This window comes from Tiliqua scincoides, chromosome 3, assembly GCF_035046505.1.
Source record: "Tiliqua scincoides isolate rTilSci1 chromosome 3, rTilSci1.hap2, whole genome shotgun sequence".
In the NCBI taxonomy this organism is placed as follows: domain Eukaryota; kingdom Metazoa; phylum Chordata; class Lepidosauria; order Squamata; family Scincidae; genus Tiliqua; species Tiliqua scincoides.
Genome location: NC_089823.1, coordinates 138,325,195 through 138,841,699, shown reverse-complemented (window position 1 = coordinate 138,841,699; position 516,505 = coordinate 138,325,195). Strand labels below are relative to the sequence as shown.

At 42.8% G+C, this 516,505-nt stretch overlaps 2 protein-coding genes and 2 pseudogenes across 7 annotated transcripts; all 4 read right to left on the bottom strand.

Annotated features, from left to right (window-relative positions):
- Positions 1–41,067: 41,067 nt before the first annotated feature.
- Positions 41,068–63,122, bottom strand: PPIF (peptidylprolyl isomerase F). The gene is made up of 6 exons (XM_066620664.1): positions 62,768–63,122; positions 55,725–55,755; positions 51,980–52,068; positions 48,049–48,145; positions 46,852–46,927; positions 41,068–44,060 (listed from the first exon to the last, which is right to left on the bottom strand). Exons 1-6 carry the CDS (start codon positions 63,005–63,007, stop codon positions 43,925–43,927), a joined length of 669 nt encoding a protein of 222 aa, XP_066476761.1. The 5' UTR covers positions 63,008–63,122; the 3' UTR covers positions 41,068–43,924.
- Positions 63,123–80,265: 17,143 nt separating this feature from the next.
- ZMIZ1 (zinc finger MIZ-type containing 1) lies at positions 80,266–507,529 on the bottom strand. 6 transcript variants are annotated; one of them, XM_066619836.1, is made up of 25 exons: positions 507,452–507,529; positions 424,083–424,191; positions 372,263–372,386; positions 328,123–328,204; positions 259,632–259,742; positions 245,276–245,389; positions 234,470–234,575; positions 156,252–156,396; positions 138,902–138,970; positions 133,798–133,912; positions 130,999–131,216; positions 128,539–128,737; positions 121,050–121,337; positions 119,794–119,976; positions 117,210–117,384; positions 113,463–113,604; positions 107,279–107,489; positions 104,851–104,956; positions 104,514–104,674; positions 102,879–102,946; positions 100,803–100,871; positions 99,776–100,023; positions 94,886–95,049; positions 89,369–89,617; positions 80,266–84,999 (listed from the first exon to the last, which is right to left on the bottom strand). In XM_066619836.1, the coding sequence occupies exons 5-25, from the start codon at positions 259,689–259,691 to the stop codon at positions 84,892–84,894; spliced, it is 3,198 nt and encodes a 1,065-aa protein (XP_066475933.1). In that variant the 5' UTR covers positions 259,692–259,742; positions 328,123–328,204; positions 372,263–372,386; positions 424,083–424,191; positions 507,452–507,529; the 3' UTR covers positions 80,266–84,891. The 6 variants fall into 6 exon arrangements, with proteins under 6 accessions (XP_066475933.1, XP_066475932.1, XP_066475934.1 ...); XM_066619835.1 differs by lacking the exon at positions 507,452–507,529 and adding an exon at positions 506,754–506,969; XM_066619837.1 differs by lacking the exon at positions 507,452–507,529 and adding an exon at positions 506,754–506,969 and having other exon boundaries at positions 121,050–121,319.
- LOC136647140 (5S ribosomal RNA) lies at positions 101,819–101,937 on the bottom strand (annotated as a pseudogene).
- On the bottom strand, positions 376,895–377,011 carry LOC136647204 (5S ribosomal RNA; annotated as a pseudogene).
- Positions 507,530–516,505: the final 8,976 nt, after the last annotated feature.

Below are 516,505 nucleotides of genomic sequence, written 5' to 3'. Positions count from 1 at the left end.
ACTGCCTGTTACCTAGAATTTAAAAAACAATGAAAAGCCAACCTTAGGCCTCTGGTTCCAATTTCATGATCTCAGATCTTCATGATCTGTTCTGGCAACATGTGTGGCTAGGCCACATGGAGAACGACTGTACATTTAATCTCCTCACATGCAAACCCGAAACTTTGTACAATGGCAGGCACTGAAACAACCAGAAAGCAAAAGGAGTTAAAGCTGTGATTTCAAATATCTGGCCAGCCTCAACGTAATATGACAAATTTACGCAATAGATAGGTTGGCCCTGGTACTAAAGGTTCATCAAAAATAAAATGTTTATAAACAGTACACGTGAACTTTTAATTACAAAATTCTTGGAAGTTAGGTTTGTAAACAAATCAGACAATAATTCCATAGACCAGTTTCTGGGTCAGTCAAATGTAAGCCTAAGGATAAGAATCCAGCTCTCACTAATTTGAATGGAAAGCCTCTCCTTCAGTTTAATGGACCTGGATGACCGCTTACATGTGATTTTCCTGAGATGTTTATTCCAACACAAACATCTGTGGATTCTTTTTGAAGGTTTCTAGAAGCACGAGTTCACATTAGACAATCATTTCACTTAAGATTTAATTGGCACACAACTCAGCACACATATTTCATTTGAAGTGGCTTGTTTTGATTTAGCTTGCTTTCGTTTCTCTTGATATACGAGTTTTCAGACAGCTTTTTCAATGTGGACTAACTTTAAAATACCCTATTAGGGCTTATATTCTTATAAGAGAAATTAAGAACATTCATATTTACTACATGAAATAAATTTTGTTTAAATAGGAATCTATCCCCCTTCCCAGCCTTGATATACCTTCCTGGATCCACTCAGACTTGCGCCAGCTAAATTGCTGGTACAAGTCCAAGTAGACCCATTTGGAAGGTGGAGGCTTACCCCCAAGCAAGAGAACAAATGTTTCCTTAACCAGAGAGCTCCGTGACTGCTCCCCCCCCCCCCACAGGATGCAGAATGCACTCAAGTGGCCCGGGTTCATGGGGGGGGGAGTTGATAGGATTGGGCTGGCACCATCAATATGTGTTTTCTCACTTTTGTGGAAAGCTAGGCACTTGGAGAGTGACTGAAGTAGTTAAATGTGGCCTCCTCCATGTCCAGATGCTTAGCAATCCTTTACTCCAAGACTCAAACCCCCTCTTGGAGAGACAGGGTGACAAGATACAATTGAAGACAGAGTGCCTATAGCTTTAAGCCATTTATGCCCAACACAGGGACCAAATGTGTACAACTGTGGGCCAGGAACATAGGTTAACCATTGTATAGAAGAGGCAAGATGACATTTTGTCAGGTGCAGCTCAATGTGGAAGGGTTTAAAAAGCTGCACCTGCCCAAATGTCTTCTATACCAGGGGTGTCCAAACATTTTGGCAGGAGGGCCACATCATCTCTCTGACAATGTGTCAGGGGCCGAGAAAAAAGGGATTAACTTACATTTAAAAATTGAATAAATTTACATAAATGAATTTATTAGAGATGGAACTTATATGAATGAGTGAGGGTCTTGCAGTAGCTCAAGGCCTATAAAAGGCCTTGCACAAAGTAAGGCCAGCCTTTCCTACGCTGCCACTGCTGCATCACAGAGGTGAAACAGCAAGTAGTGGAAGGAGCCCTTGTCCCACAGCTCAGGTAAGAGGTCAAACAGTCATCCTCATGCTGAGAGCAATTGCATCAGGCTAGCATGGGCTCCAGCAAGTTTGGAGGGCCAGAGGCTCACTGGAGATTGGGGGCTCCCGAAGGGCCGCATTGGGAGCCCCTGAGGACCGCACGTGGCCCCTGGGCCAAGGTTTGGGCACCCCTGTTCTATACAATGGTTAGAGCTGTAGGCACTTAGTTCTCCATTGTATCTGGTTCCCGTGGGGAGAAGGCAGGGCTCACATCCATGGTACTAAGGTTGAGAGTCCAATCTGATAAGCCTGTCAAGTGCACACTAGGGTGCCAGTAAATCTTTAATTAGTGCTTGGGAAAGATCTCTGCTTTCTGACTTGTCCTGGAGCCATCTGCAAGACCTCCCACAGTTGGAACACTTATGGGATTTTCACTTCTGTTTTCCCTTCTATTTTGGGGGGTCTCTCAGTTTTAGCACTGCTAGAACAGTGTTCTTCAACTTGTGGGTCCTGACCCCAATGGGGTTGTGAAGAAGGAATTAAGTCAGATAGAGGTTAAAAGAGATGTTTCAGACCTCATTGATAAATTAAAGATCAATAAGTCACTGGGCCCTGATGGCATCCACCCAAGAGTTATTAAGGAATTGAAGAATGAAGTTGCAGATCTCTTGACTAAAATATGCAACTTGTCCCTCAAAACGGCCACGGTGCCAGAGGATTGGAGGATTGTAAATGTCACGCCGATCTTTAAAAAGGGAAAGAGGGGGGACCCGGGAAACTATAGGCCGGTTAGCCTAACATCTATACCAGGTAAGATGGTGGAATGCCTCATCAAAGATAGAATCTCAAAACACATAGACAAACAAGCCTTGCTGAGGGAGAATCAGCATGACTTCTGTAAGGGTAAGTCTTGCCTCACAAACCTTTTAGAATTCTTTGAAAAGGTCAACAGGCATGTGGATGTGGGAGAACCAGTGGACATTATATATCTGGACTTTCAGAAGGCGTTCGACACTGTCCCTCACCAAAGGCTACTGAAAAAACTCCAGTCAGGGAATTAGAGGGCAGGTCTTCTCCTGGACTGAGACCTGGTTGAAGACCAGGAAACAGAGAGTGGGTGTCAATGGGCAATTTTCACAATAGAGAGAGGTGAAATGCAGTGTACCCCAAGGATCTGTCCTGGGACCGGTGCCTTTCAACCTCTTCATAAATGACCTGGAGACAGGGGTGAGCAGTGAGGTGGCTAAGTTTGCAGACGACACCAAACTTTTCCGAGTGGTGAAGACCAGACGTGATTGTGAGGAGCTCCAGAAGGATCTCTCCAAACTGGCAGAATGAGCAGCAAAATGGCAGATGCATTTCATGTAAGTAAGTGTAAAGTCATGCACACTGGGGCAAAAAATCAAAACTTCACATATAGGCTAATGGGTTCTGAGCTGTCTGTGACAGATCAGGAGAGAGATCTTGGGGTTGTGGTGGACAAGTCGAAAGTGTCCACCTAATGTGCGGTGGCAGTGAAGAAGGCCAATTCTATGCTTGGGATCATTAGAAAAGGTATTGAGAACAAAACAGCTAATATTATAATGCTGTTGTACAAATCGATGGTAAGGCCACACCTGGAGTATTGTGTCCAGTTCTGGTCACCACATCTCAAAAAGGATATAGTGGAAATGGAAAAGGTGCAAAAGAGAGCGACTAAGATGATTACGGGGCTGGGGCAACTTCCTTATGAGGAAAGGCTATGGCATTTGGGCCTCTTCAGCCTAGAAAAGAGATGCCTGAGGGGGGACATGATTGAGACATACAAAATTATGCAGGGGATGGACAGAGTGGATAGAGAGATGCTCTTTACACTCTCACGTAACACCAGAACCAGGGGACATCCACTAAAATTGAGTGTTGGGAGAGTTAGGACAGACAAAAGAAAATATTTCTTTACTCAGCGTGTGGTTGGTCTGTGGAACTCCTTGCCGTAGGATGTGGTGACGGCATCTGGCCTGGATGACGGCATCTTTAAAAGGGGATTGGACAAGTTTCTGGAAGAAAAATTCATTACGGATTACAAGCCATGATGGGTATGTGCAACCTCCTGATTTTAGAAATGGGCTATGTTAGATGCAAGGGAGGCACCAGGATGCAGGTCTCTTGTTATCTGGTGTGCTCGCTGGGGCATTTGGTGGGCTGCTGTGAGATACAGGAAGCTGGACTAGATGGGCCTATGGCCTGATCCAGTGGGGTTGTTCTTATGTTCTTAAGCTTCATTGGGGGGGGGGGTGTCACCGCAACTTTTCAAAGCCTGTGCAAGAGAAGGCTTGGACCCAATCCAATAATTGTACTGCCTTATCAAAACTGAGTTCTTGATATAATCCTGCACACTCCTTGCTGCCTTGCCCTGCATCTCTTAAGGATGGTCCTGCTCAGAATGTTACCTCACAGGGTTGTTGTGAAGACATAAGAGGTAGGGGAAAAGAGCAACGGGGGTGGGGAGGTGGGTAGATCTGGTCCTGGGAGGGGAGCAGCACCAGCAGTGTATCTCCAATCTCATGCTTTATTTATTTACTGGAGTTAAGGCACAAAAAAGGTTGAAGCCAACTGTGCTAGAGAAGATCATGGGCTCTGGACCTGCTCCTGCTCTGCTGGTAGTGGATATCATGCTGTCAGGCATGAGGTTCTCTGTGGCCAGTTGGTTATCTAGGGTTGGGTGGCTACCAGAAGCCACTTGTGGTCTATCCTAGATGCATATCATGCTTCTAAAGGGCTTCTACTGTCTCTGCATTTATTGAAAACAAAGTAAGCGAGCAGGTAAGCAATTTGTTGGCCTAATAAACTGTTACGTTTATGCTGCATCTGTCTCTATGGAATTTATTTGTAGCACCCACTGTTGAATGAGCTTGGGAATTGAAAAGAAGGGGTGATTGATTGCTAAGGGGCAGTTGCCTTCTACAAAGGATCAAAATTTAATTCGAAGGGCCTGAGTTCTAGTATGTCTCTCTTTTTATTCCCCTTCCTCCACACACATGATATGAATCTTCAAACAAAGCAGTATGTCTGTGAAAAAGGGAGACAGACATGAATCAGACATGAGTGAAATTTTGATCTACTGCAGTGGTTCTCAAACTTTTTACACCAGGACCCTCTTTTTTAGAATGACAATCTGTTGGGACCCACTGGAAGTGATGGCATAGCTGGAAGTGACATCATCAAGCAGGGAAATTTTTAGCAGCCCCATATGACAAAACCAATGAATTAAGTAAGTAAATTAAATGTTTACAATAAGTTTAAACATTTATTTAAAATAAAGAACCACCCTCCTAAACCCTCCCAAGCAGTTGCTGACCCAACTGACCCAATAAAAAAAAATTCCCAAACTTCCCAAAGACTGAAAGTCTATCTATATTTAACTGGGAGTAAGTCCCATTGACTATCATATTAAAAACACATACACTGTAGCCTGTTAAAAGTACTATCAGTAACATCCCCGCCCCCAAAACAGTCACACATCATGGTAGCATCAAGTCTAATATATTAAAAATAAAATACACATTGAAATGAATGGGGACCCACCTGAAATTGGCTTGCAACCCACCTAGTGGGTCTCAACGCACAGTTTGAAAAACACCAATCTACTGTATTGTGTAACACTCGTACCCATTAAATTTCTGATAAAACATGAGCTATAAAGTTAAATAATTAAGGGCGCAATCCTAACCCATTTTCCAGCACTGACATAAGTGTAATGCAACTTCGAGGTAAGGGAACAAACATTGCCATACCTTGAGGAGGCCTCCATGACTGCCCCCCAACTGCAGGATGTAGCACATGCCCCACTAGCACAGCTATGCCAGTGCTGGAAAGTGGGTTAGGATTGCACCCGAAATGCATCAGTTTAATACCACCTCAGTGTTAATGATGTTTTCGCTTTATAAATATAAAACTACATTTCAAGTTTTGCAACATTGTTATGTGGGCCAAAATATACTGGAAAAATATGTGCCTGAAGCCAATTATGCAGGTAAAATAAGGGCTTGAAATTAAATTAAGAACCTGTTGAATCTGAATTTGCTACCTCTTATCTTTGCCCATTACAGGAAAGTAAAATACCAGCCAGGATCAGATAATATTTAGCTGTCAGTAGGTACATGTGGAGATATTTATACAGTGAATTTAGCAAAATAAAAACAAAACAGAGCATACTAATCACTTTCCTCCTGTTTTTTACTCGGTACACTTTCATAGCAAAATGCAGCCCAGAATCCCAGAGAGCAGAGTGAAATTTAACATCTCTGCCTTGACATTACCTTACTCCAGTTCTTAATGTTTCAATTATTATGTATTCTTGTTGTAATGCTATTCTGAATGGTTCCTGTGCATAAGTGTGGCTGACTCAAGGGTCTGCGGTCTGCCCTTTTGGCCTGGCTCATGTTTTCTTTTGTAAAACCTAGCACTGAGTATGTGAACAGATATTTGTGCATCCAACCATGTCTAAACTTTAAAACAAAACAAACAAGCAAACAAAAAACCTCAGAGCAGAGGCCACTAGCTAGAGAGAGGCTAAGAAGAGGGACTCTGGAGGATTTTTATACAGAACATATGAGAAATAGCACAGAAAGTGTTGGGGAGAGGCTGGCAGCCCTAATCCCGCTCCCTGATTCCCACAATGGCTCCCATGGTGTCAGACGGAGTGAAGGAGGTCAGTAAGACACCTTTGGTTTTGTTTCTGTCTCTGGTGCTGATGTGGCAAACCTGGGAGGCATTCCTTCTCAGCCTTCCCCACCATCTGCCTTTTATCAGCAGCTCCCAATCCCCACTCACTTCCTGTTTCCCTTCTCTTACTTTCTCAATCATTTTGAGTCGTTCCCCCCCCCCCAATTCTTCTCACTCACAAATAGGTATAGTTATGAAAGGTGTCTACAAGGTAAACTACGATCATCCATTTACGCTTATACCCTAGTGGTGCCACCACCACCGCTGTCTCTCTCATGGGCCTGTGGGCTCCAGATTTTCTGTCAAAGATCAGTATTTATGCAAAGAGCAACTTCACAGGAAGGAACTGATCAGTGATAGGATGCAAGGTGAGATAACAGGCCATACTAACTATTTGAGAGCTAGTCGTGAGACAATGAGCTGCTGCAGACACACGCTTGCTTCAAGGAGGGGTGTGAATGAGAACTAAGCAGAAGCTGAAATATGTAGTAAAGCCCAGACAGAGGATTGCAGGCAACAGCTCACATGTGTTACGCAGGACCAAAGAGACTACTGACACCAGTGAAAGGTTTAAGGCCTTTATTGTTTGGAATGGAACCTTAACCAAATAAAAACACAGCCTAGTTCCAAATTCCCTGAGGACCTGAGGCAGGCAGGCACTATGCAGGCAGGAGGCAGCAGGACTTGAGGCAAAGGGGCTGGGTGATTGCTCCCTGGTTCTCTGTGTGGCTCTTCCAGGGGCTCCTTGCTGCAACTCTCTCCACAGCTCAGGTTTCAGCTCTCAGCAGCATGATCTCTCCCAGCTCGGTCTTGAAGCTCCTCTCAGCAAGGCTTCCCTGGTGGTCTAATCCAAGCCCAGTCTTGTGCAGCCCCTTTTATAGGCCTCTGCACGCAGCAGCCTCTATCTTCCCTCCACGGGTACTGCAGCCTCCTCTCTTGCAGCAGTTTTCCCTCAGGTCCTCCTCAGTCAACTTTTTTACACATAACACATGGCTGAGTGTTCCATCAAGCAAGCAAACAAAATACAGGTGGAGCCTGTTTATCCATGGATTTTATATCTGCAGATCTGGCTCAGTGCTGATCCCCCACACACTGCTAATCTAACGAGCCGTCACCTACATTCAAAAAATGGTACAACGTAGTCAGAGGACCCTACTTTAGTGAAAACTATACGGATGTTTCATAGCGGCTTTCAAATTTTCCAGACTTTTAACTAGCATCAAAGCTTTATGTACCTTATGTATGATTTCTTGCCTTCATTCTTCTTTGTCTCCTGTTTTGTTTTAGCACTATTCTGTTTCATCTATCTCTTTGCATCTAGGACAGGATGTATTGATGAGACCACTGGCACCCCAGTAACCTCTACTAATGTGTTGAGTCCCTATGGCAGCGGTTCCCAGTCTTTAGAATACAACCTCCCTGTGCTTCAGAAGGCCTGCTGGAGCCTTCTCAAAGGTCTTTGCAGTGTCCTGCATGGTCTCACAGCTGACTGGCAGCCCATGGCTCCCCAGGAAATGCTTTGTGACACCCCAGGGTATTGCAAAACACAATTTGGAAACCACAGCCCTAAAGGGAAAGGCAGGATTTTTTTTTACATTTTTAAGCAGCCCTTCCTTCAAGGAGCTCAGGGTGGTGTATATGGTTCCTTCCCTCCCTTTTGTCTTCGCAAAAACTGTATGAGGTAGGCTAGGCTGAGAGATTGTGATTGACCCAAGGTCACCTGGGAAGCTTCATGGTTGAGTGGGGATTTGAATTTGGATTTTCCAGGTCTGGGTGTAATACCAGAATCATTACAGTGTAATAAAATAAAATAGCCACCACCACAGAGAATACTGGGCCACATCTCAGTGACTCTATACTGCAGTAGTTACGTACATTAAAAAAATTTGTCTTGCTGCTGGTCCAATCTAGGTTAGATGAAGTTACCATCCACCAGTGGTAGGCCATGGGCCCAGCAGCTGAAGGCCAATTAATTAGAAAAGCCTTTAAAAGATGCTAAATACCCCCTTCATTTCTCTTAAGAACTATAATTGCATGAGAAGTAGGGCTGTCAACTCTGAAAGATTTGGAGAAAAAAATCTGCAGATTTTTGTCCAACCTGATGTAATGCTGGAAATTGCTGGAGATCTTGTTAAAATCTCCAGGATTGCTTTCAGTAGTCAGTTGGAGATTAGTACTGACTCCTGGAGACTCCAGGCCTGTCCTGGAAAGTTTGCAATCTTAATTAGAAGCTTTCTAAGTACAGGTTGAGCCTTCTTATCCACGGATTTTGGATCTACGGATTTGGCTCAATGTGGGTCTCCCGACCCCTGTAAACTGGAAGTGCCCTTCTAGGACCTCCAGAGGCCATGCTGAGGCCCATAAAGGCTGTACATGACCTCCACGGGCCTCGGAACAGCTCCACACACAACTGGAGCAAGGTTCTGGTTGCATTCGGAGCTCAGTGGTGCCCAAAGTCCATGTGATTTGATTTCACTTGGAATTTGGTATCCGCAAGGGGTCTGGGAATTGGACCCTTGTGGATTACAAAGTACCACCTGTATTAGACAGCTGTTAAGCCTAAAAGTTCTTTTATGCATGTATGCTGATCTAAAGTAGAAGGGAGAAGCTTTTCAGTGTTGAAAACTACATTGGAATTTGTTGTCATGTATTCAAGATTCTTTCTGCAACCATGAGGGCTATAAAGTTACTTTTCCTTTATAATTAAAATGGTCTCCTATTCTTAGAACCCTATTAAGAGTTCACAGACTTCGGGGGGGGGGGGGGAGCTGTGAAATTATGGGGAATCATGTATAGCCTATGCATAACAAACAACCCACATGTGATCTGGATGGTCTTTACAAGGCTACCAGAACTACAGTTCTAAAAGTGGCTTTCTGTTTTACTTAATGTGTATACGTTTATATTCCAGTGACTAAAGATCTGCAGTGCAATTTGAGTACAAGATGCACATTCATTTCCTGACTTACTGGTGCGTTGTGGAATTGAAACAAGAATGTTCACCTGCTTAGGCAGTGGGTAGCCCAATCCTATTGCAGATCGGGCTGTCACAAAGAGGCATTTACGACACCGGAACAGAGTACAGTTCCCCTCCAATATCCATAGGGGTTCTGCTATGGAACCTCCTGCAGCTGAGAAACCACAGAAACCAAGGAGCGCCCCCCACCCTCTGGAGGCGAGGGAAGGGTCTTCTGAACCCAGCAGAAAGCTGCACACGTCTGCCCTCTGCGCACGTCTGAGCCTCTTCCAGGCTCAAAATGACTGCTAGAGGCTGAAAAATGCTACTTCCCAGTTTTCAGTCGAAAATCGAAGTTACGTTTTTATGCCTTTCCCCGGCCCTCCTAATACCTTTTAAAGCCGAAAACCAAAGTAGCGTTAGTCATTCTGAGCCTGACTGTTCTGAGAACGACTGTCATTCTGAGCCTGGCAGAGGCCATGGGTGGATATGTGCGGCCTCTGCTAGGCTTAGAAGACCCTCTGGAGGCAAAGGGAGCAAAGCTCCCACGGACCCAATCTGCAATTAACTGAAACCACCAACACAGGATCCACGTCCCCCCTGTACTGCTGTCATAAATTGGTCACGAATCAAGCGCACAGCGCTCTGTTGGCAGCTACAGAGCTTACACAGGTCCAAGGAGAGACCACTGCAAAGTGGGTGACTTACAGAGAAGTAAGGAAATATGCTTCCCCTTTCCCCTCCAAAACCTCCTGATCCACTCCCCTGCTGGATACAGCATGCCTATTTGCAGCGTGGCTGCACCAGTGGGGTGGGGGTGCAGAATAGGATTGGCCTCTCAAAGCCCAATCCTATCCACTTTTCCAGTGTCAGTGCAACTGTGCCCATGGGGCATGCACTACATCCAGTGGTGGGGAAGGTACACAGAGGCCTCCTCAAGATATGTGAACATTTGTTCCCTTGCCTTGGGGCTGCATTGAGGTTGCACCAGTGCTGGAAAGTTGGATAGGATTGGGTCCTCAGTCCACAATCCTAACTAACTTTCCAGCACTGACATAAGGACAATGCGACTCCGAGGTAAGGGAACAAACATTGCCTTACCTTGAGGGGGCCTCCATGATTGCCCCCCAACTGCAGGATGCAGCACATGCCCCACTGGCACAGCTATGCCAGTGCTGAAAAGTGGGTTAGGATTCCACCCTCAGTTACTGAACATCCATTTATATGTGCAGGATAGCTTTAATAACATCTTTATTGCCTAATACTTTTTAAACAGGATACTAGTCCAATAATCTATTTCCATACAACATCCATGGCTGAGCTGTCACCAGACCTTAATGTGCATCAGAAATGTGCTCCTGTGCCTCAGAAAGTTCATAGGGCATTCTGCAAGAAGTTCTGAGCAAGAAGGTTAGCTCTGAATTCTGGTCCTAGTTAGCAGCAGCATAGTTTCTGTTGGTTTTTTATTTATCAGCTGCCACAGGATCTGTTTTCAAGTCATGATGGGTATGTGCAATCGCCTGGTTTTAGAAATAGGCTACCTCAGAATGCCAGGTGCAAGGAAGTGGCTATAGGATTCAGGTCTCTTGTATGCTCTCTGAGGTATCAGGTGGGCCATTGTGAGATACAGGAAACTGGACTAGATGGGCCTTTGGCCTGATCCAGTGAGGCTCTTCTTATGTTCTTATTCATCAAATTGTGTACCCGACTGTGGTGGGACCCAAGATACAATCAGTGGGAAAACTGTACAAAATCATTACATGTGATCCTCAAAACTGAGGTTGAATAACCTCATCAAAAGTCCTCAGATGAAGAGGACACAGAAATTATGAGAACTTCAAAACAATACATTTTATATGCTTAATATTTCCATATTTGCAATCTTTTAATAGTTTGTGCAGCATATTTTCAATTCTGTTTCTGTAATAACAATGGTAACACATATGCATTACATACATTTAGATTCTAATAATACATTCTAATCTAATGTACATTTAGATTTTAGATTGCACTGCAATGGCCTGAGAGCTTATGTTCTGCACCATTATTGCACAGTGATCAAAAGCAGGCATATATAGTGATCACACATGGCTTGGAGCATCTCTCACACCAGCCACAAAGAGTTACTGTCCTTCATTTGCTCACTCTTATTGCATCTCATATAATAGAAGCTTTGTGCGGAACGTCTCTACTCATTTGTATATGAGCACTGCATGTAACAGGCAAGAATTAAGTGCCTGGTATTCAAGTGGTTCTAAAATTACTCAGCTGACTTCCTGCTCCCTGTTAACTGCCAATGGCTTATTCCTTCATCAGCTACAAAATGGCCTACTTTTGTGGCTTTGGTAAAGCTACATTGACAGAATAAACCAATGTTTGACAACATTTACTGTGCTGTTACCACAACTATTTCCTATATTGCCGGATAAAGGAAAGCAGTGGTCTCTTTCACTCACCACTTAGAAGAAAGAGCTGACAAATGTCAACTGTTCAATAGTGGGAATACATGCTGAGCATCCCTGGTTTGGTTTCTATTTCTGACCATTAAACTACTAAATAAGTAATAAGAGTGTTTGCTTCCTAGATAAAATCTACTTTACTCCGTACGGGAATCAATTTATGTTGGATTCAGCATAAAACTCAAGAACTAAGGCCTGGGATGAATGATGGAAGTAGGTGCAGGTACCTAGATAGGTGCAGGTCATGGTTTTCTGCTTCCAGACTTGCTTCTTCTGCCGCATTCAATTAGAGTGGCCTTCCAACCTTCTTAGATATTACAATGTTGTGTGCATGTGTTTATGTGTATTTTTCTGGGGAGGGAGTCCATATCATTCATCAGATTCTCCAAGGGGTTCATGACCCCCCCCCCAAAAGGTTAAGAAACACTTACTTAAGCAATAATAAAAGTGATAATGTAGCTCCCAAACTAAACTAACCTCGCTTCCTTTATAATTCTAATCATTTCATATGACTTACAAATAAAAGGATAGGATATATTTAACAAAAAAGAGGAGGGTAGGATCAAGATGAATGTTTGTTGTTTTAGAATTCACAGGGCCATCAAAGGAACTTACAAAGATAAAATCACATCCTAAAAACAGGTCTTAAAACAAGGGTTAAGCCAGAACGCGGATAGGTGTTTTAAATCATTGTCTAAAAGTAGCCCCCTTTAAACCATTCTCGCTCAACGAGGTGTTCACCACTTCTGACACCCATACGGCCAGACCTCCCTTTGCAAGACAAGATGGCAAGAGTCCAAAGGCAATGTGTTCAGATTCACACTTCCAAGCAACTTATCCACATCCTGAGGTTGAATAAACTGAAACAAATCCCTGAAAACAAAGCAAGCAGGGACCTCAGGAATATCAACAATCACACTCAACATGGAGTCCAAGCTGAGCCACTCACTGTTTGCAGTGGTAACCAGGTTGTGTGCTCTGGCACATTGCCTTTTGCGACAGCCAGAAAGCACCATATGTCACCAAACTGCTCATTGAGCCATGAGTCCCATGTCTCCTGTAGATTCAGACTTATAGACTGCCAAGATCAAAGTAGTCATGGCAGAGAAAGAGTTGGATCTACCAATGAATCCCTATAATGTTGTGAAAGAAGGGGGGTTTAAAGTATACCACTAGTTGTAACTTCCCCAGTCTACTTTCCTCCCTAAAACCAATTTTTAAGAGCCTTCCAGCAAGGCTGTTAAAGACCAGGAGTAATCCTTGCCAAGAGAGAAATAGCTTGTTCAGGTAGAAGAAGCACAAAGTGAGGAGGATTCACCAACTCTCATACATGCTGCGCTTTAACTGCCCCCCCTTCCATTGTATAGGGCAGTCATTGTCAACCACTGTGCCATGGCACATTGGCGTGCTGTGAATGGTCCCCAGGTGTGCCATGGAAATTTAAAAGAGGGTCATTTATTAGTAGGGCCGTTGGGGATGTGAGCCCCCCACTGGCAGCACAGTGTGCCTTGTCAATTGTCAAAGAACTGATGATGTGCCTTGAACATTTTAGTGCCTTGCCTGTGTGCCGTGACTTGAAAAGGGTTGAAACTCAGGTGGACCTCAGTTGGGCTGAATGTAAATAACCTGCTGTTGTTACTGTCCTTTCTCACAACTCCACTCTGAATGTCCAGAGAGGTGGCCGGGTCAGTATGTTGCACCACCATCAACAAATAATCTTGTAGCACCAAAAATAATCTTGTAGCATCTGTTTTGGGAAAAACTTTCTAGACTGGAATAGAGCACAGTTCAAGGTACCTGTCTCTGGAAAGGTCCTTCGTATGCCCTATTCCAGTGGTTCTCGAACTTTTCCAGCTCATGCCTCCCCTGATCCTTGTAGCCATTGGCCACAGCTTCCCCCTTACAACACCTCACCTCAGTTACCCCCAAAATGGGGATGAAGGTGTTATAATTATACACTAGAAACAAGGCTGCCAGCACTCTGAGACTGCAGTCCTAACCATGCTTACCTGAGAGTAAGCACCATTGAACAAAATAGGATTTACTTCTGAGTAGACCTGGTTAGGATTGTGCCTTTTGTCTCACAATAGCAGCCAACAGAGTACCCCCCCTCCCCAAAGGAGGCAGGAGGAAAAAGGGGAATGGCTAAAAAGGAATGGGGTTTTTAATTTTTAATCAATTTTTGGAGACAAAGCCATCAAGAGTGGCTTTTTTCTCTTTTTTGGAGAGGGAGGAAAAAGAGAAAGGTGAAGATCCTGGGTTAAACTGACACAGATCCCACACCTATGTAGGTCTACTCAGAATTAAACCCCATTTGAGTCAATGGGGCTAACTCCCAGGAATGTGTGGAAAGGATTGCAGCCACACCCAGCAAGATGACAACTCACCCCAAAGTAGATGGGGCTGCTCACACACACACACACCATAGAGATGCCACCCCTGTTCCCCCAGGCAAGATGGAGGGATGCAGGCTGGGGCATTTGGACACTAAGAGCAGGCTGGGCTCCCCAAGTGGAGGACTTACTCTTCCCTCCTACTTTGAAGCCTGCCAGGAGTGCCCCTGTGCTGATGAGATGCAGCACCTCTGAACTCTTCTCTCCTCCAGCCTTGACCAATCCCAGGATGCCCAGGGCGAGGGGCACACTGGGAAATGTAGTCCTTGGGGCAAGGTTGCACATGGAGATTGCGCCATGCTGAAATGCAGCACCTCTGCCTGCCCAGCCAGCCTACTCTCCCCCCACCCCCACCATGTTTCACACTGCCCCACCCACCTCATTCACAGCTGCAGAAGTCAGCAGGCTGCACATGCAGCAGAGCAGCCCAGCCCAGGCTCCCCCCCATGCCTGGTGACATCCCTGGAGGCTAGCCACGCCTCCCTAAGGAGGCGGGACACACAGATTGAATACCTAAGCCCTATTCCAATCTCTCCTTCTCCCTGAATAGCCCCAAAGGGTTAAGTCTATGGCAGGGGTGTCAAAAGTTTTTGGCAGAAGGGCCACACTGTCTGACACTGGGGGGGGGGAGAATTAATTTACATTTAAAATTTGAATAAATTTACATAAGTTTACATAAATCAATATATTAAAGATGAACTTATATGAATGAACTTAGACAACTGCAGGAGAAATGCAGGGAACAACGACAGCCACTCTTTATAGCCTTCATAGATCTCACAAAGGCTTTCGACCTGGTCAGCAGAGACGGCCTCTTCAAGATTCTCCCCAAGATTGGATGTCCACCCAGGCTCCTCAGCATCATCAGATCTTTCCACAAGGACATGAAGGGCACTGTTGTCTTCGATGGCTCCACATCAGACCCTTTTGACATCCGAAGCGGAGTGAAGCAGGGCTGTGTTCTTGCACCAACCTTGTTTGGGATTTTCTTCGCTGTCCTGCTGAAGCAGGCCTTTGGAACTGCAACAGAAGGCATCTATCTCCGGACCAGATCAGACGGAAAGCTCTTCAACCTCTCCAGACTGAGAGCAAAATCCAAAGTCCAGCTGAAATGTCTGTGTGACTTCCTCTTTGCCGACGATGCAGCTGTCACTACCCACTCTGCCAAAGATCTCCAGCAGCTCATGGATCGTTTTAGCAAGGCCTGCCAAGATTTTGGACTGACAATCAGCCTGAAGAAAACACAGGTCATGGTTCAGGATGTGGACTCACCTCCCTGCATTACAATCTCTGAGCATGAACTGGAGGTTGTCCATGACTTTGTGTACCTTGGCTCAACAATCTCCGACACTCATTCTCTCGATACCGAGCTAAACAAGCGCATCGGTAAAGCAGCTACCACGTTTTCCAGACTCACAAAGAGAGTCTGGTCCAACAAGAAGCTGACGGAACATACCAAGATCCAGGTCTACAGAGCTTGCGTCCTGAGTACACTTCTGTACTGCAGCGAGTCATGGACTCTTCGCTCACAACAGGAGAGGAAACTGAGCGCTTTCCACATGCGCTGCCTCCGACGCATCCTTGGCATCACCTGGCAGGACAAAGTTCCAAACAACACAGTCCTGGAACGTGCTGAAATCCCTAGCATGTATTCACTGCTGAAACAGAGACGCCTGCGTTGGCTTGGTCATGTCGTGAGAATGGATGATGGCCGGATCCCAAAGGATCTCCTCTATGGAGAACTCGTGCAAGGAAAGCGCCCTACAGGTAGACCACAGCTGCGATACAAGGACATCTGCAAGAGGGATCTGAAGGCCTTAGGGATGGACCTCAACAAGTGGGAAACCCTGGCCTCTGAGCGGCCCACTTGGAGGCAGGCTGTGCAGCATGGCCTTTCCCAGTTTGAAGAGACACTTTGCCAACAGTCTGAGGCTAAGAGGCAAAGAAGGAAGGCCCATAGCCAGGGAGACAGACCAGGGGCAGACTGCACTTGCTCCCGGTGTGGAAGGGATTGTCACTCCCGGATTGGCCTTTTCAGCCACACTAGACGCTGTGCCAGAACCACCTTTCAGAGCGCGATACCATAGTCTTTCGAGACTGAAGGTTGCCAATATATATATATGAATGAATGAAGGTCTTGCAATAGCTCATGGCCTATAAAAGGCCTTACACAAAGCAAGGCTGGCCTTTCCTTTGTTGCCACTACTGCATCACAGACATGAAACAGCAAGCACAGCAAGCAGTGGAGGGAGCTCTCATCCCACAGCTAACACGAGAGGTCAAACAGTCACCCTCAAGCTGAGAGCAGTCGGGCCAGTGTGGGCTCTAACAAATCTGCAGAGGTCCAGAGGCTCATTGGAGACTGAGGGCTCCCTGACAGCTGCATTGAGAGGCCTTGAGGGCTGCAAGTGGCCCCACGGCTGGGGTTTGGAGACCCCTGGTCTATGGTGTTGCTCAGAGTATGGGAGCTACAGTCCACATACTCTGAGTTGTACCCCAGGCTGCACTAAACCTGTGCTGGATACAGCACAGGCCAGTTGGCCTGTCTGTTCCAGCGCAGGTTAGGACTGCACACAAAGTGCATAATTAATCAATAAATGATTCCCTGTCCCCAAAGGGCTCACAATATAATGTTTTGTACTTCTATTCCACCTCTAAATCTTATCCTAGTTTGCCACACTTAACCCTACCTGCTCACTTTCAACATTTCCTGGAATGGGGAAGGTTTTATCAACTAATTGTGCCATGACAGAAAAGTTGCTTAATATCTGTAGACCTGTCCAAGTGGGATGGAAATAATAATTCTTCCAGGACAGGACAGATTTCCTGTTGACCTTAACAATATTTGGAGACAAGCAGTCTGGACAGTTGGTGACAGGAGATAACCAACAGAGACAACAAAAGCCTGGAGCCTTCTCATTGTTAAAAACTCTCACTTGACAAGAACATGTTTCACATTCCATGCGCTTGTGTTTTATTTCTCTGGATCACAAGAAACTAATCACTGTGTAGCTCTGTTGGGGCAGGACTCACTAAGCTTCAAGTGCAGAGGCATACTACTACAAACATGTTCACCTGCACACATTTATATCCCTTCCAAGGAATTAATGTTGCCACACTTGGAGTTATCGAATTTTGATCGCTTATCCAATTTTGCAAAAACCTGTAAAACAGGGTAGGCTGACAGATTTTGGCTGTTCTATTTTACTGTAATGCCTCCCCTAAAGAACTTTTGGAATGGTATGTTGGTGGGAGGTTGTGTTAGCAATCCCTAGTTCATCCCCCACAAAAGTACCTCTTCCCAGGTACCTGTATTTTCCCCCTGGGGGTTATCAGTAGTAGCAGGGAGAGGAATTTAGATGGGAAAATGGCTAGGGACAAGGATTAAACACCCCCCTCCCCTAGTACTACTGCACTGATTAAATAAAATTTGATCCCATTCCAGCTGCATTAAAATGACAACAAAAACTTCAGAAGATCCAGCAATGTGGCTTAGCCTTGAATGCAGTAATGGCTAACTTCTGTATTCCTAGGAACCAGATAAAGTCGCTTTAGAGGCTGGATCTACAGATCATTGTGTGACCATCCCTAATTTTAATACATTCAGATTTAGGTAATTCTGAAGACCTGACATAAGGTGAGATAAGGGCTACAAGGCTGCAACCCTATACATGCTTACCTGAGAGTAAGTTTCACTGAACACAATGGGGCTCACTTTTGAGTAGACATGTACAAGATTTACTCAGTAACCCTGTGGGCTGCTGCTTGGGAGTAAATCCCACTGAACTCAGTGGAAGTTCCACATTATACTCCTCTTCCAAGCACACCACTTCTGCAAGGATTTTTTTTTTTTAAAGACATATCTACCACCAACATATTGCTTAACCCAACTCAGAATCAGCTGCTTGCAAGCCCAGACCATTCCTTCTTTTTCCCAGGAACTGGAACACCAGTCTGTAGCTGGCTTACTAAAACTCTAAAATCTCATCTTTGTTCCCACAGTTTGAAGCACAGCTTCTTCTCTTTTTTCCCCCCTCCATTCACTGGCTGCTAATAACCTGCAGTTAACGTAAACTTGGTTCATGTTATTCTTTAGAACACAGGCCCCTAAAAAAGTAGCCTTAGTTTCATATCAGGGAGTCAACTGGGTTAGAATAATATTGCCACAGCATGCCACTGCTGACTCCATCTCTTAGAAGGGCCCCAAATTGTTCCTTTCATAGTGATGTCATTTGTTATCCTGATAAGTGTGTGTTTTTGTCTTGTTTAATTGTTTGATTTTTCTTTTCTCCAACTCCACCACTTCTGTGTGTACCCTCCTGTCACTCATCCCCTCCAAAGTCTGGCAGACAAGTGTGCCTGGATAAGGAATCAATATCTTCTTAATGATATTAACTGGAAATGAGATAATTAAGCCACAGACCCAGCTCACCCTTTGCTCAGTCTAACCTTGATTACATTAAGCAAGAAAGCTATCTTGCCTCCAGCTTGGGCTGCAGTTATAAATGTATATACTTAGAAGGAAGGGGCTGGGGGCAGCTGTGCCAAGATGTATAATTTTGTAAACTTTTGTTTAAATTAGAAGAAATTCTATGGAAGTTGTGCACTACTGCTCTTTTGTGGTGAAATATACATGAACTTTCCACGCACAACCCTTACCTTTGGAGGAAGTGTTGCCAATATCATATTAATAATGGCTGCTGGCAACTTTATAACATTGATGTACTTTTTCTACCATTTATAGTCTGCTTTTCTGGCACAGAGATTTCCAAAGTGGCTTATTAAACATTTAAAAAAACCAATATAAAAAATGCAAAATAATGTGACAAGATGCTGAAATGTGGAACAAACACTGTGTGCGATGCTTTCAACAATCTGTTTCTTATTTTCTCGTGTTTTTTTCTTCTGTCCATGATTACAACTAAACATGCCAGCTCTCCTAGGTTCTTTGCTAGTGTTCCTAAGAATTCTTTTCCTCCATGAATCCACTCAGCCAGAACACTTTGGTTCCTAGTGCCATTTTATTGGTGGCCACAAGTAAAACTCCCATCCTGAAGATGCAGATGGCTTCCTTCTTGCCAGGTTTTGGAAACTGTCAAAGAACTCAGTGCAAATTAAAGACATTTTTAGTTAACTGGTTTTAGGAAAGCTGATGGTGTTCTGAATTTGTTGTAATCTCCCTTGAGTCAGGCAATGATAGAGAAAGACAGGTTAGAAATGCAAGTCTCTCTCCCATTTTCCTCATCCCACAAATAACAGCAGGCAATCCCTCCCACCCCTTACTAAATTAATGTAGATTATGTATCTTGGTGGTCTATCTTGAAAAGGATGCCTGATCATCACTCTAAGGCAGAGGTACCCAAAGCCCAGCCCAGGGGCCACTTGTGACCCTTGGGGACTCCCAAGCCAGTCTGCAGAGAGCCCCCAATGAGCCTCTGGTCCTCCAAAGACTTGCTGAAGCCCACACTGGCCCACAACTGCTCTCACTGTGAGGCAACTGTTCGACCTCTCCTGTGAGCTGTGGGATGAGGGCTCCCTGCACTGCTTGCTGTTTCATGTCTGCGATGCAGCAGCAGCAGCAAAGGAAAGGCTGGCCTTGCTTTGTGCAAGGCCTTTAGCTATTGCAAGACTCTTATTCATTCATATAAGTTCCATCACATTCGTTTATGTACATTTATTTGAATTTGAAATGTAAATTAATTCTTTTTTTTCCTGGTCTCCAACAGAGTGTCAGAGATATGTGGCCCTCCTGCCAAAAAGTTTGGACACCCCTGCTCTAAGGCTAGGGACACACTTGCACTGCTCAGTCAGAAATGTTCTAATCATTGCTGCTAATAGGCTTGTGAGAGAAAAGTGTACATGAGTAATCCAATAGTTCTAACGGTGTTCACACATACAATGCAAAACACTTGCCCCTAATGTCTGGTTCCTCTCCTAATATTTTCCTGCCTCAAAATCTCTGCCTCATTTTTCTCCCTAACCCCTTTGTTATATCCACTATATTGTATCTCATTACTGGCTCCCACTACTCTGAAAATGTACCATCCCAATACAGTAGAACCTCCAAAGTTGACCACCTCTCTATAATGACCACCTCCTTAAGTTGACCTAATTTTCACAGTATGGACAAACACTGCATATACACTATGGGAGACCAACCTCTCTATATTGACCACCTCCATAAGTTGTATCTTGACCACTTCGACCATTGCACAGAGTATTAATTTACCCTCTGTAAGTTGCCCACTGAACGTGACACTGTGGGCCTGTTTTTTCTGGTTTGTCCCATCTTGGAAAAGTAACAAGCCACACAACAATCCCTCCCCTACACCTGCTAGTGCACGTGTGAAAGGGTTTTTATAGGTGGGTACACTGCACATAGCTGACAGACCTGCGCCGGCTGCCAATTGTACCTGGACATGTACCAAGTTGTGAGGGACATGAGGTTGCTTGTGCATAGACAAGCCATAGTCCTTTCACTTTGGTTCCCATCACCAGTGCATTACTTTACACTTATATTGAAACACAACTGCTATTTTGTTGTCTATTCTCCCGATTTGGAGAGATCCTTCTGGAGCACTTCATAATCCCTTCCAGTCTTCACCACTCAGAAAAGTTTAGTGTCATCCACAAACTTGTCCATCTCCCTGCTTATCCAGGTCATTTATGAAGATGTTGAAAAGCACCAGTCCCAGGACAGATCCTTGAGGCACTCCACTTTCCACCTCTCTCCACTTTTTTGGTCAATTGCCCATTGACACCCACTCTCTGTTTCCTGGTCCTCAACCAGTTCCCAATCCATGAGAGGACCTGTCCTCTTATTCCCTGACTGTGGAGTTTTCTCAACAGCTTTTAGTGAGGGACCGTATCAAATACCTTCTGGCATTTAGTGAACCAGTGGAGGCCAGGCAGCCTAAGTAAAAAAGTGTTTTGTTTTGTTTTTTTAGCTGTTGGGGCTATGTAACATGCTACATGCTATGGGCTGGCAAGGGATAGCACTGGTCTGCCTGTCTGCTATGAAACCAAGTATTTTTTTTTAACTTACAATTTTTTTTAAGCTTATGAATTTTCAGGGCTTTTTGAAACACAGATTGTCAGCTGTTTATTCTCTGTCTCTTGATATCGATATAGATGATATAAATAGTAAGCATCCCAAGAGGATCAATTCTCATTGATATTTGCAATAAAACTTTTAAAAAATCCAATCTAAATAATAATTTGGCCTTGCATTTGTTGTCCTGGGAGCTAAACATGATAATATTTAAATGCCTTTTTTTTTCCAGATGTTGACCACCTTCCTATGTTGACCAATTCCTCCAGTCCCTTGGGTGGTCAACTTAAAGAGGTTCTACTGTACTTCTACCACCATCCCCTAGCTTTACACCAGCAAGCAAAGCTGCTTATTTCCAGATCCAACGAAGATTCAGGACTACCCATGCAAACACATCAGCATATATGTGCATTTTACATTCAATCGTACATTATTTTTCTATTTAACAAATTCCTATCATGCCTTTCCTGCAAACAACCTTCATTTTTACTCTTACACATTTGTATCATTATCACTATTCTTGGAAACTTCTTGTTGCATATTTTTAAAAAAGATATTTCAGACTGTACAGTATACACAACCAAAATAGACTTCATATCATATGAAATCAGTGTTCTAATCAGACACAGAGAATTCAAAAAGAAAAACATCTTCTGAACAAGACCAAATCAATGTCCATGAATTTTTGCACTCGAAAAAGAAAAAGTTATACAATCCCCCTGTTTGTCACCAGGAATGAGGTAATCATTCCAATTAAAGGAAACATCTTGTTTTGTTCTGCAGTGTCCTGTTACGACTGTGTTTGCATGCATGAACACTATTTTCCACTGCTCAGAAGCATCACAATTTCAAAATGCTTGGAGAAGGAACAATAATATGATATGAACCAGGTCTTGACCTACGGAAACACTTCACTCTGGTGCTCAAATGCGCATAGTCTCAGAAGGTATTATTTGCTTGAAGAAAGGTAGTTTGCACCTCTTCAGAGACACTCCCAATGTTATTTCTATGTTCCAAGGAGTTAGTGGTCCCAAAAACAGCTTCTGCAGCTGCGGCTTCAAGAAAACGAATAGCACAGTGCAGCATTTGTGAGAGGTTATCTTTAAAATAATGATGGGAAAGAGGGCTGATTTTGGAGAGTGACAGACAAAGAGTTCCCAATTAGGCTTCCAAAAAGCAGATCTCAAGTTACTCCAACAGAGCCAAACTTGGAACATATAACCATGTGAATTCAGGAAAAAGAAAACATGTTTTAGATAGGAGCAGGAGACAGGAGCAGGAGACAGGAAAGAGGTGGCATGACCAGCAAAAGACAGCTGCAGGCAGAGGGCCAAACTAGATACTGCAACAAGGGAAACATGGAGTTTCCTCTCCATATTCGCTTATAATCCTAGTGAAGAAGCTGGGAGAGAATTGGTGGGCAGGGTGGGAATACTTAACCCTTCCCCTGCCTAACGCTTCTTCCTTATTCTTCCTTGCTAATGCCTCCTCTCCCCAATATCAGCAATTTTAATTCCGCTGTCCTCCCAGCCAGGTTCTGGGACTGAAAGTGAGCCAGACATGGGTGAAACAAACTTTGGGCAGAAGCATGTGGAGGAGGGGATCTGCAGGCATGGACAGGGTTATGCACTATCTTTATGCACAGGGGTTATGCACAATCTATCTTCCCTTCACCAACTGGTCCTCCCCTGTAATTGTCCCCCCATCCACATTCCCATTATCTTGGCAAATGCTGGGTTTGGACCACACATTCTCCAACACAACAGCTGCACTGAGACTGGAAAAGAACCTTGGGTTTGCAGGCTCCCTCCTCACTCTACAATATAGCTTAATGGGTCATATTTTGGTTTAATCAAATCATAGTTTGTTGCTGCATCCATAGCTAGCAACTATGTTTTAATCAAACCATGGATTGCCTAAAAAGCCAGGATTGCAAACCTGCTCATGAATACAGGTGGAGCCTCTTTATTCGCGAACAGTTGTGTTCAGAGCTTGGTGGAGAGTGAGTTTTGTGTGACTTAGTTTTACACAAAATTTGGTATTTGCCTGGATTCTAGGAACAGAACCCTCGTGAATAACATCAGATATCTGATGTGGCCCTCTGACCTAAAAGTTTGGAGACCCCTGGTTTAACCCATAGCTGCATATATATGTGGCAATAGGAAAAGGGTTGGTCCAGCTTGGGGGGGGGGGCCTTAGGGAATTTGACCTAGCATGGCTCCAAAGGCACAGCTGGTAAGATGTGAAGAATAGTAGGGTGCAAGAGCTGAGAAATTCCTTAGAATCTTTTGTGTGATCACAGTGACTGTGGAACTTGCAGTTGGTTGGTACAGAGCTTAAACAAGTAAACGTTGGTGCACAATGCCAAGCGGTGTAGTAATGCCCCTGGAAACCTGGGGCAGAGTTACCAGGTAAAACCCAGAAGCAACATCATGTGCTAGCATGACTTCATTATGTCACTTCTGGCTCTCCCTGGAAGAGAAGGCAGCAGTGGCTGTGAGCCTTCAGAGAAGGAGAAAGAGGGTGGCAGGCACATTGTTCAGAAGAATGCAGGGTCAGCTTTGCAGTGTCCCCACTATACTACTACATACTGGTCCTGACATGGTTGTGCCCGGTAAAAGCCAAGGTTTAGATACTGGCTCTCAAATACTGGATCCTTTGCAAGTGTCCAAATTTGCCAAACTTTGGCACCAGTCATGGCTACCTGCACACCAGGAGATTAGTAGCGCCCACCCCCTCCCCACAGTCTCTGCTGAGACACAGACATTGGCAGAAAACCTTAATGATGCTCTTCTTCTTTCTCAATGCTGATCAAAATTCGTTGCCCCTAAAATGCAGTTTAATTCTTCAGTCACCACTCCATACACCAGACAGCTCTATGAATGCAAGCCAACAATCAAGGAATAAATTATTATGTCACAGGGCAACAAGGAATTCTTTACTGCTCTCTGCTGGCAAATAGAGATAATTTTGTTCATCCTGAGATTTTGAATGAGGGCTTTTTCCCTATATGATCTAGTTTTTTGCATAATAAATGCACTGTTCAGGAACTGTCATCAGGGTGCATTGAGGCCTAGAGCAGGGCCTGGTTCATGGCAATGGCACATGCATTCACCACTCTAGAGGGCTCCTGGGAGAATTCTGTTGGCTGATGCATGACTTACAGCAGCTGAGCAGTTGAGTGCCTGCCAGCCACTGATGGGGCAGAACGTAGTTGGTTGGGTCCTGGGAGGTCATAACACCTGGCACTTTCTCAGATAGGTCCACCTTCCAGTACCACCCAAGCACTGCTGGTCATTTTTTGTGTGCAGTCTAGATGTCTTCTCTGAAATTGGCAGTACTGAAGTGAGGAATCTGTGCTTTCTGGCCCAGCATGCATCTTTTTTATTGACCTGGAAAATGTTGCTTCTTCCACTTCCAGGATTACTGTTACTACTGTGGTGAAACCCCTGCCTCCTTCAATGGACAATCACAAGACTCTTCCTTTCCTACTACAGCTATGCACTGTCATTTCCAGCATATAGGGATCCCTTCTTCCCACTCTTAACTGTTTCTTACCTCAGCTGGCCTCGGAGTGGGAATCTGAAAGGGGTAGGGTCTTCCTGCTCCCAGGATCAGCAACATCCTGTGACTTCTTGGGATCTGAGGTTGGCACACTCCTCAGTGATCATGAGACTGATATTCTCTGCTGCCATGGTATATGGAATTATACCAACAGATGTCACTGGTGCACTGATGTCACAATGAGATGTGTTGATGATGCACTGACATCACACTGATGATACACTGACACTATGTTGATGTTTCCATGGATACCAAGAATGTTATTAGAAAGGCCTGCACCAGTGCTGCTTTATCAGGACTGGCTTGGCATATGATCCTCGTTGCACAGCATGGCATTGCCAGGATAAGCATATAAGAACACAAGAAAAGGCCTGCTGGATCAGGCCAAAGGCCCATCTAGTCCAGCTTCCTGTATCTCACAGTGGCCCACCAGAAGCCTCAAGAAGCACACAAGAGACCTCCATCCTGGTGCACCCCCCTTGTATCTGGTATTCCAAAATAGCCTCCTTCTAAAACCACGTTCCCTAAAAGCGGGCGCAAAGTACCTCCTGCAAAATGGAACTGCTTTGCACCCACTTTAAGTGAAAGTTCCAAGCCCCGGGGAGCACTGTGCAGGGCTGCGCAGGGCTCCTCGTACCTCCCTTTTGTAGCCTGCTGCAGCCCTGCCTTCTGAAAGTAAGTGCAAAGCACCCCCCCCCCTTAGCAATGCGATCCTGGGGATTGCTTCACTGCCTCCCTTCCCCCACCCCTTAATGGGACAGGGGAAGCGTTACATGAAGTGGTGGGTCATGACCCATCAGTTTGAGAATCACTGGTTTAGGGTTACTAAAAAAAATCTGAGAATACTGCAATCTCCCTCAAAACCAATTATAGCTTGCACCTCAAAGATATTATTCATAACATTTTTTTTCTAAAATGTGCTGTTTTACTAAAAAAAACACCCAAAGGAATTGTTATAAATGGTATTAATAAAAATAAGGTTTTTAAAGAAATGGGTTCTGCAATATTTAGCAATAGCAGCAGTGGCGTGGATCCACATCTTCAGGGTCACAACTGACTGAGATGTTGCATCTGCTCTCTGAACACAAAGCTGAAATGTGGACATTCTGTACTCTAGTGCCGGAGGAGGGAAATTGGTGCCAAACAGGTGCATGTCTTCTCCCAGCTTGATATGCTATCTTGCACACTGAACTGTTTGTAAAGGGAGACAGGCCATTCTAGGCAAACACGACTGCATCTTCCACTGGGAGAGGACAACGTGTGAAGTATTTGTTACAAAAGCCTTTAGGGGAATTGTCAGGCCTGCATTTAACATCTCATCATGGTGCACGGTTCTGTACCCTTTTCACTAGCCATGCACTCCAGTAAAAAGATGTCTGAACAGCTAATATGCCAGAACTGCAGAGAGTTCTGATGTGGGGGAAAAAGAACTACGAGGAAAGTTGATCCTTGTTTAGGAACAGTGTGCTGAAGTGCCTTATCTACGGTTCCTCAAAGAAAAGATAAATGAAGTAATGCAGTGGTTCTCACACTTATTGAAGCCATGACCCACCTTGGCCTCTAGCACTGTGTGTCACAAACACAGGACACAGAGCTCAGTGGTGGTGAATGCATCCGCTCTCTAGGGCAGTTGAAACTTCATTACTGAGAATGAGATGACAGCAACAAAGAGGGAAATGCCCTGTCACTTGAACTTTTAGAAAAGATACCAGTGATACAAGCCACTCAAGTCTTGTCTTTGAAATTGCCACTCTCATTCACAGCACAATCCTCTGTTCATCTTCTCAGAAGCTGGCCCCATTGGGTTAAATGAAACATACAGCCCAATCCTACCCAACTCCCTGTCTGGCGATGCTGCAGCAGCGCAGCCTCCACTGTATCCTGTGGGGAACTTCTGTCCGCTGGAGGTCTTCTTGGGTAAGGGAACATTTGTCCACTTGCACTGGGGTAAGCCCCAGCATCTGCTATGGGTCAGATCAGACCTGTGACGGCTCTATAGCTGGGGCAAATCCAAGCTGATGTGTGCAGATGGCTCCCGACTGGAAAAGGGGTTTGGATTTGGCATACACTGCCACTGCTGAACCCGCCCCATTCCACCCTGCCCCCCCCTTCTGTGCTGGACTTACATTTTCCTGTGGGCCTTGTGAGGTCCACCAGTACACAAGGGAAAGCTCCTGTGCTGGCACCCAGCACCTTATGGTTGCGTTTCAGCAGCTGGCACCGGTTCCAGCAGTGTGGCAGCCTGATAGGATCAGACTGTTATTTCCGAGTAAGCTATAAATGACTTCAACCTCACAGCCCAAGCCTGAGCTGCCCGTTGCACCAGGACTGCCACTGCGCCAAAACGGCTTCTGCAGCATCCTGTGTGCGACAGGGCAGCTGCCGGCGACTCCTTGGGAGAAGAGGACTTCCGTCCCCTTTTCCTGGGTAAGGCAAGCAGCCCCGCCATAGAGCTACTCAATTCTGCGACAGTTCTTGGGCTGGCACAAAATCAAGAGCGTTCATGTCAGGCCACTGGCCTGACAGAGGCTCTGGATGTGGAGGAGCAGAGCTCCTCCAGTCCTGCCTGCACCCCCTCCTCCCAGCCCACCCCAGAATGTCTCCCCCATGCCCCCACCTACCTCTCCACTGCCTTGAGCACTGGAGCACCACTGATCCACTGGCACTGAGGGTCACGAACATGCTTTACAACATGTTTGCGAACTCACCGCTGGCAGAACACCGCTGGCAGCGGCGTGAGCTCAGGATTGGGCTCTCACTCACCTCATTCAGGGATACATCTGGGTGATCTGTGCTGCACTTCTAAAGTTGGCTATACTGTAGATTATAGGAGCAATCCTAGTAGCAAAATGAATTGTATTACAGTTTTGAAAGTCACAATCCTCACCTATAACTAAAAACTGGATTGTAAACCTTCTAGGTTTGTCTGTTAAAGAACTAATGTACAATAGGAAAAAATAATTCAGACAACTTTTTTAATTATTTTTTTTAATTTTTCCAAAAACAAAAACACACATAACACATAATACAATACATACAATACATAAACACAGTACTTGAGGGTGCAAGATGTCATACATCACTATAACTAATAAATCATTACATATTTCCTAATCTAGTTCCTCTTCTACGTTAGCCTCTTAATATCATATATTTATCATATCATATATACAATACATTCATCTAAATACCCTATCTTGTACTTCTACAACTTTATTTTCAGCCAAGCATAAAATCATTTTCATTACTCAATCTATACTGGTTTCACTATTGCTCCAAGCTCTCTAAAAATCTGTCCATTTCCACCACATTCATTATTTTCTCTATTACGTAATTCATCTTTCATTGGGATCTTCGTGTCTTTCCAATATCTAGCATATAAAATCCTCACAAGAATTAATATCATAATCCAATATCTAACATATTAAATTCTAACTTTTAATATCCGAATTACATCTCATTTTTCTATAACATCCAAAAATATATCATCATGACTAAATACATAAACATATATGTAAACATCCAAAACAATATCACCTAAAATTATCCTCTAAAATTCTAACATCTATCAATATCAAGTTAACTAAAATTTTTATACATATTACATATCACCTATAAAGCCTATATAAATTCTCATTGACATCTAATAAACTTTAATTTCTAACATACAAAATTCACACATTACTGTCTTCCTTTTTATCTATTCCCTTGTCTCCAACCTAAATATCCACAGGTCTGCCAAATCTCTTCTCTTCTCTAGACTTTAACTTTCCATCTTTTTTTTCTAATAAATTTCACATGAATTCCTCTTAACAGATCAGTTTAATGTACTCGCCCTTCTTGCTAAATCAACATCTTGATGAGTCATCTCCTTCACTTGATCATTCCGATCTATGTCAGTTGGCTGAAGTATTTCTTCTTCCTTCACTTGATCAATCCAATCTGCAACAATTAGTCAAAGCTTTTCTTCTCCTTTCTGGTCTGGTGACTTTTGAGTCTTTATCTCCCAAGCTATCTCCGTTGAAACTGCCTCTTCCAATTGTTTGTTTTGCCCTGTCTCCAGTGTTTTGGATTATCTTCCATTTCTTTGCTCTTTTGTTGATCCTCTCCTGTTTGTTGCGTATTAGACTCATTTGTCTGTTGAATTAAGATTTCCAGGCTAATTTGGATTTGTAAATATCGATTTGCTTGTTGCTTTCCCATTTCCAATACTTTTTTCATAATCCTTTGTTTTTTCTCATGTGATTCAGATATAACATCTTTGAGTTGCATACTAAGATCATTTAGTTGCGTAGTTAACGCATCCAAACTAGCTTGAACCCGCAGATATTGATTTGTTTGTTGCTGTCCCACCACAACTAATTTCTCTATATTGTCTTGTATTGTCTGCTTCCATTCTTTCTCTTTCGGTTCCTCTTGTGTTAGTTTTCCCAAGCTGGACTCCGGGCCAGAAGAGCTCCAAACTTTCGCTCCTTTTCCTGTCATCCTTTTTCTTCCTTCTTATATCTTCTTACTTCACTTGTCGTTCCATTCTTGTCCTTGTAGTATCTTTTTTCGTCCACTAGATGTCCCTGATGTTCTTATTTCTGTTTATATCTTATTTCTGTTATTTATATTTGTTTCTATGTCAACTGCACTCCTTTCCAGGAGATAATCAAAGCAATGTAAATCAACCACTTTTGTAAAACAAAAAAAATGCAGGTCTCCAGCCGCTCTCCACAGGCCCTCCACAAGCTCTCCACAGGAAAATGAAACTGAACACTTCACAACAATAATGGTATTCCAAGATGGTTAATTTGTAATCCAACAAATTTTAGATTTATTAAGCTAGAGTTATGCACTCATATTTCCATAACAAGTTTGGCAGATCTCCTCCAAAGCTTCTTCTCACATCAACAAACAAATACGCAGAGAAAGCCTCCCCTTCCTTCCTCTCCTCCCAGGAGGGGGAAAGCGTGCCCCTCCTTCTCTTGGGCAAAAGCTTAATCAGGCAGTCAATTAATGCCAGATACACTGAACGGAACAACACTCACTTGCTTCTTTCAGCTTCCTTCCCTGCTTGGAGCCTTCGGCTTAATTTCAACATTGAATCCTCACCATCACCGACATCGATGGCTGGGTTCCCTTGGAAAAAAAGAAAAACAGTCCCTGGCTGGACCCTTCTTCTCCAAAACCGTACACCATCTGTAGGATCAAGGCCTTTCCTGGCCACTGATCCTCGGATCTCATCAGACCCACGATTCTGGGAAGAAATAGCGTGTTTTCCAAGAGCTTTCCAGAAGCTCAGAAAAACACAGCCACCTCAGGCCCCGCCCCCTCCTGCCAGACAACTTCAATGTAATTTGGCAATCATTCTTACAATGTTCACCAATTAAGCGTTATTCCTTTGACTGATTCTTGTTCCTGCACATAAAGACATTGCTAATTTTGTCATTTTCCCACTGGGTTTTTAAGCCAACAAACTTTTAAACCAAATGTATTTGATTTGGGGTTGCCGCTTGGCAGAGGAGGTCTGGAAAGGTTCTACTTTGGGATATATCAAAACTGCTTTTTTTGTCAGGCCACCTGTCAAAATGGAATAAAATGTTCATAGAAAAGTTACTAAGTAGGGGATCCACTGAGCCTTTTCAGCAGCTGTTGCATCTCCTTGCACACTTTTCCCTATTGGGAGCATTTCATGAAGGAAAGAAGTGAAAATAAAAATTGTGACAGCGTTCTGTCTCCCCACTATCTATTTCTGTTCATCCCAACTTCATTCAGTGACATATCTTTAAGGCGTATTGAGTGTTCATTTTATTGGACATGCATATTTTAGTTTTAACAGTCAAAAATAGCAGTATCTCTTTTTCCACCAAGGCATTTTCATTTTTAAATAGCACTACAGAGGCATTAAGTAACTGGATAACTTGCTCTTGCCTTATTTCGGTTCCTCCCCACCTCCCGTCAGTCACTCTCCTTACAGGAAATTTCACATTTTGGTGCAGAGACCAGTGTGGTGGAAATGGGCTTTTTGATATGATAATTTTTTTTAAATCTGCAGACCAAACATATCGCATCTTATCCTTGCTGTCATACTTCAGAAAGAACTATGATCTTATAAACAGAGAACGAAGAGGGTGACTGCTATTGTTTTTCTTCACTGCGAATTCATGTCAGGCTTAATAACAGTGCTCAAGCTTTGCATGCACATTTGAAAGTATGCGTGGGTTGTTCAATACCTGCTACTTGAGCATTATAGCCTCTAAATCTTAATGTTTTAAAATTATTTGTTAAATATTGAAACTGAACTAAACAGATTACCACACAGCAACTATTTCAGGGCTTGGACTGCACCCTTACTTACCCATTCTAATGTCCTCTTATGTTATTTTCCCCCCTTACTTTTTCTGTTGTGATCCCTTCCCTTCAGCAACTCTCTAAGTGCAGGAGGGACGTTTTCAACAGCTTCCTTATCCAGAACTGATTTTAGAAGGCTATAGGGAGGGGCATGATTTGCCTAATACTAGAGGGAGCCAGCAGGAGGAGCCTGTGGATCTTATTAAGACCCCCTAACTTTGTCCCATCATTTGAGCATCTCTCTTCCTACTCCCTACCTCTCGTTTCAAATTTGTACAGTACTGTTCTACATTAACTAAGCTGGAAGAAACCCTTTCCTTTGGTTCTGTAATTGAAAAATAAGATACAGGTAGTTCATTTAAAAATTAAATCTACGAAGAATTCGTGTATCATCGGCATGTCTCTTCACCATCACTCATGGCAAGACAAATTCCACCATTCTTCTTCATGAAAACTTCAAGTGTCTCCATGAGGAAAACGAGGGCCTTTATAATTTACATGTTTCCATCTTAGAATTCTGCAGGCCCAGTAGAACAAGTGCAAAATCCATTTTCTGTAGTTACTAACATGTTCCTATCAACTTTTACCTCCTGATGTTAACAGAGTAGCTCCTGACTAAAAAAATTGGTCATTGGTTCTGTTCCACAGAAGCTCAGATAAGGTTTCAAATGTTTAATTAAAAAACACTCAACAGGTATAGCTCAACAGATTCCAAACACTGAGCTGGACTCTTCACTGCTGTATATTGCTGAAGGTTCTTTTAGACTTGCATATTATGTTACTACAAAACAGCCCACCCTGAACTGACCTTAGAAGCAGAGTGTGGTAGTAAAACCAATGAAACTGTTTACTTGCAGAAACTTAAGAACATTTAATAGAAAAGTTGTGCAATACTTAGAATAGCAACAACTCAGAACAATCAATAACATTTACTATGTGGGTAGCTAGTTATTGGGGGAAAGGAATGGAAGGGAAGCAATGTACTCACACTGGGTATATGTTTACATGCTTGTGCACTAATTGAGAGGCGCCCAGCCCCATGAAGTGTTTTAACATCTAGAGCAGCCATTTTCAACCACTGTGCCATGGCACACTGGTGTGCCACGAATGGTCTGCAGGTGTGCTGCAGGAGTTTGTGGGAGGGACGGTCATTTATTAGTAGCGCCATTGGGGATGTGAGCCCTCCACCAACAGCATGGTGTGCCTTGTCAATTGTCAAAAGACTGATGAAATGCCTTGACCATTTTAATACCTTGTCAGTGTGCGCGAGACAAAGTCTGAAAATCACTGCTCTCAGCAAAAACCTAAAGAATGGAAGCTCGTAGCAATTCCCAATAATATTTTTAAAGGGCATCCACACATCTATAGACAAAATAGGGGCAATGCACCAGAAATACCAGGCCCAGAAATAGGGACTGGGCCTAACAAGTAATGGCTGAGCACACGTTTGCACATATATGAAGGATCAGGAGACAAAAATCTATCCCCAAATGAGCTACTCTTTTTAAGACTCCCACCACTTCACTGGCCCTGCTTTGGTGCATTTACCAGTTCTGGATCTCATTACACAGAAAATGAGCAGGTTAATTTTTCCCCAAGGCAGTCTTAAGCATGCTTATCCGGGACTCAGCCAGTAAACCCACTGATTTCAGTAGGGGCAGTAGGCACATGTAGGCTGCGTGATGAAACCAAAACATTTGAGAGGCATGTAAAATAGGGTTAGAATGAGTTTGACTTGGAGGGAACGCTTGGTTTAAAACTTTGTAACTGGATCTTGAGATTCCGTGTCTGCATGTATTACTACATCCAGGTCAACCCACAAGCAAGCAATTCATGACTGGACTTCTTGCAGTGCCCCATGTCAAGTATTCAAGTCTGGTTAATGAATGGTTGATCTTTCTTTTCCTAAAGTGCAGTTCTTTAACTCAATATTCAGGGTGAACACATCACAAGGACAGGATGGAAGGAATCCTTCCCACCCCACAAATAAAAACCACTTCCTTTGCTTGCAGACACCGAGCAGGTGAAACTCTCCAGGGCATGGAGATGGGCAGTAGTGTCCCCTCCCCTGATGAAGTGCAAGTGCTGGTAAAAGCATCACAACCAGAAGAATGACTGCCTCTCATGTGCATACTCACGCTCCCCCTACATTTAGAGTGATTATGACATCAGATTCCAAACATCTATCACTTGACTAGCCACAAGCCTTCCTGTAGAACCACTTAAAATTCTAATCCAAATTAAATTAAATCCTTCCCATCCCAGCATCCTCAACAACAGATTCCTAAACAGCAATAAACTCGTTAAAAACCTGTAGTGTAGATATACCTTGGGGCACAATCCTGGGCAGGTCTACTCAGAAGTAAGTCCTACTGTGTCCAATGAGACTTACCCCCAGGAAAGTGTGGATAGGATTGCAGCCTTAGAGCTAGGCTCCTTCCCCTGGCATTACAGTGAGCAATTTTATGCCAATAAAGGTCTTACTGAACTGAATTGTGAGCAAAGACCCCAATCCTATGCATGTCTACTCAGTAGTAAGTCCTGCTGTATCCAATAGGACTTACTCCCAAAAAAGTGTGGATAGGATTGCAGCTTTAGAGCAGGGGTCCCTAAACCCCACCCCGGGGGCCAGATGCAGCCCACAGCGAGCCTCTATCCAGCCTTCGGCCAGCCTCTTGTCCCCTGAAAGCCTCTGGCCCACTCAACTGACCAGAGCTGACCAGAGCTGTGCTCTGATTGCATCTGGAGGGTGTTCTGAGAGCCGGAGAGGCTGAGTGAATGAGCCCACTCATTCATTCATTCATCCAAGTTCCATCTCTAATATATTTATTTAAATTTTATATTTAAATTTTTTTCCAGCCTTCAGCACTGTGCCAGATAAGTTTGGAGAACCCTAGCATTACAGTGAGCAAAGTAAGAACCCAAACCTATGCATGTCTACTCAGAAGTACATCCTGCTGTAGCAAATGGAACTTACTCCCAGGAGAGTGTGGATAGGATTGCAGCCTAGGATTGTTAAAAATGTTCCTGCTTGATGATGTAACTTCTAGTCATGGCATCACTTCCAGTGGGAATGACAGATTCTCATTCTAAGAAGTGGATTCTGTTGCTAAACATGTGAGAACCACTGCCATATAGAAAGGGCACACATACTCAGCAGGAGCACACTGGAGAGGAAGCTACCAAGTAAGTCTGGAAATGTATCAGACATTTGCCTTCCATTCAAACAGCAGCTGATCCTCTGGTGCCACCTACTGGTGAAACACACCTCAAAGACGGTAGGATCCTTGGCAGCCCAGATCCTGAAGTGGCAAACACTACCTGAACATGAATTCATTTAAGCCAGTGGTTCCCAAACTTTGTTGCACCAGGACCCACTTTTTTAAATGACACTATCGGGACCCACCTAGGTATATCAGACTTGTATGTACGGAACCTTTATTGGCATGAAACACTGGCAAACCCTAACCAAGAATACACATTGAAACAAAAACATACTAGTATATCTAACAATTGTACAATAACAATTTATACAGAAATACAAGTGTTCCCAGGCTACTCATCTGCAGCACACTCAGCATAATTATATTTTGAAAGCCATGTCTGTAAAGGTCAGCACTGTTAAGAATAAACAAGGCTACATCCTCAAGTTTCTTGCCCTCCTTTAATGATAGGAGAGCATGGAGAGTGGCCACATCAGCCCATCCCCTGAAGTTTGTAAGCATGGAATCCAGATGCTTCTGACAAGGGGCTGGATATAGAAGGCAAGACAGAACCACTTGTTCAAGCTTGTCCACATTTTTCATTCTACAGGGACAGAGTATATTGAAATATACCACTTGGCCTATCAGCAGGGCTGAAGGGATGGTATTGCACCTTGCTAACATAAAGGCTTTCCTTGTCTGTGGTTTATATAATTGGTGTAAATAAGGTACCATCTCTGGATAGCTAATAGGTAAATGAAAAAACAGGAGGAAACATGTGTTGGTCATGCTAAACAATTCCTGACACTTGATATTGTCTTGCCAAGTTCCTGCTATAAACTTGGCCTAGAGAACCTATACCCACTTTGGCCAATTAATTCCCCCAATTTAACTATAGCCAGCTCTAGCAAACACTACCACTGTATCCCAGCACTGGTAAAAAAGGTAGCTTGCCTGTGGGTGTGCAGGGTCCTTCCTCCTAGTTCCTGAGGCTGCAGTCCTTCAGGTGCAATAGCACTCCACCGCCTAGTAATCTCAGTTCAGGCAGTTGGGTAGTCCATTAGTTAATCCATGTCAGTCCACCAGTTCATCATACATCCACCAGTCCATTGGTTAAGTTGCCAGTTAATCAGTCCAAAAGTCCAGTAAATCATTAGCCAGAGAATCAATCCAACAAGCTGACCTATGAGTCAGTCCATTAGTTAACAGGTCAGTTATCCAAGAAATCAGTCCATTTTAGCCAGCCAGTCTTTCTCCAACTACAACCCACAAAATCTTTTTGCCCCCAAGCGCTCCTTATATCCTGCAATAGCCTGAATGCCTCTAGTGCCTGCAGCTGTGCAGCACACCCTCTGCTGAAAGCCCAGGTCTTAACCCCTTGTTTCCCAGATTCACCACTGCAAAGGACCACTGCAGACACCACATCCTATCTCCTCACCATATCTTCCACAATTCCAATACAGATATCTAAGGTTCTGTCTCCAATGACCCTGAGTGCAGTGGCATATCCTAGTATGCCTGTTTACCAGACTTTAAAAAGGATATTTAGAAAGACATGTTTGTTTGTTTATTTACAAGTAATAATAACCAGGAAAAGACTCTAAAAAATTTATCTCCCTATATTTACACATGCTTGCAAACTGCAGGGCAGTTAGCAACTATCTTGTAAACTGCAGGAGCTGAGCTCTTTGCAGGGTAATTAGCAGCAGCAGTATTTGATTTTTGAATAGCCTCAGTGCTTGAGGCAATTAGTCATCTAATCTTTCCATTGCCCTTCGGCAACGCACCAGTGGTTCCCAACCCACAGTTTGGGAACCACTGATTTAAGCTATTTTAAATTATCAAGCTCTAACCTGGTAACAAACTGCGAGTGCAATTCTGCTTAAGCCAGTCTATTAATTATAAACAGCCAGGACTCGTGAGAGGGAGCTAAAGGGGTTATTTGTACTGGGCCCAGGATAAGAGGGAGGCCCAAGAGCCAAAGAAGGGGCCCCAGAAATTTCTTGGCTGGGATCTTATATTTTCCTATTTCACGTGGACTTGCTGCCCACATGGGATGCTAGGTGCACGGCAGCTACCGCTACCAAAAGCCATATGTGTTGGGCTGAGGAATGCATACATGACACACAGCATCAACTCTGGGAGGGAACTGGCCTGCTACAGTAGCTCTTTGGTGTCTAAATCCGCTTGCCATGAAGGAGTTTATAGGAGCTGTGGGGCTACAGCTGCTGCAGAAGAACATTTTGGTGCAAACAGGGCACTTTCGATTCTAGTGTGAACCTAAATACAATGATGCTCATTTTCTGCAATGATTCTATATATTTAAAAGATTTTGGAGAGACTTAGAAGTACATTTGTCTTTCCATATTACTGTATCTAGCTGCCAACACCGTATGGGCAGGTAGACTTGGGCTCTGCATTGGGAAGCCCAGTAGACCAGGGTTCCAAATACTCCAAATTCTTTTGTGGCTGTTATCATTTCCCCCATACCCTATTTTGTCCCCATTCCACCCCTGATCTGTCCACCCTTGTCACCACCCCTTTGGGAAGGGGCCCAAAAGAAACTTTGTACACCCTGATAAAATTCTTCTCAGAGGTCCTGCAGACAGTTCACCCACAACTTTCACTCCTTTGGCCATTGTTAACCTTGCAAGAAAACAGCCTTTAAAATGAAAACAAACACAGAGTACGTAGTTTGTCCAGAAGTTGGACTTAACATTGTCAGAACAGCACCATCTTGTAGACATGAGAGCACAAGACTAGATAGTCCACGCCTGTGCATTAGTGTCTGTAAACTGGGGTATCTGACATCCTTAAGTCAGGGACTGCCGGCACAATCTGTTGGGATACTTATGGGCAAATATGCAAATAGTAAACAAAACAGAGATGCCTACAAATCTTAGCATTTAAAAAAATATCAGCCCACAGAATGTTCACTTTTACGGTAGCTAGTTACTTTTCTAGTTCTACACTGAAAACGAAGGCAAGATTAAAAAAAAAAAGTTACCATTATCCAAGTACTATAATAAACCATCTTCAAGAATTTAAAGCTAGAATCAGTCACATGGTCTGTAACCATGCTTTAACATAACAGAGGCTTGATGTTAACCCATTTCTGCCCAGCCCATTTTTGATCCCTGTTGCATATAGGTAATGTTGGGCAGAAATGACTTAAGCCCCAAGCTTTGGGGCCCAAGGGGATCACAGCAGCTTGTAAGGGGGTCCCAAAGTTCTGAAGAACTAGGTTTGATCTCTGGAATCCCCAGGTAAAGCTGGGAAAAACCCCTGACTGAAACCCCAGAAAGCCAAAGCAAGTAACTGTTAGTGATACTGATATTGTCTTATTCCGCGGGGGGGGGGGGGGTGTTTCCAGGTGTGTGCCATGGCTAGCTGTAATAGGGTAAAGGGGGCTGTGCAAATTTATATATATTATTTTTCAGGAGTTCCAGTAACATCAAGCTTGAGAAACTTTGCCCGAGGCCATTCAAAAATTAATACACACCCAAATTCACAGGAACATTTCTGGATAGCACCAGCCTTATCTCATATGAATAATACCTGCCTAAGGAAGCGGGCAGGAAGGAAAGGCACAATGTTTAAAGCCCTATTAGAGCACTGTATTAGTTTTGTGGGTACAAAAAAACCAGTCTAGGCATTTCCTCTCAAGGCTATTGCCCAGATAAAAATGCAAATTTGGGCTAGGCAGGAAGCAGAATAAAAGTTATGAAACAATTATCTCACTGGGGATCTGAAAGAGACAAAAAATGAATGAGTGATGAAGACTGCAATCCTATGAACACATCTCTGGGAGTAAGCCCAATTGCGTATAATGGTACTTACTCCTAAGTAAACAGGCATTTTAGGTTTCATCAGATGAAGTCATTTCTGCCCAACATTGCATATACACAACAGGGACCAAGTGTGTACACCTGTGGGCTGGGCAAAAATGGGTTAAAGATATCCACATTCCAAAATGGATTATCTACATTTTTAACACTGTCTAAAATAAATGCTTCTAGCATTTCTGGCTAGAGATTAAGTGTCTGAAGGGTTTCTAACTGGCCAAATCATTAGCGAAAACCTCTTTCCTGCACAGTGCAAAACTACCATCCAATAAAACATGCTGGTGCTATAACACCTCATTTTTTAATAGAATACTTGGGTGTTCCACCAAGTCAGCTCTGGTGTCATTCTGAATGGCTATTAAGGTGCTATGCTGTGGGATCCAGTATTGTAGCCCACCTGCACCAGTGATGGAGCTTCGGCTGATTCCTAATATGTAGTACTAGGTCAGTTGTATGTTCTCACATTGGAATTATAATGCTGAAGCTGCAGTACACAAGTCATCCTTCCAATGTGGCTCACAAGATGAGGCTGTTCATATTCTTATGGGCATGGTTGATCTTCAAATGCCTAGGGCTCTTGACTGGAAAGTCCACTATGGGCTTTCAGGAGGCTGTCCTGTAGAGAATCCACTTCAGGAGCCAATTCCCTGTAAGAGACCAACAGGCCTGTTGAGGAAGCATTTAAACTTCACTAAGCAACAATGGTCTCACTTTCTTTCCGTTTTAGAGTTCTGTCCACGATATCTATTGGTGCAGAGAATTAAAAACACATCCATTGTTTGGGCCTAGTTCTGTCAGAATGCATGCATACCCCCCAACACTTATTGGCAGATCATTGGGTAAACACCACCTTTGAAAGATGGCACCTATGACCTTCACAAACAGCCTAACTCTAGGATCACAACCCAAAAATTGTATTAGGGAGTCTATTAGACTGTACAAGCAGTTGCAGGATTAGGACCATTACAGTACAGAAGATCTAGGGAATGATTAAGGAGACTCTGAAAACATACCTGGTACTTTGTGATGACACAGCATCCTATTCTCTAAATCAGCCATTTTCAACCACTGTGCCGTGGAACACTGGTGTGCCACAGGAATTTGGGGGGGAGGTCATTTATTAATAGGGCCAATGGGAGATGTGAGCCCCCACTGCCAGCATGGTGTGCCATTTCAATTTTCAAAAACCTGGTGGTGCGCCTTGACTATTTTAGTGCCTTGTCAGTGTAAGATGGAAGAGGTTGAAAATCACAGCTCTAAATGGCAAAAATGAAAGAAGAGAATCAGCAATGCTTTCCTTGTAATTAATCAAAGAACTGTATTCCTAATGCTAAAGGGCCTGCAGCCAAGGTTTTGGCAGGTTGTTTCAATTCTGCATGTCAGAACAGAACCAGCTGTTTTCTGCAATTCAGTCTCTCCCCATCATCTCTATGATCCAGCTTCCATTTCCCTCTAAAAGTCCTTCATGTGGTCTTCATTTCCTCCCTCCTAGGCCACTCAAAATTCCATGGGGCTGTGCTTGCTCATTAGCATGCTCAGAATGACTGACTGGAGCTTTTGTAACATCATGTAGACTGAAAATGGTTCAGCTGTCACAGCCATTTGCTAGAGAATCAGAAAATATATCCTACATGTAGTGCCAAGGGGTATGGTGTCTGTGAGTTCAAATATAGGTGTAACTAAAAAAAACTATATACCTTGTCTTAAACCAGAAACACATGAATGCAAAAATGTGAGCTTATCTGGACTCTTAAAGGGGTAGGAAGCAGAGTGGTTTATGTTGGACAACAAAAACATACTAATACCACCTGTGGCTGCTATTACATTCTTACCTTGTATTATTCCTAGAAAAACCAAAATGCTACCCTTTGCATTTTACAGTTTTTCTTCATTAAAAAGAATGCTCTAATCTGCAAAAGTTTGTGCCACAGTGAAATTGCTAGTCCTTAAACTATCATGGGACTCCCTGTTTTTGTATTTAATATGTAACATTTAACGTGCTACAGCCTGAATGCTGATTTTTCTTTCATGTGTGCTTTATAGTGCCTATCAGCTCAGGCTGCATTGCAATTTGTATGAATTTCCATACTTCCTGAATGCACATGAACTAAACTGGTTGTGGGGGTATGCTGAACTAATTACTGAACCTTTATTGGTCTGAAGTGGAACTAAACTAGAATTTCAGTCATAGCTACTGGTAAATCCAAGCCAGACAGGAATATTTTAGCCTGAGATTCCAAGTCCCAAGTCAAAGGCCTATTTTTGAAGCCGATATAAATCTATGGTGTGCAAGTGGATGCATACTTTCCTTGCTTTTTCTTCATTTCCATTTTGTGAAGCTTTAAATCATCTTTTAAAATGTCAGTTCTGAAACCAAAGACTGTTTGGACTTCATATTACTTTAGACCAGGGGTGCCCAAGCCCTGGGCCAAGGCGCCTTGTAGCCCTTGGGGACCCCCAATCTGGCCCGCAGGGAGCCCCCAGTCTCCAATGAGCCTCTGGCCCTCCAGAGACTTACTGGAGTCCACACTGGCCCAAAGTGACTACTCTCAGCACAAGGGCCAACTGTTTGACCTCACACGAGCTGCAGGCCGAGGACTCCCTCCATTGCTTGCTGTTTCACATATGTAAAGTTCCATCTAATATATTTATGTAAATTTATTCAAATTTTAAATGTAAATTAATTCTTTTTTCCCTGAGCCCCTTACACAGAGAGATGTGGCTCTCCTGCCAAATAATTTGGACACCCCCTGCTCTAGACCTCCATGCAAAAGATGCCATTTTCATTGACAAAAATACAGCCATAATAAATCTTACAGAGGAACTTCTATTCTACACAAGGCTTTAAACCAGGAAAGAAACAGACTGCCAATTCTTACAAAAGGTAATTTAATCATTTTACATTATCAAAGAACATGTAACAAAAATACCATTTATTATTGATTCCAAACATAAGCCAAACAAGTTATACTGAATTATTTCAAACCCTTCAAAAGAACACAAGAACAATTGACTACAGAGATACAATTCTTTTGTAAGTTGTGTTTAACCTTTTATGTGCATGGATCTAGTGCAAAATACATTTGAAAACTACAGTGATGTTACATGGTACAGAAATAAACTCTCATGTCAAAGGCCCTTGATATTTTAAATCCATAGTCACTAAGGTATATCTCCTAGTACAGTGGTTTTTAAACTTCTTGACAGTTTTACTCCCAGAGTAAGTCTTTGCAGGGAAGGAAGTGAGGGCAGTGATGTGATCCTCAGGATTGTGTCACTAACAGGAGTGGAAGTGGGATGCTTTTACTTACAGATGGCTACAGGACATTGCAGTAGGTGTGGGAAGCCCCGGGGAGGCCTCTGCAGGGCTCCCCAATGTTTAGAATGTTGATAAAAGCAGGTGCAAAGCACTTCCTCTGTGTTTGCAACAAGGAAGTGCTTTGCACCTCTAAACAGGGATTCCTGTGGAGAGCTGCACAGGGCTCCCCGCAGTCCCTGCAACATCATGCTGTCACCTGTAAGTAAAAGCAACCCCTTCCACCCATTAGTGAATAGGCTGGGATAGCATCACAGCCCTTGCCTCCTCCCCTGCCCCTTAAAGGGACAGGGGACCCTTTACACAAAGTGGTGGGTCATGACCCACCAGTTTGAGAACCACTGTCCTAGTAGATCCCTTGGTATTTAAAAGATAGTTCTGTTGTGACCAAGATAAAGGTACTCAAGTTTCCAGGTTAATTTTTTCTTTTACAGAAAAATGCACAATTCACAACTGCAAGCTTTACAGCCTAATCTGACTTTATCCTTTTAGCTTGTTTCAACAAGATTCAAGGCTATTTCAGGCATTAACAATTTAGATTGTCATCCCCAACCCTCCTTTGCAAGCACAAAGAATCTGAAGTTGTTGTTTTGACTGTACCTCCTTGCAGTACTTCTGATTGCTGCGGACGTGCAGCATATCCTGAACATATTGCTACATTTCTGAGGTAGTGACACAGCTATCAATTATGTGGGTCACTTATCTTGAAACCAGAAGATACTACATCACAAACTGCTTTAACAGTCACTCCCTCTTACCACAGAGAACTATAATTAACTATCCTCACAGAACTAATTATCTCCAATTTCCAACACCCTACAATTCCGAGATTTACTGGGGCAGGGAAAAGAAGGGGCCATGAGAGTTAAGCTGCTATTAAATACATATGTGCAACATAGACATACCCACATGAACTGGGGATCTCAATTGTTCAACATTTCTTTTTGATTTTAGCTTTAGATTTTCAGCTTTAAAATTTGCATAAGACAGCCAAGAGTGAGGCAAGTTCAGGGGTTGGGAACTGTCCAAACTTCATCTTTTCCTTACAGAATTTCTATGCCTAATAGCCTCACCACTTACTGGTTATAACATGATTGATGGCAATACATGCAATGCACCTGGGGCCCAATCCTATGCAACTTTCCAGCCCAGATACAGCTGTGCCAACAGGCCATGTACTGCATCCTGTGGTGAGATGGCAGTCACAGAGACCTCCTCAAGGTAACGGAATGTTTGTTCTCTTACCTGGGGACTGCATCATGACTGCATCAGCACTGGAAAGTTGCATAGGATTTGGTCCCCAAGGAAATACAACCTAGTTTCAGCCCTAAGATAAGCCACAATTGTATTAAAAGCAAAAGCCAATGCAAGTAGGTCATTCAGCTTAATTGTCTTCACAGTGGATCCACATAGGGAGGGGCTAAACAGAAACATACCATGTAATGAGAGCCCTTTTCCATGTTGGATTCAACAATTCACAGTTGAGTAGACTTGGCTCATTTCTACTTTTTTCACAAAAAATAGAGGTTCCTACAAGTCTGGTAGCATGTTCCCAGGTTAAGTCCTAATACAACATACATTTTAAGCAACCGAATCATTTTATTGAATCAATTCAATATAAAAATTCAATTTTATTATTGAAAACTTGATTCAATTTTTATTGAATCAACTGGATCATCAAACCTTTTGTCCTTTTAATAAGGACAGAAAGATATCAAAAGTTGTAGGAAATTCATAATCCTATACAGGTTTACTCAGAAGTATGTCCCAGTGTGTTCAATAGGGATTACTCCCTAGTAAGCATACAGTATTTAGGATTGCAGCCCAAGTCCATGTATGTAGCTTGAACCGATATATTCTTGCAGAATGAAAATCCTTAGCTCTGATGGTTGTAAAGATATTAGACAGCACAACTAAGATGATTTGTCAATTGGTAGCAGGCTTGAAACCCAAACAGAATGCACCAAAAAGAGACAACTGTTATCCATTCTCTTGACTGCTCATCTGAACAGAATCTCAGAATTTAATCAATAAGCTACTTATGTTTGACATATCCATCCACAGGGGTAGATTTGTCAAATACTAAACAGCAGTTAATACATTCACTTGAAATGGGAAAATTCAAGTACAGCCAGGCGACAAGATTATATTAAATAACTGAAAGGTTAACACAAAAGAATAAGTTCACTAGCAGCCTTTGTTCTTGGATTTTCTCGAACCTTCAGTTTTCAAAAAACAGACAAAAAGTAGTACAGCTAAGTTCACATACTTTCAGTTTATCAAACAAATATTTGAAATTGGAAATCTTCACACAGTTCATTGTTTCTGAACATGGCTCAGCAAAGTTGGGTTCTCTTGAAGTTCAAATCCAGATGAGAAATGAACAAGTAATTATTTCCACAGATTTCCTTCTGCATCATACATTCTCTAGGGAGGTGGGTGCATCTTCAATTATGACAATTGGCCACAATCAGTAATGATTATCTTCTTTGAAGGTTTTCCGCTCTTGGAGCCAAAGCTCTCAATTTTTTTCACAACATCCATTCCTTCCTTCACATGGCCAAACACAACATGCTTTCCATCCAGCCTGCAATACAAACAAAACATGTATGAAGTAGCATTATAGAAAATTGAAAATCTAGTTTTGCACTTGCAGTAGGAAGTGAAGGATATAGGAAAATGATTCACCTTGAAGACAGGACAGTTTCCTCCTTATTGGGACAAAAAAAGCTGTTCTACAATTGTACGATTGTACGATTGGTTCCATAAGAGAACAGCTCAATTCAGACTTCACACTAAAACCATGGTTATAGAAATTTAACTATGTCATTTCAGACAGCATGTCTATACAACCAGCAAGCCAGAATCAGAAACCAGAATTTAAGATAGGCTTGCACAATGGGTCAGAATGATATCTGAATTGATAAAATATAGCTACAGCCATTATGCCTCTGGGGGCCCCTGTACTTACATATTGGAGTACTGAGCAGAGAAATTATTCTAAGCATGACCTGCCTTTAAAGTTCAAAATATGGTTTGTACAATATCTGAAGTGAGTCAGTATATAAGATTTTGTCGATCAAGATTTTGGCATGAAGATACTATAGGTTTTAAACTTGTCAAGAACTGGAACCCGTAACACGGGTTCAAAAGCCCATGCTCCTATTAACAAAATCCAGCAAAAGACTATTTCTCTTCCACCTTTACTTGTCCTGCCAGGTGACTGACAAACATGCGCTGCTACTGCGTCATTTTTCCCCTTCTTTCCTTTCAGGCCATTGGGAAGGACAGGCAGAATGATATGGACAAACTTTCAACCTACCAAACCTTATTTCACTCCTTGGAAAATTTTATACAAGCCCTACCACTCCATAAGAACAACCAGGCTAGATCACACCAATTCTAATCCAGCATTCCATTTCCAGAACTTGTCGATACCTAGAAAGCTCACAAGCAGCAGGGAAAAATGGCAGAGTACCCAATATTGAGGAACACTGCTCCTGAACAGGCTGGTTCATTTAGCCATCATGGTTAAAATGTCATTGACAGATCTATCCTCCATGTTCGCTTTTGGGTACAGTACTATAAGAGTTGCTTTCATTCCAATAATGGATTCCCACCTCCCTAACACACTGTAGGAGGTGATTCATATCATTTGCCTATTGAACCCAATGTTAACAAAGCTTTTTAGAACTACCTGATGTAACCTTAACTTTCAGGAGGGTACAGAGAAAATTTTTTTCCTGAAAATACTGCTCTAGGCAGAGGTAACACAATGCTTTCCTAAAGTTTAAATCTGAAAACAGTAGCTGAGACAGCACAGACTTTTTAACAAGACAGATGAACCCTAGAAAGTGAGTTAAGGAAGTTGACTGTAAGGGGAAGATGGATAAAAAGACGCTCCACCTCAGCAGAATATTCATATGTTAAGACGTTAAAGACTAGCTGCAGGCAAAGATCTGATCTAAAGTTCCTAAGTATTTGACTAAGCCCTTAAATGAGCAGACCAAATACAAGACCCATCATGTGCTGGAAGACATTTGGTCTCAACATTAAACAGTCAAGTGTCAAAATGAGACATGTGCCAAGCATCAGTATGCAATTCTTTTCCTAGTTATGGGATGGGTTTGTCCACATCATGCTAGCCCTCCAGCAGTCTGCTGATTGCACAACGTGTTGATTCACCAGACAGAGCTCTCAAGATGCAGGTTTTGAACACTTAAACATAGTGCATGTCATACAAATGCAGCCAATTTTTCTCCTTTTATGTGGAGAGAACAGCATCTTATCCTTGTCTGAGTAAGATTAAGCAACAATATTGAGGCTTGTGAATAGTGTAGCCTTGCTTGCCTTTCCTGCCCACTAAGGTATTGTTCTATAATATACTGGCTTCCCCTCAGTATTGGGTCTTGTTATAATCCCCCCCCCCGCCCCAAAGCCTCCTTATGCCTGCAGAGGGAAAACCAAGAACAAAATGTTATCTGAAATGCTCCCATTCTATCCTTCTCTCACTGTTTATAGCCTTCTAGCATTTGCTTTTTTCCCCAGAACTGCAGCTTCTATACCTCTCCCTTCCTGACAAGATGATCCTAGCCAAATAAGGATCATGTTGATGTCCTACAGGCAAGTCTCACTGGCTGCATGGTAAGCATCACAAGGCAAATTGAAAGTGAAGACTTCAATTTGCCTTCATTCTAACTGGGTAACCATGTGAAACTACCACCCAAAAAACCCATAGCTGAAACAGGAGTGCTTTTCACCAAGGGTATAAGGGTTCAGAAATTCTATGTCAAAGAGATCTTAATCCTGTTTTATTCAATGTACTATGAGAGCTGGAACCAACAGGATGCATTCTAGAGGAAGAGCACTGCTACCTTCTAGAACAGAGGTGTCAAACTTAAGACCTGCAGGCTGAATTCGGCTCCCCGGAAGCAATTTATCCAGCTCCCATTATAACTGGGCTCTCTCATACCTTGAAAATATGAACAAGATTTGCACATTTTCTCTTCTTGTCAATTGCAGCTAATGACTTTTTATGTGAGAACTGCTTATTTCTGACCATTATCTGCTTAACGATGTCACTTTCTGCTTAATGATGTCACTTCTGGCCCTCAGCAGGTACCATGAAAGCTAGCTTCAGTTCTCTGTATGAAAGGAGTTTGACATTCCTCTTCTAGAAGAAACAGAAGAGCCAGAGCTAGCGCAATAGCTCAAGTTACAAAACGTGTATGGAATACATTGAGGTCATTTTTGCGACCTGCATAGTTTTATTTCCTTCTCCTTTGCTCCCAACAAGGAACACAACCTGGACAATTTATCATGTGTTAAGAAAGCCTCATTACAAAGAACCTTATGTATGTTGGTCCCAGAATGCTTACCAATCAGTTTTGGCTGTGCAGATGAAAAACTGAGATCCGTTGGTATTAGATCCAGCATTGGCCATTGAGAGAACACCTGCAACAGTAAGAAGACAGCAATTTATCTCTACCATACAAAAGCAAGCACTAATTCAAGAAGTTTTGGATGGCGCAAACTTTCTGCTTTTTAATCTCTATTTAGAATGGGGGAAGTAGCAATCATTAAGATATCCTATTCCACACAAGTGCTAAATGTTCTAATACTGCAGCTGGAACAATTTTGCATTAGCTCATATCTATTAGAAACTTCTACAGGAAAGACCAATTTGTTCTATCCCCCAAGTTCTACTTGGCAAGAGACACCATCACCACCCTACATACCCTGGAAAAAATTTAGAGGGCCATGTTGAATTGCATAAAAAAAACAAAGTTACGCAACTTAAACCCAATTTAACCTCAAAAACGTTTGGAGAGGATAAATCCAAAGACAAAAGGAGTACAGTATATTGTTCTGGACAGTTTTTCCACATGTCACCTTTCCCCTTCATTAATGCGTAAGGGGAGACTCAGAGTTTTTGTTTCCATGAGACGAGTACAGTTATTCCACCCAACTAATACAAAACTGTTTCAAAATGACCAGATTTCAAATCTTTTAAATTATACTTATTTAATGCTCAGATCAGAAGTCTGTCATGGAATACATGAAATACCAATGCAAACACATGCTATTTCTGAATAATCTTCTAGAACCTTTTCTAAGCAATTTCACTCAGTTCAATAGAGATATATTGAAGTTGGCTCAAAATTTAATGCAAACAGCCATTTGCTTGGTTTCTAGCAACAGGAAGCAATCTCTCTCACTCCTGAGAACCAGCCGTTTTAAGAATTAGTAGATTATGCACCATACTGAAAAAGAATGCAGTATGATCTTCCTAACCTAAAGAGCAGCAGTCTTTTTAAACACTAGCCTATTCCCATGTGTCAGACTGCTGTTCAAGACATGGGAGCAAGACTAGGAAAATAAGTAGACATCAGTGCCAGCCTCCGAATCAGCAATATGTTCATTCTCAGGAATTGGCCTTCTAATCTGTAAATTTATGTATGCTCAATACCAGTTGATTTTCAAACTTATTCAAAATGAGACCTTCCCTACCTCTGATGTTTTAATAAATGCCATATGGTCAAAAACAAGAGCAGCAGAAAGAGATATGTGCCTACCTGGTCCAACATGTTTAAGGATGAAATTTTCATCAGGAAATCGACTGCCATATATAGATTTGCCTCCTGTGCCATTGTGATTAGTAAAGTCTCCACCCTAGAAGAAATACAATGAGCCATCAGGTAACAAACGTTTTTGTTTAAAACCCTTATTTTTCACACAAACTAAGTGCAAGAATTTACTAGTAAGGAGGATGAGTGATGGACCAATGGTTTCAAACTCAGCTAAATCATAAACTTGCTAGATAGTCTTAAACAAGTCACTATTCTGTCTCTCATTTGGAATATGAGGAAAAAATAATAGTTCCCTACATCGCAGGACTCCTGCAAGGCTACTAAGATAATGTCTGTGAAGCACTGAGTAGTTTGGGAAAGTACAAAAAAAAACCAAACTACCAGTGTGGCATAGCAAATATAGTCTTGACTTAGACAGGATATAAACCCCCAATCAGGCATGACATTTGTGTGGACTTGGACACCACGATTAAACGGCAAAAATGTGCATGTGACACTATCAACTATGAAAAGCATACGGGTGCTGAAATGGTTGGTCTTTCCTGCAATTAGTTCAGAAGCAGGAATCCTTCCCCTATTGCTGCTGTGTTTTACTGCAAGGAAACTCAGACATTTGCTTTTCAATGGTAACTACCCTGACACAAAAAACCATATGACTCCAATGTCCCTCAGAACTTTCTAGCAAAAATCCTGGACAGATGAGGAATTCCAAAAATATACATGGCTAATAAATATGTTTTTATTTCTGCTATTAAAGTGTGGTCAATATTTATCACACAATTAACATTTTGTCTACCTCACTGGCAATTATTTAAAAATGCCTAAAACTGATGGTAATTTCTTTGTGTAGTCTGCCAGACTCTCCAGTGAGTTACAGTCTTACTAATCATCTTAGGAAAAGAAAACAGACAGGAAACCTGTTATGCAAGTATTACTCTGCTCTTATTTCAAATTTGAATATTCACTTGGGGTTTAACTAAAAAGCTGCATCATCTATGTGACATGTCAACATTCTTTGTTTACTTCTCTGTAATGCTTAGTTAACTATAGCATGTGACATGTCATCATAACATGCGTTTCTTCTGCCCCACAATACTGGCTGCTGGTGGGGGTGAGATCACTTACAGCATGATATCACACAAGGAGTTTCATTACACAAGACAAGGAGGAGAACTAGATGTGAGAAGGCTAAGTTTTGTTAGTAGCCCCAGGTTCTTTGTAATATTTAAGAAGAATCTGGTATCACTAGTGTTATCATTGGTGGTTTTATTCAGATTACAGACAATTTGAAAACTACCCCAGTCTGAAAAACCTTCATGGGAAAGAGTACAGGTCGGCCTGCATTAAGTGCAAATTCGGAACCCACAGATTCCTTTATTCGCAGGTCCCTCTAAACCCACGGGTGGGCAGACCTGAACCCTCTAGAGTTGAGGGGAGCTGAGCTCCAGTTGGGTCCAAAGGGTCTTCTGAGGCCAGCAGGGGCAGCACATGACTACCTGCTGCCTCTGCGGACCTCAGAATAACTGTTTTGGCCAAACAAATTCTACTTCCAGTTTCCCTCGGGAAACAGGAAGTGACATTTTTATGCCTTATAAGGCATAAACCCCACGGACTGCCTCTGCAAGCCTCAGAAGACCCTCCAGACCCAACAGGAGGACGGGGGCCCTGAAAACAGTGAATGTGAATACCTGCGGTTTTCCTTATCCGTGGGAGTTTCAAGAATGAATACAGATCCACTGTATATCAAAAGTAGTCTGTTACAAGAGAGCAGGTAAGTCTAGGTGGTTGTTTTAATGATCATTTTACAATATTATACAGTAAAATGTTTACAAGATCTTTCAAGCGTCACATGACAATAAAAACTCTTGGCAAATCTGAAATTCTACACTGAAAAAATCATTCCTCCCCCATAGCAGATAGAAGAAGCATTATTTAGGGTACATTTTTACAGCCAATGCTTTTGGGTGCACTGCATCTCATTTCTTTAAACTGAGCTCTATTCAAATTTAGGTGGAAGTCAGTCCCACTGACTCCAATCAGTCTGATGCAACTTATCTAGCAGCCATTATGCAACAGTAAGGTGATCTGAAATTGCCATCATGTGTTGGTTGCTCGAGATTGCCCTTTATGGAAAAAGAGGACACTTTCATATGGTAAAAACATGCTAAGCAGAGGATGTGGGTTATGCCTGAGGGGACTGGAGAGTAGTAAGTTACATAATACCTTTGTTATACCTGAGCAAGCCAGGAAGCATGATCAGCCTTGGTTAAAAATCATTGAAGGGTGGTACTTCTAATTATACTAATTAGCCACATCATGTTGACCTCATGCCTTAGCTGTGGCATGACAGGTATTTTCCTACAGTTTTAGAAGATGAACATGACAGTACTCAGACAGACTTAAACAGCGCTTACTCCAAAGTCAGGGTGTAAGTTTAGAGAGCCTAACAATCACAAATATAAGAGCCACAGGGCTCTTCTGTCACAAAGTATGAATATACCGCCTTCCAACAGAGGAGAAGTGAGGCATGAGTGAACAATTATGCTGAAATTATCACTGATGTGTAGAATGGAAGTCTTTAATGGAGCATCTAATACAAAGCCTTCTGTCTCACTTCAACACGATAAATAGGAATGCAATTGTATGCCAGATCTACTCCTTCCTTTTCCCATCAACACTCATTAGTTACCAATTTTTGTGAACCTGAAATGTTGTTCTCTGCATGCATCTCTTGACCTTTATAATTTTAACAGGGTCTTTCCTCTCATATACATTTAAAGCCATTTAATTCCATGCACTGTTGAAATGCAGCTTCCATAAGAAGGCAGCCCACAGTCACCCAGTCCACAGCAAAGCAGCTGTGCAGATTAAACTGATTTAGGGCCCAATCCTATCCAATTTTGTAACTCTGGTGTGGCCATGGTGCAGTCCAGTCGTAAGGGAACACATTCCCATACCTTAAGAGGGCACCTGTGACTGCCTCTCCACCACAGGATGCAGTGCAAATCCAACTGGCACAAGTGCACCAGCACTGGAAAATTGAATAGGATTGGACCCTTATTTATTTACTAAATTTCTAGCCTGCATTATCTCCCCAAAGGACAACCAAAACGGCTCCCTCTGTAATCTTTCCTAAGATTTCCTCACTTTTGAAAATAAAATCCCACATATCTTACCAACAACAATTTGGAACGAGTCAGAATCCATATTAGAAGGAACTGTAACTCACACACACTTCAAGTCCAGCATTTCAGTGACTTGGCCGGTTTTAACAGCAAAAACTATTTGGGGGGATGGGCTTAGGTGTTTTGTAGTCAGGCTTGCAACGTTTTTCTTTGAAATAGATATCTATTCTTATCAATAGGATACATCTTAACAAGGATTACACTAAAAGAGCAAGAAAGAAAAGATACCATTGACTGCCTCCTATTAGTCAAAGCTAATTAAAATTCCACACAAACACTCAAAATCCTTCTTCCTGACTGAAGCCCATTCAGAGAGATGTACATGTTTCAACAGGGCTTTAAAAACTTCAACTTCACAAGAGCTCAGATGGTTTTATACAAAGTTTCTCAAAGCAAGCTAGGCAGCTTTAGGTATTTATTCATACTACACAGTCAACTATTTACTTGCTAAACAACGTTCAAAGAAACAACTTTATCAATATTTTTGTAGCAGCAAACTTCAAGTTTCGGGGGTGATGTGGTAAATATATAAAAATGATTTTAATTTCTATGTTTGACAGTTCACAGATTTGCCAAAAACATTAGACCAAAAAGAACTTTCATTCTCCAACTCCAGTCACACAAGCATTCACTAATGGAAGTGTTTTTCAGATGCCCCATTCATCTAATTACAAAGCAGTTATTCTAGCTACTTCTCAAGAAACTGAGTAGAAACATTTGGTTTTTATTACCTGGCACATGAAAGAAGGAATCACTCTATGGAAGGTGGATCCTTTGTATCCAAATCCCTTTTCTCCAGTGCAGAGAGCTCTAAAATTTTCTGGGTTAATTGAAAAAGAAAGGTGACTTTGTTATACACTAACAGAAAAACCACACAAAGCATTTAACATTCCAAATAGTATATAAGCAATTTTTTTAATGCATGCAACAGTGCATGTTTCAAGGCATTACCCAAAATAAGTTTCTTTCTCCTTAAATCTAAAAGAGTTATACCTAGAATAGGTATATTTGTGCATTTATCTACCAATACTTTGTGTATACACAACATAAAGCATCTGTGATCACCTCTGTGAACACCCTTTTCACTAACTTAAAAGAAAACTTTGATCTCATTCTTACTGATGACAGTACAGCCCAAGCACATGTTTATTTCATATTGCATGTGAGAGCTCACATGACTGAATGCCCATAACAGGCTGGCCTGTACAGATGGGTTGTAGCCTAATCTTCTCCCCAACAAGCTACCTTTCCATTGTCATTCAGTTTGTGCAGTAATCTATACAACTGTAGCACCTTTTCTCCCCTGAGAAGCTATTCTGTGTCAGCTGTCTCTACTCAGGAGTTGCATCCCATGCAGCATGAAGGGCTACAATCAGCAGTAAAACATGAGCACAATTCCAATGCACTTATAAAAACAACTGAGGTTCTCTGAATCCTGGAGTATACATTTTCACAATTTGTCCTGGTGTAACTTTGCCAAATGGTGCCTACATAACTCTATAGAGCACTGGTTCTTGAACTTTTCTGGCTCGCACCTGCCCTGATCCTTGTGGCCATTGGCCACGGCTCCCCATTACAACACCTCACCTCAGTTACCCCAAAATGGGGATGAAAGTGTTATAATTATACACTAGAAACAAGGCTGCCAGCACTCTGAGGCTGCAATCCTAACCACACTTACCTGAGAGTAAGCCCCATTGAACAAAATAGGACTTACTTCTGAGTAGACCTGGTTAGGATTGTGCCTTTTGTTTTACAATAGCAACCAACAGAATACCCCCTCCCAAAAGGAGGCAGGGGGAAAAAGGGGAATGGCTAAAAAGGAATGGGGATTTTTATTTTTAATTAATTTTTGGAGACAAAGCCATCAAGAGTGGCTTTTTTCTCTTTTTTGGAGGGGGAGGAAAAAGAAAGGTGAGGATCCTGGGTTAAGCTGACACAGATCCCATGCCTATGTAGGTCTACTCAGAAGTAAGCCCCATTTGAGTCAATGGGGCTTACTCCCAGGAAAGTGTGGAAAGGACTGCAGCCACACCCAGCAAGATTACAACTCACCCCAAAGTAGATGGGAGCTGTTCACACACACACACACACAGCATGCAGATGCCACCCCTGTTCCCCCAGGCAAGACTGAGGGATGCAGGCTGGGGCATTTGGACACCCCCCACTAAGAGCAGGCTGGCTCCCTCCTTTGCTGAGCTTGCTCTTCCCTCCCAGTTTGAAGCCTGTCAGGAGCATACCCTGTGCTGATGAGATGCAGCACCTCTGCACTCTTCTCCTCTCCTCCAGCCTTGACTAATCCCAGGATGCCCAGGGCAAGGGGCACACTGGGAAATGTAGTCCCTGGGACAAGGTTGCACATGGAGAGAGCTCCATGATGAGATCCACCTCTGCCGATGCCCAGCCAGCCACTTCCAACCAGCATGTTTCACAGCCCCACACTGCCCCACCCACCTCTTTCACAGCTGAAGAAAAGCAGCAAGTCAGCAGGCAGCAGGTGCAGCTGAGCAGAGCAGAGCTCTGCAGAATCAGCTGCAGCCACTTCTCTCCCCAGATGCCTCAGGACAACCCTATTGGCTAGCCACGCCTCCCTAGGGAGGCAGGACGAACAGATTGAATACTTCAGCTCTAGAGGTAATCTGTGATTACCCTTTGGCAAGTTTTCACTTGCTTCTAAACAATTTCTTGTAATCAATACTTGCTACATGGTGTAAACAACAACAGATAACAGCCACCGCTTTGGGGAGATAAAACAGGGTAGTAATTTAGTAAATAGTATAAAAAATAAATCTGGCAGTCATGACTTAGAGTTTATGTTTTTCCTTCTCCAAAAAGGAAAATTCTGCATGCATACAGGCATGTCCACTGTACATGTAGAAAACTTCTCACAGAATAATAAAATCTCATATAAATTGGGTTTCAAGTATACAACTTAAGATGCTGGACTTCAGCCAATGTGTACATAAGTATTTTCTCTTAAGGTATTTTTCTACAGACGCAAATCAGCAATAGTTAAGTGGCTGACACAGACATAATGCAGAAGAGTCCAGATTCATATGGCTGCTCTTGTCTCACCCATGCAAGATGACTTGAAACGGATTTCAAATCTAGTTTGGTCCTGAGCACAAATGCTTGAGCAAACAAGAAGTGCCTCTTTTCTGACCAATATGTGCCAGGCAGGGGGAGGGGAAATGTCCATTCTTTCCCTACATGCCATTTTAATCAGAAAGTCACCCCTCTGAAGCAGCAGTTTCCTCACATCACCACTCTGGAAATAAATGGCAGCTTTAGGGGTAATTTTCCAAATGAAGACAGTATGCAGGTAAGATGAACTTTCCCCTGCCATGTGGCCTACTTCCAACCAGGATTCCTCCCAACTTTACCATCCAACAGTTATTTTTGAGAGAAAGTAATGGTTCTAGTTGGGCACACACATATCTAGATTATCCCTTAATCTCATCATGAGTTTCTACAAAATGAGGTTTCCAAATCAATAAGAAGTATATGCTCTCCAACTAGTGTGCAGAACCTGGAAAACTGAAAGATGGCAACAACTTGCGATTCATACAAACACATCAGCAGCATTACTGACGTGAAAAGATCAAGTCTACAAAGAAATTATTTTCATTTGCTTGACATGATATTCATTGCTTGGAAAATTAACTTATGAACATAAGAACAGCCCCGCTGGATCAGGCCAAAGGCCCATTTAGTCCAGTTTCCTGTATCTCACAGTGGCCCACCAAATGCCCCAGGGAGCACACCAGATAACAAGAGACCTGCATCCTGGTGCCCTGCCTTGCATCTGGTTTTCTGACATAGCCCATTTCTAAAATCAGGAGGTTGCACATACATATCATGGCTTGTAACCCATAATGGCTTTTTCCTCCAGAAATTTGTCCAATCCCCTTTTAAAGGCATCCAGGCCAGATGCCAGCACCACATCCTGCGGCAAGGAGTTCCACAGACCAACCACACGCTGAGTAAAGAAATATTTTCCTTTGTCTGTCCTAACTCTCCCAACACTCAATTTTAGTGGATGTCTCCTGGTTCTGGTGTTATGCGAGAGTGTAAAGAGTGTCTCTCTATCCACTCTATCCTTCCTGTGCAGAACTTTGTATGTCTCAATCATGTCTCCCCTCAGGCGCCTTTTTTCTAGGCTGAAGAGGCCCAAACGCCGTAGCCTTTCCTCATAAGGAAGGTACCCCAGCCCAGTAATCATCTTTAGTTGTAACATAGTTTACCCATATTGTAACATAAAAACCTGAACAAGGACTGTGCTACAAATGAAAGATAAACAGAAGGAAGTTGTTCTCCCCTATACCATTATCTTACAACACAAGAGCCAACTGTAACCGAAGACATTTGTTTTTGCTTTTTTGAAATATTTCAATTTTGCTTCATTTTCTTGCCAAGGCCACTGAAGCAAACTTTTAAAAATCCAATTAAGTACTGGCAAAAACATCATTGTCTTACCTGCAGTCTTTGGCACAACATCAGCTTTCAGCTATTAGAAGAAAAAACAAAAGAGAGAGGACACATTATAAGTTAACATTAAATATGAGGTCACTCATCTTCATAAAAAAACACAGTGCAAAGAGGCATAAAAATTTCAAGGGAGATCTGCATAATAAAACTTGTACAAAGGTTACTGTCAAATCATAATAGGTCAGACCAGTGTTCAAACTGAGGCACGGCTCTTTAGGGAGGCACCAGGAACTCAAAGGGGAGGCGCAGGATGTCCTCTGGCAGCAATACAGTCACACCCCTGGGCAGAATACAAGCCCATCTTCTGCACTTTTTTTTTTAAAGCAGAAGAAATGGGATTTGCTCAGCTGTGAGAGTGGCTGCTGCCGCCCCACCCTCTTCTTCCTCCACTCTGAGGCTGCTGCCTTCTGTGTTCGCTGCATGTTGTTTGCAAAGCTCTCCTTGATCCTTGTCTGGTTGGTTCCCAGTTCCCAGCCTGGGATCACTTCTCATCAAAGTGAAATCTCTCTTTTCAACCCCCTCCCTCTTCCACTCCCCCCTTTCAATCTCAAAACCTTCCTGCTTTCCTCCCCCTCCATGCAGTTGCTTCCATGCAGTTGGCAAAGGGGGAGGGGAGAGACAAGCACAGACTTTACTTGGCCAGGAGCAGAAAAAGGGGACTGTTTTGAAAGTGATTCATTAATCTTGTTGTTTGAAGAGGAAAGGCTGTATTTTTAAAGTGATAAATCTTTCTATTTGAAGGGAATACTTATCAGCCATTGATGAAGTGATTGCCAGCCCAATCCTATCCACACTTTCCTGGGAGGAAGCCCCATTGACTCTAAAGGGACTTACTTCTGAGTAGGCATGTGTAGGATTGGGCTGTGCATCTCCTAGTATAGGAGACAAATCAGCTTCCTAACCAAACCCTTATCAGCTCTGATATATTTTCATGGTCTATTTTTGTTTTCCCCACCAGCTGTTGGAAAAATTAAATTAAGTTAACAAAGGGTTCAATCCTATCCAAGGAGAATGGGAGAAATGACTAGTTAGATTAGGGTCCACAGGGGTGTGTGTGTGTGTGTGTGTGTGTGTGTGTGTAATGTTGGTCAGACTGGTTGTTCACAAAGTTCATTTGATGAAATAATTCTATTGGTATGCTTACAAAATTAAAAAATTAGCCTTCCTGGACCAGACAAAAATCTACCTACTCCAGCATCCTGTCTCCAACAGTAATCATTTATAAAGCATGTATATTGCTTTGTATTAATATATTTTTAAGATCTGCATTTAATTAATGATATGATTAATATAATTAATATTAATATAGTTAATATTTCTGGCCACTTCCTGTTTATTGATGTCACTTCCAGCCCTCAGGAACATGATGGGGAGTCATGGCCAACAGCCACGGGGGGGGGGGGTCAAGGGAGCCACTGGCCAGAAAAATTTCAGTACCACTTGGTCAGCCTGTAAACTCTTAGACCCCCGCTCAGCCTTTCAGTGAGAATACTTTGGTCTAATTGAGACTACCTCTTATAAAGTAAACTATGAGGTTTCTTGTATATTTAAAAATATGAATCCTGAAATACAAAATGGACTTTAAACACAGTTTTATATCTTGCTAATTTCCCCAGGTATGACTGAAGTACTTCAGAAGTACCTATCATTAGGTGTACTGAATTCCTACACAGGTCTGAACTATCTCTCCCAATTGTACTGACTTGGCAGGTAAGATAGACCCAAGTGTCTAAGATAAAGAGTTATAAGAATCAAGGGCCATTTTTCACAGTGGGATTACTTACACTTACAGGGAACAGCAAGCCATCTTAGCTCACTAACCTGTGTACATGTATAACACTCATGCACCCCAACAGCTGTTCATCACATTCTTTTTTATTTGAGCAAGCCATAAAGATGTAGAGTATGAATATGTCCTTCTAAGTTTTAGAAGTTACGCAAGTTCAGAACATTAACCAAAAACTTTCCAAGTCCAATTCTATAGCTTATAAAAGTTTCATTTAAACTACAGCGTGTACAGAAACACCCTTTTACAAAATGAAACTGCTTACACTCCCACGATTAGCTTGTGTGCATTTAACTGCAAACATTCTTTCCTCAGTGAGGAGTGGGGATGAAATGCAGAGTCTGCTCCCAAACCAGAACCTCAAGAGAAAAGAGGGGTATGTTCTTCTTGAGGAGATCACTGACAGTGAAGCCCATCCAAAATTTCCAGAGGCTGTGGCTTCCCATTATTGACTGAAAACCTACTCAGCATCCATGCTCTTTGTGCACTGACCACATCTTCCGTAAAAAATTATTTCTGGATATTAAGACTCAAGCACTATGAGAAAGGAAGGAAGGTTAGTTCACAACAATGTCACTATTCAGAATTAGAACATGCCTTTAATTCTCCTCAAACCCCAATTCTTGCACTGAAGGGGGGAAAAGCCATTTTGTGTTTATCCATGAAACTGCCAAGCTGAACACTGCCTGAATGTGCTCTTATCCATCCCAGTTTGTTTTTCCCCCTCTCTGTCTTCTCATTACCCACTTTTTAGAATGAGAATCTCTCAGGACCCACCAGAAGTGATGTCATGACCAGAAGTTACATCATCAAGCAGGAAAATTTTTAACAATCCTAGGCTGCAATCCTAACCACACTTACCCAGGAGTAAGTTTCATTGACTATCATTGTTCAGAGAATGTACATAGTAGCCTGTTAGAAGTACAGCTCTGTAACATTTCTCCAAATGCAGTCACATACCATGGTAGCATCAAGTATAATATATTAAAAATAAAATATTGAAATGAATGGGGACCCGCATGAAATTGGCTTGTGACCTACCTAGTGGGTCCCGACCCACAGTTTGAGAAGCACTGCTTTATATAATCTCCAGCTTATCCACAGAAATTTCAGGGTGTAATATGAGCAGCCCACAGGAACACCTGGTATTTCTGTACAGAAACTAACCAAGAAGGGGAGGAACTAAGAGAAAAAGGGGTTTTGTTCGTAACACATCTACATACACAGCAGTTAGTAAATCCTCAGTTGCCTCCCAAAAGGCAGAGAAGTGTTACAAAGTGGAATTGCAGTACTTTAACCTTCACTGTAAATGGACAGTTCTCTTTGAAGAAGCTATGGCAGGAAAAGGTTATGAGCTAGCTATGCGTGTTATGAAAAGGTTAAGTTTAATCTTCTGGGCAGAGAACCAAAGTGCAGTTGTTAGAACTGTCAGGTCCAACTGTCTGTTCCTGGACAGCCTTAAGGTTCAGAAGAGAGATAGAGCAGCTGAAACTGAGGGGTTGGGCTGAGGGTTTTGTTCCAGCTGCAAAACTTTATACAGTGGTTCTCAAACTTTTTAGCACTGGGACCCAGTTTTTAGAACAGTGATTTTCAACCCTTTTCATCTAGCGGCACACTGGCAGGGCACTAAAATGGTCAAGGCACACCATTAGCTTTTTGACAACTGACAAGGCACACTATGCTATCAATGGGGGATCACATCCCCCAATGGTCCTATTGATAAATGACCCTCTCCCAAATTCCTGTGGCACACCTGGGTACCATTCACGGCACACTAGTATGCCACGGCACAGTGGTTGAAAATGGCTGTTTTAGAATGACAATCTGTTGGGACCCACCAGAAGCGATGTCATCAAGCAGAACTTTTTTTGACAATCAAAGGCTGCAATCCTATCCAGTGTTGCCCCACTGACTATCATTGTTAAAAGCATATACACACTAGCCTGTTAAAAGTACAGATCAGTAACATTTCCTCAAATGCAGTCATATTCCATAATAGCATCAAGTTTAATATATTTAAAAACATTGAAATGAATGGGGACCCATGTGAAATGGGCTTGCGACCCACCTAGTGGGTCCCAACCCACAGTTTGAGAAACACTGCTCTATGAGATTATGTTGCTCAATCAATGTTCAATATTGCTATTTCAAGGTATGTTTAGGGTTTCCACACTATAACTATTGTTTCATGAGACTTATTTTAACTCTCAGTAAATTTTTTTACTGTTCAGCTTGTGTCTTGTCAGTTCCAGTGGGTTAACCCTCAGGGATCTCAACCTTTGTGACAGAGTACTAGGGGCAAGGACTCTGCCAACAAATCCATTGAATCAATTAAGAATAAACTTAACCCTCATTGCTTTCTGACCTTATCCTTCAAGTACCTTCATTTGCAGAGACTATATAAGAATGTAACTTTCCCCAAAGACAATGCTATATGAATGATTTGGCTAGTGTTTAGGATAATCTCCCAAGACAACACATGGAAATTGAAAGGATAACTAATTCTGATACCATACAACTAGAGACTTATGAGACTACTAGAGTTATTCCACAAGTGTGAGCTTTTCAGACATGCAACTGGGTTACACATGCCCACTTTTGCCTACACCTATTAGGCAAGTACATTTAGGGGCAGAAACATCCTGAAAAACAGATACCAGCTCCTAAAAGCTCCCCTTCCTAACTAATCAACTTACTTGAAAACAGCCCTTACTTCCTAGAGTATATTTCAAGGGCATCTTCCACAACCATTTTATCCAACATAGCATCCTATACAAAACTGGACCTTAGAACTAGATACAAGTCAATCTATCATGTTATTTTCCTATTTTTTTCTTCTCCCTTTCACAGTGGTATCACAGAGTTTTCCACACACTCTTACTCAGTTTCTTTCACTTGCATCGGTCAATCTGCATAGTTAAGACTATCAGGACATTTTCCAAATTCTGCACTCAGAGATGCTCCACACAAGACAAGAGAGGCATTCATAGATGCCTATTTTGCATTCCCATGGCAAAGAGTATGAAGAAGAGACTGACATCTGCTGACCTGCTGTAAAAACAACAATTCTCACCCAACTGCATCCACTGAGTACACTAAGCTCATGCCCACAGATATGCATTTCCCCTAGAAACATTATGATGTTCACTCTAGAAATATACAGCTGCAGGTACACAAACCATTACGGTGTAGTAAACACAGCACTGGACTCAGACCCAGGAGACTAGTGTTCAAATCCCTACTCAGCCACAATATTCACCGATAGTGGACCAGTTGCTATCTCTCAGTCTTATCTAACTTATTTGTGAGGATAAAGCAGAAAGGATCCATGTTACATCAAAAAAACTTGATAAAGATCCATTTGAGCAAAAAAAAAATCAACATTAAGGAACTGTAGCGATGACACAGGTATTTAAAGAAGAAGTCACATCAGGACAACTCCAAGAAATGCACAAGAGAGCCAAGCAACACTCAAGAAATTTCATCTAGTCTGTCAATGAATAAACTTCTTTAACTGTCACACTCTCTAAATTATTTCAAATTACGGTTATTTAACAAAGAACACCAATTATTTTCAGAAAATCAAGACAAGCTTTCCAGGAAATTAACCTAATTCTAAATAAAAGTTATAATTTTCATTATGAAAAGGAACATGTAGAAGGTTTTCTGTAGCTGCCCAATATTATGCAGTTTCCTCCCTTCCTCTCCCTAGGGAAGTTCCCTGTTTCTGCCACCATGAAACAGTGTCAAACTTTCTTGATTGTGAAAGTTTTGCTGAGCCAGCACTAGAGCATTTAGCCTTTATCTTGGAATGTGGCAACCTATTTTAGTTTCTCAATTTGCAGCAGGCATACTGAATTGAATGGGATAAAATCCAAATATGAGTGGAACTGCTATATTGATTAGCTAAGTGGGGGAGGGTGACATAATCCAGCTCTTGTTACTCAATATCTCTTAAAAGTTACAAAGCAGTGGCAAACATTCTTTTACTTTGATGTTAACAGAAAGCTACTGAACTTACCCCAAGTAAGCTTGCTGAGGGCAATAACCCAAGCACTCACAAGTGCCACTACAAAGCTCCTTTGTTGCAGGGATACAAATTCAAGGTCATGTCCTTTGATTCCAACAAGTTACTAGTCTAATTCAACCACTAACAAGGATCGAGACTACTTCTCACCTAAACAGCCATTGGAAAAGGGGATAAATGTCACTTGTCACTTTTTAAACCACCTTCCTCATGTATAAGAGTAGACCAGTGTTCAACCTTGGGGTCAGAACACAATGGGGTCACAAAGCCTTAGTTGTGGGGTCATGGCAACTTACAGGAATGAAAAAGGTTGGGGACCACTGGACTATAGCACCACTAGGTAAAGGGGGATACATCTCATGTACCACAATAGATAACAGGAGATATCTGGTATCTGAGGACACCTTGCATCCCAGTACTGCTCAGGTTCTTAGCAATCGTGCTAAAGCAGCTTCCATTAGTTCCAAGCTCTACAGTAACTTTTCCTGCTCTCTCCAATAAGAATATCTGTTTACAGTGAACAGTGCTGGGAGGGCATAAAGGGGGAGGGGAGTGGGCAGACAGAGTACTAGGAGGGGAGGCAGGGATCAATGGTGGTTGCATACTTGGTGACATGGCACAAAAAAGATTGAAGACCACTGCAGTAGACCAGATGTTCCTGGGGTTGTTGAGTTACTTTCCCACTCCCTCCCACCACCATACCTGGCAGGATGTCCTGTGCTTGTAACCTGTTGCTGTTACATGGAGGGGGGAGGGGAAAGAAGAGAAGGATGCAACACAAGCCAACCTTGCCCAGGCACTTAGCCAGCGTTTCTCAGTGTTTGCTGTACCACTTGACATGGTCCACCTCTTCAACGTACCACCGGAAGTAACTGGCCAGGATATCATCACCAGTTCCTTCGGTTGGGAGACCAGATGTGATGCAAAAAACACCAGTAAGAGGCTGGAGGGTTTTTTCAAGCACGCTTTGGAGTTCTGCCTGCTGAATGGAGCCTCCAACCGCTTCTTGTTCCGGGTCTCACTGCCAGGCGGCAGGAGTCCCACGAGGACCACCAGGCACCACCTCAAGCAGCACAGCAGTCCACACAGCCGGACCAGCTCCCAAGCTCCGGGACGCCCAAGCCAGGCAGGCGCCCGCGTGGCGAGAGGCCCCGTCGCAAGGGCACCTCGGGCACTGGGGAGGGACGCCCCCTCTGCCCGGGGGGAAGCAAGGCGTACCTCCAGCACGACCCGGCCCAGGGGCTGATTGTCCGCGCCCACGTCCAGGTACACCACGGGGTTGTCCTCCTCGTCGTCCCGCCTCTGGCCGCTCTGGCTGCTGCAGGCTCGGCGCTCCCAGGAGAGCGGCGGCGGCAGCACCAGCTCCCCCGCGCAGGCGGCGGCGGCGGGCCGGCACTGCTGGGGCTGCGAGAGGAGCAGCAGCAGCGAGCGGCGCGCCGAGGAGGTCAGCGCCAACATTCCGGGCGGCGAGCAGAGCAGAGCAGAGCCGCGTTCCAAGGTTCGGAGGGAGAACTCCAGTGGGCTCCGCTGGGACACACACACGCGCCGGCCTCCAACTGCACAGCCGCCTCCGAGCTCCCCTTTTAAGAGCTCCCTGCTTGCAATGCCCCTGCAGGCGGCAGAGGGCAGCAGGCCGCGTGCGGGTGACGTCAGGGCGGCAGCGAGTCCTCTGTGCCTCCAGCTACGCAGCCAGCCCAGCCTAGGCATGTCTAGTCACTCTTCAGCAGGGACGGGTGGGGGGGCAGGTGATCAGGTGAGGCAGAGCCTCCCCACTGGAGTCACTCTTCAGCAGGGACGTGTGGTGGGTGGGGGGGCAGGTGATCAGGTGAGGCAGAGCCTCCCCACTGGAGTCCCTCTTCAGCAGGACGTGTGGTGGGTGGGGGGGGGCAGGTGATCAGGTGAGGCAGAGCCTCCCCACTGGAGTCACTCTTCAGCAAGATGTGTGGTGGGTGGGGGGGGGCAGGTGATCAGGTGAGGCAGAGCCTCCCCACTGGAGTCACTCTTCAGTAGAGATGTGTGGTGGGGAGGGCAGGTGATCAGGTGAAGCAGAGCCTCCCCACTGGAGTCACTCTTCAGTAGGGATGTGGGGGGGGCAGTTGATCAGGTGAAGCGGAGCCTCCCCACTGGAGTCACTCTTCAGTAGGGATGTGTGTGGGGGGGTGAGGCCCCCGAAGTCACTCTTTAGCAGGGACGTGTGGTGGGGGAAGCAGGTAAGGCAGTGCCCCCCCACAGGAGTTCTTTAAAAAGTGCTGCTGCTATGTGAGGCGCCCAAAGCACATGGGTTGTAGGTGCTTAGGTGCCTCACACAGCAGCGGAGCTTTTTGAAGTACTGCAGTGGGGAGGCTCTGCCTCACCTACCCCCCTCCCACTCATCCCTACTCTTCAGAAGTCAGGCCCACAGGGGTTACTCCCAGGAATGTGTCTGTAGAACTGCAACCCAAATGTTGCCCCTTTGCTTCTTTAGTGTGGGACAGAATGCTGGACTGTGTGGCAGTGTCTGCATCAAACACTGTATGGGCTTAGGCTGAGGGGGATTGACTCTGTTCCTAATAATGTCCCTAACTGGCCTCAATCATCCTTCTCCAGTCTCAGAGTTGGGCCCAGAACTGACAGAACGTGATAGACACACCTCAAGCCAAACTAAACATGACATTAAACACATACATTTTTTGTTTTTAATAGAAGATATGAGAGGAGGGAGGCATGGTCGATTTGGTGTGGGACCTCAGAACATGAGAAAGGGGTTTTAAATCTTTAATTTTCTGTCATTTTGCTGTCAAAAGTTCCCTCTGAAGTAGCTATATGCCCCCCATCCCATTTTGTTGCAGTGGCACTTTTTGGGGCAGGTAGCTGCTTTGATGAGAAAATGTTGCAGAATTAAAGGCTCAGAGCCCGATCCTGAAGGGCTCACATCAGCCCACCGCACTTCTGTAAGGCACTAGGACTGCGACAATCAGCACCGGCCTAGTGCCGGAGCTGGCTCAGCACAAGCCTGCACTGGGCCGGCGGAACAGTAAGTTGGGCCGGAAGGGAGGTGTTCTAGGGTGGGAGGCGGGGGAAAGGCATGGTGGGGGGAGGGAGTGGGGCAGAAGGGGCAGAGATGGCAGCAGGCCCTGCAGCCATATCCTATCCCCCCTCCCAGCCCAGGAGACCCAACACGGGTTTCCTCAAATCCGTGCCCGCTCAAAGCCTCCCAGCCCCATGGGATACAGCAGTAGCCATTTCGGTGCCACTGCAGCCCTGGATGCTGGGAAGCTCAGAACTGGGTTGCCCAATGCCCTCTACTCTTGTACTGTGGTCCCAATCCAGATTTGCTGCTTGGTGGATGCAATTTTAAAAGAAAAAAAACTCTCTGAACAAGATTATGATGTTTAATGTCATGTCTTATTTAGCTCTTTACTCCAGTCATTTGACCTTTATGTTTTGGGTAGTAACATACATTAACTTTTTTTAAAATGCCACAGACAAAGGTTTTGTGAAATATGAAACATTTTTCCACAATAATTTTCAGAAAATACATAGCCTGACAGCACAATCCTATGAATGTTTACACCTTGCAAAGCGCCTGGCTTTGGAGAGAAAAGTCAGGGTGTTCACTGTGTTCAATAGGACTTGCTCCCAAAAAAGTATGCATAGGATTGTGGCCTGAGAGACATCCATGCTTCTGTGTTTAACTTTTGAAAAGACACTACTTTACCCATAGGTCCTGTTGCCTGCAGAGATTTCTAGAGCAGGGTTTGGACAGATTTATATATTGCTTTTCAGAAAAAAAGTTCACAAAGCAGTTGACAAAGGGCACAATCCCGACCCAGGAATGGGCCGGCGCAAGTCCCTTGTGCCGGCCCAGGAAGCCTCCTCAAGAGGAAGCGGGGCCGGCGCTCCAAGAAGCACCGACCTGCCGAGGCTAACATAAGCCTCCGTGCCAGCTTCCTCTTGGATGCTTGCCTGGGCCGACGCAAGCAGAAAAGGTAGGCAGGGAGGAGGCGGGGGGAGGTGTTCCTTTGCAGGGGGAAGGTGGAAGGTGGGCAGCGCCAGGGGTGGGCAGGGAGTGGGAGGTGGGGCTGAGATCCAGCAGTTATGCTGGATCCCAACCCCCGTTCCTAGGGAGAATGGAGTGGCTTCAAGCCACTCAGCTCTCCTTGGACTTGTGCCACCTCAAGAGGTGATGCAAGTCCAAGGAGACACATAGGGGCCAGTAGCCCTTACTCAGAGGTAAGTGGAAATGTTTCCTCTTACCTCTGCCTGAGCTGCTTATGGCCACTATCCTGCGCTGGATACAGCACAAACCTCCTGGCTTGCCTGCTCCAGTGCAGGATAGGATTGCGCCCAAAATCAAATAATTAAATGACTTTTTGTCCTAAAAGGGATCACAATCTGAAAAGAGCCAGAAGAACTCCAGCAACAGCCACTAGAAGACACATTGTCCTGTGATGAAGTGGGACAGTTTTATCCTCTCCCCCCTAAGTATAAGAGGACCACAATTTGAAAGTGTGTCTCCACCTAGTTAGCAGTGTAAGGACCAAATCCTATCCAACTTTCCAGCCCTGGTGTAGCCCTGCCAATGGGGTGTGCGCTGCATCCTGGGGTGGGAGGATAGTTATGGAAACCTCCACAAATTAAGGGAACGTTTGTTCCTTTGCCTAGGGGTTGCACTGCAGCTGCACTGGTGCAGGAAAGTTGGATAGGATTGGGTCCTAATGTATTTTGTTAAAGCCATATCTGCCTAATGTTGCATATATGCAACAGGGATCAAATGTGTACACCTATGGGGTGGGCAGAAATGGGAGGACAGCCCAATCGTGAGCTGCCTGGCATGTGGGGCTGCCCTGGTGCCAAAATGGCTACCACAGCATCCTGAGCGTGCCAGGCAGCTGCTAGCAGCTCCCGATGCCTCCTCGGGAAAAGGAACATTCGTCCTCTTCCTCCAGGTAAGGGAAGCAGCCCCGCAATGGGGCTACTCGACTTTGCGGCAGCTATTTAGACGGTGCAGGGTAGGGTGCCTTGTGCTGGGCTGCAAGGCCCAACACAGAGCTCTGGATTTGGTGAAGCTGAGCTCTTCCGGTCCCGCCCCCCTCCTGCCCTGCTCCCTTCCCCTCCACACCTTCTCCCCACCCTCAGTGCACCCCGGAACACCTCCTCCCTGATTCCCTGCCTCCCCCCCCCCGACTTCCCTCTCTGCTGCCCAGCACTCCAAGCAGTGGACTGCCAGCCTCCAACTGATGGCTGTCCAGTGTGGGCTCATGCTGGGCCAGCTCTGGTGCTGGGCTGGCAAAAGTGCCCTCAAACATGCCTTAAGGCACCTTTGCGACAGTGCGCGCTGCCATTGAACCAGCATGCACTGCTATGGATTGGGCCCTTAAATCTTTACAATGTTTATTGTTAATGTTAAGTATGTTCTAGGGAAATGGGACAAACAACCTTTAATTATCATATGTGTTATATTAGCGTAAAGAAGCACAAAAAAGGCAAAGAGTTTCTAATCATTGCGTGGTGGGTGGTTGTAGCCTTCAACATATCTAAGAACTGAAACAGGTAATTATTTACTGTGAATCATTGTTTATAAATAGAAAGCAGTGAAACAGTCAGACCTGTCTGCTTGTGACAGAACTGGTTGTGACGTCATACATTTCCAGGGCACTTCACAAGGTGTGAAATTCTTTCATGATCCTTCTTACCCAAGTAATGATTTATAAATGGGCTATTTAGCAATGCCGTATTACATTCTATCTTTGTGAACAATGTTATAGTAATATGTAATTGAAAGTTTGTTTCTGGTTAGTAAAAATCTTTTTTTAAAAACCTTAGGTTCCAGTATGATGCTTGAGATTTAGGGCCACTTCTGATATCAACTTAGGGCACAATCCTAACCCTTTATGTCAGGGCTTTCCAGCACTGGCATAGTGGTGCCAATGAGACGTGTGTTGCATCCTGCAGTTGGGTGTCACTCACAGAGGCCTCCTCAAAGTAAGGGAATGTTTGTTCCCTTACCTCAGAGCTGCACTGCCCTTATGTCAGTGCTGGAAAGCACTGACATAAAGGGTTAGGATTGCGCCCTTATGTACAGTATTTGTATGTTAAGTACATATTTAAGGGATCAGCCCAAAAATAAGTGAAGAGATGTGTTTTCCCTTTGTTGGAAAAGTTGGGTGGTAAAGTTTAGGGACTGGCATTCCAGAAACTCAGTAGCACAAGGGTTTAGCATCTTTCTAAGAATGTATTTTTGTCAACTGTCAGCCAATGGACATAAACCTCTGCCTGCAAATTTTAAACACAAACATGTGCAACAAGGATTCATTTGTAAACAGAGTGGTAAGGCCTGCCAGCCAGTCTCTGTTGAAATGTGGCAATGCGGCTCCACCTCGAAGGAGCCAGATAGATTGTCTTTCCCAGTTATGGAGCTGTTGCAGCCTGTCTGCTCACTCTCCACATCTGCCATGTTGTCTAATCAACTGATTGATGTCACTCAAGATGACAGGAGAATGTGCATGGTGAGCAAGGACTTCACAACCACAGTAGAACTTCTAAGTTGACCACCCAAGGGACTGGAGGAATTGGTCAACATAGGGAGGTGGTCAACATACAGGAAAAAGGCATTTAAATATTATCATGTTTAGCTCCCAGGACAACAAATGCAAGGCCAAGTTATTATTTAGATTGTATTTTTAAAAAGTTTTATTGCAAATAACAATGAGAATTGATCCCCTTGTGATGCTTACTATTTATATCATCTATGTCTATATCAAGAGACAGAGAATAAACAGCCCACAATCTGTGTTTTAAAAAACCCCTGAAAATTCATTAGCTTAAAAAAAATTGTAAGTTAAAAAAAATACTTGGTTTCATAGCAGACAGGCAGACCAATGCTATCCCTTGCCAGCCCATAGCATGTAGCATGTTACATAGCCCCAACAGCTAAAAAAACCAACACTTTTTTACTTAGGCTGCCTGGCCTCCATTGGGTCTCCTCAGATTCACTAAATGCCAGAAGGTATTTGATATAGTCCCTCACTAAAAGCTGTTGAGAAAACTCCACAGTCAGGGAATAAGAGGATAGGTCCTCTCATGGATTGGGAACTGGTTGAGGACCAGGAAAAAGTGGGTGTCAATGGGCAATTGACCAAAAAAGTGGAGAGAGGTGGAAAGTGGAGTGCCTCAAGGATCTGTCCTGGGACTGGCGCTTTTCAACATCTTCATAAATGACCTGGAAACAGGGATAAGCAGGGAGGTGGACAAATTTGTGGATGACACTAAACTTTTCTGAGTGGTGAAGACCAGAAGGTATTGTGAAATGCTCCAGAAGAATCTCTCCAAACTGGGAGAAAAGGCAGCAAAATAGAAGTTGTGTTTCAATATAAGTGTAAAGTAATGCACTGGTGATAGGAACCAAAGTGAAAGGACAGTGGCTTCACTATGCACAAGCAACCTCATGTCCCTCACAACTTGGTATATGTCCAGGTACAATTATCAGCAGGCGCAGGTCTGTCGGCTATGTGCAGTGTGCCCACCTATAAAAACCCTTTCGCACACGCGATAGCAGGCATAGGGGAGGGATTGTTGCGTGGCTTGTTGCTTTTCCAAGATGGGACAAACCAGACAAAACACAGGCCCACAGTATCACGTTCAGTGGGCAACTTACGGAGGGTAAATTAATACTTTGTGCAATGTTCTAAGTCGGGGGTGCCCAAACCCCGGCCCTGGGGCCACATGCGGCTCTCGAGGCCTCTCAATGCGGCCCTCAGGGAGCCCCCAGTCTCCAATGAGCCTCTGGCCCTCCAGAGACTTGTTGGTGCCCACACTGGCCCGACGCAACTGCTCTCAGCATGAGGGCGACTGTTTGACCTCTTGTGTGAGCTGTGGAATGAGGGCTTCCTCCACTGCTTGCTATTTCACATCAGTGATGCAGCAGCAAGGAAAGGCCAACCTTGCTTTGTGCAAGGCCTTTTATAGGTCTTGAGTTATTGCAAGATCTTCATTCATTCATTCATATAAGTTCATCTTTAATATATTCATTTATGTAAACTTATGTAAATTTATTCAAATTTTAAATGTAAAATTTTTCCCCGGCCCCCGACACAGTGTCAGACAGATGATGTGGCCTTCCTGCCAAAAACTTTGGACACCCCTGGTCTAAGTGGTCAATATAGAGAGGTTGATATCCCATAGTGTATATGCGGTTTTTGTCCATACTGTGAAAATTAGGTCAATTTAAGGAGGTGGTCAATATAGAGAGGTGGTCAACTTTGGAGGTTCTACTGTACTGTTTTTAAGCTTGAAGTAGCAAAATGTGAGACAAACTAACCCTATTGACAAAGGTGTGGAAACATTTATTGATTCAGAGCCCAATTCTGAGCTCTTACCACTAGGCTTCTGCTGGCACTGAGTGCCGCAAACGTGCATAAAGCACGTTTGCAGCCCTCAGCACTGGCCCAGTGCCAGAGCTAGCCCAGCACCAGCAGAAAACTGGTGCTCCGATGCTCAGTGGTCATGTAGACCACTGGGCAGTGGAGAGGTAAATGGAGGTGTGTGGGGAGGAGGTGTTTCAGAGTGGGGAGAGGTGGGGAGAGGGCAAGGAGAACATGTGCTGGGGGAGGGAGCAGGGCGGGAGGGTGGCAGGACCAGTGGAGCTCTGCTGCACTGTATCCAGAGCCTCCATGTTGGGCTGCGGGCCTGACACAGAGGCCTGACACAGAGGAAGCCCAAGGGCTTCATTGCAGAGCTACTTGCCTTACCCGGGGACGGGGACAAAAGTTTCCTTTCCCCGAGGAGCTGCTGGCAGCTGCCCTGTTGCGCATAAAATGCCGCAGCAGCCGTTTTGGCGCTGTGGCAGTCCCAGCGCAATGGGCAGCTCAGGACTAAGTTGTTAGTTTGCTAAGTTAACACCTTTGTGAACTGCTTTTTCTTGAAAAGTGGTCTATAAATATTATTAATGAATAAATAACAAACAGCTGGTCTCAAGATACAATTACGGACTCTCCATTTCCCCAAGTAATAAGAAGATTTAGAGCAAGGGTGTCAAACTCATTTCATATCAAGGGCTGAACAGCATTCATGGTGCGTGCTGAGGGCCAGAAGTGATGTCATTAGGCAGGAAATGATGTCATTAAACAAGTCGTAACCAAAAATAAATATTTTTTTCTCACTTAGGAACTCATTAGCTGCAAATGACAGAAGAGAAAATACACAGATCTTTATCATATTTCAAGATATGGAAGACCCAATTTTCATGTGGGCCACCCTTTCAGCAGTAACGCCTCAGCACTGCTCAGCAGCTGAGAGCCGGAGGGCCGGATAAAAAGCTTCCACAGGCTGCATCCAGCCCCTGGGCCTTACTTTTGACACCCCTGATTTAAAGGCCACACTACAAGGTTTAATTATTTTTTGGATGAGGAAGAAGTGGAGATCTGTGGTGCTATTGTGCCATGAAGTCAGCTAGGGGAGCCAAACAATGAGACAACCTGATGTGAGTCCCATCAGTGGCAGACTGCAGGTGGAATGGTAGTGGCAGAATTGGGCGTTGCTGCCTTCCTCCCACCTACTGCAGACACAAGCCACATGGGTTTCTTGCTTACTTGAGCAAGAACTGGATTATCAACCTCCTTACCATGCTCTCACAATTTCCTCAAACCTGTTTTTATGGGGCTTCTGGTTTCATTTACAGGGACCATGTGAAACCGTGTTTCCCAACCTTTAGGAACCCATGGACCACTGAGGTAAAAATTGGAATAGTCATGTGCCACATGCAACCACCACCACCTGACAAAAAAAATATATAATTTAATAAATCTTCTCCATTACAAATTTGAGATTTATTGGATGTATTATTTATAAAGAAGATTTGCAGGTTGCTGTTTTTGTTGCCAGCTCTGGCTGTGGGTGGTTCATTCTCTGCCCTCTCTGGTGTTCTGTGGGAAAGTGTCTTCTAAGTGAGCACTCCCCCATGGACTACCAGATTGGACCACCCACAGCCAAAGCTGACACTTCAGTACTGGCTGTGACTGTGGGCTGTCTGTTTTCTGCCCTCTCCGATGGGTAGTACTCAGCCAAATGGTGGAAGTGATGAATAGTGGGTGTTTTTTTTTTTTGAGACCCCCATGGACCATCTCTCAGAGTCTTGTGCACCTCCACGGACCCCATGTTGGAGACCAGAGATGTCAATGAATTAGTTCCTTTGTTTACATGGTTCCTTTAAATAAAAGCAAAAATCCCCCCACATCTGAATCTGAGGAAACTGCAGAGGGGGCAAGGGGCCTTTTTTCCCTTAGAATGTCAGTGTCATCTACTTCAGGTGGTGCCTAAGGTTGCACTGCCCCTGAAGTTAGCAATGCTGCTAGCATTGAGCAGTGGGTTGTAGGGAATGGCAAAAAGGCTCAAGGTGTCTTTCACCCTGAATCTGCTGCCACTTCTTGTCTCTTTCTCAATTCAAAACTGACTCCAAATCGTTTCTCCATCATCCTTCTACTAGTTGGAGGGAGTGACATTTGGGGATATTACATTCCAAAGAGAGATTACCATCAAAGAACAAGACTATTCATTTGTTAAAGCTCCTGTCCACTCGTTGGTTGTGCATTTACAGGAATCAAGACAACCCAAACTCATATCTGTACAGTCCCAGTGCTCTCCAGCACTGGTTTCAAATGTCTTATGTAAAGAACTCTGTTCATTCCCTCTATTGACTTCACACACAAAAGTCCCCAAGAGGTCATTGTATACAGTTTCATCCACAGCCATTTAGCCAATCAAATTACTTATCCAATTTGCATTCTCATCCCCAGCTGTTGTTCACAAGGTCCCTGGAGTACCATCAACATGCCCAAATACCTTGTACATAATTTATGTTTGAATAAAGCCTATGTAAGTGAATATTTGAGAGGCAAACTGCATCATCTAATTATTTTTCAATGCAAAGCCCAGGCCAAGGTTTTGTCACAAGTGACTGGATTATCTCGGTTAGGGATCAGGCCTCTCCAAGGTCAATCCTGATGAGTTAGCAGCCCTGCACATGGAATTATTTTCTTGCAGCCACATAGAATCCTGGCTTATGTGACAAACCAAAAGGAACCTTATTTTAGCTTTAGATTTGCAAAGCTGCATTCAAGGAAATTCAGTCTACAAATAATACATATGACTATAATATTATGTATTTATATTCCTAATCCACAATGTTGACAATATGTGATGCTTTATAGCTGATGAAACAGACACACTGCAGGGAAAAATATTTTGAGCTCATTTCTTAATCAGTTTTTTTCAAGATAAAACATGTTTCATCTGCTTAACACCACAAACAAACAAATGCTGCTATGGTGAGAAATTTAGCTGTTTTAAATAATGAAGAACTTCAGTGACTAACTTCCAAACGTATAATATGGTTTACATAGTCTATAGTTCCCCCTTAAAAAAAATTTAAAAGCTGCTTCCATTTCTGACTGTCTGATTTGTATTCCTAGCCAGACATCGCTGTACAGTATAGTGTGTAGGTATATTCACTACCCATGAATGACTCAGGTTCTTCACACACTGTTCTTGCCCCTGGCACCTGCTGTCCTTTCTTAAGGCATCCTGGAATCCAGAGGCCTGACTCATTCACATTCTGGTGCCTGTAAATTTTTATCAGCAGCATTGTCCCTGCTGGATTGCAAAATCCTTGATTATTTGTGGTTCTTCGCCCTCCCTCCTGCTGCCAGTTATTTGCCACACTTTGCTTGCTCCCTCTTCCTTGGTTAAAGGAAATGCCAGCAGGAACTCTGGGATGTGAGGTTCCTGAGAGAACACACGTTTCCTGGTTCTTGAACTCCAGTTTCCTGGACAATTCATACACTCTCTGTGTTCTAGATATTATCTGCTGCCCAATAATCCCATGAGCAGTGCATTAGTTACAATTCCACACTGCAACCACCTTTTTTTCTCCCAATATTTGCAGTGAGTAGCACCCAGTAGCCACTTCCTCCTGGAAATCAGGGTGCAGAGCCTTCTGGGGTGATGTGCAGCAGTAGCAGTTACCTGGCACGACTCACTACAAAGATTGGGCAAATGAAAGCGGAGCATGTGGTGTGGAATGCTAAGGCTTCACCACTGCCTACACCACGCCTGGGATTATTATACTATGACACTGGTGCAGAAGAGAGTGGCCAAAATGATTACTGCTCTGGGGCACCTCCCTTATGAGGAAAGGCTGCAGCGTTTGAGGCTCTTCAGTCTAGAAAAGAGGTGCCTGAGGGGGGCATGATTGAGACTTAGAAAATTATGCAGGGGATGGATAGAGGGATGCTCTTTTCTCTCTCATACAACACCAGGACTAGGAGACTAAAATTGAGTGTCAAGAGAGTTAGAACAAACAAAAGAAAATATTTCTGTACCCAGCATGTAATTAGTCTGTGGAACCCCTTGCCGCAGGATGTAGTGATGACATTTGGCCTAGATGCCTTTCAAAGGGGATTGGACAGATTGCTGGAGGAAAACTCCATCACAGGTTACCAGCCATAATGGGTATGTACAGTCTGAGATTAGCTGGTTGCTCATCATGAGGACCAAGTAGGAATTTTTTCTGTTGTCCGAATTGGCCATGAATGGCAGTTTTTTCACCTACCCCAGACTGGCAAGGGAGGGAAGGTGTGTTCAGTAGGTTTCATGCATTAAAAATTGTCTCTGTGTTTAATAAAGTGGCACAAGTTAAACCCAACTGTAGCCCGGTGTCTTCATTGGGGGGTGTAAAGGTAAATAGAATGCCAGATGCAGGGGAGTGGCAGTGAGATGCAGATATCTTGTGGGCTCCCTGAGGCATCTGCTTGGCCACTGTGAGATACAGGAAGCTGGTCCCTGGGCTTGATCCAGCAGAGCTCTTCTTGTGTCTTTATGGTCCTTAGTCTCTCTTGTAAAAACAAAAACAAAACTCACACCTTTATCTGAGCACAAGACCTCCCAATTCACAAGTTACCTATGACCCGTGGTGAGGGAGGGGATGTGCCGATGTCAGACCCACTATCCATCTTGCTTGCAGGGCAAAGCACCAACTGAATAGGGTCATAGTCCTAAAATCAGGTTTTAGGTTGTTGTGTGAAGCCAAAGTGAATTGGTTGTCTGGCTGTACTCTCAAAAAGATCAGGTGGCAATTGTAGAACACGGCTTTTTCAATAGTGGTCCTTCAGACTGTAGGAGGTGCAGTCATGCGCCTCTCTTCTTACCTTTAAATAGTTAGAATGTGCCAGGTTTATTCAGAAAGACTTGGAGGCATTCAAAGAATACAGGGTTCTTTGACTCCGCATGCAAAACCCTGCCCACGTGCACGCCTGGCCTCTTATCACACAGTTGCAAATCAAAATGTGAAAGATGGTTTAAAAACACACAACTGCAAAATAAGGAAATACAATTTGCAGTTGACTGCTTCAAATATTCTTTCACGTTTTGCCATCTTAACACACCAGCACAACAGCAGATTAAACAGATAATTGACACTGTGATGGGCTAATAGACTGAAGTGGAAAAGATTTTTCTGCCTTGTGGGTAGAGAGGTAGGGATGAATTTACCTCTTAATACTGGAATTTCTGGGGTGGCGCTTCTGAAAAGAAGTATTGGAGCTGCTTATGTAATTGTTTCCCATTCATTGGTGACTGTGAACCTGTCAGCTATGTTACTGGAAAGTCTAGTACTGGGCTGTTCCCAATACACCGCATATGAAAGAACAAGAACGTCCCAGCTATTGGCTGAGGTAAATCAAGTGGACACCTGTGACTCCTCAGAAAGATATTGCCTCATAACTTACTTTTGAGACACAAGGCTAATTAGCCATTCTTTACCATAACTATGACTATGGAGAAAAAAAACAAAACTTCTGAAATTTTGTCCTAACTGTACCAAGTTTTTCCTCTTATATTCCAAATTATCAATATATGAACAATTTTCTTCCATAATAAGTGTAAGAAAGTTTTCAGAAGAGCCTTTATCACCATAGAACAGAATGTTCAGGGTAACCAATTTTCATACCAATCCCACAGTTTCCTGGGAAAACCCCTCACCTCCCATGTGATTGCTACACATCTATGATTTGCATTGTGATTTTCTTTGGATGTTGTCATTCTTTCAGCATCCACAATGCAACCAGCATCATAACTTATGAAATTTTAGGACTGACTTTTGTGAGTACCACAAGGTATTTCCATTGTGATTCCCAGCCAACCATGGTCTCTGAAGTATGCAGGGCCAGCCCTACTGTGAAGCCATTTACTTCAGACAACAGCTTGTGAGCAAGTTCTCAGGGTAGCATCAAACTCGACTTTCCTCATGGATGGCCTGCAAAGAAAGAAAGGCAAAATGGCAGTTTGCTGCTTTCCATTCTTCCTTTCTTGTTCAAAAGAGAGATCTGAAAAGAAAGGATGGACATTGGGGCATATGTATTGTTAATAAAATAAAAAAGAAGAGGGGAAGGGTTGCTTTTTATTTATTCAAATTTATGCCCCACTTTTCTCCCAAATGGGCACCCGAAGCACCTCCACTTTCAGTCAGCAAAATGCCTTAGGCTGGCACTAGAAGAGTTGTTCAGAGATTGTTGGATGTAGAGGTCTTTATTCAGCAAGAGAGCGAGAGAGAGAGAGAGAGAAGAAAAAAAACTCAAACCCACCATGTTACATGCAAGTTCATAGCTATGTAAAGAAGCCGGGTTGCTACGTTTTTCCTAGCAAGGCCTGTGACACAAATGCTATGTGACACTTACGTAACAGGCAGAATTTCAGCAGACATGTCCCCTGACACAAAAGTTGTAATGCTGAATGGTTCACTTTTTGAATTTCTGGGCAAAGGCACAAGGGCGCCTGACTAATTGAAATGAGTGAGGCTAACAAGCGAATACCTATAACTGGTTTGGAACTTCACCAAACTCAAGTAGGGCTCAAGTTATGTGTTACTGAGCCTCTATGCCAGGGGCGCTCACACTTTTTTGGCTCGAGAGCTACTTTGAAACCCAGCAAGGCCCGGAGATCAACCAGAGTTTTTTTTACAATGTTCGCGCCATCATAACATATAACATTTATGTGTACAATGTATGTTGGTGTACCTTGAGCCCCACTGAGTATAACAGGACTTACTCCTGACTAGACATGCCTAGGATTAGGCTGTGAGGCTGCAATCCTAGCCCCACTTACCTGGGAGTAAGCCCCATTGAGTACAATGGGCCTTACTCCTGGCGTTTCCTCCCAGAGGCACCTGAAGGAGGGGGGGTCGGCACTCCACGATCTACTCATTTTGCCTCGCGATCTACCGGTAGATCGCGATCCACCTATTGAGCACCCCTGCTCTATGCCATCCATTTTCTTCGAGATAGACCTACTTGCACCAATCTTTAACCTTTTAACCAACCTTTCACAGAAATGGTGGTAACAAGACACTGATGGACTGTATCATGTCATTTCTGCTGGTTTAATATTACCTGTCACCCCCCCCCCCAACACTCATGATTTGACTCTATAGTACTAGCACAGTAGTGAGCAATTTGTATGTCAGACATATTAACAACATTGCACGTGCTGATTACCTGGATACACAATGTCTTAACCAGTTCTTCTGGTATTCATTACAGGTCGATTAATCCTTGATGTTCTGGAACAACTGATGAGCAAGATGTTATATTCTGAGCCTCAAGCATTCACATGTCATGAATCATTCCTCTATCATAGTCACTCCACACACCTGATGAGGTTGTACAAAAGTAACTATATTCTAATAAATGCAAAATAGAAATACGTTTTGGGTCTTCTTTGGTTCCTTAAAATTGTTGGATCCACAGAGTTCAGGAACTGCAGCTGTAAGAATAAACCAAACTGAAAACTAAAAATGCAGCAACAAAAAACCAATGAAATGCCTAGGATATCTTCTTTTGAACATATGCTGAATGATTCTCCTAAGCATATTTATTCTGATGTCAGTCCAATGAGTTAAATGGATTTAGTTTCTTAATAGCCCAAAAAGAGACAGAGTAAGACTAAGCCTACTGAAATTAGCTAAGGGCTAAAATAGATGCAAATGAAAATTTGAAATATAAATATTGCGGAAATTAAGTGGTATTAAGATAAATATTTTATTAATTAGATTAAACTAAAGTAGATGAAAAGGGAATTTGGAATATAAGTATCGTGAAAATTAAAGTGGTAAATATATGAAACAAATTAGATGGAATTGCAATTTTGGAATATAAGTATTGTGTAAAATATAGTGGTATTAAGACAAATAAAAGGGTTATTTTATAAAAAAGAAGGTAAATAAAAAATTATAGATGTCAATTTATTTTGGAGAAAATATTAAATCTGTATTTTGGGTTAATAAATATGTGGTGGATAAGCGAAGTATAATATTATTATAATTGGAGATATTTGTTTTTAGATGTGATATTAGAAATTAAGAATCAGATAAGAGATTGCATTTTAGAGGTTAGTTTAGTGGTAAGAAGAGTCTATAAGTAAAAATTTGAAGCCTTTTTTGATTGTATAGTTATGGAAAATGATGTATAACATGTTATAAGAGATATTGAAGGAGGTAATACCATGGTAATCGGAGACTTCTTTTTTAGATGTCATATTAGAAATTAAGAATCAGATAAGAAAGATTTTATTTTAGAGACTAGTTTAGTGGTAAGAAGAGTGTATAAGTAAAAGTTTGAAGTTTTTTTATGATGGGATAGATAAAGTTAGAGGAAAAATATGGAATGTTAAAGTATTAACCAGTTGGGTTAAAGAATATGATAATTTTTGTATTGATTATTAATTTTGTTTGGATTAATGTTTGTTGTAATCGATGGCCACCACCCTCGTGTGTAACCTATGTAGTCCTAGCCCTAATTCTATCCAATTTTCCTTACCTGTATCTGTAATAAATAAATAAAGCATTTAAAAAAAAAAAAAGAGAGAGAGAAGGAATGTGCTGATCCCTGGATCACAGTTTTTTAAAAAAGCTGTTTTTCTTACTGTTGAGGAGAGACAGTCATGTAAGTGATCATTCCATTCTTCAGTTGAGCCAGCAAAGGCAAGTGGTCCTTTGCATTTCTAATTGCTGACTGCCTCTCTACAACAGTAAGAAAAGTTGTTTTTAAACCACAATTTTAAAGGGTTTTTTAGTTTTTTAAATATTGCTTTTATGTAACACATTTTATGGTATCAGCAGGGAGTTCCAGAATCAAACCCCTGTGAATGTCGAGACATGACCTTATTAGGACCATGGGGGGCAAGAAACCTGGATGTGGGTCTTTAAATCTATTTTTCCACTGTTTTTTTATCCACAGATTTTTTTTATCCACTAGGGCTTCTGGAACAGAAATCTAGCGGATAACGAGACACAACCTGTATGTGAAAATGACAGGTGAGAAAGAGAGCTTGTGTACCATCATGTCTATTTTCTTGTTGACATGCACATTCAGCTGATCACACTGCCCATGCCCTAACATAGAAGAAAGCATACACAGCTCTGCGTTGGATTGTGGCTTCTCTGTTTTTTTTGTTTTGTTTTTGCCTTAAATACTGGTATGTGAAATACATGCCATTGCAACTATTCTTCTGCAGCATTTGCAGGTAGCTTGAAAGACAAACCTATAGAACGTGTTTCCCGCCATGTTGAATGTAGCCCAGACTTGAATGGTAGAGTGGAAGAAGTCTAACAAAACAAAACACACACATACTACAAAACATTTTTGCTGTCCCAAGCAGGCAGCCAAAACAGATTATCAAGCCCCTGATGCACTAGCATACATGCCTGTACAGGTTTCATCACAAAAACTGGAACTGCCCCTTTCATCTTTTGTACACAATTTTGTAGGCACAGGATTGCCTGTGGGATTGCCAGTTTGCCCCCAGGATTGAAGTACTGGCTGCAAGTAAGTAGAAAACCCCCTTCCTATCCCCAGAAGCAGTGCCCAGTGATCCTGGGGATCACGTTGCTGCCTTCCCCTCGCCCTGCAACAACTTACAGTACTCCCCTGTAGGAGTAAGGGAAAACTGGGATATTAATACGAATTCATATACGGAGATTTAGCACCCAGCACTGGGTGTCACAAACGTGCCATAAGGCACATCTGCAGCATGTGGGGAAGAGGGGCTGCTGGCGCTGGGCTTCAGTGTCAAGTGGGCATACTGTGGAAGCACCCAGGGGCAAGTTGCACCACTAATGGTGGTGTAGGTCTTCGGAGCAGGTGGAAACATTCCAAGGTCAGGGGTGGATGGGGCGGGAGAATGACTAACCCAAGAGCCCTGCTGTGCCAGATTGTAACCTCCATGTCAGGCTGTGAAGCCTGACACTGTGGTTCTCCAGTCTGCGCCAGTAAAACAGCTGGCGCAGACTCAAGTAGCCCCATTGTGGGGCTTGTGCCCTTACTTGGGGGAGGGACAAATGTTCCCTTTCCCCAAGGAGACCTCTGGTGTCTTCTGCAGGGTTGCAGTATTCAGAGGTCGCTGGGGATAAGATTGGGTTGTTGGTACATAATAATCAGATATTGTCCATATTAGGCATTTCCCTGATTGAATGTGATTTTCTTCAGGTTCCAAGATGTACTATAAATTCCAGATAGTGTACTAATTCCCGGACCTTTCAACACTTCTTTACAATAAGTAGAAACTTCAGAGTTACAAACAGCTGCCCATTAGTCCATCTGTAATTTTCCAAATTTATTTAGGAAAAAAAATAACATGAGCAAAAATGAGAATACTTTCAGTGTTACAAGAAAGTATATAAATGTCTAGTAATAGTCAATCTGACTTTTTAAATACAAAATAACCACATGAACACCTAATATACAGGTTTCATTTGAATACATATTTATTAGATAAATATTAGGTTGTCACATCATCTAACTACATACAGTTTTGCAAGACTAAAAATCACAATTATTTTTTCTGACCAGTTTTAAAATATGAAATGATTGCATTGTACTGTACATACAATGTACAAACAAAGACAATGGCCATTTTTGCATGTTACTTCAGATTGTACTTTTTAAATTCTCCTCTGATCACAATATCAAAAAATTGTACAAAGTATGAATTTGGTTACAATCCTTTTTATTTTATTTAATCCCCTTTATTTTCTTCATTATTTTTGTAGCACCCTAAAAATACACAGGTGATAAGACTAGTACACATAAGCTAATTATTACATGAAGGTAAAACAAAAAAATGCAACAAAAGTTCTTTCACAAAGGATCCAGAGTATATTACAAGAAGTGAAACAAATGTGGAGACTTCACAAACGCTAACAGACAGGATTCATTTTCCACATAAGATGGATTTTCAAGCTTTATTTTTTTTTCCTGCAAAATAAAAACAATGCACATTCCAAGGAAAATGAATGCATTTCTCTTAACATGTCTCTATTTGCCATTTACATATGTACAGATGTCCCTGGAGTCTCCACTGCAGGCATTAGTGTGTTTTCATCGCCCTATAATAATAATAATCCTAATTATAATAATAGTATGTCTTGGCAGTAGAACTATAAATCTCTCTGGGTTCTTTTCCAGGGGGGGATGTCTGGAGGGAACAATTTAAAAAAACCTTAAATCAAATGCCCCTGAAATAAGGAATAAAAAATACTTTGGGGATATCATTTTGCCTTCCAACACAAAATAACTCATTAAATTATTTGGTAGATTTTCATCAGATTCCAACATGATGGCAGTGAGCAGATTAAAAATAATCTCTTTCATTTTTTCTACTCTATCCTGAAAAGTTCTGGTAATTTAAGTATGCTGATAAGTAATTGCTTATGTGTGGCTGGGGAAGGGGCATTCTAGACCGATTCATAGAGATGCCCCTTTGATAAAACATAGAGCAAGTTGCATGGCTGGGTAACAGCAGTTGCTATCACCTGTCACAAACCCAGCTCAGATAGCCCTTGTGTTCGGTCATATTGCGTCCCCTTTCCATAGATCTTGTCAGTATACATAAAAACTACAGTTGTCAAAAATGCACATTTAATTCTGAAATTAGAGAAAAGATATCTTCAAATGATGGAAAGGATATTAAACATAGTTAATTAGTCCCAAGGATGACCTCCATTGATGTCTCTTCAAAAGGGTTTTTTTGTTTTGTTTTGAATAGGATGCATTTAGATTGCCATCAGCAAAGCACGAGTCCTCAACACATCTGGCTTTAAATGGTTCGGTTCCAGTTAAACAGAAACAAATATTACAAGTAACTGGTTTAGATAAAAGAGGAACAATTTTATAAAATCAATGATAGAATATGGACAGACAAGATACAGTATATAGCTTAAAACAGGCATACACAACTGAACATAAGAACAGCCCCACTGGATCAGGCCATAGGCCCGTCTAGTCCAGCTTCCTGTATCTCATAGCAGCCCACCAAATGCCCCAGGGAGCACACCAGATAACAAGAGACCTGCATTCTGGTGCCCTCCCTTGCACTGGCATTCTAACATAGCCCATTTCTAAAATCAGGAGGTTGCACATACACATCATGACTTGTAACCCATAATGGATTTTTCCTCCAGAAACCTGTCCAATCCCCTGAATGTTACCCCCCCCCCCCCAGTCATGTATTTGGGATCTGCCAGGTGCTCAACACTCTATTTGTAGTGTAAAGCAGGCAGCAAATACAGGTTTACCAGGCTCTGACATACATGGCTATAACTGATGGGCCATGTTCAATTTTGGGGCCACAAGTTGTGCAAGTCTGACTTAAAACAAATAGGAATAATGGGCCAACATAAAGTCAGCTTACCCTTAGTTGCTCATACAGTGACTTCAATGTTTATGTAAATGGATGAAGCAAATGCAGAGGGAAGCTACTACAGTAAAAAAAAAAATGCATTTTGAACGCAACAAAGCTCTAGACTTCAGTATCAGTGGTATCCCACCACAGTTGTCTTACAATATTAAAACCCAGTGTCCAATATAAGATATTCTTTGCAGTGCATATAAGATAAGTATATTCTATATTGCTTTCCCCTCTCCTATCTGTAAAACAGCATCATTTTAGAAGGTTATAAATGAGAGCATTAGAAATAACTTCTTTGTCAGTCTACAGAACAGAATCCCAGGATGGTTTTCATACCATAGTCACCCTTCCTAGCTCAATTTCATTGCAGGGAAGTTCAGGACACTGGACATTTGCTTGAGAAATGGACAGGGGCTAATTTATCAAAAGGAAAAAAAAAAATCCCTTAGTCTAAGAACCCTTTTAAAAAAAAATTTTAAGACCCCCCACTTTTCCCCACCTGGACTATGCATTTTAAAACACGTGTATAACCAGATCATGAAATGTTGAATATTATAATCAAAGACAATACTAAAATATTCACAAAAACTATTTACAATAGAAATTCTTAAAATAACTGATATTGCATAATGAACAGCACTTCTTTTGGAAATTTAAAAAAAACTCAGTAAAGGCATGGGTGGGGAGAAAGTAAATGTAGGAAGATCTCTACATAAAATGTTTTACAAAGTCAATACTCCTACTGAAAAAGAAGAACTAAAACTGCCATTTCCTGTAATATCTACAGCAAGGTGCTGTGGACTAGCGCACGAATATACACATGCACACGTATGCATGTATGTATATATAAACAATAAAAAAACACAAGATGCATATACAGCAGTGGTGGTAGATGCTAAAAAACAAATGCGCAAAGAATTTACAAGCATGACTTTGGTGAAGAGAGCAGATTCAGAATGGAATGCACATGTCATGCCATTCACAGAGGCAAGGCAGGTGAAGGGTACACATTGAAACCAACAAGCAAGAGTTCCATTGGGCATGAAGTTAAAAGCCTACCACTGAAATCAAATATGGGGTATTTGATTCTGGAGGGGGGAAGGAAGGAAGCAATCTTTATTCACAAAATAATGCAGTAGCTGTACACTGTGGGCAGAAGATGAAATGTTGGCCCACGAGGGCAGAGTTGGCACACATGCACGTCAAACACAGATATAAAATACATAATTTAGAAAGAGAGAACGACAAACAGCACAGAAATGGGCCCAGAAGCAACTGGAAGCTCATGCAGGAAGGAGGCAACCACATGAGAAGCACAAACACTACGGAAGCATTGTGGCACGAGAGTCTGCAGTACAGTTGTACCAAAGTGACTTTTTTAAAAAAAATCTCATGCCTATTTGTCCTTGGAAAATATTTTTTCTCAAAAGGTCCTGGCAGCTAAAGAATCCAACAAAGTAGAAAAAGAACATGAAAAGGCTGAATCACATATCACAATCTGGAAAATATAAACTATGAGGAGGCGAACAAGGTGTTTCTCCTACTGCAAATACCAATTTCAAGCCAATTATTTAAAACAATACGGAGAGGGATTGTTCCTCATTTTAAAGTGAGCTTCTTTTTTTTGCACCTTTACCTATTAGGAACTGAGCAATGGTTTAAGAAACTGGTTAAGAAAATGCAACGCTCATGATGACATCAGCATTTTATCTTTATCTTTTTCCACTTCATATGAGAATATGGTTCTCTCCCCCTGAAACCACGTTCTGTTTAGCAGGAAAGGTGATAATTCACAACCAAATCCCATAAAAAAGAAAAAAGGGGGGGGAGGAGAAGGACTGAAGAAAACAAGGTGCCTATGTGTGAGAGCAGAGGAACTACCTTGCTCATGGTATTTTTTTAAAATTGCTACAATGAGAAAAACACTCTTGCTACAGCATGGAGATTCACAGGACTCTTCCACCATGGAGAAACCACTGTCTAAACAACAAATGCCTCCCCTTTGATGCATTTTGTATTTTTATCCTACTTTGTGACATCTTTATTGAATTTTTTGTGCTTTTTGGTGTGTTTTATGGTTCGAGCTTGTTTGGCTAGTCTGAATGCATTGCCAAATAAACGTGGATCTTATTCCATCTGACACGAACGTACAGACTAGGGAAAGGAAAGGGACACAGTGGAACAGACACTACAGTATAAGGTAAAAAAACAAAACCCACGGAAGAACATGAGTTGGAAAGACATTCTGAAACTAGTCATTTAGAAAAGTTCCTTTGCCTTTTCTTCCCTTGCCAAGACTGGTTTCTACCGGGATACTTCTCAATATGCATATCCCAAAACTCATTCTCTATCTCTCTGCAGAAAAAATGAGTGAGGTTTTCCATAGCTGCACAAATGGTCTGTGATGCAGAGGGGCAGTCTATGAGGTCACCATCTTAGCCTCTTGCTTGTCCCCACTACAATTATCAAAGCTTGACTCAAGCAGTTCTGAGATGAAGAAAGTAGGGAGTGTGCACCATTTGCTCAAGTTGTGAATTTGTCATGGAAAAGGATGGTCTGGGATTTCTCACTGTGAAGCTACAGATGTGTCAAACAAGTGGGAGGTGTTGGGGAACAAAACACAGAAGGCTTCAGTTGTTCTCAAAGAGTGAGAGAAGGTCATCATTGCTATTGCTTGGTAAGTCAGGAGGATCCAGGTACGAAAGTAGGTCATCTGGGTTTGTGAGTTCTGGAAGCAGCTGTAACATAAAGAAAGGAGATTTGAAGATAGTAAAATAATTGTGGTGAAGCAGCTGGCAGTTGGCAGGCTTAAGGCCCCCCCACCCCCATGTGTGAGAAAATACAACTCCAAAAATGCTCCTACCTGAAACTCCAACCTGAAAATTCTCTTGATGAGTAGAGAAAGGGCTGCCTAATAGTTACAGCCAATCTGATTATATATGGAGATTCTCCACCCTGGTTATTATGTTTTTGCTCCTACACTGAGATCTGCCACATGGAAATATTTAGCTTCATGCTAAAGCAGGAATCCTTATAAAGCAGGAAGGATAAGGAACTAACACAGATGAGTAGCCTTGGGCCCTAAAAAAAAAAACTCCCTATTTTATACAAAAGTAGAACATCAAGGAAAAGGCTAGCCTAGACCTTTCTCCCTGAACATGTTAGCTTTGTATGCAGAAGCAACTTTTTCTGTAGAGCAGCTTTCAAGCATTCAGTTCCACATCCCCAGTCTGAAATGGTACTGCTTAGTAACAGATTCACCATGCATGGCTTCTGCACATCCATTTTCAGCTCTACGGATATTCTGGCTTTGAGGCTATGTCATGCCAAAATGGTTGGCAACCTTCAGTCTCGAAAGACTATGGTATAAGCCTACAGCACCCAGTATTCCCAAGCGGTCTCCCATCCAAGTACTAACCCGGCCTGACCCTGCTTAGCTTCCAAGATCAGACAAGATCAGAGATGTGCAGGGTAACAAAATATCGTCAACTATATGTTATAAAGTCAAAATAGTATGGTACAGCAGTATCAAAATATTGTGCACACTTTCCTATTGCACATGTCATATCACAGCAAACACAATTACACAAGCAGACAGCACGTAGAATATTCTCTAAATGCTGTTCTAGAGGCAGAAATTTATTTCCTGGCTGATGAACCATCATCATTTATTGTCAACCATGCTGTGGACTGTCTTGGATAGTTGGGATTTCCTAGGACAAAGTGCGAAAACTACATACAGATTGCCATACGTGAACAATCACACATTTTGCTACAAAGGTGTATAGTCTCCTTATGATGAGAAGCTGTAGCCAACTGAACAAAGAATTAATGCCTCAGTTTTGCCTGAAATGTTATTTATTTAAATTTATGTGGGAATTTTATCCCACCTTTCCATCCCTGAAAGAACCTCAAGGCAGCTCATATAATGTTAAATACAATAAATCAATAAAATTATCAAAAAAATACTAAGTCTAAATACATACTAAAAATAAAATCAATCTAAACAGCAGCAATCAGAAACTGAAAGCATGAGAGAAAAATCAATTTTGGATGCTTACTTAACTGAAATGTCTGTTTGAACAAAAAATCCTTAACCAGACACTGGAAGACTAACAATGAGGGGGCCAAATCAGTCTCAAAGGGGTAGAAGCTTCATAATCGGGGTGCTGCACCTGAGAAGACCCTGTTGCATGTCTCTTCCAAAAGCCTTCAGAAGGAGAGAAGCAAAAGCCCCAGAAGAAGCAGGGCCTTGGATGCTGAGCAGAGTGGGTGGGCAAATACATGTGGGGAGAGATGGGCCTTGAAATATTCTGGTTCCAAGTCATTAAAGTTTTCAAAGATCAGAATTAACACCTCAAAATGAGCCTGGCATCAATTTTAAATAGATATAGATGACAAAAATGGGAATTACATGCTCTCTAGCACAGACCCTAGTCAGGATCCATACTGAAATTTCCAAATGCTCTTCAAGGGTAGTCATATGCAAGGGGTGTCCAAACCCCGGCCTGGGGGCCACTTGCAGCCCTTGAGGTCTCCCAACCCGGCCCACAGGAAGCCCTCAGTCTCCAATGAGCCTCTGGCCCTCCAGAGACTTGCTGGAGCCCACAGTGGCCTGACACAACTGCTCTCAGGCTGTTCGACCACTCGCATGAGCTGTGGGATGAGAGCTCCCTCCACTGCTTGCTGTTTCATGTCTGTGATGCAGCAGCAGCAAAGGAAAGGCCGGTCTTGCTTTGTGCAAGGCCTTTTATAGGTCTCGTGCAAGACCTTCATTTATTCATATAAGTTCCACCTCCAATATATTCATTTATGTAAATTTATGCAAATTTGATGTAAATTAATTCTTTTTTCCCCCGGCCCCTGACACAGTGTCAGAGAGATGATGTGGCCCTCCTGCCAAAAAGTTTGTGCACCCCTGGTCTAATCCACAGACCAATCCAAAAAAGAGGCACAGCAGAGGTTCCACTGCTGCCGTGGGGGATTAGTGGTGGAAGGGGGGCTGGGCAGGTAGGGGGTATGGGTAGGAGCAGAAGAGGGGAGGGAAGGGGTGGATCCCAGCTGCACCAGTGTGTGCCAAGATTGTATCCCTGTTCCCTCTCCCCTTCTCTCCCTTCTCCCCTTCTCTCTGGCACAGATCCATGGCTGGCACAGATCCAAGGAAACACATTTGGGCAGTGGAGGCTTACTATGAGGATCCCTCTGCGACTGCCTCCTTAGATATGACTAAGGCATGTGTAACACTGACTTGATCTGTCTTCTCCGGGTCATGGTCAACACCTGGACATTCAGAAGTAAGACCAGATCCAGGAACACTTCCAAACTTGAGGATTTTTCTGTTCACATTTTACAGCACCTTTCCTGCAAAATTCCTCATCTCTTTTTGGTCACCCCCACCCTGGTTGTTTATTGCTTTCTACATTATCTGTGGAAGAATAAAACAGTTTCCTTGTTTGCTAACTGGCATAACTTCCTTCAAGAAGAACAGGTATTTATATTCAGTTTCATGTTCTCATTCTGAAAGGAAGCCCATTTAAAATGAAATCCACAAATGTCTGCTTCCACTCAGTTACACGACGACAAAAGAAATAACCAAACATTTCAACTGTGCACATATCTTATTCAAAATGCATACGTGTTTGGAAGAAGGGTCTCAGCATTCAGATGCTCTACCTTTCAAAAAAAAAAAATAGTTGTCCCAGGAAAAACAAGTACAGGCATGCCCCCGTATCTGTGGGGGTTCTGTTCTGGAATCTGTGGACATGAAGGAATGCCTACCCCCACTCTCTGGGGGCAAGGGGAGCTCTGCACACCTCACTTCTGAAGGGGGTACACATTGGGGACGCGCAGGTGGGGGGGGCCTGTGGACCCAATCCATGGATAAGTGAATCTGCAGATATGGAATTCGCGGATATGACCTCCTTGTATTTCATGACTTTAACTGAATAGCAAAACAGGTGACATATATTAGCTACTTTACAGCACAATCCTAACTGCACATTAGGCTGGCACAAGTCCCTTGCGCCATCCTCGGAGGGTCGCAAACATGCCGTAAAGCACATTTGCGCCTCCTTACAAGCAAGCCGCACTGGCGCATGGATGTGTGCTCGCACATGGAGGCTGAATCCAGCCTGAATCCAAGCTTCCTGGGGAGCTCAGAGCAGCTTCAAGCTGCTCCGCTCTCCTTGGACTTGTGCCAACTCAGGAGGCGGCGCAACTCAGGAGACCTATAGGGGCCAGGGTGGCTTACCCAGAGGTAAGGGGAAACGTTTCCCCTTACTTCTGGCTGAGCCACTTTGGGCACCTATCCTGCACTGGATACAGCACAAGCCTCCTGGCTTGTCTGTTCCAGCACAAGATAGGATTGCCCCTTAGTCTGCCTGCAGAAGGAGCTTCTCACATAGAAGTTACATTTGTCTGGCATGCAGACATTAAGAGGTCAAAACTGCTGTCCCTTTGTGTTCTGTCCCTGGACTTTACTGAAAGAGAGAGAATGAGGAGGAAGCAGAGAATGGACATGCATTTTCATATATGTCAAACCTCTGCCCCAGTGTCTCTCCATGACTTGAGGACCTATAAAATTCTTCAGAAGTAGGTTAGTGTTTTTTTTGCCTTTTAAAAAAAGGATCTTAAAAGCCCCCTCAACTTCCTTTTCTTCCTCTATTCAAGCACTGCTTCTCCATTTCTTGTCACTTCCCCCTCTTCAAAATTTAGACTGCATGCTTTCTATTTTTGTGCACATTACTTTGTGAAGTGTCGGAAACAATGATGGTGTGGTATCCATATCCACTAATGGTACACGGATCAAAACACTTAAGCAGCCCATGTCTCATGAGAACGGCTTGTCTTCTAGATTCTCCTCCACGTTGCCCACCATGACAGGAACGTGATATCACTTGTGCAAGATGGAACTGTTTAAAACAGAAAAGCTTTTTCAGCAAGGCCAGCATCTGCCTTGTCAGTTTCAATGACTGAATGCAAGTAAGGATGCAAAAAAATGAGAGCATATGTATGGAAGCCTTTTTACTGTTCCCCTCTTTTTTCCATCCCTTCAGAAACTCAAAGCACAGTCTAAAGCAAGCAGATGAGAGAATGAGACAAACTTACATCCAGCGATGGCTCCGGCATGTCAGATGCTCCCTGCCCACCAGCCTGACCTTCTAAGGCTGAGGAAGGGTTAAAGGCCAGGTCATTGTGTGGATGGTTGCTAGAAGCTGCCTGTGGTGGCTGCCGGGACTGCTGGGTAGGAGGACTGCTGTGATGTAATGGCTGCCCTGACTGGCTGCTGGGATGAGGTACGTGCAAACCTTGCTGCATGGAACTATGGGACTGATCAGTGCTGCCAGGATGAGGGATCTGCGGAGGAGGAAAGAAGCAGGAAAGGAAAAGTGAGGCTACAAGGTACAGAGTTCAGAGATGGGAGGGGGGAAAAATTAAGCCGCACCGTAAATTATTTCAAAAGCCATCATAAATGTGAAACCCGTATTGCAAAATTGGTCATCTCCCATCAGGGAAAAATCACACACAGAATTCAACCAACTGGATTTTTGAGTCCCCAGAATGTACAAAAGAGACAATAATAATTTTTGAAAATGCATATGATAAAGGGCAGAGGTTCAGTTTAATGGAGAGGTCAAGATTCCGCTTACCAGGCCCCCTGCTCTGAAACTGCCATGTGTGCTGAAAAGATGGCAATACTTGGTAGCTTCACTACACAAATCTCAATTATCTGAGAAGAGAACTGCTTCTTGCACTTGTTTTGGGTGGACAAAAAATTCAGGTCTCTTGCAGTTCTGGTTTAATAACATCCCTTGGACAAAAAAGGGCACTTTTTCAGAACAGCAGCTCTTGGTTAATTGCAGAGAAGTTCCCATACCACATTCAGGGTAAACCAATAAAAAACCTAAGAGCTGACAATTGGCATTTCTTATATTTCTCAAAAAAACAAAAGTCACTCCAAATATCTCCACAGGAACAAGAGCACGCCCACACGCACACACAAGCATGCATGTATAAAATACAAATAAATGTTGTGCTGTTCTCTCCACATCTTAGCAAAGCAGACACATTTGTTTCCTCCTCTTGTACGGGCAGTTCTTTTGTGCCAGAGAAAGTCTTGCATAGGGACGTCAACACCATGAGAAAAATTAAACGCATGACTATTTTAAATATAAAATGTCTCCAACATTCACAACCCAGTCCTATTCAGGCCTTGCACTGCTGGAACTTATGTTCAGGCAGCACAAGACCCCTTGCAGTAGCGTGACAGCTGAGCCGCCGTCACTTATTTCCAGGCCACTGCTGCAAATGGGCAGAGGTGTGGCTCATGCAGCAATGGCTCCCAGAGGTTCTGCTGCTATCAGTCATTTGGCAGTAGGGATGGGAAGGGGGAGGATTGGGGGAATTTCACTGTAGGCAGGACAGGGGCTGCCCTGGGGGAGAGGGGGTGGATCCTGATAGTACCAGCATGGACCAGGATCCTATCCCCTCTTTTTGAACCTGTCCCTCTCCCTTTCACTCCTCAAACTTATGCCAGCAATATAGATGATGCAATATAGCCAAGGAGACCCACAGGTCACCAGGAGGCCTATGGAGAGGTAAGGGGAATATTGATTTTTCTCTGTAAACCGCTTTGTGAACTTTTTGTTGAAAAGCAGTATGTAAATAATAATAATAATAATAATAATAATAATAATAATAATAATAATAATAATAATAATAATAATAATAATTTTTCTTTACTTTTCCCAGGCCTCCTGATCTGCCCCCCCAGCTGAATGCTGTCCATGCCCCATTGGTGTGGCTACATAGTAGCCAATGGTGGTGACAGGATTGGGCTGTTAGCTGACATACAGAAACAAAATCCATATCATAAGCAGAACAATGCAAAGCAACAGAAAACATACACATGTCTTATGGAACAGTAGACTTATTCACTTACAAATATATGTGTTAGAATTATTTTAATTTGCTTATAAGTGACAGTAGTTTATATAGTCACATAACCTTTTTTATATTCCCAGGTCACCCCCCGTCTGGATATCTATTTTATTTCCTTGGGCGGAGTTCATTCTTCCCACTCTCTTCTTTCTCTAAGAGCTGCTTGATCAGTTATTGCCTTTCAAAATGAGTGCACTCAGCTACTGAAGCCCAAATTGAAAAGTCCAGAGACTGGACCTTGGACTCTTCTTCCAGCAAGTGAGAAAGGTGGCAAAAAGACCACTTTCAATGGCAGGCTGAAACTGGTTTATTGAGCAGCACACAAGTGTATACACCAATGTACCTCCCTGCTCTTGACATTCCATGCATGGTAACAAACAGTTCACCACTGATGGGAAACACCCAAGCAGTGGTTTTTGTGAATCAACTGTTTGGACTCTAACCAACAGGTAACAATCTCTCCAACAAAAAGGTGGCTTGTGACTCAGATCCAATCTGGTCATTTTCTGGGGTGATTTAGATCATATGGGATCTAAATCCCATATGGAAGTCCAATGCTGCATCATATTTGAGAGACCCATAGACCTCTGAAACATATTTAATCCCTCCGTTTTGCTTTCAAAGGAGCATAAAGGTTGCCCAAACCCCCACACCCAGGTCTAAGGCTAAACACTGTATAATAGTTGCCAATTTTGGGGGGGCTGTAACATGTAGAATCTGGACTGACAACTAATCCTACTGTATGGCTACTGCTGAGTTGAAGGAAGATGCATGGGGTCAAGCCCTCTTATCAAGCAGCATGATAAGTACCCTGTTCCCCCTTCGTATGTGTACCAGTGAATGGGGCAACAATGAGATGAGAGAGAAGGAAATGTAAGCAAGGGGTAGGGCTCATGAGGAAAGACCTCTTTTCAGAGGTAAATAGATCTTCTTGAGACAGGTATGTGTTATCTTGAACCACAGACAGCACCCAATCACTTAACATTACTAACTTTCCGCCTTGGGTCCCTCCAGGTAAAAATAAAGTTGTTGTTAATAATAATAATAATAACTTTCTTCATCAGAGTTGCTACCAGCTCCTTCAAGACCCACTGGGTTGCCTTTTGTGTGCTTCTCTGAGGCAGACACCTCCTCAGATAATGGAAAACCTCCACCTCCCTATGTCCTGGAAGGTTATCTTAAAGCCTAAAGATAATATAGACAATCTGTCCTGCCCTCTCCTGGCACAACCCCCAGGTTCTGTCAACATGCATAGCAGGAACACTGGGGCATCTGCTATAGCATTTATTTAGGTCCACCTAGACAAAGGACTCTGGTTTCAGAAATGTCTCCATTCAGTCTGAAACCCAGTATTGCCACATATTTGTTCAAGTCATGTCTGCAGGGATGATTATGAACTCTCTAGTCATGTGTGGGTTCCTTCAATCTACATCTCTTGTTCTCTTTCTCTTTCAAGAGCTGGTAAACAAGTTCATCCAATGAGGAGCTCAAAATGTTCTCAAAAACAGGTTCTCAAAACAAAATTGTGAGCCTAAAATTCTATATTTTGAAGGGGTGGGCAAGATCCCCTGAGCCAATCAGGAGTCCTCTCACTTCTAAAGAAACCATAATTACCTTGATTTGAGAGCCCCACTGTGAATTCTTGCTTGACTCTGAACTAGAGTTGTTTCCCCAGTGCTTGTGTAAGTCTGTGCTGCATAAGGTACCTCCAGCAAACCTCCACAACCTAGCCAATTGTCTTGAGTTTAAACCATGCCACTGCCCTTCCAGGGAAGCAGAAATATTTGGTGCCCTTGCACACTCCTAGCCTACCCATTAACAGTATTTGGCTTGATCCCACAGGGCCAAACTTCTTAATGATCTCAACCCTTAAAGCGTCGACTCTCCTGGCTTCTGCTTGCTCAGCACCTCTGGTGACATTACACAGTAACATTACCCCTCCCTGTGAACTGCTTCTTCCCCTTTGGCTTTATGAAAGGGACACCCCATCTACCTTGCTTGCCTTCCCCCTCCCTCTCTAGCAACAGCATGGTCAATTGAAGAACACAGGCAGTTTGATTGCTTGGTTAATTGCAAGACATAGCAATTTCTGTTGGCTATCAAGTGGCAAGAACCACTTGATTCTATTGCTTTTCCCTTCTCCCCAATATTGAAAATACAGGCCTATTAAAAAACAAAAAAACACCTTTTTCAGTTGCCAAGGATGTTTGAACGAATTTAAGATATTTTTGGGGTGCATAGCCACCTTATATGCCAATTCAAATAGCTTCCTTGTGAGGAAGGTCACTTTTGAATTCATCACCCCCAATATACCCAAGAATAGATCTAACTTTTAAGACAACAAAATGTGGGTAGGCCTGAGCAATCAAAATATATCACAGTGAGATGCCACCAGCAGGACTTGAACCCAGAGTGTGAGGTACACCATGGGGAGATTCAGCTGTAGCAACAGAAAACTCTGATCAAAGGTGAGAACAACAACAATAACCACTGAAGGAATAAGGAAGCCTCTTGTGTAGAAATGGCCAGACTAGTCATGTGATAAAGTTCAACTTCTATAAAAGCATCCCTAACAGATGTGGTCTGTGATGTGAACAACAAACTGACTCAGCTGCTTCTGCTTACTTCTAAATCCCTTCCTTAGGCTTGGCTTACCCCTCATGTCTACCTTACCTTGTCTTTGCCCTCACTTTGCCCCTGACTTGACAGAAGGTGGATCTAACAGCCACATTCAAAGGCTTGTGTGTAATATTCAGGGATGCCCCCATATATGTGGGGGATCCGTTCCAGACTCTCTGCGGATACAGAAACTATGGATATGGGGGACAAATGTTTAAATGGTGTTCCCCCCCCCCACGCACAGTAACATTGTTTAAAAACTTATTGGGGATAACGTGTATCTTGCTTAAATCACTGAAAGTACTTAAGTCTACAGCGCAATGAAATCAGGCTGCTGGCAGCCTGAATACTTCATTAAACTAACTCTAACTCTAAACAGGAAGCAGAAGTTAACTGCGGATAACTGAAACTGTGGATACAGAGTCTATGGATATGGAGGCCCACCTGTATATATTACATATTAGAACAGGGATGTCCAAACATTTTGGCAGGAGGGCCACATTATCTCTCTGACACTATGTCGGGGGCCGGGGAAAAAAGAATTAATTTACATTTAAAATTTGAATAAATTTACATAAATGAATTTATTAGAGATGGAACTGATATGAATGAATGAAGGTCTTGCAGTAGTTCAAGGCCTATAAAAGGCCTTGCACATAGCAAGGCCAGCCTTTCCTTCACTGCTGCATCACAGATGTGAAACAGAAAGTAGTGGAGGAAGCCCTCGTCCCACAGCTCAGGTGAGAGGTTGAACAGTCGTCCTCATGCTGATAACAGTTGCATTGGACCAGTATGGGCTCCAGCAAGTCTCTGGAGGGCCAGAGGTTCATTGGAGACTGGGGGCTTCCTGAGGGCCTGACTGGGAGTCCCTGAGGACCGCAAGGGGTTTGGGCACCCCTGTATTAGAATATATCCCTCCTTGCGAAATCAGCAAGGTCATTGTGGTAAAGACAAAGTACAAATCATTGTTAGCTAATCTGAAGATTGTCAACATACACATATATGCGTAAACACACATGCATGTGCGTGTTTATAAGGAAGAAACGGAGACATGTTGTTACTTACAGAATCCTGCATGGGGTGACTGAGGGGTTTGTCAAGAGCGGCAATGCTACTGGGCATGTCTGGAGGGTGCGACAGCTGGGGCGCATGCATGAAGTCATTCATAGAAGTTCCACCAGGATTTCCGTGAGGGAAATCAAAATTGCTGTGACCTTGGTAACTGTTACCTAGACAGCAAAGAAAAGAGAAAGGAAAAGTTATTTTAAAAGGGTGCTTGGTGCTTCACCCTTACAAAAACAAAAATCTCCACTGCTTGAAAATTGCAATAATGGGAGCTCTTATTATGAGCCACCTGCTCATAGCACAAAATTTATTCTGACATCCGTTTTTGGGTATGAATGCAAAGTGCCTGTTAAGATGAATGGGGAAGCTGCAGCAACGCTTGGCTCAAGCCTGGCCACTGTGTTCCTAATTTCTAGAAAAACTGAACAACATTCATGCAACTATTTGGAAAACTGAACATTAATGACTATTTACTGCATCCCATTAACAGGTCTAGACTCCAATAGCAGTCTTCCTTTCTAAAATGCATTTTAACTAATTACACTGCTCATTTTTTGGAGTTTTGGCCAAAGAATTCAACACAGTGAGGCAACACAGTTTGCTCAGCCCTCACTACTATTTGTTTTGGTTTTCGTTCAAGTGAGGATCCTTCATATTTTGGGAACTTCTTTACTAAAGGAAGGTGGTGTCTCTCTTTCATTTGCTGGTTTCTCTCTCCTTCAGATGAGCAGTGTTAGATTGAGAGCACATGGGTCAGTCAGTCATCTGGCAAGCAGTATGAGGTCACAATGGCCAGTCTCTCTTCTTAAGGCATGCAGCATAAGCATGACGTCACAATAGTCAGTCTCTTATACTGATGCAGGGAGTGGCAGGAGTGTGAGAGTTGTGACTCTGTCGCTGAGGGAAACAGTAGCCATATGCAAGTGCAATGGCCATCAGGGTCTCAATGAAATGGGAAAGATTCACATGGGCAGAAAAGCAGCAGGCAAGAAGAAAAGGAGAAGGCAAGAAGAAGAGCACGCACCCAAGATATTAAAGGCTTCTACTTGGATATCCAGGTGGGACGTTAGTCCAGCGCTGATGAGATATGCTAGGTTCTTCCACTTCACACAGACTTCCCCCCCCCCAATAAGGAGGCCATCTGCCTCCTGCATACTCAAGCTGGTGAAAATGGTTCCACAGTCCAGAATCCTGAAGTACTCCCATCTACCTGAGAGGTACTGCTGTTACTCTTACTCCTGAAGGGTGCTGAATGGGGAGTAAGTGGGGAGGGAGAACCCATCAAATTCTCCTCACTCCCAAAACTATTTTTTGAAGGGAAGCCCATGCTGCTGCTTCCCCCGCAGAGGGACGTGTGCTCTGCTTCCTAAAGGAGATGAAGGGGTAATGATGAGATTGAGATGGTTGCTGAGGACAAGGGAGATATACCCAAATTCCCATTTAAGCCTGTTCAGCAGAAGCTTGTCCAATAGAAGGGGTGAAAGACCAGCACCACCGCCACCGCTGGTATAAATGATTCCATTAGCAAGATCAAGAAACATCTGCTACATTTTTTCTCCCTTTCCCTCCCCTCCTTGTGCCATCACTAGAAAAGAGTAGTGCTCCCCAAAACCTAGAATTACAGCAAAAGCAAAAACAAAAAAACCTCCCCTGCACGCTCTACTTGAAGAAAGCTCTCTTAACTAGTGGTGGCGGCAGTGGGGAGCATTTTCCAAATCATCCAGACCATTCAACCACATCCCCAAGCCCTGTCTGAGGATGATCTTCCCACCCTATCTTGATTGTCTTAGAGGCAGTGGTGCTTCATGCACATTTCCTCATTAAGCCAGTGACACAGTGTGTGACATAATTCTACATAAAAATCACATGTAGCACAAATCAACAAATCCAGTTTCCTAATCTATCCATATAATCCCACTGAATCTCAACAAATCTATTTAAATATACTTAACCATAAAATCTATAAATCTATACAAAGCTATCAATGCAATATTCTTATACACATGATAGTCTATATTTATCCAGTTCCTCTATAAACCCTACATTATTTACCAAACGCTAATAAACACCCTCTGGTATAACTTTAATACTAGGGAAGGGAAAGCACTAGAAAAGAGTGAACTCGCACAAATGGAGAGCGGCAGAGACCAGATGAAAATGAAAAACTGAAGTCAAAACACCAACTGAGAAAACTAAGGATGAAAACATGCAACAGAAAATGTAGAAATGAGTGTTTGAATGGTGGCATGATTTTCCTCTGGAGGGAAAAATTTGCTAGGACTTAGTCTGCCCACAGAATGAACAGAAGGCAAAACTTGCCAGCAACACAGCCTTCACATTGTGCTCCCCCTAGTGCCCCTGATTGGGTACTGCTGTTGCCTCATCAAACAAAAGGGAAGGTGTTGTTTCTATGCAACTTTCCTGAATATACGTCTGCATAAATTTGCTGTTTTATGTCTTATTATACAATCCTGCATTTGTAATATTAAAACGACTATATGGCAGTCATTTTGTTTTAACAGATATGCTTAAAACTTCAAGACCTATGTGATAGCTTTGAATTTGTGATATGTTCTAAATGATTCTTAGATTTGCACTTGATCCTAGAATCGCAGGAAGCTGGCATTTGCTAAATCATACCAATGGCCTATCTAGGTTAGTATTAGCAACACAGCCTGGCAGCAGCTAGGCTCTACTTGTACAGTCTAATTTTCTAGCTTCCTGCCATATTCACTTTTAGGAAAGAGAGTTTTGGCAGAGCAAAAAAACCTGCATTTCCATCCAGCCATCTGTGCTGTTTTGTGCTCCACCCCTTTACTTCTCAATAGTACAGATGGGAGACAACAGTAGGAAATTCTCTGACTTTTGAGTGTTTATATTTAAAATAAAAGCAATTTGAAAGTCTCCACTTCACCTCCATCTGTTTTCAGGCAAGTCCTCTAAGGCTGCAATCCTAACCACACTTTCCTGAGAGTAAGCCCCATTGAACAAAATAGGACTTACTTCTGAGTAGACCTGGTTAGGATTGTGCCCTAAGTGTATTAGGGTATATTCAGCAATTGCAAATTTCCTCTATTACCACTTCTGCCCTGGTCAATAGGCCCTAATCCTGTTGTGAAGGCTGGTATTCTTGACTTTTTTTCATTTCCATCACTTCCTGAACATCTCCGATAAGTCCCTAACTGCAATGTGCCAGCCTTTGCAGTTTAAATGATGTGAACTAGGAAGAGAACTAAAACTGCTATTTCACATAAACCACTGAACGGGATCATGCTGAGCTTTAAAATAATAGAGTGGCTTTGGAGCTTGCCCAGAGGGGATACAGTTTTGTCAACTGAAGAGCGGCAGCTTTACAACATTCGAGCCAAGCTGAGAGTTTGATGGGTCTTGAAGCATTTGCTTTCCGGCACAAGCTCCTTTTGAGGAGAAGTTTAATCTCAGGGGAACAGAAGTCATTAGCTGTGTAAGACTATTTCTCAGGGAAGCTGAGACTTTGATCTGCCATGTAAATACAGCAGAGCTATGCTAATTCTCACTTTGCTAATCTGCAAACCGACTAAGGTTACAATCCTCAGCATGCTTGTTGAACTCAGAGGAACTGACTTCCAAGTAAATGTGCACAAAATGAGGCTGCATGTCTCACAGAGCTTTGCAGGCCTTATTCTCCTCTCCTCAACAATTTAAGATTGGGGAGCTCTGGGCAGGTCTTGTGCTTCCAAAAATAACACCATTGTTGACAAGTTCCATTGCAGAAGGCTGAAATGTCAATGTTAACAGTTCGGTTTAAACCACTGATGTAAAACTTGTTGATTTATACATTACTCTAGGATGCCTTTCCTTGGGGGCACAAGTAATAATAAAAAAGAAATGAAGTCTCCTTCCCTTGAGGAGACCACTGGTGGCTGCTGCAGGATACAGTGGTAGCCACTTTGGCACCGCTGCACCCAGCGGCGACATCGCCTTTAGGATTGGCGCCACCACCTGTAAATCCACTGCTAGCTGGATAAAAAGGCACCTTTCAAAGTGGTGTGTCTCTCATATTTAGCAGGAGAAGAGCAACTACCCCTATTCATCACAGCACACCATCTTTTCCAATGGCGATTACTGGTGTGTGTCTTGTGCATTTTTTTAGAGTGTGACCCCAGAAGGTGAAATGGCATCCATAATTTCTGTCCCCCTTTTTTGTTTGTGCATATCAGCACACACATGCCCTTAGCTTGCCTCCACAGCCTTGTCCGCCCAGCCTGTTTTGAAGAAGAACAGGGGAGAAAATGGCAGCAGCAGAGACATGAGCGCTTCTAGAGCACTTAGATCAGGATCACTGCAGCCTCTTGCTCTTTCCTCTAGCCCTGCTGCTGTGACTTCATGCTTGTGGCAGCAGTGCTGGAAGAAGAGATGAGTTGCTGCTGCTGTTCCCATCCTCAGTCCTCTCACTCCACTGTGAAACAGCTGGCTGGATAGTGGGTTGGGGGAAGTGGTGGACAGGCATAGGGTATAGGGGACCCCTACCAATCTGCCACCTTCTCCAGCCCACCGCTCAAAACAGCTGGTTTACCTGGCCTAATGGGTGGGCAAGCTCTGGTGAGCCATTTTGGGAGAGGGAACCATTTTTGTTCTTTTGCTTGGTGAGTTGAAAGACAGTATATAACTATTCTGAATAATAATACTGATCCTGAATCTCCCTGATAAGGCAGACCCAGAGAGTCTACCAGCTCTGCCTATCTGTCCTCAGGCAGGACATTTAATGGGGAAGAACAGAAGCACTGTAAATAAACTTAAGTCCTGCCACTATTCCACTGGTGAAAGCTCTACCAGCCTGGGAGAGCAAAAGACACCTGTTATCTGTTCAAAGAGGAAGAGTGCCCACACATACACATCATTTAAATTCACCTTGGTTACTGTATTCATTGGAATTGGTGCCCCCAGGTGGGGGAGGGATTGACGGATAAGGTGACGGGCCTGGACCCAAGGCAGCAATCATTTCCATCACATTGGGCATAATCATCTGGCTGGGACTCATGGTTTTAAACCTTTTGGAAGGAATGCCATCTGGATCATCTTTGATGTGAATGTCTGATTTGATTGGGACAGGCCTCCAGCTGCACGTTGGGTCGATTGTGACTTCCTCAAACTCAGAGCTGTAAAACACAAGTTGTTCCACAATGTAACTTGCCCCAATACAACATGCTGTCATCAGAAACTACCATTATTAAGCCACCCCCCACCCACCAACATATTTGCTTTAAAGCTTTACTTAAAGGGTTTACATTATGAAACACGGACATGTCCTAGAGGCTCAGCCTTCTTTACAGACCCTTTTCAGAACAGATACTTTAATCTGCTCATCTGCTTGCTCCTTGGCCCTTTGACAGGACTGTCATCAAGAGTTCGTGTTGGATTATGCTTCTAAGGGCTAAGACTCACTTTACTACCACCACAAAATAGCCATCAAAGTGCTACAAGTATAATTTAAAAAGAGCTCTGCTGGATCAGGCCAAAGGCCCATGTTGTCCAACATCCTGTTTCCCATAACGGCCACTGATAGATCTGTTCTCCACAGATTTGTCCAATTTCCTTTTAAAGCTACCCAAAACTAGTGGTCATCGCCACATCCTGTGGCAATGATTTCCATGGATTAATTATAAGCTGTATGAAGTAGTACTTCCTTTTGTCTGTTCTAAAACTCCTGCTAACCAGTTTCACTATATAACTCATGAATTTGGATTAGAAGTGGCCACTAACCCTATAATATTTCTTTGAACCACTTTATGTGTCTCCCTAAATGCTAGTAATCGACAGCTTAACCACCTAAAACTAAAAGAACACCCATACAACCAATGCCCACAGACTACTTCACATGTAGAAGATTAGATCACCAATAAATAGCAAAGAGATTGCACTTATAAACTGCACTTACTTTTGTATAGCATTCAGAATGCCCCACATATACTGGTCAACCTCCAGGCCCTCTAGCAGAGCTGTTTTACTAGAAGAGAAGAGGGCACATGCATTTAGTTACTTAAATAGTGCAAGACATGAGGATGAATTTTTGCAGAGTAGCTAGGTGAAGCCATGTCTCTGCCCCAACTTACTTACAATGTGAATTTAGACTGGGGGTGGGGGGGATGTGAACAAATGCAGGCAGAATGTACTAATGTTTCCTTTCATCTGCTGACAGCGTTCACACATAGGCTGCCATAACTGAGCACCGGGCTAGTGCATGGCCTCCTTGCTATGTAGATATAGCACCTGGATGATACTTGCTTAAAATGTTGCTCTTGGACAAACAGGGACCCCTAGCTTCTATAAGGTAGTTTCCAGCAGTTTTTGTCAAAAATGTGAGTGGCCGGCTTCGTGCACCAGTGGCTACAGGATGCCCATTAGTACCAGTAAGTTAGCAGTTCAGGGGGTGGAAGGGAGGCAGAGGTGAGTGGAACAGGGTGGGGGAGGAATGGGGTGGTGATGGGGGCAGGGAGAAGGGTAGATAGAGACCGGGAAGGGGTGATATCGGTGGCAGCACTGCACACCAAAATCCTAACCTCCTTCCCAGCCTTGATAACCTGACCCAGGTCTATGAGGCACTAACAATATAGCTGGTGCAGGTCCAAGTAGACCCTGTGGGCTGGCAAGGACTTATGCTGGGGCAAGGGAACAACCTCTTCCCTTACCCTGAAGAGGTCTCTATGGGGATGGGCGCCATATTGGCATTGCCATTGCCACATGGGGAGTTGCGTTGGATCAGACTGTGAGTTTTAACTTGCATCCTGATTTTAAGGACACAGATATGATGTTCCTCCCTTCACAAAGCTCTCAGGCACTGTCTTGCATAACCTTCTTACTGCGTTCCACCTTTCAGAATGCTTTCAAGCAACCAAAGCGGCTGCGTTAAGGGACTCTGGTTGGCAAACTTCAGTCTCGAAAGACTATGGTATAAGCCTACAGCACCCGGTATTCCCAGGCGGTCTCCCATCCAAGTACTAACCAGGCCTGACCCTGCTTAGCTTCTGAGATCAGACAAGATCAGGCATGTGCAGGGTAACACTGACATTAAGACATTATGGTGTCCAGACACCCATTTCTATATGGTAGCTATTGCAATGTATGTGCATTTTCATGTGCTGCATTTGAAGAATACAGCAGAAGGAAAGAGCTGAAAGTCTGAGGAACGGGATTCTACTGTTGTACAGTACTTTATACTTAGGGTTCGAAAACCATCTAGACAGGGTTTGAGTGTTTAGGCTTTGTCTGTGGCTGTCAAATTTTTCTGTCTTGAGATAATCTTTCCATTTCAACATAGCTGCCTGAGGAATATTCAGTGGGGAACATGAAACTCCTGAGGAATATTCAGTGGGGCACAGTTTACATAGGGAACTGGCCAGGGCTGTTGGGTCTCACTGTCAATCAGTGTGAACTGCGAGTGTGCTGTTGAACCCAACCCAATGCTACCTGGCAGCTATGTATGCAGGGAATGATAATTGCAATGGGCAGACACCCATTAATGAAATCTCCCTAATAAGTTTCTAAGAACTTGCAGTTGGGTTCTACTCCTGGAACCCAACTGCAATACAAGTACTACTCAGTTGGTGATAATTTTATATCTCACTATGCCATCCTTCATACATTTCCTATTGCAGGTAGAGCAATGAGAGGTGGAATTTGTACACAGGTCTGATTTCTCTTGGATCTTCTTACACTTTTGCATTATCAATATTTTACAGCCATTCCTTACTGATTAGGACTTGCTAAGAAAAGCCTCTTTCACATTATCAGCCTTTTGCTCTTTAAATGTTTAGGTAATCTCCTTCTACTACACATTAGAAACGTACATCGTGAACACTCTCATACTGTTTGTGACATCTCCCTGAATCTTATCTGGTAATCACTTACTCCTTCCTAAAGCAAATAATTGCAGTTTTGGTTTATTGTTTATTAAAAAATCAAGCTCTACTGGTTCTGTTTAAAACTGTTTTAAAATATCTCATAGTGCACTCACTTGCATACAGGACACCTCCATGTCCCTCGTTCACAGTTCAGCTGCAAGTAGGATTCCAGATCAAAGCACTACAGAACAGGGAAAAAACACACACAACAATAATGGTATTAACTAAAACAGATAAACAATTCTATAGCCAAACTACAGGGAAAAATAAACGGAAAATATCTTTCCCTTGCTATGGATTTTTTTTTTTAAAGAGGAATGTTTCAACTGAATGTATTAAAGGAAGGAAAGTGGTTTGTGGTTAATTCTGTAAAGAACAAAAATAATAGTTTAATACAGTGTTCCCCAAACTGTGTGCTGGGACTCACCAGCGGGTTGTGAGCCAATTTCTGGTGGGTCTTAAACATTTTTTGAAAAATTATAATTAAAAAACCCTTCACAAGCACTCTTGCCCAATTTACAGAAGAAAATCATTAGCTAGAATGCTAATCTATGGTAAACTTCATACCCCCAAATAAACATGACACATTTTCTAATTTTCTATAGTAATTGGCATGCAGTAGATCATGTGTGAACTCAGTTTCAGCCTTTTCTCTGGCCTGGTAGTCCCTACCTCAACATCTTGCCTTTTGTGTACCCTGGAATGACTGTAAAGGTTTGGGGAAACTGTCCTTGAATGCCATTTCTAGGGAGAACCTAGCAAATATCTACACACACATACTATATGTAAGGTTTCTAGCAGCTTCAGTAGCATAAGACCCCAATTATTATTAACTAATAATAAGTAATTTTATTAAAATTATTAACAATTCATAATGTATTATTAATAAGAATATTTTTCTAGTGGGTCACGATAGATAGCCATTTTAAAAAGCAGGTCCCAGTGCTAAAAAGTTTGGGAAGCACTGGAACACATAGAAAACATTTGTTCAAATATATTTTCACCCTATGTTCAAAACAAGCACAGTTTTACATATCAAGTTATAAATTTTTTGTTTTTAAAGTAGTAAAGTAAGTTCAGATGGACAAGAAAACAAATACTGTAGTACATATATTTCAATTTTCCACACAATTTCTGTTTTTATTTTCCTGAAAAAAGGAAAAAAAGTTTTTCCCACAACTTCAAAATTTCCAGAAATTTTGTCTCTCTGCATGCATGAGCTGTTGCACAAAGGGATGCAGAGAGGTGAAGTAAAGAAATTTAGAATAAAGCAACTGGGATACAATTTCCTACAAATGTTCAAATTTTTTCACTTTTTTAATTTGTGGTAGAAAGTGTATATAACACAAAATAATTAATTGGGCTCTAAAGCAAGAGACTAGAAAAAAGTCACAGCAGGAGAACAAATGGTTTGCCATTATGAGCACAAGTAGGTGTGTTCCTCCCTCCCCCTTCCCCCAAATGCAAGGGGAAGAGATTAAAAATTTTCACTTCTGGTGAGTGGCAAACCATAGTTTGTCCAAAGTTATGATTTGCACACACCATACTTTGTCTGCAAAACCTGAATCCCAAATTACATTTTGATCCTGATGTGTGGCAATCTGTTCTTCATTGCCTGCTTGTGACTGCCAAACAGGGATTGTTATCAAGAACCTGGCAGACCACAACGCAGAGCTGTGGACTGTCTTTAGCATGGTACTTCACAAAGTATGCAAGTCTGCATTCCTGAGACACAAGATCGTACTCACCTGTACATGTTTGCAATCATGGCCTCTTGCTGGAAGCTGGATCCGCCGGAATGTGATTGGACACTTCAGAGATACTTTAATAGCTGTCTGCTCCACTCCATCCTCACCATTGAGAGTTGCATTGCCAGAGGAGGCTGCCACACTGCTAAAATTCCTCTTGACTGCAAGAAACAATAGCACAGATGTCTGAGAATGAAATAAATACCAGGTATCATCTCAATGTTGCTTAATATACTGCTGTGTTCAATAACTGCCAGGACACCACTGGGTTTATGCCCTGCATTTAGCTCATTATATGCGCATTCCCACAAAAAGTTGCTCATATTACTCTACTTACTTTTAGTGATACAGTGTTCAGCTGGAAGGAGTCGTTTCTTTAGTAAGCCCTGAAGTACAGAACGCACTGATGGCCGGTGTACTAATTGTAGTACGAACAAGTGTGACTGGGGGGGGGGAGGAAAAAAAAGAATGTTCACTCATTTACGCAGGATACATCTGCACTGATCAAAGAAATACTCATCAAAAGAAAATGAGAAATTAGACAGTTTCTCATAACTAGATTTTCAACTAGTTAACTCACTGAAGACTTTTTCATTCCATTCTTGAGTTAGTATGCAAAGGTACTGATCTTTAGGCAGCATTGTTCAGGTTTCTTGCTCAATAACTTTTGCGAGTGATTGTTCTTTGATTATTTACTATAAGCTCATACATATAGTTTTAATATGTAATCCAAAAGATGATTCACATACATATTCATCCCACCTATCCACGAATTTGGTACCCACAGATATAACACACCATGGATTCCAAACGCGCAGTGGAAGAGCAGGACCTGAGCTTCCGGACATGACCGGAGGTGTTCTCCAGTTGTGTCCAGGAGGCTTTCTAAGGCACACAGAGGTCATGAGCAGCCTCTGTGGGCCTCAGAAAGCCTCCAGAGGTGCCGAAAAGGCACATCCAGTTTTTACGAAAACCAGAAGTGCCTTTCTGGCACCAACAGAGGCCTTTCAGAGGCCCGCTAAGGCTATGTGCGGCCTCTGCGGGCCTCAGAACACCTCCAGATGTGACCAGAGAACATCTCCAGTTGTGTCTGGAGGTAATATTGGACCAACCTGCAGATGTGTTTATCCACAGGTTTCTGTATCCATAGGGGATGGATACTGAGGTCCACCTGTATCCTAAACCAGGATGTAAATGGATGCCAGAAACATGGGCAACTGTTTCCTCTGCAACATAATGCTTTGAATAAAGTTGACCAAGTTTACTGGAACCATCATGAGTCTCTGACAATACTTTTCTGCTTTCACTAGGAGAGAACTTCGTAGTTGTGAACTGGGCAGCCTGAAGAACCCTAGACTGAAAATATGTCTTCTTTTTCAACAGATTTTGTTGCACTGAAGTTGTACAGTTTCTTAGAGATATACACAGAAATGCCACAATCATTTGTTATCAATTTGTGATTATTCAAAATATTTGGAAGTTTGCCCATTCACCTATATCACAGTAGTACATGTTTCTTGGGAATTGCATGGGCAATCCACAATATTTGGAAGTTGTTTGGCTGGATTACTTCTATTTTCCAAATTCAGACTAAATACAGCTGCTGTCAAAACAGCTGTTTCTAGATCTAGCCTATAGTTTGTCTCTGCCTTGCTCTTAAAAGCAGACAAGCTGGGAGAACAGCAGGGCAAGATCCTAATCATATAACACACTCTAGTTGAGTGTACACCTTAAAATGAAATGAAATGGGTGAAAGCAACATCAAAACAGGAGTTTGAAAACATATTGTCATTCAAGTACACTTATCAGAGAACCTGAACTGAATGCAGCTTCCTGAAGTAAGGGCACAGTGGCAAATCCAAACTTGTTGCTATGTAAGATGTACAATTGCCCAAACAGCCAATTAATTTAGCTAATGCTCAAAACTTCAGTTTGAATATTCTCACTAGTGAAAAAGAGCTAAATATTTTGTATCCAATTTGACTGGGGTGGACTGACAACTAGACAAACTGGCAGTCTACATCAAGTCATGTAAAATCATTAATTATATAATTAATTCATGATTTCCAGTTGAATTTGGTTAGCTGACAGGGTAATTCAACTCTTTGTACAGCATAAATAACTCAGAAGTAGATATTCATGATGGATAAAAAATATTGATTCGCATCTTTCCAAACTTCTCTGTACATACACAGGAAAACCATGTGGATGTGGCAATGGACTGACAGCAGGTTGGGAAGGACGAGCACCTTAGAATCACAGACACTGAGATCCTAGGAACAGTGGGAGTCAGTACTGTTATGATTTACAGATTCCAGAACATACAAAATAAATTAGTGAAGACTTTTGGTCTTCAGAAGCCACAAAAGAACAGCCAATAGAGCGTAGGAACAGGGAACAGTGTCTAAAGGACACATGTTATTCGTGAATAGTGAATATATACTGCTATGCATGGCTAAAAATACAAATTATGCAGCCAGAAACATACGAAGATTAAACAAAAGGAACTAAAAGAAGATAATCAAATCCCTATTTATTTATTTTTATGCCACAGAGTAGGGAATATGTTACATGTCGAAGCTCAAAAGTTACAACAGGGCATTGAGTGTGGGCATTGCCTACAATATGTCAGAAAGGTTATAGTCCAATAAAATGGAGACCGGGAGTTCCAGTCTGGTGGAACACTCTGTCAGATTAAGATACTTCTTTCTTTTTACTGAGTGAACCCACAGAGTCAGCAGCCACAGCAGGTGCAATGTACTTACACAACAGCATGCTGTGACGGTAATTTGAATTGTATTTCTTCCTGGCTGGCAGACATGTTTTAGGTGCAGGGGTTTATGTGACGTCTTGTTGTCACCACGTTCAATGGTAAGCGGAGTTGCATTGACGCTGACTTGGACTGACGCAGGCCAGTTGGTGTTCATCTGTCTGTCTTCATGGTGGTAACACTTGAACTGTAGCTCCAAGTCTGACCTGTCATACAAGGCACAGATTTGATTGGCAGAAGCAACAACTAGGGTAAACATCTTTGTTTTGATAATTGCAAAGACATTTTTCCCATGCCTTAACTTCACTTTGTGCAACATACAGTAATTCAGTTCTAAATTGTACCACAAACAAATACATGATACAAAGCTGGTTTTTGAAGGCCATTTACAACAACAAGAATGGGAGGCAATAAAAGTTCTCAGATAGCTGGAAAGTTGCGAAGGTAGTAATAATATCAGTCTGCTACAGGCTTCCGAGGTGTTGTTATGACTTAGAAGAGATAGGGAAAGATGAAGTAAGGAAGGTTTTAGAAACTGGAAAGTTTGGGTTTGCAGTGCAATGTTTGCGATGCCATTACAAATATATTAGAGGTTCCTATGAACTCACAATGCCATGAACAATTTCTTTATTTTTTTGCATTTTACTACATTTTTATGCCACATGGCTTCCATCACAGGGTTGGGTACTTGGGGTTCCCAGGCAGTCACCTGTCCAGTCACTGACCCGAAATAGATCTGCTCAACCTTAGCAAAGTGGCTGACACTTAATGTATCTTCAAACTGTGTCCTGAGACCATCTGTGCATGAAACAGCTCCTTCCACAGGAAGAAGCAAATATGGATTTACCGCGGACACTCGCCTGCAAGTCAACCCCGCAAATAAGTCAAGGGCAGGTTTTGAGTCAACATTCATGGAATTTTCTATGACCCTTGGATAAGTCGGGGGTTAAACTTAGGGGGTGTCTGACTATAGTTTTGTCTTATTTTACCCCAGGCCAGATTCTGAAAAATAACCTACTACTAATTGTTACCTAAGAACTGTAGTCTCTAATTTATTGAAAACATAGTAAAAGATCATAAGATACATTTTTATTCTTTTTAAATTCTGGTCTTCACCACCTTTTTGTAAACACTATCAGAGTAAGTGCACTGTAAACTACAAACCAGTAAAACAGTGGTTCCCAACCTGGTATTCACGTACTCCCAAGGACACTCAACAGGACCTTTAGGGGTACTTGAAAAAGAATGGCAGAAAAAGGCAGGCCGTGTTCCAGAATGCCTTGCAAGGACCAGCAAGACAGGAAGGGAGGTAGCTAGTTGGCTGTGAAAGCCCCACCAATAGCTAGTTTTTGGTCATCAATTCATCTATGAACCAGTGATTGAAAACCAGCACAGTCAAAAAGCTGAAACATAATATGGAAAGTGATCAATCACCCAGAATTTCTCAGCACACTTCTGGTGCAAAGGCAGAGTCTTCTGTTCCTCAAACAGATAAAAAGAGAAAGTATATGATGAATACATGAAGTCTGAGAGGAGATGAGGGCTTATATTATTACAAACATTTTGCTAATATGAAGGGTACAATTTATGGAAATGGGCTGCCAAGGGATATGCAAGTAAAAAAGGTTGGGAACCACTGCAGGAGAATCGTGAATCAAATCCCCCTTTAAGGTGGACATGAGGAGAACCATGAATCAAATTCACCTTTAGGGTGTCTAGTCTGTTAAGCCAGAAGCCTACATGCAACATACAACCCATAACACATAACTGAGAGTGTGCAATTCAATTCACAGCAGAGAGATGAGATATTTGCAACTCTTTTTACTCAGAAGTAGACCCACTGCTTTCCATGGGTGTTATTAATGGTGCACTGAATTGTAGCCAGGGAAGGAGGGTCCCATCCTGGTGTTTCAAAAAACAGACCTGCTTTGCAAGCATTTGCAAAGCAGAACCAGGCTGCAGCAGAAGGAAGGAGAATAAAAGGTTAACTTTGGCTGGAATGTCCCAGGAAAATTATTATAGCAACTAAGGAGGTGCCTGCCTGAGCTGAGTGGAGAAACCAAACTGTTCAGAGTTGAAAGGCTCTGTCCTCTGATTGACCTGAAGATAAGGCAAAGTGATATTTGGAGCTTGATTACCTGGCAAAAATTTCAGGTACTATAGGCGAGTATCTACGGTATATATTTAAAAATATGTCTTTGTTACCTGGAAGGCTTTACAAACAAATCCCAAAAGTAGAGACCTCTTGAAGAAGCATCCCTGCCTGATTTTTTGCTAGATACCTGATTGTGTGCGTTCATTAGTTCCCAGACTGCAAGCTGATTCTGTGAAACCTTTTCTTTCCCAAAAGTGACTGATTCTTTTTCTTGTCAACACAGCTGGAGCCACACTGCCTGTCAACCAGATGCGTGCACATGTTCACTATGTGCTTAGACGTCAGAATGACTGTAAGTGGCTGTGTATGAAGATGGGCTTTTACAGACACTGTAATTCAAGATAGGTTGACAGGAAAAAATGATTTCATGTCATTTGGCTCTATCAGCTCTACACTGAGCAGATGCTGAGTAAAGTTCTTCTCACTACTTGGCAAGACAGCACAAACTGACACTTACCAAGCAGTTACTTAGCAAATGATTATTGGTACAGACAAAAGGACTAACAACCGCACTTACCATGGTTTTGGTGCCAACTTAGGTAAGATAATTAGAGCATAGTTTAGCTTAGGGATGACCAGAAGGTAGGTCACAGTCCACTGACTAATTTCAGGTGGATCACTTATTGCCTGATAGTTACTGGAACTGTTGCAAAAAATGATCAAGTAGGTACACCATAATCCAAAAAGGCACTTCTTGTCTTCTTAAGCAAGCGGCTATGTTCAGGATCACTTAACACAGATTAGTTACGTCTTACCTGTTAAAAGCTTCTGAGTATGTATTCCTGTTTATTAATTTAACACACAGCAGTGGACTACTGGAATTCTAATTTTAATAAAGTAGACCATGCAAGACTGAAGTCAGCCTGCCCCTGATTTAACTGTTGAGCCCCTGATTTAACTGCAAAAGCCCTCCTCCAGAGGGATTTTGAGGGAGACTCCAGCAAGACCAGCTTGTAAACTTGCAACTAGAGAGGCTAGACAGGGGAGGAAACTGCCTCATGATGCTGCAATCCTATGGGACTTCCTTCTAAGTAATGCATAGAATTGCACTGTTAATCATGGTTGTTAAATGCTCATGTAATTCTTAATGGGAAACATAAACCACTGTTCACAAATCCTCTTCAAACATGGATTCATATCCTTGTTTGCAGGCAACCATGGTTTACATATTCCAATATAATGCTTAATCATAATTAAGGAAAATAAACTATGATTAAAACATTATGTCTGAATAGGGTCTCTGTTTTCTACTTCTACTAAATCTTAGATCTACTAAATTTTACTTCTGAACAGCAAAATACATTTAAAAGGGAAGAAATAATGCTGTTTTCATAGTATAAACACTGCACCTATAAATACATTTGAAGGAAAATTCTTGAGTGTACATTATGTTAAGGTATTTAAAATAATTTTAAATATAAGTCCATAGCTTTAGTGTTCTAAGCTGTTTTGCTTTAAGCTGCAAGCATTAAGAAACAGCCCCACACCTCAGTGCAGCTCTATAAATCTACAGAACAAGCCTGCACAATCCCAGTGGTGATTACTTATTAATAAGAGTCAGCAAATAACTACACAAACTCCCTCTTCTGTGGTTACTCCAAGATAATGAAAGGCAAGTCAGCTCTAAGGACCTCAAATTTAGGGCATTAACTCTTGGACATGACCCACTGAAAACAGTCATTCATTTCAAGTTAAAGGAGACAAAGGGTTCACAATGAACCCACTGAGGCTTCAAATCAGATGCCACAATATTTCAGGCTAATTCACATAATTATATTCTCCTATCACCAATTTGGCACACACAAAATGATGAGGCATGCTTTTTAACTGTGTCTAAGGGAATAGGTATAGGGCATGGGATCATACAATAACATTAACCATGGTTAAGGTCATCAATGACACAACTTTTTACAATGATTAAGAAGTCAGTGGAGGTTAGAAGGGAGGGGAAAATCTGCACCAGGGTGAGTAGGGGAAGGATGCACTGTCTGTTCCTTAATAATGAGCAATGGATGGGCCACATTATGTCTGCACTGTTGGGATCCACACCAAATAGCCCACAACTAACACAGATCAGCTTCTTCACCTCATATACATGAAAAGGACTATAGGAGGACCACGGACTAATTACACAAGCCTACAAAATTGAGGGTCAAAAATGTTTTTCCCAAACTTTATGGTGGTTTGATATGAATTTGGGGTGCCGATTCAAAAAATGGCATCCGTTTTGCCCTATCACGTCTAGTTTTGGAGATCTAGTATAGCCTCATTAGTGAACAGTTCAAGCAGCTTCCTCATGAAAAAGCCTTGGTGTAGGCTTCCTCACGAGGAAGCTGCTGGAACCATTCACTAAAGAGGCTATGCCGTGTCTCCAAAACTAGACGTGATAGGGCAAAACGGATGCCATCTTTTGAATCGGCACCCCAAATATACCCAGGAATTGGTGTAATATTTAAGGAAGCAAAATGTGTGTTGGCCTGTGCTATTTAATTGGTTCATGCTAGGTGCTGCTAGCTCCAATGGAATCTGATTCCACTCCTGTATCCATCAACGGATGCCCCCACTCCTGTAAGGAAAAGGGCAATTCTTTCCCTCTTGGTTGCCACACAGTGATGGTTGTGCATTCAAACCCTCCTTCTCACTCTGCCATTAGGCCCTACCATGCGATTGGTTCTCCAGGTGAGACGTTTAAGCAGGCATAATAAAAGCCACAGTTCCAAGGTGTGCGGCCAGGAGAACCAAAAGTATTCTGGAAACTTCACAACAGCAAATTCCAAATGGATACCAGCCATGCAGTGATTGTATATATGTAGAAACTGTCAGCATCTATCACTCAGTGGCATCCTCAATGGCTCAACTATTCCACAAACGTCGCAGAAAGGTATACGTAAAATAAGGAAAGTTTGCCTGTGGCCCCCAGAAATGTAACAGATCATGACTGTGTTGGACTATAATTTCATTTCATTGTATCCCTTGCCCCATGACAGCTGGTGTGTTATTACAGAACAGTCTTAGGATGGTTCACAAGGAGACAACATCTATGCTCACAGTTTCTGTCCCCAGACTCATCTTATTTTCCCCATTTCATTGGGATCTTCCTATTTTCTCAGGTGTTTGGTTTTTTAGTTTTGTTTTTTTATTTTCCCCCTCTTTTTTATTTAACTATAATAAACATAAAATACATAAACAATACTCTAATGGTGTAGCAAGAGCGAAGCCAAAAAATTCCTACTACTTATATTTTAGATACATAAAGTCTAAACATTGAGACTGCAAGAAGCTGGCACCCTTCTCAATCATGTACATACATCTGTGAGCCCTGCCTGGGCTTCTTAATGTGTGCAAGCAGGTGTTTAAGGAACTCCTCCTGTATTGTACATGTTTGCTGTGGGAAATGCCAATGTATAAAATGCAGACATGCTTTCAAGATGCCCTCTACAATGGCATTTGGACTCCTGGGTCGCACATTTGAATAACTGTGCCGCCGATATGGTTTTAGTGATTGTTGATAATATTTTTAATCATTTATTAATGTTATGGTCTTTATCTTAATACTGTACAAATTGTTTTTATTGTGTTTTGCTCTACTTTGATGGCCTGCATAGGCCAAGGAGATGGTTTCTCTCTGTAAGTACAGCCAAAGGGGATATAACCAAAATCAACATCAAGTCTTAATTTTTATGCCTCTCACAAGAGAAGACCCATTCGTAGGAACAACTGCCAAGAGGTGGATTACAAGGTGAAACTAATACTAACACTAATGCAACTGTAACAGTAAGTCTTCTGTTTAAGAAATATATTTTGCTCTATTGTTTCTCTTATTGTTACTAATGGATGGAAGTATTTTGAAGGACATGATTGTTACAATTGGGAAGGGCTCATACACATACTTCTGAACAACTGAATCAATTATAGCATGGGTTTCTAAACGTGACCATCCTTGCAAAGGCTAAATATGTTCCTCCATCTTGCTTGCCACACTTTCAACATCAGAAGGTTTCCCCATTATGCTTCATAAACCTACCTCCACATTAGCGTCTGATGGACAGTGGGCCGTAAGTGAAAGACGTGGTTGCTGACTGCTAAGTTGTGCTCCAGCCGAAAGGGCTCTAATACAACTCCATCTCTCACAGGGAACGTCAGGCGCAGTTCATCATTATGGTTGGCTGAGATTGAAGAGGGAGAGAAAGTGTGAACTTTCCCTTTAGCATCTGCAGTGTGATAACAATGCATACATTATACTGGACAACAATACATGGTTCAATTTTGCTGGGTTGATCTGACCAAAAATGTGGCCTGGTCTGACATTACTCTTTCCTACCCTCACATGCAGAGAGATCAGGAGTAGGTCTTGGGCTCAGATCCATTCTCCCTGCCTCTTTTCCACTCCTCTCACAGTGCCTATACCATAACAGCTAAAGGGAATGTAATTTATAACATAAAATATCCTGAATTTATTTGAAAATTTATGTATTATATTTTTTTTCTCACCCTTCATCCAAAAAGTTCAGGATGCTGCTTATGATTCCCTTTCCCTGTCCAATTTTATCCTCAAAACAACCCTGTGAGGTAGGTTCAGCATCTGAGAAATTGTGATGAGCCCAAGGTCATTCTATGATGGTCTTGATGGAAGTTTGTGTGATTATGCAGTAATAAATATTTCTGATGTTATCAGTGCTTAACATATTGCCCACTGATGGGTTCTGAGCTGTCTGTGACAGATCAGGAGAGAGATCTTGGGGTGGTGGTGGACAGGTCGATGAAAGTGTCGACCCAATGTGCGGCGGCAGTGAAGAAGGCCAATTCTATGCTTGGGATCATTAGGAAGGGTATTGAGAACAAAACAGCTAATATTATAATGCTGTTGTACAAATCGATGGTAAGGCCACACCTGGAGTATTGTGTCCAGTTCTGGTCGCCACATCTCAAAAAAGACATAGTGGAAATGGAAAAGGTGCAAAAGAGAGCGACTAAGATGATTACGGGGCTGGGGCACCTTCCTTATGAGGAAAGGCTAAGGCGTTTGGGCCTCTTCAGCCTAGAAAAGAGACGCCTGAGGGGGGACATGATTGAGACATACAAAATTATGCAGGGGATGGACAGAGTGGATAGGGAGATGCTCTTTACACTCTCACATAATACCAGAACCAGGGGACATCCACTAAAATTGAGTGTTGGGCGGGTTAGGACAGACAAAAGAAAATATTTCTTTACTCAGCGTGTGGTCGGTCTGTGGAACTCCTTGCCACAGGATGTGGTGCTGGCGTCTAGCCTAGATGCCTTTAAAAGGGGATTGGACAAGTTTCTGGAGGAAAAATTCATTATGGGGTACAAGCCATGATGTGTATGCGCAACCTCCTGATTTTAGAAATGGGTTATGTCAGAATGCCAGATGCAAGGGAGGGCACCAGGATGAGATCTCTTGTTATCTGGGGTGCTCCCTGGGGCATTTGGTGGGCCGCTGTGAGATACAGGAAGCTGGACTAGATGGGCCTGTGGCCTGATCCAGTGGGGATGTTCTTATGTTCACTCCTGTTTGTAGTTCAACTACAGCTTGATTGATACATGAAAGCCACAATGCGATTGCCACTTTTTTGCTGCTGTTTACACAGAGTGGTTTGCCATACCGATCTAGCAACTTTCTCCAGGTGCTTCTGGTATGGCTTGTGGGTATTGATGGCAAGCTGCTGGCCACTAAGGGAGCCCAACCTCCATGTGGTTAGAAAAACATGGAATTTTAGTGGTTGGTCTGCCAGGAAGTGAAATCAGAATTACTTTTGCATGTGTAAGCAACAGAAAGAAAGCAACGATTCTTGTGTTCAGTGAATGACCAAGAATGACACTTTTTTGGCCTGATCTACTCTTCAAAACCTCCAACATTCTGTTATGATCAGTTTTATGGTGCGCCATCTCTAACAACAAATATTTTTGTCTACATCCTTTTTCATATTCCTGGTATTAATAGAGCCCCCCTTATCCAATCAATCTTATAATTTAAGTTTGTTGAGTGGGATTTCTGTTGTTCAACAAGAAATGTGCTTCCCTTTCATAAAACATACATATCTCACAGGATAATTACACATCACAGAAGGCAAATCTGGATTTGAACACTCAACAGGTCTCTGCCACCATTTATAATTCCCAATTGACCATATTTATTTGATACAAGTGTTTGCACATTCATACATTACTTTTAGACCTAAATGTAAACTATCTTAGGGCCCAATCCTATACAACTTTCCTGCACTGATGCACCTGTGCCAATAGGGCATGTGCTCCATCCTGTGGTGGTACGGGCAGTCATGGAAGGCCTTCTCAAGGTAAAGGAACATTTATTCCCTTACCTCAGGGTTGCATTATGGCTGCATTGGCTCGGCAAAGTTGGATAGGAGTGGGCCCTTAAGTATACACCTAGGAATGTAATGTGCAAAGAAAACACAGAAGATACTGGAGGCATAAAAGAGTATCAATAAGCTTCAGCTTTCAGCTTTCTAGATGCATATTGCTTATGGCTTTCAAGAGCTTATACAAACAAAAGCTAAGCTGCAGAAAGTATTCTCTATTATTTTGTAAATTGTATAGTTTATTGTTCATTGCCTACTTTATAGATCATAAACATTACAACAAGTAATGAACTCAGGCTATGAGTTCATTACTCAACACTATGAACTCAGGCTCCCTCTTAAAATGGTATAGGCAAATAGATCTGTGAGGAGGACTGACACTAAAAGGAATAGACATCAACTTGTGGAGCACTTCTGAATAACATTTAGAAAACGTCTGCATAGAACTCAGTAGAGAAGCCATTGTAAATTTTATTACCTTTTAAACTCTCTTGCTATAGCAATCAATAGCTTTGGCCTTGACTAGAACATATAACATTGTTATAAGTCAAAATCCCAAGTAGAAAATGCCTCAAGCACACAAATTACAATTATATATGAGTGTTAATATTTGTATGTTACATTCCCTGCAGGGTTTTCCCAGGAACGGGCTTTAGGCTTGCACACACCCATATCCTCTCCTGAGCTGCAGAAGTGAACAATCAAGATTTCACAGTGATTTGGTGTGCTCCATTACCAAAGGTCAAGGGAGATCCTGCCTTCAATGGAATCTTCCAAAGGGGGCCCTAAGTTTATTGGGGGCCCACTGTATGGGGGAAAGGTAGGGTATAAATTTATTAAATATTTCTTCTTGTGATAAGGGAAGTGGGGAAAGGGTATGGAGGAGCAGGAAAGAGTGCTTATGAGCCTGACCCATTCCTGATGACTCCCTGGAAGCACAAATTTTGTCTGAAGAGGTCCTCGTGTTCCAGTTAAAGAAAGCAAATGAATATATTTAGAAGAATCTTCCTTTCTTAACACCATATATTGTGGGTATCTTTTCCCTCTTATAATACACAGTTTCAGCTTGATCCTAACTACTTTTTACCCAGAAATAAGTTTCATGGATTTCAATGAGACTTGCTTCCAGATAAGTACATCTAGGATTGCAGCATTTCTCAATTTACCCAATTTGTATACTTTTTGAAAAGATGACGGTCACATCAAGTGTCAATTCACAATCAACGTTTCTGTCTAGAAATCACCAGTCAGGCTGGTATTTATGAACCCATTTTTGCCTGGTCCACATGTGTACACATTTGGTCCCTGTTGCACATACGCAATGTTGGGCAGAAATGGCTTAAGCACAATTTCTGTGATGTGCAATTTGCAAAGAGCAGAAAGCAGGATCAGAAAAGGACTTCAAGGTTGCTTCACTTGCTACTCACTTGGAGGTGGTGGTAAAGTATTGATATTTGGCTTAATGTCAGGTGGGAATGGTGGTTTGACGTCCTGATTAGGGGACAAGTATGGAGGAATATTGCTCCCCGGAGTCATAGGTGGCGTGGGGTTTCCTGGAACAGGTGAGTGAGGGTAATTTGCCACAGGAACAGGCCTTGATGGCTGTAAAATGGTAATTGCAATGCAAAAGAAAAAAAAAGAAAAGAAAAAACAAATTATTGCAATGCCCTGCCACTGCAGAATGTGTGCTAAAACTCCAGATGATGTGAATAGTGCTGAGAAGCATTAACAGACTAACAGAAATGATGTAGGGTAGGTCTGCACAGCTTGTGATATACCAAGCCAAACACAAACAATTATGGCAGCCCACTTGGGACTTCATAAACTTTGCACCTGAAAGGCCATAATATATTGTTAATGGGTTCCGCTTAGCTTGGCGGGTCACAAGGTGTTCCAGTTTAATGTAGGGAGATCTATTTGAGAAAATGAGGACTTCCTCACAACTCTTTTCAAGTTGAGAAAGCCATAGCTCAGATTATCTTTGTAAATACACAAACCATGTAAATCAAACAGCTAAGAAATGAAAGAGAAAGAACCGAGGGCCGCTGCCCAAAACTGTAGCTATGTGTCATGCGCTCTCCCTCTGACTCTGTAACATGTAGCAAGTGTTTTGACATCACTGAACTGAGTTTTCCCCAACCGCACCAATCCAGTGATGGGGAGCAATGGTAGAGAAGCATAGTGTACTGGGGTCAAGGTATATATTATATACTACAGAACAGAGGGGGAGAACTTGATAGCGGTCTGCCATTTTTTGTGATTGGCTCCTGCTCCCTACAGCATCTAGTTCTGATGTGAATAGTCTCTCAGTGAAATTCTTGTTCAGTGATTGTTTAAAACTAAATAATCTCCCATTAGTTTGGATAAAAGCTGCTGTAGCTAAAACTAGGCAAGTGGCCTCCCTTCTTAACCATTCCCAGAGGGGGATGACAGCAGAGCCTCGTATAGCCTTCTCAAGAGCAATTCTGCCATGACAATTCTGTGCAGAGCAAACTGGGCACAGGCCTTTTATCTGTCCTTGCAAGCTGTGCATTAGACAAGGCTACCGAGGGGGGCACTATAGGTAATGTGCACATGCCTAGAGGGGGCTCTGTTTCTCGGTCACTCTAGAATAGGGGTGTCCAACTCATTTCATACAGCGGGTCAAATATCATTCATGATGTCTGCTGAGGGCAGGAAGTGATGATGTCATTTGTCAGGGAGTGATGTCATTAAACAGGTCAAAAGCAGTCATAAGCACTCTGTTCTTGTATAGGAATTCATTAGCTGCAAATAACAGAAGAGAAGATGCACGAATCTTGATCATATTTCAAGATATGGGGGAGCCCAATTATCATGCAGGCCACCTTTCAGCAGTGAGACCTCAGCATTGCCTAGCAGCTGAAAGCCCGAGGGCCAGATAAAAAGCTTATCCGGGCCACATCCGGCCCCCGGGCCTTATGTTTGACACCCCTGCTCTAGAACATGACCGAGAGGCAGAAACAACACACTAGTCTTTTTATAATAGCGGATGGGAAGACAAAAACAGAGGAGAGACCTATATGTGATAACCTATCTACGTATTTACGATAACTGTAGCAGCACCAGAGCTGGAGGATTTGGAGGTACAGTACTACTTTACACAGAAATGTAAGTGGGGAACTTGCTTTCATCCACATATGACTCAACATCATTGGATTGGTGGATTTTTGAATCATGACTATCATACATTCCCCTGGGTAGACATCTTACTATTTTTATCATCATTATAAACACATTAAAAAAATTAGATAGCTATAGTTTTACAGCTTATCACTACATTTTTCATGCCCCAATGATTTCTGGACAATATACAGTTAGTGTTTCACAATAAATTATCATGCAAATTGCAAGGGAGCTTCAACAGCCCAGTCCTATGCATCCATAGCACCAGCAGAGCATGTATTCCACTGGTGTGTGCTATTGCAAAAGCACTTTCCAACAGCTTTACTAGCTGGTGCACTGGTGGAGAAAAGAATGCCTGCCAGAACCAGGTAAGTCCAGCACAGGGGAAGGGGTGAAATGGGGTGCGGAAAGGCAGCAATGGGAGAAATGGGTGGGAGGATTGGACCCGATGGGTGCAGGATTGACAGTGCGGTGCATGTCATATCCTATCACCCTTCCCTGGCCCAATCCATCTGCATGGATCAGCTCAGAATTGCACCAGTGCTGAAGCTTGTGCAAGTTCGTGTTGACCCATTGTAACTGCTGGGGCTTACCATGCGGCAAGGAGACAAATGTCCCCAAACCCCAAGTAGACCTTCAGCTGCTGAAATTCCTCCATGGGATGCAGATCCTGCATCAGCACCACTGCATCACTGCATGGGAATTTAGTTAGGATTGGGTTGCTAGTGGGGTTTACTATATGTTAGAGTTTTAGTTCAATTTTTAATAGATAGCTTGTACATGTTTAAAATCTTCAGACAGGGCGATACAAATTTTGATTAGTTAACCTGGCTTAAGGAATGGAAATCGATAAAGGACGGTTCTCACCTTGTAATACTGTCCCATGTTGACTGCCGGAGGAGGATATTGCCCTGTGTTTTGCTGGTTTGGCATCCTTTGTCCAGGATAGGTGGGAGATGTAAGGGGTCTTGGAGGGTTGGGAGCTGGATATTGACCAGGCTGGGATGGAAACTGACTATTTGGTCCATACTGCTGGTTTCCATAATTAGGCTATTTTGCAAAGGAGGCAAAAAAAGATTAGTAATTTTATGTGTCTTCACATGTACTCTGCACCAGTGGTTCTCAAACTGGTGGGTTGCGACCCACCAGTGCTTCCCCCGTCCCTTTAAGGGACGTTTTGCAGGAGGTGCTTTGCGCCCACTTTTAGCGAATGTTCCAAGCCTCAGGGAGCACTGTGCAGGGCTCCCCGCACCTCCTGTAGCCTGCTGCAGCCCTGCCTTCCAAAAGTAAGTGCAAAGCACCCCCCCTTGCTCTGTTAAGAACTCACTGCCCTAGCCCCTCCCTCGCAAGAACTTACTGAGGGAGTAAAGCTCCCTCAAAGTTTGAGAACCTCTGCTCTACACATTTCACATTAGCTTCAAATAAAAACAGTCACAAAAAATTGTATTATTTCAGCTGATGCTTTCAAACATTAGCATGACAATTTAAAATTTAAACCAGTGTTTCTCAAACTGTGGGTCAGAACCCACTAGGTGGATCATCAGCCAATTTCAGGTGGATCCCCATTCATTTCAATATTTTATTTTTAATATATTAGATTTGATGTTACCATGGTATGTGACTGCATTTGGGGAAATGTTACACTTGTTACACATCTGTACTTTTAACAGGCTACTATGTATATGCTTTTAATAATAATAGTAAATGGGACTTACTCCTGGGTAAGTGTGAGTAGGGCCCTGACAGATTCTTATTCTAAAAAGTGGGTCCTGGTGCTAAAAGGTTGAGAACCACTGGCTCATAGGATAGGATCCAGTTGTTCAAGCTTCTTGTTCTCGTCTTAAAGGACTACTAAGCAGAGTTGCATGCAAAATAGAACAAAGCCAGCTTCCTTTCTACGTATTGTATTTGAGAAGTAGAATGGCGGCATAAACCATGCATTGGCTCTCTCCAGATTGGCAATCATTCACATTACAAAATACATAGTCTACATAGTAATTTGCAATAGTATACTGCTTTACGTTTTGTAAGCTGCTTTGGGTGCCCACTAGGGAGAAATGTGGGGCATTAATTGAATAGATACATAAGTAGTTTGCAAAAAAACAGACTCAGCAGTCACTCACCTCTCCTGGATATGGTCTCTTCATGCCCTGCATAGGCAAAGACTGAGGACGTGGGCCAGGGTAGGCTTGCTGTGGCATCCTTTGCCCATGGTTGAAGGGATTCATTCCAGGCGGCCTGGGTTGGTTCATGCCCATAGGTGGCCCACTCATATTGGAAGGTGTCATGCCTGCTCCCATGGTTGCAGGGTTCATGCTGCCTGGCATAGAAGCGGGGCCACGAGGGCCAGGTTGGTTCATGAACTGGCTGTTGTAAGCCTGAGTTGGACCCATCTGGAAAGAGGAACAAACCTTCAACAGAAGAAAAAAAAGAATAAAATGCGACATGCATTTAAAATGGGAGGGGGAGCCAAGTTGATCGGATCAGAGATATGTCGCATTTTCAAATGTCTGAACTCACTCGTCTGTGAGAGTCCCCCCTCTCATTTTTGAACATTTTGATGTTTATTAATTTTGATGTGAGGATTTCAAAAATGCCACTATTTCACATAGAACCAAAAGTTTTGCTACAATTTATGTTATAAAGTTTATGATACGATGCATATCACAATGCATTAGGCAATAAGATAGTCATGAACACAAAATTTAAGATTACCAAAAATGTTTTAATGATATAATTAAAAAAAACACACCTAAGATTCCTATTGGAATCTGCGCCTTGGAATTGTATAAGAAACATTAAAAATTCAACATAAACAATTTTGAGATACACTGCGTAATTTATAACCCTTCTCCAAGGTAGCTTTGCTCTAGTTCTGCTTTCTCCTCTCTCCCTCCCTCCGGAATATTCAGCACACCTAACCTTAAACAATTGTGATCGTCTTCCCCCAACACTTCCTCTCTGATTAGTCCTTCCCTCAATTCTGCATTTCTTTTGCTCCTTTTTGGAGGTTTTTTTTCCAAGCTGGCCTCCTTTCATGGTATCAACACAGAATAATGGAAACAGTGTGGAGCAAGGAAATAAACAGCAGATGGGATCCCCCTAAAAGTTGTAGATAGTCTTCTTCACCAGGAGTCCGGGTGTTGAGTTTATGGCGTACTGACATAAAAATGTATCTCCTGAATTAGCACAGACTCTCTTTGCCCAAGGCAGTTATTCACATTGAAAGTACTCTTTTTAAAGTCATTACTAGGACTATTGCTAAAAGCAAGGCCAGGTGAACATGAGCACTAAATTGATATACAAAATTTGTAAGAGGTTCTGGCCAGCTTGCTCTAGGATGGAAAGAAGCATGACAAACTGAACATCACACATAAAGAAGATACAGTATGACTGCTACAGTATGAGTATACAGCGTACATACGCTACAGTGTGATTGCTTTGAACCACAAATTTGCCTGCAGAGTATAGGCAGCAGGATATTTTAAAGAGAGTGTTAGCAACTAACTAGTGTGATCCATACAGGTGCATGCACAAACACAGAGTCAGCAGTAGATCTCATTGCATAACCAGCAGTAGATCTCGAATGCATAACCAGAAAAACTGGTGTCTAATGCAGAATGCCTTGTACAATAATAGCGCTAATAAGAAGTATTGCTAGGATTGAGCTTTGGCTCAAAAACAATGACTTCACAGGTTGAAAGAGGCTCAGAAGTTTTACTTTATCAGCTTTAAATTAATCAAGGTAAGGAGAAGGTTGGGTGGAAAATAATTAAGGCCCAGACCAAACATGCAGCTATACTGTTGGAAATGATGTATTTCCACTCATGTGGGATTTGCGTTCATCGGAATCTGGGGTTCATTCACCGGAAAAGCCATGCTCAGCCCTCCTCTGGCCCCACCAATCATCCTTCAGCAGACTTCCTGCTTTGCAGGAATTCCAGCAGCACTTGCCCACTGAAAGGGATAGAAGTTTCCCCCAAGGGTTTGCTCTTCTGAGAGAAAAGAACTTCCTGGTTCTGGCATATCATGCAATTCCCCACTCCAGCTTTCACAGGAGAGCTCCCCCCCCCCCCGTGTTATACAGTTCCTCTGCAAGAAAATCCCTTTTGAAAACACAGGCTGCCCACTTATTCTGAGAAGGAAGATTCCCCCCAGAATTAAGACTGAGTATCCACGCAAGACAAATCAGTCACTGTGCACAATTCATCTGAAATCAATGGAGGTTGGTTAAGCCTTCACTTCCCACCCCGCACATTAAGTTTGGGGGACTGCAACCAGTGTGAGGCAGGGAGCTTCTCAATGAGGGACATGGCCAAAGGCAGTGTGGCAAAAAAAACCCCACACATTCCACATGTACCAACTTTACTTGAATATGTTCTGAGCATGAGAAAAACAAGCTGCACCCCCCCCCCAGGGCACATGCCTCCTTGTTCAGCCCCTTCTAAGGTATTCTCCTGCTCTCCCCTTTCCTCTCCTCTTTCTAAAAGTTTCCCTCCGGAAGCTAGATCAGCCATTTTCAACTTTTTTCAGCTCACAGCACACTGTCAAGGAACTAAAATTGTCAAGGCACACGCTCAGTTTTTTACTTACATTAAATTATTACATTACAATTAATTTTTAATTAATATAAGTAATACAATTAAATCATTACATGACAAAGGGCACAATCCTAACCAGGTCTACTCAGAAGTAAGTTCTATTTTGTTCAATGGGGCTTACTCTCAGGAAAGTGTGGTTAGGATTACAGCCAAAGACTAGGGGGGGACATTGGGGGTAGACATGCCTAGGATTGGGTTTTTGGTTGCACTCTTTTTTCTCAAATACAGGAGCAGGCAATTGGCACTTCTCTCTCCTCCACTCCCCCACCCCACCCCCTCCCACAGGCACATTCCCCCCTCATCTCATAACTGCAGTTAGCACCTCTCCTACTGTTCCTCCCCTCACTCCTTTGCACCTTCCAAAGGTCCAGAATCACTTACCTCACATTCTCTCTCTCTCTCCCCCCCCCCCCCCCCGCCAATTGCCTGCTCCTGTATTTCAGGAAAAAGTGTTACCAAAAGCCCAATCCTAGGCACGTCTACTCAGAAGTCCCATTATAGACAATGGGGCTTACTCCCAGGAAAGTGGGGCTAGGAGAGGAACTTGAGAGCCCAGCCCAGCCCAGCCCAGGCATGTCTACTCAGAATTCCCATTATAGTCAATGGGGCTTACTCCCAGGAAAGTGTGGCTAGGATTGTGGCCCAACACCCCTCCTCTGAAAGGCAAAGGAAAGGCAGGGAGGATCCCTTTGGGGAGCTGCAGGCAACTGTGGCAAGGAAAAGAGAAGGACCCTCAGCCAGCCCATTCTTGGGCTGGTGGCCTCAGCAGACTTGATTGCTTCCTACATGCTTCCCTGTCCCTGGCTCCCTCATTCTCACTCCGCCCAGACCTCCTCCAGGTTTTTCTGGTTGCTCATTCAGCACCTAGGGCGGACAAGAGACTTGATACCCAATCCTAGGTGTCTCTACTCGGAAGTAAGACCCACGATCGGGACTTATTTCCAGGTAAATGATGATAGGGTTGCAGCCTTCCTCTTGCTTAGCAGCAGGAGATGCAAAGCAGCCTCACCTGCTCCTTTTTTGCTGCTGCCACGTGAGGGTCAAAGCAGTTGCTTTTCCCAGGCGGGACTGCTACCTGCTGCCTATGTCCTCTGGCCCCACGGATAGCAGTTGAAAACCGCTGAGCTAGATCCACATGCTATCTGTTGATTCTGTAATGGAATGCCTGGGGATGTTCTTGCACTGGATCATCCTGTCTAATCACACAGTGCTTTGCACATTCCTGGATCAACTTGGAACAATTCTTAAAGCTACAATTATTGTGGTGGAGGATGATGGCACAGAACATAAGGCTGCATCAGTCACACTATTCCACCTTCAGGCATACAATCTCTCCACTTTCTATGGCTACTTCAGAAGTCAGGAGCTGGAGTAACTGGTAGTTCAAACAGAGATAATTTTTTTTTAAACATAAAGAAGGATTTTATTTCTGAAACAGTTGTGCCATGTTACCTGTCAAATATTCCAAAAACAGTTTTAAATGATGCAGTTGCTACATTCAAATACAGAAGCAGTTAATTACATAAACACATGAAATAAATGGGTTCTCAGAAGGGGGGGTCATGCAGCCCTTCAGTGATGCGACCTCCTTGTACTTCTCCCCCACCCCCCTGTCTTGCAGAGGAGCAAGCCTGGATAGGAAAGCCTCCATCAGAGTGGCCTGCCTTTCTGTGAAGGTACTCTTTAAGTGCTGAGCATCTTCAACAGCCCCAACCAGCATCCTTATGTCCTGGGATCTTGGCTTCATCAAGGGCTCAAGCTTAGTGGTCTTATTATCCAGGGCTCACTCCTGGCTGGCTGCTGCCCTCTCCAAACTTATATTCCACTCTTGGAAATCTCTGTCTTAGAGGTAGTTTAGGGTTTCCATGATGCTATTCGCTCATTTCCCAGTTCATCTGCAAGAGCTCCTGGGAGAACTTTAGATGCTGCTGCTTCTGTCTGTTCCTTGGATACCCCATCCTTGCCCCCACAATCATCTGACTTTTCCATTGCTTGACTTCTGCAAAAGAGAACACCATTTTGAATAGTGCAGTGTGCCATGCCTGCCTGATCCTTACCGCAATCACAGCGCTAAGGGTGGGAAAGGCCCTCATGCGCTTCCTGCTCTTGACAGCTTCCCTCCCCACTTTCCAAAGCATTGGATTTTAATGGTCTGATGGCTAAAAGACACCCCCCCTCCACCACCACCAACTGGCTGTCCTCCCCACTTCCCAAAGCATTTTCCACAGGGGTTAGGGTGTAATTACCTGTATGTTCGGAGCCTGTTGCAAAGGATTGTCAAAAAGCAGCAGGATGCCTGCATCATCCAAGGCTTGGGAGGACTCATCTGATGCTGAAGGTTCTGGCTGTAGGGAGGAAGACTCCTCTGGGTCGACGGGAACCAGGTTGAGGAGGACCACTTCTTCCTTGGCACCCACTTCTTCCCCTGCATCCCTTAGTGTGGCACTGCACCTCCCCTGCTGGATCACCCCTGAGCCACTCATGTGGGATATGACCACCCCACAGCACACACAGAGAAACACGGATGTCAAGGAAGGGCATGGTTGTCCTGGAGCACCCAAAGCAACTATTGCCCTCCCTGACAAGTTTGTACTTCCTCAGTTCCTTGACTTTGCTTCTGTATGCGTCAAGGTCCTTCTAGTAGCCCATGTTGAGCTTCTCTGAAATGTAGAGAAACTGCTCCAGATTTCTGTAGTTTTTGGTGAGAGCTCCCTGGACCACCTCTTCCCACCAAATATCTATGAAGGTTCTTAATTCCTTCTGACTCCATGAAGGATTTCCTCAGAAGATGAGGAAGCCCTGCCCCCCATGGCTGAGAGGAATAGCGTGAGTAGCAGGAATATCTTTTCTGTCATGGGTCAATGCAATGTTATTCTCAGAGAAATAGTTCAAACTATCTCCAATTTTGTGCTTTCTCTCCTCAACACAAGCAAGGGGAAGGAGACTGTTGCCCTTAAAAAACAAGGAGAGGAGGAGCTGTGGCAAAGAAGGGCTCCCCTGGGGGATAATCTAGAGCAGGGGTCTCCAAATTTTTTGGCCAGAGGGCCGCATCAAATATCTGGTGTGGTGTGGAGGGCCAGAAAAAAAATTTAAATAGAGATGGAACTTAGATGAGTGAATAAATGAATGAATGGGCTCATTCATTCAACCTCTCTGGCCCTCAGAACATCCTCCAGACACAATCAGAGCACAGTTCTGTTCGCATTCCTTTGAGTGGGCCAGAGGCTTTCAGGGACAAGAGGTTGGCCGTGGGCCAGAAAGAGGCTTGCTGTGGGCCGCATCTGGCCCCTGGCCCGGGGTTTGGAGACCCCTGATCTAGAGCACCATATCACTTCTCAAACTCACAGAAATCAAAACTCACATGGATTTTGCAACCATATTTTCAAAAATCTGCACTGAAGACTCCGAACTCAGGGATTAAGAAATGAAAAAGTGGGAAAGAGGTACCTGGATATTCTGTGGTAAAAATGTTTCATAGAAAAGGACATGCACTTTTTATTTCAACATAAATATTTAAACATGCACTTATTCCGTGAGAAATGTCCATTTTCATGTGGGTTTTTGCATGTTTGATATGGGCCTTCATCAAGTAAAACTAGTGTGTCACTATGGCTAAGAGTGTGAGCTGGAATGTCTTTGATTTTATGAGATGGTATTTGGCAATTCTGCCATTTGCAATATGGGGATAATAGTTCTGGCCTACCTTACTGGACAGTTCAAAACAGATAATGAATGCCTTTGAACAACTGAAAATGTTTACTGTAAAACTAAATACAGGTCCAGCCTTGTTATATATGGATTTTTTATACACGGATTTGACTCAACTCGAATGGCCACTGCAAATGAGAAGGAATGTGCTGATCCCTGGAGAAGGGGAAAAATGCACCCCTTTAAAATCACAATTTAAAAAACTGGAATGTCTTTAACAATAGCCTCAATAGTTAATGAGAGAGAGGGGGCAGCTAGCTCACAATCCATCAGTCCTTCTCTCTCCAGGCGACCGCTCCCTTCCCCCCAGCATGTGAAAGGAGGGTGATCACTTTGCATTGGTGAAGGGAAGTAGCCCTGCACTGGGGCTGCTCGATTCTGCAACAACTCTTGAGCTGGTGCAGAATCAAGAAGTCCCGTGTCAGGCCATGAGGCACGACACAGGGCTTAGGATGTGGTGGAGCTCAGCTCCACCAGTCCTGCACCCCTCCCACTCCACTCCCTCCTCCACCATGCTTCATCCCTGTCCTCCGCCCACACTCCCTGCACCTCCCCACACCCTGGAAGACTCCCCCCATACCTCCACTCACCTCTCCACTGCCTGGCACTTCGGGTGAGCTGCTGGGCGGTGGAACGTCGGCCCAGCGCCAGAGCTAGCCCAGCACGGACTTGTGCTGGGCTAGCTCTGGTGCTGGACCCATGGTAGAGTTTGCTGACCTGCCTTATGGTACGCTTGTGACAGTGTGCGCCAGCGGTAAGCTGGCACACAGGGCTCTGGATCGGGCCCTTAATCTTTTACCGTGTTTTTTAATTTCTTATTTGTCTTTTGGTTGTCACTGACTTTACATGACCATGAGCACCTACTGGCAGAGATATGATTACAATATTTCAGAAAGAAAGAACCTTGTCTAGCAATATGCATATTAGTGCACCAACCTATGCCCTCATATGCCCAGTCCCCAAACATAATACCAACTCTACAAAATGCACCAAAGGTTGTCTGTCTTCCTATTCTAAACGGTTTTAAACAGTCCCAATAAACAGACCCTCAAAGTCCAGCTTTCCAAAGAAAGAACCTGACCTAAAATTCCCCCAGACAGCAGCAGCACCATCATTAAATAGATATATACTCAGAAGAGAATTTAACCACAATTTTCTGGCCTGTTTACCTGTTACCTGCTTCTTCATTATGCAGTGCCTTCCAAAAATGAGGTTGACTTTGTTATTACAGCCACTATTTATACAAAGCATACCATAAATAGAGAAAAGTAGACAAGTAATGGGACTAGACTGGCTGACTTACCGGTCCATACTGGTTCATTTCCTTGTTCTGTGTTTCCTGAAGGGCTGCAACTGTTGCTGTGGCTGTAGCTGTGGCTGTAGCTGCTGCTGCCGCAACTGCAGCTGCTGCCGCTGCAGCAGCTGGTTGAGTGAAATCGGCAGGTGGCCTGGTGTGGGGCGGCATTCCCATTCCTGCAGGATTATTGGGGCCTCCAGGATAGCTAGGATGCAAGGAAGGGACATGAAATTTAAAAAAAAAATTAGAGAATAAAAATGTCAAAATAAAAGTGAGAATTGAGACATGAATTGAAAAATAAATAAATATATCAATAAATTCACAAGTTGAATTTGCACATCAAAATACAGGTCTGCCCCCCAAATATTTTGCACATCAAAATACAGGTCTGCAAGGGTTCAAATAAATTTATAAAAAAAATTTATCAATTATAATAAAAAAAGAAATCATATATGCGTTGAGTCATTATTTGCAAGGGCTCCGTTCCCAGAACTTAGGTGGATGGCAAAAACTGCATTAAAGCAAATCCATTTAAAAAACAATGTCCCTTTGCTAGGTGATTTAAAAGCAGCCTTGCTGACCTTTGAGATGTAAGACAGAGTCATCAGACAGACAATTCATCAATCAGTCTCTCTCCAGGTCCTTAGAAAGGCTGCACTCTGAGCCAGCGACCCTTTTCTTCACCCAGAGCGCAGCGCTGGGAAAAATGCAAAGTCATTATCTTTCTTTCATGTGCTCAGGGGGAAGGAAGGGGTTGCTTGCCTTGGAATGAAGCTGTTCTAAGTGCCTGGAGAGAAAATGATTGATGGATTGTCAGCTGACTGCCCTCTCTCACATTAATGAGCTACTGTTAAACAACTTTTTTCCTTTAATTGAAAGGGCCCTTCTCATCACATTGAGATAAATCCGTGGGTGAAAAATCCGTAGATAATAAGGCTACACCTGTATAATAAAAAGGCACACTATATCAACAACAGAGGAAGAGTTGTTCAACCAACTGCTTGTGTAAACAAAAAAGCTTTCACAAAGTTGTGGCAAGATTGCACAGAGGGGGACCAACCAGTGCATTCTTGGGTGAACCTGGGAGAAGAAAGGAACCTCCGTGTGATCCAGAAATCAGTCGTTCAGTGCTAAAAATAGCTTTATAGGCTGGGAAATAGTGTGGTTTGGCCTTGAAAAGGCAGAAATCTCAATATTTGTGCACTTTTTTGTTTTTAAAGGCATCTGAATTTGGATTCCAGTAACCACAGAATGGAACCCTTGCAGATACTGGGGGGTAGGCCTGTATTCTGATGTGCAAATTCAACTTGTGAAATTATTTAAATTTTCTGTGATGGCACAACCCACTCTACAGCAAGCACAATGTTGGTCAGACTAAGTCAGGCCTTGAATTCAGTAGTAACATTAAAGGTTCATTTTCCCACGCAAAGCGTTAACACTTTGATCTATCAATTTCCTTTGCGTACTAGCTTAGCAAAATGTTAATCATTACTAAGCCTTCGGTTTGTGTCACAATTTCAGTGTTAATTAAAACTTTATTTTAGGTGTTTATTAGACCTAATTGATTGACCTAAGTCATTTGCAAATCATTTCCTGCTACTGTGATTAATTTCCCTTTAAATCTAGGCTTCTTTTTTTTTAAAAGCAATTACGTAATTTTACTAGGCATGGTTAATCTCCTGGGCTTTGTACAATGTTATCCATTATGCCATCCTGTAAGGCCCAGTCAAATTATAACCTCTGTTCCGGTATTAAAAAGAACCCAGAACACTCCATTGCACATCTACCCACCTTCTTTAACTGCCTCTACATGTATTAGCATGTACATGGAATTCACTACACAAGATATTGTGAAGGACATTAGCTTAGTTGACTTTAAGGAGGGATCAGACAAATTCACGGAAAATAATTCTGTCAATGGTTATTAGCGGGGACAACTAAATGGAACCTCCATAAGGCAGTATATCATGACATCTGGAATGCTAGAAAGAGGCAACAAGAGAATGCCATTACCATCATGCCCAAGTGCACTGGACTGGCCACAGGTTAGAAAGATAATACCAGACTAGACGGTCTGGATTCAGCAGGGCAGTTCTTATGTGCATGTCTGTCATAAGTTTCAGAAATGTGCAAGCCAAAAATCCATTACGGGGTACAAGCCATGATGTGTATGCGCAACCTCCTGATTTTAGAAATGGGCTATGTCAGAAGGCCAGATGCAAGGGAGGGCACCAGGATGAGGTCTCTTGTTATCTGGTGTGCTCCCTGGGGCATTTGGTAGGCCGCTATGAGATACAGGAAGCTGGACTAGATGGGCCTATGGCCTGATCCAATGGGGCTGTTATTATGTTCTTATGTTATGTTCTTGTCCTTTCAGCCTGTGTTCCCAAAAACACATCTATTTGCTGCTTAGGAGGCTCAACTGGACAACATGCCATTTTTATACCACAAACCAACCAGACTTACCTTCCTCCAAAGCCTCCACTCCCTGGGTAGTTGGGCCTTCCATACATGCCCTGCTGTATGTATGGCTGATTTGAGCCAGCCTTAGAGGAGAACTGCTGCTGCTGCCCAGCAAACTGAGGTGAATTCATGCCGGGATTGCTGGTAGTCATCCCAGAAGCCATGGGATTTCCTGCTGGGTTCATAGGGTTGTTAGCATTTGCCATGGGATTTCCCAGTACCTGATTGAGAGAGAGGAGGAAAAGACTTTCAGATACATTACTTTACATGGGAACGGATGTGGCTTTAAGAAGCTGCTCCACTTTGCTGTAGGCAGAAAAACTGCACCAGAGAATACCACAGTGGAAAGCACCCCATCTTCTTACAAATCACAATAAGGCATTGCACACACATCCCAGTTGAGTTTCAAAAACAAAAAAAAGAACCAATTTGGTGTTTGGATTACAGGTCTGGAGACTGTGGGCCCAATCCTATCCAACTTTTCAACACCGGTGCAGCCGCAATGTGGTCCCAAGGTTAGGGAACAAACATTCCCATACCTTGAGGAGGCCTCCCCAACATAGGATGCAGTGCATACCCCATTGGCACAGCAGCACTGGAAAACTGGATAGGATTGGGGCCTGAGTTCAGAGACAGAGGGCATTCATGACATTACATAAAGTTATGATATTCTGGACCAGGAAAATAACCTTTTCTATAAGAATTCACGTTTTTCAACAAATAAGGTTATAAGCATGGTTGAATTTGAGCTAGGGGTTATCAGAGTAGAGTTAAGGAAGTGCAGCTAAATAAAAAGAATGCCTGAGCATATGTAAAATGCAGTATTCTTCATTTCACAAATTCACAGGCCAGGATATACACCTGATTTCAAGATACAAGGTTTCAGGTAGAAGGATGCAGATTTCACATAGGCAGGAGCCTCAATGCCTCTCTCTGGAGAAAATGACTCACTGACTATTTGGCAGCTCTAATATCCCCAATTCATCACTTTCAATCAAATTTGGCCTCCAGAAATGTGAACAATTACTACTGAAAAAATCCTGCCTGCAGGCAACAAGCCCTGTTAACTAGTACACAATGATCTTACTCTCACAAACAGGAGATAAAGTGGTACACCTTTGTCTGGAACGTATTTGTATTGGTAAGGTATTGGCAGTTATGTTAAAATGGAAGCAATTGAACTATGAGGCTTGGAAGAAGAGGTCTGACAAGTTTTAGGCTGCTGGCAACCCTGGTAGGTGTACCCATTCCATTACAGAGGGCAAAGCTTCTTTGTATTCAGAAAGCTATAAGTTCAATCCCTGGCAAGTCCAGTTAAAGGATCTTAGGTAGCAGGCAGGAAAGTTTGAAGTCTTGGGAAAGGTGCTGTTGGACAGAGTGGACAATACCAGGCTACAGAAACCAATGTTTGACTCTGTATAACCGAGCTTCATATACTCATATTCCTGACCCAAAGCCTTCTTATCCCAAGCACCCACTTAGCCAATGTTTTTAAACTATGATTCACATTGTTTTAATGTTGGAAGCCATTGCAGAAGCCCTTGGGGTTTGTGGAGGCAGACATTGTAGAAGAGAAGTCAAAAATGAATAATTGTACACAATGAATAATTGTACACAATCAGTTTTAACATCTGCTGCCCCCCATAGTGGCTGCGGTAAGTGTGGTAAGGGGTCTCTTATAATATGACAGAAGGTGCTGGGGTTAAACTCTTGGCTCATGCACAGTTGACCCCAAAGAAGCTGCATCTGATTTGACACTTGTGCCCAGTGTCCTCTGAAATGCCACAGGGAGCAGTGTGATGCATCTTTCAACTCTGGGCTGGGATCACTTTAGCCAGCCATCTTGTGCTGACAAGTATACTGCTTTAAAATGCTGGTATTCATAGCAGACTGGCCTGTACTACTGTTACCAATGCTGGGGGAAAAATAACTGGGCTACATACTTAGCAAAGACTGTCTGAATATATATGAATGGGTATGAGTGAAACTGATGCTCATTCCTCAGTCTCTTTAAAACTATAAAGGCAAAAGATGGATGTCAATTCCAAAGTAACAGGAAAGCGATTTAGGGAAACTTACTGAATCCCAGTCTATTTTTTCTATATTTCTGACAGATGATCACAATCCAACAGGACTTCCTCCACATAAATCTCATTTAAACAATTGCTCTTGTGCACTTCTGCTTCATTTCAATGGAAAATGCACAAAAGTCCTAGCAGGTTGTATCAAAGGCTCACATGAAATTACTTGTCTCATCTCAAGTTTGCGAAAAATGAAACAGGTCAATTTTGGGCACTTGTAAACTTATTCACGATGATCTCATACTGATCATCTTGGCAATCTTCTTCTCTCCTTTGCTCTTGCTATCCTTTGCTTCATTTGCCCACACTCCCATTTCATGTGATTTGCTACACTGAGACACAATTTTGGGTAACGATGTCTTGTTAAAAATTATGTGGATAATCAGAGACTAGCAAATGCAATGCAATGTGGACAAATAAGGTTGAGAACTGAGAGCAAAGAGGATGGTGCTGGAAAGCAATAGCAACAGCCAGGGAGACATATGCATCTAAACAATACAAATATTCATTGAGATGAATGTTTGGGAAGGCGAAATTCATGTGAATATTGAGACAAGTATCAACATGAAAGAACATTTGAAGCAACCTTATTTGTTTCTTGTTTCTCTTCTGTTTTTCACACCTTGTCCTGTCTCGCTTTGGAAAAGCGCTCTGTTACACTTACCAAGTCTGTCATGAAAAAGGTCTATCAAGTAGACAGAGCCACAAAATTTATACTTACCTGGCTCTGGGAGGTATTGGTCACACCCCATACTGTAGTGACCACCGATAGAGAGCCTGGTGGTTGGTTGGTGTTTTGCTGCCAAGGAACAGAATCATAAGGAAAAGACCCATCACTGTAGAAAGGAAAAAAACAAAACAAAAACACACACATATAGGAAATAAAAGTCAAACTTTGTATCATTTAAATGAGTGCTCAAGCTGGATGGGAACAGCAATCTTTTAATTTTTGAGTGGATTCAGCACCCCCTCCCCCCAACACTGTGGCTTGGTAAACTGCCTGATAGTGATAACATTTACAAAGTTAATAGTTTCTGTTTAGTTGTAAGGAGAGCAATTGCCTTTGCATCAGCGAAAAAAAGAAATACATTTGTCAGTGAAGCACAAATGCATATGGCAATGATTATGGAGGTGAATGGCAATGAAATTAGCTGAAGCATGAAGAGTTTCACTTTTGAAACTATACTACCTGCAGAAGTTGCAAATGGCAATGAATTCTTGGAAGTGGATTTTTAACAAAGTGGATTACTGGATAGAGGTATTTTGCCAATGTCATCTGTTTTTAAACTCTTGGGTATTCATGGCTCTAGCTTTCTTGACCCAGGTCTAGACTCCAGCCCTGAATGCTTGCTCTGGCTCACAACAGTGCCGGTAGAGCCTTTAAGGCAACAGCAATTACCAAGTGGTTTAACATGGGGAAAAGGGGAGATAAGGATCAGGACCAGTGCACAGGAGAAGAGAGAATTTCACCCTGTGACTCAGCCTCAATCCAGACCATGACTACTACTTGCCCTGGAAGTAAAACTGCCACTGCCTGATATTTAAGAGACAAAATAAAGCATACAAGGGCCAATGATGTGCTTAGTGCAACATACGGTTTAGCTCTCACACACTGCATAAGCAGTACAACCAAAATATTATTAGCAAAGGGGTGTTCTATATGACGGCTAGTGTAGTAACTAAGATTTAACCATAAACCAGGATGTCCTGAAGCAAAACCTGCCTCTACAAATTATTTAGGAGGTGCCCCTCTCTCTCAGCCTCAGGTGCCCCCCTTCCATCTGCAGTCTGGAGATAACACCACTGTCCTGGCTTACAGGGCTGTAGAAAGTACTGGATACTGAGATGGTGCATGTAAAGCGCTCTGATACTCAAAAAGCGCCATATAAATGCTGACATGAATGTTAGAAATAAAAATCCGGATGTAATAAAATCCTAAATCATCTGAAACATACAAACTAGGATTGTTTTCCCCTGTAAATTATGTTCCTGCATATAAATACATGCAACCTGGTCTGTCTTTTTGCTTTATAACTCACTTCAATAAGAGGCTAAAACACACACATATATATATCCAAAATACATATATGACCTTCAATTATAATGGCCACACTTGGTAGAAAAATCTACAAATAAGATGCATGATCCACTCATACCACAAGAAAAGCCTCCATGTGCAGAGGATTCCTATAGAACACAACCAAGTTGTTCTGTCCACAAACAGCCCTGCCAAGATGGGCATGTGCAATGTCAGTATGATGGTATCTCAGGGTCAAATGAGAAACATGTGTATCCTTCCCATATCTTCCTTCCATATTGGATACTGAAGAGGGCTGGATGGGTGATATGGGAGGCACACTCAGACTTCTCATTTCTCCTAATGTCCCACCATACTCTCTTGTGTGCATATCGGAAGGGAGGGGGAAACAGGGTTTATTAAGCCTATTGGAATCCTCTGTGTGGCTGCTGCACCTGAAATGCAAGTGGATCATGCCCATAATCACTCTGTTTCAATTCATTTGTAAACATATTATTTGTTTTCAAAACTAGATTGTTCTTTTTGTCTTGTGTGCCTGTATTAACTGACAACATACATATCACCTTTCTTTTCGAAGAACAGGTGCAAGTCACCAATATAGGCATGCAAAGGTAAAATGTTGAACATGCCAACGCTCTTCCATCAAACAATATTTTACAAAGGACAAATACAAATGTAATAAATAAATAAAAATATGGACATTTGGTGCTGGAGCAAAGTCAATATATTTTTGTTGCAATAACTGACTTGACTTAAGATGCAATTCTGTATATACTTTCCTGGGAGTAAGCTCCACTGAATGTAGTGGAGTGGACATGCATAGAATTGCACTGTAAGTTTTGGTACTATGCTTTTTAAGTGCTTGAGCATTTGAGGGATGCTCAATTCATTAGAGACAAAGGTAGGGCACACATATAATGGAAATGACCCTATGCTAGAAAAGAATTGCATATTCTGAAGTTCAGAAATGGGGGGCTGACAATTAAAAACTTGCAGTGGTGTTTTCATTATCCAAACATGGGGGCCCAGAGACAACAATTCACAATCAAAACAGACCCAATAGGTCTCACCTGTTGAAAGTGATTGATGTACAAAATCATAATAAGTAGCAATACAAATGGCAAAAATAAACTGAATTTGAAACATTTGTGCTTGTAGCTATGAGACATAAATAAACTAGAATGTTTTGACTTTGAGAGCATCTCTTTAAAACAGATGCTGAAAATGACTAGAGTGCTGCTCACTGGGATGCAACGGTAACCAAAATTCAAAGGGTGCTTTGGGGGCTTCCTCCCAAATGATTTGTCTTAAAATAGGTTGACTAGATATTTATGAACAAGAATGGGGGAGGTTCTAGGTTTCCTTAGGAAGGCAATGTCTTACAATGTCTGTGGATATTTCAGTCTACATAAATATTTACCTTCAATCAGTTGGTTGATACTGGGTGCCCTAATTTAAATGAGTTGCACTAGTGGTACTATTTGTCAGGGGATTCTTGCTGATGCTGTTGGGGAATATTTAAAAAAAAAGAAAGACAGGAAAACTAGCGAGAGAGATGGACATATACGGTTAAAAATTAGAAGTGGGTCCCATGTAACACTGTGGGGCTAAAGGATGAAGACAATTGCATCCAGGGACACACAACTAAGCCTAGTTATAATGCATCTGTCATGTGTAACAAAATCTAGAAATGCTACATGATCTGTCTATCTTAACTAACATCCTCTTTTTCTCTGACTAAGCTACATTTAGGAAAAACTATGTTCTTGACGCGATTGTCAGCACACAATGTGGAAACAGGTTCCACTGTGAACACAGAGACTTATTCCCTAGTAAATGTGCTGAGAATCAGGATGCCAACTTCATAGCACAATGTGATGTTATGAAACATAAAAAGCAAATCCCTCTATCAACAGTGGAGTAAAACATGGGGAAAAAATCAAACAGGGAAAGGAAGTGTAAGATTAAAAAAAAATGAAGCTTGGGTCCACTGGGTCATTACTTTCCCTCTTTGGTCAGAATCACATATTATACAGTCAACTCCCATTTTCCCAACTCCAGTTCCCACTTCTCTCCTGCGAAGTGGTGTCTGAAGGGAATGATTTGCAGGGGAAAAGTGCCAAGCAGATGAGGTGCTTACCCCTTCCCCTGCCTGCTACTTTCCCCTGCAACTTCCCCCAACTGTTCTATCGAGCCCTCTAGATTCTTGGCTGGGGAACTAACCATCAAAAACTTGCACGAGGAAAGGAGAAGCACTTCTTCTCCCACCCATTGTTTCTTCCCTGAAAATCGTCCCCTCCCAACACTACTTCATAGCAAAGTGGCAGCCACGGGTTTGGAAATGCAATTTAACAGAGCATATAGGTCTGACCCAAGTCTCTTAGTGGTTCCGTAACCTGGATTTCCCAATCCATTTATAGCACATACCAACATCTACAAGCTTAAAGACAGTGTTGCCTTCCCAGACTCCGTCTACAGCTCCTCCTCACAATGCTCACATTTGCTGTGGCTTTGTTCCTCAAACCATTAGTTAATAGCACACCTAAAAACTGTTTGCTGGGCTTATACTAATAAGGTACATTGCAGGCAGGCAGCACACCTCCTGACACTTTCAAAAATGCACTAAGAAAACTCCAGTGGCCGAGGAAGAGGAACCCAGTGGATGGGTTCAGAGCCTTGGGCTCACTGGGTAGTTCTAGAAGACATCTTCCTCTCTTAAGGTCAGCAAATCTGCAAATAACAGATTGTCCTCTCTATCGTGCAAGGATGAATGAGGCAAAAAAAAAAAGTTTCTTCCCACCCTGAGGCTTAGTGATTGGGCACTAAGAACAGTCTAAAACAGGAGTGTCCAAACTTTTTGGCAGGAAGGCCACATCATCTCTCTGACAACGTGTTGGGGGCCGGGGGAAAAAAGAATTAATTTACATTTAAAATTTGAATAAATTTACATAAATGAGTATATTAGACATGGAACTTATATGAATGAAAGAAGGTCTTGCAATAGCACCAAGGACTATAAAAGGCCTTGCACAAAGCAAGGTCGGCCTTTCCTTTGCTGCTGCTGCTGCTGCATCACAGATGTGAAACAGCAAGCAGTAGAGGGAGCCCTCGTCCCACAGCTCATGCGAGAGGTCAAACAGTTGTCCTCATGCTGAGAGCAGTTCTGTCGGGCCAGCGCGGGCTCCAGCAAGACTCCGGAGGGCCAAAGTCTCATTGGAGACTGGGGGCTCCCCGTGGGCTGGACTGAAAGTCTCTGAGGGCCGCAAGTGGCCCCTGGGCCAGGGTTTGGGCACCCCTGGTCTAAACTATTAACTACCTCACCCCACCTAAAATGTCCCTATACCATTTTTGCCCAGCTTGAAATATAACGCAATTGCTCCCTATTATTAACCTTGGAATATCTCCCCTTTGCCATTTCCCTTAACTCAAGTTGCAGATTTGTGCTGTGGCACTGTCCACTCTTTTGCCCCAACTCTCTTTTCACTGTCTCTTGAAGAATACAAGTGAAGGAGTGAAGGCAACTTTCTGCAAGTTTCCCCAGCACTGAAACATGGGGCAGGGATTTGTTGTCAGGAATAGGCCTCAAGTGGATGAAAGCACGGACCACTACAGAGATTATTCCTGATATGCTAAAGGCAGGGAATGAACCTGGAGGCTTCTGGTTAAAGGTGAATTTATTGCTACAGACTGTCTATCTCTCTCTCTATGGTTGATCCACAGAGGACAAGGGAGTCTTTTACAGCCTATTTCAGAGCCTGGCTCTTTAGCGCAAGCTGTAGAGACTCACGCTTTCAGCTCTGGAGGTCCCCGTTTCAATCTCTGGGGTCTGTCAAGATGGCAGCCGTCACATATGCACCTATGAATTAGAAGGGAAAGTGTAGGTCCAGAATAAAAATTGAAAGCCCTAACAATGCACATTGATTACCCTACTTTGCATTTGGTTTCTGGTCCTCACAATTCTGCTGTCTACTTCTCAGGCTAAGTAACACTTATAGCTCCCTCAAGACAACAGACAGATACGTACAAACCCCAGCTGTCCTCAAACACATGCAAACTCAGACTTTCCTCTCTTCAAACCCACTTTATATGACTCATGCTACAATGTGCTCTTATATTTAAATGGAAAAAATGGCAGTATTTAATGAAAAGCTGTTGTCATAAACCACCAAAGGTAAATGTAAACACACCATCAAATATTAAAAGTATGAAAATTGCTAATACTTTTTTACATAGTAATTGTTGCATGAAAATAGGGTAAAATCCTGAGATGGCTGAATGAGGAACCTACACAATACATGGGACACAGGGATGCTGTTGAAAACATTAATCTCATGTGGAGTTCTCCCCGAAACATAATGGGTCACTTACCCCATACCTCTACATCTCTTTGTTCTTACTAATAACACCCAATGATAAGAACATAAGTAAAGCCCCTGCTGGATCAAGTCAAAGGCCCATCCAGCATTCTGTTTCCAAAGATGGCTAACCAGATACCACTGGATGAGGTGAGTGCAGAAACACAATAACACAGGTGGTGTTTCCTACTTGTTCTGGGGCTAAACAGGGAAAATATGATGCAGAGATTCTGATTTTTGGTGGCATACCAGTGTTGCCCATAACCTGGACTTCTGCTCTCACTAAAAGCTTTAAAATAATATTGGATTTGTTGCAAACTGCAAACTATGGATGTGAATTCATGCATAACAAACCTGAAATTGTGAAAGAACTCTGTGCCTCTATTAAAAACACAATTCATCTCTCAGTTTAGATCACAATGCTGGACATTAACCAAGTATCAGCTGTGACACAGAAACCAGTAATACAGATAGTAAAATTATTGATGAGTACAGGATAACATGAACTCATAACTCTGAAGGTGCAACTCATAGCTGGTGCTAGACATTGACTTAATTAGGCAAATGATGAAGTGCGCAATAGCGTAATGGGCCTTTTATGCCAACATGCTCAACCTGCATGGGGTGTCCAGAAAGACTGGAGGCAATGCAAGTCTCTCTCATGAGTAAAGAAAGAAACTGTGTATGTCACAGAGGAGTTGGAGTGCTTGTAGGAGATTAGTTGATAGGAAACTGCCTTAGGTTGAGTCAGACCATTAGTCCATACAGCTCAACACTGTTCACTCTGGTAGTCATTTTCCAAGGTCTCAAGTGGAGATGTTCCCAGTCAGACTACTTGACATCCTGGAGCTGGAGAACCCAGGGATTGGATCTGGGACTTTCTGCATGCAAGACTTTCTGCTCTACCCCCAGGATGAGCACTGGCTCAGAGAAGAACAAGGTGAGTAGTAAGGGCTGAGGTATTCAATCTGGGCTCCCTAGGGAGGCGTGGCTAGCCCCTAGGGTCTTCGTGAGGCATCTTGGGGAGAGAGGTGGCCACAGCTGCTCAGCTGCACGTGCTGCCTCCCTACTTGCTGCTTTTCTGCGGCTGTGAACGAGGTGGGTGGGGCAGTGTGAGGTGGGGAGGGAGTGCGAAACATGGTGGGGGAAGGTGGGAGAGAAGGCTGGCTGGGCAGCTGCAGAGGTGCTGCATCTCATCAGCACAGGGCCCGCTCCTGGCAGGCTTCAAACTGGGAGAGAAGCCTGACCTAGAGAGAACAGCTCAGCGCTTTCCTCTGCTTAGGAAGGAGGGAGCCCAGCCTGCTCTTAGTGAGGGGGTGGGTGTCCAAATGCCACAGCCTGCATGCCTCCATTTTGCTTGGGGGGAATAGGGGTGGCATCTGCATGTTGGGGTGTATGTGTGTGAGCATGCCCCCATCTGTTCTGGGGGTGAGTTGTAATCTTGTCCTGTGTGGCTGCAATCCTATCCACACTTTCCTGGGAGTAAACCCCATTGACTCAAATGGGACTTACTTCTGAGTAGAACTACATAGGCTTGGGGTCTGTGACAGCTTAACCAAGGATCTTCACCTTTCTCCTTTTCCTCCCCCTTCAAAAAAGAAAAAAAGCCGCTCTTGATCAGTCAAGCTTTGTCTCCACAAATTGATTAAAAAATAAAAATCCCCATTCCTTTTCAGCCATCCCCCTTTTTCCTCCTGTGCCTCCTTTGGGGGGGGGGTACTTCCCACATTGGCTGCTATTCAGACAAAAGGCACAATCCTAGCTAGATCTACTCAGAAGTAAATCCTATTGTGTTCAATGGGACTTACTCCCAGGAAAGTGGGGTTAGGATTCCAGACAAACAGTCTCTAGGTCTCAGTTTGCATCAGTTTGCAATTAGCAGATACACACAAAACAAAGTCTTCCCCTCCCCCAGCAAATTCATCACTTCTCTCCTTCCCTCCCTTTCCAAAACCCTCCAGGTGTGCTGCTAACAAACTCAGGGCACAATCCTAACCAGGTCTACTCAGAAGTAAGTCCTATTTTGTTCAATGGGGCTTACTCTCAGGTAAGCGTGGTTAGGATTGCAGCCTCAGAGTGCTGGCAGCTGTTCTTTTGTTTCTAGTGTATAATTATAACACCTTCACCCCCATTTTGGGGGTAACTGAGGCGAGGTGATGTAATGGGGAGCTGTGGCCAATGGCCACGAGGATCGGGGAGCCGTGTGCCGGAAAAGTTCGAGAACCATTGAGTTAGGGGAAGGAGACAAAACCAGGAAAGGAGGTCAGAGGCAGGTGGGAAAACGAAGGGAGCATTAGGGTGGAGTTGTACATGAACAAAGATGCATGATAATATGAGATATGGCCAAAGAGGGTGTACCATAAAAATCCAAAACTGGTGTGAATGTGAATGCACCAACTCAAACAGTCTGAACTGCTTGGTATAGCCTTTAACCATTCTTTAAAATGCTGTTCCTAAAAAAAAATCTCTATCCAAAACTCATTTTCTGTCAGGAAAAGCTAAAACTAATTGTCAATCAGTTAACACTGAGGAAAGCTGGTGTGGTGCATTGGTGAGCATCAGACTATGATCCGAGAGTCATGGGTTCAAATCCATGCTAAACCATGACACTCAATGGGTGGCTTTGGACCAGTCATAGTTTCTTAGCCTCGTTTCTCACAGAGTTGTTCTGTAGGGTGGGGGAGGAAGGAAACATGCTTCCTGTCCTGAGTTCTTTAGTGGAAGGGTAAGATAAACATATTAACAATGTGATTTACCCCGTGGTCTCTCCTTCATTCTCAAGCAACCATACACGAAGCTGTCAAGCCTGAATTTTTAAGTTTTGTTTCAAATATCTACGTGCAGCAAAGGATCTGGTGAACCTGAAACTCGCAGAACATTTATTATCAAAACGTCATCTTCACATCCTCAGTATAATTTACTGAGTTCAGCTGAGGGGTATTTTAGCATACTACTCAGCATGAAACTCAGAATTGCCTCCACATGTATGCGGCCAGGAAGTCACAGGGAATCCTTGCTCTCTGATGAGTGAATCTACATAATGCAACATTTTCAAATATACACCTAAAATTGCTTGGATGTGTATGAAAAGCATTGGATGAAGCAGCCTTGACAATAAAACTTACTGTTAACTCTTTGGTAAGCATTATTTCCATGGTATTCAGTTTAGAAAGCACATCTACAGTTAGAATTATGAGAAGTTCTAGAACACCCAGTAGAGCATCCTATTGCAAAGGAATACATTTAGAACTCCTTAGCAGTACGGGAGCTGCTGTAGAGTGTCTCCACCTTGAACCACTGCAGTACATAGGGTGCCTTGCTCATGTGAAAGTAAGGGCGCAATCCTAACTTGCGCTGGAACAGGCAAGCCAGGAGGATTGCGCTGTATCTAGCGCAGAATTGTGGCCAGCAGCGGCTTAGCCAGCAGCAAGGGGAAACTTTTCCCCTTACCCCAGGTAAGGGCTGCTGACCACAATGGGTCTCCTTGGACTTGCGCCACCTCCTGACTGCCAGATCCCAGCCCCGCCTCCCTCTTCTTGCCCGCCCGCCCCTGGGGCCGCCCATCGCCCTCCCTCCCCCCACCCAGGAACACCTCCCTCCGTCCTCCTCCCCGCCCCCCCATGCCTACCTTTTCCCCTTGTGTTGGCGCAGGCAGGCCGACACAAGCAGCTGAGGGGAAGCCAGCGCAGAGGCCGGCTTCTCAGAACGCCGGCCTGGCTTCCCCTCGAGGAGGCACAAATGTGTGCAAACGCTGGTAGGCAAACTACTGCAGAGGGAGCAATGCAAGTCTTGATAAAATAAAAATCAATTTAAGGTGTTGAAAACTATGAAGAAAAATTGATGAACCTTTTAGTTCAGCCTGAAAAAATGGCTGGCTGACAGAATGAATATGCAGCCTCTCCAAATTGAATAGGAATGCTGCCCACAATATTGTTCCTGTTGAACAATATCGAAAGGTTAGGATTGTGCCCTAAGTCAACCAAAGCTGAATTAGTACCTGAAGTGGGAATATGAAGTCCAGATTCTGCCACATTTTGTATTTTCATCCCGTCTCCCACCCAGGCTTCTTCAAAACTGCTTGGAAGAGGAGGATCTTGAATGGAAGAGGTTCCTCTTCTGCTGCTGTGATTTTCCACACCCAGCCTGTTCTGAAGAAGCATCAGGTGATGGAGGAGACAAGGAGGCGGTGATCCTTTTTCTGATGGGAACAGGATCATAGCAACCGTTATCAACTCCTCTAGTGCCACTACTTTGATTTTTGGCAGTGGTGCTTGAGGAGGAGATAAGCTGCCCCATTGAATCCTCTAGAATATGCGTTCTAGAATATGCCCCCCAATCTTCTGTGACATACAGGGCTCCTACCACAAATGCAAGAGGTTCCTCAGGAGACAGGTTAACAGGGAAACTGTTCTCTGAATGAGAATGCTTGAAAAGCACTGTTCCATTGCATTTGGCCACCCAGAATGGAACTAGATGCTTCTAATAATTCCCATTTCCTGGGAACTTTCTTTAAAGGTCTTGGATATTGTCTCCCAAAGTATTTATGAGGTATGTTTGGCTACTAAAGGTAGCTTTCCTGCAAGATCTGTGTTTGATTCAAAGCCCTGGTTCAGCATCTCACTTTGAGGCAACATTCCTGGAATTAATCAAAGCAGTCTGGGGAAAACCAGCCTTTAACTTATTTTCCCAGACTGTCCACAGGAACGTTGCATTCCAGGCAAACTACTGCAGAGGGAGCAATGCAAGTCTTGCTTGCCCCTAGACAAAATTAAAAACCAATTTAAGGTGTTGAAAACTATGAAGAAAAATTTATGAACCTGTTAGTTCAGCCTGAAAAAATGGCTGGCTGACAGAATGAATATGTAGCCTCTCCAAATTGAATAGGAATGCTGCCCACAATATTGTTCCTGTTGAACAATATGATGGTAATTAAGACTCTTCATAATACCCTGGAGGGCAAGCAAGCCTGTTTGGACTCAGTTGGAGGCAGAGTAAGAGAGTTCTGATGCAATATGTAATAGCACTAATGAATGGACACATGCAAGTGGTCAGCACCAGACCAAACAATGCAACAGAATGGAAGTACTATTCCGGTTATGACCAAGATACTTTATAATTATTTTATACCATCTCTCAGTGGATAGGTGATACTGCTGTCAACTCTTAACATGCTATGTTAGTGGACAGTCAGTGTGGCAGAATTGGAACAGTGTCAGATATGGAAAAATCTGTGTTCAAATTCCAGGTCATCCATACAGTTCATTGGGTGATCATAGACCAATCTTTCTCTGCCTGCACAACTTGCCAGCACTCCTAGGAGAACAAACGACCATATATACCACCTTGAGTTTCTTAGAGGAAGGGCAAAATAAAAATAATACATCAAGATTGAGTAAGGATTTGATTCTTGGTTTGAGAGAGGCCATAGCTCGATGATGGATGACGAAGAAGATCCCAAGTTCAATCCCTGATATTATTCAGGTAGGGCTGAGAAAGACCCCTGCTTGATGCTCTGAAGAACTCTTGTAAGTCAACAGTGACAAGCTAGATGGATCAATGGTCTCAGTAGTGGATTTTTTGTTCATAGGGTTCCTATCACTTGGCCCCACTGTTTATATTTTCCTCTCTCTACACTCATGTTCATGGGTACTGTCAACTGGGGAACAAGCCTACTATAGCCGATGAAGTGGACTCTAGTTCACAAAAACTTATGTGACAAGTTTGCTAGTTTTTAAGATACTTAAAGGCGCTTTCTTGTTTTTCCTGCAACAGCTAAACACATTCAATACTTTATCCATTGTACAAAGCTATGTTCAAAATTTTACATTCGTGGCATTTAAATTTGGTGAATTCAGGTAAGGCCTATGAAGCCCAACCATAGCATTTGGTGAACCACAGTATTTGGTTTGATTTATTGGCCTGACATGCTTGCAAACTCCTCCATCGAACTTAAATCGTGTTTGTTTCAATGATGCTACTCATGGAATAAGATCCTCTCTATCCTGCATCTTGATATCAGAATCTGACCCTCTTTAGGTTACCAGTCAGATCAAGGTTTTATTTATAAATTCAATTCAGATGGTTCTGAATTTACAAACAAAGCAGTTGAGATCCAAAGAATTTAAAAAATTAATTCTGGGCACTGAAGGGCTTGAGTTTCATAAATAGCAACAATTCATACCACCATTTTTGAAAAAAGAGGAGATTTTTAAAAGCAGTTTGTGACATGGCACAGGTATCTATTCTTTCAAGAAGAGGGAAGTCATATTTTCATTGGATATGCGCAAATCCTAAAGTGGCTCTTTGGGTCCTAGTGAGAACACACAGTTGAGACTAATCTTATGCCCCATGTGCCCATGAGAACTATGCATGCACATCCATACACAGTGTGCTAGGACAACAAAACTATGTAGGAATGGAGGGGAGCTGTTACTGAAAATACACTCCAGCCCCTTAAGATGAGGCTATTTATTATTAGCATCTCAAATTATGGGATGGATACATCCATCCCATTAACAACCCTCTTCCCACAAGAGATTCCAATATCGCTCTCAATTCTGACTAATACATAAGCAAACTACGCAAAAAAATATACAGTTACAGCCTTATAGTCATATATAGTCACAAAATTCACCTGCTTATTAATTCCACCTGTTACCTGTGTTTCAAAGATGCTGAAAATGCCTTGCATTCATTTGCATCTTGACACAAGTAATTTCATCTTTTTTGCGTTTCACAGCATCAGCCAGACCTGTTTCATCCATGATTTATTTAAACCATTTGAAACATTTTTTCCCCAGTTTACCCCCAGTTAAGTAACAAGGCATTAATTTTATCTGCGCTTACCAATATACCTAAGACTCCACATCCTACTGATCCTTCAATAATAATAATGATAATGATAATAATCATTACAAAAAAACCCACCCAGTATTCTACCATTGCCTGTTGCCTTGGTAATCCAAACGCCCAGGAACTCGCTGATTATCGGTGAATTGGAATTGCATTGTTCACACCGCAGTGCCTCTCTATGTTAATGTGAGATAATGGCAGCCAGAAGAATCCTTTTGTTCCCAGCTTTGCTGTTTATTCATAGTGCCTGGAGGTCAGCAATTGCTACAACAATCAGGGAAGGAGCTACTGAAACAGATTCCACTTCTGGCTTTTTTTTTTTAAACCTCAATGACACACACACACAGAGAGAGAGAGAGAGAGAGAAAGAGAGAGAGAGCGCGCTGAAGGAATAGTAAATCAGAGGAGGTATAGCAGAGAGCCTGAATGAAGGACTTGATGGACTTGTATTTCGTAAGACAACAAATCAAGCTAAAGTACATGCCCAAAGGTGGCAGAAACAGCTTCCTTTAAAATACACGATTTATCATGTTTGTCTTTATAAGTATACACACATATACATCCTGGGGGTGGCCTAGTGGTCTCTATGCAAGTGGGAGAGCAGAATATGAAATCTTTTAAATTAATAAAGCACCCACATAGCACCCACACTTGCTAGGCCATGCTGATGAATTTACTTTCAATGAATTATGACAGCTTACTAATGTGCAGCTATATAAATGTATATATGGGTAATACAGGTTTACTGAATGGCAATTTATTGGAACCAGTGCTTTCCCAGTGTTTATTCATTAGCCCATATCTACTTCTATTTATTTACATATTCATCAATGCATATTCTACCTACCTTCTAGGATGGTGTATGTGGGGACAATCTCATTTTACACTCACAACAATCCTGCAAGATAAGCTGCATTTGGAGAGTGTCTTTGGTGCCCCCTCCCCTCAAAAAAGTTATGCAGCTTGTGCAAAACTGCAAAACCTAGCAGCAGGGCTTTTTAAGACTTTGAAAAGCTTGGTGGATGTAGAATATTAATTTTACCCTCCTCCTTCCAATACCTGGTATCTTTTCAATACATCCTGTTTCAATGTAAGGTTTTTCTCCAGTGAAGATAAAAAAAGTTAGACATTCATATAGTATGCTGAGCTGATCATTTCAAACACTACTGGGCTACTTTCTATGTCTGAATATTGCAGGTAAGGCTATGCTGGGCCTCACAATGGACACTGTAACTGTTATCTCCCTCATGAAGAGAGGCACTCTGTAAAGTTCATCACAGGGGTGTCAAACTCCTTTCATACAGAGGGCCACAGTTATTCATGGCACCTGCTGAGGGTCAGAAGTGACCTCATTAAGCAGAAAGTGACAACATTAAGCAGATGATGGTCAGAAATAAGCACTTTATTCTCACTTAAAAACTCATTAGCTGCAAATGACAGAAGAGAAAATGTGCAAATTTTGTTCAGATTTTCAAGATAAGAAAGAGCCCAATTAACATGCTGGGAGAGCCCAATTATAAGGGGGGTCGGATAAATTGTTTCTGGGGCCGAATCCAGCCCATGGGTCTTATGTTTGACACACCTGGTTTATCACATCACACAGGGAAAATGCTTGCGAAAGCCCTTGATACTTGTGCCACTTTTAAGAAGCACCCACATAAACACCATAAAACGAGACAGTTTAACTATGAGAGTCACCCTCATGCTGAGGGGTGCAATAGTTCCAGAGAAATCTCCAAACACGAGAGCTGCACTTTTACAGCCTCCATTTCTTTTAGAATTGAAGGTGATTAAAGCAGCTTTGTGTTACAGGAAAATACAGGCATTCTTGTACAACCTTGAAAAGCTACCACATGAGCTGCTTTCCACACACTGTATGGATCTATGCAGAGCCCTCACTGATGGTGACCACTGCAATGCTTACAATACAGATTTCTTTGTAAAGCTGGGCCATGTTATCCTATCACCTGGAAAAGGCTCACCATGAGACACTGTGCTGAACATGTATGATACCAAAATGAGTGACATCTTTCCAAATGTTTAGGTAGCACTACAAATTCTCCTTATGCTTCCAGTTACAGTGATGAGGAAAACTTCTCAAAGCAGAGGCTCATTAGAACTACTTATGATCTACTACAGCAGTTTAGAGGCTCACATTATTTGCTATCCTTTCAATTGAGAATGACATTGTTCAAAAAGTTGATCTCCCAGCCTTGACAAAGCCAACACTTTAAAAGCCACATTCTGAGCAACAGCTAGACAATATAGAGGAACTATCACATATTGTAATTTACTTAAATTTATATCTATATTGTGCTCTTTAACAGAAAGTTTCAAAGTGGTTTACATAGAATAAACATGGTTAATGCACGGGGGGAACCTTACTCAGCCACCCTGGGTCCCTTTAGGGAGAAGGGCGGGATATAAATAAAGATTATTATTATTATTACTCAGCAGCATGGCTCACTGCTGTGTGTGCTATAAGCTAGGACAAAAAACAAGCAAAAAGCATTGCAAACTTTTTTTTTTGCAAGGAAACAAAGTAACCTTGTTTAGAGTACTTAGAAGAGCTATGAATTTCTTCCAATTAACTTTAAAATGTGTTTTTCCATTTCTACTTTGATGTCATGTGCTTTTGGTAAACATCAGCAGGGCATATGTTTGGTTCTGTTTAAGGCATCACTTCAGTTTGTCTGAACATAAACTTTAATTACAAGAGCATGCATATCCAGCAGCCACTTCACAAGGATTCCCCCTTGTTTTCCTGTTTCATTACCACTTTCTTCTGTTTCATCCCCTCTCAAGTGATCCTAGGCAACCAAGAATCATTATGACACCATAACGCTATGTAGCCAATCAGATTTAGGGTGCAATCCTAATCCCTTATGTTAGTGCTTTCCAGCGTTGGCAAAGCAGTGCCAATGAGACGTGCTGCAGGTAAGGCTATGCTGGGCCTTACAAGGGACATTGTAACTGTTATCTCCCTCATGAAGAGCTGCATTGCCCTTATGTCAGTGCTTTCCAGCCTTGGCTATGTGTTGATGTCACAAACCTGAGAGAAAGAGGACAATGCTTCCTGTACTGGACACAAGGGTGATACCATCCAAGGAGGCTGCCCATCACACTCATCGTAAGTAAAAGGAAGAGAGTATGGCCGTTCATTTGACTGCCCACCCTCCCCCTCATTCATGGGGGATGCATGCATGTACACACATGTGGAGGCAACATTCAGAGAGGAATTCTGGAAGTATAGGAGCACATGTAGTGTCTGCCAGGAATCTCTCTCTCTCTCATTCAAAAGTACAAAATGGTTCTAGATTTTCAAAACAGAAGGGAAAATTTTGTTCTTCTCCTATGAATGAAATTTTGCCAAAATATTTTAAACCCCACTATGATTAAAATTTTGCAGGGCTTCTAAGGTCCATATAAAACTATGTTGCAGGCTAAATTTAGCTCAGAAGTCACCAGTTGGCCACCTATGGGCTCCCAGAGCTGATGAAACTTGTTTACTTAACAAATGATGGCCCAGTAGATGTGTTGTGTTGCAGGGCACTGCTAATTTCCTTTTGTCAGTTGTAGAAAAGTATGGAAAGAGATGAGTGTAAAGTTTATTTTAACGTTAAAATTTGTGTGACTTTTATTTTATTTTTATTTCTTTTTATTTTACATCTTGTTTTACTTCGATGACTCATAAGCTGGAACATGAATTAATGCCAATAAAGCTCTCTCTCTCTCTCGCTCTCTCTCTCTCTCCAGGGTGAACAAAAAGTAGGTGGACAGTAGGTGGAATAGGGTTTGTGTTAGGGTTATACTATAATGATGGTGTTCATTATAACTATGTGTTATATTATATTGTATTTATTTACTGTCCACCTACTTTTGGTTCACCCTGTGTATATATGTATCTCTCTCTCTCTCTCTCTCTCTCTCTCTCTCTCTCTCTCTCTCTCTCACACACACACACACACACACACACACACACACACACACACACACACACACACAAATAAACATTTTTTAAAAGACTTGTTGAAGTTAGTCGGGACATAGTAGTCTTGTCACTTCAGATACACATAAGCAGGTCCAGAACTGAAAAGCAGCAACTCATTAAACCTAGTAAAATAGAAATGAAGACTCCACTCTATTGTGACATGTTGAATATTGCAAACTTTAGTAATTCCTTCTACTTCGGAATAGTTAAAAAAAATTGAATATTGCTAGAGAACCCAGCTGAAATTATATGAAAAGGAAGCATAGGATATGGATCTTTAGGGCTTTATGGATAGGGAGGGGTACTTAAAAATTGTTTTATTTTGTCACATATTTCATGATGAAAAAGGCAGAAACCCGTGATGTGTTTTTATTCCAAATTATCATTCTTATTAATTTTAAATGCTTCAAAAGTGTTCTAAATAGGTGATATAATGTTAGCAGATATAGCCACTATATTATTCCTAACTGGAAAAGTAATCTATTTTAATTTCTGGAAAATACCATAAACACCAAAATGAGGTGTTTTGTGTTATTAACAAAAAAGAACCTCTACTTATGGGCAAGTGGTATCATTTTATTAATGACGTAAATCATGACTGTAAAGAAATACCAATGGAAACCCATACAGTATTTTTGTTTTCCATTAATTATACTTTATGGTGAAATCTTTTAAATTGAAAATGAAAATAAATACAGCAAGAGGCCTGTGAACAAACCACAAATATAAACAGGATCTTTGGTAAGATTTTACATATTGTGGTCATATATGTCAGGTGAATTGAGCTTATAAATTGCGAAATTGTCTGATGACTGTGGTCACAACTGTTTTTTATGTTATGATTCTTCCTAGAATCATTAATGCAGATTACATTCTGGCTGTGAACCAACTGAATTCATGATGTTTAGGGTTCTTTGGTGCAAAAAAGGGGGGGCGGAGAGCAAAATTCCCTTGCTACTCTCAAACCTTGTAAAGGACACCCAAGTGTGATTTCAGAACAACTGCTTAGGTGTCAAATAAAGCTAATGAATAATAAAGTGCCATCTACCTAATTAAATTACTAGTTAATTTGATCTTCTGTTTAATTTTATCAAACCTCTGGAATCAAATCACTTGTATCTTTATTTTAAGCTTCATCTCTTTATTTTAATCAGTTTTGATTGTTCTAAGAAAACATTCTTCTATAGTCACAGCCTGTAAAGAAACTGCCATTTAATTAATACTGAGGGTGAAACTGGGATGATAGAAGATAAAAAAGAGCAAAAAACCCCAACTTGTGATAACATAAAATGCTGCAAAGAGCAGCCTTGTGTTTGCAGACATTGTTATTGACACTGCAAAGCATTACCATGTGCTATACAAGCTGCAACAAGCACCTTAATAAGTGTACAGAGCATGAAAGAGAAAAGAACCACTCCAAATGACTACAGAAGCTTTTAAACTGTTCCTCTTTCAATTAGGACTTAGTTTCTCATGAAAGTACCATCTACCTTGTTCAACTGACAATTATGAAAACCTGAACTTCATCAAAACAATACATTGTAACCATTTGCTACCAATTCATTCCACATTATTTCTCAAATATTATAAAACAAGACCATCCTTTCTTCAAATGCATTTTTTCAGAATCTCTTCTTTCATCACGACCCCCCTACTCCCCACAGAAACATGGAAAGCTGGTGAATGTAGGGCAGGGGTGCTCAATAGGTGGATCGCGATCTACCGGTAGATCGCGAGGCAAAATGAGTAGATCGCGGAGTGCCGACCCCCCCTTCAGGTGCCTCTGGGAGGAAACGCCGGGAGTAAGGCCCATTGTACTCAATGGGGCTTACTCCCAGGTAAGTGTGGCTAGGATTGCAGCCTCACAGCCTAATCCTAGGCATGTCTACGCAGTCCTGTTATACTCAGTGGGGCTCAAGGTACACCAACATACATTGAACACATAAATGTTATATGTTATGATGGCGCGAACATTGTAAAAAAAACTCTGGTAGATCTCCGGGCCTTGCTGGGTTTCAAAGTAGCTCTCGAGCCAAAAAAGTGTGAGCACCCCTGATGTAGGGGCTAAGAGCATGAACCTAAGAGCTGGGACCTCACTGCCTTAGCCACACATTTTCCAGAAGGTTTTAGTCTAGCTACCACACCTTAAGAATTAGATCTTCAGTCTGTCTGGCATACCTTTAAGGTTGCTGTTTGGACTACTTAGTTACATGTGAAGTTAAGTATGCTATACAGGTTGTGTCTCGTTAGCCACTGGAGTTCCATTCTGGAACCCCTAGTGGATTAAAAAACAAAAAAAAACAGTGGATACCAAATCAGTATAAAAATAGCTTTAATAGGTTTCTTGCTCCTCCATTTATTGCCCCAGAATGCATTGGTATAGATGCTATACCGCATTCAACCACTTGATATGGTGAATAATGAAATCTAGTGGAATGAAATTATAATTATTTAGCAGCACAAAGGTAGGAAATTGGATTTTGGTGCTTTTTTCCTTGCTACAAAGCATTTAAAGGTGGACTTTTAAATGCTATCATTTCACAACTAACACCACATAACACCATATATCACTACGATTGGTATCAGTGGTGAGTCAAAACAGTGGATACCAAGGTTCCACCTGTATATTTGAACCAAATGTAGTTCAAATGTGCTAAATAGAAGCGAAGTATAAACTCAGAAGCTTTCTTTCTCAACCTCTGGAATAATTTCACTTTGTCAAACAAATACGGAAACATACATGTCACAATTCAGTACACTTAATACGTCTGTGGGGGCTACAGCACATGCATCTCTATGTTTTCAGATCTGTTACCCCTTGTTCAACTTTCCTCACCAGCCACTGTTTATTCAGTTTAAACAGTGATTTGAGGGTTCTACCTATCTATAATCCCAAGGACTTAATAAGACTTCTTTGTAAATTCAATAATGAACTCCAAGGCTAGTAAAATTTTTGTCTTCTAAGCAGTTGTCTCCAATACTTAAAACTGTGACAAACAGAACTATCAAACACTTCAGGGGTAGTTTTCAGAATATTATGCATTTGTTTCTTTTGACAATTAGAGTAATGATAACTGATCTGCAACATATAATTTGAACCTTAACGAAGGGTATGCTGTTATAATACATCTTAGAAACCACATGTTCACTGTACTGTTTTTATCTGAAATTTTACTGTACTACTATTTCTGAACTTTACTATTTATAGTTAAACGTTGATCAAGGACCTAAGAATGCAATCTTACTGGCTGCATACACAGAGAAGAATATGCAAGGTTACCCCACGGAAACTAGAATATCTCATCTTCTCCCCTGTTGGATCACTGCTGCACCAGGCTAGCACTATGTGGCCAGGAGTATGGTGTTGTGCACTGTTTGTGCATATTCCACAGTGAGAGTTTCCACATCTAGTCCCTGGGAGCATCCAACAGCCTGAATCTTGCCAATATGCAGGCTCTTCCTGGACATCTAGTTCATCCCGAATTTCCATAATTTTCTGAATGTTGACAATGCCCAATCAATTTTGTGAATATCCAGAAATACAGATCTATTTCCCCACAGTTCAGACACACACCAGTGAATGCTGTCAGGACAACTGTGAAACTGTCAGCATGTGCTGATGTATCTCTGAGTTTTCAGACATTCATAGAACTTGCCTAAAATCTTCAACATTCACATGTGAATGTCGCCATGCACCAAATTTCAGAAAACATATTGATGTTTTCAGAGTACTAAATAGTATATAATTTTTAGAATTGAAGGATCTGTTTATTTAAAAGTCCTTTAGGAAAAGGTAATACTGGTGAGTTATTTAACACAATCATTGCTTACATTGACAGAATATAAGAGTCTCATTTCCCCTTGATTTAGTTCACATCCCAGTGTTCTTCTGCCATATATGCAGCCTCTTCAATATCTGTGGCATATTTATCATCATTTATGCTCATGTAACACCCTGCTCTATCCCTGTTTTCCTCCTCTGGCTATTTCTCCATGTCTTATTTGTCTTGGGACTGTATCACAAATTATAACAAAAAAGGGTTCCATGTCCCCACTCTGGTCACCCATGTCTTTCTTGAAACATCTTTTGGATGCGTGAAATCATGCAGTAGTTCAAGTTTAAAAAAACTTTATTGGCATATTTAAAATACAAACAGTGTAAAACAAAAGACTGGATGGAGGGATGCACGAATCAGACAGTTCACCTCCAGCCGGAACCAACCAGATCTAACTACATTGGCTCAACCATTTGTGACCATCATACAGATACGTCTCTTGTTTATCATATTTATATATTTAGCTACCCCCCAGAAAGCTCTTCATTTGCCCCACTGAGTATGCAGGCAATTTTATTCTGGTCACTCTGACCCAAGAAAGCGGCCAAGATTGGTGATAAGTAACTTATGTGAAGATCCTGATATATCGGACAGTGTAATAATATGTGAGGGAGTGTTTCAATATTTCTCTGCCTGAATGGACAAACCCTATCTGCAACTGGGATACCTCTATATCTGCGAAATAACTGCTCAGATGGAATGACGTTACATCTCGCAAGGGTAAACACCCTTCATGATGAAATCATGCAGTAAAGATGCCCCTTGAACTCTGCTATGTCATTGTTTATTTAGAAATTAAACCAGATAGGAAAGGGAATAAAAGAGGGGGGAAAATCCAGATATTGTTTGACTAGACAGCAGAAAAAGGTCACAACACTGATTTTTCGCTTACAACTGTTACAAAGGTAGATTACAGACAGTAACAAACTTCCACAGTGGGAGAAAAATGTTATCGTTCTGGTTAAGTGCCTTTTCTGACAATGTGCATTATATTATGGTGTTGCCAAGAGGATCCCTTCCTGCTTTAAGATGTGGCCACACTGCTTTATGCAAAGTATAGGATTAGGTACAGAGAGGGATTGTGGATGAATGGGGGAAACAGGTGGGTGCAAGGACCCTGAAAATACATTCTGGAAATGGAGATGTGGCGGGAGCCCTGCTGGAGAGAACGAGAACAAGCGATGTAAGAGAAAGGGAGACAGAGGTGTTAGTGGGTATAGTGATCAAACGACCAGCTGTTTTGCATAATGGATGCCAAGTGGGAGCCTACAATGCTATATAACAGGGGTGCTCAAACTTTCAACTTTAGGGATGCTGGACCTTTAACAAGTGTATAGAAGAGAGAATTTCAGCAGGTGCAACTTGCCATCCTACAGATGACAAGCTGCACCTGCTGAAATTCTCTCTCCTACACAATTTTAAAGGTCCAGGATCCCTAAAGTTGAAAGTTTGAGCACCCCTGCTATATAACTATTACCCTAATTCTGAATCTACCTCTGCTTCTGCTCCCATCCTGAGGGGCATTTCTTGCTTTTTGGTGGTGCTTGCCCTTCAGCAGCCAACAGCATAGGTTGTGTGAGGCCTTCTGGTACATCAAACTGCCCAGTCTCCAAACTGCCTGGGGCCCTCCTAGGGTCATTACCCCCTTTTTCCACACCACAAGTAGTCTGGTCTCTGCTCTCTCCCATAGCCAAAAGTGTGACTGGTGGGAAACGGAAAGAGCATGAAAAATGCAGGCCTGAACCCACTTTCTGAACCCCTTTCTATTACCATGCATGTCTGGCTAAATCTTAATACATCAATAAATGTCATACAGATAGGAATTATAGGAAGTAATTTATCTTGTAAGAGGAAGTCAGAATTGCTGAATTCACAGAGAGTGATTTAGATTTACATTTTTACACAACACCTGTCTCTGGTGCAAACACAACAGAATTATCGTCAAGTTACCAAAGACACCTGAATGTCTACAGATTTCTTCAATGGAGGAAATGCATTTATCCATCCTACTATCTCAGTAGCAAGCATTTCAACTACACCATCTTTCATGGAAATAAATGTTGTATGTTTTCTTGCAGGAGAAAATGTTTGCACATGACTCACCTATGTGAAAGGGAGGGTTTCATGGAGCTCATGGAGTTCATGGGTGGCTGCATGGGTAGTTTCCCAGGGGGGTCGTTTTGCCGGCTTTTCTGGTGGCGCAGCAGCAAGAGCCGTCCCAGCTCTTCACACCAGGATGAGAGCAGTGCTGGAAACAAAACAGAATAAAACATCATTGGAGGAGGAAACAAAATATAGCTACATAAAAACAGGAAAAACAAAAGGACGAAAGTTGCAAAGTTAAAAGCGGAGCAAATGCCCAAGAAACTGAATTAACTACACTGTGTAGCTTTGCTTAAAAATACAAATTAAGAGTCTAATAACATTATGTTCAGGCACATAGACCACCACTGCACATTCAGATTAGCACATGGAGGCCAGATGGCCAAAACCATCCACCTGTGAATTACTAGCTAGTCTCCCCTTATTATCAATTCAGAGCTAAAAGGTATGTGAAGCAAGTGATGGCTGTGACAACAGGACTTGCTGGGTTTCCACATGATGGGGGCGGGAGAATAGGAAAGGGCCATCTTTAAGGGTGTTCCTCCTGTGAAACTCTGTGAGCCACTTTGAATGCCCACTTGGAGATAAAGCAGGATATAAATCTGTAAACAAACTAGTTACTGACTACTCATTATACATACAGTGACTGTGTTTTAAGTCATTTCTGCTCAATGTTGCACACACGCAACAGGGACCAAATGTGTAAACCTGTGGGTCAGGCAAAAATGGGTTAAAATATGCAGTTTTTCAAAAATTTTGGATTGTTATAGCACTTGCGGAAGGAAACAAGAAAAAGTCACTGAAACTGTTATAAGGTTGTCACCTTTAAAGTAACCATAGAACAGGGCTATCCCGTACATGAGGTGGTCACCTCAGGTGTTGGATTAATGAGGGGGAAGGGTACTGCCATCACCCACCACCCATCTCTACTATCTGTTTATCCTCTTCCTTTCCCCATGCCCTCTGGATATGAAAAGGAAGAAAGGAGTGAAGCAGAAAAGAAAGTGAGGACTTCTGAGCTTTTGTCCAGTATTAAGAGACTGAGAAATGTCTTGTACATGAAAAGCTATCATACTTTGTGCTTTCACAGAGAAATATAGAGTGCACAGGCTTGTTTAATGTATCTTAGAGGTCAATCTTATTGAAACCCCCTGCCAATGCAGCTGCGCCAATGGAGCACACGCTGCATCTTATGGTGAGGGGGTAGTCATGGAGGTCTCCTCAAGATAAAGGAACTTTCATACTCTTATCCTGGGGAAAGCCTCTGCTTCTCCAATGGGTCTCCTAGTGCGTCAGCCATTTCGCTGGCACAAAACTGAGGTGAGCAACAGAGAGAGGAGGACCATAGGATGCACGCAAGCGCTGCTGGTGACTGCCCTCTTTTGCCTCTCACTCCCCCTGCCCCCACCAGCACAGGTAGAGGCCTCTTCTTTGGCCATTATGCTGGTGGCCTCATTGAGCTTGCTGACAGAATGTGTGACTCACATTGGGCTGTAAGTCATTTCAGGCTGAAGGCAAGAAGTTTTTTCTCATTGGGCCTGTTCAGACAATACTGTTTGAGCTGGGCCCCGTACACACAACTAGGGATGTTCACAAGCTCACCCCAGTCCTTCTCCTAGTCTGCCTTTCAAGTACTTCTGATGGCATGAATGTTTTTTTTTTTTTTTGCATCTGTCATACCAGAAAGACATGCCTGAACATGCTTATACAGGTCTCTAACTGCACGTGAGGCACTGGCATGCACTATATTGTCTGAACTGAACTGGCCCACTGTAAATGAGTGCCTGGAGAGTGGAGGAGCATGTCAGCACTGCTGCCTCCATTTGCAGCCCTCCTCACCTGGAAAAATTGCCCAAAGGGGTGCATTTTTTTTAAAGCAGCAAAAACACTCCCTTTCAGCTCAACCAATAGATTTCCTGATGGGTAAGGTTGAGAAAGGAGTCAGACTGAAAAGACTTAAACTTCCCAAAGTCATTTGCAAGCAGTCCCTTTTGCCTCAGATTCCACCCCTCCAGAGCTCTCTTTTGCCCCTAGCTGGAAGTTCAGGGGCCAGGCAGTATCATTCAGAGGGGCAGGTTTTGCCCAAACGACTATCGTTAAGACAGCAATTTTCAGCCAGTGTGCTCTGGCACACTGGTGCGCCACGAATGGTTTGCAGGTGTGCCACAGGAGTTTGGGACAGGGTTATTTATTAGCAGGGCCATTGAGAAATATGAGCCCCCCACAGCAGCACAGTGTGCCTTTTCAATTGTCAAAAAACTGATGTTGTGCCTTGACAATTTTAGCACCTTATCAGTGTGCCATGAGATGAAAAATGTTGAAAATTGCTGCGTTAAGATATAATACTTATATTTCTGAATGGCACTGTCAGGGAAGAGGTTCACTTTAGAACATGGCATTTTAAGTATTTCTGTAGTAAGGGAAGTGAATACTCCTAATATAAGGGAACTGATATAGTCATTCTAGATTTGCTAGCAATCTGCCTTAAAGACAATATTCCTGTTATGCTCTGGGCTAAGATGCTCTAAGCACAGAGTACTACCGTGAGCTGCTTTCTCTATTAGCCAAGAAATCTGTCAACAAGCATTTGATCAAATTGTGCTCACCTTTTATCCCTGGCATATCATTACGAATCTGCCAGCAACAAAGGGTAGTCACCCTCCCTCCCTCTCCTCTCTTTTATGTTGCCTGGAGATAAAAATCACTGCCTAACATTACACTGTGGCCACTTGAGTTCTGAGGAAAAAAGGGAGGGGTGAACAAAGTGTTCCGGCAAACTGTAAATGCAGCCGGTGTTGAAATAATAGTGGATGCAGAGCACCTCCACACAAACTGAATGCAATTACAATGGTGCTGGTGTCGAATAGAAACCATCCATCTTAAGTGCAGCTTTGATGCAAGGATTGAGCAGCTCCCCTCCTTCGAGAGCATATGATGCTCTTGACAAATAGATAAAAAGAGGAAGCAGTCTAATGAGTCTAGGACACAGATCTGCCAGTGAATGCTGGCAAGTTGCTCAGTGGGCGGGGGGGGGGGGAGAGAGGCGCAGGAAGGCAGGGAATGGCAAAAGCTGAACAATGTCTGTTGGGGAGTGTTTCAGTTTTTTTGGAGGGAAAATAAGGTAAGGGCCACTTTTACTGGTGGGATTGCAAAACATCCATGGAAGCAACTATCTTAATCTGTACATTTTCTAAATATGAAATGTGACACAGCATAGCATGGTCAACATTGATCAAGGTGAGAAAAAAAAAACCCTGCAAAGGTAGCCCTCCACACACTAGTCAATATAGAGTACAATCAATAGGACTGCACAAGCCTGTGAAAGAAATGGGAGTTGTGCCCACTGTTCAAGACCTGCCTGCTTCCAACTTGCTGCCCTTAATGGTGTCCATCATCTGTCACCTGCAGCAACCACCACTTATCTTACTCATGGTACTGTTTTTGTTTTTTCTGAAGTCATAAATTACTCTTTCATTTTCCTTGAGCATCCAGTGCAATGTACAAAGCATTAAATACACACAAAAAGATAATGTCAAAAATTTTAAAAACCCCAAATTTAATATCAGCAGCAGAAGCAGCTCTTCCAAATTCTGACTGAACAGGTTTCACCATTTTTCTGATACTCATTAAAGATGAGACAAGGTACACCTCTCTAGGGATGGCATACCAGAGTTAGGGTGTCATAATCACGGTGACACTATCTGAGTCTTTGTTGACTGGTCTATCTCAAACAGAGACAGACCAGCCAACAAAGACTTGGGTAGTGCACCGTGATTATGACAACCCACAACAGGAGCTAGATTTGATCACCAAGCCACAATTGTGGTTGCCTCCACAAAGCAGTCTCCTCACCCCATGCTTCCCTCTGCTCTGTTCTAGAGCAGGAAAGGAAGTGTGAGGTGTGGCTGCTGGGTCCCACTTGGCCATGCCATCCCCTCCTACGGTACCCCCCTCTCCTGCTCTGGCACAAAAAAGAAAAGCACAAGGTCCAGCTGCCTGGCCATCCTCAGCCAGGGCACCTGCACCAAGTGCAACTGGGACAACCCCATTTTGTAGTACGAGAGGAAAGTACTGGGCTTGGCTGCGTTTAGCAGAGATGTTCATGGTGCTTCCACTGAATGTGACCAAAGCTTGCTTACTAAACCTGCCGGAGGGCACCAACTCACTTGTCATGGCAATGGTGGCAATCACCACTGTGAAAGCCTCTACATGCAGGTATACCAGTTATAGAGAGTCAAGGAGGCATCTCACCACCACCTATATTTCAGAACACATGTGAGTATTTCATAGGAGCACTCGTATTTCTCACCTACTAACTGATTCTGCCGTCTACTTTTATTTGTACTTGTAAAAGCAAGTCCTATTGTCTTCCATTGCCACCAAAGAATGGCAGGGACAAAACTTTAGTGTTTCCAGGCCATTAGCTGGCTGAAGTACTGCAAAGCTTGCCTTAACTGTACCAGTTTGCACATGTCACAAGAAAACTGAATATAGGGCATGGATAGACTCATCTGGTACAGCTGGATTTCTAGAAATATGACCATTCCATGCCCATTCAAGTAAGACACAACAAACTGAACATTAATTTACAGATTATGCTATTCATCATCAGCATGCTTAGCTGCCGTTTTTTAGGCCTCGGCTGTATTTAGGCACATCTCAACTCATTGAAACTCAAAGCACGAGAAACTCAGAATCACACTATAATGAACAGATAAAGCAGCAAGCACAAAGGACAGCCACAGATGGTGCCAACAGTCAGTCTCTCCTTCTTACACAGAGCAGCCAAGCAGCTGCGCTTTTTTCCCCTCCCTCCCCCAACAATCCTTGTAAAACAGGAGCACAGACTTTACAGATGGACCCTTTCAGCACCACTATCTGCTGCAGTTTAATGAATGGATTTCAGCCATATTTCTACGCTGCACTGCTTTTGCCATCTGAGAATGAAACGTTAAGAACATAACCATTTCCATAACCCAAATGAAGGAAGTTGCATTTTAAACTGAAGCAGTAAAAGACGCTTTCTCTCCTCCATGTTTCAGTCAAAGGCTTCCCTGTACATCACAACATCTAAGTTGAAGGGTTGACAGCTTTAAAGTATTCACATGAAGAATAACTTACAAGGTTGGCTGACCAATAACTTATAAGATATGACCAATTTTTCTTCACTTGACAAAACTCATGATGTGCTGAAACTTGGAACGCTAACTGGTTCTGGACATATGTTCAAGTTTCATGAAAGGCCACCATTTTAAATTTTGCTTCAGGAAGAAGTGAAAGGTTTGTGAACGAATCACAATACAACCAACCATATTGTAGCCTGAGGTCTGTTTGTTAAAAGGATGAAAACCTCAGTTAAGAGGGGAGAGATTTCATTTCCTAATTTGTTTTGTGCCTAAACAGATATAATCCTCAAATCACATGGGAAGGAACCCAGCATTTCGTCTAGACTAGATACACAGACAGGAGAATCAGATGGCACAGATTTTACTGGACTATTCAACTTCTGTGCCATTCAGAATGAAAAGGTATGGAAGATAAATTGCATTTAAATAAATTCCCTGCAAGTAGAAAACTAGCAATTCAGAGAGAAGGCTAGGCTATGACCCTTCTCACTTATGGATTAGTTTACTACATGCAAACACTTTTTAATATAAGGGGAAACATTTCAACTTGTAATTCCCCTGGCTTAAAGACCATACCATAATTAGTAAAAGCTGCTCACCAAATTGCTTTGGATAAGCATTCTTCCAGCTTCACCCTCTCTCCCATATACTAGATATAATACTGGCCTATCTTGTAAGGATTCCTGAGGTAATGCATACAGGATGTTTTCAGTGCTTAGTGTTTATAATTTGCTATATAAACACAAATTGATATAACTGTATAAAAGACATCAAGCTAATAAAAGCCCCACAGTACCAGCTTTTATAAGGAACAGCCAATAAAGATTCCAAACTAACATGGGAACCTTGATAGGTCAGCAGACACAAATCTGGTGAGAGGTTTTGCATCCTCTTGTCCTTGGGAACACTCCCACTTGTGTCTAAGAAGAGATGATGTCTGAATTATAATACTTGCATCTATTTTTCACAGAGGGGAAAAAAGACAAGCGTAAGGCAAATTTCCAGCAAATGCTTCACAGCTTGTATGCCTCCTCTGTGAGACAGGTGTTTGTATTATACTTCCAATACACTAAGTTTTTTTTTTTTTAGTGTTATACTTACTGAAGAATTTAGTTGCTGAAATTCTTTTTTAAAAAGAATTTTACATGTTAATATTCAAAATAAACACATTTACATAATCACCAAGCACCTCAGCAGAGGTGTCTTTTTGAGATATTCAAGGGAACATATGTTAACCTACAATTTAACTTATACAATACTTTGCCATTTTAAATTTCCAATCACAGTAACCCACCTGAACCAGAACAGTGTGAAGAAGAAAAAAATCATGCCTTTAAATCACAGTCCCACAAATGAAAATTTGCCCTCACCGATTAAAATTCACCCCTATTAACCAACTAAATTACCAATTACCAATTAACCAACTAAAGATGGACTTGATTAATCTACTGACTCAGGTTGGCAAGTCTTATTTTTACAGATGTTTGCAACAACAGGGTGGCTCCCCCAGAAAGTATGCTTAGCTTTGAAAATACTAGGTATTTGCAACTGTTTTCATGCTAGTTTAGGTTTTTAAAAGAAAGCAATGGGCATTTCACAGAATCTAATTGGGAGAATCCATAATGAACTGAGACCACAATACCTCTTTGCAGGTGGGGGCACGACCTCAGATGAAAGGCAAAGGGGTTCGGTGATCAATGCTAACCATTAGGTTTGCTAATGCACACCTAGGCAATGCAACACATGCCACTGTCGATTCTGCAACCATCAGACACAGCCCGCCGAGTTGCAAAATGCTGTGGGTAAGCAGCTACAAGAGACTAAATGAAGAAACGGACTCCCCGGAAAGCGAAATACAGAGGCTCATGGTGCTAATCTATTTAACCATTATGATACCCTTGTATTAGTTACAGTTTATCACCTCAGTAAATCACCTCCTCTTGTTAAGAAACGTGCTTCAAGGTGTAGGAAACTGTTATTTATACGCAGACACTATATTTACAGTTACAAAGGCAGGTGAGGAAGGGGCAGGACAACAGCTCAGTCATTTCAATGCTGTCTGATTCCCAGGAGACAGCAGGAAAAGCACAATAGGATTACGACTTCTTGCTGCAGTTAAGCTGCAGCAAGAGTTCAACAGGCAACACAGCACTATAGTATTTGCTTCTTGACTGCTTCAGGAAATCTTTTTTAAAAAGATACAAGGGTTTGGTTGTGATAAATGCACCTCCCATGGAACCCCAAGTCACTGTAAGATTTTCATTCACAACAAGAAATGTCATCCAGTGCTAATTCTTGCAGGGCTATACGCAAAATAAACTAATAAATTATTTTTAAGTATTAAAACTGACACACATCACAGATATGCACGGTGTAGTTTATTAAGGGAAAGATGTTGTCAAAACTGTTCAGTGTGGCTTGTTGCAACCCTGTGGAAGCTCAAATCTTGTTTATAAAAAAATTCCAAGAGAAAACAGTGTGGTTTGGTAAAAAGGGCACTGCCTCGGACATGGAATAATCTTAACATTTTAAATGTAATAATAGAAACCAAATCAAGGGAGAGCACGTATAACTGCATGTCTACTCAGGAGGAAGTCCTATGGAGTTTAATGGGACTTATAGGTTAAGTATGCACATGATTGCAGCTGCAATCAGACACATATATTTCAAACTACACAATCATACCCTTTCAAACAGACTGACTGCTTTGTGTCAATTCACATACAGCACTGCTTTTATGTATTTTTCCACCATACAGTGCTATCTGAAACAATCCCACAAAAAGATCAACGTGAAGAATTGCATTGTGGAAAGACACAAGAAATGGATTCCTGGGCTAAGACACAAATGGTAGGCTATTCAATAGCCCATCCTGCCATTCTGTAATGTCCTGAAACCTAGTGCGTGTCAGACCCTTTCACAAAACAAATGTTCTCTTCACATTGACAGTATGTTGTACTAAAAAAAAATAGCATAAGGGACACAAATAAGTGTTTTCAAAGATCTGTACACTGATGCAAAGGATGTGTACACATGTCAGGATGCTGCAATTCTTGCCATGCAAACAGCCCTGACTTCTATATCTCATGATAAGATGATCACCTTTCACATTACTACAAGAGAAGGCTATTTTGCACAACACTGCAGTACAATCCTCCCAAAGCTGTAGTGGTCTGAGGAAATTTATTTCAACCAAGTATATTAGTCTTTGCGCTTATTTCTCTTCCTAGTCTCCTTGTGTTTGACAAAGCTGTCAATTTGTCATACAAAAATGAGTTAAGAAAGAAGATCCAATCATGGCTCTCCAATGACCCATCTAGGTGGACCTTTAGGTTGTGGAATGTTTGGCTGGCCTTCTTCCTCTTTAGTCCCTCACCCAAGAGGTCAGAAGTAGAATAGCTTCCTTTGGATCCTAGTTCCCTCCCCTACTACCACTACTATTGCTGAATTTGCCTCTCAGCCTGTTAGCTACTTAATGGCTATTTTCAGACAGAATTTGAAGTCCAAAATTAGATTGTAAAACATATATTTAGCCCCATAAATAAAGCACTGTTAGATTTATTTTCAAGAGATACCAAACAGCCAGAACCCCTGCCGTGCTTGAAGAAAGTGAACGACAGGTGCTCAGAACCTTTAAACCTCAGACCAATTTTCCTTAAGTGTCAATATGGATTTAAGAGCTCAACAGCAGACACTCGGATTTGGAAATTTGCTCTCTGTCTTCAGTGGATTACTCATATTTATTGTAGCCATAAAAACAGACTGGGTGACATAAGGGAGAAGGAGGAAAAAACCATGGCTTTTATATGCATAGTCTGGGAAGTAGTCAATAAACACACTGTATATTTCAATCATTTTAAAAACATCCTTTGGTTTTCGATTATGGAAGTACAGCAGGGCCAAAATAACATCTTTAATTCAGGGGCAAAACAGCCCAAGATGGGGGAGGTAATATCATTGACAGTCTTATTTTCTGAGAAAGTCAAGCCTCCAACTTCTGACATCAGCAAACCTCTCTTCAGGCTTGGCAAACAAAACTAAAAATAGTAATCTTTCCTTTTATTTGATTTGATAAATCTTTCCAATTTATTTGATTGTTTTTGTTTGAAAAAATTATATCCTGCCTTTCCCATGCTGAAGTAAATGCCCAGGGCGGCTTACAGAGTTTCATAATAAATGTATAATGTATCACAACAATAAGGGAGGAAAAGAAAGGAAAACACACACACACACACTCACCATAACAAACCATTAAAACATTAGTTTTAACAGTTAAACACTAAAACATAACATTAAAAAAAAAAGAAAAAAACCCAACACACATCATCAACCCACTGCGGAGAAACAAATTAGTTCAGTGAAGCAGTCAAGGCACAGCACTATTCCGGAGGCACAGATAGCAAACAGCCACCTATCACCCAAACGTCAGACGAAACAGGTATGTTTTGATCCCTCACCCAAAAGCCATGAGGGAAGGAGTAGTTCCCAATTTCCCTGGAAGGGAATTCCAAAGTTGTGGCACCACTACAGAGAAGGCTTGTCCCCAAGCCACCCCCCCCTCTAACTTGGGATAGAGGAGGCACTTCCTTTTCCACTCGTGTCCTGTACCACCAAGCCTTCTCTAAGTCCAGGATCAGACAATTCACTCATTATATCTAGTTTTTAAAAAGAGGGAAGTAGTATTAGCCTCAGATTTCTCATTCAGTTCAGAGATGCCATTCTATGCCACACTGGTGATGGTCTCATTGATCAGGATCCTCAGCTGGCCTCTCTCTTTCAGATGTGGGAGATGCCAGAGCTGGAAAGGAAGGTTCTTCTCCACCTCAGTGTTTACAGTAATATGTGTTCCTCCTTTTCATCTATCTACAGCTGTAGGTTGCCAGTTCAAACACTGGTACACAGAGGAATAAATCTGATTAAACCACCTGAGTTTCAAAATAACTGTATGCAGCAACACCACCACCACTGAATAAGATGATCATATTAATGCTAAAAGGTAAAACTACAAGTTTCTATTTTAAACAGCTTGAAGGATCTTGATGCTGGTAAAAGCAATGTTTGAGCAGTCATTCAGAAACCCAAATAAATGTTACAATCTTGGCTGCGGAAGTATTGCAGGTTAAGCTGGAGACCGCTGATACTGCATACGTTGCAGAGAAGCATATTTATCCCTGACGTCTTCTCTTAGAAGCTGCTGACTAGAGCATTAACTGGGTATCGTGTAAAATCTCATCATGCACTGCTTCACACACAGCCAGTACAGAAAGGAAGATAAGAATCGATTCCTTGGGTAGCTCTGTTAACCCTCTCTCCCCTCTAATTGACATGGCATCTCAATCATTGGAAATAAGAAATATACAAATGTAGAGAGAGGAAGGATAGTGAATCTAGTGAAGAGAGGAAAAAAAAATGCACAAATGAAGCCACATTGGTAGTTTGGCTATCTTGTATTTAACTGAAAGATTCCCTCTCTCTGTCCCCCTCTGTTCTGAAGCAAGAATCAGCAAAACATGGACATTATTACAAGCTCGAAGAGCTAAGGAACAACATGGACATTATTACAAGCTCGAAGAGCTAAGGAACAATGAACTAAGACCAAACTGTCTAAGGAAGGTGCCTTTCAACCCAATAATGCACGAATACAGATTCATAATCTGTCATGCTCCATTATTAGGAAAAAATGTATGAAGGAAAAACAAAGGCTTTGTACCCTCGTTACTGCCATAATAATAATAATAATAATAATAATAATAATAATAATAATAATAATAATAATAATAATACATTCCCCTGGGGGCTGGGGATAAGAATAGGCCCTCAGTTTGGCTGTACTTGTCGTAAGAGGCGACTAAACAGCCACCGGGTAGATGGGACTCGTCAGCCTGGGAAGGCAGCTCATCTGAGAGAAGGAAAACTCTGATCCCAAACCTCCACTGCCTTGTGACTACATCCAGTTATGGAAAAGGCTTCAGGAGTCCACCTCAAGGCAAAATCCGGAGCCGGAGTCCCTGAGGCAGTTCATGGCTGAACACAGTCACGTTCTGGTAACTCCTGCGACGCCGCTGGAACCAACCATATTGGCTTCTGCCTTTCCATTGGACCATTTCAGCGACGTGGAGAGGGGGGATTTGCTGCATGGGTAACAGCCTATCCTCCATACCTATTTTACCCAGGCTTTGCGCACTGGAGAGGACACTCTGTTCCAGATCCACCATTCAGAGCGTGACACCATAGTCTTCCGAGACTGAAGGATGCCAACAAGAATAATAATACAGGTATTTCTATACCGCCTTTCTTGGTCGTCAGATTTCTCCTCGGACTTTATTCAAGGTGGTTTACATAGGCAGGCTAATTAAATCCCCGTAGGAATTTTTACAATTAGAAAGAAGGTTCTATCTTTCAAGAAACCACAACATTCAGATGTTTCTTTCTGATCTGGTCGCAACATTCTGGCCTCCATCCTCCCACGCTCAGAGCAGATGGAATAACTAGGCTCAGCTTGTCAGCTGCTTCAAGGTCGCACGGTGCCGGTGGCCTCGAACTGGTGACCTTCAGATGTTATCTTCAGGCAAACAGAGGCTCTACCCTCCAGTCCAGACCTCCTGCCCATAGCACACCTCATCTATTTTGACACCTTTGGTCAAACTGTTGGTCACTGTCCCTTCCCCAGGGCTGAGCAGAGGTACTTGGCTCACTTAAAACCTACAACACAGTTCAAATATGGGGGAGTCTTGTCACCAGGGGTCCACAAATGTTGGCTAGGCTTACTAGTGAGCCTTCAGCTCTGTGCGTTTCTTACTTATGACCTGCCTGGGCTCTGTCCACTAGAAACTGGGTTGCCCAGTAGATTGGTAGAAATCTGGTAGAAATCCCTAAATTTTGCTACTGTCTGGTTTCAAGGGTGACCCATTCAATTCTAGGGCATTTCCAAAATGTCATCCTTGTGACTGGGTTTCCTAGCAGCAGAATAGCACCTATTCCCTATTAACCCCAGTAGGACCATTAAAGGAAGAAGAGGGCTAGGGAGACAGGACCATTGTCAACAGCTATGTGCTGTGCCCCCACCTTGTCTCGCCAAACTACCTTTCTTCCATCACAGCTTCCTATATGGCTTCTTATCCAAATAGTGCCTGAATATGACATAAGTATTTGTACTGCTGAATTACTGCTTTCACTGACTAATTACATTTAATTAATTGTTTATTTTGTTTTAAACTGCTGTAAAAGTTTTTGCACAGCTGGAGTGCCAACTGGGCAGAAAGGCAAGATACAAAGTGAATAAATAAATCATGAACAAATATTTGAAGCTGTCACATCATTAGTCCATCTAGTCCTATATTATCTATTCTGTTACGAAGCATCGCTCCAAGATCCAAGGTCAAGGTCTTTCCTGTTTTCACTACACAAAATCCCCTCTAAACTGGAGATGCCAAAGACTGAAACCAGGATCTTATGCATACAGCCGTCAATATGCTCTACAAGCCATCAATAGTTGTCCCCAAAACATCAACATACCCCAAATGATAAAAGCCAAGCAACAGAGATGCACATTACTCATTTTAAGAAAGAAAAGATGGTAATTGGTGCCATACTTGTAGGCAGCGTTGTGTGGTAGCTGGTACTAGTAATTTGGAACTCAGCAACAGTTAATGTGGTACACACAGTGCCCAAATTAGCCGGGCTGAATATTTAAAAACAGACAGGCTGTTGGCAGCAAGCACTGCATGCATGCCAAAGTTTCGGAGCACACCTAATTGGGAGGCAGAGCAGATGCAACTAAGCCAAGTACTGTACAAGATCTTAGATAATTATTATACCTAAGAGTCAACAAATGTAAGAAGGAGGATGGGTGTGTGTGTGCATGCGAGAAAGAATAGTACGGTAGACAAAAATCTGCAAAAGATGACTAGCAAGAACAGCGAGTGCAAGCCTGCTTTGTGTTTTGTCACAATGCAAGAAATATAGTGCTTCTTGGGTTCCACTTGAAGGGCTATTCCCATACCAATCAGACATGATGAAAAATAGAGGACGAAGGTGGGGCACAGGCAAAACACATCATTACTTCAACAGATTAAGGATTTCATCAACGGATTCTAAATCCAGAGTTGTTTGGAAACCAAAAGTGCCCTGTAAGCATTCCAAACTAGGAGTAACTGCTGGTACACCTTGCTGACAGATTCCCTTCAAAGAAAACAAGTAAAATAAAGAGATTCTAGGTTCAAATAAATGTAAGCTCTCCCAGTACACGCTTTACCTTCTCAAGGCTGGTTTGCACTCAATCTTCCACTGGGTAGAATCCCAGGGATGAAGTAATCAAGCAGGCGCAAAAAGAGAATACTAAGAGTGGAACTACTATATGTTTGGAAGAAAAGCCGGATTCCTAGCTCCCCATTTGCTGTTAAATATATGGTTCCTAGGAGGCAAGAGGTGGCACGTTTGCTCTGCAACCCTCTCCAGCCATTTTTTCCCACTTGCCCATGTTCCCAGATGTGCTTTACCCAGCAATTAGGAAACACAGCCAGGGGAGGGGGGACAGAAGAAAAAGCAGTGGGCGGGGGAAGGAAATCCAAATTAGCTACCAAACACCTAATTCTGCCCTTTACATGTACCTTGATCTCCTTGGTTGCTCCAACACATAAACAGGGTCTGTGTAAAGGCTTCAACATATGCAATTCTCCTAACAATGTACACACAGCATATCACACAAATGACCCTGGCTTTCTAGCTTGTAACCAATCAACATCAGACCAACCACAAGGAAAGCATGTCTATCAGAATGTGTTCACACAGGGGGTCATGGGGAGAAACAAGATGCTTGGTGGTAAACATGTCATTTCCTTGTCTTCCTTGCCACTTTTCATCTCCAACCTCTTCCCGCTGCTTCTTTTTGAAGATGAAAAAAATTTCAAGCATAATTTGTGGAACAACAAATTTGGTTCTCTCTGGAATAAGAATTTTAATTTGAGAATATGGCCTAGGAGAGTGCAATGGCTTAAGGCGCTCGCTGTGGAATGATTCTTATTTGTTAGCATTTAAGAAGGCTTATCTGAGCATTGTAGGAGGAGCTCATTACAAGATTTGCTTCAACATTCAATTTGACAGGATGCTATTGATTAGCATATGTAAGACACATTAAAGTAATAACACAATTAGGAAAACAGCTCCAATATCTTAGATGAGTAGAAATGCTGCAGCACTCAGGGATTTGTTTGTCAAGGCCAGAAGAGGAGACTGATGATTCCAATGACTGTGCTTTCTGTTACTGAAGATCATTAATTTGATCCAGGCTAACATTTAACACTACAGAAGTCTCTTTTCAAACAAAATGGAAGGCTTCTTTTTAAAGTTAGCAGTATGAGACAATAAAACACCTGCTGTTACTCTTAAAAAATAGTGAAATGCAAGCGATGGAGGGCGGATGGGATTTCCTGTGGCAATTTCTCATCCCTAGTTTACATATCCAGAAAATGAGGACTTGGCCACAAGCCAAATATACAGAAAATGGAAGTTCAGCAGATAAACCTGCTCCGGGGGTATTCCTGCAAGAAAGTATCTGAAAAGCCAGACCTGGTACTCTTACCTCTGACCCTGTTTACTAGGTTCTTCCCAGAGAGAAGTTGCCTTCTCTCTGAAAAGTAACCAACGACCTGGGCTATACTGTATTTAATTTAAAGTGGCATCACCTCGCCTGTAACAAACTGAGATTTCATTCCAGAAACCAACAGGCAGACCTCTGCTAGGTCTGCACAGAATGGAAGGGGCAACTTGGATTTGACATAGCACTGACAGCAACTGGTCAACGTACACTGCTGTTCAATATCTTCCAAGACCAAAACAGCAATCAAAACAAAAGATACAGACAATAAATTGGCATTCTGTGCAGTGATGTCACCCGATACAGGACAGTGTGCAGTGACGTCACCCAATACAGCCAGCGTGTCACCCCCCATGCAGTGAGTGGGGCAACACCCCAGGTGGTTGGCGTGGTGATGTACTATCACTCCACCCCCATTGGTTTTTGGTGGGGCGGGGGAGGCTGCCTTCTGGAGCATTTGTTGAGCTCCAGTTTCATCAGATCAGGACCTTTCTGGTGGCTTCACATTCCCCATTGCCTGGCCTCACCACCAGCCAAGGCACGTTTGCTTACAGCACAGAATTCAGACGAGCAGGTTCAAATCCTGTGTTTTCATCTTATTTCCCTGCATAGCCATCTGCAAATGAAAGCCCTTTTCTGACAGATTACTAAACTCCCACAACCCCATACAACAATTTGCCTTCGTCAGCCATTTTTTGCGCACAGAAAGTTCACCTGTTTCTTCACTGACTGTCACTTTGCCCCTCTCTGCCACTTAAATTTTTTACCTGGTAACTTCCTCCATCTCCTTCATAGCCTGCCTATTCGCCTGACTTGATCCCTCTGTAAACTTAGCTACAGGGATCTATATCCTGCTGGTGAGATTTCCATCCACCAGGTGTACTGTAAAGCGTGCATCACTGCACGAGCCAGACCACTTGACAAATTGCTTCCCTTTTAACGACTACCACCAACACAGATCAGGTTCTGGTTCATAACAGAGTTGGGGAGATGGAGGGGGAAGAGACTCATCACAGGGGTGTAGATCTCTGTGGTCGAAGCAACATCTAGGCTAGCTTTGCTTCCTTATAATAATGTTGCACTATGCTTTATCATTTTGGATTTGATACAAGGTTCCAAACCTGGATTTTATTTTTGGATTAATGTGACCAGTTTAACTAGAGCTCAACACTACACTTTAATGCTTAAATGGATGGGCAAATGAACACAGAAAAGAAATATTCCAGATAGTATAAAGGATAAACTGAATGGTGTACATATATTATTTTAGATCCAGATAATCTGCAACAGTAAATGCCACCAAGGATTGCCAAATGAAAAAATACATGACCAGCATTCAAGAGAATGAAAATAATGGCATGTAGCATGTGCATCTTATTTTGAATATCAAGTTCACTTTAGGTGATCTGTTCCTAAACCAAAAGAAAGATATTTAAAATAATTTTGGCAGAGGAAAAAAATCATTAGAGGCTTTCAAAGAGGACAGAACAAAAAGAATGGGGCTATTTAATTCAGAGACTGGAAGAATGAGGCTATAATGAGGCATAAAATCATTTTATAAAAAGGTAAATTGGCCTTTCATGTTCATGCAGTCACATTATAGAAGAATGAACCAGCCAAACCTATGCTGTTCAAAGTTAAAGAACTTAGCAGAACTAAAAAGAGAAATGTCATATTTTAGTGAGCAAAATGCCAATAGTGCAGGAATAAAAAAAATCACTAACTTTTGTGGGACCTTCATACTTGTGCAAGAGTCTACAGAGTCCCAAAACTCTCCATTCTATTGGTCTGTTATTCATTCTTTGAATTATTCATTCTTCTTAATTCACTTTGGGGGAACAAAGGTGTTGAATGATATGCATTTGATGATGCATCAAATCATTTTGCCTATGTAAGTTTATGACAATAACTGTCTGCCTTCAGGTGCATTCAGGTCTCTCAAATTTCAGCAGACTGAAGATGGTTAATTTTTGGAATAGAATATTCTGACCTTCCAAACACATAAGTATTGAATGCTTAATTAATCTGTGGAACTCCTTGCCACATGATGAGATGGCAACAGGCCTGGATGACTCTGAAAGGGGATTGAAAGGATTTATAGTGGAAAAGTCCATCACAGGTTATGATGACTGTATGCAAGCTCTGCTTCTTAGAGGTAACCTATGACTGAATACCAGATGAAAGGGAGTGGCAACACGGTTGTCTTGTGTGTTCCTATGAGATATAGAAAGCTGAACTAGATGGGCTCTTGGTTTGATCCAACAGGGCAATTCTTATGGTCTTAATGCTTAGGTGCCATCCTGTTTTGTTTTAGTTCTTCCAAAATGCAACCAGCTTGGGAGAAAAGTGCCCAGCTAACAGGAAGCCATAGTTGTGGCAATATCACACAACCGAATGCTCCATATAAAAAAGTCTACCTCTACAGAGTGAAGGATTCTAGCCTAACCTTCTCCCTGACATACTAATTTTCTACATGCAAGGTTTTTAAAAAAGTAATTATGAATTAATTCAACATGATGCTCTGTTGGTAGATTCTTTAAAATTTTGTTTTTGGGCCATTCAGGTAAAAAATTTAGAGAAACTGGTAAAAAAAAAAAAAAGGCAGGTTTCACTACTGCAAAGCCCAAACGGCCATTGTAAATGGTCTGCCAACAGGACACGAGACTGTGTACTTCTGGCTGTCGATGGAAAGACTGTGGAGACCCAGCAGGTGACAGCAGTGCCCGTCAACTCAGGAGTGTCCACTGACTGATGGGGGGGGAAGAGTGGGGGGGAAGAGTGGAGGATGGAATTAGGTGGAATGGAGAGGGCTGGCAGCATGACAGAAACAGGAGGGGGTAGCACTCAGTGCAGGTGACTTTGTCTACTTGTACTTGAGTCAGCCAAAGTTCAAGGAAACCCATAGGAGACCATGGCATGACAGAATACAGTAAGTAGAACTTTGCCTTACTTCCCTCTCCTGTCGCATCATGGCACACACACACCCTTTGCAGGATACAGCACAAGCTTCCTTGTGGCTGCAATGGTGGGGGGGGGAGGACAGGACTGTGGACCCTTTGACACTGTTGTGAGCTAACAAGAATTTAGATAGATAATGCAAAAAACAACATTTGGATCCACACTTGCAGTGCTAACTGGCTAGTTCAAGTGTAGAACCCCGTGATGGCTTCACAAATGCAAGTCACTACACACCATGCACGTATAGTGTATGCACCTGTTTCTTAGACTTCTGAATTTCCAAGTGTTGGCAAGGGTGTTGCTCCTGAAAGCACAACCATTACTGAATACTAGCATGAGAAGCAGCCCTCAGGGTGATAATCATAGTCTCTGTACAGAAGAGAGATATTGAATAATTTCCTTCCAAAGAACAGAGCGGAAAATAACCAATTACATTAGGATTTTACATACATTTGCACAGTCTTTACATAGTTACTCTAGTAAGTCCGTCATTCTAAAATAAATAAATGGCAGATTTATTAAGTATTCCCTTACAGTGATGATACTCATGTCAAAGACAGCCCATTTAGAAATGTGATTACTCTTGTGCTGAGATAGAAAACTTTCCCTGAAAAAAACTCGATGTTCTCTCAGTCATTTCCTTTGTCATAATGCAAATAAGAAAATAAAGTTTAGTCTGCAGTTGCTAGAATGAGTTCTTCCTAGATCACAAGGTAGCACAATTTGTGTTTAAGATAGAATAAAGCATGGCAGTCACAAGATCGAACAGCTCCATATCCAAGAACCACGTAATCGGTCAAAATAATATAGATTAGCTGTCTTTGGCAAGCAATTCCAAGAAAATCATTTCTGACACTTAAAAAAAACACGACAGTACTTCCCTAACTGGGGGGAAAGAGGAAAACACCTTCTTAAGTGCAGGTTTTGAAGTCACCTGCCCTACCTCTTCTAACGTTTTGACACATCTTGGATGAATTTGGTATGTAATTCCACAGTAAATTGTAACAATTGTTCTGAGATTTATTGCTGTATTTTTCTTGTCTACATGATTATATCTTTGGCTGATGCTTCCAGGCTGTAATTGTACAGCAATGCTGTGTGTTTATGATTGGTGCTTATCAGTGGCGTCGCTAGGGGAGTGTGGGGGGTGCGGGCCGCACTGAGTGACGCACACGGGGGTGACATGCTAAAATCACGGTGGTTAGGAGTAACCCCATCATGTTATATTCCGCTGGATGTGGAATTTCGAGCTGAACACAATGCAAAAAACCAGAGTGAAATAGCTCCTTTCCTTCAAAAGTTATGGCCAAAAAATTGGAGAACAAAAAATGCATGGATCCCTATGAAAAGTGAAAGTGAGCCGTATCACGCGTTTACTCGCAAGTAGGTGAATAGGTGAACCTGCCTTAGTCTGTCAGAAAGGGCAGGCTGGTAGGAATCCAATGACACCAGAATGGCCCTGATCCAAAGAATGTAGCTCCCAAAAACACCTGAGAAGGAAGTCCCTCCCTCCAAGCAGATAAATGTATTGAGCCCTATGGAAAGAGAAACGAAGCCTCTAGGTCACGTTTACTTGCAAGTAAGCAAACGTGCCTTGGCTGGTGTGAAAGATCAGGTGAAGGAGAGTGCAAGGCTACCAGAATGGCCCTGATCCTATGCACCTGGAACTAAACAAGTGCTCCAGAAGGCAGCCTCCCCCCCCCCCCACTAAAAAGGATCAAAACAGAGGCTTCAGCTGATATGGTGAACCTTTTTGAGACTTGCAAAGCCAAATGGATCCTGACAGTGATCTGGTTTAAACAGAAGTTCTTAAATTGAACTGGGCACTGGATAGGGCTGAAAACCTTGCTGGTTTTGGAGGAGGGGGTGTTATTGCAGGCAGGCTACAGAGGAAATTCACTTGGTGGAACAGGGCTGGGTTCAGATTATTTAATTATTTGTTTTACTTTAATTATTTATACTTATTTTAATTTGCCTGATGATGTCACTTCCACCATGACATCACTTCTGGTGGGTCTTGGATTTATTGTCATTCTAAAAAGTGGGTTCCCAGTGCTAAAAGTTTGAGAACTGCTGCAATAAGGTGTTAGTAAGTTGACACCCTGGGAGGGGATGTGTGACACCACTGGTGACCAAAATCACTAAAATCACAGTTTGGAGGAATAATACCAGCATGTTATATATCAATCAGTGCGTAATTTCATGCAGAATGTGTTCTATCTTTGTTCTATCAAAAGGTACAGCCAAAAAACCAGTGGGGGCAGAGTGATGGTACATCACCACGCCCACCACCCAGGGTGTTGCCCCACCCATTGCATGGGGGGGTGACGCGCTGGCATCCTGCACTGGGTGACGTGAACCCTAGTGACGCCTCTGGTGCTTATAATACCTTTGTTTTCTAAGTCATTTTTATTTTTTTTTAAAAACAAGAATAGCAGTCACTGGTAACAAACAAAATTATTCTTAAACCACCACTGGGTGCAACATTGAGGTATAACATTGGGAAAAATTAAATTTTCAAACAGTAAGAAAATGGAAAACTTGGCACCTCAGTTTTATCCTGTGTGCAGCATGACATGTCTTAACACGCCACTGTAAACTGAGGTAACAAAAAGTAAAAGTCGACACATTTTACCAATTATTACAAAAATCATAGTTTTAAAAGGATACTTTTTTTTACTATTGTGCCTGCAAAATGTTCACTGCATGAATTTTCAGCCAAATATATCAACCAACTTCATTTTCATATTTCACATGCTTGGAAGGAAATGAAGGAAAGTGTCCTGTCTCATAATCACATGACATTATAAAAATAAGGTAATTTACATAAACTTGAATTAGTATTCAGGCAATTGATACTCAAGAACAGCTGATGAGTCTTGATCTATAATTTGGCTCCTGCCTCCATGCATTACTTTTTTTCCTGTTTCCCTTTTCCTTTTTCCCCTCTAAGAATATTTAAGGGCAGGCTCAAGAGAGGGAGAGAAGAGAGGGGGGGAAAAAAAACCATGAACAGTAAAGAGAGAGAGAGAGAGAGAGAGAGAGAGAGAGAGAGCGCGCGCTCCCTGTTGCAGGAGGTTGGGGTGGAAAAGCAAGATCCAGCTATGAAATGTTGACTATTGTCATGACGAGCTAACCTGCGGCAATTATTATTATTATTATTAACAGTATTTATATATGGCTTTTCAGTGGAAAGTTCACAAAGCAGTTTACAGACAAATCAAACAAACAACTAATGGCTCCCTGTCCCCAAAGGGCTCACAATCTAAAAAGATGCAAAAGAATAGGAATTGTCCACAGCAAGTCTTATGACATATTGACAGATTTAATCAGACTGCAGCCAGAAGAGATAGCAATTATGATTGTTATCAAAGATTGTGATCTGAACACCTGCCCATAATGAAGACTGTTGTCCAGAAGTCAGTGAAATTCACAGTTTCAGGTTGTTCCCAGACCCACTGTGGCAAATGGATAATAAGGCTGCAGTGGAGCTAGAGGCATTTTTCACAAACTCCATCATGCAAGAAATTACTACATTTTCACTTGGCTTCAGACTATACAACTTACAGACATGTCCTTGTATTCTTAGGACTTGACTACTGTAATTCTTTGTGAGTAGGGCTGCCTTTGAAGATCATGTGGCTGCTACACTTACGTATAGGAGATTGTTTATTTCCTAATGAGAGTATATTTGAAAGCACAGCATATACACATGCAATTCAAAGTCAGAACCGACTTCCTACTACCTTTCATGTACAAACCTTGCGGGCAGTTTGTGTCTTATCAAGCCCTAAATGGTTTTATAGGAGACTACATAATTTACAGCCTGTCCTTTCCCATCCCCCCAGCCTGAGTGCAATTGCAGACAACTGAAACCTGATTCAAGAAAAAGCCTAAGGTACAATATTCTTGGGATTGTACTAGTTCCAAATTCAGGCAATCACATGTCTGAATACTGTCAGGAAATCCCATGGCCTGGGGCTGGAATCTAGCCAAAGAAGTTTCCTTGTGACTGAGAGCTCTCAAGCTTCAAAGCCTACTTCAGGAGTAGAATGGGACAGGGATGTACACTATCGGTACCTGAAGTTGACAGCCAGTACAAAGCCTCTACGCTGGCCTGACCTGGTATCTGTGCCAGAAACCTGGTTTTTTGCACTTGCGAAGACATGAAAGTAGCACCTTCTGCCTGTGGCATTTCATGTTTCAGCTGAAGCTCTGGGTCAAACCCCCACCTCCTGGACCCTACTCAGATCAGGTGTCATGCACATTCATCCATGGCTCTGATACTCCAATACCAATAAATACACCTGTTTGTGAAGAGCCTATCACAAGAAAAATCTGAATGGTAATCCCCATGCAGTTCTTATTCTATAGCTAGTGGTGATCTTAAATGTTTTTATTTTTTCACAGAATTGTTTTTCTCCAAGTAAAAAAGTGCAGAAAGAGGTATTTTGATTTCAAGGGCACATTTTTTATAAATTATACTAGCTCTAAAACTGTACTAGGTAAGTAATATAGGCAGTATAGCATCAGCATATGCAGCCATAGTCATTACACAGTAAATTAGGTATTAGAAAATGGCTTTATTTTTTGCAGATTTTTTAAAACAAAAATGAAAAGTGCAGAAAACAGTTTTATGTGTTTTTGTTTTGTTATCACTGCAAAATCACATGTCTATTCATCACCTTTTGGGTGCTTTGTACACACAGTGTTATGTCACTGATTCTGAAAAGAAGTGTGGCTCAAAAAGAACTTCACTTGTTAGAGGAGGCCTTCCTCCAGATAAAGTCATCTACTCTTAAAGACAGAGACCATGTCAGAATATCTAATGACTACCTTTTTTCAGCAGGGCTAGTCAATCACTAAATCAGCATTTTATAGCTTGGATTTACTTAAATAAATTGTCAATAGGAAACTGTGGCTGGGATTAACGAGGTATTAAAAACAGGCTAAACATGAAATGCTGGGAAGAGATGAAAAAGCTCTAGAAGCAGTGAGTGATCAAGCTTAATTGGACCTCCAAAAAAGAGAAAAAGAGTTCTACTTCATGTATTTTCCATTAGATTAAAATCTGATATTTACTCACCATTAGAAGATAGAGAAGCAAAAGGGGGGGGGAACCTTCTCTAAATTATTACACAAGCCAAACAGAGGAACAAAGAGGCAAACAGACTTGTTTGTCTCTAAAGAGATATTCCAAATGTTTTAGAAAATGCAATTAAACAACCAGCTGGAGTAAAAGACCAAATTAATATTGACTTTATTAACTGATGGCAGACGCATAATGAGTCAGGTTGACACTTTTAAAGAACACGGTCCCCTTTCACGCCTGTTAGTTTTTGCACAACTTCGTTTCTCTGCATCCACCGCAGGCCTAGACAACTTGTGGCCTTGCCAAATGCAGTCCAGCCACAGCAATTTGTGGTCTGCCAGGTGCTTGACCACACTCTTCTTTTGTAGTCACAGTTGGATTATCCAGCCTTTGACAGGCCATTGTGCATGGTTTGTGGGCTGTGCCTGTCTTGGTGAGTTAAAAATTGTGCAGGCCTACTCTAAATGATGTTTATGTGTTGTCAAAGTGAACCTTTCCCAATGACTCCTTCAATACCTTTTAAAAGACCTCTTCAATGGAGACTGAGAAACACCTTTACACTTCAGCCTTGACTATTGACAATTTCATGGTCTCCTAAACACACGATGCAACAGAATTGAAAGAAGAAAGGAGATTAAAGGAAAGTAAGAAATGCACTGTAAATCAGGCTGAAGTTATGTGAACTTCTTACGTGATTCTAAGGCTGCAATCCTAACCACACTTTCCTGAGAGTAAGCCCCATCGAACAAAATAGGACTTAGTTCTGAGTAGGATTGTCCCCTAAGTTGCTAAGTACAGCAGAATTGGAGCAAAAACACTGTCAAGAAACTATGGGTGGTTCCAGCAGCAAAATGAGATACAGTATGATACTCAAAACTGTCTCCAACTTAATCTATCACTCCTGTGCACCTCCTGATTCCCAGGTCCTGGCAACTTCCTGAGCAACAAGAACTCACCCATTCCCAAGATACCTGAAATGACCTAGCTAAAAAGAAATTTTAATATACAGTACTCTCTTTACTTCAGAGTCTAATCCAGTACATTAGAGCCTTTCTAAGTTTATGTGAAATGAGATGGGAGAATCCTGGATTGTTTCACTTCAGATTAGAGGTTGGTGGTCATAGTTTTCTGAATGCTCTCTCATGTGAAAACAATACTTCCCTCAGACTCCCCTACCTGTAGTATACTAATATCAGGCAGAAGGCTGTACCAGATACTCTTTCTTGCTACTGGTCCTGAGAATCAGATGCTATCTATTTAAAAATTTTCTACTCTGCCTTTCCCTTGCCAAGGCCACTCACAAAATGCTCATAAAAACATAAACTGGGCTAACGCACCCCTGGCCACAGTCTCCACCTGACCCTCCAGGTGGAGCTCTGAATCCAGAAGCACATCTAGGCTGCACAATCGTCCCTACAGAGGGAGTGTTACCCCATTTAGAACAGGTTTACGATTCAGTACTTGCACTGAGGAGTTCCTGACCAATAGGAACCCCGTCTTGTCCAGATTTAATTTCAATTTATTGGTCCTCTGCCAGACCTTGACTGATTCCAGATAACACTCCAAGACTTCAACAGCTTTCCTGGAATTAGTTAGCAGAGATAGAGCATGGTGACCCTCAATTCCAAATTCCTGGATGATGTCCCCTAGTGGTTTCATATAGTTATTGAAAAGCACGGTTGCTATATGAATATAACATTTAATATTCATGAATATAATAAATCCCAACAAAGGGAATGGAGCTATAGTTCAGTGGCAGGGCAAATACATTGAACTAGTCAGCAGGTAGGGCTGGGAAAAAAACTTGTCCGAATACTGAGCTAGATGAACCAATGGTCTGACTTGGTGTATAAGACAGCTTCATGATGTGCTAGCTTACCCTGGGCAGGGAGAGGGTTTGTTCCTGTTTACATGATGAAGTGTTCAACAAATAAACAGTCTGAAGTGATACAGTCCAGAATCCAAATTCTTCCCAAGTGGCTGGCCAGATAACATGGTGGGGCACAAAAAAAGTGTACCTTGGGCAATAGCAGCATGGCAACATTGTCTCAAAAAGTCATTGTCTGAACATGGTTTCAGCTTCCACTGTAATATGCAAAACAACAACAACAAAAATACTGCAGATAATTACCACAGATGCTTTAGGGCTACATACAAAATATACTTGGAAGAACATTTTGCTGAAATACAAATGATACTTTTACACTTTACAGGTTGAGTTCCGTTCCCAGAACTCAAGTGGATGGCAAAAATCACATTAAAGCAAATCCACTTAAAAAACAATGTCCCTTTGTGAGGCAATTTAAAAACAGCCTTGCTGACCTTTGTGATGCAAGACAGAGTCATTAGACAGACAATACATCAATCAGTCTTTCTCCAGGTGCTTAGAAAGGCATCACTCAGAGCCAGTGACAGATCCCTTCACCCAGAGCTCAGAGCTGGGAAAGAATGCAAAGTGATTATTGTATCTTTCTTTCATATGCTCAGGGAGAAGGGAGGAATCACTTGCCTTGGAGTGAAGCTGTTCTAAGTGTCTGGCGAGAGAATGACTGAGGGATTGTCAGCCGGCCGCCCTCTCTCAAATTAATGAGATTATTGTTAAACAACTTCTTTCCTTTAATTTAAAGGGTCCTTCTCATTGCATTGAGATAAAACCCTGGGTGAAAAATCTGTGGATAACTGGGTTATACCTGTAGTTCTAAATGCCATCTTAACAGAACACCTTTAACCATTAGAACTCCCAGACCCCCCAATGGAAAAGATGCTTACGTATAAGCAACCACATTTACTCCTGCCACCCAAGACGCTGCATACAAACAACAGAAAAGGCCACCATCACCTACATGCTGTGCTTGTGAGTTTCCCAGGGCATCTGGTTGGCCACTAGTGGAAACAGACTGGGCTAACATGGACTTATGGTCCAATCCAACAGAGCTCTTCTAATGTTCTCCTCTGTGCTAATTTTGACCCCCCCCCCCCCATGAGATTATAAATTGCTCAGAGCAGGCTTCTGTCTTCAGCTTATGAGACACCGTGAAGTGTCACATACACTGAAGGAGCTCTATGAATGAATATCATCACAGACAGTATTGCACAGGGCTCATCTAACTAGCTGCCAAAGGAACACTTTTTGCTCTTCTTGCAATGTCTCAATAAGTCATCTGTAGTCACCAGCAAAATATTCTTACACCAGGACATGTTCTGAGGCATTTTGGTGGATTTTTCAATCCTATTCTATACAGTCTCTCTCTCTCCTGTGTGTGTGGGGGGCTCTGCTTGGGAGGCATCTTAGAGATAAGCTGCAAAGAGCAAGGAGTGTGATGCCCTCTAATGTTTTCAAAAGGTCAGGAAACTCCACTGTCATGAAATGATTACATAAAGAGGATCTGTAGATGTTTATCTCCTTGCAATATTTCAGACTATTCAAAGCTTAGCCGTGAACTAACATGGCTTATGATATAACTAAAGAGAGATTCCCAGATAATGGCAAAAATAATGCCATAAGGCAGGTAGCTATACACAGCAAGACACTAAAAGGAACCATTAACAACAGCTTGTGGGGATAAGCTGTATTTGTCCTGTTGTGGAAAGTGGCAGCACAAATGAAGCTTGTAAATATGGACAGGGCAGCCACCCTATATACAGGATTGCTACCTTTAGAATACAAAAATTCTGGCATCTCAGGCGGAGTATGCCTGCATATGTACCAAGTCTCTTTTCTGGTGATGGTGACCGTTCCTGAGTTGTCCAGAGATCACCAGAGTGTGCTTTGGGAGCTGCTGCCTAAATGGTGGCCTGGAATGTGAGAGCATAAAGTTCCACAAATGGAGTGGGAGAGGGTCTTGCTCTGCTCTGGACTGGCTGGTTGGGTCTCCTAGATTGTGCTTAGGGGACTCACACATGCACATGAAATTCTTCTTGCTGAACTCATGTTATAAAATGGTACTTTTATGTACTACTGTACATAAATTGTACTAAAATGGTACCACCATAATCCACTTTATTAATAGGATACACTCCAATGAATAACACAGGGTGCACTGGTTTGCATTCACAGAAGAACTATAAGCACTACACTACAAAATACAGCTGTTGCTCCACATGAAGGTTTAGAATGCATGCATACTCGGAGTAGGAGCAGCTTAGCTGGTATGGTTTTCAGGTTTTCAGCCACTTGTGGTTTGGTCTTGTGAGCAAAATTCTAGCTGCGTGGCAACATTGCATGAAGGGGTGACATCTGGTAAACAGCATATCTGATCCTAAAATGATCATAGCTGTTCACTGAGAGCAGCTCTGGACATTACAGTCATGCAACCAGAACAGGAAACAAAAGTGATTTGTGCTTCCGACTCTGCTACATCATGCAAAATGTATAGGTTCCTGATGTAAGGGAGATGCAAAATATCAATTCCACACAATTGGAGATGCAGAAGAAGATGAAATGTGAGGCATAAACACCTCCTGGACCCATTACATCACTATAATATTCAAAGCCTCTCTAAGACTCATAATTACTGCTTCTCAGTGACAATTTAACTGCCCCACATCCTATGGGATCTTGGGTACTAGCAGGAAGAAGAGGGGATGATCAGAGAAAGTTAACAGGGAGCAGGAGCTTCCTGCTTGCTTGTCTGACTGTAAGCTTCATGTTTACAGTGACTAGTAATAATAATAATAAACAGGTATTTATATACCGCCTTTCTTGGTCTTTATTCAAGGCGGTTTACATAGGCAGGCTTTATTAAATCCCTTATTAAATAGGGATTTTTACATTTTCAAAGAAGGTTCTTTCTTTCAAGAACGACTACATTCAAGGTGTTTCATTCCGATCTGGCTTCACATTCTGGCCTCCATCCTCCCACACTCAGAGCAGACGGAATTGCTCGGCTTCAGCTTGTCAGCTGCTCCAAGGTTGCACGGTGCCGGTGGCCTCGAACCGGCGACCTTGTGGATGTTATCTTCAGGCAGACGGAGGCTCTACCCTCTAGACCAGACCTCCTGCCTTTTACTTTTACTGACTTTTACTTAGTAAAAGTAAGGCACAATCAACCTTGGCACTAGCAGTAAGACTCAAAACAAATGGGTGTAGGGATAGGGTTCCCCATATCTGTGGTTTCTGTATCTGTGGGAAATGCATCCCCATGAATGCATCCCTCCAGATACAACGGTACATCTGTATATATTTGCCTGCACAAATGTACTTGAGCAAGATGCATAAAATGTCTTCTTATAAAATATTTCATCATGTATACTGTGGGTCTGCAAAAAGTAAAGGAGAGGAATAAGCAAATGTCTCTCTCCCATCTGCTCCACAGACAGTCTGGGAAAATTTTAGCAAGAGGTACAGAAAAGCTATAACTAGGTAAGAATCACATAAAGGTATGAAACCGCTTAATGATCTTACACAGGCATTATAAGTCCCTTTGACAGGTCTGATTATTTTAAACCCTAATTTGATTACTGTATCTGGCAGCCCGCAAGGGCATGTTTTACTAACTGCAGGTCGGGAGGACATGATAAATGTTGACAAAAAACATTAAAGGTTAAATAGATGCAAGCCTGTAAAACATTTCAAGCTGTGCAATGCCAAGAGCAAGCATTAAGGCCTTTTTATCCTCCTGTGCATTTTGTTTCACTGGCATCTAAAACTGGCATTTCCACAAGGATTTGAAGCATGCCTTGGTGCTTTCCTAGAACACCTTTTGCATCTACAAGATACAAGAACTTCCATCTGTAATGCACACATTTATGCGGGGGAGGGAGGAATCAAAGGGTTTGAATAACAAAAAACTCCAACAAAGCCTGATCAAAAAACTCCAACAAAGAGTCCAACAAAGGTGGCTTTGGCACAACCATAAACTTAATTGGTGAATGTTCCCAGTCGAATACAAATGAAACAAGTCAACAAATTATTTAGTAAATCCCAGCATATTAAAGCAGACAGAGATTCCATGGCAATTAAAGAATGACTAATCTGTGTTGTGGGTATTCCAGATATATTTTGTAAAATCCATAGTTTAGATTCAGAGAACCACAGGTGGAACTCTGCTTGTACAGTGGGTATTTCTTACATTCTCCAGTTTCATCACCATATGTTTGCCCAAAAGCTATACTTCTGCAGAACTCTGTTCCTGAAGATCAGGATCCCTGATCCTGTAAAATGCTGTATGGGAAGCTGTGGGGAGGAGGAGGGATATGGAGGAAATTCTGCACAATTCTGCATATACATTTACAAAATATATCTACACTTCCTCAACTCATTTACTTAATAATCTCATATGTTCAAAGAAGAATAAATCCGGGGGGGGGGGGTACAGAAATGAGCTCAAGGGCAAGCCTGTACAGTAGATAACTAGATTTCCAACTTCTTTAGTAGAGGTCCCAGACAGGCATGATTTCCCTTTTATCTGTATGCTACCTATTCTTTAGTGACCAGGTCCTGGAGACCTTTTTGAGTTGTTTTTCCACTGACAGAATATTTTGACAGTTCAGACCATGGGAATGTTGACAATTTGAGGGTTGATAGGAATGACAGGGCAAGGTAGGACAGGAAGCACATAGCTTGTTACTGCATGCCAAATTTGCCTTTGGTAATCAAAAGGTGGCAAGCAGGAAGAAAGAAGGGGAAGAGGAGGAGGATTACAGCTGACTAGGAAGGGCTATAGCATTTCTGTAGAATGGAAGGAACTGGAAGGGTTCTTTTCTGGAGCGCAAAATGTCTCTCAAAGGGCTTCCCTACTAAGCTGTCTCCTTTCCCGTAATCTCTCCTCCCTTCAGCTCTACAAATACATGCAGTCTCCTTCCCCCTGCTGGACCTGATGTGCAGTATGCAACTTTGCACCGCCCATAATAGACCCCTTCTGTCAGAGGTTGAAAGTGGCTATTAGTATCTATAGGAGGCCTGTGCAAAGGAGTAATTGAAGAATGAGTTGCCCAAGAGGCATTTCAGGAAGTTCTTAAAATACCACTCTTGGATGAACATCCAACCCCGCTGAGCCTCTGCACTTGGAACTGACTGGCGCAAGGACAGACAAAGCTGAAAGTATCCTTGTTTGGTGTCAGACCATGGTCCTGAAATTGGTCTCTCTAAGACAGGGGTCTCCAAACTTTTTGGCCAGAGGTCCTCATCAAATATCTGGCATGGTGTTCAGGGCCGAAAAAAATATTTAAATATAAAATTTAAATAAATAAATGAGAGATGGAGCTTAGATGAGTGAATAAATGAATGAATGGGCTCATTCATTCAACCTCTCTGGCCCTCAGAACACCCTACAGACACAATCGGAGCACAGTTCTGGTCATGTTCAGTTGAGTGGGCCAGAGGCTTTCAGGGGAAAAGAGGTTGGCCGCGGGCTGGAAAGAGTCTTGCTGCAGGTCGCATCTGGGCCGGGGTTTGGAGAACCCTGCTCTAAGAGAACAAACAGGCAGTGGACCTCTGTCTATTCTGTACTCTCCCTGGCCTGCACTTGGTTAGGGCAAGGGGCACAGTGCCTTGCTGGGCCTCTGCCTCTTCCCACCATTTATTGTGTTATTTTTCTAATGTACTATTTAAATGAAGAGCCTGTCTCATCCTGAAAGCTAAGGAGAGGTGTTAAAAAAATTTATGAAGGTATAAAATGCTAGCAAATTCACTGAAAATTTCACCCACCTTTCTGAAAGGACCTTTAAAACCCTAAATGGCTTGGGAGCAGCGAACTTCTCCCATACTATCCAGTAGGTCATTGGAGGGGGCTCTGTTGGTTGTGCTGCTATTGAGAGAGGTTGGGGGGATAGCAGCCAGAAACAGGGCCTTCTCAGTGGTGGCGCCTGTGTTATGGAATTCCCTCCATTTTGAGCTGAGAACCGCTTTTTCTTTGTTAAACTTCCAGTGAGGCCTGAAGACATTTTTATTTAGGAAAGCCTTCAAGGCCCTATAATGGCTGCTTTTAAGAATTTATTTAATGTCTTTTCTTGATATTTCTTACTGTTGGATGCTTTGTTTTATATTGTCTGTTTTATTGTCTATTTCAGTGATTTTCAACCTTTTTCATCTCATAGCACACTGACATGGTGCTAGAATTGCCAAGGCACACCATTAGTATTTTGACAATTGACAAGGCACACCATGCTGCTGGTTGGGGACATAAATCCCCAAATGACCATACTAATAAATGACCCTCCCCAAACTCCATGAGGTACACCTGCGGACGATCCGAGGCACACCAGCGTGCCACAGCACAGTGACTGAAAATGGCTAGAACATTTCATATATAGTTTTCAGTCGTATTTTATCATTTTTTGTATTTTATGTATTTGTTGTTAGCCGCCTTGGATGCCCTTCATGGAAAAAGTCAGATTACAAACCAAGTTCTTCAGTAAGTAAGTGAATAAATGAATGAATAAATAAATTTGCTCAGGGGTTGACTTCAGTGAGCTTGTGGTAGGTCATTAATGGGTAGAATTTTTACTTGATAATGTGAACTTTTTATTTGAATTTCAATTCACAGTATTCCATTAATATAATTTTTACTGATAATATTTCTAGGGGTTCAGCAAACCCTCCCCCCCCCACTTTCAACTGTTTTTCTGTTGGGGTTCCTATTGATCTGTTTGGGACACACTAGAGGACACACTAGAGGCACACTAGAAGATGTGTATCTTCTGTCAAGCAGAATGAGAAAGCAACTAATGGCGCTCATATTAATGAAATACATTTAAATCAGATCCCTGTGAACAACCACAATTAGTCCATAGCCTGTCATTAGCCTCTGTTGCTTGGTAGCAATAGTTCACATAAACTCTGCAACTATGCAGCATCTATCGCTGAACAACACTGTGAAGCAAATAAATCCTTATCTTGCGTAATTATAGAGACTAATTTGTTTTCTTCCAGTATTTTTTTCTCTTGTGCATCACTAACTAGGCAATGTTCGCTCTTAACCGCTGATCTAATCTATTGCCTAATCTCCATTGTATAACCACCATGTCTAACTACAGATGTAGCATTAAACAGACAACGTGATCACCAAACCATTTGTAGGCAATATGTCTGTTGAAAGCAAGGAGGGTGTTAAAGAAAGCCAAAGGATAGCTGTCACTCAGCTGTAGTAGCACGTTGCCCCAGGAAATTAAACATTACAAGCCATGACTGATACTGTATTATCTTGCCTCCAAACACTGAGAAATAAAAAGATTACAAAGTCTTTGTTTTATTTACTATTATTACTGCATTTCTTACTGCACTAGTTGCTACAGCTGTTGGTGTTGGAAAGCTTTTCAGATTCTTTTCACTGACGCAATGCCAAACAGTCACAGACCTTTTAAAAGGGTTTGGAGGCTTTATTTCTACAGTAGTAAGTGAATTACACAAGCCAATTGATTCAGTTTGGACACAAATGTTCACTCTAGTTTCCCATCCTGTTTCTCAAAGAACCACGCCCAGAAAACTACATTAAATAAAGTGAGAAACAAGTTACCCATGTGACACTGTATGTCATTTCCACCTCCTTATTGGGCCTATTATGACAGGTTTGGTGCCTGGTCCCGGCTCTAATTAGGCTGTCATACCGCCCTGCATCCCAAAATATTCCTGGCCCACAGCTTTAGTTATACAAGATCCTGCAATTTTCCCTTTGGGAAAGTTATGATCTACATGTTCTGCCAATCATTATCTCTTTAGGTCACTGACATAATGACCCTCCTATCCTGTTTTTGAAGGGAACAATCATTCTCTTGGTTCCAATTTCAGTTATTTTTCTCAAACTAGAGAAGATAATTTAACAATTTCTCCCCATCATTGGCTACAGTGCACAGATGGCACTATGCACAAAAAGTTCTGAGCACAATAAAAATGTGCATTGGTGACTGCCATGCAAGAAGTCAGGGAAGTGCAAAAAAGCCCAAGATCCAATGGACATGACTGCACTGCAATTGTGTCTTTCTATGGCCAAAGAAAACAACCATAGCAAATACTTTTGCATAAATCAAACTTTCAGTATTTAATCTTTATTCATCAAAGCAATTCACTACTTTATGTGTACAATTCAAACATCCCTTTCTATCTTGCCAAAGAGTGATCAACTAAAAAAACTGTCTTCAGAAGTTTTATTGAGACATCATTAAAATCAGGTAGCTTTTCCCTCTTTGTCTCAACTCACTGAAAATTTCAAAACCTGTTACCAGAGCAATGGGTTTGTAGAAGGCATAGGTCTTCACACATATTGCACAGTGACAAAGCCACTGAAAATAAACAGGGAGCCTCAGCTCTCTAGTTTCAGTACACTTGCACTGACTGGTCTCCAGCTACAACCAAGCTGTCCTCACTGGCTGTTGAAACCTTATATTTTCAAGTGTGAAAAAAAATTTTAAGTGTAAACCAGCCCTTTGTTGCAATTCTAACATTATAATTCTAGAATTTCTATTAAATATGCACATCTTAAGCTGCAATCCTAAGCACAGTTACAAGGAAGTAAGCCCCCTGAATTTAGTGGTACTTCTGTGTAAGCATTCATAGGATTAGAACCCAATCTTAGAGCCCAATCCTGGGCTTGACACGCCAGCTTACTGCTCATTGCGAGGCCTAAAGCCGGGCGAGCGCCCATGCTCAGGCAGCGTCAGGCAGGTGCCTGGCCTCCACTGCTCAGTAGTCACATGGACCGCCAAGCCACAGAGATGAAAGCAGGGGCGTGGGTGGAGGTGGGGAGGAGGCAATCCCGGGAGAGGGGAGGCGAACAGAGGGCAGGGAGAGGACAAGGAGGAGGCATGATGGGGAGGCGGGGAGAGCATGGGTGGGAGACATGCCGGGGGGAAGGGAGTGGGGAGGGAAGAAGGGAGGCGGAACCGGTGGAGCTCCACTCCACCAGATCCTACGCATTCGTGTGGGGCTCGGCGCCTGACATGAACGCTCTTACTTCACTGCTGACCTTTTGGTCGGCAGTGAATCAAGTAGCCCCATTGCGGGGCTACTTCCCGAGGTGCCGCCCGTGGCTGCTGTTGGTGCGCAGGATGTGGCAGTAGCCATTTTCGGTGCTGCCATAGCCATGAGAGCTCAGGATTGGGCTGTTGGTCAATGCTACTTGCAACCCCCAATATAGAACATAATCAATTTACTCATGCTTTGTTACCATTCTGTAGATGCCACAAAGATATCCTTTTGCTACCTGATGAAGCCAATAGTCATGTAGCATTTGGCGTGCAGTCTGTATCATGGTGCTGTTGATGGAAATAACTGGTTGGGTTACAAATGTCCTAAACTGTCCACCCACTTTGGAAATGATTCAGTCAAACTGTCCCTTTTGGTTTCATTGACTGGAATAAGAGAAATGAAAGCATGGGTTTTTAACTTAGGCTATCTGGTGCTCTGTGTTATTTGGCCAATCTGCAAATTTTTAATTTTATAACTCTTCAGTTTGAACAGAATACCCCTTTATCTGAACAGTTCATTAAAATAAAACTAACAAACCTCCAAACATGGTCAATGGTTTGACTGAATAGTTTTGAAGCTTCTCCAAAGACAACTGCTGAGTTTGTTTATTCCTGAAGATTTAAAAATAGGAATTTAAAAATTTCTGCAGATTCTGTTCTGCAAACAGAACTTGCAAAAGGAAGATGTGTAAATACCCAGAAGCAGGGGCACCATTCAAATTGCAGGGAGGAATTCAAATAAAGTTTTAAAGGCACATTGTTGGCTACATTCAAGATAAAACTGCATAGCATTGTAAGGGCATTTTATACCTCAAAATTGTCATGGCGATGTTCTCAGTAGAGGGCAAGCAATCATTTTGATCAAAAGGAGTTGAGATTTTGACAGGCATATATGTTTGTAGATGTGATCACCTGGATCTCTCAAGGGATCACTGCATGGGGTGCACCTATTCTTAGGGTTTGGTTCTAGTTCCTATCATGCAATGGACATTATCTCTGATCCAAGTATCTGAACTGGGCCTCAGCCACATAACAAGCAAGCTGGTCAGAGACGTACACACTCTAGAAGAAGAATCACATGTGGCCTGAAACACAGAGTTAGAGCAACTCTCCCTGTTCTGTTCATCCTAAATGGCGCTTCCAGTAACAAGCAGCAAAAGCTGCCAAACACTCTGACATTTAGCAGCAGGCAAAAATCAGATAGCAGCTAACCGCCCTCCAAACTGTTCTTGTAGTTTATAAGCATTTGTAAATATAGGGAGATAGATATTGGAGCATCTTTTTTTCTGGTTATTATTTGTGTAAATAAATAAAAAAGATTTTTTTTCTATATTTTTTTAAAGTCTCGTAAACCTAGGCGGCTCCCGACAGAATGCCATTTTAAAAAGTGGGTCCCAGTGCTAAGAAGTTTTGGAACCACTGCTTTATAGACTTATGGATCTGGAGCTAGCCATAAAACCCAATTATGGTTCTGATGTTTATTTTGTGTATCATTGTATGCACTAAATTGAATGCAGTCTGAAGTACCCCCTCCCCTACAGAACCTTGTGTAGGGAAAGGATCAAAGACAGAACTATTGACAGCAACAAAATGTGGAAGCAGAAATATATCAGGAGTAAACTCCATTAACAGGGCCTTGGAGACTGACAGGGTGCCCAGGCACTGAAATAATGTTCCATGGTCAATAGATTCAAATTCTGCTGACAGATCAAGCTATATCAAGACTCCATAATCCAGTGGAGTCTGCATGAATAACTAAATCATTGCAGTCTCTTCCTGGAAATCTTGGTGATATGACAAGCCAGACTTAAACCAGGCTGAAATTCCTTAAGCTCTGGATAAGAGAAAGTATGGTAGCAGAGCTCAAATACACTCCTTAAAACTGTAACTTAAAACAAATGATTGAGATCCAAATTGCAGCCGAAAGATTCCCAAGGGTTTGTGAGCAGCATGGTTACTCTAGTACTAGTATTTTTAACTTTCTTATCTTTGGACAGTAGACCTCTACTCCACATCATGAACTGTTTTTAGAATTCCAGTTGTGGGAGCTGCTGTTTAAGTACTAGTCCAAAGCCCTTTCATGTGCCCACATGGCTCTTTGCATACTGGCCTAAATATTTAGGGCTGGTTTGTAATGATATCGTGTCTGTCTTTTTGAATGTTAAATGTTAGAGCCATGAAAATTAAGGGCCACTTCATAGACTGCATTTTGTTTTCAGATATACACCTAAGATGTTTTAAGTGTACATCCAAAAGCAGAAATGAGATGCACACATACTTGGACAAATACAGGTGCAGCCTATTTATCCACAGATTTTTTATCTGCAGATTTGTCTCAACAGAATGGAGTGGGGGTACTGAAAGTCACACACACCTATGCCCTGAGCTGGCATCTTGATCCATTTCCAGGCAGCCCAAAACACTGCAAAAGGAACAGTAACATTCCTGGAGCCCCTGAGCCAGCTGAGGCTGAAGAGGGGAAGGGGAGACCAAAAACCTCTGTAGCCAGAACATGTACAGTGAGGTAGAGCTCTCTCTCTCTCTCCCACACACACACAGGTGCAGTAGCAACAGAGGGGATTGCTTTAAGAAACCCCGGAAGTGTTTGCCGAGCCTTGGAGAAACAGGTGAGGGTGAGCAGAGAGCTGGACTACAAGTCCCAGAATGCTCTGGGTCAGAGGAGTTTCCATGGTGGCTGCAGCCAGGGAGAGCTGCAGGAGCGGCAGCAGCAAAGAGGAGGAGGAGAACCTGTAGTGCTGTTGGGAGGCTGCCTGGGACACAGAGGACTCCCAAGCAAGCTCAGGATCCCACCTGTGAAAGGGGAAGGAAGGGGGGGATTGAGAACAGCTGCCTTAGTTTCCTTCCATCCAGAAAAGTCAGGCTGCAGTGTATTTGCGTAACTCTATGGGATTTAGCACAACACATTTTTTGTTAATCATGCTGAGTCACGGAACAGAACTAACGCGGATAAATAGGCTGTACCTGTATATATCATGCAGTTACACTAATCAATGAGCTGCTGGCTGCCGCTCCGGTTGAATATAGGCTCACTGGCAAATCCAGGTTTCCTTCTGTGTAGCATATGAAATGGTCTTTGTACCAGTATCTACAAGAGGGCCAGCCCTATCATTAGGCAAGGTGGCCTATCAGCAGGGGCAGATTTTGGGGTGCCTTTAAAAGGAAATCATTAATTAGCATACTTTTTACTACTATGGGAATGCCATTTGCATTTTTGGTCATAAGCACCAAAACATCTTAGGTCGTGTCTGATCTGAAGATTTGCTACATCTGATCTGATGTACATCTGAAGATCAGCGACATAACATACAAAGAGGAAGTGTAATTAATGGTCTACGTGCAGTCTCTCAAACAGATATTCACATGGTCTTGATAATGATGTTCTGTTCTCACAGATGCCCCAAGAGTGCAAGCTCATCTTCAAATATGATCAGGAAGAGCGAACGCTCTGCCAACCTACCTAAATACATGTACTGTACGCTAAGAGAATGAAAAGACAGTGATGAGATAAGTGGTCTCTGATCACATATATTTGAGTTTTAACAGAAAGTGATGCCAAACATTATACATCTGGAATTCTTATTAACACCCCATATTACACTATGCACCCATGAAGCAAATTTCTAAATCAAATACACCACAGTGTCTTCATTTTTATAAAGTTGAGATGATCTATTAACTTCAATGCGTATTTCTCAAAAACCGAGCATTTCTGGGCTCCCCTTTGCCTTGAGCACCAACAACCTATTCCTCAGGTGAGTATGTGGAGACCTCTGCATGCAGTCCAAGCACGAGACTAACACTGACACCAGAGGAGGACTAGAACAGGACATCTTCCTAAAATAAAACATGAGGGACACATCTTTATAACACAGGAGTAGTTCTCATTCATCTCCTGCTATAAATTGTAAATACTTGTTGCTGGGGCTGAATTACAAAGGATGGGAGACTAACCACCACCATAACCAGCTTGTGCTTTTCCAGAGGCATCTGGGTGACTGCTGTTGAAAATAGAGTGTTAGTAGATGGATCTTAATCTGATTCAATAAGATAAAACTTACATTCCTGATTAAACTTGTGAAAAATACAGTGCAGTGGATTTAGTCGTCAAAAGATCCTAGGTAAATGCCAGACCACTTGGCTGCTCTCACACAGATGATGAATGAGGTACTTTTCTCACCACAACTTAACAGTAATCACTCTATTATTTTTATGGCACATTTGTGTACCTCTTATAGTTCTAGAACACTTTCATTTCATGAGAGCCCAACCAACTCTTAAGGTTACATGAATTTTCTGGCTCAAGGGCTTGTTCAGCTAATTCAAAAAGCTTTGATACTGGGCCAGTCCCCCCTCCCTCCCCCAACATTTATTTATATTGGCAGGTCTCTCTTGGCTTGTTCAAGCCCTTTCCAGCATGACCTACAGAGCCATTATGCTTAGAAGTAAGAGAAGAAACGGTGTCTAGATCTAACAAGGGCAGGTCTCATTGATCATCATCCAAGCAACCCATTCAAGTACCATATGGATGATATTAATTTCATAGCCTATTTATCTATTAAATTCATAGATAAATTAATGCTATTCTTGCCTGTTCCTTTAAGAAATAGATTGTTCTGCTGGAGTAAGAGATATTGATCATGCAACATTTCCGGTGGTCTCTCTACGCACAGAATACATGATAAGTCTTTTGTCAGCATTATTGTTTTATTTGCAAATATTATCTTTCTGAACAGGAGTTTTCTACACAACAGTGCACGCAAATAATTTCTACTGTAGCCATCTGGGGGAGCTGCTGATTGGCTACACTGCCAGCAACCAGTATCTACCCCATTGGCACTGGCAGGGACAATGAAGCACCAGGTATAAACGTTATCCTTGGAACTGGTTGAGGAAGAGAGTATCTCTAGCTCCCCTTGCAGGTTGTGGCAGCAGGCTCTCAGAGCTCAGAGTCCATTTTCCGGTGGTGCCTTTTGAGTGAGGCTATCCACTAAGGCAGACAGAACTCAAACACATTTATCCAGTGTCCTTGCTGGAAGCATGAACACTGGTACTTCTGGTTTCTTATCAGAACTATAACTGAATCTGCTTCTGCCTCTCACAAGCAATACAGGCTCATTCCACACATAACACTGCATGACATTCAAGTTCATTACTGAAATTATACTTGACAGGGAGCCACGGCTAGTTTTAGCTCCCTGATGGGTGTACTTGTAGGATACACATGTTTGCAAACAACACACATTGTTGCAGTCATACTCTTGAGTTCTGAGTGCACATAAACCATCTTAGATGCACCATTAAAAAAAATACAACAGATAAATTGGTTTTGAACACCCATGATATATGAACTGTGTGAACTTTTGTGTGACAGATTGGAGTGTGTGAATTGTCTTTCTGGGAGGGGAATAAGGCAATGACTTTCCAACTTTTGAATGTTACGTTACCTAAAGACTGCATCTGCACTGAATCTGAGAGGGCACTGAGCACATCACTTTTCTCAGAAAAGAGGCATGTCAGACTGCTTCTCCAAGTTTTGTGACACAGGTATTTTTGCTTGGAAAGAGACACATAGTGTACCCCCATATGACGCACATATGTATGTCCTCAACAGCCTCAGGAGTAGCCTGACAACTGGATTGAGGAAAATCATTTGTATTTATTATCATTTTCTGTTTCCATAGCTAGAAAGATCCTTAAGTTGGTCTCTGTCATCCTCTCAAGAACTGCTAAAGTGCAGGAAAAGTGCAAAGGTATTACGTTTGCTGCTACACTGGGGGAGGGGGGAATTAAAGAGAAAAATTCTCTAGAAGCAGAAAAAATATAATGCAGGATAGTAAGAATGTTCAAAAATGCATTTCTTCGAATTCTGACCAATGCTGATGCCAGGGTGAAGGCAAAAAAGCTATTACAATGAGAGATGAGATGTTAACATGCTGGTGTGTTTGTCATTAGCTTAGGGATGTTTTACACATTACTTTTTGAAGTATACACCTATGAATGTTTTAATTATGCACCTACAAAATAATGTGACATCAGGTGTTTGAAAAGCATGCATATCATATAAACTGGCTTGAGAAGGGGGACTGGCTGCAATTTTGTCAAGAGTACCTCTGAAGGAAAGCCTGGGATTGCTGTAGGGATATGTGTGACTTGGTCTAGCATCTGAGTGATTGAAAGAGAAACACAAAAAGACTTTTATTCCTGGTTAAGTGATTTGTTCTTTGTTAAACATTATATTTGTTGATAGATCAAAAATATTCTGATTTTCAGTAACAGTTTTCAATAACAAATTGAACAGTGATTGCCTAATTGGATTGGCTGCCACAATTCAGTCTAATGCAGGTTTGTGAAGAAGGCTGGCCCACCCATGAGATGGGATGAAGTGGCTGCTTCAAGCAGTGGACTGGGGGAGGTGGCAAACTAGTGGAAGGTATTCCAAACCCTCGTGTGACTGGTGATTGTTCAAGCCAGTCCACCCTGCTGCTGCTGGAGCTCCTTCTTGCTTATTCTCTTTGGAGAGGGAGCAAGAAGAGGATAGTGAGGGGGGGGAGGTAACCTCTTCCATTTATGGCACTTTGATACATGGAACACATTCAAGGGGGAGGAACCCAAAATCTCTGCAGAATGTCATTTTCCTAGACATGATAATTATCAGATTTGCTAAGTAGGACACATGTCTTGGGGAGACACATGTCTTGGGGGGAGAAGGAACTGCTCCAAATGAAAATGCGTTCTGGTAATCTTGTTTAGAAGTCACCTACTAAGGGTGAACATTCAGCCGTATAGAAGACTTGGGCTCTCACTGTTCCACACCACCATCACAAAGAGAAGGTATCATCTGATCCAGGTTGCATCACATTTATTTAAGCACAATATCCTTCCAACTCCCCATTCATCCCACTATATAATGGGTGTTTTTGGGGGGGTGGGGGGGTTGTTCTGTTAAATGCAGTAAGTGCTGTGGTGCTGTGTTCAATGTAGTGATCAGACGTTACTATTAACCCACGGTGAGGAAGGAACATGTAAGCACCTGACATCCTTACCAGGCTGAGATTCCTTTCTGGTAAACAAAGCCTGAACAGGTGCTGAGACTTGTCATATATTTTAAAAATGTATATCAGATCTTAATTAAACAACCCTCAGAATATGGGTAGGAAAGAAATACCTGTATATACAAATATATCCAACATACAGGGAAACCCCCCCCCCCAATATCCCCAGATTCAGTTATCTGCAGATTGGGTCCGTGCCCCCCCCTGCACACCCCCTCTGAAGATGAGGGCTTCCCCGGGCCTCCTAATACACAATGAGAAATTAAAAACGTCACTTCTGGTTTCACAGAAGATCATCCAGTTGAATCTTTCCCTGACAGTAAAATCTTTCCTGACCCAACTCACGCACATATCACCCCAAAATTCCCTTTACAAATTGCCCTGCCTCATCCAGTTTGTCACATGTTACAACCAAACAAGGAGCAAAAGCAAACAAGTTGCCCCATGAAAGAAATATTTAGAGGATCGATGGAAAACAGGCATTTCAATGGAACAATCACATGCTGCAGGAGGAGGTAAAAATGGAAAAAATAAAACAGTAACAGAACATGGTTAAAATTCTTTTCTGACTCCAGAAAAGTGGTTGGTGAGATCACACACAGAGCTGTGATCGAGATCCATCCACTTGGATTGCCTTCCCTGGCTCTTATTCCTTCAGAAAGAGGGTATGAGGAGTATAGGAAACCTGCAATATCAAGAGGGGCAACTGACCACTGACTGGCTTCTTAAATCTAAACTGAGCACTGACTGGCTTCTTAAATCTAAACTGAGGGGAAGGGGGAAGACTTACTATTTTTACCATTTTTCTCTCACACAGGAAATACCACATTTCTACAGATTCTTCATTCTGGCACCTGTTCAAATGCAAGAATCCTTGCTAATTTCTTATGTCTGAAATCTCAAAGCCAAACTAAATGACGGACACAGCCAACAACCATTAAAAGGCAATAGGTTTTGGATCAGGCCCCGACTGGCCTCAGTTCAACTATGGATCAGATGCTGCTAATTGCTTGACCTCCCTGAAAGCTCTGGAACAAACTCCACTAGGGAAAAGAATCAGGCCCCCAAGCAGTTTGGCAAAACAATGTTTTACTCTGCTACAGAAACCCACTAATCAAGCCATCTATTGCATACCACACCTACTTCATTCAGTAAATTGATAGATGCTGCCTGGGCTCAAACTACACCTCAGTTAACCATGGTGACATCATTCAGGTGTTCAGGCTAAAACACTGGCAGGACTATCCTTAGCAACATGTTGCAACCTTTTACGCTACTTGCTTAGCTGCAATTGCATCTCCGCAATGTCAGATTCCTGGTCTATTTAGCAATTGCTAATTTATTTAGTCTGCCATGAACCACCCTTCATTTCAATTCACTCAATATTTAAAACATATGAAAAAATAGTTATCTTGGAACCACCCAAACTTTCCCAGCTTCCACAGATGGCAAGTTTATGTTCAGTAAATAGTCTTTAAATATACACATTCCAAATAGATCAACAATATATCCACCATTAAGAATCACACACTCAACTAGGAGAAAAATTCCCAGTCCAGAGTAACAAGACAGTTATTGACACCACTGCTAAAAGTGCAGCACCCTTAAAAGATTTTTCACTGGAGTGCGTTTGCCAAAAGTTACGTACAGAGAGATTTAATTTCAAAAAAAATAAATGCAATTAACATGAAATCACTTGAGCACAATGACAGTGGCTAATTCGTTAACAGCTTTGGGGGTTAGCTTCAGAAATTTTGGACAGTGCAGACATGGCAAAAGGCCACTGTTGCCTTTCATGCATTCTGTTCACCATGGTTACTGGCAAAATAAACAAACAAAAACATCTTGTCAAATACCTGGTTATAGAGAACAGGATTTCTCCCCTTAAAATAATCATCCCAAGATAAGAAGGGCTTTGGTTAAAAAAAAAAATCAAAAACAAAACACTAGTCAGAATATTTTAACCAAAATGGCAACGTAATAAGCAGAAACTACACACAAGCATGCCCCAGCTTGCTAGTGAAGTCTTTCATTCCCTTGTGCTGCCTTTGCCATCTGACAACACGCTTCTACCCACAATGCTCTCTCTCCTTCACGCACGCGCAGGCACGCATACACACACACACCCTTGGAAGCTGGCTTGAACACACACACACACACACTTTCCCCCCCTCCAAAGAAGCCAACTTACCCACAAGTTACATTTCATTCAAAACTAGCCGTCTTCTGCTCCCCCACCTTGAGAGGGGGGATATTTCTCCCCCTCAGTTCTCTTGCAAGGAGGGGGGAAAAAAGGCCACATATATCTGAAAACACTCCTAGGCAGAAACCATGTAGTGCAGAACAAAGAAAGCCAGGGCTACCTTAATCTCAACACAAGGCAGCCAGTAGCTATTTTCAAGCTTGTTCTTTCTCCCCCCTCTGAGGGCATCCTGCGCTCTCTCGCTCTCTCTCTTTTTTTCTTTGCCTGTCCAGCTACTGCACAACACACATCAATTATTCATTGCTTGTCTCCCGGTTTCCAGGCAAAACCAATCACAGATGGAGTCTTGCTAATGGGCTCATGCCGTACTTGCCAACAGGCTATTTGTGCTCCCAGCGACAACCCTCCAGAGACAATAAAAAGAGAATCAGGTTCAGCTTTAGAACTTCACACGTCTACGCAGACAGACCTGAAACAAGCAAGAGGGCACACAGTGGCGTCTGCATGACATTGCTTAAAGAGAGTGTGTGGCGGCTGCAAATGGGAAAGGAGGCTCCTTTAACAACCCCCCCACTAGAAAAAGGGGGGGAGAATAAAGAAAAAAATCAAACACTAGGAAAATTCTCACCTCAGCTGTATGTTACTGGTATTGATGGTTTCCTTTTGCTGTCTCTAGTGGTCCATCCCTTTGCTTTCCCATTAAACCCATCTATCACTTATGTGTGAGTGACACACACACACACACACACACACACAGATACACAAGAGCAGACACAGCCACTTTGCCAGAAGGGAGAGAGAAAGCAAAGAGAAGAGAGGGGGGGAAAAAATCCAGGCATCTCACATTTCAAACTTGCAAGAAGGGGTGGTACTAGGAATATTAGGACAAAGACTTGCTCTCTGGTACACAGCCAAGAGGTTAAAATAACCCCCCTTGATCAATTAATCAGAAGCAACACTTGTCTGAGTGTGCCTAGCAAACCAATAAAGGTCCCTGGTCAAAACAAGCGTTCGTTTGGCGAAACACTGGTGGATGGGGTCTCCCCCCATCCCCTATTTAGCAATACTGTTGACTAAATCCATCAAACTGGTCATGCTAATTAATCCTTCAGAGAAGGAAGATTCTGCTTTTTAGGTGGCAGCAGTGGCAACGCTGGTGGCTTCCTGCGTGAAGGTAATCAGCCCACAAAAAAGAAGGGCAAGGAATTGAACACACCCCACCTGTACCAGAATACAATATTCATATTGACATAATTTTGGCATGAATCATTGTGAGAAAGAACAAAACAATTTGCCACTTAATCAATTACTACATCTAAAAATTATGCTAGGGTGGGTGGATTTGGGGCTGTGCTTTAATTTGACTATAACCATCACATCTAGTAGGTACCCTTTTGGGAGCGTTCAGGATTCATACACAGCTTTCTGTAGTCAAAGCTAAGCATAAAACACAAACGGGAAGAAATCACAACCTATTTATTTGGTCCTCATTCACACATGTCTGAAAACATATCATGGAGAAAAAAATGAAAACACATAAGTAGGTCGGAGAAAGGTACTGCTACTATGCAGCCAAATTCATAGTAATTGTGCTTCTCTTTGACCTAGTTATCATGTTTTTCACATTATTTCCCCACCCTCCCCAGACCTAAAAGTGACTTGTGGGAACATTCAGCATGCTGGCCAATTGTAAGGTAGGAAGGTGCCAACGGACGGCAGGCTAGTCGGACTTCAGGGAGAATGCTGTGATTCTGCGTGAATGCAAAATACAAAGTGGAAATTGGGGCACAGAATTATGCTTCCTCAGAATCACAGCCTTCATTTATTTTTAAGGCAAATTCCTAGCTCTTATGTCCTTCCCCATTACTAAAACAAAACAGAATGAATTGCACAAAATAAAAGATAAAGTACGGAAATTTGCTCACTATGCATAATTTAGACTGCTCATGCTATTCTGCTTTTTCTGTGGAGAATTTTGAAAGCCTGGGAACAAGTAACTTAAGTTTTTTTGAAGCACAGGCTACGTGTTAACTGTGATATAATTCTAAATAGTGGCTCGCCTACAGAGCATCCAATGCAAGAGATTTAAGAAAGAAATCGGATTTATATTTAAGAAATGGATTCCTAAATTCAGGTCCAGCCGTAATGCTAGATGATCCCAGGCACCTTATTAATGTGGCATGTTAGCATGAGTTTTCAGATGACATATCCAAATTATCTTGTGATATTCAGGCATAGTAGATAGAGAACAAAGGACAGGAGACCAGATGCTATGAGCAGGTGAGAAAGAAGAGGAGCCAGGATACAAGCAAGGGATGCCAAACAACATTAAATGGCTGTTGAGGAGGCCTGGCACCCAAGTGTGGGGCAGCAAGTCCAGAAAGTATGAAAGAATGATGAGGAAAGGATGAATGAAGAACAGACCCTAAGAATGTGATGAGTCAAGTTCTGTTGAAGGTTAAAAGGGGTTACAAGACCCACAGCCAGTGCACTGAATTGGTTAACACAATGTGCTGCAAAAATTCCACTCCAAATTCATGCTGTGTCAAATTTTCATGGAGTTCAAGTTTTTGTCATGAAAGTTGCTATTCCAGGGGGCAAAGCTCCTGATGAAAGGAAAGTCACCCCTTGAGAAAAAAATAGGTTTTTCTGTATCAAACAGTGCACAGCACAATCTCTCCCCCACATGGCAAAATACCTTGCCAAGAGAGGGGAATGGATGTGGATCCCGCTGCAAAGAACTTCTTGTAAAAGTGGCAACTGCCATTTACAGGAGGTGATGCTCAGTGCAATCTGCATGTCTCCCTTTTCTCCAGATAAAGCACTAGCCAAGAACGGGTTCAGCATCATGCTGTGGATCACTCTTATAAAGAGCTAACTGCAGGTTTACAGGCAGTGATCTGCAACATGATCTGCATGCCTCTCCCAGTCCTAACAAAGTGCTTGCCTAGGAGAGGAGGAGGAATGCAGATCCCATTGTATTTCTTTTAAAGTTCCAGTTTTTTTTCCCTCCTCCATTCACTATCAACCAAAAGATAATCAAAATAAAGTGGGAAAACTTTCAATCTCAGCCATAATCTCACCAGGAGACCCTAAACAAACTATAATTGTAGGGTTGGTTTAGATGAGGATTTAACTCTGCAGAACTTACTTGTGGTGTGGAAAACAGGATTGCACTTGCTCATCTCACTACATAGTTTGCCTACACGTACTTGACGTTACAAAGTATATGCTCTGCACAATCTTATATCTAATGCATGTACATCTGGTAAACTTGAAGGAGGAATGCACAGGGAGTGTCAGGCATAATCTTGCAGCCACACTGTATGTATGCTCTACAGCAGTGGTGGCCAAACTCACCACCGCTCCGCAATGGAAATGCGGTACCAGTCTGGACTGCATCTTGCCGTTCTGCCAGGTCGCCGCATGTAGTCCTCCTCGATCAGGGGGCAGGGATTCTCTGAGCAGTCACGTCTTATGTCCGGTGTTCCAGAAGGCTGTGCGACAGGATGTCTGGGCAGATGCGATTGCCCAGAGTGTCCCTGTCCTCTGATCGAGGAGGACTACACATAGCGATCCGGCAGAACGGTAAGGTCAGCTCACCTGATCTCCAGATCTGGCACCCATACTGGGGTTTGGACAACCCTGCTCTACAAACTACACACTCTCCAAGACCTGGGCCTTTAGTGTCCTGACCACTAATATGGGGGCAGTAATGCTGGCCTAAGTTGCAGGGGTGTGGTGAAGACTATTGAGATAACTTATGAGAAATGCTCTAAGCACTTATGAAATGCACTATATTTCTCCTTTTAGAGCAGCAATTTTCAGGATCCCAGTTAGGCTTTATAAAATATTCTTGAGTCCAAATTTTGGTGGTTTTAAAATTAATTGCCTTGATAGCATATTAAAAAGAACTGGTCATTTTAACAATATTTTTTCTACACAATGTTTACATTTCAAAAATGATTTAAATGTGGTACTTAAAATCTCACAATAATGATGGATTTTCTTTAAGGTATGTTCAAGTTAAAAGAAGCAATATTTTCTGAATGGTATAAATAATTACAGTGTGCATAAACAGGAAGCCAATGTAACTTTTCCTCTTCTCTGAGGGAAAAGTGGCAGTTTAAGTTGTGGCCGACCAAGAACCAACCTTTTCCTGACACAGCATCCTGTGGTAAAAAGCCACTTCCTCTCAAAGCACAACCTTCACAAAATTCACCAAGCCTCACCATCAAGGAGCTTCCTGGGGGTTATGTTGCTGATTTCAATTAAAAATAAAAGAAAACTGGTAATTAAAGGTTTGTTTCTTAAAAGATTTTAGAAGGTGTTTCTTGGAAAGGAGCTATTGGCAGTTTCATTATGTCGTTCTCTAATAAAAGCATTTGTTCAAAAAAAATTCCACAGCATAACATCAGTTTTTGATCTAAACAGAATTCATGTTAATATGAAATTCGAAATATCATCTGAGTGTGTATTTTAGAGTCCCTCATCCTATGTGTACTATATGCTGCAAGAAGTGACTACATGGGTGAAGCAGACCCCTGAGAACTTCAGTCTGAAGGGAGAACCGGAGTGGTTACCAGATCATAGGTGAACCCTTCCCTGCCATGTATTTATCACGTGTAATGGATATGGCCCTTGTTATACTATTTGACTTTATAGCTTTTGTGAATTTTCTTAAAAAGGTGTTTGGAGACATGACTGCAGGGACCATGCAGGTGTCCACAGGGCTGATTCAAAAATGGAGGCATATTTTTAAGCTGCTCTCCAAAAGACACATATTTTTTCATGATCTGCTCCCAAAACAATGGTTAAGCAAATGTACTTCTTATAACAGCAGGATAGCCAAGTTAACATTATTCTTCCTGACATCCAACCCTCCCGCTTTTTCTAGTCAGTCAGGATTCAGAGATGGAACGGTTTCTGAGCAATGAAAGTGATTCTGAGATACCCTTGCACATGCTGTCTATAATGCAGTATGCGTCAGGAAATGCCAGTACATCCTTCAAGATGTTGTCTCTGCTCACTTATTGGCTGGAGAGGGGGAATTAATGTTGCATGGGAATCTCCACTCTAAGGAGGACAAAGTGTTGGGAGGTATAGTGGTTTAATTTTTCAAGGCCCTCTTCAGCCCTTGCAGGCTAGTTTAGGACATACATAGGAAATCACAGGATTCCACTCTTCAGACACCACAGAACCAACACGTTTAAGGTAAAGCAAGGCATGATTCTTGTCCCTCCCCCACACACTTCTTAAAGAAATAACTCCTCTTTCACAACTGGATAGTCTCCTGAATTAAAAAAAAAAAATCAAATTGAATTCCAATTTCTAACAAGGAAAACTTAGGGCACAGTTCACCAGCATGACACCATCTCCCTCTCCTGAAACCCCTGTGTCCTTCTGCATGTCTCATTCACTTCAACAAACCCTGAGTGTTCTTGATAAATATTTCACCCAGTGAACAGAATTCCCATTTTGATCTATTTCCACTTTAGAATTTTACATTAAAAGATCTTCCCTTGACTCACACTGTCATTACAGCCACTCTTCGGTGCAAGAGGTCAGGGCTTCATTTCAAAACACCTTCTCCCTCCCACCCCCCTTTTTTAAACAGAAGTGGTTTAGAGTAGACAAATCACTTATCTAGAAATTATATACTTACTTTTCCTTTGACAAATCTTCAGCAGGTTTCTAATCCCACCATGCCACTTGAAATATCACTTTCTATGATGACATTTGTGTCACAGTTGTCATAGTCATCAGGCACTGTAGTTAAATGGATTAAATCATACTTCATAGCACGCTGCATTTTGGACAAGGAGTGGTTTATCATTGGTAGAAATTAATCATAACAGGGTTTTTCCCCCCTCCAGGGCAAATTCCCAATCATTTCCAAAGATTACTATGTTTAAGCCCCAATGACAGCTGTGTGTCAAATTACATCACAGGAAAGGTTGTCTCACGGGGATAACTATTTAAAAGGCCCACTGAAGTCTTTTAATATCAAGGAAGAGTGCGTGTTTGTATTGGTGGATCAGCTTGCAGAAGACAGAACAGCAGAACGCGGAGGCCCAGCAGCTAAGCTCAGTTCTGCAACCTGTAAGATCTCACTTTTGATGGCTTGCCTAATTTTTCTGATAGCGGATGTTATATCAAACAAACAAAATCCTTTCAAATATTAATGATACCTTATTTTTTAAATCAAAACCATCATGTCAATCTTAACATGAAAGGGCTTGAGTCCATCATACGAGACCCTCTTCCATGTACCCCCACTGGTGAGAAAGGGATTTGCACTTTAGTAGCACCCAGACTTTGTAACCAACTCCCTACCTACAGAGACCCACCTGATTTCTCCCCTTTCATTGTTTAGGCAGTAGGTTAGAGACTATGCTTTCCTGTTGAGCCTGGGAATGAACAAATAGTAGCTTTGGTAGTCCTTGCTATTTATTTTTGAGCCTTCATTTTATTGTCTATTAGATGCACATTGAACTATATTAAAAAAGCAAACACCATAAGTCATACCGTTGCTACTGATGTCAGCTGAAGCAACGACAGCTTTTTCAGCCCTCACAAAGCACTTGCTCTTTACAGATTATATGCTAACACTTTGGCTGTGCAGTCTGACCCCCCCCCCCCCCCGTGATCAACATCACCTTTTCATGGCTTGTAGCCAGGGCCAGCTGAAGCAGCACATAGCCCCACCGCCTCCACGCCAGCTCCACTGCTTCCCTTTAGCTGGTTCCTTCTGAATCAATGCAGGATATGTGAAACAAGCTGGGACTACTACCAGCATGTTCTGCATTTCCTCCTCTGTTTAAAGAGCCCGCATGGAGGAAAAAGAGATCTTGCTCTTTCACCCACTGGACTTTCAAAAAATGCCTGTTCGGACAGTGATGGAACTAAATTGCTGAGATTCAAGGACCAGAATGCAGGGATCTTGCTCCTTCCTTCAGGTGGGCTCCTTACGCAAAGCATGCAATGAAAGACATGTTGAGAACACACTTTGTATTGCATGCTTTGATTCCAAGAACTGTGTGGAGGAAGGGGCCAGTAAGGAGGTCAGCTTTGTCTGCAGTGGGGGGAGGTGTTGGGCATCTGTTTGGCACCCCTCCACTCAAGCCCTGAATCTGCAACCTGATTCGAACGGGCTCATTCGAATCCTGGATGGGCTGATCCTGCTCATAGCTCCACCATGAGATATACCCACTGTGACATTGTCAGTGGCTAAAACAATCCTCACTCTTCCTCTCTCAGTTCTGTATACTTTGAGATTACTGTCCATGCTGCTCTGGGATCTTTATGATAACCCATACTATCTCTGTACATATGAAATGGTACATGTAATATCAGAGGAATCAAGAGGCAAGTAGGATAGCAAACCCCTCTTATTTTTTTGCACAGTGTACTGGGAGCAACCATTTGGACATTTTCATGAGGTCAGTCATGTGAATAAAAAATATTTAGTTGATTAATCATCTGTCTTCTTAGTGATTAATCTGTGTATCACCAAAATCTTAATAGAGGTGCCTTTTTGAAATACTGAAGAAAGCATATTATAGGTTGATAAAGCTGGCATTTATTGTTGTAAGCAAAGGTAATATTTTCATTTTATTTTTCCTTCTCTACTACATTTAAGGCTGCAATCCTATGCGCACTCACGTAGGAGAAAGTCCCATTGAACTAGTGGGACATCTGAACCTCTGGTGAGCCACTCATATGGCTGATGGGTTGTGCTTGCCTGGTGAGTCACTTGCATGAAGATGCAGCATAAAAGTTCACATTGCATTTCACACATGACAATGACTGGACTTTTATCTTCACACAGGAAAAAAAGCCACCTATGAAGCAGCCCTAGCAGTAGCCAAACCAAGTGAGTAAGACAGTGAGTTGCTTCCAAGATTTAAAAATACAAGACACTTCAAAAACAGCATGAGGAAGAAACAAAAAGGGCATATTAACTCTGTGGGAAACCAGAGAGAAAGTTACTTTATTGAGCAAAGCAGCAGCTCTACAAAATAACTTGACATTTATGTTCTTCCACTGCTGCCTTAAGGAGACTGTTCTAGGAAAACAAAAGACTCTCGTAATAATCGCTTTAAAGACCACACGCAACCTTAAGTCCAAATGTACGTTATTTGCAGGTTATTCATGTCCAAATATTTTGACTCTGAAGCAGTCTTCACTGAGGGTGGTAATGGCAAGGAAGGCATCATAAGTCACCTCACTTATTATTTAGTATGCCAAACACACACTTTAGTTTTTATAGCTTACAATATGGCAAATGATGAAAAGATGTGGTCAGCACTTAAATATGATCAGTAGCGGCCAGCATCCAAGGCCAGCCCAAGAGCCTCCAACACCTGAGGTGGCGTGTCAGCTGGTGCCTCCTGTTCCCGACAATGTGCCAGCCTCTGCTCCTCTTATTCTCATGTCACTCAGCACTCCCCTCCCCTCCACATTTCCTCTTCCTCTTTCAATCCAGGGAGTGGGAGGAGAAGGTCGTGGTAGGCAGGGAGGAGTGCCCCCAACAAACCTGTTACCTGATGTGACAACTTCAATTGCTTCATGGGTGGGCCAGCCCTGCCTGTATCCATGTCGCCACCTGAATCTCCCCACAAAATACCTCTCATGGCTGAAAGGGGAGAGCAGATAAGCAAATGCATGAATAGGCAAACAGGTCAAGCAAGCGTACCTGTCTCCCCTTCCCAGTACATACCAAGAGTCTACAGTATCCAGCCTTCCCTCCTCCACACTACTTCTGTTTCCAATGAAAAGGACTGGTATATGCTAGGAACCTAACAAGCATCAGTCCTGATCATTGGAAACAGAAGCAGCTTGAAGCAGAGATGTTGCAAGCTGCACACCTGGTAAGTACAGTAAAAATGCTCTTCTTCACTCTTCCCTTCTAAGAGAAGAGAAGAGCATCAGGTAGGCTGAAGCATGGATGGACACCGAGTGGTGATCTGGAACCATGGCAGCTTTTCCCCCCTTCCCCCTTCTTTCTCCAGCAGCCCTGCATAGAGAAGGCTGCTGCCATTGCCATGACCCTCTTTCAACTTGCAGAGAGCAAGTCAAAAGAGGATCAGAGTACCCAGTGGGGTAGCAAGTTGGAGAGGGTGGCAGTCAGATCGGCTGGGGGCTTATCTGTCCACTGGCTCATCAACTGTGTCACTCCACACAAACATTCCAGGCAACTTCATGGAATGGCCAGCTCTAAGTCCAATTGTCTGACCTCCTACCTCATGAATTTATTGATTAGACCTCCTAGATAATTTTCGTTGGTACCATACCTACTGGAACTGTTGCAAAAGTTGGATCTCTGTGACCATCAAGAGATGGTAACCAAGATCAAATATTTGCAGTAATTCCAGTAGATATGCCTAGATATAAAAGTGATCTAGAAGGACTAATATGCTTAGAGGTGCACCCTTTTGGAAAAATACATCATCTTAAAGCCATGAGGGGTAATAGATGGAATGCTGGTCATGGATAGGCAAGAATTGGGTTCAATGGGATAAAATTGTATTTCTCATGTTAGCCCACCTGAATGCTGAAGGATGTGTAGAATACAAATGTGCCACAGAAATAAATACAATTGATAGAAGACTCAAGCACGGTAACAATGCTCTCTATATTATAAAAAAAAACAATATATCCTTGGGATTCCAGGAAAACACTAAACTTTTGGGGTTCTTTCCCCATGAAAAAATATGCATCTTAGGATTTATGAGAACTAGATTAAAAACTGCAATTAGCCCAGGCTCTCTCTAGTAATTATTCATATTCCTGTTTAGCCGATAATAACTCCAAGCTCCAGGCTGTCTGCCTGCAGTGCTAGGACACAGACAGGAACCTCTGCTAAATTGACTTCCCTGGCTACACTCGTGCTTGCAAGAGCTGTTTTCAAGGGCAGATGTACAATGTTATATGGGCAAAGGGACAAGCAAATTAAAGATGGGTGTTCTGTCAGAAAGAAAAAAAATACTGAAGACCTTGTGTCAGCATTTACCTCCATTTATAAGATCTGAGGGTTTTAACTCTTCACTTCCTATCAAGCAGGCCACAATACACAGGTTTCCCATCAGGTGCAAAATATAGCATGTTTTAATGTACCAGTTCCTGATTGTATTTCTTTTTTGGTTCCAAGAAAATGTTTCCCTTTTGCTAATCCAATCTATTCCCAAAGATCAACAAAACCTGCCAACACCACCTTTGTGGATGACAGACTTATCCTATTAGGGCTTATTTCTACCTCCCTTTGGAATCTTATGTGTTTCCTTACAGTTTGTGCAACTGCAATTATTTTCCACTTGACTGGTTGTAAACAGGGTTAATAAGGGTCCTTTCACACATTACACAGAGTTTGCTAGAAGTGAGGATACACTGCAAAGGGAACCACTGCAAATCACAACCCCTTGTTAGAAGACTGCCTGCACCATAGAGGTGCTTGCAAACATCTCTTGGTTGCATTCAGACTTCGAATTTTTTGGCATGCATTTGGGGTAGTTAAACGTGGGCCTGCCATTATTATCTAAAACAGGGGTGGGTCTGGTTTAAAGTCCAAAAGGGACACAAAGCTGGGGGGCAGAACCTTACCTCTGCCCATAGCTTCTATCTCCACTGCCCTTTTTCTCAGGCCCTGTTACCCCATCCTGGGTTCTAATAACAGAGGAGAGCCTATCAAAGAGAAATGTTTTTATAGGGGCTTCTGGGAAGTAAAGAAGTGGGAAGAGAAACGCTTTGTTCCCCTTACCAATGTGGGGCTTTTGCTCTTTAAGCTGGACTCCTAGCTTAAACACACAAGCCCACAACTGACAAATCTAGCTAAGTCCTTAACATATCTGAGGTGTACACATCTGAAAGAAACCATGCATGAAGTGGCCTTTCCTGGTTCCGTCACATCAGAGATCTGTACAAACACTCCTTAACAACAAAACTGAAACTCAGGATTCAAATGTCAAACAGAACGGTGATAATTCATTCTCAAAACACAGCAATAGGCACAATTCAGACATTACCCATATACAGCATGGAAGTCACTGCGATGCAGCTGCTTCCCACACCCTCCTATTGCTTCTTCTTTGCCGCCACTAGGCAAAGGCCTTCACTTCTTGTTGTGATTTTAAGAACCCTGCTGCATAATTGCCTTCTCTTTGTTTTATGATGTGTTGGTTTCCAGTAATTTTTATTTTATGTCATGAACAGTCTCAAGTCTTTTAACAGAAAATGGAAGGGCAAGTTAGAAATATAACAAACAAATATTTATATTTGAAGGTAAGCAATTGTTATGCTTTGGGGATTGTATTTATTGTTTTAATGTGTTTTAAAGTATTAGGTTTTATTGGTATTTCCGTACTGTGCTATAATAATGCTAGGGGTTGGGGAAAAATACAAACTGTTCATCAACGAGCAATGACATGGTCATCACCCTTTAGATGCAGGTGTAGGAAGTAACCGTGTCATTGACACATCCCATAGAATCTTCCCTTCAAAGATTACTGGAAAGTCACAGGAAGCAGCCATGCAGTAGGAGCTTCCACACTTCAGATAAGAACAGAATCATCTTATAACTTGATCCCAAGCAATTGTCCCACAACTAACCAAACATCACGTTAAACTGGTACAGCTACTCATATGCATGGGCCCATGTACAGTACATATGCCCTAGTGAAGGAAATCTTAGGACTGCACTATTAACAGTTTTATGATATCAAAAATTGTTTCAATGAAAATATCAAAATATTTCACTGGGATCCGTTTTTTCATTCAGCAAAGGGCAAGAGATCGTGGCCAGGGAAAAGATCAGAGGAAGTCAAGATCTTTCTATTTTGCATTTCCATATGCTGCCTAAGCAAAAAAAACTTCCTCCCACACGTGGTGGTAATGTCGAAATTCTGTTCCTTTCCTCACTGGTATGGTAGAGTGCCAAGGAGTATGAACACCTAAGAGCACCTAGGAGTATGATACCTTACTAGAGGTAGTCAAGCGGGAGCTGAAGACATTTTATTTCAGTTTGTGTGTTAGGGTGGGTAGGGTATTGATGGAGGTGAGCTGCTTTGATTTTACCACTTATGGTTTTTATTTCTGTCTTGCTGCTGATTTCCTGTTTTATCTGGACCACTGACCTCACAGTTTTACTGCTGTCTTATTTATAATTGTTTTATGCTGCTAAGGGGATCAGAGCTTGTGTTGGGTTCCTGTGTGTCGGCTGTTGTGAATTTTATTGATTGATTGATTCATATTTTTATTGTTTGTATTTTATATTCTATAATTATGATTATAATATGTATCAACAATTTCTCTTAGTCACCTTGAGCCTTTGGAAAGGTGGGATATAAATCTTTTAAATAAAATGAATAAAACTATGAGCGAGAACATCCCAAATGGAAATGTCACCTTAGACACAATGATGATGATGAAAAACTAGAACACCTGAGGCAAGCTACTATTTCCTCAGCCCCATATCTTTCACAATATGGATAAAAATACTGATCTACCTCACTGGGCTACACGAAAGACAACTGACTGTAAACCTCTATACCAGGGGTCTCCAAACGTTTTGGCCAGAGGGCCGCATCAAATGTCTGGCACAGTTTTGAGGGCTGGAAAAAAATTTAAATATAAAATTTATATTTAGATGTGTGAATACTTAGATGTGTGAATACATGAATGAATGGGCTCATTCAGTCAGCCTCTCTGAGCCTCTCTGGCCCTCTGAACACCCTCCAGGTGTTCACCTGAGGGCCAGAGGGCTGGCCCTCAATAGGACTTAGGCCCTCTCTGGCCTCAGAACACCCTCCAGATGCAACCAGAGCATAGTTCCAGTCATGTTTGGCAAAGTGGGCCAGGGCTCAAGGTAAGCCGGAGTGCACTGTTCAGGATTGGGCCCTAAGTCCTATTGAACTCAGTGGAGCTTACATACACAGAATCATACGGTTATGTCTACGTATGTAACTAAAGCACTATATCAGCACACTTTTCAACAACGTTTCCTTTTGGTAAATCCTGCAACTTCACATTTCTTCTCTGAATTATGCAAAATCTCATGGGGCACAATCCACCAAAAAATTTTCCTGCCTGAAACCAACAAAAATGAGTGGGAGCAGTTCAAACACATTCCTTCTCTATAGGACTTTGTGCAGGAGAACTTTCCAGTGGATTTTGCCCATCATCTGCTAAGAACTATTGCTTTTGACATATATCATTATAAGGCTGTATCAAATCACTTCACTGTGGTTTGCAGAGAAATCATCCATTCCTTGATAGGTCCTGATGCTGTTATCTTACAGTTTTAGAGCAAAAAAATGAGGAAGCTTCTTAAGAGCTTATCTACCAAAATACACAGCAGCTATACAGAGAAGCCGGCATCAAACATTTGACATTCTGAAGCACTGGCACTTGTGCATTAAATCATTAATGCCCAGCATGTATGCACGTTAATCGTCAAGTGATGGCTACATACGTTGCTCCCTGATAGAGGAACTGTTGGGTTTTTAAAGGATTGCACTGTGGCTCCTTTCCACAGGCAAAAGCGAGACAGAACAAAAGCTGTCGTCTTAGCAGTCTGCAGTCTGCAGACAAGATTTCTGCTAACAAGAGAGATTCTACAGTCCAGCTGCCCAGAGAGCCCAAGAAATTCTTGCTCCACCATGTGATGGGATAAGTGGCCATGTCACTTCCTCCCAGGTGATTTAAAAGAAAATCATTCCATTATCCCTCCTCAACAAAATATGAGCAGAGTAATTCTGGATGGAAATTAAGCAGTACAAACAAGCACTTAGAGGACTTAATCCCTGGAAAGTAGCAGTGAATTAGTGGTGATTGGATCCAAATAAGGGCTTATCACTATTTAATGTTCACTTGCACGGGATGCTTCCTCTAGCTGATTTCAGAACATTTCACAGCAGAGAGAGGGACTAGTTCCACTGGGATTTGTATGAATGCTCATGCGCTTTAAGAGCACTCCTGCTTCAATTAAAAACACCAGTAACTATCTCAGTAATTATGTGGAAACTTCCACTGACTTAGGTTACTCCTTTCCCCAATATCAGTAAAATCTTTAATACTGATTTAGGGTGGGAGTACAGATCAAAAGGGCCTGGCAATGCTTTGGGTAGTGTCAGGGATCAGTCAGACTGAGCACCGGCCAAGAGGCCATGACCATCAGATCCATCTGGCTGGCCCAACTCCTAATCTGTCAGTACAGGCGGTAGGGCACGGTGCTCAATGTATCATCCGAAGGTGGTATAAAGGCCCAGTGCAGGGCTTTGCTTTACGGCCTCTGATAGTATGCCACCACCACTGGTTAGGATTATCCAATCACTAAAATGGTTCACCATAGGACTGCATTTTTCAAACTCTACAGGAGTTTGAAAACCACAGTCAGTGCTTGCAGGGGAGGGGATGGAGGCAGCGGGGGGGGGGAAGGTAGCGATGCAATCCCCAGGATTACGTCACTCACGGGGCTGCAGGGACTGGGATGCACTCACCAATCCCTGCAGCAGCTGTTCTGGGGTGCGGGGAGCGCTACCCGAGCATCTGCAGGGCTCCCCAGGCTTCTAGAAGTGAAAGTGGAGCAATGGTGTTCCACTTCCGCAAAACCAGAAGTGGAGCACAATTGCTCCACTTTCACTTTTAGAAGCCTGGGGAGCCCTGCAGACACTCGTTCAGGGCTCCCCGCACCTCAGGAAGGCTGCTGCAGGGACTGGTGAGTGCATCCCAGTCCCTGCAGCCCCCTTAGTGATGTGATCCTGGGGATTGTGTCGTTGCTTTCCCCCCTACGCCCACCCCTTAAGGGGACAGAGGCCATGGCCTTCAGGCTGGGACGTCGCAACGCCCCAGTTTGAATACCACTGCCATAGGAGTAAGAGAAATTATGGACTTGCTATAGTTGTGTGCTGAAGTGGCTACTTGCTTTCCCTCACAAGCAGGAGGAGAGCCCTGCTAGATTAGATCAAGAATCTATCCAGCCAAGCATCCTGTTTCCAACAGTGGCCAACCAGATGTCTCCCAAAAAAACTCTCGAGAAAGCCCTTCCACCATATGCTTGGATTGTAGCCACCAATGGATGTGATGACACATTGCCTCCCTGCCATGGCTTCCTTTCTGTGGGCAGAGGGGACATAACAGGAATATTAGTACACTGATAACTTCCCACCTTCTCTCCAGGAGCAAAAAGCAGAGCTTAAAGTGCATGCCAGTAGGTAACATGCAAGTAATTCAGCTCAATGTAAGGAATTCCATCTGGGTGGAAGTGGGGAGGAGGAAGAAATGGTAGACAGGGAAAGTTCGGCACTTTTCTCCCACTCACTATTTCCCCTTGCAAATCACCCCTCCTGATGCTGTTTTACAGCAAAGGAATTGTGTCCAAGGTTTGAAAATGTGACTTGCTGTGTAATGTGCAGTTCCAGCCTGATTAGCCCTGTGAAAGGAAACACAGTCACATCACTAGGACACAGGAGAAAGTCAAAGAGGATACTGTTGACAAAGCAGTTGAAGTCGCTTTACTCATTCTCCCCCACAGAGTCCAATAAATGGGAGCCATTTCTCACTGTCTGCACATTTAGCAGCAAGACAGAAGGAAAAGTTTCCATTTCAACTAGTGCCTTCCCCTGCCAAAGAAATAGCCTCGTACCCATATTGGTCCTTCAGACATATGCCACCCAGTGTTTTGTCATTTCTCAGCAGATGTTTAATGGGGAGGAAGTGACTTTGAACATCTGCAGCCAGCACACAAGAAAGTTGGTTGAAACCACATGGAGCCAGAAGAAAATTAAAATGCCTGAAATTATGTCAGATCCTGCAATGGAGTTCATGAGAAAGAAGAAAATAAGAAAGACCTAATGGTGAGTCATCTACTACCAAATCGTACAAGGAAAAAAAACCTGGTACTTTAAAAATATGTGGATGATTTAAATACAGCTGCCTTTAAAGCAGTCAATATTTGCACCCACATTTTTAAAAAAAGGCTTTTCCCTATCAATATTGGAGAGTCAACCTAAGTTGCCAAGTGTCAGAAGAAGCTTTTGCTTTTTGTGAGGCAGACAAGAGGTAAAAATGAGCTCCAATAAAAGTGCTTTATTCAACGTTTAGGATGCATCTACAGAGATAGCTGCAAAATTCTGAGGGCCCTCGGGCTGGACACTCCCTGATCCTGAAAGAATCTGCAGAGTATCTACAGAGAGAATTCACTCATGCTGTCTCCAGTTTTATTTGACTCTCCATGCAAAGTGTGGGATGGTGATGCTATTGGGACATTAGGATGTCCGATAGCCTTGGCAAGTGCCCATCATCACATTGGAAGAAGCCCTGCATACAGTGACTATATTACAGACCTAAACAGACCAAACCATCAGACTAAAGATCACTGTCTTTTCCTAGAGAATCTTCGGAACTGATCCTTTGGAGTCTGCTGTCTCTACAACAAAGGGGAACACAGCAAGATTTTGCTAGTTAAAATAGCAATAGTTTGTCCATGGCAGATTCTCGTATTATGCAACTCTTGCATTTCACGGCCATTTAGCCTCTCTAATTACATTTTTCTCTTCCTCTTTTCATTAAATGCTATCCTCAGTTAGCAAGGGTAAGTGTATGCATGCTCACCTCTGTCAACTGACAATAAAACTTCATGCATATGATGAAGTGGATTGTAGCCCACAAAAGCTTATGTGATAATATGTTAGCCCTTAAGGTACCACAAGGCTCTAGGTTGCTTTTTCTGAAACAGATTAAAGGCCCAATCCTAACCATGAGATAGCCTAGGAGGGTTGCAAATGTGCCATAAAGCATGTTTGCGCCTCCTTGGGAGCAAGCTGCGCCAGTGCATGAAGGTGCACTGGCACACGAAGGCTGCATCCAGCCTCTGTGACAGCTTGCAGGGTGAACCTTGCATTGGACGACACAAGGCTCTGGGGTGGATGGGGAGGAGGCAGGAGGGAGGCGCTCTGGGGCGGGGGGAGAGCAGGCAGAGGGTGGTCCCAGGGCAGACAGGCAAGGAATGGGAGGAGGGGCTGGGATCCAGCTGTTATGCCAGATCACAATCCCTGTTTTCTGAGCAGCGCAGAGCAGCTTCAAGCTGCTCTACTCTACTTGGACGTGTGTGCCACCTCCTGAGGTGGCACAAGTCCAAGGAAACCCATAGGGGCTGCAGTGGCTTACCCGGGGGTAAGGGGAAGAGTCACTTTGGCACCCTATCTCGCACTGGATACAGTGCAAAGCTCCTGGCTTGCCTGTTCCAGCCTAAGATAGGATTGCGCTATAATGTGGCTACCTGTTTGGAAAGTCTGCCATGTGTATGTGCAACCTCCTGATTTTAGAAATGATTTTATGTCAGAAGGCCAGATACAAGGGAGGGCACCAGGATACAGGTCTCTTGTTATCTGGTGTGCTCCCTGGGGCATTTGGTGGGTTGCTGTGAGATACAGGAAGCTGGACTAGATGGGCCTATGGCCTGATCCAGTGGGGCTGTTCTTATGTTCTTACTGGCTTGAGCAAATTGTAATTACTGGAAAGTTCATACTGGTAAGTAAGAACTCATAACCATCACCCACATAGCATTAATATAACGCGCCTTCAAAGGACATGCATCTTATCAATCATCACAACAACTGTGGAAGACACATTAGTAGTATTACCCCATACTGCAGATGAAGCAGGGCTGAGCCACAGACAGACTAGCTTACCAAAGGCCACTTAGGCAACACTCTTGAACATACAGGTCCAACCTTGTTATTCACAGAATTTTTATACACGGATTTGACTCAACACAAATGGCCCCTGCAAATGAGAAGGAATTTGCTGATCCCTGGAGAAGGGGAAAAATGCACCCCTTTAAAATCACAGTTTAAAAAACTGCTTTTTATTGTCTCAGAGAGACAGTCATGCAAGTGATTACAGGCATAACCTAATTATCCACAGATTTTTCTATCTTAACGTGATGAGAAGTACCCTTTAAATTAAAGGAAAACAGTCTTTAACAATAGCCTCATTAATGTGAGAGATGGCAGCCAGCTGACAATCCATCAGTCATTCTCTCTGGCTTCACTTGTCCCTTCCCCCTTGAGCACCTGAAAGAAGGCTTAGTGGCAGTGATTATCACCTTCTCCATTCTTCCCCCTCACTGTGGCTCCTGGTGAAGGAAGAGATTGCTGCCTCCTAGTGAAGCCTCAGCACCTGGAGAGAGACCGATCGTCTCTGTGTGCATTTCATAAGGTCAGCAAGGCTGTTTTTAAATCTCCTCGCAAAGGGACATTGTTTTTTAAATGAATTTGCTTTAGTGTGTTTTTTGCCATCCATGTGAGTCCTGGGAACAGAACCCTTGCGAATAAAGAAACTCAACCTGTATTTACCTTGGAGGAACTCCCACTGAACTCAACAGGACCCAAGTGTAGGTCACTTAGGTTATTATATAATGAGTGCAGCAGAATATAAGGAAAAATAATTCTTGCTAAAGTAACCTACACAGGTAACAAGGAAATCCATAATAAACATTTCTGCCTACAATGCCAGACCAGCCCCATTGCATTTGCTGATGAATTTGCCACTGAAGCATCTAGCCCAGTGGTTCTTTTTTTCTTTCTTTTTTTTTCTTTTTTCTTTTTTTGCCTGTGATTGGCTCTCTAGGTCTTAGGTAGGATCCTTCCTAGCCCTGCCATTTGTCTCTTAAGTAAGGTGTCAGGGATTAAATCTCAGACCTTCTGAATACAAAACATGAAATCTACCACTGAGCTATCAACTTCCTTAACACAGTGGGAAGTCCGCACCATTCTATCATAAGCAGTTATTTGCACAAGCAGCAAGTCTCAAGATTAGTCTATCTGTTGCATCCAGGAAGGTAAAGTTGTCAAGCAACTGCTATTCCGGAGAATTCAAACCAGAAAACCATAAGTAAAGAGTAATTATTTGACTTCCTTAAACACGCACACTCACGTTCTACCATTCCCTCTTCTCCCCATAATGACATATATATCTCATTTCCTTTCTTTTTCCTTATTGAAAGCCTGGAATATTTCACTTGTAGGCTCAGGCACCTGCCAGGCAAAGATTAGAAGATGTGTGTAAATGATTAGAATGTTAAACACGTTATTTTAACATAAAAGTCATGATTTATTTAGCTTTCTTACCTGATTTCCCCTTTTGAATTAATTGCTGTTGATAACTTTATTAGCTTCCCCAGCAGCTCATCAATCCCTCCGGCATGAATTTTACAAAGTGGAAGAAATCTGATATTTTGCAGAGTTCCCTCTTTGCTTAATCCCTTGGCTAGTACATCAGGGCAAATTTACAGTGTTATTTAAGCAGAGAACAATGCTTAAAAGCTTAACAATCAGGCTTAGCTAATTTAGGAAGCCTTAGAGAAGGTCCCATGTGTAGACTCCTTGTGGAAGGAGAAGATCATATTGTCCTTTGCATCTCCCTCTTGGGGAAAATAAGTAAATAAATAAATTACTACCAGTTTTTTTTAATGAGCTAAAGCTAGGGAGTGCTCCATTTACTTATTTATGAGATATTAAAAGATGAATCATGGAAACCCTAATGAATATAAATCTTCTTGTTTAAAGAACTAGCAGCCCAATCCTGAGCTTCCCAGCACCCACTGGAGAAGCAGTGCGAAAGTGGCTACCACTGTATCCAGCAAGCGCCAGGAAGCCACTGAGAGTCTCTTCAGGGGGGAAAAAGTATACATACATGTACTTTTATGTATGTATGTATGTATGCATGCATGCATGCATGCGTGCGTGTGTATGGTATATTGAAAGTGCATATAAATTAATGGACCAAATGGATTTAAGCACATTTTAATATAAAATTGCATACAAGACTAGAGTAGATTACCCTAGTGCGAGGGCCCCATAGGCACATGGCCCAATTGGGAGCAAATGGTCCAATTGGCTTAAAGCCAGCCCTGTATTAGGTGAGGTGGGTTGAATCCAAAGCAGATTGTGGAGGGGGGAGGGAAAGGGAGGTGGATCTGGGGTGCCTTTCACTCTGCATCCGCCACTGCCACCACTTCCCTTCAGCCTCCTGTGAATTCAGCCCACGCTGATTTATCTTCTCCCCACTAAAAGCAAGAAGAGAGATCTCCTTATTTTGCTCCAGCCTAGTTTCTTCAAACATGAAATTGCAGAACTTGCAGAAGAGGTAAAAATATGAGCAGAAGAAAATTCAAAGAGCAGGAGAAAGAAAATGAGTCATCAGAAGGGCCCTAACTAAATTTAGCCTTTTCTGTGATGAAAATCAGCTGGTACTTAACTATTAGAAAACGCAAGTTCTATCCTTTGCCAAGAGGCCTAAGAGTAGGATTTGGAGTATTAATAGCCATAGGATAGACCTGGTGACTACTTACAAATACCTGGGAGTAATGCTGCACTCCACTGGAGCCAGAACAACTCACCATGAGTATGCTGCTGAGACAGATCAGAAGTCTGCAGGAGCAATAGTTAAGTTTCTACATATTAAAGGTAGCCACTGTATACCAGCAGCAATTAAACTACATCAAGCAAAAACTCTGTCCCAACTTTTATATGGGACAATCTTAGGCCCTCTATCCTCTAGCTTTGCCCCTTTGGAGTGTGTCCAATCTAAATTTTTAAGATCATTATTCTAAGTGTCCAGCTACATTTTTAACGCAAGCCTGCATTTGGATTCCGGCCTGCTAAAAGTTGAGGCCAGGTTTCCTCTAACATATTTTTCTCTGGCTCAACATAAACTTTAACACCCAGGGTTTAACATCTTTAGTTTTATGTGATAACTTCCAGTCAACCTGGCTCAAGGCAGTCCACAAAAGCTGAGACACCTAGGGTTCTCTCCAGAGGTTGTACTAGCAATGGATTTAAATCAAGCAAGAGCAACCATAGAGCAGAGGTTGTTAGACATTGAATGTCAAGTGGATATTTGTAGAACCCCAAACTTAGCTATGTTTGCTATGGACAAACATATGCAAATGGAGGATTTGCTTCTTAGCTATGGAGGATACTAGATATATATCTGCACCAGCCACCTATCACTCGCTTCTTGAGCTTCCAGGGCATAGGAGAGCCTTCTTTTTAGTTAGATGGAGAGCTCTCCCCTCAGCATTTGTCAAGGGTTGCTAAAGAAAAATCCCTATCACTGAAAGGGTTTGCCCCTGTGGTTCAGGTGAGGTGGAAACAATTGAACACACTCTGTTTCACTGCTCATTTTATCAGGTGATACGTGCTAAGTTTATTACTCCCCTGGTTAGGAAATTCTCAGGCCTGCTCGAGATAGCCAAGGAACTTCTTAAGGGAGCTAACCCACAGTCCACAAGGTGGAGTGCTAGTTTCTTGGCAGCCAGCTGCAAATCCTACAAGGGTTTTATTAGTTATGAGAAAAAATTCTAATGGTCACCTTTTCTGTTTTTCTGTCTCTGCTATGATGTGTATTTAAGTGTTAAAAATTTTTTAAACTTTGTTTGACACAGGCAATGTTGCTGTGTTCTGTCTATACTAGTCTTTGACCATATTAATAAAACTGAATGACTGAAAATGAGTCATAGAAAAAGGTGGCTGGTATAATAGAGTCTGAGGGAACCATCAATGTTTCACCAAGGGCAAAATTGGTGCATCAAAAGAAGGTCAAAAGAGATCTAGCTTTATTAACTGTGGAATGAAAACAAAAATAAAGAACATGGAATATGACATTAATCTGGAGGTTAGGTCTGTATGAAGAAGGATAAAGAGGTGATCAACCAGAGGATGCAGAAAACAAGGGGAAGAGACAGCATGGACTTTGGATGTTAAAAGAAGCTAGGAGAGTCTATTGTTGATTTCAGGATGAAAACAGAATCAGCAAGATGCTCATTCTTGGGTCTAATTAAAAACAAAGTGGTTGGGTCTAATTAAAACAAAAACAGATGTTTCTAGCCTTTTTCACTCCTTGCACCTTAGTAGAAAGAATGGCATAAAATAAAAGAGTGCTGGTGACATAGATAGTAATCAAAACCATAGAAGCATCTCATCTTTCAAGACACAAGGCAAGAAGGAACAGTAGTTAAGTACATCAGTATAAGGCATCAAATCCAGTACAGTGTTGATTCTCAGCCTTCTCAAGTAAATACCCAATGGGTGGCATTTGGCATTACCCTTCAGCACATGCTTTGGAGTACTGGCACTTACTAAACATCCTGGTTCTGGAGGACTGAACTATTCTATAGATAAATCAGTACATAAAAGTTATTAAACATGGTTGCACATACAATAATACCTCTCATAACATGGAATACCTACTCACATTCTGTGTGTGACAGTGCTACAGAATTCAACAATCTAATAGCCACGGAAAGGGAGCTAATTGGCCAAAAATGCACTGCTCCCATTGGCTAGAACAGCTGTCAAACACACCTGGACAAAGAGCTCTATACCAAATCAGCACTAAACAGAAGCAGCATTATGGGAGGTGTTAATGTTTCTCAAAACCCCTAAAAGTTCTAACTGTGGCCTTCTTTTCCGATCTCATCATACAAGGATTTTAATCCAGTTGGTACACGCTCAGCATTTTAAACGTGAAAGTATCTCTTTTTGGAAGTTTCCATCATACTGCTTTGTCATCATCCTAGCTATGGGCGTTGCTAGGGGGGTGCGGGCTGCACCAGGTGACGCGCCCTGGGGGGAGGACGTGCAATAGGAGCTACCCCATCGTGCCATACACCCGTTCGATGCGGAATGTCCAGCGGAGTGCAATGCAAAAGACATAATTGAAATCGCTCCTTTTCTTCAAAAGTTATGGTCAAAAACCAGAAAGGAAAAATGCAAGGAGCCCTATAGAAAGTGAAAGTGAGCCGCATTTACTCGCGAGTAGGTGGACTTGCCATAGTCCATTGGAAAGGGCAGGCTGAGAGGAATCCAACACCAGAATGGTGTCCGATCCAATGAATGCAGCCCCCAAAAACACAAAGAGGAGGTCCCTGCCTCCCTCCCAGCTGCGGCTATTGAGCCCAAAATGAAGCCACATGGCTGCGTTTACTCATGAGTAGGTGAACTTGCCTTAGTCCGTCGGAACTTGCCTTAGTTCTGACTCCAAGGATGTCAGAATGGTCCTGATCCAATGAATGCAGCCTCCAAAACACCTGAGAAGGAAGTCCCTCCCTCCCTCCTGCAGTCTATTGAGCTCTATGGAAGGCAACCTCAGCCACACGGTCGTGTTTACTCGTGAGTAGGTAGACATGCCTTGCCTTTTGGTCAGGCCAGGCAAAGGGGAATGTGAGGCTACCAGAAGGGTCCTGATCCGGTGGAACTGGAGCACAACAAATGCTCCAAAAGGCAGCCCCCCCCCCCACTAAAAAGGACAAAAAAAAAGAGACTTCAGCTGGTAAGGGGAAAGTTTTCTATTTTGCACTTGCAAAGCCAGGTGGGTCCTTATCTTGATATGCTTGAAATAGAAGAACTTTAAACTGGGCACTGGGGAGGGCTGGAAATCTCACCGATTCTTTTTTTGGGGGGGGGGTTATTGCAGGCAGGCTACAGAGTAAGCTCCATTGACCACTATGGGACTTACTTCAGAGTAGACATGCATAGGATTGGGCTCACAGGCTGCAATCCTACCCACACTTTCCTGAGAGTAAGCCCCATTGACCACTATGGGACTTACTTCTGAATAGATTCACTTGGTGGAACAGGACTGATTTAATTATTTATTTTGTTTTAATTTAATTATTTATAATTATTTATTTTAATTTGCTTGATGATGTCACTTCTGGCCATGACATCACTTCCACTGGATCCAGATTTTCCTTCTAAAAAGTGGGTCCCAGTGCTAAAAGTTTGAGAACTGCTGCAATAAGATGTTAGTAAGTTGACACGGGGTGTGTGTTCGCGACTCTACAAGTTTTCAAAATCGCTAAGATCAGAGTTTGGAGGAATAATGCCATCATGTTATACATCAATCAATGCATAATTTCATTCAGAATGCAATAAAACAAACCGCATTGAAATATCTGTGTTCTCACAAAAGGTACAGCCAAAAAAACCAGTAGAGGCAGGGTGATGGTACATCACCATGCCCACCACCTGGGGCGCTGCCCCGCCCACTGCATGGGGTGACGCGCAGTCCTCCCGCACCGGGTGATGTGAATCCTAGTGATGCCACTGATCCTTGTTGGTCCAAGACACTCACCTACTCATACATGTTATCTCTGATGGTTGAGCTACAGCTAAATAAATTAGTCAGCATATTTCCAGAATGAAATACCCCAGAATAACCCACCCCCCTAAATCTCTCTCAGGACTAAATAACTCAAGGAACAGAGCAACAATTTCAGAAGCTGACAAAGTTATCAATGCTGCATGGGAACCACCATTGCTTCCTTGTCACAGAAGGGTCTCTGGAAAACCAGTGATCTCCAAGGCCCTACAGAAGCTACACTGATTCAACTGAAACTGGGCTTGACAGGATGATACATAGCACTCTGGAAACTTTGGAGTTTTCATGAGTGCTTATTATCTGGAGAAAGTTACCTTTTGGATTGCAATATTCCAGAGAAACCCCAGTTGTCTTTTAAAAATATTCTTTTCACATTGTTGTCTTGTATTTCAAGGCCATGAGGCCTGTTCAGTATTTCCCAGCGGGAGGCAACAACCATTACAAATTCCCAACAATTTACATCTACCTATCTCATTTTAGACCAGCAGCAAATCATTTTTCACACCAAGATCCTAGAAGCTGTTATGGGCTGGGTTTTTTATTTTTTGTCTTAATGAAAATGCTTCTGCGGCAAGCACGTTAAATAATATGATTTGTTGGGGATTTTTCTCCCTATGATGGAAAGACCACAATGTTTGAAGTGAATAAGACAAATTTGATTTAGAAGAGCTCATCATACAGGAAGCCAACTGTCCCACTTTTTACTCATGTATTCAATATTCAGGGTAACATCCCCAGGGAAGAGCCTGGTATGCTGAAGACTCTCCAGAATGAAGTTTGAAATGAATAAAACAGGTTCCAATACATATTAGATACATGAGGATTGGTGAGGCTTGCATTAGATCAACTGGTTTTTTAAACCAGATTTTAGATGAACTGAAGGAAATTAATGGCAATGACTTGAAAATATGTTCAATCCTACCTTGGAAAAGATTCCCCAAGAAACCTGCCCCTTCTGATGTGAAATGACTGTAGCTGTGATAATAAAAAAGAGGCAAAGTGCTGCTTTTTGGTGGAAAACATGTCACCTTGTCATATTTCTGCATGGCTTTCAAGAGATGTAGTAGGTTTATTGGTCAGTGCTATTGAGAAGTGCATTTAAGGTTTTATTATAAGGATATGATTTTTCCACCCTGCATTAAATATCTATTTCCTCAGAAACTATTTTTAATCCAAATGTTTTCTCATTAGTCTACAGATAACAATTCTTTCTTCCTCTTCACATACTGTCTATGGAGAATGGCCACTCATGTTTCATTGTCTTAAGTAGGAGAGTACAGAAGATACTCTGGTAATGATGTTGTTACCAAATATTTTTGCGCAAGGGAAAAGCAAGCATTACAGTACTCTGCAGAGTAGAACCATCTGCACTTTCACTTTCCCAAATTCCTGAAGGCATGCAAACCTGGCCAGTTATTTCAAATCAATCTGTTAACTTCAGCTTTCCACACCTGTACAGCTCCTAGTCATGGCACCTTTCCTCCCTCTACCTACTCGCTCCCTAATTTTTCTTCCAGAGGTTTCCTCAGGCCTTCGTCTCTCTTCCAACGACTCCCCTCTCAGCCTTCAGCCTGCTGGCTTCTCGTACTCAAGCTCCTTCTCCTCTTGATCTTTTCCCTGTCTGGACTCTCTTTAGAATTGGAATGGCTCAGACGTGGACAGCCGGGGACCCTTCTGCCTGCCTTGTCCATCTGTCAGAAATGTCAGGAAATGGAAAAGGTGCAAATGGAAATGGAAAAGGTGCAAAAGAGAGCGACTAAGATGATTACGGGGCTGGGGCACCTTCCTTATGAGGAAAGGCTATGGCGTTTGGGCCTCTTCAGCCTAGAAAAGAGACGCCTGAGGGGGGACATGATTGAGACATACAAAATTATGCAGGGGATGGACAGAGTGGATAGGGAGATGCTCTTTACACTCTCACATAATACCAGAACCAGGGGACATCCACTAAAATTGAGTGTTGGGCGGGTTAGGACAGACAAAAGAAAATATTTCTTTACTCAGCGTGTGGTCGGTCTGTGGAACTCCTTGCCACAGGATGTGGTGCTGGCGTCTAGCCTAGAGGCCTTTAAAAGGGGATTGGACAAGTTTCTGGAGGAAAAATCCATTATGGGGTACAAGCCATGATGTGTATGCGCAACCTCCTGATTTTAGAAATGGGTTATGTCAGAATGCCAGATGCAAGGGAGGGCACCAGGATGCAGGTCTCTTGTTATCTGGTGTGCTCCCTGGGGCATTTGGTGGGCCGCTGTGAGATACAGGAAGCTGGACTAGATGGGCCTATGGCCTGATCCAGTGGGGCTGTTCTTATGTCAGCATCACCATCTCTTCTGTCACTGCATTACAAAAGCAACAGTGGTTACTGGGTAGATGCCTGGAAATACTCCTGAATCTTCTAGTGGTAACTGAGGCTGTAATCCTTCATTATTATCATCATCATCATCATCAGTTTTTATATACCGCTTTTCAACTAAAAGTTTACAAAGCGGTATACAGAGAAAAATCAAATAACTAATGGCTCCCTGTCCCAAAAGGGTTCATCCTATTGTTTTCACTGTCACTTATTTCTGAGAAAATATTATTACTGCCACTGAACCCATCCTCCCTTTCTGGACCCAATCTATGCATATAAGAATAAAAAAAAATTGTCTGTGTTAGCTGATTTCCTAATACAGAAAAAGATAAGGGACAAAAAGAGGTCAAATACTTGGCCAAGGATACAAATCATAGGTCAAAAGTAAAGAGCGGGACTAAAACAGTAATTACTGACTTTTCAGGCATTCGGCCTCAATGCCTTCGACCACAACAGTTTTTCCAAAAGACATTTATCCTGTTTAAACTCAATGGCAAAACTGCAAGCAATTCCAGTAGGGAATTTTAACCTGCAATGATTTCATTCAGAGCACAGACCAGAGACTTCAGACATGGGAGATTTCAAAAATGAGACAAGCTCATGCCTCAGCATTCAAATTTGGAGTGAGCCTCCATTTTAAATCCATTTGCCATTTTGGTCAGGATAATTTTCTTTCATCTCATCCTTGTCGGAATCTAGCCTTCAGGGTGCATATGCCCTTCGTTTTCACTGCCAGTGTATTTCAGCATATTAAACTGGGATTTGTTAGAAAATTAATACACCAAAACAAAACACAAAATCTTGAGGGACTTAGTCACAAAAAGATTTTTCTCTTTGTGCTGCATCCCCAGGTACTTAAAATAACTTAGGAAACAAACACCTTGAATAAACAAAAAAAAATGATCTGGGACTATTTTAAGAAGAAAGTGTTAAAGTCAACTAAGAATTACAGTACATACATTCATGTAATGTATTGTGTAAATCCTACAGTAGATTACCAGTCCCAAACATCACAAAGTCCTGGCAAAAGGCTGTTGCATGCCCCAAGCTGCAGACCTGAGTAGTACAAGTCGTAATTCATGTCTCTATTCAGTCCCTGGCCATACTTTACATGTAAACGCAAATTAACTAGTCTCCAGTGAGCCATCTTTGATATTACATTCTTACACCTGGAGAATCTTGAATAGTCTTCTTTTATGGACAGCTGTAACAGGGCTGGTTCCAGGCAGGATGAAGACCCTCAGCAAAGTATCCTCTGGTGGGCCTTCTCCTACATGGGTGACAGCCCCTAGATTTTGTGGGAAAGTGATATGATAAAACCAGCTTTAGGACTCATGAAGTAGGAAACTCACTGACAGTGGGAAAACTGTCATGATCTTCACCTTCACATCAGAAAGGGTGGTGTTTGTCAGGGCAGGAAATGTCTGGATGGACAAAATAAATAAATAAATAAATTATCTGTTCCTTTTCATCTCCCCTAAATTTTAGGGCCCCATGCAGTGGTAACTGTCAACATTTCATATGGTGTGATAAAGGGCAGGGTAAACTGCAGCATCTGAGTATTTTCATAGCAATTCAGCACTTGGCTGTTCAGCGTATGATTCCCACATTACATTTAAGATTAATAAACACAAAATGGTTCACACATGTAAATTCCTGTGTCCTGTATTAAAATTTGAGAGGATTTAAGGACACAGAGGTGACATGCAATGGTGCTGTGTGTCCTTTAAAAGGTAACTCTATGGCGGGGTGCTTAATAGGTGGATCGCAATCTACCGGTAGATCGCGAGGCAAAATGAGTAGATCGCGGAGTGCCGACCGCCTCCCCTCGGGTGCCTCTGGGAGGAAACGCCGGGAGTAAGGTCCATTGTACTCAATGGGGCTTACTCCCAGGTAAGTGTGGCTAGGATTGCAGCCTCACAGCCTAATCCTAGGCATGTCTACTCAGGAGTAAGTCCTGTTATACTCAGTGGGGCTCAAGGTACACCAACATACATTGTACACATAAATGTTATATGTTATGATGGCGCGAACATTGTAAAAAAAACTCTGGTAGATCTCCGGGCCTTGCTGGGTTTCAAAGTAGCTCTCGAGCCAAAAAAGTGTGAGCACCCCTGCTCTATGGAGTAGGGTAAGAGCAAGGTGAACGTATGGAATGCTGGTATGGTAGGTAAGAACACCTAGTGATAAGTCAGGAGCTGGAAGATCTCCAGCTGAAATCTACTTGCAGCCATAGGGCACAATCCTAACCAGGTCTACTCAGAAGTAAGTCCTATTTTGTTCAATGAGGCTTACTCTCAAGAAAGTATGGTTAGGATTGCAGCCATAAGCTCATCAGGTGATTCTACCTCATGGGATGAGGAAGGAGCCACAGCTCAGTGGTAGAGCACATACACTTTTTGCATGCAGAAGGTTAATCCCTACCATCTGCCAATAGAGGTGGGAAGCCCCCCCCCGAAACCCTTGATCTGACACACACACACACACACACACACACACAGAGAGAGAGAGAGAGAGAGAGAGAGAGAGAGAGAGAGAGAGAGAGAGAGAGAGAGAGAGAGAGTGTACAGGTCCAGCCTATTTATACGCGGATTTTTTTATACACGGATTTGACTCAACATGAATGGCCCCTGCAAATGAGAAGGAATGAGGAATGTGCTGATCCCTGGAGAAGGGGAAAATGCACCCCTTTAAAATCAGTTTAAAAAACTGCACATTCCTTTAACAATAGCCTCCTTAATGAGAGAGAGAGAGAGAGGGCAGCTGGCTGGCAATCCAGCAATCCTTCTCTCTCCAGCGGGCCCCTCCCTTCCCCCTGAGCATGTGAAAGAAAGGTGATTGCTTTGCATTGGTGAAGGGAGGGGCTGAGTGAAGCTTTCTAAGCTCTTGGAGGAGGACTGGTTGATGGATTGTCTTCTTAATGACTCTTATCTTAGAGTCATAAGGACATCAAAGTTGTTTTTAAATCACAGGAGCAAAGAAACTTTGTTTTTTAAATTTGCTATGGTGTGTTTTTTGCCATCCACGTGAGTGCTTGGAATGGAACCCATGCGAATAATTAGTCTCAACCTGTAGTTGAAAAGACTATTGCTATAGCACCATCAATGTGCATGGCTCTTTACATTGAGTGAAAAAACAGGTCCTTGCCTGTTTGTAAGGGGCTTACAAATTAGATATTTAAAAAAGGGAGTCAATTGGGAAGAGGACAGGTGCAGTTTTTCATACTTAGCTCTGTTATAGTAGGGGACATGTATGTTACTGAGATAACGGATATGAAATGCTACAAAAGCTCCCAAAGCACTATTTGTTTATGACAATAACAGTGAGCCATGAAGTACAAAGAAATGTAGCCTCTTTTCTCCTCTTAACACCTTTATGATATAAAGTTCAAGCTATCAGATGCTTCTGGTTTTTTATACTATGTAGTAATGCTCAGAATGATGATTCAGTGGCACTCTTGTTTCACTGCATATAAAAAGAATAAAGCCACGCAGAGTCAATGAAGGTTGAAATTAAGCTGACGTCTGGGCTATGCTGAAGTAAAAAATGATTCTGCTGTTTCTGCTATCAAACACCTCATGTTGAGCCACCTATCCAGGTGGTCTGAAGAATAATTTGTTGCAGTATCTGCAAAGGTAGTGCCTCTTAGCACATTCTTCGCCCTAAAGCAACTCCTCCCTCCCTCTCCCCTCTCCCATCCTCTGCCTGCAGAGATATTGAACAATGTCTTTCTCTGACAAAGCTTTGTACATGATCTCATCGTATAGTCAGTTCCCTTGACTGGCCCCCGTCTGTCCTCTTGCCAAGAGCAAAGTACCACCAAGAATAATGAGGAAGGTTCCATGCTACAGAATTCAAGTTTATGCCCTCCCTTTAACACACACACACACACACACACACACACACACCCCTAAATTAAAAACCTAAATGGAAAGCAAAGCATAGCAAAGATGGATGTAGCCAATGCTCTTATTCCTTTAGGGGTCTGAACAAGAAGTGCCACACAGAAGCAGCCACAGAGATTATTTCACTTCAGGGGAGGTGCATGAATTTTCTCTTCCAATGGCTCACAGAAAACACAGAGGAGACTGACACTTGCCGACTGACTGCAAGAGACTGACACCTCTGTTGCCACTTCTGTTTAATGTTGTTTCAACACTGGCCAACAAGTATCTGACCTGGCACATGGAGAGCTGAAGCCTGAGTCCAGGCATGATTAAGCATGGGAGTGGTGTGAAGCATTAATTCAATTCACAATAGGCGACGTTGGGTCTGGACTTGGAAAGCGGGGCTGGAACAAGGATCAAGGCAGGTAGGAGGGAAGGCAAGTGGATGGGGAAACTGAAAAACTAGGAGATACAAAAGGAACAGGAAGGCTTACAGGCAGATATATCTAGAGCTAAATCAAAGGCTGGCTATGGCCCAAGCGAAGACCCAGGTCTAACTCAGAAACATTTCAGTTCAGTTCAGTAAGACCTTTATTGGCATAAAATACAGAGAAAGAACAGAACAAGACAGGAATGTACAAATCAGAAACATTTATGCCCAGGTCAGAAAGAACAACTGGACTACTGGGAGGAGGAGAGATACTGGAATGAGGAGCTTCTTTTTCCACTCTGTAGACCCAAGTGGCTCACCACAAAAGGCACCAGTGCCCAAAGCAGGAGGCTTGTGGTTCAAACTCAGTCTAATCTGGCATGTTCAGAGCAACCCTCATAGAAGAGAGGATCATCCTGTACAGCTCGTCACATAGCCCAGTCTCATGTATAACCATTGAACTCAAAGAATTTAAGATTGCACCAAGGAAAAAGGGAAATACAAACAAGCCCATGACCTGTCTGCTGAGCCATAGCAAGTCAATGCCATTTACTGTACTAAAAAGTGCTACGGGAAAAGATGTCATGTGCATTTGTGGTTCAGCCAGTCTCACATCTGCAATATTAGGATAACACCACTGACTTGCCTTAAAAAATTGTTGTGCTTTGTTGATGAAAATCATGACTTCTTATACAGTGCAGCTGGAACTCTATGTGTAAATAGTAGCAAAAAGAATTGCCAAGTAAAAAATTGCAAGTTGTCAAAAGTTCCCAAATGGAAAGAAACGTTGAATGCATGTTTATACTGAACCTGTGCTTTTCTTCCTCATCAGTTAGTCTGGATTAATTTCACTCCAACAGATCAATAAATACAATTCATTCAAAACTCAGCTCTGCTTTCATGGTTTGTGGCAAGCACTTTGAGTCTTTCATTTACCCTTCAAAATGTACAGACTGCTCTTGCAAAGAAAGGAGTTGCAGTGAAGCAGGTTCACAATGTATGAGTATTTAGATTATTTTTGATAATTACAGTGCTATACTTTACAATGGGCTCTGAGATCTCCAAGGGAAATTTTTACCAATGGCAAATCAATGCTATTTATGACTGTGATGTTTTACTTAAAATTATTACTTCTAATATATTACACTTTGTGGTAACCGGCATAAGATCTCCTGAGACAGCAAGAAAGTTCTAGGAATCTAGATCAGGGGTGCCCAAACCCCGGCCCTGGGGCCACTTGCGACCCTCAAGGACTTCCCAATCCGGCCCTCTGAGAGCCCGCAATCTCCAATGAGCTCTGGCCCTACGGAGACTTGCTGGAGCCGTGCTGGCCTGATGCAACTGCTCTCAATGTGACGGCCAACTGTTCGACCTCTCAGGTGAGCTGTGGAGCAAGGGCTCCCTCCACTGCTTGCTGTTTCACATCTGTGATGCAGCAGCAGCAGCAAAGGAAAGGCCGGCTTGCTTTGTGCAAGGCCTTTCACAAGACTTGAGCTATTGCAAGACCGTCATTCAGTCATATAAGTTCCATCTCTAATGTATTCATTTATGTAAATTTATTCAAATTTGAAATGTAAATTAACTCTCTTTTTCTCTAGCCCCCCCGACACAGTGTCAGAGAGATGATGTGGTCTCCCTGCCAAAAAGTTTGGACACCCCTGATCTAAATGATGGATTTACTCTCCAAAATTCCATTATACACTGTTGTTCTTTGAAGTTCCATCATGCTAAATACAGGGCAATGTGGTAACAGCACACAAGACAAACTCTCTAAGGAAATGCTTTCACAACTGACAGCTGTACAGGAAGTGCAAATGCCAACCCTTCTAACCATAACAAAGTGACTGATTTTAATAACAAGATCATAGTCACAAAAACAAGAGTACTGCTTCAGCTAAGTTAGTAACGTAAAGGAAAATGTTCAAGATCCTTTGAGAATACTAGACAGCAATGAGGATTGAAGTATGCCTGAAATCAGAAAATAGCTCTGGATACCCTCCCCCATTTAGCATCAATTGAATCTAAAACAAGAGATTTAAGAATATAAACTGAACCCAGGTGGCCACAGGTAGGAAGTGTGTCTTGGTGATCAAATGGGACATCTTACAACTTTTTTTTTTAAATAATATTTTGGCCACAAATGAAAATACCTGTAGGGAGAAGTAACTTGTATCTTAATGCAAGCAGGTCTGTGACATGCATCAAGCTACTCTAACAGAGGAAACTGATAAAACAAATGTATGATAATAGCAAAAGTGTTGTCTCATTTGAGCCAAACAAGACAGACTCATAAGAGGAAGTTCATCCCTTAAAAAGAAACTAGCAAAATCTTCAACAACAATTTTGCCAGGGAAGCATTTGTAGACATGAACCCTAAAGGCTTCATCAAGTTTTTGGTTCAGCTCCACTTCATCTACTTGTGTTATAAAATTCTGAAAAGTGACAAGAATTCACATTCCTGAATATAGAAATCAAGTGCCAAAGCACAACGTGCAGAAACATGTCTTATGCCAAAAAGTGGCATACCACCCATGGCAAGAGCCAGGGTGGTGTAGTGGTTTGGGAGGTGGACTTAGACCTGGAAGATCCAGGTTCAAATCCCCCCTCAGCCATGAAGTTTCCTGGGTGACCTTGGGACAGTCACTTTCTCTCAGTCTCACCTACCTCACAGGGTTCTTATGAGGAAAAAAGTTGGGGAGCAGCTGTGTACACCGTCCTGAGCTCTTTGGAGGAAGGGCAGTATAAAAATGTGATAAATAAATAAATAAAATAAAAAGCTATATACTCTTAGCATAACAAACACCCATGTTGCACATGAGAATTAAGGGCATTCACATTTCTCCTTTCCTATCCTAATGTTTACATCAGAATGCTAATGCTGTGGGGGACCATTTGCTACAGAGTGAACAGGCAAGAAAGAGCAGGTGGTTAACCTTTCTCCCACCCATCAATTCACTCTTCCTCATTTTTCTTCAACTGGCTCCAAAGTTGGAAATAACTGCAGCTGGAGAGGGAGGATGAGGGGCTTCAGGGGAGAATTGATGGGTGGGGAAAAGACGAAGTATTCCCCCAGCCCCTAATTTTCCCTTGCAAAATGTATTTATTTTTTTCAGTTTATGACCTGCTTTTCTCCCAAATGGGTACTGCAAAGGGGCTGCACCATTGCTGCCGCCACCACCCCCATTACTATATACCAGGGCTTTTCAAACTGGGGCGTCACGACGCCCCAGCCTGTGAGCCTTGGCCTCTGCTCCCTTAAGGGGCGGGGGTAGCCTGGAGGCAGGCAGGAGACAGTGGCGCGATCCCCAGGATCATGCCACCCAGGGGGGCTGCAGGGGCTTTGGTGCACTTACAAACTCCCAGAGACTTTGAGAACCACTGCTATATACAAACAAACTTGTGTCTGGGGGCCATCATTTGCCAGCATAATTCGTAATTTCATCCTGAGACTATCTTTAAGTAGAAAAACGGTCATGCAGACAGTGGACCTAACTGATCTAAGCAAGCACAGGCATCTAAGCAATCATGGTACACATGCCTATATGTGAAGAAACTCACTAAAAATCCTTAACATCCCAAAGTTCCTTATACCAAGGAACGGTTCACACTCCTTAAACAGTATTATCTGTGCCCAGAGAAGAACCACATACACAATTGTAGGTTTCTTTGAAATTTCCCTCATAGCCGTACAGCTTTTCTGTTCAAAACCATTGCTTCAGCAGAAAAGAAATCTGCCCCTTTTTTTCTGTAGATATTTCTACCTTCCCACACACAAACATCATATGTTTGAGAGGCAAACTGCAAAAATAGATATGCAGCTTGCACAACACAAGTTCAGATCATGGTTGAATCTTTCATGCATGCTTTCTGCAACAGGCTTAATTGCACATCATGATTCCCATTCAAGGTGCAGACATCTTGCTAGATAGTATAAAGTAGAAATCATTCATTGTTGCACATCGCTCAAGCAACTGGTTTAACACTTAAGCAATCTGACATCATGTTAGCTGTTCCAGTTCCTGAATATTTGTCAAAAATCTAATACATTTTTAAAGTAGCTGCCTGGTTCGGTCACTTATCTGAAAAAAAATACACAGTTTGTTTTTGCATTGCAAAGTGCTGTATAGCAAAATATTGCAGTATTTCTATTTTCAGAAATGGAAAAGATGGAAAATCTCAAAGAAATTAAGAGCCTCCATTTGTTGCTTAAATCCTCCACCTCAGCCCTAGAAAGAGATTCACCAGATTGCTGGCATGGAGTATAAATGCCATAGTTTGAGGAGAAGGATATTAGTGTCAGGTTTTCTGTTTCATTAATACTAAAGTACATATCAGAAGTCTTTTCATTTCCTGGACAGGAGTAAGGTACATTGCAATGTGTGTCAACATTTTCTCCATCACAGAGCCACTGCTATAAAGAAAATGGGCTTTTCCTACCAGCTGATTTTGGCGTGAACTTGTCCCTGTTGGCTGCACAAACTGCTAGCAGCCTGTATCCAAGGTCCAGGTCAAAGCCCTGCTGCGCTGCCACTCTGCTAACAACCTGAGAAGAAGAAGAAAATGTCATCAGTAACTGAGAGTTATGACAAAACTACCACCATTTACCCACCAATTTGTCTGTAGTGGCATCCATAAAGCAAAAGGCTGTGTCGTGGGGGGGGGGGGAAGAGAAATTAGTGCAAAATTAGAAATGAGAGAGAGAGTAATTTCAGAATGAAAAGTGTGGATCAACATCCATCCCATTTTGTTAGAGTACAACAACCTCGTGAAGCAGACCACTACTATTCCTATTTACAGACTGTAGAGGTGAAGCTAAGGGACCATGATTTGATGCTGTGCCTTGCCCAGTGTCATCTAGCAATTCTATGACTAAATACAGAGTTCAACTTGGATTCAAGCCCTACTCTGTCCACTGAAACATAGTGTCTTTCAGAGCTTCTTCAGAACAAGTATGCTGAATCTGATAGCCACAACTTTGTTTTTCTACCATAAGGGAGATACTCTCCACACCTAAAGATAAAGTACCGAAGTTTAAAAGTAAGCAAGCAAGCAAAGAAGGAAACTCTAAACTGAGACAGTTGTTGCATGTTTTACTGTATTTGAGACTGGCCAGAGGTCTGAAGTGTCCAGCGACCTCACTGAACCATACATGCACTTCTTTACCACTCAGTATCCAGAAGGAGGTGAGTCAGAAAGATCAATACAGACAGCAGTTTCAGGTAGATCTTGGGTACAGATGAACTTGTTTTTGTTCCATAAAAAAGTGTCTCATGCCACTTTCTTCCTGGGGAGTGGGTTAATAAGAGGAGTGACAAGGAGCTCACTCCCTTCTGAGTAGAGAGACATGGTCATACAAACAGAGCCTATGATTCACATGGTATTAACAGGGCCATTCAGAAACAAATCAAAACAGCTCTTCAAAAATTTAACTATTGTACTTGGAATAAAGCATGTCAATTCAGCACATGTGAGCAAGAGGGGAATACATCTGATTGTTAATCAGTTAGGCAAGCCTTCTCCCTTGATGTGATGGGTGACCCTGTCCTTCAACTCATAGCTGTGCTCTGACCAATGGAACCTTCAAAATCCAGGAGGATCTTCATTCAAATATGCACTATTTCTGAGCTGAACTAGCATTCCTTTAAAACAGAAAGTTAAAGATGAACAATAGCACATTACTCTGATGGTGTTATTGTTCAATAATTTAACACCAACCCTAATTTTCACTTATGCCCTACACTAAAGAGCTTACAATTCAGGAAATAAATTGGCTTTGTCACCTTTGCTTTAATACAAAAGCCCCTTCATTAATTAAAGAGGGCACACATTAGTGTGCAGTTATCTGTGTCCAACACTGGTTTGCCATAAAACAATGATACAGAACAGAGTTGGAAACCAAGATATGTGAAAACCTATAAATGGTAATGAAATGTTCCCTTTCTGCATTAACTAGTCAGCACAATTGCTTGGATCTTATTAATCCAAACTGCCCTCCAGTATCCACTTTTCCTAATTAACAATAAAGAATCACAACATGAATAATACCGAGGTTGATGGATGGATAGTTTGTTGCTGTTGCATTTGAAAACAAAGAACATTTCTAGACATTTGCAAGGGAACTACTAATATTCTCTTGCTTACGCTACCACTGCAAATACCTCTATCACTGCAATGGTCACACTTCCCACAGGCTTGTTTAGTGTCAGATCTAGCGACTCTAACACAAGAAGATCGACTCAGGGTGTTGGAAACCCGTGATGAGATTCCACTTGGTGCAGTGACTCTGGCACATACCTGGCATATATTCACGGAGGACAAATCAGCAGAAAAGAACAGTGATTTTGTCTCACAGTTCAATCTTGAGCTGCCTGTTGCGCCAGGACTGTTGTAGCGCCGAAACCGCTGCTACGGCATCCTGTGAACAACATGGCAGCTGCTGCTGGCTCCTCAGGGGAAGAGGACTTTTGTCCCCTTCCCTTGGATAAGGGAAGTAGCCTTTGAGTTGCCACAGAATCAAGAGCCTCCGTGTCAGGCCTTGTGGCCTGACACAGAGGCTCTGGATTTGGCGGAACAGAGCTCTGCCGGTCCTGTCTCGCTCCCTCCCCCAGCAAGCCCCCTTCCTGCCTTCCCGCCCACCCTGGAATGCCGCCTCTTTGACCCTACCCACCTCTCCGCTGCCTGGCGATCCACGTGGAGCACTGGCGATCCACCAGTGGTAGCCCAGTGCTGACTGGTGCTGGGCTACCTCTGACGCTGGGCTGTTGCTGAGGGCCGCAAACGTGCTTTGCAGCACGTTTGCAACACTCACTGCCAGTGGAGCTCCAGCAGTATAAGCTCAGGATTGTGCTCTCAGTTACATTACAGAAGTAAAACAGTTAAGTAAAACAGATACAGAGAATGAAATCATGATAACATGACTAGTCTAAAAATCAATCTAGCAGATGTGTCAACAAAAATTTTATCCCACAGAACAAACTATATTGCCAATTACATGTAAAATATAAGTCACCTGGGACCTAACAGTAATAAAAATAGCTCATTTTTGCAAAGCTTCCCCTGCCTGGATGCAACGCTTACTTCCCATAGGGTGCAAGCAGAGGTGTAAACAATGACATCACGACACCACACAATGTTGTGACAATACTGCCCTGGTTTCTCCCCAGGGCAGGATGCGCCTCTTCCCAGCTTCTGTGAAGGCTGGGAACCTTCACAGAAGGTGTTGCGAAGCCTGCAGGACCCCATCCTCTTGAAGAATGACACAACATCCTCTCCGAGGGCGGGATTTTGAATGCCTCCTCCTGGCTTCTGTGAAGGCTGGGAGCCATTACAGAAGCTGAGAAGGGTGCAGCGAAGCCCCCAGTGCCCCATCTTCGCAGAAGTGACTGGATAGAGCCTGGGAGAAGTCATGTGCTCCTCCTGGCATGGTATCCAGGGCATATACTCTTCAGGCTCCATGCCAGATATGCTTCTGCGTGCAAGGCAAGATGCAATTTACAGGACTGATATAAAATGACAACTTTCTTAAAACAATCACTACTACTGAACGTTATAGATTTATGTTTTGTTATGACAGAAAAATCACAAAGGGCGCAATCCTAAGGCATCCTTGGGCCGGCGCAAGTCCCTTGCACCAACCCAAGAGGGTTGGAAACATGCCATAAGGCACATTTGCCCCTCCTTGAGAGGTGACTGGGCTGGTGCAAGGATGCATGCTGGCCGGCAGAGGCTGAATCCAGCCTCGCGCCAACCACAATGGAGAGGCTTGTGTTGACTGAGCTTGGTCGACACAAGGGTCTGGGGAGGGCAGGGAGGAAGTGAGGGGGAGGTGGGAGGGAGGCGTTCTGGGGCACGGGGAGGGTGGGCGGAGGGCAGTCCCGGGGGCAGGTGAGGAGCAGGAGGTGGGGCTGGTATCCAGCAGATATGCCGGCTCCTAAACCCCATTCCTGAGCAGCGCAGAGCCGCTGAAAATCGCTCCACTCTCCTTGGACTTATGCCACCTCCTGAGGTGGCACAAGTCCGAGGAGACCCATTCGGGCTGCGGTGGCTTACACGGAGGTAAGGGGAAGAGTTTCCCCTTACCTCCAGTTGAGCCACTACTGGTCCCTGTCTTGCGCTGGATACAGTGCAGGCCTCCTGGCCTGCCTGTTGCAGCACAAGATAGGATTGTACTGTAAGAAGAAAATGCACAATCTGAGAAATCAGGACCATAAAAAAAAAAAACTTTCTGTTCTGCGAGAGCTAGCCTCCAAATTACTGTCTCCCCCTCAGTACTGCAGCTTCGACAGAAATTTACCTAGGAATATTTTTCAAAAAAACAGAGATAACAGTCTGGAAGTAACTGTAAATTTTTCATTTTTTTTTCCTTTTCATAGCATCAGTGCTCTGAAGAAATTAGCAGATCTTCAACTATAAATATTCTTAACAATAATGGGGCACAAACCTATTTTGGTCTACTCAGAAGTAAGTCCTATTGAGTTCAATGGGACTTTCACCCAGGTAAGTGTGGTTAGAATTGCAGCCATAATCTCATTATAAGAATGAAGTTCAAATTGGCACACCAAAAAGCTTAAGTCAAAGGACATTCATTTTGAGGTTTCAAAATGCATTAAAAAAAAATACATATAATACTACCCCAAAAGCACATTTTCTGATGATCAGCTTGTTGTTCCACCAGTTAGGGCTTCTTTTAGAGATGCAGAAAAAACACATCATCATCTCTCTCAACCAACCCCTTCCCTTACAGAGCACTATGACATCACAATGCAGTGAAGGAATGAGCATCTTTCTTTAGGTTTAACACAGAAGCACTACTGCAGCCTAAATCCAGGCCAAGGTGCACCATTCCATGAGGTAAGCTGCCTCAGTTAGCAAATTCAAAAGCCATTAGTATGGCAGAGCAAGAGAGAGATGCAGGCAGATCTGTTCTATTGGAAAGTTTTCCTGTGAAACTGAAACAAACAGGAGCTCTTGTTCTGGCAGTTCATTTCTGTGAGACTTGAGTGGTGGGCTATTCAGGGGACAGATCAGAAGAGGAAGAATGGTGGAGAGGAGCATGGTGGATTTGAGCAGTTCTAACATAGCATTTGACTCACTGCCTCAGGTGTCAGCCAGCCTAAAGTTTCCTCCAATGTGATCTGGAACATCTGATGTCACATCAAGAGCAGTGCAGAGGAGACACCAGGAGCAGTAGCCCCCACAACACTCGGGTAGTGTCAGAAGGGGTCCTAAGCATGTGGATTGATGGTTCTGTGGGCTAAGGAAGTCACTTTTTGGATAATTTTTTAACCACTATCTTAAAGGCCTTCAAGCACTATATGTCCCCACCTTTCTGTGCTAGTCACAAGTTTTAGAGCCCCAAATATAGATTTGTTCTGTGATGCATTGCAGTACTTCCACTGGCTCATCAAGCCTGCAGCCTACGACTCAGAGTGTTTGTATTTTAAGAGAAAAACAGTAATTTTTCGCATTTACAATGAGCTTTCCCTTGACATTATAGTTGGGGGGAGGAATTTTCATGATTGCTTCTAGGAATGGAAGGGAGAAAAGCATTGGTAGGCTTACTCAACACTAGTCAAGTTCATCAAAATCACACAATTCTTTAACAATGAGAAATTATATTTTTGAACCCTTCTTAGATGGTATAATGTCAAAGTCTTCTATATGTAATGAAATTCACTGTTTTTTTTGTGACCTGTGTGCCACATTCTAATTCAATTACACTTGTGGAAAAATTGGCAGCAGTTGTCCAAAGAGTGTGCCCTTTATACTACCAGAAGCCTTGTAAACCCTCTTGTAAAAATAGACTGCACTCATTCTTTTGCACTCAGGAAAGAAGTGCTGATCTTAAAGATAAGGAAAAGCAAATGGCAGCTCAAGGCTATTTAAAATTAGTTGCCAGGTTAAGGTGCTAGGTTTGGGATCCTTTCAAGGTAGGACCTAAAGGTATGGAAACTACAGCGTCTGGATCATGAGGACCAAATTATGGCAGACTGAAAGGCTGGCCAAGTTCAGAATACAATGAAACAGAGTAGAATGGGAAAAACTTCAGCAGTGGAGTTAGCAAGATCAGGGAAACTGAGGACAGGCTTGTAAGGGCTAAGATGAGAAGTAGGAATGTGCAACCTCAGAATGGACAAGCAGAATTTGCAAGCTGCAATCTCTGAGTAGCTTGTTGTACAGACCAAGAATCCACAAGAAGAGAAAGGAGATGGGGGGGGGGGGAATCAGGCTGGAATTGAAAGTAGGAAACCATACCAAGAAATCAGCCACTATTTTTTTCTCCATTGCTGAAAAGTAACAAACTTCAATTTCCTCTTTTCTGACAGAAAGCTACAACAAGGAATCTTGCAGTAGATTCGCTCTTCATCCCTCATCACACTACTAGGACAACATCTCTCATAACCTGACTCTCCTACTAATCAAGAGTTTTGTAACTGCTTATTATAAAACTCCCTTTGAATTATGGTTGCACTTCTCAGGGAAACTCTTAACTGGCAGAAAGAGACAAGTGCACACACCCCCTGCTGGCATCTGAATGAATTTTTTCCCATTCAATTTTGCTAATTTCTCAGTAACTGAAAAATGTCAACTGATTGCGAACTCAGATGGTTCTGTATTCAGGCACTTGCATGCACTTGAAATTATATGAATACAGTTTGAGGATGTCAGCAGAAATATTTGCATTTAAAGTTATGTGGATTGGATGGTATTTTTGTTTTTCTTTTGGCAACAGACAAAAAATATTAATGACAACTAACAAATCGGGAACTTTGAAGAAAATGAGCTGCAGAGAGAATAATTTAGCAACTCAAAGAAATTAAAAAATAACTAGACTTGAGAGCTGATGAGCTAATGGGGATGCCTCAGCTGTTCAAGTGGAGAAGGGAGTTAAGTTGCATATATTCTATTTTAAATAAGTTTCAAAAGGGAGGGCCGGGATACTACCACTCGTTCTTTTTTTTCTCAGAGCTCAGGTTCCCAGAATACCCCAACAATTCACAGGAAGGTAAATCCAGTCTTTTTTTTTTTCCAAAAGTGAAGTGGTTAAGAAAAATTTCAACTAATCATTTTCTATATGTAAAACAGATATAATTATAGAGAAAAGTGATGAAAGAAGATGAGTTGAACAAAACTTGTCCTTATTCCCACCCCTCTCTTAGTCATGTTGCAGGGTGACCAAGAGATGTTTGAGCTGTTCTTGAAATACAAGATTCACAACTGTATGCAATACATACCAGAGAAATCAGGTTTTTGACAACTCTTTTATGGCACAAACTGGTAGCCAAGTCTTAGGGAAAGGGTACACAACCAATAGATACGTTAGCTACTTAACAAAATGACTAACTGCCAAAGATCTACTGTGATGTATGAAGTAGTAAAAAATGGATTTTTCATTATTTGCATACTTTTTAAAAGCAGATTAAAGATTATGTTTAAACAGTAGGACCTGGTGCTAAAATATGCCACATCCAAAACAGGTTTAACACTCACTGGAGGTGCTCTGTGTGTGTGTGTGTGTGTGTGTGTGTGTGTGTGTGTGTGTGTGTGTGTGTGTGTGAGAGAGAGAGAGAGAGAGAGAGAGAGAGAGAGAGAGAGAGAAGCCATTGCCTGTAGAGAGGGTGCCTGAGAAACATCTCAAGAGGAGTCAGAAGTAAGCGCAAAGCTTTCCTATGAAATGCCAACACAAACGTAACAGCCATAACAACCTCTGCCATTCTTGCTACCTAGCCCAGCCACCAGCTCCTTGGGGTGTGTGAACAAGCTGAAGCACAAAATCTGCTCCGGAGATTGCTCCGGAGCGACCTCTGCCACGCCGCAGACTCGGAGCAGCTCCTTGGTTCACTGAGGAGCTGCGAACGATGAAGCGGCAGGGCAGGCGTCTAGAGCGACGGTGGCAGAAAACTCATGATGAATCCGATCGGACACGGAGTAGAGCTCATTATAGAGCCTACTCCGTGGCGGTGGTAGCAGCGAAGAGATCGTTCTTCTCTGCTACCATTGCGTCTGCTGATAGCCGTCCGGCAGAGCTGTTCCGTGTGGTGCGGGGCCTCCTCCATCGGGCCCCGCCAGTGGACCAGGAGGAATACACGGTCAGCCGCTGTGACGTGCTTGCCCAACACTTTGCAGATAAAATTGATCGTATTCGTCGCGACTTGGATGCCACATTGACAATGTCTGTTGATGTCCCCTTGGCAACTGCTTGTCCAGTATTGTGGGATTCTTTTCAGCTTGTGCAGCCTGAGGATGTGGACAGACTCCTTTGGAGTGTGAGGCCGTCTGCCTGCCTGCTTGACCCTTGCCCAGCTTGGCTGATTAGAGCGGCCCGGGGGGGACTGGCTGAGTGGACGGGGAGGGTGGTCAACTCTTCTTTGATGGAGGGGACATTGCCGCTCGCCTTGAAGCAGGCAGTGGTTCGCCCCCTCCTGAAGAAGCCCTCCCTGGATTCCACTGTGTTGAATAACTATCGGCCAGTCTCCAACATCCCGTTTCTGGGCAAGGTAACTGAGCGGGTAGTGGCGTCTCAACTCCAGAGGGTCTTGGATGAAGCGGATTATCTGGATCCTTTTCAATCTGGTTTCAGACCGGGCTTTGGGACGGAAACTGCCTTGGTCGCCTTGGTGGATGACCTACGCCGGGGACTGGACAGGGGGAGTGCGTCCCTGTTGGTCCTGCTGGACCTCTCGGCGGCTTTCGATACCATCGACCATGGTATCCTTCTGGGCCGATTGGCCGAGTTGGGAGTTGGAGGCACTGTTTTGCAGTGGTTTCGCTCCTACTTGGAGGGTCGGTCCCAGATGGTGGTGCTGGGGGATGCCTGTTCGACACCCTGGCCCTTGAGGTGCGGGGTGCCGCAGGGTTCAATTCTGTCCCCCATGCTATTTAATATCTACATGAAACCGCTGGGAGAGGTCATCCGGGGGTTTGGAGTGAGGTGTCATCAATATGCTGATGACACCCAGCTCTATCTCTCCTTTCCTCCAGACTCCAAGGTGGCGGTTGAGGGCCTGGAGCGCTGTCTGGAAGCTGTGAGGATCTGGATGGGGGCTAACAAGCTGAAATTAAATCCGGATAAGACAGAGGCTCTCCTGGTTCAGAAATCCTCGATGCAGGTGCTGGATTATCAACTTGCTCTGAATGGGGTTGCACTCCCTCTGAAGGAGCAGGTTCGCAGCTTGGGGGTCCTCCTGGATTCGCAGCTGCTCCTGGATTCCCAGGTGGCGGCTGTGGCTAGGGGGGCCTTTGCTCAGCTTCGGCTGGTGCGCCAGCTGCGACCGTACTTGGATCGTGCAGACCTGGCCACGGTGATCCATGCCACGGTGACATCGAGGTTAGATTACTGTAACGCGCTCTATGTGGGGCTGCCCCTGAAGACGGTTCGGAAACTACAATTAGTACAGAATGCAGCGGCCCGTGTGGTCACCGGAGCCAGGCGGTTTGACTCTGTCAGCCCGCTTCTCCGGGGGCTGCATTGGCTGCCCATTCGTTTCCGGGCCCAATTCAAGGTGCTGGTTTTGACCTTTAAAGCCCTATACTGCTCTGGGCCAGGATATCTTAGAGACCACCTACTCCCGTACAATCCGGCTCGCCATCTCAGGTCATCAGAGAAGGCCTTTTTGCAAGTGCCGCCACCCAAGGAGGTCCGGGGGGTGGCTGCAAGAAATAGGGCCTTCTCGGTAGTGGCACCAACATTATGGAACTCCCTTCCCCTTGACTTGAGAATGGCTCCCTCTCTTGAGAGCTTTCGGCGAGGCCTGAAAACACTGTTGTTTAAACAAGCCTTCTGATTTCTGGCCTTCTTAACTTTTTATACATCTTTTAGTTTTACAGGCTTGTTTCCTCGGTGATCTGCTCTTTTACTCTTTTAATCTGACTACTGTTTTTATGGCCCTGTAGTGTGTTTTTAAATGTTTTTATCTGTCTGTATTAATGTTTTTTAAATTTTATTGTTTTTAATATGTTGTTAGCCGCCCTGGGTCCCGTTAGGGAGAAGGGCGGGATAAAAATAAAGTTTTATTATTATTATTATTATTATTTCTAAGCACCCTGGAGACTCAGGTGTTTCAGCAATAGGGGCCAAGGAGATATCAAAGAGTGATGCCTGAAATGCATTGTACTCTGCATTAACTCAGAGGCAAAATCATTTTATTATTGTTTCATACATGCCTGCCATCCAAAACATGTCCCTAATAAGCCCTGGTTTAAATTATACGCTAAAACAGAACCCAGAATACAGTAGCCCATGCAGCAGTGGTAAAAGCGAAACATTTTTTTTTTCTTTTTCACCCCAAGAACTTCTCAGAAAAACAAGGAGCAGCCTTCCAGTGCTTCCAGAGGGTATTCAGAGGCCCGCAGAGGCTGTGCACTGCCTTTGCAGGGCTCCGAAGGTTCTGGTCGCGTTCAGAGACCCTGTGAGTCAGAACCCACAGATTTCATTATCCACGGGTTTCAGTATATATGGTGGTTCAGGAATGGATCTCCTGCAGATACAGAGACTACACCTGCACTCCTACGTAGGCTCCACCTAACTTTCCTAAGAGGGAGAGTGAATTATAAATGTAATAGGAGTTTTTATAAAATTATTTCTTTAAAACCTACTTGCTTAACCCTTGCTACAAAAAGCAATCCAAAATTAAAAGGGTTTGCATGACTTCTAGCAGAAGTTCTTGAACACCTTTGGAGGAAAAGTGTTTCGTAACTGTGGAACTACCACCATGGAAACATGCAGGCAGGCATCAAATTTTTGGAAGAGTGGACTTGGTGGATCTTGCAGATCCTGGTAAGATTTAGGTAAGAAGGTGGCATTTCCATTTGGAGTTAAGGGCCTAAAGTAAGTAAGATGGGTGTAAGGCAGTTATGTAAACAGCCATTTATGGCAAAAAAGAATTTATTTCTGTCAAGCAATCAGGCATGGGAACTTTATAAAGCTTGATTCTTTTTGGGCCCAATTCTATCCAACTTTCCATCACTGATGTAGTTGAGCCAATGGGGTGTGCATTGTCCACATTCCACAAAGCCAACATCTTTCATCCTCCACTGATATCTCACCCTACACTCATAGGACTAGGAAATCCAGGGGTGGAGAGAGAGAGGAAAACAAGGATATTAAGAGGGTAATAAAAACGGCATATAGATTCACAACCTCCTCCCTAACACCCAAACCAGTTAACTTTGGGCACCTATGGATCGGATGCAATAATTTTAAAAGCCAGAGAAAAAATATTTACTGGATAAGACTTGACATACCGTCAAACAGCCCATCAGGCTCTGTTCAAAGGGCCTTTGGAATGCTCTTGGATCACCACACCAGTCCAAAAGTTCCGTAGCTGCATTGTGGAAGTTGGCAGGATTCTGTAAGTGCTAGTAAACAGAAAATTAAACACAATGAGGTAAATACATGCTCTTCAAATATCAGATAATGTATAGGTATAGTTAGCAAAGGTTATATGTATTTTCTCTCTTGCTAATGTGCATAAAAATCCATACCTAATAATGGAGCACACTGTCCAACTGCAAGACTGTATACAAGCATTTTTGCTTTGAAAGAAGGACCCAAATGTACTGAAGTTTTGAAAATTTCAGTACTTGTTTGACTTGCATGCTTGCTGGAATCCTTCCTTCCAACATGTATTTCTAAGATCAGGGACAAGGGATCAAGTGAAAAGAAGCCACATTATGTTTTCCAACTCTCCTATTTCTGTGCTTCTATGTAAAGTTAAGGAGTTACTTCATGTTCATGTACTCTGTAGTTCACCTCCCACTTCGATCATGACAACACACAAATAATATTAACTGCAACATACAAAATGGTTGTGCCTCCCTCTTGAGCATGCATACTCTCTCTTGTCATAGATCCAATGTGACTCTGAGCACTGAGCACACTGTTTACTACTAGCCTATGTATCCTGTAGATAGCATGCTGGACTTTGATCGGTGAGATCTGGGTTTAAATTCCTGGTGTAGCATGACGCTTGCTGGGTGAACATGGATGTGGGGCCACTATCTCTCAGATTAATGTATTTTAAAGGGTTGCTGTGAGGATAAAATGGGGAAGGAAACCCCCAAATAAGTTGTCCTGAGCTTTTTGTAGAAAGGCAGGGCAGAAATGTGAAGAAGAAGTGAAAAATAAACCAATTGAAAAGAAACAAGTGGAAGCTATTGTGTCAAGGTATGTTAATGAGGCTGTCATGACTGTGAACATACTGAAGAGCGCAGGAGGAGAATCACACTGGCAGAAAGAAGTTATCTGCTATTATGCCTTGGATAATTCCTCCTCCAATTCTTCTTGGAGGAAGAAATGAATTTGTCCCTGCTGGAAACCTGCAGAGTTAATGCATTCTTTGCTATCTCATTCTCTGTGGAACTGACCAAATCACAGCCATGTTCTAAGGAGTTCAATTTCCACCCCTTTACATCAAAGTACCCTTACCATGAAAATGATCAAGAACTGTAGGAGGTGGAAAGGATTTTGCCCTGAAATCTCTACATAATTCGCTTTTAAACCCCTTGAGAGGAGACCACTATGATTAACATTTATATTCCATCTACTTTCCTATCTAAGATTTTCTGAAAGCCTTAGAATTTACCTCAGTAGCCAAAGACTTATATATTCCTTTGGTACTAACACACAAAATGCAAACACATGTTGCAACAGACAGATAAATGGCATATATGTGGTACCATACACAAGTACCTATCTACTCTAAAGACATAAACTGGTTTATCAGTAATTCTCACCATCAACATTTACTTACCGTAGATATCCTGGTAATTATTTAAAGTAAATGCATTAAAATACCTCTCATTCCACATGTTTTTTTCTCCAAATTATTCAACGGGAAAATTAATATTCTATGCCTCTATAACAAATAATGCTTGTTTCACACATAGCTGAACTGCTTCCCTCCTGTATTCTTAATGTTCCTCCTGGCTTACTATGTTGACAGAAACTGGGTTTTTGTTTTTTTAAACAAAAGCAAGGCATGCAGATAGTAGGAAAACAAATGAAAAATATATCTCAGATTTTTTATATCTAGCTGGGGCAGCAAAATGGCCCAGAATAAGAGAAGTCCCAGTTTCACAACTCACCTTAGTCATCAGACTGAGTAGGAGGCCATAGGCAAGCTATTATTCTCTCCGTCTCAACATTATGCCCCCATATGTAATATGAGAATAAGTATATCACCAGTCTAACTTACAGGAATGTTGTAAAAATTAGTGAAAGTACTATAAATGTATAAAGTTATAAACACTCTCTTTAAATATATAAGAAGACTCTTCAAAACAGTGCAAATTAATCTACGTAACTATATAGAACACAAATTAATCTATATCATAACTGTTGATTAGGATTGCTTTTAAGTCACTGTTTCACAATGAGTCATAACACCGAATATCCCTAATTCTAGTTTAATTGTAATTTCAAAACTGTTCTTAGATTTACTTACTATTAAGGCTTTCCTGTACTTATGAGGATCTTTCTGCAGAACAGCCTCCCAGTAAGTACTTTTAAAGGCAGGGCTGGCCAGTTTGACCAATTGGGCCCGGCACCTAGAGGGACCCTACACTAGGGTGGCAAGCAGAGCAGCTGCAGCCACAGCCAGCTCCTTGCTTTGCAGCTGATGCTCCAGCATGGAATCTTCCATGCTGAAGTGATGCGAGGAGAGCGCGGCGGGCATTGCAACTGGACAGCCCTTCCTCCCCTGGGTCCAATTGGCTAGAAATTGGTCCCCCAGAAGCAGTTGGTGGTGACAGCACTGCTGGCTGCCTCACTACTGCCGCTCATCCTGGTAAGAGAGGCCTGTAGGGGTTGGAATCCCACAGAAATGTTTTGCATTGGACCCCTCAGCTCCTAAGGCCAGCCATGTTTAATTTTGTCTGTTAGCAATACAGAGGGCCTTCCTCATCCACGGCTGCAGCTGGAAGGCCTCAGAAGTCACTTCTGGTTTAGATCAGTAATTTCTGGTCACATCAGGAGGTGTTCAGAGGCTCAGGAAGACAGCATGCAACCTCCAAAGGATTCAGGTGCAGACCACAGATAAGTAACTGGGACACTGCACTGGGCCCCTCCAGGGATTTTATTATCCATGTAATTTGGAATTGATCCCCCACAGATATCAAGGGTGTACTGTAAAACACAATTCTATTCAAATTCCAAAACTGAGTTGCTGATAACTATACTTCCCCATTCTGCATGTGCAATCCAGTGTGTGTGAAAATGCTACGTGGAATGTGAATATATCAACACCTACTCGCTAGTGCCTGTGACATCACATCACCACTCCTTCAATATATTACCTATTTCTATCCTGCATCTCCCCTGCAGGAGGACCCAGAGTGGCTATCCCAGTGTCATTCTTATGTACTTTTAAAAACCAAACAAAAATAGTCTTAAGGGACGGATTACTCCTTTGTGGCACTTAGCAGTGAAATGCCTCTTCTTTCAAAAGTCAACCCCTTGAAACAAAAATTTAATATAGTATGATCCTACTTGCTGTATTGACAGGTACAGCCAGGAAAAATGCCAGGATATGGGTGGCTTGTTTGAATAGGGGAAATCAAGGATAAATAGCCAAGAAAGAAGCAACGAGCGGAGTCAGAATTCAGAGCAAGACAATAGAATACAAAAGACTTTAAGAGTAGATTTGAAGCACCTGCAAGAAGCTCCAAGCAGGAGCCTGGCAACAACATCTTAATGCTTCCTTTTATGGGGAATGATGGAAGGCTAGAGCAGTGGTTCTCAAACTTTATAGAGGCCCTAGAGTCTGATGCCTGATTTATAAATGCCAAGGGGTGTGGCTATAATGGAGATTGGGCAGCAGGGCTCTCCAGAAGCTTGCTCAATCCTTGATACACATAGCCTAATCTGCCCTCTCAGAATCAAGAACCACCAAAAATGGGGTCACAACTCACTGGTGGATTTTGGACTGGACTCACAGTTTGAGAATCGCTGGTCTAAAGCAGGAGAGAGCAGGGAGGCGCTAGTGGCTGCATACCAAGGGAGGGTGAAGCTGAGGTGCTGTTCCCAACAGACAGACGATCTGGTGGCACATGGAACATAGAGACTGTGAGCATGCTGAAGGAGTACATAGGGAGAAAAAACCTACATAAACATATGGTTCAAGTGACATCAAGACTAAGGGCAAGGGAAAGAAGACTGCTCCAAAATACAGAATTTCAGTGGATCCCAAAGGACTGAAAAGGCAAATTCAGAAGTACCTGTGCACAGAGTTCTGAAAACTCCCCAAAACCACACACGTCTCCTGACTGAAATCTTAAGGGCATCATAGAGGTAGCCAAAGAAACCAATTAGAGTCTAGACTGAAGTTTCAGATGTACAGCAGTAGACACTTCTCTAAGTATCATCACATGCCAACATGTTTTAGATTCCACACAAGAGCAACGATGGTTCACAATGAAGAGCATTCAGGGTTCAAGTTATCTCATCAAGGCACACAAGAATGACAACAACAATATGGAAACAAAATAACATCACAAGCTCTCTATTAAGTTTGCTACTGCTGGAGAAAATAAGTGCAGAATCTTAATAGTGCATAGGGGAGGTGTGAGGTTTTTTTCTTTTTCTTTGAAACATGTCAGGTTCCAAAGACATCGAGCTAATTTGCCACATCTTAACTGCTCCTCAAAAGGAATGTCATGCAAATAGGGCCCTTCCAGTAGCAAACTACTTAACTATGCTAAACAAGTTACTGCATTTATTTATGGGATGTCGTGCCAAATTATGAAGGCTGACTCAAGCTGCCTGTTTGTTTTGCCCAGTTACATCTGTCTGCTTCTTGCTTTAATTGAACCGCTAAACAGCAACACAACTAATGATGTGGGTGCAGAATGAGTGTGTTTGTGTTTACGTCAATCAATGGTTGCCTAGAGGCCCCTTCATATGTTGCTGCAACTGATGCTTCTTCCTCTGGTTCCTTTCCATACTGCCATGGTAACATTTGGGAATCCAGAACCGTGTGGGTGAGGCCAACCACGCCAGAAGGTTATCAGGTGGGAAGGATATACATGATTCGTCCATCTTCCTTGGTCTTTTCTTCAGGAGGCCTGTGCTGAGCCCTCTCCAGCTCCAAGTTGGGAAGAAGAGGTGAGTTTAAAAAAAAAAATTATTGAGGGGGTGGGAGAGAGAGTGTGTTCCAGAGACTGAGCTTTATTGGTCCAAATGTTGCTGTAGTGTTGTGAGAAAACGCCACAGAGGAATGCTGCTCCAGTAATGTGCAAAGGAACCACTATAGACACAGAATTTCTTGGGGAGAACAACATGAGCTTCAAGATTTTGTTGTAAGGAGAAGAGGATCTTTCTGAGCAATAGATATTTTCCTGTAATTTATTACACTTATTTAATAAAGCATTTAAAATAGCAAGGTTTAATACAAAAATAAAAAGACCCTGTCTGAAAACTCAGAATCTATATAAAAACAGGATGCATTTAGAAGGAGAAAAGAGGATCAATCTGGAAAATTCAGAGTGAAAAGATGCGACTCAGAAATTACTTGAAAGTGATGACAAAGGAAGAAAGTCGGATATCAGGTGGAAGGACAATCTAGTGTTCAGTGTTGGAACCGGATTTCTGGGAACCCTAAGCCAGATCGTTTAATCACTATCTGAAAAAAAATCTAAAGCCACCCACAAAAGTCAACATAAACCCTTCACAAAAACAGAAACCAAAACCAGCTGTCACACCCACCAGTTGGTTACCACAAGTAGGAAAACAATGCAGGCAGTTCCCCAGTTTAAACCTACCCCATTGCCTGACACTCACCCAGACCTGAGAAGCCTCCAGATCAACCATTTATTGTTTTATTGATTTGATTTGAAATCCGCCTTTCTCCAGAGAGGGCACCCAAGGCAGTTAACAACAATAAAATATATGAAATGATAAAATACAACTTAAAAACTATATAAAATAAGCACTAAAAACAGACAATATAAAACAGAGCAGCCAGCAGTGAGATATATCAATAAAAACATTCAGTAAATACATAAAAGCAGCCACTATAGGGCCGCAAAGGTTTTCCTAAATAAAAATGCCTTCAGGCCTCAGTCTTAATGCAAACTATTAAGCAAACACAAATACAAGCATAAATGCAAACCATTATGGCTCCCCCCACTCCATGTCACCCTCCTTTCAGTGATCAGTCATTGTACACATAATTGATGTGTACATTCAACAAAAATAGCAAGAAAGCAAAAGAGGCCCGTATGCAGAGAATACAAGTGAAATAAAATGAGAAGGTAAAACAACTGATGCTGTACAGACAAATTGGACATTAGAACCCCTTCCTTGTTACAAGTTCAGCATTATCACAATGAATAGACAAGGCAGAAAATAGCTGGCAAACAGCCATGATTCTGACCAAAGACATTTGGAAGCACCTTGAACGAGCTTGAGAGCTGCTTTCTACCCATCAGCATTTTTCCTCCATATCACAGACAAATGATGACAAATACAGTATCTGCTTTAAGAACTTAGACACGTCTATAGTTAGAAATAGAGACTAATGACAGCTCTCCCTTTCTCGTACAGGGGTGTGTGTGCACACGTGCTAGTGTGCACACTTGGAGGGGGGAACGTAATTTGTGAGGGAACATAATCTGAATTTGTAATTCAGATCAGCTGCCATTTTGAGCAGCAAATTCGCTTGGAAGACTCCCATGATTCCAGCGTAGTTTGCTGGAGGCAAGTCTTCCTGCTGCTTCCCCAGAGACTGATGACACAAGCGCTGTCCTTTTTTCTCACTGGGCAAACAAATGTAGCTCTCCCTGGTTGCACAGGCATCCCTGCCTATTTCGTCCCTTGCAAGTCACCATAGCAATTGAGCTGGCAGCTCTCCTTGTTCCCTCCATGTTTATGTGTGTACTGCTTTAAATAGGCTGTGTGCTGCAGCAGAGAGAAGCAGTTTGGAAAAAGCAAAAGTTTTTTTTTTGCTTAGCGGTGGCACAATTGTGAAAGGGGTTATCACTTATCGGGGATCACTATGGCCCCAGCACCCTCTAGATGGCCATAGAGACCCATAGTAAGTGACAGACAGTGTCGTGCAGCCAGGGTAGGTAGGACCTCACCTGACCTAGCAAGTAAAAATAAAAAAGGCCCAAAAAGTTTTTTGTTTTTTTAAAAAGCTTGCTTTCCCCCCCAAAAAGCACCAAGAGTTGCCATTTTCTTCAGGAGGCCTGTGCTGAGTCTTCTCCAGCTCCAAGTTGGGAAGAAGAGGTGAGTTTAAAAAAAAAAAAAAAAATGTATTGAGGGGGTGGGAGAGAGATTGTGTTCCAGACACTGGGCTTTGCTTTATTTATTTATTTATTTATTTTATTTTATTTATTTATTTATTGGGGGGGGGAGCATATTTTCCATAGACTGAGCTTAATGGGGGAGGGAGGGGGGAGAGTGAATATGTGTTACCTTCCCATGGCCAGGATCTCACTGCATATCACTGGTGACAAAAACTCGTTTTTAATCAGTGGTGGCACAAACACAGAAATGCCACTGCACCATCTTCACCATCTCAGCCCTTCACCAATCCCCTTAAGAGGGAATTGGGTGTTTCCAGTTGCCCTGGGGAGTTGCAACTTGGGGAGGTTGGGAAACAATAAACTAAAGAATTGAAATATTTGATAGAATATAATGAAAGAAGAATTCAGGTAAAGTAACTATGGAGAGCATATACTCAACTGAACCTGGTCAAATGTCCATCCTCAGATAAAGGAACTACAGGGTCAGAGACACAGGTAGCATTCTTCCTTCCTGCATTCCAGTGTCTCTCTCTCTCTCTCTCTCTCTCTCTCTCTCTCTGGTTATTATGAAGTATAAAAGCAGTCAGTATGAATTCTGCTAAAATTCACTGCTAGTCTACATTTTTGCAACTTTGCAGACTGTTGAGGTTTGAGATGAATTCTGTCTCTTCGTCACCACTGAAGCATCTTTGCTGCCTTTTCCCCAAACTGGCATCCCTAGTTGCAACCCTAAGAATAATTAAAGGTAAACTTCAAAGGTGATAACATACATCTCATTTCTAGATAGGGCAGCTCCTTCAAGTGCTTGAATTGCAGGGATCAAATTGAGTTCTTCTAACGTCCTCCTTCACTTCTCAACATGTTTGCTTTGAGAAATGTGGTGACAGGGAATGAATAAGGTATGGCAAATCCATATGCAGAAGAGGTAGGATCTCCTGCTATTGTGCATTCTGCTCTCTCTGCATTCTGATTGGGTCACCCACAAATGGACTCAGAACTCAGTTTGAAGGATAGCCTTTTGAACTAGAGACATTCAGAGTCTGTTGCTTCCACAGTGGGTGGCCTTGGATAGGACAAATCCGAAGTGTCACTCATGTTTCCTCTCCACATTAGGTCAGAAGCTACTCACTGATTCTACTAAGAATAAGGTCTGCCTGAGTAACAGACAGAGCTTACAGTCTGCTTCTAACACACCCTCCTTACCCTGTCTTGTATATAAACAAAACACACATTCAGTGAAGCCTACCTGTCCAAGGCTCTCCTCCAAAATGTGGATTGTGTGCAGGCGTTCTTGTTCCTCAGTTTCTATTTGTGCAAGGGAACTCATGTATAAATAGTCAGTTGGCATCATACCCATGGCCCCGGTCACATTCTCAACCTGCTCTGGAGGATGGAGGAACAGCTTTGCACTTGAAGTTTCATACTGCTGATAAGCCCTACCATCTCTCTTCTTTGGAGCCATATTCTTTTTTACTAAGAGTCAGAAAGAAAACCAGAGATGGTCTGTTGAAAACCAAACTCAAGGTTCCAGGAAAAGCAGCAGAATGCCACAGCCAGCACTGTAATCAGCCATCTCAGGACAACCAAACCAGGGAGGGGAAAAAATGTCACTGAAAAGCAGCAGAATGCCTCCTTCACCGTTTTTCTGTAAGCAATTTATCCAAACAGGAAGCACCCAACCCCCTGCTTGCCCCAGATGAAATAGCACTATTTAATTGTTTGAGTTTCTGTGGGGGAGGCGGCTGTGTCATCTCAGCTTTTCTGTCAGTTAGAAACCAATATCCCAAAGCAGCCAGCATGAGGCAAGATTTCTAGCAGCTCAGTTTTAACCTGCTCAAGAGGAAATGCTCCATTATGTCACACAGACCAAGTTTTTCCTACTAAGACCACCGTGTATTGTTGAAAAACAACATGTGTGTTCCACCCACCACTCTGCAAAGGGCACAGTGGAAACAGCTCAACTTCCTTAGCAAAACAAAGAAAAACTCTCTTCCAAGTGGAATGTCAGGGTTCATAATGGATTATCTTTTTTCCTTCAGAGCCTACCAGATGCTCCTGCAAATTCCAATAGCTTTAAAAAAAAGCAATTTAAACATGCAGAATGAATGACATTGGCACACAGCATTACACAAAGGCTTCTTCCATCATTGAGGAGCTTCCCTCTTGTACCCATGACTGAGGTTGCTGATTTTTTAATGAGCAAAACTTGGACCCGTCAGGGTGGTCAAAGCAGACTAAGGACATGAATTACTTTTTGAGAATTGTTTAAGACAGGCTAGCACAATCTGAGCCCCAGCAAGTCAAATACAGCCCACCATCCGTGCACTGTGGTCACAATGTCACATTGCTGCAATTTCAGGCAGGCAGCAAGAACAGGAGGTTTATCAAGCCTGTAACAAGCTGCCACGCTTGGCTTGGTGGATCACAAACTGTGCAGGATTGCTTTAGGAACAAGCATCTCGGTAAAGCAAATACGGCTCAGGATGCTACGCTGCCGAACATGACTCCAGTGACCATCAGCCTGGTTCAGGAGTTACATGTTAGAGGGGTGATAAACTTCACAGTTTACTGAATTCAAGGAAGATATTTTCATTCAAATCAGTTGGCAACAGGCCAAAACGGGGGGGGGGGGGGGAACACAGCAGCAAATAATCATTTTCAAGGGCAGCTAAATCCTCAGTCATAATTTCTGACCATTAGTTTTTCCAATCCAAGGGACTCAGAACAGAAAACAAATTTAATACAGTCTAACTAAAATTCATAAAAGAGATAACAAACCAACCACCATCACTAACTGCCTCCAGCAATGTAAACAGTGAGACAGAGAGGCCCCCCCCCCGCCAGCCTTCATTGGCTCAGCTACTCCCCTCCCCTGAATGGCCTTCCACCTGCTCATTATCCAACATAATATAAGCATAATGTAAGAGTTCCAGAGGTCAGCTGCCTTGGTCCATTGCAGAGAACACAAACAAAACAAAACAAAAATACCCCAAGCAGTTTTGTTGTTTGTAGCATACGCCATAAATTACTGTTAAATCACCCCCCCCCCCCAAAAAAAACCACCACCCCTTTGTAGTGATTCTCTTTATCTTCAACTTCACACGCCGTGGCAACAGTTGCTGGGGGTAGGGGGTAAGAAGGAGATAGCTTCAGGTGGTTGTAGCCAGTGTTGCAGAGTGGTAGGCAGCTCACCAGACCATGCTGTTTTCTTTCTCCTCCTCTTAGGGCAAGGTGGAGATCCTTTATAGACATACCATTTAATTTTCAGTGAACCCATAAGCTACACTAATTTTTGCTTTGGGTATCTTCAAAATGAGAAGCTATAGCAAAGGGAAAAATAAAATACTATATTTATTGCATGGCTAAACATAAACAGATAACCAGATCATATATAGGGTGGGGGCCTTTATAAACCCAGGAAAGTTCTCAAGTGTAAAAAGTCACTCAACACTGCCTGACAAACTGCATACTTTAGATAGATTTTCTTTCTTGACAGTGTCTTCCTGCTGCCCATCCTTTCCTGACTGTCAGAGCCAAAAAGGGCTTCCTACAGGATGGATCAACCATGGCTGGAATGTCAAATCGGCATGCCTGTGACTGGCTTGAGCAGCCAAGAAGGCTGGCTGTTATCAGTGCAGCTTTCCCCAGAACATACTTTACTGTGGGAGATGCACATTCCAACAGAGAGGGAAGGAGATAAAGAATTTGAGGTTCAAGAGGTCTGAAAAATAGACAGATGCTAGGATATTTTGGATGAGTCCAACCCAATGAACACCTGACTCTTCAGCTCTCACATGTCTATTTTCCAGTAAGGTTGGATACTGGCACAGACAAGTGACATTGCTCTATACCTAAAGCCACCAATGGCATGGAAACAGATTACATCTTATGTTCTGTTTCAAGAACTCATAAAGGAAATAATGCAATTTAGGTCCAAATCCTAACCAACTTTCCAGCACTGGCATAGAATGGGGCATGTGCTGCATCCTGCTGTTAGGTGGCACTCACAGAGGCCTACTCAAAGTAAGGGAATGTTTGTTCCCTTATCTTGGAATGGCATTGCCCTTATGTCGCTGATGGACAGTGGGTTAGGATTGCACCCTTAAAGGGCAAATACCATGTTCACTCATATGAACAATATCTGTAACAACCATAAGTTAGAGGGTTGCCGCAAAATTCCTCAATTTAATTATGTGAAAATCACATCATTCAGATATAATTTACACTTCTCCTATTTGTAAACAGTTGATATGTTACAATAGCCTTACTCAGACTTTTACTCTTAAATGTGAAGAATTTTTAAAAGAAATCCTTAAAAAAAAGAGGCACCAAGAATCACTAGTTTTCCTAAACTTTCAGCATTTCCCCATCTCATTTTCCAATAAATCTGTGCAGCAAAGACAATGCGAACAATCCTGCCACTGAAGTGCTTTGCACAGACCTCTGTGTAAGCAGTGCAAGGACTTGCCTGTTCATTTGACTGTCAGGGAGAGCTCTACACAGGTACACACATATACTGTTAGGTAGGCATGTACATTGGAGATCTCTATTGTTGCTGTATCAAAGAGGCATCCGCAAGCCCTTAAAAATTGCTAGAGATAATTAGAGGTGAATTAAAGAAGAAAAGATATTATGGTGTAATTGCAGCCTATCTGGGCCACTGCAGCACATCCTGGTGACTGAGGCAGCTAATCCAAAGTGCACCTTCATCTCACTGATGAGAGTGAGTATCATGCCCTTTTATGACTCCTGTTCATTTCCATGAGGCCTTATGCAGCAAACGTTCCAATGGATCATGCCTCATTAGTCAGTGCTTCCTATCTCCTATTCCGACACCTGCAAAGGCATCTAAAATCCACTATGTAAGGCAACCCCTCCACCCTGCTTTGTGCCCCTCCGAAAACCCAATGTACAAAGAACCACTCTGTCAACCTACTTTCTCTTGAGTGCCTAATACACACGGCAATAATAAACCAAGAACTTCTATTGGAAAGATCTTCAGGCTCATTTTTACCAAGCTTGTTTCCTATGAGTAGCCCAGTATGCCTGGCTATAAGTAGGACACATAAGAAGATGTTCACAGATTCTTCTATGAGACTTTTTTCAGGCAGCAAATAATTTCATCTTTCTAATGTTTCTCTTACTGGTGTTGAAACAACCCTTGCGCTCTTCTCCCACCGCCAAGCTAAATATGTGGGTTTATATATCTCTAATTAGGAGGGAGAAGGGAGCTAAAGTTTTAAAGAAAGTCTGAAAACAGGGGAGGGAAGGAGGGAGGGGCAGCGGGTGTGTATAAATGAGGTCTTAAACTAAAAAGAAACCTGCTTTAACCCTCTGCTGTAACTTGATAATCTGTGTTCTGCCTTAAAGTGGATCATTTATACATTTTTGCAGGATGGAGGCAGGAAGTGCAGGCTGGCTCCCTGGAGCACTAGCAACTGCCAGCAAGGCTGCTGGAAGCCAAAGAAATGCTTACCTTTATGGACTTCCTTCTTTGTGTGGTTAAAGGCAAAACTGCACACTTTGTTTTAGGATGGAAAGTATTTTAAACATTTTTTTTTTTAATGAAGGTGAGAAGTAGACTCAGGGGGGTGGTTAAGACACAGGAACAAAGAAAAACAGAAAGGGGTGCGAAAAGAGATGAACCAAACATATGGTAGCTAATGGAAAGGAGACTAACAAACTGGTTTGCGTTGTGAGTAGAGCTCTGGCTGAGAGAAACCTCTTTTGAATAAGACTGTTATTGGTCACTCAAACTTTTGAGCTATAAATTAAGACAAAAGTTCTAAAACTTTATGTTACTTGCATACCTGAAAAATTATGCCGCCATGCATGCTCACACACATATTACAGTCAATCAGCTTTGATAATCCATGTAGGAGGACAATTGGTCCATCCAGTTCAGTATTGCCTATGTTTACGGGTAGTCACTCTCTGGAGATTCCAGAGATGGAAAGTGGTTCTTCAGAGTTTTGTTAAACCCCTTCCAAATTGTTTGCAATGGTCTCAGAAGGTTGTGTAGGCGAATCATTCCCAGCCTGGTTCCCATCAAACAAAGCGTACCAAATTCTGTGCTAGGTAACAGCGTTGTTCATCCTCATTTGTCTACTATGAGCATATAGCAGCAGCTAAGAGAGCTGTGAATCAGGCCTGCTCTGGTTCACATCTCACTTCAGCCTTCAACTTACTATGCAGGCTTAGACAGCCTCAGTTCGCCAGCTGCAATATAAGAACAATACGTGCCTTATAGGCAGGAGCAGAAGAAGAAACAGGTTCAGGGTGCCCTTCACTCTGAGACCACCAACACTTCCATATAGTCCACCATGGACTGACCGTCATTGATCTGCTTCCTGCTCACTAAAAACAAGGAGGAAGTTGATCATCTGCTTCTTCTACCCACCCATGTCACTCCTGCCCTCATATAGTCTCTTTAAAGTTAAAGGGAAAGGAATGGGATGAGCAGGCAGGGAAGCAGATAACTGCTACCTATATCCCTAAAAACCACACAGGCAGCGAAAATCCACTTCAGTCACCTCACTTCTTCCTTGCATGATCTCTTTAAATTTAAAGGGATTGCACAAGGACGGAGCAAAGGAAGGAGGTGGGGAAGTAGCCACATATCTGGTTTCTTCTTTATAGTCCCTTTAAAACAACAGAAATTGTGGTGCATGCTGGGAATTCCCATATAACCCACACTTCCTTTGACTAAAACGATCATGAGGGATGGAACATGGTAATTAACTTTGGTTTTGGAGTGGGTTTTTTTTTTCCCAGCAGCAGATCTGCTGTCAGGTACTAGATCCAGTTCAGCTAGCTCTACTTACAGCAGGGATGTCAAACATAAGGCCCGGGAGCCGGATGCGGCCCGCAGAAGCTTTTTATTCGGTCCTTAGGCTCTCAGCTGCTAAGTAGAGCTGAGGTGTTACTGCTAAAAGGGCAGTCCAGATGAAAATTGGGCTCTCCAATATCTTGAAAGATGATCAAGATTTGCATATTTTCTCTTCTGTCATTTGCAGCTAATGAGTTCCTAAGTGAGTAAAATTGTTTATTTTTGGTTATGAACTGTTTAATGACATCACTTCCTGCCTAATGACATCATTTCTGGCCCTTAGCAGGCATCATGAATGCTATTCAGCTCTAGGTATGAAAAGAGTTTGACACTCCTGGTATACAGGGTCATTGTAAGGATTACACCAAGATAATACATCTGAAGCACTATACAAAAGTATTATTGCTGGTTTGGCAGTAGCAGTATATCACTGTCCTGGTAAACGTTACAAGAGCATAACCTAACATTCAGTGCTGTGGGTACTTTTGCTTGCCTGGTTTTTCAAATGACAAGTCTCAGGCTTACCTGTTTTATGCACTGCAGCCGATCGTTGGTCTGCTGTATGTGCCTGTCCATAGAATTCATTTTGATTGTCTCCACTTGGATTCTACCTGAAAGCCATTAAAATCCCTCAAGCTGTAAGATATAAAAAGAAGAAGGAAGTTCATTAGTAGGGGGTGGGAGTCCAACACTTCTGACAGTTCTGCAGTGTATCAGATTCTGAATGTTATACAGTTAAATTTGAATCCTTCGTGAAGATCTTTTTCCCCTTAAAAGAGAGAAGTAATGCCTCTTCATTTCACAAATAACTATGACATCTCAAAGTCACATAATACCTAAGGGCACATAAACTGAGGTACATCCTGTACTAGGCCTGGTTCTGTGTCTTTCCCTACAGTAGTCAAACGTTTCAGAAAGCTGTGATGTCTTTCAAAGCTGACGTTTCAGAACTGTGATGTCACAATGTACTCTAGTTCTCAGACTCCTCCTCCTCTTCTCTTCCTCCCTCTTCTTCCAGATCTCCCAATCAACTCCAACCATTTTGGCAATTTGGGGAAAGGAAATTAGACTTGTTGCTATCACTGGAGCGGTGAAAACAGCTGCTAGAATGCCAGTTGACAATGAATGCACAATGCCTCCCGCAGCGTCCAGAACTTGGGGTTCATGCCAGCAAAGTGTCATTATTCACATAGTGTACAACAATCCTGTGAAGTTTGTTGCTGCTGTGCATGAACGGATACGAAAGGTTCTTTTTTACACAAAGAAATACAAAAAAGTTTCTACACAAAATGTGATTCAAAAGGTAACACGTTGCTCATCATTTCCTCTGTCACCTATGCCTACCATAACTTTAGATTTCTGGCTACTGGAATAAATTAAAAATCAAAGAATTAAGATTTTGGCTAAAGAAATCTGCAAGCAGAAAAAGGTAATAGGGTTAGCAAGTTATTTCCCTCTGTGCATTCCTTCTACCATCTGCCAACTGCCACTCCAGTTTTTACATGCACCAGAACGGATAGCCTTAAAGACCCAGTTATCATCTCTAAACTAATGTGGCCCCAACTCAGCGTTGGCATAACCATCAGGAAATATATGTGTTGAGAGGCTAGAAACCCAAGAAATATAACCTTAAGTATGGCTTGCAAACCCACTTCAAGGCACATTTGTTGATTCTGGTTCGAAGCTGATCACAAAACAGCAGACAGCACAATACGCCATCGTACAGTTTCCTTAACCAGGGTTTGGTATGATAGCTGAACTAAGTCTTAGAAATGTGGATTTATCCAGGCTGAAGTCAGCAGTTTTAAAGGGTGCTAGGGTGACCCATTTGTAAGATGCATTTTCACATATGCCTGACTATAACTAGAGGGCTTTCAGGCCTGCAGCAATTGCAGCTTTGTATTTCCCAGTCACAGGAAGGAGCACATCTTTTTGCAGATGCCTGATTGTGCTTCCAATGGCAAACCTTCCCTGCTCTCTGTTCAGTGTATGAACAGGTGAGGCTGCCTTACACTGCTAGACCATTGGGCCATCTATTCTAGAATTGCCTACTTCAGCTGGTACCAGTTGTCCATGGACAGTTAAAAGGTCTTCCCATTTTTTGACTGGAAATACCAGAGACTGAACCTGGACCTTATAAATAAAAAGTATGCACCCTGCCACTGCGCTACGATGCCACCCTAGCTGCTGACCTATTTCCCGCCTCCCAAGCCCTTTCTACATAAGCCCCCCTAATAAGGCTGCTGCATCATTGTTTGAGCCCTTAAAAAGGAGCCTGTGATCTCCTTGATGAAGACCTGAATGTATCCATGTCACTGATGAAGACCTGAATGCATCCATGTCACTGGATGAATTCCAGGCCCCAGCACCCAGACACACATAAGTTGTCTGGAAGTCTCTGTTCCTGACTGATAATACTTCTTTCATGGCTCCTGATGGATTACACCACAGGGAAAGGAATCTCTCTTTGCTGAACGTGGTCTCACAATGGCAGCTCAAGCTCCTCATTCTATAAAGCACTCCTGCCAATGGACTATAGTACTTCATGAAACAGAAAAGGCCATTTCATATACAAGCATTATTGTTAGTTTATGCTAGTGGCAGCTTCTCAGTGGCAGATGCTGCCCAAGAACTCTTTTGAAAATACTGCTTGATAAATTGCACTAAAATTGTGTTCACTCACAAAATGTATGTATTTGTTTATAGAACCCTCAAAAGAAAGCTCTGCTGCCACGACATTTAATCTTTCAACAGATAGCAAAGGCATTTAGCCATATGATAAGCTAACCCAGACATGACACCATTTCAGCAATGATCCATCTTAAATACTAGAATGCATTATCTGCATTTTAATTGCTCATAGGGAGAGGGTTGTATGAAATATTAAAGTAGAGCACATGCTTCAAGAAAACAAAGTGAATGGATACACCTCCCTCCCAAACAAAACAGATTTAAAACATAGTGCCAATTGCTTCAGGGGTTTAACAATGAGATAACCCCAAAGGGAAAAGAGCATCCACCAAGCTCCTTAAGAACCATGCCAATTAACTCCCTCCAACTCTCTCCAACCCCCTATCAAAAAACCGTTTTTTTGTTTTGGGACTCCTACTCCATCTCCATTAGATCCTAGCCCACCAGTATTATCAGGAAGACTGATGCTCAGTACATATCAAATTTACCTCAAATCCCTCCAAACATTCTGGAGAGACTCCAATTAGACCTGAAGCCATTGACCCCTACTTTTCAAGAGCTAGGAAAGGCAACCAATTCTTTCTCCCCAATTCCCAAAGAAACGAGAGTCAGTAAAAGGGAGTGGACAATAGGACATTAAAGTAGAGTTCAACTGATTTTGTGGGTGATGTGCCTCACAGCCCAATCCTAACGGTACTGTCCATACCATGATACAGTGCTGCCGAAACAGCCACCCCTGTATCTGAAAAGGGCAAACAGGTTGCTGAGGGCAAGGTGGCATTTGTGCTTGCTATGGGGCTACTCAGTCCTGCACCAGCAAAATTGATGGTGCAGGAACACGTAGCCCCATATTGGTGGATCAGACCCAGAGGGGGGACAGGATCTGGCATCAGCCTCTGCCACCATCCCTGCCCCCTCCCAGGCTTGGCCTGCCCACACTGCCCCATGCTTTACAGCACTTTAGCGACAGCCGTTGCCCGGGCATCGTGCCAGGGACCAGTACTGTGGCCCTGGAGGATTGGGCCCTCCACCTCTCCCTTTCCCCTCCTCAGTCTCCCTTCTCTAACAATTTGGTTAACCATTTTGTGGCATTATACAGAAATTAGATTAAATAGATCACCATCTCTGGGCAAAATGCACTAACAACTTCCCTTATTTTCCTCAACAGTGAGATATACCAGGCATTCAAGCTGTCAGCCAACATGATCAGGCAACTCCTGCTGGCAGTAAATCAAGGAGCTACAGAGCAGCAGAGAGGCTGAACATACATGAAGAAAATGTGTGTACTTAGGGGTAATCGTCAAAACCGATAGATTAGGAATAAAAATTACACAATAGTTTATCTGGCTGGTATAAAGAGAAATAATTCAAGTTGGCAACACTGAAAACTCAGTTCCATACTTGAAACTCAGGTTCACAGTAGTAGTCGCAGCATAAATAGCTAGGCGCCTCTGGAATTACTGAGGCCTGCTAGGTGTAACCAATTCTTACTACTTAAACAGATTTCCACTCTACCCAGTCCCTATGATTTGGAACAGGTAGCAATCCATTAAAAATGCCTCACATTTAAATTATCCTATGATTTTCAATTAGCAGTATGTGTACCACTGGTGCTATTACACAGTATGACAGATTATAACTTGGCCATAGGGACTACATCAGCCTGACCCAACTCTGTCAGAAGCGGGGCCAGAAAGGTGCGGCTGTGTGGTTGCCTGGCCAGAAGAGGCACGGTTTGGGCAAGAAGGGTGCAAAGGAGTGATCATGAGGTAGCAGGAACCAGAGCAGCCAATTCATCGCTACAGAGTCAACAGTGAAGCAAGTCTCCCACTTTTATGCACAGCAGCCACCTGTGATGGTACAAAGCTGGTAGTCAGAAAAATTGGTACTCGGGTAAGGAAGGAAGGAAGGAAGGAAGGAAGGAAGGAAGGAAGGAAGGAAGGAGCACTTCCAGAAAAGGTTCAGCCTCTTACTTGGATAAGTCTCTAGGAGAGCACTTCCCTCACACTGACACTGCCTGGCTGAAGGAGAGAGGCTGGCCACTGTGCCCTCCGGCTGATGCTGCCTGCCTGAAGGAGAGAGGCTGGGCATTGTGCCCTCATGCTGATGCTGCCTGATGTATAGCAGCTGGCCATTGGAGCTTCATGATGATGGTGTCCTGCTTGAAGGATTGTGCCCTCATGCTGATGTTGTCTGCCATTAAAGTGAGAAAAACCTTTGCTCAGTTTGGTTGAATTCAGAGCCTTTCTGGGACTCAAGCCTTAGACTGGAGGAAAAGGTATGCTGTAAAAGAAGAGGATCAGTTGGCCATGTGTGCCCTACTTCTTTCTGAGTTAAAACCAAACTTTTATCTTCACTATTTTACCCCCTAAATATTCACAGGTACAGAGTGTTGATTAAAGGGACTTACTGAAGGAGAAAGTCACTGGACAAGGTTCTCATACCTCTGCGTAGATACTTACCAACAAGGGCATTTTACTTACTATCAAGAGCTGAACACTTCATTAAAATCTGTAATTCCACTTTGATGTGCCATGAAAATTAAACAATGCAGTTGCCTATAAAACCATCTGCCTCATGTTTCTCCACATAATTCACTGCTCCAGCCTTACTTACTTCCAATCAGCCTCTGCTGAAGCAGATAACTCTGCCAAATCCCTCTATCAGGAGCAATGGCATAGCTACATCATTTGAAACATGGGGCCCATAAATTTTTGTCACCTTATACAACATCAATCAATTAATAATTCACATTTTTATACCACCCTTCCTCTAAGCAGGTCAGGGTGGTGTACATTGTTCCTCCCCTTATTTTGTCCTTACAACGACCCTGTGAGGTAGATGAGACTGAGGGCACAATCCTAACCAGGTCTGCTAAGCAGTAAGTCCTATTTTGTTCAATGGGGCTAACTCTCAGGAAAGTGTGGTTAGGATTGTAGCCTAAGAGATAGTAATAGTCATGACATGAAATGAATAATAATAATAATAATAATGGCCAGAAAATAAATGCAGTGAATATTTCCCCACAAGCAATGTATGAAATTCTGCATCAAATGGTATACAACATGATGGTATTATTCCTAAAAGCAATGATTTCCAGAATTTTGGTCATTAGGGTGTCCCCCACCCCCGAGGATGTATCACTGGCCTGTTTTGAGTTAAGGCAGTGGTTCTCAAACTTTTAACACTGGGACCCACTTTTTAGAATGCTAATCTGTCCGGGACCCACTGGAAGTGATGTCATGGCTGGAAGTGACATCATCAAGCAAAATAAAATAAATAATTATAAATAAAGAAAAACAAATAATGCAGCTAGCCTTGCATTCCCCTTTGCTACTCGCGAGTAAACGCGACCGTGTGGCTTCCTTTCGCTTTCCATAGGGCTCAATACATTAGTCTGCTTGGAGGGAGGGACTTTCTTCTTGGGTGTTTTTAGGGGCTGCTTTCATTGGATAGGAACCATTCTAGTGTTGGATTTCTCTCAGCCTGCCCTTTTCGATGGACTAAGGCAACTTTGCCTACTCGTGAGTAAATACACGATACGGCTCTGTTTCAGTTTCCATAGGGCTACATGCATTTTTTTTGTTTCTGGTTTTTTGGCCATAACCTTTGATGGAAAGGAGATATTTCACTCTGGTTTTTTCACTGCACTGTGCTGGAAATTCTGCATCCAACAGTATATAGCATGATGGGGTTATTCGTAACCTCTGCGATGTTAGCGATGATGGGTCATTTGTGGTGTCAACCCCCCCCAAGGCTGGTACCTGGGACGGACCACCCCCCGCCCTTTGTTAGCTACACCACTGATCAGGCGTAACTAGATCATTCAATTACATCTGATACAACTTAGCAGAATTACCTGTCCTCAGAGAAGTCATGCATTCAGAATGATGACTCATGAAGAAAGATGAGCTCCTGTAAAGGAGTTTCTGTTCTTACATACTCAAAAAGTAAGGGAACAGGTATAAGAGTAATGTATGTACCTCAATAATCAAATGTTTGAGAGAGACTAAACTCACTGCTGAAGAAGAAGGAGAAATCAAGCTCAGACCTTCCACTCTTTTCTCTGGAATATCTCTTCAACTACAGATCTTCCATAAAGTTCACTGAACTTGTACAGACACTCTGAGTGCCTCAGAACCCACCAAGAACACACATTTTGCAAAATTCTATAACTTACATTGACACGCAATCACAAATGTAGAAAATACTGCAAATGTAAACTGTTGCAATTTACTACATAGCACTGAATTGCCACACTACTCACAAACCACGGCAATCAATTCCATGACACTGACAAGAGTGGGACAAAAGCTTATCATTTCAAAGCAGTATCAAAATCAATTCAGTCTTACAAATTCACAGGAGACTCTTGACCATTTCCAGACAGAAAGGTGCTCTAACAAATTGCTTTGAAAGATAAGGATATGCCACTATATTCAATACATAACAAATATGTCAGTTTGTTAATTTATATGCAATTAAGTAACATGCTATATTGACACTTCACTGATAAAGATAGTATTCCTACAGCCAACAGTTTAGTAAGGCCTATGGAAAGTAGAACTATAGCAAAGACAAATCTGAATACTTCAAAAAATTAAAATGCAGTAACCTGATCAGTAAAGAGTATTTGGCAGGAGCAAGTAGAATATATTGCCTTTCTTTTGACTGACTCCCCCATTCCTTGTCTTGGAGATAAAACGTTTCTACCAGAGTCAGAGTTTGGACAGAAATGTCATAGACCTATTAACCCCCTCTTACCTCCCCACTACCCCGTCATGGTCTTTGGGCCCCACTGTTTACAAAAGTGTTCACAACATACATGTGTACACCCCCAAGAAATGATAACAGCATTTCATGCATCAGGTTACCTTCTGGGGGAAAGCAGCAGCTGCACTTCCCCCAATCTGGACTGGAACCATGGCAGAGGTAAAGAATTAAAGCTTCTTCCATTCTTGCCATGGATCCAGTTCTGATTTGAGGCCCCTCCTTAAAACACACACACACACACACACACACACACACACACACACTGCTGCAATTTAATCAAAATCAAACAGAGATTAAAGCCAAACAATGCAATTGACGTCACATGTAGTATAGCTCAAAGTAGACTCAGGGCCATGAAAGTCTATTCCACGATAAATTTGTTAACCTTTCCAGAATCACAGGACTGCTGTTTTTGCTGCAAAATGATTAATCCTCTGGAATTTGTCACCACAAATGCCACCGCCACAGAATCCACAACGCTTCAAGGCCTGATCCGCCCAATCCCATGTTCTCACCAGTCCACCCATGCTCTCTCTATCCCATTCCAACCCCTGTGGCTGGGCTTACCTGCTCTGGCAGGACTCCCGATGTCTGCCAGCATGTGCAGGAAGGTGGAGCCTGTCTGCCAGCAGCTTGTGCTGCTGCAAAGTGCTTTCTGGCTGCTTTGCAGCAGCCTGCACCAGTGGAACATGCTTTCCGCTGGTGCTAGCTTTGGATAAGATTGGGCCCTTAATGTGCTACTCTGGAACGTAAATTAGAGGTTTTCCCCAAACATCATTTTAAGCTTTAACTATGCACAAACACTGCCACAGGGCCTGGCAAGAAGCATGGTGGTTGGTTTTGATTTGGCTCTGTTCTTTTAACAAGCCAGCATTTGTTTATCAGTTTCCAAAAGTGTTATTTTGAAAGAAAAGGCATGCACTGGTTTGCTATTCATACATATACAAACACAGACTTATTTGTAATATGGGAGTTAAGTGTTGCAATATTGGTAGGAGATAGGAAAAACCTCAGAGCTAATTGGAACCAATTCATTTCCATATACATGCAAAAACTTGCTCCCTCGCATTTCCATTTGGAAGATTTGAAGGATTCATGCCCTTGCTTACTAGTCACCCAGGCAGGAAAGTACTGCTTCTTCCTCACACAAGCCGGCAGAGGTCTCCCTTTTCTACCAAAGCTGAGAAAACTCCCAGTCTCCTCTCAGTTAGCACTGCCTTGTGTTTCTTTTAAGCCTTTACAAGTCCCTACAAATCCTCTGCCTCTACTTCCTAACAGGGAGCACTAAAACTGACACTGTCTGTCTGACCTTGTGGTTATTGATTAACTATCTTCCCATTCGCTGCCATCTTTCACACCTCTGGCACTAGCAAATAGAGAGCTAAGGAGTAGCAGTCATACTCCGTGACAGCTGTGCTCAAAAAGACCTGCCTTTGGAGAGTGGCGGAAAGTGCCGCTTGATCAAATGAGTTCTAATGTCAAGACTAAATACCACACAGATCCTGACAACTTGTCTGGTTTAATATACATTTCCTAGGCCAACCCAACAAAACTGCAAAAAAAGAAGTGGAATAAATCTTGTCCAGTGATTAGCAAATATCAAATTCCTACCAAAAGCAAAAAAGACAGGGAAAGATGTCAGGCTACCTTCTGAAGGCCTGTTATCACCGTGCGCCAATTTCAGCCATAAGATTTTACAGTCTCTGACAATGTTGCATTCAAACACTTTAACACGCACACACACTCCTCCACCCCAGCAACTAGAAGCAAACACAATGCAATATTACAACTGTTTCCCATAGGTGGAAACAATAACAATGGCTTGCAATTTACATGTTTTTTCCTTACAACTATCCTGCAAAATAGGCTAATATTAACTTCTTTCCATTCAAGCACAATATCAGAGATAGTAATGCTGCACTGATTCGGTGTTCAGTGGACCAATGCCACAGGATGTGGGTATGGCGTCTGGCCTGGACGCCTTTAAAAGGGGATTGGACAAGTTTCTGGAGGAAAAATCCATTACAGGTTACAAGCCATGATGTGTAGGTGCGACCTCCTGATTTTAGAAATGGGCTATGTCAGAATGCCAGATGCAAGGGAGGGCACCAGAACGAGGTCTCTTGTTATCAGGTGTGCTCCCTGGGGCATTTGGTGGGCCGCTATGAGATACAGGAAGCTGGACTAGATGGGCCTACGGCCTGATCCAGTGGGGCTGTTCTTATGTTCTTATAAGTGCAGCTGTTTGTTTTTTTTAAGAGAATTATGTCCAGTTAGACTTGTTGCTTTCTTCCTTATTGGAAAATATTTTTAAAGCTACTTTTCGAAAAGTGAAAAGGGGTTTTTTTGCACATAAATACAATCATATATTTAATTTCCATACATGAACTTATGTTCATGTATGGAAATTATGTGTCCTAGCTTATGTGTCCTAGGTCAGTGGTTCTCAAACTGAGAATGTGTAACGCTTCCCCCATCCCTTTAAAGGCAGAGGGAAAGGCAGCAACGCGATCCCCAGGCTGCTGTATTGCACAGGACCAGGGAGGTGGGCAGATAGCTCCTCAGGGTTGGTGCTGCTGCTCGGCAGTCCCATGGGTCTACTCAGACCTATGCCAGCTCCCTAGCTGGCGCACAACTGCTTTGAGGCTCAGGGGGATAGGATGCAGCTGCAGCCTCTGCTGCCATCACTGCCCCCCTCCTGGGCCTGAGCTGCGCCCCATCCAGTTTCATCTCCTCCCCACCCCTGTTCCACCCTTTCCCAGGCACCCGGTGGTTTGCCAGTGAAGGGCTTTCCACTGGCAGCACTGGCCTCTGCACAGCTGCAATGTGCTTTACACCACGTTTGCGACAGTGCGGGTGCCCATTCTTTCAGCAGGAGCCAGCTTAGGTAAGAATATGACCTTTACCAGTATTCGCTAGGTAGTCATGTTTTAATAATTTTGTTTTATAGTTGCTATGTACTATACTGTGATCAAGATCATAAATAAACACAAAGAAGACAGATACAAATGGTTCCAAGACTGTATAGCACAGCACTAATTTGTGCATGCATCCTGTGCCTGAGAAAGGTGATTAGATGCATTCATTTATTCACAATAGTTATTAATACATTAAGAAACACTTCTTTTAAATTAAGAAGGTTTTTCAGGATGCACTTGAACCCCATTTTCACTTTGAAAACTTGAGGGGCTGTCAGAGGTTTCAACACCCATCCGCAACAACTGGTTCATATCTTTACTAGAAATGGCACTTCAAAAACAAAACAAGCAACATGGAAATGTCAGGTGAAAGTTCATTTTAATCATTAAACACTTGAAGGGGGAGGGGGGAGAGGAAGTTGGTTTTTTGAAAGCTTTATTTACTGCAAGCAGCTACTGCTGCTGGCTTACAGCTATTTAAAAGTGACCAGATGCAAAGCAAAGGAAGAACTTGTCATGCCAGGCAAGGGAGAATAGATATTTGTGCGACACGCTTTTCCATTGTCACTCTACAAATGGGCAATAATCCCCAGAAGACTTTCTATCATCTTTGGACTCCAAGAGCAAGCAGGCAGGTTTGTGTGCTGCCCGCTGCCTGTACGCATGCGGTCTCAGTGAGGGATGGGAATGGATTTATTTAATTTCTGGTGGCTTGAGCAATGAGTGAGGGCAGTCATGCTGGGCTGCAAAAGCCATTCTGCAGCCCTGTGCTTTCTAATTTTTTTCCTCCCCTGTACATGTCTATTAGGTGTCGGTATGCATGCAATCCCCCCTCCACCACAACAGTGGCACAACCCTATAAGCTTTGAAAAAAAGAAGAGATGACAGCTTGCATAAGTGAGCCTGCTGGACTCCTCTGGGAGCTGGAGCGGCGGTGCGCAGAAATTGTTCAATCATCAAGCACATCTGCAGCCTGATTACAAAAGCAAAAAGGTGGCGAGGTTGGCTGTGCAGAGCAGGCAGGCCTGCGATGTGACCTACACAAGGAAGAAGGAAAAACACACGCACGCATGAAGAGAAGGATTTTTCATAGGGATGGAGCAATGTCACATCTCCATCCAAGCATACTGTAGCCTCGAATCGCAGCATGCTGGTCACTGGCCAGCACAGAAAAGCTTTGACTCCTGGCTCATGCCAGTGTTGCTCATCTCTGGTCTGCTGAATTAAATAGATGGCTTTCAGATGTCCTCAATGCACCACATCCTTGTGTCAAGTAATTTCCCTGCTTGGATGGGTTGCCTCCCTACTCTAGAGCTAACCCTGCTCAATGGGCAAAGAGGCACCTTCTCAAGTGATTCTTAATATGATTAGTAGGAGGAGAGTCACTGTCCCTGATCACCCCAGCACTGTGTCTTTTCTAGTAGCTGTTTGCTGGTGTTCCTTTTGAATCTTTTATTAGACTATAAAGCCCTTCCAGGACAAGGACCATTTTTTTCATTTAGCTATGTAAATCACCTTGTGAACTTTTTTGTTTGGTTGAAAAGTGATATATAAATATGCTTAACAATAGCAACCACTCTACAACATATTGATTTTTTTTTTTCCTAAACTAGAAGTCAGTCAGTTCTAAATAAAGGAGAGCAGACAGGACACAGGAGCCACATAACAGCAAGAGATAATAACATAGAATTACAGATGTCAGCAGATAGATACAGTAATACGGAAAACCAAATATTCCTAAGTATCTCTAAAATCTTTTAAATATAGAAAACTGTTGCAAAAAATTAGCACCATCATATTTAGGCTCACACTAGAATGGAAAGTCTCCTGTGTGCCCCAAAACTTACTTCTGCATCAGCTCTAGTCCCACAGCAGTGACCCTGAGTTCCTACACAGTCTTCCATGGAAATGGATCCACAAGCTAAGAGCTACTGTAACAAGTCAGTTTCATCCCAGATTTGACACTGTGCTAAGGAGCAACATGCATGCATTCCCCAGCCCAGTGCATTTAGCTTGCGATGGTAGCAACAGCAGCAGCCATGCACCCACAGTAGCTCATCCTGCATAGGCAGTGAGTCCAGATGAGATCTGAAAATGTAAGATCCAAGGAAATTTCTGGGCTTCCTCCCTTTTTGACTCTGGGCCTGGGTACAAGTAACCCCCTGAACCCCCCTCTCATGGGCCCTGGCTACAAGCAGAAGTCTTTTCTGATCCTATTACCAGAGATCTTTTGAATGAAGATGCCAGGGACTGAAGCTAGGTCCGCAGACATGGGTGTTACAGATACTGCACAATGGCCTTTCTCCCACCTCAACATGCTGATTCCAAGTTTCAAGAGGAAAACCATTTCTCTGCTCCACACAGGAGAAAATGAGTGCAGGAAGTTACTTCAGTGTCAGAACTTGTAACATGATTCTGTAACAGCTGAGAAAAATACAAATATTTGACAGTACTGTGTTCAAATCCAACCACACAGAAAGCTATTAAATAGTTTAAACTATGCTGATCTGTGGCATGAATTCCACTACTGCAGCACTGAAACTATCAAATAGGTTAAAGAAAGATAATCGGATATTTTTAAAAAATCCAGGCAGGATCCAAACAATGATTTTTATTTTTTAATGACAATTCTTTTAGCCTGTTCTTTCAAGGGACCTGTGAATCCCACTTAGTACCTAGGACTAGTGAGTTTTATATCTTCGTAAGGGAGAACATTTCTTGCTTTTCTGTCCCAGCAAGGCATTCTAAACTAGGGATGGCCAACCTTTCAAGTGGCACACACAACAGAGCTGATCCCCTGTTGGCAATATGGGCAAAGCCTCTGGCAGGGTGTGAGCTACATGCAGCTTGGACAGGGCATCCTGCACTGTTGAGAGGAGGAACCGATGCTGCTTTCCTCCAGGGGCGGCCAGACCTGCTGCACTTCCTCCTATCATGCTTCATCCCACCCCACTTGGTCCCATCACACCTAACACCAGCTGCACTAAAAGGCCCCATCAGCATTTGGCATGGGTGACTGGTGGCCTACCAGCTTGCACTAGCCCCAGCATGCAGGCAACCTTCACACCAAGCTGGTCCATGCAGTCAGGCATGGAGGCTTCACCCAGGTCACTGACAGGGACATTGGCACACTGGAGCAGGATGAGGTGCAGCAGGTCTGGCTTTCACCCAAGGCAAGCAATGCCAGTTCCTACCCCCTTTCAAAGTGTGAGGAGTCCTCACCAACCTGTGTGCAGCTGGGACACCACTGGAGGCAGGTGGAGTGACACATTCTAAGATGCTATGTATTAAAAAGTGGCACACGGCATGCTGTAGGTTGGCCACACTGTAAGCAAGTCAAGCTAGCCCAAATGGATCTGACTACCAAACTTATATGCCTATAGCAGAAACAAGGGATAGGAGAACTGATTAACCTTACGGACTCTGTGACAATTGATCAGCCATTTATTAAGGTAAGTATCAATTATCACTTTATAAATGGTTTGTAAAACAGATTGCAAAAATGGCAACACCATTATCTTCCCCGAGTGTGGTGATAGCTAGCCAATGATGTAGCATGTACCCAAACACAAAACCCATATGAGCTACCTCCATCACAACAGAATCCTTAGAAACTTATCAGGAGAGCTCAGTACTACTGAAGTATACCCGTTAATACATTTTGCTCTGGCCACAACAGTCTCCTGTTAGTAGTGATTACTTTCCATGTTGTAAATCAACAGCGAACAGAACTACACATCTTTCAACACAAATTTTCCTTATCAGTTCGCTTGGGAAACACAAGCATATAATGTGGTTTCAGGAACAGACAAGTCACAACCCTGCCTCACCTTCAATATCCCAACATTTGGACTTTTTAATTTGACATCAAGTTACTGGCTGCCATGTTTGCATTGTCCTTGAATGACAGCTACTCCTAGGTGGCCGCCAATTCACACCAAGGCAGCCCAAGATATATTGGCTGTTAGCTTTGCGCTAATTACTAACTACTGAGCAATCAAAGCCATTGTTTCTTTTACTTAATTATCCACACCCTAGAAATGCAACACTATTAACCAAAATGTAACACAGTCCATGAAACACACAGGCTGATTCCTTGCAGTCATTCCTTAGGATCATATAACTGTATATTGAATAAAGGCCAGTTTACCAGCACCCAGTCCAAAGAGGCAAGGTCATCATTCATCAGTCAGTTCAGCCAACGCAATCCAGCATTCAATGTGTCACAGTTAGAAAGCAGGCATGTTGCCATCCAAAACAAATCACTTGAAATAACCCACATAAATAAGCCAAGAGTCAGGGTAGTTTCATATATTTCAGCAGAACAAAGTGGAGGTAAGGGAGGAGATAAAATGTATAAACTCATCCTGGACTGTACTACTTTAGGGTACAGGTGGGAGACTGCACGCTTGAGTGCAATGTATCCTTGTCCATCCAAAATCAGAATTTCAGATCCTTTTATTTCTTTATAGGGAGCCTTCAAATTTTCAAATAGAAAATTATCCACCTGCAGCCTGAAGTAGTAAGACCAAGATGAACCTTACACCTAAATTCATAAACTGGGCCTCACAGACTGCAGGGGCAGACAACTGTCCCCTCCAATTGCTGTCAATCTAACCAGGGGGAAATTCTTCCCCCACTCCAAACATGGCCATCAGTAGGCAAAACTTACCCACTAAAGGACTTCTTGCAGAATTATCAAACGGCATTTCCATATCACCCAGTTTCCTGTTGTGATCTCTGACTGTAGCTGTCCTAACATCAAAAGTTCACAGAGGCATCTCGCTGGCCAGTGTTGGGAACAGGATGCTAAATTAGATGGATTCTTGGTCTGATCCAGCAAAGCCCTTCTTATGTACTCAATCAAGAGACCCAATGCTACAAAAGCCCAAGCAGTGATTGTGAGAATCTTAGGGTTTCCACTAGCCTACACATCTGCAGCTGCAGTCATGCTGCACGGCTGACATGTAGTTATATACCATTGATCATACTGTCTTTGCAAAGCAAGGAGATGGATTAATGCACCTATAAGATGAAAGAGGGCAAGCCAATAAAAGAGTCAGGACAGGTCACTGCATATAATGGAAAATTGTTTTTAGACAACTGGTTTTAATCTCCCATTAAATTTCCACATTTCAAGGCTTGCTGTGGATTAAGAATGACAGGGAAACTGTTGTGTATCCATCCACTGTTAGATCATAACATTATGTGAATCAAAGTCAAAAGTCATTGAAATTACACAGAGGGAAAATTTGGTTAGAATTCTCTCATCCTCAATGGCAGGTTAATGGCCCCTAGCTTGTCTCAGAACATAGCTGTAGGTTACTGATCACAACCTGGGTATTACTTGCATGGTGGACTGATAATGCTGTTCAGAGAATCGTCAGGCCAGAGGATTTTACATGACCCTCAACCAGCTTGGGAACAACCACAGAGCCAGTAGCAACTATACTATTCAGGGTTTGTATAGTGGGTCTTTTAGAAATCCTTGTGCTTTTTAAAATTGCCCCTTAATTCTTCTTTTTTATATATATAAAAAGCAAGATGGTGCACTCATCTATGGCAAAATATTGACAGCTTTAATCTATACACATGTACTGCATATTATATGTGGAGTACACAACAATATTCTGAACATAGGAAGCTGCCAAACCAACCATGTAGTCAAGTGATGTCAACTGCAACTGGCAGGGCTTTCCAAAGTCTAACACAGAGTTATTTTCCCACCAGGAACCTGGGATCCTTCCTCACTTTCTATAGCCAATGTGCAGTAGGGAGGCTTGTGTAGTGGGGCGGCTGGGGACCCAGAGCATTGCCATTACCCTGAACACAGGGGCAGCTACCACTCCCATTCCTACTGAGGGTTCAGGAGTTAGTCCATCCACATGGGTCCTCTGTTGGACACCCGCCCTGGCAGATCGTCAACATCACCTTGTGCACCACTGACCAACTTACATTGTCTTAGATAATGCACTACAGCTATTTAAAGAACAATAGTAAAATTTTCCAAAGTATCAAGGGCTTTGGTTACTTACCACCCTGAATGTTTTCCCCCTTATTTTTGCTCCTAATGAAGAGTTACATTATACAGTGTCTACTTACATTGGGTCAACAGAGACATGCGCCTACACTTTTGTCTGTCCTTGTAGGAACTCTATGACTACAACATTTATCGTTAAGCTACCAGTAATTAGAAAGCTGTTAAGCATCAGATCACTGTTTATGCCAGAGAGCTCCAATGGAACTAGTGGCCGTCCACCAATTCTAATCCCACCCCACCCCCACACACCCTCAAATACATACAGCCTGTGAAATATGAAATATGGTAGGTAAACTAATTAAAACCTGGCAGATTCCATCTTTGAGACAAGTCTCCCAAGATAACAATTTGCCTATCATTATGGAGGAGCTTGATCTGCTCACAAAGGCACCTTGTCTCCAACTCCCCAACTGTCACAGTAAGTGGTTTATGTTATTATCACACAGACTGATTTACCTAGGCAGTACCAAGTGGAGAGTCTCACGCCTCCCCCACCCCACTCTTCTTTTAAAAAGAATACCTAAATTCAAAAGAATTGCTCAGATACCTTCCAGAGGGGGATGCATGGATCTGGTTTAGTTCTCTAGATAACCTCTTGTCAAGAGTGGGCACATTAGATAAGAGATGACACAGGCCTCAAGCATAATGTTTCTCTCTGTCTCTCTCAAGCTATTAATGACTGATATGCTGGCCTGCCTCTGAACTCTCTGGATCTCTTTGTCCAATTGCTAGGCAAGTTACAACTATTATTGCATGCATATAAGAGTAAGGAGCAATTACTGAATTATGTTATGCCCAGACTGTAAAACAGCGAACACAATCACATTTTGATTGCTACTCACAGCATTATTGTGGAAAGGTACATAGGTAGATTGCCAAAATTAAGTGATTATTGCCAAGATACTCTTGTGGCCTCATAATGCTCATATCTTTCTCTGACCTTGTTACACGTGTCCTTTTAAAAGGTATTACCAGGGCTGGCCCACCCAGGAGACCAGGTAAAGTAGCTGCTTCGTATGGGGAAGATGGTGAACTGGCAAGGGTGCCCTGCAACCCACATTAGCCCATCACCCTCCTGCAATCTACCCCGCCACTTTACCCTGCACTTTAATCCTCTTCTCACTTGCTAAAAGCAATTAAGAGGAGAATCAGAGCAGCAGCAACCAACCTCTACCACCACTACTGCAAATAAGCAGTTGTGGCAGCTGTGGGGCTGAAGGATAAAGCTGCCTGCTGCAATCCTGATTGATTTACTCCACTACCTCCAACTTCCCTACCTTGCTGTTTCTTCAAAACAGACCAAGTTTCCAGTTCCACTCTCCACCATGCATGCTCTGCAAACCTGCTTTAAAGAAACAGCCTTGTGGGGAGGAAGAAGGCAGCAGAGATAGAGGAAGTGAGGAGGGGGAAGGAGTGCTCTGGGAACGCACCATCATCTCCTTGCCCACTTCTTTCAAACAGGCCAGGTGGAACATGTCCAGTACAGTCCTGCTGAGTAGGTAAAGTGATAGCATCGGCTGGTCGGGCTGTGCAAGAGCGAAAAAAGGGAAGAGTGGGAAATTGGGGTACTGCTTTGTGGGTTTGTTCACCTTGGACTGGGCCTGGGCATGAATGACAGAACCATTCCTACCTATTTAAGTCAAAACAGGCAATAGGTCTCAATCCAGAGAAGCCCTTCCTGATTTCTACTGCAGATTTACAGGGTGTACCAAAGTTTTCTAATCTTTCAACCCAAGCCGTTTACACATTCAGCAAATACCTGCTCTTAGATAATTTCCCAAACTGAAAGTCTCTAATTTTTGTTCACAAAGGCACTTTCAAAACAATCCAGTCCAAATTCTAACCCAATTCAAGTATTTCAGTAGCTTTCTATTTTCTTGCAATTCCTTCAAGATTCTGTGACACACTGAGCCAAACACAGCTAGTATACTATGTATTGTTGTCCACCAAAGGCTTTATAACTCTACCTGCCCCGTGTTATATTTCATGAAGGGAGGGGGAAAATGTTGATTTATCAAGCAACCAAATTTCACCTTCACATGCAATATAGATACCAGTATAAATTGGTATTCAGACAGCATATGAGGGGAAGGTTCAGGTGAGCCACCCCAAGCAATTAGAATAGGACAGGTCCTAGGAGGGAAGGAGACATGCTTGTCCTTAGTCGTGTGAGTGGGGACAATTCAGACAGTATCATCTGAACCAGCCCAGTTACTCCATCTAAAATATGGTAGAAGTGAGAAGGGAACCCAACCCCTGCAAATTCTCCATGATGCAAAACCTGCTGCCATCTTAGTAAGGTCACAAACCAGAGCACCACTTTGTCCGGTGCAAGTTCCTTGCACTGGCTGAAGAGTGTTGCGAAAGTGCCAAAAAGCACTTTCTCACCAATCTTGGGGTAGATAGACTGGTGCACAGATGCGCACAGGCCTCCCCATGCCGACATGAGTCCCAGAGCCCAGTAAGATTGCGTGGGCTGAGCTTGGCTGGTCGGGGAGGGCAGGGAAGAAGCAGGAGAAAGGCATTTTGGGGTGGGGGGAGGGCAGGTGGCGGGTGTTCCCAGGATGGGTGGATGGGGAGCAGGAGGCAGAGGCCAGGATCCTGCAATTATTCCAGATCTTGGCTCATTCCTGGGCGGCTCGGATTTGCACCACCCATTTCGCTGCAGCTCTCCCCAGGGTAAGGGGAAAAGTTTCCCCTTGCCTCGGGCTGAGCCTCAGACAGTCCAAAACTTGCACTGGATACAGCACAGGTCCACCAGCCTGTCTGTTCCTGTGCAAGTTAGGATTGCACTGCTAGTAAGTGTGTGGCTGAGATGAGACTTGAACCCAGGGCTTACTCATTACAACTCGTGCTCTTAGCCACTGTTCTACACCAATTATCAAGTAGCAGTGGAAAAGAAAGACTCTTAAGAGGCAATGTGATGAAGTGACTCGCGTTATTAGGTTTGCACCTTTAAGGACCATCGGTCAGCCTGTTGCAGCGTAAGTTAGGATTGCACTATAAAAGTCTAAATTGGACTAGTGACACCAGCAATGTTCCTTTATCACTGGAAACATGCTTAACATACTCTACTAATACCACCCGTAAATGCCAGCAGTTGGAAACTGTTAATTCTACATTTTCGCTTTGTTGCTAACTAGCAAACTATATACTTAAAGAATCTGCATATTACAGATATGTTTGTTGCATAAATATAAATTTCAGCTAGTATGATTTTTAAAGTTTACAACATACTAGAAAAGAGGTTAGGTCTATTTAACTCAGTGAAAGAGCTGGTATTTCTGCTAGCCAAAAGGGTAAATTTGGTGAATATTCTCCAGAATTAATCACAATCAAATGGAACACAAGAGAAAACAGCTACAGTCAGAAAAGTAGGGCATTTCCATGCCCCTGGCTTACCCCATCTTCCTTCATTAAATTTTCTTTTGGGAGAAGGGGGCTAGTGTAGAATAATTTTCCTGCTGGCATTAATAAGTGCCAGCTAGTAACTGTGGCTATGTAAATTTAAAATGTTCAAAATATTTTACAATTGCTGAGGTTAGAAGGAGGTTCTAGTGTTGTAGATCCTCATAGCCTGTGCTGACAAACCTTAGTTGTAAAATTTTACAAGTGCTGAAAAATGGACACTTAAAAAAAACAAAACATCAACCCGATGCTACATCGCTATGATAAAAACTTTTAAAATTATTATAATTTTCTGTTATTATTCTGTGGTCATGTCTGATATGTCCTTATCTACCTCTCTCTTTTGCTAAAAGACATTTGCTGATCTTAAACCCGGCTTGAATGAATAGCAATTGTTCCCTTTTGGTTTTCAAGGTACTTTTTTTTGGTTGTTTGTCTACCCCATTCACTGGCCTGAAATCAGCAAGGCCTCAGATGGCTGTTGCTATGGCAACCCTGTTCATTCAACACTGGCATATAATGAAGACAATGTGTTTTCCATTTAGATGAGTTTTAGAGCAAAAGAGAGGAGGCTTCTGCTTAACAGCTCCACAGAATACAGGGTAATATAATCAAGTTTTCTTGATTGTACCAGTTACAGCATGGTGTGCACCTAAGAGAGAGAATGTTACACCCACATTTAACCATAATTATCGCAATGGTCAGATTAATCAACTGTGAGATTGTGCTTCTTATGTTTCAAAGACTTTTCCAAAGAATACGAAAGGGAATTGTACTCACTTTTTTAAAAATAAAAAATCAGCGACTAGCCTGTTTATGCTTTTTCTATTAAGCTGACATTTTTAGCCTTCATTAACACAATAATTGACAGTTCAGACCTTCTCTTTGACCCACTCCTCCTTCCCCAGTTCTTAAATAGGAATGAAATTTAATCAAATATAAATGGTGCACAGTATGTTCGTAACAAATGATTATTAAAATTGATGAATAAATGGGCAAGGCATGTTTTCTCCACAGACGGAGTTGTTTTTAACCTGCCTATATTTGCACTACCTGAGCCTCAAACTGGTCAAATTAAAACTGCATAGCCCTAATTAGTGAGCACAAGAAATACTGGTAAGCCTCAAAACAAGTCTTACTGAACACAAAACCTACTTTTCTGAAATCCGTGTAACACCTAAAGCAGTGATTCTCAAACTTTTAGCACTGGGACCCACTTTTTAGAATGAGAATCTGTCAGGACCCACCAGGAAGTGATGTCATGACCAGAGGTGAAGTCATCAAGCAGAAACATTTTTAATAGTCCTAAGCTGCAATCCTACCTACACTTGCCCAGGAGTAAGTACCATTGATTATCTTTGTTAAAAGCATTGACATAGTAGCCTGTACAAAGTATAGATCTGCAACATTTCCCCAAATGTAGTCACATACCGTGGTAGCATCAAGTGTAATATACTAAAAATAAAACATTGAAATGAATGGGGACCCACCTGAAATTGGTTTGCGACCCACCTAATGGATCCCAGCCCACAGTATGAGAAACACTGACCTAAATAAATATATCTGCATAATAAATAGTATCTCTAATAGCCGAAGTCCACTCCTGAACACAGAAGTGGACTTGTTCCTTTCACTTACATTCTATGTGCCTTTTATCTGACTTCATCCTGTTCCTAACTGCTCAGGGCCTTTGAGATGGAACAAAATATAAATAAGTTCCAACGTTGCGAGCCAGTCCTACACAGCAATCATAGTGATCAATATACATTTCTGTTCCAGCCCCCTCCCAAAGACTTCAGGCAGGAATCACTATTTTAAAAGAAAAAAATGCTACAAAAATAATTTATACTATCTCATCTACAGGAGTTCTGAACAGAATTTTAAATCCACTACCATACTCTGAGTTTTAAGAAAGAGATTAAAATATTTTTTCCCCACATGTTTCATAATCAGGGTATCTTGGACAATAGGGAAACCAAAGTTACTTTTCAACCATGAAAATTGCCAAAAGAAATCATTAGTTCCAGAAATCAGTACAAAAATACAACCATGGAAGTTCATACTGTAATATCACTACTTTCTTCAGCAGTTGCTGGTATTCATGCACCTGAGAGAGCAATACAGAGAAAATTTGGCACCAAAACTCATCTTGTGATGTGAACCACTTTTTAGAACTGTACCAAAGTCACTTTCACATCATTAACCCATTTTTGCCCAGCCCACAGGTGTACACATTTGGTCCCTGTTGTGCATATGCAATGTTGGGCAGAAATAGTTTGTTTTAAGGGTATAAAGTTGTTGAAAGAGAGGGTCACAATCATCATTTTAGGCATTTACCAAGGAAGAGATAAGAATTGAAAAAGAATGTATACACAGTTTTGAGTTTTTCTTGTGCTTTGTGGAATCTTATTTCAAGCAATGAGAAAAAAAAAATCTGTGAGACTGAACTCTTAGGGCAGTTCCTAACACAATAATGAAATCCCGAATTTGCCACCAAATCAACAAAAAATCACAGCCAATCCTGGCTGCCCGAGAAGAGTATCTGCATGAATCTCATGTTTGCAAACACTGTTTCTGCACCTTCACACTCTACATATATAAAGTAAATATAGACATACAGAGCCAGGATGTGAGAAGAGGCCCTTAACTTCAGAATGCTAACAGTTACTCCTTATTAGAAGCTACTGAACACCAGAAATTGTTCTCTACCTTTACACAGTCATGAATCATCATCTTCTTACTAACATTTCAGGAATGTTAAAAATGCACCCATATTATAAGATTTCTGTTGAACTGAAAACTGAGGTCCATTCAAAGTTTGACGCATTTCCTGCACTGTATCATTGTTTCACTTTGAATATAGACAAATGCCTGAGGGTCCAGCTAGACTCTGTAGTAAGGCATGAAGCTTGTTTCACTTCACCAGGAGCATTTCACTTGTTCATTTTCACAGCAAAATGTTGGTGAAATTTGGATTGTGCAAGCCATGTTTTCATATAGAGGGCCAGTGCACAGCATCTTGAAGCCTGAGGAGACAATCCAAATGGCACCTTGTCTCTCTATAATTAACACATGACACAATCCACTGGGAAATTTTCCCATGCAAGCCCAATCAAAATGAATAGGAGCTATGCAAGAATACCAATATGCTTTCATAGCTCAAAATCTGCTCCCTGCTGGTTCTAATCCTTTATCTGGCATTCTTTGAGCTAAGTCCTTAAAGAAATAAAATGAGATATACTTCGGAGCAAACATGCCTAGGATAGTACTATAAAGCCTAGCATCTTATATCATACATGGTCACCAAGATGCCTCCAGAAAGTTGATAAAGGAGGACATGAAGACAACACCCTCTCGTATGATTCCAGCACCTGCGTTCACAGCAATGTTGCCTCTTAACCTGGAAGTTCTACATTTAGCTATTGAGTCTAGTAGTAGCTGATAAACCCATCCACCAAACTTTTGCCTAACCTTTTTAAAGTACAGCTTAAATCTGTGGCCATCCCTACATCCCATGGCTGTAAATTTAATAAATTATCTATGTGTTCTATGAAACAGTGCTTCCTTTTATCTGTCCTGGATTCACAGCCACTCAATTTCCTCATCTAAGGATGCCATACATCAAGGTCCATGCTTGTTCTTTTGCACATCTACAGCTTATGTTCATGTCTGTCAGACCCTCTCTCATTCTTCATTTGTGCTGTCAGCCTACAGCACTGTTTCAGCTCCTACAAAGATTTCTTTTAAAATCTGCAGCTGTACTAGTTGACATGCCTTTCCTTGTTCCTGCTCCCTCCCCAGTTATCTCCAATTTTTGTTGTGCTTCGATCAAAGCAGCAAAGTCACAGAGACCACTATACAACAACTGTACAACTGTTACAACTAGGGCCTGATAAACATATTTCATCCAAATGCAGTATGGCTGATTTTCCTTCAGTTTATTGATTTTGTGTGTCAATTTGTGTGCGTTTAGCATCCCTCCCTACCACCTCACAACTGTAAGCACTATACCTCACAATGAATCCTGAAGAAAAAATACAGTTATTCCTCATGGAGGAGTAAAGATTACAGTATCTTTGACACGGCTGTGTGCACGCTGCAGTTCCACAGGGACACAAGATAAGTGCAGAATGTGGATAAGATCTGCACAAGATAAGTGCAGAATAAGTTATCTGCACAAGATAAGTGCAGAATAAGTGCAGAATTCTGTATTCTGTATTCTGATACAGAATTCAGCTTCCGGAGTATCTCAGCTTTTATTTTAAATAAGCAAGTTTGTAGCCTTGAAAGAAATGGTCAAAAGCATGTGGGCAACACGTGCCAAAGCATCAGAGAAATGTCTGAATATGATTTGGGGGTTTTGGAGCTGGAGAGGGGGAAGAGGCAGTGGAACTTCAGTGCCATGCACATTTCTTCGCCCCTGTCAGGAGACAGCAAAAACTGAATTAAGAAAAGTAAATCAACATTACAAAGTGAATTATGAAAGATAAAATATGCAAATGTGTATAAATAAAAAAAAATTACACAGTCCAGTTATTCTTGGGACACAGAATGGATTGTGTGAACATCCTTTCCACTACACATAAAACTTGATGTCTGATACTAATGCTCCATTAATGTGCTTCTTCCCTCAAAAGGGGAGAAGATTATACAAATCATGATTTGTATTCACAGGCCTCTGTATGCAACATTAAAAGTCTATATTATATTAGTCCAGTTCACTTGTAACAGGCAACATAAACTACTCATACTCTCTACATCAGCCATTTTCAACCACTGTGCCATGGCACACTGGTGTGCCGCAAATGGTCTTCAGGTGTGCCACGAGAGTTTGGGGGAGGATCATTTGTTAGTAGGTCCAATAGGGATGTGAGCCCCCCACTAATAGCATGGTGTGCCTTGCCAATTGTCAAAATACTGGTGGTGCGCCTTGACAATTTTAGTACCTTGTCAGTGTGCCATGAAACAGAAAAGGTTGAAATCACTGCTCTACATAAACAAGCTTCTGAGAACTGCAGTCTTACACATTAACCCACCCTATCTCCTATCCTCACGTAGACAAGAGGGAAATCTTTTGCTTCCCACTTTGAAGTTAACCGTGGTTCTGTATTATGTATGAACTCAGGGAACTGTGGCTTAGTTCAAACCACAATTAGGGAACAAAAAACTAGGATATGAAGTCACAGTGCAATCCTAGTTTGCTTTCCCTAATTGTGGTTTGAACTAAGCCACTGTTACTCGAGTTCATACATTAACACGGAGCAATGTTTCAGAGCAACGGAAAAGCTTTCCCACTTTTTCACATTAAAAAAAGGGCGGAAACCATGAGAGCCCACAGCTGCTTGTTCACATAGCAGAAAACTTATTTTCCATTACCTTTGAATGGGGCCATTGTGTGCATGGGGAACAAACTCTCACTGTACCAAGCAAGCACATAAGCTAGTTTTTAAGGTTGCTACGACTCCTGAGATGCAGGGAGCGGAGCTAGGGAAATCACAGGTAGAGCTAAGTGGAGTAACCTAGTGCTGTACAGGTGGATCCTCATAGAACTGCGCTAAGGGAACAGCAAAAGCTCTCAAGTCAAGTGAAAAATAGTCTGCCACTTTGATTATATTTCCTAACCCTGGAATTGTATTCTTTCTTTTAGGGACTCTGAGATAAAGGCTAAGACCCCAAGGTCAAACACTTAAGAGTAGCAACTCTTAACTGAACCTGAATTGGGAACAAAGGCATTCCTAACTTTTACACTAGAAAGAAATATTCCTTGCATCAGGTGAAGAACAGATATAAGATAAGATTCATCTTCACTTTCCTTCTTTCAATGGAGAAACCGAACTCAGAACTAAGTATTTTCCCCATTCATCCTTTCCTGCTCTTCATACGGATTAAATAGCCCAATTCTGAGAGGACACTTACAAGACAAAGGAAATAATTGAATGACCTTGTTTATATACTAGAGTTCTAAAACTTTCTGAACCATAACAAAGTTTTTCAACAAAACAGCTAGTAGTTCTCATATTAGTCTAGTTGTGCCAGTATTTTGGCAGCTAAATACCCAAACCACTTAAAATCCCTAATGTAAGTTCTTGTTAAATGGGTGTGACACAATTTTCATTTGCACGCGCGCGCACGCACACACACACACACACAGTATGTGGAGAATTACCGAGTTTATAATATTGCAAAGCAATAGGGATGGTTTAATTTCATGTCGCAACACCCTAATGACTTTATTGTTTCAACTCCCATTCCAATTCCAACCACTATTACCATTTAAACACCTGTTTTATCAGAAAGCTGTGCTTGAATGGTTTCCAGATAATTTACTTACATTACAAAAGGCTAATTCAATGAAGGGTTGTGTATTTCTTTAACTGTTGCACCATTTCAGCTTCCTAGTGTAACCTGCAATCTATTGCTAAGAGCCTGCTAATGCTAAAAAGAAGAACATGCAAGTCACACTAGTTGATTATGGCCACTCCAACCCAGCTGGAAGCCAGTGAGTCTTGATAGGGCGGGGGAACGGGACGGACGACACAAGACCTAGGCAGCCCGCACTAACCTGCCTTTTCCCTGTCCTCCCTGACTTCCCTTGTGTGTACGTACACACACACGCACGCGTGCCACTTAACAGTGATTGGGACCTGCTTGACGCAATGTGAACCCTCCACAGGGAAGGGGATGGTCTGCTCCCCTCCAGAGGGTTGCCTGAGCCTTCCAGAGGCAGCACACATCTACACGCAGCCTCTGCAAGGTTCAGACTGAGGGAAATCGCACAGCTGTATGTGTGTATGTGAGTGTTGTGTATGTACACACACACACCATGATTTATCCATGGATTTTGGTATCTGCACGGAGTCCCGGAACCAACCCCCCTCTGATATGGAGAGTTCACTGTAGGCACCTCCTCTGGACACTGTGACAGGTTGGCACAGTCTGCTTAGGGCACTGTTTCTCAATTCTTTTGAACTGATGATCTCCTCTCCACTTAAGAAAGACTGAGCCCCCCACCCAACCCCCGCAGTGTGTTATGCATAAATTATATATTGATTTTTAAGGTATAGAATTATACAGACCCATCATCTTTAATAAGTTTATATTTCAAATGTACGCAAAAACATTTGCTATAATAGAGCAAATGAATTTCACAATAGCAGTCAGGTACATATATTTAATGACAGTTTTTGTTCTTATACCTGTCCCAACAGAAAAAAGTTGAACGTTATTCATTTAATGTATATCACGCTTTTCTTCCGTAGAACGTAAGGCAACATATTTGAGGTTCTTAGGCAATCTCTCATTCAAGCACTGATCACACCTAGCCCTGCTTAGTTTCAGCAAGCTTGTTGCGTCTTGCATCTTTAGACCATGCCCTGAAACCATGTATAAAACACCATTAGGATCAAAATGTAAGAATTATCTGCACATTAGAACTAGTTTGTGTCCCCACAACGAAATTAATCAACAATAAAGCTGATGTCAACCTTAATTTCACCACCAAGCAAGAGAATCAAATGTGATAAAGTTTCTCATCAATGAAATATTGGAATTAATGGACAATTAATCAATCCACAAAAAGTGAACAGAATTCAAAAGGATGAAACATTTGCTTGCTGAAAGAATATTAGGAATTATGCAGATTATTGACATTTGGTGGCCAGGTGAAAGTGTATAAAAGTGGCACGTTACTGGAATTTTTTTTTTTTTTCCAGAGAAAATCTATTTATAGATCATTATTAGAAAATAACAACATTATTCTGATGGGACTTCTACAAAAGGGTAAATGTAACAAACACAACATTTAGGATTAATTTACTGGTGGCAAGGAAACTGTTTATACTAGGCAGGAAGGCAAATTTTACTCAAGATTTGACAAAACAGATGTTTTAAGTTTGGCAAGTTAGTAAAGCAAAAAGATATATATTATTTTGAATATTTATATACAGCTTTTTAACATCCTGACATAAGATAAGCTAGGGGGAAAAGTAGAGAAGCTTGATTAGATGTTATTTGTGGAACACTGTTCAAAGCTTACAATTATTGGAACAGACAAATCTGAACATGTTTTTAATATTCTATGACTATTATTCCCTCCATCATTGGTTCTGTAAATTACAAATTCATGGCAGGGGGGCAAGAGGTTAAGACAGGAGGATGCTACTTCTAACAAACAGTTTTCTGCGCTCATTTTCTGCCAAAAACACTTTAAAAAATGACTCACACATTTGTTAGTAGTACTGTAAGTTAAGTTCATGCAAAAAAACCCACCCCAACTCATTAAGATTTAGGTCCATTATAAGCCTTAATTAAGAATGACACTGTACTTCCCTCCTCTCTTTGAAGGAGAACAGATACTTGTATCCCTTGTGTATTATAAATGTAAATATCTTTGCCTTGACAGAAGATTCCTCCGCTGATGGGAATAATAATGAAGTGCTGCTTCTGTGATCTCCACATATAATGCCTTATTTTCAATTTGGTATCAAGAGGCACTTTTAATGTTTTTCATGTTAAACACTAAAGAAGCTTCTTTTCTACACTGTATTGTGTCGCTTTAAGAATGGGTGACAACCAGGGTTGGATTAATCACTATGCTCAGTATGCTGTAGGCTAGAGACTCCACTAGAGGGTCATATTCTAATACAACTATTTGAGAAAGCTGTTGTAAGAATGGGGGTTATGTTATGTTGTTCCCAGCAGTGGAGGAATTTAAAATATCGACAGAGTGTGCCCGCATCTTTTGCAAAGGTTATTTTAATCACGTACAGTCAAAACTCTCTTAAATCTAACAAGCATGTAATGTCTCTTTAAGAATTAAAATCACAGTGTGAGATACACGCAGAAATGAGACAAGAGGGAACAGCAACTTCATTCTCTCATTCTCATGCATTCTAATTCAGCACTGATTCCTATCTTCCAGTAATGAGGAAAAATACATATTTTAGTTAAGTTTTACTACAAGCTATATGAAAGGAAAACAAGCTATATGAAGCCTAAAAGCTCAAAAATGCCTCTGCAAATAAACATACAAATGTTTCTAACTTGCACACAAAAAAGTAACCCATCAACCTCTAACCGTACAGAGGTGTTCTCTGCCAGGACTGCACATTATGAAATTTCCTTGTTCTGTTCATTGTGACAGGCTGCCTTGCTACTGGTTTGATGCCACTGGGTAGGAACATGTTTTTCAGCAGGCTTTTGCCAATTACAAATGCTGCTGAATTTTCATTCTGGTCTTTCATTGGATCCATGTTCATTCTTTTGAATATTTGATTGCTGATAGTTTGTTTTACTATGATGTAGTATGTTTTTTAATTTTTGTATGTTGCAAACTATACTGGATCTGTAAAGAGAAAGGAGAATGGCAGGGTATACAATTTTAAAACAGATGATGATGATGATGATGATGATGATGATGATGATGATGATGAATAAATATTACTATCTGTAGTAGTCATTCATAGCATAATGTCAGTGGTGGGGGGAATCTTTTCCCTTCTAAAATATAAAGCACACTGACATAATCAAAAAAGAGTTCCTATTTTGTGAGCTCTTTAAAGAAAATACAAAAGGCCATTGATGTCTTTGAAATGGTGAAAAGTTTCACTGCCAAGCAAAACTCTGACTGGAAGAAAAACCTTAGTGCTCTGTTCCCAGATAGAGCACCTGCAATTGCTTGGAAAAGCATCTGGTTTGTCTACTTTAGTGAAGAAAGAAGCTCCACACATTATTTTGACTCACTGCTTTCTGCACTGGCATCAAAGACTCTGCCAAGAATTCTGAATGAAATCTACCACTGTGGAAGTTGTCAACTTTATAAGAGCTATGGTCTTGAGTCAAGAAACAGGAACAGGATATGAAGTTCTCCCCCACTACACAGAACTTTGCTGGCTTTCCAGAGGAAGAGTCCTAAAGCACTTGATTAAAATTCAGGGAGAAGTCTCACTTTTTTTTTTTTTTTTAATAAAAGGAAATTCCACTCTTAGAACAATTTGATAGGGAGGAATTCATGGCATGACTTACTTGCCGGATGTTTTAGGCCCCAAGAATGAGGTAAATATTTCAATTCAAGTACTTCCTGTAGTCATCATTATGGATACTGCTGAAAAATGACAAGCTTTTATGCCAAGCTGCCATTCTGGAAGAAGACACTGGAGAAAAACAACTATACCAATTTTCGTATACTGGAGGGAAGTGCTACTGCAGGCTGGAGTTGAGAGTGACAAAGCCTTATCAATTTCACCGCAGGAAGAACTCTGAAGAACTTCTTTGGAGGTCACTTCTGCTGAGATTACCTTAAAACTAAAACATGGATTTGTCAGCCTTTTCTTCCCAACATTGCATCAATGATGCAGACCTTGCCAAAGATGACCTCATTTACTTGAGGACAAAGGAAGCAGAGCAACATGAATTCAGCTTGAAGAGTCTTAGAATTCTGGTGTTCCTTGACACAAGTTTACCCTTGTCTGGTAAAGTGAGCTATGAGAGGTCTAATTTTGTTTACTGCTACATACCTTTGGGCACAATCCTAACAGGCACATAGGCTGGAAAAAGTCTCCCGGGAGGGTCGCAAATGCGCCATAAAGCCGTAAAGCATGTTTGCGCCTCCATGTAGATGCGCTGACATGTGGAGGCCAGCAAAAGCCTCTGCGGTGGCTTCCTCACCACCGCTTGTGTCAGCACACCCACGTCGACACAAGCAGCAATGTGTCGTGGGTGTGGGTGGGAAGGAGGCAGGAGGGGGTGTTTCTGGGCAGGGGAGGGCGAGTGATGGGCGGCCCTGGGGGTGAGTGCGCCGGGAGCCGGGGGTGGGGCTGGGAGCCGGCAGTTATGCTGGATCCCAGACCCCATCCCCGCGGAGAACGGAGCGGCTTCAAGTTGCTCCGCTCTCCTCAAACTTGCACCACCTCCAGAGGTGTAGGTCCGAGGAGACCCATTGGAGCGAGGTGCCCTTACTCAGGGGTAAGGGGAAGAGCTTCCCCTTGCCCCTGGCTGAGCCTCTACAGTCAACGAACCTGCGTTGGATGCAGCACAAGCCTCCTGGCTTGCCTGCTCTAGCTCAGGTTTGGATTGTGCCCTTAGTGAGTCAGGGTTTTCAGTACTTATCGCCATGAAAACAAAAAGTTGAAATTGATTAGATGTCTAAGAAAACATATTGCCATGTCAAAGACCATTCCACAATTTCAATTTCTTATTCAAGCCAAACAACATTAGCCTCCCTATTGAAATTTACTTTTGAGTAGTAGTAAAGTTAGCTCTGTTTTATTTGCATTATTTATGTTTGTATAAATATAAGTAATAATTTTATATACTTTTTTCCAAGTAGTGGTCGTTAAATCCTGCATTTTAAAAAATGAGATGGTAAGAGACATAATTCTTGGTAAACATTGTTTTTTATATTCTATCTGTGTGCAGGAAATCAATCTCCAATGCAATAAAATTGTACGCACAATTTTGTTTTTATGTGTTTATATGCATTTTTCTGGGGAGGGGGTCCCTAGCTTTCATGAGATTCTCAAAGGGGTCCATGACCCAAAAAAGGGTTAAGATTCATTGCACTGATCACTCTTTTGGATGAATGAGATATTGAAATAAAAAAAATCTTTTCATGCCATAACTGTTACATGGGAAATTTGGATTATGCTTATCCTATGCCTCAAAATTAACATTATGATTAGACAATAGGAATCCAAAGAAAGGATTGACAATTACTAGTGCAAAAAGGAGAGATTCAGTCTTGTAATACCTTTCAGAAGTTCATAGCTATGCTATATATTCCTCATCCACTGCTGTTGCATTCCCAATATATAAAATACATACTTGAAGCTCTCTTATTTGAAAATCAAAGCCAATAAACGCACATATTATTCAGGTCAGAATAACTGCAGCAGGGGTTGTTCTATGAAATGATAGAGGAAGAGAAGCCACCTTTATAAAACTAAGGGCGCAATCCAGAGGTGCCCGAGGGTCACAAACGTGCCATAAAGCACATTTGTGCCTCCTCGTGAGTAAGCCGCACCAGTGCACACCGGTGCGCTGACACACGGAGGCTGAATTCAGCCTCCGTGGAGGCTTGCATGGCAAACCTTGTGTGGGCCCAACTGGGCCAACGCAAGGCTCTGGGGTGTGCGGGGAGGAGGTGGAAGGGAGGTGTTCCGGGGGGGAGTGGGAAGCGGGTCTAAGACATGGCAGTTATGCCGGATCCCAAACCCCCATTCCCAGGGAGTTTGGAGCAGCTTCAAGCCCCTCTTCTCTCCTCCAACCTGCACCACCTCAGGAGGTGGTGCAAGTCTGAGGAGACCCATAGGGGCCAGTGTACCTTACCCGGAGGTAAGGGGAAAAGTTTCCCCTTACCTCTGGCTGAGCTGCTTTGGGCCTCTATCTTATGCTGGATACAGTGCAAGCATTTTGGCTTGCCTATTCCAGTGCAGGGTAGGATTGTGCCCTAAGTAGCTTTAAAAAAAACAAAACAGAAAAACCCCCAAAACAAGCATTTACACTCTCATGAAAATAATTTTCCTTTAGAAGACGTGAGCTTTGACCAGGATTGAAGGACTGAACATTCAATTCTGCACGACAGCCTTTCAGGTTCACAATTCCCACTCCAGATTTGAATGCCAATCTCAAGCTTTCCCTGAAGGTCAGAGGAGGGGGGGTGGGAGAGGAGGAATAGGAATGAGATACTACAATTGGGATACTACCAAGTCTGAATTAATGTGGGTTGGGTTCAGATTACACTTCTCCTATTTGGGAGGGGGGAGAGGAGAGGAGGATCGGTTTAATTCAAATCAATCTAATTTAAGCCTGGAGGAGCTTGCCCATTACTACAACTAATAGTCTAGATTCCACATAATAACAATTATAATAATTTATCAGATATCTTATCAAATAAGAGACTTTCAAGGTAATAGCCATTACCAGTTGGCTATGACTTCCACTTATTGACAAGGAACAGAGGTCATGTTACCAGTGAGGTCATAATGCTTCTAGCATTCACTGAGTCTCTTGGCGACAACAACATTACTAAATACTAGGTGCCCTACAGAATGGAGACTCTCCAACCTTTTTCTCTTTCAACATAGCTGAAATGTAGTTAATAAGACACAGGGAAAATTCACTGCTTCCTGATTTTCCCATCCGTATTTTTTCCAGTGGGTTCTTCTTGGCACCCCTTCCCACCCCCACCCCCCACTATTTAATCTGCTTTGCTTTGGCAAACCATATTATTATGACATGCCATAATGTCTGACATGACATCACAGATATCCAGAAACCACATGGCTTACTACAGCATATCTGATTGAGCAGAAGCAGCAGCAGGATTAAATGAGGCCAGAGACGCTGAGGACATCAAGAAGGAAAATGGTAGTGAAGAGCAACAGTAACAGCCAGGAGGGCAAGAGAAGCCCAAACAGGATCATAACAATGTGAGGTCCAGCAAGGTGACTGTTTCAGTAATTGAGCCAACTATATCAGTGCCAATTGTTAGGTGAATATGGAAATATTCTGTAATATTCTGTGCAGCTATTTAAAACTTTGCAACTTTACAGCAGAAAGAGGTTCCTGTTTATTATCAGGTCAGCATTATTATTATGTCAGTTCAGTAGCATTATTATTGTCAGGTCAGCGGGGGAGGATAGCCCTTGCTTTCCCGATAGCAGAGTGGCACGGGAGCGTAGGGAGACAGCAAAAGAAGTAGGCAATCCTAAACAGAGCCAAAGAAGCAGACACAGGCTTGTTTGTTGCAGAAGCATGTATTGGTAAAAAAGCAGGCAGAAGAGTAGATAGTCATACGGTCCAGAAGTCAGGGATACAGCAGGTCACAGTCATGAGAAGGCAGTCCAAGTCAGTACACAAACCAGCAGCACAACATGCAGAAACTCAACTACAACAACTCACACCTGGAGTCTGTGCTTGCCCCCATATATACTGGGGCCAGTCAATCAGAGTGGGGTGACCTCATAGTCACAAGACAGCCTTGTGACCCACTCTGATTGGCTGTCCAGTGGTGCATTGCACCATTCCTCCATAGCCTACGTGACTCACCACTCATCTCTCCCCAAGTCACATGACTCCCACCTGCAACAGGTGCAGCTGATTGCATCAGCTGTGCTGCTTTGCTGATTGCTTCACAACAGGCCCAGATATCAGGGTCTCCTGCCGAATGCCAAAAACCTGACATGGTTTATACACCAACTGCTCAAGATCTACAAGGACTATGTAGATCTTATAGAATTCAGGGGAAGGCCCAGGCTCACCACAGAACTGCAATGATTATCTCAAAAATAGATAATGAGACTTTAACAGGACCACTCAAGGACAAAAGCTCTGACAGTGATGAAAGAATTGGGGGATAGGGGAGAAAAGGACCACTGAAGCAAGACAGCAAATGGAAGAAAGATTTGGCCCACAAAGATCTGTTCAAATAAAACAAGCTGGAGGATGACAGGTTGTTCCAGGCTTATGGGAGCACCTATAAAAATGAAAGAAAAAGAAATGGATTTTCATTCAGAGCTTATTTGTTTTAAACCCCATTAGCTTTCATTGCAAAAAACAAATGAAAGAAATGAGGGTCATTTGTTTTTAATAAGTATTCATTTGTTTTAAACATATGCATACCCCTACTCTTCAAGGTTTGCTTCAGTGGCAAGAAGGGAGGGATCAAGAAAATATTCTTCTGAGTGGCTTGCAGAAAAGAAGCTGGTCTTCAGTGGAGAACATCAGTAACTGTTCTCTAGCCAAAATTCTCAGTGTAGCAGCTGAACAAAAACAACTCTCAGCTTGAGCTGAAAGAAAATGCAGAGAATGTAGCAGGGACAGCAAGCCTTTTATAGTTGCCTGAACCCCCACTGCCTCAAGTAGACTTCTTGAGGGGAAAAAAGTTCTTGTGGTATCCAAGCGGAGAGTGACAAAGGTGGCTTTTAGTGCCTTTGCTGGATCTTTTCGTACCTACACCACAGGATCACCATTAAAATCCTATTTAAGTTGAAGTTGCTTAATGGGAGCAATAGGAAAAGTGTCACACAAACACACACGGAAAACTGTCCAATGCAATTTAAAACAAAGAACAGCTTTCCCCCACTGAAAACACTTGTGGGAGAGAAGAGATTAACTAAAATGCAAATGTGTTCAACTATGTGTTTAAGGGAACAAATTGCACTCACTGATGGGGGTAAAAAATACAGGGTTCTTACAGGCAGAATCCAGCCTAGAAACTGGAAGTATCGTCATGTTCGAGGATATATTGCTTTCTTCACTGAAGAATTTCTATAGAATAACCAAAGAAAATGCAATACATATTTCTTTGCATTTATATCCCACATTTCTTCCATCATGGAAATCGGGGCACATACATGAGGTTCCTAGGCAGCCACCCATTCAGTTACTGACCAGATCTAAACCCATTCAGTTTCAGCAAGTTGGCTTTCTCACAGGGCCTCAGACCAGGCCATGCGAAGTTGTTATCTCTTGCCTCATGCTCAAGATGGATAGTAAAATCAACATTGTACCCACAGTGGTTCTCAAACTTTTTGGTCTCCAGAGCCCTTTACTCTCTTAAACCGTACTTTGGCAATCTTCAGTCTTGAAAGACTATGGTATCACGCTCTGAATGGTGGTTCTGGAACAGCGTCTAGTGTGGCTGAAAAGGCCGATTCAGGAGTGACAATCCCTTCCACACTGGGAGCAAGTGCAGTCTGTCCCTGGTCTGTTTCCCTGGCTATGGGCCTTCCTTCTTTGCCTCTTTGCCTCAGACTGTTGGCCAAGTGTCTCCTCAAACTGGGAAAGGCCATGCAGCACAGCCTGCCTCCAAGTGGGCTGCTCAGAGGCCAGGGTTTCCTACTTGTTGAGGTCCACTCCTAAGGCCTTCAGATCCCAAGCCTTGGGGAACCCCAGAGTGCCAGCCTATGTGCAAAGTGGCACACCACTAAGCAGATATGGCCACTATGGTGTGCTTGCGGAGCCCCTGAAGGGGTCTCAGGGAACCCCAGGGCTCCGAGGAGCACATTTTGAGAAACACTGCTCTACACAGCACAAGTCAATGTACAAGAGAAGAACATTAGGACAGGAACTATCACTGTAACACTTGCTGCTACAAACCTTTTAAAATGATGCAACAGAAGACTGTGGAACGGAACAATCTTCTATGGAATTCTTATAAGAACTAAACTCAAAATGGCCAAGGATTCAATAGTCTGTTGGTGTTCCCCAAAAATGTTCCTCTCTACCCTTTCACTCACAGAACACCTGGGTTCTTCCTACTGTCATTATTGCAAGTCATACATTGCTCACACCATACGCTCCTACACATACTAACTCTCTTCTCCTGTTCCAACTAATTTCACACTGAAAATTTATCTCAAGATAGGAAGTACAGCTATTGTGCCCCCAGTGCTGTATAGGATATCAGTAAATTTCTCCATAACTGAGAATATGACCATGTACTGCCATGTGGGGAGGGATCGCCACTTGTTCTGAGCTAGGATCGCTTCCATAAAGGACTTCGGTACAGTCAGCAAAATAAACACATCCTTCACACAGAGGTATGCGTCACGAGTTCTCTGCAGCAGTGGGAATCCCAATTTATCCAGAGTCCTACTCTATGGAATACTTAGCATAATAGTTAATCCAGTCCTGTTAACAAAGTACCAATTACAACTAATGTGGTAGTTCTTTCATGCTGAGCAAAAGAGGTCCTCCTACATATTAGAATGGATAATATATTTGCACCTTTCTGCAGCAAAGGTCAGAATTCATTCATTGTCAGCAAACTACCAGGAGTCATTTACAATGCAGAGTATCTGCCTCTCTACTTTCCTTACTGGAGTTACCAAAGTCAATATCCGATCTGTCCCCTTAGCCTTCAGTTAACCTTGTAACAAAGCCAGTGCCCTGAAAGCAATCAAGATTGCCATTCATTGATTTAGTGGGAAGTTGGGTTTTTGCACTGGGATGCATTATCGTCTCTGCGTTTTTAAAAGGTCTGTACAAAATGAAACTGATAAAGATCAGCTCCTAAGGAGGCGGCTTGGGAAAAATTCAAAAGGATCGGATTCTGTAAGAGGCAACAAATGGACTATACATCAGAGCTGTGCAATACTGGATTATGGCCTCTGGTCCACTTAATGCTTTACACAATTCTAAACCGAGGTTTTTTCAAGGTTCCAAGCAGGTGAACTCTCTGGGGTCTTGTTTAAATCAGGAACAGGAGGCTGAGCTGGAGGAAATTCTGATAGGTTTTACCTCCAGTTTATAATTAGCCACTTGCCAGCTGTGAATAAGATTCTCCTCCATCCAACAAGTGAACAAGTTGGCTTTTTGGTCTGCATGGGCAGGTGGGCTAGTGAAACTCATGTTGGCTACTAAGTCAGACCGCTTAGTCTTTTGCCCTCTGACAAAACAATTTCTATAGAATAGATACAGTTTTGAACCCACCTTGCTACCACACTCCTCTCCTTGACACTGAAGTTCTGTTTCACCAACTTTGCCTGCCTCCTGTATCTTCCCACATCCACAAACTTTGTATAGCTAGATGCCTCTCCCTATACAGGAGTGCCTTCAAGGCAGTTGGCAGTCTGTTGTAAAGCACAGTTAGCAGGCTGTCGTAAGGCACAGTGAAACAATTGCACACTGTCTGACACCTTCCTCCAACTATTCTCTTGGCCCAGAAGAAACCCTGATGCAGGTCTGAGTTTTACAGCCTTGCCAGGGAGCTACATATTACCATGATACATTACCAACACCTGTGTGAAGCTTGAGTAAGGTCCAGCAGACAACACAGACAGTGTCAAACTCTGGCAGGTCAAAAAAAGACTACTAGGCTACACATCTGGGCTTGTCCTCTGGCTTAGAGGCAAAGCCCCAGTATAATCTAATGTCCCTGCTCAGTTACCAGAATGTTTGGCAATCTTATCTCTACCAGAACTGGCACCCTTAGGTGGAAGTCAAAAAAGCACATTTGTGGCTATTCTCTCCTCTACCATGGTAGGACAATCAGAAGTAGTAAGAAAGCACACCAGGTTATCCTTAGTAACCTCCCTTTTAACACACCCCATTCACACTACAACAGGCTTCATAGCCCAGTGTGAACCAGCCTGCAGTACCCCATGTTCCCTGTGAAACCTTAGGCATGACTTCTTAGTCCTCATTCCCTACTAAAGCCAAGCCTAAATATAGGTAACCCATCTGAACGCATGTTTTTCCTACTCATACAGGACACTGTCTTCTTCCCTTCCCACTATATTTTCTCATTTCAAATTCTGGGTGCTGGCTCCTTGCCATCCAGCTGATTGGCAGCGATTCAAAGAAGGCAAGAACAAATACACTATACAAACAGGAACTCAAACCAAAAATGTCTTGAGTCCCAAGTCAAGTCACAAGTCCCCAGCTTTGAGTCCTAAGTTGAGTCGGTATCTTCAATGGATGTGATTTAAGTCCGACTTAAAAATTAGTTGTGGGACTCGACCCCATCCCTGCAAAGTAGCAAATTAAATCTTTGCTATCTCCTACTGGTGAATCGCTTGTCAATTTCTACTGAAACACTTATTGCCTACAGGCTTCCTGGAATTCTTGCAAGGAATGCCAATCAATGAGAACCTTGGCTTGATCCAAGGTTTTTTTGAAATCCAAGCAAGGAAATTCTTAATTTCTCTTTTCATTACAACAACACAAAAACAACAAAGCAAACCAAAGTCTGTCAATCACTTCTGCTGGGGTGAGAAGGAGAAGGCTAAAGAGAAGAAGAAAGGGACGAGGAAGTGGAAGCAAGTCTGTGCACGCCATCCAAAAATCATGCCATCTAAAAATACAAATCTAGTTTAGTTGCTGTTGGAAATGTAACATTGGAAAGGTGTTTGATTATGGAAAATGCCGTCAACTCCTCAATCCATATTCAAAATCTCACAGACCAGCGATGCCTCAACAAGCAAGCGACTTTATGCACTCTTACTTTGTAAATTTATACAATACCTGTGCACTGAGGTATTCAATCTGTGCGTCCCGGCTCTGTAGGGAGGCGTGGCTAGCTTCCAGGGGCGTCGTGAGTCATCCTGGGGAGAGAGGTGGCTGCTCAGCTCAGCTGCACATGCTGCCTCCCTACCTGCTGCATTTCTGCGGCTGTGAACGAGGTGGGTGGGGCAGTGTGAGGCAGGGAGGGCTGCGAAACACGGTGGGGGGAGCCTCCCCAGCTGAGAGAGGTCACCAGCCCAGCCATTCCAGCCTCCTGCGCTGCATGCACTTTGGCTTCTCTCCCCGTCGGGAGAAGGCTCAGCCAGTGACTGCACTGAGCGCTGTGCAGAGTAGGACTACTGTAGGAGTAGAGTAGGACTACAGAGAAAGCTTGGCTGGTGAGTACAAGCCTGCTCTGTAAGGGAGAGAAACCTGAAGTCAGAGTGGACCAAGCTGGGCCCCTCCTGCTGTGGAGAGGACCTGGCCAGCAAGGTCCCTCGTCTGAGCACGCTTGCCAGACGGGTCCTCTCTGGTCTCTCTGGCTTCTCTCATGGTAAGGAGCAGGCTTGGCTGCTGACTGGGAGGGAAACCCAGGGGTCGCCCTCTCAATCCAGACAACAGTCTCTGGGTCTTGGTTTGCATCAGTTTGCAATTAGCAGATACACATAAAAAAAGTCTTCCCCTCCCCTAGCAAATTTCATCACTTCTTACTCCCCCTTACAAGAAAGAAAAAATGTCCCTTTCCAAAACCCTCCAGGTGTGCTGCTAACAGACTCAGGCTGCAATCCTAACCATACTTTCCTGAGAGTAAGCCCCATTGAACAAAATAAGACTTACTTCTGAGTAGACCTGGTTAGGATTGTGTCCTCAGAGTGCTGGCTGCAGATTTCACTTCTCTTGGTTTTTTGTTTCTAGGTGTCTTAAAATTCACTTCTGTGGCTGTTTGTCACATTCACAGCCACATACCAGTAGTCATAGCACAGAAAGATAGGGAGTCCCTCAGTGCAGGGATACTTGCCTGTCTTCCCTTCCAGCGCTGTTTTGCAAGGCTAAATGTCCAATCAAATGCATGTCAACTAGTAGACTAAGGGGCTTACTCCCAGGAAAGTGAGGATAGGATTGCATCATAAGACAGTGAAGGAAGGAAAGAATCACTTTGCTCCCTGGATAATACAGGGTCACCCTTCCTCTGCCTTGCCCCAGTATTTCATCAAAGCCTCCCTCCACGAAACATCTATAAAAGGTGTGCAGTATTGCAGCTTGTGAATGAGGGTGTAAAACTCAGCGTAGCTATAGCTTGTGTTTGGGCTCTGCTCTGATTTAAAAAATTTGGTTTTCTGCTTGAATATTGTCATGCTGTATCACCTGATATGTCACAGGATGCACATAGCAAAGCAAAAAAGCTTGTGCACCCCTAGAGAGGTTCATCACTTTTATTCCTGAGTTTTTGGGCGATGTGGGACCCACCCATCACCCACACACTTGACTAGAGGCTATTTCAGGAGGAATTCCAGTCTCTAAGTTACAATTATTATTAAGACTCTTTTCATCCTCTTTGCCCAGTAAATAAGTAAATAATGTGTGTGTGGGGATTCTTGGCACCATCCCTGCAAAACCTCCATCTCAAATGCTCCTGTTTTCCTGAGAAATGTAAACAGACCGTTTCAGTGTCAGATCATTAGAGGTTGTCATGCTGTTAACCAGGGCGAGTTCATAAGAAGAGACCTGCTGTATTTGGCCAAAAATCCAATCTCATCCAGTTTTCTAAGAAAAGACAAGCTTACAAATCACAGAGGCAGCAGTAGCCTTTCTCTGTTGCTTCTCCTTAGCACAGGCACACTACTTTTAAATCTAATTCAATTTTTGTATTTCTTTTTTGAGAGATCAAAGCCGTGTGGATCAGTGTTTGGATCTCTCCACAACATTCAACAAGTGCATATAAGTTCCAACAATTTCCACATACATGATGAAGAGGTTTTTAACACCAACTTCATCTCAGCAAAGTGAAGTCCAAAGTTCTTCTGAGGAAAAAGGAGGTGGGAAACGAAAAGCCAAGAGCAGGAAGTATGATGACAGCTAGCTAGATTATGGCTTCACATGTGCGCAGGTTCAGAATGAGGACCAGCCTCAATGTGTGATCTGTCTAAAAATTTTGGCTACAGAATCAATGTTTCCAAACAAACTGAAGCGTCATATTGAAACTCTGCACCCAAGTGTGGTTGGAAAGCCAAGGGACTTTTTTTTTAAGGAAGCTTAAAGAAACCAAACAACAGTCCACTTTCACAAAAAAAGTCAAAATTAATGTTGATGCACTTCTGTCTTCCTATAAAGTGGCCTACCGTGTTGCTCAGTGCAAGAAACCCCACACTATTGTAGAGGAGCTCATTTTGCCTGCTGCTGTGGACATGGTTACAATCATGGTTGGTGAAGATGCAGCTAAACAGCTGCTCAAAGTGCCTCTATCTGACAGTACAATAAGCCGGAGGATAGAGGATATGGCTGAAGACATTAATAACCAGCTCATCTGTACTTTGAAAGGCAAGGAGTTTGCACTCCAGTTGGATGAAGCTACAGACAACAACAAAGACACCCATCTTATTTGTTATGTTAGGTTTGCTAATGAAAAACAATTTGTGGAGGACTTGTTGTTCTGTAAAGAAATAAAAGGAGGAACTACTGGTGCAGATTTGTTTGATGTTGTGGACAATTTTATGGTGCAGAATCAGATTGACCGGGAGAAATGTGTTGGCATTTGTACAGATGGGGGCCGCTCAATGGCTGGATGCTAAGCTCGAATACAATCCAAAGCACCTCATGCAGTGTGGACACACTGCATAATACACAGGGAAGCGCTGGCAGCAGAAAGCCTCAGTGGAGAACTGCATGATATCATGATAACCATCATTACAGTTGTAAATTTTGTTAAAACAAGACCAGTGAAAGCAAGATTTTTTGCAAAGATGTATGAAGACATGGGTACCGAACACTTATGCCTCTTGTTTTACAGCAGTTCTCGCTGGCTATCTCTTGGTAACTCCCTGCATAGAGTGTATGAGCTGAGGAACAAAATCTACTCATATCTGCATGAGGAGGAACACTGTTTGGCTGACAAATTTATTGATCCAGATTTTATAGCACAACTGGTTGTTCTTTGTGATATTTTTGAAAAACTAAATGAACAAGTCCTTGCAAGGCTGCAATACCAACAATTTGCAGCTTTCAGATAAAGTTGATTGGTTGAAGAAGAAACGGATTCACTGGAAAACTAGCATAAGTGACGGCAACTGTACATGTTTCCCTTCTTTGGATCAATTTCTGAAAGAAAATGAGATGGTATTAAAGGAGGATCTAAGGACTGTTATTGTGCAGTATTGGACCCAACTGCATATTTACCTCCAAAAGTATTTTCCTGATAATGAAGTTGAGCCAATGCAATGGGTGACAGTCCCTTTCAGTGCTGAGATACCTCCACGTTTCACAAACCAGGAAGTGGAACAGACAAGATTCATTCACATATCAACAGACAAGACACTGAAAATGAGGTTTCAGGTTCAGTCACTGCCTGAGTTTTGGTGCAAAATTAAAGAGGAGTACCCAGAGATAAGTACAAGAGCCCTGTGTATTTTAATCCCATTTGTCACTACTTAGCTCTGTGAAGCTGGTTTTTCTGCGGTTGCTGTCATTAAATCAAAATATAGATCAAAAGTGAACACTGAAAGGGGAATGCATGTGGCAATTTCAAAAATAACACCACAATTTGATGAGTTGTGCAAAGAAAAACAGGCACATCCATCTCATTAGGACTTCTTGTGTATAATCAAATGTGTGTTGTTTAAGGTTGTTCAGAAATAGCTGTTAGAAATAAAACTACAGTTTTTAAACCAATTAAACTACTGTTATATTCTTATTTTATTATTGTATAATTATAACACCTTCATCTCAATTTTGGGGGTAACTGAGGTGAGGTGATGTAATGGAGAGCCGTGGCCAGTGGCCACAAGGATCAGGGGAGCCGCAGCCCGCAAAAGTTCGAGAACCACTGCCTGTGCACTATGGAAATTTTGGTCAAAAAAAAAAAGAAAGGAGTCAAAGAAACTACTCAAGACTGAAATCAACCAACACTTGTCAGACACTGCTGATGTAAAACCCTGCAAGAGAGATCAAGATGCTAGATTTCCACCGGAATTCAATCCTGATTGCTCTTTATCATTTATACGATAAATGTTCTCGTACTTGGAGAACACATTAGCATGGCTTTCTGAGTAGGTACAATATTGGTTGCATTTCCATCAGAGCAATGATTAAAACAGGAATAGGTGAGCAGCTCTTCTGTATCGCAAGTTGCAGTGGGCAATGTGGACCCAAGCCAAGATGAAAAATTACCTTGAGGAAATCCTCTCCAGTTCAGACACTAGCATTCAGATATCAGCTCAAACCCAACACAACCATTGCCACAAATGTAACAGATATCATATGCTGATCAACTGGCTGACTTCATAATAATCACAGAACCCACATCACCTTACAGTAGCACACAGAGCAGTAACATACAGCAAAGAAGCCAACCGTTTCTTTATATAAACAAAATATACTGCTGGGTTATCATTACTATGGGCTGGTAGTGATAAAACACTGCCAAATGCATGCCCATTATTACATGCTCCCTCCATCAGGCCCCCTCTTCTGCACCATAATTCTACCAGCCAGCTCTGTTCATACTATTGATATAAAAGTTAACAGTGGTTAGACGGTATCTGGGGCTCCCATGTAACTCAGGATCTGAAACCACTTTCAAAGAGGTAAGTTTGCTAGTAGAAGGGGATCATGCTTCAGAAAGAGAGGATGGAGGAGCAAGCATACCACCTTACAGCCCACTCCAATCTGCTTAACCAGGGTTCAACAATCAGCAGCAATGCCACATCTGCACCAATCCAATGCGCCTGTTCCAATCCAATGAGCACTAATCCAATGAGCCTGTTTTACTGAATGCACTGCTTTTCTCTGAAGAAAAGTTACAGATATCCCACTATACAATTGCCACACAAAGAACCCCCAAAGATAATTCATGAGAGCCAAGGCCAAGTCAACCGTGCTGGTCCCATCTGCATAACCTGTGCTCATAGACATCCTACTTCTGAATGGATAATTTTACAGAATTGGGAACTTGTTTCACCACATCTACAAGACAGGCTGGAGGATCTACTAAGGGCAAAGGTACCAAGTTCAGAGATTTGCTGTTTTGGAGCATGACTCTGCCCTATCCTGCTGTTGAATGAGAAGGTTATCTGCGAAAGTCAGGGAGTCAGAGTCAGGGTCTCTTCCCACCCACCCAGCAATATAAGTCAGAACAGAGCAATCAGCACACACACAGCACTATCACCCCTCAGGGTCCACAAGTTCTTTGGGATCAGCAGAAACAGTGAAAAGTGGACAATTAGCAAGATGCAATATCGTCATTTTCTCAGATTCTCAGGCATGTCCCATTCAGCTATAGAGCCACCACACCTTCCTTTTCTTCCCAGTTGCCCTAATAAAGTTACACAGTTCCCTTCTACCAAAATATTGGATCCAAATAACAAACATTTGTGGGGCACCTCATCCATACCTCAGTGAGTACGCAGTCCACTCCTGCTAAGTGGTTTGTAAATGACTATATGCATATTTTCCATAGGAGGGAAGAGAGAGAGAGAGAGAGAGAGAGAGAGAGAGAGAGAGAGAAGTGTTTTGCAGCAAAACACCATCACCCTTGTTGAATTAGTACTCTGTGGTCATGTTGTTAAATGTGATCTGCATGGAGGCCCTCAAACTACCACTCTTATATCCAGTGGATCTATCTGAGAGGTCCCCTCCAGTTTCTCCTGCTGACAGTTCTCCTGCAGGCGAACTGTCCTGACATCACGAAGTGCAAAAAAAGAGAAGGAGTGAAATGTGGAGATGGCTATAAAAAGGTAAGGCATTGGGGGTGCAATGACAACAGGGGAGAAGGAGGGTTGCATACATGTCACAAAGCCCAGTGCTCACATGTCTGTATATGTATATGATTAAGAGAGTATATCAACTGCTAAGGGATACACTGATATTGCATATACTTCTCTAAAATCTTACTCACAGTAGCTTTAAAGAAGCCAAATCCTCTAAGACCCCATAGACAATGCCATTCCTCTCCTCTGTCTAGCTTTATTTACCATTTAAAATTGCCACCCACACACTTTCCTGTATACACACAGTGGGTGGTGTTCAACAACACAGACATTCAGCAAATGCATCTCCTATCCTCAGCAGGAGTCAGGATGTGCCTGGTACTCTCAACTCTTGAGGTCTTATGACTTTTATTTCCCCTGCAAAGAACAGGTTAGAGTGGCCTCATAAAAAGCCATTTTGTTAATCCTCTTTTAACAAAATGGTTAGCTTTCAGGGATGGATGTCTTGAGGATTGGAGCCACATAAAAAGAATTACCTGATTGCATAGAAGTCGTTTTTATCCAAATGACTTACTACCATATTTGACAGAATCTCTCTTAACATGCAAGCATATACCTATCCATGTATATTGAAAGCTTTTGTGCAAAAGCAGAGTCCTATGCGTAAACATGGCTGTGTGTTGTGCCTTGGTCTCTCAGGCCAGTTTTTATTTTTAAACCCTGATGACCTGTAAATATCATATGTTTTTGTATATGGCCTTAGTTCAGAAACTAAACTCAAACTTGCAATAAGAATCATTCTATCATTCCTAAGATACAAAATCTTTCCTTTTGAAACAGCTTCCATAAATAAAGTTCAACACCACTACATACATACATACATACATACATACATACATACATACATACACACACAGACAGACAGACAGACAGACAGACGCAAGAAGTATAAAATGGACAATGAATACAATGCCTTGAGTGATCTCCTTCATTCAGTTACCCAAGTATACAGAATGCCTACATTAGATATGCCCATCACCACACTTTTTCTTGGAAATTCTGAGATGTTGGTTTGTTTAAAAAAATGGCAGTGGTACTGCAGGGAAAAAAGTCTCAATACAATTTCCAGGATTTTACTAGGCGCTTGCAAGTTGCACTGTGCCCCAAAATTATCTGATCTAAATTGGCTCCATTACTGAATTAATAGTAATGTTACTTACTATGTTTTGCCCTTCTATTTTTACTTGGACATACCAAGTGGGTAGACTTCACCCTAGACATCAAACACAACTTGCTTTTTGCCTGTTCTACATCTAGTTAAGAACTGGCAGGAGTGAAGCAACATTTTGAAAGCTAGGTAGTACAACAATGTATTTCATTCATTTTATGAATCTTTTTCTAAGTAACCAAACATTATCCTTGCTCCAGTAGCTTGGCAAATCATTATTGACACATACAGTGCGTCCTCGGTGTTAGCAGGAATCAATTCCAAGACACACACACACACACACACACACACACACACACACACCGTGGATACTGAAATCTGCAGGAAATCGAATCCACAGAGGCCCCACATGGTGCTACAATTACTTACCTGGGGGGCACGTGTGGCCCTCCAGAGGTTGCACCTGGCCTACTAACCTCTTCAGAGGGACTGGATGGCACTTCCTGTCACGTCTGGGAAGTCCTCTGAGGCCCTCCAGCCACGGTCTCGGCATCCACAGATATTCAAACTCACTGGTGCCGGGCCTTCAGATAAGAATGGCCCAAAGATGAACTGAGACAAGGAAAAGTTTGAGAAAGGAGCTGTGGCGAGCAACAAGAAAGACCAGCTAACAAATGGGGTTGCCAGGTTAGCAATATCCCAAAATCTGAAAGTTCAGGCCAACTTATATTAAAGTGTAGTCAGTTCTTGAATAGACCTCTTCCCCCCCCCCCAAATAATCTGATACAAAAACAGCACCTTTAAGTAAACATTTTAAGTAAACATTGGACAACATTTTATATGGGAACATAAGGGGGGGAAAATAGGGAAAAAATTGGGATTTTTGAAATTTTGAAAAAAGGAAAAGAAAACCCATTCTACAATATTTTCTCTTTCAGAATTATGAGCGAAATACAGTTTTAAGACCCTTAAAAAAATTGTTATATAGCTGCACAACGCTAACATCCAAGATTCAAAGGCAGTAATTTAAGTGATGATAGCACTGGATTACTAAAGCATACCCCCCCCCTCCACCATTTCACAGTTGAAAACAGGAACCTGTCTGTAGGATCAGTGCACAGATATCTCCCCAAACATGACTGCAAGTGCTATTCCACAGGCTGTCCCATAGTTTGTCCTGCACCAATTTAAAATTAAAAGGTGTTTTGTTCTTTTAATTTTAAGGGTAGGAGGTCTGGTCTAGGCAGGAGGTCTGGTCTAGAGGGTTGAGCCTCCATTTGCCTGAAGATAACATCCGAAGGTCGCCAGTTCGAGGCCACCGGCACCGTGCGACCTTGAAGCAGCTGACAAGCTGAGCGGAGTTATTCCATCTGCTCTGAGCGTGGGAGGATGGAGGCCAGAATGTGCAGCCAGATCAAGAAAGAAACACCTGAATGTTGTGGTTTCTTGAAAGATAGAAACCTTCTTTCTAATTGTAAAAATCCCTACGGGGATTTAATTAGCCTGCCTATGTAAACCGCCTTGAATAAAGTCTAAGGAGAAATCTGAGGACCAAGAAAGGCGGTATAGAAATACCTGTATTATTATTATTATTATTATTATTATTATTATTATTGCTAGATATACCTGAAAAAAATGGCCCTATAATAAATGGCCATCAGTTCAAAATGAGTCTTGCCAGCATGTGAAGTCTGCATGGCAACCTGTGCACTGCATGGTGCCTTTGGATTCAGGAACATGCATTCATATGAATGCTCACTAAAGACAAGATGCATCCACCAGAGACCCTGGGGTGGGGACTAAATCCTGGAAACTGACAATTCTACCAATTCAGATTAACTAAGTTTTAACAAGATGTCACCCAAAGGCAAAAACAGGGACAATGATATATCAGTGACGGGGATAGCAGCATCTTCTGCTAAACAAGCAACATGCCCTGGTCCTGAAGTTAGAAAAATACTTTCAAAACATAGAGAGCATCTTTAGACATTTTACTTAAACTGGGGATCTATCAAGAATGCTGCTCTCACAATGCAGCAGCAACACAATCTGAAACCCTCTTGCTTTTCACTTGCCTTACAACAACAAAAATAAGCATTTTTAAAGAACTTTCTGAGTAAGCAAAGCACATTAATTTGATGTAGCCCTTACAACAATCATGTAAGGTTTTATTACCCCACACTGTTCTACAGAGGTCCATGGTGCATGGAGAGCCTTGCAGAGACTGGTGCTGGGTTCCTTCAACCCCCGGGAAGCTGCTGCAGGTGGGGGTGAGTGGAAGTGTGCTCCTGCGCCCCTCCACAGCAGCGTGATGCTGGGCATCACATCACTGCCTTCTCCCATCCCCGCCCCTTAAGGGGGCAAAGCCCAGGGCCCTCAGGTTGGGCATCATAATTCCCCAGTTTGAGAACCACTGGTTTAAAGTAATATGCGGGTTGAGATGCTTCTTTCTTCCATTGTCTGAAATATATGAAACATATGAATGCAGGTTCTGATTAGAGAAATACATTCGTCGCATTAGTATTTTCAAAAATTATTATTTAGTGAAATAGAGCAGGATAAATAAATACGACCTCAGGGTGGGTGTTTTATCTAGTTACTTTGACACTTAAAGCTTGCTTTGATGCAGGTTTATTCAGAAAGCAAGTCCCACTGGGGTTCACAATGGGATTCCCTTCGCCAGTTTTCCATCTCTATGGTACCTTCTCTCACCTTTTGCAAATCTTTAAAATAGACTGCAAAAGAAAAATGCCACTGACTTTAAGAGGATACTCTTAAAGAGCTCATCAACACTCGCGCAATAATCTTAAGTGCTCACAGTGTGACAGAAACTGCATAATTTCATCACAAATGGCACCACAGAGCTTAGCAGTAAAAAGAGCAGAGCCCAGGGTAAATGGCTCTGTTAATACTGCACTGTACAGCTACTGCATGTGTTTACAATTCTCCTCCTATAAACTATACGTATATTACATCAGGTTAGCATGATCAGTTTAATATACTTCAGACTCCAGCTGCATCACAAACACAACATAAGAGCTACAAGCGCATAACTCAAACAACTGAGTCTAGCTGCTAGAACTGAAGCCATACAGAACCCAAATCCATGCAGAAAAGATTGCTCAAGTCAAGATCCTAAATTGAGCCAAGCCTCAGATCCAGTGAATCTATGGAAAATTCAAAAAAAAACCACCAAGATCACCCAAGGAAGTGATCCTCCTTCCTCTTTACATCCCACCCCATGGTGCCAATGCAAGCACAGTCCCTGTGGCATCATACTTCTCGTTTGTGTTCAGATTCTGCAAGGTGAGACTGAGAAAGTCACAGCAACCTGACCTGGCTGCCATTGCTCCATCCCTGCCTGATTCCTAGCAGATGCTGCAAAGAAAGCTAGGAATTGACAGACAAACTTCAAGCCTTCCCCAAACCCTTGGTTAGCCAGTTCACTTAAGAATCCCTCAGCACTGGAGCCAGTTTTGTGGGAGGATAGAAAGGGAGATGTTGGCTGTCCCAGCTGCGTTCTGCTCGCACACCCAGATAACGCATAGCATTAGCTCAAGCAGACTAACAGAGAGAAACAAGGACTAACAGCCTTTGGTCTTGTCTTAACGAGACAGGCAGTATTCTTTTTCAACACAGAAACACAGAGAAACACAGAAACACAGAGACAAAAACAGGAAAAATAGGCTACATGATCAGGCAACAAGAAATCAAAAACAGTTTCTAACTACACATTCCCTCCACTAAGAACTCGAATTCAGCAGCACAAAGAAGTAACATTTCCTCCATCACCAGAGAGAGGGGCAAGTCTCCATGACCAGTTGACTCTGCTCTCCCAAAACAAGCTTAAATTCTCTACTTTCATGTCCCCCTTTTTAAAGTATACCCAGGCTTGTGTTTCAGCCTCTTTCATTGGCTAGTCCTAGGGCAAGAAATCTAGCTGACTTCTAGAACTTCCCCTAAGCTATTATCGGGTAAGAAGACTCAGCCAACGGGCAGGCATGACCTGGGTCCAACGTGATGCCAAATAAGTAATGTCTTGAAATTGTTCTAAAAGGTACTAGCCCAGATGCCATTTCCCCACAGACTTTCAGGTGTTACCAGACCCTCCAGCCTGGACAGGGAGACAAGAAGGGTAAAGAATTTATAATGGAAGAATTGAACCACACAGGCCTGAGCCAGACAGCCTGGGTTTAAAATGGGACAATCTTAATAAGGGGTGAAAGCATCCCATTAATCACACCTTCACACATTCTTCCTTTCCTTCTTTTCTCTTTAAATCCCTCTTCCTAATCTCTGTTTCTCTAACGTCCTACTTATGTGGCCAGGCTGGCCTCATCAGCTTTAGCCTCATGAGCCAAGCAGTCTAAAAACATGGGGTAGATATGCACATGTATACCACTGCACACCAACAGCCTGCAATACAGGGTGCTGTTGCCAACTAGCTGGTCAAGAAAGCAGTGCAAACCACTGCTTTCCTGCCACTGCCATTTCCCTACCAGTCCAAACTGTGATGTTGATGGGTAGGTAGGTGAGGAAGCTGCTTTTGTGAGTTCCACTGCCATACATTGTCCAGTCCAAAATATGGGGGTATCTGGGCATGCTGTAGCTGCCCACCAGCTGCCCCAATATACCCTTTAGGCATTGTCACCACAACTGCTGTTGCCACCACACTAGGGCTTCATCTTCTTTCTTCCATAACTGCCATTGTGAAGCACTGCCTTCTATACTGAAATTCACCTGGAAGAAAAGGCACAATGGAGTGCAACAGAAGCAGCAAAAAACAAAGGAAATAGGTGAAGGGGAAGCTTTCCTCCCCTTCCCCCATTCCACAAAGGGCTTGCAGTTCCGAGATTCAGGCTGCTGGGCCAGAGGCAAGGTCCCTGACCCAGAGATATTGGGCCAAATCCAGAGAGCCTTCTGCTTATAAAACCTTGATTTATATACCACCAGGCAATGGCTTACCTGTCTTCAGGAGCATGTGGATATCCTGATTTTCACAGTTAGTTTGCCCCCCTTTCTCACAGAAAACAAGATGTATCTCTGCTTGCCAATGCAGAAGAGCCAGCATTATTGCCTTTCTATAAAAATTCTCTCATGGAACATAGCAGCAAAGCAGAAAAGAGACAAGAAGCCGTTCAGTGTGAACTGTGACGCCAAGCATTTCCTAGTATGACTCTAGGTGCTGCTATAAACCCGCCTGGGGACTGCCCATACATGAAGCAGAAGCACACCCCCCTCCTCTCCCAATTCAATTAGTTACTAATTCCACAATTACTGCTACTGCTACTAGTAGTTACTGCTACTATTCCACAAGTATTCACTTTAGGGGGTTCCCCTCCTTCTGAGAAATCTTTGGCTATTAAGCAAAAGAGGGGATTAGGAATAATTACAATTAATGAAGCAAACATTTAGATATTGAAATAATGCTTGTGTCAGCAAACAAATAGCTTGAGCCACCATGGCCCCAATTTTTGCAAGAGTACAATGTGGAGTGAAAGATGATCCTCTGTCTCTTGATCTGGTGTTGCGTTTACTAAGGACTACCAGGAGTGACATGATCTGAACTGACAAGCCTAGCGTGCTTCGAACTTATTTTTCTTATTCAGGCTTTGCACTTTTTACTCCCCATGCCTCCAGCTCTTTAGAAACACAATCAATCATCAGGAAATAGGTATATATTAAAGAAGGCTTCGTTATTCATCAAAGCGCCATCTTCACATGGGTAAAATAAGGATTTCATTATCTCCAGTGCTGGGCTTCCCAACATGTGACACAGCTCACTTCAGAGGCACAAGAAACCAGGCACAGAGAAGGGAGGGGCAGCATCAGTAGCAGGGACAGGATGGAAGAAATTACAACTGCCAGACTCTCCCACTGCATCACACATCTGCTGAGATATATACTGGCAGGGTATGTAATTGTAATACATAGATGGAATTTGAACAGCTTCTCAGAGTATGAGCTGCAGCAGGTCATCACAGCTTGCGGCCCACCGAGTCAGATGTAACCTACTCGCCAAGTATGGTTGGTGGAGCACCAGAAGCTCAATCAATTTCCCAATTGTCTGCCGGTGGGATGGGCGTCCATTCTGGCACAATTTGTCTTGTACATTCGTGACAGTGCATGTGCTCATTCTGCTTGGCAGAGGCTGCCACAGAACTGGGCTGCCCGATACAAAATAAACATCTGTGCGTCTAAACATGATATGGCCTCAATGCCATGCTTCACTGAAAACGTCAAAAATCAGTACATGGTGCTAATTCATTCACGCAGTGCCTCTAACTACTGACTACCCTGAAACATCAGAAGCAGAGCACCCCTACATCTGCAGTTCACACAGCAGCCTGTAAACCAGCCTCCACCCATTCATTCGCCTTCGGTGAACAGAGCAGCGCACACTTCTAACAGGTGTGACAACCACCTTTGATGACTCCTTCCAGGCCCCTCAGCCTTGCTTTCTTTGGCAACAAAGAACTTCTCTTTACTGTAGCCTGCTGAAGGAATTCAGGCCCGGTGGCCAAGAGAAACAAATTGGGATATGTACAGCACCACAGCATTAAGACTGGCTGTTCTGTCCAGTGCCTTCTTAGTTTCCAAACTCCCAGAAACTTACTAGATACTGCCGAGTTGCCTATTTTTGTTTCCTTTATATTTATCACATATTTCATATCATTATGTGTTTATGCAGAATTAAGTACTGCTTCGTGCAGAATTTAATTCGAAAAAGCAGTACATAAATCTATTAAATTATAAATAGATATTTCCGAGCTTCTCTCTTCAATCAACTGGGCTAGAAACTTGATTTAAAAATATGAAAACTGACAATTTCAGGGCGCCAAATTCAAAATGATGGACATACAAAACAGAGAGAGCTGCCAATGCCCCAATCCAGGCTTCACTCCAAGTGCACCTCCATTGTTGGCAACCTTCAGTCTCGAAAGACTATAGTATCGCGCTCTGAATGGTGGTTCTGGAACAGCATCTAGTGTGGCTGAAAAGGCCGATTCGGGAGTGACAATCCCTTCCACATCAGGAGCAAGTGCAGTCTGTCCCTGGTCTGTCTCCCTGGCTATGGGCCTTCCTTCTTTGCCTCTTTGCCTCAGACTGTTGGCCAAGTGTCTCTTCAAACTGGGAAAGGCCATGCTGCACAGCCTGCCTCCAAGCGGGCTGCTCAGAGGCCAGGGTTTCCCACCTGTTGAGGTCCACTTCTAAGGCCTTCAGATCCTTCTTGTAGATGTCCTTGTATCGCAGCTGTGGTCTACCTGTAGGGCGCTTTCCTTGCACGAGTTCTCCATAGAGGAGATCCTTTGGGATCCGGCCATCATCCATTCTCACGACATGACCGAGCCAACACAGGCGTGTCTGTTTCAGCAGTGCATACATGCTAGGGATTCCAGCTCGTTCCAGGACTGTGTTGTTTGGAACTTTGTCCTGCCAGGTGATGCCAAGGATGCATCAGAGGCAGCGCATGTGGAAAGTGTTCAGTTTCCTCTCCTGTTGTGAGCGAAGAGTCCATGACTCGCTGCAGTACAGAAGTGCAGTACAGAAATGTACTCAGAACTCGATGCAGTACAGAAGTGTACTCAGTGTACTCAGGACGCAAGCTCTGTAGACCTGGATCTTGGTATGTTCCGTCAGCTTCTTGTTGGACCAGACTCTCTTTGTGAGTACTGCAGAACATGCTGCAGTAGGGTTTGGTGGATTGATTTATGTGTGATTTAGCGTTAAGACAGAGCCAGCTCACAACAAAATACTAGAACATACTGACTGCCATTGGTTGAAATATTTCAGTACAAGAAGCCTGCCTATAAGGAGGCCAGTACTGTACATCCAGTCTGCTGCATAGGCACTTGGAAGACATACATTTCACTGTCAGTTTGCACACCCTAGAGATCTTTTATCTCTCGTCTGCTTGAGAATGGGCAGTTTTTCAATTCTGCATAACAGTATGAAAACCATACACTGTAACTCCCAAGAGACACTACCATCAGCCATGTTTTACCAATACCGCTGTTTAATTTAACCACTCTTTTTGTTTAAACTATTGATTGCTAACTCTCGTGACCTATCTACTAATTTTCTGATTGTCAATTGATCTCAATAAATGGATCTCAATTCCTAAGAATGTATTTTCTATAAGAATGCCAAAAGAGACTCATGCAATCAATTCCCTGCCTGCTCCACCTCTACAAATTATTCACTTCCAAGTATCCATTCAATACACCAATTTGAGGCTCATGAGGCATGACTGTGGACAAACACATGCTGCATTGCTTGTGAACTCTAATGCAGTGATTTGTTAATGAAGAATAGTGACCAACCAGTCTCTGCCTTTTCAAGAGAGTAATCTATTTCTGTTGCATCAGTGGTAGAATTATCTTCACTAACAATAAATTTTATGAGAAAAGCAAGAAAAGCATTTTGTTTAAATGCTTGCACAAAACTTAATGTTCCCAGAAAGAAAATCAGAACCAACCAGCCATGTTTCTGCACAGATCAATCTTTTTTATTATTATCCAACGGCTCTATTTCATATAAATGCATTCAGAAATGTATGATTGTGCATTCAGTTTTAATGATTCCAAAGTAGATTCACTGTGACAAAACACTGGAAGAGGAGAAAGATACTAATATGAAATTCATTCATAATGGCAAAATTAGTGGGTTCTAGCTTTGGGGCTAGTGCAGTGTAGTGGTTAACAACATGACCCAGAAGCCAGGAAATCCTCAGTTCAAAGCCAGCATCAGCCATTGACTCACTAGATGCCCTTACAGAATTCACTACTCAACCTATTCCTCTCCATCAGTAATATGAGATAATAATGGTAATCTACCTCACAGGACTGTTGTACAGACATAGATGAAGCATTCTGAACACTCATAAAAAGCTATGAATAAAATTCTTTTTAGAGTTGCAAGCTTTATGCAGCAATCAGTTAAAGTTTTTCTGAATAACTGAGGGAATAGCATTAATTAGTAGGGCTGCAAATTCAGGCAACCTAGTTTATTTTCCAAGACAATTTTGGTTCTGATGAGTTCAGTTTAACAGAGGACGGAAAATATAAAAATTCAGCTTAATAGAGGATGAAAAAAATCTTTCCTTCTAACATTGAGAGGTAATCTTATTTCTGTATCTCCAAGAGACACCTATATTGAAGTTTTGGAAATATGGATGTGCATTTAAATCTATTTATGTAATCATTAATAAACTGGTTAAAAGGTATATGATTAATCAACTAAACTGTTTTAATTGATTTTGAGCAATTATTATTATTATTAATTCGGACGACAACATGCAACAAAAGGCAGTAGCCTGCAAATGTGTGTGTTCTCTGCTACAGTGGCAGCTGGTGGACTGCTGCTAAAAAGTCTGCCTGCTTTTCCTTTTCCCGTCTAGTCCCCTGTGACTGAGAGAACAATAGGGTAGCAAGAGCAGCTGCTCCTATCGACCAAAGGAAAGCAAGGCAAGGTCCACAGATGGGGGTTGGGGGAATATGACAAGCAAGGATTTTTGCAACTTGCTTATAACAGAACTGCAGCTGACCTGGTCTTTGCTCTCCCCCAAGGGCTAGTACAGAAGCTCTTTTCACTGGTTCTAAAACAGCAGAGGAACAATGGGGGGGGACGCAGAGGGAGAAACTGGGAACATAGTGGCAGGCCTACCCCCAACCTCCACATATTGATTATTCCTTTGTGCACAGAGCCTATGTGCATACAACTGTATATATTGAAGTCTTCTGTGCAACGTTGCATCTGTACAATCTGGGATATAGAATCACATACAGAGCCTATTCCCATACAACTTTTATGTGCACAGGCATTGTACAAAAAGGAGTAAACAATATATGGAGCTTTTATACTTTATATACTTTTTGCTCCCGTTAAGAATACTGGTAAGAATTTATAAGGAAAATGGCACAACACAATCATTCGGTCTTGTAAAAAACAAATGGGGAATCTCAGACATTCTTGCAATTACCCCAGTTGATTTGGCCTTGCCTTGTGTTATGGCTTAGTCCCATTTCAACTTGAGGAGCCGTATCAACAGGATCTGGATTCATGAAACCACACTATTGGCCATCCTTTCAGTATAGACTCTGACGTCTCGCAGGTTGCCAAGTTTCATATTTGGCTAGGCCTATGCTGCATGACAGAGCTCGATATTCTACCACAGTATATTCTGATTTCTGAGAACTAGGGTGGGAGGCCGCACTGTAGAAGCTACAGATCCCATCACCAACCCGATGGTTCGCAGTTGCAGAGAAATGTTTGCAATACTTTGAAGCCAGGACTAGTGGAACTTCAGATCTAAATCTGGCAGGCTGCTGCTGTTATAATTTAACTACCCTCTTAAACATTTTACATCTTATTTATCAAATAGTGCTTTGTTTGGTTTCCTTCTGGACTGCATAATCTGAAACACTATCAAGTATTTATCTCCCAAGCAAACAATGGAATGGGTTACTAAGAAAAACAAGATAAGCTGTGCAAGAAGCACAAAAAGTGGGGTGGGAGATCAAATGAAAGCTTCTTCCCCCAACAACTGAAATGAGTGAAATTTAATCATTCCAGAGAGTTCTTTCCATTGGGTTTTCTGTAAAATAAAAATGCAGAAATCACATGGAAGACTCAGTTTCATGCATACACTGCTTCCAGTATGGTATCTGACTGTAGCACAGTCCTTCCCACCTAACCTGCCCTTTGCATATGGTTTCTGGATTCCTATATTACCAAAACATTGGCCCTGTTCTGTTGTTCATCAAAATCACCCATAAAGAACAACAAATGAACAGGCAAAACAGTACACACTCCAATCATAGCTTTGGACAATATTTTTAACCCTGAACAAACCCCATGTGGTCAAGGACATGCCGCTCATGAAGTGCACATGTCCTAGCCCCTCCCTTCTACTTAGTTCCTTTGGATCCCATGGGAGGCAATTAAACACATGGAAACAAGGAAAGGAGCTAGGGCATGTGCGTGTCATGAGCATTAGGGCATGTGTGTGTCCTTTACTACATGGGGCCAGTTTGGGACTGAAAGTATCGTAAGAGATTACCTCTAATCAGCAGCTAGTTTTACAGGAAGCTCCGTTTCAATGAAGAATATATGACGGTCACACATATCCCAATCATTGCTCCCTACCTATCTCCGGGTTGGCAACTAGTAGATAAACTGGTAATCCTCAGAGAGCCATTCCTCGTCCTGGGACTTCCAATTGCTGATCCCTAGGTATGAGTTTTATTATGGCACAATTCAAGGTGGTGGTTTTAACTTTTAAAACCCTTCACAGCTTGTGGGCAGGGAGTCTAAAGGGTTGCCTTTTGCCATATATTCCTGTCCCACCCCCCGCACCCCCAGAGATAATCTGAGAGGGCTTTCCTATGCGTAGTGCTGTTGACTAGGAGGGCACCAGCAAGATGTAAGGCCTTCTCAGTACTGGCACCACAACTATGGGACTCCCTCCCTTTGAAATTTAGATCTACACACTCTCCAATGGTTTCCAGCAGGGTTTGAAAGCCTTTTAAATTTACTATTCCCCCCCCAAAGTGGGAGGGGGATTATGTTGATGCCTTGAACACTGTCATTTGCTTCTGACCGCATTTTCATCTGTGCTGCCTTGTATTTATGCTGCTGTTTAACTGCTGCTTTTACACTGCTAATATTGTGTTGTTGTTGTTGTTGTAATATACTTATTATGATTTTATTGTAAGATGCCTTGGGTGTCCCATTGTAGTGGGAATGGCAGGTTTAAAAAAAAGGTAAATAAAGTTATAAAGATTGTCAGTGAACTAGACAGGCCTACCTCCAGCATGGAGAAGAGGGGCTTCCAGTCTGTGCATTCCCTTTGGTTCATATCTTTTATTTACACCTTCACTTTTTAATGCAGCCTGGCTGACTACTTAATAAAAAGTCAAATCCTCTTTGTATAAACCTTGATATGTACAAATAAAACTCAGATGATACCTAAAAGCATAAGAAACCACAGTTCAAAATAGGTTTCTTTTTCTGTCCCCATTTCACACACCCCCTCCAATTCTGTCAGGTGTCAAAATCCCCTTCAAGATAAAGCCATGGATCCTGTCTACCAAACAGGTACCATTCTAAGTAGACCTGGTCCCTCTCAGTGCCCTAGCTGAGCACTCATTTTAAGCAAGCTTAAACCCAATGATTGTCATCTGAAGAAACAGCTTTAGAAATACCATCAATTTCCTGAAGAATGTATCAGTTTATTGAGCAGAGCTTTTTCAGATTCCTCCTATCTCGTTCGATAGGATTACACCACATTTTTTTATGAGTCATAGTTACTGATGTGCCTTCAAAAGGCACTTATTTTCCCCCAACAATATAAACCAGTGTTTCCTCAAAACTGTGGGTCGGGACCCACTTGGTGAGTCATGAGTTAATTTCAGGTGTGTCCCCATTCATTTCAATATTTTATTTTGAATATGTTAGACTTGATGCTACATGGTATGTGATTGCATTTGGGGAAATGTTACAGATCTGTACTTTTAACGAGCTACTATGTATATGCTTTCACCAATGATAGAAAATGGGACTTACTCCTGGGTAAGTGTGGGTAAGATTGCAGCCTAGGATTGTAAAATTTTCCTGCTTGATGACGTCACTTCCATTCATGATATCACTTCCAGTCCTGACAGATTTTCATTCTAAAAAGTGGGTCCCAGTGCGAAATGTATGAGAACCACTGATCTAAACCAGGGGTGCCCAAACCTGGCCTGGGTACCACTTGTGGCCCCCGGGGGCTCCCAATCAGGCCCTCAGGGAGCCCCCAGTCTCCAATGAGTCTCTGGTCCTACAGAGACTTGCTGGAGCCCATGCTGGTCCGGTGCAACAGCGTGAGGACAATTGTTTGACCTCTCACCTGAGCTGTGGGATGAGGGCTCCCTCCACTACTTGCTGTTTCACATCTGTGATGCAGCAGTGGCAGAGAAGGAAAGGCTGCCCTTGCTTTGCGCAAGGCCTTTTATAGGCCTTGAGCTACTGCAAGACCTTCATTCATTCATTCATATAAGTTCCATTTCTAATAAATCATTTATGTAAATTTATTCAAATTTGAAATGTAAATTAATTCTTTTTTTCCCCCGGCCCCCCACACAGTGTCAGAGAGATGATGTGGCCCTCCTGCCAAAATGTTTGGACACCCTTGATCTAAACCATCATTATCTGCTGTTAAAGCTGCCAGGGAGTCACTCTTGCTGCCAAAAAAAAGAAACAGACAAACAAACCATGAATGGCAGTATCAACAACCAAGTCATGCTTTGGGAAAGTATTAAGTTTAATCCTGGTATAAATTAATCCAAACAATACCTAGTCACAACACTTGTTTATGTATCAGAGGTTTATGGTTGTTGATGCGTTACTTCCAACACACCCTTCTGTTCTCCACCCACAGAAGATTAGGAGATCCCAACATTTATTTCTACACAGGTGTTCCTTAGCCCTAGATATTCAAAACTACAAGAGCTCAAATTTATATCCTGCTTTTCCAGATATTTTTTTTTAGAACTTACTCATCAAGCAGCAAATAAAAGATTAATAAAAATGGCATAATAGTAGATAAAAATACGTTAAGACATAAAGGCAGACAGACCAATAGCTGTCAAAATATCACAACAATCACAATATCAATATTATGAATAACAATTATTTCAAAGCATTTATTAGAATTAGCCCCAAATCAGAAAGCTGTCACAAAGGTCTCAAGTTTGCATTGAAACGCTATGTCAGGGTGGGTATTACAAAAATTAAGGAAACCAAAAGCATTGAGAGAGGGGGAAAACAATGCAACTGGGCATGAAGTAGGGTTGCCAGCTCTGATGTGAGCAAGTCCTGGATATTTTTTGTCCAACATGATCTAATATTGGAAGGTCTTGGAGGCTCTGCTAAGCTCTCCAAGATGACTTTCAGTAGTCACCTGGAGAATGATCTTGATTCTTGAAGACTCCAGGCCATTTGTGGTGTTAATGATTTGGTTTAAATCAGAAAATTCTCAGGAGGTGGCTCCTTTACAGGTTGAAGGTTGCTGACTGAAGCAAGATGCGTTCAGACATTTTCCAATATGCAATAGAAAAGCAAGCCTTCTCCTAAGGCATTTAGCTAGAGTGGGCATAGGGATTGTACTGATGAACCAACGTTTGATGTTTTTCCTAAGATGCAAAGGGTCTGAGGCTTCCTTGCCATCAGCCCAATTCAAAATGCCACAGGACTGGCCTGGATCATGCTTGCCTGGCATTCCCCCAGCACCACGTTCATTTGTATAAAAGCAATGTATCAGGCAACAGCAGATGCAAAGGCTGCAGGCTGCAACACCATCAACCCTACTCGCTCTTACCTAAGCATCAGTCTTGTATTTTGTCCAGGGAAAAAGAGCTTAAATTATATAAAACCATTATCATAACTTATTTAGGAACTTCATTTGGAGAAATACTACCCCTCCTTTTTTGCCTCAGCACCTTACAGATAAAAACTCAGGAACTTCCTTTGATGCCAGCCGAGCAAATGTGCTACCCACTGATCCGAAAGGAACGTTAACATGAACTGACAACACAGTCAACAAATTTCACCCAGGCAGCAGTGGCCACGTGCAGAATCCACATCTATAGCTCTACTGAGTAGCTTCCAATGTACTCCGTAAATAAAAGCAGCAAAGTCTATTAACCAGGTATACCTTTAAAGACTGACAGTTGCCATTCTGGGTTGTGTGCACTCGGTGCAGACACACACACACACACACACACACACACACACCCCAGTGGGAAATTCTGTGACAGCATTAATTATGCACACTGGTCAAATCTGCAAGAATCTCTCTACTGTGCATAATTCATCCAGTTCCTACAGTCATGGGGAAAGACAGGTATGCAGAGCACTGAAGCTCTATCCCTCTCCACAGAACAAAAAATGTGCGGACCTCTCTCTGTCCTCAAAAAGGCACAGGTCCGAAAACTCTTTCAACTCTGTATACAAAGCAGTGGAGGAAATGGCAGACTCCTCATCTCAGAGTTTCCAATTTTCTCCTTCCTCTGAGCATTATTCAGATATGTATTTAATAGTGACGGCAGCCCACAGATGATATATAATGGACTGAGGCAGAGAAAAGAGATTATAATTATACTTTACTGCAGAAGGTATAATTGTTATTGTAAAACCTCTAATCTCTGTATTTGGAGAGGAAAAAGTAAACACATTATAAAATTCACCCTTGACTTTCTGCCAAATAACCTCAATCCTATAAAATAACTCCTAATGATCCGAGTGTGATGGAGTCATTTAAATAACATACAGAGCTTTTCTAGGAGCAGATACCCGCCACAGATAATGTGCAGCGAACAGGATTATGTTGCCACCACTAAAATATTTCCTCGATGCAGTTGCAATTTTGCATTTAGATTTCAGGGGCCAACTGGTTATTCAGTTCTGCCCTGATCACAGATGTAATCATCAAGCTGGTTTAATAAAGCCACTTTTTCCCAGCGAGAGAGGGTTGATAGTGCTACTCACTGGGAGGATATTTGCTCAGCTCTAGACACATTGGGTGGTCTAGCTAAGATGCTTAACTTTGCAAAGAAGATAAATGCTATATCATTTGCTCCCCAAAATATTTACCAGTAATAAGAATGCAACAGTTGTGTCTTCTTCTATGATAATGTCCCAGAACCCTGACAATCTACCTGCTTTCTTCACTTCCTGAAGCACTTTGCCAGTACGGGTGGGGAAAATAGCAAAATTGCAAATGTGAAGACAGAGGGGGAGTAATAGCCTGTGTTCTGGGAAACCTGCACCCCTTTGCCTGGAAAACACCCCCAGGTTCCCCTGCTTAAGAGGGACAAGTGCTTTGGTTTTAAGCAGCCATTAACACCAATTCCCATTCACACCTCAGAGCCATTTGACTGTCCACCAAACAACATACATCACACACTGCACAAGGGAGAACACTGCAATCCTTAATTCCCCTGAAAGCAAGGAGATAACCAATGATCAGCCAAGCATCTTGTACATATTCTGACTTTGGCTAGTATTTCGCTAATTGGTGGTAACCATTTTCAACAGGAAAAGCACCTTGACAGAAAATGGCAAGTCAGGACTGATTTGTGATGGGCATGATAAAACTCAGACACCAACCAGCCAGACCTCCTTGAACCTGCAGTTACTGTGCAGAATGTTGGTGACAGGTTTTACTATCCTCTTAGCAGATTCATCAAATGGTCAATTCATCTCACATTTTCCAATGAGCAATCCCTTTGCCTCGACAACCATGCCAGTATCATGCGCGTCCATAAACTGCATGCTCGTCCATTTTACTAATTTTATTACTGCTAGAATTGGATATCTGTGGCATACGAGTTGGTGAAAAAGCACATCAAGTATATAACACCATCCCCACATCATTTTTATTGTAAGCTGCTTTGAAGACTAATCTGGCAAAAGACAGCCTAGAAATTCATAAGTATTTTCATGACTAGAAGACGTCACATGTCAATTGGGTCTCAGTTACTGTACAGTCACAAGCCCCATAATGTGACTCACTTTCACTGCCAAGCCATAAAGAATAGTTAGGGGGACAAAGGAGCCCTCTTTCCTGCTTTCAAAAAGTTGTATATGTTTTGACTGGGCAAGAAGTTAATTTATACATTCAACAAACTAAGGTTTGTTTAGAGCAGGAACACAGCTTCACATTCCCTAAGCCCACATTCTCCTTCCTTCCATAAACCCCTAGTACAGAAGCTCTGGTGTTAACATCCTGGTTTGTTTAAATCATGGCTCTGCAACTCATGCAAGCCTGGATTTAAATATCCAGGACTTAAATCTTGGTTTCACAACCTGGTTTGTGAAACAGAGTCAAACCATGATTCTTGGTTTCAGTGACAGAGAGCCATGGTTTAAGCAAATGAGGATGTCAACAATGCACAAGAGGAAGAAATAAGAGGAGGGAGAAGGGTTGTACAGAAGCTGGGAGAACTTCAAGGGGTTGTTCATGGGAACTGGGGATGTTCATGACCAAGGCCAAGTAAACTACAGTTTGTTCAATACTCTGCTGGTCCATATTTCAGACAGAGCTATGTATATTCTGCAAATCCACAAAAGAGCAGAGAAACCAAGCAAAATTATGATGTTTGGGGTATTAAGCTTCCTGAGAATCTTTGCCATTTTTAAAAGAGTATATGGGGTGGAGGTGTATCTGCAGTTTCATTTATCCATGGATCAGATGCCACCTCTTGAGGCAATGGGAGCTCTGCCAGGCTCAGACTGCCTCTTAAGAGTAAAAAAAAAAAGTCACCCAGTTTTGGAAAAAACCATAAGTGACTTTTTTTTTACTCTAAGAGTAAGTCTAAGCCTGGCAGAGCATGTGGGTGGATGCTCCCTCAGTCTCTGGAAGGTGGGGGTATTCCCTTGTATCTGTGGTTTCACTTAACCACAGGGGGTTGCAGAACAGAACGATATGGGGGCATGCCTGTATTTCTAACTATATAGCTAAATTAATATTAAAACATGGAATCACTTATGAAAAACAGAGATAGTATGCTAATCATAACAATTTGCATAATTTACACTAGATGTAGAATCCTACTTTTATCTGGTACACAGTTTTGTAAGTTGAATACTACTCACAGCTTTGAATATGGAACCCGGTCTCCTACCCCTACATTCCAGCCTGCATCACAGAGGGAAATATCTCCCGACTCATCCGTGCAAGGTCTACTGAAATGTGACCAGTAATATGACAGTGTCTAATGTTGCATTGGTGCAATTTGTACATGCAGCGAAGTCTTGGAATCAGTCAGGTCATTAATGGAGTAAACATTTAAGATACTTTAAATTCCAAACTAATTAATGAAACTGTGCAATCACTCTGTGCAACACTCCTAAAGTCTTCCTCTGCTTATATCCTGTCTGCTGCACCATCTCTCTCTCTCTCTCTCTCTCTCAGATTCACATTTATTTAACCCATAGTACCTGCAAGCTTCACTCTCACCTGGCCTGATAAGGCCTGATGGTGCACCATCTCTCCCTCTCTCTCAGATTCACATTTATTTAACCCATAGTACCAGCAAGATTCACTCTCACCTGGCCTGTTATATTATTGTAATCATCCCAGAGGAAATTTAACACCATGAAAATAGATTAAATGATGGTAAAGAAACAAATTTAAATCAATACACAGGAAGGAAGCCTGAGCTAAGATTCAGCCTGCACTGACTAGCCTTCAATTTGCTACGTATTTTGTTTTGATTTAGTGTAATTCTTTATGAAACTTTTATTTCATTAGCCACCTTGTGCATACTCGTCGAAAGAAGGATATCAATTTAACAAATAAATAAGTTCCAGAATACTAATATGCATTCTGATTATTATGAGAGTGCTTCACCTCCTTGTATAAGCAAGGAAAATTAAGGAAGTGGTTTTACTTTTAACTGGTCTGATCATACAGGTTACTTGATGATTCTCACATGGATAGATAAAGAGCCTCCACTGAAAGGAACTGTGCTTAAGGTAGTCTGTGATTTGATGAAAAGCATCTGATGTCCAAAGCATCGTATCCATGAGGGATTTTGTACATATCAATACACATATGTCATAAGAGAAGACCACTCACATGCTCTCAGAAAATCAGCCATGACTTGAATAAGGAGCCTAGTAAGTGCAATGCCATAACTTTGTCATGAGACAGCTGAACCTGCAAACTGAAGGGGGAAAGAGCACTTCTGTTCTCTTAGGAAACAGAATTCCATCCCTGAGGAAGCCTGTATTATTATTCCCTTGTTGCAGAAGCAGGGCTGAGGGCGAGTGAGGGGAAGTGGGGGCTGATCTAAAGTCACCCAGTGCATTTATAGCAGAGCTGAGATTTGAACTGAGGGCTTTAGTCACCTTTTGACCATCCTCGATCAGGCCAGGATTCAAATTTCACTCCAACCATGAATTCATTCTTCTAACAAGTGTCTTAACCCAGCTCATAAACCCTGGCTCAAATGAATTGCTTAAGGCAAACTTGTAACAAGGCAGATCTCTGCCATCTGTTATCTACGCTGGTAAAGACAGAGTTGGTACTGAGTACATAGCCTCTGCCACTCAGCCTCTCAAGCAGTGAAAACATTCCCGCTTCACCCTGCCTAAGCTTGTTGACCGGTCATGTCCGTGACGATACGGGCACAGCTGCTTTGCAACACAGCTAATCAAGGGCATGCCGGCATCTAGCAGCACAGCAGACTGATGCACACCTCCAGTGCACTTGACCATGCCAGGATTCAAACGACACTGACAGAGGGGGAAAAGGCTATTCAGAGTGAAAACTGCCATGTGACTCAGACCTGGGTTAGCGTTTACAGAGTCTCCCAAGGAAGGAGCTTCAGACTTGAAATGAGAGAGTGCAAGTTTGCACGAATCTTAACTGCAGGCTCCCAGGAGCAACAAGAACTAATGCTGTGCTCTTCTAATTTGACTTGGGGATTCCACATAGCAACAGCAAGACTCAGGGAAGCAGCTCTTCACTCTAACCTCATTTGAGTGATCATCTTTTGTTTGCATTACTGCAGCTCTCAAGATGACAGCTATCAAATCAGATTACCGGATGCTGCTTACAGTGACACTTGCCAAAAATGAACTGTTGATGGGTCCAAGACACAGGAGGTTTCGCTTGCCTGCTCAGTTCACCAAGGCAGAAGACAGACAAGTTTTTATGGAGGCTGAAAAGGATAAGAGGAACGCAGTGCTTCCAGTCTTTCTTTTACCCCATTGTTACCATGGTTCAAACAGCTCTGAAACATGAAAGCCATACAAACCTGTTTACAAGAGAAAGGAGTGGGATGAATGTATGCATCATGGGCTATGATCCCTCTTTCAAGTCACCATCAAATCTGAAAAAACTATTGTGTGTTTTCAGCCCAAAACTTAACACTGCTTAAAATATATTTCTTTTCAGTAAATTTTCAATAAACTTGCAGATGCACAGGCAAAACCATTTCCATACCTAACTGATTACTATCTTTGAGCTGAAAGTCATGTTTCAACAAAGTAACTCTGCTCTCTCTCTCTCTCTCTCTCTCTCTCTCTCTCTCTCTCTCTCTCTCAAAGCCATCCAAGCTAATTGCCATTGCTAAATCTTGTGAGGGGATTGAACAAAGTCATGAAGGATAGTCCTAACAATGACTACAAGACATGATCATTGTGTGCTACCTCCAGATTCACCAGCAGTAAGCTCCTGAATATCAGGTACAGGGCAGCAATGGCAGGAGAGAAATGGGCTTTTCTCTCCTGCTTATGGGTTACCCAGGGGCAACTGGTGGCCACTGTAGGAAACAGGATGCTGGTCTAGATGGACCTTCGGCTTGATCCAGCAAAGTTTCTTATGATCCCAGGAGTCTCCCAAATCTAATCAGCACAATTCCATGCATGTCTACTCAGAAGTAAGCCCCACAGCATTTAATGGAGTTTATTCCCAGGGAAGGGTGTATGCAGCCAAAAATCAAACATTTAACTACACCACAGGCACATATCATCAATTGCTCATGTAAGTAGTTGGAAGTTGCCAGAGGGAATGTTATACAATTGCAGGCAAACAGCACAATTCTGCATGAAACAAAATCAGTCCAGGTAATAATTAAAAACAGAGGTCATTCTATCAGAGTACTTAAGAATTCTTAGGAGAGCAAACTAAAGGACTGCCCCCAGGGCAGGGCAGAAAGAGGCAATTGCTAACCACTTAGGGCATAGAGGAAAATTTCCCCAAGCCTAAGCAGAGTAGAGGTTATCAGTGAAGGATCGGGTAAGTGGGGGTTTAGTTTTGTATTTAGGGCTGAGCTGGCAGACATAAGGCACAGGTCTTTAACAGGTCTTTCTGGGTTCTAACTATAGTCCATGATGCCATTAATACTCTGCACACAAACTAGTGAAACATCTTTTAGGCCAGGGATGAAGTTTAGTAGGGCAAAGGGACTGTTTCACCAATGGCTGATAAGGCATGCCTGCCTCAGCATCAGCCTCTCCCATGGTTCTTATTAATCTGACAGTCATCAAGGAGTATGCACCATTTTTGCTCCAGTCTAATGCATTCCATTTAAATAATGACATACCCATATTCATAAGCAAAGGGGAAAAGGTACGAAATAGATGGTCGTGGTCCATAGTCCTTAGGGGACTTGAATGATAAGGATGCTTGGCTGGCTGGCAGGACTTTTGGCATGAGAGGAGAAGCAATTGTCTTAGATGGTGGGAACTGAGAGCTGCTGGGAGTCCTCCCCTCCCATATAAATCAGGAATGATTTGGATCAAAAGTTTATTCAGTCCAAGTCCGCTAACTGCCATGTCACACTACACCAGCTCTCATATATGGAATACAGTGGAGACAAAAGTCAATTAACTTACATAGGAACCATTCTGTGATATAGATTAAAGTGTGCCTACATGTTAGAATCAATCATACATTTACTTCTTATTAGCCATTTACCATTTTGTCTGCCAAAAGGAATATTGTATGATAGTAGGTGGATTTGGGATAAACTGCATTGTATCTCCAGCATGAGGATAGCCAGTCCAGGCAATAACTGGAATAGAGGTTATAGTCCGTTCACTTCTGATAATTGCATCTGTTAAGATCTGGGCATATACCGTTTCGTCTTAGAAATCAATAGCTTTGACCACAGAAGACTGTCTTTCTTAAAGTTTAATAAGAGACCAGAACAGCAGGTAAAGAATAGACCAGAACATAAACAACAAACCACAGAGCTTTGCTTATAGAGTAAGAAATAAGTCATAGATTGCAACAGAAATCCACACACTATCTTATTTTTAGCATTATGCATTGTCTGTAGGTCTGTTTGAAAGGCCCTGAAATCAACCAGACTTGCACCCACAGATGCCACTTGGAAATTGATAGTAACAATAATTCTGTTATGTATACAAAGGTTACATATAGACTTTGATGCCGCAGAAGACTTTGTTAGGATTTAAAACAGAGTTGGGCAACCCTTTGATTCTGAATTCAAAGAAGCTGAGCTATCAGCTGTTAGAAGGATGGGCAGCCCAATCCTGAGCTGCCCAGAGCTGCGGGACCCTGCGGCTCAAAGGGCTCCAGCCAGATTCAGAGCCTCCCACACTACCGCAGGAGGCCCCTCAGGAGAAGGGGACATTCGTCCCCTTCCCCCGAGTAAGGGAAGCAGTCCCGCAATGGGACTACTCACTTTAGCTGCGACTGTTTGGTCGCCACTAAAGTGAAGGCACTTGTGCAGGGTGCGCAGCCCTGCCCAAGCGCCCTGGATCCTGCGGAGCTCGGTTCCGCGCATCCACCTCCCCCCCACCCGACACACCTCCCCCATGCCCCCAACCACGCCTCCCCCCTCCCCGGAAAGCCTCCCCCACGCCCCCAGACATGCCCCCATTTCCCTTTCTGCAGCCTGGCAGTCACAGACACAGCTGAGCTGCGGAACGCAGGTGCCTGCTGCATACTGGCTCAGTGCCAGCCAGAGCTGAGCCAGCTCCAGCGGGAGCCCAGTGGTAAGCCCCGTAAACGTGCCTTACGGCACATTTGCGACTGTGGTCTGCGCCGTGGAGGCGTGGCACGGACCACAGGATTAGGCTCTGAGAAATACTACCTGGCCACGGTCTTTGTGATGTCATAGTAGGTCAGCCATACATAGCCAGGGTGACCAGACGTCCTCTTTTTTCCAGGACATGTCCTAGAAAAGAACTTAAATGCCGTCCTTTACTATGTGAACGTATCCGGGTAGGCAGAGCACAGCCTTCTTGAAATTAATAAATTGTATATAAAATTATATGTAACATCGTTTTAAATTTAATAAGTAATATAGTATTTAAATTAACCACATGACATCAACATACAAGTATTTTTAGTTTTTATTTTGTCACGTCCTACATTTCCCTTGGATGTCCTACGTTTCGGGGTGCCTGGTCCTCTTTTGTGGTTATGACATCTGGTCACCCTGCACATACCTGAACAAAACTTGAAAATATGTTCCTTCCTCTTTAGATAACAGATGGCACGCTGATGGCCCTTTAAACTAGCATGTTTGCACACACATGTATGTCTTTTTGTTCCTCCCCCCAAGTCCTTTAACAGTTATATTCATACACATACATAGCCCACCTGTTCAAAGATGGATGAAAGTCTTACCTGAGTGTTCTTCAAGCACCTCTTTTCTCACCGCAGCTGATGACTAGGCCCTTTGTAGGTTCACATAACAAGATCTATTTCCCTGCAATAAAAACCAGGTACAATATTTAGCAGGTGTCCTAAATGTCTGCATGCTTACAATAGTATAGCAAAACCTAATAATGTATACACTCACACATACCAATTCTGATAACTTCTGTAGAATTCTAAATATTTAAATCTGTTTTTTTTTTTTTAAAGAAAGTGTCAGGCCCTCATGATTAGGGGATAAAATACTTGTTCATGTGGCAATATACAGGTGGTCAGGAAGGTAGAATCTACTCAGTCAGCATGACAAGCAGTCTCTTTCCACATCAGCATCCTCCATGCTGACATCCCACTTTGAAAAACCTTTTCCTCATACTCTGGCACATTTTCCTCAACAAAGCATTATTCTCTAAATTACTATCCCTAACAAGAAGGAGCACACCAAAGCCCAAATTCTGAGACAAATTCATGCAACTTTACCCAGTTGGTAAGCTTTATTTCATAACGTTATAGAATTTCAGATATAAAAGTGCAATTACTGCAGATTTTCTCACAGAATCAATCTGATCCTAGAGGTAAATCTGATAAACTCACTGAGATTCTGAGGTATAAGAGCAAGAAGTGATAGATGAATTGCAATGACTATCAAAACTCCTAGCTTCTGCTCTTCGGATCTAACTCTGTTTGCATGTAAGGATTAGCCAACCTGCTCATCTATAGCAGAAGAAGGTATATTTTTCATGAAATGCAAAAATACATTTTCTAATAGAAAGAGGTAATTTCTAATAATAATAATTTAGAAATAGCTATTTCTAATAATAGGTAATTCCCGGGGGGGGGGGGTGAGAATCCAACTAGAATCAAATACTTAAATCAGCATAAAATGGCTCATCTGTTGAAATTATTTATCCCCAATCAATACAGCAACCAGGGAAGGTATCAAGCATGTATGAATTCCGTGTGCCTAAGCATACACAAAGTCAGGTTTATTCAATGTAGTGCTCTCGGTTTCATTCTCTGCCCCTTTCCTCAGCTAAACCAGCCAGAAAGTCTGGGAACTGAATGCTGAATGCCACCTCGCTTTACAGCCTTCTCATTAAGCCATTTCCCATAAGTCTTAGTGGACTGCCATTGTTCATTCAACCATGCTTCATATCTGGCTTTGCCAGATTCTTTGGCCCAACCATCCTCATAGCCCCTTGGATGTTTTGCCTGCTTCTGTGACCTCACTAGTAAAAGGTCCTCAATCTTTCCTTCACTCCCTGCAACCAAAGAGTGGCTGTAGCGGCATCAACATAATGCCAAGGTGTTGTAAGCACCTCCCACCCACAACCAACGTGACCAGCATTTGTCTCAGGGGTGGTTGTTCACCCATCTCCAATGTGTGAGTTGTACATGTGACTGGGTAAAAAAAGCAAGCAACCTCACTCAGTCCAGATTAGAAACTTGAATGCGAACAGAGACCTACATATGTGAATACTTACATGAGCAGAATACTACGGTGAGAGAGTGAGGAAAATCTCTCTCTCTCTCCCTCCCTCCCCACTATGCATAATTAATGTCTCAGTCCTCTATAAAAACCATTTTTCAAGCCAAAAAGCTTCAAACGTTGTAACTTCTCCTTGCAAGGAAGGTGCTCCAGCCCTCTGATCATTTTGGTTGCCCTCTTCTGTACCTGTGCCCACCTATAAACAACTTACGCAACAGAGCTCAAAATGATCTTGCCTCTAAATATGCTCCCCTTTCTTTTAGAACACAGGATAATTAAACGTGTATATAACAGAATAAGTGAAAAGCCTGCAGAATGCCATCCCATTTAGAGCAAGCCAGCATGTACAGATTACCCTGGCACATTGCAGTGATTTCTAGGAAAAGCTATTTAGTCATTAAGAAATACTACGAAGGGGAGAATTGGATATTTGCAGGCAGTGTGTGTTCTACGTGCTGTTTCAGCAGCCAAGCATGCCATCCTAACAGGCTCTCTTTGATGGGTATTTAGAGTTGCACTGGGTGAACGCCACAAAAATACTTATGAACTTTCAGATGACCAGGAAGCCTGCTGGAATCTTTAAAAGTTGTAAGGAGTAAGCAATGCTATCGACAGTATTTGTCTATCTTCCCAAAATGAAACCCAGTAGTCTATGAACATTTAAAGCTATCTCATAGAGTCACAGCAATGGTACATGGAGGGTAGTGTTGTCTACTCCAATAGTAGTTTTCGAAAGCCCAAGGTATGACTACTTCTGCCCTGCCACCTTGTAACTGGAAATGTCAGAGACCGGAAATACTTGTAATTAGAAATGTCAGAGACTGAACCTGGAAACTTCTGGATAAGCTTGCGAAAGGTATTCTCTTCAATGGAATTTGCCCAAAATATGAACTCGGGAGCTATCACACTTAGAACACACACATAAGAATCTGACCGCCTAGATTAGTGCTTCTTACTACCCCCTCTCAGCCTACACAATTCTTGTTCTGCCTTCTGGGTAACTCCCCATCAGTTACACAACAGAGCATGCAGAAATTCTGGAATGCTGTTACGTGTATGCAAGCCTGTTACTCTGTACAGAGAACTCTGGGCAGGTGACTAGACCAGCAACCCAGAGATGAAGTAAAGTTATACAGGTGTAGACATATTACACATTACCAAGCCATGAACTGACAACCTTCTCAGGAGTTGAGGCTCCTGACCAACAATCTATCCAGCATTAATCTGATGGACTGAAACAAAAGCTTCATATAAGTATGTACCTGTTATTCAACCTTCCCTAGTGTCTTAAGAGGAGTGTTTTCTCTTCTTTTGGGTTTGGAGTATTCAATATGTATCTTATACCAAATCATCCCATAGTGGATCATGCACTTCCAATTATTTTTCATTCCAAGAGCACATACTTGGAGCTGCACTATTTGGTGGGGTCTGGCAATGGCATGACAGGACGAATCCCTGTCAGCAGTGAATAGCCACTGCACTGCCGGTTGCAAAATATTGAGCCCCAAATGCTTATTCTTATCTATAAATATTCTATATATAATATAATATAGATATAAAAATTCTATAAATATATTATTTTAGTATGCTTGAATAATCCTCAATCTTGGATGTGTGAAAGGGGTTTCTCTTTATTGAATGAATTCCTCTCGTTTCCTTCAAACTCGCTTCCTGCTCTAGATCTCTTTTTACATACTCTATGCAATCCATTCTTGCGACTTGATAATCCAACCCCAACTAATGTTGTCTTACCAGTTACTTAGAGGACAATCCTGTCTATCTTTACTTAGACATCAGTCGCACTATGTTTATTGCCACTTTCTTCCAAGTTTGCACACAGGACTGCAAATTCAGTGAGCAGCGATTACATGCTCTGTCATGTCTTTGTATGTGATGCACCTTACCCACCCTTAGTATTAAAATAATTGCAACCACCACAGATCTCCAAGTGGATTTTAAACTGCCCAAATGAAGCATCTAACACCCTCACTGTCACTAAGGAAGTGCTTCAGCTCACCTCAGCTTCCACATGACCTGCAACATTTAACATTTTGCAAAGATGTGCTACAATTTTGTTCCTATGTAATCATGATGAACAGCATCTTATACAACCTTTACATAGATTCAGGACACATTCAAGCTACAAGGCTTTTTGGGTAGTAGCAGATGCTTCGTAATCCAGCAGAGGGAGCACAGAAACAGCCAGTGGAAGCAAAGTGAATTGCTCATTTCTGTTCCTTGTTTGCAAAAGTGTGAAGTACAGTACAGTATTTATCATAGGCAAGATTGACATGTTGCAATAGAATTGAGGGTGTGGTATTTTGACCACGAAAGAATGCTCTCAAACAGAATACCAAGAAAACTTTTTGACATATGCTGACTGCATCAATCAGGGTGCCCAGCAAAGCAAGGTGTACTGGAACACCTTCGGCCACATAGAAAGGTCAAGGTCCTGGACCCCAGAAAGCTGTTTTGTTTGCAGGTGAATTGATACAGTGACCTAATACAGTTACAGTAATGGGACCAATACAAAGTTCTAGGTGGGGGTGGGGAAGAGAGAAGAACCAAAAATACTGATTCAAATACAGAGAAGAACTGGGTCAAATCACACACAGGTACATAAAGTTAATCGTGTTTTTAAAACAAGAAAAGTATTTAAAAGATGTACCGGAAAGGAGCCAATGGCCACATCCAGACTTTTATTTCTTGATCGTCCGAATCAGAGTTTGGAGATTGGGAACAGGCAATATATTTCAGGACTCCCTCCAACCCTCCCACATGCACCTTCTTATAATTTCCCCTCAATTTCTTCATCAAATCAGTTTGCCAAGACATCCAAACTGGCAATCCACCTTGAGTAATCTCTCCAGCCAGGTTTGCAAATTTAGATCAAACCACAGTTTGCAATCCTGCTTTGGAGAGTTCACTCACAGTCACAGTTGGGTGGCTTGGGCATCAAAGCAACTTTGTTTCCTTCTATTAAGGCAGGAAGAGAGGAGAGAATGCTTGCTGCTTGTGTTGGGAATATGACATTTGAATGCAGTCGGGAGTGACAATCCCTTCCACATTGGGAGCAAGTGCAGTCTGTCCCTGCTCTGTCTCCCTGGCTATGGGCCTTCCTTCTTTGCCTCTTAGCCTCAGACTGTTGGCCAAGTGTCTCTTCAAACTGGGAAAGGCCATGCTGCACAGCCTGCCTCCAGGCGGGCCGCTCAGAGACCAGGGTTTCCCACTTGTTGAGGACCACTCCTAAGGCCTTCAGATCCCTCTTGCAGATGTCCTTGTATCGCAGCTGTGGTCTACCTGTAGGGTGCTTTCCTTGCACGAGTTCTCCATAGAGGAGATCCTTTGGGATCCGGCCATCATCCATTCTCACAACATGACCGAGCCAACGCAGGCGTGTCTGTTTCAGCAGTGCATACATGCTAGGGATTCCAGCTCGTTCCAGGACTGTGTTGTTTGGAACTTTGTCCTGCCAGGTGATGCCGAGAATGCGTCGGAGGCAGCGCATGTGGAAAGCGTTCAGTTTCCTCTCCTGTTGTGAGCGAAGAGTCCATGACTCGCTGCAGTACAGAAGTGTACTCAGGACGCAAGCTCTGTAGACCTGGATCTTGGTATGTTCTGTCAGCTTCTTGTTGGACCAGACTCTCTTTGTGAGTCTGGAAAACATGGTAGCTGCTTTACCGATGCGTTTGTTTAGCTCGGATATCGAGATGCGTTTGTTTAGCTCGGTATCAGTATCGGGCTGCTCCTGCAACCCTCCCAACAACCATCATGGAAACTCCTCTGCCCTGGAGCATTCTGGGACTTGCGGTCCGGCTCTCTGTTCACCATCATCTGTCTCTCCAAGGCTTCCCCAAAACCTGCATCATCTGGGGGTGGGGGGAATTCAGCAAGTACTCCCTGGGTTTTTTTAAAGCAATCTCCTCTCCTCCCTCTCCTGCCTCCCCCTCCTGAGCCCTCTCCAGTGCCAGCTGCCCAGCTTCTTTCACAGGTGGGATGCTGATCTTTTAAGAGTCCAGCCCTATGCATTTCTACTCAGAAGTAAGCCCCGTTCCAGTCAATGGGGCTTACTCCCAGGAAAGTGGAGAGAATTGGGCTGTAAATTGAATGCTTTGCTTGGTGGGAAGGCTTTGTGATAGCCTGCACCATCTGGGGGGGGGGGGGATTCAGCAAACACTCCCTGGGTTCTTTAAAGCAATCCCCTCTTCTCTTTTAAAGCAATCCCCTCTGTTGCTATGGCACCTGCCCCTGTGTTTGTGTGAGTGTGAGTGAGAGAGAGAGAGAGAGAGAGAGCGAGCGCTCCACCTCGACTTCACTGCACGTGTTCTGGCTACAGGGGTTCTTGCCCCCCCCTTCCCCTCTTCAGCCTTGGCTGGCTCAGGGGCTCCAGGAATGTTACTGTTCCTTTGCAAGGGGAACCTCTTCCAGGGCTCCAGGGCTATTTCTTGCCTGAGCCTTTTTGCAGTGTTTTGGGCTGCCCGGAAACTGAGTGAGATGCCAGCACAGGGCAAAGGAGGCAAAAGGTGTGTGTGACATTCAGTACCCCACCCTATTCGTGTTGAGACAAATCCGAAGATAAAAAATCCGTGGATAAATAGGCTGCACCTGTATTTTACAAACCACTTTCCTGGCTCTTCACTTTCTGGCATGGAGGCCACACACACACATCCTTGTCCTGTCTAATTACGATGATGACAAAGTAAGAGGAGGAAAAAATGATTTGCAGGGAAAGATCTGCTATGATACAGGACTCCCAGGTTACAACCCTAGGATTTGATCTGTACTTTTAAAAAACTCCTGAAGAGACAAAGCACCTGTGACTTCTCATTCTGCTTATTCTTTCCCTGGTCCTTTTGTTCCCTTCTCTTACCTTCTCTACCAATCTCTGCCTATTGTAGTAAGCAAGGCTCCAGAGGTGTTAGAGAGCAAGCAGAGCAAAGGGTGATGGTGGATTAAGTCACTGGATGGGGGTGATGAAGTTGCAGCTGCTTCATTGGTAGTCCTGAAATCGCAGAGCAAACTTCTGGGTTGCAAGCTGGCAACCCTGCTAAGAGCAATGATTTATGTGTCTTAAAATATGTCCTTGTAAGCCTCTAGATCAGTGCTTCCTAAACGTTTTAGCACTGGGACCCACTTTTAAAAATAACAATCTATTGCGATCCACTAGGCAAAAAAAAAAAAGAGATCTAGAATGAAATATATTATTAATCAATTAATAATAAGGGTCTTATGTGCCTGAGGCTACTAGAGAACCTACATAACGTGTGTATATGTAGACATTTGCTAGTCTCTCTCTAGAAACTGAGTTCAAGGACTGTTCCCCCAAACCTTTTTAATCGTTCCAGGGTACCCAGAAGTCAGAACTGGAGAGCAACATGTGCAGTTAGGGATTTCTAAGTCAGACAAAAGGCTGAAACTGGGTTCGCACATGATCTACAGCATGCCAATTACTATAGAAAATTGGAAAATGTGTCATTTTAGTCTGAGGGGATGAAGATTGCTTCACACCACAGGTTAGCATTCCAGCTAACAATTTTCATCTGCAAACCAGGCAAGGGTGCTTTCAAAGTTCTTTTGTTTCAAAAACTTTTTGCGACCCACAAAAAATTGGCTCATGATCCACTGGTGGGTCCCAACCCGCAGTTTGGGAAACACTGCTCTAGATATTCAGATTTTTGGAAAGATCTCTGAAGTTCTGCTCTTCCCTGGCACACCACCTGTTATCTTAGTGCCAGATCTAGCATGTGCGAACAGACCCTGCCTCCTTGCTTCTTTCTCTCTCTGTAAGCACCCAAGACAAGAGCCAGTCTCTTGCAGTATCTTTGCAGGGTTTATCCAGACCCTGAATGAATTAGCAATAATTTTTCTAGGCTTTGTGCTGGCTGAAGCTGGTTGATCAATTTGGGTCCTCTCAGGCAGAAAAGTGGGGTTAAAATGCCATTAAGTAAGTAGTAGTTAGTAAGTAAAATTTTCTGGTTATTGGAAGGCTGGATGGAAGTAGTTGCTTAACAACTACAAGGTGCACTCCTTAATCCTTTTCCCATCTCCCTGTAGGGTGGTGACCATGCCCTGTAACATGGCTGAGTGTATGTTGCAACTGCAGAGAGGGGTACAGAATGAACACCAAGTGTAGCATTAGGCTCAACACTCAGGTTGCTAAGAATTTCTACTTTTATTTATTAAAATAATCAAGTTTCTAGCCCATATTGTTGTGAAATGCCTGAAAAAGTGGGCAATGCTTGCTGGAATCCTAGTGGAGCATGATAGCTGTGCTCTTTTTGAGCTCTTTTCTGAAGTAAGGTAGGTTCTTGTACTACTGTTAAATTAAGGAGTGCAAGAAATTGGAAGTTTTATATTTCCCCATCACTGCCAATAAGAGAATTCTGTCAAAACTTTAACACAGAAACCCAGAAAAACTTCTGCTTTCAGAAAATTGGAGGACTCCAAGAGTATAAAGAATGGATTAACATTTTTGGGGAAATCAGTTATCTGAACGAAGCAAAATTGCAAGTTGAAGGAATTGAAATGATATCAAGGAAAATGTCTGGCAGAGTGGCTTGCATGTATTGAGTTTTGGAAGCAGAAAGCAATGTAGGTATGTGTTTTCAGAGTTTATAAATATGTTCTCTACCTTTTTGTATTCATGGTTAAAATTCTTGGTTTTTTTAAGTGATGGGGCTCTCAGACAAATATTCCAAAACTAGTAATCTGTCAACAGTTAGGTGAAGCAGTAAGAAGGGCAACAGATGACCCTAGAATGAAGCAAGCTTCTTCAAGTGGCTTTTTATGAGTAGTCCTCAGGGCATCCCACCTAGCAGTTCCACCCCATGGGTGACCTGCAGAAGGACAGTGAAAAGGCACCATGCTGCTTTTCCTAATCTCTTCCTAAATTAAGAGAAAGGGAATGGTAAGAGAGAGATTTAAATAAAGGAAGGAAATAGGGATGCAATTTTAATAGAATGGAGAGAGAAGGGAGTGCTTTAGGGGCTGTGCTTCTGGCAGCAAATTTTATGGGCCAGGATTGCATACCTGCAAATAATATTGCTGTTCCAGAACCACCTTTCAGAGCGCGATACCATAGTCTTTCGAGGCTGAAGGTTGCCAACAGTGCAGGAGCAGCAGCAGCGAAGAGGAGGAGGAGGAGAAGAACCTGCAGCACTGTTGGGAGGCCGCCTGGGACACAGAGGCTTCCCAAGCAAGCACCATTCCAACTGTGAAAGAAGCAGGACGGCTGGCAACAGGAGGACTAAGTACAGAGGGGAGGGAAGGGAATTGAGAACAGCTGCCTTAGTTTCCTTCCAACCGGAAGTGTCAGGCTGCAGCCTATTTGCTCTATGGACTCTAACTCTATGGACTCAGCACAACGTGTTTTTTGTTAATCGTGCTGAGTCATGGAACGGAACTAACGCGGATAAATAGGCTCTACTTGTAGATACAAAACCTTGAAATGAATACTGTGTTTAAAAGCAGGGGAGAAACATGTCAGCCAACTACTCCTTTGGGGAATTTTGTCCTGCCATCCAACAAAGAAAAGAAGTTACAAAGGTGCCTGGAGGTGATGAAAAACCCAACATGATTTTAAGTATGGCTCCAAAAGCACAGATGGGCACATACAGTCAGGGGACTCTGAGCAAGTTACAGATTGGCCTTGCCTCATAATCAACTGCACCTGCACCACATCTCTTTTGCCCAAGGCAACATCTTCAGAGGTTAGTTGCTCTCCAGGCTCTCAGCACACCCTGCTCAACTTGCCTCAACTCTAGTTGCAACATCCTTCTTTATGAAACAGATTCTTAAAGGGGTACAGAATTCTTATGATCTATCTGCTTTAAGGAAAAAAGACTGAAAGGCAAGGGTGAATGTACCCATCTCTATACCAGTGCTATCACTAACAGCTGGCAAATACAGGCTGGCCTGAGAAGTGCCACATTCTGCCACAGCATCATGCCTCTATTTAGTGAAAAGAACCTGACTGGAAATTCTACATTCAGAATGTGAATTATAAGTACTGAATTACAAGGTTATGCACCTCTAAACAGCATTCTACCCAGCTCCGAGCATGGCTGACCTGGAAGACATGATGATGTCATTACCAACTGCTGGGAAGACACTGCTGTGCCACTGGGCAAGCTCTGCACAGCAGCACGAAATCAGAGGAAATCCTGGTTGTAAGAGGGCTACGGGTACTAACTTACAGCCCAGTTCTGAGTTGCCCAATATGTGAGGCTGTCGCAGCGCCAAAATGACTACAGAAGCATTCAATCCATGCCAGGCAGCTTGCTGTGGTTCCCCTTCTTCCGGGCACAAGAAGTAGCCCTGGAATGGGGCTACTCAATTCTGCAGTGGCTGAATCAAGTGCAGAGCAAGTGCAGAATCAAGAACTTCCGTGTTGGGCTGCACGGCCCAACAGGGGGCTCAGGATCTGGTGGAGATGAGCTCCGCTGGTCCCACTCCCCCACCCTGTTCCCTCTCCCCCCACAACGCCCCGCCCTTCCCCCACCTCCCCGGCCCTGGAACACCTCCCTCTGCCTCCCCCTACTCACCTCTCTGCCACCTGGCGGTCTGGGCAAGTGCTGGGCGGCAGAACGTGGGCTCAGCACTGGAACTGGCTGGGCTAGCTCCAGTGCTGTTTGTGACAGTGCACACCGGCGGTAAACCAGCATGTGAAGCTCAGGATCGGTCACTTAGGCATTTGTTCACAACATTTCCCTTAATGTTGCAGCCTCCACACAACTGCAGCACACAATGTAACCTTTCCTATTCTCAGGATGGCCTTTACAGGCCTAAGAGCTTAAACTATGCCATCATATCTGGAAGAAAGGTGGAAGATGGTGCCTAAAATGGGGGACGTCATACATTATGTTTTACATTGTCTTCTCTAGCCAGAGATACTTGGGGTGTTTTCTTCATACATGAGACAGCCAATTAGCATAAGGAAAAGTTCACAACAGCAAACGTATCACATATAGGATGGCTATTGGGTGGTAGCTGAAAGGTGCCATAGGACAGTAGCTGTAAGGAAGCTGCATGAAAAATATTCTTCTAAGGACCAGATCAAATCAGGACTAGATTTTCAATCACAAATTCATTCCAGTTATGTTTATCCATGGAAAAAGCCATGCTAGTTCCTGCTCCAGCTGTCAATCATCCTTCCTCTCACCTCCTTTGAGGACTCAAAACCCACAGACATTGGACAATGATGTGGGTTTACAATACATTCCAAACACAACTGGTTGACCTCAAACTTGCAGATTAATGGCCCAATCCTATTGGGCATTTAAAACAGCAGACCTCAGCTGTCACAAATGTCTCTGCAGCACTATAAATGGCACGCCACTGCTGAGTGCGTCGGAGTGGGTGGTGCAAACTGCTCGTAGCTCCACACATCCACCTCTGACGAACTCGACGCATGAGAGAGCAGGTAAGAGGGTGGCTAAAAGACTGTGCTTGAATAGCATACAGACACTGCAGAGGGATACAAGAAATGCTATTGTGTATCCCTGTGGCATAACAGAGTATTATATTATCATTTTTGTACTACTGGACACCATGATACAAGTCAAACACCAGCTCCTTATACACCATGCCACCAGGCAGCTGGTAGGGGCAAGGAAATTAGGCCTTTTTGATCAATAGATAGAAACCCCTGGGGATGAACATCCAAAGCCAGAGATGACACTGATCAGGATGAAATAACCACAGCCAACTACTTCTAACATAAATGAGCCATATGGTCTGTTCTAGTTTTCAGTCTGAGCAGACAGGTTGTGCATCTAGGAAGGCCATTCAGCTCCTCCTTGTCACCTGTGAGACTATAGTTCCTCTCTGCCTGCTTGCTACTTGATACTGTCCATTGCCCTGGGCTGCCCGGCCTCGTTGGATCCCACAAAGATTATGCCACTGATAACTGATCATCATTTCCTTCATAACTGAAGCAGTGAGATGATATTCATGTGGAACAGGCACAAATCCCTGGAGTCCAGTCTCAGCAAACCTAGAGAGGGAAAGAGGTCAGTTGCATTTGTTATGAAAGAGATACGTTAAAGAATGAGAATGTTCAAAACACTTCCCACAGCTACAGAGATGCCTGTTCCTCCAAGAAACAGAAAAGGTTCAAGAAATTAATCTTACTGGAGTGTTGAAATACGCACTGGGTTGTGACTCAGGAGAATGACTGAACATTTAATAAGCAGCTGCATTTGATAACATTCACCACAAGTCCTAACTCTGGAGTTCTGTCAGGGCTAGTTATGATGCCACCTGACTCACATTTCTGAATGGTTTATCAAACTGTCATAGTGCTACATTTGAATTTCTGTCATGCCCTCTAAGAATGTTTGACTGGCTTTCATTTCTTATTCTTTACTCAGTTTTAACTAAGCCCTCTTTTATAATACACCAACACTCTACAAGTCAGAACGTTGACAATTAGACATTGATATTTTATAAGGTGTTATAAAATGCCATTGTGTTCTATAATGAAGGAAAGAAAAATTGACTTTACAATTGAGAATCTTTCTATATTATCAATGGATCATTAGTAACATCTGTTGGTCTGTCTCTCTCTCCCTCTTCTTCCTGAGTCGGTTTAATATTTGAAATTGAAACAAATGCATTCAAAGCAAAAAAGTTTCTTAGAAGTCCACAGTTGGCTGACACAGGAACCTAGTGTACATTAAACTACCAACCTAATCATCAGCCCAGTGTGAGTGGTCAAGTTCCCTGTTCCTGTCCTTTCCCCCAGAACAGTGGAAGATGAAATTAACTAACTAAAAGGAGGATGCTGTGATACCTTATGACTGCTGAGTTGGAATCTCTTATGAAAAATGACAAAAGCAAAGGGGTAAGGAACTTAAACTTCTTTTAGCACCAGAAACCTGTTCACTTGCTGCTAGGACTTACTCTAAAGCAGGGGTGCCCAAACACTGGCCCTGGGGCCACTTGTGGCCCTCGAGGTCTCTCAATGCGGCCCTCAGGGAGCCCCCAATCTTCAATGAGCCTCTGGCCCTACGGAGATTTGTTGGAGCCACTCTGGCCCGACACAACTGAACTCAGCATGAGGGCAACTGTTTGACTTCTCGCGTAAGCTGTGGGGTGAAGGCTACCTCCATTGCTTGCTGTTTCACGTCTGTGATGCAGTAGCGGCAGCAAAGGAAAGGCCAGTCTTGCTTTATGCAAGGTCTTTTATAGGCCTTGAGCTATCGCAAGACTTCCATTCATTCAAGCAAGTTCATCTTCAACATATTCGTATATGTAAACTTATGTAAATTTATTCAAATTTTAAATGTAAATTTAACACATTGTCAGAGAGCTGGTGTGGCCCTCCTGCCAAAAACTTTGGACACCCCTGATCTAAAGAATGATGTAGACAGTGGATGCTCTGGCCTCAGTTTTCTGCAGGCACTGAGGGGAATAAGTGTTCAATTTCAGCCCTCGTAACTGGCAGGCAGCATGAAGTATCTGGATTAGCCTGGCTTAAATATCAGGAGCCTGGCCTTCTGTCCTGACATAGTCAACAGAGATATTTGCATGTCAAGTTCAGTTCAAGCCCCTGTCCATAAGGTCTCTGAGCTAAGTAAGATCTTCCAGGTACAGATGAGGACATGGCCAATGGTCTTGCCCTGACAATTTCTAACTGAAATAGCTTCCTAAATACCAATGCTCTTTTCCTTTGATTCACGTATATACAGCAACAGCTGCCTGCTTGAGTTTAGCTGACTGACTGGTTGGCATTGACGTTCTGCTTATGTCACAACTACCACATGAGGCCTCTCCTAGGCAGAACAGCTTGAATACCCCAGAGGCTTGTTTGCTCAGAGCAGAAGTTAGTGTCACTGCAATTTTTTTTTTAATGCCTGCATTCACTGCAAAAGAAACTGTAGGCAGGAGGAATCCTTCAAAATTAACACTTAAAAGCAAAAGCTGCTGATATAAGTGAGTCACCAGCTAGTTTGACAACTTCTGTTGCTTTTAGAGTCAGCAGTGGCTGGATGACCAGGAAAGAAAGCAGAAAACTGCAGAAACAAGGTTGATAAAGGCTAAGCAAGGGAAAGACAAGAGCCATTCAGTGTCTCCTTAAGCAGATTATTGCTACATAACAGTAGTTAACCATCCACCTAAGTGAGAGTCTCAATCGTAATTTTCAAATGAAAGTATCACTCATAGATGAATAAACGCTAAGACAAGATTAGACATGCTTGTTTTTAACCATTCCAATTCTTTCTCTCTGGTGCAATGCTACAAGCGTAACTTTGACACCAAAATTATTACCCTTCAAAACACAGAGGGTGCTTTTAACTTTGCACATAGCAATTATAGGCAATTGTTATTTTAAAGTGTGAAGGAGGACAAAAATATCCAAGAGACAAACTTGTTTGATTGAAGGATTCCAGTCCAGGAGAGTGTTACCTGCAGACAAGCCAATCACATCCTCAACTACCCTTTTTCAAAACTCGACATTAAATACATCTCAATTTCAACTAAACAAATAAAAGGGGGGGGGGAAACAGAAGACCGAGTCTGAAATGGAAAAAAAATCAGGAGACCAAGATGCTGAAAGCAGCAAACAAGATGGTTGCCTGCAAAAAGAGAGAGCGGGACTGAGAGAGACCCTGGCATGGAGATGAATGTGCAACTGGTGGCTCAAGTACCTCAACCCTGCTTGACAGACCCTAAGCCATTGTTCATGCAAGATAGCTTTTCCTTGTTCGTCCTGTTCAAAAATGCACATATAGACCCTGATACTATTTAGACTTATTTGGTTGCTCAAATAGGTCAGCAGTCACTATACATGTGCAGAAAACTTGTGATAGTAGCACATGTACCTTAGGCAGAGGCATCTCTTTTTCAAACTGCAACCACATACTTACATATGACATTCTCCTAAAGGCATATGCGACATATACATCCAATTCAGGGGATATGCATAGGGTATTTCAACCATTACAGTGAACATATGCATCTATGTGTGAACCCAGCCAAACCCCATATACATATCCTGATTTTCCTGGGCTAATCTGTTAAACCACAAACAGAGAAGTGCAGGAAGACTGGCTACAAAGCAACTTTTGAACAGTCTGAGCAATCTGCAGAGAAACACAAGGCATTTGTTAGGAAATACGACTCCCTTCATTCAGAATTCCAAATATAGAAGATACACATTTGATCTTACAACCTCAAAATTTGGAACCATACAGAATACTGAATTTTGTTCGTTCTTGCAACCAAAATAGTCTAATTTAAAAAATGGTTTCCAAAACCTAAGCTACTGTGGGAATAAATATGCTCAGAGACTCATATGGGATACAGACTCATATGGGATTGGGACCTTGGTTCCAAGCTGCAACTCCAGGCCAGGCTTCCAAACTTGGCCACCTGCCCCTGGATTCTCTTTCTCTTCTTGGCTAACTTCTAACCACAATGTTACTGACTTTTTTTTTTATTGACGGTGTCACCTTAGCAACAGAACCTTCTGTGTTCTAGAATCCAATTCCTTTGTCAGTGTCTCGCCAATATAATACATGACCTCCACACGCAAATACTGGATTCACTATACAGTATATGAAACTGCACTTTTTCTACTTGCTTTCTCTCCAAGTACCACTACCATCCCCAATCTTCTGATGGCACCATGCTTCACTCGTCAACCTTTCCAAATATCCTTCCCCTGAAAATCAAGTTTGGTGAGTTAAAGAAATGCCTCTGACGCTCTCACCAATAAGGTAGATTCAAAAAACCCATTTTCTCTGCTCCACCTCACACCAGTAGTATTACAGGTCGAGCCTATTTATCCACAGATTTTCCATCCATGGATTTGGAGCAACGTGGGTCCCCCCCCCCCGAACACATGTTGAGCCAGACTTGGCCCAACCTGAACCCTCCAAAGGTGATGAGAGTTATATTCCGGTCACCTCCAAAGGGTTATCTGAAGTCCACAGAGGTTGCACGTATCCGCCTGTGGCCTCTGCAGGCTTCAGAATGGCCCCAGAGCTAAAAACAAGTGACTGACCCTATAAGGCATTCTGAGGCCCGGGGAAGCCTCAGGAGGGCTTCCCCAGACTTGTGAATGCCTTATAAAGGCAAAAAAAGTCATTTCCAGTTTCCTGAGGGAAACCAGAAGTCACTTTTTTTGCACTCTGGGGCCATTCTGAAGCCTGCAGAGGCCACATATAGACATGCGTGGCCTCTGCAGAAGAAAACAGAAGCACAGCTCTGGTTGCCTTTGGAGGGTTTAAAGGTGCCAAAACTGCTGATTTCATTATCCATGGTTTTCTAGATCAATAGAGAGTCAGAGAATGGATCCCTCGCGAATACTGAGGCACCACCTCTACTTGTAATCACCTGCTGATGCAAAGCACATCTATGTGTACTCTAGGCTCACAAATGCTTTCAACACATGGTCAGGAAGCTTATGTTAAGCATGTGGCCACAAGGAAACTGGGAGAATGATGAAACTACTTGCAAAACATTTTTCCCATTTAGATCTCCTATTTTGAGGTTATGGCAGAAAGTAATTAGGAAAGACTGTTGTGAACCTCCACCAATACTCTTGTACTAGTAGCAAAAAAAACTGATTAAGAATGAGAGGTTATGTGTAGCTGACAGGATAACTTGCATAATTATCTCTGAGGTTCAGCTCACCAGCATAATACAACTCCTATTCATAAACAAACATTTTCTTTGTACAACATCTGTATTTACAACTGCCCTAAAAGTACGAACCCCCCCCCCCAGCAAACAATTAATTCTAACTGGCTAAGGAGCTATAGCATCATTTGCTAAATTGTCCCTAGACCCTCTCTATCTCAAGTCCATAGTTCCAGGTAGGTGGTACAGGGCTGATGTTCAAAACGTCCGTCCCATGACTGAAGAATTAATCGCACCATCAGCACATTTCAAAGAACATGCGTAAGGAAGTGGGACAGTGTTTCATATCCAAGGGGTGACTAGCCAGATGAAGGCATTCCACTCATCAGCCCCAGCACAGAATATATCCAAATTACAACAGTTTATATTCAGAGCTCTCCTCAATGATTTATCAAAGAAGTGACGCAGTTTGTCTCCTGACTGGTAGCCCTGAATATTCTTTCAGGGATCAGAAGGAAAAGCTTTAGGATACGGTCTGGGGCTTCCCTTCCAAACAAATATGCTGTCGCCTTGCAGAGACAACATTTCTGAAGAACTGACAACCCAATGAGACAGCTAAAAGCACAGAAAATACCACAGCAGTAGGGGAGCCATATATGTTGTTATATGGCAAGGCTCTTGCCCAAGCATGAGAACAACAGTTTGAAACTCCAAAAGGATAATGAAGGTAAAAACAGACCAAAGATGTACACTTGGAGCAGGGCTTCTGTAGAAGGGCTGCCATATTCCAGTTTCCCAGATCTGGGCAGTCTAGTTTGCACATTACACATACAGTATAACTTTGCGGGCCCCTGCTAACTGGGCAAAGAAGCACTTTTTTCAAGTGGTGCGCTTCTGCTATTAGGCTGGGGGAAAGCAAGTGTCCCTCTTCACCCCAGTGCAGTGTCTTTTCTACTGGTGTCTCTCTTGCTTCTTTGCTAATAATACAATCAAGTGGTTTGTAGACGAACAGGCCTTGCTGAGGGAGAGTCAGCATGGCTTCTGTAAGGGTAAGTCTTGCCTCACGAACCTTATAGAATTCTTTGAAAAGGTCAACAGGCATGTGGATGCGGGAGAACCCGTGGACATTATATATCTGGACTTTCAGAAGGCGTTTGACACGGTCCCTCACCAAAGGCTACTGAAAAAACTCCACAGTCAGGGAATTAGAGGACAGGTCCTCTCATGGATTGAGAACTGGTTGGAGGCCAGGAAGCAGAGAGTGGGTGTCAATGGGCAAGTTTCACAATGGAGAGAGGTGAAAAGCGGTGTGCCCCAAGGATCTGTCCTGGGACCAGTGCTTTTCAACCTCTTCATAAATGACCTGGAGACAGGGTTGAGCAGTGAAGTGGCTAAGTTTGCAGACAACACCAAACTTTTCCGAGTGGTAAAGACCAGAAGTGATTGCGAGGAGCTCCAGAAGGATCTCTCCAGACTGGCAGAATGGGCAGCAAAATGGCAGATGCGCTTCAATGTCAGTAAGTGTAAAGTCATGCACATTGGGGCAAAAAATCAAAACTTTAGATATAGGCTGATGGGTTCTGAGCTGTCTGTGACAGATCAGGAGAGAGATCTTGGGGTGGTGGTGGACAGGTCGATGAAAGTGTCGACCCAATGTGCGGCGGCAGTGAAGAAGGCCAATTCTATGCTTGGGATCATTAGGAAGGGTATTGAGAACAAAACGGCTAGTATTATAATGCCGTTGTACAAATCTATGGTAAGGCCACACCTGGAGTATTGTGTCCAGTTCTGGTCGCTGCATCTCAAAAAAGACATAGTGGAAATGGAAAAGGTGCAAAAGAGAGCGACTAAGATGATTACGGGGCTGGGGCACCTTCCTTATGAGGAAAGGCTATGGCGTTTGGGCCTCTTCAGCCTAGAAAAGAGACGCTTGAGGGGGGACATGATTGAGACATACAAAATTATGCAGGGGATGGACAGAGTGGATAGGGAGATGCTCTTTACACTCTCACATAATACCAGAACCAGGGGACATCCACTAAAATTGAATGTTGGGCGGGTTAGGACAGACAAAAGAAAATATTTCTTTACTCAGCGTGTGGTCGGTCTGTGGAACTCCTTGCCACAGGATGTGGTGCTGGCGTCTAGCCTAGACGCCTTTAAAAGGGGATTGGACGAGTTTCTGGAGGAAAAATCCATTATGGGGTACAAGCCATGATGAGTATGCGCAACCTCCTGATTTTAGGAATGGGTTAAGTCAGAATGCCAGATGTAGGGGAGGGCACCAGGATGAGGTCTCTTGTTATCTGGTGTGCTCCCTAGGCATTTGGTGGGCCGCTGTGAGATACAGGAAGCTGAACTAGATGGGCCTATGGCCTGATCCAGTGGGGCTGTTCTTATGTTCTTATGTTCTTATGGTTTGGGAGAGGATTAAGTACCACCCCCACCATATTTTCATTCCAAATTGCCCTTCTGAATGCTGTTTTGAAGCATTAGACCAGCATATAGACCAGGAAATGGTCTATAAGGTTTTTCCAACACACTGTTGTTGGAAAAGCACCAAACACACTGAAAATGCATGTATTTACTACAACATTTCTACTCCACCTTTTGCCATAAAACGGCTCAAAGCAGTACAAAAGAATTACATGGAGGTAAAGCCTCAAAGGTTAAATAAAAACTACAGAAAGCATTAACCTTCAAACTTGTTGCATAGGCTGCAGTATCTGTTCTTCCCCTTCTTATACAAGACCACTTCTACATATAGTCTTTGCAGTATGCAGTTTTTTACTCTTTCTTTGTTAGCATTGTTACTTACATTTTTTCTCTGACAGACCCTCCCACCATCTCCCAAACAGAGATATATGCTTTTAATGCCCCTGTGTTTGGAGGCATTATTGTTTTGCAGGCCCTACCCCCTCCACCAAGCCACTACTCAGAAAGCAGTAGCCAACCACCCAAGGTACCCTGGTGGTTATTAAGATTGAGCCAAAATACTATACTGCTGGCACAGCGGATGGACAACCACATAACAACTTGGTAGATTCTGGAACATACATTTTTATTGTACTCTCTCAGTTTGGGAAAGGGGCCACTAAATGAGGCTGTTAGTTCAAACCACAAACCAGACAAAACTCAAAAGTTATGAGAATATGGCAAGCCACCCTCACACTTTTCATCTATCTTGTAAATTTTTTGCCACAGAAGCTTCCCAAGATGAACTCCTGGGAACTTATTTCCTTAAAATGCTATGATGCTGACCTGAATTTTCAGAGGGAGCATCCGCATTGTGAAGGACAGAATATTTGCCATGATATCTGTTGCAGTGATATGTGAAATGACAATTTCACAGTGATATTACAGTGATATTAGCCCCAAGAAGTGAGATCACTATACTTGAAAGAGTGAGAGGAAACCTCACAAAAGGAGAGGAAGGCATGTTGGAACCTACATCATTAGGCTATCATGAGTTTCTTGTAGCTTAGACCATAGCCAGGAGACAAAGAGGCTGAGTGCCAGTCTGAGTGGCCAATATGATAACGGGTCCAAGGTTGTGTACCAGGGCACAAATTAGAAACTTAAAAAAAAAAGTAAATTAAATTTTTATCTTGAAGACCCCCATTTATCTATATCTATCTATGCTGCCCCATGGATATGCCCCTGTACTGACAACCATCACTAAACTTTTGGTATTCCAAAGTTAGCTCTCTACCTCAGTACATCCAAGACACTGTGATAGATATCAGATGCACTCAAAAAGAAGTCATGAATCTCCTTTGTAAAGAAGCTCACCCCTACACCTTAAGAAGCTATAGAGCAGAGGTAGCCAAACCTGTTTCACACAAGAGCCAAATATGATAAACTTTCAGGCGTTTGAGAGCCGCTATATTTAAGAAGCATTTAAATTCTTATTTCTATTCACTCACCATGAACATTAAACTTATGTTTTAAATCCAGTGGACTCTCAGTTTATACCTGCTAAATAATTATAAAGTTTGAAAACATTTATTTACTGTTTGTATTGAGATGCAAAAAAGAGCTCAGACAATAAACTTCCACAAGCTGCACATTGTATGTCAAAGGGCGCAATCTTAACCCCTTATGTCAGTGCTTTCCAGCACTGACATAAGGGCAATGCAACTCTGAGGTAAGGGAACAAACATTCCCTGACTTTGAGGAGGCCTCCATGAGTGACACCCAACTGCAGGATGCAACACATGCCCCATTGGCACTGCTATGCCTGTGCTGGAAAGCACTGGCATAAGGGGTTAGGATTGCACCCAAAGAGTCACAAGTGCCTCGCAAGCCACAGTATGGCCACCCCGCTATACTGGTTGCTAATCAAAGGAGTGAAGAGAAATAACTTGCTAGACTTCCAGGTTTCAAACTCTGGCCCAAAATTTAAGAGTTTTAATCTTCACTGGCGTTCCTCTTTCTCAGAGCAGCAGGCATGAGTGTAGGCATAAGACTTAACACTGAACAGACATGTGAAAGAGGGCAAAGTAATCCATCATCTTCATCATCCACCCATTCTGTAACTCTATAGCCCATTGATTAGCTATGTCTGGTTTGAAAAAGTTTATCTTAATACGAAAAGCTAAATCCACACATGTTGAGTTTAATTTTCAGAATTATTAAGTCCAACATTACTAGTTCAAACTCAGGCAAACAGGTTTGGTTTCTCTGGTTAGGACTACAAACATTTTACAACCACTTATCAAGTCAAATGTAGCACACTAGCCATTTATGGTGGCCCACCAGGGTGCCACTTCAGGCTTCACTGAGGAAAATGTGAGAGAGGGAGTACAGGTATGCCCCCTTAACCTCAGATCCAGTATTCGTGGTTTCACTTTTTCGTGGTTCACAAATTCCCCCCCCCCCCATCATGCAAATTACTGAGTCTGGCTGCAGCCTCTGGATAGCTGTCTCCTGTGTCACTATGTGCAAAGGCTACCAGGAAGTGCTTAGAGCAGGGGTGCTCAATAGGTGGATCGCGATCTACCGGTAGATCGCGAGGCAAAATGAGTAGATCGTGGAGTGCCGACCCCCCCTTTCAGGTGCCTCTGGGAGGAAACGCCGGGAGTAAGGCCCATTGTACTCAATGGGGCTTACTCCCAGGTAAGTGTGGCTAGGATTGCAGCCTCACAGCCTAATCCTAGGCATGTCTACTCAGGAGTAAGTCCTGTTATACTCAGTGGGGCTCAATGTATGTTGGGACACCAACATACATTGTACACATAAATGTTATATGTTATGATGGTGCGAACATTGTTAAAAAAACTCTGGTAGATCTCCAGGCCTTGCTGGGTTTCAAAGTAGCTCTCGAGCCAAAAAAGTGTGAGCACCCCTGGCTTAGAGGAAGGGATTGGCTGAATCAAGGCTGTGGCGCATGCTTGTGTGATATTTAAGGGCTGGGGGGTATAGTTAAAGGAACAACGTTGATAATAGTTCAAATCAGGCAGTTGCTGAAGCCTGGGGGACAATGCTTAATTTCCTAAAACTGTGCAAAGCCTGTGGCACCTTATCTGTTGAAGAAAAGGGGGGGGGAGCCCATTGCTGGGAAATTAGAGGCTGATCATCAAGAAAAAGAGGTGGATCATCACTTCACTAACTGAGACTTTCCACATGGGGATTGTAAGCGGAATGTCAGGGGACAGAGAGAGAGAGAGAGTGCTCTTGAGCTCAGAGGTTGCAGGCAGACACAGTAATTTGTGTGATAGGGAGGATTGCAAACCACATTTTTTTGTTTTTTTTTTCTTATCCACAGTTTCCAGTATCCATGGGGGGGTGCTTCTGGAACAGAACCCCCACGGATACTTATAAGATACGTTACAATTTGTAATGGTCTGCAAATGGGAAAATATTCTGTAAGGAAGACAGGAAACGTCTGAAACATCAATTAATTGCTTTAGAAACAGTAAACAGAACGTAAATAGTAAGGGACGAAAGCTCTGTGTCCGTGCAGTTTACAAGCCTTTTCTAGATGTTTTTTTATTGGTACCAAGCATACTGAATTCCTAATACTGCATAGATTGAGGGTTGATACATAATACGGACAGGTCTATCATCTAGAGGAAAAACAAATGCTTTTCTCATCATAAGGCATTTTCGTATGTTTATATCTAGTATTTGTGATAAATTTCATTTGTATCATTATCTAGTTCCCATGCAAAACGCTGAGAGCCTGGCAGCAAAAAGCAGCTATGAAAACCTGGGAAGAAGATATGCACACAGAGCACCCTGAAGCACACACTGAAGTAAACATGCAACTCTTTGGTATCTGTGTTGCCATTTTGTACATGGAACTTGAACAGATGGCAAGTTGGGTATTAGATGCTCTAGAGCAGGGTCACAGCAGGCCTCTCTAAGGTAAGAGAAATAGTGAAGAAAGATAATTAAGGTTGAGTCATGTGCCCATTAGGGGGTTTATTTTCCATCCACAGTGGCTTTTTTTTTAAGATCAGCTTATGCTGAATGCAAAGGTGGTGATATATGCTTTTTTGAGCATATATGGGCCTTGAGGATAATGTAGCAGGTTGCTCCAAAGTTATGCACATGTTAAAGAAGCCAAGCCCAGGTACCCCTTCCCAGGGTACAACATAACAGATTATAACCTAGACTGCTATACATTTTACATTAGATCAAAATTCTGAACCAACAGTGCAAATTCTGTGCTATGAACATCTTAATTCTGTGGCCTGCATCAATTATGCAAAGCAAGCATAAACACCAGATTAATTGCAGAATATATTATAAATAGTCTTCAAAATGTGGGAATATCTGCTTCCAGTTTTGTTTTGTTTTTTAAAAAGATCACCTTTAAAAAACAACCCCGAAACACCTAGACCCAAGCCACCCAAACAACTAACATCAGAAGAGCTGGCCTGCAGAAGAGGCAGTTCCTACAAACAGGCATTTCTGCAAAGCCAGCATGTCCCACTCACAAAAGCTGATGTTTCACCTTCTGTGGGTATGCTCCTTGGACCTTATACAGCTCAAGTGAGCAGACTCTCTTGGGTCAGCTCAGCAGACAATCCCACCTATGGCAGCCACTGTGGCAGTTTGTTTAGTGAAACCAGCAGCAGTTACTATGTGACAACTGAGGAAGGAAAAGGGACAGCCTCCCTGGCTTAGATAGGCTGACATCAGCAGGGATAACTATTACATCAGCAACTATGTGCTCACATGAGGACAGCTCCAGCATGGGCACACAGCCTTCTCTTGAAGTTTAATAGTAAGTGCAGGGATTCTCCCCCCCACCCCCCCATGCTGATTACCATGGCTATCAGAATTGACTGTCATCATAAGAACTCAAGCAGCCATGTCAGGTTTTTGTACAAAAACAAACAAAACAAAAAAGTAATCTAAAGCAGATTAATTGTAGCATAAACTTCTATGAGCTAAAGCCCACTCCAATCAAAACATATGTACTGGTTCTGAGGCCTGCCTTCATATATAACCTGTATGTGCTTCACACATTTGCCGCACAAAAAGAAAAAATTAGAGACACACACAAGTTGGCTGGAATGTAAATCTAGCAACCGCTCACACTTTGGGGGAGACATAATTACATTAGAGACCTCAGCATGCCAAAGCTGAGGCCTTCTCAACTAATAAGGTGGAAAAGGGCCTTGGGGCCTAAAGATTTTGGCGACCATGGCTTGAGACATGCGCTACGCACAAGTGACACAAGGCACAAGGCAGACCACTTAATTCAGTGCTAAGATGGTTCCTTAGGGAAACTTCCCTTATGATGGCCCTACATTTAAAGTTCTATAAACAAGTCTTCATTTTCGTGGAAGGGATTCTGTATGCCCAAGAGATAAAGTGTCCTATATCCATATGAATTGCACATAATATCAAAACAAACATATGTCACACATTTTATGGCCACAAAAAGTAGCAAACGAAAGCAAACAAGCAACAACAAAAAAAGATATTCAAGCATCAAGTATTTATAGAAGAATGAAATGTTTCATTAATTACACACCAGATACGATTTGCAACAATTTTCCTTTAAATTCTCAGTCAAACACACAGATTTGCAGCACTTTGAACTGTGCTGTGCCAGTAATTGTGGATGAATATTTTAAATCAGTCTTGAATCACTGTACTCCATATAGACCAAATGAACTAATAAGTTGTTCATGTGTGGACTACTAATGTACTTCCCCCACTCCTCCCCTCACCCTGACAGATGGAGTGCAGTCTTGAAAATTAGATACATTTGCTACAGGGAATTGTCAGAAGAGAATCTTAAAGGATTTTTTTTTAAACTTCCTATTTATAATTTTTAAAACACCAATACACCACATCAGCCTGTGTGTGCTTAAAATAAAAGAAAATGTATACAAACTAAAAGGAAATGCTTAAGAAAACATTACAGGGCACAAAACAAGCACATCACAAGAAACAAGTTACTCTATCCAAATGGCATATTCCAAGGACCCTGCTGAGGGTGACACAATTGTGAGATCTTTCTACTGTCACGGCAAAGGATGTCATTACAGTATTTCTACCCAATAGGTATGTGCCAGGTGATGGAATCACACAAAGGTTTGCAACAGCAGACCCTTAGCTTAACTGAAAGTGGGTTTAAGAAAGATACCTCTCTGTCCTAATCAGACAAAGAGTTCCCTAGTCTTGGAATTTCCTTCCCCTGCAGGTCTGACAAAGTTGGAGCTTGAGCATTTGCAATCCAAGGAGTTTGTACTCAGGTGGGTGTTCAATGGGTCAGGATAAGCAGAGGATTTTTTTTTCTGTTGTAGGCCATTCTGAGCTACAAAAATGGGGCCAAAGAATACATTTATGCTAATGTATAACCACTGCACGGGAGGGGGCATATTCATGGATTCATTTATCCGTGGATTGGGTCCGGGGGGGGCCCCCCATGCATGTGTCTGGCATACACCTCCGGAGAGTTGTCTGAGCCCAGCAGAGGCTGTAGGTCCCATCCCTTATAAGGCATTAAAAAGTCACTTCCGGTTTTTCGTGAAACCAGAAGTGACTTTTTTCATTCTAGGGCTCAATTTGAGCCCGGCAGAGGTTGTGGAAGGACGTCCACAGCCCCTGCTGGGCTCAGACAATCCAACAGAGGTGAGTGGAACAAAGCTTCCATTGCCTCCAGAGGTGGGGGAGGCGTTTGCTGGTATCACAGATTCCAGTCAACTGCGTATTTCAGTCAACTGCGGGGGAGGGGGTTCTGCAACAGAACCCCCACGGATACTGGGGCATGCCTGTATAATTATGTGATCATTAGAGGGGAAAGACAGTAAGCTTGATGCATTGCATCATCCCACTGTGATGCTCTCTTGTTTTTACAGATCTAAGTGGAACACACTCAACAAGGCATCAACAACAAAGCATTTTTATAAAAGGACCCTTCAGTGACAAACCTAGGGTTTTTATAGAGCAAGATGCACAAAACAAAATCATTCTATTTTATTCTGGAGCCATTAATCCAGAAAAATACCCATGGCCTACACCAGGGGCGCTCAATAGGTGGATCGCGATCTACCGGTAGATCGCAAGGCAAAATGAGTAGATCGCGGAGTGCCGACCCCCCCTTCAGGTGCCTCTGGGAGGAAACGCCCATTGTACTCAATGGGGCTTACTCCCAGGTAAGTGTGGCTAGGATTGCAGCCTCACAGCCTAATCCTAGGCATGTCTACTCAGGAGTAAGTCCTGTTATACTCAGTGGGGCTCAAGGTACACCAACATACATTGTACACATAAATGTTATATGTTATGATGGTGCGAACATTGTTAAAAAAACTCTGGTAGATCTCCGGGCCTTGCTGGGTTTCAAAGTAGCTCTCGAGCCAAAAAAGTGTGAGCACCCCTGGCCTACACTCACTCCATATAGCAGTTCCAGTGTGCTGGCAGGGTAATCAATTGAACTCAGAAGTCTATGTAAGCAGGAACTTCCCTATTCCCTGAAGAGGTTAAAGAAAATTCCAAAATACAAAATAGAGCTTTCTTCAGCTCTGAAGGGAATAAGGCAGTCCTGGCTCATATAGAGATGCATATATACATGCATCTGATCCCTGCAAACAAAGAACGGTAGGTACAAAGGGGAATGGGTCCACATTTTTACCCAATTTTCACACTGACTACAAAAACCAGGTGACTGAAATGTATTAATAGGTAGCTAATCTCCTTTTAGTCCTCCTGGGTACACACCAAAGACAGACCTTAAATCAGGGGTCGGCAACCTTCTTCTGCACAGAGGCCAGACATCAGTTCCATCAATAGTAAGAACACATGCACTTTCAATACATGCACTTCCAATAGCCAAGAATGTATGAACCTCCAGATTAGGACACAGAGCTAAGAAAAAGGAGACACACATGCCCAGACAGAGAATGATGCTCAAAGGAAGCTTTCTGCCTTTGGGATGCTTAGTCCTAAACAAACATATAGAATTGCAAACGAACTCTTTTCTAGGATCACCATGAACCAGGAGGACATATCTTTGTGGAACCATGGGTGAAATAATTTTGGGTGGCAGGCTGGATCTGGCCTGAGGGCCAAAACTGCCTACCCCTGCCTTAAACAAAACATAAATTGCATATATTTATTACCTTTCTATCTAGCCTAACCACCAAGATGCACATTAGTTCATTTAATTTTAGCTTCACAACAAGGTACATTAGGAAGAGAGATGGTAACTTGTCCAGGGCTACCTGGTTTATAGCTTCACTGCTAAGCATGACTTGAAAAGTCTCCTGGTTCCAAGTCCAAATCGCTATCCATCACCCATCCACAAAACCCTGACATTAACAGCATGTTTTTTTTAAAAACAGAGGTGGGCAAACAAGACAAGGTGTACCATATTTTTCAAATATCTCCAGATTTCAGTATCACTTGCTGGCACACTAAGCATTGGCCTGGGTCTACTGAAGTCTGGTGTGCCGATGCCATCACCTTCCCAATGGAAGAAGGAAAGAAACACTTGCCAGGGCAGGAGGTCTGGTCTAGAGGGTAGAGCCTCCATTTGCCTGAAGATTAACATCCACAAGGTTGGCAGTTCGAGGCCACCGGCACCGTGCGACCTTGAAGCAGCTGGCAAGCTGCAGCTGAGCTGTTCCATCTGCTCGGAGCGTGGGAGGATGGAGGCCAGAATGTTAAACCAGATCGGAGCGTAACATCTTGAATGTGGTGGTTCTTGAAAGAGAGAACCTTCTTTCAATTTGTAAAAATCCCTGCGTGGATTTAATAAGCCTGCCTGTGTAAACCGCCTTGAATAAAGTCTTGAATAAAGACCAAGAAAGGCGGTATATAAATACTGTATATTATTATTATTATTATTATTATTATTATTATTATTCCATGGGATAGTATGCAAAGGCCTAGAATGTTAGCAAGGGCAAGTGGTGCCTTTGAGTTGCTTCAATGAGCTACTTGGATCTGGTAGTACAGTGCATGGGAGAGCGTGGGGGAAAGTTTAACAGATCCTCCCCCCAGGAATCCAGCCCCAAATTCATGGGGGCAAACTCCAGAACCTGCCACCTGGACCTAGGTTGTTTTCAATACAGCTGGCATTTCAGATGACAAGTGCCATTCCGTTATTTATCAAACACACCCCAGATTGTGTCCTCAGCACTTGAGACTATTGTCGTGTTTTCTTCTGCTTCCACAGCTAAGTTAATCCAATATTTGATTTAATTCAATAAATGATCATAAAGCTCTTGTTAACTTAATAGCCAAGAACTCTTGAAATGCAGATAGATACATGCTATCTTCTCTACAAAGCTTAAACAGAGAACCCCACTTAGCTGCTCTAACACGAACATTGTTCTTTAGTGCCAAGGAAGATCAAAATCAAGAAGTGGAAAAGTTGAGACACATTTTTATCATAGCTGAGCAGAAGAGTTACTCTGTGGTTTAAGCCTTCCTGCCTATTTTCCCAAACACTGAATTAAACTAAGACTGCTGTCTCCATTGCCTTAAATTATTAGCTAATTAGCCTTGACTAAGGGATAACAGTGTGTTTGTGCTGGCAAGCTGTGAAAAGAACACTTCAGCAGAGAAGATCAATGGCATTTTTGTCTGGCTTACAATAAGAAAGCTGCTGGCCTGGGTTATGAGTTTAAACCATCTTTCATTTGGCAGACAAGACAGTGATATTGACAGATCAATAGAGTATCTTTACGGCAGGCTGCTGCTTCTGGAGATGGCTGAATCATATTAAGGAGGCATCATTCTTAAGACCAGGAAAGCACACTTGGACAAAAGCTATCTGACCTTTGGAAATACTAACATAGTCCTTATATAAAAAATAAAGCCATCAAAGCAAGCACCCAAGGCCCTCCAAGACAGACTCATCCTTCAGTGACAGAGTGGAAGCATTATCTGTGCCCTATTAGGAACAAACCAGGATCTTTCTAGTAGTAAACAGACAAATTTCTTTTTCAGATGCCATCAGACCAGAGACAGAGACAAAAGCAGGTAGGGCTCACAATCAAGTTGAGCAATCCCTGAGCAAGGTTGTCACAGGAGACCCTGAAACCGTGAGCCTGGAAGATCAGGTTTAGTCTTCCACAGCCCTTTGTCAATATTAGAAATTCAGGCCTAGGCAGATTGAGGAATCCTGGAGGTCATTACTATGAAACACAATAAAGCTACCATCTCAGATAGTTGACTAGGAAGCAATTTAAGATATGGCAAATTTTGGACTCCCCATAAAACACCCACCAATGCACAGCATGGAAATGATGTACTGCTTTCATAGTCATAGAATGGGTGCCTATATGCAAGGTGTTCATCTTAAAGCATAACTCCAAGATACTACAATACATGCATGCAGTTATTTCCACATCAATACACATACACACACTTTTAAAAGCCTACAGTAAACACTACTAGTTGATCTTTCTGGTTATGTTTCATTTAAGTTACATTTGTAGATGGTGTTTTGTAAATCCGAGGGAGAATAGTTACAACAAAAATTGAAAGCCTCCTCTCTCCATAAATGCTGTGGCGCACGAAGGAGTGCAATACAGGTTGAGTATCCCTTATCCGAAATACTTGGGGGACCAGAAATGTTTCAGATTTTTGAATATTGGAATTTTCCATATATGTTCATCTATATATCAGCCCTTGTCCCCTCCTCCCTTGTTACCTCCCCTGCCCACAGCCCCAACCACCTGTCCTGAAGGAAGGACTTCTGTGGCCCTCCATTGAGCTAATCCTTCAAGACAGCAGAATGCGGCTGGTTCAACCCTCACAGAGGGGCCAGAGGTCGTGGCATGTTCCCTCTGGAGGCTCCATTCTGCAGACCAGGTAAGGGCTCTCCCTGACATCAGAGCTTGGCACTCTGAAGGTTTCAGATTTTGGAGCATTTCAGGTGCATGGCGTCTTTTCCAGTGGCTGTTGCTGGTTTCCTTTCTGTATTTTTTTAGGCTGTGAGCCCTTTGAGGGACAAGGAACCATTTACTGATTTGTTTTACTATGCAAACCACTTTGTGAACTCAGGGTTGGCAACCTTCAGTCTCGAAAGACTTTGTGAACTACTCTAGTTGAAAAGTGGTATTTAATTATTCTTAGCAACAACAAGAACTGTGATCCAATCCAGCATAACTTTTCTCATGTTCATGTGTGGCCAGGTGCCCTGCACATTTTCAGTCCTGATTAAGAATGTGCCGCGACGTTATTTTTCAGCAGCAAAATACAGTAATCTTAATTTGCTAATCTGGGAAAAAGAACCAAGAACCTTAATCACCAACAGAAAGCTGCTATTGGGCACAAATTCTAACACACTGTTGATAGCAGTTCTCATGGATGTTCAGATGGGTACTTTCCCCCTTTGGAGACTGACTTCTGGTAGGGATCTTGCAAGAGACCTCTTGGAAAGAGACCTAAAAGCAGCTATAAAACTGCTCTCCTCTTTATGAAGCCGGGTCATGCAACTTATGAGGAAACTTATGAGGAAAGGCTACAGCTTTTGGGGCTCTTCAGCCTAGGAAAAAAGAGCCTGAGGGGGCACATAATTGAGACATACAAAATTATGCAGGGGATGGATAGAGTGGTTAGAGATATGCTCTTTTCCCTTTCGCACAACACCAGAATCAGGGGACACCCACTAAAATTGAGTGTTGGGAGAGTTAGGACAGACAGAAGAAAATATTTCTTTACTCTTTCTTTAATGTGTGTAAAATATTTCTTTAATGTGTGTAGATAGTCTGTGGAACTCCTTGCCACAGGATGTGGTGATCTAGCCTAGATGTTTTTAAAAGGGGATTGGACAAACTTCTGGAGGAAAAGTCCATCACAGGTTACAAGCCAAGATGTGTATGCACAGCTTCCTGATTTTAGAAATGGGCTACATCAGAATGCCAGATGCAAAGGAGGACATCAGGATGCAGGTCTCTTTGTTGTCTTGTGTGCTCCCTGGGGTATTTGGTGGGCTACTGTGAGATATAGGAAGCTGGACTAGATGAGCTTATGGCCTGATCCGGAGGAACTGTTCTTATGTTCTTAACTTTTCATACAATGAGAAGCAGATTTCAGATTTTTATGAAGATTCTCCCTTTTATTTGCACAGCTATAAAAATATTATTTAACATTATGAAACAAATTAAATACACCAAGCAAATGACAGGCTAAACATCTTAATCCTAGCAAGAAAGATAAAGGCCATAAATCACAGCTTTCAGATGGATGAGATGTGGGCATATTCTTTATTAAGTAGAGATAAATACTATCCTCCTCATTTCCTAATAGGTTATTCTTATATAACTACAAGACATGTTTCCAGGTCATTGGGGGGGGTGGGAGGGAGAGAGATTTGGAAACACAATGCTAATCCTGATGCTGGAAACTTAAGCGATGTGAGCATATTTTCTAAATATTGCACAATCAGGCAGCTGAAAACCAGAACCCAGGCTAAAACAGGAGCGCGACTTAGATAAAAGTCATATGCTATCCACTATCCAAGCACCACCTTCCATGGGTCAGTGTGTTCCATCAATCCTAACAAACACACACATAAGAAAATACAATAGTAGGCACAAATAATGCTAAACTTTAGATCACCTTGCAAGGATGGAGGGGGGTAAGCATCAGCTTTGTCTTGTCCCTATGAACCACTTTCCTCCATTGGTTCACTGGTGACCCTGGAAACCTGAGCTCTTACCACTTTCAACCATTATTATACATCTGTTGCACCTTATCAATACTGCAGACTTCAATCGAAAAGTGGTAAAAGCATCTACAAAAGTCAAAATAAATGAACATACTTTTGTAACCAGTCTCTAATAGGCAAAATGAAGCAGGTAAGATTTAGGCCCAAATCCTAACCAACTTTCCAGCACTGGTACAGTGGTGCAAATGGGACGTGTGCTGCTTCCTGCAGTTGGGGGGCAGTCACAGAAGCCGCCTCAAAGTAATGGAATGTTTGTTCCCTTACCTCAGAGCTGCATTGCCCTTCTGTTGGTGCTGGAAAGTGGGTTAGGATTGTGCCCTTAAACATCTACACTTGGTTCCTTATTCACATACTTTCTTATGCCTTTCCTCCTTTCTTCCCTCTCCTCTTTCTCTGTCTTTTCCTCCCTTTCCCTTTGCTCACTGACACCTCCTTCCTTTCTTCCAAGACCCTTCATGGAAACTGCAACTATAAGATTAAACTCAAACACTAAAGAAAACATGGAAGAATATAAGCTCTATGACAAATGTCTATCCATTTTATTCACTTCTATAGCTTGAATGGCTTCTCCCAAAGAATCCTGAGATTTACAGTTCAGTTACGGGACTGAGAGTTCAGTTAGAAGTCCCCAGACCCTCTCTTCAAATTACGTTTGTTTCCCTGAGGAGAAGGAATGTTTTCTTTTTTTAAACCAGCTTATGTCTACAGTGTAGATATACCTTAAAAGAACTCAAGATTAAGCAAGAAGCCCTTGAGGGAGGCAATACAATTCAATAATAAACTGGCGCACTGTCTCACTCACACACACTTTTACCACCACACCCTGCTATTACTGTGAAAACAAACTCAAACACACACTCAAAAGCATGTTCAATGTCAGATGGAAATACCAATCTCCTGGGCACAAGTGGCATCCTTCCTCCTTTAGAATGTGTGAAACTCTCAGGCCCTGACCCGGAAAACCCGTTCATGAACAAGGTGACACCGGCCACCAAATTATTCTTATTATTGTTTGATTTAGCTCGAACAGTGAACTTGGCGTTTGGGAATCTGAGCAAACCCAATAACGAATCTGCCTTTAAAAACTAGAGAGTTATTTACAGATTAATTGCACTGCTCTCAGAGCTAATTATTAATAAAATGTTATTACATTATTTTTATACATTGTAAAAGAGCAAGACAAAAACAGATTGTCCAACTGATGACTGAGGGCTTCCCCAGCATAAAAATGTCACTTCCGGTTTTATGAAAAAACCGGAAATACTGTTTTCCCCCCCGGCCCAAACAACTGTTCTGAGGCCCACAAAGGCCACAGCTGGAAGCATGCAGCCTCTGCGGGGCTCAGAAGACCCTTAGGAGGGTGCACAGGGAGGGGACAGGAGGCCCTGCAACCATGGAACCGCAGATAAGTGAAACAGTGGATACGGGATCCACAGATACGGGGTCCCCTATAAACTCATGACACAGTCCTAGGTCCAGCTTGAGCTGGCACAGCCATCTCTGCGCTGGTTCAGAGTGTCACAGGTGTGCTGTAGGACCTCCACTGGTCCAGATGCTCTGCATCCTGTCCCACCACCAGCTGGCACAGGTAAGGTGGTAGGAGAGCATTTTGGGAGGCAGGAGCGATCCTGGGCAGGGGGATGGAGGAATGAAGGGAGGATCTCACTCAGGAGGAGAGTGGGACTGGTGGCAGCAGCACATGCTGCATCCAAACCCTCTTCCTGGACCTGGCAGCCCTACAGGGCTTCCAAGATTTGTGCCAGCTACAAAGCTATTGTGGATCCGAGAAGCCCCATGGGGTGGCTAGAGCCTTACCTGGGATAAGGGGAAAAATATCCCTTACCCCAAGGAGACCTCCAGTCACCTCCTGCACTGCATTAGATGCAGTGCAGACCATGTGGCCTGGCTGCATCAGGATTGAGCTGTCATTCACAATCGCGCTATTTTTTCAGACTAGGGAGGTTTGCTGATATTGCAAGCCAGATGCAGGCTGCTCCTGTTTAATGGCCCCCCTGCCGCACAGTCCCTGAAGAAAGAAGCAAGTATGTACAGGAAATGCACAATTACCACCAAGGCCGATTCAATAATTCAGCAGGAAATGCAGGTTGGGTGCTGGACACTCCTGAGAGAGTGCAATACAAAGAAGATGACTATTTGTCCACTTTTTCCAGAATGGCATAGTGGTTTCAGTGCTGGACTTAGAACTGGAAGATCCAGGTTCAAATCCCCACACAGACACGAAGCTTCCTGGGTGACCTTGGGCCAGTCACCATCTCTCAGCTTCACCTAACTTGCAGGGTTGTTTTAGGACAGAAGGAGGGAAAGAACCACGTACACCACCCTGAGCTCTCTGGAGGAAGGGCGGCATAAGAATGTGGAAAATAAATAAATAATACAGCACTTCTGGAATGCTAGCATTTTGAAATAGGAAGACAGGCCCATGACTAAGCTAACTGTGCTGAAGGGGTCAAGGAAGCTCATCGTTATGGGACCTATGTCATTTAACAAGCCTTTTTGTGAGAGATGGGCTGCAAAATATCTATAGGAACTTGGGATGCTACTAGAAACAAGATTCAACTCCAGCAGCAAAAGAAAATCTTACTTTGTAACATAGTATTTACTTTCTATGCATATATTGATTCCCTTTCATTTGTATGGATTTTACTTTGCAAGCCTCTGAACCAGCTGTTGAATCCATCATAGTTTTGAATTAACCCACAGGCACCCACTTCTAAAGCAAGCATTCGTGTGGGTCACCCTTTGATTTGCAAATGGTGTTACTTTAAAGCAAATACTCTTGTTATAATACTTCCTCACTTAATCTGAGCCTTAGAAAATAAAATAAAGGTCACTTGGAAAGTAGGTTCACTCCAGGATTTTCCTCTGCTAGTTAAAATCACATGATACTAATAACTGTTTACATAATCCCCATGAAACTTGCAGCAAATTGTGAGAGCTGAAACATGAAAGCGGGTGAAAGCACCAGATTAAGTTTAATTGCAAGATATGGGACTCTGCTCTTCTTTAAAAAACGTAACCAAAAGGAAAGGCACTGACTTGCTGCTTGCTTTCTCCTGTGTGCAGTGACACAGCTGGGGCTTTCCCCGCCTCAGGTTATACCCCCAGGTGCCACCCCACCTGGTTGCCCCAGAAGTAACTGCAGTGACATGATGACATCACCACAGTTACTTCAAGTCACAGTTACTGAAACACACTTTGGGTAGCCACCCAGAACATTGCTCAGTCCACAGTAACTGTGCGGTGGGGGGAGCACTCCATTGCCAGCCCCGACAGGGAACCACAGTGTTGCCCGGTATCACGTGGTACCTGTGACCCCTCCTCAGCTACGCCACTGTTTGTGTGACTGTGTTTTAAGAATCCTGTTGGACTTATTTCCTTCTCACAGTCTTTGAATGATCCTATAAATTCTACTCAAACTGCTAACTTCTGGATGTCAGCCAACTAGTTTAGCAAACAAGCTAGATTCATGATCTAAAAACAGTTATTTTTACTTCAGTGAGGGTAGGAAGGCATATGGTGTCACAAAATCAACCGTGCCTTTTATCCCCCTCTGAATTTCTTTTTTGTTTTTTATCCTGGGTTTTAAACAGAAGGAGAAGAGATAGGGACAGGGGGTGTCAAACTCATATAGTGGGCAGAGTAGCATTCATGGCACCTGCTAAGGGGTGGAAGTAACATCATTAAGCAGGAAGTGATGTCATTAAGCAGATGATGGCCAGAAATAAGCACTTTGTTCTCATACAGAAACTTATTAGCTACAAATGACAAAGACAAAATGTGGCAATCTTGATAATATTTTCAAGAAATGAGAGAGCCCAATTATCACATGGGCCACCCCTTCAGAAGCACTGCTTTTGCGGAGGAATAACTTTGCAAAGCACCTCTCAGATGCTGTAAAGTGACACTTAGCAGAAGCGGTACTACTGAAAGGACAGCCAATGTGATAAATGAGCTCTCCTGGCACCTTGGCTATGTCTCCCCTCTCTCACTCCTCTTGGTCTTCCCGTTACTCCATGGCGTTCCTCACCTTCTCTTTCCATCTATCCCTCCCAGAGCCTAAGCAGAAGCAGCACTGCTGAAGGGGAGGCACTGAGATGGCCCAATTATCACTGGGGGGGGGCCGACGACGGAAAAAGAGCTTCCAGGAGTCGTGTCTGGCCTGTGGGCCCTATGTTTGACACCCCTGGGATAACACTTTATAGCTTTTCTGTGAGTAAATATAACTGAAAAAGTCATGTTGCAAGCTGGGTTGCCAGGTCTCCAGACCTCAAATGTAAGGGAGAAGCCTTAAACAAAGGAGCAAAGCTTAACATTAGATGGGAGAAAACGTTTATGCCCAGTTGTGGGGGGGTTGTGAGGCAAAGCCCTGCACTAAGTCCCCTAAGGTACTCTTGCCCACCACCTTCTTAAAGTGCACTGCCCTGGTCAGAAGGTGTTAAAGAGGGGCAGGGTGGATATGCTCTTCTCTCAGCCCACCTACCCAGCCCAGGGCAACTTGCTTGGACAAGCAAGTCACTGTGCTACCATCTCCTCCTGCCCTTCACAACTGTAGATGGATTTTCTAGAGGTCCCTGTGTCACAACAGGGGCATCCAAGGAAGCCCATCTGCAGATAAGGAAATCTGGAGAGAAGTCAGCAATGTAACAACTCACTCACCCAAGCATGTTGCCCTGCCACTGCCTAAAGGTGAGTACTAACAAGCAACAGAGTCAGCTGGATGGGCTGAACTCTCCGCAGCACCTGACCCAGACAACTAATATTACTACCCATTGATAAAGTCTAATGGGATCTGGTCGAGGCAAAGAAATGCAGCTGGCAGGCCATGGGTGACTATGCCTGGTGGCTCAGGGTTGCGCACAAATAGACATGGGTGCAGAGATAACAGCTAAAGCAGAATAGTTCCAACTTTCAGCTGTGGTTCCTCACCCTGAGATTTTACTCCTTCCCTTGGAGCTGCTAAAAAGGCAGCAACAACTCCAAAACCTGGAACCCCTATTAGCCAGTCATCCCTTCCAAAAACAATTCCTTGAGCAGAGTCAAAAGCATGAATGTAGGCATGAATGTAGACATGAATGCCAGACACAGGCAGACTTAAGTCAGCATAATTGGGGATGAGTGTCGAGTCAGGGAGGCCCTGAGTCAAGTGTTTTTCAGAGACTTCCATGCATGTGACTCAAGAGTCAACAAGTCACCCAAAATCATGCATTTTTGCGACTCAAGTCGAGTTCTCAACCCTAGTAGGATCCCACTCATAGCTTTTTCCTGGGACAAGCATGTGTTGTCTAACCTACCTAGCTTAACCTCCGTCAAATATACTTGTATGCATAATCACATAGTCCTCCTGTTATGGGCCCAGCTTGATATAAGTTGTAGAAATAACACTTGTCAAATAATATTACTACTATAAAAGTATTTGTGTAGTGCTTTCTAATTGCTCAAAGTCCTTCACAGCCACAGAGGCAAGCATTACCCCACAGAGGCAAGCACTTTACAGATGGCTGTAAGCTGAGAGACGCCTAAGGCCAAACCTAGTGAGCTCTTAGCTGAATCGACATTTAAATGACAGGCCTCCCACTTGCATGTTCTTAGCCATTAACAAAAGACATCTGAAAGCCATACCTCTACATCAGTGATTCTCTTCTAGTGATACCGGTACCACTGATGGTACCTCAGGTGGTGTCTGTTGGTACACAGGACCATTGGGCACCTGGTGTCTGGCAGCAACACAATGCAACAAGCAGTGGTAGGAGGCTCAGTTCGGCAGGCAGAGCTCCAGTGTATGCTTTTCACATGCTCAAAAAAGCTCTCTTGCCCACCCTGAACCTCTTATTGGTGTTTGTCATGTGACATCTGGCCGCCCAACCCAGAAGTAACTGGCAATGATGTCATTACTAGTTACTTCTGGTGGTACTTCCATTAGATGGACTATGCAAAGTGGTACAGTAAGGGGCAAATGTTGAGAAATGCTGCTCTACATAAAATGACATTCCACCAAACTTAAAAGGGGAGGGCACTTAGCTACTGCCCTCTACCTTATGGTGTCGGTGCCAAAGCTGTTGTATCCTGCCTCAACATAAGCAGTAACCTTGCATTATCCTCCTCTATTGTGTCACCAAGTATCCACCAAGTGCAATTGTTTTCTCTAAGACTCTTGCATGCACACAGGGCTCCCACCATTCAGTGCTGTTTACAAAAGCAGAACCCTCAAAATGAACAGAGGCCTCATAGATCCAAACATGGTAGAGTAGCAAGCAACTGAGGATCAGTCTAATTTAGCACTCAGCTCATAAGTGTAACAAAATACCAGCTTATTCCTCGCTTCAGGCATGGAACAGATTGGGGCAATTTATGACCACCAGCAATTCTAATGCTACAAATGGCCATCTGTTAAAAGAATTTTCCCCTGGATCAAGCATGTCCCCACACACTGTACTCCACCCCCAATTTTTAAGAAAGCATCCCCTCTCTACAGCCAGAAACCACTACTTGTGCCAAAGAGCCAAAAATAGCACCATGACAGACGGCCAGATGCATACTGTGACACGTGCAGCTTTCTAAATAGCATCATTCTTGATGTCCATTTGCACTAATGGCATTCGTTCTGTATGGTCTTCTCGGCTGCTCTGTTTTGTTTTTTTTAAATCTGTAGCCTAAAAACTCATCTGTTTCCCTCTTGTGGCAGGTAAGTGGCAAGAGAGGGGGAGCAGCAAGACTAAATTCATTTGCTCAGCCACTATTAAAAGAACAAAATGTTGGTTGTATCACAGCAGAATGTCTACCTCTCTCTACTTGAGTTAGAAGTGGTAGCAACCCAAGAAAGTGACTGGGTTTATTCTAGCCGAACAAAAAAAGAATTTCTTCTTCTGGTACCTTAGAAAATAGCCCAAGGGTCCAAGCTTGACAGGGCTCCTTAAAAGCATCTTTCTAATGTGTTGTCCACAAAGAAAGCTGGTAAACAGCTATGTGTACCTGATCACTTGTGGTGAGGAAGAATTGCTTCTAGGTTGCCTGGCAAGACAGTTTCACAATGATAATTTGTTCTTTTCAGTCACAAATGACAAACATTGGAATGTTTAGGTAAGCAGGCTCTTATATTTAAGCAACCTATTCATTGGTATTTAAAAAAAAAAAAAACTCCCTAGAAGCAAAAAAAATTTATTTGAGCTAAAATGAAAGCAGTTGCATAATTTTTTCATGTATACTTACACAACATTGCTTAGCAAACGTTGTGATTTGTGATTTGTGATTACAGAAATCCAAGTATGATCAATGCCACACCATCCTTTCCTGGCTACATGATCATATATTTCCTTCCCCCAGGCTATTCCTCCCCATGCACAACTTCCATCCACAAACTGGCCCATGATTCTCCATCTCTAGTTTCAAGCCCCAGTCACTGACATCAGCGAAGGTGCTTACACTCCAGGTCCAAACCTTTGTAAGGCCATTCAGCCTGTTAATTAAAGAGGGGCTGTTAATTAAACTGAAAGAGAAGGACATAAAAAGCCCTGTATATCTAATCCAGTACACCTAATCCAGCATTCACCTTCCATCTCAAGCCACAATATATGTTTAAATCCCCAACTGCAGTGGGGCAAGGGTACCGCCAAATAAATATCTACAAATCTTGATTTTAAAAAATTCCAATCTGCAAGTACTTGCAAAACAAAATGGTGTGGTGCATGATTCAGTATCTAGCATTTGTTAGCTTTTTTTCCCCACTTCTTGCTCATTATCATCGTTAGAATCAAGTTGCTCCAAACCACGTTGTGTGCAATTCATCATTATTAAAAACAATCCTTGCTTGAATGAAAACCAAATTAATTCATCATAATAGGAGGGCCTCCAATTTCAGGTGAAGTCAATCAGATGAAGGAGAAAAACCACCTAGCAAAGCCTTAAATACCTAACAGAAGATGACAAATCAAATGGGAATTAATGTGGAGAAAACATAATTTAAAAAACTTGATTGAATTTAAACAAAATTGACATTGCGCAAATTAATTTCGTACAAAAAGTATTCACTGAGAAAGCAATACAAAGGCATTTCATTAATAATCTATATTTAAACAACAGAGCAGGCTGAATGCAAGAGCGAGGGTTTTTAAAAGTCACCGTTTACAATGGCTGCCAGGAGCTGTCTTTAACATTAGCTGGGAAAGGAAGAGCTGTTGAATGACACCATTACAGAAATGAAACAATGACAGACCAAAGCAGACAGGCATTGGCATTCCGTTGCCATACCAGATACATAGCAATTGATAAAGGTGACATACTTGTTCTAGGGAATGTGCCAATGCATGGGTATACCCTGTCTCAGTGTGCATTCAGAATGACATACAAAATATTTGAACACCACAATAAAACCTACAATTGCACTATGTGCAGGTGTGGCATAGTGGCTAAGAGATTGAGGGCGCAATCCTAACCAACTCTTCAGCACCGAGGTAAGGGAACAAACATTCCATTACCTTGAGAAGACCTTCATGACTGCCACCAAACTGAAGAGCACAGTATACACCCCATTGGCACAGCTGTGTCAGTATGGGAAAGTTGGTTAGGATTTGGGCCTGAGCTGCATATCAGAACATCCCAGGTTCAAATCTTACTTCAGCCATGAACTCACTGGATGGCCTCGGGCAAGTCATTCCCTCTCAGCTTCACTTCCAAGCAAGCTGATGTAAGGACCATGTCAAGGTAATACATGTAAAGTGCTCTGCATGCTGAAAGCATGATATAAACAGTTTATTATTGTTATTGTTGCAGCCTGTTTTAAATCTGGTAGGAGTCAACTATCACTCGGTGCTGCAGAATTATGTGAAAGAGGAAACATCTATTCCAGGGGTGTCCAAAGTTTTTGGCAGGAGGGCCACATCAGCTCTCTGACACTGTGTCGGGGGCCGGGGGGGGGAAAGAATTAATTTACATTTAAAATTTGAATAAATTTACATAAGTTTACATAAATGAATATATTAAAAATGAACTTATATGAATGAATGAGGGTCTTGCAATAGCTCAAGGCCTATAAAAGGCCTGGCACAAAGCAAGGCTGGCCTTTCCTTTGCTGCTGCTGCTGCATCACAGATGTGAAACAGCAAGCAGTGGAGGAAGCCCTCGTCCCACAGCTCACGCGAGAGGTCAAACAGTTGCCCTCACTCTGAGAGCAGTTGCGTTGGGCCAGTGCGGGCTTCAACAAATCTCCAGAGGGCCAGAGGCTCACTGGAGACTGGGGGCTCCTTGAGGGCTGCATTGAGAGGCCTCAAGGGCCGCAAGTGGCCCCCGGGCCGGGGTTTGGGCACCCCTGCTCTATTCACTTCTTAAAATACAGATCCCACACTAACTCCTTTTACATAGAGTAGTAAACAGCAGCCGCAGCAGCACAAATCAAGGAAGAAATGGGGGGGAGTACAATCAGTAGGCACAAGCTCTCCTATCTCCACCCCACCCTGAACACAGGGATTCCCATTAGGGTTCATTTGTACCTCCCCTAGTGAGATTTTCCACAACTGGCTGGGAACTGTTGTTGTCCTTAGAATCACTCTGGAGAGATGATCTCAGGAGAAGGGAATCATCGCTAGCAGTTCCAGGAAGAAGATCAACACGCCAGAGAGCATGTTGCTCTCAGTCATCTTCCTTTTATAACATGATATATTTATATCCAGGAGAGAGCTCTGCTCACGTGCAGCAACTCTTGGGGCCAGGTGGCATCCTCTTTCTCCAGCCAGTGGAAATGCTCAGGCAAAGAGAGATATCTGTAACACAAGGCCAAGATTCAGCCACACACAGCTCTTTTGAAAGCACAAAGGTCATATCAGAAGGCAGGATGATTTGAGGATCACACACAGCAAGCGTGACGGATAGCTTTTAAAGCGGTGCTCAAGCCTTGGCAAACATTTATATACAAACAGGCAAGACAGGTGGCTTCTCTGTGGCACAGTCCTAGTGAAATGTATCAAGAGAGTCAGGCAAGCAGCTCATACATTCTGTAGGCCAACAAAAAATAATTTTGGAATAGTAAGTCTCCCTACACTAGAGGTCAGCAACTGACAGGCTCTAGGCCAGCCATTTTCAACCACTGTGCTGTGGCACACTGGTGTGCCGCAAAATGGTCTGCAGGTGTGCCGTGGGAGTTTGGGGCAGGGTCATTTATTAGTAGGGTCATTGGGGAATGTCATCCCCCTACGAACAGCATGGTGTGCCTTGTTAATTTTCAAAATACTGATGGTGTGCCTTGACCATTTTAGTACCTTGACAGTGTGCCGTGAGATGAAAAAGATTGAAAATCACTGCTCTAGGCCATAATCGATTCCCTGAGTTGCACTTCTTAGCATAATGGTTTATTTCTATAACAAAATATACACCAGCCTATGCAACAAGCAGCAAATGTCTCAAAATATTGAAACACAATCCCCTCCTCCTGCGGAATGTGATCTTTATCTTCCTCGAAGCACAGATCCTTGATGGAAAATTATGTGAGCTTGAAAATTCTGACTGTAATTGCTTACTACAAATCATCAGCGAAAAACCTAGCCAAACTAAATAAATACCATGAAATATTTGCTTTACTAAATATCAACATATTAATAAGCAGGCATGCAATCTGCTCTCGTTTTAAAGGAATCTTCTTCTTTTCAGAGAGACCAAGGCAAACTATGGGCAAAAATAGGTTTGAAAAAAATCTATTTAGAGCAAAACATAGGTGTCCCTAATATTGGAAGTTACATATTTTTGTGAACAGACAACCACGATCATTTGTGTAGTGATCTTATGAAAACTGCATCCCTATTAAGAAGTTTAGTATTTTTAAAGGTGGTGAGTTTTTCTTTTGCAAAACCATAAAAGCATTCTAGGTCATAGTCTTTAAGCCATTATTCATTGGTATGGGTTTTAGCCAATGGGAAGCACTGCTTCTTACCAAATTACAGATGAGCAAAAAATTAGGTTGAAAATGTATACAAGCAAGTTTCCACAATCAATGGTACTTAAAGTTGTTAACGGTTGATTCAATCAGCTAAAAGAGATACATAAAAAAAAACTAGCATCAATCACCTCTTTTGCAGACCCCCCCCCCCAGAAAGTTGGTCTAACATATCCCAAGAAAGGATAAGCTGGAGAAAGCACGCAGGCAGTTGTCTAGCAGCCATTTCCTTGTGCTTCAAGGTACCTTAAAAGCAACTGGGAGATGAATGGGGGAGGTCACCTATCAACCATTGGTGGGCTTCTATCCAGTCTTCTCCACCCGAGCATGAAGAGTTCTTGATGTTACCCACAGAGGCCACCACTGCTTACCCTTTCGTGGCACTTCTTGAAGAATACCGCATAGCTCCAAACAAAAATCAGCTTCCATCGAAGATTCAGAACCTAGCAAAATTAGGCCCTGAAATACCATTGCCTATGAGCTTTCTCCTCCCAGCTACTATTTGGGTCCCCTCTTACACGCCACAGAATCTCTATATTGTCTTCCTCAGGAAATGCAACAGAGGTTCAGCCATTGTCTTCTTGCCAGCTTTTTCCATGACACAGTAAGGAAAATCAGAACCGCCTTGCTGAAAGAGACCAAGGTTCAGCATTCTGTGCCTAACCCTAGCCCAACCAGATGCCACTGGAAGTTCACAAGCAAAGCAGGAAGGCAATGAGACCCATTTGTCTAAGCACAAACTTGGAGCACAGAACAAAAACTTTATTAGATAAGTGTCTAAAAATTGGCCCAAAATACTTAATAAGAAAATCACATAATAATGTTCAGAGAGTCATGCAGTGTGTGCACAGAGACAACAGAACAGAGACCATTATTACTGGCAATGCTGTAGAGTAGTGATTTTGAAACTGGTGGGTTGCAGCCCCTGAGAACCCCTGCCCTTTTCCCTTTAAAGGGCAAGGCGGGGGAAAGCAGTGACAAGATCCCCAGGATTGCATAGCTGCAGGGGAAGGGGGGCTGTTTTTTAACTTTACTTACTTGCTGCTGGGGTCTGGGGGTGTGGGGAGCCCTGTGGAGTGCTCTGCAGGGCTCCCCGCAGCTTGTAGAACATTTTTTAAAAAAACTATCACAACCCACTTCTGGTTCAGCAATTGCAACCAAGATGTGGGTTGCGATCCTTTTTTTAACATTCTGCAAGCTGTGGGAAGCCCTGCAGAGTGCTCCGTGGGGCTCCCTGCACCCCTGGACTCTGGCAGCAAGTAAGTACAGTTAAGAAACAGCCTCCCCTTCCCCTGCAGCAGCATGGCCCTGGGGAATGCACATCACTGCTTTCCAACCCACCCCCGCAAAGATTTACCCTGGTTCTTGAACTCACTGACAGTTAGAGAACCAGTGCTGTGGAGGAAGACTTGGATCAGAACACTTGCTGAGAAAGATGAGGATCAGATCATGTTTGTAGACTCATCTAGTGCCGTTTCAAAGGATTAAAATGTAATGTTTTACAGCCCAGTCCTATCCAGCACTGGTGCATCAGGGTTGCAGGGCCCCCGCTGTATCCAGTGCTGGAATTCAGCTGGCTGGAGGATGTCTTTCCCAGGGCTCTCTCAAAACCGTGGAGCTGGCACTGTAAAACAGCTATGAATAAACAATAATTAAGCAGATCAAAAGTTAACTCCATCCTACAATTTACAAAAGCTATGGTTAAATATAGTACTATAAGATTGAAAAGGGAATATATAGCAGCTGTTAGAAATAAGTGTGTTTTTTAACTTTCCCCAAAACGCACTATGGGTGTTTGTTGTTATTTCTCTGGAAAATTAAAAGTTTCACTTTTCACAAAAAGGCACTGATCTCAATTGACCTTCCTCCTCAAAAACAAATTCCAACACGCACCGATCAACCTAACACAGGTATTTCTGAATCTCAGTTCACATTGCACAAGTAAAAATTTTACCTTTAGGTGGTTCAGCATTCAAGAACAAAAATTTCCAGTCTGTCTTGAGTCCCACAACCGATACTTCCAGCAAGATGCACTTGATGGCAAAGGGATCTTATACAGCTAATTCCTCAGATTCTTTCTGCAAAGAAAAAAAAAGAGTAAAACAGAAAGCATTTATTTTTAGTAATATACTATATTACTAATGTATTTCCTTCAAGTAGCTCAAAACAGTATTTCCTCCTCACAACAATCCTATAAGGAAGATTAGAAAGTGTGATTTGCCCAAATCCATCCTATCAGTTTTATAGCGGAACTGGAATCTGAACCATCCAAACATAATAGTCTAGTTAAAATGTCACATTGGAGGTAAACGTTCCTCTTCTATTAGCAGCACCAGTCTAGAGTTAGAAGAGATTTATTCGGCAATAACATTTACTTAATTGCTATGTACAATTTAGGAGGTTCTCCAACAGTTCTTTTGATTCCATTTTTAGACTTGTCCATCTATGTCAAGAGACTGTGATTCTTCTAATATAATTCCTTCTTGCAGAAGTGGAGCTATGAACTCACACCTCTCTTGTGTGTGAGCTGCCAACAAACCACCATGTAGAAACTACATAAAAAAGGCAGATTTGAGTGTGAAGTCACACAGTAGTGGAGGACAACATTAGCCTAGCTCTGCTGTTTTCAAACTCTCCAGGAGTTTGAAACCCGCAGTAAGTCTTTGCGGGGAAGGGGGGAGGCAGCAGGGGCAGGAGGGAGGCAGTGACGCGATCCCCAGGGTCATGTCACTCAAGGGGCTGCAGGGACTGGGATGTGCTGCTGCAGGGACTGGGATGCACTCACCAGTCCCTGCAGCAGCTGTCCCTGTGTGCGGGGAGCCCTGCACGAGTGCCTGCAGGGCGCTCCAGGTCAGGGAAAGGGAGAGTGGAGTGATCTGCTCTGCCTTCGCAAAACTGGAAGCGGAGTGCGACTGCCCCACTCTCCCTTTCCCTGACCTAGGGCACCCTGCAGGCGCTCGCGCAGGGCTCCCTGCACACAGGGACGGCTGCTGCAGGGACTGGAGGGTGCACCCCAGTCCCTGCAGCCCTGTCAGAAGGGAAAGTGGAGTGATCATGCTCCGCTTCCGGTTTTGTGGAGCGGGTGCGATCGCTCTGCTTTCACTTTTCCTGAACTGAGGAACCCTGCCGAAGGTTGCGCAGGGCTCCCCGCACCCCTGGGACGCTGCAGGAGGCTTGGGCAAGTGCACCCAAGCCCCTGCAGCCCCCCTGAAACGCGAAATCCTGTGGATCGCGCTGCTGCCATCCCCGTCTCCTGTTTGCCCCCGCCCCTTAAGGGGGCAGAGGCCAGGACCCACAGGCTGGGGCGTCGTGACACCCCAGTTTGAATACCACTGGCCTAGCTCTTTCAATATGATCTCTGCTTCCTTGTTGCAGCAAATGCAGTAAAGAATCTTACTCATTCTGGAGAATCAAATGCACACATTTCCAAACTCTGATTCATCTCATTAACACATTATATTTTCAAACGTACACATAAATATTTCACATATTCTCAGATTGGCATCTCTATATCACAGGAGCTGAACATTTTTCTGAATTTGTCTTTACTGGTTTTTCTTCCTGATTTAAATTCCTGAAACTACTTGATTTCTCTTTAGAGAAATTCTTCTAAATGAAGAGTATATATTTTTACAACAAATAAAATGCAACCATGTTATCCAGTGTAATTACAGACAAAAACTTGAGTTTGGAAGCGGGGGTTCGGGTTTGTTTTCTTTTATAGCTCTCTTTTGAGGAGGTATGGAAGCAGCGAACAATGACCAAAAGAGTACTAACGGTTCTCAGGAACAGACCAGTTTACCACAATGTGATTAGAGTGGAAATGTCCAGGCAGGCAAACATGAGTGACATCTCACCTAGTCTACCAAAATTCTGAGCAATTAGAACAAATGCCACTTTTGGTTTTTCTGCAAGTTGCCAAGATGGAGAATAAACACCACAATAAAAAGGAGGAAAGTGACTTCTAATTTTCCATGTTATCTGAAATGATTTCTTTAAAAGAATATTTCAGAATGATGATACATTTGCTCCATAGTAGGACAGGCAACTTGTCTTGAGGAAGAATAAGCTTGTTTTGTTCTCCATCTAATTCCCACTAAGATAAAATGAAACCTCTTTTATCGTCACTGTCAGTTAAAGTTTGTCTTACAGTGTTGATTTTACCGTGGGGTACTGAATAATGACCAGCAAGTATTTAACAACAATCTGTGTTCCTGAAAAGACTCTTTTGGACATTTCTCACTCTTCTTCCTTTTAATGAGCCGAATGGTGTTCTGCAGACATCCTTCGCAATCTCTGCTGTAGGTACCATCCAATTTGTATGATGCACTGACATCACAAGGTCAAGTGAATGGTTTTAATTGATCCACCATCCTGCCTCCATTCACTAACTCACTCAGAAAGCTATTCTATTTGCAATGGAAATTTTAAAAGACAAAGGTTAGAGATGAAACAGTGTGTTCGCATATATTTTAATTATTATTATTATCATTGTGACAGCGACTTCAATTTCCAGGGAGACAATTAGTAGACAAACTGATTGGGACCAGGGAGATCTGGTTTCCAATTCTCACTCAGCTGTAAAAGCTCATTGAGCTCTCAGAGGAACCAGAGGAACTGTGTCTCAGAGGAACCTCTTTCATGGGTTTCTTGCGAAGATAAAAGTGGTAGAATTCCATATATGCTGCCCCTAAACTCCTCAGAGGAAGGATGGGCAAGAAATGAGATAAAACAAATGTCAACAATCAGGTAGCTGAAAACTGAAATAATTGTTCTGGACAAACTGATCACCAGCAAGCAATGCAAACCTTCATAAATTGCATCAGAACTATACAGATGTAGAAGGAGCCATGTAGCAAATATGTGAGGAAGGGCAACAAGCAGCTGAACCAGTTCATTACCATGTGTGTTCTAGGCCAAAGATTCTCAGTGCTTTCCTCCACTTTATCACTTAGCATGGTTCACCACCAGAAGTAACCGGCAATGATGTTATCACCAGTTATTTCTTCGTTGGGAGGCCAAATACCAGTAAGAGCCTCAGGGCATATAGGAGGGCTTTCTTGAGCATGTAAAAAGTGCGTGCTGGAGCTCTGCCTGCCGAGTCAAGCCTCTTACTGTTGGTTGTCACACTACATTGCTGGTCTCTCTGCCAGATGGCAGGGGCCTGGGGGTCCTGCGAGTACCACCCGACAACACCTCAAGTACTTTTCATATGATGTGTATATTTATTCATCACTTCCTTGCACACACCTCTTGGCACTGAAATGACCAAATATCATTCTTGTTTTATTTCTTGAAGTTATTGGAAAGGAAGTGTCTGCCCATCGCTGTTTGAAAACATCTACAACACAGACACAGCAGAAGGGGTTTTTTTGTACTGCAGTCTAATACTCTTCTCAAAATGGGCAAGTGCCAATTTCTACTCTGTTAGGACTAGTAAAATTTTATGTTTGTAATGCTTGGTTGTCAAGGAAAATAACAGGTTTCTTCATGAAAAGCCCAAGGTTGGAAGTATTAAATAGCAAGGCGAGAAGTTGCTTATGGAAGAAGCTGGACCTGTTGGTTTGGCTCCCTGTCTTCTATTTAAATTCTGCAAAGAAGCCTCAATATAAAAATATCCATCATTCAAACAAAGGCCCGCAATCCACCAAAATTAGATCACTGTCAGTGTTCCCCCTCACAGCTCTGCCTATCATCTACCAGTGTTTCTGGGGGGAAGGGGGGAAGACAGCAAACTTTTTCCCAAGCTACACTTTTTGTACCTGGAAGGGCTTACTTTTAGATATGAACAAATGAGAATTAGCCATCCTCAGAGGCAGGGCCTAGGAGAGGGGGGGTAAAGGGGGTAATTTGTACCCGGGCCCAGTGTCAAAAGAGGCACCCAGGAGCCGAAGGAGGGGGCCCAGAAATTTCCTGGGATTTGACATTTTCCTATCTTTTCAAACTTGTTGCCCTCACAGGATACTGGGGAAACTATCATGACTAGAGATGCTGGGGACACTACTGATGCCACATGGGTGGGCAGACCTGGGCTCCGAAGACTTTCCGGCAGTCTCTAACCTCCCTTCCCTCTGCTTCACCCCTCCCTGCCCCTATCCTGCTCACCAGTCACCACCCTCCCCCACTCTGTTTCACCTCTCTCCCTTTGCAAAGAAACTTTGCATCCCCTGATAAAATTCCTCTCAGAGGCCCTGCTCAGAGGCACTCACCCCCTACATCTCTTCATCAGTCATTGTTTTGATCATAAGAACATAAGAACAGCCCCGCTGGATCAGGCCAAAGGTCCATCTGGTCCAGCTTCCTGTATCTCACAGCGGCCCACCAAATGCCTCGGGGAGCGCACAAGACATGATCAGGTCAGCTTTCTTGGGTATCACTTCCACAGTTGTGAAGTTGTGAGCCTGCATAGGGTGCTTGCACACAGGGCAAGCTAACAAAAAAACAAAGGACTTTGATGTGGGAGTTGTGAAAAGTGGTGGGGAAGTCCCAAGACTGCTGTTGGTGTGCCTGTAAGCTCCAAGCAGCCTGGAGAACAAGAGAAGCATAGCATGGTTGGCAACCTTCAGTCTCGAAAGACTATGGTATAAGCCTACAGCACCCGGTATTCCCAGGTGGTCTCCCATCCAAGTACTAACCAGGCCTGACCCTGCTTAGCTTCCAAGATCAGACAAGATTGGGCATGTGCAGGGTAACAGTTGCTGTCCTGCTATATTCTATACTGCTGTTTCACACAGCACTTGACTTCGCAAAACAGATCTCTGGTGTTCTGAGAGGTATTATGGTATAGTATGCCCTTCTGGTATAGTATGGTGTTCTGAGAGGTAGCATGGTATAGTATGGTATAGTATGCCCCACCAATACAATCAATAGTCAGAAAACCAACACGTCACAATTAGTTAAGCAATACATTAAACACTTGCATCGTAGCTTTCTGAAACCAATCAAGCACTTTCTGATTCCTGTCCCAAAATCTTTTTATCTTTGCAATCGCATGCCAGCATCATATCTCACCATGGGAATCTGATCTAGATGCCACAGCCTAACCAATCCTGGCTACAATGAACAGATTCATCACCAATGGGCTATTTTTTTTATCTGACATAATATTACATATATCCTAACGCACAGGCAAGAAGCATTCCTGTTTAAAATATTTTATTGTTTAGAAATAACATTAATTGCACCCTATATTATACTAGTGCACCCCAGGACATTGGAAATTGTTAAATTGTCATGTCCCCACCAGACTATGTGCCCTAGGCAGCCATTTTGTATGGTTCCTGCTTTCCTATACATCATGCAACGCTCAGGTCTGCAATTTTCCCTGCTCTTTCAAATTCTGACTGCCCAAGAGAAAAAAGAAAAACAGTTGCAGCAAACAGAAGAGTAGTAAAGATCAACATTCCAATTTTGATGCTTCCTATGTTGTGATGATAACACACACACCCCTTTTAACATATTGTTCAGTTTGTCTTCATGGTCTCTTTAAAGATGATCAAGTTTGGTCAGCTCCGAGGACTAAATTAGAAATCACAGTATTACACTTCTGATCCTAAAACAGCAGGTTCATATAGCGAAAGGCCTCCTGAATTCTACAGTGCTTCTTGAGGCTCAGGTGCAGGTGGGCCAGGGGGCAAGGGTGGCATCTGAGTTCGACCAGGTGAGGCACTGGCCAATAATCCACATCCACAGGGGGTCCAACTGGCCACGTTGACCCCTGAATTCTCAGTTCTTGTTTTTGAGGTGGGTGCCCCTTTGTCAGAAGTAGCTGCACTATTAACCCCTTGACTTCAGGTTCCTAAATTATTATTTATTTAGGGTCAAATATATCCAACTTTCCAGCCCTAGTGTAGCCATGTCAATGGGATGCGCACTGCATCCTGTGGTGGGAGGGTAGCTATGGAGGCCTTTACAAGGTAAGAGAACATTTGTTCCCTTGCCTCAGGGCTGCACTGCAGCTGCTCCGGTGCAGTAAAGTTGGATAGGATTGGGCCCTTAATTAGTTTCCCATAAAATTCTCAAGATGGTTCTGGCTGCGGTGAGGTTTGAACCAGGGAGTTCCCGGTGCGCAGCTCAAGTCTCTTAGGACACAATCCTAACCAGATCTACTCAGAAGTCAGTCCTGTTTTGTTCAGTGGGGCTTACTCTCAGGAAAGTGTGGTTAGGTTTGCAGCCTGAGGGCCCAATCTTATCCAATTTGCCAGTACTGGTGCAGCTGTGCCATTGGGGCATGCACTGCATCCTGTGGTGGGCAGGCAGTCACAGAGGCCTCCTCAAGGTAAGGGAACATTTGTTCCCTTACCTCAGGGCTGCATTGTACCTGCAATGGTACTGGGAAGTTGGATAGGATTGGGCCCTTAGTCATCATGCCTTTTGACACAGCATAACACTGACAACACAATCACACAAAGCACCACAATACCAATAAGGTGTGCAATAAACAAAATATTAAAAGCTAGCACATATTACAAGATAAAAAATCTGATCAAACTGCAAATCCTGCCTAAAAAGAAAAACGTTTTCACTCTCCAATGAAAACACAGCAAACAATGGAGGCAAGTAGGCCTCCCTTGGGGTGCTGTTCCACTGTGCATACTAGACAGAAGCTATGGCACCACGATGCTGGGGACCCTAGAACAAAGCCCCCATGGAATCCCACCTGTCCTCTGATAGTACATTGAGTACTACTGCTGCCTTCACTACTGAAGATTCAAGGATCCAGGGCCAGCTCACACATAAGGCCAGGTGGTGGAAGCTTCGAGCTATGGGCTGAGGGGGCAACCTGGATGGGTGGCCCCACATGCCATACTTGCCAGCTGCTCCCCCAGCCCACTATCTGCCCAGCCCCTGCCTCCATCCTCTTCTTGGTTGCTCTCCAAAGAAATGAGTGGGGGGGGGATGTTACATGGCTTACTCCAGGTCTTAAATGACCTGGAGACAGGGTTGAGCAGTGAGGTTGCAAAGTTTGCAGACGACACCAAACTTTTCCGAGTGGTAAAGACCAGAAGTGATTGTGAGGAGCTCCAGAAGGATCTCTCCAGACTGGCAGAATGGGCAGCAAAATGGCAGATGCGCTTCAATGTCAGTAAGTGTAAAGTCATGCACATTGGGGCAAAAAATCAAAACTTTAGATATAGGCTGATGGGTTCTGAGCTGTCTGTGACAGATCAGGAGAGAGATCTTGGGGGGGGGTGGACAGGTCGATGAAAGTGTCGACCCAATGTGCGGTGGCAGTGAAGAAGGCCAATTCTATGCTTGGGATCATTAGGAAGGGTATTGAGAACAAAACGGCTAATATTATAATGCCGTTGTACAAATCGATGGTAAGGCCACACCTGGAGTATTGTGTCCAGTTCTGGTCGCCACATCTCAAAAAAGACATAGTGGAAATGGAAAAGGTGCAAAAGAGAGCGACTAAGATGATTACGGGGCTGGGGCACCTTCCTTATGAGGAAAGGCTACGGCGTTTGGGCCTCTTCAGTCTAGAAAAGAGATGCCTGAGGGGGGACATGATTGAGACATACAAAATTATGCAGGGGATGGACAGAGTGGATAGGGAGATGCTCTTTACACTCTCACATAACACCAGAACCAGGGGACATCCGCTAAAATTGAGTGTTGGGAGAGTCAGAACAGACAAAAGAAAATATTTCTTTACTTAGCGTGTGGTCGGTCTGTGGAACTCCTTGCCACAGGATGTGGTGATGGCATCTGGCCTGGACGCCTTTAAAAGGAGATTGGACAAGTTTCTGGAGGAAAAATCCATTATGGGGTACAAGCCATGATGTGTATGCGCAACCTCCTGATTTTAGAAATGGGTTATGTCATAATGCCAGATGCAAGGGAGGGCACCAGGATGCAGATCTCTTGTTATCTGGTGTGCTCCCTGGGGCATTTGGTGGGCCGCTGTGAGATACAGGAAGCTGGACTAGATGGGCCTATGGCCTGATCCAGTGGGGCTGTTCTTATGTTCTTACCTTCTCTTCCAGAGCAGCAGCTGAAAATTATGTTGGTGGAGCTGCAAATGGTGGCAGCAACCACTGGGATCCCATCCCAGTCAGTCTCCTAACAGGAGAGTGATCAGGACCACCACTGGAGTCATTTTATAGTGTGGTTCATTTTACTGTTCTCTTTAGAAACTTTGACACCTATGAATTCCATTTATTGAAAGAAAGTTGTCAGCACAGCAAGAGTTGCCCCCCTAACCATATATTAACATTTTAGTATGCTGACTTAAAGCTGCTGTGCTTGAAGTTTATCTGCCACTGTTACTTCATCTGTAACTTTGTTTTATAAATAAACCATATTAATAGGCTCCTTTTGATTGCTCTGAGCATCCAGCATTAAGTGCTGGGGCATAGCTTTAGGCATAATTGTACAACTGAATTCATCAGCTGCTTAATTATCATGCATTTTGGATTTATTTCTGCCAATTAAAAAAGGCAGAAACTATTAACAACTTTTACATAAATACCGTATTTGTTCTCAGCAAAAGACATGAGGCTAATTTGCCAGCGATTAACCGATTATCTAATTTTATAGCTGTCACTCTATGAGATGCCAGTTACCCCAAACCCTCAAACAACAACAAAGACCTCAGAAGTTCTCTTTCCAAACAAAATCTCTTCAGTGCCTGCCATCACCACACCCTCTAAGCTTGGTAAAGCTACCACTTTCTTGATCTCTCTCTCCTCCCCTTGATGGAGCAATTCATCCTTCTGTCCCATCATGAACTCTAGTTTCACATTATATGCACAACACCACAATCCATGGTCCTCTTCTAAAATGAGTACTGAAAAACTGACTTGAATCTGGTTTGCAAACTGTGGTTTTGAAGGAACCTGGCTTACAAGAGAGCATGTTTGAGTACGGAAGGAAGGAGAAAATCGTTTCAGAGAGGGGAGGGGAAAAGGTATGCAGGATGCTGATTTGTAGGAAGCCACTTTGTCATGTCTGCACCAGACCTTAGAGCTACACCACACAGCAGCTTGATTCCGTCTGTTTTTGCCACAAATTTTAAGTGTGGAGGGGGAAAAAAAAGATTAAGCAGGCAGAGGACATGCATACCAGGAAGTCACCAAGATTGGCCAGCATATGTTCAACCATTTAAGGACAAGAGTCTTCCCTTCACACTTTTCAAGTCTACCACAGCAAACAGTGGTGGAACTTGAGGGCCATTTGTGAAGTGGCCTTCATTGGTTCCATATGGAGGGAATTTTAGGGACAAACAAGACAGGCTACTAAGCATGGAGCTGCTGCCAAAATCAGCAACGCTGCTCCCCTTTCTCTCCTTGGGTACAGCAAGAAACATTGTGTCACTAAATCATATGTTCACCTTCTACCTGTAACATGCAAATACTTGGAGCCAAGGAAATCCACTATTTGATGCCACCCATTTCCCCATTACTGGGAACCAAAGGCTAACTGGATGAAGGCAGAGGCGTAACTAGGGGAGCCTGAGGGGCACCTACCCTGGCTGCTATGCCAAGGGGGGTGCATGACTACCCCTCAGGCTCTGCCCTAGTTATGGAGGAAGCACTGGTGGTTTCTTCTCCTGTGGAGGCTAGGGGACCCTTCACGGGAGAAGGAATGGAGGTGCGAAGCTGCCACAGCAAGTGCTCCCTCTACGGAGAACCTATAAGTGATATCATGATATCAAATGATATATGTACAACTATGGGTGAAGGATTGTTTCCTTCGACAGCAATACTGAGATTAGTGTCAATTCTAGTTCTGCTCTACCCAATACTCAAGGCCAGCCTGATCACTGCTGCCCTCCATGTGCTCCAGCATAATTTTGTAGGGAACTGCACTGAATCTGTAGGAGCTAAGATAACAGTTTTTCATCCAGCCGTCATCTTAATGTTTCTGCTCAGAATAACAGGAAGATGATGGAAAATCTGAGAGCCCGACACTGCAAAGCAGCAGAAAAGGGTCAAGTAGTATCAAGGAATGTGGGTTTCTTGAAATTCAAAAGGACATCAAGTTTCATTTCAAAAACAATACTGTACTTCTAGTCCTCGCAGCGGCAGAGTTATGTTCGCAAGTATGACAGAGAATATTGCAAATAGCTGGACAAACACTAAGACAAGGCAAAGAAATCCTAACGTATCGTGCTTTGCAACTCTTATGATTTTTAGAAGTTCTCCTATTAAGATTTTTTCAAGATCATACTCTGAATGACTTTTCCCTGCATTTCAGAACACAATTTTAGAGCGAAAATACAGAAGCGTCAAGTGCAGCACTCCCAGCCAAAGCAAAATAATAATTACGCAAATTAAAATGGTAACTAGAATATGCAAATTAGCTGCCACCCTCCAGCTCAGTACAAATTTCTGATCAGGTCCTCAGTGGAGAATACATTAACTATTACATATGTGTTTACATCTTTTAAAAAAAAAACTTAATCCTAAGGAGGAGGCCATTTAGATCACATATTTTAATGGGTTCAGTGAGAAAAATGAAAAATGAAAATAATATCGTATTTTCATTTATCTTGGGTAACAGGAGGGCAGGAACTGAAGCAGGCAAGGTCTGCTTACTGATGGAGACAAAGGATCCAAGAAGTAGAAATGCAAATAATCACTATATTTATCCAAATACATTGTAAAACAATTATAAAACCTGCCATGTTTTCCAATGTTCCATCTATAAAAACAAATGAAACAGTTGAGTCCATTTCACTTAAATTATTTCATATTAGGCAAAGACAAGCCTCTTAAACATAGTTTTTTAAAAATGAGTTAAGAGCAAGCTGGTATGACCTATGTGATGCTATCCTGTACTTCTCTGCTTGCCCTGTGACCTTCTCACTCTTACAGTTGCCTCATCTACCTTCAACATCTTCGCTTGCCTTTTCAGTCAATGCCACTGGCTAATCTAGTACGTCACAAAAGAGCAATGGAATTGAGATTTGTCTAATTTGGGGCAGAACGGAAATTGTGTCTTTAGGATTATAACCATTTATAAATTAAGCTTTGATGCATGCGTGTGTCAGAGAAAAAGATTCTGCAATAATGCGATTGTAGTTATAAGTCTATGTTACCTCCTGCTTGTGTAGTTTGTGACAGTCCAGGAAAAAAAATATCAGCTACGTTTGAGAGAGAAAAGAGCTTTAAATTATACTGAAAATCAGCAAAGCTTCCTGGCATTGTTTCCTTGGAGTCAATGCACCACAGCTATATACATAATAACATTTTTCTAATTGCCATATATAAATCGTTTTAAACTCAAAACTACCTTTAAGTACTGCAGAAATACCAATTCTTCTCTCCCCCTGCCATTCACACACTGAGCACATTCAGCCTCTGTGTGCCTGGCTGTGGTATCACTCTTGCACACCAGGGCAGGCCTGGGAAGCATAATCACAGATCTGGTACCTAACACTCCCAATGATAGCTGGGTTCATTGCCAAATCTAATTTGTTTGGAGCAGATGGAGAGAAAAGGCCAACATGTGAAGCTGCCTTTTATGCTGCACGCTAACCTCAGCAAGGAGCAGTTCTCTGCCTCTTTACATGGCTAGTGACACTGAAGGTTCTCGTGCATCAATGATGCCTCGCCAGCATTACACTTTCTCTGGGAGGAAAAAATGTATGAAATTTGAACACTGATTCAGTCGCTAAATGCTACATTTTAGGATGGGTATGAAAGGGGGCAACATCATTTCTGCACCCTGGTCTTGTTTCATGAAATGGCCACAGTTACAATGGGTAACTCTGGAGTGAGGAGCCATATACTGCAGGGACTCTCATCATGTAGTTCTATGCACCCAAGATCTTACCTATGGAACCTCTTATAGGTGGGGGCTGGGCCACCCACTCTCAGGGGTGTTGGGCAGGTTTTATCCCGGCTGCAACATTATCCCCATGCACAATGCTTTATGTTCAATCTAATGGCAACCATCCACTTATATGCCAGAGAATAAAGAAGGTGTGCACTCAAGGCCATACTTGCTGTGGAAGTTGAATCTACTCCCTGTCCTTGGTGGTCTCTAGACATGCAACTCCAGACTTGCTATCACATTTGTTTCCATTGTTTAACACCCCTTTTGTTTCACCATTCATTCATCAAGATGACATTTGTTTCAGACAAATGTCTGTGTTCTGTGTTACCCCGTGCATTTTCACAACCAAGGGACAGCAGCTTACCATGCAGCTCGCTAGAGTAGTGGCATTCCCCCCCCCTTTAGTTAAACCATTCTTGAAGGGTAAAAGGAGTATCAGAGCTCCTTCTGGCAGCTACCACAGTATTCATTCTTCCCCACAATGCCCTGGACCTCGCAGTAATCCAGAGCATTTTAGGGAGAAAAACATGGCAGCCATTAAGAGGTGCTCTGGCACTCCTTTTGTACTTTGAAAATAGTTAAAGAAAAAGTTTCTTGCTCTGCTGCACTGCAAGGTACCTCCTACCACTGCTCCTGTTACAAACATGAATGGGGCTCAAACCAACTAAATGGATCCCATGTCATTTGAGCACTATAGCCATTTGTTATGCCTTATGCCAGGGGTGCTCAATAGGTGGATCGCGATCTACCGGTAGATCGCGAGGCAAAATGAGTAGATCGCGGCGCCCTGTCTCTCCAAACTGTTAATATGTCAGTTTCGTCTAGTGACTAGATGAAACTGACATATTTAGCTGACACTAAACTGACACTGAAACTGACACTTTAGCTGCTCTTCAGGCATGCAGCAACAAAACTGACGAAACTGACTAGACTCCAGCAGGGGCTCCATACATTAAAGGGGGTGTCTGTCAGACGCTTCCTTCCCCCCTGGTAGATCTCTGGGCCTTGCTGGGTTTCACAGTAGCTCTCGAGCCAAAAAAGTGTGAGCACCCCTGCCTTATGCAATGAATGAAATTGAATGAAAATTGACCAACATTTCTGAAACAAATGCCAATCCCTAAGGGTCTCAATATATATGATGAAAGGCAGGTAGCCCCCTTCTCAGCTGTAATCCAGCTTGCAGCCTGGTTTATCTTGTCCCAAATAACTCAATCGGAGCCATTCATAATCAAGGCAGCTAACATCTGGACATCCCCACTTCTATGGCTACATATCTCATCGCGTGGTCCATTTCCTGGTGGCCAGTATATTGATCAAATATACATTGAAGGAGACTTGCAAACATCTTGCCTGCAATATTGCCTCCTCTCTTCTCTGTGTAAAGTCTTTTTTTGGAAAACTGCTTTTTTTTTTTTGCCAAGCCTACCTAACTCTGAAATTAATGACAAGTTGGTAGTGTTATTGTGTACCTACCAATTGTACCAATTGTGTACCAATTCTCTTCTGTATTCCAATCTCATTCATTTCCAGTTTAATTTATATCCAAGTCTACCCTATAGGCTCAGAAAAGTCTAAAGTATTTAATAAGGCTGATGATGAGCACAATGAATGCTGACAAATATACATACACCTAAAAATAATTTCATACTTATCCCCAGAGATTAAAAGACTCCAGAAATTGCTCGTCTCTGGAAGATTTCCAGGTGAAATAGATTTCTAGGAATAGGAGAAGGCACCAACAATATTTTTTGACAAGACCTCATCATTTGTATTCAGCAGATGTGGGAAGGTGATAGCCTCTAACTATTTGGGGCTCTATAAGTCAAAATTAGAACCTGAAGCCTTTCCCACAGAGTCTTCTCAACTAGCTAACTTATTCAGGGTCACACCAAAGCATAGTGAAGGAAGCTTTAACTATGCTTTGGCATGGTGTCTGGATTGACAAACTATAGGTTGTGACTGGCTAGCAAATGAGAACCAAAAAATGATTTGGTGTGATCAATGTCTGAATTGATAAATAATACGCTACGGTTGTCACTCCACCTCCAGAGACTGATATGGTACAGAGACAAGAATGAACTTATCAAATGAATACTGAGAGGATAGAAGATGAAAGCAGATGAGCAGTTCTCAACCACAGCTTGAGATTTAGGTCATCTAGTTTGAGATTTAGGTTCACGGCCTATTGGAGGGCAAACTCAAGTCTCCCTGGTCTAAAATTAACATTTATCCACTAAACCACATCAGCTCTCACAGACAGCTCTTTCCTGTCACTTGTGTTTGGTGTTTACAGCTGTCACAATGGCATTAGTAATGGAGAACAACAAGAAAAATGGATACAGTGAAAAAATGGGAAATCAAATTCTTATTTGAGCAGGAGTACACTTCCCCTTGATGTATTATGTTGGAATGTAGTTGCACATTGTGGACAGACATGTGCACACATACTCTGAGCTTTGATATAGTTTCAACAACATTTTAAAAAGACCTATGCAAAAGTTAGGCATTTTGTTTTATGGCAGATCAAAGCCCCCAGGCTTGGGTGTGAGGAAGAGGGAGGTATAAATTTCTTAACTCAAATGCCTGTTCTGGGAAGTATGGCAGTCCTGATCCTTTGGGATGGTTCCTCCCATGCGTACTTGATGGCAAGGCCAGTTAGCTGAATTGTCGTTTCATCTGTGGAGGGGCACCCAGTCCAGAATTGGAAAAGCTGAGGTCACTGATTGTACCTGTTCAAACAGTCCTCAATATCACAGGGCTAAACTTCAACAGAAATGAATAAACCACCAATTAGAAAAGACAGACATGAAAAGGCAACCTGAAACTGTCATCTTTGCCTTAAAACAGGTTCACAGCAGGAACTGGGGGGGGGGGGGTTAACCTATTGCCCTGCCTGCAGTCTTTCATTCTGAAGAACAAGTCATCTGAACCTTGATGCAACTAATGGATGGAATACCACATTCCTCTTCCTAGGACTGGAACTTACGGGAAGGAAATTCCATTTTATCTAGCAGAGGAAAGGGGGCATTCCTGATCCTTTGAGAGACAGTCAAACAGGGCTGATTCCAAATGGGCTTCAGGTACAAGTTGAAAATCATGCCATCATAGTGATTTTCAACCTTTTTTGTCTCATGGCACACTGACAAGGTACTAAAATTGTCAAGGAATACCGTCAGTATCTTGATAATTAATAAGGAACACCATGCTGTTTGTGGGGGGGGGTGTCATATCCCCCAGTTGCCTACTAATAAATTACGCTCCCCCAAACACGCATGGCACACCTACAGACCATTTGCGGCACACCAGTGTGCCATGGCCCCTTTTCAAAAGGGCTGTATCAGAACATTTTGCAGAATCCATCTCTGCTGAGAAGAATACATCTCTTTTTCATGCCTGGTGAAGACGTGAACCAAGGATAAGACTGCTGCCAAACAGACCTTTTCCAAGGAAACACCACCCTAAAAGGCAGTGGAAGATGTTGCCATTTGTGAGCTTCAGATCTGGAAGGGAAAAACTCACAGAGCAAATCATATGGCCTTATGCTTGTTCCCCTTCACTCTGGGTGACAGCCTTTGGAGTGAATAGTCCTGGGTTATTCTTCCCTGCATAGACCCTATGTCTACCTTACACTTGATCAGACCGGGCTTAGGAAATAGAGACGGATTTCATGACTCATCGCCATAATTTGCATCCCTCCAGGTAGAGATCTGTGAAGATGGGCTATAGCATCTCCTATGGCATTTTTTTATATATATAAACCCTCCACCTTGAGGATGCTAGCAAGAGGCCTTGTCCTTCTGAGTGGTATCCCTTCTTTCCAAGGAACAATGCCCCAGCCTCCATACTTGAGTGGCTGGTGCTGCAACAGAAAAAGAAGTTGAACTATGGTTCTTGCCAGGGAAGTGGGTGATGTTTCTATTCCCTCCAGCTGCTCCCAACCCAGCCCTGGGGAAAAGGCAATAAGATGAGGTCAATGGTAGGAGCTGCTGGAAAAGGCCACAGCTCCTCCTCCTCCGGCACTGCTACAGAACTTGCCAGATCCTACCCCACTAGCTCTGAGGAAGAGCAGGGTGAATCAGGGAGGCACCTCCTTTATCCTTTCCATCCCGTTGCAGCAACTGCAAAATGGCCTGTAATGTGATTTAACTAGTGGAATTCTGCCTCCCAAGCTGGCAGAGGAACTTCTGCCTTTGCCCAGTCACCATGACTTCTGCTGCTTGGATGGCCATATTCTAGCAAAGGCACTGGCTCTTTCCACTATCTGATGGACAAGCTAGAGAAGGGTAATGAGGAGCATCATCAAGCATTCTTCACCACCTTTGAAGAACCCCAGTTCTGTCGGAATTCAGAGGGAGTGAGAGAACAAAGAAGAAAAATAACTCTCTACAGTTAGCAAACACTGAGTCCTGCGCAGCTCAGCTAAATCCTGCTTCTTCGCAAGAGGCACAGCTGGTCTGGGAACTAGGTGTCCCTTCACAGAAAAAGAGAACGGACCCTTCTGCAAGTGTTCATGGCAGGGGCAAGCCTGAAGAATCAGGAACACTTCCCCTGTCTCTTTTTTTTCCTTCTTCTTCAGCATTTGTCCTGTGTGGTGGCAGGGTCCACTATTTTGGTTTGGAGTCACCATTTCTCTCGATCGCAGGCTTGGTCCAGGTGTAGGCAGGTGATTTCATGTCACTGTGCAGCATGTCAAGCCAGCACTGCTTCAGTCGGCTCTTCGGTGATTTGCCATTGACCTCCAACTGAAGTCCCTTCTGTGCCAGCGTATCACTGCTGGCTTGCAGAATGTGGTTGTACCATTGAAGTTGGGCTTCTCTCAACTTGTCAGCAATTGGAGCAACGCTGTATCGCTGCCGGATGTCGTTGTTGCGGACGTAGTCCAAACGAGTGATACCAGTGATCCAACATAGCATCTTTGTCTCCATGACACCGAGGTGACATTCGGCTTCTCTTGTCGCTGGCCAGCATTCAGCTCCATAGAGTGCGACCGGCCACGTGACCGGCCGGTAGCACCAACTTGAGACGGTCACTGATCTTCTTGTCGCAAAGGACACCGGTCATCGTGCGCCACTTTGTCCAGGCTGCATTTACTTGTGCAGTGGTCTCATGTCTCAGGTTGCTGTCAGCCGTGATCATCGAGCCGAGGGTCTGCCTTTCTCTTCTAGCAAAAATTATTTTGATCAGCAATTCTAACATTCTCAATAAGTTTTTATGCTCCTTGTGTTTGCTCTAGAGCAGGGGTGCCCAAACCCTGGCCCTGGGGCCACTTGTGGCCCTCGAGGCCTCTCAATGTGGCCCTCAGGGAGCCCCCAGTCTCCAATGAGCCTCTGGCCCTCCAGAGTTTTGTTGGAGCCCACACTGGCCTGACACAACTGCTCTCAGCATGAGGGCGACTGTTTGACCTTACGCGTGAGCTGTGGAATGAGGGCTCCCTCCACTGCTTGCTGTTTCACGTCTGTGATGCAGTAGCGGCAGCAAAGGAAAGGCCAGCCTTGCTTTGTGCAAGGCCTTTTATAGACCTTGAGCTATTGCAAGACCTTCATTCATTCATATAAGTTCATCTTTAATATATTCATTTATGTAAACGTATGTAAATTTACTCAAATTTTAAATGTAAATTAATTCCCCCCCACACACACACAGTGTCAGAGAGACGATGTGGCCCTCCTGCCAAAAACTTTGGACACCCCTGCTCTAGAACACAGCACATTCGAGAAATAAAATCCCTTTCTTACTATGATTTTGTAGAGTAGTAACTAGAACCAGGATGCTACAGTCCATGCATTTTATGAATGCAACTTGCTATACTTAAGAACTCCTGGTTCTCGTATGCTGCAGTTGCAGTCTAACCAAAGCATGTCTGAGCAGCAGGATGCTCTATTACAGGATAAGGAAGGGTTATTGCACATTATCAGTGTCCGCTATACATTTTAAAAAAATTCAGAGATCTGGAAGCTAAGAAGCATGTTGTGAGGATGATTGATGGCACATAGCAAACAACAGCCAACAGCAGCATAGCACTCCTGTCAGGCTCTACACTGCAGTCCCACTGAAACTGTGCTAAATTTTGAGATGTTTAGACAAGGAAAGCAGCAGGAAGGAAAGGGGGTAGTTGCGGGCAGAATGTTGACTACAATCAGATTTACCTAGGAAGCAAGCTAAAAGGCCCACTGTATGCAGAGAAATCCATTTGACACAATGATGATCCAAACCGGGTTTAGGGAAGAGGTTGTATTGCAGCTGAAAAGAAATGCCAACTTAAACATTTTTTAAAAGCTTTTGAACAACAAAATAGCTTGGCATGCGAGCAGGGAGGTCACCTCTAAGAGATGGAAGTAACTTCTCCCACTTTCTCCCTCTCCCCCTTCAGTCTCTTTACTATTCAGAACTCTCTTCAACAGGCAAGGCAACAAACTTGTTTAGCATATATTCCACTCTCCCACATTGCTTGTTAGTATTATACCTGGCAAAACTTCAGGTTAAGACCTTGGCTCATGTAATCCTCTTCCCAGTCAAACAACTAAATCAGGAATGCCATGCTTGAATGAAAGATCTTCCATTGTCTTTCAAGATTTGTTCAGGTCACAATCAAAATTTGGTGCTCATGTTTAAAACAAGGAACTAGAGGACCTCACATTCAAATAAACATGGACTTCTGAGTCTGGTCATCTACTTCTCTCTAGTGATGACAGCAGTGGGGGGGGGGCTTGCAACTGATTCCCACTCCTGTCACTTCCCCAAGTACAATGGAGGGGGGAGACCACCTGAGCAAACCTAAAACATCCCTGTCCGAAGTTGTCATTTGCCCAAGCTAATCTTTTAGGATAAGGTGCTTTAAAAATAATCTTTTACTATTCATTTCACAGTTATTTAACTTTTCAGGGATATTTTATTTTATAAATTATGATTCTTAACCTTTTTTGTTTGTTATACTCATATGCCTCTTTGAGTGCCTGATGAAAGCTATGGATCCCTCTTCCCAGGAAAAAATGCATATGAACGCATACATCCAATGGACCCACTGCAGCTCATTCATTTTTTGAAAGTATACATGCAAGTGCAGTCTATTTTGCTCTGTGCCCAGATAAAAGCAAAGTACATGCAAATTTACAATTGTCCATTTGCCTAGCACCCAGATCAAGCTAAAAGTTAGAGTAGGGGTCAAAACCAGCCCTGCTCTGTACACACATAACAATACTTTTCCTTTCACTCTGCAGACTCCCAGTGCTTGCACTCGGCAAATAAATCCAGTTTTAAAACTACGGAAGAAAAATCAAAGTCAGCAAATAAAACACCAATTATTCCAACTTCTAGTCCACAGAATGTACACATTAAGGGCAGACAGTCAGGGCGGTCATGGGAGGTCTTTGTACCGACTGCCATTACCACTGAGAATTTGGTACTCTTTGGTAAAAAGGTTTGGGTCTAACCAAGTTCATGCCCTGGCTGACAAGCCACTGCTGACCTCAGTCGGAATATTTTCTCAACTCTGCAGCCTCTTTCTTGTACACACTTGTGCTCTCTCTCTCTCTCTCTCTCTCTCTCTCTCTGACAGCTCACATTCCCTTGTGTGTACCATTTTACTTCGATCAGGAGCAGAGGCTCGTTCCAGCAAGAGCAGAGGAACGGAAAGAGGGGCTGAGAGTCTGCTTCCTCCAAGCAGCCACAAAATGAGTCTCTCCAGAGGTCTCAATGCAATTCATCAACTTCCCCCCCCCCCTTTTCAGGGCTCTGAAAAAAAAAAATCAATGGGATTTGTGCTGCAAAAGTGATCATTATGACAGGGGGGGAAAACTCTGCAACAAAATTGATTTGTTTAAATATAACACCACAATTGAGCAGCACACGACGGAAGACAGAAAGGAAGGAGAATGGGAAAGTCCTCAAGATCTGCCACACGAGTGAGATAAGTGATCAGCTTTCTTACTATACTAACAAAATAGATTCTCATTAAAAAAGGAAACACATCCACAGCCAGGTTTTTGGTTCTAATTTGCATCCTACTGAATGCAGTGAAGAGAAATACCTGAAGTGCAACCACAAGGCCGGCAGAGAACCAAAAGGTGTGAAGAAGACTCAAACCACCAGGGTAGTGGAAATTAAGGTTTTGAGTTCCCATCCTATCTTTTGCAATGTGGAGGTAAAAGATTTAATCACTTAATGAAATTGCGTGCAGTTTCGCAAGCGAGTATATTTTTATTGGCTTTGCCATCCTTGCTGTGAGCATCCAAACATCAAGGTCAGATTCAGATTCAGATTCATCCTCTGCAGAACGTCACACAATAGGAAAGCAATGAAGTAAGAAGCTCACCATGCTATTCATTTCTCCGCTAACTTCTCCCCTCTCTATTCCCTTTTTAGTAGAGCCCAAAAGACTGCTTCAGCGGTGTAATGGGGTTCAGTTTCTACAAGGGATAATTGAAGAAGATGCTCAGAGCAAAGTGATGGACTCCACTGCCTTGGCACATATTGCAACTGGATGAGCTGAAGGTCTCATTTCAGTTTTAACAGGGCAAAAGCACTGCTGTCTTCCCTGCATTGCTCTTTTATTTGAAAAAATGCATGCACCACACGTGGCATCTATTAGGAGAGCCTCTGCCAGCAATTGCCATTGCTACAGCAATTGCTACAGTTGTTGTGCGACAGTAAGCTTCTTGTTATAGCAAGGAAGAATGAGTCTCTCTCTCTCTCTCTCTCTCTCTCTCTCTCTCTCCAGAAAGAACATTGAAAACCATCTAGGAATGCTAGACTAAATAAATCAAAACAGTAGCAACACAATTAACGGTACTCTACATACCTGAACCTATGACCTGCTACCGAATAAATAAGTGTTTAGGATGGGGCGTGATGACTGCTGTGTTAGAGCATGGAACTGAATAATGAGCCCCAGCACTATCCATGTTTTGGGTCTGCGGGGTCCCTGCACATGCGCCCCCTCTGGAGGGTCTTCTGAGCCTGGCAAAGGGTGTGCATCTGCCTGCAGCCTCTGTTAGGCTCAGAATGATGATTACATTTTCAAAAAAACCAGGTCGCTTTTTTCAACGTAATTGTCATTTCAAGTCTTGCAGAGGCTGCGGGTGGACGGATGTGGCCTCTGCTGGGCTCAGAAGACCCTCCAGAGGTGAAGTTCCCTCCTCTCCAAGGGGTGGGGTGTGTTCCATGGTATCCATGGTTTCTCTTAACTGCAGGGTGTTCTGGAATGGAACTACTTGCGGATACTGGAGCTCGCATGTATGTTAGCAGTCTAGTAAAAATAGTGTTGGAAAGTAAAGTCCAGCACAAATTTTGAAATATAAATTAAAATTCAGTTTCACTCTTAAATGTGAAGTCAGGCCACAGTATCTGCAGGTTCAGGATCCACAAATTTGATTAACTGTGGATGCCAGCAGATACTTAGAAGTCTACATTTAAAGCCCTTTAAAAATAAAAAAGTGCCAAAATCCAACATTTTTACCTTTTTGCAACAAAACAATGCCTGGTGATTCTTTCTGACAATCCCTCTGATATAGCAAGAGGGATCTTGCTCAGAATCTTGCCAACAGTATCAAGTCCTGGCAAGAGTAATCATCTCTAGAGGCTGAGCCACAACCAATACCTCTGACTGGAAGTAGTAGTAGAACTTTATTACGGTCATAAGACCAGCCACTACCTCTGACTGGAAGGCCTTCAGAACCAACAATTAGAGCAATTACTTTAGAGAACCTCTTCCTTAAGAGGAAGAATCTGAAAGCTCTTGTGTCCAGAACTACCCTCCTCTCCAGTATGCTATAGTTTGGGTGGGCTCAAGGTTGCTCTTGCCAAAATTGACTACCTATCTGAGCCATTGTAGGCACTCCACTGTTCATCAAACATCCGAAATCCTCTTCTGCAGGCTGTGGGAGCGGATCAGGAGGTCATCCAGGTAGCAGTAGACCATCACCTATTTCCAAACTTTTTGGCACAAGGGCCGCATCGTATATACGGCATGGTGTTGAGAACCAGAAAATAAATACATAGTACAGATTTTTTTAATAGAATAAGTGGGTACGGGTGGAAGGAGGAGGGGAGCAGAGGGCAAAACCGACTTGCACAGGAAGCAGGAGGAACTGATTTTGAAAAAAGGATTGGGGGAGCAGAGGGAAAAATTGATTTACACAGGAAGAAGGGGGAATGGATCTTGAAAAAACATCAAGCAACCGACAACACAAATCACAAACATTTTTGTCTCAGTTTCTGCTCTGTTTTAAGTTTAATGAACTTTATATTCCAGGTCCCCCAGCATTGGTGTATACCTCATTCAACCACTACAGGTGATGAACATAAAGCAATGGAACTGAATAATTTCTTTCCATTGGATTGCATTACGTTCAGCACCTCTAGTGGCTAAATAAAGAATATACCCAGAAGTGCACTCGAGTTATTTTTTGCCCTGAGAGGCTGGGGAACCTTGGGGGACCAGATAAAATCCTGAGGGTAGGATTGGCCCACGGGCTTGGGTTTTGAAACCCCTAACCGATCACAGACAAGCTACCACTGCCACCAGTACATTGGAGAAGTCTCTCAGGGTCAACAAGTCTCAATGGTAGGGCCCAGCACTGGAAATGTTTTCCCACATAGGCAACAGGCAAAGCAGAGGAACCTCCTGTGATTGGGAAGTGCAGGTTGGCTTCCTGTAGGTCCATGGAGGTAAGGAAGTTGCCTCTTTTGATCACCATCAGTATCGAGCCCAGCATCTTCATCTTTAAGCATTGCTTCTTCATCAAACTGTTGAGTCATTTTAGGTCCAGAATCACCCTAATTTCCCTGTTCTTTTTGGGGTCAACGAAGAAGGGAGAAAATGGTCAGAGCCTATCCCTTGGGGTCAGACTGGCTCCAATGGGCCCAACCTAGAGCAGGTGCTAGACTGTGCTGAGGATAATATACCTCCTTCCACACCTTGCTGGAATTCATGAACTTGTCCCTGGACAGCAGCTCCAGAGTGCACCCCTTCTCCACAGCCTTGAGGACCCACCAGTCCAATCCTGAAGCCACCCACTTGTCCGTGAAGGCCTGCAGGAGCCCTCCTTTGCCATGGGCATGACACTTGAGATGTCATGCTGACTTTGGCCTCTCTTGTACTAGACACAGGGGGTACTGGGCCCTGGTTGCTAGGGCCTTATAGGAGCTGGGCTCTTCTAGGAGGATTCGGGGACGACTGCCATCTAGACTTGAATCTGCCATGTCAGGTGCATCTGGGTCAATCCTTGGTGTCCCAAAAGGAGTGGTGTGTCTGAGTGCTAGTCTTCCTTTCTCCTAGTAGGATGCACATTTTTATCATCGTTGGTCTCTACCCGGGTAGAGTTCAATGAGTTACCAAATAACTTTCCCTCAGAGCATACCTACTGGGCTCACTTGTGATGTTGAGTCCATGTCCTGAAATTTCAATGATGTTTTGCAACATGCCACCACTTTTGAGACCATAACCCTGGCTGTGAACTATATGGCACCCACAAAGGTATCCTGCCAGGAAGATGGTTAGAGCTGCATTTAAAGCTTTTTCAAATGACCTTAGCCAAGAAGAATCAGGCTTAACAGGAGGCAAACTTAGAATTTTGCCTAGAGGGCATAAGATATTGTCTACGACATAATCTTTCACAAGGATGCCTTCATGTCATATTAAAGTTATAATCTTATGCAAATTTAACAGAGCAAATGAATGAAGTGACACTTCTGAATAAACATGCAGAGATTAATGCTATAATATAACTTTTATATTTAGTTGGGCTTTTTTTAATCCCTTTTTTCAATCTTTATACATTTGTTTTAAAACTATTGCAACCCAAGAGTTTGGGACAACATGGGTGAGATTGTTAACAAATGCAAACCTATGCTTGTTTACTCAGAAGTATATCTCAGTATATTCAAATGGCCCTTACTCCCAAGTAAGTGCACCAGATTGCAACCTAAGGGCCCAATCCTATCCAACTTTCCAGCACCAGTGCAGCCGCAATGCAGCCCTGAAGTGAGGGAACAAAAGTTCCCATACCTTGAGGAGGCCTCTGTGACTGCTGCACCCCCCACAAGGTGAAGTGCACATCCCACTGGCACAGCTACACTGGCATTGGAAAATTGCTTAAGATTTGGCTCTAAATCAAGTATAGTAAGTTTCAAAGTAGAAATAAGTGGCAGGAGGATAACACACTATGGAAACAATCCTAACCCCTTACGTCAGTGCTTTCCAGCACTGACATAAGGGCAGTGCAGCTCTGAGATAAGGGAACAAACATTCCCTTACTTTGAGGAGGTCTCCGTGAGTGACACTCAACTGCAGGATGCAGCACACGTCCCACTGACTGACATAAGGGGTCAGGATTGTGCCCTATTTTGGTTGGTTGTTATAAAGCCTTAACAGGGCTTGGTTGGGGGGGGGGGTGTCATGAAGGTCGTGCACTTTAAACTTTACCACTACACTACTGATTTTCTCTATGACCACATTGGCTTGATTCCCCCCCCCCCTTTTTTAAAATAAAACTAAAGTGTATGTTAGGAAGCCCTGAAGCCTTGGTATTTGCAGTGTCTTCTGGAATGGGTTTGATCTTGAGCTTAGTAGAAGTTTGCTTCTTGCCAAACCAGTCCAAAGTGCTGGATATTTTACTGGGTGAAGACTCAACAATCCAGCCATGTCTAGAAGGCGGCTACCCTTCTCAGTGACAACATGTCTGATACACACCAGACTGATGGAAGAGATTCTCTCTCAAGTGTCGTGTATAACTCTTCAGATGGAATTCGTTTCGCAACACCAATATTCTGGCCTCCGTTTCACGAGATCCAGCCTAAAGCAGTAGCAAAATGAAGTAGTAGGAAAACAAGAGCTCACAGCCTGTCCAAATATTTCCAGAGTCGTGCTTATGCAATCTGCAGAACATTAAGTACTCGAGAATTGTGCTCTGTTGATAGGTGAAAGAACATGTTTGAAAGGCAACTGCATTTGCCAACCAGCTTTCAACAAATATGTACACAAGCTGTGCCTGCAGACTCTTCCTTGCAAGCCTCCTCTAGCTGGAGATTTTTTTTTTAGTGGTTGACTGTTTTTCACTTCAAGATAGTCTATGAGAAACTTGCACAAGAAAAGGTAGCACAAAGTCTTTTAGGAACAGAGAAAGGATGGAATTGTAAGCCAACTAAAAACTGAACCTTCTCTCCTGGTAGCCGTACTCCTTAAGCCTACATTTGTGGGTAGAGGAATTAAACATAGAACACTAAAGAAGTATTCTGCATATGCTTATCTGTTATTATTTCACACAGTCAGAGCCAACTGGCTGTTTAGAGGCAGATGCAGCTCTGAAGCCTGGCTTGCTCCTGAAGTGAGGGAAAGCAGCAGAGGAGCGTGCGTGCAAGTTGCAACAAACCATGGTGAAGGGGAGAAAGCCTCAACTCAAGCTTCTCACCATGCCCCCAACCCTCTTTACTGTCCTGTTTTGCTCTGTTATGTGGCAAATATAGCTGGAACCTGCCTGAGGGTGAGTATTGCAGGAGAAAGATTAAACCCAGGACTTGGCTGAAAATTGCACTTCACATTCAAATTCACAGCTGTACAAATGAGGAAACACACAGTTCTAAACTACTAGGAAGCAGCTAGGGAAACAGGCACCTTAGAAACTCTCAAGTGGGACATCAACAAAGTGATATTTCATATTGGTCCCAAGAGGAACATCTCCCAACCCCTGCTAGCATTTGATCTAGACTCCATTACTCCTTTTTCCACACTGATATATTGAAACAGACAACATAAAGCAATCTAACCTACACATTGGTGGCTACCCAAAGGAAACAAACATCTCTAGATTAGCAGATGTAGCTGGGTCCTTTTCACAGTTCACACAGCAAGAGAGCTTATTCCACTCTTCGATTTCAGACAAGGCTTGCCAGCATAAGACCTTTGGATCCTTTTCAGGAGCCAGTGTTGTGTTCTGAAATATCCACTTCCCATTCTGCGCATGAGTCAGAACCATTTTTCTCCGTAACTGCTGGCCAGAAGGAGGGAATGGTGCTGCTATTCTCCTGCAGAGTGCCTTACTGTTAGAGTATTTATTGCCCACTGAGTAACCACAGGCAACCACAAATTCTGAGGTTCCAAAAAGCAGGGCTAAAGAGTTAAGAAGGAATGCTAAAAGAACAGTTTGTCAAAAATGAGCCAACAAGGGTGCAATCCTAACCAATTTTTCAGCAGTGAGGTAAGGACAATGCAGCTCCGAGGTAAGGGAACAAACATTCCCTTATGTTGAAGAGGCCTCTGTGACTGCCAACCAACTGCAGGATGCAGCAAACATCCCATTGGCACAACTGTGTCAGTGCAGGAAAGTTGGTTAGGATTTGGGCTCAAGTGTTTAAAAGTCCTGTAAGGGGGGAAAAATAACCAAAACTGGAAAAAATCAATCCAAGGCTTGATGCCTATAGCCAAATAAGTATTGTTGATTATCAAATAGAGCAGCAATTTTTAAACTGTGTTCCAGGGGACCTAGTGATTCCACCAATGCAAGATCAGTAACAGCAGACAAATTTTTCTGAAAAACGATGTGCCTTTTATGCTTATGCTAGAATACACTGGGTATATTCTGTGGGAACTTTACAGTTCATACAGAACAGCAGCAAGACCCTAAAAGCAGAGCTTGGAACCCATGTGAACTGCACATTCAGGCTAGAACATTCTGGAGTTTCCAGAATCCTCCATAATGCTCACAGGCACAGAGAACAATGTTATAAAGAATGAGTTCCCAGAACATCAAAAGTTTGAAGGCTACCCATCTAGACTAACCAGGAAAAAGGATTTCTTGCACTCAAGTCAGTCATCTGAGTACAGCTTGGAAAAGAAATTAATAATGCTAGAAAAGACCAATCAATAGGTCAGGGAAGGCTTCAAAAGTCGTAGCATTGCGTACTTTGAACATCAAGCACCATTTCAGTTGTGCTACCCTGTGCATAGAATACAGCTTCCCTGCGCCTTTGACTGCCAAGAGGATTTAGTATATTCCAACTCTGGCTTGCAAACAAATGGCAGACTTCCTTTTTCCTCCAAGTTTGCACATTTTCAATCTAATACGCCAAACTGGTGAAAAATACAAGGAAAACCCGGCCCACATGCCTAAGAAAGTCTACACATGGAGAAATGTTTCAGCTCTTAAAGGCTGTGTCAAAGCTTCAGAAGCCTTGCATTACTCTAGCAAATCTTTAACAGCCAGGAATGGTGACAGCAGGTAAACAAAGGATTTTTCCAGTAATTCATTAGCTGGGTTATGTGCCTGACCAACAGATTACCAACACAATTTACCTCAAACAATCTCCTGCCAGGCCTCAACCAGGATTGGTTGCTTAAGAGGAAAAAGCACATTAACAAATTCTACACACCAGATCATGCCTTCAATTGATGTGAGCCAGGTACTATCCTTTATTGGATCAATTTTGTGCTGTGATAGGAGTAGGCAGGCTTTCCAGTGAACACAAAGCTATACATCAGGCAGGATAAAAATTGTTGTGGAACATGAAATGTGCATACTCTCAACCCAAAAGAATGGGTTCAGTCTTTGGCTCCTTTTATTATTATTTAAAAATTCTGTCCCACCCCATTCAGGGGACTCGAAGCTTTTATAGTTGGATGATGTATTTGTACCAGAGGGTAGCCATGTTAGTCTATTGCAGCAAACACTACAAGGAGTTTTGTGGTGCTTCAACGACTAACATTTATGGCGGCATCGGCTCTTATGGACTAGAATTTACTTCATCAGATGCATTAATTGTTGTCAGCTGGCAGTTCTTCACACGTGCTTTACACATGGGTACAGCAAAAAAATATAAATGTGTCAACAGTAGGGCCAAAGGGCCATGAAACGAAAGAGGTACAGACATGGTCTTTAGGCCCCACTGTTGACTTTTTAATTGTCAAGACAACAAGATAAAGCAAATAGCCAATGAGGTTCATAAAGGCTTATGCAAACTAGATCGTTTTAAAGGTGTATTTGTGACAAAGTACGGGCAGCCTCCTAACACCACCCTCGTTTGTGACACTGTATATGCAGGTCCTTTTTTTCTTTTTCTCTTTTTAGTGTGATACATTTAACTGTATTTTATTATTAACTGTAATTCTATTGTTGGTTTTTAATGTTGCACATCATCATGCGTGTCTATAGGCAGAAAGGCAATAAGGGCGAAAACATTTCGATTGGCTTTCTGTCGATATCCTCTGTTGTAGCTTTTCTTTAGCTGTTGTATGGGTCCTGTCTCCTTTTCTAATTGAATATTGTAAAATGTGCTATCAGATTTTAAATGTTATGACCTTTCACGATAGTCCCTTTAGGTGAGGAAGGATGTGATACAAATGTTTTAAATAAATTAAAAATAAGAAATCAATATACCAAATATGAAAATCTTTCTCTACCCATTTGGAAATGTTTTCCCTTCTGAGATTAATACTCTAAGACCTGTCTACACGAAACATTCCATGCAGTTTAAGAATTATACCTGGAGCCGCAAGTAGTCTGAATTTCTCTCTCTGTCCTCTGCCTCAACAACATATCCACTATCTGCCCACAGAAATAAAATTATGCAAATAAATTTGTATTTTTTTTTATTTGCATTGAAAACCAAGATCTTAAAATGAATTATGCACACACATCATGAGTTGCCATAGAAGAAAGTAAGGAAGGAGGGAAGCATATTGAGATTAAGGTTATGCGGTCAGTAGGGGAAGAGGGAGAGAGAATCTTTGCCATGAGAGAAGTCTAAGGAGGTAAGCAGGGCAGCAAAGCTGTAACACCTAACCATGTAAATCCTTATTTAGCCTCTCTCTCTCTCTGTCTCTCTGACTAACTCTGCAAAAGGACGAAATCATGATGTGATACTTAGGCATTTCTTGAAACACACTTTCACCCCATGCATATGATACAATGAACAAGTGGAGGGAGGCTGGTAGTAGGATCACACTTTCTCCTAATCTCAATGTCCACATGCCTAGTTGAGCATACGCATATTAGTCTACATAGGAGCAAAAGCTCTATTCAGTCAATCACCCGAACACATGGAGATTCAGAATGGGAACAGTGCATAAAACCCAGCTCTGCTTCCATTGTAATGTCCACATAGTCTTCTAAACAAAAACACAAAAAGTGTGTGTGGGGAGGTGGAGGAAGCAGAAATTCACAGAATATCAAACTACTAGAAAGTTCCATTACACCACCATTTATATCATATGCATTCTCTATACTCAGGGCTATGTATGCTCTGCAGCACAAAAAATTAAAATTAAAAATTAAAATTCTGCCAGGTGGCATATGAGTTGTTTTTGGAGCAGAATTTTCAATTATGTGATCTAAATGAGCAATTCCTCTGCATAATTTTATTCCCATTTTGCTATGGAGCAAGTTGCTTTCCTGAGCCATTTGCCACATGGTAGGTTTTGAAACAAACTGATTAGTGGTATTCTTTAAGGTATGCAAAATAGGCAAAGCAAGAATACCTTTAATTCAGCAGTCCTCCACTGGTGGTGGAACATGCAAGTTTTTGATGTACATCAAAATCTACATCAGACAGGCCAAAGCGATCCCATTCTGGAAAGCATTCTTCCTTATATTCAGGCACTACCACCAGAGGCTAGAGACTAGAAATAAATATGTTTATATTTTCTGGCTTCATGCCAGCCATTTTCAACCACTGTGACGTGGCACATTGGTGTGCCATAAGTGGTCCACAGGTGTGCCATAGGAATTTGAGGGAAGGTCATTTACTAGTAGAGCCAGTGGGACATGTGAGCTCTCTACTGGCAGCATGGTGTGCCTTGTCAATTGTCAAAAATCTGATTGTGTGCCTAGACAATTAGTGCCTTATCAGTGTGCCATGAGATAAAAAAGGTTGAAAATTGCTGCTCTATGCTATTGATTTGCTGCACACTCTAAATGCAAAAAATGGAGTGAAATTGTGCTGCAGGGACCTCAGAAGACTTGGAAAAAGAGACAATTCATCTGACTTAATTCTTCATCTGTATGTCAAAGATCTTCTTCAAGGATCTCCCTATACTGAACACTATCTCCCTATACTGAACACTATCTCCCGATCTTGTCTGATCTCGGAAGCTAAGCAGGGCCAGGCCTGGTTAGTACTTGGATGGGAGACTGCCTGGGAATACCGGGTGCTGTAGGCTTATACCATAGTCTTTCGAGACTGAAGGTTGCCAACCATTTTTCTTCAAGGACAAACAAAGCTGTAAAGAAGTTTGCAGGTAAATTAGTAATAAACAATATACAGTTCATCACAAACAGTTGTTGCTTAGTTGGCGGCAGAGAATACAAAACAGAAAAATATTTTTTTGAAATAGCAACTGTTGGCATAGAAGTATACAAGTTCCAAGTTACATAAATTGCTCCATCAGGCATGAAGTTCTTCTATGTGATTCAAAAGGTCATATGCAAGCCCTACACCACCATCATATATTGTAAGAAAAGATCTTGTGTTCAGCAGCATGTTTTGAATGTGAACATCACTTCCCATTCATTATCTGTACAATATCTCCAAAAACTAGTTCCTGTAAACTATTATCCCCATAATGCAGAAAGGAGCAAGGACATAAAACTCTGTTTATTCAGAGGGTAGAAAAGTAGTCATGGCAGGGACAGGCAAGTCCAGCGCAGCTTTTATTGACTAATGAGTCTTTGTCCCCCATGACTCAACTCAAAAATGAGTCCTAAGTGGGAGACTTTGAGTCACCCAGAGCCAGACTCGAAAAGACTCATTCAATGAGGCTTCCTCCTCCCAAGTAACAACAAAGCCATTTGGTTGGAAAGCATGATCGGTATAAACAGCCTCCCCCTCCCTGAGCTTCTCCAGCCAGTTCTAAGGCTCCTTCTTCTGCTCTACCCTCATACAAAGAAAAGAATCAAACCACCCATCCTTCATCCAGTGATCATCGGTTCCTTCAGAAATGGACAAGAGAGCCTGCTCCCACCACTTGATGCAAAAACAAAACCTTAACCCCTCCATGCCTTCTTGGCTGGAACTTCCCTGCTGCTTGCCTGGTCTGAATGATGGCCCCACAAGGTCTTTCAAGCTGCAAAAAAAAGTAAGCAAGCACGCCCAAACACAGACTTGAGTCTGCATGCTTAGGGACTGAGTGCCAGTTCAGTGACCTCAGGCTCAAGTCAGTGCCCAAGTCATCAACATGGGTGACTTGAATGTAAATGAATCAGCAAAAAACACGTTTTTGCCATTTGACTTGAGTCACTCGAGTTCCCATCCCTGATTCATGGTACCTGCTGAGGGCCAGAAATGATGTCATTAAGCAGGAGCTGATGTCATTAAGCAGGTGATGACCAGAAATAAGCACATTTTTCTCACTTAAGAGACAATCAGCTGCAAATGACAGAAGATATGCAAATCTTGATCATATTTTCAAGATAGGGAGTGATGATGGAGCTTCTGCCAAGGCATCACTGCAGCTCATCAGCTGAGAGCAGTTGGTGGTGGTGCTGGGTGAGCCCAATTATGGGGACTGGGCTGTATCTGCCCATAGACACAACTCCTGTGATTTTTATCCACACATGATATTTGAACCATGAACTTTTCCACTCACAGCTCAGTCTCTTTGCTACTACACTATAGTAGTTTCCTTATCTATAATTTAGAGATTACATCATTAGTTAGTCTAGACCTCGGTGGCCACCTCTACCCAAATGTTAAATTGTGCAGGTAAAAAAAAATTGTGTTGAAGGAGTTGGGCTGTTTCCCACCACAACTAGCACCGACGAGTGTGTAGGCATTTAAGGCGGCCCCTGGGGATACAGGAGATAGCCCTCTCTCCTATAAATTATATGCTGTATACACAAGCCACGCAGTATAAATATGGCACCTAGAAGCATTATATAACCCTCTATTTGCAAAGAAAAGATGCGGAAACAGGGAAGAATAGCTGTGCCTTTGCAGTCATGTGTAATAATAAGACATTCGGAAACAGCGATCACTCTGGACCCCATGATAGCATTTTCTTCTATTAATCATTCAAGGTTCAGAGAGTGGCTTTTTCATTACAGATCTTGTTGCTAGAAATCTCCATTTTTTGGAGCAACCAAGTGAGTCAGAGAAGGAGCCTGCAGAAAATTTATAGACTCACAGATATTCTTTTTTTGACGTCACTTCCACCACTGCTGCCTTCTCAAAAAAATCCAGAAGTTGTGCAAAAAGACATTTTGCAGGTAAAGTCCCATCACCAAAATGCCCATCAAGCCATGAGAGTGTAAACTGTCCTCCCCACATTCCCATTTTTGGCAACAGTATACACCTGATCTGCCTTTATGTGTAATTTTATGTAAAATAATTGCTAGTATTAAAAAAGCCAACAAAGTGTGGTTCATACAGTGTAAGATACGAAACCCATGAAAGGTCTTCTGCCCTTTTCTACCAATTAAAAAAAACAAACTTGTGTCCCTGATTTTTTTTCTTTTAAACCAAACATGTTGAAAATTTCACAACTTGTAAATCAACCATTTTTGAAGTACTAGCTTAAATTCCTCTCCCTCACCGTGCTTGTCATGGTATATCAGAAATACTGCTAGTAATCAAATCATTGGCAAATTCGTAGTTTTATACCTCCCAGTGCCAATTGCTCTCCTCCATTGTGACTACAATGCAAATTAGATGTGGTCAGGACAACCATTTTTGCTTATTCATGTGCCTGCCCCATTCATATAAAAGGTGATGGTAGGTACAGCAAAAGATGTACCACAGGGGCTGAACCATTCCTCCACATATTCCCCCACACTCTGTTGCTTCAGGCACTTTTCTCCACAGCCTGCCTCACTTGGGTATCAGAGCTGGACTGAGTGAAAAGTGTCAACCACGATGGAGCCTGGGGAAAAAGGCAGGTAAGCACTCGGGTCCTCTCACCTGTCCAGCCTTTTTGGATTCACCTCCACTTTACAGATGAATGAGGGAGACATGTAAACAAACTAACAGGGTTGCCTCCCTCAGGACAAATTTGGCCTTTATATTACATGGATAAGCATACTTTTCCTACCCCACAATCCTCAATATTGTAAAAAAATATATATTGCGAAGCTTTTCAAAAATGCAGGTTCTAAAAATAGAAATGCAGCCATTGAAGACAAAGAAGGTTTGGACTGATTTAAAAGCTAAGTAAAAATGATGTGTTGGCTTTTCTAAACTTGTACTGAAACCAAGCATTTCATCAATATTATGGATTACCCATTGGCCTCAACTCGTAGTATTTCTGCAGTTATGTTTAATGCCTATTATCACACTCTTTATCAGGACATCGATTTGCCAGGTTTCAAAAAATTTTCACCTTATTTCGGATGATTTTTGGCCTTCCTTCCCCCCAGTCTTCTCCCCGCACCGCAGCCATAATTGGTGGCATGGAGACTGGTGATGGGCATTATCACTGGCAGACGGAACAAAGCTAATGGTAACAGGCACTCCTTGCTAGGTAATTATTATAGAAGGAAGAATGCAAATGAGCCCTACTCCGTCTCACACAAATGGCAAAGGTCCTGGATTGGTATTAAATCCCTTTGTAACACTTTGCTAGATAAGAGATTTTTACCCGGAACAATACATGTGAAGCATGCACGCACTCACACGGCTTTCTTAACTGTACATACAAGCCATTGCCCTCCTCCCCAAATACTATCTGTGGCACTAACTAAGTGCTAAAGAAGGCACCATTTTAGTCAAAAGGATTCTAATACACGGGAACAATAGGAAATTCTGCCCTTGGACTGGCTTGCGCTCCAGCACCCACCCTGCACTACAGGTAGTCTGTGAACAGAGAAGAGTTAGAAAACTCTCACAGTTCAGCAAGTTCCTACAATGAAATATCTGAGAGATCGTTGCCCCAATTCATTTTTTACCTTCCATACGCAGTAAGAAGTGGGAGGAGGGGAGACACAAGCTAAAAGATATTCCCTTGAAAAAGATAGCCTTGTAATGCCTTGGAAACATTTACAGTATTAAAGAATATACCAGTTCCAGCAGCTGTCCTTTTTTCTTTTATGCCATTTCTAATCTCAGTGAGATTGCACCCCAGGAGCAAAACAGCAGCTGAACAAGCCCAAAAGAGTCCAGTGGCAGTTTAAAGACCAGGACATTTATAGTAGCAGGAGCTTTGCGGGCAAGTGCCTACTTCCCCTGATGCACGTTGTGGGTGGTGATAGTCTTGAGGTCTGTGTGTGTCTGCATCCAGTGGCTGGAGTGTGGGAATGTGTTTTAAGGGGAATTGTTAGAAGATAAAGTACCCTGCCCTGGAAGTTACTTGCAAATGTATCTCCCTATTCCATGCAGCATCTCTAATCATGAGGAGGATCTCAGGGACAGTGTTTCACAGACTGCATGGAGATCAGTGAGGGGGCCTCTGAAGTGTGGGGGCATGGCTCAAGGGCACACTCGCAAGTATTGCAAAATCATGGACTCTCCACAGTTCCATAACATCTGCATAGAGCACAGATGAATATGGATCACACATCCAACACCAGACAGAATCTTCATATCACATAAAATGCAATGCCTTTTCTAAGAGTCTATTTGCATATCCACCTGCTGGTCGTCAAATGCAGAATAATCTCAGGTACAGAGAAGCCAACAGATGCGAACTAGCCCTTACACTGTACTAAGTGTCCATGCCTGCAAAAAAGTTATTAGTATCGTTTCTTTAAATTGACAAGGGCTCTTACACCCTTGAACTTGCTGAGGTCTGGGGGTTACTCCTTTGTAACTGGGAAAGTGGTACTTGAAAAGCTACAGGCTGCTTAGCATTGGAAAAGGGGACACTACCCATTTCCACTATCCTGTTTCTTACTACTAATTCAGTTCTGTCTATCGGATATGTAGTACAGTTCATAGACTTATATTAACTTTATCCCTGCAGGGTTTTAAGGACCTTGCATACCAAGGGACTCTTATGAGCAAATTAATAGTTAAGAGTCATGCATTTAAAAGCCTTGTTTTAAATCAAGTCATAAGTAAATTTTAAATGTCTCTATTCTAGACTGGCATTAAAGCATGACAATTCAGTAATAACTGGGTAATTATTTCAGAGTTCCACAAAGAATATCATTTGCCTTTCATAAGAGGGTACAGACGCCCATTGGTTACTCTGTACAATGATTTTTTTTTTCCTAGGCAAGGACAAAGCTTCTCAATTATTTTCATGGCAAACCATTTGTATCTGAGAATGCTCAGGGAATTACCACAACCCTTCAGAGACTCTGCAGAATGCCAAGTTTAATGCTGCCATTTATGTTAGGGGGGATCATTTGAAGGGGACTGCTCTAGTTTAAAGACTTGACAGACTGCAGTTCATGGTTTTCTGGATTAGAGGCTCTCTCACTATATTGCAGTGCATGTGATGGTTTGCAGCTGTCCGAATCAGCAATGCATCTGCTCTCCCAAAGATCTTGGAGGAGCAAAGGGCAAGCTGACACATTACTGCATTCACATGACAGATACGTTCATTAATTCAAGTCTCCACCAAACTTATGCCCCATCAACCCAAATGCATCAATTTGTCTACCAACTGCGACAGTCCACAAGGGCCTGACTAAACCTCCTGTTTGTGCTGCCTGCCTGGGACTGCAAAAAGCAGAAGGTTTTTGCAGGGACTGCAAAAAACATCGTCTGCCAGGCCACAATATGAGGCTGCTGGGCTGCATTCGGCTTGATGAGTCATAAGATATGCAGGTTTGTGTTAATTGAAAAAGGAAGCTATAAATAAAAAGATCACGGAAAGAAAAAAACCCCTTACCAGACCAACTCATGCTTGGTTAGGAGGAATTCTTTCTTAGTTCAAATAATAAGAATTCGTTATGATACTGTCTGGGGTGCAATATTTCCCAAATATTTCTAGTGACTGTTTCCTGGTGTTCTACATCTTTTTAGATTGTGAGCTCTTTTGGGATGGGGAGCCATTAAAATTTTTGATTTTGACTGTAAACCACTTTGCGAACTTTTTTGCTGAAAAGCAGTACATATGATGATAATATTGGGTTGCATCACAATACAAGTGTATAAGAAATACTATTTGGAAACTTGTGTTGTGCACCTGTTAAAATAATAAAGGTTAGAAGACGTGTGCTCTTTTGAAACCGTTGTGAAGGCTATAAAAATAAGCTATTGAGACTTATAACTGGTGTAGATTTCCTACCCCATGTCTCAACAGTGCACATGAGAATTATTTTTTTTAAGTGCATGTAATTAAACAACAACAACAACAGGTATTTATATACCGCCTTTTTATTCAAGACTTTATTCAAGGCGGTTTACATAGGCAGGCTTTATTTAAATCCCTTATTAAATAGGGATTTTTACAATTTGAAAGAAGGTTCTTTCTTTCAAGACCACTACATTCAGGTGTTTCATTCCGATCTGGCTTCACATTCTGGCCTCCATCTTCCCACGCTCAGAGCAGATGGAATAGTTCGGCTTCAGCTTGTCAGCTGCTTCAAGGGCGCATGGTGCCGGTGGCCTCGAACTGGCGACCTTGTGGATGTTATCTTCAGGCAGACGGAGGCTCTACGCTCTAGACCAGACCTCCTGCCCTTAAACTGTGGTTTTAGCATATACACAATGGAGCTCTGTTACAGGCTTCCATTCAAATAATAATGTATGGAGCAACCTTAGACAGGAGTGTTTCCCAGATATTTTGTTGGATGACCTGGGCTATGATAATTCATAGAGTTTAGATATCTAAGTTGAGGTCATCTAGTCCAACCCCCTGCTCAGCATCGGCAATTACCATAGCATTCCTGTGCCCAAATGCTGCTTGAAAACCTCCAATAACGGACAGCTCACTACTGTAAGTAAGGAACAGTAAGAGGAACATTATTCCTATGATGGACAATTCTTACAGTCAGAAAATTCTTCCTCTTGACTACACTAAGCCTCCTTTCCCACTGTTAGAACTCCATGGTTCTAGTCCTGCCCTCAGAAGCCACAAGAAGCAAGGCTTCTTACTTATTTACTCCTCCTTCCAAATGACACCCCAATGGATATTTCAAGATGATGATTCTATCTCCACTTAGCCTCCTCTAGGCTCAGCACGCCAAGTTCTTTACATTGTTCTGCATACAGTTTAGTTTCCAGATCCCCTCGCCATCTTAGTTGCCCTCTTCTGAACTTGTTCCATCTTGCCAACGTCCTTCTTAAAATGCAGTGCCCAGAACAGATGCAATATTGCAAGTGAGGTCTTGGACCAGGACGATGCCCAACCACCTATCAGATGTGCCTGGCCTGCTTTGGGCATAATGCAGAGACCCATGTTCATTTCTCAGGGTTTATGAGGGTTAACATTAGTGGGTTGGGTTAATAGCAGTTTAGTTGTGTAGATTCAACAGTTCCAGTTTATGCACTTTGGGTCCCGCCCATTAAATAGTGTGAAATAGTCAATGCAATTTAGGTACATCACTTTCTAGCTTGGCTCCCTATGGATCGGTTACTAAATTCCTTAAAGATCCACACCCCATCTTCCTGTAGACATGGGGGAGTGTCCTATAAACAAAAGGTACCCTGCACATTTCAGGATACTATTTCTTTAGGTGGATTTAGAATGGATCTCTACACGTGTCCAGAGCCATCTGCAACACCATGCATTCCAAAATTAAGAGCTGGGAACCATTCTCTCTTCTTTTCAAGGCAATGGCATGCATCTCTGAGCAAAAGGCCTATTACTTCCAACACTTGCAACACTGAGGGCAGACTGCAATCCTATCCAAGCCACAAGTGCTGCAGACAAAAGTAGTCTGTGTTTTGCTTACTGCCAATAACGCTGTTTCACTTCATTAAAAGCCGCTTATAATTTTATGCGCTCTTGTTTGATTAATTAACCTCTGGTTAAAATGAATGAGCTCTTGATTTCGGGATACTACTAATACAATGCTGGTGAGCCATGGATCACACACTTTCAATCGTCCCTTTTCATTATCAGCCTTCTTGCATCTTACCGATGTGGTTTTCAAGCTCCCCCAACTGCCTTTTTTGCTCTTCTTCAAATCAAGCAACAACGGCATGCAAATGCTATTAGGGTGATGAGGGAGAAGATGCCATAATCCACAGCTGACCTAAAAATGTACAAGCCCTCTGCAGTCAAGAGTCTGTATCATCAATGAATTTTAATACAGCTCACAAGCAAAATGTGGGAAAGGAGGTGAGGAAAAAGAGACCCAATACGCACAGAGTTGAATTAGTATTTGCGTGTGTAATCTCTAAGGGGCGGGGTTTATTTTTACACAAAGGAGCAGCAGCAGCAATGGAAAGAAAAAAACTACCACATGCCTTTGGATGGAAGAGAATTCTCATACTAAATCAGATTAAACGTGCTATAAAAACAGGGTCACTTCCACTAATAGGCCACAATTTCGTTACATCACAGCTCAACCACTGGAGGTGCCAAAGCCAGTCTCTCCCCAGTGTTTAAGAGTTGACTCCCCAGTTGCCAGCCCAGACACAAAAAGCGGTTTTGGGGGAAAGGTGGCTATGGCAATAGGACTTGCTGGCAGTCTACTGTGGGAATCGTGAGCAGGGGTGTTCTGTTCCACCTCTGTCAAGGTGGCCTTGAAGAAAAACATGAGGCTGACCAGGACTTTACAGAGTAGTGGGGGTAGGCAGCCTCCAGTGTCTTGGAGACTGGATTGTGTTTTGCCTAACAAACTGCCTAGATAGGCAGGCCTGAGACTTAAAGAAAAATACCTGTACAGTAGTATCAGATTAATGAGCTTCTGGAGCACATGAACTCTTGCCAGGGCATTACATACAAAGTTGAAACATACATTGCTCCGTATTTACTACAAGACAGAACCTGAATTACGTGTGCCTGCCCCCCATTAGAGAGATTCAGAAGATAACTTTAAAAAAATTGGTTAGCATGAATTGCAGTTCCTCCGGTTCCAGTGCTCTCCTCCAAAAGTTTGCTCCAGTGCACATATTTGTAAATGCTAATCCATGCGCATCAACAGCACAACCCTATGCATGGCCTATTCAGAAGCAGCCCAAGACATACTCTAATGCTGTAATGCACAGTCAGTCATTTCGCACACACTGCATAGCTGAGATGAATTTCAAACTGTGGATAATGTATTATACAACAATTATTTTTCTGAATACATCGTTTCAAGAGTAAAACCTCGCTGGTCAGCTAGCTGACCAGGAGCACCTGAAAACCCAAACTGCTTCTCTGAAAGACACCTTTGCTGGTGTCTCTAAAAAAAAAAAAAAGACACAGCACATCAGTGGTAGAATTAAGGGAATCCATGACTGTGTGCAGATTCCAATATTTCACATGTATTCAATACAATCTCATTGTAACTTCTTTTTCCTTCCTGTACTTCTAGATATAAGCTAAAATATATTTTGGCACCATGGGAATCTTCCTAAGTAGGTGCATTCTTACCCAATTCTGATGGACATAACCCAAGCCAGCTTCCTTAAAGCAGATAGCTATATAATTTTAAGAACACCACAGAGTGTACTGCTGTCTCTTTTAATTTCTGGTACAGAACATATTAGCACCAATATCAACCATGGTTCCCATTTTAATAACCAGGTTTCCCACTTAACCAGCATCAAATGCCTTCAAACCCTGGTTAAATGGGAACTCTGATTAATCTTAACAATTATTAAAATTATTTAACTATGGTTAAGATAGGAGAGAGAAACTTGACCCCAATCCCCAACAGGAGAGGGAGCATTCATTCCTATGGCTGGCTCCAGTATTATTTAAGAGGGAGCCAGCATTACCTCTGTACTGGCACATATACAATGCCAGAAAAAATACCCTAAGCTATGGTTTTAAAATCACATTTGTATCCCAAATTTTTGGGTCAGAATACATAAGGTTATAATCATACTTAGTATTTACGTCGTGCTTTAGTATTTTTGAAGTGCTTCACATGTTCAGCAACAATGTAAGGTAGACAGGTGCAATTATCCACAGATGGCAGCTGGTTAAGAGTATGTGGTTTGCTGAAGGTCACCTAGAGTTCAGGGCAAAGAGAAAATTCTGAAGTAGGGACTTCTGGATTCATAACTCAGGACCCAATTCTAAGCAGTGCGTAAGGTATATCTGCAGCCCTCAGCCTCAGTGGAGCACCAGTGCTAGACCAGCTCTGGCCAGCCCTGGGTTAGTGCTAGTGGAGCACCAGTGTTCCACCACTCAGCAACTGCACCGATCATCAGACAGCAGAGAAGTAGGTGAGGACATGGGGGGAGGTGGGCAGGAGGCATGTCGGGGTAAAGGAGTGGGGCAGGAGGGAGGTGGGACTGGTGGAGCTTTTCTCCACTGGATCCTGAGCCTCCATGTCGAGCTGCCTGTCTGACACGGAGGCTCCAAATACTACATCCACTCTTGGTTCACTGTAGAATTGAGTAGCCCTGTTGTGGGGCTACTCACCTTACCCGGGGGAAGGGGACAAAAGTCCCCTTCTCCCGAGGAGGCAGCAGTGGCTGCCTGGGGCACACTGGATGCAGTAGAAGCCAATTTCGGCACTGCTGCAGCCCCGCACACTGGGCAGCTCAGGATTGGGTTACCCGCCTTTTAACTACTACACCTAGCACTCCTACCCCCATTTTATCCTCCAGTCAATGTTACAACACAGGATAGACTGAGAAAGAGAGACAGAAGTTTGCCCAAGTCACTCTGGGAGCATCACTACAGAGTAGGGATTTGAACTTAGGATTCCCTACATCCAAATCCATTGTTCAGTCTACTGCATCACTAGAAGTGACATAGTGCTTAATTCTTAAGAGGATAGGGTTACAGCAGAGCTTAAGGACAAGGAAGGAACAAGCAGGTAGTATATATAAAAAGTAATGCATTCCAGCCACCTGAAGGGCTTTCTAATAGGTCAAACACTTTAAATAGTGCAGACCTTATACACCTGCATGCCTCAGGCAAAGCATTAAAATGACATCCCAGTGAATGGCCTGGATGCATCCAGTGCTAAAGCTCAGCAGGTGTAGACTTTGTAAGTGACTGGATGAGAGACACTGAAAGCCCCACACAAGCACCACATAAATTTTCCTGAAAGGAAAAGTGGAGTATAAGCAAAAACCAAACAAAATCTCCCTTCCCTGTTTCATTTCATTTCATTCTGTTGGGTGGCAGCCAACAGAGTTAGAGGGACTTCTTCAGCTGTTGTCTAAAAAAACAAGTACTTTATGTTCTTTCACTATAGTGTTTTTAAATAAGGAAATTGTTGTAATTCTTGGAACACAAAAAAAGATCACAGACTGTCCAGTTGTGAAGGAAGGAAATGGTGAGATGCTCTGGAAGCTACAACCTGCCCACCTCCTGATCACAGGAGCTCTGGGATGACAGGCAAGGCACACAGCAAGGAGACAGCTAACCTCAGAAGCCGACTCTTGAGTTCCACACTGCTGGTGTCTCTTAACATAAATGACAACACACATCAGTGGTAGAATTAAGGACATTATTTCTCCTCCCTTCCAGCACTCAGGGTTGTTGCCTCACAAATAGATCTTTCTGTGGGGCTGAGGGGGAGATGGATGATGGGCGTATTATTCTGACCCTTTGATCTCTCTCCTTTGTTCTTCTAAGCGGACAGGTTAGCTTCTCCAGCACATATACTTCTCCAGCACATATGCAGACCCAACAGATGGAGTGATGCTTTTCACACTTCAGGTTCCATCAGAGCAAGATATTTACCACAAACTGTCAAGAATGAAAACCAACTAAGACTTCTCTGGGTGATAATTAAGGATGAATCCTGAAAGCATGCAAAAGAAAAAGAACCTCACCTATTTCGTCTCTTTAAGTTTGCTTCTTAAAGTCAGTTTAAGTTTGCTCTTTAAGTCAGACGTTGTCTGAGGTAAAGCTGTTTGTACAAAATGGAATGTGAGCCAGAAACAGTTTTAACATTTTCTAAGAAAGACGATGATGTATATACATGTGAATGCACACACACACACACACAAGTATAGTATATGCAAATTAACTGACTTTTTCAATACAGGTGTGTGTTGCTCAACAACCTTCCGCTTAACGACGGACCGCATATAAGATGGTGGTCAAAACACAACAAAGAGACTCTCAATGAGAAAGTCAGGTGTCCCATAGCCTGCAGCTGTGGGAGTGCCTGTTTATATAACTAAGGGCACAATCCTAACCTCTTATGTCAGTGCTTTCCAGCACTAACTTAAGGGCAATGCAGCTCTGAGGTAAGGGAACAAACATTCCCTTACTTTGAGGAGGCCTCAGTGAGTGACATGCAACTGCAGGATGCAGCACATGTCCCATTGGCACCACTATGCGAGTGCTGGAAAGCACTGACATAAGGGGTTAGGATTGCACCCTAAGTGGCTCTTAATGCAAAGAAGAAGCAATCTATCTCCAGTAGACTGTGCAGCCAGCTAGTGTCTGGCAGGTAGTATCTGTTTACACAATGCAGGCACTAGATTGGGCTGAATGCTCACTCAATGACCTAACCACATGACAGGGATCAGAGAAAGTATCCCCATTGTTAAGTGATGCACACTTGTACATCTTAAAGTCATTCTGACTGGAAGGTGTCTTCTAAGCACGGTGTGTACCTTGCACTTGGGTACACTTCAGATCAATAAACTCCATTTCTATGTTACATTGACATTGCTTAAAGCAAGAGGCAAACATTATTTCAGCCCTGTAAGCAAGGCTGCTGAGAAACTTCAAAAGGAAGGAAGCAAAAACATGCTTTGAGAAGGTAGTAAAGTCTCTCAACATTGAAGAGTTTCAAAATAACTAGAGTACTGCAAAGGGATATGCCAAGGATCTTCCCAAAACTTACTTAGTACTTCCCATATGCAGAAAGGATAAGTGTTTGGGGATACTTATGGAATTACTATTAGGCACACATTCTGAACGAAAAACATATTTACCAGTTGCACTTCCTAGAGAATCCCCATGCAAATGCTATGGAAATTATTGCTTTCCATACCTAATGGAGACCTTCAAACCTCCACTCTCCTCCCACCCACCCATGCACACTGAGAAGGCATTTGCAGTGCCCTTAAAAGCAGCTTATTGCTTGCTGAATTCGAAACTTCAACTCCAAATCACAAAAGCTTTAAATAATAATAAAAACAAATCAAAACATTAAGTAAATATTCTGTTGAAATGCTGTTCAGAGCTCCGTGCTCGATTTATGTAGAAAGAGAGAAACACAAACAGCTTCTTACACAAAAAGATAAGTTCATACAGACACTGCTTAGCATACCAGTGTGTCACATACCTGAAATACGTGCGCTAGAAGTAGTATCACCTTTCCTTTTGGAGATTGCGGAGATATAAAGGAAGGCTAAGAAAAATTACTTTTCTTCAAGTCTCTCTCTCATGTGCGTGTGTTTTAAAGACACACAGTGAATTCATTATTCTAAACAAGATATTTCTGGAGTGTAAGCCTATATATGTGGTAAGGTTTATTCTAAAACCTTTAGCCGCCTTGAGTGCCCCTGACTGTGGTAGAAAAGCAGGGTATAAATTCTTTAAACAGAACAAAAATAAATAGAAGTTGCTTCTAAATTCAGTTCTCTTTATCTCTGCAACTCACCCCCCCCCCCGGCATGTGTATACACATGCACAACTATATTTGGTTGCCCCCTAATTGTATTTATTTTTATTTTACTTTAAATTATGCTCTGATGCTAGGATAAGGGAAGTAGGAAACTAAAGCACTTTGAGCCAAGGCAGTAAAGAGCATATACAAAATGCAGCGCACCCCCCTCCTGTAAGTTGCATGTTTGCAATGCCCCTTCTCCCTAAATCACAGGTGACATTTCTTTGCCAGACCAGTCAATGGCATTGCAGCAGTTCAGTGGGAGCTGAAGGAAGTGATTACTGTTCTTTTTAGAGTTACTGGCAAGTCCTTCTCCTAGAGCAGTATTTCTCAAACTGTAGACTGGGACCTACTAGGTGGGTCACAAGTCCACCTTTCAAGAGGGGCCCCGTTCATTTCAATGTATATTTTATTTTTAATATATTAGACTTGAGGCTACCATGGTTTGTGACCACATTCAGGGAAATGTTATAGATCTGTACTTTTAACAGGCTCGTATGTACATACTTTTATCAATGACAGTCATTGAGGCTTACTCCTGGGGAAGTGTGAATAGGACTGTTAAAAATTTTCCTGCTTGGTGATGTCACTTCTGGTCATAACATTATTTCTGGCGGGTCCCAACAGATTGTCATTCTAAAAAGTGGGTCCCAGTGCTAAAAGGTTTGAGGACACTGGTCCTAGAGAGAATAAATGTAGGTCAATGCATTTATCATTCCTAACAAACTTTTTCCAAAATAATTTTGCCCCAGGTCAAATTTTGCCTCAGCTGCACACTCACTAGGTAACTTTAGACAAGTCATTGTACTTGGCACCTCAACCCGTCACCTCCAATAAAGGGTAACTAACAGAGAGCGCTCTTACACATTTGTTCTAAGGGCAAAGGAAATGACACACGTGAAGGGCTTTGAATGCATTGAGCTCTACAAATGGTAACCATGTTTATAACTACTAGCAAAATGCCAGTCACTACGAGAGATAATGTTTGTGCGGAGGAAAGGAGTGTCTGTTGCAAGGGATTCTCATTATGCAACACAGGTCTACATATTCAGTCCATGAAGCTATACTATGTCTCTCACGAGATCACTGCCAGTGAGAACTGGGCCATCCAATTTTAGAGTGGTGGGTTGCCCTGTGCCCTCACCATAACAAGTGCCCAAAAGTACATGTTTTACATTTTCTTATTTTTTTTATTTAAAACAAAAGTTAACAAATACAAACTCAGAAAAATAGAAATAAAATAAAAGGTATTGAAAGTTGTGTGGCAAGTGTGAAGTTCTAAGTCTACGTTACTTTGTTCCTCTAAAAAAATCACATAACATATTAGGTATCATATCTTAAGCAGTCTATATTTCTAAAACATATTTTCAACAGATAATTTTATCTGTGCAGCAATTATATATGCATCAAATCCATAATTCACTAAACCCACATGTTTTACATTTTCCACATATGAATGAACAGAAGTTGTTCTCCAAATTATTAGAAAATAAGTATAATCAGAAATACCATTAAGAGTAGGGGCAGATCTTGCTCCCTATACCTAGTAAGTGTGGAAAGCATCTCCATAGGGAGAGAGGATGAGGGCTACAGAGTATGAAAACCATGGGGCTTGCTGATCCTCTCATGCTGCCTTCCACCATATGTTTCCTCTCTGTGAAAAAGGAATGGACAGAGAGGGTGTCTAACATAATACAATATTGGAAACTGTCTATTTCTTTAAATAAATATTTCTTTTAAAATTAAATTTAAATTAAATTGCGTTTTCATATAATTTTCGTATGAAATGAACATTCAGAAAACGTTAATATGGTTAAAAAGATAGAGAATCAATATAATATAATGGGAATTTCACTTAAAACTCAATCACATAATATTAATAGAATTAAAATTATGTAGCAATATAATGTTAACAGCAGGATTACATCATCCTCAAACCTCGAACAAAATAACATATGCCCTTCACAAAAGTATTTTGTAGATGGCTCATTATTCACAAAAAAAGATAAATGGACACCAGCCATTCATGAAAGTGCACCAATCATCTTGCTTATTATAGGCATGAATTTGTTTGGTTAAATGTTTCCATCAAAGTCAAGGAACAAACCTGTTGATACCAACACTGGCAATTGTCTTTTCCTAAATATAAAAGCCAAATGGGGATCCAAAACAAAAATGCAGCAGTGCATTCCCAGCCCCTGATAAGAATCTCCTAGTTCAGAGCTCAAGCTAGTCTGAAACAGAGCCTGGTCATACTGTAGCAGCTCACAGGGTGGGAAAAGCCTTTGGCGCTCTAAGCAATAAAGGCAGATTGCCCTGCACCGCCTGGCTTCAGCCAGCCAGACTGGAGTACAAAGTTCCCACTGGCCCCTCCAGTCGATGGGTGGGACGAAGCTCAATTGGATGCACATCTTCCCAACTGCCAGGCTGGAGAGCTGCGGAATCCCTTCCTCCCGCCCTTTGTACAGTCTGAAGATTAGCTGGTCGCTTTTCGGGGCCAGGTAGGAATTTTTGCTGTTATTCAGATTGACATCCACTGACAGTTTTTTGCCTACCCCAGACTGATGTTTGGGTCGGGATGGTGTTCCCTGTTAAATAGGTTGGTTCATCGTTCACTTAGCGTGAAGGGGGCAGGGCAAGGGTAGGTAGGAACATCTTGGTGTCCATCCAAGGCAGTAAGGTCCGGGGGTTGACCAGTACCGCTCTATGATGCCCAACCGGCTTGAAGAGGCAGGCTGGCCAGCCCCCTGGCTGGATCCACGAGGCTTGACAAGGTCCATCCTGTGAACTTTGCTTTCCTGCTGCCTTGATCCTTTGGGGGCAATGTTGACAGGCAGTCTCAACCTTAGGCTGAAAGCAGTCTCGAGTCGGGTGGTTTTGCCCTTGAATAAAATAAGGGGAGGTAGACGACTAGGATCATTTCCCCTGCAGAGGTCCCCGCACGCTTGGGGGGTGGAGTTCAATGATGACATACCCCATGTACTCTGCTGCAGTTATTTTAATAAAAGTGACCCAGTTAATTTCCAAACCTCCAGTTAGGCGTCTTATTGGGGGGGGAGATGCTAGGGTAAGTTTCCTCCCATTGATACAAGGCAGCGTTTCCCAATTTGTTTTTTATCGTGACCCTAAATAACAGTTTTTCTCTCAGTCCAGCGACCTACAGAATTGGTACACATTCTTCTTCTTCTTCTTATGCTCCAGAGTGATGATGTCATCAGCACTGCCAAGCTCTGGAGGGCCAAGAAGGAAACTGTGCAAGGCTGCGCAGCTTACAGGGAGCAATACTTCCCACAACCCTGAGGAACATCCATGCAATCTTCATCTGAGTCCAAGCCCTGGTTTGGGAACCACTGATATACTATATAACAATAAAGAACGCAAGGTTAAGACTGCCATCAACTCCGTCATCCAACCCATTAACTGGGCAAAGAGGCCCCTTTTAAAATAGTGTCCTCTTATATTTAGAAGGGGAGAGAAACTGTTCCTCTTCCCCCCAGCATGGTGTCTTTTCCAGTGGCTTTTAAGAGCATGCGCCCTTTGAGGTCAGGGGACCATTTATTTATTTCTATATAGACCACTTTGTGAACTACTCTGTTGAAAAGTGATACATAAATATTCTTAATAATATCAGCCCTGAACCTGAGCCCTTTAGTGCTACATACAAAAGCAGGGGCTTTAAGAGAGCAGAAAAGCAAAGATGTCTTTTCCTTACCTCCTTACCAAAGCCTGCCTATATAGTGCAGGAAGAGGATTTTAAACTCAATAACATGCATCTCTCTGACCCCAGTTCCTCCCCTCAGGATACTTATGATAAGCTGAAGGAGCCTAACCAGGGCAGTCTCCCCACCCCTCCAATTTTCTTCCCTCCCCCCCAATGACACCCTCAATTCCTGATAGTCTTATAAGCTCATAAAGGCTTGTTGGGGATTTTTGTGGGGAAGGGGGAGCTTAACCATTTCTTTTCATCTACAAACTCCATATCACTACCTTATTTTTGGGTGGTCGTATTTTGCTTCCAAAGTGACAGGCACTGTGTGAGAGGGGGTGGTGTTGATGATGGATACTCGAAGCAAGTGGCACTCTCAGAACAACAGAGGAGTGAAAGGGCGTAGTTGGAAGAACTGGCAAAACAGGCACCAGAATCTCAAATAAAGGTTGTCTCGCCTGTGTGATTTGCAGCAGCCTCAGGCTTGAAAGGCTCCAAGATCTATAAGTGAACTCCACTGCTGATGCTACGCTTTTGCAAGGGCTGCCACCCAGGCACACAGATCCGCCCAGACATGCAAACTTACTATCTTGTTACCCATTCTAGACACAGCTCAAGTGAGACACCTGTCTGGATGAACTGAGAGGTGGGGGATATTCAAGGTTGCTTCTTCAGATTAGTACTCTTTCCCCTCCCCCCCCCAAACACACAGTCAGCTGCTACCAGTAATTGGTACAGATATTTAAGTGAAGCAGAAATTCCTACTTTTAGGTAGGATTTTGAGGACCTGTTTGGTGACTGGTGCTATTTTTAAGAGGGTGAGAAAGGGAGGGGCATCCTCTCTTCAGCAGAGAGATTAGTGTCCTGTGCATTTGGCACATGCTATTGCATAAGGAGCTAGGCAACAAAGCAGACAGACAGATAATTACATGGTAGGAGCTTCAAGGAAATCCAGTTGGCTCCGCAAGACACATTCATTTGGTTTCCTAGTTTCCAATTCTTTCTGTTAACTTTAAGCAGAAAGGCCACTCCCCAAAAGAAGAGCTAGCCCATAAGATCTGCTGCTCTGCTCCAAAACAGAGACGGCACACACAAGAGAGCTACCTCTGACTCTTTATCTCTCCCCATGCTCTGCACCATAAACTGGGAACGGAACAAGAATTTATCCACAGTCACCGGCTTCCTTGCAGCTTGATAACACAACAAATTCTTGTTGAGATGTTAAATATTTCTTACTCTGTAGGAAAGAAGTGTCATAATAATTAAAGTGCGCAAGTATAAATAGCTTCCTTTATTGTGAGGTGTTGCACTTCAATGACGGTACCTTCCTGACCATTCAGACAGCTAAAATGGAATTCCTCCTAATGATCACCAAGAACAAGGGGCTAGATTTTTAGAAGAACCTTATGGAATAAGTGCCTGGATATGAGTGGCTCTCCTAGGTTTCCCATCTGGTTCTGTTAAACACCTCTTTCAAAAAATACCTGCCTATGATAGCCAGGCATAATATACACAGTTTGCTTACAAAATGGAAAACTAAAAACATCCTGCACTTGAGGACAGAAATAGGTTTGCAACTGCCGAATTGCAAAGGATTAGGGGCATAACAGCTGCAAAGTGAAGGACAGCAAAGAAAATATAGGTGGGTCAACCTTGAGAATTAAGTGCACAGAATTTTTGATGACCTCATCTTCCATGCACCTTCCATCAGTCATTCTGTCAGGACCCAGTCATACCTGGACCTTAATCCTGAGGAGACCCCCTGTGTGGGGTGAGGGAAGAGGAGCAGAAATCTGCTATGATGTCTACCACAGATAGAGATGCCATGAAAGCAACAGCCCCTGTGGCTCATAGTTCACCTCTCTCAAGGACATCCCACCCTGGCTTTATCTGGACCCCACCCCCAGTTCCAGGCCCACTCCCTTGCCACCAGGGCCCTAAGAGCAATGATAACAACAAGTAGGGCTAAAGTCCAGAACTTGTGATGAAGAATGTCAGATGCAAGACAATACAGAATGCAGGTATCTTGTCGTCTTGTGCTCTCCGAGGCATCTAATGGGCCATTGTAAGATACAGGAAGCTGGACTACTTGGTCCTTTGGCCTGATCCAGCAGGGCTGACAGTCATTAAAGGCAGTGGAGGCAGAGCCTCACCTGACCCTGACCACTCCACCAAAAAAGGAACTGACAGGTACTCATGGGGATACATTCATGCCCAATGGGACAAAGGGGAAGAGAACCAGCTTTTGTAAAAATTCCTTGCCTGCTAATCAAGTACTAGGTCTGACTAACCACAAGTGGGCAAGCAAGTGGCTATTTACAAGGCAGAGATAGAGTATTAATAGTTCCGTTTCTGGACCAAAATAGCAGCTATGAGAGACTGACATTGATCCAAGGGACCAAATTTCACATCATGAAGTTGCAACTTTGGATCTCCATCTGTAGCAGTTACTCACTTTTACTCAAATTTATATCTTGCCTCTCTAGAGGCCCTCAGAACACCTATGAGGGCTTCAGAACACCTCTTACCTGAGAGTTTGCAAAAACCATAGCAATAACATTGATCAAGAAGGGGCAGCACTGTCCTCAAGGCATTTTGGCTACAGGGTCAGCTTCTTCTGCAAAATAATTCTAAACATCTGATTGATTATAGAGGTCAATCTTTATTTACTTAGATAGTTTTAATTTAACACATTTCTACTGTTTCCCGCAGTTCAAAGTCTGCTTAAAACATACATGTGAAAAAGTAATAAAATCCAAAACTCAAACATAACTGAAAAATTGCAAATATAAAAAACCTAGCAAATTCACATTTCAGCACTGTTTCAAATCTCAAAAGCTTGTCTGAAGAGGAGCATCACACAACATTTTCTGACTATTAGCAGGACATAACTCCTCCGAAACTCATTGCAGAGCTTCAGGCATCCATCTAAGAAAGCACCACCACTGTTTCAATCTTCCAGTCAAATGAATCTTTAAGCAAGGTTTTAACTTGTTGGCATGGGGGGGGCATTCAGATACAGAACATTCATTCTTCAAGCTACAAATATGATTGTACACTGGAACAAAACTGAGTAGGTTGAAACTTCCACACGTGGCTGACGTGGGGCAGGACTCACGATATTCTCTGCTTATAAAAGTTCCATGGAAGGTAGACTAAGTACCTAAGCTTAGGCTTAAACTGTTCACTTCATATTGGACAAAGTGAGTTTTTATCCAACATTTCCTGTATAAGAGGAATTCACCCTGCTAATGTTACTCAAATCTGGAAGAAAGATATACATCTTTCAAGGGTTCACATTTCTGCCATCAGCTAACCACTTAATTATTCTATTAATTGTGTGCTCTCTGTTTCACAGTAAACCTATATAATGATCATCCCCACTTATCTAAGCTTCTGATTATTCAAATACTTTAAGTGGGTGAGTTGAGACAAATGAACAAGACTGTAATGTATGAGGAGCCACAACACTGAAAATGGTGTTTGATACACCAGCAGCTATTAACAAGCTTCTTTCAGAGAAGCTTCAATGCAGGGTTTTTAAGTTTGAAAGGAAAAGGTATGAACTAAGTATCAAATTGCTCACATGCTATACTTAGCTGAAGTAAATTAACCCTTGCAAAGAACTAATCAGTAGAAACATGGGGAACTGATAAGTTCTCAGATACTGTAACAATTAGCCTCTTTATGTCAAGAAAAATTTTGACATTCTCCCAAACGCAACTAAGATATAGCAAAAAAAAAAAAAAAGCAAACAAAGAGCTTCCAGTTTCAGGGCAAACAGCAACAAAGGTAAGAACTCAGATGCCATAACACATCCTCTTCCCATTCAAATGCTTGCTTGAGACAATTTCTACTCACTTCAAGTGAACAAGTAAAATTCTGAAACCAACTTCAACCTTGCTAGCTAACAAGTCAAAATCCTGGGCTTTCCCACAGTTTTAACTCATAACTATTTCAGTGAGAATCTGAAAGGTTTATTAGCAGAAATTCTGGGAATGAGGTCAGTTCAAAGCTTGATCAGGTGATCTTTCAGGATAGAGGAATTTGTTTTCCCTGTGTCAAACCTACAAAAATTATTTTTCCCTGGCAAATCTGAAGCAAAGATTTTCCAGCATCCACTAAAGGCATAATACTGGGTGATAGATTAACCACAGTTACAAAACTGGGAGCAGGTCATGGGATTGCACATTCCGTTCACTGAGCATTTTTTCCTCAACAGATTTCTTCAGACTTTTCTCTATTAAGATTCACAACAGCACTGCTGTTAACTGTAGTTAGTGCTAACCAGGCCTCCCTCTTAACCAGAATTTGAGGTTGGTTTGCAAGCTCTTCCTAATAAGGAATCTACTAAGCATAAACAGCTGTTAACATCCTTTTTGATGTAAATGGTTAACCACGGTAAATGCAAACAGGGAAATTTTTATGCTGGAGAGGAGATACCACATGACCCTATGACATGCTCCCATGCTCTTTAGCCACAGCTGACATCCACACTGGCTTTCCAAACAGGAATGCTGCCCATGTAGAAATGCCAAGTGGAATGCCCATACAAAATGTATCTAAAACTATTACTTAATACATGGAAAGAAAAACAGGCAACTATTAAGGGAGGAAAGATAATCTAATATGAGCCAAGATACGATATAAGAATAAACAATTCCATACAAACTAATTCAGACCTCACCCATTTTTTACACTTGTCCCATGCAGAAGCTTAAAATCATTACCTTTCAATTCTCTGAAGAGGCCACTTTCAATTAGCCTACAGGAGCTCTTAAACAGGGAGAAGGGGAAAAAAGGCAAATGGGAGTGATGCCTGCATCCACAATGTCTATCCTAAGAAGAAGAAGAAAAAGAAGGTAGTTCATAAATGTTCACTGAAAGAGCATAGTAATCCCTCAACACAAAACTCAATGAAATTATCAGAATCCCAATCTCAAAAGCACCTAACACACACTTGAATTGGATTTCTTTTTTATAGAGAAAATGAAAGCTGGTGCGCATGTTCAAAGCCAAATTTCACCTTGTTTTTTGTTACAGAAGTACATTAACAAATGTAATGTTCATTCCTATCATTGAGTGAGTGAGGCAAGCTGAAGCATGGCCTTTCTAAATGATTATTATTAAGAATATATACATACCATTTTTCAACAGCAGTAGTTCACAAGGCAGTTAACATAGTAAAATAAATCAATAAATGGAGATACAGTGAACCCTCAACTTAGACCTAAATTCAACAGATTTTGGAAATATCCTACCACTTCCAATATCTGCAGACTTCTGTTTACTCCAGTAGTTCCCATCCTGCAGTCTGGGGACCACAGGTGGTCCGCGAGACCCTGAGAAATGGTCTGTGAGGTCTCAGGAAAAAAAAATGCTTTTGATCACTTCCAACATCTCTCTGAGCGAGCAGTCCCCCATGGATCACCAGAGAGAGTAGAGAACGGACCGCCTGCAGCTGGAAGCAAAAGCAGCAAACTACAAATCTCTATAAATAATAAATCTCTAATAAATACTTTCTAATGACAAGCAGCCCACATTATCTATGGGTTTGGTAACTGTGGATTTTTTCAACTGTGGGTCTCTGAGTCTGTGGTGTGGGCCAAATTGAAGCCTCCTGAGGTGAGGGGAGCTGTGCTCCAGAGGCTCTTCTGAAGCCCACCAAAGCCATGCATGTCCACCCGCAGCCTCTCCAGGCTTCAGAAAAGCCTCTGGGCTGACTGGATCTCAGCTCCACTCAGGTTGGGGGAGGGGGCGAAAACAGCAGGTTTCAAATACCTGCTATTTTCCTTATTGGTAGGGATTCTGGGAATGGAACCCCTATGGATAATGAGGACCACCTGCATTACAAATTTAAATGTACTTTTTGTGTGTGGAGGTAGGAAGTTGCATGTGGTCATCCACAATTCCAACTTTGGTCTCAGTGGTCCACAGTCTCAAAGGTTGGGAACCACTGGTTTACTCCTAACCTAAGGTGTTGGAAGGGGCTCAGGGGCAGTATTCTCTCAGTGCTGGTGCTGCCACTCTCTTCTCTCCAATTTCTCTATTCCTGAAACCACTGTAGGAATGGAGAGTTCCCCAAGAAGTGCCAGCGAGTTTCACTTCCAGAGTAACTCTCCCTTCCTACAGCATCCTCAGAAATGGAGAAACATCCCCATTCCTCTAATGCTTTGCTCAAGGGGAAAAAGGAGAGTGAACACAGCAGCTCCAGCACCAATTTAGTCCTGGAAGGAGGCAAGCCTTCCCCCAAACCTCCTCCAATGCTTACCTACCCCAGAGAGCTCTGTTGATGCTACTGCTGCTCTCACCACCAGGGCACTCGAGGAATTGGATCTAGGAATCTGTTCCAAGAGTCCGAAAGGAGGTTTTTATGGCAGGAGTTTAAACTGACTAATGGGGAAAGGGGTGTCTACATTTTACAGACCTTTCACACCGATACTCCTCCCCCCATAAGTCAGTTAAATTGAGGGCTCACTGTAAAACATTTACATATATCTTTCCCTATATGCAGAGTATTTTACAACCATTATCTTAGTGATCCCCAGCACATTCTTGAAAATAATGTAATTATTATCATTCTGATTTTACCAATGGGGAACTAAAGTCAGAGTAGTTTTGACAAGACCACCCAGCAACTCTGAATTGAGCATCTCCACCAATATAACTTAAGTCCAAATCCAGTACTCGAATCACTGAGCCAAAGCGGCAACTTACTGACAAACTATACATAAAGAGAGTTGGAATGTTAACATAATAAAGATGGGAGGAAGGAAGAGAAACTGCATTCAGTGATATACATCAAGTATATTCCTCTCACTGTAATTATGACAACTCAAAGATGCTTTAGGCAGCATTATGATGAAAAGTCTCCCCTGACCTTTAAAAAAAATAATTACACAGAGACCTAGGTGGCAGAGCCAGTTAATAATTGCCGCACTAGTTATATCTGAAGTGCCTAAACACTTGCAAGATGAGCTTCTCCGCTATCAGGAAAACACACACACACACACACACACACACACACACACACTGGAACAAACAGAGGAAGAAGAATATAAAGTGTTCATGCAGCATGTTTCAAGTATTGAAAGCATTTCACATACATGATCGCAGAAGCCCTTAGAACATGTCCTATAAAACTAGGTCACTATTATGATGAAAATATTGTAGATGGGGGTGGGGGCAAGACACTAGCAATTAACCTAAGGCCAACCTAATGAGTTCATGGTTGAAGTCAGACTTCAACAGGGCATAGGAGTCCAGGCTCATTGTGATACTCCAGTTCTAAACTCACATTGGGGTATATCTATGCTACAAATAATTATTAGTTTTATACCAATTCAACTGTCATGGTCACCCTCCCCCCACCCCAAGAATCCTGGGAACTACAGTTTAGTGAGAGTATTCGGAATTCTCTGTTAGAGAACCCTAGCTCTCCCCCCAACCCACCCCCACACACTCAGAAGATATTCAGTTTCCAAGGAATGACAAACCAGGTTAAGTCTATCCATTGTTAGCGTATACCTTGGTCAGAATGAGGATGCTTTAATTTAAATATCCACACTTTAGGCCCTGCAATACTTATTGTAGCTGGTATTGCAAAGTCAAAGCTGACAGGAATATAGCGGTAGCCGCATCTTAAGAACAGCCCCACTGGATCGGGCCATAGGCCCATCTAGTCCAGCTTCCTGTATCTCACAGCAGCCCACCAAATGCCCCAGGGATTCCACTCATGTGCATTATATAGTATCACTCAGTGCATTTTCACTAGCTTGCAACACAGCTTTGGCTTGGTTTGACACACACCTATGCATGCAGGCACCCCACATACCAAACGTAAGTAAACAGAAATTAGAGAACAGCACATTGAGCATGACAAAAAGAATCCAAACATTCAATCTAATCAAATTTAAGTGATAATTGAAGAGAAGACAGCTGTGTTCACAATCCTCCTACAAAGATCTGCAACTGTCAATTTTTCTAATGGGTTTAGTCCAATCATTTTCCTAAGCCATACCATTAGCAAAAACAAGCCTGCAGCCAAACCAGCATGAGCCAGGATTTCATTAGATCTCATGCTGAGCAGGGTAATTTCTGGTCAGCACTTGGACCCAGAGAACCAAAATTAAATCAGGTGCTTTTGAACGTGGGTTTGGCAGCACTGAAAATTTCCTTACTCAGATTTATAACCCACTATATCCCTCGGTGGACTTACAACAGCAAACAACATTTTTGCTTTATATACTTAAGAATGCTTAAGAATACGTCAAACATCGAAAGATTTAGCTAAAACCGACCTCCACCCACACTGTATTACTGTAAGCCCACCCCAAATTTAAAAAAAAAATAAGAAAAGACACTGCCAGTGAAAGTGAATTTCAGAGGAAGTGACAAATCCCTGAGAACACTGTTCTGTGTGGTCTCTAAGGCCTATTCTGCCTTTGAAATTCAGAACCCATTGGGTCTTCAGTTTCTACTAGATGTATGCAGGGTAGTTTCCAGGCTATTTTGTGCTCTAGGCCAGGCTAATTACTTGCAAACCTCCCCCCCCCCAAATTTTTTAAAATAAGACTTTATACTTAATTATATTCCACAGCACTGTTGTGGTATTTATCATAAAATAAAAAATATATAAATTGCAAGTTGTATTTTTTACATGGGCCAAAATAGTTAATTGTATAAAACTGAGCCCCTCAAAAGGTCAGTACTGTACTGTACCCCTCTGAGGTCTATGCTCTAGGTCAGGGGTGCTCAATAGGTAGATTGTGATCTACCGGTAGATCGCGAGGCAAAATGAGTAGATCGCGGAGTGCCGACCCCCCCCCCCTCAGGTGCCTCTGGGAGGAAACGCTGGGAGTAAGGCCCATTGTACTCAATGGGGCTTACTCCCAGGTAAGTGTGGTTAGGATTGCAGCCTCACAGCCTAATCCTAGGCATGTCTACTCAGGAGTAAGTCCTGTTATACTCAGTGGGGCTCAAGGTACACCAACATACATTGTACACATGAATGTTATATGTTATGATGGCGCGAACATTGTAAAAAAAACTCTGGTAGATCTCCGGGCCTTGCTGGGTTTCAAAGTAGCTCTCGAGCCAAAAAAGTGTGAGCACCCCTGCTCTAGGTGGCTGCCTAGTTGGCCTAATTATAGTATTGGAAAGGCTCAGTGCTACAAACTAATAATTTCTATGCCAGGGAAGGTTCCCACTTCTGTTACACCTTCCATGCGTGCGTGCTCATATATACACTGTGACAAATTAAGGAACAACTGTGGACCTTTCAAAGATACTGATGCTGAAACTCCCACAATTCAGCACTCACATCCAGCATCACATCTCTAATTTCCTCTTCCACTACCCACATTATTCAATCGATGAGTATATGGTACTGTTCTGGGCCAACCAGAAACTGCAACAGTGTGACTTCGCCTGGCTTCTGCCCTCACCAAGCCTCTGAATGAGCGAGAATCTGGCTTTTCATCTACCAACTTGAAAACTTGCACTCCTATTAGTAAAATGCATGACCCATGTGCAGACAGGCCAGGAACCCAAAAGGAGCAAGGGAACTAGCATAAATGGATACTGGTGATGAAGAGAAATGGAGGTTTTCAGCAATTTAGTAGTGAAGGTGAAGAAGAACTCATTTGTCATAAAATATGAACTTGGGAAAAATTGTCCAGCCTCAACAGATAGCAGTGGATGAGTGAAAAGAAAGCTTGAGTGGAATGCAAGCAAAGGGAGTGAGTGATAGTTGGTTCTGACAGCGGTATAAATTTGAAGAGTGCAATGAATGCGTCACTACTACAGTAGGTCTTGTGAGAAGAGTTACAGACTGAACCAAAAACAATTTTAGAGATTGAAGGAAGAAAGTTATTCAAGATAAGCAACACTCCAAGGGGAAAAGGAAAAGGAAAAAAAAATTAGACCAAGAAAGGAACAATACAACATTAAAAGGCATGAAGATGGAACTATTGTTCAGTTAAAGGGAAGAAAGTAAGGCACCAGCAGTTGACTAACTAAAGTTTAAAAGTCCACAGATGTTGTACCTAGTTCCATTGATTTGTAAGGAAAAAAAAATCCAAAAGTCACATCCTTGTAATACCTTTATTAGGACCAACCAAAATGACAGAAAAACTTGAGCAGAGCAGCTAGCTTCTGAGTCCTTAAGAACGTTTTCATCAGGCTGGATGGTAAGAAAAGCCTGATGGGGAAGAAAATGGGGAGGGAGCCGAGTATGGTTAAAAATGCCCACCCCATTCTGCCTTTTAAAACTGCGTCAAAATGGAGTCAGGAGGACTTATGCAGACTCATGTTGTAGCTTCAAAAAATGCTAGACAGTGATCAGATTGCACCAGGGATGAAGGGCAATCAGTAATGGCTAGACCCCATTTTAGCCATGGGTTCAAATGCAAAAAGTTACTGTAGGAACCTTAGTATGGGAAAAGAAAGCCACACATAAGCGCAAAACGCATAAACTCATGTGTGCACGATGTGTGTGGGGGGGGAGGGTGAATTCTGTTCACAGCAATGCCTAGATTGAAGAAAAGGAATAGCCAGCAATTTAGAACGCTAATATACTCTGTGAAAGAAAACAAAAATTGCATGTTTGTTTTTTTAAAGCATTAGACTTTGAAGACATTCACGTCACATCAGACCCCACCACTAACCATCCACTACCCCCTGTAAAAGGTGACTATATAAAGAAAAGGTAGGAGGTTGGGGAAAAAATTGTGTTCCATTTCAGTTCAGTTGTAGCTGATAGCACTAACACTCTAATAAACACTGCAAGGGTGTAAGGTGTGTGTGTGTGTGTGTGTGTGTGTGTGTGTGTGTGTGAGAGAGAGAGAGAGAGAGAGAGAGATGGGGGAGCCTCAGCAACATTTCTAAAACAGACTGAATATTTGGAAATATATCAATGGAGAAAAAAAACTGCCAACAAAAATGTTGATACAGAATAGTGAAGGGAAGCAGACGGAAGCTTATAAAATATACCACTGAGAAGAGGTAGAAGAAATCAATTAAACAGTCCGGCAAACTGTTAGGAAAGCTGTTCACATAACCAGAGTAAGGTGGGAACATAGAGTGAAGGTAGCAAAGTAAGGAGAAAAAGTTTAAAGACACCAAGCATTTACCACAGCCCAGTTACCTAAGAAGATATATAATGAAAATAAAACTGTGGCTGGAGGAGGAATGTTTCCAAAATAAGCCTGAAAAGAACCAACTCTGATGTCAAAGCAACAGTGAGAATACATAAGCATACGGAAACAGCTATACTAAGACAGAGAGTAACTGCAGGAACAAAGGCGGTTTACACCCACAAAGGAGAATGCTAAAGAATGAAGGAAAATGCAAATAGCAGAAAGGGGGTGCTAATGTGCCCCCAAACCAAAAACAACCTTGCTTCTCTGGCAAATAGTTCCAGGGATGCTGCAGAGCTCCTCCCTGGTATCGGATTCTCCTCTCCCCGCCACTGGTGGTCATGTGACATCACCACATCCCACCTTGCAATACTTCCAGGCAGTGTTCCCTGCCATTTCTACTGGGACTAGGTGGAATTCTGTTTAGTGACAGCTCCAGAGCGCTCAGTGATTATGTCATTGTCGGGCTCTGGAGAGCCGTCATGGAAACGGCATGGGGGCTCCAGCCAGAGCTGTGTGGCCACACAGCTTAGAGGGAATGGTGTTTCCAGGTCTTCCCTTAGAAACCTAAGGGCATAATCCTAACCCCTTATATCAGTACTTTCCAGCACTAGCATAGCAGTGCCAATGGGACATATGCTGCATCCTGCAGTTGGGGGTCACTCACTGAGGCCTCCTCAAAGTAAGGGAAGGTTTGTTCCTTTACCTCAGAGCTGCACTGCCATACTGTCAGTGTTCCAGTACCAACATAAGGGGTTAGGATTTCGCCATAAGGCTGTGAGAAGCACCTAACCTGGTAACCCTAAGAAACAGAACAGGGGGAGCAGTGCAACAAGTCAAATTGTTACAGACACCCTCTTTCCCCAAACACGTGTCCAGTTTAAACTGACTCCATCTTGGTTTCAGAGTTGAGCAGGCCTCCCTCAAGTGAAAAGGGATGATATTTTGCTGGCTCCCAAGGAAAGGCTATGGTTGATTAAATCTGGGTGCTTGAGGTCTGACAAATGGTACCTAGCAAGAAACAAGTCCTGCCTGAATGTTAAACTGAATTACAATTGACCAACTGGGTAGTTCCTTTTCAGACTCTAGGCCAAGAAGTCCTTCCACCTGAGATAACACACCCTGCCACATTATTGTTCAGTAGAAACTTCCTGGATGGGCCATCAAGCTCTTTTCTGATCTCCTAGAAAACTCAATCAAGGACAGGAAGCCTTGCATCAGTCAAGCTCTACAAACTCCTTTGTCCTGCAGATATTCCTTTGTAAAAAGTCCTATAACTTCCCTGCTCTGGAAGCAGATTAGAACAAGAACAAGACAGGAGAAGACACAGAGGAGAGGAGAGTTTGTTCACTCCAGAAGCAGTGGGGGAGTGGTTGGCAACCTTCAGTCCCGAAAGACTATGGTATCGTGCTCTGAAAGGTGGTTCTGGAACAGCATCTAGTGTGGCTGAAAAGGCCAATTCGGGAGTGACAATCCTTTCCACACTGGGAGCAAGTGCAGTCTGTCCCTGATCTGTCTCCCTGGCTATTGGCCTTCCTTCTTTGCCTCTTTGCCTCAGACTGTTGGCCAAGTGTCTCTTCAAACTGGGAAAGGCCATGCTGCACAGCCTGCTTCCAAGCAGGCCGCTCAGAGGCCAGGGTTTCCCACCTGTTGAGGTCCATTCCTAAGGCCTTCAGATCCCTCTTGCAGATGTATCGCAGCTGGTGGTCTACCTGTAGGGTGCTTTCCTTGCACGAGTTCTCCATAGAGGAGATCCTTTGGGATCACAGCCTGGCATTTCACTTTGGAAGAACCTGGGAATTTTGAGCCCTGCCTTTCTGTTCAAGAAGGACTTCACACTCAAGCAAACCAGCAGACTAGGATAGGTGATTCCCCCCTTTTGATCTCTCTCCCCCCCCCCAAAGATTATTTCTTTAATAAACTCTTTATCTTCTTTGAAAAGCTCTGTCTTGTGGTTACTGTTAGCCTGATTCTGAGGCACTTTGAGATTGGTTGCCCTGCTCATCCATGTCAATAATCCCAAACCTTGTCACACTGCTAGAATTGACCTTGCTAATTTCCCCAATTTCAGGTGTTTGTGTATGTGCGCATGACACATGTAGGTCACACGTGTACACGTGAAGGAGTAGTGTTGGCAACAAGATGTATCACGGGAAAGAAACAATGAAGATGAAAGCTGAATAAATGTTTAAAATGGACATTCAAACATCATCAAGTCGAAATGGGGGGGAATATATAAGTGTAGTTTTTTGTTTTGTTTTTTTAAACAAACTCACAACCTGGAGCACTTCAGAGTACCACACAGATCATCAATTTTAATACAGGCCATTTGGTACATGTGTGTCAATATTGCTCAGCCAAACATTTCAAGACTGAGGAAAGTGATGAGGGTTCTATTTGTCCCTGTGCTGTTGCAAAGGAAAGGTCACTGTACCTTTAGAACAGTAATCAAGATTTTTACAAAAACTGCATAACTGAGAAGCATTGTCTTTCAACATTTCCAAGAAGATCATATTTCCCAGCATAACTGCCTATTTTCTTTTGTATTTGCTTTCCGATACAAGGAATAAGCTGTAATGACATAACAAACCTGAAGATCAGTCTGTGATAGCCATCTGGGCAATTTATTTGTTTTAGAGACATCAGAAGCAACCGAAGTACAGACAAAATGAGTAGACAGTACAAATTCAAATCAAAAAATGGACCACAAGTTCAACCTTTCTAATCCAAGAAAAAAAATCTACAAGTGGACAGACATATGAAGGAAATGTTGCAGTTACAGTAAGGAAATTTAATTAAATTTCAGGTAATGAGAAAAAATTGGGTGAGTATAACAAAAAAATAGGAGCAAAATCTGCAAAATATTGCCTGTTCTATGCATCCATGTGTTCTATAATAAAAACTGTTACCTGGACATGCTGGATCTTGTCTGATCTCGGAAGCTAAGCAGGGTCAGGCCTGGTTAGTACTTGGATGGGAGACCGCCTGGGAATACTGGGTACTGTAGGCTTATACCATAGTCTTTTGAGACTGAAGGTTGCCAACCATAATAAAAAGTAACAATATATCAATATGTTACACTATATTGCCCATTTTGTGCCCACGTTCAGGTTCCCACTCTAAGGGCCCAATCCTATCCAATTTTTAAGTGCCGGTGCAGATGTGCAAATGGGGCAAGCCCCATTGTGGGGAGGCAGTCACTGAGGCCTCCTCGAGATAAGGGAATGTTTGTTCCATTGTGGCTGCACAGGTGCTGGAAAGTTGGATAGGACTGGGCCGTTAGCCACATTCAAGATACTATTCAGTACTGTGCCCCTCCAGTAAAACTTCCACTCAGATTAAAACTCAGATTAAAAATTGAGCCTCTACCACAGAAGAACTTGGGAGGAGTATTCTATCTTGGCAGGTTCCGCCTTAACCTAAAGGATCCCTTTTATTTTGATGGAATTACAAAGGAATACCTGCAACATGCAATAACCAGACAGTAAAAGGCAGCATCCACCTATAACAAAGGTAGGTGTTTCATGAAAGTCTTTTTGTTGTTGTTGCTCAGCTGCCAACTCCTGCTGTTTAACAGGAGTTTCAGAATATTTGACATTTCTATAGATCTCAGATTCTTGAATGGAAGTTCAAGGTTTTTATGAAACTCAAGCCATCACGATGGAGAAGTAGAAAAATGTATATTATTGCTTTCATCTCAGACATAAAACATTTCTTTAAGAGTTTTGCCATTTTAAAGCCAACAGTGATTTCTAGTTATTGCCACAAAATTACTGAAGGCCAGACTTTCTGATAAAGCAAGAAAAGAGGGAAGTTCCCTTTCAGATTGTGATTCACTGAAAGCCACAGCCCCCTTTCTACATGCATCCTTTTTAGAAGTAGCACTTATGTTTCCCACACAAATGTATTTCCTGCCGTCATCAGCCCATGAGTGCCAGCTGTTTCTCACAGAGCCCCGTGGACAAACATCCAACCACAGAGCACTTCAAGCACAAACCCATTTTGTGATGGGGCACAGCCAGTGGTTGGCAGCAAAACTCGTTTCCTCATACCACCATTACCTCCTTGACATGACCACAAATGTACTCCTGTACCTTGTGATGCTATCTCAGCCTAATTCTTCTTCCACCTGCAAGAAATACCTTACTTCTATCCTCAAAGTTTGAGCCAATATTAAATTTCACCTAAAGCAAAATGGGGGGGGGGATTTTAAACTGCAGCGTTTCTTGATGTTTGTCCTCCACCATACTACTTCACATGGTCCACCTATTCAAAATACCACCAGACGTAACTGACGATGACATCATCACCAGTTACTTCTGGGTTAGGAGGCCAGATGTGATGCGACAAACACAAGTAAGAGACTCTGTGTGGACAGAAGGTCTCTTAAAGAGTCCATGAAAAGCATGCCTGGGAGCTCTGCCACTGAGCTGAGCCTCCTACTGCTATTATGTCATGTTCCTGGTTTCGCTGCCAGGCAGCAGATGTCCAGGGGTTCAACGAGTACCACCAGACACCACCTCAAGTACCACTGGTTGAGAAACACTGTGCTACTGTATCTCCTACTTGTGCAAAACAGCTAAGGAATTTTAAGAAAAGTGAGAAGAGTTTTGATATGACTAGCAGCAAACATTCTTAGGCGACTCTGTACATCTGTGCTTGGGATACCACTATTAATAATAATAATAAACATTAATGCAGGTTTTTACTCAGCTGTGGTGTGATCCCCTCCCTTTCACCAGCCCTGGCTGTCCAGTTGGGAATCCAGGATCAATCAAGCAATTGTCCATGCAGTGGGCTAAGTTTGTATGCCTTGGGACCAAAACTGCCACTAATTCCTCTTCACAGAGCCATTTTGAGATATAGAAATTCTTGCAGAACATCCAAGGCATTTTTTTTAGTTAGCAAAACATCTTGGGCAGAGAGGGAGATTCAGCACGTCCTTACCATGGTTCAAAACAAATAAGTACTTATGACCGAGTACATTTCACATAGGCATAGAACCAAGAAGGAAATGGATGAAGGCTTCACTGATGAATAAGTTCAACAGACGTCTGCATGCAAAATGCTTACCTCGGCATTTACATAACCACTTGGTAAACTACAGATCAGGTTAACAGTCTGTGGCACCAAGTGCCTTTTACCAGTTGAGACTGGCAAGTCAGCTGCAGCCCTGCTTGGTTAGAGAGCCTAGCCACAGTTATCCATGCTCTAGTTAGCTCTTGAAAAGGCTATTGCAACATGCTGGACGTGGGGACTGCCTTCAAGGATTGTTCAAAAATTGCAATAAGCAGTACAGAAACTACATTTTTAAATAGATATATTTATTAATTGATTTTTTTAAACAGGTTATACACACAAAAACATCCGGCAGCAAAAGAAGAGGTATCAGATTCTATCAGGAAGAGAAATAGTCCAAAACAACTATCCTGAGTTGACTAGGGATTGGGATGATACTTCACCAGTGTTGAAACAGCTCCACTGGCTTCCAGTTTGTTTCCAAACAAAACCCAAAGAACTGGTGCTTACAGTTTTTTGAAGACCTGCATGGCACAAACCTTGGATATTTCTTGGTATGCCTATTAATGGGGGAGGGATGGGTGTTGATCCCTCAAGTTCTTCCGCAAGAGCATTTCAATAATTAAATCCTTGAGCCTGTTTAAATCCCAGCCAGTAAAAAAGTGTGGTTACCATTTCTTAAAAACACACTGTAAGTGCATTAAATTATTGATAGCCATTAAATAGGGGTGGGGGGAAGAATTAAACCAGCTCTCAGCTTTTATCAATCATTAATGGAGTTTCCACTGGAGCATTTCACTGGGTAGATATCGCATAGCTCTGTGCACAGAACAGAAACCCAGGAGGCATGAATTTATTTTTGGTGGAAGCTAAAATTTTGTGGATTCAAGATGACACAAGGCAGAGCAGGAGATTTTTATCTGAAATAATTAAGCCAGTCAAGACTGCATTCACATGTACCTTTATAGAGTACTACACTGTACCAGGAGTCATTTCACACATTATGTGACAACAAACCTGGGTTTGCTCTCTATAGGATGCTGTAACTAACCTCCAGTGAGCATACGGTATTCCCACACACATATGCAGGACTACTACCAAAAATAGAAGCTCCATCTGAGGTTCTCTCCCACTTTGTAAAATTCATCCACTGCCCCCGATAACATCATGATGAATATTCCCTTGCCTCCACCAACAATATCCAATGATGCAGAATACATGCAGTGAAATATAGACATCTAAACCAATGAGACCAAGTTAAAAGTTGGTTACATGTCCCCATAGCAGGTTTCAAATTACTGAAAGCAAATGCTTTCCTTCCACCTTTCTCACTGAGACTCCTCCTCCATTTTCCCAATGGAGATTGTTCCCAAGCTGAAAATGAATCTACTGGTCTACAGGCCTAGTGAAAATGAACTTTGAAGTGAACAAGCAGATGCACAGTAGTAGATGCACAGAGCTGCTCTGAATGCCCATTAGGAAGATAAAGTGGGATATGAATTTGTAAATAAATAAAGTCCTATTTGGTTTGACCCATAGCTACATGAATGACTGATCACCTTACTCTGTAAAAGTCTGTCCACTCACTGAGATAATCCGAGGAGGCCTTTCTACAGGTCCATTTGCCAACTGAGGCATAGATGGTGGCGATTGCAACCAAGGCCTCTCTTCAGTTGTCAAATTTATGGACCATCTTCCCATGAAAAGCCCACCTGGCCCCCTCAATGACTCTCTTTTGGAGTCATGCACCCTGTTCAAGGCCACTACCCAGTTCACTGGGCTTAAAGGCCTTTCATGAGAGCTGGTGGCTGAACAATCTTCGGTCTGCATCTGCTGATCTGCTCACTGCTGTGTTTGTATTTGTTGCTATTTTAAGATTAGCACACGCTGGAGGCAGTATACCACCAGAAAGACTTGCAGATTTTGCAGATTTTTAAATGAATTAAAGAGCACTGAAATCTTTGAAAGAGTTGTCCCAATGGGTATACAGATGGAAACAAACAAACTGAAATTTGTTGCAAAGACAACCCAAGAATGAATGAAACCACTGCACCAGAACAACTTGGCAAAAACAGCATCACAGAAATTATTCTTGCTGGTTATTTGTTTACAACTGACAATGTAAATGCAGGACAGAATCTTGTTTTATTAAAAAAAAATACACAAACCAGCTCATATTGAAAACAGGACAGGCAGCACCACATAAATACGTAAAAACCATGGCCCATTTGGACCGGCAATTCCATAGAACTTTGAAAGCTACTGCCCACTCTGGAACATTAGCTAAAATTTAACTGCAGTAATAACAACCCCAAACATTAACTGGTAATAGACATTAGCAATTCCCAATCAGTTGGATATTGCTACTTGTAATGATGCAAAAGATCGTATATACTGAAAGGCAATTAAGGAATTGTAGCAGTGCTAAGAAGCTGCAAAGATTTAGGGTTCTCAGTCAATTCTATAAAAAGGATTTGGGGTGTTTCCTGCTTGCCCCACTTCAAAATACTGTATACTGCTGAAGCAAGGTCAGTTTCTTTTCATCAAGTGTTCATTTACTGGTTCCATTTATATCCCACCCTTCCTCTGAGAGGCTCAGAGAAGCCATTTAGTCTCTCAGAGGTTAGGCTAAGAGACCTGGCTAAGGCCATCCAGAGACTGGATTGCACCAGCATGTCTCAAAGTCCAAGCCCCAAACACTGCACCATGCACCAAATGGCACACTCACAAGTAGCATCTCTTACGGCTTCTGCATTTTTATCAAAGCTTTGTGCTTACCCTGCTGGGTAAACAATTGTCAGGTATAAAATATAATGCTTCCTCTATCTTTTACTGGGTGTATGATGATCAAGTTTTCTGAACTCACCAATCATCCTTCTGAACACACACCTGCCCTACAGCATGTTTGCCAGAAGAGCACTGCCAGGAACCGGGCCTTAACAAACACTGCTGGCTATTGTTTCTAGCCAGAGAACAGCTGTACTTTGGACCTTTCATCATCGAACCCGACAATGCAATTTCATAAAGAGTTTTAGTCTGGTAATTGAGATGTGTGAAAAATAATGAAACACAAAACAACGTTAAGGTTGGTTAACACAGTACTGTTTGGGTTGGCATACCAAGGTATAATGTGGTATAATGCATGGATGTCGGTTGATTCTAAGATAATAAAAGTTACTTTGCTAAATCTCCTGTTTATTCTTAGCATCTAGTATCCAGAGGTATACTGCCTACATGGAGGTTCCATTTAGATATCACTATTAATAGCAACTGAAACTTACCTGCATTGGTTTCATCTTATTTATTTAAGCCAGAGGGCCATTTCATCTACTTCTTACAGAGAAAAAAATTCAAGGTTTGTCACTGAGTGGATACCCAGCAGAGAATCATAAGCCAATTCCAGCTCCCTGACAAGCAATATACCTGTACGATACATACCCACAAACGTGTTTGTTCCATGCACACTATATTAACATATACCCTTAAGAGGCCTGGTTGGTACAATAACCGTGTAAAGTGTACAACCTTAAATTAGTGGCCATTCATTATTCACAATAGACCAGTGCTAATCTCTTAGACAGAACTTGCAGTTGGCATGCATAATATAGAAACTGATTATGACAATGACCCTGGGAAAAAAGTCCAATTTAGGTTTTGCACCCTCATCTGGAACTTCTCTCCACTTGCGTTGCTTCCAAGGGAATGTTGCCCCAGTGCTCCTGGATCTTTGTGATGGATTCTAAGCCCCAGCAATCCAGACCTCACCTTACATTGCCCTGCCCCTTCCAATATCACATCAGCATTATATGTGACCATCACCAAACTGCATTAAAATTAACCTGGCTACTTTGCTAAACGTACTCAGATTAAATCCAGGTGCTCAAAAGTGGGTTATGGCAGATACCATGCTAACTGAGCAAAGTGGCTCCTTTAAAAATGGTGGATCTCTTATATTTAGCAGGGGGAAAGCAACAGTCCCTGTTGAGCCCAGTGCTATGTCCCTTCTAGGAGCCTCTCTCATGTTCCTTCTGTATCTTTTTGACTGTGAGCCCTGCCAGGGCAGAGGACTATGTACTTATTTATGCTATGTAAACCACTTTCAACAAACCAAAAAAAGTTTGCAAAGTGGTACACAAATAGTTGCAGTAATGCTCAGTTGATAATGCTCAGTTTAACCAATCTAGGTGAGTGATGGTCACACATCACCAACATCAAGTAAAGGAAGGAGGGTCTATTGACAAGTCAGAGGGGCAGGCATGATCCTGCAATTGCTCCTAAAGGCCTGGTTCCACATTAAATGTAAAAGGAGTCTTATCGTGCCACTATGCTCAAACATTTGCAATTAATGCGGCTTGAGCAAAAACATCCCTAGGTCTTCTCTTTAACAATGTGAACACAATTAATGCTTCTACTTTCTCCACTATGCCCACTTTCCTTTAAGGCAAAATTCTTCCAACTAAAATAAGCTACTCCCTCCTCCCCCCACCACCAAAAGTCATTTTCCTTTAATTAAACAGACTTAAGAGTTCAGAAAAAATATAACAAATCCATATTAACACTCCTCACAGACTGACTTTAGATGTATATATTTAGATTCAACTCTATCCGCAGGGCTCAGGGTAGGCAAGAATACTTTAAAGCAAACAAGACATGACACAGAACAAAGTCCCCTGAAATGGTTGATCTGTCCGCTAAAATATCCAAAACAGACTGTGATCTTAAGGGGGAATGCCTTGCTTCTGCTCCCCGGATGGGTTGCGACCCACCAGTTTGGGAACCACTGCTCTAGTGATTACATTCATTTCATTGTCTTGAAACAATTACAAAGACCTCAGCATTTGAAAACCTCCTTTCTACCCAGCTGTTAAACAGCACAAGAGCTCTTCTTTCTGTGGAATACGGGAATTCTATCTACAAGTTCTCATCTCCCTCACCACACAATTTGGCACCAACTGTGATACAGTTCCCTTATAATAAGAATAAAGGCCCACAGCCTTCTCCCACTATAGAGACAAGTGCGCGATGCTCACAAAGTGATTCTCTTTATTTCTTCCCTGAATGTGATGGAGGGGGCAGTATGTATATCCATCAGTGCACGTTCCTGTGGCTGGAATGTATCAATCCTCTATTATTTAGAGCACATTAGATTTAAGGAGCTAGCAGGAATCATTCCCTGCTGACTGGGAAATGGGGAGGCAGGGGGGCATACCTCAACATTTGAAAGAAACATCTATTTTTCAGGAGGGTAAAAAAAGAAAAAAAAAGTTCATGTTATACAACCAAAACCAGAAAACAAAACAGGTAGGTTTTGCATGCACACTTAGAGGTTCTGATGAAGAACAATCATTAAAGGCCTGTGTAAAAGCACAACGATGGGAACGCTTCGGTTTCCTGAACCACAACCTCTGGACTCTTGGCACGAAATGGGTTGCTCCTTATGAGGACTAAGAGGAACATATTCAGCAAGAACCTTGCTAGCCTCATCAGCTGAGCTTTAAACCAAAGACAAAGGGCCCAGGAGAAAATTACAGAGAACCAAATACAGAAACAGGCACTGGAGAGTAAGAAGGCAAGAGACAAAGGAAGAAAGGCCTGCAAAAGGGTGACAAGAGACTCTCAAGTAGCAGAAGCTAATAGGCTGTGTTACCCTGGTCTCTAAAGTCTATACACTAATGAGAAGAGAATGAGTGTAACTCCCCGGACCCAGGAGAATGATGTCTCAAGATACTGAAGGAGCTGGCAAATCTGATCTCAGAGCCACTGTCTATAATTTTTGAGAACTGGTAAGGTAGCCGAGGACTTGAGACAAGCAAATGTTGCCTCTATCTTTGAAAAAAGATCTGGGAAACTACAGACCAGTCTGCCCAATGTCAACACCTGCAAAGATCCTGGAACAGATTATTGTGGAATGTTGTGAGCACTGAGAAACTAATGGGGTGATTTCCAGGAGCCAACATGGATTTGTCTAGAACAAGTCAAGCCAGACAAATCATGTCTCCTTCGTTGATAGAGTGACTAGTCTAGTAGACTGTGGGAATGTCATGGGCACTGTGTATCTGGATTTCATCAAAGCATTTGTTAAAGTCTCCCATGAAATGGTATAATATGGGCTACATGGTACTACTGTTGGGTGGATTCAAAGCTGATTGAACTACCGTTACCAAAAAGTGCAATTAAATGATAGCATATCAGCCTAGAGAAGGATATTGAGTGGAATGCCTGTCTTGGGCCCTGTGCTGCTCAACATTGTATAAATGACCTGAATGAGGAGCAGGTTCAGAGAAGGGCAACTAAGTTGGTGGGGAGTCTAGAAACCACATCCTAGGACGGATGGTTAACAGAGCTTGGTGAATTTAGTCTGAAGAAGAATAAGAGGAGACAGGATAGCTGTCTTCATGTATACAAGAGCCTGACACACAGAAGAAGAAATATAACTTACTATCGGTGGTTCCTGAGGGCTGGAAACTATGAGTTGAAAACTACAGGGAGTAGATTGAGACTAGACGTGAGGAGGAATTTCTTAATAGTGATAGCTGCCTGGCACTGGAACAGTCTGCTTCATGCAGCATTGGATTCCCTCATTAGAGATGTTCAAGCAGAGGCTGGATGGCCACATGTCAGGGAGGATGCACTGAGCAGGAGGCTGGGCTATATGACTTCCAAGATCCGATCCAACACTTTAGTTTTTGGGTTCTGGGAAATCTCAGTTCCCAATCACATCGTAGAGGGTACATGCATAGAGTTCTTTATTGGCTAACAATGAACACGTAGACATCAGAAATGAGGCCAGTGTGTGCATTCTCCCCCTCCATACATTCAATATTCATGTAGGAGATGCACACACATGCTTATATATGCCTATTGAATGAAGGCTAAGCGTGAGCAGAAAGCTTGCTTCCACTGAGCCAATGCACATAATTACAGTTCACACTAGGTCAAACTGACATTCGATTAATATAACCTGAAGATTTTGCAGCCTTAAAAGAGAAAAAAGAGGAACAGATGACATTATCTGACAATATGCACTGTGTATGTCCGCATTGCTGAACATGTGCAAATGAATAATAAACTTGATAGTGCTAGGAAAGTAGGGCACGCACACATACAAACGATGGCAGAGAAGTCTGGGGAAAAGATTAGGGTAAATATTCTAAATAAACTCTGCAAATACAGAATGTTGAGAGGGTGACATTTGATTTCACAGAGTCTAAGTTTCAAAACATGCAGCTAACTGTTTACAACCAGTGTAGATTTTGAGAGGAAGAGGACAGCTATAGACTGAAGCTGGAATAATTTCAGAGTGGGGGAGGGAGAACTAACAGAGTAATATAAGATAGATAGGTGATCACAGGGATGAAGGAAAAATGTATACCAACAGAGAAAGATAGGAGGAACAATTGTAAGCAAGGAAGAACATTTTGTGCCTGGTGGGAGGAAAAGAAGTCAAGTCACTAGCAGACAGAAAACAATAGATCAGAGGATACCAATTAACACTAAGAAAATACATTAACAGCATTCTAGCTTACACATTTTCTGAGTTAACAGCAGTACAAATGTTCCAGGGAAACAGTTTACAATTTAGAGACATGTTACAAAAAAAAAATTAAATGCAATGAATAGATTAAAATTAATATGCAAATATTGTATGTAATTTATAGTTTAAAAAAATGGGTGGGAGGAGTCCAACAAAATACACAAACCATTATTTTCCCCCCACAAGTTTTCATTTGTACAAAAAAAAAAAAAAGTCCCAAACATTATTTCCTTTAAAAGAAAAAAAAATAAACTGCCATTTCACTGACAAGTATTTCCAAGATGTCTGGTAACTAAGACTGCATTCCTGTACACACTTCCTGGGAATAAGTCCCACACAATTTAACGGTGTTTATTTCTGAGTAGACATGCATAGCATGACACCGTAAGGCACATTTGTCTTCTCCTTTAGGTACGCTTTACTGTCAGAGTCAAACAAACCTAATTTTAAGAGTACAGAGGGGAAAACGTTGGCTGCCCATATATTCTTTTTCAACTAAAGATATCAGAGCCCATTGAGTCCCTACACAGTTTACTGAGCTGGGTATCCTGCTGATGGGAAAGAGAAGGGCAAGGCAGCAATTCGGGCGGAGAAGTGACCAGACAGGTGTGCATTTGAAGTGATACGATTCTCCCATTTATCACATCCAATGCAGAAAGATAGAAAAATTACCAGCCCATAGCATAAGCCAACTACATCTCACTTCTCTGGGATTGCCTCTTTCCAGAGATGTACAAACAGCCTCTTCTGTGGGTAGGTACTTTAAGCCTCCTGTCAGCCCAATTAACTAGTTTCTTGCAGTCTGCTAGCAATTCTCTCTCATGGTACAAAGTTTTGGAATTATGGGACTAAAAAGGATCCAGCATCACCATCTCCAAAGCTAATCAAATTTCTTGAAACCTTCAAAAACGTAGTTTGTCAAAAACATGACAGCCTTGGAGCAGGGCAATATTTCAACCCTCCAACAGCCCAGCACACTCCACTGTAAAGCTACTGTAACTGTGCTAAGGTATATGCAACTGTACCATTGGAGACTGAAGAGCTGATATTGGAAAGGGGAACTAAAAGCTCCTGGTGCAAGCTACACAGAAGAAGCTGTTGAAGATTTTGTCAGACAGCTATGAGAGTTATTGTAGCTGGTAGCTTTGGGCCACAGTGCTGATACACTAAAATAGAAGACTTGGCTTTCTTTATACCCAGATATAAACAAAAAAGCTTATTTCTGTACGTTTGGAAGCTAGAAAACTTATCAAAAGCTCTGTTAGAACAGTAACAAGCCACAATAAAGTTTGATATAACAATTGTCTGAATTCACCCAGAGTATAACGAAAAGCAAAGGTCATGTTTGTGAGAACTCAAGTGAGATCAGGAAAAACACATTTTTGCAAGCTTATTGTTTAAAAATGTAGTTTTCATCTGCTCCAGTTGGACAGCAAGAGCAGATGCCTGCAAGAGTACTGGGGCAGGAAGGATCTAGCTCTCAAACTCTGTGAAAGACACCATACTATTTCGTGGCAGACCCATATGGGAGCAATTTGGGAATAAATAAAGGGAAAAAGAACCTGTAGGGAAGGTTAAATGCTTCTCAATTAATTTCTAGTGGTGTATGATGAACTTTCCCAGAACTACTACTACTAAAGGGAGATCATTTGACTGAAGACACCAAAGGTTGATTCTGGGAACCTTTGAATGCAAAGTATGCCTACTGCCTTTGAGTTCAAATCACAGCAGAGTGACAGGCGACACTTTTCCCTGGGTGGCAGCAGCACCAGGACTCCACAAGGCTGGGCAGGTGGCTGTCATTGGTTGTTTGGCGTGTAGCAAATAGGCAATGGAGGGGGTGGGGTGGGGTGGGGTACTTTTCAGCACAGTACTGCTGTGGCACTTTTCGGTGAGCTGGGCTGCCGTGTGCTGTTCACCATCACTGTTCCTTTCAATGTGAAGCTAAGCTCCATGAGAAGCTCAGCTACCCAGAGGCTTGGCAGAGATGCAATGACATCATCGTTAAATGTCTCGAAGTGGTGTTGGGATGCCCTGGCAGCTCACAGGTATGGCCTCTGGCCCCTATGCCAAAGAAGGTTGTTGACCACTTTCTTAAAGACTCAGTCATTTCTAGGAATCCATACACATACACTCCTTGTGCACTGGAAGGGAAGCTTTTTATATCTCATGAGGAGCCACTTTGACAATCCCCCTAACTTTGCAAGATGGCACAGATGCCCAAAGAGAATGTGAAAGACATCCTCATGCATGAGCAGAACACTGCACATGGTGCTTGGATCCTCCTCTTAGGTCTTATAAAGGCTCTCTTTAAACTCAGTGCTGTTTACAAAAGGTTAACAGATAGAAGCACATGTGGTTGGGAATTTGTAGATTTGCAAGCAAGTGAAAACCATATTTCAACAATTTTATTGACATTAAAAATTATTGCTTCTTAATCTTCTATTTTATTCATATGTTTTTACTTGTATTTTTATTGTTTTTAATTTTACACTGCCTTGAGCATAGAAAAGGTGGTATATACAGTACTGCAAATCTTTTAAATAAATATTCTTGCAGCTGATATATGAGAATTTTATTATTCTTGTGAAAGCAAAGCTGTGGTTTGCCAATCCAAACTTGACCTAGTTTCAGACGCAAACAATAATTTGTAAAACCACATTTAACAAAAGTTTTACATTGTATTTTATGGATGTTTTTAATAATGTGCAATCTTGCATGGATCTATATTTGTAAAACATTGTACGTTCACTTTTTGAGTACAGTGCCTACTGCATTAGGAAGATCATGGCTTTTGACTTAGTAAGACATTCCTATAAATCAGTGATTTTCAACCTTTTACATCTCACAGCACACTGACAAGGCACTAAATGGTCAAGGCACACCACCAGGTTTTTGACAATTGACAAGGCACATCATGCTGCCAGTGGGGGCTCACATCTCCCATTGGCCCTATTAATAAATGACCTTCCCCCAAGTTCCCGCGGCACACCAGTGTGCCACGGCACAGTGGTTGAAAATGGCTGCTATAAATGGACTTACAGTCTTTATATTATAGAGACATTTATTTTCTCTTTTGTCTCATGGTGTGGCCCCCATCTCCCAGAGTTGATTAGCAGCTCTCACAAAATTTTTTTTCAAAGTTCTTTCCACACAGGGTAACAATTCATTGAAATGACCAAGATTAACTGAATATCACAGGGGGCTACAGCATGAATCCAGCCACATTAACACCAATAATTAATAGCCAATGCTCAATGCTATGTCTAGGTTGCAATTCCATAGGATGACAGCAAAAGAACGGGATGGAGTTTTTGGCCCACAGAACTGAGCATCTATTTAAATTTTTTAAAACACAAGATTCTAGTCTTTATTCCTGAAAATGCCTACATCTGGCTTTTAGAATGCAGAAGGTTAGCTAACAAAGATTTCCAGTGGAGTTTCAGTACAATACATCACTTTTTGCCCCTCTCCAGGGTTAGTTAGAACAAATTATGCAAAATGAGCGACACTATCCAAGTTTGCTCAAAATGCATAATTTATATAGGTCACAGAATTAAGCTTTTTGGCACAGAATTTTGACTGCATGGGTGCAGAACGAGGACAGTTTTAGTGCAAATGATGCACAACACGAATGAAGCCCCATTCTTTCCTGGCACAGAAAACATCTTCCCTCAAATTTGGCTACACGATGGCATCAATGAAGTAGTAATGCTTTGCCTTCCAATTAAGCCAGTACGAGAAAGAGAAATCTTCCCAGTTCCAAGGAAATAGGCTGATAATGGTGATGCTCCCCCCTTTAAAACTCCCCTCAGAAGTCAATGAACAGGAGCTAAAATGTCCAAAGTCATCTCATTTTTTCTGCTCAGCTGAATTTAAGACCTGTCTCTCAAGTCCCTTGGCCCCTTGGGATTATCCACCATGATGTTTTCCATAAAGTCATAACCTATGCTGCTATATGCACATAGGTCATTCATGAGATGGCACCAATTTGCCAGTAATGCTCTATCTCAGGGGTCTCCAAACTTTTTAGTACAAGGGCCACATAGTATATTTTACACATTTTTGCGGGCTGAAAAAAAACAAACAGTTTTATAATGAGTGATTGAAATTTAAATGAATGAATAAGATTTGCTTGGATCTTTTTTGTAACCAGCATGATATGATTCAGAACAAAAGACAAATGTGACAATTACCCCTGCTAACTGGGTAAGAGGCACTTTTTCAAGTGGGTGCTCCTCTTTTATTTAGCAGGGGGAGAGTAACTGGCCCTCTTCACCTCAACAGTGTCTTTTCTAGTGGCTGTCTGCTGGAGTTCTTTTGCATCTTTTTAGATTGTGAGCCCTTCTGGGACAGGGAGCTTTCAGATTTCTGTTATGGCTTTTGGACGCAGCCCCAATCAAAGAGCGCCCCACAACCTACCACTTAATAGTCATATCTCACATTCCCAACCTGCATTTTGTAATGGCACAGCAACTAAGATTCCCTATCCAAGAGCTTGAATAATCTTCCTGTGAGTCTGAACAGCAAGCTCCATTTTATAATCTTTTTAAACAAAAAGAAACAAAGCAGATCTTAGTCTCATCTTCCTCATTCCCCTCCTCCTTTTTCCCCTACAGGCAAAACCTGACCTTAAAAAGCCTGGTCTGTTCAGTTATTATTATACTATTCCTTTGTCTTCCATCTCAAACAGATGAAATCAGATGCAATTCAAGGCTAATTCAATCTCTAATTACCTTAGGATCTTAATGGCCCTGATCTGATATGTTAACATTAATTTTACCATGTTAGATACTTCACGGATGTGCCATTTCTTGCTAATCTGGATCAGCTCTTTGCTATAATTTTTAATAAGTGAAAAGCAATGGGAGGAGGGAGCAAAAAAGAAAAGAAAAAGATAAATGTCATATTAACTCATGACAACTTCTACAGACAGCAGAGGGAATTTGGGGCATTTGGTGGGCCGCTGTGAGATACAGGAAGCTGGACTAGATGGGCCTATGGCCTGATCCAGTGGGGCTGTTCTTATGTTCTAATGGAAGAAAAATAAGTGGAATAATTTATCTGAGGAAGAGAGGTTTGCTTCTTCCTTGAACAAAAGCATGTAAAGCAATAGCCCAATAGCCAAATGACACCATTTGGCATGGCTGAGAGATTCTATGAAGTTCCATGTTGGCATCCTTTAGTCTTGGAAGACTATGGTATCGCGCTCTGAATGATGGTTCTGGAACCAAGTCCTCTCCAGTGCGCAAAGCCTAGGTAAAGTAGGTATGGAGGATAGACTGTTACCCATGCAGCAAATCCCCCCTCTCCACGTCGCTGAAATGGTCCAATGGAAAGGCAGAAGACAATACGGTTGGTTCCAGCGGCGTCACAGGAGTTGCCAGAGCATGACTGTATACAGCGGCGAACTGCCTCAGGGACTCTGGCTCCAGATTTTGCCTTGAGGTTGACTCCTGAAGCCTTTTCCATAACTGAATGTAGCCACAAGGCAGTGGAGGTTTGGGATCAGAGTATTCCTTCTCTCAGATGAGCTGCCTTCCCAGGCTAACGAATTCCATCTACCCGGTGGCTGTTTAGTCACCTCCTATGACAAGTACAGCCAAACTGAGAGCCTATTCTTATCCCCCAGCCCCCAGGGGAGAATGGCTTACTTCTATGAAGTAAGTAGCCAAGATCATAACAACATGGATGCTGCAGGTCAAAAAAAGGGAAAGCTGGTGGAATACTTGAGGGAAATTTGCCCAGCAGCTGCTTTGGCTTAAACCAGTGCTATTAGCTCCTCATTTTGGTGAAAATTAAAGTCACTCTAAATGGATGGCAGCTGAGAAAATACTGTCTGGGGCAAAAAAGGCAATCAGTACTCATTACTTTCCAGCCTACATCACCCTGTGACTCATCTTTCAAAATACCTTGTCACCCATGAGCTTGGGGACACACAGGACAGATTCTCAGTTGCATTGTGCTGATTAATACTTTTAAAACACAAATTTGAACATTCAGACATTAATATCACAACACAAGGTCTTTGACTATCTGCTTAGACAATTTTTATTTTGACAAAAAAGTCAGGGATTAGCACAACAAGTTCTCAAAACACATTTCAGACAACAAAATGAAACCAGTAATCAGTTTCATCAGTCTAATCTAGAATTAGAATCCAACATTTCCAAATCTGGCGCAAATATCTAATTTTTACTATAATCTGCATACAATATTTCAGGTTGTACAAGCTAATGTCAAATGCCTTGATCCTGACAGCATTAAAAGTCACAAAAAGGTTCCCTATTCTACCTTTACTCCAACTCTACCAGCCAAAGTCAGCTGCAGGTCTCCTGCTCTCTTAGAGAACTGCACCCATTCCTCCTTGCTGGACCTCCCCCTGCCAGTAACTGTGCCATTTCCCTGCATTGTCTTTCAAATCCCTGACATTAATTTATTAAGTTCACTCTCATCCTTTGTTATCCTTGCCTAACACTCTCCATCATCTGTAGTCTCCTCGCTGCTCCCTTCCTATTCCCAAATATTCTATACGCAGTGATTTCTCAAACTATGGGTCGGGACCCACTAGATGGGTCATGAACCAATTTCAGATGGGTTCCCATTCATTTCAATATTTTATTTTTAATATATTTGACTTGATGCTACCATGGTATGTGACTGCATTTGGGAAAATATTACAGACCTATACTTTCAACACGCTACTATGTATATTCTTTTACCAATGATGGTTAATGGGGCTTACTCTTGGGTAAGTGTGGGCAGGATTGCAGCCTAGGATTGTTAAAAATTTTCCTGTTTGATGATGTCACTTCCAGTCATTACATCACTTCTGGTAGGTCCTGACTGATTCTCATTCTAAAAAGTGGGTCCCAGTGTTAAATGGGTGAGAACCACTGCTGTATAGGGTGCAAGTTCTTTGGAGGACTGCATGACTGCCTTTTGCAACAAATACAATGCAGCAACTGTATCCAGAGTAACAGTAACACACAACATCAAAAGGTATTATTTTGGTATCTGATATATATGTGATTAGTTTTCAATCCCAGATTTAATTCCCTGCTAACTGGGTAAAGAGGCAATTTTTCATGTGGTGCTCCTCTTATATTTAGCAGGGGGAGAGTAACTGTTCCTTTTCACCCCAGCACAAGAATTTTTCTCATGACCATTTGCTGGTGCCTCTTCTGCATATTTTTAGATTATGAGCCCTTTTGGGACAGGGAACCATTTAGCTATTTGATTTTTTTTCTGCAAATTGTTTTGTGAATTTCTTTGTTGATAAGCGTTAGAAAAATACTGTTAATAATAATTCTGCAAGTCTCCTTAGGGCAGAAAGTTGCACATCTGCTCTGTGTTTGTGCATTTATTGAAACCCACTTTAGTGCTCTTTCACATCTTCTAGTGCTCTTTTCTCCCCTCCTTCACTCACATATATGCACACTTACTAGAAGACTGTATTTCTTCTTTATCTGCAACTCATCACCTCCAAGAATTTAAATGACAGTTTGCTCCATGTTTCTCCAATAAACTAAGGGGCTGCCATGTTTGATGGCATATAAATTTGTCACTTCTAACAGACGGAGCTGTGGGGGCAGATTAGCAGAGACTACCTAAAAGTTATCACCTATTCTACCTGACACCACCAGATAATCCTCATCAGATCCTTCTGCCTACAGAAGACAGTGATGGATATGGAGGCAGTTCAGTCTTGGCACAAACATATTCCCCAAAAAGCTCAATGGAGCACCATACAGACAATTTTTTCAACTTCATACAGGATGAGAATTTGGCGTTATCAAGAAGCACAGATAAAATGCGAGAGCACTAAAGCTATTCTGTAAAGCCAATGCAAATCATACCAACTAACATCTACAGGACCCAAAACAGGTTTCCTAGCTTTACGAGACAGGATACATAAGCAACAGCAGCACGTAGGCCAGGAAACAGCCTGAGGTTACGTGACGTGGTTTTATTTTTGAAACTAAGCAGATGTGGGGCCCCACATAGGAGTTCTTTGGAGAAGAAACAGATAATGTTTGATTTGTTAGGATATTAACCAGTGACAATTTGTGGATAAATTTTTCTCTCTTATGTTTGCAGTACTTTCTCTTTTTCTGTTCTGTATCAGCACACCTCTCAGACACATTCACAATTTTTCCATACACACATTCACACCCCTATTTCTACACTCAAACATGAGCAGATGATTTATCAGCCCAAATAACTACTGACCACACCTTGAGAATAACTGGAGCAATGCATGCACAGAAAGAGCAGGGCTTTCTCAGGGGTGGCACCTGTCAGTTGGAACCCCTCCTCAGAGAAAACTCACCAGGAGCACTTACCGTTTCATCCTAGGAGATTAGTCAAGGCTTCATTTTTAATTTCAAACAGATCTTTGTGTGAACCAGCATTTGGGGTCATCCAGTTGCTCAGCACATGTGCCTCATCATAAATGTATTTGGATTTGATAGACTTTGGGAGCATTCCTAACTAGTAATTAGGCCAGTGCAAGTCCCTTGCACCGGCCCAGGGGTGTTGCAAAACTGCACTTTTGTGCTACCCTGGAGGCAGTTAGGCCGGTGCAAGGGATTTGTGCAGGCCTAACTGCACTGTTGCGGGCACCAGGGACAATGTGAGGGGGGCGTGAGGAGGAGGCATTTTGGGGTGGAGAGAGGACAGGCAGCAGGCGGTCCCAGGGCAGGTGCACGAGGAGTGGGAGGCGGGACCAAGATCCAGCTGCTATGCCAGATCCTAACCCTGTTCCCGGGCAGCCTTGGCCAGGTGTGGGAAGCTTTAAAATATGCCAAATGGTGGCTTGGGGTGGAGCCAAATACCTCTTGTGTCACATTATACAAATTGTGACGGTTACAGAGAAATCTACATCTGAGCTATTATAAATCAGGAATTCACAATTAAGAAGGAAGTTCTTTGCCAAAAACTCTTCTTAGACAAGCCAAGAGTCTCACAGTCTCTGTGACATGAAGATAATACAGTACCCACTTTCCTAACCTACTACTAATATTATATGAGTTACTGAGATAATATATATAGTCAAGTGTTTCAAACCATCAGAAAGCTTGTTAAATGAATGCTAATTACTACTCTATTAACTGAGATGCATCAGGGAAAACACCCAACACAAACCATTTGTCAGGTCTCAAGCAAGACATTATTTTATTTGCTTTATATAATTCTTTCACAAACACAGCTGCCTGTTCTATGTTTCCAAAGAAAAAAGTGAACAGATGAGAGGTGAACAGAATTATTTTAAGATTGCAGGAGGAGTCAGTTAATTTAATTAGACTAATTATTGGGTAAGTGTGGGATATTTTTGGCTGTTTTTATCTGGTCTGTTGCTTCTATTTTGTATTTATATGTTTCTTGCTGACTTATATTTTTAGCTAGGTGTTTTCAGAATTGTTGCTTTTATTTGCTGCACTGACTTTTAAGCATATTTTTGTGTTACATTTTTAATTTTTAAAACTTTGTATATTAATTTATGTTGTATTTTACTGAACAACATAACCCATCTTAAATTTCTGGAAAGGCAGGATATAAACATTGTAAATAAATAAGCAAATAAACAAGCCCAGGACTCCGTTCTCCTTGCTACCAAATCTAAAGTTTCCAGCAGAACAACTTCTTAAAACCTCTCTCTCTCTCACACACACACACACACACACGCACGCACGCACGCACACAAATGCATGCCCACATTTATAGAATGGTGGTAGCAATGAACTCTTTTGCAAAAAATGTGTGCGGATACCTACAATGTACTGTGATGCCAGGTTGCTGGTGGTACAGGGCAATGCTCTGCACTGTGCCCCCATGATGTTCCTTGATAAGCACATTCAGTGCTACATTGACACAGAAGGTTCAGTGGTCAGCATGGAGATCTATTTGCATTTATCTTTAGATACTATGCTCTGGATTGATGCAAAAGGGTTAAAAGAACCTTGGGAGAATGCAGCCTTGTCAGGACAAAGTATTAGAATATAAGAAGGAAGCGTATCTTGAAATAACGCCCAAGGATGTATGTGACACAATAATGAAAATGTCCTGGGCCAGGGTAAAATGTGGTGAATTCACTGAACGTGTGGCATTTTCAGTATAGCTGTCGGAATTTTCTAAACAGGATTCTGTCAAAGCCAGAATATCCAACTCAAGTTTCTTTCACCACAATTTTTTTGTTTGTTTGCTTAGCAAATATTGGTGGGAACATAAGCATGGTCCTGGAACAAGATGTCCACCACACCACAGTTCTCCAGATACAGTAAAGCTGCAAGGGCTGGTTTTCACTGGGAAGAAGGGAAGGGATGGTTTTTGTCTGGTCATGTTTATTTTGAAGAGTAGTGTTTACACAATGAGGTTGGTTTGTTCAAGGGATTCTGCGACTGGCTGGGAGCCAGATTAAACCCTACTGGGAGCTAGTGGGAGGAGAGGGAAGCCAGAACCTAAAGAAAACAGCATCACCTCTTCATGTCTTGGTTGGGGTGGGGCTATGGCAACTTATATCAAGGTTGATTGCAGAGCTGGCCAGAGAAAGAAGGCTCTGCCAGCTGCAGTTGGAAATTTTGAGGGCCAAACTAGATGGGACATAATCACATCATTCAGCCCTGGACGCGCATGTGTTTTCAAACTGAAAATAGCAACTACAGTACGTGCGGACCTGATTTGGAGGTGGCTCACAATGCACAGCAGCAGGTTTTAACTATTTGTGGGTTAATGCTCCTTCTAAACAGGCCACAGTCTCAATCTAGATTGGGGCGTCACACAACTAATATTTACATTAAAAAATCAGAACACACAAGGCCAAATGACAGGATTAACATCTAGTTTGGCACTTAAGATGGCAGGCTTTGAGCAATCTCTCTCTCGACAGACAAGGCTATAACCCTTTGCACTCATAGGATATCAGGTTAGCTCTCCATTTCTTACTAAGAACTGCTCTAAGCTCATGTGAAGGAGCAAGACTGTGATTCAACAAAACAAAACAAAAAAGGTCAATTCAGCTGAGTTGCCAACCATTTGAAAAGTATGGAAGAGCCACCTGGTATAACCTCCACAATGAACCGAGTGAGTGCATCACATTCAGCTTTCCATTGGTGACATAATATTATACTGTTTGCAGACTTTTAAAGTGATTTCCTCCCCTCTCCCCCCAAAAAAACACCCCTCGGCTTAGTTTAAGGTACTTATATCTAATCTAGCAACTGTCACTGTCAGGCAACTGATGGCTGCAATCATTCAGGTGGGTTTGGTTTGCTCTGAAGCCTGGGCATGTATGTGTTCTGTGAAACCTTCAGAAGAGCATCTTCAAAACCTTCAAGACTCCTCTTGAAATGTTACAAGCAGCCAGAGTTTAAAATGTGACAGCAATTCCCAGCAAAGGGAACAATCCTCAATCTACTTCTGTCAAGGCCAGAACTGGCCAATAGTCTAATATTCTAAGATGGGAGGGGGAAAAACCCACCACACATTTTAACATGCAATTTTTAAAAGCGCCATTCACCTGAAATCCAGCATTTTTCCCCCACCAGCCACAGATACTACAACCAGGAAACTGCCTCAGCAGCCAGCAAAGAGCTTCAAATGAGCCACTATATTGGCAAGGATCCCATTTTCAGATACAGAGACATAGTAGACGTAGACTTAATAGAGACATAGTAGGTAGATAACATTCCGCTTGACTACTGGCATGCATATTGACTACTGGCACATACTGGCACTTGTCTACTGGCACATATTTTCTGACATCAAGAACACCCTCACGCAAGTGGCAGTCACCTTTTTAATGAACCGAGACATAATCCAAGATGAAGCACAAGGGCCCCTTGGTCTCCAGCCCTGCAAGAGTGAGGGAGACACCCTTCATTTAAGTTGTCCAGCGACACTTTCCAGAGATCAAAGTTTCCTCCTTCCCAGTTGAGCCATGTAACTTACAATACAAGGCCAAGCAGGAAAGTAACTACAGGCAACTTATGAGTAGAAATGGGAACGCCAAAGGTCAGGAGGAAGAAGACTGCAAAATGCATACAAGCCATTACCCACAGTGACACAAGTAAAGACCTATGAAATTAGCTGGATTTTCTCTGCTCTGATAAACTCATTCTTTGAATACAGAACTTCACTATTTATTGTTTTCTTTTTAATTTATTAAATATAAGTCCTAATTTGTTATTCTGTTACAGGGGAGATGACCAAACAAGGATTCAAGAAAGGCTAGACCAGGGATGGGAACTCAAGTTAAATGACTTGAGTCAGAGTTGCAAAAATACATGATTTTGCTGATTCGTGTGAACCCGAGTCACGTGTGTCAAAGACTCCGGCAAACTGACTCGGAAAGCACCAGGGATTTGGATGACTCAAGTCACCCAGACATGGCTCGGGAGTTTTGCTTGCATACTCTGATGTTGCACCGCTTCAGTGTTGCTCGAAAGACCTCGTGGGGTGATCCAGAAGCTGGGTATTCAGAACTGCGTGAGCAGCAGCAACCAGCAGCAGAGTACATTATGTTCAGTCAGGAGGCAGAGATAGGGGCTGGGGTTGAGGGAAATAATTTTTTTTTTTGTTTGGGTTTATGGGTATCGGATTGCAGAACTAGCAGAGTGCTGCATGTGTCCAGAACGTGGGGGAGGGAGGTGCTTCTTGTCCCCCAGACTATGCATTGGATGGAGGATGTGTCCTGATTTTGTGTCTCTGGGAGGGAGAGAGGTGGAGCATCCTCCCTCCTTCCCTGTAGGTCCACCCGTGCCAGTGTTGTGAAAGGGGGGTTTCATTGTGGCCAGGGATCATACAGAAGGAACTGACTGGTGCATTTTGCACTGCTGCCTTCACTTGAAAAACAGCATGGCTTTTCTTTACTGATGGGATGGGTGGGGTCATCAGGGGAGTGTTTAAAGAACTCACACACACACACCAGCAGCAGCTCCGTTTTTTCTACAGAGCTGCAGCTGACTTTTTTGCTGAAAAGACTTGGTTTTTTTTTAGAGTCCACAAAACGCTCTTGGCAACTTGGAAAGTCCACCCATTAGGACTCATTTTCAAGTCAAGTTAAAGGGGCGGAGACTCATGACTTAAGTCAAGCCATGCTGGATTTGCCCATTTCTGGGCTAGATTAGGCTGGTCTACCTGGCTGTGTATTCCATCCAGGCTGTAAATGAGATGTGTTCTAACACTACCTGCCTTATCAGTATTTGCTCTTAGCAAACAACTCTATTTATTTTTCCCTAAACCTCCAGATATTCATCCCACTTTCCATCCATTTACGCCCTTCTCACCTAACCTTGCAAAAAGGCTGCCATTTGATCATCACAATAATCAAGCAAGCGCTAAACCTGGCCATACGTTACAAATATTGCTTCCAATTTCAACAAATGGTGCTTATACTCTTCTGTAACACAGATATCTCTTAACAAGTCAGAGGCAATTTGCCCTTCAATGCATAGCCAAACCCACCAACATGGCTTCCAGGATTGCACTGTACTGTCAACACACTCACGTTGCCATACTTAGTGTACAACTGGCATCCAAGACTTGTCAGTATATTCTGATCTTTACTTAGCCCCCAATTCAGTGGTTCCCAAACTGTGTGCTGCAGTTACAAGGCGGAGGCAGCAAACTCACAGGGGCACCATGGGATGCCCACAATGGCCTCTTCTTACTGGCTCTCCCAGGTGCCACCATCTTGAATCATGCGAGATCACACAAGATCTTGCACAATTCAAGATGGCACCGCCTTGACAATGGGCCACAGTGACTGCACTAAGTTTGTGAAGCACTATCCTAGCTTGTTCAACCATCATCTCAGTAGAGTCCATGGAAGGACTTCTTAGGTAGACTTCTTGATAGATTTCTGCCAACAGTCATGTATGAATGTAATTTTCTCATTGCAGATTCTACACCTAGCTAAGCAGTCACTGGGATGAGCCAGGCAGGGCAGGGAAGCCCTATGCCAGTGGTTCTCAAACTGGGGCACTGTGATCCCCAAGCCAGAGAGTGCCGGCCTCGGCATCGTTAAGGGGCGGGGAAGGGGGAGGCAGTGACGCAATTGCCAGAATTGCATGGATATCAAGGGGCACAGGGGCTTGCTTAGATTTACCAGAGGCTGGAGCAGGCTCCCAGGAGTGCAGGGAGCCCCAAAGCACGCAGACACTTAAAATAACGATTGTGACCCACTTCCAGTTTTCAGTTGCAAAACCGGGAGTGGGTCGCACCCACTTCCAGTTTTCAGTTGCGAAACCAGGAGTGGGTCGCTATCATAATTTGGACAGTTTGCGCACTTTGGGGGACACCTCGGAGGCTGGTGCAGGACTCCCTGCACCCCAAGCAACCTGCTCTAGCCTCTGGTAAGTGGAAGAAAGCCCCTGCACTCCTCAACAGCAGTGTGATTCTGGCAATCACATCACTGTCTCCCCCCTCCCCTGCAAGATCTTGCAGCAGGGCTCAAACTCCCTGAGAGCCACTGCCCTATGCATTGGCAGAGTTCTTCTTTAGCACCCTATTTGACATGAGATTTCAGCAGATATAGTCACATGTTTGCAGCCATAATGGCTAGAAAATGGCTTTTTAAAAAAAGAGAGGGAGGGAGGGAGGGAGGGAGGGAGGGAAGGAAGGAAGAATTAGCAGGAAACAAAATTCCCATGCCCGCTATCACATGTGTGTTTTTTTATGCTCCTGTGGTATCTACAGTCTTGGTTTCAGGTTTTGACTAACACAGGCGATATCGCTGTAGCTTCAGCTCAGTTTAACTGAATTGTGTTTGCTAAATACCGATACATCACTGCTGCTCATTTTGACATGAAAACATTTTAGCATGGGGGGAAAAACACTTGAGCAGCCAATTGGAAACACAACAGCAGCTCTTCCTTAAAAATGATATTCCCAGCGCCAACCATTTTAAAAGCTCAGTTAGCACTGCAACCACCCACAGAAAACGGCAAGGCAGGCCACAAGTGTAGTGAGCAGGAGACATAGAAGGGACAGAAACTGATAAAATCTTCATCACATGCCTGACACCCCATATATCAAAGCCTTAAATCTCATTCTCCGCTGGCCTCCAATTTCCATCAAAGCCTGCCAGCTGCACATTTATTGAGAAGTTTGTGATCTGACAGCCACTGTATTACCAACATTAATGATGCATCAGTCTCTAGAATTACTGGGGAAACAGTCCAATTGATTTTATTATACACAGTTCCTCGCATTTCATTTTCTGGCGGCCTCCTACCACCATTTTTAGCAATAACCAAAACAGTTAAATAGCCAACATGTACTATGTCAGGGCTAAAATTTGTTACTTTGTTTTATTTCACCCCTCCTTTCTCAACATGACAGCAGAGATGCATCCAGACACCCCTCCGTTGGCCATGAGTTATGGGCCCACCACTGATTCACTCACATTCCGCAGTGCAATAAAAGAGAACATGCTGATTTTCATGCATTTTGACTCCAAAGAGAGATGTGTCGCTGAGAAGTTGCTTTTACCGAGTACTTAAAACAGAGGCAATCAAACATTTTGGCCAAGTCGCCTTCAATATTCAGAGGCTCAGACCCCCCCAGGAACCATCCAGTTTACCTGAATGGGTGAAAAGGATTCATTCTTGCTTCCAAGTAATAGTGTCTAGGAAAACTATACAAATAAGTCCACAAAAGTTATTAGCCCACAAATATTTTACTAGTCTGCTCTTGCCCACAACAATTTCTATTAGCCCATATAACCTGTCAGAGGAACAATGAATTAATAACTTGAGGGCAGAGGAGGGAACACAAAAATATGATCAGCTATAATTAATGAAATATAATTGGATATATCATCATTTGAAGGATTTAAGATGTACAAAGTACTAGCCAGTCAGCAAACATAAGCACCAACTTTTCTATCGTTTCTCATTTGTCCAATGGTGTTTTGATTCTTTTAGTGGAGGGGTCTCCAAACTTTTTGGCCAGAGGGCCACATCAAATATCTGGCGTGATGTGGAGGGCCGGAAAAAAAATTTAAATATAAAATTTAAATAAATAAATTAGAAATTGAACTTAGATGAGTGAATAAATGAATGAATTGGCTCAAGCTCTCTGACCTTCAGAACACCCTCCAGGCACAATCAGAGCACAGTTCTGGTCATGTTCGGTTGAGTGGGCCAGAGGCTTTCGGGGGACAAGAGGTTGACCGCGGGCTGGAAAGAGGCTTGCTGCGGGCCGCATCTGGCCCCCGGGCTGGGGTTAGGAGACCCCTGTTTTAGTGGAAAATTAGGGTTGCTTCCTAGGTCCACAGAACAACATACTCATTGTCTGAAGAGGATCTGTGGAGAGATTGCAAGGGAATATAAGTGCTCACCATTAGAAAGCCAGCAGGCAAACTTGCCAACTTGGCAAGCCAAAGTATGTGAACTGAACACAATCCAGTGCAATGAACACTAGTCAGATTCCCCACTTAACTAAAACCCTTCTATCATACTCTGCTTCACTGGTAACTCTTGGTTAAGAGGGAATATGGTTAAGCATTAACCACAGACTCATTGTGCACTTCTTTATTTATGAAGTTGCCTTATACCCACTTGGACCCTTGGTTTATCTAGGGCAGTATTAACAGAAGTTCTCTAGGGTTTCAGATGGGGTTTTTCTAGAGATCTGAGCGACCGAACCTTGGGATCTTCTGCCTGTTACCACTTAAGCTATTGTTCTTCCACATTTACTGTTGCATTCTTTCCTTGAAGAAACTGAGGGTGGCATCCATGGTTGCTCTCACATCCATTTTATTCAAACTACCACCTGACAGTTTCGACTGAGACTGGCTCATCCAAGGTCACCCCCATGAGCTTGACAGCAGAGTGGAAATCTAAATGTGAATCTCCCCAGTACTAATCCAACCTCTGTAACATACTTTCTATTTCTTAACTGTGGTTAGAGGGGAATAGGGGACACTCACAGTGGAATTTGCTATAGGGCAGGAATGCATGATCCTGAGGCCTGCTCTCAGTTACTGAGATGCAGTTCAAAGATTGGGTCCATCACATCTGTACCAGCCACAGAGAAACGAAAAGAAAACATGCTGCCCAACCATGTCTCAAATTAGATCATTTTGGGAGGATTTATTTTTTAAAACCTGGTAAAAGAGCGATGGCATGAGCAATAGTTTGGACGAGGCTTTTGGATACAACAGATAGCCATCTGTATCTTGCCTCATTTTTTTTTAAGCAGCTTGTTGCTATAGATTTGAACAACAGTTTCTGCAAACCCAGGTTAATGGAATTAGTGTCAGAGAAATGTAAGTATTGCTTGTACAGAAAAATGTGATGTGTTGTTTTAAAACAGAACACAAATAAATCATTTTGCTGCAGGGTTTTTTGTTTTTGATTGGCCATGGAAGTGCTAATCATGGTCTCTTGAAGGTAACGTGGGATGAGAGGATCTATTTCATCTCTTGTTTGTTCGACTTAACGGATGTGCTCTTAACTTCTTGGTTGTAAACTGCACTGTTATCGGTCAAGCAGGAAGTACAGATCTTGTTTCTTGTAAAAGCAAGCCAGTGTAAATTACAAATGGTAAGAGGTTGCTCTGCACAGCTTGAAATAAGAGCTGGCTTTGTAGCAAGTGTGATGGGAATGGAAGGAGAGGGACGATGGGCAGTAGTTGTCTTTCACAATAATAGTCCATTTGCACAGGAGGTAGGGACATTTTTGGAAGATTTTTCCTTCCTTGGTTAAATTTAACTTGTCTCCTCCTCCTTCATCAATGAAATATAACTGTGAGAATATTAAGTCCCCATTCTAACAGTTCTTTTTTTAGACAACCTTCAGGAGTTACAAATTGGGAATGTCTGTGTCAGCCAGTAGGGTTGTGCACATTCTGAGCTGGTGTAAAAAGGTGGGTGAGCTGGCAATCAGGAAGTCCCTGACTCAAATTTTACCACTGCCACAAACAATAATACTTAACATTTACATAGCACTTTGAGTGTAAGAAGTATGCATGAGCTTGATGGAACCCTTACAACAGCCCTGGAAGAAAGGTAGTTATTATCATCTCCATATTGCAGCTGAGGCTGAGAGGGAGTGGCTTTTCCAAGACGGCCTAATAGGTTCATGGCAGAGACACGATTTGAACTGGGAAAGTTCCCACTGACAGCCCCACCCAGGGGCTGATATGTCAGACATCAGCCAGGCCAAACACTAGCCAAGATCCTGAACTTATAAGTGGGATCATCTGACTTGGCCAACTCCTGCACTCCTCAGGACCAGTGGCAGCATAGGGTAGTACTATGGGAGGCCCAGGATTGCCAGTAACCTGGTGCCTACATTGGCTGTTATGTTACTCCAACTCACCTGGTGAAGTGATCTCAGATAAACTTCCCTTCTCAGCCTGAGTTCTCCCATCTATAATAACAGGAAAGGTAATATTGGTGTGCCTTACATTGTTGCTATCATAATTATTGAGAGAATATATGTGGAATTCTTGAACAGTCTAAAGTGCTATAGTACAAATGCTACTTTTGTACACAGCCTATATGAAATCACAGAGGGGCAATACTCAACAATTCTGGAGTGGCCCCAATGACCACAGTAGGACTATACAATATGTATTTTGTTTGAGGTTATGTATATGACATTACCCCATTTTATCCTCACAACTATCCTAAGCAACTTATTATTCAAGCCAAGGTTATTCAGGGCACAAACCTAACCAACTTTCCAGCACTGACCTAGCCACAATGCAGCCCCAAGGTAAGGTACCAAACATGCCCTTACCTTGAGGAGACCCACTTGACTGCCTCCCCACTGCAGGATGCAGTGCACGTCGCATTGGCACAGCTATGTCAGTGCTGGAAAGCTGGTTAGGACTGTACCCTCAGTGACCTTCATATCAATCAAGAATGCAAACCCAACACTTAATCTGCTATATCACCACTAACTGACTGTAGCCAAAAGAACAGGCACATGAAAACTTGAAACAAGATGGCAGTGAGCCAAACTAGCCATCCTGGGTAAGTGAGGGTAGGATTACAGCCTAGGATTGTTAAAAATTTTCCTGTTTGATGTCACTTCCGGTCATGACTTCACTTCTGGCAAGTCTTGAAAGATTCTCATTCTAAAAAGTGAGTCCCAGTGGTCTGGGGGCAGGAGGGAGCAGGAGGTCTGGTCTAGAGGGTTGAGCCTCCATTTGCCTGATGATAACATCCGAAGGTCGCCAGTTCAAGGCCACCGGCACCATGCGACCTTGAAGCAGCTGACAAGCTGAGCCTAGTTATTCCATCTGCTCTGAGTGTGGGAGGATGGAGGCCAGAATGTGTGGCCAGATCAAGAAAGAAACATCTGATTGTTGTGGTTTCTTGAAAGATAGAACCTTTCAAATTGTAAAAATCCCTACGGGGATTTAAATTGCCTGCCCATGTAAACCACCTTGAATAAAGTCCGAAGAGAAATCTGAGGACCTAGAAAGGTGGTATAGAAATACCTATATTATTATTATGACGACATCACTTCTGGCGAGTCTTGAAAGATTCTCATTCTAAAAAGTGAGTCCCAGTGCTAAATGTGTGAGAACCACTGCCATGGAAAACATAATGCACCCCAAATCTAAAATCCACATCCCCACCCTCTCCACCCAGCATCAGTGAATGTTTTCCAACCCTATTTACTATTCTTATCAAACAACTCAGCCATGCTCACAATAAGGTTTAATGATAACTAATTCAAGTTACATGATCAGGACCATGAGTCCCGAGAGCCCATCTGTCATAATGAGATTCATAACACCATTATCCAGGGCAAATGTTATATTGAATATATATGTGACAAGCCAGTCAATTATCCCAGCTACTCCTGGATATTCAGCATCTTACAACTGCCCATTGTCCAATCTGGAGGTGCCAGTTCTTAGACACCAGGAGTTCCTCCAACAAAGGATCTTGTCCTATCAGAAACACTAGCGTGAGAAAATTGATAAAAATCACCCAAAGCCAAATCTTTTATCTCGCTTGTACAGCTGGGGTAGTGGTAGCCAGTCACATTATTGCTCTGAATTTTTCTTAAAAGAAATCAGAGAGAGGTTGTCTAACTGCAAATGTACTTAATATTCATGAGATCCTGCTAACATCTGATAAGTTTCTCTACACCCCACGTTTGATTTATTGGGTCTTTACCTCGCTCAAGAAGCAGTCATATGATGCCTTCCATTACACATTTAAGCACACAGGGCACCACAGACAAAGGAATTTGAGACAACAGCCTAGAAACACAGGACTGAAAGGCAACTGAAGGTTATCCAATCCAGCCTGCATACTTTGGGACTCCAAAGTACCAAACCTCCAACAATCTAATTGAAGAAGTCGGACAACAGTATGTCACAGAAAGTGCTGCCAGGAATAAGTGCCGTTTTAGCAGTGGCAATGTTTCTCCTGCCCTTTCCTGCCATGTTTCAGACCTGATGTCTGGTTACTATGAAGCATCTTTTTATATGCATTGAAATTTTGCAACTACAAAACATTTTAGTGTTGTTTATCGCCCCCCCCCCAAAAAACCCTTCAAATAAGCTATAGAAGAACGCTACAGAAGAATGCCAAAATAAATAAGCTATATAATCAATAAGCTATCAATAAGCTATAATAGCTATTCAGAAGAATGCCAAAAAATCAATCAACAAACTTGGTTCACTACTCTATCTGGCAACCCTACCCTTCAATTTTCCCAGAGCTAGCCCAGTTTCCCAAACCAGCTAGCATGGGTAATAGTTATGGACAGACCTTATTATCCATAAAACATCTTCATCTTCTTTTAAAGCCAAATTAGTCCATGGCCATCACCACATCTTTGCTGGCTGCAAATTCCATGTGTTGCATTATACATTGTGTGAAGTGGCATTTTTTCCTCTATCTCCTGAATCCACTGCCCATCAATTTCGTTGGTTCACCAGAAATTCTAGTAATAAAAAGGGGAAAGGAAAAAAAACTTTTCTCCACACCAGCTGTAATTTCATAGATTTTGGTATAAACTTCCCTTTACAGCATCAATATCCTTCAAAATTTGCTCCCTGTTGCTAATTAAGAGTTTGAAAGAGTGACTAAGATGAGGGTATTTGTTCTACATTCTGTTCCAATCCTTGAAATAGCTTTACAAATTACTATACATTAAAGAAAGTTTACATAGGCTTAATCCGGTCTGATAATCCATTATTACTTATAATAGCAATAATAATTAGAATCCTGGGAATGGAAGGAAATGTGTGACTTGTATAGGAAAATGAGACCTAGGAGATATTTCCTAAGCCAATAAGAGTCCAAAGACAGACATCCTCAAAGTTTGCAAGTGCAGAGTGCTGTCATGACAACCACATGCAGAAGACACCATGTCAGACAGAAGACATCTTATTAATGACAGCTTATGTCAAACAAACGGCTTCTTAAGAAAAGCAGCTAATTATCTAAAGACATGAATTCTACAAGGACATAAGAAATGTGCTCAGCACTACTTCCCATCAGTAGATTAATTTAAATCCATGTGACACTCCTATTATTCAATTTTAAGTTGTGCAAGACTACAAACACATTAAAGTAAACTTGGAGAGCAGGTCTACATAGAGAGGAAAAAAAGAGTTGCATGCTAAGAAAAATGCATGCTGAACATGCACTAGTGGCCATGTTGTTAAAACTCATGCATAGGAATCCTGCTTTTCAACTTTCACTCTCCTGTACTTAAGACAAGAGAAACCCTACTGGACCAGATCAAAAGATTCACCCAGACCAGCATCAACTTATTTCCCAGTGTAGCCAACCAGATCTTTCAAGCAGCCCACAGTGTATAAAAAGCAAGAGTTTCCATGTCTGAAGGTTCTATATTACCATCATGGTTAAAGGCCATTGATAGACTTGTCCTCTATGGATTTATCTAATCTTCCTCTGAAGCCATCCAAGCTAGTGGTCATTGCCAAATTTTGTGGGCAATGAAGAGGAATCAGAGCAGTAGTTCCACAAATTACGCATAGTGTGAAGAAGTACTTTCTTTTATCCCTCCTGCCTATTTAGACCATTAAAATTAAAAGAAAGCTATTTAGCAAATAATCATGCTGTCCAACAGGTTACTCTCCAAGGCCTTGGATGGCAAGATATTCTAATCTAGATGGATCAAGTAGATCCAACTAGCGAAGAGCTTCTGCCCATGACCTCTGAAAGTACTTTTGGCCATCAGGCAACATGCTGTCAGTTGCTTAAGGTCTTGTAGGACCTGGCTCAGAGCAGAAAACTAGAGAAGAGGCAGTCCACTTGGGAACGGAATTCACCAAACGCCTCAACTTTTCTACCCATCACCCACACTTAGAGGGACCCACATCTGAGATTATGTTCTCACATTCAGTCTAGGACAGGGGTGTCCAGAGTTTTTAGCAGGAGGGCCACATCTTCTCTCTGACACTGTGTCAGGGGCCAGGAAAATTTATATTTAAAATTTGAATAAATTTACATAAGTTTACATAAATGTATATATTAAAGATGAACTTATATGAATGAATGGTCTTGCAATAGCTCAAGGCCCATAAAAGACCTGGCACAAAGCAAAACTGGCCTTTCCTTTGCTGCCGCTACTGCATCACAGACGTGAAACAACAAGCAGTGGAGGGAGCCCTCATCCCACAGCTCACGCGAGAGGTAAAAAAGTCGCCCTCACGCTGAGAGCAGTTGTGTCAGGCCAGTGCGGGCTCCAACAAATCTTTGGAGGGCCAGAGGCTCATTGGAGACTGGGGGCTCCCTGAGGGCCGCATTGAAAGGCCTCGAGGGCCGCAAGTGGCCCCAGGGCCGGGGTTTGGGCACTCCTGGTCTAGGATTTAAGGGGGAGTGTCTCCCATTCTAGGACAGGCAACTGGGAATGCAATGTGATGCTAAGAAGACCCTCTCCATAATGTGAGCGTAAGTGGACCACCACAGTTCTTTCCTCTATACGCAACTTTGAGTACCATTTCTCCTTTGGGGCAATAAAAATCTAAAACCCACTTTAGTAAATTAGGCAGCAACAAAGGCACATTAATTCTTTCAGTAAGCCATAAGCAGATCCCTTCGTATAAGATCAGCATGTACCAGCATCTCATTCCAAACAATTTCACTGTCACACTGTGAAAACAAGAATTGAAGACTAGGTTTCAATTGATTTACAACATGATACATTCAGTGACAAGTCAGCACATACATGGAAAGTGCCACATGTATTTTTAATAATGAATAATAATAATGAATAATTATTATTTTAATAATATTAAAACAATAATTTTTAATAATGAATAAAGTCAGCATGTCAGGCATTTGAAGCTCTCAATTCAGAACCCTAAAACACCCACTAAAGCTTTTGGTGTATGTAGTGAGGGCTGTCCCTCAAGTTATATCTACATGGCTATCACTAGATTAAGGGCACAATCCTAACCAGGTCTACTCAGAAGTAAGTCCTATTTTGTTCAATGGGGCTTATTCTCAGGAAAGCATGGTTAGGATTGCAGCCTAAAAGTCACTTGGGTGAATGCCCAATGTAGCTATGAACTAAACTATTTTTGCACTAACTCTTTGCTCCCAGAATTCAAGTGAAACTATGCTTTCAAAATTGGTGTACATTTTGCAGCATTTAAGTGAGCACACATAAAGTTAGTTGGCAACCTTCAGTCTCGAAAGACTATGGTATCGCGCTCTGAAAGGTGGTTCTGGAACAGCGTCTAGTGTGGCTGAAAAGGCCGATTCGGGAGTCGGCCTTTTCAATCCCTTCCACACTGGGAGCAAGTGCAGTCTGTCCCTGGCCTGTCTCCCTGGCTATGGGCCTTCCTTCTTTGCCTCTTAGCCTCAGACTGTTGGCCAAGTGTCTCTTCAAACTGGGAAAGGCCATGTTGCACAGCCTGCCTCTAAGCGGGCCGCTCAGAGGCCAGGGTTTCCCACTTCTTGAGGTCCACTCCTAAGGCCTTCAGATCCCTCTTGCAGATGTCCTTATATCGCAGCTGTGGTCTACCTGTAGGGCGCTTTCCTTGCACGAGTTCTCCATAGAGGAGATCCTTTGGGATCCGGCCATCATCCATTCTCACGACATGACCGAGCCAACGCAGGCGTCTCTGTTTCAGTAGTGCATACATGCTAGGGATTCCAGCACGTTCCAGGACTGTGTTGTTTGAAACTTTGTCCTGCCAGGTGATGCCGAGAATACGTCGGAGGCAGCGCATGTGGAAAGCATTCAGTTTCCTCTCCTGTTGTGAGTGAAGAGTCCATGACTCGCTGCAGTACAGAAGTGTACTCAGGACGCAAGCTCTGTAGACCTGGATCTTGGTATGTTCCGTCAGCTTCTTGTTGGACCAGACTCTCTTTGTGAGTCTGGAAAACGTGGTAGCTGCTTTACCGATGCGTTTGTTTAGCTCGGTATCGAGAGAAAGAGTGTCGGAGATCGTTCAGCCAAGGTACACAAAGTCATGGACAACCTCCAGTTCATGCGCAGAGATTGTAATGCAGGGAGGTAAGTCCACATCCTGAACCATGACCTGTGTTTTCTTCAGGCTGATTGTCAGTCCAAAATCTTGACAGGCCTTGCTAAAACGATCCATGAGCTGCTGGAGATCTTTGGCAGAGTGGGTAGTGATAGCTGCATCGTCGGCAAAGAGGAAGTCAGCTCTCAGTCAGTTGTTGGAAAGTGAGCACACATAAAACTTGAGAATATAGCTCATGCAGTGATTTAAAATGCCCAAGTTTCACCAACATTTTAAACATTCTCTAGCCACCTTTTGCATCTAGTACAAAATTTCTTATTTTTCCTTAAATGCTACATAGGGCCTTGCTCCACTCATTTTGTACTATAAGGTTGAAAAGAGATATATACTGTAAAGATTCTGGATGAAATAATAATATATCCTTGCCCACAGGCATTTGTCTCTCCAACTCAGTCACTTTCCAGATGCCTGAAAGTCTCTTGTTTTTTTAAACAATGCCATCCTTTTTTCCCTATACCACTCCTCCTATTAGGGAACACCTTCATGTTGCCACTTTTTTCTCTTCCTTCAAATCCTTCTCAAAAATCCACCTCTTGCCCCAGGCCTAGTAATCAAATCCAACTACGACACAGACAAAGTACATGACACTTTGTCTATTCTTTCTCATCCCATTATCCTACAGCTCAGTTTCTTCCCTTCTGTTCACCACAGTCAAAATTTAAAATTGCAATCTCTTCGGGACAGGGATCTCTCTTTTTTGCTTATGTTACTTTAGAAAGTGACATCCACAAACAACATCATAACGATAAATAAAACTGATACCTTTCTTTGAAAGACTACAATGTCTAGGCAAAGCTTGCCAAAACATAGCTAAATTTAATTATTTCAAAACCAGAAAGATAGAAATGGAAAGCCAGCCCTGCTACATACGTTTCTTCAAATTTGCTTCAAATAAAACTAGCATTGCTTCAAAACACAGCTGAATTCTAAATATTTCAATGACCAAACAATAATAAATACCTTCTCCCCCACCCAAATTAAACTTTAATTTAATTTTTATGTGATGTTTTATGTGTTGTATGTGATTGGTGGCTTGTACCAGTGGCACAAGTACAAGTTGTTTCTTGCAGCTACTAGCTGGTCTTATACAGTCCTCCTTCAGCTATACCTATTTGCCACCACATCCCCTATCTCTGACATTACCTTTCTTCACCAAAACAAGAGAAAGAAATAAAGCAAATTATGTAGGAAAAAGTACCTCTGAGCACACACAGAATGCTTCTGCACACCACTGAGCAGCTTCAGCCTGTCTCCATACACTTCAGATTAAGGAGCTTTCCATCCAGAGTAGGCTTCTAGAAAGACCCCAGAGCTGTTGTCTGGAATTCCTAAAAACCAAAACCACAGTCCCCACCTCTCAAGAGTGTTTGGAGAACACAGCCCACGATTTGTTTAAAGCCGACAGCTTACGGCAATATCTCCCTTGCCACCACTAAATGTTGTGCCAGTATCATGTACCTGACTGTACCTGCTCACTTTCAGCACTGTTCTGTGCTGAGGGCAGGGAAAGCAGAGCTTCAGTTTCAAAACTCGAACTTCCCCAGTAGTGATAAATAAGGATTGTTGGCAGAGTTAACTACAGCCCTGGGATGCGAGCCAAATCTCCCTTAACAATAGGAAAAACACTACAACTCAAACATTCACAATATTATTTAACTTGTAAAGCCTCCTTTGTTGCAGTCTCTGCACCTGAACAGTGGGTGTATTCTGAAGACAAACTATTTCCTCGTAAGCTTGTACAATATTTTTGGAATCGTAAGGACGAAGTAATAAGACAACTGGGCACTTGAACTGGAGCAAGGGGGAGGGGAAGAAGGTGCTTAAAATGATGGCACAATTCTTGAAAGCTGGTAAAAGGCTTAATCCTGTATAATGATTTACAAAGTGACAAGTCAAATAGATTTACTGTGACAGCTTGAAATGAGACCAACATAAATAAAATTAACCCTCACCCCTTTTTACAACTAAAAGCATAAACCAATAAGAGGACTCTACAGAATGGTGGTTCTGGAACAGAGTGTCCTCTCCAGTGCGCGAAGCCTGGGTAAAGTAGGTATGGAGGATAGGCTGTTACCCATGCAGCAAATCCCCCCTCTCCACGTCGCTGAAATGGTCCAATGGAAAGGCAGAGGCCAATACGGTTGGTTCCAGCTGCGTCGCAGGAGTTGCCAGAACGTGACTGTGTTCAGCCATGAGCTGCTTCAGGGACTCCGGCTCCGGATTTTGCCTCGAGGTTGACTCCTGAAGCCTTTTCCATAACTGGATGTAGCCACAAGGCAGTGGAGGTTTGGGATCAGAGTTTTCCTTCTCTCAGATGAGCTGCCTTCCCAGGCTGACGAGTCCCATCTACCCGGTGGCTATTTAGTCCCCTGGGGGCTGGGGATAAGAATAGGCCCTCAGTTTGGCTGTACTTGTCGTAAGAGAGAGAGAGAACGCAAATGAGAAAGCTATTAAGCTTTAGCTGCCCATTAGAAAAAAATCTGAAATTCATAGAAACCTCTGTGTAGCAAATGTAGACAAAAATGCACACCACAGGGTACTTACAATTAATGTGTTTTAGTAATTTGATTTATTAACTGGGTAATAGCTGTACATAAGAGCAGCACTGCTGGATCAGCCGAAGGGTTCAACTAGTCTCACATCCCATTTCTGACAGTGGAGAGACATAGGCTTCCAGGGAGTTTACAAACAGAGCATGAGGCTATCAGATTTCCCCTCACTGTCTGCAGTCTCTGATATTCTGAGTTTTTATGTGCCCACTATTGTGCAAACCCATTGCACTTGCCAGCTCCCTTCTTTTAGTGACTAATTTGAGGGGAGGGGGCTAAAACAAACACAAACAAAAGCCATTTTTCAATTTTAACTCACTTTTCAGACCTCGATCAAGCCACTCCATTCCAAGAAGCAGCAAGAGCTGCATAAAACTGAAAACCACAGTGCACAAACAACATGGTACCAAGATACAGGGCTCTCGTTATCTGCTCCCAGAACCCCTGGGGATACCTAATCTGAGGATTTGGGCCACCTGGACCCTCTGAACACGACCGCTCGGTTTGACTGAATGCGACCAAACACAACCACTTGAGTAAACATGACTGCAAATGGCAGAAGATATGCAAATCTTGATCATATTTTCAAGATAGGGAGTGATGATGGAGCTTCTGCCAAGGCATCACTGCAGCTCATCAGCTGAGAGCAGTTGGTGGTGGTGCTGGGTGAGCCCAATTATGGGGACTGGGCTGTATCTGCCCACAGATACAACTCCTGTGATTTTTATCCACACATGATATTTGAACCATGGATTTTTCTGCTCACAGCTCAGCCTCTTCGCTACTATACTATAGTAGTTTCCTTATCTATAATTTAGAGATTACATCATTAGTTAGTCTAAACCTCGGTGGCCACCTCTAGCCAAATGTTAAATTGTGCAGGTAAAAAAAAATGTGTTGAAGGAGTTGGGCTGTTCCCCACCACAACTAGCACCTACAAGTGTGTAGGCATTTAAGGCGGCCCCTGGGGATACAGGAGATAGCCCTCTCTTCTATAAATTATACGCTGTATACACAAGTTACGCAGTATAAATATGGCACCTAGAAGCATTATATAACCCTCTATTTGCAAAGAAAAGATGTGGAGACAGGGAAGAACAGCTGTGCCTTTGCAGAACATGACTGGAATGAGGTTCCAGTCGCATCCAGAGCCCTTATCGCATTGCCACTCTGCCAAAACCAGAAGTTCAATTTAAAAGATTCCAGGCAGCATTCTGAGGCCCATAGAGGCCACATGCAGCTGCGCACTGCCTCTGTGGGCCTCAGAAAGCCTCCCAGATGCAACCGGAATAAGGTTCCAGATGAGTCTTCAGAGGGCTCCAGGCGTAGAACCCCCAGGCGACCTGCATTGAGCCAAATTCACAGATAAAAAATCCACAGATAATAGGCTCCTGTAGTCACTTGATCTATCACATTCTATAGCATCTTTATTTTTCAGCATGCTAGCTGGCATCACTTATCCAAGAGACCCTAGCCTGGAACTTATACAAGAGCTTAGTGTCCATTTTACACTAGTCCCGATAGAAAATATAGCTGTGCAGTGAAAAGCATTTAAAGGCACAGTGGCAAAGGACCAGCTGCTCTCCTTTGCCGGCACTGAATTGCTGTCAGCCACACTGTGCTACATAACTAACCTTTACTGCACAGCTCCTGACCCTTCCTCTAAGGACAGTCATCCCAGAAGGATCTGGGCTCTAGTGAGGAGAACATGCAATTGGCCAATACCATGTCTTCTCCTATTAATCTCTCTGCTTTTGCACGGCTCACAAGTAGCACCTTCTTCTCCCTTTCCATCACCTCTTATGCTCTCCTAGCTTTTTCACTGTAAGCCACATGGCATTTACCACTGCTGGAAAACAGCAGATGCTATTCATATTTCCATCACTGTTCAAAAATCTCTTTTTACATACATGCCCTTCTCCTTGAAAAAGTCATATAGGGGAGAAAGCAAAAGAGGTGAGAAATTATTATTAAGAATATTTATATATTGCTTTTCAACACAACACAGTTCACAAAGTGGTTTACATAGCTAAATAAATAGTTTCCTGACCCTAAAAAGCACAATCTAAAAAAGACACACAAGAGTCACCAGCAACAGCCACCAGAAAAGGGACATGTGCTCTCCCTCTGCTCAATAGAAGTGGACATAACTTTAAAAGGTGCCTCTTTGCCCCATTAGCAGGGAAAAGAAAGGGAAAGGAGAAACACCCGCACATCTGCAGCTGCTCCAACACTACCAAAACCATGTAAGTTTAGGACTAATATAAGAGCAGCCTTGGCTGGATCAAACAAAGAGCCCACCACATCCAGCACATCATAGCCAACCATATAGCCCTAGTAAACTCACCAGGAAAGCAAGACAGAGTGCACCATCTCCTGTTGTACAACACCCAGAGTTGCCTCCAAATCTGGAGGTTGCATTTCACCATCATGGCTCATAGATCCATGAATTTGCCTAATCCCATTTAAAAGCTGTTTAAATTCAGATCATCGTTATCTCTTGTGGCAATTACCTTTATATGTATAACCAGTTGGTTCATTATCTTAACCACCCCTTAATTTGCTCCAATCTCTCTTAAATTTATGATCAAAGGCAAAAAATCCTAGGCTAAAGAAAAGAGAGCCTCTGCATAATGAGAAGCTTTTTATTCACTTCCCATACAGGATATGAACGTGACCCATTTAACTTATAGCATTAGCAGGTGTACAATAGATGCCTAAAATTCATTACAACCTAAAAAAAAACTGGGAGATTACACAAGAACAGAGTTATTTTAGTGCAGATTGTTAATCCAGAACAGATCTGAATCAAGATTTACAGTATTTTATAAAACGTCTACAGCACTTTGCAATCAGTAAACTGTTTTACATTAGTTTACTTTGAGAGGCAAGCTACTTTGAGAGGCTACTGAAAGGTAAAGCTTAAGACTGTGATTTGCCCCAAGAGTCCTCCTTGGCTCAGCACTGTGAATTTAAACCAAGGACTTCCTGATGCATCATACATACTATATACTACTAGACTATATCTTCTCACATCTGAAGATAACCAAATGCAATCCTGACCATATGAAACAAGACACACTTAGGGCCAATTCATGAGTGCACATACATCACCTAAGACCTAATCATATCCTATCCTCAAGGTGAGCTCATGTAGATGGTGATACACCAATGTAATGACAAGCCCTACTGGAGTAGAAGTTCGCCCACCAACAGATGTATTGTGAACACTGGTGAAATGTTAGAAAAACACCATGCCAATGTCATTCAGACATTAGCACAGCTCCACTGGCAGAGAGACCAAAATGAGGGAGGAGACTGGAGTGTAAAATGAGATGGACCATAGGAAGAATGAGGAGGAGTTGATGTACACCATATCCTAAGCTCCTTCCCCTGACACTGGAAAAACACTACGCCAAACAAGAGGAAGTCTATATATGGTTATATGGTTATATATATACAGTTATATGGTTCTTCCTCAGTCTACAGAGGAAGAACCATATAAGGTGCAATGGGGGATGAGAAAGCAGCAGAAAATTGCACCTCCTGCCACCACCCTGAAGATTCCCCTCTATCTCACCATCCTAACAGGGGAAGCAAGGACAGTGCACCTCACATAGGTAAGCAAAGGGGGGAATCTGCCACACATCAACACTGCATCTCTCTTTCATGTCTCTACCCCTCCTTTCTAACCCTTCAGGATTGTCACATGTGCATTTGCTACTAACCGTGTTGCCCAATCATCCCTTCCTTTTGCAACAGATAAGAGCAGGGAGCATCTACTCCATTAATTCATGCCAGGAATTCCAACCATTGATAATGCCAGCCAAACACTTGTGGGAGCCCTTTTGCTTTTCAGGCCTGCACCATAGCTATGGGGAGCATGGTTCCACTGCAGCCTCTCCCCCCCCCCAAGTAAAGTTAATGTCCCAAGCCACCAGGCACGTGCCCCAAATAGGGCACAACCGCTTGTACCTTCTGACTATTCCTTCCATCATGGCTCAAGGCAGACACCCCAGTCATTTAGTGATGACCTTGCATGTGTGAACAGGCCCCAGGTAAAACTTCTACTGCAGAAAGACTCATAATCTAAACCACAAATCTAAACCCAAGCAGCCACTGCACACAGAGAAGCCCTCAAGTAGCTTTAAGAAACAGAAAGTCATATTTAAAATCTTTTTTAGGCCACTTCATTTATGAAGGACTTTAATCGGGTGTCAAGAGCTTGCTTCCTTCACTTGAATTTACAGAATCAACATTAATAACTTGTTCCCACCTTCTTCAACAGACATCGTCTCTACCACCACAGTGCAGACTATAAACAGGTCAACAGCCATCAAGGTCATCTTGATGATGGAAGTTGTTAATAGTTCAGTTTTACAGAGCAACACAAATCTAATTTACCCAATGTAAGTAGAATTTACTTATTTTGAACATACAGTTTGGCATCTGGATATACAATGCTGCTCACCGCAGTACTGTGAATGCACAGAACCTCCTCACATACGTTGTTTAAATGGCCACTTAAAATGTGAGGTGTTGTTGTGCAGAGACATAGGTAAGCTTGCAAAAATGGGCATGACCCAAGTACATTGGTCAGGGAGCCATGACTGAAAACAAGTTCCTACCGAGTATTTACTCAAGGTCAAACCTAAGTTTGCCTTTGTGGAATGGCCCCTACTCTACATCATGCTTGAGGTTTTCTAGCACCTACTATTTTTCAGTACCTACTTACTCAAACCACCAAATGTTACAGCAATTATATTATAGCAGATGTTAGTGGCAACTCTCCTGATTAGGAAAAAAAATCTTTCATACGTAAAAAGAGGATTTAATGACACATTGTGAGAACAAAAATAGCATCCTCATTTAAGATAGTGAGATTTGACTTTATTTAATCTGCTTTCAAACCAGGCATTTCTGAAACAACTTCAATGAAGGTATTTGCCAAGAGCAGTTTCTTTCTACTTCTTCAGACAACGCAGGTGCACCTGAAATTTAGGTATTTTAAATACAAAATCTTACTTGTCTTTAAAAATATAACCAAAACCACTTAACAGTCCTGAGGAGAGGTACCAGAATCTTTTGTAAAAGAATATATTGGGAATTTGTCATTCAAAAGTGAACAATATTTGAGAAATGTCAATAATCAAGTTCTTAAAGTTTGCATCCCAAACACTCAACTTAAAAAAAATCTCCCCCAATGACTCCAACCCATCACAACAAAAGAACAAGTATTACAAAGACTACATAAGCAGCAACCTGAACAAAAACCCTCTTTAAATTATAACAACCTACTCTTATCCAGACAGCATTACTATAAAGGGCAGTCTTCCAAAATGTATATAAGACCCAGCCAAACACACAACCCTAGGGATGAAGTTCCAATAACTTGACACACTATCAGGTTTGCAACTGTGCTTCCCATAGCATCCTTCCTTAATTTGCTCTCATTTTCAAGGGACAAATGAGAGAGTGATGCTTCAGAAAAGAGCAAAACCCCTTACCTGTAGGGCTACTTCACATAAAGCATTTTCCCTTTGGCAGCTGATGAAACACTGCAAAGAAAATAGAAGGAAGCCCAAAACACACCTGAAGATTTCATGAAGTCAGCAAGCATGATTTACAGGTTTGCTACATGCAGCTTTCACCACTACTGGAAAGAGAAGCCCTGATCTAATTCAACAGGGTTCTTCTTATTGTCTGAAGCAATGCTGGGCCTGAAGCCCTGGGCCTCAATAAGGCCAGAGAAGGGAGCAAATTGGTTTGGGCAATGTTTTCCCCTCTGTTGACACTCAACTCAGACAGTGTTTGGGCCATCTTTCTCTCTCTCTCTAACCTGGAATCCCAGAGTGAGCATGAGCTCAAGCCAAGGGACAGCAAGAGAGAACTTCAACAGGAAAAGATACAACACAAAATGATCCCTTGCTTGGTTCCCAGCTATGTCTCCCCTCTCTTCTCCAGGATCCAAAGCTAGGCTTAGAAATGCGAGCAAGAGTCCCATTGCGGTGACAACAAGGAGGCTGTGCACAGACAGGAAAAATGCTGCTAAAATAAGCTGCTTTCCGCCCAAGTCACTGACACACATATCCAAATTCTGTATTGGTGAAAAATAGGTGACAACCCTAAACATGGCTGCAATAGCCACTTCTGAGGCAGACTAACAGCATGCAACATTAAGCACGTTATCTTTTATAACCTTCCCCCCACTCTGCAGTTGCTATTTAGAATACAAAAACCAAGCAAGAGCCAATGATATGCTTGATGCAACATGTAGTTTAAACCCCAGGAGAACTTGACTACTACCCTTATAATCTTCTTTGTAGTCCAACTGCTCCCTTCCCTTTTGCCTATCCCTTCCTTGTCTCCTCTCCCACCCCAGTGCAAGAGCCTCTATCCTTCTTCATTCACATATTCCCAAGTAACAGAAGTGCAGGCATATAACAGAGTTGTGTGGACATCTCAACTCTTCAAGAATACAGAAAAGGCATAGAATTCAGCAGCAGTCTCTGTTTTTTACGTGCAAATTGATCCTTATGGTTGTGAAGATATAATTGAAAGTTGTATTGGCAATGACCACCAAATCTCAGTGACAGTGGAGAGGGAACGGAACAAGATTTCTGCAGGGGGGAGTGCGTCCATATCCTTTAGGCTCCCCTGACTTACTAAGGCCCTTGGGCTTGCACTGCCAGAAATAGCATTCCGACAGCTCAAGAACCTTTACAGCAGCACAAAAGCCAGGCCACCATCATGAGCTTCTGGACTGCTGCCACAGGCAGTGGTGCACACAGCAGCAGTTCCAGAAGCCTTCATTGTCATCAGTACATTAGTGGTGCAAGTGGGTGGAGAGGGGGAATTCCAAGAAGGATCAGGGAGGGCAGGGGGCAGGTCTTGGCGTCACCTGTGCATGCTAGATCTTATCCCTTCTTTTGGAAACCTCCCTGTTCCTTTTCTTTTCTCAGGCATACGCCAGCAAAATGACTGAGACAACCCATAGGCTATTGGGCAGCCTACTGGCATTATTTTTATTTACCTCTTACAGGCTGTCCGATCGCACATGCCCCCATCATAGCATGCGGGGTGCGCTATGTTGATGTGGCGACATGCTATAATGTGTCAGGTGAAAGGATTGTGCAGAAAGTCAGAATAAATGTGGGTATAAACCCTGTGGAATAAACTGTGCAAAATAAAGCAAGTTACACAGGGCAAAGAGGTCAGCATTACTTGGCGGAAAGTTTGAACTGCCCGGGAGCAGAATGTGAAATTGTGCAAGTCAGACTACACATGGTGCCGACTACAATGAAGCCCAGGAATGTCTCTTCACCTGCAATAGAAGCAGTGCCTCAGGCATGCACCTTGGCAGTAGCAGCACCACGTTCATCCCTGCTTAGAATCTGAATTCTGATATTTCCTTCTCACTTCTTGATCGCTGACTAAAAACAAACAAAAAAACAAAAAACCTTTTTCATATTAGAAAAAATTATGGGGGCACGTATACAGTTGGAGCATCAATTTGACTTCTTGCTAGTCATGACTGCATCCCCTTCCCTCCATTTACACCAAAAAAATTAAACTGCTGATCCCAAACCACAGCCGTCGACATTCTCATGAAGTCCCACTCAAGAGATGCTCCTAGTGCTTGTATCCAAAGGGTAAACAGACATATATGGCAGTTGAAAACAATCCATGTTTCTCCCACTTCTGAGAACTGTTCTCAACCATTTCCTAGAAAATGATCTCAAGTAAGTTCTCAGAGGGAAAGGGCAGGGGGTTAAATTTGGCAGATACACCTAATGGAAAGAAAATGCTCCCATTAAAATGCACCTTGAGTTAAAATGAAGGTCCATAATGTAGTAGCGATACCAAAAAGCAGCTGCAGTTCACTTCATTCCATAGCCAGGATGAGTTGTGCAGTGGATAAAGTCACCCGCATGTGCGAGAACGGTGGTTTCTGTACAGTTATCAAAAGCTAGAGCAATAATTCTTACCTGGGAAGTGCTGTTTGCAGCTGCTTGCCGATTTGTCAAGCACACATACCGCTCTCTCCTCGTGATTTATGATGTTCTATCCAGCACTGAGCCTTCTATTACTATTCTCATTTATTGCCTGCAGCTGTCACTCCTACTGGCAATTCCACAGTTGGTTTTGTAGGTGAAGTATCAAAAAGGTATTTAGAGCACACACCTAGAGACACTGTTTTAATCAAACCAACCGGCAGTCAACATTAAGTGGTTGGAAGGACTTGTGGCATGCAGCAACGAATGTGGAAAGCCATTAAGCATAGCACAGCATCAGGAGCCAGGAAGCACCCAGTTCAAAACTCACAAGGTAGCCTTCAGCAAACTACAACTTTCCGCTCCTGCATGCCCATCCCTGTATCTGCCATATGGGGATAACAATTATGGTCTCCCATGTAGGTCTGTTCTAAGGATTACCAAGAAAGCTGTGTGTTCAAAACATTTTGAATATTTGAATTGCACTACTGTATAGAAAGTGTATTAAATATCTCTATCAAATGCCACTGTACATTTATTTTGGCAGCCCAACCCTTTCCCTGAAATCCAGGGGTTCTGACTCATAGGGGCTCTGAAAGAGACCAGAATCTGGTTCCAGTAGTGACCAGAGCTCTTCTGAGTCCGTAGGGGTAGCACGGGCCTCAGAAAGCCTCCCAGATGCAAATGGAACAAGGTTCCGGTCGCTTCTGGAAGTGGCTCCGGGTGGAGTGGCATTCAGAAGTGATTTTCACATTGAAATGCAACTTCAGCATTGCATTGGTACCATAAGACGTACATGGGTGTGGTGGGTAGGGGAGAACTGTGGCATACCTGGATGAAAGCAGGTAAGTTCATGCGCCTGGCTTTGGCACAAAGTTGGGCTTGCCTTATCCATGTTATACTGCTGCTTGCTCCCTGGCTTGGAGGCTAGAGGCAAAACTTAACCAGGACACATGCAAACTACACACACTTCTGTAGTGCACCCTATTGTGGCACTCTCTTATACTCTGAACATGGCAGGTGGCAAGTCTGCCAAAAACTAGGGTTACAACTAAACTATGAAAACAAAACTACCGCTCTAGGTTTCTTTTTCCACCACAGAGCATACCCTAGAACAGGGTAGGCAAACTTTCAGCTTTAGGGCTCCTGGACCTTTAACAATTGTGTAGTGGTGGGAATTTCAGCAGGTGCAGCTTGTCACGTGTGAGATGACAAGCTGCACCTGCTGAAATTCCCTCTTCTATACAATTGTTAAAGGTCCAGGAGCCCTAAAGCTGAAAGTTTGCCCACCCCTGCTCTAGAATGTCTTTATTCTACACAAACCACTTCGGTTCTTATACTATCACTACAACTAAAAGAGACATGACAGTTCTCCCAGTTGCCCAGTTCACCAAAGTTATCTTAAATAATGCAGTCAAGAAAGATAGTGCTAGAAGGCAAATTGATGTACTTGTTTCATGGGTTCCTTCTAGTTGCTCAACAGCAACAACGAACAAAACAAAAAACAGCAGCCACCTGTCAACCTGTGCATTAAAATAACATTGGTGTAGGAGAACTTCAGTATTGCCAGTACAATGGCAGTGAAAAATAATTGTCTCACTAGGCTCAGAAAGCAGCATAACTTAAACTTCAGCTGCAACAAACATAACTTTAAATGTGGTAGCCTAAATGGGTGAGACAGTCCAAGTTGCTACACATTTACAATATTATTCTATTTTTGCATGGGGATATAGTCTAATTTACTGCTAGTCAAAGGATTAATAAATGTGCTGTTAATCTTGCACAACACTTTGTTCATTTTAGGATAGTCATCTCAAATTAAAGTGGAACTAGAACAAATCGTTACATCGGCAAGAGATGGTAGTGAGAAAACGTGACATACATAAGACGATGTGAATCCATTTTCAAAACAGAGAGGCTTCTGAGGTACATGCACATCATCAATTGCCTTCTCAATGCTCAATGACCTACAACTGAATGTGTGACCTGAATCCAACTAAAAGCACTGTTGGAGGCCTAAATACTAGATCCGAGGGGTTATTCACACAAGAGGACCTTAGTTTCACACTTGCTTCATAGAAGGGGGCTTCACAGAACCAGGGGACATCCACTAAAATTGAGTGTTGGAAGAGTTAGAACAGACAAGAGAAAATATTTCTTTACTCAGCGTGTGGTTGGTCTGTGGAACTCCTTGCCACAGGATGTGGTGACGGCATCTGGCCTGGACGCCTTTAAAAGGGGATTGGACAAGTTTCTGGAGGAAAAATCCATTACGGATTACAAGCCATGATGTGTATGCGCAACCTCTTGATTTTAGAAATGGACTATGTCAGAAGGCCAGATGCAAGGGAGGGCACCAGGATGATGTCTCTTGTTATCTGGTGTGCTCCCTGGGGCATTTGGTGCGCCACTGAGATAGAGGAAGCTGGACTAGATGGGCCTATAGCCTGATCCAGTGGGGCTGTTCTTATGTTCTTATGGGTGGTGTCCATTGATAGACACCACTCCTCGACATTAGGATGATGCTTAAGCCATTTCTGCCCAACACTGCATTTGTGCAACAGGGATCAATTGTATACACCTGTGGGTTGGGCAGAAATAGGTTAAAAGGAAATCCTCAAGGTGAAAGCAAAAGATACTTGGGAAGAAGGGAAAGCCTCTGGAGTGAGAAGAGAAAGGGAGCCACCCATGAACTGCAGGTATGGATAGGACCTATCTGCCAGGCCTTGTTGGGGGCCTAAGGCACCATTTCAAGTTTTGATGGGGGACAGATGGACAACAAAACTCATTCCAAAAGGTTCCTCTCGGATGTATTCCAAATCACAACACCAAAAGAGCAGTGTATTTTGAAAACACTTGGGGTGGTTACTTTTTAATACTGCAGAGAAACAAAAACTACATGGGAAGTGGACTGCTTCCCCCCATACTCTTCTGAAATGGAACCCATGCTCCGGCTTAGGTTTTATGAAATAACTTTTATAGTCCACTTAAGAAAGTCTTTGGGGTGCATAATATAATACGTCCAATCATTACCTTCTTTTGTAAGTGTTATTTTGATAGTTGTGAACCACCTTGGGCTTTTTTCTTGAGAGAAGGGAAGATGAGGTATGCCTTTTAAAAAAATTAAATAAAAATGGTGGCAATTTTCAAAATGCTACTTGCTCCGATTGAGTGGTTTTAATCCACAGTAAATGTAAATTGTTATCTATTATTTATAGATGCACCTAAAATATTAGGCACTGTACTTGAATAAAAGCATTGGTTCCTGCCTTCAGGCACATAATCCAGATAAAACCATGAGACAAAAGGAAACAGGACTTGCTGGGAGGGAAAAATCAATAAAGCCTTCAATGTACATGGCACTTCAGAGAGTTCCATAAAAGACAGGTCCTTGCCCCTAGGAGCTCACAATCTGTAATGGGCAAGCAATGAAAGGCTAAAACCTCAAGACAGCTAACAACTATTCTAGCCAAACTGTTTTGTGGTGAGCCTCTCACAAGATGATCTCTAAACATTAAACACTGAAATTTCATTAGAGCATCATGGGGAATTTGTTTAAAACATATCACATCACAGTAAAAGATCAATCTTCATTAGTGAATTAACACACATATTAGGTTTCAAGTGGAGTGATGATATCATCACAAACTGGAGTACTACACAGAAGTCAGATGACAGACTGAAAAGAAGAGGAAGCCAAAGTTACTAAATGTAGTTTCAAAGTTTACATTGTGTTGTAAAAAAAATACTAATGAAGAGAAGGGGATAAAAAATGGTTCAAAATACATACTTTGGTATTTTACTTTTGCAATTTGCAATTTACAAATTGATCTCCTAGTCTCTATTCAAAATACCCAAAAGGCAGTGTCTTCTGTCTTTTTACAAACAACTTAAACACCAACCCACAACACTAAAAGCAATATAACAATCAGTACTGGTCCCTGTCCTGAGAATCTTACAATCCTACAATTATTTCACTTTTTTTACCTTCCTCCTCAACTTCCTCCTCTCTCCCTCCGCACGAAGCCTATCCAAGACTTCTGCGCTGCCACCAGATTAACAACTGAGCAATGGCAGCCATTTTAGAATTGACTCAGTTTCTCTCTCACTCTCTGTAGACAATCACTTTCTCTCTCTGAATCAACAAGCATTCAGTGATGCAAGCCCCCGCCATTTTTTCTGAAGTGGGTCTGAGCAACACTTCTTCCCAAGGTCTAATTCAGCAATGGTGCAGTTGAGGTCAACCATAGGGCACAAGATGCCTGCTTAGAGCTGGTCAGTGCTGCTTACTGAAAAGGGTCGGCAATTGAGGTGTCAAGCAGATGTGGCGCTGGGACCACCAGCCAACCACCCCCAAGTTATGTTACTGAATCCAATTTTAGGTGACAATGTTAGTATAAAAGCAGACGCTCTTCCTATTCAGCTTTGGCCTCCTGTAGAAGGTTTCAACAGGAAATCAGTGCCCATTCCTTGCTTTGCAAAGCCCAACATGAAAGAGAAAGAGAAAAGGGAAGCCACTCTTTAGGAGTGTTTTAGACATATGAGATAAGGTTAAGCAAAGCTAGCATCACAGGCAACAGTGCAATGGAATACATACAGTACATATTTTTGTTTATTTCTTTTCATCCTCTCTGGAGACCAGTGCACATGGATTCTTTCCCTGGCGCCTTTATCTTTATAACCACCCTGTGTGAAAGGGTAGACAGAGAAGTAGTGACAGACTTACAATCATCCAGTGAGGTTCATGCTGAGCAGGAATTTGAACCTAGATTGATTTTGAAACCTAGTGATTTTCAGCTAGCGTGCTATGGCACACTGGTGTGCTGCGAATGGTCTGCAGGTGTGCCATGGATGTTTGGGGGAGAGTCATGTATTAGTAGGGGGAGGTAAGCCCCTGGCCGACAATGCGGTGTGCCTTGTCAATTGTCAAAAAACTGATGGTATGCCTTGACAATTTTAGTGCCTTCTCAGTGCGTCATGAGATAAAAAAGACTGAAAAATCACTGCTCCAACCACTACATGAACTGGCTCTCACTGGGATATCTCTGTGTATAGATGTTAACTGAGAGAGTCCTTGGGAAAGCTCCTTTCAACATGCTTCAAAGTACAGAGATGATATTTTATGGGGGGAGTGAGAAAAAGAAACATCAGGTGGGACTTTACAGTAAATACTATTGGGCAGGTGCTCCTTTGTTAAACCTTGCATAGGCCCATTCCATGGCCAAGACTTTAAGGCATTTCTGCCCAACATGGGACAAGTTGTGTACACCTATGAACCGAGCAAAAATTGGTTAAGCACATTTATGAATTTCCCCTTTTTCTCCTCATATCAAGCACCCAAACGACTTAGAGTTGTCAATTAAAGAATGTTCAACTGATCCTCTACTTTTAAACAAATTAACCCTTTAAATATATTTGCATACAGTATTAGCAAACCCTCAGTATAGATTATTCTGAACCTACTGCAAGACATATTGTAACTAGATGAAGAAAAATTATGGCTCATTCTTATAAGCTCATTGTCTACTTCCACAAGCAAGGGATCATGGAGCAAAACCACTTCTGTTTATATGAGGATGGGGAAGTACAGACAACTGAAGGTGCTCCTCGAGTCTGGCACAAAGGGGCTCACGTCATTTGAGGATTTAAAATATTTCCAGGCCCTTTAGTGGGGCAATACACCATAATAAACACTACTGCTTCACTTTATATAAAGTTTAGAGAGAAATCACTCCACATACTTCAGCATGGCAATCCTCAGAACAATCCTGTGAGGTAGGCCAGTATTACCTCACCCCCTTTTATAGATGAAGATTACAGTGACCTTGGTCTTTTAGCCACTGTAAAACAGCACTAGGTCTCCCAACCTGGCAGCTGGACTAGAAGAGTGATTCAACAACACACAAATATTCATCAAATATTAAAGAGCACGGAATGTATGTTTCAGGGAAAGCTGAAAAGGTCCACTATTTCAAGACACCAACAGCAAGGCAGGCAGCAGACAAGCTGATCTTTATCAGACAAATGGTTTTTCCCACTCAAACATCCCGACCGATGTCCTTACAATCCTATACCTGTGTCACTCAGTCCCAATTTTAAAAAGCCATGGTTACAAGACTATCTGGAAACTCAAACTGATAATACTCACCTTTCAGGCTAGTTAATCATTAGGTATCCACAAATACTCCAAGACTGCTCAGGGTCAGAATTATGCTGGCCACCCTACACTCACCTCTACAACCAAACATGGTTTCAAGCATTAACCAAAGGGATTTTATCTCTTATTTTCATGATTATGATGGTATCAGAGCTGTGGAGATGGTGTGTGTGTCACAACTGACCTATGAGTCATATGACATCAACAACCAATTACCATTAAAGCTGTGTCTGGGCTGAAATACTTCAGAGTGCGGGTAGAGGCTCACATGCAGTGTTCCTCCATACCAGAATATCCCCTGTATGTAGAAAACTAGCATGCCATGGAGAAAGGGTTTTAATAAAGATTTCTCCCCAACAAGCTAATTTTCTATGTTCAGGATTCTTTTGTTCCCCATTGGAGAAGAATGCACAATTTGAACCCCCTATTTGCATTCTGTCATAGTATAGCTCAGATGCAAGTTTACCAGCTCAGAGACTAGGCTGAATTAAGGAGAATGTGGAGGGGGGGTTTGAGTAAATTGAAAACACTGCCTGGTCTTTGAGCCCTGTTTTCAACTGAGCATGGGCTACAAGGAAAGCTGGATGGAAAGCTTGGAGGGGAGGGGATGATCAGATCAACTTATTACTTCTGATGCAGAGATGCAGCACAATTATCGACCCTCAAGATGAAACTGCCTGCTTAATCCCTACACAACAACAACAACAACAACAGTATTTATAAACCGCTTTTCAACAAAAAGTTCACAAAGTGGTTTACAGAGAAAATCAAATATCTAATGGCTCCCTGCCCCAAAAGGGCTCACAATCTAAAAAGATGCAACACCAGCAGACAGCCACTAGAAAAGACACTGCTGGGGTGAGGTGGGCCAGTTACTCTCCCCCTGCTAAATAAAAGAGGAGCACCCACTTCAAAAAGTGCCTCTTAACCAGTTAGCGGGATTAACAGTCACTGCTCTGAGCTTGCCTCCTTTTAGACAGGAGACATATCTGGTACAGTGACTCACATAGAAACACAGCAAGAGTTCTTCTGAAGGTGGATAATTGTTACACACTCTCTAAGAGTTTATACAGCTTTTTAGGCTTAAAGATGTCATGTGCCTCCCGTTTTAATTCAGGAAAAAGTTTCCCTTCAGAAAAAAAAAAAAGAAGTTTGGGAAATGCCTGAAATAAATTATTTACATCTGTGTTCATGGCATCTATCCAAGATGTCGGATAGATACCAACACCTATGTCTGAGGAACAAAGACACAGTGGTGATGATAGTAAAAGCTTTAGCACTGCTTGACAAATTCAAATCTTAGAAGTTACCAGGACCACATGGCATTTAGACAAGAGTTTCTAAGGAACTCAAATGTGAAAATTTTGATCTGGTAACTAAAAAAGTGTACAGTAACTCACTTCTAAAAATCAACTGCTTCAAATAGGAATTGAAAGTAGCACTTTTTAAAAAAAAACCAAAAACATTCTGGAGCAGTGGCATTGGTATGGGGTGTGGCCCACACCAGGTGACATGCATAGATGGGGGGGTGACACTATTACTGGTCAAAATTTTTTTTTTAATTTTGCTATTTTTGAATACCACCATATATGATATATCATTTCATGGGTAATTTCATGTGGAATGCAATGAAACAAACCGCGTTGAAATATCTCTATTCTATCAAAAGTCATAGCCAAAAAGCGGCAGAGGCGGGGCAATGATCCATCACCATGCCCACCGCCTGGGGCATTGTCCCGCTCACGGCATGGGAGGAGGTCCATCATGAGAGTGATGCACAGGCCTCAGGTACCAGGTGACACAAACCCTAGTAACGCCACTGCTCTGGAGAGATTCAGGAAGTTACAGTAAATTACGAAGTGCAAAAGTGATGCCAATTGGAATTTTAAAAAATTCCAAGTTCAAACAGATGCTGATGGGGTCTAAAGTGATGGTATTTACCAAGAGAATAAATCTTTAGAAAACGCAAGTACACTTCCCTATTCAACTGAATTACTGATTGCTTGATGTAAACTGCCTCCCAAGGGGTTCAGGGGCTAATACATAAAAAAATGTATTTTTATTTTCACAACTGTGGAAAGCATGCAAGGAAAAAAATCTTAGGATCCTCCTGTAATATGGATACAACATTAGAAAAACAATTGAATATAAAATAGTATATATCATAATGCCCAAGCATACAGCTGTGGTTACTCAATCTCAGGATGGATATCGTAGGCTGAAGGAGGTACAGATAAATGCAAATAAAATGACCAAGCAGCCTCCCTTAAAAGGAAAAAGGAGAGTCTGGGCCTTGACAGCTTAGCAAAATACATGCGACTAATAGGTTTAGAAAATTATGAAGATATAGAAAATTTTTCTACTCCTATAATACTAGAACTCAAAGTCATCCAGTAAAAAAAGATTCTCAGTGGGGTTCCAAAAAACAAAGTGCTTCTTTGCACAATGCATATTTAACTTATGGAATTCATTACCACAGGATGTGGCAATGACCACTAGCTTAGATGGCTTTCAAAAAGAATTACCGTATTTTTCACTCCATAAGACGCACTTTTTCCCCCCCAAAAAGTGGGGGGGAAAGTGTGTGCGTCTTATGGAGCGAATACTAAAAAACAAAACAAAAAAAAACTCCGCCCCGGCCTCGCCCCCTGCCTGCTCTGCTCTGCTCGCCTTCCCAGGAAAGTGTGGGTGGGATGGCAGTCTTGCTGAGCAAGCCCTCCTGTCTACTCAGAAGTAAGTCTCAGAGTCACTGGGGCTCACTCCCAGGAAAGCGTGGGTGGGGTGGCAGTCTTGCTGAGCAAGCCCCTAGAGCAGGGGTGCTCATTATGTCGATTGAGAGCTACCAGTCGATCTCCAGGCGAAATGAGTCAATTGCAGGCTTCTCTCCCATCCAAGCATCCCTAGGAGTGAGCCCCTGGCAGGCTTGTGAGCCCAGGGAGGGAGCCTAGGGAGGGAGCCCAGGGAGCGAGCACCTGACGGTTCTGTGTGGTTCTGTGTGCAAGGGGTTTTGCACTGGTCTTGCTGTGATGTCTATACAGAGATCTTCCCTTCCCCACACCTTTCCCCTGCTTTTGCACTGGTATGTATGGAGATCTTCGCCCCCCCCCCCACTTCCATCTGTTGGTTCTGTGTGCAAGGGGTTTTGCACTGGTCTTGCTGTAATGTCTATACAGAGATCTTCCCTTCCCCACACCTTTCCCCTGCTTTTGCACTGGTATGTATGGAGATCTGCGCCCACCCCCCACTTCCATCTGTTGGTTCTGTGTGCAAGGGGTTTTGCACTGGTCTTGCTGTGATGCCTATACAGAGATCTTCCCTTCTCCACACCTTTCCCCTGCTTTTGCACTGGTATGTATGGAGATCTGCGCCCCCTCCCCACTTCCATCTGTTGGTTCTGTGTGCAAGGGGTTTTGCACTGGTCTTGCTGTGATGTCTATACAGAGATCTTCCCTTCCCCACACCTTTCCCCTGCTTTTGCACTGGTATGTATGGAGATCTGCCCCCCCCCACTTCCATCTGTTGGTTCTGTGTGCAAGGGGTTTTGCACTGGTCTTGCTGTGATGCCTATACAGAGATCTTCCCTTCTCCACACCTTTCCCCTGCTTTTGCACTGGTATGTATGGAGATCTGCGCCCCCCCCCCACTTCCATCTGTTGGTTCTGTGTGCAAGGGGTTTTGCACTGGTCTTGCTGTGATGTCTATACAGAGATCTTCCCTTCCCCACACCTTTCCCCTGCTTTTGCACTGGTATGTATGGAGATCTGCCCCCCCCCCACTTCCATCTGTTGGTTCTGTGTGCAAGGGGTTTTGCACTGGTCTTGCTGTGATGTCTATACAGAGATCTTCCCTCCCCCACACCTTTCCCCTGCTTTTGCACTGGTATGTATGGAGATCTGCCCCCCCCCACTTCCATCTGTTGGTTCTGTGTGCAAGGGGTTTTGCACTGGTCTTGCTGTGATGTCTATACAGAGATCTTCCCTTCCCCACACCTTTCCCCTGTTTTTGCACTGGTCTGTATAGAGATCTGCTTCCCCCCCCCCCCCAATTAAAATCCAGGAAGATCTGGTGAGGAGGTAGATGTGGTGTCAGCAGTGGCCCCTTTAAGGGTAAGGCCTGGGCATCCAGCAGAGTGTGCTGCACAGCTGCAGTCACTGGAAGGCAATAGGGCCCTCAGGGATATAAGGAGTACCAGAGGCAGAAAGGGTTTGTGGGTTTTGAAGGAGTGCAGGTTGGAGGTAGGAGAGGAGACTGACTGGGTTTATTGAATTTGGAATCTGACTGTGGATTGTGACTGGACTTGGATACCCTGATGGATTTGACTGACCTTGGACTGTAATTTGGCTTATTGGCTCTGGACTCTGATTTGGTAACTCTGATTGATGGGACTGATTTACTTGGCATCTGTGGACTGGAACTGGACTCACTTTTGCTTGCTGCATTGGTGAGTTGCACAAGGGGGACTGATCAGCCTTAAGCGGGCACAAGGCCCAGTGGATTGGGATTTGGCAGAACATCATTGTAGCAGAAAGATAATGTGATCCCCTATTTGTGTGCACCTGCTTTTGTGAGCTTCATAAATTCTGACTCTAGCGATGATGAGTTCTTGGGGTTTCCAGAAAACTAGAGTACTCAAACCTTTAAGTCTCTCCATTTGTTAATGACAGTGATAATGGTTCTTAATGCCACTGTTGACTGCTGTTCACTTTACATGGTTCAAATGTTATTCTGTTATAGTTTATTAAATATTTTATTACACTATTTGGTTCAGAATATTTTTTTCCTTGTTTTCCTCCTCTAAAAACTAGGTGCATCTTATGGTCAGGTGCGTCTTATGGAGCGAAAAATATGGTAGACAAATTCATAGAGGAGGACACGACTGTCAATGGCCATGAGCCACAAGAGCAACAGGCAAGCTCTGTGTTCCAAGGCAGTTTACACATTTGAACAACAGCTCCTGGGGGACCAAACGCACTGTAGAGCTGTTCCCATAATGTCCTGCTTGTGGGCTTCCTGTAAGCATCTGGCTTACCACCACTGGAAACAAGATGCTGGACTAGATGAACTTTTGGTCTGATCCACCAAAGCAGGGATGGGATCATATTGCTTCCTAGAGAATTTCCTCACAGCTCTATTAAGACAGTATGCTAAATCATGGCTTGTGCTGACCAATAGCTTTGAACCCAACCCATGGTTTGAGTTTCCAGGTGTGCAGGTGAACTACGAGTTGTTTTCCACTTTCATTTTTCACCCCAGTCTTTTTCAACTCTGCCTCTTTCACCCAGATGCAGTAGCCTCTGGAAGTTATAGCTTCCAGTTACAACTATAGTTTGTCAATTCAGACATGTAAAAGCATCCTGTTTTGACACAATGAACTGAGCCATTGTGACTATTGCTACAATTTGAAATTACTTCAAAGATTTAAAAGATAATTTCAGCAATAAGAAATTAGTAGAAGGTGTACATGTTGTAGCAACAAGGGAGTGACATAAGTATTGGGGCAGGAATAGATAATAGCTATGATAGAATGTACAGCAACTCCTACCCCAAATGTTTCTGTTCAAAACCCCAATATATTGCAGTATACCACATTTCTCCAAATACCAAAATCAACAGAAACAAAATATTTGAACCTGCTCTCCCTGCTGAATTTTACTCCACCTTGTGATCCCACTAATCCAACATCAATAATTTGTTACACATGCAAATATGTAAAAATCCTGATGCATAATAATAATCTGTGGGTTGGGATATTAATCCAACACTAACATTAGAAAGGGAATGTAGCACCTCAAATCACACACAGAGAACGATCAATAGAAGAAATTATCTAATGGTTTTTCCAAAGCTCCCTTCTTCACTAATCAAATTGGGATAAGAACATAAGAATAGCCCCCCTGGATCAGGCCATTGGCCCATCTAGTCCAGCTTCCTGTATCTCACAGCGGCCCACCAAATGCCCCAGGGAGCACACAAGACAACAAGAGATCTGCATCCTCTGGGATGATAGAGCAGCATGCATATACAGGTTGAGACTCGTTATTCCCTTGGGTTCCAAGCACTTACCTGAATGGCAAAAAGCAGTACAGCAAATCAATTAAAAAAACAAAGTTTCTTTGCTCCAATGATTTAAAAACAGCCTTGCTGACCTTTGTGATGTAAGGTAAGAGTCATTAAGAAGACAATCCATCAATCAGTCCTCCTCCAAGAGCTTACAAAGGCACTTCACTCAGCCCATCCCTTCACCAATGCAAAGTGATCACCTTTCTTTCATTGCTCAGGGGGAAGGGAGGGGTCTGCTGGGGAGAGAAGGACTGATGGATTGTCAGCCAGCTGCCCCCCCCCCCTCTCTCTCATATTAAGGAGGCTTTTGTTAAAGGACTGTTCAGTTTTTAAACTGATTTTATAGGGGTGCATTTTTTCCCTTCTCCAGGGATCAGCACATTCCTTCTCATTTGCAGCGGCCATTAGTGTTGAGTCAAACCCGTGTATAAATAGGCTGGACCTGTCACTCCCCACAAGTCTGATCTGGATAAATGAAGATGACCTACCATAGGGCATTCAACCCATTCTGATAATGGTTGGGGAAAAGACTGCCTGTCTCAAGATCCTGCCGATCTCTGAAACTTCACACACCTCTTCAGATGCCCTACCGCCTGTAAGAAGGGGCCACCCCACAGTTTAAGAATGAGTGAATTATGGAACATGACTTTGATAAGAAGAAATGCTGTTAGTTCTACTTTCACAGTGCAAGAAATATATTAAAAATGCTTACAGATCAAAACTCAACACCACACACACAATGTTTTTCCCCCTTCTCACACAAAGCAATCCTAACTTTCACAATCAACATGCATCTAGTCCTTTGTTAAATATTTCTGAAATCAAGTACTAGCTTGTCAAAAACTAGGCTATACTATTTTTACATTGGTTATTAACTGTATAGTAACCTTATCTTTCTCATACATAAATTACAGTGCATCTTCAAGGTAAGACAAGCTCCCATAATTTGATTGCACTTATTCCATCTTTACACACACTCCAAACATTTTGCAAAATTATCACAAGATAAAAATGTCTGCCAACATCCATCTCTCAGAATTTCAAAAACAAACAAACCAATCACTCAGATGTTATTCATATTCCACAACACCAACATCATATTGTCAGATCTGGCTCTAGGGCAGGGGAGGACAGACAAAGAAGAGGAAAAACAGGAAGCAAGAGCTGGTCATCTTGTTGCTCAGACCAGTATGCGTGTATGACCTGGAAGCTTTTGCAGCAGGTCAGGGAAGATCTCCTGACCTGCTCTGGGAAAGCAGATTTCCTTGGTTGGTTTCCCTTCAGTTCCTTTCCATTGACTAGAGCCAAATATTGGCACTCAGACAAAAACCCCTGTCAGATAATCCACAGATCACCAGTTGAAGACTACTTGAAAAGTCAAGTCCCAACACATCAGGTTTCAAACTAAGCACAACTTTTTACAAAGTCTCATCACTGCAAAACAAAAAAATAGCTTTAATTATCCTCACACCCACTACCACTAAGATGGATTTCTATTGCAGGATGCTTAAAAGGGGTTGCCATGCATTTACAAACAAAACATTTTCAAAAGTCTATTTTTTTAAATCTACACATAATAATCTTTCACAGCCAAAGAGTTTCCATTTTCACTGAGCACACATCTGACCATCCTATGCTTGTGGTAACAAAGCTTCCAATCCTTGGCTGGATGGGTTAATCTCATTGCCCAAATTATGGGAGAACAGACAGCCTAAGCCTTTAAGGAAATAATCAAGTCCCACCCCAACTTCCTAAATTAATCACATCATGGCTCCCTGTAGGCTTGGGGAAATAGTCAGGAAGAGGACTGGAATAAAAGGTAAAAGAGCCACCCACCACCCTCCCTACTTGTAATCTGAGCACCAGCTAATATAACAGCTTCAAATAGTCAATTGCACTTTGCAGTCGGGTTGTGCAGAGAAGAGAACACTGGCAAATCTGGCTGGGATTAAACCTCAAACAGAAGCAAATTTAAGACTAGGAAAAGATCTTGAAACACAGGGAAACCAAGGGGCAGGAAGTCTAGAATCAAGGAGGCTGAGGAAACCACACAGAATAGGCCATGGATTAAGAGAGAGAGGAACCAGAAAGAAGGGTAGGTGAAGAATGAAGTTTTAAGAATGGTGCAAAGACAAGAAGAATCTGAGGCAAGAAGGTGCTCACAGCATTTAAGAGGAGGGCTGTATGCCATGAAGAGAGAAGAGTAATAAGAAAGATGGCAAAGAGTTTGGGTGGTTAAAAGGACAGTGGCAAAGTAGTCTGAAGAGCAGGAAACAACAGCCCTATGCAGACATTATATTCTGTGTGATTAACAACATGTGGTGGTGGAAGCCATGCTTATGAAGTCCCCCCCACATGTGCAATATGTGTTTGCACTGGGAAATGCTGTATATGTGGCAGCAGAGCTGCAGAAGATCTCCCCAACCATGTCCTGTCAATCACACACAGTAATTTCTGCATAGGGCCAACTGTGCCAGAAATATGACCCTGAAGAGAGGAGGAGGGAGGAGAATGCGTAGGAGAACACTAAACTTGAGCAGAACTGAACAGAGGGCCAAAGGACAGGAATGCATTATTGGCAGGAAAGCCGTGGGTGTTCAAGGGAGGTAACAGAGTTGCTACATCAGGAGTGTTCTGCCAGGTGTGGCTTCTAATGTCTGCAGCCTGACAAGCTAGAAGTCTTACGGGGGAATAAGAACCAAGGATCTCATACACTGATAGTGACAGAACAATGGGAAAGGTTCACACTTTATGTGATTTAAATCAGAGAGCTGTGAGAGCAGCGCGTTGGCCCTTGGGCTGCAGCCTTCTTGTCACACTAGTTTGCATGTTTGTTTCTCCTATTATCTTACAAAGAGTTACGTGTGTTGTGATGAATGTGCAGAAACACCCGCAATTCCGCATATTCACATGAAGGAGGGGAGAGCGTGCACAAACAGCCATAATGGATAAATACTAGATTTTGCACATGGCCTGCTTATCACGCATCATTTTCAACCAAGGCTAGAGAAGCATGCACAAGTAATGTGCTACAAGCATATAGAGCATGGGCTTGTCCGTGTATACAGTGTACTGTTCCTTGTTGGGAACAGTGCATATTGCCTGGGCAATGTACAACATTTATGTGAACTCTAATGCATAAAACATGTCAGATCAAGTCCCATTCTCTGCTGTCCATTAGCAGTTATCCCTATTGCCAGGTACAGAAAATTCCCAGTTGATGGGAATTAGTTTGTGTACATTCTTGGTGTCCTCATGCAAATGGCCACCATTGCCCTGAGCGTGTATGCATCCAACAGGCAACTCCCAGTAACTTTGCCACATGTATATATAATCTTCTCATTTATGATTTCTCTCTAAGAAGCTAACCAAATATTTCAGACATTTTACAGGGAAGAGCTTAGTCTGTGTGCTGGTACTCTTAACATCATTACTGAGGTATTTTATTAATGTGTAATTGTATTATACTGCTCCTCAGCTGGCATGCTTCCAAACCATAACTTGTAAATATATATTAAAAGCAGTCAGCTGTAAGCTTGCTAACATTTCAGTGTATGATCTGTGCTCAGCTCCTATCTTACAGTAAGCTCTTGCAGAGTAGTAGACACCATGGAAAATGGAAAGAGAAAAAACACACAGCCTTCACCATTCAGGCCCATCAGTCAGTTTTGTAGATTGGTTGCAATTCCCACCAGGTATCTTGGCTGGCTGAAGGAAGGCTACCTCAGTGCTATCCTACCGCAGTACAGCAGGCTTGGTGCAAACAGCAAAGTCTCTGACCTTGTAATCGATACCAAATAAGGAGGAACTGAATGCTGCCTCTGAACAGGAGATAATGCCAAGGAGAGCGCAAATCACAGAATGGGTGGTATGTGGTTTCAAGCCAGGCTATAAAGGACTGCAGAACGAGGTCCCAGTATTGTGACATCTGTTTTATAAATCAACTCTCCACCAGATATGGACATAAATATTTAGCCAGAAGAAAATCAAATATCAAACACCAGATGTAGACAGACTGTCATAGTTGCCAGCTATAAGCAGGCTGAACTGTAGGCCACCTTCCACAGAACACCATGGAACACCACTTCATTTCTGTGGAACACAAGTAGTTGCATTGGCTCTTAGCTCTGCCCCATCCCACTGCTAGTGGGCACAATGGTTCCCTATCCCTAAACAAACAAAGTTTGTTTACAAACTTCTCCCTCCTATTCGAAGACTTTGGTCTTGCTGACACACACAGTGGAAGTAGAAACCGAAGGTAGCCAAGGGGGGCTGTACCACTTCGGTTGGCAAGTACCATTTTAAAAAACAACAATGAAGAAAAGATGCCTTACATAAAAAGCTCTCTGTAAGTTTAGAACAAAAATCAACTCTAGCACAGCAGAGGTTACTCAAGTAGTCCCACTCATTCACTGCCGAAAAAGTAGATTTTTCTTGTTTTTCAAACTTCGAAAATCTTTTCTAGCAGTAGTACCCAAAAGCTTTAATAGCAACGCCTACCTACAATCTGAAATGGTACATGCCAAGCCCAGATCTATGTCTGTGGCAACCAAGATATCAACTATTTGCTGCGCTGGGAAACTTCGTGCATTAGCATCTCCCATTACAAGAATAGGGCTGGGAAAGACCAATGCCTGACAACTTGGACAACCACTGCCAGTCGGAATAGATAATACTCCTTTTAATTACATGTTTGGGCCTCATCCAAGGAGTGCAAGGCAGTCTTCATAGTTCTCCCCTCCTCCTCACAACAGTCCTGCAAGCTGGGCCAGGCCAAGAGAGAATAGCCACCATTTGGTGGCTAAGAGAGAATAGCCACCAAATGGCCACCATTGCCCTGAGCGTGTATGCATCCAACAGGCAACTCCCAGTAACTTTGCCACATGTATATATAATCTTCTCATTTATGATTTCTCTCTAAGAAGCTAACCAAATATTTCAGACATTTTACAGGGAAGAGCTTAGTCTGTGTGCTGGTACTCTTAACATCATTACTGAGGTATTTTATTAATGTGTAATTGTATTATACTGCTCCTCAGCTGGCATGCTTCCAAACCATAACTTGTAAATATATATTAAAAGCAGTCAGCTGTAAGCTTGCTAACATTTCAGTGTATGATCTGTGCTCAGCTCCTATCTTACAGTAAGCTCTTGCAGAGTAGTAGACACCATGGAAAATGGAAAGAGAAAAAACACACAGCCTTCACCATTCAGGCCCATCAGTCAGTTTTGTAGATTGGTTGCAATTCCCACCAGGTATCTTGGCTGGCTGAAGGAAGGCTACCTCAGTGCTATCCTACCGCAGTACAGCAGGCTTGGTGCAAACAGCAAAGTCTCTGACCTTGTAATCGATACCAAATAAGGAGGAACTGAATGCTGCCTCTGAACAGGAGATAATGCCAAGGAGAGCGCAAATCACAGAATGGGTGGTATGTGGTTTCAAGCCAGGCTATAAAGGACTGCAGAACGAGGTCCCAGTATTGTGACATCTGTTTTATAAATCAACTCTCCACCAGATATGGACATAAATATTTAGCCAGAAGAAAATCAAATATCAAACACCAGATGTAGACAGACTGTCATAGTTGCCAGCTATAAGCAGGCTGAACTGTAGGCCACCTTCCACAGAACACCATGGAACACCACTTCATTTCTGTGGAACACAAGTAGTTGCATTGGCTCTTAGCTCTGCCCCATCCCACTGCTAGTGGGCACAATGGTTCCCTATCCCTAAACAAACAAAGTTTGTTTACAAACTTCTCCCTCCTATTCGAAGACTTTGGTCTTGCTGACACACACAGTGGAAGTAGAAACCGAAGGTAGCCAAGGGGGGCTGTACCACTTCGGTTGGCAAGTACCATTTTAAAAAACAACAATGAAGAAAAGATGCCTTACATAAAAAGCTCTCTGTAAGTTTAGAACAAAAATCAACTCTAGCACAGCAGAGGTTACTCAAGTAGTCCCACTCATTCACTGCCGAAAAAGTAGATTTTTCTTGTTTTTCAAACTTCGAAAATCTTTTCTAGCAGTAGTACCCAAAAGCTTTAATAGCAACGCCTACCTACAATCTGAAATGGTACATGCCAAGCCCAGATCTATGTCTGTGGCAACCAAGATATCAACTATTTGCTGCGCTGGGAAACTTCGTGCATTAGCATCTCCCATTACAAGAATAGGGCTGGGAAAGACCAATGCCTGACAACTTGGACAACCACTGCCAGTCGGAATAGATAATACTCCTTTTAATTACATGTTTGGGCCTCATCCAAGGAGTGCAAGGCAGTCTTCATAGTTCTCCCCTCCTCCTCACAACAGTCCTGCAAGCTGGGCCAGGCCAAGAGAGAATAGCTGGCTCAAAGTTACCCAACAAGCTTCATGGCTGAGTGGGGATATAAATCAAGGTTTCTCTGCTCCTAGGCAGACATTACAACCACACAGACTTAACAGACAGGCAAAAGTAAGGAGCCTTCAAATATAACTATTTCATACGTGCCTCCATATGTACACGCTCACACAGAGAGAAAGCTATCTCCCAGACAGCTACTCACAATTCTTTAACCCTTCCACACTAATCTCCCACACTCTGAAAGAAAATATGATGTATGCTACAATACAGTAGTGCCAGCATGCCAGAGCCTTTCCCATTCCATTTACACAAACTCCTTTGTTTTCACCATATCTTGTTGTCTGCATTGGAAAGGAATGAGAAGAGTTTGGGGTTGGGTGCCCTCAGGCATTTGCCCCTTCTTGCCTCTTGAGGCCTGCCTAGCTCCCTCCTTATTACATCCACAATAAACATTTTGTTTCATCAAATGTTTAAATTGTTCAATTGCCCTGCTCCAGTTTCCCAGCTTTTGTTTGAGATGTTGAAGTTGAAGTTTTATGAACTGAGTTTTTTTAAACTTTATTCTCCAAACCACAAAAGTATAAAAATATACAGGTGTCACAGACAACAAGAGACAACTGCTACAAATTATCACAGATAAAATGACAACAGCTTCAACGCTTATTCTATGACTAGAGCAGTGATTTTCAACCTTTTTCATATCATGGCACACTGACAAGGCACTACAATTGTCAAGGCACACCATCAGTTTTTCGTCAATTGACAAGGCGTACCACATTGACAGCAGGGGTTTGCATCCCCCAGTGGCCCTACTAATAAATGAACATCCACCAAACTCCCAAGGCACACCTGCAGACCATCCGCGGCACACTAGTGTGCCGCGGCACAGTGGTTGAAAATGGCTGGACTAAAGGTACTTGAAAAAGGTGCTATCGACCTTACTCAGAAGTAAGCCCATTGTGTTCATTAAAACTCATCAGAAACAATAACCTCTATGACTGGTAACTATGACTGCTTGCAAATACTATATAGTATTTTAAGTTTTTTGTTAGGTGCCTTGGGTACACCTTTGGGGCCAAAAGGCAGGACAGAAATCCCTTAAGCAAAAATATATAAGTAAAACTGACTGCTGTTCATTTGAACAAAGATTCAGTTGCACCACTAGAATCTCCATTTTTAAACAACTAAAAACATGCACGCATAACTTTTCCTGTAGAACAGTCTACATGAGACAGATACTGACACATCAGTTCCCCAGAAACATTTTTTGTTCCCATTTCTCTGGTAAACAGAGCAGCATGGGGGCAAGCTGATAATGAGGCAAATTCCCATACTTCCAAGACACCTACACATATACAATAGGAAACAAGATCATCCAAAGAGGTCCCCATTAGGAACATAACATATTGTAGAGTTCAGAGCAGGGGCATCTGAGTGTTGCCCTACAATTGTGGCAGTTCCTCTCCAGAGAGGCTCATCCTTGTATGCTTGTTGCATGCTTTGCATTGCATTTGCATTGTATGCTTAACATACATTAACAGCTTGTAATAATCTTTCTGTTCACTCTGCTTTAATTTGACTGTGGTGCTGCTGTTTGCTATTTAGACCGCCATACCTATGGAGGTACACAGAGGCTATATTAGTTTTCAGATGTGCAGCTGATTTTCCATTTTATGTTTCAGCTGCTTGAGAGAATACTTGTAAAAATAAAAAAGAAGATTCATACTTTTTTTTAATTAGAAGTTGAACAGCATTCAATCCTGCTTTTAGGACAATGTGAAACTATGCTGCCTTTTTTTTCTTTGTTGGCCACACAGGGCATTTTCTTTTTCTTTTTAATACTGCTGTACTTCAGATTCTCCCCCCCCCCCCGTTCTTTAAAGAATTAGTGCCACTTATACCTCTTTACAGCTGTTCTTACAAATGAGGAAGCATTTCTTAACACACAGCCTAAAACTGAGCTGCTGCCATTTCAACCTACTGTTTTTTCTCCCTCTCTTGATGGCAATGGTAAACACAACTGCAGACTGCACAGTAGTCTGGCAAGCTTCCTCAAGCCTCTGCAGGAGTAGCTTTATTACTAAAAGGAGCAAGATTTGGAAGGCAGACAACGGTCACCACAGACTTCTCTCTGCATTCCTTGCTCCTCAGCAGAGAACCCATTCATGTGACCCAATCAACTAGTGGCAGCTGCAGATTCCAGCATTCTCACACTTCCCTTCCAGCCCTGTCAACCACGTGCAGGCACTGCTATGATTCAATTTCAATTTCTGACATGTCAATGGAAGCCACCCTAGGTATGGGTCAGCAGTACTGTGCCAAGCATTGATCAAGCATGTATTCATTGCACAGCAGTTGGTGTGCACATGACTGCGTCACTACAGGATGATACAGGCTGGAAGTCAGAGTGGGTTGGCTGAAAACTGTGGTTGTTGCAGGCTGAACAATGCCAGTATCACAACATTATATGACCAATACATTTTGGATAACCAATGCTGGATGCACTTCAGTCAGCTAAATTGGTTAAAGCACCAGTGTTTTCTATTCCTGTATGACAAACTGCACCAGTAGATTGCTCTTTGCAAGGCATATTATGTCTTAGAATCATTTCCTTCACCCCCTGTGCTCACAACAGACTATATGATGCCATCCCCCATTTTATCCTTGCATCAAAGCTATCATGGTTGGCAACCTTCAGTCTCGAAAGACTATGGTATAAGCCTACAGCACCCAGTAGTCTCAGGCGGTCTCCCATCCAAGTACTAACCAGGCCTGACCTTGCTTAGCTTCTGAGATCAGACGAGATCGGGCACATGCAGGGTAACAGTTGCTGCCAAAGCTATCAGGCTGAGTGATAGTCAATGGTCCAAGGTTGCCTCAGCTTCATGGCTGAGGATGGATCTGGTCTCTCCACTGTGACAAACTGTTTATGCACAAGTGTTAAAAGTAGAGGAGCTCTGCTGTCCACACCCTAGGTTAGTGCTGCTCAAACTGCTGAGAGCAGTACACCTGGAATACAGTCCCTGTCCAGACTGCATCTGAGCTTTCCTCGCAGCCGCCATGCGATGTCCTCCCTGTTTGAACGGCAGGGACGCTCTGGAAGGTTGCACCGACAGAATGCCGCGCAACAGGACATCCGGGCAGATTGCCCAGAGTGTCCCTGTCCTCCGAACAGGGAGGCCATTGTATGGCAGTCACATGGAACCAAAAGGTCTGCTCACCAGGTGGATAGATCTGTGTGGACGCTGGATCCAGCCCTCAGGCCACAGTTGCCCCCCCCCCGCCCTAGGTGAAAGAAATAGCGGATCCTTCCCTCCACCTATAGCACAAGAGCTGTGACCACATTCCAACACACACACAAAATCCAAAGTGAAATTAACCTCTACTGATTTCTATTGATGCAATTATCTTGACAGTCCCACTGAAGCAGATTTGTCATGGATTTCATAACTGGCAGGTGATAGTCACATAGGACATTTGGAAATGCAGAATGAGTATACTGTATAAGCTCTTTTCCCGAGTCTAAACACTCACACTAGGAAGTCCTTTCCCCGAAGTCTCCTGACCTAGGCATACCCATCTTTTGACCCATGATGAAAGGAAAGCCAATCAGATTAGGGGAGGCACTTTAGTCTTAGCACTTGCTGTAATGGAAGATCAGAAGATCATCAGGTGGATGATGTGGTGTTGACAGCGATTCCCTGTTTTGACAGCTGTTTGACAGCTCTGGGAAGGGCAGGGCTGGCTCCACAGCTGTAATCAATCAAGGCCAATGGAGACCTGGATGGACATCTGAGCTTCATCTGGCCTTGATGGGACTTTGAATGGACATGGACTGAAGGGATGGCTCACCTGAGCCTAATTTGGAGCTAATGAGGTAGCTCACAGCTGAGCTGCATTTGGATCATGAGACACCCAAGGATAAAAGGCAGCTTTGGAAGGAGACAGAGCTACCCTGACCCAGGACCAAGAGCAGGACCCTGACCCAGAGCGAGGAGCAGGACGCTGACCAGAGGGAGGACCCTGACCCAGAGCCAGAAGCCGGACGCTGACCCAGAGGGAAACCCAGACAGACCCACACTGGGAGAAGGGGACTGCCAGAACTCTGCTGGAGGACATAGAAGAGAGGACTGCCAGGACCCTGCTGGAGGAGACACACTGCTGGAGAGGAGGAACTCTACTGCAGAAGATTGGACTGGGAAGACTGGACTGTGCTTTGGAGACTGGATTGGACTTCGACTGGAGGCTTCAGACCTCTACCCACTGAGTTAAGTGGAGTTTTGGGGAGGGAAAGCCTCTGGACAAGAGGACTTGCAGGGAGTGTATGTGTTTGTAGCAATAAATTCTTGTTAATTGCTATAGATAAGAAGTTCTGTGTTTATTCCTTTGCACACCACAGCTGTGCTTCTTGGAAAAGGGGGTGTGTTAATTAGCCAAAAAGCGGGCATTAGAAGGGAGTTGAGATATTTGGACTAGACAAATTGGCGTAGTCCACAGGATAGGACAAATTGGGACAGAACACTTGCCCAGTTCAAAGTTGAATACATAAGTTTAAAAGTTTTTTGTTTTTTTAAAGAAACTTTCTACTGTTGGGCGTTAACAGATGGCAACATACTTAAATCTGTTGTTCTGCTCTATCTGCAAAATCTAATCTGTTGTTTATCTTAATGAACCACTAAAAACAGACAGCTTGCAAAAGGTGAGCTGCTACATCAAATGCCACCTGATTTGTCTTAACAATGAGTTATACTGCTTATGGGACCTGAATGAAGAAACAAACTTTTGCAGGGCTTGAGGCAAAGCTATCCATTAGTAAGGCAAACTGCTAGGAAAATGGTCCAGGGGCATCCAGTTGCAGACCCAATCCAAACTCTTAAAATGGACAGTCTGACCCTCCAGTTATCCTAGAAATGGAAGAATTGTGGACAAAGTTGCAGCTGCTCAGATACAGATTAAGAAGCGATTGAGTGAACAGCCTATCTCCTTTTTAGAGAGAAGACCGTTTTTCTGCAAATGTTGGGTATACTTCTGCCCCAAAATGTTTTTTCCTTCAAGTCTTGTCTTCACATCCATCCAGTCTGGGCTTCGTATACAGGTTCATATGTTACACCTTACGATATGAAACCTAGGTCACATGGTGGAAACAGTGGCATAATGTTAAAGTTGCCAGTGTCACGTACACCGAAGTCAACAACGTGTGTGTACTGTGGGCTTACTGGTGCCTGCTGCAGCCAAGGATGATTTTTTATCTGCTAAGAGACACTTAAATTTAGGAATAACGCTTTCCCAAAACATAGTTTGGGCACAAGCTCCCCCACCCCAATTCTGGGGAGCACAGACCAAATATACTGGACTGTGAAATTTGATGGCTGAGAATAATTCAATGCCTCTGTTGTCAGAGCAAAATAAATAAGTGCAACCAGCCCTACTCCAGGACTGACATATGTCCACAAAAAAATCACCCTCCTGATAACTTCTTATTGCCTGGCTCTTTCAGTACATTATCTTTTGCCACTATCAGCAAAAAGAAAAGCACTATTGCCCTCATCATCTGGAGCACATACCAAAATTGCACACCTGTACTCCCTTGTTCAACAGTAGTCCCATGATGCAATTCCCTTCCCGTCTCTCAAACACTCGGTGGGAGGGCAGGTTGGAGGCAAAGTCACACAATATTTGAGATTACTGGACATGGAAGAGGCATCAGATCAAAAACACCCACTACACAGCGAAAGATCTGAGTGGAAACATATGCAACAGAACTTTATTACGAAAAAAAATTCCCAGTAGCCTCTGCTAGACAAAGAAGATCCATGAGGACTAGTAACTAGACATGTCAAAATTCAATGCCATTCTTATTAGCTAACACAGCATCATCTGAAAGTAATGATCTGAAGGTGTTTTATCTTTCATTCAGAAACAAGTCTAGCTATTTAGTGGTGCTTACTCGCAAGCATGCAGGTCTGCAGTCAAACAGCAACACACTCTACAGCTTATATAGCAAATTGCTCTCTTTCTGAAAAGCATTTCACTGATGTTTATTTGCATCAGTGGTTATATTAATGATTTTTTAAAGAGCCACTTTTAGGGACTACACCAATGGTATAAAAAAATATGTAATCTCATTCAGGTCCTCAACAACCATAATACCGATCTTTATACAATGAAAGCAAAATGTTTCCTTCAGTGACGGTCCAAATCAATTCCAAACCATTTTTTAAACCTTCTGCTTTGGTTAAGACAAAACTCCAAGTCAAGCAACTAAGTTTCACTCCTAGGATTGCTTTCTGGAATTCTTCAGTGATTTGGCAGAACTGTGGGTGCTGGAGGGTGAACTGAGTAAATAATCCAACTTCTAGGGCTGAATTCTCAAAAGGATCCACTTCACAGTTAAATCAATTAAAGTAGCACCTTCATGATTGATTAATGCCTAGGGACAGTCTTAAAAGTTTTGGGGCACAATGCACCCAAATGCAGGATCAAATGCTCTAAATTGCAATAATGATTCCACCCATGATTTCATACTCCTGTAATTTCTTTTTTAAATGACTAACAAATTTAATGTTTTGTTAATCAATATGAGTAGGTCATTTTAAAAGATCTAGATATGGTAGGATTGTTTAAAGAGCCTGCCTTCCTGATCCCCCCAGCCTCAATAATTCAGGAAAACAACATCAGCCAAATGCATGCAACCAGTCTGAAAATCACACGTGCTCCATTGCAAGATCTTGCTTTCAATGTGTCTTTTGTTTGACGGCTGGTGTTTCAACATCCTCGACTTGGAACAGAAAAAGGTCAACCCTAGTCTTCTGGCATTCATAAACCTGAATCAGGCCCTGCCAAAGGAAGATTGATGTTGTAGTAAATTTGCCTTGATCAAAAGGAGGAGGGACAAAGATGGACAGACAGAAGTTGAAAGCAGAAACAAACTATGCTAGAGGAATTTCAATTCTCTCCTAAAGGGAGACAATACTGTTTAGAAGAGTGCTGTTTAGCAAACTCCCCTTACAAAACCTTTCTTCAGCTATATGTGCAGGTAAATTTGGAGTTAGAAATAAGTGCTGTAGCAGCCTTGCAAGGAAGTCTACCAAAGTTACTAGTCCATATTTTACAGTAGTCCACCTGTCACACATACCTGTGTCATCACTTCTGAACCAAAAGGATTGTGTGCATGTGAGGGAAAACTTCTGCAGAAATGTCTCTGCCCAGTCACAACTTCATACTTCAAATAAGAAGGAAGTTTTCTTCTAGCAAACATTTTTTTAAAGCTGCAGTAATCAACACTTCACAGCACTATTGCTAATGTGGACAAAAGTTACCAGCCCTCTGGCCCCATCAAGACTATGTTAGTCATTTGTGGTCTAAAAAGACAGGGAGGGAGAGAGAATCTTTTGTAATGTTTGCCTGATGGGGTTGCCTGCAGACAATCCTTACTCACCACAGGCCAAATAGCCAAGTAACTATTTACAAGCCTATACTATAAGCCAAAGTTACTGCAGAACTAAATGCAACTTAAACAGTTCATAAGCCAAGTAGTCCTGGTGGTGTTATTTACTTATGTTGATTAATTTATTTGTGCTCAAGGCAGGTCACAGCATTTCCTTTCTCTAATACATTCCTAAGAACATTACCCTAGGAGAAAAGGCAATATTTTACAGGTGGAGAAACTGAAACAGAAAGCCAGTAATTCAACTCTACAAGTCAATGGCTGAGCTCTCTCCTGAGCTTTGGTCCAGCTCTGAGCTCTTTATAGAAGAGCAGGGCCTCTATTATCCCTCTAACCCTCCCTTGAACCCCCCCACCCCAAGTATCTAAAGGTGATAATTACATTTTTGTGGAGGCCTCCATTGTTAATCTTACCCAATTTCCAACACCAAGTCACACATCCTCGCTTGAAGAGGAGCTAAAAGTTGCTAAAGATTTATTATTTAAAAAAAAAATTCTGGCCCCACTCAACCAGAGCTCAGAGCGAAAGCTTTGAACAGGCTTTTGCCCTTTCAAATTTTATAAGCCTGTCGCCTTGCTGAGGCAAACAGTTCTTTTCAGGATTTTTAAATAGCTATTTCATATTTGAAAGAAAGCCCAGCTAGGTAGTACCCTAACACTACACCCAGGCATTCATCTCCCCCTACCCTGTTCCTGCTGTCTTACTGTCTCTTGGAAACCTTTGAGAGGGCATTTGTTCAACCTGCCAAGTTAAATCCTCCACTCTCATGTCAGTGCAGGGGGGGGCGCATAACACCCAGCATCGCTCAGGCCTGCTGAAGTACCATAAACGCAGAAACACACACAATTCTTTTAGTCTTAGAGAATCCTCAAGCTGTTTGCAAAATAATAAGGGAGCCCAAATTTGTGCGTGCATGCAGAAAAGCACATCATAGTGATGACAGGGGGCTGAGACTTTAAAAACTGGCTACTGTCTCAACTCCCTCTGTGGCTGCAGGCTTAGACTTCCCTGCTGCACAGGCTGAAGAAAGAGGACCCAACAAACAAAACGAAATCCTATCTTTCTGTTGTCAGTGGCTTCACTCCCTGTTCCATATTCAATCATCTAATGATACCTGTAATGATAGAGGCAGGAGAAGGCAACAGGCGCTTCAGCAGATCCCATCCTCTGTCACCCTCCCAGAAGCACAATAAATAAATCAAGTTAGCAACAAAATTACAACCTTCAACCGTGCGCACTACACACTCACACGCACGAAAGTTTGCTGGGTTGGAAAAGAAAGGGGGTGCAGAAACTTTTTTTTTTTTTTAAATCCAAGTCAGCCTAGGAGACCTTCCCCCCAAAGATCATGGCAAGAAATCAAAGGCTAAACTCAGATGGCTCCTATTTTTAATGTTTACATTCCTCAAGTGCCTTTTAACTGCCATTTTGCTTTTAATTTTTTTTAATTGCAGCCAGCTACCCCAAGCTAGTCTCCCGTGAAAACGACTCCCTCCTCTTCTCTTCTCTCCCCCCCCTCCTTCCACAATAGCAAAAAAGCAGGAGCTGGGCTCCTTTTTCTCTCCACTCACCCCCCCCCCCGGCTTCCTGGACAGATGCACAAGGGGTGGGAGAGACAGAGAAAGAGAGGAAAGCAAACCTCCTAGCTTTCCCCTCCTGCCCTGCCAGAGAGGCCCCAAGTCCCAAATGGCTTTCAGAATCCAGACACAAGGAATTTACACTCGGTCAGGCTTCCCAACGCCCGGAAAACAAGCTCAGCCCCTCTCCCTCCCACCTCCTTACATCTTCTCTACTCTTCTCTCTCGCCCCCCCCCATTTCAAACCCTCCTCCTGATCGATCGATTAGGGGAGAATCGGAAAGGAATCGCCTTTTAGAAACCAGTTAGCAAAAGTAGAACCCGTCCAGGGGAGGAGGGAAAAAAAAAGAACGAGCCAAACAAACAAAAACCCAGCCAGAAGCTCTCCAGATTATTTTTAAACCCCCTTTGGTTTTATGGCACAAGATTTCCTCTCCTTTCCCACTCAAACCCCCCCCCTACAGTGTGTCTATGTAGCAACATTGTTTCGGCTCTTCAAACTTCAGGCACACAAAAGCACCCTTTGCCGATTCCAACGTGCAGGTTTCCTTTCTCTTGCACCCACTCTTCCCCCCCAAACATTCCCACCTCGCTGTACATTTTTTAAGTGACCCAAAGCAAAGGCTCTGAGATTCCCCCCCCCAATCATGAAAAAGCAAAATATTCAATTTAGGGCACAATACTAACCAGGTCTACTCAGAAGTAAGTTCTATTTTGTTCAATGGAGCTTACTCTCAGGAAAATGTGGTTAGGATTGCAGCCTTAGTATGCTAAATTAAGTACAGCCTCCCCTTGCCGGCTTCCCCCAGGATCTCCCCGTTCCCCCCCCCGCTTCGTGAACCCCCACATTGCTAAACAACACAGAAACACAACCTGCCCCTTTAAGAAGTCTTCACACTATTTTCCAGGATTTCTCTCCCCCCCTCCACGCATCATACCAAACATAATAGATATTCATCGACATCGTCTATGCATTTTCTTATTATGTTTTTACTCTGACGTTGGGTCTACAACCACGGTCGGAGTCTCCAAGTACAAGGAGATATGAATGAACAGGAATAAGAAGAGACAAAACTTACCTACAGATTGGGGAGGGGGGAATTAGCAAAGGCTTGCAAAGCAGGGGGGAAAAAATTCATAAGGAGATAGCAGGCAAAGCAAAATATTCCCTCTCTCCAATGGAGTTGCAGGTCTTGTTCAGGTGGCTTTTAAAATTTCATTGCAAAAAAAAATCGCATTTCTTGCCTTTAAAAAAAAACCCCTCTCACAGACAGTGAAAAGGAGCTCAGTGGTAGTGGGAGAATAAGTGAATCAACTAGCAGAGAGCAGAGCAAGTTGAAGTGTCAAATTACATTGGCTATTTTATTACCAAAGGGCCCTGCTTCTTGGCTGTTGGCAAAATCTGTCCCAGATTCCTATCTGAAAGGGAGCTGTCTCTCCTGCAAGGATGCTTTTCTCTCTCTCTCTCCACACCCCCCCCCCCGTGTGTGTGTGTCTGCCTCTTTTCCCTTCCACCCCACCTTCTGACCACCTAAAGTTAAAATCTTTCAGAGGCAAGTTGAACAACGTAAATAATTGTCTTTCAAGATTTTTTTTCCCCCTCTCCTCCCACCACCCTCATCAAAGGAAAGAACTTCCTGTCTAGAGAGAACTGAGCGGAGCGCAAACCATTGCCCGATTGTTTATAAAAATTAACGGGACACACACACACAGACACACATCCTTTTGTAATTTTTTTTCCTACTGTAGCTACAGAAAAACCTTCATCACCACTCACTGGTGCGCAAAATTGATGCACGTTTAAAGTAGGCGACGCTTCTCGGTTTACACGATCACTTAAGGTTATTGTTTCTCTCTATGTATCTCTAGCCATATATCAACGCAGAAGCCCGAAACTGATTAGAACGTTGAAACATTCGGGGTGTTGCTACGTTCCTTCCGCATTAGTGTTTGGGGGCTTTGTAGGATTGCTAGGGGAAAAAAACAGTCGCCTTAATTAACGTGAACACATGCATACAGAAAAGCATGTGCAGCGGGAAAGCGTGTCGTGCAGCCCGATCTCCTGTTTACTCGGAAGTAAATCCCATCGAGGTTTAAGGGAAGGTGTGTGTAAGGAGGATTACAAAACGCGTAGCACCCCCCCCCGTCCCTGTGCACACGGTTTCGGAATAAGAGCCCGATCCTAGGCATGTCTACTCAGAAGTAAGTCCTATTATAGTCAATGGGGCTTACTCCCAGGTAAGTGTGGACAGGCTTGCAGCCTAAGCCTTGGACACGGTGGGGACTAAGAGCCCAATCCTATGCGTGTCTACTCAGAAGTAAGTCCCATTGTATTCAATGAGATTTACTCCCAGGAAAGTATGGCTAGGATTGCAGTCTAAGGCTGCAATTCTATCCACACTTTCTTGAAAGTCAGCCCCATTTACTATAATGGGACTTACTTCTGAGTAGACACGCATAGGCTTGGGTTCTTCGGAGTAAATAACAATAAGATTGAGGACTGCAAAGGAGGAAACAGACAATCGAAGGCGAGAGTGGTGGAAGGGGACGGCTTTGTGGGTGTTCCTTCTTTGCTATAGGTAACGCCAGAAAATGTAACTGAGATTGGCTCGCCTCGCTGCTGGGCACCCTGCACAGAGAAATGGGAAAAGGGAGGCGGGGGTGTCCCAAAAACCGGTGCAACGCCCGGAGCTTCCCCAAAGAAGGACGGGCCAAAAAACGAGGGGAGGGGAAACCAGATGGAAGGAGGAGGGACTGGGCGTCTGTGGAATTTTTCTCTCTCCCTTTTTCCATAGCAAAGCCCTGATGGCGAGGCGGCTGCCGGTAGGCAACGTTAATTGAAATATGTGCTTTAAGGTCCCGATCCTCCCCACACACGACCTACTCTAGAGTCGCCCTCGCTGAAATCAGGAAAGAGGCCAGATAAAGGACTCTCATCCTCATCGTCCTTGTTTTCCTAGCCTTTAAATTAACAGCCCCCGATCCTGGGCTAAGGTCTCCCTGCACACAGCTTGGAGCCCAATCCTATGCATGTCTACTCAGAAATCAATCTTATCATAGTCAATGGGGCTTACTCCCAGGAAAGTGTGGATAGGATTAGGCTGATGGTCCGTTCCCTGTCTGTCTGTCTACCCCCTCCCCCCGTTCTTATTTGGCGCGAGTCCTTTTCCAACACCTGGGTGGTCTCGGAGCCGGATCCTAGTGTACGTTTTACTGGGAAGTAAGGCAGCCTTGCAGCGGGGGATGCTTACCACTCACTCCCAAGCATGCGTTCAGATGGGGGTCTGCCTGAGCCAGGCGACAGGCTGCCTTGAAAAGCTGGTGCGATCCGGATCAATAGAAAGCACACACAAGAGCGAGGAGTTAATGAACTAAGAAGAAGGGGGGATTCCGGCTGGTTGCCCCATTAAGAGGAAAAGAACAACAGGGAAGAACAAGACGGTGCTGGCCTGGAGTGAGCACCCACCTCCCCCCCCGAAATGTTTCCAGGGCAATCAATATTTTATGACGAGCTGTTAAGAAGCCTAATACAGTCCCCGCCCGGTGGTTCCAAGGGGGCTTGTTAGATGGTGCCACCGAAGAACAGCAATTTAAAGGGCGGCCTGCCTGCCGGCTCCTCCCCATTCCTCGTTGTGTTGTGGCTGCTGCTGGGGGAGGAGAAAGAGAACCTTGATTTGGTTTTTAGAGCAGCCCCGGTTAACAGGTCCCTGCGCGCGTTTACTCAGAAGCAAGTCCCACCGTGGTCGAGCCCAGGCTGAACAGACAATCGGATTGGCAGTAAGGAAGCCCCTTGTTAATAAGCCGTTTCTGCCCAGCGTTGCATAGACGCAACAGGGATCAAACGCCTACACCGGTGGGCTGGGCTCTGGCGGGACTGGCAGCCCGGGTAACCGTGCAAGGCTGGGCATCTTCGTGCATCCAAAGAAAACACGTGTTCGCTGGTGTTGGGTGGCGGAAAGGAAAGCAAAGCCTCGGCAGTTCCCCTCTGTGTTTGGGCGGACCCCTCAAACTACTCCAGGGGCATTTCCCTGCCCCCTATAGGAACGTTGTTTTGACTGCATCACGTTCGTATTTGCAGATCTAAACGGGCATCCTTCGTGTCCTTGTCTTCCTCTTCCGGAAGGGAGGGTAGCTCAGTGGAAAAGCAGCCGCTTTGCACCCAGAAAGCTCCCAGGTTCAATCCCGGGCACCTTCACTAGGCAGAGAAAGATGCACAATCCTATCCACACTTTCCTGGGAGCAAGTCCCACTGAATCTAATGGGACTTACTTCTGAGCAGACATGCATAGGATTGGGCTGTGAAGCTTTGGAGAGCTGGCATCAAACCAACTGAGGCTGTAATCCTAGCCACACTGACCTGGGAGTAATCCCCATTGACTACAATGGCACTTACTTCTGAGTAGACCTGCCTAGGACTAGGCTGCGAGCTAGATGGTCCATTGATCTAGCTTCCTGTCACCAATAAGACTGGCTCCCTTCACCTCAAAGAAACAAACTTTAATCAACATTCACCAACATTCACCTCCCGGCTCCTACTCGACAGGCACGACCTCCTATTATCATCATCACCTTCTGAATTCACTGCTCTCCCTCTCCCCCCGCCCCGCAAGGAAAATCCCTGTTGTTTTGTATACTTCTTTTTTAAAACCCTGTCCATGCCCCAGAGCCCAATCCTATACAGGGCTACTCAGAAGTAAATCCATTATAGTTAAAGGAGCTTACTCGCAGGTAAGTGTTGATAGGATTGTGGCCCCAGTCCATAATGCGGTTTGACACGTAGTCCGAGCCCTTGTTACTCACTGTAAACCCCCTTTGAACTCCGGGGGTTTACTCTCAAGTAGGACCATCTTTTCTGGGCAGTAAGATCCGCTTAAGTCTGCGCGACTTCCCAGCAAACACAGGCTGCACATCTCTTTATACTGACAGTAAAGTGTATGATCCTCACCCATCGTGACTAATACTGAAATTCCTATTATTAGTATGGTATTATTTGGAAATTCAGCCCCACTAATTCCAATGCAAAGTACTTCCAGTCTCAAGTCATTCCGGATCCAGCTATACAGCTGATTCAACGCACATACTCGGCCTTACAGGGTGGTGGTGGTGAGTGTTTATTCCCCCACTCGCCCCACCACTTATTTACCCTCACCCTGGGAGAGTTCAGATTTCCTTCTTCCTAATCCTGAATTGCCAAGACCCGCGCCACTCTTTCTGCCTCCACGCTGCTTTTGTGAGTCTGGGCATCCCAAGGCCAGAACAAGGGGGGGAGAAGAGGGGGGAGAAGGTGGCTACACTCGGAACTTTTGTGCTGCCAGACTTCAGCTCTCTTTAAAGAACACATGTTACGTTGTCAAACCATTCACTAAGCTCATGTAATTCATGTTTACTCGCAAGTAAACCTTACGGAGTTCAGCAGGGCTTACTCATAGGTGCTTGCAGGCACTTGTCTGGAATTAAGGCTTACAATCCTATCCACACTTTCCTGGGAGTAAGCCCCATTGGCCACAATGCGGCTTACTTCTGAGTAGACATGCCTAGGATTGAGCTTTGTTCCATTGGACACAGTGGGACTTTACTTCCCGAGTAAACACACATAGGATCGGTTTCTGAAAGGTAATTGGGAGAAGAAAGCGTTGTTTGCACCTCCACATCAAGATAAAGTACTGTGCATGCCTTGCGCTTCATCCCTCTCCCCTCCCCCTCCCAAAAAAACCTCCGTCCTGCATGTAGTGAGGCCTTCCTCCCTCTCCTTAAAAGCCGGGGAAAGTTGTCTCATGCTCCTCTAATTGCAATCTGCCTCGGCTCCGGTCCAGGTGTAGTGGCGCGGCTCCACGTTTTGCGGGCAGCCCGCTGTGTCAGATGGAGAGCTCTGAATAACAAAGACAAGTTTGAGAGCAGCAGCAGCAGCAGAGCTGGCTGAGTGACGTCAGGGAACAATGCCTGTGCCAACAGCTTTCCCTCTTCGCCACACGCGCGCGCGCGCACACACACACACACAGAGCAGCTCCTCCTCGCTCACACAAACAGGACTCTGCTCTCTGAGATTCAGTTCCTTAAAGGGACACTGGCCCTTTCTGGCCCCAGAGCTCAAAAGAGGAGCTTCTTGCCAGCTCTTCCCCCACCTTTTCCTTTAGCCAGCCAGTTCTGCTAGGCAGCTACTGTGGTTGTTTTAAGAGGGAGGCTTTTTTTGGGGAGCCACCTTCTTTCCACTTATAATACAGAGGAACTGGAGTGTTAAGTGGGGGTATGGTACTGTCTGAATAGGGAGCTGTGGTTTTTGGTACTCATTTAAAGCCCAATTAATTAAAAAAATATATAGTTGATTTGACAATGACATGCTTACTTTAAAAAGTTCCCAGGCCTTTCAAATGTTTGGATACATTAATTGAAGTTTGGAGAGCCTGTTCTGTCCAAAGAACTCAGCGTGGATAACAAGTGATTTTTTACTAAATTAGGGCACAGTCCTAACCAGGTCTACTCAGAAGTACTATTTTGTTCAGTGGCGCTTACTCTCAGGAAAGTGTGGTTAGGATTGCAGCCTATATTGTTTAATTAAACAATTGTAATTGTTTACAATAAACAAGGTTTAGCAGCCTTCAGTCAAATAATTGGCTGGTTATTTCAAACAAACATGTGAAGTCCCGTCCCATTGCTTATTGGCCCTCATAAGCTTTAAATGCTGCTAGGACAGCAGAAGTTAACAATAAGCAGAATCCCCTTTTATATTTTAATACCTTTGATAATTAGTTAGAAAGTTCAGAATAAGCATATTAAGTCATGAAAATTCCCTTGTTCAGATTCGAGTTCTATGTGCATTTGGGCCCCAGTCTTCTGCCCACTCCCTACTAATGGTTCTTCATTCTTCCTGGCACTAGATTTACAGTCCAATCCTAACCAACTTTCAGCCTCAATGCAACCCTGAGATAAGGGAATGGTTCCCTTACCTTGAGGTGACTGCCCCCCTCCCCTACAGAATGCAGTGCATGCTCCATTGGCATGGCTGCATCAGTGTTGGAAAGTCAGGACTGGGCTGTTCATGTAGCTTTGTCCCAATCTGCTTGGTTCTTCCTTGGTTAATGTCTGCTTGGTTCCTTCTTTCTTCAACTCCACACCTCTACCACCCATTACTTCTGCAAGTTTCTGCTTTGTCCCACTTCCTCCGATTTCCCTGTTACCAGGCCTTCCCACAAATCTGTCACCCTTCCCCACTGCCAACACACAGCTAATACTACATGTTGGGAACTTATTTTAGAAACAAAAAGCACTTACTGCTATTAGCCTTGCCTCAGTCCACGACCTAAGCCCTCTTCAGGATAGGCTCCAAAGCTTGCAGGCTCCTCAGCAAAATCCTCTGAGTGCCCCCTATAATGGTTCCTTTTCCTGGTACTGCCACCAATGACAGACAAGGTTGGCATCATGGGGTTAAATAGTTGGGAAATTGCCAAAGGCTTCCAGACACTACTGATTCCCAAGATTCTCTCTGCGCTCAGCACTCATGTGGACAACTCTCTCAAGCTCCACCCATGTGGGAAGGGGCCGATGGAAGGCATTGCTGAGGGCTTTCTGAAACTGGATCTGGTCCTGGTGGTAGAGATGGCCCTCTTCCTCCTCGTTATCTACTCCCTCACCAGAGCTGGTGGGCAGGCAAGCAAGCTGATGACATCAAGGTGCAGCAGCCATCACTACTGCCTTCGACCCTAGGCAATGGTAGGGGTTGAGAATCCTTACTACTACCCAGAAGGAAAGGGACAGCGTGAGGCGACAGTTGTTGCTCATCATCACTGTTGCCAGTTACCCACTTAGATGGCAAGTGATCAAGTCACATGGAGAAGCAATAATTGGTCAGTGGTGAACCTTTGGGGGGAGCTGGAGCTGACCTTTGGACTTCAGGAAAACATCTCTCTCCTATCTTTTCTTCAATTTCCTCTTCCTCAGTCCCTTCCTACTTCTCATGCTTCCTTCAGGCCTTCTTGCCTCTAGTCTCCCTGCCTCTTAGCTTCCCTTTTCCCCAAACTTCAGCCTGCCCTGGTGTATGATTCTAATCTCAATTAAACTAAGCAACTTTTTCTTCCTTCACAGCATCTGGACTTCAAACTGTGGAGCTTTCCACACAACTGAACATTTGTACTAGTGCACCATCTAAGCCAATCAATGTCAGAAGTTTTACTACCACAAGTGCAATAAATATACAATCCATCATTTTTAACAACCACCAGGCCTATTGTCATTGGTGCGCTGGGCGCAATCCCCAAGGTCCAGTGGTTACCAAACTCACCAGGGCTGTGGTACCCTTCACACTTATAGGGATGTTGTATGGTGCCACATGGCCTCTTCTTCCTGGCTTGCTAGGCCAACATTGTGCAAAATCTCATGAGAACAGCGTGAGATCTTGTGCCATTCTTGCAAGATTTAAAGCAGTGTCAGCCTGGTGAGCTGGAAAGATGAGGCTACACTGTGCTCCTGTAAGTACACCATAGCACCCTGGGATATTCAGCGCACACTTTGGGAACTTCTGCCCAAGGCCCTTAAGATGTATCTGACCACCATAAGATGCAATCCTAATCAGCCTTCCAGCACTGACATAGCTGTGCCAATGGGGTGTGCACCACATCCTGCAGTGGGGAGGCAGTCAAGGGAGCCTCCTCAAGGTAAGGGCATGTTTGTTACCTTACCTTGGGACTGCATTGCGGCTAGATTAGTGCTGGAAAATTGGTTAAGATTGTGCCCATAGGCATTCACAAGATAACACCTGAGCAACTGCAACAAGATGCGCTACTAGGGACATTGAACATTATATAGTGATATCTCACCAGCTCTCAAACTCTTGGGTAGAGTTTGAACTAGTGAGCACCCAAAAATCCCAGTCCAAACATCTGCTGGTCTGTGACACAACTGATAATTGACACAACAACAATTTTAGCTATTTTCAAAGTACTTTGAAAACCTCTGGTAAAAGGAAAGCTATAAATAGAAGCCATGAGTAAATGGTATTTATATAGCACCTGTCTCTTCAAATACTTTCTCAAAATGGTTCCCATAGGATAACATAAATAATTTCAGAAAACTGGGAAAAAAAACTAGCCCTGTAAATTAGACTGATATCATTCCCCTTTTGTAGAGGGAGGAGGGCGGAGGCTGAGTGAGAATGGAAGCTTGCTTAAGGCCACCTAGGGCGTTTCTGGTTTGCTTCTTAGGCACCATACTACACCAGCTCTCATGGTGAAGTGCTTATAAATACAGTACATGTTGAAGAGACGTGATATTATAATATAGTATTTTGACTATAGAAGATTATACCCTTTCTGAAAAAGATCACAATCTTAGAGTTATATCTGCTGATATGAGTTTAAACAGAGCATGTGAACACAAGAGATACAGTACTAGATTTAAACCAGTTTAATCACCATGGCATCCTCCGAAGAGCCCTAGAAGTTGTAGTTTGATGAGGGTGTCAAGAATTCTCTGTATGAGAACCTTAGCCCACCCCTTCCACAGACCTCAAATTTGAGAGTTCCTTAGGGTGAGGGTATTACCAGCCAGGTATGCTAGAAATGTCACTTCCTCCTGTTTCCTATTTGAAAAATGAACAGGAGGAAGTGACATTTCTAGCATGGCTCATTTAAAAAATGACAAAATGGTGTCCAATCTTGAGGAATCATTGAAATTGAAATCATTGAAATGCATGGAGGCTGCCATGTTGCTGCCAGTGGAAATAAATGTATGGAGGTGGCCATCTTTTCTAGCTGCAAGCTTGTAATTCAAATTGCTAGGGTTGGTGAGCATGCTAGAATGTGAAAAATAAACACGACCTGAGTGTGCTGGGAGGAGGAAAAAAGCTCTCTATGCTTCTAGCACTGGAAGCTGAAAAAAGAACGTAGCCCCAGTTTATACATACAGCACAGATCTGCAGGAAAGCCTATTGGAACGAGCACACCCTCCAACATTTTACAGATTGAAAACAGAGCAAATTGTGACCATTTGTCTGCTGGCCCCTCTGCTTTACATGGGGGAGGACTGTGTGCACACACATTTTCCCTGCCATCCAGCACCCAGTCTTGCTACTACATAGTCACATGGAGTATTTTGAATGACACTAAAGGTACTTGAAAATTAAGTTGTGCTTTGAGGGCGGTTTGGAAGAACCACCCTCAAACATGTGGTGGGTGGTGGGAGACATGTGCACACAACACATGCTTCTCCTCCCTGATGTGGAAGGGCTGGCAGACTTATGTGAACCAACCTAGGAACTTGCCCTTGACACGCTAATTCTCATACCAAGGACACTGCCTAAACCTGCCCTCCCTTTACCACGCAGCACAGATTGATCCATTTCACATGCTGCATTGGTATGTTCTGAAATAACCCCATTCGCCATTTCTTTAAAACCCATTAAAACTCATGCGTGTGTGACACCAGTTCAAAATACACCTCAGCCACAACAGTGTGTGAAATGGTGGCCTGGCTACTCAGTCCAGGCTGAAGCTGAGAGGCTGCTTGAGGCAGCCCATTTGTGCCACCACTGCATTTTTTCCCCATCACTGCCATGGCTCCTTCCTTACCTCCACTCCCATCAGTGTGTCTTCAGACCTGGCCAGTGGGGGGGGGGGCAGGGGTCATGGGATAGATCTTTGTTTTGAAGAAGCACTGATGGGAAAAGAGGTAAGAAACAAAGAGGTATAACAGAGGTGGGAGAAAACAGTGATCATGAAATAAAAACATATTCTTGTTTTTGTAAAAAACAAAAAACCCCAAAATCTGCAAAAAAATGTTTTATTTGGTTTTTATTTATCATTTAATGGGAGGGGTGCATGAGTACGGTAATTACTGTGGC

Bases quoted from the DNA above. Each gene is read 5' to 3' on its own strand.
- PPIF (XM_066620664.1), bottom strand. From the start codon at position 63,007: ATGTTGGCGCTGACCTCCTCGGCGCGCCGCTCGCTGCTGCTGCTCCTC. The intron at 48,146-51,979 runs GTAATAAAAACC...TATTTCTTCTAG, and splicing joins TTCCTTCTTTCATGTGCCAG to GGTGGAGACTTTACTAATCA. The intron at 46,928-48,048 runs GTAGGCACATAT...TTACTGTTGCAG, and splicing joins CCTTAAACATGTTGGACCAG to GTGTTCTCTCAATGGCCAAT.
- ZMIZ1 (XM_066619836.1), bottom strand. From the start codon at position 259,691: ATGAATTCTATGGACAGGCACATACAGCAGACCAACGATCGGCTGCAG. The intron at 104,675-104,850 runs GTAAGTAGAGTA...TGTTTCTTGCAG, and splicing joins TGAACACTGTATCACTAAAA to TCAAGAGGAATTTTAGCAGT. The intron at 102,947-104,513 runs GTGAGTACGATC...CCTGTTCTGTAG, and splicing joins ATGATTGCAAACATGTACAG to TGCTTTGATCTGGAATCCTA.